This window comes from Tursiops truncatus, chromosome 2 (assembly GCF_011762595.2).
Source record: "Tursiops truncatus isolate mTurTru1 chromosome 2, mTurTru1.mat.Y, whole genome shotgun sequence".
Classification (NCBI taxonomy): Eukaryota; Metazoa; Chordata; class Mammalia; order Artiodactyla; family Delphinidae; genus Tursiops; species Tursiops truncatus.
Window position 1 is genome coordinate 66381885 of NC_047035.1, and position 576716 is coordinate 66958600.

General features: G+C 39.0%; 4 protein-coding genes, 1 long non-coding RNA gene and 2 pseudogenes across 12 annotated transcripts in view; 3 read left to right on the plus strand and 4 right to left on the minus strand.

The window, feature by feature from the left end:
• ARHGAP5 (Rho GTPase activating protein 5) overlaps positions 1–31648 on the minus strand; it is a 72975-nt gene extending 41327 nt beyond the window's left edge. Inside the window, exons 1-2 of one of the 3 annotated variants that reach the window (XR_012330004.1) lie at positions 31476–31648; positions 14977–18864 (exon numbers count right to left, since the gene is read on the minus strand). Coding sequence is in view for 2 of the 3 variants with exons in the window: in XM_019924052.3 (XP_019779611.1) it covers positions 14977–18696 (3720 nt within the window). In the remaining variant the exon portion in view is untranslated. The remainder of the gene's footprint in view (positions 1–14976; positions 18865–31475) is intronic. The other 2 variants (XM_019924052.3, XM_019924051.3) reach the window with 2 other exon arrangements.
• A 141745-nt stretch (positions 31649–173393) lies between these two features.
• Positions 173394–471292, minus strand: NUBPL (NUBP iron-sulfur cluster assembly factor, mitochondrial). 3 transcript variants are annotated; one of them, XM_073800566.1, is made up of 18 exons: positions 471140–471292; positions 470419–470566; positions 470071–470127; positions 466911–466945; positions 409404–409494; positions 366868–366907; positions 366691–366781; positions 300215–300308; positions 263687–263772; positions 243979–244099; positions 240105–240187; positions 226359–230973; positions 212456–212585; positions 209829–209917; positions 206361–206654; positions 180988–182020; positions 177509–177658; positions 173394–176130 (listed from the first exon to the last, which is right to left on the minus strand). In XM_073800566.1, exons 1-12 carry the CDS (start codon positions 471245–471247, stop codon positions 230911–230913), a joined length of 1017 nt encoding a protein of 338 aa, XP_073656667.1. In that variant the 5' UTR covers positions 471248–471292; the 3' UTR covers positions 173394–176130; positions 177509–177658; positions 180988–182020; positions 206361–206654; positions 209829–209917; positions 212456–212585; positions 226359–230910. The 3 variants fall into 3 exon arrangements, with proteins under 3 accessions (XP_073656667.1, XP_073656666.1, XP_073656668.1); XM_073800565.1 differs by lacking the exons at positions 173394–176130; positions 177509–177658; positions 180988–182020; ... (2 more) ...; positions 212456–212585; positions 243979–244099 and adding an exon at positions 309910–310110 and having other exon boundaries at positions 230823–230973; XM_073800567.1 differs by lacking the exons at positions 173394–176130; positions 177509–177658; positions 180988–182020; ... (5 more) ...; positions 243979–244099; positions 263687–263772 and adding exons at positions 295169–295293; positions 309910–310110.
• Positions 270741–271970, minus strand: LOC109548085 (HIG1 domain family member 1A, mitochondrial pseudogene; annotated as a pseudogene).
• On the plus strand, positions 471068–479151 carry LOC117311205 (uncharacterized). Of its 3 annotated transcripts, none has more exons than XR_012330006.1 (4): positions 471068–471410; positions 475030–475154; positions 476676–476858; positions 478391–479151. It is a non-coding gene; the product is annotated as an uncharacterized lncRNA (long non-coding RNA). The 3 variants fall into 3 exon arrangements; XR_012330005.1 differs by having other exon boundaries at positions 471069–471410; positions 476643–476858; XR_012330007.1 differs by having other exon boundaries at positions 471080–471410; positions 476737–476858.
• A 46074-nt stretch (positions 479152–525225) lies between these two features.
• On the plus strand, positions 525226–527028 carry GPR33 (G protein-coupled receptor 33). The gene has a single exon (XM_019924314.3). It carries the CDS (start codon positions 525236–525238, stop codon positions 526256–526258), a length of 1023 nt encoding a protein of 340 aa, XP_019779873.2. The 5' UTR covers positions 525226–525235; the 3' UTR covers positions 526259–527028.
• A 20191-nt stretch (positions 527029–547219) lies between these two features.
• On the minus strand, positions 547220–549311 carry LOC101325926 (ATM interactor pseudogene; annotated as a pseudogene).
• Positions 549312–552909: 3598 nt separating this feature from the next.
• On the plus strand, positions 552910–563662 carry DTD2 (D-aminoacyl-tRNA deacylase 2). 2 transcript variants are annotated; one of them, XM_019924082.3, is made up of 3 exons: positions 552910–553081; positions 556673–556742; positions 560727–563662. In XM_019924082.3, the coding sequence occupies exons 1-3, from the start codon at positions 552971–552973 to the stop codon at positions 561050–561052; spliced, it is 507 nt and encodes a 168-aa protein (XP_019779641.1). In that variant the 5' UTR covers positions 552910–552970; the 3' UTR covers positions 561053–563662. The 2 variants fall into 2 exon arrangements, with proteins under 2 accessions (XP_019779641.1, XP_033707103.1); XM_033851212.2 differs by lacking the exon at positions 552910–553081 and adding an exon at positions 553110–553488.
• Positions 563663–576716: the final 13054 nt, after the last annotated feature.

Genomic DNA, 576716 nt, shown 5'->3' on the forward strand with positions numbered 1-576716 from the left:
AATCTTAATTTCTGCTTAAATGCAAATACCCAAGGTCTTTTCTTCCTGGCCACTTAGGCAAATCTCATGTCTGCAAAAGCATATCCAGTAAAATAAACATTGTATTTCACAAATAATATAAACAATGTTATCAGTTAAGTGTCCAGTGGATATTAAAAACTATCATTAGTATAAGTAAACAGGACCAGGAAAAGGCATATAAATAGCTCTTTACAGAATCTGCTCTTCCACTTCAGCAATATCAGCAACACAACAAAGGAGAGCATCTAAGCAACATCCTCAAATATTCAATAAATACTGTCGATACAATCAATAACACTGAAAAAAACAATACCTCAATTGCTTCATATGTAACCAACAAACTGTAGAAAACTTAAGTAGCAAAAAACAGTTGAGGAGGCTTTCAAAGAATAAATCCAGGAAACAAGAAATTTTGGACTTCTCTATTCTCTTAAATTTATTATGGGATTCTTGAAATAAAAGATTAAAGAAGAAATGAGACAACCAGAGGCAAAATGTAAAGAAAGTGAAGAAAAAAATCCATTAAAGAAATGAATACCTCTTTAGTAAAAGACCCAATATGATTGAAAAGATCAGAATAAAGTGGAAAAGATCATCAGAGTTCTCTTTTCTACTGTATCATTTCTTTGACACATGCCAAAAAATACTTTTGCTCCCACTCTTAAAAGAAGTCTTAATCTTCTTCTCTCTGCTAGCTACTGCTCCAGAATTCTACTTCCTTTTGTAGAACAAACTCTATATAAATCATCTATACTAGTTGTCTCCAATTCCCCTCCTTCCATTCCCTCTTATATGTACTTATATTAGTTTATCACTCTCATCACTCCACTAAATCTGCTCTTATTAAGTTCACAAATGACTGTTTTGCAATAGTCAGTTCTCAGCTCTCATCTTACTCAACTTTTCAGCAGTCACTCTCTTTAGTGGACTTCAGGAGACGACCTCTATTATCTCACTTGTTCTCCCCTTATTAGTCTCCTTAGCTTGTCCCTCCTCGGCAACCTTATAATACTGTGAATACCCCAGGCCTCAGTCTCTGCCTTTTTTTCTCAATATCTATAATCACCCTCTTGGTAATGTCATCCATATGCTGCTAACCCAAATTAATACTGCCAGCTCAGCTCTTTCTCCTGAACTCCAGATTCATTTGAAACCTTCTACCTGACTCTTCACTTGAATGTCTAAGAGATATTTCTTTCTTAACATGCAAAACTGAACTCCTGATGATTTCCTTAAAAGGAGCTCCATCTTCAGCCTTCTACATCTCAGTTGCTGGCAATTCCATCCTTTCAGCTGCCAGCCTAAAATCTTGGAGTCATTTTTGATCCCTCTTATTTTCTCACACCTTACTTCCAAATCTATGAGATCTTAACCATCTTCACTGCTAATTCCCTGGTCCATACAGCTATCACCATTTCACATATGTAGATTACTGCATTGACTGCTCAATCAATCCTCCCTGCTTCTACCACCATTCTCTACATACCGTTCTCAATAAAGCACCCAGAATGATAGTGACCCACAAATAACAGCCTTCAAGGCCATATATAATCTAGCATGCTTTGAACTCGGCTTCTATATATTCTTACCTCATTTTCCTCTACTTTCTCCATCATTTTACTCCCTTTCCTTACTTCCTTGTGCAAGTAAGTTACACAGCTTACTTGCTTTTTTAGCATGTGACACATGCTCCTAACTTAGGACTTTTGCATTGGCTGTTCCCTTTACCCTCTCAATAAGGCCTACATGGACTATTAAAAATTGTGATCTATGGCCTGTCTTTCTCTAACTACTGCCCAGTACTTCTAATCCCTCTTACACTGCTTTTCCTACCCACAACACTATATAAATTTTCTCATATATCATCATCATCATCATTATTATTTTGGTGTACGCCTGCTACAATTTAAGCTCCACACAAGGGCACGGATTTTTATCTGCTTTGTTCATTAACATACTCCAATGCTCTGGAATTCTGCTTGTGAGAAAGAGAGAAGTGCAAAGATAGTCGAGGTCTCTTCTGAAATAATGAATTTAATTTGTAGATTGAATGATCTCACCACAAATAGGAGTAAACCATCAAGTTACAGACATATGCTGCTGAACTCAGTAAGCTTCAAAAATCTTAAAAGCATCTAGGCAGAAGAAACCAATGACCAACAAAGGAGGGAAAATATCAGGCTAGCCTCAAAGTTCTCACGAAAACTTGGGAAGTCAGAAAACTCTTCTATGTGAATATTCATGGGAAAAAGATTTGTCAAAGATTCTTTATTTAGCCAGTATGTCATCCAAATGTGTGTAACAAGCAACTACAGCTTTTTTTAAGTTCTCAAATATGTAATAGTTAATATTTAAATTATAGCACTCTCGAACTGCCCTAGAAATCCTAAACACATAATGAAACATCATCGGGCGGAGACAGGGCATGGAGGGATAAATTAGGAGCTTGGGATCAACATATACACACTACTATATATAAAATAGATAACCAACAAGGACCTACTGTATAGCACAGGGAACTATACTCAATGTTTTGTAATAATCTACAAGGGAAAAGAATCTGAAAAAGAATAACTATTAGTTCCTTTATTTCTCTCTCTCTCTTTTTTTGCTGATGAAGAATAAAAATAGATAACAAGAAAAAAGCAAATTAAAAAGTAAATGTAAATGGATTAAGATCAGATCAGCTATAAAAGACTCTCAGACTTGGTACAAAACTAAACAGGAGAACCTCCCTGGTGGCACAGTCGTTAAGAATCTGCCTGCCAATGCAGGGGACACGGGTTCGAGCCCTGGTCCGGGAAGGTCCCAAATGCCACAGACCAAGTAAGCCCGTGTGCCACAACTACTGAAGCCCATGCGCCTAGAGCCTGTGCTCCGCAACAAGAGAAGCCACCGCAATGAGAAGCTTGCGCACCACAACAAAGAGGAGCCCCCACTTGCCACAACTAGAGAAAGCCCTTGCGCAGCATCGAAAATCCAATGCAGCCAAAAACAAACAAACAAACAAACAAATAAATTCATTTAAAAAAACACAAAAAACTAAACGTGACTAACCACATGCCATTTAAACAGACTCCTAAAAACTGAAAACAAAATGATGGAGAAAGTAATGATTTTTTTTGTTTTTACAAGAGCAAGGTTAACATTGCAGCTGTCTTCAAAGCAAAAAGCTTTGAACTATACAAAAGAGACTCACTTACAATTATCTAGAATTCAATCCACCAAGTAGCAGAAACAAAGTATAGCAGAAATATGTACCTCTATGGAAACAGAATAAGAAATTTTAAATGATCTCCTTTAGTCCTTGTCAAGATCTAGTACACCAAAATTAATGATAATAAAGACGAATTAAGAAGGTTGATTTTAACAGATTTACATATACTGATATATGTTACAGTTTAAGAACAGGATAAATAGTATAATTCCATTCCATCAAAATAAATCATTTATGTTAATATTATAGCAAAAATTAAAAAACAAATACCAAACTATTGACAACGATACCCTTAAATTTAGAGCAGGGTATAGAAGGAAAGAGAAAGAAAAGACTGGGAGGAGGTTATACAGAATTTTCACTGTAAATTGTACATTTCCTTTTGTAAAGGAAGTACTTTTTGAAAAGATAAAGATCACTTGTGTAACCAGAAAAAAACCAAGATTTAAAAAATTGTGTCTATGAGGGACTTCCCTGGTGGCACAGTGGTTAAGAATCCACCTGCCAATGCAGGGGACATGGGTTCAAGCCCTGGTCCGGGAAGATCCCACATGACGTGGAGCAACTAAGCCCATGCACCACAACTACTGAGCCTGCGCTCTGGAGCCCACAAGCTACAACTACTGAGACTGCGTGCCATAGCTACTGAAGCTCATGTGCTTAGAGCCCATGCTCCGCAACAAGAGGAGCCACCACAATGAGAAGCCCACGCACCACAACGAAGAGTAGTCCCCGCTTGCCACAACTAGAGAAAGCCTGCACGCAGCAACGAAGACCCAACACAGCCAAAAACAGATTAATTAAAAAATTTATGTCTATGATATATAAACTTTAATCCTCTTTTCAAAATGGAAACAAATAGGAAATCAAATTTCTCCCCAATGGCTTCCAATTTGAGTTTTCTCTGGTCCTGCCCTATATACTCTGTCCCACTCAAGAGATTCTCAACATATCACAGCATGCTAAAAAATTCTGAGAAGTTGTACAATTAAAGAAACTCATGTAACTACAAGTACTACCTACCCTCTCTCTTCCTAATGTCCTCAACTCACATTTCATTGGAAAAGACACATAGGAATTCCCTTTTCTTCATTTATACCTACAACCAACCCACCTATGTATCTCTACCCTGATTCATGTTTTCCTTCTGTAGTATCCCCTGTTCATACAAGCCAATATCTTCTTTCCAATATCTTCTTATCCCTCGCCTCTTCTTTCATAGCATCAACCTGTCCCTCTCCTGGGTCATTCTTATGAATATACAAATATAATATCTCTCATCTTTAAAAACAAACATGAAAACAAAACCCTCTTTTGATCCCATATTGAACTCTAGCTACTGACCCAAATCTTGCTCCCTTTCATAGAAACACTTCTTGAAGGTGTCATCTACATCTATCTCTACTTTTCACATCCCATTCATTCTTCACCTTGCTTCCATCTGGCTTTCTCTCCCATTCCACTAAACTGCTTGTCAAGATCAGATACTTCCACACTATCAAAATGTTGCTCTCAGCAACATTCTTTCTTGATCACTTCCTCCTTAAACACTTGCTCTCTTGGCTCCCATGTCACTACTCTTAACCAGTTTTTCCTCTTTTCTCACCAGGGATTCATTTTTCTTTCTTTCTTTCTTTTTTTTTAACATCTTCATTGGAGTATAATTGCTTTACAATGGTGTGTTAGTTTCTGCTTTGTAACAAAGTGAATCAGCTATACATATATATATATATATCCCCATATCTCCTCCCTCTTGTGTCTCCCTCCCATCCTCCCTATCCCACCCCTCTAGATGGTCACAAAGAACGGAGCTGATCTCCCTGTGCTATGCGGCTGCTTCCCACTAACTATCTATTTTACATCTGGTAGTATATATAAGTCCATGCCACTCTCTCACTTCATCCCAGCTTACCCTTCCCCCTCCCCGTGTCCTCAAGTCCATTCTCTATGTCTGCATCTTTATTCCTGTCATCCTGCCCCTAGGTTCTGCATAACCCCCCCCTTTTTTTTTTTTAAAGATTCCATATATATGTGTTAGCATACGGTATTTGTTTTTCTCTTTCTGGCTTACTTCACTCTGTATGACAGTTACTAGTCCATCCACCTCACTACAAATAACCCAATTTCATTTCTTTTTATGGCTGAGTAATATTCCATCATATATATGTGCCACATCTTCTTTATCCATTCATGTGTCAATGGATACTTAGGTTGCTTCCATGTCCTGGCTATTGAAAATAGAGCTGCAATAAACGTTGTGGTACATGACTCTTTTTGAATTATGGTTTTCTCAGGGTATATGCCCAGTAGTGGGATCAGTTTCACCTGCCAACAAGTCTTCCTGGTCTACCCAAACTCACTTCTGAGCCCCTCCCTTCTTCTCTAGCTATTCTCTGTCCTTACGTGAATTTATCTAAACTCATAACTTTCAATCCTTTTATAACCTGATAAGTCTTCCTCTGAATACCAGATTCATAATCTAACTTTTATACTTCCACTGGGATGTCAACATAGATATTTTAAACATAATATAAAAAGCACAAAACAGATGTCTTGAGTCTCTCTGGTCTGAAACCTTTCATCCTTAACCTTCTTCACTATCTCAGTAAATCTAAATCTACCCAGTTGCTTAAACCATAAATTTATGAATCAGCTTTGATTTTCCCTTACTCTCCACAGTGAATGCATAAGAAGCCCTGTTGGTATGACTTCCAAAATACTCTAGAAACTGTCCACTTTTCCTTTTTAGTACCTATAACTTGGCACATGGTGGGTGCTCAGTCAACACTAACAGCAGCAAACAAAATTATAAACAAGAACCAGAGAAAGCCTTTACCATATAAGATTTCTGTTAATAAACATACGAAATACTGTTAGTTTATTTACCAGTTATGCAAACAGTTTCATTATACCTAATTTTTTTTTTACTACGGGAGTCATTATATAGATGTATCTAAGCTTAAGCATCTGAACCTAATAAAATCAGGATTCATACAAAATAATGATTCTTATCATAAAACTACAAGAAGGATTAAATAGCCAACTCTATGTGAATTCATTTGGATATAAGGTAATGTACTTTCAACAGTGTGTAAGAACTGAGCATTTACCATGTGCATAATAACATCATGCTAGGTACTGTGCAGGATAGGATACACAAAGCTACACGTGTGAAAATCTGCATAGAGTACACACACACACACACACATGCGTGCACACAGTCACAAGTACAAGCAAACCTGGGGGAATCTAAAGTATCTGCGGGTCACATTAATGTCAATACCCTGTTTGTGATATTTTACTAGTTTTGCAAGATGTTACCTTTGCGGGAAACTGGGCAAAGGGTCCATGGAATCTTTCTGCATTATTTCTTACAATGGTATGTCCATCTACAATTACCTCAAATTAAAAAGATTTTTTTTAAAAAAAGGTCATTGCAATAATCCAAGTAAGAATTTATGATAACCTCAACTAAGACTGTGACAATGAAATGGAAACAACATGTTTCACAGCAGAATAAAGATCAGACAAGTTAAATAGCAAGAGCATGTAGCTTTGACCCACAGTAACTCCTTCCTGAAAATACATCCTTACCCAATCATGGTGAGGATAGGGAAGAAATATCTATGACCTGTGAGGAAAAACCTGCCTTTCCTAATGAGCAAGTACAAACAAGCCTTGTATGACTGACTTCTAGAATCTCACAGGAATTTCATTGAAGACCACATTTGGCTACACAGGGTTTCTCAACTTCAGTATTATTGACATTTTGAATTGCAGGGTGTTTAGCAGCATCCTTGGCCTCAATCCAACAGATACCAGTAGCAATTCCCCACCTGAGTTGTGACAGCCAAAAATGTCTCCAGGTATTGCCAGATGCTCCCTGCAGGTCAAAATTGACCCTGGTTGAGAACCATTGCGCTAGGCTAATAAAATCAAGGACTAAGAACTCAAGTTTGGGAGATGGCTACAGATATAGCCCTGGGAAGTCTGAGACTTTAACTTTAAAAAAAAAAAGTCAATACATAATTCAAGATAGAGAATCACTACTGTACGGTACACAAAGATGAATGATAATCATAACTGCCTTCAAAAAGCTTACAATGTAGTAAGAAAAACAAAACTTATTAAACTACAAAGCAATAAAACTACTAGAAAGTGATTACTTTATGTGGGAAGAATAAGTATTACACCATAGCATAACACATCAACATAAAAAAGAAGTCTTTAGAGTCAGTACTCCATGAAGGTCTACTTAATCCTTTTTTTTTTTTTTTTTTTTTTAATTCTCTAAAAGCTGTTAGGTGCTGGATGTTGTGAATGCTCTTTCAGACCCTTTAACCTAACACTAGGTGAAAAGAGGGAAGAGAAAATAACTGAGGGCAAATAAATGTGGTCTGGGTTCTTGTATACATGTATCAGACAAACTGGTTGACAACCCTATAAACTCACTTATAAGTCTTGGAATAGTAACAATTGTCCATTGATATAAAATTATAGTAAGAACACAGTAGTCTATGTTATAGAGGTAAAGTGCCTCCTTTATATATTAACTAAATATAGTCTAACAATTAATATAATGAATGTGCTGCAAAAGAATAATTTCAGTAATTTGTGCTATGCCAGTTTTTGCTAAACATTCAACATGCTGTTATGAAAACTAAGTAAAAACACAAAGTTTGAATAGAAAGCCACACTGAAGACATTTACATTTGCTTTTAAATTAGTGAAAACAAGCATACCACTGACACAATCATTTAAACTGAGTCTTATTAGAACACATCAGTCAAAATATACTTTAAAAACTAACCATCTCGTTACATTTCATTCTGAATTTGAAGAGTAACAGATCATGGTCAACCCAACAGCACAGAACAAATTCAAAGAAACAGCAAATAGTGAAATGCAGGCAGAAATATTCACATTATATATCCACACTTACATCATACCATAAATTGATGTCACCAGCACCAGAAATGCTACTAAAGAAACCAATTTTAACTTTATGAGAAATTTCAGAAACACCTTAGAACTAATCAGTCAGATGTAGAACATATTTAGCCAATATGAAAGCAATAAAAATCGTTACTAAGACTTCTAAATAAATGCTTTCCAAATGAAATGAGAGATATGAAAGAACCAGAAGTTTTACTAACCTTGATGAAAATATAAAATATGTTTAATTTTCACCAAAATCAAATGTACTAGACTGAATGCCTGAGAGCAGAGCCCATGACCAAGTCATCCCTGTATCCTTAGCTTTGGACAGTGTTCAGGCATAGAAGGCATTCAGTAAGATGCTTGTTGAATAAAACAACAGTTTCCTTGAGTCAAAATAAATGTAATTATTTTTAAAAACCCATAAATCGTTCTTTCATTACCACTACAAAAACAAACCTATATACTCCTACTGACTTCAAACTGATCATAGTACAACATACTATGCTAGGCCATGGAGATCAACTATAAACAACATGTAAATCTAGCCTGCATTAGACACTGCAATTTTCATCCCTTAGAAATTACCCTAATTTGGGGGAAGCCAACCTCGCCAAGAGCTCTAAAGGCTCAGGCCTACATTCAATAGCATAATTCTCCACCTCTGGCCAGACTTTACTGGTCAGGAATGGATATAAGACCCAACTCATGGCAATGAGGCTGGAAAAGATGCTGGCTGAGGAATCTGGGAAAGCAATTTTCTCATTCTTCTGATCATACTTCCTTTATAAAAGTGACCCTCACTCTCTCCCCTAAGGAAGTGTCTGCAAAGTAATAACATATATAATGGGCACCCTATTATCAACTGCCCAGAAATCTAACCAAGGTACTCCCCAAAAAATAGGTGAGAAATAGAAAACCTGAAACTGTCGAGCAGTTCAAGACTTTGTTAAATGACTTAGCTCATTAAACAAAGTGCAAACTACTCTATCTGTATCTGATCTGTAAGTATTGCTCTTCCTACAGTAAGCTCTTTAATCATCCAATTTTTTTTTTTTTTTTTTTTGCGGTACGCGGGCCTCTCACTGTTGTGGCCTATCCCGTTGCGGAGCACAGGCTCCGGACGCGCAGGCTCAGCGGCCATGGCTCACGGGCCCAGCCGCTCCGCGGCATGTGGGATCCTCCCGGACCGGGGCACGAATCCGTGTCCCCTGCATCGGCAGGCGGACTCTCAACCACTGTGCCACCAGGGAAGCCCCATCCAATTTTTATTTAGCCTTAATTATAACTCTTCCAAGAACCTCAGATGTGAACACTGACAGTCAGTTAAGTGACTGTCAAGAGGTTAAGTGATATACACTAAAAATAAAAAGCAAACTTACCCTACAACTTATACATTTTGATACAGACAAACAGCAGTTCACCACAGACATACTTTCATATACTTCATTACTTTTATATCTGGAATGAACAATCTATAAATCAAGAGAAAATTCTGGTCACCACTGTCTGGTTGACAGTGTTTTCAAAAGGCATTTTACTTAATAAAGACTGTAGGTTCTAGAAGTCAGAAGTCAAATAATTCTAAACTTAAGATTACTATACTCTAAAGGATCTACCCTATTAATAGCTTGGTATCAGTTCACTATCTACTAATACTAAATTAACATCTTCGACTCAATATATACATATAGATATCTCTTCAGTTTTTTGAAGAAAACATTATCTATTTTGGTATTCTTCCCTAAACAGGCTCCAAACCCTAGTATAATGGCTAAAGCAGCAGAATCTTCTAAGATACTATTTGATAGAGGGGTTTAATAAGAAGGGACCAATAAAACACAGAGAAAATAATAAGGACTGGATGGAACATTTGAGAGTAAAATAGGAGTTGGTAGTTGCTAATATAAATAAGAGGATGAAAAGATTCATGACCTGGAAATAAGACAGGAAAACAATTTTAAAGAAAAGCTCAAAAAGAAAAATCATTAGAATACCAGCTTATTCTAATGCACCACAAAATTCACAAAGTATTCTACTATTTACTATCTGAATCAAGCTGACAGCACTGAAATGGATACTGAAGAAAAAACAAACTAGTTAAAACACAAGTATATCTCATTGAATGGATGTTAAAAACTGGCAATTTTATCAATATTAACTCAAATTTTCTCATTCAGTTCATTCTCTTAAGCACTATTTTTCAAGCACCTGTTAAGTTAAAGTCAATTCAGTAGGTCACAACCAGCACCCCTTTTTTCACTGCAATAGACTAGAAAATCAAAATAACTTATAAAGTAGGTATTGTTTTGCAAGATTTCCTTTACATAGAAATATTTATGTCTATAACGGGTTATGACTTAAGAAAATCCTTGCAAATCAAGAAATATCTTAGAGGTTTTGTTCCCACAACTAACACTAAACTCATTTTGGGGTATAGAACAAAAGATAATTAAGCATAAAGCCTTCTCTGCTTGGCAGGAATGACAACTAAAGCCCACATTAAGAGAAACAGATCTTTGAGCCTTCCTTAGATGCCACTAATGCCCAAAAGTTATAATCTTCCAATGTCAAGGAACCTGAGAAAATATTCCTAGACTATAGCTCCCATGTTGGAATCAAAGAATGAAGGTAAAAAGAATGAACTTTTCTCTTAGAGGAAAAAAAAAAAAAGAAGAAGAAGAAGTACATAAATTCAGGATCAAAAATCACAGGAGTATTTAATTTAAAAATGAGTCAGGAGACTAATCCAGCAAATGGGTCAAAGGACTATTCTGAAATACAGACAGAGTATACTGAGATATTTCAGGCCTGAAGCACACTATAATAGCATTTATTGAACACTGCTGTATGTCAGGCACTTGAGACACACAGTTCCAATTTCTACCACAATTCCAAGCGAAACATTATCATTCCTAATTTACAGGTGAGGGAATGAGCTAAGAAAAGGTAAGTGGTCTATTTTTACTCTCCCTACCTTTAAGGATCCTCTCTGCTCCTTGGCCATTCAACATTGGTCTAGGCTGTGTTAGGCACTCCTCTGTATTCACTCCCTAGGTCATTTCATCTACTGCCATCTCTACTTCATTGTCTCCTAAATACATATCTCCAACTCAGACCTCTTCTCTGAGGACCTATATATCTAACTGCCTATTTGATATCTCCACTTGAACTCTAAAAGTTTTCATTTCCATCCCTCCATTCCAAACCTGGCAAATTTCCAATGCTCTACGTCAGGAACAGCATCATCACTGATTAAGCCGCACAAGCTAGAAACCAAGGCGATATCTTTCCTATCTCTTTCATCATCTTTACTCTTCCCCCACATATGCAATACATTATCAAATCTTATGTATTTTAAGTATTTCTCAAATCCATCCCATTCTATCCATTGAAACCACTCTCCCTCCCCACTCCAACTATTCAAAGCTTTTATCATGATTCGCTTAGACTACTGTAAATGCCTACTGGTCTTCTGTATCACTCAACCCATACTCCATACAGAAACCCAGTGATTTCAGATCCACTAACTCTGTTAATTTCAATATACTCTTAGGCTAAATAACAAAAATTCCTAACAGTGCTAAAAAGGTCTGCATCTAGTCCCTAGCCTCAAATCTCTCCTTGTATTATTCTCTCCCATAGATCAGGTATCAGCAAATTATGGCCTAGGGGACCAATCCACCCTGCTGCCTGTTTTTAAAAATAGCCATACTGGGCTTCCCTGGTGGCGCAGCGGCTAAGAATCCACCTGCAGATGCAGGGGACATGGGTTCGTGCCCTGGCCTGGGAAGATCCCACATCCTGAGGAGCAACTAAGCCTCTGTGCCACAACCACTGAGCCTGCGCTCTAGAGCCCGCGTGCCTAGAGCCCGTGCTCTGCAACAAGAGAAGCCCTCGCTCACAACTAGAGAAAAGCCCGCACGCAGCAACAAAGACCCAACGCAGCCAAAAATAAATAAATAAATAAAAAGAAGCCATACTCATTCACTTACATGTTGTCCATGCCTGCTTTTTTTTTACAGCAGATCTGAGCAATTATAATACAGGAGGTATTACCTTCAAAGTCTCAAATATTTATTATCTTGCTCTTTACAGAAAGTTTGCCAACGACGGCTTCAGATCAATGACTAGCCACAGTGACCTCCTTTAAGAATATGCACATTCTATTCATTCAGCATTAAATATTCTTCCATCCACCCAACCACTCCCCTACTTAAGTCCAATTCATCTATCAGATCTGACAAAATGACAAGTCTCAGGGAAGCCTTTATTCACCCTGTAGACCAGTATATCCCAATTCAGATTAGCCACATTTCAAGTGTTCAACAGCCTCACATGGCTTGGAAGGACAGCTCCAAGTCAGAGGTCTGTGTATTTGGGAGCACTTTGTTCTGTTTTACTGGTAAATGTGCCTGTCTCTGAGCCAATAACACATTATGTTAAATACTAAAGTTTTACGTTATCTGATAGAATAAGCACATGTATCATCACCACTCTACCTCTGCCTTTCTTCTTCAGAAGTGTCCTGGCTATTAAATACTTGGTTTTACTATTTACTCTTCCATATTTGTATTAGAATCAGTGCAGAATTTCTTGAAAAATCTTTGACACTTTGAATGAAACAACACTGAATCTAGAGATAAGTCTGAACATCAATAACTTCTTTGTGATAAGCCATATTCATGGATAGGAAGGCAATAGTGACCCCATTTACTTAGATCTTCTTTAATGTCTTACAATAAAGTTTTATACTTTTCCACACGGAGGTTTGCACATGATGTTACAATTACTCCCAGGTACTTGATAATCTGCCATGCTTTTAAAAATGGTGTCTTCTCTGATTATTTTTTCTAGTTGTTTACTGCTGATGTATAGAGATGCAACGGACGATTACTGATCTTATATGGAGCTGTTTTGCTCTTTTATTAATACTAATAATTTATCTGTAGATCCCTTTTGGCTTTTACATAAGCAATCATATCATCAGCCAAGAGTGACAATTTTGTTTCTTCCTTTCCAATACTCATCCTTTTAATTTTTTTTCTTATCTTACTGCTTTAACTAGGATCTCTGTATAATACCAACTGGAAGTGGTGATGGTGTGTACATTCTGTCTTGTTCCTGGTTGAAAAGGGAATCCATTTCCCTAATTAGGATGATGCTTACTTGTTTGCATATTTATAGATACCTTTTCTCAAGTAAGTTCTCATCTGTTCATAATTTAGTAGCTTTCTCATTTATTAAATTTTATCAAGTGCTTTTTATATATATTGTTGGATTTTTTCTTTTGGTATTATACATTCACAATCCCTATGTAAAACCCTTAGGGTAAGATATTTTAGAATTCAGAAAATTTTAGTCATCATCCCTACTGTACAGTACAAAAAACGTGTATTAGGTAACAACCCCAACAAACTGTGGGTCAGTACCTGTATTCAAATACATTAACACACTTGCAGTGAACTATATGGATATTCACTCTAAATAAGACAATGCTTATATGTAGCCTCACACATTAGTTCAAGTCAGGTTTTCCCACCAAGAACAGGGTAAATCAGATTACACTGCCAAGTTCTAAACAAACTTTTGGTTTTCAGAGGTTACTGGATTTCAAAATTGCAGTTAAGGGTCTGTAGACCTGAACTTTATTTAGAATTTTTGCATGTGCACTCATAAGTAAAATGGGACTAAAATTTTCTTTTCTAATATTACCTGTGACTGGTTCTGGAATTAAGAATAGATAACTTCAGATAATGAATTAAAGAATGTATTCTCCTATTCTATTTTCTGGATTTGTAGAACACTGGAATGATCTGTTCCCTAAAAAGTCTCCTGTAAAATTACCTGGGCCTGGTATTTTTGTGGTAAGATGTAACTATTACTTCATAATTTATTTAATAGTTACAGGATTATTCTAAGCTTTCTTGTCAAGGAGTTTAACTTTGTTTAAACTTTCAAATTTGTTCACATAAAATTGTTGATAGTATTCTCTACTATCTTATTAATCTGATCTATCTGTAATTATATTCCCCTTTTCATTCTCAGGATTTATGCCTTCTCTTTTTATCTGATCAATCTTGCCAGATCTTTGTCTATAGTTTTCTAGTCTAAAAAACGTTAACCATCATCTGAGCCGACAGTGAGCTGTAATCTTTTTGCAACAGCAACATCAAAGATCACTGATCACCGTAACAAATATAATAATCTAAAAGTTTGGAATATTGCAAGAATTACCAAAATGTAACATGGAAGCAAGTAAGAAGTAAGCAAATGCTATTGGAAAAATGGTGCTGATGAAGACTTGCTTGTTGCAGGGTTGCTAGAAACCTTCAATTTGTAAAAAATGCAGTATCTGAGAAGCGCAAAAAGCAAAGCACAATAAAACAAGCTATGTCAATGTATCAAATTAATATTGCAAAATGGTAGATCAAAAGGGAAAAACAGACAAATGGGATGCTTATAGACAAACAGAAAAAAATGAACAAAATCACTTTATATCTGAGTTTCTGCAGAGAGAACACACATATTCAGCTAGAACTTTTATGCTGAAGAATGTGAAATCGAACTTCCACCCCAAATAAGATAAAGCTCAAGTAAATAAAATGTAATAAGTAACAAAAAATAATCTGCCCTCACAAAATACTCAGAAAATTTAAAAGAGCTGTCAATTATATTTACTGAATGACACAGGCAGCCTAAGTTCTCATTGATGTCAAATCCATTCTCTTAAAAAATAATTTTTTAAAAGTCAAAAGCAAACATCTTTAGAAACATTATGAACCATAAATTAAACTTACCTTTTTATCTTCTTTTACTTTGTGTGTTTTCTTCTTCATTTTCTTATCATCTAACTCCTGGTCTGAAGTGATTGCAGGATTATCAATACCACCTTTCCAAGTTTCAACAGGAGAAAGAAGTGGATCTTCTTCACTTCCACGATGTCTTCCTTTTCTTTTTGTTTTAGAAGTGGTGAAAGCTTCATCATCACTTGCATCTGAATGCGTTCTTCTGTAGTATGACTTGGCTTTACTAAATAGGGTTTTAGATTTGTATTTGTATTTTGAAGGTCTCCGTTCCCCATGACTTTTTGAGATTCTATCAGAAAATCCATTTTCCTCATCTCCTTGGGTGTTATTCACAAATGAGTTTCGAATTTTAATAATGCGATTCTGACTATCATCTGGGACAACATATATCTCATCAGAATAGCCCTTCTGTTTGAAAATTGTGTCAATGGGTTCTGAATAGTTATCTGAAGGATCCATATCTTCAGGATGTGCCAAAGGCACCCGGGAGGTCTGTTTTCTTGGATTTTTACCAATACCAGCTTCAATTGTTTTTAAAAGGTTTGGATCCAACTTTTTCACATTTGTCTTAGGTACAACTGGTTTAGGTTTAATAGGTGGAGGCACTTTATGGTTGCGTTCATGGTCATGACAGTTTGGTGTGCTGTGAATAGGATATTCATTTCCTTCCAAATCTAATCTATATCTGGAACGGTCACTAGGCGTTGGAAGCAACTGTACATCATCCCCAATTGGACTATAAGGAGGTGGTGCTTCTGTATCATCATCTGAATCAGGGTAGTTGTTATAGGGAAAACAGTCTCTGGGAGATGGCAGGAAAACATCTTCACTTTGATGGGTTGATTCCCTTGTATTATCAGATAAATAGGAATTTTCTATCATATTTTTTTTCTCTAGAACATCACTGAAAAACAGTGTAAACACCTCAGTTTGCCGATGATACTGAGATAAAGAATACAGTGCTGTAAATTTAGCAGTGATCTCAGTTGCAATGTGTTCTCCTTCAGTCATTAACTCTTTGATGGCTTCATTTTCAAAAAAGTCTGCTTGGCTGTCAGTAACTGCCACCAGCTGTACAGGAATGGTGTCCTGAACTTCTGACAGAAATGCTCGAAGCATTCCCATTGATGCTTTCCGTTTGGCAGAATAAACTAATATATACCCATGAACCAGTTCATCTTTCCTTACTCCAATTGAGGAATGGTATGATAATATTGTGATCTGTATTCGCCTCCTTTTTTCACCAATGATTTTATCAAGCATTAGGGAATTATTCTGTCCAGCTTGAGCAGCACTGCAAGAATGAGAATCAAGGAAGGGTGAAAGAATAAGATCCACACTAAATGGATCACCACACATGGCACACATGACAATTCTCAAGTCAGCTTCTGATACATCCTTATTGGTGGGAACTGGGCTCACCACATCTAAATTATGTTTAACTGATTCTAATACTCCTCTTAGAGCTTGCTTTATTTGGGTTTCATTAAATTTACGAGGATATGTACCAGCAGGTACATCTACAAAAGGACATTGTAACTTGTTTGCCAACTGTTGCCCTTGGTGCCTGAGAATTGGTAGATTCTTACTAATAGAATCTCTCTGATTAGCCAGAATTAATGTAAATGGAAGGTTAGCCATATACTTATCTTTTCTGATCTGAGAAGCTTCCGTTCTTATTTTTCCAATAAATTCCCCAATAAAATTCAGTGACTCAATGGAATTAAATACACAGAAGCACCCATGTGGTTTAAAGGCAGCAGTCCATAACTGACTCAAAAAGTAAGGCGACTTGGCATCAACAGGCCGAAGATCAAGTTCATAAATTTTTCCATCTAAGGCATACTCATCATCAGTGGATTGTGTCCTTATCTCATTTGCTAGTTCTTGGGAAAGGCCATCCTTCCCTAAAATGAAAAGGTTAACTTTATCTATATTGGTACTATCATGATACAACCGTAAGCGGCCATGATCCAACTGCAAAAGACTGCTGGCAAGTAACTGCTCTACTTTAATGTCTGTACAGTTTTGGCCACTAAGACATGTTTCTTTAGTGGGATGATAAACAAATCCTATATGCTTAAGTAGAAGAGACTCCCTATCAGGTGCAAGTTTCTGTAAAGCTTTGTATCTAGGTTCTTCACTCAAAACTGTATGAATTTCACTCATTTTATCTGAACTAGGTGTTGCATTAAGATCTAAATCATAAAAAAGTTCAGAATGTTCAAAAAGCATTTCCTGAAACTCTTCTTTGGCTTTTTCAACTATTTCTCGCTGATGCCTACCATACACCTCTTTGCTATCAGCCTCAGTGATATATTTGAAGGCTTCATCCTCCATAACAAAGCACATAACTTCCTCCCATGGCTGCCCAGGTGAAATAAACTGAATTTTTTCCAAAGTCTTCTTGAATTTTTCCTTCATTTCTCCTCTCCTCTTCTCTGATATTAGATGTTGTACATGGTTCTGATAGACTTTTTCAGCTTCTAAAGTGCTCAGGAGGTCAAATGGGATCCGTCTATCATTAATTTTGTCTATATGGTCAGTTTCATCCCAAGGTGTTTTTTCTAGCACCACAAAACATAACTGAAAATCTGCTCTCTTTTCCATTAACTTCAAAGCTTCTGACCAATTCAAATGTTCAATCTCTTCTAGGTTTGGCAAAAGAGTGTTAAAAGCTCTTGGTAAAGTATTTATATATTCTTCTCTTCTTTTTCTTATATGTTCCTGTTTAAGTTGTTCTATATGTTTTGAGAATGTATTTCTGGCCTTTCTTGTTCCCTCTAAGTTGATGTATTCCTCATAATCAGGATGATTTTTCAATTTGTTACTAACAGTTTTCCAAGTTGCATGATAATCTCTCACAGTCTGCACAAGTTTTTCAAACTTATCTGTTGCTGTGACAACAAGCTGTCTCTGCGTTTTATAAGCATCCAGATAGGGAATAATTTTAGGCTTGCCACGAGTTTTATCCAGCATTTGTACCAGTGCAGTGAAACACGTCTCAATGTTGACATTAAATCGTGCAGATGTTTCCACTACAAGAAGGTTCTTTTTGTTTGAAGCAAATGCCTGAACTTCTCTAAGATAATGATCCACACATTCATCACATTTAGTTGCTGCTATTATTACAGGTTTTTTTGATTTTGATAGTTGGACAAAAAGGTTATTTACAAATTTAAGTTGATCATCAAACTTCCTATTGCATCCCTGACTTACGTCAATGCACAATAAAAATCCATCTACATTGAGCTTCCCTTCAGGCATTTGCTTCTGTTCAAAGTCTTGCTCCAAGCCTAGCTGATCAGTGCAAATGTACATCAGTTTTTCTGCTGACTGCAATTTAGAGGCAGCTGCACGTTTTATATATGGTTGCAAATTCGTACTCCGATGAGGCAAGAAAGTCTGGTCATCAATGAACTCAGTTTGTTCAATGACATGAATTTTGCATTCTACTCCATCTTCACCACTTTGTGTTATGTCACCCCAGTACAAAAAATGATCATTGTTTACTACTCGTCCTCCAAAGTCAATGGTGCTAAGCACAGAAGTATGCTCTGGATAATATTCATCTGCTTTTGAGCGTACATATCTATTGCACAAACAAGACTTTCCAACTCCACAGTTACCTTTGTCTTTTTCAGTCCCAGAGAGTCCAACTACACTGATGGTATAGGATGGGGGGCGAGGCTCTTTGTTTTTTGCCATCATAACTCTCTTGTCATGTCTCTACATTCATAAAGATAACCAGATATACTTCTCATTCTGAAAATAAAATCATCTCAAAATACAGATCCCGAATTTCAGAACGATATTTGGTTCTTTGTATTTCCCTCATTTCTGTGCAGAAAGGTCTTCAAGATCTTATGGATCATCTTCCTAGAAAGAGAAAAAGGACAAATCTTAATCATGAATTACACATGTCGAATTATATACATATTAAAGATGTTCATAACAAAGCACCAGGCAAGTTAACAATGTTACATGTATTTTAAGAAATCACCAAAGACAGTTTATGATTTACTGTTATAAATGCAAGATGACCTCAAAATTTAAGGCAAATCTAACAACAAGAAAAACTAAATACAAATTTTAATGTGATCTTACAAACTTTAAAATAAAACCCTCTTAACCAAATGTGCATTTTGTTTCTACTTCTTCCTATGAGTTTGAGGAAACAACTAGTCTTTTCCCCTCCCTCAATTTTCCTGCCTTTTCTGACTGGAGGCTGGCTATGTTTGACGATAACTAAAACATACTAGTTGCGTGAACAACTCTCTCACAACTTTAAAAAACTATCTGCTTTCTGTAACATGGTTCCTCAAAACTTATTCCCTAAAATGGAATTTCATATGAATTTAGCAAGATTTTAGAATTAAAAAAAATTTTCAAGAAGTTTCAACATACTCCTGTGAAATCTATCAAAATTTATATCTAAAAGCAATTAAGGATATTCATATACTTAAACAAGGAAATATAAATGAACAGTTAATACAAATAATGACAGCATTTAACTAGATCAATGCTTCTCAAACGATCTAAGGACCTTTTATTTCATATCTGTAAGTCAATTTTTAAAAATACAATGAATGAATAGTTTAAAAAATCTAGGTCCCAGTTTCTTACTAGATTCAAGAGATACAAAATTACTGTCAAATAGTTTCTAAATGTTTTTGATTTCTGTATTTATTCCCTCTGAGTATTTACAAAGAGCTCAGAGATCACATTTTGAGTAGCACAAAGCTAAAGAATTTTACGATTATGTATTTGAGAAAATCTTTTAGAATTATTTGATATACCAACAACATCAAATAAACTTTAAGAATTGCATGTAATTTAATTTAGGTTATTTGTGTGGAAGCAATGAATCAGTCTCTTACGAAGGTATTATTTGGAGATTCTTCACATTCTTTTGAGGTTGAAGGAAAAGCAATACATCATCATTTCTACCACATCAAAATTTCACAAGGAAAATATCCAGTCATGTACATCAACATATGTGAAAATTATCTTCAATCCAGACAAAATAAAAGAATAAAAAGACCATGAGGAAAAAAATAAAGAACCACTACCTGCCCCCAATATGTGGCTTCTCCACTACCCTCAAAATTGCAAGTAAACATCTATTTAGGTTGTGCTGCACATCTGCTATACTAACAACTAATGGTAAAGAGAAATTATTCTTGAAATTTAAATTCTAATATTTCTAGTACAATAGTATTTTAAAATAAAATTTCAGATTTATTTTTGTATTCTCTAAGTTTATCCTATCAGCCTCAACCAAGTATTACTTTTAACAATATCAGCCATCTGATATTCAAGCAAAATGTTCATTGTCTTCAATTCGGTAATAAATAAAATATTGTCATGTTGAAGGAGCAACATAAGTAGTAGAACACCATGAGTAAATAGAACTGATTTCAAATTCAACTCCTAGTATTTACTAGTTTATGACAATAGTAAAGCCCTAAACCTCTTGAGACATGGTTCCCCCATCTATAAAATAGGGCTGCCTATCTATACAAATTTAAGAACTAATTTTTTCTTTAATGTTAAAGAAAATGTTTAATGTTAATCTTTAATGTTAAGTGCCTAGCAAAGAAAAAAATGCTTAATAAATACTAAGTTCTGTTTTTAAAATTTGATTCTTAGAACCAAGGAAGCTATTGAAGATTTATTAAAAATGATGTGATCAGACTGGTGACTTACAAATATTTATCTGGTAGCAGTATACACAATAACTAGCAGTATAAGAAAGTAGGGCAGTCCCACCCAATGCTCTTAACTCTCTTTCATTAAGTAAAAATTTTTACAAATCTTAACATGATCAAACTGAATATTTGCACTTAGCACCAAGTTTAACATTCTTTACCTAAACTGCATAAAAGAACAACTGGGCTACTTAATGGATATTTACTGAAAAGACAACAGTGAACTAACTGGATAACAAAGTTATAAACAGTGATAAAAAGGGAAATTAGTTTGTGAAAATAGCATAGTGATTCATAACTAACAATTAAGAAAAAAATTGAAAACACAGTGGAATACAAGGTCTATCTTTCTTTCTTACTAAGCAAGCAAAAAATTGCAGAAGATATCCTTTTAAATGTACATCAAAAGAAAACATAACCAGTGATTACTCTGGGGAATTTTTACATTAAACAGTACAAACACTAGAACTACATATAGCTCTTTATTAACTCTTTGGTAGACAAACATCTATTCTGAAAACTAAGAGCAATTCAAAGAAGTTTAAGACTATCCCCTGCTTTCCAGCTTAAGAGACACAAAGCTGTTAATAGAAAGGTAACAATACAACATCATATGGACCTGATTACTGCAGAAAAACTTCAACTACAAATCTAATCCTTGTCATAATGGTCACATCTTTGTTAATATTTTTTACATATACTTATCGAAACACATAAAAAGAATCATTCATGCTCTCCTAGAGCATAAACCTCAAAAGACTGAGATACTTTTCTATCTAAAGTTATGGAGTATAAGAGAAGAAATAAAAACACTATCACAAAATCAATTTTTAAAGTTTCAGAAAGAAAAAGGCCTTAAAAGTAAATGAAGATGAGTGGAGGCATGAAGTCTTCACGCTTTCATCAGTCATTGAAAACTGGAAAGCTTTTTATCTAACAGACAAAAAAAACCCCTCTATTATGTGTTTTTTTTTTTTTTGCGGTGCGAAGGCCACTCACCGCTGTGGTCTCTCCCGTTGCGGAGCACAGGCTCCGGACGCGCAGGCTCAGCGGCCATGGCTCATGGGACCAGCCGCTCCGCGGCATGTGGGATCTTCCCGGACCGGGGCACGAACCCGTGTCCCCTGCATCGGCAGGCGGACTCCCAACCACTGCGCCACCAGGGAAGCCCCTCTATTATACTGAGGATAATTTTTAATACTAAGGCTTCAACACATCCTAATTAATTTGTTAGTGGCAGTCTCTGAATTACAAATACTGAAGTTTAAATTAAAAATAAGGTAGCTTTGTGTGACATTTATGGTTAACAAACCAAATTTACAGTAAACTACCAATTAGACACAGTGAGGAACATCCATATTCTTTTTTCTAAGGATGCTCTCAAGCAGGCTACCTGCTGGTATTCTGAAGTCAGATCCAGAGTTTACGTCATGAGTCGCCATATAGTGATTTTCAAATTCTGGTGGGAAAATTCTTTCATCTAGAGGTGGGAAAGAACACTGGGCAAATAAATAGTTGCTCTCTCCAACTCTTCATCAGAGCAGTGTCTTCTTTATTTGATTTACAGGTTTATTTAACTCAGAAACTAAAGTTTATAAAAGTGTTTTCAGATTTTTTAAATGTTTCAGAAATCCTAGACCAGAAAAAAAAAAATTGTTGCCATCCTGCCCTCAAAAAGATTTTGCCATTTGTTTGAGTGAGTATGCTATTACCACCCCAAGGGAGAAAGACAGCTCTCATGAGATTGGCTGTAATAGGTTATAAAGAAATTTACTTTCAGACACTTGGATAGTTTATACATACATGAATTATCCACTGGCCCTCACTATCCAAGTCAAAACTGCCCTCATTAACTAACCAAGGTAATTTTTCTGCTGTGCTGAGAAAAAAAGAATGCCTTCTGTTTTTTTTTGTTTTGAGTTCCCACTAATAAGCTAATGGCCAATGTCTATAGGCAGCCTGTTTGATTTAATTTGAAAATTCCTTTCAAATATTTTTAATGGTAATATTTGACTATGTCAATCCAGACATATCTTTTCTATTTTTTTTTTTTTTTTTTTTTTTTGGCGGTACGCGGGCCTCTCACTGTTGTGGCCTCTCCCGTTGCAGAGCACAGGCTCCAGACGCACAGGCTCCGCGGCATGTGGGATCTTCCCAGACCGGGGCACGAACCCGTGTCCCCTGCATCGGCAGACGGACTCTCAACCACTGCGCCACCAGGGAAGCCCCTCTTTTCTATTTTTGACATAACTATTTTCATATAACTAAAAATACCTTGTTCTCTCTAACATCTACTATCATGCTGATTTTTGCTCATGGAAAAACCAAGATAAAAACAATGACCTACTCAAAGTTAGAGGGTTAAGATGAGTCTCTTGATGACCAATCTTTACTTTCTTAAGCAGTAGTGCTGCTTTTACTAGTTTGCAATCAGTTTCTCATCCTGCCTTTAAGACTACCCTATAAACTTTCACTTCAAGGAAATGTTTAGATTAAGCATCCTTACAGAAATTAATGACAATGTACAATTTTTGAGTGGAACTGTCCTACAGTTGTCTGCTGCAATGAAGCTACCTCTACAACTAAGTTTTCTGAGCAATTTTAAGCCATTCAAACGTAACGTGCTCCTTTTAATGGAGTTTTAATAACATGAAGTGGTTTTCTGCAAAAAAAAAAAATGTTTTTAAGTTCTATAAGGGATCTAGGAAACTGAAAAGATTCTTATTAATTCTGGACTTAAACTAAATTTTGTTTTGTACCTTTTCACAAAACTATTGCACTCAATCAATAAAAAGTATATTTTAAAAACTATTTTACACTTTTAAGTTACCATACTGTGTCAGGAAATTCTTGCTGGCCCTATCTTCAAAATACATCCAAAATTTATTGCTTTTCACTACCTTTATTGTTATAACTCTGATCTCATTCCACTGTCATCTCTGGCTCTGGATTATTCCAAAGGCTTCTAAACTAATTTCTCTGCTTCCACTCCTGCTCCCCTTCCCCCGTCTGTTCATAGAGCAGCCAGAGTAATTCTTTTAAAACTTAAGTCAGACCCTTCCTTTCTTTTGCTCAAAACTCTCCAGTGGCTCCTAAAAATAGAAGCCAAGTCCTTTCAATGGCTTTCTACAAGATCTACCTTCTCCAGCCCTACCTTACTCTCTGACCTACTCTCATACTATTCTCCCCATTCTCATTCTATTCCAGTCACAGTGAGAAACCCTGAACTGTTGCTCAGCAAGCCAAACATGTTCCTACCTTTGCACTTATTTTCCTAATACTCCCCAAATTCTCCTTTGCTTACCCTCCTAACTTACTATACAACTTACTTCTTTATTATCTGTCATTAACTCTATCCCTCTCCCTGCCCCACTCCAGGTTTAATAAAGATGCACAAAGGCACAAATCTGTTCATTCTATCATCTGGGCTCCCAAGAGCCCAGAACAGTCCTTCCCACCTAGTAGCTATTCAACAAATGCATGAATGCTAATAAATATTAAAATCAAATGTTCTTAAATCTTCGGTTAAAAAAAAAAAAGTAAAGCATGTTAGGTTTACTAAATAGGTGCCATGATTTACTAATCTAAAAGATTTTCTAAAGCTACTTATGGATAAAATATACATCTATTCAAGGTCCCAAAATTTTTTGTCAAAAATTAAGCCATCAGAATAAAGACTAACTATAATCTATAATACTGTACAGGCATACCTCGGAGATATTGCAGGTTTGGTTGCAGACCACCAAAAGAAAGGAAGTATCACAATAACGTACCACCACAAGAAAGCAAGTATCACAATAACATAAGTCACATGAATTTTTTGGTTTCTCAGTGCATATGAAAGTTATGTTTACACTATACTGTAGTCTACTAAGTGTTCAGTACCATTATGTCTAAAAAAACAATGTACATACCTTAACTAAAAAATAATGCTGTTGGAAAAATGGTGTCTATAGACTTGCTTTACACAGGGTTGCCAAAAACCTTGAATGAGCAAAAAAACAGTATCTGTGAAGCGTAATAAAATGTATGCCTGTATTCAGCCAGAATAATCATCTAACTTTTATTTTTGACACCTAAAAATTTTTTTAAATCACAACTATTTACTACAGAAAACATTTCAAAGACCTAATTATGCAGAAGCAGCTCTGTAATTATGTGCTCCATCTTCTTTAAGTCAAATAGAGAAAATATCCCTTAAATAAACAAATATTCAAGACAGAAGCAGATCCAAGCCCAAAGGTGATCATATATTCCACAATCTTAGGTAAACTTATCGAGAACAGTTTGAGAATAAAAACATCAACTGTATACTAAAAGATGAATATGGCATAATATTGCCTTAAAATATACTTTTCTTAATGTTGCTAATTCTCAATGATAAATATATGCCATAAAAATTAGAAGAGGAAATGGAAAAGTCATTTTAACATATAAAAGATAGCTAAGTAAACAATGTTAACACCTGTAGGAGAGTCAATCATATTCCATGTTTTCTTTGACCAAGGTCTGTACCACATAAGCACACTATCTTAAGGGTGAAAGGAATGCTAAAGTCATCATTCCTATGAATTAGTCTTTATTGAAGCATATCTTGGTAAGATTCAGGATAAACTGTTAGGATGGAGATTTTGTTTTGTTTTTTACCATATTCCTAGCACTCAGATCAGTGCCTGACACACAGTGGGTGCTCAAGTATTTGATGACTGAATGAATCAATCTCCAGACTCGGATCCCAAACCACTGGACAATCTGGAGGTCATATTCGCAGTCACAATTAACAAAATCACACACTATTATGGGTCCATAGGTTTAGCACAGCAGAATATTCTAATATAAAAAGTCCAGTATTTTTTCCAAGATCTTTAGTCTGCTCATTAACAAATTATGGGTTTATAAACATTAAGCCTGAAGGGTACCTTCCAGAAGGGTCTCAGTAGGCAGTACTCTTGAGATCTCCCCAAAACCTACTCAGCAAAGGTAATTCTGCTTTTATCCATTTTTATCTTTTGATATTTCAAGGATTTATTGTTTGAAAAAGTTTCATTGCAGAAAATATTTGAAAAGCAATGATGTAAACTACTCCCTAGATAAACTGCCTATCCTGTTTTTAATCCACACTTTCCTCTAACAACATGTTGCCTCTGAGGACATGGTGTCAAAGTTATTCTAAACTCTTCCTAGTCCATTTCCTTATTCTGTGATGAAAACAGAAGAACCAACAGTAACCTCATTTACATCAACCTATGTAAGCAACCCATTAAGTACATACTGTGCTTAGCTACTATTTGCTTAGCTTTATGTCAGAAGTTTTGAGGGTACAAAGGTATGTACAGGGAAGTCCACTAAGCCAGGCTATGAATATGCTCCCTTCCAGGGTCTGAGTCCTTTCTTCTCACTTTGAAGAACTGAAAAGCAGGGGGAAAGGGCATAATTTAACGTTTGTTATTGTAATGCTACACAGGAGGGAAAACAAACTGTATTAAGTTTAACAATATTCTTAATTATGGGAACATTAAGTGGTCAAATAAGAATCTCAAAAAGGGGTATAGACTAAAAAGGAGGTATGGATTTTTTTTAAAAGGCTGAAAAACACTTTCCCCACTATTTTTAAGAAGCTTTATATATAGTACCATAGCTGAGGAGTCATAGGCAGTGTGCTATACTATGGAACTGATAAATGTAACAGGAATTCAAAGAAATGAAAAATCAGTACATATTGGTATAGGTCAGGGCTTGGAAAACTTTTTCTGTAAAAGGCCAGACAGTAAATATTACAGCCATAGACAATACTTACAAAAATGATCACTGGTTATTTATGGACAATGAAATTTGAATTCCATATAATTTTCACATATATCAAAATATTATTCTTTTAACTGTTTCCTCAACCATTTCAAAATGTAAAAAGCCATTAAATGAAAACAGGCAGCAGGCTGGATTTGGCCCAGAGGCTATAATCTGCAGACCCCTGCAACAGATTAAAGGATCTGAGTAAACTCTGAAAACAGACTGGATTTGGATTTTAAAAAGAAGTCCTTCCTGGTGTGTGATTAGGGTGGAGTGGTTGAGCACAGCTGCCATGTTGGAAAGTAGAAACTTATTTCTTATTTATTTCTGAAGATATAAGATCTATGGAAGGTCTTCAAGGGCAAACGTGAGTTAGACTTTGTAATGAGCAATAAGAAGCCATTCCAGATTAGACGTAGAATACAAAACTGGATTTGGTAGGGCACAATGCCCAAGAGATGTACATATACTAGAGGCTTGAAAGCACCTGAACTATCACAGAACTGAAAACAGCAGTCCAAGACAAAGATCTTGGTGACTGGCTGCTAGATAAAAGAAATAAAAACAAATGAGTCAATGTTTCTTAAAGAAAAACTAATCAGTCCCAGCAACAGATGGTGCTATCACTTGAGTTTCAGGTAACAGTATTACCAAGACAAATGAAAATACAGAAATGAAATGAGGCAAAGTCAAGATCAGTAACATCAATTTCAAGATCATAAACTTTAGAAAATTATTTAAGAGGCCATTTGATTTAATACTCTTTTTAACAAGTATCCAAAGAGTTACAAACTTACAGAGAAGAGTAGAAATCTGTATCTCAGTTTCCCAGATCATAGGAATGTTAATTTTCTACCTTCTCTTTAGTAATCAACCAAAGTAAAAATAAAGGAGCAAATAAAAAGAGATACATTATCCTGACTCTGGAAAGGCAAGTATAGAAAGAAACGTAAAATACTGGATCACAATATTGGATCACTAGGAAGAAAAAAAACAAACTATATACCTTAACAGAAGCCAAAGAATGAGTTTTCCAAGGCTGTTTGACAATGCCAAATATAATAACAAGGACAGTGATGAAGATGTAATTTGTTTATTTCCCGATTACTCCTCCTATTAACCTTGTGTTAACACTTTTCCCCAATCCTTCAATTTGGCTCACAACATACAAACTGATGCTCTTACATTTTTACCTTATATTTTCTCCTCACCTGTCAATTTATCCACACTTCCCCTGTGCTTTGGGTCCACAGTGTCATTAACTTAAATGTTTTTCTCACTCATTCCAATCCTAGGCAACTTGCAAATGACATCTCCTTTATCTAAATTCCTTTACACCAATTTTTAAATCAATAGGTACTACCTTGTATATGGCTCTTCTACTCTACTTCTAACTGGCATTTAACTATTCCTAAATTGTCAAGCTCACTCCCCACCAAAGCTTTTAAGGGAGCAATATTTTATATTTCCTTGTATCACTCACAGTGCCTAGTTGCTCAATAAAATACTGGTCAGGGATAATAAAATAGACTAAATCTAATACGAAGATAGAAAAATAAAAATTCACCTTTCCATTAACTCTTCATGATGAAAAGCTTGAGAATCTAACCAAATGGAACGTACCAGTCATATTTTAACCCTAAAACTACAAAGTTATGCATAATTTTTTCCCAACAGTCTAATTCTAAGGAGTAAAACACACAGACATGACCAAATATTAACAACCTACTTTATCTGACTGCAAATCTAAGGAATTGTGGACAGTCAACCTCCAAAATACAGTGAAAAAACAAAAACCTTTTTTGTCTCTCTTACATTCAAACTCCTATTTGCAGTCAAAACATCCAAATTCAAATGCTTCTTCTGCAAAGGTTTCCCAAAGAGGCCCTGACAGAAACAGTGGTTCTCTTTTCCGCATCTCTTAGTACTTGTAACTATTTATTCCTGGTAAAGTTACTACTAACTTATCTTGGTACCCCCAAGGCCAGGCATATAATAAGTGCCAAAAAAGATAATCTGAACTAATGAATACAAATTGGAGGCTTTCAAAAAATTCCTAATGCAGATGATTTCTTTTTTCAAAGGAATTTTTATATTTAAGTATTGATACAATACACTTAATAGACAAAAATAAAGGCTGCCCTGGTTTTGAAGGGTGGGGTATCAGAGGAAGTCTCAAGACATCCAGCAAAAATCCATAAGGGATCCAAGGAACAGAATTTGAAAACCAATTAAAGTTCATACTTAAAATTCTTAGTACTGAACTATTTTTTCTTAATTTTCCGAGTTTGAGAAAATTATCAACAACCTTCATGTAAACAAATAGGAGCTTGATTACTCAAGTCACCAAATAATGGATCACTTCATAAAGTTTCTTCACAGTTCTTTAAAAAGCCGAATTCCCTTGGTGTACTTCAAATGTATTTTACAAACATCCTTTAGGAACATAAGACATTACTAAAACAGAACACTATACAGCGTTTCTTGAGTGAACTATATTACCTGTATCCTTCCTTGGTGGGCAAAGAAACAATTAGCCCAAATAAAGTTTTAAAAATAATATCTATGGAAACTGAAGTTGTGAAAATTAAAGCATTCTGTAGTTATCAAGAAAATCTCTATTATGCCATTTCATATTTAAGAAGTGAATACTAAAGGCAACACTTACCTTAAGTCCTGCTAATGATGAAAAAGTAAAAGTTTAGTAAGCTCTTCTTGAGAAATAATTTTTTCAATTTAAAAGTGAGTTACAAAACTATTATTCTAAGCTGTGCCACAACTTCAATTCCAAAAAAAGAATGCAAGTACAGTATTTTATTCCTTAAAAAATCTTAACTTTCAAGGTCAAAATAATTTTCTCCGAAAGAGCAAGTGTGCAGATTTAAATCTGCCTTTCAAACATAAAAAGATGGGGGTGGGGGCATGGTTTGAAAACATTTAGGATAAGTACCATGTGACAGAAGTAAGATATTAATTTTGCAATACAATTTCTAAATGGCTAATTTAAATGTGGGGGAGGGGTGCTAAAAAATTGATAAAGATATCAGATTCTGTGACAATTCTTTCTCATATCAAAGTGTAACACACCCCATTCCCCAGGGTGTGTTAACAATATTAACGTACAAAGAATGGTAAAATAAGACATGCTGAGGTGGGTTAAAAAAAAATGTAGCCTACACATGACAACCAAATCGACTGTTATCTAGTCACCTGTATTGCTCTAATTTTTGCTTTAAGTCCATCTGATCAATAGTGCTATTTCTTGAAAGTTAAATGCACAGGTATTCCCAGCTTTTCAGTCATGTATGTGTAGTCATATGCTCCAAGGCCTATAAAAGTTTTTGGTGATCTGCATTTACCAGCCTCTTCCTCTGATCTATCGATACTACAGATACAAGAAATGTGAGTCAATTACAAAGAACACATGAAAAAGCCAAAAATGAGAAAGCAATTTAAAATGGAAGCAAAACCTTAATCTGGAAACTGTCTAGCAGGTTACCTATATGGTCAGTATGTCTATCTAAAAATACTAAGAGTACAGTTTTATCACATTAAAGTCAAATAAACTGGAATTGACAGCAAAACACTTCCAAACACAATTTATTAACGTATCTTACTTAACTAAATATTTTTCTTAAGAGTTGAATCTAGATCACATTTTTGTTAAAAGAACCATCTTAAATGGAGACTTAGAGAAATATGCCCTGAAATGAAGGAGAACAGCAATGTAAATAAACACTCCCTAATATACTATTCAAATTGAATACTGGTTTTGGATTTAAGTGGAGTCGACAAACCCCGCCCCCCCAACACCTGTAGAAGACAGCATAAGCAAAAATCAGTAAATATAGCGATGCATTTCACTGTTTTATACCTGAACACTTTTTAAAGAATGATGTCGTTTCCTACCAATCACAAAGGCAAATGCAAATTATCGTTGGGAATTTAAAGTTAAAAACGCGCGTACACACCATCTGCATGCCTATTTTGGCCTAAATTTAGAACATTTAAATTCCCATATATTCAGCATGGGCCCAGACTGGAGCTTCTCCCCTACAACTTTCTCGAAATTTTACTAAACGTCCTGATAGTTTGCCTTGACTTCCGAGCACCTTTCAGCCTCAGCTGCACCCAGAGCGTCCACCTCACTTGCATTTCTAGTAACGCTGGAGAGGGAGGGTGTGAAGGAGTGAGTGTATTTATGTGTGGATAAGTGCGCGCGCGCTCCCGCGCAGCTCCCCACCCCCACCCCGATACTTTTCTTTAGTGGAAACAGGGAGAATCTAGAGGTTATTCTAGCGAGAACTCAGTATCAAAGGCTCACCCAGTCGCAGTCAACCCTTAGGACTCTTGTGTTTTGGTTGCGCAGCGCAACTTCTCATATCCTACCCTGAGCTTTAGGAGCAGACGGGAAATTGGTGAACAGAACCCAGGGAGGAGTGGGGGAGCTAGGGGAAAAAAGTGAAAGGGCCGATCCCCCAGAAAGACGCTCAAGTTTGCAACGAGGACTGTGTCTCCGCGAATATGCGCCCACCCCCTCTCCCCCTTCCAGGTGGAACTCGTTAACAGCAGCCACCCGGGCAACAGACACGGCCACCTTCCTCCCCCACGCACCATCCGAGACCAGAGCAAGTGAGGGCGGCGGGCGAGGTCGGACACCCGGCGGGGCCCGCGCGATCCCCGGCCGCCACCAGGCCTCCGCCGACCCCTGCCCCGTCACCTGTGGAGAAAGCGCCCCCCACCCCCACGGCCTCTCTGCCCTTCACGCCGCCCGTATCCTCCCCGCGGCAACCGCTCCCCGCCCCGGCCTGCAAGGACCGAGCGCGGCGCCAGGCTCCCCTCGGCGGCTGCGGGGCCCCAGCCCCTTGAACTGGTTACAACCGGCGGCGGCGACCGAGCGGGACAGAGGGCAGCGGGCGGCTGGAGGGTCCCCGGCGGGGAGGGGGCGAGCCGGCAGGCCCGAAGGAGCAGGGAGTCGCAAGGTCCTACCTAACACCGTCGGTCTCCTCCATCTCCTCCTCAACGGCAGCGGTCCCGGCGGTGGCGGCGGCAGCGACATTCCTGGGGAGCGCTCCCGCCGCCGCCTCCTCCTCCACTCTCTGCTCGTCTCTCTTCCCCGGCGCGCTCACCGTGCGCCGCGTCCCTTCAGCCACCTCCCCCCGCCCTCCCCAACACACACGCCCCGAAACCTCAAGCCCTACGGCTCCCGCGGACGGGTAACCCACCCTCCCTCCCTCCCTCCCCGCCACCAGCGGCGGCCCCGTCCCTCCCCCCTTCCCCAGCGCCCGCCGCCGCGCCGGGCTCAGTAATGGCGGCCACTCGGGCTCCCTCGCGCTGACGGATCTCTCCCTCTCTCCCGAACTTTACCTCAGCATCTCTCCCGGCGCGCACCGCCGGAACGCACGCGCGCGCGCGCGCTGCCACACACACGGCCGGGGGCGGAGCGGCGGCGCAGCCTCGACGGGGCGCGCGCGCGCGCAGCCACAGCGCCCTCCCCACAATCCCCCGCCCCCGCCGCCCTCACCTCGCGACGCCTCCCGCGCCGCGAGCCCGGCTGGGCCACGCCCCTGCCCTCGTCTCCCGGGAGCCTGAGAAGGCGCGAGCTCCCGAGAAGGAGGGAGGGAGCGAGCGCGCGGGGCCGCGTCCTCGCTCGCGTCCCGGCTCCCCCATTGGCTTCTGCCCCTCCCCCTTCTTCCACCGCCCCTCCCACCCATTGGTTCCCTCTCTTACTCCATTCCTTCTCACCTTTTCCCTTTTACCCATTGGCGTGAGTGTTTTTCCTCTGCTTTCCCCTTTCTCCGTATTCTGCTCCTCCTCCGTCCCATCCTCCACGCTTTAGAAGCTGCAGACCATGCCGCCCTGAGCACGGTCGTCTCCAAACCTTTCCTGCTTTCTCCCTTTCCTTCTGTTCCGGTTTCTGGCCGTAACTGAGAGCAAACCACAATACTGAAAAGGAACCTGATATTGTGTTAGCCGCAAAACATCGCATGGGCACTGAATGATTCTCGATAAATCAGCCTACGGTCTCAGAGCGTTAATGAATTCAAGAGATGAAAATATGCGCCCAAGCTCGTTCTCAGGGACATACTTGCCTGCATGCTCTTGTGTGTGCAGCCAGTTTTCTGCCTGGGATCGCTGGCCAACTACAGACATCACCCGCCCGGGACCTGGTGCCATACTCACCCAGAAGGGAAAACTCCATGGGAGCAAGAAGAATCCATTTCGCCGTCGACACCGCACAAGGACGGAGGCAGGCCCTCGGTTTAGTCCGTTCTTATGGAAGTTGAGCGAGATGCCAAGACATGGGGCGGATTTTGGGGTAGCCCAGAAGACCCCTGCTCACACCACTACCAGCCCAACCTTAGGAACCATCGGCCACCCGGCTTTTATTACACTGCCTTAAATATATTCAATATTTTTTGAGACTTGTGGAAATCTCACAAGTTTGGGGGTACACTGAGCTTTCGGTGTATCTCTCATCTGGGCATTGGCATTGAATGGTGGAGAAAGGACGGTGGAAGAATGCCTTTTCTTTTACCATTGAAGAAACTGAGGTCTTGTGATTTTCCCAAGGTCATCAGAATCCGTCTTACACAGAGGTCTTAAAATAGCTGCCAGCAGATGAAAGAATGAATGAGCGAAAACATAAATCTACCCCAATTTGTTGTTAAGTTTAAAAGAAAGAAGTAATGTGGAGGAGAATTTCTCTTTGGGGATAGATTTCCTGCATTGAAAACAGTTTGTCATCAGTAAAGTTAACATATAAAAAAAAAAAAGTCTTTTAAATTCAAATTATTCTGTATTTCTTATGTTACATAAGGTACTGAAGTTAGCCAAGGTTGCTTTTTAGTGTTATAATGATGCAGCTGCTTCCAGCCAGAAGTACGTTTCCGGTCTGTCAGTAAAGAAAAACAAAAACTGCCTTTTGGTAAAAATCTGTTAGAAAATATTTGTCAGTAAATCTGTCACAATATTCCAGCAGAAATTCTGTTCATTTCTTCCACACCCCTACCCCTCTATTCTCCATATTTCTCTAAGGTAAACTTAATAGACAAAAACAGAAGGGATGTTTAATTTCTCTAGATGTCTCTTGCTCCCTAAGTTTAAAAAGGTGTGACTAAAATTACTCCAGTCACTCCCTCGCATCTGAATGGTACCAGATAAGTAAGGTACATAGGTACTTATTTCTTTCAGTTACAAACTATGGGCAGGGAAAAAGGACACTAAAGAAAACTTGCAATGAAAGAAAATACAGAGAAAAGGAAGAAAAAAGAGGAGAGGAGGAAATTTCGGAGAGTGGATCCATCAACACATGGTACTAATGCCTTACATAGCCACACCACTTGTATAGGTTGGAAAGTTCATGCATTTAAGTGCATTTTTTGACCTTTGTACTAAAAGTCCTTAAAAGTACAAGAAGCCAATTCAAAGCCATAATTTTGAGGTTGAAATGTTAAGTACTATAGGGTGTCCTAAAGATATTTTAAAAATTATTTCCTAAATAATCAGAAATTTCATAACCATGGACATGTATCAATATAAACCAAAGTCAAATCAGGGCTTTTAAACATGTTACTTTCTTTACATAATACTGTTTTCTTTAAAACAGGACATGATACTGAAGAGTCAGGACATAATACTGGAGGAAAAAAAGGACTTTTGAAATCTCATTTTCTCATAACGAAGACACCAGAAAGTGTAGGGGGAAAAAAGTCATGGTTTTCGAAAGATAATTTTCATAGCTGGCATTGTTTTTACTTCTTAGTCCTCCTGCATCATCCATCTTGATTTAAGGGGTCTGGAACTTTACAACTTTGCTCCTTATTAATACTAATATACTGGTAAACTGCTTAATAACTAACAAATTTGTATCATTTTTATGTTAGTACCTGCCTCCTCTCAAAAAAGAAAGCATACAGTTTTCTGTACACATAAAAATCTGAAAATAGGAATTGGGGGCAAAAGTTCTAGGGTTAAAAATGCTTACATATATACAAATAAAAGGCAATAAACAGCAGAAAATAAAACCCAAGGACAACATGGCATGTTTTAAAACTGATCAGGAACGATGCGTTCAGAGAAATTGCTTTAAACACCAACATTCCCCACCGAAAACAAAAACTTTGAGAAAATAAGTAATTTATCATTTACACACACACACACACACACACGAGAGAGAGAGAGAGAGAGAGAGAGAGAGAGAGAGAGAGAGAGAGAGAGAGGGAGAGAGAGAGAGAGAGAGAGAGAGAGAGAGAGAGAGAAGAGAGAGAGGAAATATTACCAACCCCTCTCAGATCAACTACTCTTCTTATCTTAAAAAAAATTTAAGCATTTGTTCTGCTGTACTGGATAATTAAATTCACCTGAAGCTTTGTTCTTCATTTACTTTTTAAAAATTAGCAGAATAAGATTTCAGTCAGGTATTTTAGGTTTTTAGTTTAAATATTCTCCACAAGTTTCTAGTTCTTTAACACAGCCTAATAAAGTATTAATATGCATGGTCTTTTTAGGATCAAAAGAGATGACAGCCATAAAAAATGTTATCAAAACTCTACCTTCTACCATCAGTGGTAACACTACACACCATATTGAGATGTTTGATGTCATTTGGCTTCAATAAACTTACCCTATAGAAGCAGGTACACCCCCTGCTGGAAATCTCTGATCATAACTACTTTGGCTTTTGTAGGCTGAACCAAGAGCATAGGAAAAGCCAAATAAAGGGCCTTTCCATTCATAACAAAATTGACCCATACTTTTTGCCTGTCTGACATAAGACAGGCTTTTGGAGAACAAACTATCTCAGAATATCAACCTGATTACAGACAAAATACCCAAAGAAGTTGGAGAATAACAAAGGCAAATAACTAAATAACCAAAGCATGGTAATGTTGTTTCTTGCCTAATTTCCTATAGAATGTCACAACTCATTTCCATACTCCACCTAATCCCCACCTTCTCCCTAGACTTTTCTCTTTCTCTGTATCTCATACAGTTAGGGCTATTAGAAGGAAGGAAGGCAGAGTAAGATGGAGTGTTTCTCCCACTAGCAGGCAAATACCAATAACTAATGACCACAATATAACCATAGTAGCCATTTGCTGAGTTGAGGTGCTGAAAAGCTTTCTCCAAATTTGTTTTATGGCTACCAATGATATTTTCAGCATGAAGAAAAGGTGCTAATTATGTCTTGGCTGTTACCATAGAAAATATTTTGACAAGAGTTAAGGTAATTGAGAGCATGGGACTGGAACAGTAGGAAAGTAATGCATTGACCTTCCTGGCATTTTGTTCCACAGAACCTTGTTCTGTTGATTTTTCAGAATTGTATTTTCAGACTGAAATCCCAAAGATGGTATCAGAGTCTAGTTTCAAAATGTCATGTTCATGCTGCTCTGGTTCTCAGACATAACTGAAAGAGTGAAATCAGAGCTCTAGTTTTGACTAATTAGTATTTTATAAAGATTATTTGTAATGCAGACTCCTTTTAAAGGAATAACCAGCACAAATACTTTAATTAGACAAAAATCTTCAAGTTATTTCCTCTCACAAAAGGAGGTAATGTTGGACCATCTGGACCCTCCATTGAGTTTTCATGAAAGATCGCAGCTTGAATTTAATCAACCCCAGTAAGGTTAACCCCGTAAAGATAAAAAATAACTGCAAAGGTTGCTAACTGAATTCTCTCTTTGAGATTGTTGGCACTATAATTTGTAAATCATTACAATGGGAAACAGGAACTTGTATTGCTTGACTATTTAACCATACACATAATTTTTGTGAATATCCCTTATTCCCACTCTCTTTAGGCCAAATTTAGATTGCGAGCCCCTCTAGGTAGGAATCACAAATGAATGTTTGGACCTATACAATAACTAGAATACAACTAGTGGAAAGCTCAATAAATGTTTGATAATAATAATATGAAACACTCTAGGTTTTATGGATTTCTGTGGACTTATTACCAACAGAAGGCTTCGGACTATATTTTGAAATACAGCTGAGATAGTCACTTTGGAAAATACAAATCATTTAAAGAAATTGATGTATTAGCCTGTGAAAGCTGAGTTAGATGTCCTTCCCTAAGTACAACCCACATTTCTCCATATTACATCTCTCTGGTAGGTAAATGTGAGTTACTAGTGACAAGTAACCATGGATCTGAAACATCAGAGAACATTCTCAAGAAATGCAACTAGCAGTTTCTGAAATCAATGATAAGGTATATAATCATTTCACAATTAAGGCTTTGTCATTTTCCTCTGTTATTATAAACTGCAATAGATGGCAAATGTTTGTCTCACCAATCCATTTCTTCAAAACGCTTCACAAATAACATGTCTCACCAATCCATAACATGTCTCACCAATCCATTTCTTCAAAACGCTTCACAAATAACAATGTGATTTTTCTGATGGATGCACAGCTTCTTTCATACACACCTATTACATAGTGAGGAATAACAATACTCATCTTTCCCCAAATAGTCTTCCCATCTCTCTTCAGCAGAGCCCGGCACAGGGTTCTAGCATATACTTTATTATTTCTAGCTTTGGTTTTCTTAGAAGTAGACGTTAAGTAACTCTTTTCTATTCTTTCCCCCAAAAGTGTTTACATTAAGAATTCTGAGGGTTTCCCTGGTGGCGCAGTGGTTGAGAATCTGCCTGCCAACGCAGGGGACACGGGTTCGAGCCCTGGTCTGGGAAGATCCCACATGCCGCAGAGCAACTAGGCCCGTGAGCCACAACTACTGAGCCTGCGCGTCTGGAGCTTGTGCTCCGCAGCAAGAGAGGCCGCGACAGTGAGAGGCCCGCGCACCGCGATGAAGAGTGGCCCCCGCTCGCCGCAACTAGAAGAAAGCCCACGCGCAGAAACGAAGACCCAACACAGCCAAAAATAAAAAGTAAAAAAAAAAAAAAAAGAATTCTGAGATTTTACAAACATGATAAAAAAGTAAAAGCAATAATTCATAAATTTGTAAAAGCTCTGTGTGTCCTATAAATCAAATTCTTTAAAATTAAATTTAAATGGAGGCAAATATTTAAAATATTTTTCGACACCCTTTATTTATTTATTTTTTTTGGCCACGCTGTGTGGCTTGTGGAATCTTTCCCCAACCAGGAATTGAACCCGTGCCCCGTGCATTGGGAGTATGCAATCTTAACCACTGGACCGCCAGGGAAGTCCTAAAATACTTTGAAAGTATGTATTTATTGAGGTAGAAAGATATTCATTTATTTTCTGTGAAAAAATCAGGCTACAAAGTGAGGAAGGAAGCACAGTTCTATTTTTATAAAAAAGAAAATGTTTTGAAAAGATGGCGATATTATTGACTAACATGTTACTAGAGATTTAATCTACATGGTGATATTACAGCTAATGTTTATTTTATTGTTTTTGCTTTTTCTGCAATTAAAACTTTTAAAAATGAACCTATTATTTCTTGTGCAATAAAAGTTTGGATTATACTGGTGTTGAAAATTGAGAAAAAGGCAATGTATAAAGCAGAATAAGGTAAACTGTCTTGAAGCAATTGAACTGCCTACTATATATAGCTACTTTTTTTTTTATTCTTCCCTTTTCTTTTCTTCACTCTTTTCCCCCTCTTACTCTTACTTTAGATGTTTCCTCCTTCTTCCTTTCTTTTTTGATTCTCCATCTTCTTTTCCTTCTCCCTTAACTTTCTCTTGGGCCTTTTACAAGCCACCTTGGGCATTGTCTCTTTCTGTCTGCAGCAGCCTCTGATGTAAGGGAATGAAACGGTCTAGGCAAACCTATTATTTCCACCACTAGATTGTACTGTCTTTGATGAATTTTTTTTAAAGTTCTTACAGACCAAATCAAGCAAAGAACATACATTTTATTATATTTAATGACTTATATTTTTATTATTATTTTTAAAATTATTTATTTATTTTTGGCTGCATTGGGTCTTCATTGCTGCACGCAGGCGTTCTCTAGTTGAGGTGAGCAGGGGCTACTCTTCGTTGCAGGCTTCTCATTGTGGTCATTTCTCTTGTTGCAGAACATGGGCTCTGGGTGCTCTGGCTTCAGTAGTTGTGGCACACGGACTCAGTAGTTGTGGCTCGTGGGCTCTAGAGTGCAGGCTCAGTAGTTGTGGTGCACGGGCTTAGTTGCTCCACGGCATGTGGGATCTTCCTGGACCAGGGTTCAAACCCATGTCCCCTGCATTGGCAGGTGGATTCTTAACCACTGCACCACCAGAGAAGTCCCTAATGACTTATTTTAAATTATGTAAATCTGCCAATACCAATGCCTCTATTGTTGATGGTCTCATGGCACAGATCTATTTTTAAGCTCTGTTTCTACACTAAGACTCTGCTGAAAAGCTTTCAGGTATAGACAATAGGTAGCTTCTCTAATGCTGATAAAGCCAGACTGATCTTTCCACATGCTCTGGCATTTCCCTTTGGACCACAAGGTTTATGATAAAATGTGTTCCATTTGGATGGTTTCCCATGTGGATTTGCTGACACTTAGGCTACCTTTTCTTCCTATCACCCCTAAGGAAATGAGGGTTGCTTTTCTAAGTCAGACATTTATCTTGCAGAGTTCCTCCTCCACTATATCCTCAGCACAGTACAATCGATTACCAGTTTAAAGGAAAGGTAAAGATGGTCTTAACTGTAGTACAAAGGAATGCTGGGGCACAAATTAGTCTGTAGTGGAAAGGCCACCAAACTGGGGATGAGGAGACTTGAATTTGTTATCTCAGGTTCTGCTTTCTGTGTGACCTTCAGAAGTCATTGAATCTCTCTGAAGTTTCCATATCCATAAAATTGTCCCTTTGCCACTTTAACATTATTGAGTTTGAAATTATTTTACAGGGTTAGCCTATAGACCAGGCTTCACTTCTTCCTGTTTCACACTTAATTTACACCCACCATCACACCCAGGACAATGTTGTTACTCTCACCTTCCCTGCGGGTTTTGTCTGGGTCCCATACCTCATCCCTCCCCACAAAGAGAAAAAAAAAAACAAAAAAACTTTATCCTGATGAAACTAAATTAATTACATTCCTCCAAAACCCATCTCTAAAATCTATTTCATTAGGTTTGGACCTCCGTTTTCCTAGAACAAGCCAGCCACATCCCTGTTATAAGGTCAGCTTCTCTGAACCTTCTTTGACAAAAGGTTGCTTTGTAGTTTCTAAGCTTACAGTTCTTTATACTCCCACAATGTATTCATCACTCTGTCCCCCACCCCCCAATCAGCAGCACCATCCTGGGCATCCAGTAGCCAATCCTGGGTCCTCACAATCCTATTTAGTAATCTATTCAGTTGCTCATGGTCTCACCCATGTTTTTTCTCCCTCGTGCCCATTTACAATCAGTCTTCTTTCCACATTCAGCCCCAGACAACCACTAATCTTCTTTGTACCTCTAAGGATTTGCCTATTCTGGACATTTAATATAAATGGAATCATACAATATGTGGTCTCATGTATCTGGCTTCTTTGACTTATAATATTTTTGAGGTTCATTCATATTTTAGCACGCATCAGTAATCCTTTCCTCTTCATTGCTGAATAGTAGTCTGTTGTATGCATATATCACATTTATTTAGCTATTCACCAGTTAGTTAGCATTTAGATTGTTTGCACTTTTTTGGCTACCATGAATAATGCTGCTATGAACACACAAATGTTGGCATGGATATATGTTTCCATTCCTCTTTGGTAGATACCTATGGGTAAAATTGATGGGTCATATAATAAATTTATGTTTCATGTTATAAGAAAATGCCAAATATTTTCCAAAGTGGTTGTACCATTTTACATTTCTGTCAGCAGTGTATGAGGGTTCTAGTTTCTCCACAATCTGGCCAATACCTGTTATTGTCTGTCATTTTTATTATAGCCATTCTAATGGGTAAGAAATAGTATCTTATTCTAATTTGAATTCACATTTCCCTAATGACAAATGATGTTGAACATCTATTTATGTGCTTTTTAGCCATTGGTATCTCTTCTCTGATAAGATATCTATTAAAATCTTTTGCCTATTTTAAAATCGCATTGTGAGCCTTATAATTGAGTTGGGCCTCCCTGGATCTTAAATTCTCTGATTGAATTTTCCCCAGAAAAATCCTTAAGACTTTTTCTTAATGCAACAATGACTTTATTAATATTTCCCAATACTTCCTTGCATGTTTGTAATGCTTCTTTCTCCCTGCTTGCAAAATGTTGTAAAACAATACAATAGCATTGAGTAAAATATTTTCTCTTCTAGGGTATCCTTACAATCAGTTTGCTTAATTGGCAATACATAGCTGTTGTTTACTTTCCTTCCCCTTCCTTATTGTTTAAACAGGATGGCTTCATGCCAGTTATCCTATTTGATTTTGTTGTAGAAACAGTACACACATTCTATCAGAAAATCTGGGTGAACGACTATTAAACTCTGAGCCATACGCTCCCTGATCCATGGCAATTGGGGTCTCTATCTCAATAGCATGAGCCTTGAGCAGAACTTTTGAGGCATTTTGATCAAAAGTGAGTTACTACAACTAACCTTCTTCTCCTTGGTGCCTAATTCACTTTCAGTTGTAAGTGTTTTGTTTTGTTTTGTTTTTTAACATCTTTATTGGGGTATAATTGCTTTACAATGGTGTGTTAGTTTCTGCTTTATAACAAAGTGAATCAGTTATACATATACATATGTTCCCATCTCTCTTCCCTCTTCCCTCCCACCCTCCTTATCCCACCCCTCCAGGCAGTCACAAAGCACCGAGCTGATATCCCTGTGCTATGCAGCTGCTTCCCACTAGCTATCTACCTTACATTTGGTAGTATATATATGTCCATGCCTCTCTCGCTTTGTCACAGCTCACCCTTCCCCCTCCCCATATCCTTAAGTCCATTCTCTAGTAGGTCTGTGTCTTTATTCCTAGGTTCTTCATGACATTTTTTTTTCTTAAATTCCATATATATGTGTTAGCATACGGTATTTGTCTTTCTCTTTCTGACTTACTTCACTTTGTAAGACAGACTCTAGGTCTATCCACCTCATTACAAATAGCTCAATTTCGTTTCTTTTTACGGCTGAGTAATATTCCATTGTATATATGTGCCACATCTTCTTTATCCATTCATCCGATGATGGGCACTTAGGTTGTTTCCATCTCTGGGCTATTGTAAATAGAGCTGCAATGAACATTTTGGTACATGACTCTTTTTGAATTATGGTTTTCTCGGGGTATATAGTTGTAAGTGTTTTTGAAAGTGAGTTAACTCTTTTAAGCCAAGGGAATACAATTTTAAAACACTTCAAAGTGATCTTTTCATTTGATACCTTGAAATACTGCCATGCCTTTTAATATTTTGCAGTGTAAGGCAACTTCTTGGCCTCAAAGAAATCATGTGCCACAGCAATTTAGGGATTAGAAAGAAAAGAGGCTACTGCAGTTTGGATACTCTCTTCTGATTTACTATGTGTACATCTGCAGTGTGGCCTGTGGGTTCATGCTACTGTGGTAAGCATCCCAAGGGTCGCCCTAATTCTAATAAAAGAGCTCTGGCTTTGACAGCATTCTGTATGTTCACCTTGTATTGGAACAGGCTGCTGACAAGTCTTTGAATTTACCTGAGGATAAAACTCTTCACCCTCCCCAGTCATCTCATCAGTTAACTTGCTGTAATTGGCTACCACAGCCCACCTTTCAGATAAGTATTTTTAGCTAAATCATCACAATAATAGGTATTTGCCAAGGTGTTTTCAGAAATCAGATGTCGCTATGTACACCTGCAGCTTAGAGGGAATGCTTGCCTATCAAACTCCCCTAAGATATTGCGAATAAATACTCTATAAGCTGCTAAAGTAAAATGCCCTCATTTGAAAATGGAAAGTCTTCATACAAAGGGGAAACACTCTAGGAGTGCTGACAACTAGAAATCTCCTCAGTGCCCCTAGTCCTGTTACATTGGTTCAAATCTTATTTAGTTTTTGCTTTTAGTTTAAATTTGTTGAGAATTCATTGTTTGAAAGTGATATATATTAAGTGTAAGCTGGTTATAGGGTAATTATTTTTAGTTTACTCTGGATTATTTTATATATGAGATATATGTGGAGTTTGACATATTTTGGAAATTCAATATGATTCCAAGTTTGTTCAAATATAAAAATCATATGAATACTTAAATAGCCTGAAAGGAAATATATAAAAATATGAACAGTGGCTATCTCTGGGTAATTTTCTAAAAAATATACTTATCATATATACTTCTTGCATATTCATCTTATATACTTTCTTATCTATCCATATACTTTATTGGACTTTTTAAAAAGAGGATTCTTTTTTTAATGCTGCACATACTAATCATGTCTTCTCATTCACAACGTTCCTTAAAATTACACTGTCTGGCAGACAGAATACAATCAACAAGAGTTTTGAAACTTAAGTAGACCATCTCTTTGGAATATTATTTTGATATACTCTCTTATTCAACAACTATCAATTTGTACCAACTATGTGCCAAAGACTCTGCTCAAACCAGAAATATAAACATGAAAGGCATGGCCCCTGCCTGCAATGAACTCATTTTCATGTCCTAGGATTGGATCTTTACTGAGAGCTAGGTCCATATATTATATCTGTGAAGGTCAAATAAGTCTTTCAATTTCTGTTATTCTATAATAACTTCATCATTTACAATTTCTCCTTTTAAACATGACAAGCATAGACAGATAAATAGATAGATTGATAGATGATAGATAGATAAAAAGATAGATAAAACCATCTATAGAATGACAAGTTTGAATGGACAATAATTTCTCCTTAATCTAACTAAACAACTAACTTGTTCAAATTACTTTTACGATTACGGTATTTTCAGATTCTGATCATTAGAGGTACTCTTACTCATTTTTTCTCTTCTACTGTCAAATTTGTAGTCTCATGGTTTTTTTTTTTTTTTTTTTGCAGTTTTTAGGTTAGTGCCATACCACCAAATGACACAGAGACCATTCCAAGACCAAGTGAAGTCTTGTTTTAACTGGCATATAACTGTTTTTATTTGGGTTTCTGTGGAATTTGAGTCTGCAACTCATCCAAAATGAGGGCATTCCGCAAATTCCATTTCATAAAAGCCATCCCTCCTTCGTATACTGTTTCCATTTCCTTCAGTGTAACTAAACTTTTAGCAGGACATTCCAAGAAAAGTGATAAAGGGAGATGTTTTAAGACAAGCAAAACACAGAATTCTTATTCAGCAAGTCCTCTTGGTAATATTAATAGTAGTAGCAGCAAGAGCAGTAATAATAGTAGTATAGAAAAATAATAAACATAATTAAACATTAACCCTTTTAAATAAATTTTGAAAATCCAAGAATTAAAAATATCAACATTTTGTACATGTATTAGTTGATCCAACACAAATAATAGTCACAATTCTTTAGCAATGTGTGTTATTTCTCAAATTGTTTAAACAAAAACTAGGTTTTTCTGGGTTGCCAAACTTTTAACCTAAAAATCTTAGTTATTCTTTTAAATGCAAAAGTGTATTTAGACTCCGAGCACTTAAATGCAAAGAGAGACAGATTCTGCTATGGAAAGGAGGCCTTAAGGAAGACCTTGGTTATCTTCCCATGTAAGATTACCCCTGTGGCGTCTTGTTTCCTGAGAAATACAGAGAACGGTAGCTCCCCACATACAAGGGTCGGTCTCTTGATTGCGGGTAAAACTCATTAAAGTTAATGGGGATGAGGTGCATACATCAAAACAAACATGGAACACAGAGAATATAATAGAGGAGGCTCTGAGAACCTTCTGACTACAAATGCGCAGTTGGTTTGTGGAATTGTAATAAGGGCTGTGTTCTGGATCCTCCTTTCTTCTGGGAAAGCCTCAGAATGTTTTCCTGAACCCTGCTTGTGTGCAGACTCATGGCAGAGTGTTTTGCTCTAGTGATGTGCTACTCACTGTCTCCTCAACAGAGCGCAATTTAATATGAGTACTTCTGAGTGCCCTAATTTATGGAAAATAAACTCCATAAGAGCAGAAGTAACTTGAATTCCTTTGCTTGAGAAAAGGAAAACTATTTTTAAGCATATAAATGAAGCAGTGAAGAACGAACAAAAGGGAATGAGCTTACACTGCCATAAGGTTAAAAAGAAGGAAGATCTGACACTGCTAGATACCTTAGGGGTTTTCGGGCTTCTCCAGAGTTGCTTGAAAACCAGAATCAGGAGTATTGCTAGTAAGTCAAGATAAAGGACTAGGTGGATATTACTATGATACTACTTGTGTCAAGTGAAAAATGCCATTAGAATCAAATGTTCTGTGTGTCTTAACATGCCTATAAAACAAGGAGGTTGCCTTTCACTTGGTGTGAGTGCGTGGTAAATAATGCTGCAGTGGCACAGGGTACATACCAATATCAGCATGCTTACCTGAGCCCTTGGTTTCAGGCTCATCTTTGCATCAGTATATCTGGGCCTCTGTTCCCCCAGTTCATCATCATCATCATCATCATCATCATCATCATCATCATCATCATCATCATAACAAATGAATAAATCATTATCCTTTCCAGCCATTCAAAATTTTAATAAATAGATAGGAGAAGGGATACTGTGTCATGGTTCCCAAACTTTTCATATTCTCTTCAAAATTTTTCAGTGGCTTCCATGTGATATTTTGTATTTTGAGAATCTATTGATGAGACAAATACAAAATGACAACAGCAAAAATAACAACTGTCATGAATTTTCTTATTATTTAAAAATGAATGTATTTTGTTAATCCCAGTGGCACTTATGTACATTTGAAAAATTGCACCTGTGGGACACTCTATGTTAAGTTTCCAGACACTGGTATGCACCTTCAAAGGTCCCAACAAAAGTCAGCCCTCTGAGGGAAATAACAACTGGAACTGAGGAGATCTGGATGTGCAGTCACTCCGTGAAAACATGAACAAATGCGTTTTCCATTCTGAACCTAATTTCCTCATCTATAAAATAAGGAGCTTGGACTAGCTGCTCTTTAAGAATCCTTTGAGCTTTAAAACTTTGATTATATCAGATCCTTGATTTAGCAACCATATGCAACTGGATTTAAATGTCATATGTGGCTGTAAATGTCAACATGTGGCAATATTAATATGCTTTTCATGCTAGGGAAGTTGTTCTTACCAAAAATTTCTCAATATTCCTGCATATTTGTGTTCAGTAAACCCATTAAAAATATGCAGCATGCCTATTTTCAAACATTGCTTTATTTTTTATATTCCATTTAGTCAGTGGATCTTCAAAATTAGGTTTCAACATATTTATCCATGTATTATAGATGGAAACATTGAAGTCTGTCCAAAGAATCACATAGTATGTCAGTGACATAGTTTAGAACAGAGCTGTCTTTAGAAGATAATTTCTGCAAAGAATGCTAAAAGTATGTGTTAATGCTCTCCTGACAGCAATGAGTAAGTTATGGAAATAATCACTGTAGGAAATTTTCTTCTCCAAAACTATCACTATCCTTATTGCTGATGACTATTAACTCAGTATTTTTCTGGTTTGTGCTATTTGATTGTAATTGATTAATAGACTGTGAAGTTACTCTATCAGGGTTTGTGTATGCTTTTTAAATGTTGAAGTTGAACTATACCTTAAAATGTTTAATATTAATATTATTATTGCTCATGTAAATAGCATTTCAGGAAAATTTTGAGAGTGAATGAGTTAGTGAAATTGTAAGTGCTGTTCCTAGTAAATTTCAACAAATGATAATACTTTTTAATTTTAAAATATCGAATCTAATTTTAATGTTTATAGATCTATTTAATGTTCACTTTTCTTCAATAATGTGATTGTAGCATTATCTTTAACATTTATTTTACTTTTCTTTTTTTTAAATTAATTAATTTATTTTTGGCTGTGTTGGGTCTTCCTTGCTGCGTGCGGGCTTTCTCTAGTTGTGGTGAACGGAGGCTACTCTTTGTTGTGGTGCATGGGCTTCTCATTGGGGTGGCGTTTCTTGTTGCGGAGCACGGGCTCTAGGCATGCCGGCTTCAGTAGTTGTGGCTCGCACCCTCTAGAGCACAGGCTCAGTAGTTGTGGCACACGGGCTCAGTTGCTTCGCAGCATGTGGGATCTTCCCGGACCAGGGCTCAAACGTATGTCCCCTGCATTGGTAGACGGATTCTCAATCACTGTGCCACCAGGGAAGCCCTGTTCTACTCTTCTGACCATGTTTTTTCCTGAAGTGAGTATATGTACAAAACTAATATGATTTTATACACAAACATATGATATTTAAGTGCCAACCAAGCACACATCTCTTCCTCTTCTTAATCATTTTGAACTTTTAGTGGATATTTTAGGTAGTCACAGAAATAATTTTATTCATAACTGTTCCATCATTTTAAAGCCTAATTACAGGAAATATTTTTATTTTAAAATACTGGGCGCCTAGAAATAAAGATCTTCCTCAAAAACACACTGATTAAAGGAATGGTTCAGATACAAACTGAAAAGTGCTACATGAGATAGGTAGGGTCAGAAGCAACTAGTCAGAAATTCACAAGGGTATAGCTAAGCCCTTGATTAGCCACTGCATGATGGGAGGACACAAAATGGGAATCTAGACACAGACACAAATAAAAAGTTGAGAAATACTAGCATGGTTTCGTGGCTAAAAAACAGCTCAGAAATTAATTTCAGCTTTACATAATCACACAGGAAGCAATGAAATGAAACAAGACAACCTGCTTGTTCAGAAATTAATTTCTATGCTAATCTTGAACCCTAAACTTTTGCTAATCCTGATTCACTTTAATCACTTTTACAAAAGCACACACGCTTAACCATGTTTCCCGAATGCCACTGTTTAGCAGTTTTCACAGCGTATTTTGTTTTGATACAGGTCTTGTCACTTTGGCCATCATCTGACAAATTTTAAAAAGGCAATCTAATCTAAACACAATCACACACAAATTTTGGAATGTTTCTTGGTACACATGGCCCTGAAAATTTCAGATTTTTACGAATCAGTTTGGCCCAGTCCAGACGATCAGAGGTCTCTACAACAAAGCTCTGGAATCCTTTCCATGGACTAAGTAAGAATCCAGCAAATCACCAAATGATGGATGAACAATTGCTGTCATGATGCCTTCTGGCACATTAACAAACACCAAACCATGCACTAGTCATTCTCCAAAGTAGGTGATTGCCATGCATACTCAAATAGTTTAAAGCGTCTAAGTAAAATGACTATAGCTTTTACGGACTCAGAAAGTAGAGAGGGAACTCTAATCCATCCTTCTTCCTCTAGATTGAAAAATATTTATGACATCTAAGAAAGGACTGTTTATCCAGTTGGTTTATTCAGTCAGTTGTTCATTCGTCCATTCATTTAACCAACATACACTGAGGGCTAGATGTTGTGCTTGGTGCTGGAGATACAAAGATAAAGACAAATCTATTCTCACTGTTTAATGGGAGAGACAAACAGGAGAAAAATATCGGATTATAGTGATAAGCATGTTAGAAGAATGCTCTCCACTGGGAGTGAGGGTATACAAAGGATGGCTTCCATCACCAAGGAAGTGATAACCAACCAGAGTCTGTATAAGGAGGAGGAACTGCAATGTTGAACAGAGTAGGGAAAGGCCAAGGAATGGGCACATGTGCTGAGGGCATGGAGAGGGAGATGTTTGATTTGCTCATTCTGTTCTTATTAGTCATCACTTTTTTTCTTTAGTTAAAAAATAAGTGAAAGAAATTCAATAGGAATCATTTGGAAAGACAGATGACCTGTGATTACACTAGAATGCAGCTCAGTTTTAGTACTTCAGGACAAGAGAAAGAAGTTAGTGGTCTCCAAGGACTCCTTTTCCACTTTAAAATTTTCTGATTTTTGAAGCTGTAGCAGAAGCTTAACAATAAGATGATAAAGAAAATCATTTCACTTGTGACCACAGCAGTCAGGATAGGTGGAGGAGGGTACCAGGAGATTCTAGGAGGGAGTCCAGGAGGTATGACCAAACAGCCCCAAAACACCATCATCCAATAGTTTCCCAGAACTCTATGGCCCTAGTTCCTCAGTCCTCTATGAGTGTTATTCATAACTTCCCATTTGAGGGGCTGTGATATAACCCCATTCTTAGAAATCTCCATAACGTTTTAAAAAGATAGCTCAAATCATGATCCGTATAGCTGTAGCTTACATTTCTCATTTTCAACACTTAAAATTTCAGAATTCTTAGATTCTTCCCTTTCTGCAATACAAAAGAAATAATGAAAGCATTTGTTCCCCCAAAACCAAAAAACAGAAAATGTACATTAAATTTGGCAGCAATAGTTTTGCAGGGCTTCAGTAGAACTGGATTGCAATCGTATAATCTAATGAGAAGCACTTCACTCCATATTTGCCTGACCCCCTCAAATCCATGCTGTGGGGAGATAACTTTTTTAAGTGACTACCAATTTAAATGGTTAAACTCCTCTTGGATGTGGCATAAGATAAAACAATAAGGTAAAACGAACTGAGAAACTTTGTTATGGTGAAAACCCAAACATTAAGACATCATTAAAGCTTCCTGATTAAATTAACATAAGAGGCACAATCTTTCCTTTCCCCCTTCTTTTTAAGAAGCAAAAGCTTCTTTATGCTGACATCTCAATGTATTTGAAGGATCAGTTAAACCAGGGTAGATTTCCAACCTCTATAAAACAGGAAAGAAAAAACAAATAGCAATGGTTACTAAATGCTGCAATAGACTGTTCTAAGTGGCACTCAGAAAAATGGTGTGCCCTTTAACACAGCAATTCTACTTCTAGGACTCTACCCTATGGAAAGATAAATAGACAAGAATGTCAACTGCTATACTATTTATATTGCAAAAGAGGGAAAACAAATGTATTTTGATTAAAAGAAGAATAGATAAATCAATTTTGTTAGAACCATGGCATGGAATACTATGCAGCCATTAGAATGAGATGTATTTATATGTACTAACATGAAAAGGCGTCTTAAGATATTAAATGAAAAAAGCATGTCACTTAATTTTATATATATATATATATATATATATATATATATATATATATATACACACACACACACACACATACATATATATGGCTGGATCCCATGTGTGTGAAAAATATATGTGTATGTATATGTACACATATCTATACATTTAATATACGGTAAAGATTTGGAAAGATGCGTACCTGTGGAAGAAAGTGCATGGAATGCAAGGGAAGGAGGGTAAGGACACGGCAAAGAGGAATTTGTTACTTATACTTTTATGTTGTTTACATTTTATGATTAAAACTTTTTAAAAAATTAAAAAGAAAACAGTACGTATCAACTGTCAACTGAGAGAAAAGAATAGCAACAGCAACAAAAAGTCTAAAATAAAGAAAGTTAGGGGCAGTAGCACACACTAGAGAAGGGGTACTAGAAGTCTATTTGAGAAGACTGAAAACTATCTTGGTAGCAGATTCTTGTTCTTTTGTTTTCTTCAGATAAGGTATTTTCAAACAGTGAATTATGTAAGCCCGAAGCATAACATCTCTGATTGGTATGCACTGCAACTTTATACTATACAGATTGTATCATTTCTTAATATGTGCCAAGCACATCACTAAAAAGGCACAAAACATATGCTTTTTACCTGTGATAAATCACCTTGACTAGGTCACAGACTGCAGTTTTCTAAGTGCCACATAAGAGCCCTGAAACATGGTGACACTCCTCTTATTTTGCTGGCCTGAGTGACACGTGCCATCAAAATCACAGCCCACCTCACATTTGTTACACTTTTGACAATCAATTTTCATTCAATAATGCTTGTTCATGAACATTGGCATAAAACAAAAGGAGGGGCTTCCCTGGTGGCGCAGTGGTTGAGAGTCCGCCTGCCAGTGCAGGGGACACGGGTTTGTGCCCCGGTCCGGGAAGATCCCACATGCTGCGGAGCGGCTGGGCCCGTAAGCCATGGCCGCTGAGCCTGTGCATCCGGAGCCTGTGCTCCACAACGGGAGAGGCCACAACAGTGAGAGGCCTGCGTACCGCAAAAAAACAAAACAACAACAAAAAAAAGGAGATATATATATATATTTTTTTCATTTCAAAAGTATGAAGTAGCATTCAAGTATTTTTTATAGTGCTGGTAATGCTTCGACTTATTACAATTAGTATGATAAAACAAATATTTAAAACACAATAACTTGAATAATTATATAGGGGGTTTTGTTCCATGGTACTCAACTCTACCTAGTATTTAGTTCCCTCCATCTCTCACCTTCTCCTCCCTTTCTTCTTTCTTTTTTTTCCTCCCATCCTTCCTTCCTGCCTTCCATAATTATGTATTCAACACCTCTTATGTGTTAAGTAGTGTGCTGGGTGCTAGGAATCCAAAGATGAGTATAACATAATTCCTGCCACGAATGAGTTTGCAGTATAATGAGGTAAACCATATGTTAAGCAGGTTAGTCTGAATAAAACGTGGTGCTGTAAACAAAATCCTGACAAAAAAGAAAATAACATTTATCAGGCATCTACTACATGCAAAGAACCATGTTAGATGTTTTACCTACATTATTCATTTAACCTTCATATCTTCCCATAGGTATTTTTACTTCCTTTTTGCAAACGAGGAACTTGAATTGCAGAAAAATTAAACAATGTTAAAAATTTCAAAGCATCTAAGAAATAACCAGCAGTGCTGTTAAGATGGTAAATTATAAACTTAGCCGGATTAACTCACTTGTTTATACCTGTCCCTGAACTAGAACCCCAAAATCTTGCCATCCACTGCCAAAGCTCACTTTTAGACAGACAGAAAGAAATGGGCTGCTATACCTCATTACGGTGAAACTTGGCTTTTTTTTTTTAACATCTTTATTGGAGTATAATTGCTTTACAATGGTGTGTTAGTTTCTGCTTTATAACAAAGTGAATCAGCTATACATATACATATATCCCCATATCTCCTCCCTCTTGCGTCTCCCTCCCACCCTCCCTATCCCATCCCTCTAGATGGTCACAAAGCACCAAGCTGATCTCCCTGTGCTATGCGGCTGCTTCCCACTAGCTACTTTATGTTTGGTAGTGTATATACGTCCATGCCACTCTCTCACTTTGTCCCAGCTTACCCTTCCCCCTTCCCGCGTCCTCAACTGGCATTTGTTTTTAACAATTATGTTTCGAATTTTAAGTAAAGGAAGACAACAGTATCATTTTATTAACAATTAATTTTAAAAGGATTGATAATTGGGAGAGTGAAGTTTTCTGAAAACAAAAGTATTGACACTATATACAGAAAATGGAGGACTCTAGAAATGCTACTGAATGGCTTATCTGACCTCCGTTTTACCAAGTTTCCTTAATTTCACAGTTTAAATGCATTCTTAATTTCTCTTCCCTTTTTGGGGACAGTATTGGAGCAGTTTCTATAGCTAAGATGTACCTAGAAGACTTAATTAAGGCTGTGTAATTTTTACGTATTATATTCTGTAAGCTTTCTGGGGGAGAGCAGGAAGTAGGCATTTTATAGCTGGTAAAACTGAAGATCCGAGTATTGACTGAAGGTTGAAAGAAAGAACAGCTAATGAGCCTTCCTCATAAATACAGTTTAACACTTTCTGTTTTTTGTTAATAGAGATGAAATGTAGCTTGTTTGCTTCCTCCTTTTCTTCCAACAAACATATATTAAATACCTACTGTGATCCAGACTTTGTGCTAGGTACTGGGGATACAAAAATGAAGTAGCTCACAGCCTAACAAGGATAGCCCTGTAAAGACCATGTTCTAGGCACTGTACTATGTGGTTAACATGGATTATCTCATTTAATACTTACAATAATTCTGTCTGATAGGTACTAATATTGTCTCCATTGTGCAAATGAAAATAACAAGGCTAATAGAGCCCCCAGTCACACATCCAGAAAGTGGCATTGCTAAGTGTGTTTGAATTTTAATTACTGCATGACACTGCTAAAATAAAGATATACCTAAAGAACTGTGGGAGTCAGGAAGGCATAAAGGGGAGTGACCGACTTGGCTTCAGGCAGTCCAGAGAGGCTTTATAGAGGAGATAACATTTGAGCTCTACCTTTAAAGAAGACATAGTGGATATTCACTGGGTAGAGAAGAGTGGAAGGGCATTTTAGGCCGGAAAAAAAAAATATGCAAAGACACAGAGTTGTAAAAGGGCATGGAAAGGTTGAAGAAACAGTTCAGGATCTGCAAGAAATGAGTCAACAGACCTACAGCTAGAAGAGGAGGGTTTGCATGCTTCAACAAGGAGCTTAGGCTCTATCCTGAAGGCAGCAGAAAACTAAGAAGGAAGTAGAATAAGATTGTGTGTGTGTGTGTGTGTGTGTGTGTGTGTGTGTGTGTGTGTGTGTTTAAGATAATGCTTGTGGCAATGCAGAGAATGGTCTGGAAGTACAGTGTCTAGCTGTAACTGCAACAGTCTATGAGAGAAAGAAGGGGCTGCCCTGAGGCTCCATGTGATACTGTGATTTATAATAAGAAATATATATTTGGCCTTCATCCCCAGTCTCTGACACAGAGCTCCTAAAACCTTTATAAATTCTTAAGTGATAAGAGAACTAGGAGCGTCTTTTGATCTAATGAGGTGACTCCAGGTGGGCTCCTGGATGGGGGCTGATCACCAGAAAGACCAAGCCATGATTAGAAATGGAATTTTTAGCCCTGCTCTTACCTCCACTTCTCTAGAGAGGGGAGAGGGACTGGAAATGGAGTTAATGATTGATCAGGCCTACATGAGGAAGCCTCCATAAAATCCCAATAGTATGAGGTTCAGAGAGCTTTCAGGTTGGCAAACACATCCATGCTAGGAGGGTGATGCACCCCAGCTACACAGGCACAGAAGCTCCTGCATCTGGGACACTCCCAGACCTCGCCCTATATATCTCTCCATCTGGCTGTTCATCTGTATCCTTTAATAAACTGGTAAATGTTAGTAAGTGTTTCCCTGAGTTCTGTGAGCTGCTCTAGCAAATTAATCAAAGCCAAGATGGAAGTAGTGGGAACCTCTGATTTGTAGCCAAGCCCCACAGAAGTTGGGAACCAACTATTTGCGATTGGCATCTGAAATGAGATGAGAGCTGTCTTGTGGGACTGAGCTCTTAACCTGTGGGATATGACACTATCTCCAGGAAGACAGGGCCAGAATTGAGTGTCACAGAGAATTCCTTGTTGTGGGGAAAAACACTCCATGCATTTGGTGACCATTTTGGTGAGCAGAAGTGAAGTGTTCTGTGTGAACATAAAGGAGAAAGACACAGGAGGAAAAACTGGGTTTTTTCTTAATTTACTCTAGTTCTGTGGATGTTTAAGTATCCAAGCAGACAACACTGTGCAGGATGCTGAGGAGGGTGATAAGAGCAGGTAATAAGGGAAGTAAGTATATATACACCTTACACATGCGATGTTATTGTATGTATTATTTGCTTGATCCTCACAACAACCCTCAGAGGTTATTTCTTTCTCTATTTTGTGGAGAACTCTGATTATTAAGAAAGCTACCTAACATCATTCAAGTGACCACTGGCGGAGCTGGAATCCAAACCACCCAAGCCTGTCTTCTTCCAAAGCCTATGGCCTTTCACAAAGGACACGCTGAAGGACACTACAATCTAGTTAATGGTTCCATTCATTTCGGTTTGCCTTCACTGAATTTAACTAAAGTACCTTCGAGAGCCAAAGTGTTAAAGCAGCAAACAAAGATGACAAAATAAAGATCACAGAGCAGATCTATAAAATACAGACCAGGTTAGGGGCTCCTTTTAAAAGTACACTCTGGGGCTTCCCTGGTGGCGCAGTGGTTGCGAGTCCGCCTGCCGATGCAGGGGACACGGGTTCGTGCCCCAGTCCGGGAGCATCCCGCATGCCGCGGAGCAGCTGGGCCTGTGAGCCATGGCCGCTGAGCCTGCGCGTCCGGAGCCTGTGCTCCGCAACGGGAGAGGCCATAGCAGTGAGAGGCCCGCGTACCGCAAAAAAAAAAAAAAAGGTACACTCTGTACATCACGTTTGTGGGCATGCTGCCATTCACCTAAAAGGGAAATTTCTAGAGATGCTTGTGTCATTTGCATTTGTGGTTTTGGAAACTTCCCAGAAAACCATCCTCTGAATAAAAGGATGTGGCCTTAAGGTAAAAATTATACTTAGCTTTACCTAGCAACCCAACGTCCAGAATCAAGGTTATCACTAAAATGATTTTGAGTAGGCTTTGTGTATTTAGATGCACATATATGCATGCACCCACCCACACATACATACACACACAAAGTGTCTTTTTACAGAAACTAGGCTTGCCTGTTGCCCTTAGGACCTGTTTGTAACATTGCATTCCAGTGACTAAATGGACTTGATACCATATTATAGTAAGCTCTCACACTGCTGTGGCAAAACGCCATTATACTTTTACTATCATTCACTAAGTTTACAAATGGATTGGGAAATATAATCCACATGGTGTAAGTGCTATATAATGTCAGTTGCTGCTGTTGTTGTTATTCATCATCATTATTATCATTATTTTTCTAATTCACACAGTCATCAGCATTAATACTATCAGGGGTGGACCCTAAAACTTTGGAGTATCTAGCAGTAGCAGGAATCTCATGGGCCTTTGACCAAAGAAGTGTCTTCTTTTTTCTGCAAAGGACACTCTTTAGATGATCAGATTGACTCAACCAGGCCAATCATCACCTCATAATTTCCCTCTCCCATTATTCCACCTTATTCTTCTTTTTTTTTAACATATATTTTATTTTTATTTATTTTTTAACATCATTATTGGAGTATAATTGCATTACAATGCTGTGTTAGTTTCTGCTATATAACAAAGTGAATCAGCTATATGTATACATATATCCCCATATCCCCTCCCGCTTATGTATCCCTCCCGTCCTCCTTATCCCACCCCTCTAGGCGGTCACAAAGCACTGAGCTGATCTCCCTGTGCTATGCGGCTGCTTCTCATTAGCTATCTATTTCACATTTGGTAGTGTATATATGTAAATGATACTCTCTAACCTCGTCCCAGCTTACCCTTCCCTGTCCCCATGTCCTCAAGTCCATTCTCTACATCTGTATCTTTATTCCTGCCCTGCCTCAAAGTTCATCAGAACCATTTTTAAATCCTTTTTTAGATTCCATATATATGTGTTAGCATACAGTATTTGTTTTTCTCTTTCTGACTTGCTTCACTCTGTATGATAGACTCTAGGTCCATCCACCTCACTACAAATAACTCAATTTCGTTTCTTTTTATGGTTGAGTAATATTCCATTGTACATATGTGCCACAACTTCTTTATTCTTTCATCTGTTGATGGACACTTAGGTTGCTTCCATGTCCTGACTATTGTAAATAGTGCTGCAATGAATATTGTGGTACATGACTTTTTGAATTACGGTTTTCTCAGGGTATATGCCCAGTAGTGGGAAGGCTGGGTCGTATGGTAGTTCTACTTTTAGTTTTTTAAGGAACCTCCATACTGGTCTCCATAGTGGCTGTATCAATTTACATTCCCACCAACAGTGCAAGAGGGTTCCCATTTCTCCACACCCTCTCCAGCATTTATTGATTGTAGATATTTTGATGATGGCCATTCTGACTGGTCTGAGGTGATACCTCATTGTAGTTTTGATTTGCATTTCTCTAATGATTAGTGATGTTGAACATCTTTTGATGTGTGTGTTGGCAATCTGTATGTCCACTCTGGAGAAATGTCTGTTTAGGTCTTCTGCCCATTTTTGGATTGAGTTGCTTTTTTTAAAAAATTAAATTAAATTAATTTTTTTATACAGCAGGTTCTTATTAGTTATCAATTTACATATTAGTGTATATATGTCAATCCCAATCTCCCAATTCATCACACCACCACCACCACCCTCCCCCTCACACCACTTTCCCGCCTTGGTGTCCATATGTTTGTTCTATACATCTGTGTCTCTATTTCTGCCCTGCAAACCGGTTCATCTGTAGGGGTGTTTGTTTGTTTTTTTGACATTGAGCTGCATGAGCTGCTTGTATATTTTGGAGATTAATCCTTTGGCAGTTGCTTCGTTTGAAAATATTTTCTCCCATTCTGAGGGTTGTCTTTTTGTCTTGTTTATGGTTTCCTTTGCTGTGCAAAAGCTTTGAAGTTTCATTAGGTCCCATTTGTTTATTTTTGTCTTTATTTCCATTTCTCTAGCAGGTGGGTCATAAAGGACCTTGCTGTGATTTAGGTCATAGAGTGTTCTGCCTATGATCTCCTCTAAGAGTTTTATAGTGTCTGGCCTTACAGTTAGGTCTTTAATCCATTTTGAGTTTATTTTTGTGTATGGTGTTAGGGAGTGTTATAATTTCACTCTTTTACATGTAGCTGTCTAGATTTCCCAGTACCACTCACTGAAGAGGCTGTCTTTTCTCCATTGTATATTCTTGCATCCTTTATCAAAGATAAGGTGACCATATGTACATGGGTTTACCTCTGGGTTTTCTATCCTATTCCATTGATCTATATTTCTGATTTTGTGCCAGTACCATACTGTCTTGATTACTGTAGCTTTATAGTATAGTCTGAAATCTGGGAGCCTGATTCCTCCAGCTCCGTTTTTCGTTCTCAAGATTGCTTTGGCTATTCGGGGTCTTTTGTGTTTCCATACAAATTGTGAAATTTTTTGTTCTAGTTCTGTGAAAAATGCCATTGGTAGTTTGATAGGGATTGCATTGAATCTGTAGATTGCTTTGGGCAGTATAATCATTATCACAATGTTGATTCTTCCAATCCAAGAACATAGTATATCTGTCCGTCTGTTTGTATCACCTTTAATTTCTTACATCAGTGTCCTATAGTTTTCTGCATACAGGTCTTTTGTCTCCTTACATAGGTTTATTCTTAGGTATTATATTCTTTTTGTTGCAATGGTAAATGGGAGTGTTTCCTTAATTTCTCTTTCAGATTTTTCATCATTAGTGTATAGGAATGCAAGAGATCTCTGTGCATTACTTTTGCATCCTGCTACTTTACCAGTTTCATTGATTAGCTCTAGTAGTATTCTGGTAGCATCTTTAGGATTCTCTATGTATAGTATCATGTCACCTGCAAACAGTGACAGCTTTACTTCTTCTTTTCCGATTTGGATCCCTTTTATTTATTTTTCTTCTCTGATTGCTGTGGCTAAAACTTCCAAAACTATGTTGAATAATAATATTGTTGAGAGCAGACATCCTTGTCTTGTTCCTGATTTTAGAGGATTTTTCACCATTGAGAATGATGTTGGCTGTAGGTTTGTCATATATGGCCTTTATTATGTGAGGAAAGTTCCCTCTATGCTTACCTTCTGCAGGGTTTTTATCATAAATCGGTGTTGAATTTTGTCGAAAGCTTTCTCTGCCTCTATTGAGATGATCATATGGTTTTTACCCTTCAGTTTGTTAATATGGTATATGACCCTGATTGATTTATGTATATTGAAGAATCCTTGCATTCCTGGGATAAACCCCACTTGATCATGGTGTATGATCCTTTTAATGTGCTGTTGGATTCTGTTTGCTAGTATTTTGTTGAAGATTTTTGCATCTATGTTCATCAGTGATACTGCCTGTAGTTTTCTTTTATTTGATATCTTTGTCTGGTTTTGGTATCAGGGTGATGGTGGCCTCGTAGAATGAGTTTGGGAGTGTTCCGCACTCTGTTATATTTTGAAAGAGTTTGAGAAGGATGGGTGTAGCCCTTCTTTAAATGTTTGATAGAATTCGCCTGTGAATCCATCTGCTCCTGTTCTTTTGTTTGTTGGAAGATTTTTAATCACAGTCTCAATTTCAGTACTTGTGATTGGTCTGTTTATATTTTCTATTTCTTCCTGGTTCAGTCTTGGAAGGTTGTGCTTTTCTACGAATTTGTCCATTTCTTCCAGGTTGTCCCTTTTATTGGCATATAGCTGCTTGTAGTAATCTCTCATGATACTTTGTATTTCTGCAGGGTCAGTTGTTACTTCTTTTTCATTTCTAATTCTGTTGATTTGAGTCTTCTCCCTTTCTTTCTTGATGAGTCTGGCTAATGGTTTATCAATTTTGTTTATCTTCTCAAAGAATCAGCTTTTAGTTTTATTGATCTTTGCCATCATTTCCCTCATTTCTTTTTCATTTATTTCTGATCTGATCTTTATGACTTCTTTCCTTCTGCTAAATTTGGGGGTTTTTTGTTCTTCTTTCTCTATTGCTTTACGTGTAAGGTTAGGTTGTGTATTTGAGCTTTTTCTTGTTTCTTGAGGTAGGACTGTATTGCTATAAACTTCCCTCTTAGAACTGCTTTTGCTGCATCCCATAGGTCTTGGGTCATCATGTTTTCATTGTCATTTGTTTCTAGGTATTTTTTGATTTCCTCTTTGATTTCTTCAGTGATATCTTGCTTATTTAGTAGCATATTGTTTAGCCTCCACGTGTTTGTATTTTTTTACAGTTTTTTTCCTGTAATTGATACCTAGTCTAAGAGCGTTGTGGTCAGAAAAGTTACTTGATATGATTTCAATTTTCTTAAATTTACCAAGGCTTGATTTGTGACCCAAGATATGATCTATCCTGGAGAATGTTCCATGAGCACTTTAGTAGAAAGTGTATTCTGTTGTTTTGGGATGGAATGTCCTATAAATATCAATAAAGTCCATCTTGTTTAATGTGTCATTTAAAGCTTGTGTTTCCTTCTTTAATTTTCATTTTGGATGATCTGTCCATTGGTGAAAGTGGGGTGTTAAGGTCCCCTACTATGATTGTCTTACTGTTGATTTCCCCTTTTATGGCTATTACCATTTACCTTATGTATTGAGGTGCTCCTACCTTTGGTGCATAAATATTTACAATTGTTATATCTTCTTCTTGTATTGATCCCTTGATCATTATGTAGTGTCTTTCTTTGTCTCTTGTAATAGTCTTTATTTTAAAGTCAGTTTTGTCTGATATGAGAATTGCTAGTCCATCTTTCTTTTGATTTCCATTTGCATGGAATATCTTTTTGCATCCCTTCACTTTCAGTCTGTATGTATCCCTAGGTCTGAAGTAGGTCTCTTTTAGACAGCATGTATATGGGTCTTGTTTTTGTATCTATTCAGCTGGTCTATGTCTTTTGGTTGGAGCATTTAATCCATTTACATTTAAGGTAATTATTGATATGTATGTTCCTATTACCATTTTCTTAATTGTTTTGGGTTTGTTTTTGTAGGTCTTTTCCTTCTCTTGTGTATCCTGCCTAGGGAAGTTCCTTTAGCATTTGTTGTAAAGCTGGTTTGGTGGTGCTGAATTCTCTTAACTTTTGCTTGTCTGTAAAGGTTTTAATTTCTCTGTCAAATCTGAATTAAATCCTTGCTGGGTGGAGCAATCTTGACTGTAGGTTTTTCCCTTTCATCACTTTAAATACGTCCTGCCACTCCCTTCTGGCTTGCAGAGTTTCTGCTGAAAGATCAGCTGTTAACCTTATGGGGATTCCCGTGTATGTTATTTGTTGCTTTTCTCTTACTGCTTTTAATGTTTTTTATTTGTATTTAAGTTTTGATAGTTTGAATAATATGTGTCTTGGCATGTTTCTCCTTGGATTTATCCTATATGGGGCTCTCTGTGCTTCCTGGACTTGATTATTTCTTTTCCCATGTTAGGGAACTTTTCGACTATAATCTCTTCAAATATATTCTCAGGCCCTTTCATTTTCTCTTCTTCTTCTGGGACCCCTATAATTCAAATGTTGGTGCATTTAATGTTGTCCCAGAGGTCTCTGAATCTGTTCTCAATTCTTTTCATTCTTTTTTCTTTATTCTGCTCTGCGGTAGTTATTTCTTTTCTTTCTTTTTTTTTTTTTTTTTTGCGGTAGTTATTTCTACTGTTTTATCTTCCAGGTCACTTATCCGTTCTGCCTCACTTATTCTGCCACTGATTCCTTCTAGAGTATTTTTAATCACATTTATTGTATTGTTCATCATTGTTTGTTTGCTCTTTAGTTCTTCTAGGTCTTTGTTAAACCTTTTTTGTACTTTCTCCATTCTATTTCCAAGATTTCGGATCATCTTTACTATCATTTACTATCTGAATTCTTTTTCAGGTAGACTGCCTATTTCCTCTTCACTTGTTTGGTCTGGTGGATTTTTACCTTGCTCCTTCATCTGCCGCGTATTTCTGTGTCTTCTCATTTTGCTTAACTTACCATGTTTGGGGTCTCATTTTCGCAGGCTGCAGGTTTGTAGTTCCCCTTGTTTTTGGTGTCTGCCCCCAGTGGGTTAGGTTGATTCAGTGGCTTGTGTAGGCTTCCTGGTGAAGGGGACTGGTGCCTGTGTGCTGGTGGGTGGGGCTGAATCTTGTCTTTCTGGTGGGCAGGGCTCCATGTGGTGGTGCGTTTTGGGGTGTCTGTGAACTTATTATGATTTTAGGCAGCCTCTCTGCTAATTGGTGGTGTTGTGTTCCTATCTTGCTAGTTGTTTAGCATGGGGCATCCAGCACTGGAGCTTGCTGGCTGTTGGGTGGATCTGGGTCTAGCGTTGAGATGGAGATCTCTGGGAGAGTTCTCACTTATTGATATTACAGGGCCCGGGAGGTCTCTGGTTTTCCAATGTCCTGAACTCATCTCTCCCACCTCAGAGGCTCAGGCCTGACACCAGGCCAGAGCACCAAGACCCTGTCAGCCACATGGCTCAGAAGAAAAGGGAGAAAAAAGAAAGAAAAAAATTAAAAAGTAAACTAAAATAAAATAATTAAAATTAGGGCTTCCCTGGTGGCGCAGTCGTTGAGAGTCCGCCTGCCGATGCAGGGGACACGGGTTCGTGCCCCGGTCTGGGAAGATCCCACATGCCGCGGAGCGGCTGGGCCCGTGAGCCACGGCAGCTGAGCCTGCACATCCGGAGCCTGTGCTCCGCAACGGGAGAGGCCACAACAGTGAGAGGCCCGCGTACTGCAAAAAAAAAAAAAAAAAAAAAAAAAAAAAAAAAAATTAAAATTAAAAAGAAAACAATATTAAAATTAAAAAGTAATAAAAAAAAGAAAAAGAAGAGAGCAGCCAAACCAATAAACAGATCCACCAATCATAACAAGCACTAAAAACTATACTAAGAAAACAAGAATCAGAAACAAGTCAGCTTCAGACAGCAAACTCCAAGTCTACAGTTGCTCACAAATTCCACAGCCTTAATTATGGGTGGATTTGTTGTCTATTCGGGTATTCCACAGTTGCAGCATACCTCAAGTTTATCATGGGGATTTAATCTGCTGCTCCTGAGGCTGCACGGAGAAATTTCCCTTTCTCTTCTTTGTTCACACAGCCCCTGGGGTTCAGCTTTGGTTTTGGCCCCATCTTTGTGTGTAGGTTGCCCTCAGGCTTCTCTTCCTTCCCAGACAGGACGGGGTTAAAGCAGTGGTTGATTAGGGGGCTCTGGCTCACTCAGGCCAGGGGGAAGGAGGGGTACAGTGGTTATAATGGGAATGTGGGGCGAGGCTGTGGTGGCAGAGGCTGGCGTGACGTTGCAAGCTGTGTGTTCTCCTGGGGAAGTTGTCCCTGGGTCACAGGACCCTGGCAGTGGCAGGCTGCATAGGTTCCTGGGGCAGGTGTGTGGATAGTGACCTGCGCTTGCACACAGGCTTCTTGGTGGCTACAGCAGCAGCCTTAGCATTTCATGCCTGTCTCTGGGGTCCAAGTAGATAGCTGCAGCTTGCATCCATCTCTGAAGCTCATTTAGGGGGTGCTCTGAATCCCCTCTCCTCATGCACCCCGAAACAATGGTCTCTTGCTTCTTAGGCAGGTCCAGAGTTTTTCCCGGACTTCCTCCCTGTTAGCTGTGGTGCATTAGCCCCCTTCAGGCTGTGTTCATGCAGTCAACCCCAGTCCTCTCCCTGGGATCTGAACTCCGAAGCCATAGCCTCAGCTCCCAGCATCCCCCTGCCCCAATAGGGGAGCAGGCAAGCCTCTCAGGCTGGTGAGTGCTGGTTGGCACTGATTCTCTGTGTGGGAATCTCTCCGCTTTGTTCTCTGCACCCCTGTGGCTGTTCTCTCCTCCGTGGGTCTGAAGCTTCCCCACCCCCACCCCCAGTGAAGGGGCTTCCTAGTCTGTGGAAACTTTTCCTCCTTCACAGCTCACTCCCAGAGGTGCAGGTCCCCATCCCTCTTATTTTGTCTCTGTTTTTTCTTTTGCCCTACCCAGGTACGTGGGGATTTTCTTGCCTTTTGGGAGGTCTGAGGTCTTCTGCCAGCATTCAGTAGGTGTTCTGTAGGAGTTGTTCCACATGTAGATGTATTTTTGATGTATATTTGTGGGGAGGAAGGTGATCTCCATTTCTTACTCCTCCACCATCTTGAAGGCCTCCCCACCCCCATTCTTTTCCTTCAACGTTTATTAACCCTAATGATTAATTCATGCATTTATTTAATTAATATTTATTAAGTGCCTACTCTATGCCAGACCTGGTTCTAGGTGCTGGGATTAGAGCAGTGAAAAAAGCAGTCAAAAATACCTACCCTCAATAAGCCACGACATAGAAACAATCTAAATGTCCATCAACAGATGAGTGGATAAAGAAAAGCAGTACGTATATACAATGGAATACTACTCAGGCATAAAAAAGAATGAAATGAAATCATTTGCAGCAACATGGATGGACTTAGAGATTATCATACCAACTGAAGTAAGTCAGAAAGAGAAAGACAAATACTATATGATATGACTTATATGTGGAATCTAAAATATGATACAAATGAATTTACCTATGAAACAGAAACAGACTCACAGACATAGAGAACAGACTTGTGGTTGCCAGGGGGAAGGGGGAGTGGGGAGGATGGGTTGAGAATTTGGGATTAGCAGATGCAAACTATTATATATAGGGTGGATAAACAACAAGGTCCTACATATAGCACAAGGAACTATATTCAATATCCTGTGATTAAGCATAATGGAAAAGAATGTATATATTTGTATAAGTGAATCACTTTGCTGTACACCTGAAACTAACACAACACTGTAAATCAACTTTACTAGAATAAAATTAAAATTAAAAAAAGAAACTAATTAAAAACAAAACAAAAAAATACCTACCCTCAAGAAGATGCTATTCTAGTGGACCACTCATGCCACACATGTCAACCATATCACTGGTCCACCTGAGGGCCAGTATCGGACACCCTGTCAGGACCCAGGACTGGCAATAGGTAAAGAGTGGGAAGAAGAAAAGACCAGGGCTGCAGACAGCCACGCCCCACCCCCACCCTCCTGCCAGAGTCTGACTACACACCAGCATGGTTAAGAAAAAAATTCCGTATTGCTACACTCACCTTTGTGTGATGCTTTGGGTTTTACCACCTCTGGAGGCTCACAGTTCTTGCAGCTGAGACTGTGGCTCTCCTTTCCAACCAACAGACGCCTATCACCAAGAACTTTTCATGAGGAAAAACCTGAAGATCTGAAGGAACCGAGGGCATTTTACATGAAACTCTAGGCTCCTGGCTGCCGGCCCTGTGCAGGCACCTTCTCATTAGGTGTGAGCTATACTGACTGAGCAGCTCTGCGATCTAGGAATCCATCCACATGCAATCCACCTCTGCCACGCTAGAGACTCGTGTCAGCAGTGCCTGAAGGGCATGACTGGGAGATTGAATTTGACCTACTTCATACTCGGGTTCCTTCTCAGTAGGATCTTAATGAGTTTCACTAAACCACATCTTCTCAGTTTTCCTAAAATGTAAGGAAGGAAACAAGATTCAGATGATTCACTTAGAAATATCCCTTTATCATGCAATGTTGACTAAAATCACCTGTTTTCAAATGAGGGCATGTCAAGTAGATGACTACCACTTTTCCATTACAAGAGCAGGAACAGAAACTATCTAAAAAATAGATAAACTCAATTCTCAAAAAAACTAAAAACTGTTATTTTTGTCAGTGATTCAGCCTCTTTCTCTCAAACCAAGCCTTTTAGTAAAAGTAATAACATATGAGGAAAATAGGTATTTTGAATTGAATTTCTTTTTTTCCATTTCCTCCTAGTGGAGGTGACTAATGGACAGTGAAATGGCCAAGAGATAGGCAGGGAGCCACAGAGGACAGGAGGAGGAGTGAAGGGCAGAAATAATTCACGGATGGTAGCTAAGTCTAAAACAATGTAGAATTCAATATATTTCTACTTTGCATGGGAAGGGAAGAGGCATGGAAAAAAATAGTTATATTAGCTTAGGTAATGACAGTAATTAATACCTGCATGCCTCTACTATGCTAGGCCCAGTGCCTGCCAGGTATTTTCTATCCATTATCTCTCAGCAATCCTGCAAGGGTGGCGTTATTCTTATTTTAAAGAAGAAAAATTGGAGACTCAGAGAGTTAAGTGCCCTGACCAGGCTCACACAGAAAAGTGGAAGAGCCTGGACTGAAACCCAAACTCAAGGCCCTTCCCTTTCACCCTGTCTCCTCTGCACCACTCCTGAGAACCCACTGCAAAATTTTACACATTTCTCAAATGGGAATCTATTATGTTATTATGACAATTTAAAATGTTTTAAATAACATTCTAGTGAAACATGTAGGATATCATTAGGGCATGGAAAAATTACCTAGAGAGCTTGTTTAAGTTGCATATTCCTGGGTTCCACCCCTGGAAGATTGAAATTCAGTAGGTCTGGGGTAGGGTCCAGGAATCTACATTTTAAACAGGCATCCAAGTAATTAATACAGGTGATCATCAGATTATACTTTGAGACACAATGTCATAGACCCTACACCAAATTTCTAATTCTCAATTTCTTATTCCCTTGCCTTGTCACTCACTTTATTCTAAAATGTATGGATATGTGCCAATGAGATAGTAGTCTGGTATATTGGGAAAAAAATAAAATACTGGTGGGAAGGGTCCTAGGTTCTGGGTAGAACTCTGTTGCTAACTAGTTGGGTAAACTCAAACAATTCCTTTGAATGTTGTGGGCCTTTGCTCCTTTATAAATGAGGAGTTTCTAAGATCATGCATCTATGATTTTATTTGGCTGCAGAAAGCCAATTTTTAAAATGATAATGACCTCTAGAGCCTAACCATTTCGATGGTGAAATCTAATAAGCAGAGTCTAGTTTCTCCATAAATTTTATAATATCAACACAGTGCCTCCAAATATTATGGATTTGAGGGAAGGGAATGGGAATCCAAAAATGGAAGCAAGTACAAGTTATATTTTTAAGACCATTCAGTTGTTTGCTTAGCAACTGATTTCTTCAATCAAGTAGTTACAGCTATACTAAGAATTCTTTAAGTATGTATACAGTAGACCCTTGAACAACATGAGTTAGAACTGTGCCAGTCCACTTATATGTGGATTTTTTCAATAGTAACTACTGTAGTACTAAATGATCCACAGTTGAATCTGTGGATACAGATCCACAGACACGAAGGGTCAACTGTAAAGTTATAGGAAGATTTTCCACTGAGCAGAGAATGGGGCCCCAAACCCCCATGTCGTTTGAGGGTCAACTGTATTTCAAATCTTAGAAAACAAGCTGTTGCACAATCATTCTAGTTTTCAGTAGCATCTTGAAGTCCAAAGCTATTTTGAGTTAGCTTTTAAAGAACTAAAGATAACCCTTGATTTACATCAACACACCCTTGGATATTGAAAACACAGGTTGAGAATTGCTGATTTACATCTTGTTTTTAAATGTCCAAAGTATGGCTTATTGGATGGTTAGTATCCATGGAGATAAACCTAACAAGTGAAATGAGTCACACAAATGAAGCCACAAGTTACAAAAGAGAAGGAAGACCACGGTGAAAGAGCTATGGTTCTAAGTCAGTGAGGAAAATCATGAAGCAAACTTGCTCACTTTCAGAAAATTGTGTAATATATTTACCTTGAAATATTCCTCTCAGCTCTGTGACTTATTAACACCTTTCTAAGGCACTAATTTTCTTGTTCAAACAGACTACTCTAGCAGCAGAATTTGGTTACAGAAAGAGACAAGGAAAAGGTATATTATTACGTGGGAAATCTGAATCACCAGAAACAAAGGAAACAATTCTCTCAATTATGAACTACGTTGAGATGCACTACTTATAGCAATGTTAAGGGAGACATTAATTTCACATTTAGATAGTGTGTAATATTTTCTCCAGCATTTTGCAGTATAATTTAACAGCTCTTATTTAAAAAGGAACTTTTCAACTCAATTGATGCTAGTTTTATCTCTGAAGCTTTCAATTATACCACATTCCCAAAAGCATCATATTAAGTAAACTCAATGCATTCATAATCTTACATAGCCTACATAGCATAGTAGAGGCACTTAGGGAAGTGTACTGAGATTATTTTACATGTACCATAAGGATAAATATACATTTTCTATCTATTTTCTAGCTCTTTCCTTAATAAGATCTTGGAGAGTTCATAAATTGACTTTGACTTCTTCAGTTTATGATTTTGCAGCATCCTAGAAAGATGAAATGTTTGCTGCTGCAGCTAAGGAGTATAATATTGCTGCAGTCTATTTACTTGTATTGCAAGGTAAGCTCAGAGGTTAAAATGAAAAGGTTACTTTTTTAGATCAAGAATTCTAAGGAAAACAATTTTTTATACTCCATACTAATCTTTAATAACATTCATGACTGCTATGACCTAAAAAACCAAAGTAACTATTTTTTCCGGCTTAGAAAAAATTCCAGCCAATAACCTCTAATCCACACATAACCCAAAATATGAACTCCAGAACCAAACCCCTGACAAACCATCAAAGACCAGGTGGGTACCAGGCTATGTAGGTGCTCAAGCACCTTCCCCCTTCACATTTTACTGCATCTTCAAAAATGAAGAAATAGTTCTGTGAGCTAAAAAGGGGGTGGTGGAACTACAGAGCTCTCGCTACTGAGACAAATGAGAAGAGTGTGCCCCCAGTGGATCAGCAACTTCTATAATCATGATGTTCAGAATCACTGGAATGCTATTTGGCCTGCAAATTTTTCATTTGCCTAATTTTTTAGAGGTTCTGGGCTCACTTAAATAACTTTGGGTATAACTGTGGTCTAAGGATATTCTATCAGTGCTGAGGAAACCCAGAGAGCAGGCCTTTTTGGAAATGTGTCTATACTGTATCTGAAGAATAAATAACTTTCTCTAGGATTGTTGTTTAGGCATTTAAAATTTTGGTAGGCTAACGCATTCTCAATAATAATTCTGAATAATCCTGCTGTGTGAAATGCCAGACGAAGGAATATCGAGGTAGAAGAAATGAACTCATAATAATGGCAGCTAAAATTTCTAAGTGTTTGACATGAACGATTTTGGTTAATCCTCACAGTAATCCTTTGAGGTAGGTATAATTATATATTCCATTTCACAAATGAGGAAACTGAGATCCACAGAAGTGAAGCAACTTGCTTGAGGATTCATAGCTGGTAGTGGCAGAACAAGAATTTAACCCAGGCAACTGGGTTCCAGGTCTGACATGTTTAAATGGTGTGCTATATGGCCTTCCAGAAGGCCTCTTTTGTTTCCAGAAGGTCCAGCTCCACAACGGTCAGCTTGTCTCTGCCTACTTGTCCTTAGTTGCCAAGGAAATGAGACAATCTCTAAGGTGAGCAGCATAAAACGTTCAAATGAGATTTAAATAAGGAACTTAACGTTTTTATTTGTGCTACGTTGTGCTGTACTAAAGGCAATTTATTTCATTCAGTACTTCAGAAGGCATACATTTTAGAATGTGATACTAGCATGGAAGATTTACCCTATCCAATCTATCATTCTTTTCAATAGGAATTTTCTGACATTGAGGATACAACATGTGGGGAAATGGCATTAACAGCCTCTGTGAACATATTCCAAGTTATAAAGCTCTTTGCAAGGGGTTGGGGAAGAAGGGGCAACTCTCTACCTAGAATTTGTGGGAAGTGACCATAAGACAGATGGAATTCTCAATCCTGTCACTTTGACTGGGAAAACCTCATTGCCTTGAGGTTCGTGGAAAAAACTTGTTGCCCACCCTGGGCCCCTGGGATGTCCCCACAGCGCCTCCTCAGCAGTAGACTTTTTACAGTATGTATACCCCTCGCCTCTAGGGACCAGGGAGTTCCTCAGCTCTAGTAGAGATGCTAAGGAATTCCAAGAACCCTGTGCAAATCCTAACATCTTTGGGTGCACAGCTAAATCATGCACACTATTTTCTTCCCTAGCTTTTCTATTCTCAGCGGTGGCGGTTCTGTGTTATCTGTACTCACACAAATCTCTATGCCTCTGGAAAGTGACAATGACCAAGTTCTCTCACCAATTCATTCAAAGTTTGTGGTCAAAATAGACAAAGAAATTACTGGAAAAGGCTGGAAAGGCTAAGAAGGTTTTAATAAATGATGTAATATATTAAGTTGCCCCAAAGTACAAGTGCCTTTTCAAAAGGCAGCCCCCTAATTTGTAATCGCACTCTTATTATTTAGACCCAAGTTCATTCCATATTTCATGACATTTTATTATTTTATTATTTTATTATCTGGCAATGGTTACTCTTGACACTGTGGTCAGATAATAAGGTTGGGCAGATGGTACTTTCAATTTAAATGGACTTTTATGCTATTAAAAGGAATGTTTGCTCTGTCTAAGAAGAGCATTGACTGTAAAAGTCACAGGCTTCAGACCGTTTCCTGTGGGATTTTTCCGCTATCCTTCCAATTAGTCAGTCAATGTGATGTTTCCCTAAACATAATCATTTATTTTTCTCTGGAGGGTTACCTTCCATCCCATTCAAGAAAGATGATCCTGGAAAATAAGGAAAGCTTTCTACACCCCCCAGTACAATATTTATGATTAATTGCAGCCTAACATAATGAATGATAAAAGGAAAAAGTATTACGTTTCCTTGTGCTTCTCATATAAAAAAGCATTTGTTGCAGTTTGAGTCCCAGCCAACTTCCATTGTTTAGGCAATAATTAGTTGAATTATACCAATCACCAGCAATCATAACAGAAATTATATAATTGTACTTTAGACCAATGACCTTGGACTTATGAAAATAGAACATCGGGTATTTAATTGCATAATGTGGCACTACAATTCTATATCTATAAACTCGAGGTTTTATATTAATTAATTTACAATACCCTGTACCTAAACATTTCTGAAAGTGACAAAATTATGTAAGTTTCACAAGCTATCCAAATAGCATTTATTTCAAACAAACTGAACCATATTAAAAACAAGACTTCCACTCTCTTATAAATAATGACTTCATATATTTCAGAAATTTGAAGGGACTTTGCCACAAACATGTTTAAACTGAACTGTTTCCGAGAATTGGACTAGTTTACATTATTGAAGGATGAAAACAAAGCAACATCTTTTGTAATCAGAGAAACGTTGAATCTGTTCAATACTCACTGTCAGTAGAGTTCACCTTAAGAAACAGAATGGGCTGTGCATACAAAAACAAACCTCAAGTTGGAAGCTTCACATCAACAGAACGATGAATAAAGGACTCTTCCAACACAGTAGGCAAATTTCCCCTTTAATAAGCAGCCAGGAAAAAGCAATATTTCAACGTTTGCTTTCCTTCCTCTGAGGGAGAGGGTTTCACTATGACTTATTTTACTTCCTTTTTATTCTGTCCTATTTTCTTGGCTCTCACAGACAGCTCCAGTAGCAACATGACAATCCCACTTTGCACTTGCCGAAAGCGCCTTTTCTCTAAAACTCTCAGCTGTGGTCTATGCGAGGAGAGTGTAAAACAGGGGAAATGATGCAAACATTGAAGTTCATCCTCTCAGTACAAACATTTTGAAAGACACAGACTCATCTGAACCCCAGACTGGGAAAGAAGGACACCAACAAAACCCAAACTCCTCCCAAACTTCAGGCTTAGTATCCCTGAGGCCTTTGAGCAAGATTTACCATTATCTTGAGCTCTGACTCACAAATAAAATAAAGCAATGAATGACATTTTTTTTTATGAGCATCTGAAGAGTAACTAGATTGCGTTTTCTAAAATAAAACTTGGAAGAAAAGCAGATTCTTGGAGTTCTAAAAATAAGACTAAAGTGGGTACTTAGTGTGTATTACTCTTGAATGCATGTTTCTAGGGTCAAAAACACTCACATTTCTATTTTTTTTAATGGAAAACTTACTTATCCAGGGAAAAATCATCTCAAAATAAAAAATGCTTCAGAATAAAATTTATCAAAAGGTTGTTGACTCTCTCTTCTCAAACCTATGTATATGCATGTGTAAATCTGCATCTATAGCTATCTACACAAGTATTTTTTAATGGACGAAAGAGAACTTTCTTTACAAACATCAGAGAACTCTATTGTATGTTAAAGTTATTTACAGTTACTATCATAAGATAGAGATTTTTGATTCCCCAGATTCCTGAGGAGTAGCTTGACTTCAGGAGTCTACGACCATTCCTTTGCTTCAGCATTTATAATGGCTTTCAAAACTTACAGCAGTTTTCTCTTCATATTTCATCAAAGATGCAAATAGACCTTTTCAAAAGTTATCAGCTAATTAGAAGAGTTAATTTGTGTGGACTGGAAATTTCTCATCCCCAGTCTGGAAAACAGTTTGGTATTTTCTTATAAAGTTAAACCTTTACCTAACATATGATCTAGCAACCCCATTCTTAGGTATTCATGCAAGAGAAATGAAAACTTATTCCCAATTGGCTTTATTCAAATTGCTGAAAACTGAAGACAACTCAAATGTACCTCTGGTGAGTGGAAACCAACTATGGTACATCTATCTATACAATAAAATCTTAATAATAAAAAGAGATGAACCGTTCATGCACCCAACATGGGTGAATCTCAAATGCCTTATGCTAAGTGAAAGAAGCCAGACTCAACAGACTACACCCTGTACAAGCCTGCTTATATGACATTCCAGAAAAGGCAAAATTATAGGAAGAGAAAACAGATCAGTGGTCACCAGGGGCTGGGGACGGGAGTAAGAGGAGAGGTTGACTATAAGGGCAACAAAAGGAATTTTTTTGAGGTTGTTAGAACTGTTTTGTAATTTAATTGTGCTGGTGGTAACAGGACAGTGTGTGTCTGTCAAAACTCCACATTACACCAAAAGTGTGAATTTTACTGTAGGTGAATACGGCAAACTTAAAAAATGAATTAACACATACAAGTACAAACATAAAAACCTGGAAGGCTATATGCCAAAATACTGATGGTGATTATCTCTTAGATGTGGTATTATGGGTGATTTTAATTTTCTTTCTTGTCCTCTAAAATTTTTAAATTATCCCCAATAAATATATGTTATTTTTGTTTCTAGGGGAAGAATAAAATTGCATTCCTTTCATCCGTTGAATGTGAGCCTCCAGATCTAGTTGACTGCAACTGCCTCTTGGAGGCCTCCTTCATTCCAGTCCTCCTTCCTTCTGTCCTTTGTCCTTTATAATAGTTTCAACATGTCAACACTCAGTTCAAGAAGACGCAATGGTTGCCTAATGCCTACTCAAGCAAGCCCTAATTTCTTTGCTGCCTTTCGAGTCTATTGCTGACATAATAAGATTGGGCAAAGGTTTACTGAGCCCTTATTATATGCCAGGAACTGCTAGCTGCTCTACATGAAATATCTTATGTAATCCTAGCACAACAGTCTTAAATGATATGTTTTTTCTGTCCTCAATTTATAGATGCCCACTGTCACATGCTAATAGAGAAAGAACTGTGATGATCCCAGAGCTCAAATTCTCAATCACTGCAGTGGAGTGAGGAGGTTAAAAAGTATGGCATCTGGAGGAAAGCTGCCTGGGTTCTGAAGCTTGGCTCACTACTGTAGCTGGTGATCTTGGGGGAAATTGTTTAACTTCCCTGAGTCTTTTCCCTGACATTAAATAAGGATAATAGTAGCAACTATTCATCAGTTGGTTGTGCGGATTAAATTATATTACACGTGTAAAGTGCCTAGTACAGAATAGGCGTTCCCTCTGTGCCCTCTCTCCCACCCCTTTCCCCTTCAGCTCTAGCAGGAACCTTCAGCTCCCGTCAAGGTGATCTCCTAACTATTCAGTAACAGCGCCAGGCTCTTCTTGTTTCTAGGTCACTGGTTTATTATCCCTTTAGTCCAGAACATCCGCTCTTCTCTTTTTCATCTCTGTCTTACCCTAGCCAACAAGGCTCAGCTCAAGTTTCCCTTCGTCCAAGACAACATTTCTTTATAAACCTCCTTATGGGTGGTCACTGATGATTTTATGAGCATTAATTTTGTCTTTGATTAAAATGCCCATCCAAAAAGGTAGAGAGCATTTCCATCATCATCGAAAGTTCTATTAAAGAATGCAGGTCTGAAATCTAAACCTTTGGAGGGTAAGGACTATAGCTAAGGTTCTGGAAACCCAGCAGTGCGTAACACAGTGATTACATAGGAAAAATTCAGTTGAGCACTTATGTTTTGCTTTATTGATTTACCAAGGGTATGCACATTTGATGGGAATACTAATGTAGGCATGATCGTCTGACCTCGGCTACAAAATAATGGTTGATTCAGTTATTTATACAATTTCAACTTTTGTTTCAAAAGACCAAATTTCCAAAGAGCCCAGCTCATCTCTCCCTTTTGAGGGAAATGAAATAGTTATTCTGCCAATGACCCCTTTGGTTATGAGCTGATGTCCACTGTGACACATGCAATTTTCACAGAATCTTAGATGAAAGCTGCCTGTGTTAAGTAATCTTTTGCAAATCATTACCTAAAATAATTGTCTTAAAGTGAAAAGACTTCTTTGTGTTTGACAAATACTGCCCTGATAACTTGCAGCATTTCAAGAAAAGGAAAAATGCATGTATTCACCTTATTTTAAAGGTAAAGAATTAAGGTCAAGTGATACAACCAAGGTCACACTTCAGCACTACTACTGGATCCAGTTCCCTCAGATACCTGAGCCCCTAGCCTACTTTCTCTCCACTGAATCCTAGACTTCTAAATCACTCCCATACCCTTAGGGCATTTTGTGCCCACTAATGATGCCACTTATTCTGAGCGCCTACAGTTTGTAAGCTCTCTGCAAAAGCGGCAAAAGCTGAAGCCGATGCGCACACCTCAATCATGTAAACATCTTGGCTCTAACGCAGCTGAGTCACTGTCACAGAGTAAACGACTCTCAGAAAAGTCAGACCGAGCTTAAACCATTCTACTAAAGCTGCTGCAAAGAAGTAAGCTATTAAGAAATAAAACATAGGGCTTCCCTGGTGGTGCAGTGGTTGGGAGTCCGCCTGTCGATGCAGGGGACACAGGTTCGTGCCCCGGTCCAGGAGGATCCCACATGCCGCGGAGCGGCTGGGCCCGTGAGCCATGGCCTCTGAGCCTGGGCGTCCGGAGCCTGTGCTCCGCAGCGGGAGAGGCCGCAACAGTGAGAGGCCCGCGTACCGCATAAAAAAAAAAAAAAAAAAAAAAAAAAAGAAATAAAACATAAAATTAACAAAACAGCATTTTTTCCACCATATGCTAAGAGGTTTCTCCAAATGATCACACACACACACACACACACACACAAATCCACACATCAGACAGGAGAGCAAACTGAGAAAGTGGTTTCAGGGATGTGTTCATTGAAATACTCAAGCAAGATGAATTGCTTTTTGATAATTAGAATTGAGGAAGTCTTTTTATTTCGCCTTCTACGACAGGGGTCTCCAACCCCTGGGCTGCGGACCAGTACCAGTCCATGGCCTGTTACGAACCGGGCCGCACAGCAAGGCTTCATCTGCCGCTCCCCGTCACTCCCCATGGCTCGCATTAACGCCTGAACTCCACACCACCCCCGTCCCTGGAAAAATTGTCTTCCGCGAAGCTGGTCCCTGGTGCCAAAAAGGTTGGGGACTGCTGTTCTATGACTGCTTTGTGTATTACAGAAAGACTTAAAATTCCAAGGAGGTAAAGGTCTTTCTCCACATGCTTCATCTCTTTGTGCTTATATCCAGGCCACAATGAGAAATTTTATAAAAATTTCTCTCATCAGGCTTATTTGCCAAATATTTTCAATGTTAAAACGGTTCACTATTTCACTCCAACTGTAATTAAGACTTGAAGAAGAAAGTGATTCCTCGGTGCGTCATTATTAACATTCAAAAATAATAAAAGGGGGGTAGATATGAGTTTCAACAAATGAATTAGCAAAATGAACTTGATTTTATAGTTTTGGCATTCCCTGATAGCATAGCTCCTGGAATCATAGCATAAATAATGGCCCCTATTATTAAAACTGAGAAATTTAACAAGGCACAAGATCAAAGTGCACACACACTGGGTTAACCTCACATTCATTCAGTCACAATTATTAAAAAATGCTTTCAGCTAGACTTGCACTTTGAATTTGAGAGGATTTCTTAACTGACAGCAAATTTACAGCCTCTCCTTACTGCAGCAAATTTGCTTGACTTTTGGTCTTTATGCTGACATTTTGATAAACTAGTACTCTAGTCCCATGGAGAAATAGCATGATAATAATCTATAGCAAACACTTGCAAATTAAAAAAAAAAAAAAAAGGAGCAGAGATATCAGGATAACATGCAGCTCTCCAACATCAGAAAAAAATAATCAACAGTACCAACAAAAACCTATTGGCAGCCTCTTTGCTTTTGCTCATATTGAAATTCCCTCCCCCTCCCACAATCCCCTGGGAGGTGTGCTCCATCTTTTCATTAAAGAGATTGAGATGGGAAGGTAGCGAGAGTCAGAGACAGAAAGAAAGAGAGTGTGATGAAGAGATACAGACAGAGGAAGAGACCCAGAGACACGGAGAGAGACAGAGAGAGCCCAAGACAGATGACATAGAGCGAGAACCTGAGAGAGAAACAAAAGCCTCTAATTCAGAGCTAGTTGATATTAGGTTAGGCTTGAGTATAATAACCTGTGGAAAGTCCAAACAAGAGTGAAAGGAAGGTGGATGTATTCAGCTTAAATTGACTTGCTCCGTGGTCCAATCATATTATCCCTGACCTTTCCTCCACATCATGCCCCCACGTCACGTTCAGGGGCTCTGTTTTGAGCAACATCTAACCTTGGTATTTTTACTCAGGTTGTTCTAGTTGGGTCAGTCACCAGAAAGTGGAGAATACTAATTTGTAATCGCTAAGGTATTTGGATCAGGGAGTTATTTTTCATTTGAAACTCAAACAGTCTGAGCCACTCATCCCCTGATACCATAATACTGCTTAGCTGCCCAGGGTGCTCGCAGATCCTGGCATTTCACTAATTACTGCAGGAGATGATTGCCTCCAACACTTGCGTTAGTTGAAGCATCCTCTTCACAAGTGAAGCAGGAGGTAGGAGACACTGCAGGATTGACTGATTCTGGGGTATTGACAACGCAAAGCAAAAGTCTGTGAGATGTGCTCTACCTCAGGTGACACTGGCCTATTTGTTATACACGACTGAAGACACTGTGTATTCCAGTGAACTTCATTTTAAAATGTAGACCAATAACATCAACTATGCCAGTGGTTCTTGAACTTTGGCATGTATCAAAATTACCTGGCCTCGGCCAGAGGGCTTGCTGGAACACATGCTGCTGGGCCCTCCCCGCAGAGTTTCTGACTCAGTAGGTCTGGGGATCCACCTTGAGAACCCAGCAATCCCAGGTAATTTAGGAGAGGAAGACTCAGTAAAACAAAGAGGTTCATACATACAAAGAAGGAAGAAGATGCCTCCTCTAGACCAATGCTTTTTAAACTTAAATGTGCCTATGAATCACCTTGGGATCTTGTTGAAATGCAGATTCTGATTGAGTAGGCCTGGACTGGGTCCAGAGATTCATCATTTCTAATGAACTCCCAGGTGATGTTGACGCTACTGGCCCAGGAACTACTGAGTTTCGAGGCTCTACATTACCCAGGGAAGTGCTTATCAAAGTATGTCCTGAGGACCATCTACATCAAAATCACAGGGCTGGTTGGGGAGGGATGGTATTGTAATTATTGCAGATTTCTAGGCTCACCCCCTAGATATACTGTATCAAAAACTCTGAAAGTGAGGTCCCAGGAATCTGCAGGTCAAACAAGAGTTTCTATGATTCCTATACAGACTAAGAACAATGCACTGGGTGTTGGGGGATGGCATGGGGGAGAGGAAGTCAGGGAGAGGGGGACATTAATAATAGGTAGTTATTCAGGGATTAATATTTCCAGGTATTGGCTAGTAGGGCGCCTGGGTATTTTCTCTCTCTATTCTATTGCCCACCTTATGTTGGCTGTTGATGACATCAGAAAAACTAACTAGGATCCTAAAAGAAGAGGTGAAATGTCTAATGGCCTATTTTGCTCTGTACTAGCCAAAACTTAGTAAGGAAAAAATAAATGGAAACTATAGGCCATATTTTAAATTTTTTTCATAAATTTAAATTATTTCTGCTTTACTTATCTTCTGTTTCCATAGACAACCACAAATTGTCTAGACTTCTTTTGTTAGTAGTAAGTGAAAAAATGTTTCTGTAATGATTACTTAATATGTTGCTAAATCCAGGAGACAGCAACTGCCTGCCAGCAAGTACCATATTGAAGTTTCCTAAACACTACAAAAAATAGAAATTATTTATGGTTAGCATTCAACATTGGCAAACAAGTCATGCTATTAAAGTTGTATTTGCATATGTTATATTAGGAGGCATGCTAATGTATGTGCAAAACTGGGCATAATTAATCATTTCCACCAGTGATAAATGTCCCATTTCCAATCTTGTGGTCCAATTCCTCCTTTCTTGGGAGCAGAGACCTCCGGGAACACAGCATGATGTGCAATACCCCTCCCCCAACCCCCTGCTCCTATACCTACCTTTAAAGGACTGAACTATGAAAGATAATTCCATGTGCTTATCTGAAGACTAAGAAAATAAAGCAGTATTTGAACAGCAGTAAATATGGACAATTGTTTCTAATCCTAGTCTTATTGTCAGGAACATTTAGGGAGCTTTTCAAAAGCTCAGGTTCCCCAATCATCTCAAGATTCATATTCAGTAGGCTTGGGGTAGGCCAGAAACTTTATAACTGTCTAAAACACCCCAGGTGATTAAGATGATCAGCCAGCATTGGGCCCTACTGGCCAATGAGCATTGGACAGAATCAGGGAACTTCGATAATATTGTAGTTATTATTTTTGTTGTTCATAATAATTTCTGTTAATATTGAGTTCTTCCTACATATCAGGCATGTTACTAAGCACTTTACATATATTATCACTGAATCATCACAACAACCATGCATTTATGGGTGGGGAAACTAAGACTTGGAAAGGTTAAGTAATTTGCCTAAAGCCAGAGATATAGTAAGGGCAAAGCAGAAATTTGATTTTATCACTAAGTAGTAAATCAGTCATTTGAGTAGTTACGTGAGTCATTTAAGTCACTGGGTTTTCTCATTTGGAGACGAGGGCTGGTAGACTAGATGCTAGAGCTCTTCTAATCTTCCTTTTTTTGATTCACTATTTTATTTTATTTTATTATTTTTTAACATCTTTATTGGAGTATAATTGCTTTACAATAGTGTGTTAGTTTCTGCTTTATAATAAAGTGAATCAGCTATACATATACATATATCCCCATATCTCCTCCCTCTTGCGTCTGCCTCCCACCCTCCCTATCCCACCCCTCTAGGTGGTCACAAAGCACTGAGCTGATCTCCCTGTGCTATGCGGCTGCTTCCCACTAGCTATCTATTTTACATTTGGTAGTATATATAAGTCCATGCCACTCTCTCACTTCATCCCAGTTTACCCTTCCCTCTCCCTGTATCCTCAAGTCCATTCTCTACATCTGTGACTTTATTCCTGTCCTGCCCCTAGTTTCTTCAGAACCTTTTTTTTTTTAGATTCCATATATATGTGTTAGCATATGGTATTTATTTTTCTCTTTCTGACTTACTTCACTCTGTATGACAGTCTCTAGGTCAATTCACCTCACTACAAATATTCAGTTTCGTTTCTTTTTATGGCTGAGTAATATTCCATTGTATATATGTGCCACATCTTTATCCATTGATCTGTCGATGGACACTTCTAATCTTCCTTTAAGCTCTAATGTTTACTGGTGGAATTCTGTTGAACTAGGCAGGAGACATGGTTTTTGGCCTCCTGGAGCTCAAGATGCGTGGTCAGACTCCCTTGCCCTCCTTCCCATTTTAGGTTTAAAGCGTCACTTCATCTCTGTCTCCTCATTTCCTGTGGAGCAAAAAACCCCTTCACCAGCAACCCTAGTTCCTCTCTCAGGCTCCATCTCCCAGCACCTCAGGGCAGAACCCCAACCCTCCGGGCCCACTGGATAACAGCTTACCCAGCCCTGTGCCCTTTGCAAAGTGTTCTTTTTGCCTCAGTACTTTGCCCTTCTTGGTTACCTGATGGAATAACCCTGCTCGCCCCTCACAGCCAACCCATATATCAACTCCTTTGTGTAAACATCCCTCTTTTCCTGGTCAGAACTGATTTGTTCTTTTAAGATTTTATTTTTGTCTTGTGTTATATGTAGAGTGAACTTAAGTTCTAGCTCTCTGGCAATCTCAGTTTCAAATATTCTGTCAGTTTATCTACACAAGGATGCCAGCACTTGGCAGTCTTGGTTTAGACAGCATGGCAACTGTAATTATGGCATATATCCCACTAGGAGTGTGAACTGTTTTCCTTTTGGTGATATTCTAGGGGACAGAGGCACCTGCCTTATCAGTTTGGCTGTTCTTCCAACCATATCCATCCATCCATCCATCCATCCATCCATCCACTAATTTATTTGCATATATGACAAGTTATATACCCCAAATTTAAGTTGCCTATACTTGGCACATAACAGACGCAATTTTTTATTGAACTGATAGTAACTGATTTTATGTGACTCTCTACTTAGATAAATCTTTTGCAATCAGCTTCTTCTCCAGCATACCCCTGCCACCTTGGACAAAAACTATTTCCTCTGAAAAAGTAAGTAATGAAGTATCAAAGGAATGATAGCTATAGAAAATGAATAGAAGGGCAAAATGTTAAATTTGATTAGTGCAGGCTATCAGCATAATAAAAGAGACAAAGCTGACACTGTGCTTTGGTTAAAATACAATGATGAAGGCCAAGTTCTTTATCTGGACCTGTGCCCAGCACTGCCTTTGTACCAAGCCTGGAAAAGGATTCAGACAGCATGTGACCAATGTGACCTGTAAGATTAAATGAAGGTAAGCAAGGGGCCATGTCATATTCAGCTCAGGCTGCTAAAACAAAATACCATAGACTGGGGGACTTATACACAACAGAAATTTATTTCTCACTGTTCTGGAAGCTGCAAGTCCAGGATCAGGGTGTGGGCATGGTCAGATTCTCGTGAGAAATCTCTTCCATGTTGCAGACAGCTACCTTCTCGTGGTATCCTCCCATGGCCGAGAGTAGACGAAGCCGTCTCTCTTATGACTCTTCTAAGGGCACTAATCCCATTCATGAAAGCTCCATCCTTAGGACCTCATCTAATCCTAATAGCCTTCCAAAGGCCCCACCTCCTAGTACCATCACAATGTGGGGTGCAACTTCAACATATAAATTTTGAGGGAACACAAACATTCATTCTATTAACAGGGCACCAAAAGGTCCTCAGAGCTGTTCAACCCACCACAGCACAAGGTGACAGCATTCAGGGAAAAGAAATATGGTAGACTTCTGAAAGTGGTTTCATCTCCCAAGGCAATAGGAATAAAAGCAAAAATAAACAAATGGGACCTAATCAACTTATAAGCTTTTGCATAGCAAAGGAAAGCATAAAGAAAATGAAAAGAGAAGCTATGGGCTGGGAGAAAACATTTGCAAATGATGCAACCAACAAGAGCTTAACTTCTAAAATATACAAACAGCTCCTACAATTCAATAACAAAAAACAAACAATCCAATGAAAAAATGGGCAGAAGACCTAAATAGACATTTCTCCAAAGAAGACATACAGATGGCCAGTAGGTACATGAAAAAATGCTCATCATAGTTAATTATTAGAGAAATGCAAATCAAAACAGAAATGAGGTACCACCTCACACTGGTCAGAATGGCCATCATTAAAAAGTACAAATAATAAATGCTGGAGAGGGTGTGGAGAAAAGGGAACCCTCTTACACTGTTGCTGGGAATGTAAACTGGTGCAACCACTATGGAAAACAGTATGGAGGTTCCTCAAAAAACTAAAACTAGAGCTGTCATATGATCTAGCAATCCCACTCCTGGGCATATACCCAGACAAAACTATAATTTGAAAAGATACATTCACCCCTATGTTTATAACAGCACTATTTACAATAACCAAGACATGGAATCAATGTAAATGTCCATTGACAGATGAATGCATAAAGAAGATGTGGTATATATATTCACAGTGGAATATTACTCAGCCATAAAAAGAATGAAATAATGCCATTGGCAGCAACATGGATGGACCTATAATAGAGCTTATAATACTAAGTGACGTTAAGTCAGAAAGACAAATACTATATGATATCACTTATATGTGGAATCTAAAATATGACACAAATGAACATACTTACCAAACAAAAACAGACTCACAGGGTTTCCCTGGTGGTGCAATGGTTAAGAATCTGCCTGCCGATGCAGGGGACACGGATTCAAGCCCTGGTCCAGGAAGATCCCACATGCCAAGGAGCAGCTAAGCCCAAGCACCACAACTACTGAGCCTGCGCTCCAGAGCCCACGAGCCACAACTGCTGAAGCCTGCGCGTTTTTTAGCCTGTGCTCCGCAACAAGAGAAGCCACCACAATGAGAAGCCCTCGCACTGCAACGAAGAGTAGCCCCGCTTGCCGCAACTAGAGAAAGCCCGAGCACAGCAACAAAGACCCAACACAGCCAAAGATAAATAAATAAAATAAATAAATTTATTAAAAAGAAAAACAGACTTACAAACATAGAGAACAGACTTGCGGTTGCCAAGGGATGGTCAGCTAGGGGAGGAAAGGATTGGGAGTTTGGGATTAGCAGATGTAAACTACCATATATAGGATAGATAAACAAGGACCTACTGTATGGCACAGGGAACTATATTCAATATCCTATGATAAACCATAATGGAAAAGAATATGAAAAAGAATATATATATGTATAACTGAGTCATTTTTCTGTACAGCAGAAATTAAACACAACATTGAAAATCAACTATACTTCAATAAAATTTAAAAAAATAAAAGGGGTTTCTGTGTGCTTGGATACCAAGAGAAGAGCATGCATATGGGAATTGTTTACTCAATTTTCATAATCTCCTTTTAATGGTTATTGTTTGCCAACTTGTAGAAGGTGTCACTAACTTCCCAAGGTTTTCTTAAGCATCTCTTCTCTGTGCTCCTAGACCATGTATCTCCCCCATTAACTACCATACTCTAGTTTCCTGCGACTGATCTAACCTATCTATCACACACACACACACACACACACACACACACACACACACACACACACTAAACTGAAAGCTCTCAAAAAACAAGGTGTAATTCGCTTTGGTCTTCCCAAGGCTTAGTAGAGACATGGAAATTGCTCAGCATAGGTTTGATGAATTAATGAAGGGAAAAAATTAGCCACCCATACCTTTCATGAGTAGTTCCTTCTAATGACCACCTTTGGACTTTCAGAGTAGGTGGTGTTCTGTTTGTGTCATCCTCATAAAAATGTAGGCTGTGTCAGACCAGAGGTAGGTTTCTTACCCTGGGGGTATCTAAGTTTGGTGATGATGAGGTAGAACGGATCAAAGCTCAGGGGGACTAGTTGGGCTAAATCCCCTCTAAAACAGAGAACACCAGAACTTTACTATCCCAGCCATTGCTAGAAAGCAGTTCTAATTCTGATTTTATTCTAGTAAGATAGGCAAGTGTTTCCTTTGCAAAGGTTTGTCCTCTTCTTTCTGACTTTGCATGAGTATCCAAAGAATTCTTGTAGAGGTGGCAAATGGACTCCTTCTGTGCAAGATGAGAATTACAGCTTTAACACTTACTTCCTCTTAACGAGGACTCAGGAATCCTGAACCAAATTTCAAAGACCAGATGAGATGGACTTTGCTTTGTAATGTGTTTTTCTGCCTCATTATCCACACACCCTGCCCTTTTCTTTTCTCAATCATCTGTAATTAGTTTTCTGCTATGACCTGTTTAGAATAGTGGATGCATTTCCCTTGATCATCTACTTGAATATTATATCATTACTTCACATTTGACGAAACCTTGGTTATTCTAGGAAGGTTGGACACAGATGACCATGTTTTCTTATAGGGCAGTGGAGAACTAAGTTTTGAGGCTTGCCCCCAACATAAAAATGTTGGGGCTTTTGACATTCTCCCAGCACGGCCTCTAATCCATTCTAAGTCACCTTCACTGTGTCTCTGTCAGAAGTCAAAGATCTGTGATCCCTGCCTCAACGCTGTTAAAAATAAGAGGATATACTTTTTTTGCTTTTTTTTTTTTTTTTTTTTTTTGCGGTACGCGGACCTCTTACTGTTGTGGCCTCTCCCGTTGCAGAGCACAGGCTCCGGACGCGCAGGCCCAGCAGCCATGGCCCACGGGCCCAGCCGCTCCGCAGCACATGGGATCCTCCCGGACCGGGGCACAAACCCACGTCCCCTGCATCGGCAGGCGGACCCTCAACCACTGTGCCACCAGGGAAGCCCAAGATGATATACTTTTAAAACCACATGCTGTATGGTGAATGATCACTGCATTGACTCTCTTGTACCTTTTCCTGTTCCCGTTCTTTTCCCTAATGCACATCCAAAGAAAATGGCCCAGCTGAATGTCAACCAGTGGAAGCAGAGGAAACTATTTTGCTACAGTTTTCAGATCCAGTGGGGATGTGGCCTAAAGGCCTCAGATGACTGAGGTCTCATTATTCTAAGATTATCCTGTGTTGTTTTTATGCTTGTAACTCTTTACTGTGCAAATCTCCAGGAAGAACAATGTTTCCTTTTTTCATTTTTCAAATCTGGTCACTTAATTGTTTAAACATAATGCTGTGTATACGTGATGTTTCCATCTACTGAGGGGATCTTATATAAATTATAATTCTCTCAAGCCCTTTTCATATGGGAAGTTTTAAAGTCAGATTAGATCTAGATTGAGCTTTAAGAGGGGTCTTTCAATGGTAAAAATAGCAAAGCATTTAAGGAAATGTTATCTACATATGAACAGTTCATATCTTCAAAGGATATTTCATTGTATCTAACATTCAACAATCCTGACCATTTCAGTAGGCCATGCACAGAAAACATAATCCTCCTTTCCCTATTTTATTTTTTCTGATAGTGATATCACAGACCAAAGGATCATTAATCAGGCCCTGGATTTTTTATTTTCTTCAGAGGAAAGTGTCAAGAGAAAGTACATGCTTTTAAAATCAGCTTATCACTGACAAGTCACTCCTTAGATTATTAAAGTTGCAAGAACTTCCACAAACATCATTTACTTCTTATAGAGAAAAAATTTGTTATGGTAAGAAGAGAATAATAATGTAAGTCTATTCAGAACTGTTGAAAGGCATAACTCACAAGACACTATGCAGTAGTTTGCAAAACTGTCACTTCTCATTCGCTTGAGTTCCAAATCTCTACTTGGGTGTATGAGCAAAATCTTTTGCTGCTTCTCATCTCTTTAGGGCCACAGGTTCTCCTTCCAGACTATCTGGTGCATTGTTTCTCAAAATGGTGTTTTGCAGAACACTGACCTTAAGGATGGTGGACAAGACCACACAGCACAGTGGTGGCAACCTCAGTGGGTATGGGCATGAGCTATATGTGGATTATGACAAGGAGTGTATTGGACTCAGGTTACTGATTAATCCAGTGCTGTTCACCTGATGCCAGCAACATTTTAAAAGCAGACTTTAATGCACATATAGTCCTAGTTCTGGTATTTCCACCCCTATGATTTTAAATGTGACCTTCTCTAATCCTTGGTCTCATTATTTATAAAATGGACATGATAAAAATAGTCCCTGTTGCACTAGTTGAGAATATGAGATGAGGCATGCTGATTTTTTTGTTCCCGTGTTTGTTTACCTGTTTCTCCTCTGTCTTCTCTTTACCTTACTCCCAAGTAAAAATCAGGGACTTTATCTTGTTCATGAAGGTATCACCAGTGCCAGGAACAATGTGGTCACATAGCAGGAGCTCGCCAACGTTGCTCTGAAGAAATGAATGGCTGAAAGAATACAAGAGAAGTTCTTGGCATGATTCCTGGCAAATAGTAAGTACTCAATAAATATCAGCATAAAAACCAACCTAGTTCTCTGAAATGTTTCTCAAATAAAGAAGCTTGTGTAATATATATTGTAAAGACTCTGAAATAGCCTTTGGGGAAGAAATTTGCATAATTTTGGCTCCAATTACCAATCTTATTTGGCCGCAAAACCCCCTCTTCTCAATTATACTTGTTAATTAATATTCTGCAACATTATTGTAACATTGAACACACTTTGGGAAATAATGAATTAGTTCAGTATCCCTATTTTAGAGGTAAAGAAACTGAGGTCTAGATATTAAAGGGTTTGCCTAAGTGAAGTAGCCAGGAGCAGCAATTCCAGAGCTAGAAGCAGATGTTCCAAGTTCCAGGCCTGCATTCTCTCCCCTAGGCCAGTGTGTGGGCAGTGACATTGTACTCTGGAATTAGAAGGTATTGGATTCAAATCCCACCTGCATTGTCTAACACTGAGGTCTGTATCAGACATTGCTGGTGCCCCACCTCATAGCCTCTCTTCTCTCAGTGGTGCTGCTTTTGACACCTGAGCGTGGTATACCTATTGGAACTGGCCCCAGGAATGTGTAACCAGGAAGTTCTCAGGGATTAACACCCCACTGAGCAACCCTTGACCAATGGGGGATGGTCACTCATGGGTAAGTGCTTTCCCTTTCTACCCGCCCAGGCAGATAACTCTGAGGTGCGGTCTGTATGTCTCCCTTGAGTGTCCCTGTGGGGTGGATCCCAGGCGCCCGTATCAGTGGCATAGCCCACAACTGGATAGGAGTACAGGCGAACTCTCCACATTCCTAGCTTTCCTCCTTTCCAGTCATGCGGCCTCTTCCCAGGTGTGTTACTCTTTTTTTCTTTAATTAATTAATTAATTTATTTTTGGCTGCATTGGGTCTTCATTGCTGCACGCGGGCTTTCTCTAGTTGCTATGAGCGGGGGCTAGTCTTCGTTGCAGTGCGTGGGCTTCTCATTGCGGTGGCTTCTCTTGTTGTGGAGCATGGGCTCTAGGTGCGTGGGCTTCAGTACTCGTGGCTCGTGGGCTCTAGAGCGCTGGCTCAGTAGTTGTGGCGCATGGCATTAGTTTCTCTGCGGCATGTGGGATCTTCCCTGACCAGGGCTCGAACCTGTGTCCCCTGCATTGGCAGGCGGATTCTTAACCACCATGCCACCAGGGAAGTCCCCCAGGTCCGGTACTCTTTTGCTTACTGTCGAAAAGAGCTGTGTCGTCTCTTGTGAGCCCATCAAACAGGTGCCAGGTTTCACACCAAAGGTGGCTGCGATCTAGCAGGCGGAAGTGTAAAAGAGAGAGTGACATCTAAATATAAGTTGGACTAGAGTGGAGGCCTCTGAAAGATGAGAGGTGCTCCAAGGCTCAAAGCCCTGTTGTTTTTTTCTTCCTGAGTTTTCAAGGATTTTGAGAAGTCGTAAGAACAATGTGTTTAAAAACATACTCCGTGTTTTTGACACCTTCTGGTTTTCCTGTTATGCTGAATAAAAAGAGGGAGCTACTCTTGGTGTGGGAAAGCAGTGCAATCTGAGGTGGTTACCATGCTCCTTTAGCAACACTGGGTAACCTACCAGGGCAAGAGAGGTTCAAGCTTTAAGCTTACTGCCCTGCTCTTGACCCCTGAGGCAAGAAGGCAAGGCAGCGTGGCTGTTAGACTGCGGAAACAAACAGACCCCAAAGTCTCAGTTTATTTCCTGCTTATGCAATAATACAATACAAGGGTTTCAGTTCAGCAATTTTCTTCCATGTTATGACTTAGGGACCTGGGCTCTTCCACACCGTGGCTCTGTTGTTCCCTGGAGCCCCATCTGTCATCTGCATTCAGCTGGCAGAAGAGGAGAGTGTGCAGAAGGCTCTCTCTGCCCACAGGTGACACTCAAAACCAAAGTTCATACTCCACTGGCAAGAACGAGTCACATGGCTCCCGCCCCCGGACAAGGAGGTTAGGAAATGTGGAATATAAATTGGCGGGAGCAGCCAGCCATCTCTGCCACAAAGGTACAGTTGTCAAGAATGCCAGTTCTAGAGCCCAACGGACCTGAATCCAGACCCCAGTTCTACCACTCACTAGCCATGTAGACAGGGGCACGTTATGTCACCTTTGAGACGCTTTCCTCCTCTGTAAAATGGGGATAACGGAAGAATCTGTCTCACAGGTTTGTCATGGGGTTCAAGCAAGATGATGCAAGCACAACTCCCGTCACAGCGCCTAGCACTTAGTGAGCCATCAGCAAACAGTGTTTTCATTATTAACTGTGAAGAAATGCCACCATCTCAGTGAGATGTGAAAGTTTCCTTCGGTTTGAAAGAAACAGAGGCATATACAAGTTTTTTCAGTTAATTTGAATTTTTTAAAGAGATAAAAGGAAACAAGAAACAGCAGGAAAAAACCTGAGCTAGAACGTCACATAGGTGATGAAAAGGACTCGAATTGGGGACAGTATTCCTGGAAGCTCAGGAGTACCTCTCAGGAGGGACTTTGGCTGCCCTACCCACAAGACTCACCTCCTCACTCGTCCCGCATCTTTCTTTCCTGCTGCTTCTGATGGTCTCTCTGTTCTTCTCAGCACCTCCTGGTTTCTTCTTCCTCACTACTTGTGTGAGCTGTCCTCTGTGTATCTTGGCTTCTTTACCATTGTGTTTTCTGCAAGCCTCTGTCTATGTCTGTGTTCAGACACCCTGAGAGGATCTGTTGGGTAGCCCTTACCCAATAAAGGGCACCCATCACTGGTCAGAACCCAGAGCCAGTCCACCTAGGCTATCAATGGCTTTTTATGGTGCCTACAGTGAATCTCTGACTCAATCATCTATGTCTTTGGCAGTGGGAATATATCATACAAACACGGTGTCCTGGTGTAAGAAAATGTTTCATGCTTCCTTGTATAGAAAGGAAGAAACTGTGGTTGGAGCCAGCACTCAGAGAATGAAAATAGGACAAATCATGAACATTTTCCCTGGTGAAAATCTTCAAATGTATTACCCGCCTTCAATTTGCTGTGGATTAACTTGGTTTCTCAAATCTTATGAATGAATGCTTAATAGTGAAGTATTCAGTCAATTCACTTAACTGGTATCCCTGGTTGAAGTTTGTCTACATTTATCCACCTTCCATACTGCCATTGGAGTTCTGTCCCCATATAAATCTGATTATTTTATTTTCCTGCTTAAAAATCTAAATTGCTTTTTTTCTACCTAGGAGTTAAGCTCCAACTTCTTAGCCTGGTATATCGGGCCTTCTAGATGCTGATACCGTCCCCTCCACCATCCTTCCACGAAGGCCTCAACATGCTGGATTTTCTCCATTCTCTTTCACACTTTTGTGGCCACGTATATGCTGTTCTCTGCTAGGAATTCTGTTCCCCACCTCATCACCACCTGGATAATGCCCATTTCTCCTTCAAGGCCCACTCACCTGACCCCTTTTCTCTGAAGCTTTCCCTGGAGCTGCCAGTCTCCGCCTTCTCTCACCACCACCACACCCCTATGCCTGGGTGAAATCAGCTACCCCTTTTCCTGATTCCGATAGCATGTAAACACACCTCTATGGTGGTGTTTATTATTCTACATCCTGGTTTTCCAAGAGTCAGTCTCCCAGGCACAGCTGTGAGCCTCAAAAGCAGAGAACATGTCTGATTCATCTTTTACATTCCCAGGTCCCAAGAGAGAATCCTTCTCATTTAGCACGCAATACCCAGAAATGTTGGATTTTATGGAATTCAAAATGCTGACATCACAGAGGAATCTGGAATATGGAAACAAAATCCACTCATTCTCTTGTTGTGTTTCTCATTATGCAGGATCTTTACTTCTCAAGGGTTATTTTACGGTGGACCACATGCAATCTACTTCATAGAGTATGAAAGAGAAATAAGTCTACATCTTCTATAAAGTTACATGTTGCCAGCTTCGATTCTTATTTAAGATCCAGGAAAAGTGTACGATGTTTTATAAGTCATATGATTCTCAAACATCCTCTCTTATGCTTTTTCTCTTAATATATGTATCATCATCTGGGGAGCAATGAAGTCACCAAGGTACGTCAACTGGAGACGAGGACTGAAATGATGAAATGTCTCATTCTCCACATGTGGACACAGACCCTCTCTGGGCTTTTGAAAACTAACCTCTCATTACCAGACCTCCTTTCTGCAGAGGGACACTTCTACTTTGGACTGTTTCAGAGGAGTTGGCATTTGGTAATGTGTGTGGGGCAAGTATGGTTGTCGAAATGGTAGGAGGGTGCTTCTGGCATTTAGTGGGTGGGAGACAGGAATGCCAGATACCTTGCAATGCATGGTCAGTCATGAAAATCGAATATTGTTCCACCAACAATAATAACCCTGCAGCTGAGAACCACTGAGTTAAAGGATATGTTAAGCCCTTAGTTGAGAACCATTGAGTTAACCATTCATATGTTTCTTATTTTTATTTATTTATTTATTTTTGGTTGCATTGGGTCTTCATTGCTGCACGCAGGCTTTCTCTAGTTGTGGTGAGCGGGGGTTACTCTTCGCTGCGGTGTGTGGGCTTCTCACTGCGGTGGCTTCTGTTGCAGAGCACGGGCTCCAGGGTGCGCAGGCTTCAGTAGTTGTGGCACGTGGGCTCAGCCGTTGTGACTCGTGGGCTCCAGAGCACAGGCTCAGCAGCTGTGGCACATGGGCCCAGTTGCTCCGCAGCATGTGGGATCTTCCCGGACCAGGGAGCAAACCCGTTTCCCCTGCTTTGGTAGGCGGATACTTAACCATTGCGCCACCAGGGAAGTCCCAACGATTCCTATGTTTAAGTCTTCTTTTTTTTAGGTGAGATGCGAACAAATCATAAAAATCCAAAAGGAAGCTCCTGCCTCAGTTTAAAGACCTTTGATTTAAAGAAATTAATATTACTTTTCTTCTATGTGCTAAATATGGGCTTATATCACATTCACTGGAAACAGGAGACTCCTAAAAGAACCAACAGAGAAAGCATTTAGCATGCCCTCTTGCTTGTGAATATAAGACAGAATAGCAGAATAAAACGGCCCTTCCTTTGAAATGCATTTAATTTAATTAAACACCAGATTAAAGGTAAGACAGTCTCATCCTTATTACAAAATAACCTGCAGAGTGAAAACTGAAACATGCACAATTTCATTAACCTTCCATTCATAAAGCAAAATGTAAGGAGAATGCCATTTTAACATCCAGCTGAACAAGGCTATTTCCATGCCTTAAGTGTGCTTTGTGCATTAGCATTATTTGTCAGTGTGCCTACAGGGAATGGTGTGGAGGAAAAAATCCCAGTGCAACAAAGCATTTAGAAATATGTATCCTCTTAATCATCTATTTTTTGAATGAAGATATTTCCTTTTCATACAGTGTTTTGTTTGCATTGTTAAACATTCTTTTTATTGAAGTATAGTTAATATACAATATTATGTTAGTTTCAGGTATACAACATAGCGATCTGACAATCAAATACATTATGAAATGATCATCACAACAAGTCTGGTAACCATCTGACACCATATAAAATTACTACAGTGTGATTGACTGTATCCCTTATTACTTGGTTAAATATTCTTAGCAGCATATGAAAAAGCATGTCAGTTGTGGCTTAGTGATATTTATCAAATTTGGGGTCTCTGTTAAATCTTGACCCAGGGTGTGCAGAATCATAGAACTTTACAACCTCAGCATTTCAAAAACCCAAGAGATCATTGGGTCCAGTTCCCCATTTTGCAGATGAGAAAACTGAGGCTCAGGGAGATGAGGGACAGTGGAGGTGATGGTTCTCTGCAGGGCCAGGGAGAAACAAGAGTGGATCTGGGTAGGTTTGCTTTGTGAGCTCTCAGCATCTTCCAGTTACAGACTGTCTTTAGTGAACCTCTAATTATTTTCTGAATAGATAACAGCACTTCAAAACCTTGCTCATTTTACATCCTTTTTTAGCTGTTAGTACCAATACAATGAGCTCATGACCAAAAAGGAGAAAGAGAAATTGGGGCAAAACCAAACAACCACAATTTATAAAACTGTGAAACATAACCACCTAACATTTGAAACACACGTCATATTTCATTAAAATGTTGTGCTGCATTCAACTTCAGTCACTGCAGAAAGATGTAACATCATTTACCTTCTCTGGCTCTAACGGGTTGGCACCAGGCAAGCAAGTCCTTTGGCACCCATCTCTTCCCCCCCGCCCCCACATGTCATTTGCAAACGAATTGTATACCTAACGTTTGCTTTGTGCAAGTGAATTTTAAATCCAGGAAACAATACAGTATATTTTAGTATATTATAACAATAAGGTTCAAGTTTAATGAGATTTGGATCTAATGTAGCAATTTGGAAGTCTCTTCAAGCTTATTAAAATGAGATTCTACTCAAGTTTACAAGCAGGTAAAATAACACTTGGGATGTGACTATATCTTGCATTTGAGAGGCTTTTTTCAAGTACATGTAAAGTATATTGCTTGTGTAATATTCTTTTTCTTTCCAGATTTTTATTTTATGATCACTGACACCGGAACAAATGTCCTTCTTTGACAGGTACTGGTGTAGCATTTTGGTAATTAGCTTAAAATACAGCTGATTTGTCCTCCTGCTGCTTTCCCCCAAGGCGACCAATATCTGGAAGTTTGTTTTAAAGCCATTTAACAAGCAGGAAGAGCCATACCTGTTGCATCTGATTTCCTCCCCATTAAATCAGGATGAATAATTTAATAAGAACTGCTCATGCATAGACACTCCAGTGATTGGTTGAAAGATAAGACTACCAGGCTGCTGGCATTTTTGTTATTTCTGGCTGGTCTTGTCCAGAAGCTTGTTTTTCTTCCCCAGCGGCAGTAAGCCAAATGACCCTGTGACCTCACACTTTTACCTACGCCCTTAGTGCACTAGGACCTTTCCCCTATGACAAAGGCCATTGTTCCTTTCGCAACCATGGCAGACACTTTTGGTTGGCTATGTAACTGACTTTCACAGCCCCTATCTTGCTATGGGTTGAAGTAGGCAGATACTTGTATTCCCAGCCTCCCTTGCAGCCATGGTGGTCATGTGACCCAGGTGTAAACCATGGAGCATAAGGTAAGGTTGCTGAGGGGATTCTGGAAAATCTCTTCTTCCCTAATTGGGAGCTAGTTTGACACTGTAAGGTCTCTGGAGACAAACTGTCAGAGGGTGAGTCCCAGCTCTACCACTTCTTATCTGTGTGACCCTGATAAAGTTAATTGTACTCTCTTTGGTTTCTCCTGTGCTTTGGTTTGGTTTTTCTTATCTGCTGTAGAATTAAAGGAGTTAACACATAGCAATTACTTAGGCTAGTCCCTGAAATATAGTAAACGTTTAAAAATGTTAGTTATGATTATAATTAATAAACGATAGAAGGCACACGAAGAACATCTCTGCTAATAGCTGCCTTTGGAAGTGGCTTTGTGAGGTCACAATGCCTGGCGTTACGGCAGCCATTTTGTGATCCTGAGGGGAAGGTCAAGAGAATCGCAGACTCTGACTCAGAACCCTTGAGTTCTGAAGATGCTGACACAAACCTGGAAAGCTTAGCTCAAGGTTTTCTTAAGTAAACAATAGACATTCTCATAGTGGATTTTCTGTTACTATCTACTGAACAATTCCATCTAATACTGTCACTACTTAATCCAGGGTTTAAGCCCTACCATCTCTGCCTCCAGCTGTTCTTCTGGCTTTGTTCACCATGTACTGCTTCCTCCTCTGGTGGAAATCTTTTAGGAGAGTCCCTCCTGACAGTCTGAGACTGACTTTCTTGAATCCTCTCTGGGAGCTCTCTTAAATTGACTGTGGGCTTGATAACAGCCTCCTGTGAGGGAATTAGGGTTTAATTGGGGAGGGGGAGTTATTAACCCATTACTCTACTTCATCTGAGCAAGATGGAGCTGTAAAATACACAGGCCCTCCTGCCTCCTGCAGGGCTGGCCACTGCATGCAAACATCTCAATAAGTCGCAGGGGTCCCAATCTGGCAACTCACAGGCTGTGTCTGAGGTGGCCTAGGGGTCTCTGCAATCTTTAGGCACCATGGCATGTAGGCTCTGATGGGAATTCAAGACCACCACATGTGTGGACATGGAGGGGAGAACTGAGCGGCCTCTGAATATCACATGGTGCTTCTTTGCCAAGATCACTATAAAGCTGCCCCACCTCTTCTCCCTCAGTGCGGTTATGTTTCTTCTGGCAAAGTTTGTTCTCCACGCTTCCTTGTTTTCCAGACCACTCCTGGGAAGACTATTATGAAAAACATTGAAGGCAATGATATTGTAGAATGACAGAGGAAGGAAGAAATACAGAAGTAGAAGCTCTGGGACTCACTCTTCTCTAGATAATCAGTTTCTTGCTGGGGGCCTTATATCTCTGTTTCTATATCCAACTTTGATGATAAGCCCCTAAGGATTTCTTTCAGTCTGTACATCGCTGAAAGTACTGCAAAATCACAGTAAAAGCAAGGATAGTGAAAAGTGGGTCACTTTGTAGCCCACCTGCGTTCTGGGATTAAATCCAGCTGAGGTCAGGAAGAAGCCGTAAGACTCAGTTTCTGTCACTTATCATGGGGCCTCAGTGAAATTATTTTCAATATTTCCAGTGCATTTATAGATGATTTTTCTATCACATAAAAGTCGGAATGAGAAGGAAGTTTCTCTGGGGAAATTTAGAAGAAAAGCACATTCATCTATTGCTGGAATCTGTTTTCATTTTTTAAGCATATGGGGGTATTTGTTTTTTAGCTAAACCCACAAGGTGTTATGCGTAAGGATCAACACATTGCCATGGGCTACATTCTTAGAAGATACTGGACCCTCCGGAAGCCAATATAAATGGTTTAGGTTGTTAAGGTACGAGTTGATGAATTGCCCCAGTGCTTCAGCACCCTGTGTCCTGCTAACTCCCAGGATGTGCTTACTTGAGGGAATAGTTTGATGCAATGTACACGTAACAGACGTACTGCCATGCACATCTTGGGATGACCCAGAGTTGGACAGGGACCTGGGTTTGTAGAACTGCCAGACATAGAGGAAGCTCCTTCATGGCTTTTCCACTCCACACTGTCAGACTTGCCTAAGCCCCCTCTCCAGCTAAACAAACCATTCCCCCGCCCCCCAGTGCTTCCTGAGTCCTTAATCCTTTTACTGAGAAGCCAGAAAAAGAGGTCAGTGCAGATCGGTGTCGAAAAGAAAAACCCTGGGTCTCTTTTAAACAAGAAAAGCAGAGCATTTCTGAATTCTGGCTCCAACACAGAAAAACCCTGTCTCTAAGTCCCTGCTCATGATGACTGCCTGCGGACTTGCTGGAAAATATTCTTGCTGATATTAATTGCCGTGATCATGTATCCCGGGGAAGCACTTTGAAAGTACTCAGAGCCAGTTTTTTGGAAGCAAGTAGGCCAAGCAGTCTACTATGCATTGAGTTTAATGAGAGGAAGAAAAAAAAAATCTATATATCTACCTGAAGACTTTAAGATCTATAGTCCTAGGTGTGTGCCTAGCACTGTGCCAAGCCCCCTAGGAATGCAGAAGATTCAGAAGACAGGTTTCTTATGTTCCAAGAACTTAGACACAGGAAGTGAGACACGATCATCCCATAGTTAAACAACTGATAGTTAAACAGTTAAGTGCTCAACTGTGCGGGAATAAGTAGAGCTGTGCCAGGTGGTCATGGGAGAGCCCTGCGCCTGAAGCTTTACAGCTTTCCTGTACCTTTACAGGAACACTTTGTGGAGAAGCCACCCACCCAGTGGCTGGTGCCATGTCAGGAAGATGAAGTTAGAAAGGATTGAGATGGGGCAACTTGTTTTTATCCACAAAGGGTATCTGTGTGGGTCAGGAATGCAATCAGACAACTTATGTTGGTCTGACTCAAACTTTGTACTTAGTTCAAGGTCTGATTTATAGCTTCAAACACATTTACCTATAAACACAAAGACACTGCAAAATGACTTGAGTCTTTTAAAATAAAGAGTTGAGAGCTGGTTTTACTATGGCATGTGGCTACGTAAGAAATGTTTGATGGCTCTTTCTTACTACAAAGATGACAAGTCAGGACTTTAAGTTTCCAGGAAACGCACATTCACGGCTTTAGTCACCTCCTTGCTAGAAAGACAATAGGAGGAGGAACTGAATTCATTCCATCCACGTGTATCACTTTGCCTTGATTCCCAAAGTAATGAATGAGTTTTTAAGCAGCAGTTGCTGAATTCTTTGCTTTGTCCTGACTTGCAGACTATTTAAGAAGGAAAGCAAGCCAGGGAAGTATTTAGGGGGAAGAGTGCCTGCAATTTACTTTGAAATGCACCAAAAACTAAAATGGATTATTGGGTTGGATAGAGGGATGGATAGATATGTAGACATGTCATAAGGCAAGTATAGTGCAATATTAATGGAAGAAATCTAGGTGGTAGGTATAAGCACGTTCATGTAAAATTTTTTTAACTTTCAACTTTATTATTAAACAGTTTATAATAATATTGTGGTAAAAAACTGAGTCAAGGTTTTGCTTTGCTTTTTTAATTTTCTTGCCCTTTCTTCTAATAGTTAAAGATCATTATCTGAAAGGACACAGAAAGAAAATAGCCTGGACTAAGTCCTAGACATAATGAAAAGTAAGAATTGTATATGTGATTTTTTTAAGGAACCCTCAAATCTATCTATAGCAGCCAAGTATTGATGCCAGAAATTCTACCATTACAAACATGGTCTTCTGAGTTTAGGGATTGTTCTATATAAACCTCCTGGGGTGGTAGGAGGACTACCAGATTAAACTCTATTAGTTATTAACATTCAACTGCAAATCTTTTTTTTTTTTTTGGCGGTACGCGGGCCTCTCACTGTTGTGGCCTCTCCCGTTGCGGATCACAGGCTCCGGACGCGCCGGCTCAGCAGCCATGGCTCACAGGCCCAGCCGCTCCGCGGCATGTGGGATCCTCCCGGACCGGGGCACGAACCCGTGTCCCCTGCATCGGCAGGCGGACTCGCAACCACTGCGCCACCAGGGAAGCCCCTCAACTGCAAATCTTAAGTGACCACTTCCAAATTATATGTAGCTAAAAATGTTGGGATAAGGGAGAGAGAAAAGAAAACATAAGCACTGAAGGTTTTAGGACATGAGTGCAAGATGCTGAAAATATATCTGCAGAGGCATTAAAGATCAATTTCACCTTCTTAGAAGGTTACCCTGGGCCAACCCAAATCTGATACTAGTGTTTGCTGCTCTTGAATTCTATATAAAAATATCCTGAAACTCCAATGGAAGTACCCCATGGCAATTTAAAAAGGCTTATAAACTGCCCTTCTATAGCTCTTGCTACCTGACACCAAGGACTCAAGTCTAAATCTCAGCCCCACTGGGGACACTTGGTACAGTGGACTGTTTATCTATGGTTGGGCTTAAATTTTGACTTATCTTTCCTCCATGGAGGAGGATGATTTCTTTTGTATATTTATCTATTTTTCTATCATCACATACATTTTCTTAGCCTGGTTTCTTTAGAAAGCAGAGCCTGAGGCAAGGGTTCATGTGCTACTATATTGTTAGGGAGGGTACACCAAGGATCAGGAGTGAAGGACAAGGGAAGTAAGGCAGAAGAGGAGATAGAACCCATACAAGGAAGTACACAGTATACAAGTACACAGACCAGCTGTGTACTGAGCTGACGGCCACTGAGCGCAACTGATTGTTTGATATCACAGGACCATCTTCCATGGAGCCATGTAAACAATGTCTCGGCAATGTACCTCTAGGGAAGAGTAGGGGAAGAATTTATCCCCTGCTCTCACAGTCCATTGGTCAAAAGTTTCACTCCATAGAGTTAATTCTCCTGCACACCCAGGTGTACAAGTGTGAGAGTTGCTGTGAATGTCTATGTCTATGTCTTGGTATCAAAGAAGTCCCAGAGTAACAGGCAAATGGTGAACAGCATGCACGTGAGGCAAAGCGTGGTCAGGTTGTGCCTTTGTGACACTGCTTGACAGCTGGAACTGAGAGATCTAAAGTGGTGGATAAGAACGGTCTGGTACAGCCCACCCCTGTACCAAGCAGCCTACTGTGCCCTCTGTCACCTGGCTCACTTAGTTTACTCTGGAACCTCTGTTTTCCTAAGAGCAAGATGCTCTCACTTTTTTTTCCCTGAAGGGGAGGTCTAAATCTAATCAGTCACAGAATTTCCCTCAAGGTGGTGGCAGCTGAAATTTTCAAAAAGCTCTAAAGCAAGAGGGTTAATGATATAAGATGTAGTACTACAGTTGCAGCTGGTCCTAGGGCTATAATTGACATTCACCATCCCCCTCTTCCACCTCCCGTTTTAGATTTCTATCACATTGGCCAGCACTTTGCCACTGATCTGCATTGCTTGCCTAGTAGCATAATCAAGATCTACACTCCCAAGGGATCTGAGGTTTTTATTGCTTTGTCCTTGGGCTGTGATTGCTGTCATTACCCATTTTCTATGGATGCAAAATACATCTTCATGAATCCTGTGGGTTTCAGAAGTACTCTTCCCTGTTCACACTGCGCAGAACAACCACAGCTCCTCTTCCTTTGCTTGCTGATCCACCAGCATAAGGAGCCCAAAGTGAGCCAGTTGTAGTTGCCGTTCAAGTTCAAGGGAAACCTCTGAATACCAGGGCCTCTAAACTTGGACAATTCTGTTTGTGGGAACGTAAAATAGATTCACTAAGAAGGTTTCTGGAACTGATAAGACAGGCCATGCCTCCTTCCCAGACCCATGTGTTCTAACTACTGGGAACATAACACCATATATTGGCTGCTGGTGCAACATATATATTATACGCCCAGAGGAAAGAGCTCCAACTTTGCAGGGTGTTTTCTCCAAGGTGACAACTTAGCTGAGACTTTACTAGCCTATTCCACCATTCTATGAGACGGGCTGCCTCTGGATGACAGGGTACATGGTAGACCCTGTAGTTAGGTGCCTATTGTCACACCTCTTTTGCTGTTGCTGTAAAATGGGTCTCTTGGTCTTATGCAATGTTGTAAGGGCTACTACATCAATATATCAGGCATTCTGAAAGGCCTCAGATGGTTATATCGGTGGAGGCACTATGGGAAGGGAAAACAAACCCATATGCAGAGTAGGTATCAGCCCTGAAGTGCTGCCCATCAGGGTAGAAGGGACCAATATGATTGCCCTGCCATGACGTAGCCAACTGCCTCACTGAAGAATGGTGTCATAGCAAGGAATCAACACTGGTCTCTGCTTCTGCCAAGAAGCCTTGAGCAGCCTTGGTAAGGGGGAGCCCATACTTTGGGCCCATGCACAGGCTCCTTGCTACCTTGGCCACACTGTTTACAGGATCACTGCTCAAGCACTGGGTAGCTGACGAGAGACACTGGCTTATATCCACAGGATAAATCAGTGGTCCTCCTGGTTATTGAAATCCTCCTCTGTGGTGGATACTCTTTGGTGATCATTAATATGAGACACAAAGATCTGCACACTTTGTGCCCAGTCACATAGGCCAAGCTATGTGTCTCTTCTCCACACCTCCTTGCTCCATCTGAAGGGACCATCCTCCAAGAACGTGCATAAACTGCACCTCAAAGATTGTATGTTGTGCAGGGATGGGAGAGAAAGACGGAAGAATTTCTCCACCGTTGGTGGAGAACTCCCATTTCCCACTGGTCAAAGGTATGACCCATGGGATTGCTAACTCTCTTGCACTTCTAGGTTGTTGCTCATGCATGGGCACCTGGGGGGTGGGGGTCCCACACCTTTGTGTCAATAGGGAAGCACCAGGAAGGTGAACAGCTTACAGTGCAGTCATGAGGGTAGACAGTGTCAGGTGGCAGCTGTGTGAAGCCCACTGGAGTCCATGCAGAGCTGGCTACTTCTGAAGCAGCTGGAACAAGCAGGTGAGGCTGAGAATAACTGAAGTAGAACATGACGTGTTTGATACACCCCTCAAAAAAGCACATTTCCAAAGAAGTGTGACCCAACTGTTTCCAGGCTATAGGAATCAATGAACCAATTTTGTCCTTAATATGGAATTTTACTGGCTTGTGTAGGACTCCATCTGCATTATTCCCTCTCCACAGCCCCTCACCCTGTAGGTGTTCTTGGGAATCTGGGGAATGTCTCAGATGTGTTTGAGACTCCATCGGGCAGTGCTCACTGTGACGACCACACCTCTGTTTGCATCCCGTCCCACCTTTGGCAGCCACGGCCGCTGCAGGCTAACAGCCCTGCCAATGCCGATGCTCTGCTTGGGGGGCACAGCATTGCCAAGCGCCCTGGCCACACAGAAAGGAGATGGTGTTCTTCCTTGTGTTAAGCTCTGTTGGGGGAGAGGCCTCACGCTGCAGTGGAGTTGTCTGGGCTCTGTGGTGTTACACTTCGGTGACACTGCTTTTCCAGTTTTATTTATTCTTCTCTCTAGGGCTAGCATACAACACTGAGATAATTGGGCCAGGGTGGCTTCAAATAATGGCCTCTGTGCTCAACCAAGACTCATTACTCTTCGATCCTTAAGTTCTCTTGCTAAGTCCAGCTTCCTGTGCCAGAATTTTTCTTCCCCTAAGAGGTTTTCTCCCAGGGACTGTACAGCTCTTGCACTTTAGTATTTGATACATCTTTCTCTTCCAAATCCCTTTCCCGCAGTTTGCTAAAGGACTCAGTTCAAATTCTTTGCCTAGGAGGTTCCTGAAGATTCTTGTAAGCCAGGACTACTGAGGGCTGGGAGATACTATTTGCCCAATTCCTCTCACTAGTCATATCTGACCCTTAGCTCTTGCCCATCCCTTAGGGCTCCCTAATCCTTAGGAAAGGAGAACAGAGCAAACATCTCCTACACACACACTATCAGGTTAGTGATTTAAAGGTTTAAGTTGGAAGCCGTTAAAGAAAAACTCCTATTAAATATTTACAAAGCTTGTACCTGCATAGCAACCTCTGCCACCATGCTCCCTTTGCCGACCACTTCCTTGTTGGTTTTTGGTACCCCTTGAGTTAAAATATTTGAGCTCTTCTGCAATACACAGAGACCACGAAGCCTGATAAAAGTCTCAGGGAAGCAGAGCAGTGTTTACAGGAAAACATGCAGTGGACACCCTCCATGCCAGGGCTCCAGTCATCACCCACTATCGCCACCTGTCAGGAGCTGGAACTCTGGATGAGCCCAGATCAAGGGAAAGTCCATCATCCCCTGTAAAGTTATCAGGATCCCAGACCCTGTCTTCTCAGACTTTGGGTGGGAACTTCCCCTTTACGTTTCCATCGTTCCTTGGACAAAGGAAGTCCAAAGGACTTTGTCCAAAGGACAAAGGCTGGCATTGTATGCCAGCCACGATTCAAGTTAGTCAATTCAAACCTGGCTGACACAGTATTGATGCTGCAGGTAGGCACACCCTGGATTAGCTGTCTTCAGCTGAAATACTCATGCAAATAATCACTTCAAAATGTGTGGGCAGGGCAGGTCCTGAGACATATTCCAAGATGCTGCTAATGTTTTACTGGGCTGTCACTTTGTGGTAGCTTCTTAAGTGCAGGAATCTTGGTGTCATCTTCCTTTGGACAGCATCAGGCACACAGTTGGTGTTAAAAATGCTTATTAAGTAACTGGATGAAAGAATTAAACGTAGAAATAATTACTTGAAATAATGCCATGAGCTGGGGAGCTGTACTTTTTTTGATGATAGAGCAATTTTCATTATAAGAAACTTTGAAAGAGAATCAATATATAACCCATTCGAATGTTTGTCTAGACATTGATAAACATGGACTAACGCAGCATCAGAATTCCAATGTGCAAGAATATATAAAGAGTAGAGCTCTGTCTTATTTGCTATTTCACATGTACATACTCGTGCTTTAATAAGTTAGAACGTTAGGGCTGGAAGAGACCCATCAAATTTAAAAGCTGAAGTCTGAAGAAATGAAGTGACTTGCCCAAGGTCACACATTAGTTAGTAGCAGATTCTGGACTAGGACCCAGATGTCCTAACTCCCATTAGACGTTTTTCCCCTCTATTCCCTGCTCAGTTATCATGCCCTCTCCTTAGCTGTACTTTTGTCACCGTGTCACATGAACAATTCCCCATTTAATTTTGAAGTCCCCTGTTCCAGAGGTGAGCCAGTCCCTCTCTTCGAAAAAGGCTGCTGAAAGCAGTAATTATACCACCAGATTTTAGTCATTCTCTTTCTTAATGACATCTCTGATTAATTGGTGGAAACACTGCTGTCTGAAATATCTCCAAGTCAGCAGCACCTCCTCATTTCACTAGCTATGCTAATTTGAGGGAGAGAATATTGTAGAAACAATTTGGTTAGAAATGCCATGATTTTCTCTTCTTTGCTTCTTACCCGCTTGTCTCTCTATCTCTCTGTGTCTCTGTCTCTGTCTTTCTCTGTCTTTCTCTCACACACACACACATGCACGCATGCACATACACACAGATTATTTCCTGTACCCAAAGGGCTGCAAAAGAGCCTGAGAAGTTATCTAGTTTGTTCACCTTAGACATGATCACACCTGTACATCCCAGATGTAAGCAAATTTGACTGTTTATACAGAGGACTCCTCCCTCGGGAATGCCCTTCAGTAATTCTTGCTAAGTGTGAACCCTGTAGGAGTACACACCACACACAGGCACACTGTGGGCAGCACAGGAGACCAGAGGACCCCCACTGCCCTTGGAGGCCCATAAAAGGCAGTGCAGATGGAGAAGGGTACAAAGTTACCCACAGCTCCATTTCCTATATGCATGATGCTCAGCTCTTTATTAAGGACCTTTTCCTGGGACACATGCTCCAATAGTCACTCCCTTCTAAATGGACACACCTGAGGTGTGGCAGAGATCTTGTACCTGGTGTAAGATTCTCTGGATTTAGCGTACCACCTCCTCAGCAGGAAGTCCTTCCTAACCTACCCCTCATTGCAAACGCCATTCCTATCACTTCTCGTTGACCACTGCAAAGATATAGAACAGCAAGTGACCCCCTCTGTGTCACTGTTGACTCTTAGTTCTCTCCAGGCTTAATCACCATCCCATGAGAGGCACATCTAGCCTCTTACTGGATGCTGGCAGATTGCTGTGAAATCCATCAAACAGATTTTTACTGACAGTGTCCTATGTTCTGAGCTCTTAGTATACAAACCCTGAAAATGAAACTTCTGATAAAGTGAGAAAGATGATATTATTAATGATAACGGTGATAATGATTAGTATATGCCAGGTCCTTTACTAACTTACTACATCTTCCCTATGAAGTGTTATTACCTCTAATTTTTATGCATGAGGAAGCCAAGCATCAGGTAGGTTAAGTAACTTGCCCAACGTCACACAGCTAATCGGTGAAAGAGCCAAACAGCCTTTCTCCAAAGTCTGTGGTGCAACCACTGTGAAAATGTAGACAATTTCAGTAGAAGGTAACAAGAACTATAAAGGAGTTTGTATACGATACCTGGGGAGCACAGAGGAGTCACCTAACTTGGGCTGAGGAATTACAGAAGACTTCCTGGAGGAGATGGTTTCTGAGCAGCCTCTGACCCCCAATTCCTAGTCCAGAGGCAGGGTCACTAATGCAGTCACAAAGGGTGGTCACCTCCTTCACCTCTATGGAGGCCTGTCCAGCCTCCAGTCCCTTTTCCTCCTCCATATCTTGGCTGGATGTGATTGGCCCAAACTGTTGTTCCTAGTCCCACACTCTTATTCAGAGGGAGTTTATCCTTCTTATGCTTCTGCACCTCCCCCCAGCTCCAACTCTGTTGCTCAATGCCTTACAGTCTAAAGCAAGTAAGAGAATTGGATGCTGCCTCCCTTTCACCATTAAGTGAACCCTGGTGGCAGGCGAGGAGAATTAATGCATTGAATCCGAATATATCTGTTATGGAGTGACTCCATAACAAACTCATTGTGTCATACTTGAACAATATAAGGATTCTTTCCTTCTCTCCGAGATCCCACAGCTGCAACATTTCTGTGCTGCTTTGCAGACTCTTATCAGGGCTTTAATGAAGTATAGTTGGTTTGAAGTAAAGTCTGTCGGTTCTCATGAAAAGAATTATATTTTGTTCTTGCACTGCATATTCAGCTTTAAACCAGGACTCAGGGCTCATTACTCAGAAAACAGTAATCGATTTTTATCCCCAAATATTAATTGTGCTGCTGTATTTTCCCCTGGTAGGAGGATGAGCTCATTATCGAGAAGGGTTTGCCCATAGGAAACAATTGGTTACAATGATCTAGAAACCAGTTGCTCAAAGGGTTTGAAAGGGCCAGACACTGCTATGCTGAAGGGGGCTTTGGCTGGGAAAAAGGAAACTAATTACCACACATAATCCTAGTGACATTCCAAGGAAAACCAGTATGGCCATTGGGATGTTTGCAACATTTGTAAAAGGCTCTGGTTGCACTTTTTTTGTAGCAATAATCACTGATTATGAACACAGAGCTGGGGAATAACACAAGGGCTTTTTAGTCCATCTTCTAATCTTCGATTAAGCCTATGTGTCAGATGAGCAAGACTATCTCTCAGTTTAAAGATTGCCGAGAGCTTTAATCTCAGGGATGGGGCACATAGTAGCTGCTCAGTAAATATCTGTTGAATGAATAAACAAATCTGAATGCCTGTTCTGGCTTTCCTGGACCTCACAGGAGTGATTTTCAGCCAAGCTTCCTATTGTAGATTCCAGAAGCAATCTAGTTTTTCCAATCATGACTCTGGAAGGTACAGTAAGCATGTTTTAGAAGGGGAAAGGAAGAAGGGAAGAAGGGAAAAAAGGGAGGAAAAGAAAGAAAGAAAGAAAAGAGAGAAAGAAGGAAAGAAAGAAAGAAGAAAGAAAGAAAGAAAGAAAGAAGAAAGAAAGAGAAAGAAAGAAAAGCTCGCTTGCTCTCAGGAGGAGAGACAAAGGGTAAAAAACGTAGGGAAGCAGGAAGGACAGTGGAGCATATAGGAGGAAGGAAGTGCAGTGAAGTAGCCAGACTGGAGGGAAGAGGAGGAAGGCTTGGGAGTTGGCATCTAGTAAAGCAGTTAATGGCCTAATAGCAGCTTCTGAGAGCTCTGAGTTAATGGAAAACAAGTGATATGACCTGGTAGTCTCCATAAATGGGAGGCAGAAATAGCCCCCTGGGAAGAGTCTGTGTCTGTGGTGGTATAACGGACTGAATAAAACATTTAAGATAGCAAGAAAGAAAGAGGGAGGGAGGAAAAAAACTCTCCCAGTTAAGAAATCTATAGTTTTCCTGAAACTGTAAGTTCACTTTCACAGTGATGAGAAAGGCTCTCATTTCCAAAAAGGGAGAGACCCTAAAATTGCCAAGCCCACAGGTTAGAGTGCTGTTTGTGAGGAAAGGAAGCCTGCTTATGCCAGAAAGCAGACTTAACTTGTTCAGATAATTCAGATATGAACTCTTTCCCTGTGGGAAATCTGGCCCACTTCGTTGCCTTTTTTTCAGCAGTGAAAGCGCAGAGTCCTAACCACTGGACCGTCAGGAAGTCCCTTCATCGTTTTCTATATTGGCCAAGGCCAAGATTATGGTTTTACTTGCCCTGCTCAGCAACTTAAAATACTCATTAACAGCAATTTCTTCATTATGTCTAACCTGTATCTCTCTTGCTTTAATACAAGTTTCCTTTTCCCTCTCTCTGCAGCTTCAGCGGAGGAGACTAATTAGCACCCATCTTCTGTGCAGTACATTCCTTGATACTCTTTACTCTTAGGTTATTCATTAGCCAGCTCCACCCCCTCCTCTCCAGGAAGGCTTTGAACAATAACTAAATAGACAATGAGACCTGCTTCTGCTGCCTTTTCCTAACACATCCTCGTGCGCAGCATCATGAACCAGGCACAGGGAAGAGAATCACAATAAAACAATTTCAGATTGGGAATTAACTGCATATTTCTTTAACGTTTAGCCTAGATTATCACCCCAAAACTGACCACATACTCTTCCAAACAGTTTTATAAGACTCATATAGGGCACGAATTATCACCTCCACATGAGGGAAGAAACCGGAATGTGCCGTTCCCCAGCAAGTTATCAGCACAGCCAGGAAAAACCTCCAGTGTCTGAACTTGAACTTTCTTGCCCTGCCCACAGTCCAAAGTATCCTTCATGTCTTCAAGGTAAAAGTCCAGAAAAATCTCAAGGAATTTCCGAGAACCACAGCCACGAAGGGGAGCTTGTTGTTGGTCCCCCTGCGGTTCTAACACTTCCCTGGACCTCCTGATTCATCCTCCCACACCAGGTGTCTCACCCTGAAATTCTCTTTCTCCACCTCAAAAAAAACAAGCCTTGCAGGAAATTCTCTGGCCATTTAATTGCTTCACAATGACAACTTTCTCAAAATTTTCCATTAGCCATCAGTTGCTCTTTAATTTAGAGTGAAGAGAAAGGTCATCATCTTTCTTGCTACTTAAACTAGAGCATGACTCAGAAGAACAAACAGAGAAGAGACGGCACAAATCCCCACATTATTTTTTAATACCCCATGTGGTATTGCAGGCTCCACTCAATAAGATCTAGGACTAAAGTAAGTCTATCTTTCCTTACGTAACTGTTTACCTTTGCAAAGACTCACAGGATTCTTTCATACAGGACAGACACTCACTCAGCAGGCAAGACTGGCATCCCCTGGGGTCAGGGAAACAGACGGCCAACCCCAAGTCAGAACAGAAGGTTGCAGCTCAGAGTGTGGGCTGACCCCATACTCAGAGAAGGCGGTGGGGACCAAGGGGAGAGGAAAAGGCCCCATTCCCAGCCAACATGCCCTCCCAGCTCAACAGCATCTGTGGAATTCCATCATTAGAGATTCCTTGCCCTTGTCTCCTGGGAGAAGACAACAAACCACACACTGAATCATTAACAAGCCAGTGGGGATTTGTTCATCATATGACTCCCTCTGGAAGCGGGGCTGGGGGCAGCGGGAGCTCTTCCATTCACAGTGCTGCCCAAGCCCTGTCTAAGAGGGTGCGAGCTGGAGCGGGCAGCCCAGTCTTCTCTCCTTGGTCCAGCCAGTGGGTTTTTTTAATTCGTTTTAATTGAAGTATAGGTGATTTACAATGTTGTGTTAGTTTCAGGTGTACAGCAAAGTGATTCAGTTATACATATATTCTTTTTCATACTGAGTAGAGTTCCCTGTGCTATACAGTAGGTCCTTGTTAGTTATCTATTTTACATATGTAGTGTGCATATATTAATCCCAAACTCCTAATTTATCCCTCCCTCCTTCCCCCCTTGGTAACCATAACTTTTTTTTTTTTCCTATGTCTGTAGATCTATTTCTGTTTTGTATACAAGTTCATTTGTATCCTTTTTTTTTTTTTAGATTCTACATATAAGCAATATCATATAATATTTGCCAGTGGTTTTTAAGACTCCATAACTTGTTTTGACTCACTGGCCTGCTGGGCTGGCACACCTCTTGCACACACACTTAGAACAGTGCTGCTCTCAGAACAGACCCCTCACAATCTTGATCTGCAGCTCTAGGTTTTCAGCCCAGAGTTTTCCTGGGTATAATGTCAAATTAGGTGAGTAGAATCTCTTTGGTTACCTTGGAAATTCTCTCTGAAAGTAAACGCTTGGTTTCAAAAGGGAAAAAGGAAAGTTGATACCTGCCCAGCTACCTTTTGGGTGAGGGTTGGTAGAGCTACCTTTGCAGTGTTAAGTGTTACCAGCCCCCTACCCACTCTGTCCTGAAGAGGCTGCATGGGCTGGGAGCCTCCTTTATACCTCCAATTCCTGATAATACAGTGTCCCATTGGCAACTTCCAAAACACAGGGTATGAACTCTCTCTTCTCGGTTTTAAGGCTGGAATTTCAGAAGTGATTTCAAGTTTGATTGCCCAGTTCTCATTTTCTGTGGATTTTGGCAAGTCAGCTATTCATGACACCATTTTCATCTGCTAGCCCCACCCTTGGTGGGACGCATTTCAAACTGAAATAATCCCATCCTGAGCCATGAGATCTCTCGCTTCATTTAAAAAAGTGAGAGAGCCTAGCACTCAGCTGCAGACAGATCTCTAGGTTAAAGAACAGCCATTTTTCGTCAGCTTTAGCAGATATTGTGATTTCCTTGGGACGTTTACCACATGCAAATGTAGTCTCTCTCTCTTGGTGGAATGTCTCCCAGATTTTGCTGGGTGGATCAAGTGGCATTGCCAACTAGAGAGGAGAAAAGTAATGGAATGAGGAACACAGTCATGATTCCTTTCTTCTGCAACCAAGGTTTTTCAAGGAATTGGTCAATTATTCTTCTGGCCTTGGTATGTCTCAAACAGTTGTATTCACATTCTTGTTTTGGGGCAACCTCTTACAATCTCAATTGCCATGGGCAGTTCAGGCAAAATCTCACTTGTGTCTGAATCTAGATGAATTCAGGAACAGGCTAGAATTTTACCAGGATACTTACCTCCACATTCTGTTTTCCTTTGGAGACCTGTATTTTTAGGTAGAACTGGAATCTCTCAATTCTCTCTCACGTGGATTACCTGTGCCAAAGTGGCCATATTATGAAGTTGAGAAGGGATTAGATTTTACTTTACTTTCATCTCAGTTTCTATCCTATTTTAGGAAAGATGGAAATTACACATCTTCTTTTATGCCCATTATTTCCACTCCAAATGAAAAAGGAAGAAGTTAATGACCAAACATTTTTGATCATCTCTGTCTCAGAACATTTCTTACAGGTTTATCCAGAGAGGACAGAGGCTGTGTTGATTCTGTCTGTGAAAGACCAAGACAAGTGGGTTTAAATAATGCATAGCTTTTCAGTCTCTTAAGGAGGTGGCTATTTGGTTGTTTATCATACTTAAATGACTGAGAATTGGCAGGAACTGACTTTCAGATGACACCAACATGAGAACATAGGACGGAAAGGAGGAGCAGGGGTGGTGGTGGCAGTGCGGAGGGATGACCTTTAAGCAGTTTCATCCCTCTCTCAGCATACGCAGCATTGCTACTCATTTCCACTATGCTCTATTTCTCAAACCAGAATTTACACCTTCCTCCTTCCGGGAAATAGGTAGCCATGTGCCTGGTACTGGTAGCCAAGGGATAAACAAATCCATCTTCCCAGAATACAAATGTTTTCCCCAAAGATTTTGGGGTTGGGACATGTAAAGCAACTTAACTAGTAATTTAAATAGTTTTATATTGAAAAAAAGCAATATATTGAGTATAATATTCTAATATAATTTTAACATGAAAGGAGAGAGTGAAACAAACTCTTCCAATGTCCGTGAGTAGTTTGCTCAATGCCAGGCTTCCAGGGAGTAGCATGTCTGTGCTCTGGCAAGTAGGATGCCTGAGCAGAAACGTTTGAGAAGCACAAGCTGCTGTATTTAACAAAACTACCTACCACATCCGTGTCCCGAGGCTGGCCAGCAGCTGGGTTCTTTTGGGCGGGGCTGACCCAGGCATGCTGCTGTATGGGCTGGTTGTGTGATGCCTGGCCCCAAATGAGCCATTCCACCCCTCTTGCTCTAAATAAATCCCGACCGTCTGCCCGTTGCTATTGCTTTTCACTTGATGGTAGTTATGAGGCCATTGGTAGAAAACAAGAATCTGCTCTTTCACCATCTGCATATTGGACAAGTCTTGCACTATTTAGCTTCTGGGGCCTGATAAGAAGGCAGCACAATCTGCCCATTGACTGCTGCCCTTCTTTCCAGCCCCAAGTACCAGAGTCTCCTGGCTTAGACTCTGATTTTGCATGTCTCTAGCTGTCCCCAGTTGGATGCTTTCAGTTGCACCTGCATGGCACTTGTAAGAGAAGAAAAAGGGCTCCCTTGAGCTAATTCAAACTCCTGGCCCTCACACTTGTTGCACTCTCATACGTCCCAGGGATCTCTAATTTGAGGACTAAACATGTTTAAAGAATGCTGTTTTCATGCGTCCACAATCCATTGTTTATTTTGACCCATATTCCTAGGAACATCCTGCGTACTTCCCTTGTATTTTTTTTTCCATAGAAGAAGGCAGGCGGTGATGACAGGGCTCTTTCTCCTGCTCCATCTTCATGATGGCTCTGAGGTCAGCTATGCCTGTGTCCAGGCCATCAGGGAGGGTTCATAATAATCTCCTCTGGATCTAGCATCTTTTATTTTTTTTAACTTATTTAAAAATATCTTTATTGGAGTATACTTGCTTTACAATGTTGTGTTAGTTTCTGCTGTACAACAAAGTGAATCAGCTGTTTGCATACATATATCCCCATAACTCCTCCCTCTTGAGCCACCTTCCCACCTTCTCTATCCCACCCCTCTAGGTTTTCACAAAGCACCGAGCTGATCTCCCTGTGCTATGCAGCAGCTTCCCACTAGCCATCCATTTTACATTTGGTGGTGTATATATGTCAGTGCTACTCTCTCACTTCGTCCCAGCTTCCCCTTTCTCCACTGTGTCCTCAAGTCCATTCTCTATGTTTGTGTCTTTTATCCTGCCCTGCCACAAGGTGCATCAGTACCATTTTTTTAGATTCCACATATGTGCATTAGCATCCGGTATTTGTTTCTCTCTTTCTGACTTACTTCACTCTGTATGACCGACACTAGGTCCATCCACCTCATTACAAATAGCTCAATTTCATTCCTTTTTACGGCTGAGTAATATTCCATTGTATATATGTGCCACATCTTCTTTATCCATTCATCTGTCGATGGACATTTAGGTTGCTTCCATGTCCTGGCTATTGTAAACAGTGCAGCAGTGAACATTGAGGTACATGACTCTTCTTGAATTATGGTTTTCTCAGGGTATATACCCAGTAGTGGGACCCCTGGGTCATATGGTAGTCCTATTTTTAGTTTTTTAACGAACATCTATACTGTTCTCCATAGTGGCTGTATCAACTTACATTCCCACCAACAGTGCACGAGGGTTCCCTTTTCTCCACACCCTCTCCAGCATTTAAGGTTTGTAAATTTTTTGATGATGGCCATTCTGACTGGTGTGAGGTGTTACCTCATTGTAGTTTTGATTTTCATTTCTCTAATAATTAGTGATGTTGAGCATCTTTTCATGTGTGTGTTGGCAATCTGTATGTCTACTTTAGAGAAATGTCTATTTAGGTCTTCCACCCATTTTTGGATTGGGTTGTTTGATATTTGACATTGAGCTGCATGAGCTGCTTGTATATTTTGGAGATTAATCCTTTGTCAGTTGCTTCATTTACAAATATTTTCTCCCATTCTGAGAGTTGTCTTTTCCTCTTGTTTATGGTTTCCTTTGCTGTGCAAAAGCTTTGAAGTTTCATTAGGTCCCATTTGTTTATTTTTGTTTTTATTTCCATTTCTCTACGAGGTGGGTCAAAAAGGATCTTGCTGTGATTTATGTCATAGAGTGTTCTGCCTATGTTTTCCTCTAAGAGTTTTACAGTGTCTGGCCTTACATTTAGGTCTTTAATCCATTTTGAGTTTATTTTTGTGTATGGTGTTAGGGAGTGTTGTAATTTCATTCTTTTACATGTAGCTGTCCAGTTTTCCCAGCACCACTTACTGAAGAGGCTGTCTTTCTCCATTGTATATTCTTGCAACCTTTATCAAAGATAAGGTAACCATATGTGCGTGGGTTTATCTCTGGGCTTTCTATGCTGTTCCATTGATCTATATTTCTGACTTTGTGCCAGTACCATACTGTCTCGATTACTGTAGCTTTGTAGTATAGTCTGAAGTCAGGGGGCCTGATTCCTCCAGCTCCATTTTTCTGTCTCAAGATTGCTTTGGCTATTTGGGTTCTTTTGTTTCCATACAAATTCTGAAATTTTTTGTTCTAGTTCTGTGAAAAATGCCATTGGTAATTTGATAGGGATTGCATTGAATCTGTAGACTGCTTTGGCAGTATAATCGTTATCACAATGCTGATTCTTCCAATCCAAGAACATAGTATATCTCTCCATCTGTTTGCATCATCTTTAATTTCTTTCATCAATGTCTTATAGTTTTCTGCATACAGGTCTTTTGTCTCCTTATGTAGGTTTATCCTAGGTATGTTATTCTTTTGGTTTCAGTGGTAAATGGGAGTGTTTCCTTAATTTCTGTTTCAGATTTTTCATCATTAGTGTATAGGAATGCCAGAGACTTCTGTGCATTAATTTTGTATCCTGGTACTTTACCAAATTCATTGGTTAGCTCTAGTAGTTTTCTGGTAGCACCTTTAGGATTCTCTCTATATAGTATCATGTCATCTGCAAACAGTGACAGCTTTACTTCTTCTTTTCCAATTTGGATTCCTTTTATTTCTTTTTCATCTCTGATTGCTGTGGCTAAAACTTCCAAAACTATGTTGAATAATAAGGGTGAGAGTAGGCAACCTTGTCTTGTTCCTGATCTTAGTGGAAATGGTTTTAGTTTTTCCATTGAGAACGATGTTGGCTGTGGGTTTGTCATATATGGCCTTTATTATGTTGAGGTTAGTTCTCTCTATGCCTACTTCTGGAGTGTTTTTATCATACATGGGTGTTGAATTTTGTCGAAAGCTTTTTCTGCATCTATTGAGATGATCGTATGGTTTTTATCCTTCGGTGTGTTAATATGGTATATTACATTGATTGATTTGTGTATATTGAAGAATCCTTGCATTCCTGGGATAAACCCCATTTGATCATGGTGTATGATCCTTTTAATGTGCTGCTGGATTCTGTTTGTTAGTATTTTGTTGAGGATTTTTGCATCTATGTTCATCAGTGATATTGGCCTGTAGTTTTCTTTCTTTGTGACATCTTTGTCTGGTCTTGGTATCAGGGTGATGGTGGCCTCGTAGAATGAGTTTGGGAGTGTTCCTCCCTCTGCTATACTTTGAAAGGGTTTGAGAAGAATAGGTGTTAGCTCTTCTCTAAATGTTTGATAGAATTTGCCTGTGAAGCCATCTGGTCCTGGGCTTTTGTATGTTGGAAGATTTTTAATCACAGTTGCAATTTCAATGCTTGTGATTGGTCTGTTTATATTTTCTATTTCTTCCTGGTTCAGCATTGGAAGGTTGTGCTTTTCTAAGAATTTGTCCATTTCTTCCAGGTTGTCCATTTTATTGGCATATAGTTGCTTGTAGTAATCTCTCATGATCCTTTGTATTTCTGCAGTGTCAGTTGTTACTTCTCTTTTTTCACTTCTTATTCTGTTGATTTGAGTATTCTCCCCCCCCTTTTTTTATTTGCGATACGCGGGCCTCTCACTGTTGTGGCCTCTCCCGTTGTGGAGCACAGGCTCTGGACGCACAGGCTCAGCGGCCATGGCTCACGGGCCCAGCCGCTGCACGGCATGTGGGATCTTCCCAGACGGGGGCATGAACCCGTGTCCCCTGCATCGGCAGGCGGACTCTCAACCACTGTGCCACCAGGGAAGCCCAAGTCTTCTCCCTTTTTTTCTCTTGATGATTCTGGCTGATGGTTTATCAATTTTGTTTATCTTCTCAAAGTACCAGCTTTTAGTTATATTGATCTTTGCCATCATTTCTTTCTCATTTACTTCTGATCTGATCTTTATGATTTCTTTACTTCTGCTAACTTTGGGGTTGTTTTGGTCTTCTTTCTCTAATTGCTTTAGGTGTAAGTTTAGGTTGATTATTTGAGATTTTTCTTGTTTCTTGAGGTAGGATTGTATTGCTATAAACTTCTCTGTTAGAACTGCTTTTGCTGCATCCCATAGGTTTTGGGTCATTGTGTTTTCATTGTCATTTTTTTCTAGGTATTTTTTGATTTCCTCTTTGATTTCTTCAGTGATCTCATGGTTATTTAGCAGCATATTGTTTAGCCTCCATGTATTTGTATTTTTCACAGTTTTTTCCCTGTAATTGATATCTAGTCTCATGGCATTGTGGTCAGAAAAGATACTTGATACGATTTCAATCTTAAATTTACCAAGGCTTGATTTGTGACCCAAGATATAATCTATCCTGGAGAATGTTTTTCCCTTGCTCCTTCATCTCCTGCATATTTCTCTGTCTTCTCATTTTGCTTAATTTACTGTGCTTGGGGTCTCCTTTTTGCAGGCTGCAGGTTCGTAGTTCCCGTTGTTTTGATATCTGTCCCCAGTGGGTAAGGTTGGTTCAATGGGCTGTGTAGGCTTCCTGGTGGATGGGACTGGTGCCTGTGTTTTGTTGGATAAGGCTGGATCATGTCTTTCTGGTGGGCAGGACCGTGTCCAGTGGTGTGTTTTGGGGTGTCTGTGACCTTATTATGTTTTTAGGCAGCCTCTCTGCTAATGGGTGGGGTTGTGTTCCTGTCTTGCTAGTTGTTTGGTATGGGGTGTCCAGAAATGGAGCTCACTGCTCATTGAGTGGAACTGGATCTTAGCGTTGAGACGGAGATCTCTGGTAGAGCTCTTGCCAATTGATATTACATGGGGCCTGGAGGTCTCTGGTGGTCCAATGTCCTGAACTTGGATCTCCCACCTCAGAGGCTCTAGCCTGACACCCGGCCGTAGCACCAAGACCCTGTCAGCCACATGGTTGTGGCAGGCATCCGACACTTGAGAGAGCAGAAGGGTTTAAAGTTAGAAGAACTGGATGAAGTGATGCCTCGGGCACTTGCTGGTTGTGAACCCAGGCACAGCCCAAATCTCCCTGAGCCTGTTGTTCACCTCCACTCAGCCCCAGGGCTGTTCCAACATCGTTGGGGCTCCAGCTGTCACTTAGGGCTGGTGCACCTCCTCTCCGGTGTCCGGCCCTCAGCTAACCCGGAAGCAGACGTTGGCCTTTTACATTTTGTCTTGCTCCTGTCTGAGGATGAAGCTTGTCAGAGTGGTGCTGCTATCGGATTTTTTCAACCTGCTCCTCCGGGTCGTGGTGCTTCAAGCCACCACATCCATTAAGAAAGACTCTCAGGGTGCAGGGTCCGAGTCCCCGGCATGGTCTGGGGAAGGCTGCGGGTTCCGGAGCGGGAGCGCAGAGACCGGACGAGGTGAGAAGGAGGAGAAAGAGGAGGAGTGGAGGAGTGGATTTAGCATCTTAAATATCTCTCTGGACCTGTTCGCCTTTTGTTGATTTTAAAGTACTAAAAGTTACTTGGGACATGAATAGCCCACTGCCATGTTCCCACGAGGATTTAACAGATTTCCAAATTATGATCACGATGACAGAATATTGGATGACATGATGAATTAGGAAGTTCAGATGCCAATTTATAATGTAGTGAGATTTAAAAGGAATTACTATCAGAACCTTTGCTACCAGAATTCCTTTTGTGTAGAGAACTGACTGCTAAGTTCCATGAGGATAGGAACTATATCTCTTTTAATTCTCTTTGGATACCCAGTGCCTAGCTCAGTGGTGGGCACATAATAGGTGCTCAATAAATATTTGTTGGAAAAACATGAATGCATAAAAAACATTGATGGACCATTTACACAGACTAAATACAGCATCTGGAAGGGCAAGGCAGAACAAAGGAAAAGCTAAATGGTTATACATAAGCAAATGGAAGAAATTAGCTTTTAAGAGCGGAGAGAAAGGGAATAGGAGAGGGTCAAACATTTCAGGAGGCAGGAGCAGAGATGTTTAAGCTCAGGGGTGTATTAAATTCAATTTGAAGTTATGTTTCAGGGTTATATAATCCCTTCATCTCCCCATATTTATATAAAGTCTGCTGTACACACAAGGGTCACAAGTGAGGCCTTTTTGTTGTTTTACTTGCTTTGTGCCAAGCAGTGAAAGGTGCTGAGTTTCATGTGTGGGAAAGTACCAAGTGAGTAAGAAATACACACGTAGGTGCTCAGATGACCCAGTGGAAGCAGGAATCAAGAGCAGGGGTGTCACCTCCCACCCCTTCTACCCAAACTCTAGGAAAGTTTGGATAGTGTGGGGTGTACCGTGCACATGAGGAATGGGTTTCATTTTGATCTCCCATGACATCTAATCATAGTAAGAAACAACCATCGGGCTACATACTTCATTGGTATCTGATACCACTCAAGTCTTGATTTCTCATTCAGCCCTTCCCATTATCCTCCTCTCCCATTCTTTATAATGCCTTGAATAATTTTCATTATCATGAAATATGAGAGAAAGGTTCTGCTGACAACAAAATGAGAAATATGTCTATTCCCATAATACTCAGAGACATTTAGGCCCAGATTTACCACCTATGAAATCTATTCTTGCCCTCCTATAAGACCCAGCTTAGTATAGGTAGAATAGCTTTTGAAAAATGCTTGAATCTGAAGTAATAATTAATTGGTCTGAATCTAAAGTAATAATAATTAAATATAAGAAATTATGATGAAGTCTAAAATTCCAAATGAGATTTGTTGAAGAAAAGAAAAATCTTTCAGGTTACTGAAGAAATGTGCTTTCCTAGCTGCAACTATCTCAACTATCATGATGGATTAGTGAGATTAAAACAACTCTTTCTCTACCACCGACTATGACAATAGGTGTTCTTTATCATATCTTTTTATTTAAATTTTTAAAAATGAGTTTGATTAAATCTGAACTTGTAAGAAACTTGCATACCAAGAGACAGTTTAAAGCTAATGTTCTTTGAAACTATTTCAGGCTTTTCTCCAAATTCTCCAAAGATTTTTCCTAGAACAGTATCTTGGGAAATGAATGGGGAGGGTAGACCCTTGGCATTTGAGGATTTCACACTGGCATGTTTACAATGTGCCATTTCTGCTATTTGTAAGTGACTCTGGATTTCTATGATACACAGGAATTTGTCATTTTGAATCTCGTCTTAGCCTGACTTTGTTGTTCTCTACTGTTCTCCAGAAGTGATAAACTCTTTGTCTATGAAAAATGGCCATTGAATTTATTGAAAATTGAAAAGCTGATTAATTCATCATATGAAAGATGGGACAAGAGACTTTTGTTTGAAATGTGGTTCTAGAAAAACGTGGATTCCCCAAAGTAAAGAGAAACAACCTTTTCAAATATTAAGAAGCTGTCTACTGGTGTTAAGGTGACAGAAATTAAGGTTCAGGAAGAATTATATTCATTACCAGTTCTTAGCTCACATTTTTTTAAAAAAAATTTATTTATTTATTTAGCTGCACCAGGTCTTAGTTGCGACACGTGGGATCTTCGCTGTGGCATGTGGACTCTTAGTTGCGGCATGTGGACTCTTAGTTGTGGCACGCGAACTCTTAGTTGCGTCATGTGGGAACTAGTTACCTGACCAGGGATCGAACTTGGGCCCCCTGCATTGGGAGTGTGGAGCCTTAGCCACTGGACCACCAGGGAAGTCCCCTTAGCTCACATTTTAATATAGAGGCATAGTACAGAACTGACACTGCACTCAGATTCTATTTCCCACTCACCCACTAACCAACTATGTAAATCTGAGAGAGTCACTTCACCTCTCTGGTCATTGTCATCATTATCACTATTATGGAGGCCTCCATTTATTGAGCCCTTACTATGAATTAGGCACTGTGCTAAGCTCTTTACCTGGATTATCTCATTTAATGCTTGCAACAGCCTGATGCTGTAGGCACTATCATTATTATCTGCAGACGCAAATAATACTGAATAACAACAGCTAACAGCTCCTGAATGCTGATTGTGGGGGACAGTATGCCAAGTGTATTACATGCATCTCATATAATCCTGTTAATAATGAGCTGGCTACTATTTAACCTCTATTTAACAGATAGGAAATTGAGGCTTAGAGAGGTTCATTAATTTGTCCAAGCTGACACAGCTAGTAAAAGGTGAAGAAGGATTTTGAATTAAAAATGCCATTTGCAGCAACATGGATGGACCTAGAGATTATCATACTAAGTGAAGTAAGTCAGAGAAAGGCAAAAATCATATATCACTTATATGTGGAATCTAAAAAGAATGGTACAAATGAACTTATTTATAAAACAGACTTACAGACTTCAGAAACAAACTTATGGTTACCAAAAAGGAAAGGTTGGGGGAAGGGATAAACTAAGAGTTTGAGATTAACATAGACACACTACTATATATAAAATACATAATCAACAAGGACCTACTGTATAGCACAGGGAACTCTATTCAATTTTCTGTAATAACCTATATGGGAAAAGACTCTGAAAAAGAATGGATACATGTATATGCATAACTGAGTCACTCTGCTGTACACCTGAAACTAACACAACATTGTAAATCTACTATACCCGAACATAAAATAAAAACTAAATTTTAAAAAAATGCAAAAAAAAAAAAGTTCTCTGACTCTGGAGCTCAAGATCTTAATCATTAGGCTCTACTGGTTTTATAAAGAAATTAATCATACTGAAAAAACGACATCAGTGTACAGATGTTGAGCTCTTTACATTTACATAAGCACCAAGTGTTGGCAATATTCTGTCATTTAGTCATTATGTCATATAGATGGTATTTCCCATTGGCAGGGCCAGCTCTTTGAGCTATTTCCTCTGTAGTAATTTTCATGGAGCTCTACTCACTGCATGTGGTTTCCTATTTGTGGGCAACAGTGAACACTGAGAGGACAACTGGTCAAGGTTCAGGAGGTAGAAACACTATGAAGCCAGGTCTCATCTGTGTGTGACTCGAGGTGGTCCATAAGGGATTGAACCTGTGCCCTGGTCACGTTAGCACTGCACTTCATCCAAAGAAACCAATTGCCCTCATCAAATCCTAAGTGTTATCTTCAGCAATTCCATTTTTTGTACCCTAGTAAACAGATGGCAAGAATCTGTGTTTCTGACAATTGAGCAAACTTTCTTTTTTGCCTTTCTTGGCTTGCAAGAAGAAAGGAATAGAAAATGGAAATTCACTGGGACAAACAGAAGGCAGATTTCTAATGTGGATTGTCCAAACCCTACACACATACACCATCACACACACAACTGCACACACAAATATATACATACACACACATGCACACACACACAGAGCCACCAACAGCAGTACAGCAAACACAAGAGTGATAGTGATTTGTCTATAATGAGAGCAGGATGGGAGATTTAGTAATACTTCATTTTCATGCATTTTCTTTAAGGGAGCACAGGTCAACATTTAGACTTTTCATAGAAGACACAGAAACAAATATACAATCTTTTAGATTGATTGTAAATCTGAGGAGCAGATGTATCCAAATGATAGTTATTAATGTTATTTCTGTCTCTGGGAAATGGTAAATTATATTCAAGTCTGTTACTTAGCAGAGTTATTATGCATTTAGGAACTTAAATGGGGGACAGTTTTGATTTTCTTTGGAAGAGAAAAGGCAGACTCATCTTTCGGCTGAAGCATGACTACTTTGGGATCTGGTCAGATATCATCTTGAGAGAGAGAGAGAGAGAGAGACTGGCCAGGTGTCACTCTTGTCCTCCATGGGTGGTACAGATGAAAAGAGGAGGCATGTGAAGGGGATTTGTTCTCGGCTTCATAATGATACTCTTCCTTTATCTGACATTCACTAAAAATAACATTTGAATGAAGGAATTGGGTCACCTGGTAACATTTTTGGTAGCAGCAGTACCTTGTGGGGAAAGCCTTTATGTTTTCATGCAGCACAGCACAAGTTCAGTGTTGGGTTTGTAGAAGGCATTTCCAAAGACAGCTCTGGAAAGGCCTCATTGGAATCTCTCCAAAGCTCAGGAGAGGGGGCTGCATTTCTGGGGCAACTTGGGAGCACACCCACCCCCCCACCGTGGAGGCAGGGGCAGAAGTAGATGAATAAAACTTTAAAGGCTTGTTTCAACCCTGCAGTTCTGTATCTTTTTCCATGCGTTATATTCGTCCGAGGAAGTGAGCAAATTACTTGACCGCTTTATCTCTCCTAATATATTTGTTTCATTTTCGAGTATGGAAAATACAAGCTGCAGATTATTTTAGTGTCAGATGGCTGGAGTGAAACTGGGAGCCTTTGAAGACAAAAGACATTTGTACCCTAATTCCTAATTCTAGAACTTTCAAGAGACCTAGCACATAGCAGAGTTCAACAAAGGTTATTGAATGAATAATAATAATTGGAAACTCTGATCCATCTTCTGCGGCTCTCACCCTCACTCACTCAGTCCAGCCACTCGAGTCCCGTGGCTGATACTCAGACACACCAAACATGTGCTTCCTTTGCATTCACTGTACTCTGGGCCTGGAATGCTCCCCCCAGATATTTGTGGGACTGGCTCTCCCACCTCCTAAGGTCTCCACTCAGATGTTACCTTATCAGTGAGGACTTCTGTCATTTCCTCCACATTCTTCCGTTGTAATTCCCAGCATCTGATATAGTATATTCACTTGTTTATCTGTTTAGCCTCTTTTATCCCTCCCTGACCCCGACTAGAACATGAGCCCACAGGAGCAGCAGCTTCGTCTTGCTCACTGCTGGATCCCCAGAACTTAAAAATAAATATTGATTGAGTGAATGAGCAAATAGATGAACATGAGTTTTAGGTATCACTCCTCTGGTTGATATGAACAGACACTCACTCAGGCAATCTCAAGTAAAGGGGATGTGCCTAATAAGAAGGAGTCTTACAGAAACCCAACAATAGGACTGTTGGTAGGTTACTTGTTGGGGCTGGGTGTCCTGAAGGCAAGAACTGGAGCAGGTGGCCAGGACCTCAATGGCAGGGCTGGGAAGACCTTGACTCCAGCACTCCAGCACAACCACGCTTCACTTCTCCCCTCCTCGGAGATTCCTGATTTCCTCACCACTTCAGCTTGTACTGGGCCACATGACAGCTCCGGGTCTGAGTTTACTGCCTTACCTCCATCAACTCTCTCGGTCACAGTTTACCCACAGAGGAGTCCGATGATCTCAGATCATCTTTTCAAGCCAGGTCAATAGTTCCTAAGTCTCTGGCTTTTCTACTGGTTGAGTCAATGCTCATTGGCATGAGCCAATGCCCTCCCCAGCTCCACTCACCTACGATGTGATACAGATTTCTGATTTCACCAGAAATCACTTGAGGGACAGCTTCTAGAAGGATCAGGCCATTGACCTCCCAAATACTATCCTCCTCCTTCTCCAAGAATGCTCTTTTATCTCCTACATTCCCCTTTAAAGGCAGTAGGAGGTTCATTTCAATTTTTTGATTGATTTTTAATCAGTTAGTTTTACCCAAAAATGTCTTAAAAATCATGACATGTGTTAAAGACGTTACAGTTCATGTGGAATCAAAAGTCACACAAGCTTTTTTTTTTTTTTTTTTTTTTGCCTTGGGCAGATTCTAGATCTGACAAGGGCAGCCTGTGTGGCAGGTCCTGGGCAGAGACCAGAAATGCTGTATTAGGGAGTTTGCTTCTCTTACCAGCAGGGAGGACTGCTTGAACTTGGAGAGGGAACAAACTGAGACAACTAAATTCACAGCAAAGGGACTGGCAGGTGACAATCATTCTGTTTGGCTCAGATGATGGAGGCTAAGCTCTTGAAAGGTGTGTAATTAATCTCTCTCATGTCCTCTTTAAGTCTCTTGTCAAGCCCAGGATTTGTTTTCCTTTCTGATCTCAAGATTTTACTACTGAGAACCCTAAGCTAAGTAGACTGGGGCCTGCATGGACCCTGATGATGTTCCTGGGAGACTGTTGCCCTCAGCATTCTACGGAAAGCAGGCAGCCATAAACAACGGGACAGTGACCCTTATAGAAGCCCATGAATGCATTCAGCAGGCCCAGGGCCAGTCACCACTGCTCTGTGGCCCTCAGCAAGTAATAGCCCCTATGGGCCTCAGTTTCCCCTGCTCTGAATCTCAGAATTATGAGGATCAAAATCTAATGGACACATTGTGTGTGGAAAATTCCACAATTTTAGGAGACTTTCTCTTTCAGAGTATGAGTTGACAACTATGGTCCATGGGCCAAATCCAGCTTGCTGCCTGTTTTTTAATGACCTGTGAGCTAAGAATGGGGTTTACATTTTCAAACGGTCAGAAAAAATCAACAGAAGAATATTTCATGACATGAAAACAATATGAAATTCAGATTTCAGTGTCCATAATTAGAGTTTTATCTAATGCAGCCATGCTCGATCATTTCCATCAGGGCCAAGGACTAGTACCCGTCTGGCCTGTTAGGAGCCGGGCCACACAGCACAAGGGGAGCTTCATCTGCCACTCCCCATCTCTCCCCATCGCTCACGTTACTGCCTGACCCATCCCCCTGCCGTCCCCGTGGAAAAACTGTCTTCCACGAAACCAGTCCCTGGTGTCAAAAAGTTCGGGGACCGCTGGTTTACATACTGTCTATGGCTGCTTTCTCACTACAATGGTAGAGTAGTTGTGACAAAGACAACATGATCCACAAAGCCTAAAATATTTATTTTCTGGCCCTTTACAGAAAAAGTTTGCCAACTTCTGTTTTAGAACATAGAGGCTAAAAGTAACCATCTAAGTCAGACACACCTAGGTCAAATAACAGCTCACCCCTAACTAGCTTTGTGACCTTGGAAAGTTATTTAACCTTTCTAAGCTCCACTTTCCTTATCTGTAAAACAGAGACAAAAACAGTCCTTATCCCAAAGGATCTTTGGGAGGAACTGGATGAGCAGGCACTGAGCTGAGATCCCAGTCTGGCTGAGTAAACCAAGGCATGACTGTGAGTCTCTTATCCTCAGCATCTGGTACAGTAATTGGCACAGAACAGGTGCTAAATATGTATTTGCAGGATAAATACTTGAATAAACTGCAGAGTGTACATTTAATATGAGTTTGGCATACTACCCTGAAGGTGTCTGGGATGGAGTAGCCAATAAAAGAGGGAAAAGACAGGCCAAAAGTCCAAGAGGGCTCAGGACCAAGCAGAGCCAGCCCAGCCACGAGCTGTTGCTGTTACTACTACTGCTGCTCCCAGGGCCAACCAAGTCTTGGGGGACTCTCACTGGGCACTGAGATTTTTCTTCTGCTCATGTTTATCATAGTACTTATTCCTAGAACTAGAAGCCACTCACTCACTCTCCTACCCATTAGGAGGTCTTTCTGGCTTTACCTTCATAGCCAAATATATCCAGAATCCTCCCTTTCTCTCTCTCTCTTCACTCTGCCATTCCTAGCGCTCAGGGCTGAACCACCATCATCCCTCACCTTGATGACTGCAACAGTCTCTGCTTCCTCCTTCGTTCTCCTATAGCCTGTTCTTAGTACAGTAACCAGCGTTATCCTTGCACAAGGTCAGATTATATCACTCCTCTGCTCAGACTGTCCAGTGGCTGCCCATCTTATGCAGAGTAACAGCCAAAGTCCTTCCAATGGCCTGCAAGTCGCTACTTGCTCTGCCCCACCCCACTGCTTTTGACCTTTTCTCCTACTCCCCTCCCGCTTGCTCACTCTGCTCCAGCTACAAGGCCTTTTGCTGTCCTCAAATGCACCAACAGGCTGCTGCCGAAGGGCCTTCCTCTGATCTGTCCCTTCCATAAGGATGCTCTTCCTTCCGATAGCCCCATGGAGAACTCCCTCCCCGCCTTCAACTCTCCTCGGAACCTCACTTCTCAATGAGATCTATCCTGGTCACTCTAATTAATACTGTTTAAAATCAGAACTGCACTCTTCAATGCTTCCAGTCCCCCTTATCTTTATCACTAAAGATGATTGATTCTGCCTATTTTTATTGGTTTTATTTCCACTAGAATGTAAGCTCCATGGGGGCAGGAATTTTTGTCTTTTTTGTTCAGCAATGTATTCTAAGCATCTGGAACAGTGGCCAGCCCATGGTAGGTACTCAATAAAATTTTTTGATTGAACCAATTAATAATCTAATATGTCATAATCCAATAGTCTTTCCACCCATCTCAGAATCTACCTCTCATTGAATCTGCCAGGAAGCTGACCACCTTCTTGAAGACTCTGTGCCAGTATCTTAGATTCTATAAAGGGAACTGTGGCAGAAACTCTCCCCAGGGGAATCTGAGGGAGCCCAAACCACACCCCAGCTTCAGCTATACCCCCTGGGCCAGGAATGACCTCACCAAGGGCAGATAATGCAGCATTGGACTGTTCAAACTCCTGCTTTTTTTTTCTTTCCCTCTCTTTGTTTGTGCACCAGCATTATTGATAAGATCGCAGAACTTGAGCAAAAGGGTAGGGGAAACATAAACCTCAATAGCACTGAATTTCCAGCCTGTATAAAAGATCTGGCAGGAAAAAGAGCTTGAAATATTGGCAAGAATTAGGGGTAGACTCTGTGCATTGAGTTATCCCAATTACCTCAGATAATGGTGCGATTATATTATCACCTCTGAGGAGGATGAAAGGAGAATATGAAATGGCTCTGATCTCCTCAGGTTCTGTACCCTGCCCGGCACAGCATGGGCTCATCCTGCATCTCACATCCCAAGAAGGAGACTGTTACCCACAGATACTCGGTTCCCGGTTGTCACGTTGTGAGGAATCCTGTTAGTGTTCACATGAAACGTCCCCATGGCTCTCTCCCTCTGGCCCATGTTCCAGGAGAGATGACTGTGGTCAGAGTTGTCATAAAGTTTAAGTGTATATGAATCATAAATAATGACGAATAACCACATTATAAATTTTGCAAGGCTTGTTGCACAGAGATGAGATTTATACCTAAAGATACTGAGAGTAAAGCCTCCCTCCACCCTTTTAAGGCCTCAGGATACTCAGCAATCAACAGGGAAAGGAAATGGCCTGAAGAATTTACTGAGGAAAGTCCTTGACCAGCCACAGCTGGGGCACTCCTGGTGTTGGCTTCCAGTGTGTTCTCTCCCTTCTCAGGTGATACCTAGAGAAAGGGGGTGGGAAGAGGAAGATTCTCCTGAGAGAGCAGAACATAGACTACATTTCTGGGCTCCTCTTTAGAACCTGGAAGTTTAAGGTAAAGTTTCAACTCTTTTTCTTACATATAGAGCTAATTATTGATATAAAATAGGTATCTACAATTTTTTTCCAGCTATCAATTATGTAGGTGTGCTTAAAAAAAAAAAAAGAAGCCAAGCCCTTGCTTCTCTCTGCTCCTGCCCAGTCAGAACGTAAGGAATAAAGTAAGTGAAAGCTGTGTGCTTTTTTACAATGACCCTGTGGGCAGCGCTGCCTGTCTCTCACCCTGGGCCAGTGAGTCTATTTGCAAAGCTGATTTAAGATGAAAAGCAAAGTGTAATGAACAAGCTGTACCCCTCTGCCCTGATGAATATTTTCTGAGTGAAGTTTTACCAGCCTCAAAATTTTTCACCAATTCAAGAGGAAAAGGCATTAGGCTTCTAAATGGCCTGGATCAGGTTTCCATAGTAGCTTGGTTAGACAACAGACCTTTTCCCAAGAGTTATGCAGATCTTGTCAATAATGCTGGTGCAAAAACAAGAAAGCCAACAATGGGGTCTTGTTCATTTTAAGCTGAGTCATGAAAATCATGCACTAAAGCCATCCTTGGAGAAAGACCTGATTGGTAAAGCAACAGCCAGTAAACTTGGAAGGAATTTTTGAGAGGAAATGTTACCCTCTGTCTTCTGAAAGGCATTCAAAGCAATGAGATATGGAGGAAAAATAATTTGACGTTGCACTTCTTAACCTCATAAAACATTTTAAAAACTAACTCACTGTCATAATTTATAGCAGGAACTAGTTTCTTGTGTCTCAATGGGCAGCCTGTGTGACGTCATGGCCCCATTTGTATGATTCATTTTTTTAAAGGCAATCTTGCCAGACCATTATAAAGTAAAACAATTAATTACTTTTATGATAGCTGGTTGCCTTCTGGCCTCTACTCTTTCCTTCATGGGGGACATTATCACCTCATGCAGGCTTGCCTGATACTTCTGCCAATGTATGTCAGAACGCTGCCTGTACATTAACACGAATCATCCAAGACATGCAAAATGAGCCCTCATTTCATTGGCCAGTGCAAATTTAATACTGTTCCTGTCTTGCGTTTCTTACAGCTCTACCTTCTACTATCCTTACAGCTCTATGCTTCTACTGCAGGATCCCTTTACAGAAAAGCAATTATTCAACCTGACCTGCGCTACCGTTACACCAAATGTCACCATTCATCCCAACAAATAGGAAAGCTTTAGTTAAGGACAGAGATGTTTTCAGCTCTCTCAAAGAGGACAGTGAGAAGGCTGTGGTGATGCAGAGTAAAGGATTAGGAAATTACTGCTCCTGAGACTCTTCTTATCTCCATCTACCTCCAAGGGAGAGTCAGATGCCATCCAAGTCAAAGTGAGGCTAACTTTTATTTCTCTACCCCCTCCTTCTCACTTCCCAATCTTCCTCATGATTACAGCAAAAGTAGAAAACCACTTCTCTCTTTAGATTCTCTATTGCTTACTATAATTATTACGGCAACAATTGCTGGGTGGATTTACAATCTGATATTTTACCACAATGCAGATATTAAATCCTCTTATGAACATGATCTCATTAATTCTTATAACGATAGTCTGATATGAAACAAGGACTAAGACCTTCAATATTCATTCTCTATACAGACAGGGAGAGCGAGGCAAGGTGCTGGGAGGCCACAAGGGAATTAGCTAAGCTGGAATTCAAACCTAGTATTCTGATTTTCATTTAGTTCTAGTGCTACCCTAAATGATTCTACATCTTAGAGGCGTAAAACACCCACTTGAGGATCAGCCAGGATGGAGTGAAAGTAAACATAATTCCATAGAGTTTCACAGAGCACCATTTGACTGCAGTGGCTGAGTCTCTTAATTCAAATCCTTAGAGGGAAATCTCACTGGCGAAGCAGTATCTGTAGATTGATACCCTTAGGTTAGTTGTGGGGGAGGAAGCATGTGTGATGCTGAGGTGCTCCTGCAGCTAGAAGGGGAAGTTAAATCAGACTTGTCTCACCTATTTGTTCCAACAAGTCTTAGTATGTAATTGTATTCAGCCTTGTCTTCATATTTAACTTGACTTTCCTAGTACAGTAAAAGTTTCTTGACATTAGGGCTCTGGTTTTTTTTTTCTTCCGCCTCTCAGGGCCCTATATGTGGGTTAGCAAAAATATCGGTTGAACTGATTTTATCTTTTATTTGGTACACACCAAGTAAAAAGTGTAAATACTTCTAAGCCATTGGATGGATGAATATTCATTTAAAAGAGATAGAAAATAGCCATATTTTTCTTTACAGAAGCTTGGTCTTCTCATTGGCAAACATCACATACAAGCATTCCATATTTCAAAATGGTTTTAAGCTGATGTGTTCAGAGACTTCAGCGTCCCACAATGACAGAGTAACTGATACCTGGCTTGTCTTCCTACTGCAATAAACTATGACAATGAACAAGACATATGAGGCAACTGTTTTCAGGCAAAGAACAATAGGGAGCATAGGACTATAATTCTTGTAATTCTGCAGTTCTTGAGAGAAGGGAAGCATGAAATGAACCCCAGAATTGCCCCAGTTTTCTGCCCTGGGCATACTTCTGCCATAATATGAGGAGATGGAGACAAAGCAGAATGAGCAGATAAGGCAGAGATTACAGTTCCAGGCTGCTGAAACAGTTAGTGTGTGAGATCAGATGCTAGAGAAGAACCTGTGCAAAGGGAGGTCCCAAAAGTCTGTGTGGGGATTCACCACGGGTTCTTGGTATGGGTGGGGCTGTAGTAGAATTCAGTTGAGACCTGAGAAAGACCGTGTTTTAGGATTACAGTTCCTACTTGAGAAATAAGAACTTTAAGAGTAAGAATCATATCATAGAGTAAGGACTAACTTCAAAACCAAAACAGTCCTCCCCTAACAAAAAACAAAACTGAGTCTGACAGAACCAAAAAGTATCTACCAGTGACTTAACTACCCATAAGAACAAAACTCAATACTCTTTACACCCAACACTCAACACATAATCCAGAGTCTCTATAATGTATCATCCATAATGTCCAGGCTACAACAAAAATTTACCAGGCGTGCAAATAGATAAATATGACCTACACTAAAGAAATAGAGGGAAAAAAAGAAAAAAAACAACCAAGATATTCCAGATGTTGGAATTATTAGACAAGTACTTTAAAACAGCTACTACAAATATGTCAAAGGACTTAAAAGATGGTTAAAATGAGTGCACAGATGGGAAATCTCTGCAGAGATGAAAAATACCGAAAAGAATAAAATGGAAATTCTAAAACTGACAAGTACAAATATATGAAATGAAAATTATTAGTAAACGTGAAGAAAGACAAATAGAAATCATCCATTCTGGAGATAAAAGATAGGTTAAAAAATGAACAAAACTCAGTGATCTATGAGACAATCATGTGGTCTAACATACTAAAAAGTATTTCTTTAATCCAAAAGAAGTCAGGAAAGGGGGAACAAAAAACAGATTTGGCAACTAGAAAAAAAAAATGAGATGATATACTTGAAACTAATAATCGTATTAATATAAATGAACTAATATTCCAATTAAAAAGGAGAGATTATAAAGTGAGACCCAACTAAATACTGTCAAGAAGAGATCCACTTGATATATATAAACACAGAGATAACTTAAAGTGAAAGGTTGGAAAAATATATACGATGTAAACAGTAAGCAAAAGAAAACTGCTGTGATTCATTAATATCAGACAAAGTAAAGAGTATTATCACAGATTTTTTAAAAGGATATTTCTTAAGGAGAAATCAGGAAGACATAAAAATTCTAAATGTATACTTACTTAATTACAGAACTTCAAAATTTATGAATAAGAACTGGCAGAACTAAAGGGAAAAATAGACAGTCATAGTTGGGGATTTTGATACCCTTCTCCAGCAACTGATAAAACAATTTAAAAACTCAGAGTGGACAAGGAAGATTTAAACAAGATTATCAACTAACTAGATGAAGTTGCCATTTAGAAAACACCACACTCAACAACTGAGAATACACTTTCTCTTCAAGAGCATATGGAATATTGGAGGTCCTAGCTACAGCTAGGACAAGAAATCAGACAAGAAAAAGAAATAAAAGGTATCCAAATTGGAAGAGAAGAGCTAAAATTGTCATTATATACAGATGACATGATACTATACATAGAACACCCTAAAGACTCAACACAAAAACTACTAGAACTGATAAACGAATTCAGCAAAGTAGCAGGATACAAGATTAACATACAGAAATCAGTTGCATTTCTTTACACTAACAATGAAATATCAGAAAGGGAAAGTAACAAAACAATCCCTTTTAAAATCACATAAAAAATACTTAGGAATAAACCTGACCAAGGATGTCAAAGACTTATATGTTGAGAACTTTAAAACATTGATAAAGGAATTTGAAGATGATTCAAAGAAATGGAAAGATAGTCTATGCTCTTGGATTGGAAGAATTAATATTGTTAAAATGGCCACACTACCTAAAGCAATCTACAGATTTAATGCAATCCCTATCAAACTACCCATGAGATTTTTCGCAGAACTAGAACAAATAATCCTAAAATTTATATGGTATCATAAAAGGCCCAGAATTGCCAAAGCAATCCTGTGGAAAAAGAACAGAGCAGGAGGTATAACCCCCAAATGGATCTTAGAGAATGACAATTGATTATTGTAAAGTTAACCAAGTGCTGACTCCAATTGCATCTGCTGTTCCAGATGTAGTTTCATTGTTTGAGCAAATGTAACACTCCCCCTGGCACCTGATATGCAGCTATTGATCTGGCAAATGCCTGTTTCTCAAAGCCTGTTACGTAAAGAACACCAGAAACAGTTGGCTTTCAGGGGCAAAGCCAGCAATACATCTTCACTGTCCTACCTCAGTGGTACAGCAACTCTCCAGTCCTGTTAATTTAGTCCACAGTACCTTGATCATCTTTCCCTTCCAGAAGACATCACACTGGCCTTACTATGGACCACCAAGTTACTATGCAATCTGAGCTTCCCATCATGTACTGGGTGTTGTCTGACCTACCAAGGTTGGGTTTGCACAGAAGCACTCCATTATCAAATGGAAGTGGTATATACAAGACTGGGTTTGAATAGATCCTGAAGGCACAAGTAATTTATATGAAGAAGTGGCACAAATACTCATGGTCCCCACTCCTGCCACATTACCTTCTCTCCCCTAGCCCATACCTATGACTTCATGGGGAGTTCCCTACAATAAGTTGGCTGAGAAAGAGAAGACTCATGCCTAGTTTACAGATAGTTCTGTACTATATGCAAGTGTCAATCAAAAGTGGATAGTTGCAACACTACAGCCCCTTTCTGGGATATCCCCGAGGGACAGTGGTGAAGGGAAATCCTTCCAGTGGGCAGAACTTCAAGCAGTGCACTTTGTTGCTCATTATGTTTGGAAGGAAAAATGGTCAGAGGTACAAGTCTATGGTAATTCATGTTCTGTGGCCAATGGTTTGGCTGCATGGGTAAGGACTTGAAAGTAACATGAATGGAAAATTGGTGACAATAAAGTCTGAGAAAGAGGTATGTAGACAGACTTCTCTGAATGGGCAAATAAAGTGAATATATTTGTGTTCCATGTGAATGCTCACCAAAGGTTGACGTAAGCGAGGAGGATTTTTTAATAATCAAGGGGATAGAATAACCCTTTCTGCAGTACATGTCATCCTCTTTTTCCAGCCACTCTTGCCATTTTCCAAAGGGCTCATGAATAAAGTGGCTATGGTAGCAATGAAGGAGATTACGCATGGGATCAGCAACATGAACGTCCATTCACCAAGGCCCACCTGAATACAATTACTCTTGAAGACCCAATCGGCCAGCAGCAGCGCTGAGTTCTTGATATGGCACCATTCCCCAGGCTAATGAGCTGGCTATCTGATGGCAAGTTGATTACAATGAACCACCTCCAACATGGAAGGGGCAGTTCTTTGTTCTTACTGGAATAGATACTTACTCTGGAAATAGATTTGCTTTACCTCTGTGCAATGCTTCTGCCAAAACCACCATCCATGGACTTATGGGATGTCCTATCCATCATCATGGTATTCCACACTGCATTGCTTCTGATCAAGCGACTCACTTCACAGTGATGGGCTATGTGGCAATGGGCCCATACTCATGGATTTCACTGGTCAAACTATGTTCCTCATCATCCTGAAGCAGCTGCCTTGACAGAGTGGTGGAATGGCCTTTTGGAAACTTAGTCACAGTGCCGGCTAGGTGGCAATACCTTGCAGGACTATGGCCATATCCTCCAAGAGGCTATGTATGCTTTAAATCAGCATACAGTATGTGGTGCTGTTTCTCCCACAGTCAGAATTCATGAGTCTAAGAACCAAGGGGTGGAAATGGGAGTAGCACCACTCATTATTACCTCTAGTGATCCACCAGTAAAATGTTTGCTTCCCATCCCTGTGATTTTATGCTTTGTTGGTCTGTTGATCTTTGTCCCAAAGGGAGAAATGCTTTTACCAAGAGACACAACAATGATTCTATTGAACTGGAAGGTATAACTGCCATTCAGCCACTTTGGACTCCTCATGCCTCTGAGTCAACAGGCAAAGAAGAGGGTTACTATACTGGCTAGAGTTATTGATCCTGATTATCAAGGGGAAACTGGGCTGGTACTACACAATGGATATAAGGAAGAGAATGTCTGGAATATAAGAATCCCTCAGGGTGTCTCTTAGTACTACCATGCTATATGATTGAAGTCAGTGGAAAACTAGAACAATCCAATTCAAGCAGAACTGCTAATGGTCCAGACAGACCCTTCAGGAATGAAGGTCTGGATCACACTATGAGGCAAGGAACCACAATCAGCTAAGGGGCTTGCTGCAAACAAAAGGAATATGGAAATGTAGTATAAGAAGCTAATTATAAATACCAGCTATAACCACGTGACCAGTTACAGAAATGAGGACTATAATTGCTATGAGTATTTCTTGCTTATTTTATTAAACATGTTTATGTATATGTGTATACATATTTTTGTTTGTTTTCTTCCCTCTCTTGTCACCATATCATCTAACATAGATATATTAATAGTGAACTTTACATAACAGTATTTAAATTATAGGATATCAGGGAGAAGAGTGAACTTCACCCAAGACCTTTTCATCCTCTTTTGGAGAAAGGATCAGTGCGTTTTTTGTTATATACAGGATAGTTGTATCATGTTAGGCAAAAGTAGGGCTTTGTTATTGTCTTTATTTGGAAATTAAGTATAGTTTAAGGAGATATATATGAGCGTCACATTGATAAGGGATAGACTATGATGATCTGTTTTATGTGAACTCTACTAGGCAATAGTCCCCAGTTATTCAATCAAACAGTAATCTAGGTGTTACTCTGAAGGTATTTTGTAGATGTGATCAACAGCTACTGATCAGCTGACTTTAAGGAGATTATCCTCACTAATTTGGACAGGCCTGACCCAATCAGCTACAAAGACCTTAAGAGCAGAACTGAGGTTTCCCTGAAGAAGAAAAAATTCTACCTGTGGACTGAAACTTCAACTCCTGCCCACTGCCCTTCTTTATGGCCTGTCCTACAAATTTTGGACTTGACTACCCAGCACCCAATAAGTATAAGCCAATACTTGCAATATAGCCATCTTTCTTTCTTCCTTCTTTTCTTTCTTTCTTCCTTCCTTTCTTTCTCTCCTTCCTTTCTTTCTTTCCTTCCTTTCTTTCTCTCTTTCTTTTCTTTCTCTTTCTTTCTTTCTTTCCTCACACACACACACTCACACATACATATGTATATACACATATATTTACCCTACTAGATTCTTTTCTGCTGGAACCCTAATGCATATACTCCTCAACTCCTTTTTGAGGCCAGAAGAACCTTGATACTAATACTTGACAATAACATGCAGGAAAAGAAAATTACAGACTAATATAGCTCATGAATTATAGACACAAAACTTCATAATAAAATGCTAGCAAATCAAACGCAGCAATACAAAAAGGATAATACATCATGACCAAGTGGGGTTTATTCCAGATTGAAAGTTAGCATAATATTTGAAAATCAGTCATTGAAATTCATCATTTTAACAGAATAAAAGAGAAAAGCCATATCACCATCTTAAGAGAGGAACAAAAGCATTTGACATTCCACATTCATTTGTGGTAAAAATTCTCAAAAAATGAGAACTAGAAGGGAATTTTCCAGAGTGTGATAAACAGCATCTATAAAAACCTACAGCAAATGTACTTAGCAGTGAAATATTGGCTGCTTTCCCCCTAAGATGGGAACAAGGTAAAGTGTCCACTCCTACCATTTCTAGTCATCGTTGAACAAAGAAGTCATAACCAGTGCAATAAAGCAAGAAAAAGAAACGGAAAGCATAAAGATCTGAAAAGAAAAAACAACACTGTCTTTATTTACAGATGGCATGATTGCTTATGTTGAATGGTAACTACAACACATACTATCTTTGTGATCTTGGACTAATTACTTAGTATAACAGGCTTATTGTCCTCATCTGTAAGGTGGTCATACCGAGTTATGAGGATGTGATGAAATAATACACATAAAGTGTTTGGCACAATGTCAGGCTCATGAGATGTTAGTGTTGACAGTGATGGTGGTAGTGGTGGTAACTTAAATAATCTAGGACATTATCCAGAATTTAACTTCTCTGTGCCTCGATTTCCTCATCGGTTAAACAGATAATACTATTGCCTACCACATAGTGTTCTGTGAGGATTGCAAGCAAATGCATATACCATGCTTTGAACAATGCCTAACACAAAGTAAGTGTCAATAGTGTTAGCCACTTTTATTATTATCCAATTATGTGTTCCATTTTTAGAATAATCTCATATCTTAAAATTGTTCTCTGAGAAGCCACCTTAATAGAAAGGATATAGGATTCAATCTTTTTGGTGAGAAACATAGTGGAGCTCCTCTGGAACCCGAAACTGATTTGTAGCCAAAGAAATTTAATTAGATTCAATAAGCTGTTATTGAAAACCTACTCTATACCAGTTGCTGCTAGGCACGTTTATACATTTTAACCTCTTTTAATCCTCAAACCAGCTTTTGGGTGGGCACTTCCCTCAGGTCCATTTTGGAGATTGGGACACGGTAAATAATTTGCCCAAAGTCCCACTGCTAATAACTGACCAGGTTAAAATACCATTTCAAGGCCTCCAAGTCAAAGCATTCTCGTTGCTTCTTCATCACGTACAACATAAGTAGCCCCCAACTAACCTCACCAGATCGTGTTTATTCTTTATGTACAGATAAAATTAGTCAGTCACGAGCATTTATGCTAAATGTCCAAATTAACACTGTGAGTGTGTGTCAAAGGAATCCAAACTGTTGGTGGGGGCGGGGAGGGAGGGAGGGAGAAGGTTTCTCTTCAGTCCAAGTGATTTGGATCCACACCAGCGTATCTGCCCCCGCTTTCTAGACTCTGTGCTGTGAGAAAGAGATATCAGGGTGTATAGTAAATGGAGTCTCACCAAACTCCATACCTAATTCTTGCCGGAAAAAAACAGAAGCAGCTAAAAATGTAACCTGTGTTGGATCCCTGCACAAAGTCGGCCTTCACTAGCTATTGCTACATGTTGATCTAGAAGAAATATTTCATTAAGTACACTCTTGCTGTAGATTTTTATCTAGTTGCCATAGAAACTTTGGAGGAAAAGCTTGTTTTTAACCCTTGGACTAGGTTTGCCACCCAGTTTTATAGCTCTATTTAAGAGCCCCCTTATTTTAAACTCTTCCCCTTCTGCTCTCCTGTTTTCTTCTCCTATGAGACAGCTGGACGGGACCTGTTCATGACCTTCAAAATGCCCCTTAGTGTGTTTTGAAGGCCAGTTCCTGAGGGTAGATGGCAATAGCCAACGGTGCTTTTCTGTGTTTATCTGTGAGAAGGGCTCCGGTCACGACAGAATTTTTTTAAGCTGAAGTTTCACTTCATCAAAAATGAAAATGAACTTTCGTATTTCTATCTCCTCTGCCAAGTAAGCTTTCCCACCTAGCCCCAGTCCTTAAAGAAGTAATGAGCCCCACCCAACTCCCCAGACAGCCCCCAAACTGGAAGTGTCTAGTTTCTAGATGCCCTGAGTCCTTCTGTCCTCCCACAGCCCCCCTCCTCTCTGTTCCTAGAGTTTCCAAGTACACCACTAGGGCTGTGCTTGTCTGCATAGCTTTCCCATCCCTGAGGGATGTATGCATGTATCTCAGAGCAGGAGTCTAGGCTCAGTTTACAGCCAGTTGGCTCCCAGGATGTGAACTCGTAACTGTCTCCATACTAGATGACATCTTTCTAAAGTTGTCCCTTTCTTCTCCTGTCTGAGAGCTCACTGACACAAATGGAAATCCTCACCTGGTTATAATTGGTTTTGCTCCACAGGAAAGAGGTGGGTGTTGGACAGTGGGTTGTATTTGGTATGGGGGGGGGCGGGGGCAGGGTCAGTCAAGGCCTGGCCTTGCTCTGGTTTGGACGGAAGGCTGAGGGCCAGATGTTGGACATTTCTGGAAGTTAGAAAATGTAAGCTGTAGAGGACAGGAAGATGCTTCCAAGCTCTTTTAATTTTGGTTGTGGATGGAGGTGTGGTTGGGTACCATGGCTGAGAATGATCTCACATAAATAACATACTGTCCCTGCCAAGGCAGACATGGTCTCCCAGAGAGAAAGTGGAGGTAGGGCCTCATCTTTGTCCAGGAGCGTGACTGCCACTCCACGGACTTAGCCTCTCAAGGTGAGGATGAAAATTGGTTACAGTGGCCTACTAAGGACTTGGAACTGCCAGGCAATCCCACCTTGCAGGAGTGCACCCACTTGGGAGGACGTCTTGTATTAGCATTCTCCTTCTTGTATTAGCTCTGGGGCTCTGATTATGGAGCCCTTGAAAAAGGCCTGGATGACTCCCACAAGCATAGGGAAAGATAAAAATTCATTACAAACTGTTCTGTTCCTGTGATTACTAACAAATGAGTGAGATAAGCCAGCTCATCAGTGCAACACTCCCTGGAGATGAAAGGGCTTCAGGGTTGCCAAGACAGGCAGTCTTTCCTTGGTAGAAAGTCCAAAGGTGACCACTGTGGCTGGACGGGTATCTACACCTGACTCTAGGCTACCAATATCCAGGTGAGCCCTAGATGTGGGCAAGGAGGAGTTTCAATTGCATCTGTGGGTTGCTTGTAGCTACAAACTCCTTGTTTGTCTCATTTCTGAATGCCTCTCATGCTTCAGACAAAGCTTGATGCATATAGTAGATGCTGAGCAAGTGTTTGTTAAATGTATCCCAGGGTATTGGTTGTTGTCTTTGCTACACATCACAGATTTCTTTTTTTAAATAACAACTTTATTGAGATATACTTCACAAACCATGAAATTCACCTTTTTAAAGTATACAATTCAGTGGGTTTTAGTGTATTCACAGAATTGTGCAATTATTACCACTATCTAATTTGAGAACATTTTTACCACCTCTCCCCAAAACTCTGTAACCGTTAGCCATTCTTCCCTATCCTCTATCCCTCAACCCCTGGCAACCACTAACTCAGTTTCTGTCTCTGACAACAGTTTTCTGATAATTGCGTCCCACAGTTTTATGTATTTCTGCATAAGCACACAAAGCAAAATGTCTACCCGGTCATGCTCTTCAGAAAGCATTCCCTGTGTTATCCTGGTTCTAACTAATTCAGTCTTATCCTTTCTATCACTTAAAAGAACAGATGGCTTCAGCCTTCTCCAGGCCAAGGCTGAGTCTCTGGATTGCCAAACATGTTGATGAGCTCTGAAATTCAGCCCAGAATCACAATGAAAGCAAATGTGAAATACCTGGATATCGCCAAACTAATTCAGGCCTATCCCATGCTCTAGCACCATTTAGCAGCTACATGGGTGACCCATTCTGGTGCAATGACTCTTAGCGGAAGTGGAATTTGGGGCATGCCAAGTCAGCGACAGGAGGTCAGGCTTGGTCTGAAAAGGCAGCACTGAAGATGGGCAGTGGCGTCAGCCACGGGACTTCACGTGAGGAAACAACAAGTGCTGTTTTAGGAAGAGGCCTGAAATCTGAAGTCCCGGGTTGTGAGGTTACACTGGGAGTGGGAGGTGTAACAGCCTGAAGATCTCAAGCCCAGGGCAGAGCTGATTCAGGATGCAGGATGGGCAGCCAACTCCTGAGCATCGGAATCTGTGCAGGCTGAACAGGGTGGTTCTGAGGACTATTGCCAAATAGCTGGTTGCTACCTCAGTCAGATTTATTAGCCCAGTTCAGCAGTTTTTGCCTGAGAGTGTTTTAAAGGCACCACGGGAACTTTGACACTGGGAACTGACTCACTGATAGATAACGTGGAGGAGGTTAGTTCTTCCTTCTGAACTTCCTTCCTTCAACAGCTTAACCTCTTTAGAAAATGAAAGTTGGTGAGAACAATTCTCCAGTTCCAGGAACATCATGGCGGCTTCCCTTAGAAGAGGTGGCAAGGCTTTGTGATCTGTTTATAGTCAGTTGTTAACATGTGGCTTTTCCAGGCCAGAATGTGAGCTTCTTGCAGAGAGAGTCGGTGTCACTTTCCTTTTTGTATCCTAGTGCCTAGAAGTTCTGGCACATAATAACCACTCAATAAAGACTTATTTAGTGAGTGAATAAATTTCCAGTACCTGTCTCCATAAAATATATGTTCCCATTTTTTTTCTAACTTCTCAAGGAAATAGAAGGGAACTACTAGTAGCAAAATTTTCTACGGAACTCAATGGCAAAAAGAGTACCCTTTCTCCAAGAATCACTGCACTGAGGAGGGCAATTATGATAAAATGTAAATGTGTGCTTTTAAATATGCTACTCTTATCAGGGGAAAAAATGGTACTGCACATCCAAGTGGAAAATATGTGAGCTGAATAAAGAACAAAACAAAACAAAACAAAAACACGTGATGTGAGGCCAGGGAAACAAGCTCTTAAAATGCTGGTGCAGAGACAGCAAGTACCTCACATGCATGTTGACCCCCTTCCTCCCGTGCCCGTGACAGACACCGCTAATCAAGTCTAGGCTATTCTTCCCCACCAAACTGAGGCTTAACTTCAGAATCCTTGTCAACGCTGTATTTCATGCAGTCATTACTGGGTGGTTGGTGTTGATGGACATAATATAAGCCATTAGTTATGGCTGAGCTGGAGCGTAGGAAGGACAGGGTGGTGAAAGAGTGTGAGGTCATTTAAGGAAGACGAGAACGGGGCCCGGGAGGAGCCCCAACAGACGGCTGAGATCTGTGGTGTGGCTCAAGCCTTCCATGTAGGTTGTTGGGTGCGTGTAGAACAGTCTCAGCCTAACTCAAGGAATGTCCTGGGGCTGGATCCGAGACCCAGAAAGAAAAAGGTCCTGTTTTCCAAGAGGCCCAAGAGGCTAAGCTAAGAAGTCAAATCACCTGGCAAAGTCTGTTATCCCAAAGCATGAGTCCGGAAGAGCAGCCAGTTTATCGAAGGAGGAAGGAAACAGCATTAATTCTGCACCAGGCCCCATGAATAATTGAGTCTGCCCAGAAGACATGCCTGTGCTATAAGCTGCTTGTACCCCAAGATCGCCTGCCCATGTGGAAAATGCTAGTGTTATACAATTCGATGGAGCAAACTGCTTCTGCTCCTGGGTTAGGGGTGACACGGGGACAAGGAAGGATGGATTTGTTTCAGAAGTAAAGGGAAGCTGGTAAAGGAAAAATCTTTTTCCTGTCTTCCCAGGAGGGGACAACAGAAAATTACCTGGGTATAGCTTTTTGTCTGTCAGTAGCACTTTTGTAAACCTGAAATGTTTGCATCTATCTTCACAGCAAAGCTCTGTAGGGCATGGGTTTCAGTTTTTCCTTTGAGGTGGAGGAACTGGAACCCAGACAGGCTGCATGATGAGTTCTCTGACACACAGGAGACAGCTGGGACCAGCCGTCAGGCTCTTCTGGTTCAAGACTTGTCTGAGCTGACAGTAGAAAACATGATGCCCAATGGTTCATAGCATAAGGTCATCAAAATAGCCCTGAAGAGAGTGGTCAAGAACCACTGTGAACCTAAGCTGAGTTTTCTATGGCATTTTTCCTCTGAGAAGCTAGAAGCATTTTCTTGCTGTACATTGAAGGGACTCAAAAGGTATATATATATATATATTTTTATGTCAATAACAGCATGCTTGAGTACGGATCAGAAAGAGCCAGTGTACAGGCTGGCCCACCCATTCTCAGAGGCAGTGTGGAATAAGAGAAGTTAGGAAGACCTCGATTCCAGCTTTAGCACTTAATAGCTGTGCAGCCTTAGGTAGTTATTTTCACTCTCTGAGCAACCATAAATTTAGGATACAACTATTTACTTCTTAAGGGCTGTCCTGAGGATTAACAGGGTATGTAAATAGCTTGACACATAGTACATGATCAGTAAAGCTAAATCCATCCCTCCAAGTCAAGACAGAGGCTGGTGGTTTTGTTCTTATAAAGTAGGCAGCACAGGGGAAGGTGGTTAGAGATGGTTCTGGACTCCGGGATGTCCAGACGTCCAGGCCAAAGTTCTTTCCCCTCCTCCATCTCTCTGCTGCCTCGCCAGCCCGTAGGCTCAGGCCAGGGGTGAAGGGGGCGGCGGGGAGGAGATCGAGTGGACTCTGGCTCCCAGGGCCCTGGCTCCTAAATGGAAGCAGGCAGCTATGTCCTGCCCTCAGGGCTGCTTTTGAGTTTATTTCAAACGAAGCACCATTTGGAGAGAATTATAATCATCTTTTTGGGAGGTGACAAAAGCATGGGAGTCTGAAGGGGGAGCTGGAATTAAGGAGAGATGAAGCAGGGAGCCACACCACAGAGGACCCTGGTCACCGGAGAATGCTCCAGAAAAGCACCAAAGCTGGTTGCTCAGTGAATCCCCTTCTTGGCTCAGAAAACACACACCTGTGCCTCTGTCTCCTCCCACCCTCAGGAGCTTGGGCTCAGCCTCTGCCAGCTCCCTCAGCCAAGCCCACGGCTTGCCAGGAGGTCAGGTCCAAAACACAATTGCAACAGCAATAGTGAAGGCTGAGCAAACAGCCCCGAAATGATGATGAAAAGCTGAACTGGGGGAGCAGGCAGGCTGTCCGGGAAAGACACCAGGATGATAAATCATGGCAACCAGGCCCCGAGTTCTCGCCAGACCAAGAGCTTCGCTGCGAGCGGGGACACAAGGGAAATGGCGACTCCTCCTGAGCACATTCTGGAAAAGTGGCGACTTTTCTTTTCACGTAATACGTTCATGTGACGGTTGTCAAGACCACGATGAAAAGCCGTTAGAGGGAAGGGTGAAAGCAGAACCCTGAGGCCTTAGAGAAGGCAGTCAAAGGCTGGCATATTTTTAAAAATGAATTCTTCCCCAGCGACCCCTGGTACAGTCCGGCCCTCAGCTAAGCCTCCAGCACAGCCTGGGTTCTCTGTCCTGGAGGCAGTCGAAGCTCTGCAAGGTAGCTATCCTTGAACGCCCGCCTGGAAGACAGAAGCGTGGTGCCGACGGGAGAAGGTTACCCCCCTGTGCTTGCCGGGGGAGTGAGTAAAAGCTGCACAGGAGCACCGCCCTGGGGAAGGGAAGGTTGGCCGGCAACCCCCATGAGGGGCGCCAGGACAGCAGGATGACCTCCAAAGCCATCTCCTTCCTCCTCATCGGTCATCCAGTCCCTGGCCCCTGGTTCCCAGGGTGCAGCCACTTGTACCTTCAGAAGAATCAGACCTGTGGCTTTTGAAAAGCATAAGATGCCTCTAGCTGAGGCTGGCCTGCCATTCCTTTCTCCAAAATGTTTTCTTTTTCCCCTCTTCCCATATTCCTGCATCACCCTAGCCCAGGCCATGTCATCTCATTCTTGGGTAATTGCAATGGCTACAGTGTGGCCTTCTCAGCACAGTTCTCTCCCCTTCAGGTTTTCCTTGCCATGACCATAAGACTTTCTTCCTTCACGACTTTTTTTTAATCACGAAATTCCCACTCCAAGTTTTACATCAATATCCTGTCATGCAGTGTCTAGAGCCCAGACCCCTCTGCCTGGCTTTCCAAATCCTCCAGGATCCAGCTCCAGCTTCTACAGGTCGTGGAGAATCTGGACCTTCTGTTCCAGCTAAGCCAGCCTCCTCCCTGTTCCCTGTTCATGCCAGACTCATCCCCACCTCCATTTCTTATTCCTCCTTTCCGCAGTGCCCGCCTCACCCTCTCTGCCTAATCAAATTCCCCCCCTCCTTCCAGCCCAGCTGCAGTCCCCTTCACTCCTTGCCTCACAGGACTTCCTAGGCCCCCAAGCTCCTCGCTTCTCTGAATTTCAGCTGAAATCAGCAGCTCAAAGAGGCTCTTGATGAGCTTCTGATTGTCTCATTTGTCTGGCTCATCTGCAAAGGATTTGACAGCAGGGCCACTGCTCATATCCTTCAATGACCTCAGGAGAACCAGGACAGAGCATGGTGTTCACACATAAAAGGGGCACAATTCATACTTGTTGGCCCTACAAAGTAGGGTGACCTTGAATTACAGTGCGATCATTCATTCAACAAATGCCTACTGAATACCTACTGTGTGTCACGATCTGCGCTGGAGATCAAAGTGTGAGAAAGGTGGGGAACTAATAGGCCAGTGGGAAACATAGTTAAACAAGCAGTTACAACACGGACTGGCAATGAAGACCCTCTGACGGGGAGAGAATAGCATGCTACAGGGTACAGAACGAGGGCAACTCTTCTCCTAGGCTTGAGAGATCATGAAATGCTTCACATCATTGGTGTTTCTTAAAATAAGACCTTGAGTTAGCTGGTTAGGGTGCTAGGGAGAATGAAAGAAGAGTATTTTCAAAGAACTGAAAGATTTAACATAGCTTGATCATGTCTAGGATTGTCACCTTGGCTTTCCTCTATTTATTTAAACGGCCTCTGTGCCATAAATAGTTATTAAATCATAATGTAACTATCTGTCTGTATCTACTGATCTATGATTCTATCCATCCATCTATATATATATTCCTAGCCAAGAACACACAAGTCCTTTGTACTTGCTAGACATGGTCTGGGGAGGTGCACAAGCATACATATTTTATAGCATCTCTGTAGCTTTTCATTCTTAGCTGCCTGAGATGTTTGGGATAGTGTTTCTTACAAATGGAAGGTGCGGGGGAAGGGGGATGGGAGAGGGATGGATTGAGCTCTCTCTTACAGAACACTCCAGCCCATTGGTTTCACGCAGTTTATTGCTATTCATAGCATTCCGTTTTCATCCGAAATGTGGGAATGATCTGACTGCCAAGCTATTATGGATAAAGTGAAGAGACTGCCTATGTACAAATCTGTATTCTCTTTCTATTACTAAGAGCCAAAGGTCTAAGGCCCATCCCAGCCAGATTTTCACATGTTCAGACTAGCAGGGTAGTTCCTTGAATAGAAAGAAAGCAAGATTTACACGTCACCCATCTCTCAGAACAGAGTCACAGCCTGGATGTACTGGCATTTTATTATGCTACTTCTGGATTATTTATTTAATATTGTTTCATTAAATTTTCAAAGAACACAGGTGGTTTTTACCAATAAAACATGGAATGCCAGGGTATGAAAATGGACGGGTAAATTCAAATAATATTTTTGTTCCTGAAAGAAGTATAATGTTTGTATATTTATGTGGGAAAATAGATAACTATTTTGTGACCAAAGATCCTTTCAGTCACATTGAGACCATCCTCTCTGTGGACCTGTGAGTACAGCGCGTGGTGCTGCCTAGCAAACTGAGCTCTACCCCGATCTGTCCAAGCACCACAGCCTTCCACTGCCGTGCAGAGGGAAGGCTGGACCTCAGCATCTTGTGCTAAGTATTCAGGGCACAGACATCAAACTCCTCTTTGTTTTCCACGGGATGGCAAAAGGCTGGGAAACACACTCAGGGCCCCGCACCTCTATTGACTGGTTTGGAAACAGGAAGGCCCTGGCTGCAATATTCAACCGCATTAAATGCCCGGCATTATCCAGGGCCCTGAACATGGGTTCATTGTCTGGCTGGTCTTTGCCGCTGAATGCGCTGGAGAAAGGCCGTGCGTAATTAGGGACCGCCTGGTGAAAAGGGCTTCGCTCACACCACATGCCCAGTTTTTGTCCTTAGAGGAGGGTGTCAATCTGAGAAAGGGTGAGCCCCTAGGGAGAGACATTTATAAACGATTTTGAGGAGGGGTGGCTATCTTGTTACGGTGACTTTGGGGTGTGGAGAAGATTCCTGGTCAGAGTTTAGATTTAGGCCACGACAGCTGCCAGTGAGAGAAACTAACAGAACTCTGCTGTTGACAACTGTGCATGGTGAGCTGTGGGCTCCTGTGCTGGGGGACTGGGATGTGTTTTTCTAATAAATTCTTCCCAGTCGGATGTGAATCGTTTCCAGGTACTTAGATGACTCAATGACTTAATATTTCATTTTAAACCATGCTCTGCACAGGAAACAAGGCTGACATTACTAGGATTTTTAGACTTTAGATGTGCCTCATCCAGCCAGATTGGTTTCAAACCCTGAGGTAGCATTACAGAAATATTTCTTATGAACATTAATAAATAACCCACACTGTTCTTTCGAAAAGCAGAATCAGTCTTTTCAGTGGCATGAAATGAGGAGAATGTGGAGGTTTTCTGCACTCTTTAGCATAAATTCAATCTCTCTGAGTGGAGGGTTCCCCCCCCCCCCCGCTATTGCCAGCTTTCGTTTGCTAGACCACAAGCCTCCTTTAATTCCCGGACCCTTTAGCTTGTAATTTTTTAAATAGACAAATATGTTCCCTTTCAGGAGGATCCCAATAATCTGAACAAGCTAACAAGCTTTCTTTCCCTGTCCTTTGCTCCTAGCATAAATGTGGTTTCCGAGCTGACTCTGGTACCTACCTCAGCAGCTCTGCTTCCCCTGCCCCACAGTCTGGTTGTGGAGATGTAACCTCAGAGCTTCGGCCAGGCTTGGCTGTGCTGAGACCAGCTGTTGTGATTTAACCATGAACAAACTCAGAAGCTTAGCCTTTGAAGAGAACCTGAAAGTTGTTTGGTTCAATGACCTTCCCCAAGTTATCTCCTCTCCAGTTGAAATCCTCACTAATTTGCAAGATGGTCTCTGCATCAGTTGACATTGCTAACTGCCATAAAGATTTCCCACCCACCACCCCAGTGATCCTACTTCAGTGTTCCCATTTCCTATATATATCCTTGGTACAGCCCTCTCCAGAATGACCATAGCTAGTTGCTTATATATCATTTTCCTCTGCTGAAGTCTTGAAGGCAGTAGCCCTGTCTTATTCATCTTTGTATCCCCATTGAACAAGAGCTGAAAAGAAATGGGCAACTCTTTCACTTCAGCACTGATTCATCTCACTCTATCAGTCAACCAAACCAATCTATTTAACTATTTCATAGTTCAATCCACATTTCTCCAACTTGTTTGAAAAACTATCATGAAAAAGTCTGTCAAAAAGCCTTCTAAAACCCAAACATATTCCCCTGATCTTTGGTTTAATATTTCAGTTTAAAAAGTGTTAATGAACTTGATTTGTGCTGATTTCTTTTTACTAAATCCATCTTAGAACCTGGTAATCATGTCTCCCCTGTCTACATTTTAACAAACTATTTGTTAGATAACCCATTCTAGAAATTTGCCAGTGGCTAATGTTAAGATCACCTGGCTGCAGTGTGCAGAGTCCACCTCTGAAATTTGGGGGATACCAATTTCTCCCTCTGACCTGTGGCTATTCATTCCTTGGTAACTTGTTCAAAAATTGTTAAAAAGTTGTTCCTTAATCATATATTTCAATTGTTTTGGTTCCCTGGAAAGTAATTTATCTGGCCTTGGAGACCTGAATGCATTTCAAATGGCCAGCTGCTCTCAATATCTTTGTCCTCAGTTGGGGCTTTACCTCATCTTTCTAGGATGTGTCCTCACCAATGAAGGGAGATAAAAATCAATTCATTCCTGCTCATGGGGATAGTATAACTCTGGGAGGTGGAGTGTGGTGAGAGCCTGGAGCATTCCCGCCAGCTATTGGCAGAGGTGGATTTACTGTGAAGCTCATGAAGCTTAATCTTCAGAGTCCTTTACTAATTTTGTATTCTTTTTCTTAAAATTGTTCTGTTAAACTGTGTAACCTTCAAAGCACAGACATATGGATCTGCCCTTGAGTCTTGTGTAAGGTCACGTATTATGCTTCTACTGGAAGTGTTCTTACGGGTATTGCAAATAACCGGTCTATCAAAGCAAGAATAGAAAATATAGGGGTGTTTTATGGGCTAACCAGGAGACTTGAAACACTCAGTACTGATACTCCCATTTCACCAAGACTTTAGGAAATTCACTTAACCTTACTGTTGTTTCATTCTCTTACCCACAACATGGGGAAAATAATCCTTCTTTCAGTCTTAGTTGATACTCATTCAATGCTGACCCACTATAGGTATACCTCACTTTACAATAATATGATAAATAAAAAGAAATATTTGTTGACATACATATTAAACAGAAAAATTAACCTGGCATAATGAGCATTTATTCTACAAGGGAATTAATTAATGAGTACTGAATTTTAAAAAAGAATATAAGATTTGCAGTAAGGAGAACTGACTTCTGAACACAAGCCAGGAAGCCCTGGAAGGTTGAGTGTGCCCCTGCACCCTCATGAATCTTAGTTCCTGCATCTGGAAAATGGAGATGACAACACTTCCTCACAAAGATGGTGTGGCAGTTGATACCAAATATACTAAAATGCTCTGTAAACTGTAGAAGTGATTTAGAGATGTATGGTGTTATTATTGCCTTAAACCATCAAAATTATGATGATTTAAAAAATCCAACCTACACAAAATTTCCTGAAGTACAGACTACATACTATTGGCAGTCACGTAGGGCAGGAGTTAAAAATTTAGTGAACGACAATGCAAATATCAAGTGTTATACAGATAAATATCAGTGTAAAAATCAATAAAATATCCTACCTCAAGAGCACATCTCTCTGATCCAGGCCCAACTCTTTCCATTCAGCACAGCAGAAAAGCTAGTGATGCTGGGAGTCATACTGGGAGTTCAGGATCAGTAGACTTGTTATCCGACCTTGTTATGGAACAAACATTCCTTCAGTTCCTTCTTTACTGTATCCCAAAGTCTGGGATATTTTGTTGATACTTCCCAGCCCAGAAAAATGTCTCTCTAGAGTTCCAAAGTTCTTGCAGCTGAGGGTTCTGTCTTCTTTTGTTTACCCATAATATCACAAATTTCCGACTTGAGGATGTCCCTCCATTCAGAGAAACAACCTTGGACAATGGTTGCAGGTTGCCCTTGAGATGCTTAAGATCCTACCTGGCAGGAGGAATTTTACAACTGTTTCCTTTCAAAGGTTGCCAGGAGATTTGAGAAGGCTTCAGGCCTCTTAGACATTTCCAAGCACCTTGCTTGCAGGACAAATCTGTTGAGTTGGAAGGCTATGGCTTGACTTTGCTTAGCTCAGTTTAACAGCAATTTAAACATAGAGTCCGCCCCTCACAATCTGTTGTTCTACAAGGAAGGCCTCATTTCACAAAGTTCCACGCAGAGTGCAGCTTCTAGGCTCAATAGAGACAGCTGCATTTATTATCACCAGCCCTGACTTTCATTTCAGCGAGGAATCCTGTTTCAGTTCATTATCTCTCAGAGTTCCGGCTTCATCAGTCTCCATTAGGAAGTACCTTGCCTTTCTGCCAAGAGGCACTGGAGGTGAGTGGCCCAGTTCCCTGCCTCAGGCGCCAGCTGCCAGCAGCCCCCACTCCCCCCCCCGCAGCCAAGCACCTCACCCTCCACCTGTAGGCCAGAAACCCAACTTCCCTCATTAGGGAGAATGTCTTTTCTGAAATTACCTCTGACACGTGGAGTTCGGACAGCACGCTCTCCTAAGTTCCTCCCTGTTTCCTTTCATCCGTGCCATGGAGGGTTACCTCACAACTCTCCTCTCACCTCAAAACTCTGAGCCCGAGGGGCTTCCCTGGTGGCGCAGTGGTTGAGAATCCGCCTGCCGATGCAGGGGACACGGGTTCGTGCCCTGGACCAGGAAGATCCCACGTGCCGCGGAGCAGCTGGGCCCGTGAGCCATGCCCGCTGGGCCTGAGCGTCCGGAGCCTGTGCTCCTTAACGGAAGAGGCCACAGCAGTGAGAGGACCGTGTACCACAAAAAAACAAAACAAAACAAAACAACTCTGAGCCCGAAAAGGATCTAGGCTGGGGGTTCAACCCACCTTTCTCAGCATCTCCCCCCTTACTAGCAAAGCCATAGCTTTCAAAGAAGAAAAAAAGGAGAAGGAAATAAAGAAACCAAGCCCAATTTTGGATAGAAAGGGAAGAGTGAGGAAGACAAAGAAAAAAAAAGATGTGGAGTGAGTCTTCGATTACAGGGGGCACCTGGCATTGAATCAGGAACACGTCCAAGGACAGCTGAGACCCCAGGGCCACGAGGTCTCTTATTTTCGTTTAAAAATCAGTAACATGGAACTAAAACACGTTTGCGGACTGGTGGGATTTTCTCCCACCTTCACTCATGGCATTTCTTTCCCTTCACTGAGTTTAGTAAAATAAATAAAAACCAGACCCTGTGTAGCATGAAACATCAAAGCTTTGTCCAAAGAGACAGTGCACACAAGCAACAGAAAGGTGATCGTTTTGCAGACTTTCCACTCAAGGATTTAAAGCTGCCTCAGCCCGGCTCAGGAGGGACTTCATGCAGCCTCTTACAGGATGGAGGCAGGAACCGCCCAATGGAGCTGCCCCCTTTCCCCTCAGATCTCTCTATCACCTTCATACACACCAGCTTCAGCTGTGCCTTCATTCCCAACAGCCAGCACCTGCTTCTCATGTAAAGGCCCACCCTCAGGCCTGCACACAGCCAGCTGGAAGTGATGGGGAATTTCTGTCCTGGGGAGGGAAAGGGGGAGGGGTAGGACTTAACAACCAATGACTGTTGATTAGGTGGAAAATATTCCAGCGCCTTGCCCATCCCTTCCTGATGAAGACAACTCTGAAGTATGACCTCCTCTCTCTCCAAGAGCAGCTCTGTGGGACTTCGCTTGATATTTTCCTATACCTCCCTTCCTGATCGACCTCCCTGCCAATTTTTCCTGGGAATGCTTCCTAATAAATCTCTTTCACATGATCCTTATCTCAGCAGCAGCCTCTGAGGAGCCCAACTTAAGACATCCCAGGACGAAGCCAAGAGGCTGCAAAAAGGGGAGAGAGAGAAAAACGAGTCTCCAACAGTTGGGACCTGGAGATGTGGATGGAGGGAAATGAGAGAGGAGGGCTTGATGGAAAGGGCTAGACAGTTTTTAGACCGAAACTAAAGGAAAACTTTGTACAATCTTCCAGATCCCACATGTCTTCTAATATGTGTGTGTGTGCGTACATGTGGTGTATGATTTTCCTTTCCCCTTTCTCTTTCTGTCAAAAAATTGCACTGCATGCCCTTTGGATATTATAGGCATAACTAAAGAGTTGCATGTTATTTTAACCTAAAATATATTTTCTTTATGCTTTCTTAATTTTGGTAACAACAAAACAGCTCTGACAGGAAATAAAATAAATGAAAATACAGTTTAAAGAAGTGACATTATATGAGCCTCTAGCAAAGTAACTCTAGGGTATGACGGAAAGAGGTGGTGGGAATGGAGGGGCATCTTCTTTCTGGGTTAACAGAGGTACCCATTTGATCCTCTTGCCCCTGAGCTGTGAGGGACAGCCCTGGCTTGGTAGTGGGTTTGAGAGTCTTAGCTGAGACTCTTACCCTCCATGTCTCCTTTCTCTGACTGTGATATGAATAATGGTGCTGAAAACATCATCCATTATATCACGTTTACAGGGTACCAGTGCTCAAATTTATTAATGCATTTAACTCTTGCAATGATCCTTTGAGCAGCTATTGCTATCTTCATTCCACAGAGGAGGAAACTGAGGCACAAAGAAATAATATAACCAAAATCTGCATTGGTACATAAAAAGATGCTCAACATCACTAATAATCAGGGAAATGCAAATCAAAACCACAATGAGCTATCACCTCACACCTGTCAGAATGGGTATCATCAAAAAGACAAAAGGTAACAAGTGTAGGCAAGGATGTAGAGAAAAGGGAATTCTTGTGCACTGCTGGTGGGAACGTAAGTTGGGGCAGTCACTATGGAGATTCCTCAAAAATTAAAAATAGAACTACCATATAAATCCAGCACTTCCACTCCTGGGTATTTATCTGAAGAAAACGAAAACATTAACTCAAAAAGATTTATGCAACCTCATGTTCATTGAAGCATTATTCACAATAGCCAAGATATGGAAACAACCTAAGTGTCCATCAGTCGGTAAATGGATAAATACAATGTGATTTACTCAGAACAGAATATTATTCAGCCATAAAAAGAATGAAATCTTGCCGTTTGCAACAACATGGATGAACTTTGGGGGCATTATGCTAAGTTAAAGAATTCAGGAGAGAAAGATAAATACCATGTGATCTTTAAGAAAAAAAGAAGCTCATAGATACAGAGAACAGATTGGTGGTTGCCAGAGACAGAGGCTGGGGGTGGGCAAAATGGGTAAAAGGGGTCAAAAGGTACCAACCTACAGTTGTAAAATAAATAATTCACAGGGACGTACAGCATGGAGACCATAGTTAATAATACTGTATTGCATATTTGAAAGTTGCTAAGAGAGTAGATCTTAAAAGTTCTCATCACAAGAAAAACATTTTTGTAACTAAGTATGGTGATGGGTGTTAACTAGACCCATGGTGGTGATCATGTCACAGTATATACAAATATCAAATCATCTTGTACACCTGAAACTAATATACTGTTATATGTCAATTATTCCTCAATAAAAAAGTAAAGTAAAATGAAACAAAAGAAAACCTGCTTCTTCCTACTTCACACAGTTGTTGTGAGGAACAAATAAAATAATGGATATGAAAACATGTTGACAATTCTAAGGCACCACACATGGTATACAGTATTAGCATTACTGTTGTAGTTATTATTGACCAGGTTAACTGTTGCCATCAGAGCTACTGACCTATCCAGGTTATAAATAATCTTTCCTTATAGGTCTTACAAAACCAAAAAGCTATATTCCTGACCAGGGTTCAGTGGGGCATTGTTTACCTGTAGAAGGTGTTTACTTGGGGTTTACAAGGCTTTTCCTGTTTGTAGCGTGGGCCTCAATTTGCACCTAATGTCTCTCTCTACTCCAGTGTCTAGTTGTATCTGGAAGACTGGCAAAGTGGGCTCACCAGGGAGTTCCTGAGGGGACCCATGAGAGGAACAGTAGAGATATTTCTTGGCCCTGACCTTAGCCTCTGTTATGGGTTGAATTATGCCCCCCAAAAGATGATGAAGTCCTAACCCCCAGTACCTGTGAATGTGACCTTATTTGGAAATAGGGTCTTTGTAGAAGGTCAAATTAAGATGAGGTCATTAGGGTGGACCCTAATCCAATATGACTAGTGTCCTTATAAAAGGGAAGACTTAAGACACAGAGACAGACATGTACAGAAGACAGATGATGTGAAGACACAGGGAGAATGCAATATACAAGCCAGGGATGCTCAAGGCTACCAGAAACTAGGAGAATAGCATGGAACAGATCCTTCCCTCACAGAAGGAACCAACACTACCAACTCCTTGATCTCAGACTTCGAGCCTCCAGAACTGAGACAACAGGTTTCTATTGTTTAAGCCACCCAGTTTGTGGTACTTTGTTACTAACACAGCCTCCTTTATTACTTTGTTATGGTACTTTGTTAGTAATACAGTTAATGTAATAAATTAATACAGCCTCCCATTGATAATCTGCCTCTGCTCCCTGCCCCTGACAGAGAAAGCAGGATACCCCTATAACCTCCTGCCCTGGGTCAAAGCTATGGGGAAGAATTGCGGGAAAGAGTTCTGAGCCAAGGACAACCAATCCCCAGGCTCACCAGGACCCAGGACCGCTGCAGCCCGGGTCAGGGAGATGACTCAGGACCAGCCCGTGCCCTCTCCAACAAAAGGAAGTTGTAGTGGGTGGTGGGTGCTAAAGTTGGAAGCCCACGGAGACCCTGGCATGTGGCTGCCATTTGGGGTTATGTACAAGATGAGTAAGCAGAGGAAGCCGGTCAAGAGAAAGTAAAGAGAATGGAGAGAGGTGACGCTGATGAGAAAGACAGAAAGAGAGACAGACACACAGAGAGACAGAGAGACAGGGAAAGACTGGCAGGGCCATAGGGCTGTCTTGTTTCTACCCTTCCCGAAGCCAGATTTCGCTGGGTTCCCTCATGGATATCCTTTAATAAATTCCCCCTTTTTTCCTCTGGTAACTTGATTGTTCTCTTTCTTGCACCTAAAGTGGCCTGAGTATGACAGCTCAGAACAGAAACATCAATCCCTGGAGAAGCATGATACTTAGTAAAGCAGTGATTTGGATATTTTATTTAATCCATCTCCCCATGTTCTCCTGGCTTAATCTGAGAAATGGCAGAGTAAGTGAATTAAAAGCTAAAAATAAGTAAGTCATGTTGATGTAACGTACAGCCTGGTGATTATAGTCAATAATATTGTACTGCATATTTGAAGGTTGCTAAGAGACTAAATCTTCAAAGTTCTCAGTGCAAGAAAAAACTTCTTTGTAACTTTGTATGGTGACAGATCTTAACTAGACTTACTGTGGTGATTATTTAACAGTGTACACAAATATTGAATCATTAGGTTGTACACCTGAAGCTAATGTTATATGTCAATTATACCTTAATAAAAATATTTTTTTTAAAAAAACTAAAAAATTGCTTTAGGTAAAAGCCCGAAGATATTAGGCTCAAGGTAGAATTGTTTTGGAACCTTGGAACAAAGTATAGTCCAAAAAGGGGATGGGTTTGAAGCCTGGAAGGTTCCAGGGGCCTTGTTCTGAAGAGCCTTGCAGACCAGGTGAAGCAGTTCGGCCTTCTCCCAGAGAAGGAGAGTGACCCAAACTGATTTGCATTTCAGAAAGATGAGGACAGCAGCAGGGTGAGAATGGAGGAGAGTGGTACAAGATTAGAGGTAGGCAGTATGATTAAGAGGCTGTCGCAGGAATCCAGCCATGAGATGATGGTGGCCTTAGATGAGGACAGGACCCTGGAGGAGGAAAGAGGAAGGGATTGAGTTAAGAGATGTTAAGGCGGAAACCTGAGTGGACTTGGTGAATGTGGCTGAGGGGAGGGAGGAATGGATAAGGACATGAGGTCATGCGAGGTGACTGGTGGGCAGAGGTGGGCCTCCGGGGCCAAGGACCGAGGAGCAAGAGCCAGTCCCCGATATTTAAGACCCGGTCCTCCAGTGTGGCCCCCATCCCTAGGGACCGAAAGCACCTGTCATCCCTCCAACAGCAGAAAAGCTCCTTTTCAGGCTGCTGCCTGCCTGGAGCCTCTCACTGGTGCTCTGTGTTTACACATTCAGGAGGATTCAATCTCCCATAATCGTATATGTGACAAAGGCCTCGCTATAAGCAACATTAATGAAGACAAATGAATGGGCCAAATGCTGCAGCCTGCACGGCAGCTCCCAGGGCCCTGCCGCGCAGGGAGGCTGCTTTGTGGGGGAAGCTCATTTCTGGCTGGGCTGCCCCGCTCTTGCCTTGCCTAACGGAGATGTATGAGAACCCTCCCACCACGGGGCGACTCAGCCACTCCCTGGCCAGTGGGGGCAGCCCCCGCAGGGGGGTTTTAAGGGACTTCAAGAAGATTATTAGAAAATGCTTACACATTCTTGTGAAAGCTATCTTAGGGGAGATAGGCAAGTAGAGATTAGCTGGACACAGTGGTCTGATCGTGTTAAATAAACACGCTCCCTGCATCCTCGTGGGTGCTGATTGCGAAAGCAGCTATTAGAATTTAATTCCAGCCAGGGAGTGACCACACCACGGAAGGCATCTTGCTGAGTGCCATGACTCAGTCCTGCATCCAGGATGGGGTTGGCTCTTAGCTGAATTCTCTCCTCCCCTTTAGGGCCACTTATATATCTGCTCATCCATTTCTCTTTGTGACGGATCAGAAAATATTCCGCTTTGGGACTTTTACTCCAACCTCTCCTGGGGGGAATCACAGCCAGTAGAAAAAAAGAAGGTATTTATAAATCAAGCAGCACGCCACGGGGGCTGGTGAAGCGGCCGTGGCTCTGTTCTGGCCCCGGACGGCAGGGGTGGACAGCAAGCAGGCCCCACCCGGGCAGGCTAGGTGTTGATGCTTAGAAGCAGCTCAGACAACCTCTAGAGGAAAGATGGTGGTCCAAGGTGCATGTGGTGAGAGGACACGATAAACTGCCCCATTGACAGGCAGAAGTGCTTGTTGTAAAAGCACCCAGACCTGGCAGCAGGGAGAGTCTCACCACCGTTTCGGCATCTGCTGTGTAATTCAGGAGATTGTATGGAGGACAATGTCTCTCTCCCAAGGGATGTCTCCAACAGGACATTATAAAAAGGTGCCCCTCATCAGAGTTGAAACATTCTCAGGATTTCCCATCACGAATAAAACCAGCCAATTTTACTAGACCAATATGAAGGGATTTGAAACTAATTAATCAGTGCAGAGACCAGATCAGCCAGTGACAGTGAGACAATGGGATGAAAACTTGGTAAGTCAGCGCAAGGCCTGCCTGAATTCAGACAGTGAAATAACACTGGGGATCATCCCCTGTGGAAGAAATTCCAGTTGCTCGGTGAAAAGAAGTAAGTTGGGTGACAGATCCACTGTCCCCAGCAATCTTCTTCAGGGAATATCCTCTTAATGACACTCGGATTGATTTTCCATTGCTGGAAGGAAGAGAAGGAAGTAGAAGTGATCAGAGAACATAAATAACTTTTAATAAAGCCTGGCAGGCTGCATGTGTATGGGAGAAATGAACAACAAAAATACTGCACAAGTTTCCAGCGTCAACAGGGTGAGTATGAGTCAATAAAATTGGGATGGGACACACTCTGGAGCATCTTACCACTTTGCTTAGCCAGCAGCCACAACCTTGAGGTGCAGGTATGTAGTGGGGCCCACCTCTCAGGCTCCAGTTTCCTCCTCTCCTAGAACAAAGGGTTGGGCCAGATGAACTGCAAGGCCCCTTCTGGCTTAAATGTGCTACTATTTGTTACTGTTCCAGAGCCACTCTGAGAGGGGCCCAAGTCAGCGTTGATCGAGAATTGGCCATAATTGTGTCGTGGGAAGACACAGAGTCTTGCCTGGCTTTATTAAAAGTTATTTATGTTCTCTCATCACTTTTACTTCCTTCTCTTCCTTCCAGCAATAGAAAATCAATCTGAGTGTCATTGGCCATAACTCTGTCGTGGGAAGACTCCTAATTCAGGGCTAGATCTGGCCTCTACCCACTCCCATCACTTCATTTGTCAGAAGCCTCTCAGAACTCAATCAAATTGTATCACATTATTTTATACTTGCCTAACACCATGCAGGCCACGCGGTGGCTCAAAACATACACATCCGTCATGTCTCCTGGAGTGGTGAAAAGTGCTCAGCCTTTGGAGCCAAAAAGAACTGTTTTCAAATCCCCACTACACCACTAGCTGATTGTGTGATTCTAGACTAGTCACTTCCATACAATGGAATATTAGGCAGCCATGAAGAATGAGCTGGCTCTACAGGAACTCACAGGGAATCATGCCCACAATATATTATTTTAAAAGTCCATAGCAGACAAGAGCCAGAAGATGAAAGCAACCCAAGTGCTCAATAATGGATGAATGGACAAACAAAGAGTAGTATATACATGCAATGGGATATTATTCAGGCTTAAAAAGGAAGGAAATTCTGACACATTCCATAGTATAACATAGAGGAACCTTGAAGACATTATGTTAAATGAGATAAGCCAGTCACAAAAGGACAAATAATGTATGATTCCATCTATATGAGGTACCTAGAGTGGCCAAAGTTGTAAAAATAGGAAGAAGAGTGGTGGTTACTAGAGGCTGGAGGAGGGGGAATGGGCAGTTAGTTACAATAAAAAAGTAAATGGCAGAACAGTAAGTACACTATGCTCCAATTTTGGTTAAAATATGTTGTCTTTGTACAGAGGAAAGTCTGGAAGGCTACCCACCACATTGATAACAAGGGTTCCTTTGGGGAGTGGGATTGGGAAGGGGTGGTAATGGAGAACATGATTGACAAGTTACCTGTGTCTCAAGGCATGAAAGTTTGTGTTCAATTTTGACGAGGCAGTGTCAGTAAACTCTGACTCTCAAAACCCCTCTGTTTCAAAAGGAAAAAGTATTCATCATTACTTTTGTCATTCCCTCCTGGGCTGCTGTCTATGGCTTTCTATTTTTTACCAAGCACAGTCCAAACTCCTTACCCTGGCACATAAGTCCCGTACAAATGGGCTGCAAGCAGCCTCTTACAAACCCCTTTTAGCTGCTCCGTGCACCAGTGTCACAACCATTCAGTACTCCCTGAGCACAGTCCTTCACCTCTGGGGCTTTTGATCAAGCCATTCTCTCCATAAACTGTCCTCCCCCTCAATCTCTGCCAGTAGGCTTCTCGTCCATTCTTCAAGGGCACAGTCTCTAAATCCCTTGGGTGGAAGTGATTCCTCCTTCCTCTCTCAAGGCACTCATCACACCCAGCTCATCTTCGACTCATCTGTACATCTTCTCTCCCCTTATGGACCCTCTGCCCCTGATGAGAAAGGACCAGGCCTTGTGCAGCTTGGTAATTCTTGGGGCACCTACTATGGTGTAAGAACTCAAGAGCAACAATGGTGATGGTGATGAGAGCTCCACACGGTGCACCTCGCTCACTTCACCTCGTCCCGGCCGCCGCCGTTCACTGAGTGCCTGTGAGCTGGGATCTGAGCTCAGAAATGACATATATCACCTCACTTTATCCTCACAAGATTTCTCAGGTATAGGTGTTATTATCCCCATTTTGCAAATGAGGAAACTATGGTTTAGAGATTAAAAAACTTCCTAAGATCATACTGCAAAAGTGGGGATTCAAACTCAGGCCTGCCTGACTCCAAAGCATGTGATCCCAATAACTACAGTCTACTGGCTCCCTGGTATACTGGCACATGCAGTAGGCACTCAGTACTAGCATGGTTAATGACTGCAACTGGACAGAGGGCGGCATGTCATGGGAAGAGCACAATGGCTGTCGACCCAGTGCTGTAAAAACCCACAGTGCTCTGGGCTCCCTGGCCAGTGAAAGCACTGGAACTGTCAGCTCACGCCTACTTGCAGCATTCAAACGAACACTCATGGCTGTTCAGGCCAACCACAGCTCTCCCTTCGCTCTCTTCCTCAGTCTAATTCAGACACCCATTTCTCCCTAACCAAAGCCTCAGCTTCTCCCACCAACACCCAGGGGCTCTGCTCGTATCTGTCGATGCTTAAGTCTGGAAATGGGGAGAGGTGGCTGTGAAAGCCTCTTAGAGTCTGACCTCAGACACACAGACATGAAGAAACAAGCCCTGCAAACCAGACGTGGCCCTCTTCACCTCTCACGCTCTCCAGAAGCACTGATGGTGAACACAGGAAGATTCTCAGATGCGGAGGACAGATTCCAGGGGCTCTAGGAGGGGCGGGAAGGAGGGGCCCGCCTGCTGACCCCCATGCATCAGCCCTTCTTCAGAAGCTGATGGCCCCAGTACTTGGTGTATCCAGACCTGCACTGTCCACATGTGGCCACTGAAAGGTGGCTAGTTCGAACTGAGATGTGCTCCTGTACAACACATACCTGGTTCCAAAGACTTGGCGTGAAAAAAAGAATGTAAATTATCTCACTAATACTTATGTTGATGGCATGTCAAAATGATAAGATTTTGGATAATTAGGTTAAATACATAGTTAAAATTCATATCTAATTTTTTAATGTGGGTAGAAAATATGAAAGTATGTATGTGACTCACATCTGTGGCTTGCACGATATTGTCATTGGACAGAGCTGATCCAGACCTCCAGACTCTCTGTTGCAGGTCCATGCTTTATCCAACCGAGACCCTGGCTTTCTGGACTCAGCTCAACCCCACATGGGTTTTCTGCACAGCAGCAGCTATGGTGCTTAGGGTTTCCCGCCTCTGAAGCCAACAGCAGAGTTTGAGAATAAGAAAGAGCTGGATCTTTGTGCATTCACTCACATTTCCCTCCCAGCCCATCTCCCTGGCTTGCTTTCTTTTAGGATAGTGGTTCTCAAAATGCGGTCCTTGAACTAGCAGCATCGCTTCACCTGGAAACTTGTTAGAAATGCAAACTATCAGGCACAATCCAGAAACTGATTCAGAAACTGTGGGGATGGGGTCTAGCAACCTGATTTTTAACAAACCCCCCTCCACGTTATTCTGATGCATGCTAATACTTGCAGGTCTTAGGGTAGTGTTTCTGAAACTTGGCAACATATTAAAATCACCTGGGGAGGATTTAAAATTTCCAATGCCCAGATCACATCCAATGTCAAGTAAATCAGAATCTCTAGGGGTGGGACTCAGGCATCAGTTTTTTGAATTCCCCCAGCCTTGATTCCAATGTGCAGCCATGGTTGAACCCCATTGTCTAAGGGTAAGGGATTCAAGATTACCAGCCATTCCCCCAGAGCTGGTAAGCAGGTGAGTAAGGCAGCCTTACTGTACGGAAGAAAACAGTGTTTAAAATGGAGTGAGAAAGGGGCTGAACTGTACATGCCTAAACCTTGAAGGCCTCTTCCATTATAGGTCAGCTGCTGTAACGAAACAGGGAGATGCACCTTAAGATTTTCTGAGGTTAAAATGACAATGTGGAAAGGGGACAGCTTTTCCCACAGTCCCCCAAGAGGAGAGTGGATGATGGTCAAGAGAGGCCCGGGATGCTTTCATCCTCTGAGGCTCCAGGCATGTGAAAACAAAGACATGTCCAAAGAGGGTTTCAACAACTGTAATATATTTTAGAAATTTACATTTAATAAATGAAGGCTTGTGACACGTGTAAAATTTAAAACACACTCACAAGGCAGTGTGATCATCCTACTCACAATATAATAGCAGAATTTATTTTTAAAATTCATGGGCATGGTACCAAAGTCTGGCAGAAGTTTAAAGCCGATGATCATTTCCTTCTTTTAGTCCTATTAGCATATCTTTGAAGATAAAATTTTTAAATCCAAATTTGAAGCCTTTGGTGAGTGTGAGATCCCTGGATGAAAGGCCTTCCTTTGCCATGTGCCCCTGGAATAGGTCCAAGAGGACCCCTGGAAAGGGGTCCTGAGTGTGGCTGGGGGCAACTGAGCCATGGGGGTTGGCCAGCATCTGGGAGCCCGGTAGCAGCGTGCTAGGGTGGGTCGGGGGACACAGGAGAGAAGTCGGGGCTTTGAGGGTGTGCCCAAGCAGTGCCAGTTTGTGCCCACCCCCCTGCCCCGCATGACTGGTGCCCACGTCTGCAGCTCGCCACCCTCTTGGCCTCTGGTGCCATCCATTCACAGGCTGCTGGCCCCAGGAAGTGGAGCAATGACAGTCACAAGACACCTTCCTTTCACCGTAAGGTCATTCCTCTGGTTTGATACATAGTTGTTGGGGGAGGGTAGGAATTGGAGAATCACTTCCCTGTGCAGTACCTGCAGTATTGTGGGTTTACAAAAGCACAAATTCTTCTGTCCCAGAGGCTAGACTGGGCTCAGGGCTCAGGACTCCATGTGATATCATGCTTTAGGAAGAAGAGAGAGCAATGACAGACCGAATAACTACTGCCTAGGCAGCGGACACATCAGTGAGGAGCACCGCTGGCCCCAGCAGCATATGCTTTCTCCTCTGGGAGGTGAACTCAGAGACACGCTGACTAACGGCCCCACCAGCTGCAAGCATCTGAGATCTCTTAGGAGGCCCCCGGCAAGTGTGTGGCATCCAAGCAGTACAGGCAGCCTGGGTACCACAGGGCAAGGTGGGGGTGGGGCATGAGCCCAAGAGGAAAGAGCAGCCCTTGTTCTCGTGGGCTCTGTCTGAATCAGTGGCAGCCACAGTCTTCCTGCTTCCCGGAGATTTGGCCCCAGGCCTCATGCCATTCTCTATCCAGAGGACCAAGGCTTCCAGGGAAGAAAGGCACACCCAGGCAGAGGTGGGTGAGGCTGGGGTTCAAAGTCCAGGGCCAGCCCTTAAACCTCATGGTATCCTCAGCCAAGGAAGGGTCAGTCTGATTCCTCTGTTTCATTTGTCTCATCACCCTCCCTCTGGGTCAGTAGGTTCCTAAGTTTCTCCAACCTATGGAAAATCTGAGGAGGAGGGGAGAGAAAAGGAGAGAGGGGGAGAGAAGGAGGGAGGGGGATAGAAGGGGAGAGAATGAGCACATGGGCTACCCACAGCCCCATGGCACCAGGGTGGTAAACATTTGGAGAGAAGCCAACCGTCTGGCACCTCGAATCTTCCACATCTCCCCAGCCAGCTCCTCTGGGCTCTTTGTGCCTCATATCACCCAGGCTTTAAATTACCAAGACCTGGGTCTGGGTTATTTTGTCCAAAACTTTCCTCTGGACATCCAGATTGCAATGCAAGATGTACATTCTTGTTTTTTCTTTTTTTAGAAAATTTTCCTCTTTTTTCAAACCCTTCTGTCAAGGGCTGACTTTCAACAGATCGCAGTGAGGGAGCTGCTCTGCTACTTACGAAACCCTGACCCAGAAGCAGGTCGTCTACGAATGGTTTAGCACCAGGTTCTCCACGAACGTGCGGACGGGCGAGGGGGCGGCCGCCTTTCCGGTCGCACCCCGTATCCCAGGACGAAGGGCTCTCAGCACCGGATCCCGGTCCCAACGCCCGGCGGGGCGCGCTGCGCCATGCCCCGGGGGACGCGGGCGGCGGCCCACCGGTGGGGACGGCGGGGAACCGGCTATCCGAGGCCAACCAAGATGTACATTCTTGGAATCAGATTTCTGAGGCCTAAATGCAGGACAGTGTGGTCTTAGCAGTCTGGCTGCATCCCATTTCCATCAGCCCATCTGATGAATACACAATGAGGTGCGCATCACTTCCGCCCAGCTCAGGAGACGGCAATGGTGCAGGTAAACCTGAACAACCCAGCCAGGGCTCAGCTAGTCCTGGCTATTTAGGGAGAGTAAGGAGGACGCAGAGGGTCTCACATGACTTGTGGTATCAATCCCAAGGCTGTCAAATTGCTCCTTCATATGCTGTGAAACTATTGGTTCCAAATCCACCCCTCGATTCTGTAAGACAGAAGACCATTTCGGAAAGACAACCCAAGCCAAATCCCAGACAGCCTCGTAACAAGCGCTATAATATTAATAGTAGCAGTAATAATGATGGTTAACAAGCATCACTTACTTTGTGCCGGGTACAGTTCTAATCTTCACGTGGATTTACTAGGAATATGATCTGTGGGGCAAGGCGAGGACCATCCTGAGTCAGGTGGCCTCAGGCAGCTTCCTTGCCCTCTGCTAAGCCTCCGACACAGACTCGTCTTGACTCTCCAACTTCAACATTCTTGCTCAAGTCTTAGCCAGCCTAGGACCTGGGTCTACATCTCCTTATCAAAAGGGAAGAGTAGCAAGCCCCTGACAGCTTCATTGAATGGGGTGACCTTTAGGAGAAAACCCCAGAAGGAGGGACTGTGCATCCCCAGGAGGCAAGCACTGTTTGCTCATTGCTTTTGTTCCTCTAGGGAGCTGTGAGATGGGGAGGGGGTTGTCTAATTTGGTGAAAATACGATATGTAAAAAGCCTAAATTAATTCATAAAGTTATTATTGTCTTTCTAAAGCAGCCTATCCTGGGGTACCTTTCTGTAACTCCCTAAGTATATCTAAAATATGATTTTAAAGTTAGATTTACGGAAACCTCATCAAGCACACATGCACCGCATGGCACACACCTGTGTAAGTGCTCCTAAAATGCTAGTATGCATGAAGCTTATTTTTCTAGCATGTGTCCTGTGTAGGGGAGGGGAGGAGGGGAGTAAGAACAGCGTCATGTAGTTGCTCCCTGTGCACTGGCTGCACAGTGGAGCACAGGGTGCCTGGGAGCTTTAGCAGCAGCATTACACGTTGTCCTCACAACATACACACGGGGGAGGTACGATCATCCCAATTTACAGATGAGGAAACTGAGGCTTGGGGGTCAAATGATGTCTTCATTATTGCACAGCCATCAGTAGCAGAGCTTGGTTGGAACCAGGCTTGTCTGACTCCAACGACCAGAGCTACAGATAAGATGCAAACAAAAGAAGATGCAGAAACTCTCCCAAGTTATGCCCTGATGCTCTCTAATTACAGATGTGACTGTAGAATCCTGTCATTTCCTTTCTTTTTCGTCTTCCTTGCTTTCTCAATCCAGTCAGAATGAATTTTAAATGTGTCCCAAGTGGGGTGTGCCTTTGGCTGCAAAGAGCCACTCAGACACTGGAGCAAGTCCAGCCAGTAGGTCTGTGAATAAACGTCCCCTTCCAGAAACATTCTCTACAAGCACAGCTTGACTATAAGGACTTAGATGCTGGAGATGGTCTAAAAGGGCCATCACCGAAAGCTGCCAGGTCCGAATAAGAGATGCCCTAGCTGCAGAACCAGTGACACCACTGGCTCTCATACCATGTCTGAGAGGAGCACAACAGGAGGTTCTCCAGGAAGCTTCTTGAAGTTCAGAGGAGTTGACCTCTGTGCAGATTCAGCAGCCTGACGAGCCAAGGCCAATTCCAGGCCTGGCATGTCTAACAAATGCAGCACTCAAGCCCAAGACGCTCAAATTGTTACCTCATGTTAAAAAAGAGCCTGAAGCTGCAAGCAATTAGCACTGCATCTGTGAGACTAGGGAAAGACAACCAAGAGAACGGGGCTTAAAATGACTATTTTGGTCCATATGGAAAATCGATATGTTGCGTGCATGATAAAATCCTTTTGGATATGTTTTTAAACCTTACATTTTTAAAATTCAGGTTTTAAAAGTTATTCTGGGAAAGCAGCATGAGTTCTATAGCATCAGGAGATCTGTAAGTAAACTGAAAAGCTGTTGGAACCTTCAGTAGAGGAATTAATGTAATAAATGAACCCGGGCATTAGTGCAAATGAATCAAACTGCATATATTATAATTTTAATCAGTCATGGAATTTCAATACTCAAAGGGACCTTGAAAATTATCTGTTCCAAGAGCAAGAATTATGGAAAATAAATGGTCAGGTGGAGAAAATCTCCTGGCTAGAGAAATGTGCAAAGAAACAGAGAGTCAGGAGGCAGCATGCACCATGGTTTGAAAGTTCAGGGCTTTGCAGGATTGCAAGAATTCTTCAATAAATGCAAATCAATCAGTGTGATAAACCATATTAACAAATTGAAGGAGAAAAACCATATGATCATCTCAATAGATGCAGAAAAAGCTTTCGACAAAATTCAACACCCATTTATGATAAAAAACCTCCAGAAAGTAGGCACAGAGGGAACTTTCCTCAACAAAATAAAGGCCATATATGACAAACCCACAGCCAACATAGTTCTCAACGGTGAAAAACTGAAAACATTTCCACTAAGATCAGGAACAAGACAAGGTTGCCCACTCTCACCACTATTATTCAACATAGTTTTGGAAGTTTTAGCCACAGCAATCAGAGTAGAAAAATAAAAGGAATCCAAATCAGAAAAGAAGAAGTAAAGCTGTCACTGCTTCCAGATGACATGATACTATACATAGGGAATCCTAAAGATGGTACCAGAAAACTACTAGAGCTAATCAATGAACTTGGTAAAGTAGCAGGATACAAAATTAATGTACAGAGATCTCTTGCATTCCTATATACTAATGATGAAAAATCTGAAAGAGGAATTAAGGAAACACTCCCATTTACCACTGCAACAAAAAGAATAAAATACCTAGGAATAAACCTATGTAAGGAGACAAAAGACAGTATGCAGAAAACTATAGGACACTGATGTAGGAAATTAAAGGTGATACAAACAGATGGACAGATATACCATGTTCTTGGATTGGAAGAATCAACATTGTGACAATGATTATACTACCCAAAGCAATCTATAGATTCCAGGCAATCCCTATCAAACTACCAATGGCATTTTTCACAGAACTAGAACAAAGAATTTCAGAATTTGTATGGAAACACAAAAGACCCCGAATAGCCAAAGCAATCTTGAGAAAGAAAAATGGAGCTGGAGGAATCAGACTCCCTGACTTCAGACTATACTACAAAGCTACAGTAATCAAGACAGTATGGTACTGGCACAAAATCAGAAATATAGATCAACGGAACAGGATAGAAAGCCCAGAGATAAACCTATGCACATATGGTCAACTTATCTTTGATAAAGGACGTAAGAATATATAATGGAGAAAAGACAGCCTCTTCAATAAGTGGTGCTGGGAAACTAGACAGCTACATGTAAAAGAATGAAATTACAACACTCCCTAACACCATACACAAAAATAAACTCAAAATGGATTAAAGACCTAAATGTAAGGCCAGACACTATAAAACTCTTAGAGGAGAACATAGGCAGAATACTCTATGACATAAATCACAGCAAGATCCTTTTTGACCCACCTCCTAGAGAAATGGAAATAAAAACAAAAATAAACAAATGGGACCTAATTAAACTTAAAAGCTTTTGCACAGCAAAGGAAACCATAAATAAGACCAAAAGACAACCCTCAGAATGGAAGAAAATATTTGCAAATGAAGCAACTGACAAAGGATTAATCTCCAAAATTTACAAGCAGCTCATGGAGCTCAATATCAAAAAAACAAACAACCCAATCCAAAATTAGGCAGAAGACCTAAATAGACATTTCTCCAAAAAAGATATATAGATTGCCAACAAACACATGAAAGGATGCGCAACATCACTAATCATTAGAGAAATGCAAATCAAAACTACAATGAGATATCACCTCACACCAGTCAGAATGGCCATCATCAAAATATCTACAAACAAAAAATGCTGAAGAGGGTGTGGAGAAAAGGGAACCCTCTTGCACTGTTGGTGGGAATGTGAATTGGTACAGCCACTATGGAGACCAGTATGGATGTTCCTTAAAAAACTAAAAATAGAACTACCATATGACCCAGCAATCCCACTACTGTGCATATACCCTGAGAAAACCATAATTCAAAAAGAGTCATGTACCACAATGTTCACTGCAGCTCTGTTTACAGTAGCCAGGATATGGAAGCAATCTAAGTGTCCATTGACAGATGAATGGATAAAGAAGATGTGGCACATATATACAATGGAATATTACTCAGCCATAAAAAGAAACGAAATTGAGTTATTTGCAGTGAGGTGGATGGACCTAGAGTCTGCCACACAGAGTGAAGTGAGTCAGAAAGAGAAAAATAAATAGCATATGCTAACACATATATATGGAATCTAAGGGAAAAAAAAAAGGTTCTGAAGAACCTAGGGGCAGGACAGGAATAAAGTCACAGATGTAGAGAATTGACTTGAGGACACGGGGAGGGGCAAGGGTAAGCTGGGACAAAGTGAGAGAGTGGCATGGACTTATATATACTATCAAATGTAAAAGAGATAGCTAGAGGGAAGCAGCCGCATAGCACAGGGAGATCAGCTTGGTGTTTTGTGACCACCTAGAGGGGTGGGATAGGGAGGGTTGGAGGGAGGGAGACGCAAGAGGGAAGAGATAGGGGAACATATGTATATGTATAGCTGATTCACTTTGTTATAAAGCAGAAACTAATACACCATTGTAAAGCAATTATACTCCAATAAAAATGTTAAGAAAAAAAAAAAAAGGAAGTTCAGGGCTTTTCACAGACAGGCTGGTTTCGAAGCTCAGCTCTGCTTCTTGATGGCAGTGTGAACCTGGCTGGGTGTTTGATCTTCCTAAGTGAGTTTACACCTCTGCAAAATAGGTCAGTGCAACATAACATTTTCTGAGTCTTAAGGGAGAACATCTACAGAAAAGACTTAATATGGTGCCTGGGAGAACACATGGTGCCTGGGATGTCAGCATTCACTACATAAACAGAATCTAAGTGAGCCAGACTGACACACTCACTATATATCCCTGTTGCCTTTCTCCCATGTGTCTATGAAAGAAAAAATAATATACAGTAGACCTAAGCAGTCAGATTTCTGACCATGAGAGCAGGACATGGTACCCAAGGACTTTTCTGGATTAAAAGAATGATCTTCATAGAAGGCATCTGCATCTCAGCTGAGAAAGAAGCCAGACCTGCTAAGCAAGAGAGGAGGCCCCATGCAGATGGTGAATCTCCTCCCTTATAAAGGTTAAGTGAAAGCTTCCAGCAATGGCTCTTGATGCAAAGCTGCCCCAAAGTTATATAACTCTGGGCAAATTTCTGGCCAAGGGAAGTTCAAAATGAGCTTCAATGGTGTTTCCATTTTAGCCTGGAGTTTGAACCAGTGCTGCAGTAACAGTGACTGATTGAGAAAAGCTGAAGGTTAACAGATATTACTCCGTTTGTGTGTCTTTACATCTTAATATAACTTAGTTTAGCCTTATAACATTTATTAATCATGCCGAGCAAGACAGTGTAGAATAGCGGGAGAATCGCAGGCTGTGGAACAGAACAAATCCTGGAACTGTCCATTGGTACCGTGAGCTCTTAATATGGGGATAACCATACCTGCCTCAAGGATGCTGTGAAGCGCTGGCATAGGGCCTGCCACATAGTTGGTGCCTAATAAGCATTTGTTTCTTCTTCCCATTTCTTTCACATTTGTTATGTTAAAAAACAGCTCTATTTTTGAATAGAGAAGAGGGCTATACTTGCCTGACTCGGTTTCCCACACCAACAGGACTCCCAGCTGCTCAGACCAAAACCAAGGACTAGATAGCGCTCTCTATTCGGCAACAGTGCACCTGAATCACAGACACGGTGTCTGTGAAGGGATTAGCTGTGGAGCATAATTTCCCAAACCTGAACCTACAGTAGCAGAAAAGACAGCTGGGCTTGGAGCAAGAGACAAGGGTTTTCATCCCATTTTTGCTATTAGGTAGTCTTTTTTTTTTTTTTTTCTAAGCACTTTTATTCAAGAAAATTTGAATTTTATATATATATATATATATATATATACACACACATACACACACACACACACACACATACACAAATACTTACAAGAACATATTAAATACTACTTTGTCATGACTGCTGATACTAGCTAGTCTTTTGACTGTAGGTAAGTCACTTAACACTTCACCTGTGTCTCTCACTCCAATTCTACAAAACAAGGAATTTTCTTTTTTAGACTGGACAACATCCAAAGTCCTTAAAGCTCTAAAAACTCCATGTTTCTACAGTTTGGTTCATGCTGTTTGTTAAAATGTGTGACTGTGTTCCATTCCAAATCCTGCTCTGTGTCCGCCACGTTGGTCTGAGTCATGATTTGTTCCCTAAGTTAGAGGCTCCATGTAAACAGTAACTGCACAAACAGAATCTGAGTGAACCAGGGTGCCAGCTGGTTCACTGCTGTAGCCTCTGCTTACTCTGGAGATCAGCTAAAGCCCTGGGAGCTGGGAGTAAACAGATCTGCCGGGAAGATAGGATTTTACTGTGAAAATGAGCTTTCTGACATGTTTAAAGCAGCAGAAATGGTCTGAAGATTGTTTTATACCTAAATGATCCCACGTGAATTTTAAAAAAAAAACAAAACAACCTCCCATACCTCTGCAGGTATTTAGTTCCTGTGGCTGATATAAATTTCACTTAACTCCCAGCTGACCCCTCACCCTGGAAAGTTTTTTGTCAGAATTCAAAATAAAATGAAGGCACATGCCAATTAGTAGCCCCAATAGTCAGACTGATGGGAGCAAGAGCTTTGGTTTATAGAACATTAACATCTCACAAAACTAAGTATCTGATTCATCACTGTAGCCTTATAGTTTCCCTAACAGTTAGCAGTGTGCAGGCTGGGAGCTCTTTGAAGGCAGAAAAGGTATCTTATTCATGTCTAGCACAGGGCCCTGGTATATTATAGATGCTTGTAGTAGTTTGCTAGGGTCACCATAACCAAGTGCCACAAAGTAGTACTTAAACAACAGAAGTATGTGATTTAAACAACAGAAATGTATTTTCTCACAATTTTGGAGGTTAGAAATCTGAGATCAAGGTGTCAGCACGGTTGGTTTCTTCTGAGGCCTCTCTCCTCTGCCTGCAGATGACCACCTTCTCCTTGTGTCCTCACGTGATCTTCCCTTTGTACATTTCTGTCTAAATTTCCTCTTTTTAAAAGGACACAGGTCATATTAGATTAGGGCCCACACTAATAATCTCATTTTAAATTAATTAGCTCTTTAAAGACCATATCTCCAAATACAGTCACATTCTGAGATATTGGAAGTTAGGACTTCAACATATAAATTTTGGGGGGACACAAATCAGCCCATTGTAAGTGTTGAATGAGTGAATGGTGGAACGATGGGTGGATGAATAGATGGATGGATGGATGGATGGACAACTAGGTAGTCAACGAACTCTAGGTAAATCAAGTAAATTTACATAATCACTTGTGGAGATTGGTTTTGCTATAATACTCCAAAGGTTTTTACATTATATATTTTCATCCAACCTTACAAGATACTTTTAAAAATTATTACTCACCAAATTCCATCAAGCTGACAAAACATAGCCACACCCAGACTTATCAATGTCATTTCCCCTGTCTAATTATCCCCATTTGTAATGACTTCCTGTACCCAGGAGAATATCAGTATCTGCTTACAATAAATAACCACTACCTCTCCCATAAATAACTATATACTTAGAATCTTCACATTAGGGAAACAGAAAGAACTAAAATAATTGTTTTAGTTAGATCTGTTGCCTGATAATTTCATTGTTCGGCCTGTTTTGGTTTTCAACCAAACCTGGCCAGCACTCAGTTTCTAGGTTGTCTTAGCATACTGATTCCATTCAGTGAACTATAGAAATGCCCCTATAGAATTGTAGGGGACAAGGAAAAGGCCCACCAGGGGTCTCAGGTTCATTTGGTAGCTTTGAGTGCTGTCACACCTCTGATGGCATAGAAATTCATGAACTCGCCCTCCACGGCCAATGATCCTTCTCTATGTTTCCATCTGGCTGTAGAATAAGCTTGATCACAGTAAAACTATCAAGGTGGTTGAAGGTGTGTGTCTGGAGGGGGTCAGCAAGGTACCTGAGCTCCTTGCCCTGTCCCACAATGTCCTGAGTCATGGTGCTGCCTGCCAGTCTGATTCACAAGTCCCCTGGTGCCAGCCTCTGTCACAATGGGAGGAGCTGCCAGGGGACACGCCCAGCCTTAATGAATGAACTCTTTGTGGCACAGCCAGTATGAGACTGATTCATGGTGTTGTGGGTCCATGTGGGCACTCATTCATTCATTCCTCTCTCATCCATTCTCTACTGGAAACCTTGTTCAGCAGATAAGCCATAGCATGAGCTTCCCTTGAAGAAGTGTGGTAATTTTAAAAGGTTCCTTTATGTTTCATACCAATTCTCTGCTTAAAGATAATAACAGAGAGATAAACAGATAGTGTGAGTTGTATCCGTATAATATATGAATTAGGTATTAAAATTTAAAGACAAATTTATTGTGGTCCTTGGTCGATGACAATGATGAATTATCTTGGCGATGACCCTTGGGCAGATTAGCTACTCTAAATTTAGGATTAACCCATGCAATTGCCCCCCTGCTGCCTTCCCCTGAGGCTTCCTGAGACGAGGTGGTATTAATGAGTATGTCCATGGACGTCACTAGGCATGATGCCATTTGATTTTGACTGTGTGTATAGAACAGGCCCTTGAGGTTCTAGGTTTTCCCCATCTGCAGAGTTCCTTCCCCATCCCCACACACCTAGACAGTTGTATCGGGAATTAATCAAATATATTCATGTGCCATAAAACTTCTTGTCAGGGATTCAAACCGAGTGATTTCTGACCTCTCTCTGACTGCCTCTACTTTTAAAAATGTGCTTTAACTCTATTTGTGACATGTTTTATTGTAAACCACTTCACATTCTTTTTGAGAGTAGGTGGCATGTAAATCATAGTTGAAGAAAACCCTTCAAACCGGTGTAATATTCCCAGAGCATGAAAAGTTCAGTGAGGAGGCAGCAAGATGCAGGGTCGGTTCCCCTCAGGCCCACCTGGCCAGGCACACCTGTCATCCCCTCATCAGGGCCTGTTCTCTCCAGGCTGAGGGATGATGGAAGAGCCATCCAGAAGTCTGTTAGGAGCCCCACTCTGCCAGAAGCAGAGCATTTAATTCACTCAAGCCTTGCTCTGCTGACAAGCTCACATCATAGAAAGACAAAGATACGGTGACGAGAGCTGTTGCTTGGACCTATTTTTGGCCAACGAGGGAGAAGTAGATGGATGACAGAATGGAGCTGACTGGCGCTTGGAGAGAAAGGGGCCTTGCCATCACATGATTGTAAGAGCCGAAGAAGGGAATATGTGCAGCTAATGTTCCTGTGACTGTAGGAAAGCAGAACTCCACAAGTCCAGCGAAAAGAAGGTGTGGTTCGATGGATTGAACAAACCCAGAGGGCAGCATAATGTGGAGGTTAAAGTACACACTCAGGAATCTGTACATACCTGAGTCAGGCTCACAGCTCTGCCCTCACAGCTGTGCAAATGTCACCTCCCCGTAGCTCAGGTTCCTCACTATCATCATGAATAACAAGACCTACCTCATATGTCAATTATGGGAATTAAATGAGATAAGATATGTAAAGCACGGTGTCTGAATCATGGTAAGCACTCAAAGGGTGACAATCACTGTGCTGTTACCACTCTTGCAGGCCTCCTATGTGTAAGGCACTAGGCTAGATGCTTTTTGATCCCATGGTCAGAGACTCTAATCATATAGAGTTTGATTCTGAAAAGATTGAAGGCTCCACATAATATAATTCTGATTATCTATTCATACCTAATTCCGGAGAGGAAGAAGAGAGGGAGTTATCCAAAGAAATCACTGTGTCTCCAATCAGTTTGTATTTACAAGGACACTTACAAAGGCAGGAAGGAGGAATTTGCAGCCAAGAGCAGACACAAAGGAATGGCATAAAATGAAAGAATCGAGTCAGGGAAGTGGAAGGCTGGGTTTGGGATTAATGCACACAGAACAGCAACGCTTAGAACAAGAAAAAGAACAATAGAAGGGTTCGCCTACTGCTTGGGGCAGATGACACCAGTAACTTAGACATAATACAGTGAATACAGAGTTACTCAATTCCTAGTTTGTTTCCATCTTCTCTATCAAGAAGAATGATCTGTGAGCCAGCATGGAGAACACAAACATGGCCAAGGGGAAATTAAAGTCTGAGATAGTGAGGAGATAGGAGGAGGGTACCTGCCACCGTATTTAAGTCTCCAGGCTCCGATGAATTCTGACTCGGCAGCATCTCTAAGTGCTCCCAGATATGCACTGCAACAGGAACGGCAAGATATACAGCCCCAGGGTGCTCAAAGAACACGAGTTCATGATTATAATATCTGAAAAATGGCACTATGATAATATGTAAGAGTTTATGAAGCATGGAAGAACTTCCAGAAACTTGCAGAGGGGCAAATGTTTCAATATAAGTATGAGAGACTGTTAGCAAAATTCTAGCACAGATTTGATGCCTTGTGTTGACCCAGGAAGATGAATGCTGGTCGCACCAACCTCATCCCTCTCACAGGGTTCCTCAAATGGTAATTCTGTGCCACAGACATTATCCACTTAGGAAATGGTAACAAACAAGGCTTCACAATATCTTTGTGAACCAGGTAGAAAAGTACAGACTCTGTGACAGTACAAGTAAGAACTCAGAGTGGCTCAACTATAATCCTCAAAGAGGACTGGAGAACAGGTTAGCATCCGTCTGTAGAGGGATTTTAATGTCACAGAACTTGGTCTTCAGTGCCTTTCTATACAGACAGGGGTCTTGGCTTGCAGAACAAAGGAAGTTTGCTGACATCTGCTGGGAGAAAGACCAGGAGGCAGTGGTGGGGTGGAAGAGGGGCTGAGAGGGCAGCTGAGGGAGCAAAGAGCCTGTGTTTGGATCCTAGTTCCACCCCTTGTTAGCTGTGTGATGTTAACAGAGTTACTTATACTCTCTGACTCAATTCCCCCCTCTGGAAAATGGGGGGAATAACTATCAACCTCACTAGATGAGGTAGATTAAATTAGTATGTATTAAAGCATTTAGAACAGTACCTGATTGGAGAAGTTATCAAGAGCCCAACTATCTTGTCTGGCTGAAATGGTGGAATCTTATAAAATGAAAGCTATAAAGAGAAAATATTAATAATAAATGCTAATGCCAAATAAGGAAAACAACCTAAAAGTCTAACAATAGGGAATTGATAGTACATATGTATGATGGAATATGATGGCCATGAACATCATGTTACAGAAGAATAATTAAGGCAATGAAGAAAATGAATCAGGGTTAGGGAAAAGAGGTGATGGAGGCCAAGGTACTCTTTGGGGAAGGTGGTCTCTGAGGGATGGTACTAATCAGGGACTGAAATGAGAGGCTGGAGCCATGCAGCCCTGGGAAGAGCAAAGGCCCTAAAGCAGGAAGGGGCTTGGATTGGAAGGAAGCACATGAGGCTGGAGCACAGTGTGCAATGCAGAGAGGAGAAGGAAATGGGGTTGGAGAGGCCTCGCCATGCAGGGTCCTTCCAGCCAAAGGAAGCTCTGGGGTTTTATTTTATGTGACATGGGAAGCCACTGGAGACTGTGAGCAGGAGAGAGTTAAGATTTTAAGGGGTCACATTGGCTACTTTTTGGAGAACAGACTGTAGGGGGTAAGGAAGGAAGTAGGGAAACCTATTTTGGGCAATAATAATTTAATAGTTTAGTGGTAATTTTTTTGTTTTTGTTTTTGTTTTGTTTTTGTTTTTGTTTTGCGGTACGCGGGCCTCTCACTGTTGCGGCCTCTCCCGTTGCGGAGCACAGTCTCCAGACGCACAGGCTCAGCGGCCATGGCTTCACGGGCCCAGCCGCTCCGCGGCATGTGGGATCCTCCCGGACCGGGGCATGAACCCGTGTCCCCTGCATCGGCAGGCGGACTCTCAACCACTACGTCACCAGGGAAGCCCCTAGTGGTAATTTTGTAATTTAATTTTTTATTTTTGACCGCGTTGGGTCTTTGTTGGGCGCGGGCTTTCTCTAGTTGCGGCGAGCGGGGGCTGCTCTAAGTTGCAGTGCGCAGGCTTCTCATTGCCGTGGCTTCTCTTGTTGCAGAGCACGGGCTCTAGGAGCGCGTGGGCTTCAGTAGTTGTGGCACGCGGGCTCAGCAGTTGTGGCTTGCGGGCTCTAGAGCGCAGGCTCAGTAGTTGTGGCGCACGGGCTTAGATGCTCCGTGTCATGTGGGATCTTCCCGGACCAGGGATCGAACCTGTGTCCCCTGCATTGGCAGGTGGATTCTTAACCACTGCATCACCAGGGAAGTCCCCAGGTTTGTGGTATTTTAAGAAAAAGACGATGGTGGCTTAGGTTGGGAGGAAATGGTGAGAAGTGGCAGACTGAAAATATATTTTGAATAGTATGACCCTAATTTTGTAAAAAAGAAATACACACATACACATATGCTGGGAAGATATATATGCAAGAATGAATAGTGGTTATCTCTGGATCATGCTATTCATAGTGACTTTAATTTTCTTCTTTGTGATTTTCTGCATTTTTCCAACAAACATGTAGTATTTAAGAAATCAGAAAGAAAAAGAGGACATTTTTGGAAAAGAAAAAATCAATTACCCAGAAACAGGCCAAGTGAGGTGTGGATCAGTTAGAGCCTAAGTAAAGAGATGTCCAGGATCTGACTGATAGCAATTTCAATACTTGTTGACAGTGTAAATGACGAACTAAAAAAAGGAATAACTGCAGGTAATACGACATAATTTAGGGACTGCCTGATAGGGACCTCGCTCTCCGTGGGAGCAGACTGTCCCTTGCACTCTGCTTTATCCAAGCCCACCTGGTGTATCATGTGTAGTTCTGGGTGCCACAGTCTAAGATCTAAATGAGCTAGAGGAGAGCACTCAGGATAGGGAGGGGGCTTCAAACCACAGACTGTAATGGCAAGAGGGGTTACCATCCACTGAGCACCCATTCTGTGTCAGGCACTTTAAAAATGTGAAGTAGTTAAGATATGAGATGCTCAGTTTGACTGGAGGGAAAAGGTGGCAAATGAACATCTTTTGAGCACTAATGGAACCACTGCACTAATCCCTTTTTCATACTTTATGACATCTGATCCTTACCATGATATTCCGAGATGAGCATTATCTCTGTTTTGTAGAACCACAGTTCTGTGAAGTTGAATTAGGGAAGCAGCATTGCATCACTGTGGACTCTGGAGCCAGACAGCCTGGGTTCAAATTCTAGCAGCTGTGTGACCTTGGGCATGCTACTCAGTCTTCCTAAGCCTCAATTTCCTCATCTACAGAAGAGGGGTATGATGCCTACCTCAAGGGATTGTTCAAAGACTAAATTAGTTAATACATCAGAGTACTTAGCACAGTGCTTGGCATATAGTAAGCTCAATAAAGATCAGTTATTATTGTTAAGAAAACATGCCTAAAATCACCCCGTAAGTTGGGGAACCAGTGGAGAAGAAAAGAATCCTAGTTACTTTCTAGGGGGTCAAGTCTGTCAAAGGGACGGAGGGGGAGGCTTGTACTGACTTAAAGAAGTAGAACCAGACCCAGTGAACATAAGTGTAACAGGGCGTTTGGTAAGGCGCAGCCTGAAATTAGTTAGCTAGGTAATGTCAGTTACTTTCTGCTAAAGTAAATACAGATTTTCCTGGTTCAGGCAGAGTCATTAAGTGGTCACTCTTATTTTCAATGCTGTAAGATGCCGTGCCCCATTGGCCTGGAGGGAGAGTCTAGTAAAGCTACCTGTGGCCTGACAGCGCCTGCCCCTTCGAGCAACACCCCTTGTTATGCAGAGCTGATCTCTGAGAGGTGGAGCAACTGCACAAAGGTCAGGAGCCTCCCGGGAGGAGATGTTATTAGGATCTCCCTCATGGGTTAGGATAGACCCTGTAAGAAACCCTTTGAGAGGAAAGGAACCAAAGATCTCAAAGGGAACCGCACCATGAGAAAAGGAGCAGTCTAGTCTGATGGTCTTGGGTTACCAGCAGGGCTGCAGGGTAACTCCTGCAGGGGTGTGGGGGGCTTGTTCCAACACAGCCCGTGGCTGCAACTAGACACCCTTCTGATGTGGGAGCGACTTGAGAACAGTGACTGAGACTATGAACTAAAAGACCTGCCACCTTGGAGCGTAAGCACACATACCACACAAAGGCTCTAGGGTGAGAAGAGAATGCCCGCAGCAGTGGGCAGTGGTGCTGGACCGTGCATAGCCAGAGTTCATTGTCACCGCCTGGTGAGAGGCAGCGACACCAACAGACCATGTAGACTCCCCAGGTTTTTCTCTGCCTGCATTTGGAACCGGGACTGACCCTTGTGGAATGAATGAAGGGTGTTCTTGGTGTTCTTATATGTTTAGAAGAGGTAGGAAATGCAGGGGTTAAGAGAGAGATTTTGGACTTCCTACTGGTGTGAGCAGGAAGATATTCCGGCAACTAACAGGGGGAAAAAGATATATCTATTATATTTAGTCCCCATGCTAAGCTGGTAAAATAGGTTAAATCAGTTGTATTTATTCAATAAGACTTGATTAAGCTCAACATTAAGAACTTTCTAAAAATCAGAATTGGGATTTCCCTGGTGGTCCAGTGGTAAAGAAACCACCTTACAATGCAGGGGACGCAGGTTCGATCCCTGGTCAGGGAACTAAGATCCCAGGGCAACTAAGCCCGCACACCAGAACTACCGAGCTCGCGTGCCTCAACCAGAGAGCCCGCGTGCTGCAAACTACAGAGCCCACTGCTCTGGAACTTGCACACCACAACTACAGAGCCCACACACCCTGGAGCCTGTAAGCCACAACTAGAGAGAAGCCCGCGTGCTGCAACGAAGAGTCCGCGCACTGCAACGAAAGATCCCTCAGGCCTCAACGAAGATCCCGCGTGCCGCAACTAAGACCCGACGCAGTCAAAAATAAATTAGATAAGTAAATAAATAATAAAATAAATCTTAAAAAAAAGAATCAGAATTAATAATAATAGCTAATATTTATTTAACGCTTATTATAAGCCAATATCTTTCTATGCTTTAGCTCATTAATCTTCACAAAACTCCATGAGATGGAGACTACTTTTTATCACCATTTTACAGATGAGGAGACTGAGGGGGGGAGAGACTAAAATAACTTGTTCACGGAGTAGACGTTGATCGAACAAGAATTAGACGATAGGGCTTCCCAATCGCAGATCCTATCCTTTTAACCCCTATATCCTTCTATCCCCTTATAAAGATGGAAAGAGAGTGTAATACAGCATGGCACAGGAGCTGATGGGATTAAAATAGATGAGTGTTTGGGCTAGAATGCCCATAAACTCCTTTCCTTGTTGCAACACGGAGATTTTACACTTCCTTGCAACCTTAAGAATCTGTGTGTTTCATTTATCTCTACAGAATTGCTATCAAAATGAATTGTTTGTTATGAGTGGAAAATAAGCATAGGAACTATTGCTAAGGAATATAAAGATAAGCCACATGTTGAGACGCATCTAAGTCTGTAGGTCAAATTGCATTACAACGGCCTTCAGAGGAGTAGTATTTGTTCATTCACCAAATATTTATTACATGCCTTCTATGTGCATTGTTCTAGGTGCTTGGTACATAGCAGTGAACTAAATAGACAAAGATCCCTGCCTGTGTGGATTTTACAGTCTTATAGGGGGAGAGAAAATAAACAGTAAACATTATAGCTGAGTAAATTATATAGTATATTAAAAGGCTTTAAGTACTTGATCATAGTTGCAGTTTTAAATTAGGCTGGCAGGGGAGACCTCTTTGACATCTAAGCAGAGACTTGAAGGAGGCGAGAGAGTCAGCCATGTAGGTATCTGAAGGAGAACATTTGAGGCAGAGGATACAACCAATGCAAAAGCCCAGGACAAGAGCCTGCCTGGTTGGAGGGACTGCAAAGAGACCCCCATGACTGGAGCAGGTTAGGGAGAGGGTGAGGGGAAGAGGTGAGGCCCAATCAGTGGCGGAGGGGTGGCAGGTCTTCCAGGCCATTGTCAAGATGTCGGCTTCGATACCAAGTGAGCTGAGGAACCGCTGTGGGGTTGAAAGCAGAGAAGTGACATGATCCGACTTACACGAGTATATTAAAATGCACTGCATTTTAGGTTGTTTCAAAATGTTCTTTATCACTGAGATCGTTGTTCATGAGGAAATGGAGCTGACACCTAAACGAAGGTCTGCACAACGTGCTGAGAACCACACAGGTCTTGTGACTGGAGTGGAAGGAGAGGGGGGGTTGGTGGACTTGAGTAAAAATAATTTTGTCATTTAGTTCAGAGCCGATGGGAGGAATGACTAATAACAATAGCTGTAAAGGTCACTGCAAATATTAAGTGCTATCAAATACTAACCACTACTTAAAAATAAAAAGCCTGTCATTATTCTTTGGCCCAGGAGTCAGGACCTCTGGCCGCCTGCAGGCCTCGGTCAGCCTGTTATCGCTTCGGCACCTTTAAAGGACTTTTCCTTCAGCCTGGGTTATCTGATGGCTGAATCTCCCCTCGACAGCTCTGGTGGAAGGAACCAAGCTGTTTACCATGTGTACTCAGCAACAAAACACAATCCTGAGGGTAGGGGTTGATGAACATTTGTTTAAACAAAAAAAATCATTAATTTGTAAGCTGTGCTTACAAGACTCTCTGAGAAGCACTGAATGTTTAAATGAGTGACACGGGGATAGACGTAAAAAGCTCTTGCAATGAGCTGTTTACACCAATCCATTGGGTCATGGAAATTTTGCTTGAGATTTATTTGTGTGGGAATAACACTAGAATACTAGCTTGCCGGTGCCAGCTTTGAAACCGACACAATGAATAGCTATTGTTCTGACACTGTATCCGGCCGCTCACATCCATACACACTGAAGACGACCTTCCTCTCTAGAAATAACTTCCAGCCATTATAAATATTTTTAATTGTTATTGGGATACCCAATGTTCTAGATGCCTGGAAAGGAGGGAAATTGTATAAAGATATTTCAGATTCTCTCCTAAAAGGATTCCACAACTTCTCTATTTCGGTTAAGTCAGGTCACCAGTGTTACTGCATTCCTAGCATAATGAGATATGTTAAAATAGTTATATAAGATAAAGGGAGGCGAAAGGAAGTGTTATTAAACATCTATTAAATACCAGATTCTGTGTTATGATACCACTTCATTTCACCATTACAACCCAGTAAGAATAGATACTATCCCCTATTTTGCAGAAGAGGCAATGAAGGTTGAGAGAGATTAAATAACTTGCTTAAATTACTTAATAGGTGTCAGAGCTGAGATGTGCACTTAATTCTGTGGACTCCAAATCCAGGCGCACCTAACACACAGATCTGCCCTCGAGAATACTGTCATCTAGTGGGTAAGGCAAGGCTTACACGTAGAAATCCATTGGAGAAAAATACCAGCAGTACAAAATCAAATGCTTACAATTCACGTGATCAGGACTCTTGATTCCAATTCTATAAACGAGTATAAATGCCTACAAAGATCAGGGCCCTGATCAAAGCACTTTCAGGGACATTAGTGAAGGGACCAAAGGAAGCATGATTTTTTTTATCAATGACATAAATGCTTCAGATGATGCAAGATGACTGAGAAGATGGGCACGAGGCTGTAGGCCCAGGACTGCACTGCCCACCTTCTGAGGGGCCTGGGCCCACTCACACCTTCTCCCTAAAGTTCCACGGTCTATAAGATAATAGACTCAGGATGGGGGATGTCCGTTGAAAAGTAAAATCCTAAGACAGTAAAGAAAACGTGAATTAGGTCACAAAGACAGCAAACAGAACTCACTGGTAACGATGAAAATAAGCCTGAAAGGTGACTGATGACCTGCGAATGTTTTGGGAAATCTTTAGCTTCTGGGATGTCTGCCCTCTTTCTTGGCGTCCACTGGGGTTTACTCTGGGAATGGCCACTGTGTTATAAACTCAACCTTTGGTGCTCTGCCTCGTGGTTCTGGGATGGGACCCTCTGGCCTGCTGCTCCCTATTAGGCTCTGCAGGTGGCAGGGGACACACGGGGAGTGCGCTAGATGGAGACGGCAAGGCTGCAGAAGGAAGGAGGCTGCTTTTTACTGTTTGCTTTCTGCTTGCCTCCCACTTCTCAGCGCCTCCCCAGCCTCACTTCTTCACCCTGGCGGTGACAGTTCATTCCAGTAGCAGGAGTTGATTCTAGCTTGCAATTTTTCCAGTACTCACAGAACTAGCCTCATAATGCATGACCACCACCAGCGAAAGCTTTTAGGTTTTAATAATTCTGATCTCTTCCCTTGTTCCTCTAAACTTTGGGCTGGTAGCTACTTCCTTCAGTGACCACCCCCAAGATACCCTAATGTAGTCTTGGTCTTCTCAGTCCTGCAACACTTAGTTAATAATTCTGTATATTAAAATTCTCTCTCTTAAAATAACAGATGTGGTTTCTCTCTCCTGACTGGACCCTGACTGATACACAATTAATTTCATTGTTAATTTAAATTAAAGCAAATTAGAAAGCCATTTAATATATGCTAAGGTCCAATACAGATGTCTGGAACAGAAATATTTAGTTCATCCCTCACACCCACACAAGGCTGATGGTTACAAAATGCCAATCTGACCATGTCCCTGCCTGGTTTAAGGTCCTACAATGGCTTCCCATTGTGTACTGGATAAAGTCCAGGCACCTGGCACCTGGCCTTCCAGCCATCCAGACTCTCCCACTATGCCTTCTCCAAACCTACCATGCTGTTGATCACACCCCATGCCTTTGCCTAGGTTGTTTCCTCTGCTTAGAATTTATCCTTCAAAGTCCAGCTCAGATGTCACCTCTTCTAAGACACCTTCCCTGTTTCCACTCTCCCTCTAGCAGCTAAACCCTCTGTACTCTCTACCCCTAGTGTTCCTAAGTCAAAATGTACTCTCCTATCAGACCATGTGCTTCTTGAGGCCAAGGTAGACATAGTCTATCACTGTTTCAGCACCTGGAACAGTGCTGGGCATTCAGTAGGCACTTAATAAATGAACTTGGATTTATCTTTTTTTTTTTCACTATCCAAGTTTCTTGCTGCCTACTTGATGCATATCATTTAAAACAAAAACAAAAAACCCCCAATGTTCAGAGAACTTTAAAACTCACTTTCTTTCCACTCCTCTTTGGATAGAATACGTCTCCAGATACAAAGCTGTTCATATATTGTTGTATTGGATTATATCCTCAGGAGATGAGGACAATATAATTTCCTTAATTCAGTGCCAAGGCGGGCCGACATCATGATGAGCGCAGAAGCTACAGTTGACAAAGGGGTAGAAATGGTCATTCAGGTTGTTGGCTAAAAGAACAGTGGCTCCTCTGGCCAGGGCAGGCCACCACCATGCTGAATGGTCCTCACAAAAGTCCTCTGAAGTCATATACGATTGTGCAAGAGGGTAAGCAATTTGCCTAAGGGAATCTAGAACTCAGCTGTTCTGTGTCACCAACTGTGGGGATAAGGATGTTACCCCTGGGAGTAGCTGGTCCAGGCAACCCAGTGTGGCCAGGGGTCCCACATGGATTAGGCAGTGGTAACACTTCCTAGTTGACTATGTCCTCAGGGCGGTAGGATTTTTGCTGTCTCACACCTTGGCAGTCATTTCTCCCACCGCTGGCTAATCATGCATGTGCTCCACCACCTTAATGCTCCCTCAAGTCTGAAAGTACCAAGCGGGTAGATGTGGCAACAACAGTGGTACCCTGGAAGCATACAGCAGGCAGTGCAAATCCAACTCCTACCAAGAACACTGTGTACTCAACATTCTGGAAGTGAAACTGGAAAGGAACAAAGGCAAAAAAAAAATTACAGTTTCTCTTTGTCCTATAATCTATCTTTTGATCTTTTAATATGTAGATAATATGGATCTGTTCTTACATGGGGAAAGAACATGAGTCAGTTTGCTCAGAGATAACTGTGACCTCTCTAAGAAAGATAGTATGTTTTCACCCACAGAGTTGCTAAGAGAGTTGTGTTTGCACACTTGAAGACATCACAAGGATTCAGCTGAATCTTACTGAGAATAAACAATTACCTGCCCTACGTCGGGAGCAATTACACCTGTTAGCGTTTCTGTCACTTTATTTTCAAGAATCTCTGCTGAACAATTGCACAACTATTTGCTTTTTATCATTCTAATATTGAAATTTTGTGTAAACCTGATCTATTGTGAAAAATCCACCTGAGAGTTGTGGCTTTGATGTGGCACTAAGCATTAACATGGAGCATGAAGTCAGTTAACAACAAAAAGAGATACATTTCCTTATCGAATGTAATAAATTTAAAGAAACAAGCTAAATCTTTCTCCTTGTAAAGAGCACTTGCTGCGAGATGAGAACTATTTTGAGAAATTCCGCAGAAGGACAGTGATTGACATGGGCTGGGTTGTCTTTCCTCCAGATCCACTCACCACCCTCTCCAGTCTGACTGTCGCCCCAGAGGCATAACCTATAGACCGTGTCAATGGGCTCTTGTGCTTCCCAGCTTCTGGTTGGCTTCTGCCAATGGGGAACTTGCAGGAGATGGGCCCCTGTTCAAGCTGTCCGTGGCAAATCAGAATCTGTCTTCAGGACCCCTTCAGGTTGACTGTGTCCCTGACCTAAGGTCACTTCTTTCAAGGCACCTTTCTCTTATCTGTATTATGGCCACCCCTCCTCCACCCATTAGGGCCCAGGGTGAGGGCAGTTTTGCTGCTTCTAGTCCTGGGTTACCACACGACCTCTGCACCCTGCCCCAACACACACCCACATCTCTGTAAATAGCTCCCTTATAAATAGACTCTCAACAGATTATTTTAATTTGGTGTGCCACCTCTTTCTTGCTAACTGGACAATGGACCCTAACTGGATAATGTTATATTGCTCAATATGGGGGGGGAGGAGAAATATTGCAGTCTCATATTGAAAATCTGCTTTCCAAAGACTTACTATGCAGAGATGCTACTCAAAACTTTTAACGTGGTGCTCCAGCAAGGTCCTGGAGGCCCTGCTGAACCAGGCATTATCCTTTTAGTTGCTGGATTATGGAAAGGCCTAAAGCATCCCAGGGAGGGGCTGGGGCAGCCAGGGCAGAAAGCACTTGCAGGGGGTGCTGTCAGGATTGTAGCTATTGACCAACCAACACGGAAGGGTTTAGCGTTTTAACAGCTGGTGCATCCCAGCTGAACATCAGCCTGGGTAATGGGCCTACCTATTTTCACCTTTGGGTTAGCAAGTTTCAACCACAAAGTTCATTTCTATGGTTATTTAACATACTCTGAAGGCAGAAATGCAGACAAAAAATGAGCAGGGGACAGATGTTGCCTTGTATGTATAATGAATGAGCAACAAATTTTGTATTCCCTCCCCCCACCCCAAGTGAACCAAGAAAAGAACCAATTTTAAGCCTCTGGCAGAATGGGTAATGTATTGACAAGCTCGACATATGAACCAAATTTCAAAGGCTGCCCAGCACTATCAGGCGATTTTTAGAACTGTGACATTTGCTTCAAAGATTGTGTCTGTGCTAAGCATTTTGCATCTCTTATGACAGTCCTTTTAATCCTGGACTTTGGTTTCTGAACTTATTTGTTTGAGTCCATAAAATAAAGCACTGTTTGATCCTTAGCCATACACAAGGAGTTTCTTGATCCTTTTAGAGCTGATCCTGTGTAATATAATTGGTTATTCCATCTCTGAATCAGAATTACTATCACATATTTTTATATTTCCTTCTATTGCTTCTACGGTGACACCATTTACATATCTCAAGTGATTAGTCGTGAAAACAGGCCATATGCTTGTAACACTTAACTATCTGGGTTTTTAATCCTGTTAGCTTCAGCCATGGACAATTATATAAATTCCTTTCTTATTCACCATGTTGAAAATGATGAATAGCTAAACTATCTTGCTAATGTAGCATCAGATTTAAGAAAATAAGATACCTTATGAGTTTGCCAGAATTTCAAAGAGGATCTTTAGCTACAGGACAATGGTTTGATGTGAGAGAATATGCATGTCAGCAGCTAGCATTTCAAATACGGGTATTTCTCCTTTGCCCCATTATCAACTGGAGGTAACATGGTGCCAACAGAATTAGAAAGCAGGCATGGAGCATGTGCATATATGTACACGAGGCTAAAGGATACAGGATCAACTAAGCTATAGAAGAAAATACGGTGATTATCACAAATTGTACTGTGCCGTAAGCCAGCCCTTGTTTAGTATTAATATCAGTGTCAGCTGATATCTATAATATAATTCACAAATTTTTACTTCTGCTTAGTCTTCTGTTCACAAGAGTAACTGATCAAGGAGGATATCCTGTCTTGATATGAAGATATGTTCTTCAAAGCTTATTTTTTGAGTCTTTCCTTATGAGATTTATGAAATCTAACATTTCTCCGTATTAAAGAAAAATATTATGCCATAAGCCTGTACTTAAACAACCACCTCTGGAAATAGGTAAAAAGAAGTGCAATTAATTAATTGTGCTAACTATTCTTCCCTGAGGACACTAGCCAGGGCTTCAGGCATTAATTAGAATAATATTAATAAAACAGAATTATCAAGCTACAGCTAGTACTTTTCCGTCTTATAAAACATACCTAGAAACGATAGGTGTTTGGTCCAGTTACGTGAGCGAACAAATTCCTTCAATGTTTCTAAGTTTCTGTGTCAAAATTTTCTGAGAACCGTGGCAGTCCCAGGGTCTTTGTTCGTCTCGCTTGCCAATATGTCCCAAAACACACCTCACAAAAGATCTCAAGGCGTGGAAATAATAAGTAATCTTCTTGTTTTCTAGTAAAAAGTTAGTTGTTCTGGGAATAAAATGCACCATTACCCAACCTCCAAGTGGGGAAACTCAATCAAACTGCAATAAAAGTATAACGCAAAATAGGCAGCAAAGTAAACCCTTGACTCCTAATGCTGCTGACAAACGGCTGCTGGCCACCCACAGAGACAATTACAGAACCCCTACAATCCATTACCTCAGTCAAGTAAATTTCCATTTACTACCCAGGCGCAGAAGCTATAAATTTTCCTCTAAATGTGCTGCCCTAGCAAATCTGTGGCCAGAAGATGCCAACAGCATTGCTTCAGCCACAGCATTGGCTCTCCCACCTGATACCAGTTCTGGGGCTGCCTCTCTAAAATGGCCTTAGGGGACTTTCTTTAGTCAGAAACAGACAGCAATCAATTTGATAATATAAAAGTGTCAAGCCAATTCATTTACAACTTAAAAAAGAATACTGCTGATATTACAGTCTCGAAAAATGCAGACACCGAGCTAGTCTGCATTCTTAGCGGGGACACAAAACAGAAGATCATGGAGGCCCAGAAGTCAAGGGGGCCTGCAAGGTCTTCTAGCGGGACGACCATCCTCACTCTGAGAGCACTTCTGTGCCATTCCTGGCAGAGAGGCTTTTGCAAGGTAGTCCATCGCTGCTTAGGTCAAATTGGCAATTATTCATACAGATCTAAAACTTCCATCTCTCTAATATTCCCCTTCGGTTTTCACTTTTTGTTTTTCTGAGGAAGTAGAAGTCTAACCTTCTTCTCCCTTACAGCTCTGCATGAAGTTGGCGTCCACCATAATGTCTTCTCTACGCCTTATCTCTTCAGTCTTACTGGCTGCCTCTGTCAGGTTAAGAACATAGGGGATTCAAAAATGAGCATGATGCAGTGTCAGGCACACGTGTAATTAAACTTAATTCATTAGGATGACTGCCATACCCACAGTATAAAGTCCTTTAGAAACTGCCTTTTAAAGTTTGGGGGATTTTTTTCCCCATAGCAATGTAAACCCTTTCTCAACAAAGTCTTATATGAAACACTATACGTGGGTCAGACTGAGCAGAGCTGCTGCGGGTGAAGCGAGATGAGGGCTCAGCCTCCTTCTGCTCCCTTCAGAGGCCCTAGAAACACTCCCACCCCGTGGAGCCCCAGAGCCCTATGCAACACAGTGTAAACAACCACGGCTCCAGAACTTCAGAGAAGGTAATCTGAATATAATCTGCTGGTCAGATCTGGAGGGTGAAGGTATAAAAAGCAGGTAATGGAAAACTTCCCTAAAGTAAGTGGCACCTGAGCTAGATGGTGAAGGGTGAACAGGATTGAGCAGCTAGAGCAAAGGACGGAAGCTTGGCATTCTGGCTGCACTGAGGGAGTGATTAGCACAGAGAGTGTGTGTAAGGGAGTGTTGTGAACCAAAGCTAGAAAACAGACTGTGGACAGAGGGAGGAAGGCTTTGAATGCTATGCTAAGGAATTTGTACTTTTCCTAAAGGAAAGGCCATTGGAAGCTTTTAGACTGGGGAGCGATATGAAAAGATCTGCATTTTAGAAAGGTAAGTACAATGGTGATAGGGAGTTTACACCACAGAACAGAACAAAGTGGTAGAAATTAATACTGAGGTTGTTGCACTGGGTGAGATGAGAAGAGCTTGTTGGAAGGACATTTTGGAGACAGAATTAGTAGGAGCTGTTCGCTGGTGGATTAAAGGAGACTTCTAAGATAAAGCTAAAGCTTCTTATTCACTCATTCAGTTAACAAACATTTACTGAGAACCTACTATGTGCTGGGCACAATTTAGAGATGAACGAGAATAGTTTTTTGCCTTCAAGAAGGTGACAGCCTGTTCAGAGACAGACTGGTAGTCAGTTAAGTAGAACACGGGTAGTAAGTATGTCTACAGAATGTGTACATGATGGTATGAGGGCGTAAAGGAGTGAGAGGCAGATATACAAGCTGCCTCCCTCTACTCTATTCCACCCTCCTTCCAGTACACCTTACCGTGCATTAGAGACTGGAAAGCTAAGGACTACATCTCCCAGTTTCCTTGCTGCTCTATTTCCCCACGTGGACTTAGCCTTTGCCAAACAAAAGCAAAGACTGAACGACTTGGAACACAGGTGTACCTGATGTAGAGGTTACCTGTTACTGCTGCCATCATTTATACTAACAAACATGGGTGTGGAGGCTTTTTTATTTTTTAGTGGCAGTCCTCAGCTTCCTGGGTACCAGCTTCCAGCTGACATAGATCTTCGCGGAGGCAGTGATCCCTTGGTGGGCCAGTTCTGCAGTGATAATTTTGGAGTCACCCCTGGAAACTCAGCCTAGAGCCTGCTCCTCTAACCCTTCCAATCATTTTATGAGCACCTGTTCCTCCCCTCTTCCTTTTTTAAAGCTAGCTGAATAGATCGTTAGCTACAACTAATTCCTAATTGAATCAAAGAGATACTTAACATAGGCTGGAGATGGTCAGGAAAGGCTTCCAGGAGAAGATAAAGCTTGGATGAATCTTAAAGGATGAGGACCAGGAAAAGACATTCTCGGCAAAGCCAGGAAGGTAAGGAAGAGAGAGAATGATGTGTTCAGAGAACTGCATAAGATTCACAAAGGGGAAATCTAGGAGGTAAAGATAGAAGGGCAGGCAGAGGCACATTCATGACAGCCTTACGTCAGGCTAAGCAATCTGAGTTTTACTCATAAGAGTTACTGGAAATTGTAAGCAAAGGAATAATATAAGCAGATTTGTATGTTAAAAAAACATCTCTGCAGAATTGTGAAGTGAAGATTGGCACAGCTAGAGAGTAAAGAGAGGAGACTTCAACAGGAGGGAATCGCAATAATCCTGGCAAGAAATATTGAACATTGAGAGATTAGCTAAGAGGAAGCAGGAGTGGAGTGATGGGGACAGATTTTAGAAGTAACAAGAAAGCAGAATCTCTGAGACTATAAGGCCATCTAATACCAGGGTGTTGTCGAGGGTGATACTCCATTTTCTGGCTTTGGCAACAGGTAGATGATGGTGCCATTTACTTAGATATGGAATAAGAAAAGGGGAGTGTGTTTGGTAGGGGAGATGAAGAGTTCAAGTTTGGATATGGTAAATTTAAGAAGTACCCATAGTACAACTAAGTAAAATTATAAGGAGGCTTTGGGATAGATGAGTTTGTAAGTCAGTTTGAGAGTCCTTCCATGTAAGTGAACACTGAAGACTTAGGTAGAAGGATTGCAGAAGAATGTGTAGCCTGAAAAGGAGGTAGGGCTGATGATAGAGACCCAGGGACAACAACTATTTATAAGATAAGAATGGAAAAAGGAGAAGATTGGGCCAGAGAGATAAGAGAATGAAAAGAAAATGGTGCCTTGGAAGGCCAAGAGAGAGACAGGAAGAAGGGAGAAATGGTCTAGTGTCAGATGTTTCATACTGGTCAATATAAGCACACACACACACACACACACACACACACACACACACACACACACACTGGTTTTTGCAAGGCCTAAGCAAAAGCATTTCAATGGGAGAATTGGGCAATGCATTTTAACAGAGGGGGAAATGTAAGCAATAGAAAAAGGGAGAAAATATCGAAGGCTACTTTTTTTTCAAGAGACTTCAATGTGATGGGAGGAAAGGAAAGGCAGTTGCTAGGGGAAGACATAAATACGAAAGTCTCATGTGCTTTTTTAGATTGGAATGACTTAGAATAGCATACAATTATTGCAAAGTTGTTGTATGCCAGGCGCTGCTCTAAGTGTTTCACATGCATGAATTCCTTTCAACTACCTAATGTGATAGGTACCATTATTCTCAGTGCTTTTCAGAGGAGGAAACTGAACAAGGATGAGCTTAAATGACTTGTCCAGGGTCACAACAGCAGCTCCAGGATCCATACCTGAGTGTTCTGGGTACAGGGTTACACGCATAATCACTGTGCTTTACTGACTCCATACCTACAGGATGAGCAACCAGGCAGAGGAGAGGAAAAGGTCGAAGATGCAGAGTGTGTGGCGTTCCCAAGGAGCCCAGACAAGACAGAGCCCTCAGGTAGGAGGTAAGAGGTAAGGACGAGTATAAATAAAGGAGAGTTATAGCTGAGGGGGTCAAACAGTTGACGTTGTTGGCACCAGACCTCTATTTTTCCCTGCCCAGTAGGAGGTAAGAACATCTATTCAATGTGAGAGAAGACATGGTAAGGGAGAGCCCTGGATCTGAGAAAGAAGAGCCGAGGTAGCTGCTGAGCAAAGGAGAGAGGGCGTTGCTGAGGGACAGTGAAGGGACTGAGGAGCTACCCTGGGCCACAGCTGAGGCTGGAGCCCAGGACTTTGCTCTCAGTTTGCCAGGTGTGCGATATGACTGAACAGAACTCAGCTTAGAGCAACAGAAACTGGGAAGTTCTCTGCGAGTGAGGGAAAGGTAAGAAAATGAATGATATGGGATAGAAATAGAAATAAATATTAATTTATTTAACAAACACTAAATAGTAATTACTATGTGCCAGGCACTCTTCTAAACATTTCTAAATATTAACTTATTTAAAAATGGTCATCAATAGTCATTGTTTCCATTTATTGTTCTGTCTAGGAGCTTCTTTAAAACTCTTACGACCCTCACAACTTCCCTATAAGGAAGCTATTATTCTCATTTAAGGAAAGTAAGTTTCAGACATACTAATTAATTTGCCCAAGATCACAAGATTTAGCATGTGGTGAAACCAGGCTTTGAGCCTATGTCTGCATCTCCAGAGCCTGTGTTTTCCACCACTCCACTCCACCTTCTTTATACAGAATGAGGTGATGAATCAAATGTTTAGGCTGGATAGAGGACATAAAGCCAAAAGGGGACAACTGTTTGGCTGAAAATGGAGGAGCGTAGGGTGGAGGTCTCGGTGTGTTTCAAGGGCAAATAGAAGGGGAATAAACTGAAAAAGTAGAAGGTTGGGGTCAAACATTGATATTCCAGAGTTTAGGATTTCAAAGGTAGAGCAAGAGCCCTGGGTCTGAATGGAGGTGCTGGGCTAGGGTCTTAGATGAACACAGAATGTGGAAATGACAGCAAGAAGGCAGAAGTATGAACAGGTACCATGAGGCTCAGGGGAGGAAGGGTTTTTACAAGAGGATGAAGAACCAGTGGGTTGGAAGGGGCTGTGGAGGGCTAGGGATGTAGCAGCCAATCTCTCCTCCTACCCTCTTCCACATCCCTACTCACCCCTTCCACTTGTAGTAGAGTTAAATGATGAATTCAGCACAACTGGGATGAGGTTAACTATGCAAATGGTGCCACACATACACAAAAGTGTTCAGTACGAGCTATAGGAAGAGCAAGAACTTGGTATAACCTGATCGAGGGCATGCATGTAAGTACATATGTATTTAATAAATATTTATTGAGTTCCTATTACACGCCAATAAATTCTACTGGAGACAGAAAATAAACAAACAAATAAAACAAGACTGATGGTAAGTGCTATGGAATAGAATAAAAGCTGGATAAGGGGTATAGGGAGTAAAGGAGTGGGGAGGTATGCGTGTTGCTAGTTTATACAGGGAGTTTGGGGAAGGCCTCAAATGAAAGGTGACATTTACGCAGCCTTGCAGATATCTAAGAGAAAACACACCCATGCAAAGGGTCTAAGGTAGTACATGCTTAGTGTGTTCAAGGAACATCAAGAAGGCCAGTGTGTCTGGAGCAGAATGAGCGAAGCAGGGAGCAGTAGGGGAAAAGGTTGGGGCAGGAGCAGAGCATGTAGGTCCTTATGGAACATCAGAGATTTTTTTTAGCAGAGGATTAACATGATCTCACTATCTTTTCAAAGGCTCACTCTCACTACTGTGTGTCAAACAGTCTGTGTGTAGTAGGCGTTAGGGAGGAAAGAAACCATTTAAGAGGCTATTGCAACAAGCCAGGTGGACCAGGGTGCCAGCAACGGAGGTGGTGAGAAGTACTTGGATTCTGCACATATCTGGAAGTAGAAAGAGCAGAGCTTGCTGTTGGATTGTGTGGTTGGCAGCCTCTATGATGGCCCCCAATGATCCTCACTTCCCCTTGAGTGTGGGCTGGACCTAGTGACTCACTTCTAATGAAAAGAATATGGCAAAAGTGACGGTATGTCAGTTTCAAGACTAGGTTACAAAATGTGACTTCTGTCTAGCTGCCCTCTCTCACTCTCTCTCTCTGGCTAACTCTGGGGAAATCCAGATGCATATTGCAATTTTCCCTTGGAGAGGCCCATGTGGCAAGAAACTGTCATCTCCAGCTAACAGCCAGCGAGGACCGGAGGCCTGCCAACAGCCACGGGAGTGGGCTTGGAAGTGGGCCTCCGCAGTCAAGCCTTGAGATGACTGCAGCCCTGGCAGCACCTTGACTATAGCCTCGTTATAGACACAGGCCAAGGGCATGCCAGTGCTTTAGAAAACAGAGGGGTGAGGGGAATCAGCAAATGAGACTGAAAAGGAGTAGATGGTCAATAACGCGGAGCAGACCTGAGACAGAGTGGGGGCCTAGAAGTTTCCAGGTGAGGTTTCTAATGCTGACATACCCTGCTGATAAGTGGAGAAGGATCACACTCAGAGTGGACCACTGGAGATGGCAGTGTAGAAACCACCAGATAAGCACTACTCTCATGAGTACGTGTGTATGCTGGGGGTGGGGAGGGCTCTAAAGTCTGACTGGAACAGAAGAGGAGAAGAAGTGAAGACAAATACAGACTCTTCTGAGGAGCTCTGCTGTAAATGAGGAAGAAAAATTGGGTGGCAGCTGGAGGGAACTATGTGACCAAGGAAGGGATTTTCTTTTTTCCATGAAAGATGTAACAGCATATGTATGACAGCTAACATGTGTACAGCTAGTGAGAAAGATCCAACTGAAAAAATAATTGATGATAAGTAGAGAGTGGTTTAAGCGCTGGAACCACGTCCTTGAGTTGGCAAGAGGAGATGGGATCTACTGCACAAATGGAGAGGCTAGGCATGTATGCAGTAGGCTGGCAGGCGTGGTTGCAGAAGCAAGTGGAGGAAGGCCTCTTCTGATTGCTTTGGTTTTCCCAGTGAAGTGATAATCAAGGCCATCAGCCAAAACGGGAAGCACGTAGAAGTTGGGGGTTTTAAAGAAATATAACAGAAAGATTAAGAGTCCAGACTGTGGGCCAGGCCGCCAGGGTTCACATCCCAGCTCTGCCATCTAACAACATTGTGACCTTAGGCAAGTTATTTAACCTCTCTGTTTCCTCAGTTTCCACATCTATGCAATGTGGATAATTATAGTACCTACTTCAGAGGGTTGCTATGATGATTAAATGAATTAACACACATAAAGCAAGGTTTTACTTGCATTACAGACAATATTGAGTTTCTGGACGTGTTATGCTAAGGGACTAGTCATGGACCAAAGGGAAATCACCAAAGTGGAGCGACAGGCATTTAGGTCTTTCCCTGGAACACATGTTAGTTTGTTTCCCATGTGGATCAGGGGGCAGGGAGCTCTAAGGCAACTTGGCAGCAATGCTCTGTGACCCTTGTGCATTGTGATTCTCAACTCTGGCAGTAGTTACAATCTCCTGGGGAGCTTAACATAAACATCAATGCCTGGACCCCACCTTTGATTCTGACTCATTGGTCTAGGGTGGAGCCTGTGTTGGTACTTTGAAAAGCTCCTTTCGTGAATGTAATGTGCAGCTAGGGTTGGGAAGTGTTGGTCTACTAGGTGGGCCACGAGAGTTGTATTCTATTAAACATTCTACTCATCCAGTACACTCTGATTCCACATCTACCAAGCAACTTTCTAGATTTATTTTGGTTCTGTAAATGGTTTCTCCATAAGAGGAAAGTGTGCTGGTCAGGCCAGAGTATCTAGCCTGAGTGGTAGTCACCTTCTCATTGTAAATGACTAAAGTGTCTCTGTGGTCATGTGCAGTGGCATGAATCTCTGGGGGGCACAGACAAGTGGGAAGTCACCGAGGTGTCACCATCTTCTCAGCCTCATCTGTGGGCGCAGATTAGCAAACCCCTCCCTGAAGACACTTTCATCTCCAGGAAGTAAGTGACTAGACGTGAACAGCACATTTCACAAGAAGTGTGGTGAAAGGGAGAGCAGAGAATACTGGTTCAGCTCTCATACCTGTGATATTGGCATGGACACTGGACATAACTTCTCACAGCCTAGAGCCATGGTTGCTAACGTATGACCCGTGGACCTCCTGTATCAGAACCTCCTGCTAAATTATAATATCTGGAAACAGAGCAGAAATCTACATTCTAATAGGCTCTGTGGGAAAATACTACGTATGAGTAAGCAAGGGAATTTAGAGTTGAACAGATTTTTACTTTCCATGAAGATAATAGATGAATAAGTCAAATAGTGCAGAAGACCTTAAAACCTACTGTTCCCTTTTCCACCTCCAAGTGGCACTACCCAAAGGGCAAACTTTCTTAATATTTTTCTTTTGGAAGTTATTTTACCTCTTTTGGATAATTTGTTGGATAAAATTAAGAATTATTTCTATTTCTTAATTTCTCAACTAAAGCAATTTTATTGACTCTGATATGAAAGATAAGGATTTCGCTTATACTATCCCATTTCTCTCCTCTCTTTCTAATGCTTTATATTTTTTTACTTTTTCTAACAGTAACCACTGTAACATTAAATAATATTCAAACCTCTATTTCTTTTTACATAAAAATTTACATCCTGTCTTGACTTCCCATCTTTCCTAGTCCCTTCCACATTCTACCTTGTGTCAGGTACATTTTGAATTTTACATGAATAGATTCTTCAATAGATAGACCTTCAATAGATATACCACCTCCTGCCCCCAACCCCCAACTGCTTACACCTGTTTCCATAGGACCTGCTGACTCTCAACCTAGTGCCTTCTCTACTGGGCAGATGGCTCCCTCATTCCTGCGACTGGTGCGAGGCCATCACCTTTCCCTGCCTCTCATCTGTCAACTCTTCCCTGGTTCCATTCCCTTCCCTGTCATGGGTTCATTCTTTTCGGTACGTCTGTACTTTCATTTTGGTTGGTTCTTGGGAGTAATGGAAGGCAAATGTGTGCACCTTGTCCATCTCCATGAAACAGATGTCCTGGAACTCATTTTATAGAACAACGAACTGCTGGTCATTGTTGTTTTGTACCTCAGTTCCAATGCCCTCTTAATTATGTTTGTCCTGCTCTTTTTTATTTAAAGACTGTTCTTGATAGAATATGCATTAGGCAATTTTTCATTTCCTTTGTCATAAGTTTATAACAATCTGTTCTCCTTGCTTTACACTCTTTTAAAATCTACCTTATTGCCATTGAAAGTACTGCACATAGCTCATCCTATCTATAATTCTTGGATATTTGTCACACTCTTGGGTATTTCACATTGGCCATACCTCAACCTCTCTTTTCATTTTTTTTTTTTTTTTTTTTTTTTTTTGCTGTACTTGGGCCTCTCACTGTTGTGGCCTCTCCCGTTGCGGAGCACAAGCTCCGGACGCGCAGGCTCAGCGGCCATAGCTCACGGGCCCAGCCGCTCCGCGGCACGAACCCATGTCCCCTGCATCGGCAGGCGGACTCTCAACCACTGCACTACCAGGGAAGCCCCCTCTCTTTTCATTTTGAGTCTAATTTTTAAAAAGCAAAATAAAATCTCCTAAAGTAAGTAAAAAATATAAAGTTGAATATCTCATTTCCAGAGACAGTGATTCCACTACTCTATAAAGCCTATGCCTACAGGAGACTGCATTTAAACTTCAAGTCCTCTGTAGTATGAATGTATGGCTCTGTGGTTAAGATGTCAGCTTTGGAATGGGATCAACTGTATTCAAACTCTGCTGTGCCACTTCCTTGGTATGTGATCCCCAGGAAGATATATCAAATGGCAGAACTTAGTGGGCCATTCTCCATTCTCCTTTCCCTTTCCTCCTGGGGATGCAGGTAGACTCAATTTCCTAGCCTTCCTTGCAGTTACAGGTGACCACGTGATTGAGTTCTGGCCACTGAAACGTAGGTGGAAATTCTAGCCCACAAAAACTGCAGAGTCCTCCATTGCCTCAATCACCCTGGCTGCTGGCCTGATATGAATATCCAGGGCAACCTTGGAAGCCAAGGATGGAGTGGGAACTCCACCCCACCCTCAACTGAGGCTGCCAGTGAGATTTTACATGATTCAGAAATAACCTTTCCTTGATTAAGGGATCAACTTCCTTTTTGTTAATCCAATGAGGCTTCAGGTTTATGTTACAGCTGTTTGTTATACTCTAACCAATATACTTAACTTCTCTAAACCTCACTTGTCTCTTCAGGATAATTCTAGTACCTACCGTCATAGTGCTGTTAAGAGGTTTAAAAGACAAGCAATGAATATAAGGTATGCTAATGCATAGTGCCTGGCAAATGGTAAGTACACAATAAAGGTTCATCATTATTATTCTATGAAACCTGTTGTTAATTATTGTTGTCTGTTATGTATGATATAGTAGAAGGCTCTCACACACAGTAAGATGCCCATTCCTTGCTGCCTGAAATTCCACCATTCCTTTCTATAAATCAATGTCCTCTCCTTTAAAGAGTAACTTTCCCAGTTTTAATTATATGATTAACATATTTATATGTTTACTGCAAAAAAAAATCTATAAAATACAGAACTTATAAAGAACTAAATATTGATCATCTATAAATCCTGTCATTCAGAGATAATCACTGCTAGCATTTTGGCATACTCCCTCCTAGTTCTTTATCTATTATTATAGGAGTACATATATATAATACACACACATATATAATCAAATTAGGAACAATACTAAACATATAGTTGCTTTTTTCACCTTACATTTCATCTTAAACAGTTTGCCAGTATTCAAATATACTTTGAAAAGATGATATTTGATGGGTGCTTATGGGCATACAACAATTTATTTAACTATTACCTGGATATATCACACTTTAACCATTCTTTACTGTAACACATTTTTGTCATTTCTACCAGAATAAATAATTGTAGAATCAATCTCTTGTATGGAAATCTTCGCCTCTCTGATTATTTTCCCTTTCTGCTTTCAGTTTCCTTTACCTGGGCCCATAAAAATAGCTTTTAATCCCACAAATGATATAATAACTGATACTTATTTCATCTTGATCTATGTTTTACCTTTGCTATTTCTTTTGTTTTTCTTGTAGTTTTAAAACAAAAATGCACTTGGAAAAGTTCATACGTCTTTTCTCTGAATGCTTCATGTTAATATATTTATCAAATTGTTTTATTTGCAGAAAGAAAACACAGGGCTATATTTAAACTGTGAGAGTTAGAGGCAAAAGGAGTTCTGAGAGAGGGGAAAGGGACAGGAAGTAGATGTGAGATTAGAGATAAGATCTCCACCTATCTCAGAATTTCACATCAAGGGAAGTCTCCTCTTCTCCTGTTGTTCCAACCGTCACCAGTAGATGAGCTACTGTAGTCCTTCCTTTTATACTCAATCAGATGCAAAAAGAACATGAAACATTAACAAGCTAGGAGCCTGCTTAATTGAGTTTTTGCTGAGCATATAGATAGCATTAATACCAAGAGTAAACAATGGCACCAATAAAACATAATCCTTGCACTGGACTCTTGTTTATTGAATGGCTTTGGTCAGTGTCTATAGATAAATTAATAATGATTCTAGCTTCCTCTGTCTCTAGCAGCTAAATCAATGACCACTCTTCAGGTCAAGAAGATGCAATATTTCTACACTACATGGTATCTTGGCAAAATGTTTGGATATGTGTAGGAATGTAGGTTTCAGACTTCCTGGAAGGTTTCCATGAATCATAATTTTATATTCTCACAGATGGTATGGACCATGTAAGTCTGCAACTGGCATGGAGTGTGCAGCAGAGTCATTTTCTAAGATAAATGCTCTTTTATCTCATTTGCATTTACTTCTGAATTGTTATCTATCCTCTTGGGTGAAGGACTAGTCACAGATATTTATTGGAATGACTGTGTCGCTCTGCTTCCCCCTCAAGCTTCCATCAAAGTGTAACATTAAAATAATGGACATGAACTCAACCTTCAAGATGGAGAAGTAAGATGTGGAGATCACCTTCCTCCCCACAAATACATCAGAAATACGTCTACATGTGGAACAACTCCTACAGAACACCTTCTGAACGCTGGCAGAAGACCTCAGATTTCCCAAAAGATATATATATATATTTTTTTCCTTTTTCTCTTTTTGTGAGTGTGTATGTGTATGCTTCTTTGTGTGATTTAGTCTGTATAGCTTTGCTTTTACCATTTGTCCTAGGGTTCTTGTCTGTCCATTTCGTTTTTTGTTTATTTATTAGATTTTTAGTATAGTTTTTAGTGCTTGTTATCATTCTTTTTTTAAAATTAATTTAATTTTTGGTTGTGTTGGGTCTTTGCTGCTGCAGGTGGGCTTTCTCTAGTTGCAGCAAGCAGGGGCTACTCTTCGTTGTGGTGTGTGGGCTTCGTTGTGGTGTGTGGGTCTACACAATAAAGACTATTATAAGAGACAAAGAAGGACACTACAAGAGAAGCAGTGGCTTCCCTTGTAGTGGAGCACGGGCTCTAGGCGCGCGGGCTTCAGTAGTTGTGGAGCACGGGCTTAGTTGCTCTGCGTCAAGTGGGGTCTTCCCAGCCCAGGGCTTGAACCCATGTCCCCTGCATTGGCAGGCGGATTCTTAACCACTGTGCCACGAGGGAAATCCCTCTCTTCTCTCTTTCTTTCTTTTTTTTAAATTACTTTTTAATTTTTAATAACGTTTTTATTTTTTATTTTAATAACTTTATTCTATTTTCTTTCTTTCTTTCTTTCTTTTTTCTCCCTTTTCTTCTGAGCCATGTGGCTGACAGGGTCTTCCTGCTCTGGCCGGGTGTCAGGCCTGTGCCTCTGAGGCAGGAGAGCCAAGTTCAGGACACTGATCCACCAGAGACCTCCCGGCTCCACATAATATCAAACAGTGAAAGCTCTCCCAGAGATCTCCATTTCAATGCTAAGATCCAGCTACACTCAACTACCAGCAAGCTACAGTGCTGGACACCCTATGCCAAAAAACTAGCAAGTCAGGACCACAACCCCACCCATCAGCAGAGGCTGCCTAAAATCATGATAAGGTCACAGACACCCCAAGACACACAACCGGACATGGTTCTGCCCACCAGAAAAATAAGATCCAGCCTCATCCACCAGAACACAGGCACAAGATCCTCCACTAGGAATCCTACAAAACCCATTGAACCAACCTTAGTCACTGGGGGCAGACACCAAAAACAAAGGGAACTACGAATCTGCAGCCTGAGAAAGGAGACCCCAAACACAGTAAGTTAAGCAAAATGAGATGACAGAGAAACACACAGCAGATGAAGGAGCAAGGTAAAGACTCACCACCCCAAACAAATGAAGAGGAAACAGGCAGTCTACCTGAAAAAAGAGTTCAGATTAATGAGGGTAAACATGATCCAAAATCTTGGAAATAGAATAAATACAGAAAATGTTTAACAAGGACCTAAAAGAACTAAAGAGCAAACAAACAATGATGAACAACAGAATAAAAGAAATTAAAAATTCTCTAGAAGGAATCAATAGCAGAATAACTGAGGGAGAGGAACGGATAAGTGACCTGGAAGATAAAATAGTGGAAATAACTACCACAGAGCAGAATACAGAAAAAAGAATGAAAAGAATTGAGGACAGGCTCAGAGACCTCTGGGACAACATTAAATGCACCAACATTCGAATTATAGAGGTCTGAGAAGAAGAGAAAACGAAAGGGACTGAGAAAATATTTAAATAGATTATAGTTGAAAACTTCCCTAATATGTGAAAGGAAATAGTCAATTCAAGTCCAGGAGGCAAAGAGAGTCCCATACAGGATAAATCAGGTGAAACACGCCGAGGCACACATATTAATCAAAAATTAAACAAAAAGAAAACATATTAAAAGAGGCAAGGGAAAAACAACAAATCACATACAAGGGAATTGCCACAAGGTTAACAGCTGATCTTTCAGCAGAAACTCTGCAAGTCAGAAGGGAGTGACAGGACATATTTAAAGTGATGAAAGGGAAAAAACTCCAACTAAGGTTACTCTACCCAGCCAGGATCTCATTCAGATTCGACGTAGAAATTAAAACCTTTACAGACAAGTAAAAGTTAAGAGAATTCAGCACCACCAAACCACCTTTACAACAAATGCTAAAGGAACTTCTCTAGGCAGGAAACAAAAGAGAAGGAAAAGACCTACAATAACAAACCCAAAACAATTAAGAAAATGGTAATAGGAACATACATATCGATAATTACCTTAAATGTAAATGGATTAAATGCTCCAACCAAAAGACATACACTGGCTGAATGGTTACAAATACAAGACCCGTATATATGCTGTATACAAGAGACCCACTTCAGATGTAGGGACACATACAGACTGAAAGCAAGGGGATGGAAAAAGATATTCCATGTAAATGGAAATCAAAAGAAAGCTGGAGGAGCAATTCTCATATCAGACAAAACAGACTTCAAAATAAAGACTATTACAAGAGACAAAGAAGGACACTACATAATGATAAAGGGATCAATCCAAGAAGATATAACAATTGTAAATATTTATGCACCCAAGATAGGAGCATCTCAATACATAAGGAAAATGCTAACAGCCTTAAAAGGGGAAATCGACAGTAACACAATCATAGTAGGGGAATTTTTTTTTTTTTTTTTGTGGTACCTGGGCCGCTCACTGTTGTGGCCTCTCCCATTGCAGAGCACAGGCTCTGGACGCGCAGGCTCAGCGGCCACGGCTCACGGGCCCAGCCACTCCGCGGCACATGGGATCTTCCCGGACCGGGGCACGAACCCACGTCCCCTGAATCGGCAGGTGGACTGTCAACCGCTGCGCCGCCAGGGAAGCCCCATAGTAGGGGATTTTAACACTCACTTTCACCAATGGACACATCATCCAAAATGAAAATAAATAAGGAAACACAAGGTTTAAACGATACATTAAACAAGGTGGACTTAATTGATATCTATAGGACTTTCCATCCAAAAACAACAGAATATACTTTCTTCTCAAGTGCTCATGGAACACTCTCCAGGATAGCTCATATCTTGGGTCACAAATCAAGCCTTGGTAAATTTAAGAAAATTGAAATCATATCAAGCATCTTTTCTGACCACAACGCTATGAGACTAGACATCATTTACAGGAAAAAATACAAACACATGGAGGCTAAACAATACACTACTTAATAACCAAGAGATCTCTGAAGAAATCAAAGAGGAAATCAAAAAATACCTAGAAACAAATGACAATGAAAACACGACGACCCAAAACCTACAGGATGCAGCAAAAGCAGTTCTAAGAGGGAACTTTATGGCAATACAATCCTACCTCAAGAAACAAGAAAAATCTCAAATAAACAAACTAACCTTACACCTAAAGCAATTAGAGAAAGAAGAACAAAAAAACCCCCAAAGTTAGCAGACGGAAAGAAATCATAAAGATCAGATCAGAAATAAATGAAAAAGAAACAAAGAATAAAAAAGCAAAGATCAATAAAACTAAAAGCTGGTTCTTTGAGAAGATAAACAAAGTTGATAAACCATTAGCCAGACTCATCAAGAAAAAAAGGGAGAAGTTTCAAATCAATAGAATTAGAAATGAAAAAGGAGACGTAACAACTGACACTGCAGAAATACAAAGGATCATGAGAGATTACTACAAGCAACTGTATGCCAATAAAATGTACAACCTGTTAGAAATGGACAAATTCTTAGAAGAGCAAAACCTTCCGAGACTGAACCAGGAAGAAACAGAAAATATAAGCAGACGAATCACAAGCACTGAAATAGAAATGGTGATTAAAAATCTTCTAATATACAAAAGTCCAGGACCAGATGGCTTCACAGGTGAATTTCTATGAAACGTTTAGAGAAGAGCTAACATCCATCATTCTCAAACTCCTCCAAAATATAGCAGAGGCAAGAACACTCCCAAACTCATTCTACGAGGCCACCATCACCCTGATACTAAAACCAGACAAAGATGTCACAAAGAAAGAAAACTACAGGCCAATATCACTGATGAACATAGATGCAAAAATCCTCAACAAAATACTAGCAAACAGAATCCAGCAGCACATTAAAAGGATCATACACCATGATCATGTTGGGGTTATCCCAGGAATGCAAGGATTCTTCAATATACGCAAATTAATCAATGTGATACACCATATTAACAAATTGGAGGAGAAAAACCATATGATCATCTCAAGAGATGCAGAGAAAGCTTTCGACAAAATTCAACACCCATTTATGATAAAAACTCTCCAGAAAGTACGTATAGAGGGAACTTAACCTCAACATAATAAAGGCCATATATGACAAACCCACAGCCAACATCTTTCTCAGTGGTGAAAAACTGAAACCATTTCCACTAAGATCAGGAAAAAGACAAGGTTGTCCACTCTCACCACTGTTAATCAATATAGTTTTGGAAGTTTTAGCTACAGCAATCAGAGAAGAAAAAGAAGTAAGAGGAATCCAAATCAGAAAAGAAGAAGTAAAACGGTCACTGTTTGCAGATGACATGATACTACACATAGAGAATCCTAAAGATGCTACCAGAAAACTAGGAGAGCTAATCAATGAATTTGGTAAAGTAGCAGGATACAAAATTAATGCACAGAAATCTCTTGCATTCCTATAGACTAATGATGAAAAATGTGAAACAGAAATTAAGGAAACACTCCCATTTACCATTGCAACAAAAAGAATAAAATACCTAGGAATAAACCTACCTAAGGAGACAAAGGACCTGTATGCAGAAAACTGTAACACTGATGAAAGAAATTAAAGATTGTACAAACAGATGGAGAGATATACCATGTTCTTGGATTGGAAGAATCAACATTGTGAAAATGACTCTACTAACCAAAGCAATCAACAGATTCAGTGCAATCCCTATCAAACTACCACTGGCATTTTTCACAGAACTAGAACAAAAAATTTCACAATTTGAATGGAAACACAAAAGACCCCAAATAGCCAAAGCAATATTGAGTAGGAAAAATGGAGCTGGAGCAATCAGGCTCCTGGACATCAGATTATACTACAAAGCTACAGTAATCAAGACAGTATGGTACTGGCACAAAAACAGAAATGTAGATCAATGGAACAGGACAGAAAGCCCAGAGATAAACGCATGCATATATGGTCACCTTATCTTTGATAAAGGAGGCAAGAATATACAATGGAGAAAAGAGAGCCTTTTCAATAAGTGGTGCTGGGAAACCTGGACAGCTACATGTAAAAGAATGAAATTACAACACTCCCTAACACCATACACAAAAATAAATTCAAAATGGAGTACAGACCTAAATGTAAGGTCAGAGGAGAACATAGGCAGAACACTCTATGACATAAATCACAGCAAGATCCTATATGACCCACCTCCTAGAGAAATGGAAATTAAAAAAAATAAACAAATGGGACCTAATGAAACTTAAAAGCTTTTGTACAGCAGAGGAAACCATAAGCAAGACCAAAAGACAACCCTCAGAATGGGAGAAGATATTTGTAAATGAAGCAACTGACAAAGGATTAATCTCCAAAATTTACAAGCAGCTCATGCAGCTCAATATCAAAAAAACAATCAATATCAGAAAAACAAAATACCCAATTCAAAAATGGGCAGAAGACCTAAATAGACATTTCTCCAAAGAAGATATACAGATTGCCAACAAAACATGAAAAGATGCTCAACATCACTAATCATTCGAGAAATGCAAATCAAAACTACAATGAGATATCACCTCACACCAGTCAGAATGGCCATCATGAAAAAATCTACAAACAGTAAGTGCTGGAGAGGGTGTGGAGAAAAGGGAACCCTCTTCCACTGTTGGTGGGAATGTAAATTGATACAGCCACTATGGAGAACAGTATGGATGTTCCTTAAAAAACTAATAATAGAACTACCATACGACCCAGCAATCCCACTACTGGGCATGTACCCTGAGAAAACCATAATTCAAAGAGAGTCATGTACCACAATGTTCATTGCAGCTCTATTTACAATAGCCAGGATATGGAAGCAACCTAAGTGTCCATTGACAGATGAATGGATAAAGAAGATGTGGCACATATATATAATGGAATATTACTCAGCCATAAAAAGAAACGAAATTGAGTTATTTGTAGAGAGGTGGATGGACCTAAAGTCTGTCATACCGAGTGAAGGAAGTCAGAAATAGATAAACAAATACCATATGCTAACACATATATATGGAATCTAAACAAAACAAAACAAAAATGGTTCTGAAGAACCTAGGGGCAGGACAGGAATAAAGACGCAGATGTAGAGAATGCACTTGAGGACACGGGGGGGGGGGAGGGTAAGCTGGGACGAAGTGAGAGAATGGCTTGGACATATATACACTACCAAATGTAAAACAGATAGCTAGTGGGAAGGAGCTGCATAGCACAGGGAGATCAGTTCAATGCTTTGTGATGACCTAGAGGGGTGGGCTAGTGAGGGTGGGAGGGAGATGCAAGAGGGAAGAGATATGGGGATATATGTATATGTATAGCTGATTCACTTTGTTATAAAGCAGAAAGTAGTGCACCACTGTAAAATAATTATACTCCAATAAAGATGTTAAAAAAGTAATAAAGTAAAATAACAGACACACGTCTGCCTTTCTTTCTTCACACAAAAGATGGTCACTCTCAATAACATCGTCTTCAAATAAAAAGGGCAACAATAGGAGGTACAATCAAGGTCCCAGCAGGAAACAGATGGCATACTCAAATTAGAGTAATTCACGGAGGGCTTAATGGAGGGACTGTTTACAAAGGTGTGGGCAGGGTATACGGAAAACACAGTGATAGTATGATGCTCTATGCCTAGTAAACAGTGGGGCGGTGACTGGCCCTAGGCCTGAAGGGGTCAGTTACCAGAGCCAGAAAGGACAGAATCATGTGGAAATGTCTGTATTGAATTACTTAGTTTAAAAACTGAAGTAATGATAGCTTACAATATTGTCTTAGAATATTGTATTAGGTTCAGGTATATAAAGAGTGATTTGATATTTTTATAGATTACATACCATACCAAGTTATTATAAAATGTTAACTATATTCCCCGTGCTGTACATTACATCCCTGTGATATACTTATTTTATAATGGGTAGTCTGCACCTCTTAAGGCCATTCACCTGTTTTTCTCACCCCCACCCCTTTCTCCTCTGGTAACCACTAGTTATCTGTGAGTCTGTTTGTGTTTTGTTATAGTTTTTCATTTGTTTTGTTTTTTAGATGCCACATACAGTAAACACTTATAGTACTTGTCTTTGTCTGACTTACTTCACTAAGCATAATACTCTCCAGGTCCACTCATGTTGTCACAATGGCGAGATTTCATTCTTTTTTATTGCTGAGTAATATTCCATTGTGTGTGTATGTGTATATGTATATATAAAACATCTTCTTTATCCATTCGTCTGTCTATGGGCATTTAGGCTGCTTCCATATCTTGGCTATTGTAAATAATGATGTGAACACTGGGGTGCCTATATCTTTTTGAATTAGTGTGTTCACTTGCTTTTGATAGAGGGATGTACCCAGCCCTGTGTGACCCTGAGGAATAAACACCCTGATGTCACTCAACTCTCTGCCCTGATCTCCTGCTGTGATTGCCTTGGCAGAACCCAACTTGAAGCCAGAGAATGGAATAGCCAAACAAGTCACTCTCACAGGGCAGAGAGCAGGAGAGAGTGGGGGAAGGTGAAGAGTGAACATGGAGAGATGCATGGAAGATAGCTGGCAAAGAAGAAAGACCAGAACTCAGTGTGGATGTGCCAGTAAGAGACATCTATGAGACATCAAGACAAGGGGTCAGGGAGGCAGGGCATCTCGACTGCAGTTCAGGCCAAGGCCTGAGGTGGAGACACACACTTAGGACTCAGCACATAGATGCTTTTTAAAGCCACGGCGCTGAAGGTGATCATGAGCGGGTTGTGGAGGCAGGTGAGATCCGTGGGCAGAGACCTAAGTCTGTCCTAGCAAAGAGGCTGTAGGGAGAGGAAAGCTCAAGGGGTGTAGAACCTGGAGGGCAGGTGAGCAGAGTGAGCACCAGAGGGAGAGAGGACCTGAGGGCCAGCATCACAGGAGGCTCATGGGTTGACTTGGAGGAAACATGAGACATGGTGTCATTGGCGACCTTGCTGCGTTGTGGTGGAGACTGAGGGCCCAGGGCTTGACTGCAGAGCTTGGCAGAGGGAATGGGAGCGGGGGATGGAGAGTATGAATGTGAACAACTTTTTTGAGGAGTCTGTGCTGCAAAGAGGGGGAAAGAAACGGGAGGGAGCAGCAGCAGGAGAAGTGCAGTCAAGAACAGGCTTTTTAAACAGAGAGATAACATTAGGTTTGTATTCTGATGAGAATAATCCAGAAGAAAGAGCAAAAACGATGGTGGAGGAGAGAGAGGGGACTATGGCAACAAGATGCTCCCAGGCCCCCCGTGTTAGGGCAGCTGCCACTCAGTTCCAGCCAATTGCGGCCAGATCTCTGGTTTCTCTAAGAGAAGTCAGCAATTGACTTAAAAAATCAAACAAACAAACATGAAGTCTCCTGATATTTAAATGATGACAACTAATTTAAAAAAATTTTTTTTAATTCTCTGAAGCCCAAACAAAACTCATCAGCAGGCTGCCAGTTGGCAACCTCTCCTATACGGCAAAGCTTTATCTCTTCCACGGTTACCAGGTGTGGCCTCCTGATTTAGGGACCTTTGAAGGACACTTGCTGTATGATCTCTAAATTCTTTCAACTTGTAAGGACCCCTGCAGAGGGGCTTGGCCAGGGTGAGGTTAATGATACAGTCACTGTCCCCTTCGTAAAGGGCAGCGGAACTGAGGTTGCCAGTGCGGGCTGCACATCCTATACTTAGTCCTCATAGTTAATACTTAGGCTTCACACATGCCCTTTACCTCCTCCCACCTCCTGCTCACTAAGGAAACTTACTATTTTCTGCAGGCCAATGCAAATAAAGGTCACCAAGAGACACTTTCCAGCCAAACACCGAATGCTGGCATGCGGTAGAAGGGCTGATTGTTTGCAGGTTCCCAGCTAATAAAAGAAATGCCAATCAAAGGGGGCCTCTGCCTGGTCTGAAACTTGCAAGGAGCCCTAGCTGTGAGCAATGGCCCCAAGCAGGACAGCGCTTGGACTTCCAAGGATGCCCAGCACCTGCACAGAAAAACTGCAGAGCCTGGAGAGTTGACGGTCCTTCACTGACCCAGGGAGGGCACGGGGCCTGCCAGGCAGGGAGGAAGGAGAGCTGACATAGTCATACAACCTGCCTTCTTCCAGAAGCAAGAGTGAGGAAAGCCACCTTGGGTGGGCGGCTACGATTTTATACTCACAAAACTGGTCTTCAGAATAGGGTTAAAATCGTAGACCTCTCCAATTTTCACCATGTGAATAGAAGCATTAAAAATGCTTCTCTGGCCACAGTGCTGGTTTCCCCTAGTGGTGCCTGGCTCTGCCTGGAAGCATAATATTGGCCCCCGAAAAGCTGTATTTTAAATGAGTTCCTCCTATTTAAGAATGAGTCACTAAAGCTTCAATTGGAACAGAAACAGCTTTCATCTCTGAAACATTCTGCTCTCAGTCACCTTTTGGTTCAGTCCTATGGAGAGCAAGACAGGAAAAATGTTCCAAGTATCCTGTCACACTGTGAAGCTATAAAGCATACCTGTTTTCCCCTCCATCCTGCTAAAACCTGCCCAGGGAGAATAAAGAGGGCTTGAGCAGGCTGAGGAGAAGAGAGAGTCCTCCATCAAAAGCACTTTCAAATATCTTCACCAAGGAGGTTAAAATGGTTCTCCCTGCTCCCAGGGAGAAGGAAACTGGGGAAATTGATCAAGAGCTCCTTGGTAGGGCAGGATTCTGGAAAACAGAAAAACCAAACAACCATGGACAACATTTAAAACAAAACTAGATAACAAAGTATCCCCATGAACCCCAAAACATAAATGGGTGGAGACAAACCAACACTCGTAAGACCTGCATGGTAGCCCATCTGTGCAGGAGGAAGAAGAGGGAAGCAATGGGGCTTCTGACTTATGGACCCAAGAACAGAAAAACCACAATACAGTCTATAGGTATCACTGGAAAATATGGAGGACCAATTTGAGAACAGCAGCTAAAACTGGGAGGTTTTACCTTCACTAATAGCAAGTGAGTGCAAGGGGCCTGAAGTAAGAAGGACAGAAGGGGCCCCTGTGAAATCAGGGCTCCCTTCTAGGACGGGACCCATACTAGGGAGGAGCTGCTGGGAGTGCAATCAAAATTGAGCAGAATAGGGACAACAGAGCCAAAGGAAAGAGAAAGTTCAGACCAAAGTAGGGGAGGGAAACGGAGCCAAGAAAGCTGAGAGAACAAGCTGCTACATATTTGAACACTACACAAAATCAACAAAAGAGGGGCTCTGTGAAGTAAGAAACACTTTGCTGAGCCCCCGCCTCATTCCAAAGTTGAGAAAAACTAATTTCACTAAAAATGAGCTATAGAAAAATATCAAGGTAGATACCATACAAATTATCATAAGGAAAAAGAAAATAATGAACTCAATAGCATCCCACAGGCAAGGAAAGCAAGCCAGAAAGACATGTCCACAATATACTGATAGAACAAAATTGTAACCTAATAAATGAGTTTAAAATGAATTCAAAGACATTAAGAAGATGATAGAAGACTTAAAAAAAATCAAAGTTAGAAAAACTCAGAAGTGAGGTGAGAGAACTCACACAAATTAGAAACAAAAGAGAAAATCATTTCAGAAATGAAGAGTAAACTAGAAGGAATCTAAGAACAAATACACAATAATGCCCTAAGAGAAACAAAATGTGATAAGGAGAAACATTTTAAAAAGCAAAAAGAATCTGGATGATGCCAGATTGTGGGAAACTCTGAAGAGTTCAACAGAAAATGAGAAATACTAAAGATATACAAGGGAGCTTGAATGTATAGGTAAGAGTCCCTTCAGAAGAGAAGCCAAATTGAAAGAAAAAATACTAAAAACTGTAACTCAAGAAAAAAAATCTTCTAAAATAAAAAACCATTATATATAGAATGGATAAATAGCAAGGTCCTACTGTATAGCACAGGAAACTATATTCAATATCCTGGGATAAACCATAATGGAAAAGAATGTTTTATATATATATATATATATATATATATATATATATATATATATATATATATATATATATGTATAACTGAATCACTCTGCTGTACAGCAGAAATTAACACAACACTGTAAATCAACTATATTTCAATAAAATAAATTTATAAAAAATAAAAAACATATATTTGAAATACATACGGAAAAAAACACACTATGTTCCTGAGAATATCAACCCCAAATGATCAACCCAATATGAGGCCGTATCTGGAAGGGAAGGGAAGGAACAGGAAGGGAAAATTGTTTGGGCACCTAGAAAAAATAATACGTGAATTATAAGGGAAAGAAAATGAAATTGCCATTAGTTTTTGTTTTTGTTTTTTTTGCGGTACGCGGGCCTCTCACTGTTGTGGCCTCTCCCGTTGCGGAGCACAGGCTCCGGACACGCGGGCTCAGCGGCCATGGCTCACGGGCCTAGCCGCTCCGCGGCATGTGGGATCCTCCCGGACCGGGGCACGAACCCGTGTCCCCTGCATCAGCAGGCGGACTCTCAACCACTGCGCCACCAGGGAAGCCCTAGTTTTTTTTTTTTCCCCACAGCAATGCTTTTTCCCAGAAGGAAGTAGAGTAAGATAGTCAAAGAAAGAAAGTATGAATCAAGGATTTAATATCCAGCAAAACTCATTTTCAAGTATAAAGGGTACAGACAAACTTAGCAACATGCAAGGACTCAGGGAATACTACTCCTAAGACCCTTTCCTGAGAATGAGCTTCGGACAACCAAGATGGCTAGCACGGCACTGATATAAGGACTGACGGTGGACATTACATACAGTATATTTTACCTGTGGAACAAATACTGTGTGAGGGCTAAGAAACACTGTAGACAAAGTGCAACTATGAAAAAATGGGGGAAAGTAGATGCAAATATATGCATAGATGTATATATGTATCTACAGACACATCCCTTTCCTAGCTGTGTTTGCTGAAAAGGCCTAGACACAAAGACTGAGCATCCCTAACACTAGATATGGTTTTAAAATGTAATTTCTCACTAAAAGAACCTGGGGCTCATTAGAGAAATGGTAAATTCCAGGTATAATGTGATGATTTGATATAGATGTGATAATTTGAGTTTCAGTAATAATAAATGCAATGTATTTAAGCAAATAATTATATTTAAATCCATAAGTTCTTAAATAATCTCTTAAAAAATGAATTGGTCAATTTTGAGGTATGACAGGGAACTAATTCATGAGAATTAGTAAATGAAGGGAAAGAAACGCACATTTATCTTTCTTTCCCTACATGAACTATACCATTGATTAATCAATAATAATGAAGAATCTCTTTATAAATGTATTCCAACTAATAAATGGAAAGAAAGGATAGAATTAAAATAGCATCATTTTGCAAATCTAATGAGTTAAAGAATGTACACATTAAGCATCAAAGTTGTTCCTATCATTAAAAGAGAGACAACCAGATATCACGTGCCTCCTATGATCTTACCAAATACCACCTAAAATCTTGCCCAAGTGAGTCTGATCCAGGGTCTGGATCCAGTTGCCAATTTTCAGGAAATACAGAGGACATGGGAACATGTTGCACTGCACCAAGAGACTGCAATCAGCACAATCCAGATTTGGGGAAACTCTAAAGATCAAATGGCCTGGATTCTTGTGTACAGATTTTAAGGAAAAGAAAGGGACAGAGAGGAAATCTATAAGTTAAAAGAGACTTAAAGACACACTGAATTTTTTAAATAAGCAAGACTAAACTATAGTGCTAAGGATGCACATATGCAGGAGAACACTAAAAAACGCAGCGAAGTGATTATAATAAAGTCAGGATATGGTTACTTTTGGGGGGAAGGTGGGACTTCTGGGTGGGTGTATTAGTCAGGGTTCTTCAGAAAACAGAACCAACAATATATTTATAGATACATACATACAAATCTATCTATCTATCTATCTATCTATCTATCTATAGATTGATTACAGGAATTGACTCACGAGATTGTGGAGGCCGAGAAGTCCCACGATCTGCCATCTGCAAGCTGGAGAACAGAAAAGCCAGTGGTATAATCCAGCGTGAGTCTGAAGGCCTGAGAATCTGGGGACCGATGGTATAAGTCCGAGTCTGAGTCCCAAAGCCTACGAATCAGGAGCTCCAACGTCTGAGGGCAGGAGTGGGTGTCTCAGCTTAAGCAGAGAGCAAAGTTGTCCTTCCTCTGCCTTTTTGTTCTATTCAGGCTCTGAATGGACTGGATGATGCCAGATTGGGGGAAACTCTAAAGGTCATATGGCCTGGAATACATAAATTTTAAGGAAAAGAAAGGGATAGAAAGGCAATCTGTAAATTGAAAAGGACTTAAAGACACATCAGATTTTTAAAATGAGCATTGGTAAGGGCAATCTTCTTCACTCAGTCTACTGATCCAAATACTAATTTCTTTCAGAGGCACCCTCCTCACAGACACACTCAGAAATATATCATGTTTTACCCGCTATCTGGACATCCCTTAGCCCAGTCAAGGTGACACATAAAATTAACCATCACAGTGGGTGACAAAGTCCTATTTATTGACTTGACAAGAATGTTCATCTCAGAATAACTGTCATACAATCGTTTTATGTTGTTTTCTGTATCTGTGTTTTATAATAATAATAATATCATATTATTATAATAATAGCCCACCTGAAAGGGCTCTCCACCCTCTGTGGGTGGGAGAAGAGCCTGATGTGAGGTTAGGAGATGGGAGGAATTCCTCTACAATGTTGAGGAAGCAAGCAGGAAGCAAGGTGGCCCTTCCCAGTAGGCTGATGAACCACCAGCACATTTTTGGATTCTCCTTACCACGTGGGAAATATCACTGGACCTTCCTCGAGAGAACTATTAATTAATAATACTGGATAATTATTATTTTTAAGTCAGGAGCTATGCAAAAAGTACTTTAACTCAGGTTAGGAAAGCTCAAACTAATTTCACAGACACCTTTTTTGTTTGTTTGTTTGTTTTTCTGTGTTTTTTTTGCGGTACGCGGGCTTCTCACTGTTGTGGCCTCTCCCGTTGCGGAGCACAGGCTCCGGACGTGCAGGCTCAGCGGCCATGGCTCACGGGCCCAGCCGCTCCGCGGCATGTGGGATCTTCCCGGACCAGGGCACAAACCCGCGTCCCCTGCATTGGCAGGCGGACTCTCAACCACTGCGCCACCAGGGAAGCCCCACAGACACCTTTTGAAATAGGTTGTAAGTGCATGAGGATTGGAAAGGGGGTGTATGACTTTCTGGAAAAAGCGAACCTTGTTCTAGCCCTCACCGTCAAATCCTGTTTCACCTAGAGCTGTGGTCAATTCAACTGAGTGTACTACTGTGCTACGGTTATCTAATTCTTGGTGATTTAAAGACTTTTAAAATCTGTAAAATGGAAACATTTCATCCAATTAAAAAGAAAATTTCCCATCGCAAAAAGCTTATTAGCCACTAGAATAAATGACTAAAGGAAGTTTTGCTATCTCTTTCCCATGACAGCTCACAGAGCCGTCTGCTCAGAGTCCCCCAGGTTCAGGCACACGTGGAGACAGGTCTGACAGATGTCTCTTTGGTGTCTCCCAAGGAGATTATGACTGCACTGTCACTGCCCAGGTGTGATGGCCATCACAGGAAGGCAGAAGAGCATGGCGGCTGGAACACAGACGTGTGTCAGAAAGACTTAAGTTCAAATCCTGGCCTTGGTCACTTACTAGCTCTGTGACATGGGGCAAATTAATTAACCTTTCCAAATGTTTGTTTCCTCATCTATAGAATGAGGGTAGTGATCACAACTATTTCATTAAGTTGTGTGAGAAATGAATGTAATGATGGATGTAAAGGGCAAAATACCTGACACACACAAGAACTCACTAAGTGTGAGCTATTCTATCTTTATTACTATTAACGTCAAGGTCATCACCAGAAGGATAGTCTGTTAAGGAAGAAAATACTTTAGACCAGTGGTTCTCAAAGTGTAGCCCCCAAACCTGCATCATCTGCACTTGGGGACTTCTTAGAAACGCAAACCACCCCCCTCCCTCCAACTCCAGACCTACTGAATCAGAACCTCTGGGGTAGGGCCCAGCGATGTGTGTTTTAACAAACCCTCCAGTAATTCCAGGCAAGCTAGAGTTTGAAAACCATTGATCTCATTCCATCGTCTGTTGAAGCCTCCTGTAAACTTTTGCAGCCAGAGAATTTGAAATTTTCAGGAAGCCTGCTAAAATTTTGTTTTATTGACTGAGCACAATCAACTTGAAATCTAGCCTTGATTCTATCAGCCAGTGATGCTGAAGAGAGAATCCCTGCCTGAAGTCTCACTAGCTTTATAAGTACACTGAAAGCAAGATTGTGGATTGTCATCTATGTGTTCCTCAGCATCTCACACGCTGTCTGACAGGCTGTAGACACTCGATAAATATTCATTGCCTGAACAATGAATGAAGAGTTAGGAGAAAGACTGGAGATGATTATAGCATTCCACCAGCAGATAAGTGCAAATCTAAGGTAATCTAACTTAGGATTTTGCTTTAAAATACTTGCTTTCTAGAACTCAGGGGACAATCATCTCCTTGGCTTAGTCAGCAATGTAAGCATATCTTATTAAAATGTACGACTTCCAACTGAAATTTGAAAAAGGGATCAACAGTGATTTTAAAACCTTTTAAATAACTAAATTCCCACTGAAACTGAATTTGGGGCAGTACTCAGTTAGCCCTTGGATTAAAGAGACAACCAGAAGAAAACAAATGGACAAAGAAGGATTTCAGCTATTGTTTTAAATGCAATTCTGGGGCTAGACCCTGAAAATAAAGAGAGGGAAATTACTTTCTCCCTCTATGTATGTATACACACACACACACACACACACACACACACACACACACACACACACACACACATATATAATACATGTATATTATAATAGAAGCATAAATGATCCTTTATACCCTGAAGCAAGACAAAAATCCAGATTAATCAAAGGAAAATAAAAAGACTATACTGAATATAATTTATTAAGGCAGGAAATTATAAAAATTTTGTTTAAGAAGGTTTCAATAATTCCAAATTTCAATTAATCTGCCTATCTCATTAAACTAATGTATTTAGAAAGCAGCAGTCATTATCTAGTTGAAGCACCACATCTTCACATAGAAAAATATCTTTTCCTTTAAGATATAGTACCTAAAACTAACAAGTGCAATTCTGGGAGGCACAGGAAAATTAAATGCAGTTTGGCACCCATACACACCTAGTGACTCTACAGAAAAATATTAAAGTGATAAAAAAGTGCCAGCAGCAGTAATGCCAGGATCATCCATATTTATTTTGCTTCTTGTATTTGACCATCTATCAGTGTGAAGAGCCCTCAGTAAAAATGAATGGTTTTATCAATATTCTCAGCAAAACATATTTGGTTTCATCATTGTAAGATCTACTGCCACCAACCTTGAAAGTTTGGTCTCCTGGCCCGGGGACACTGCCTCTCTTGCAGATCAGTATAATCTGATGAAAAGCATATATTATCTAGAGCAGCTCTATACATTAGAGAAAAAGAAAAAAGAAAACTGGGTGACTGACAGCAGTTCCTTGGTGGCACCTGATGAAATAATGCAGCATTAACTAATGAATTAATAGGGATATTGGACCTATCATTTTTTATTTTGGGATTAGAAGTAATGGAAGACCCTCAGGCACTAAAGAAGCAACATCCATTCATTTGTAAGTAGGTTGAGAAAGATAAGAGACATCCCAAAGAGCTTAACTTACTCTCAAGGAGAACTTACTGACTCATACTTTCATCCGTTCAGTCATTCATTTAGTTCTCTGTAATTCTGTACTTGGGTGTGCCTTTAGATTTACTTTAGTATTTAAAAAGTAGGACAATTGACTTGTCCATTTTTCTCTGCATTCTATTGACTCTCTTTTTGGTGACTGCAAACTTTTCAAGGATTTCCTTCTTGTGAGACATTTAGAAACCTCTCTAATCTTTCTGAAATTAATAAAAATAGTTTAAAAATATTCCTCTTTTAAAATTTGACAACGTTCCCTCCCTTTATTTTTCCACTTAAAAAAGTTACTTATACCCTACAGCAGTGGTTGTTCACAACTGTGATAATGGAAGAAAAACTCAATACTCCTTAAAGAGTCACATGTCTGCTGAATCTTTGCACAGTTAAGGAGAATATAAATTTCTAATACTGAAATTATGGAATTTGGAAGCTGAAGAATATAAAAGGTACCTAAGAAAGAAAAAAATGCTCCAACCTCCACCACTATGTAATGACTCCCAAAGCTCTGTCTGAAGCCCAGTCTCCTTTCTGAGCTCCAGGCTGGACACAGAGCTGCCTTCCTGACACTATCATTCTGATGGTAAAGAGGTCTGCAAGGTCTTCTCACACACAAACACACACACCCACACACACACGGCATTTGCCATCATGAATTCATGAAATGGCCTTTTAAGAGTGGGCCTTTATACGGGAAATGAGCTGGCTTCTCCATCTAGAGATAGACTCAGGAGATTGTATCAGCAAACGTTTTCTTCCATGCCTGTTTCTGATGCCAACCAATGTTGCAAATAGCAGATGACAATTCTGATCCTCCCAGATGCTAGCAGTGCAGTTAGGAGCTGTCCTCACTACATGCTCCGCTTGCTGGCTAGCATTTGAAGGAGCAATTTTATTACTTGCTTGGATTAACTGATGAATATACACGCAGAGGTCTTTTTGAGAAACCTTACTTAACAGTTCTGCAGAAGCTATGCCTTTGACCCAAAGAATAAAATGGGTAGTCAGTAACTACAGAGGTGTATTCCAATACTTCACTATTGGCTCACTAGCACCTGAGTCTCTTCATTAGGGATGAACCTCAGACCACCAACAGCTGGGCAAAGATGACGAGAGATTACAGGACAAAAACTGAGAGATGGCTGTTACTGCCACAAGCTGGGACCTATCTCTGATGTGTGTATGTAATTCCTGCTGTAACAGGGTCTTTTCAGTTACACATAATAAATCCCCTCGTTTAAATGACTGGGATTAGGTGATCAGTACTGTTCCTTTTGCTTTAGCAACCTATAAGATGAAATGTGAACTCACGTAGCCTCGAGGGAAGGGAGTAAGTCAGGCTGTATGATCAAGGCCTAATAAAAACCCCTCAAGACGTTACAATGGTTACACATGCTCCACAGGCACCTGAGACTTAACATGGCCAAAACCAGTTACCATCCTCCTCCTAAAATACCCTGTTTCTCTTCCTACTGCCATCTTTCCATGACTGGTACCATCTGCCCAACCACATCTAGACACCATGTCCTACCATTTCTAAATCCTATTTGATTTACCACCCTGAGTTGTTGGGTCAGATATAGTAGTTGAAAGTGAACATTTAGCAGGTGAGGCAAGTTGAAAGATGGACTGGACCACCGTGAGGAGGCAGGGGAAGTCAGGAGGAGGTGGTAATGCTCTCTGTCCTTCAAAGAGTCCTAGGTAGTGAGCTAACCATTTCCGGCCTATATGGGTGGAGCATGTGTGTCTGGAAGAGATCCAAACTGCATGTCCCCCTCCACAGAGACCCTCTGTACTGACATAGTTTTTTTCAACGGCTTCTTGGTACACTGGTACACCAGAAGCTGTCAGGAAGTCCCCTTGGAGACTGATAATTGCTGCAAGTATTGGCTGGCTGCTGAGAGACTAGTAGTGAGAACTACAGGATGTCATGTTCCATGTGGCACCACCAAAGTCCTGAGAGACTCTGCAGTCCTGGCTACCGTGCTGTGTAGCGGAGTCCCAGGGACAGGAATTGAACGCAGGCCTCTCCAGCCACTGCCACCTCCTTCCTCCCTGAATACAGCAGCCACCAGAACATGTGACCTTGAGAAGTGTGAAGGTCAAAGCCAGCAAGTTGAGTTCAAACTAAGCCACTGGTTAAAGAGACAAGCTGGAAAATGACAGTTAGAGAATGGAGATGTGGGGCAGGGAGTCAAAGCACCAGGAAAGTCAAAAGTGAGAAGAGGCAGAGCTGCTCTGGATGAATTCTGAGGACAAAGTGTGAATGCCTGTTGGGATCTTTACCTGCTCCCAGGATTCTGTTATTGGGCAAGCCAAGATCGTTCAGGTGGTTCAGACAGGGAGCAGAGCAGCAAGTTGAGGTGGTTCATGCTCAAAATCCACGATTCCACTGTGTTGTAATAGGTAAGCTCATCTGCGGAGGAAGAGAGACTGGGATGGGTAAGAGATTCCCCAGAACTGTAGATGTCTGAAATAGCCTCCGTGGGAATGGAAAGGGAGTTGACCAGGGACACAGAAGCAGCACCCAGCAACCCCGGGGACCCCGCTGAAGCTGGAAACCACAATTAAGTGTAGCAGCCTTACACTTGAGTGTGTGGTTTCCTACAGTGCTGCTGAGCAGTTTCAGGAGAGGGAGCCAAATGCAGAAGTTATCAAAGCTTTGCCATGAACGAAGTAGGGTACAGTGGTTATACAACATAAGGGAGTGAGGGAGAAGCAAATGAACATTTACTGGGTAGGTCTAGATTGGAGAAGAAAAGTGAGGGTTATTTCTGTTTCAACTTGGCTGAGCCAGAGTGCCCGTTTATTTGGTCAAACGTTATTCTGGATGTTTCTGTGAGGGTGTTTTCAGATGAGATTAACATTTAAATCAGTTAACTTTAAGTAAAGCAGATTGCCCTCCATAACGTGGGTGGGCCTTAGCCAATCCGTTGAAGGCCTTAATAGAACAAAAGACTGACCTCCCCCAAGCAAGAAGGAATTCTGCCAATACACAGCCTTTGGACTTGAACTGCAACATCAGAGTTTTCCATGGGTCTCCAGCCTACCAGCCCACCCTGCAGATTTTGGACTTGCCAGCCTCCATCAGCATGTGAGCCAAGTTCAGTAAAGGTAACAGAATGTGGGAAGAAGAAGAATGGTAAATTACTAAATTCACAGTTAGGGGAGTTTCAGAGTTCAGAAGCAGAGCAGATCTGAATGAGAACAAAGTCAGGAGAGTGGAGGCAGAGAATGAGGTGCAGGTGCATCTGTGGGCTGTCTGCCCACATGCACCCTGAGGCAGTGCACTCAATGAGTGTGGGAGAATGGAGAGAGAAGACTGAGAGCCAGGGTGCCAGCAGACAGGGAGGGCTGCCTGCTCACATTCCAATGGCTCCTTATCACCTCTAGGGAATGGCAGGAAGCCCTTCATGACCTGACCCTTCGCCCCTTGCTGGCTCACCTCTGCTCAGCCCCAGGCCAGCCCAGCCTCAGCCACCCTGACTTTCTCATCCGTGGTGTGGAAGACTAAACTCTCAGTCTTCAAGCCTTTGCACATTCCATTCTTCTTGCCCTTCTTGGAAGGGCAATCAACTCCTCGCCCTCCCCCCACCCCATTCACACTGGCAGCTTCAAATGAAATCAAGAAGAATTCTCACCTTGACAAGCACACCTAATAAACCCAAGACCATCTGGGCAACAGTCTCTTAAAAGGTCAGGAAAATTTCTTCCTATACTCAGTAATTAGCTGTACCTTGAATGAAACAAACTGCACTTTTCTGTGGAACTGCAAGTTCCACAAATCCTTTAAAAACTTTCAGGCTGATCAATCCAAATCACATCCCAGGATTTGAGCTTTCCAGATTTATTGATAATTCAGGTAGCATCAGAGAACTGCATTAATTACTTGCAAAGATGATAACAGGTGGCAACAGAGGGACTCACCTCTAAGCTCTTCATTATCTGCAGGCCCTTGCCCATTGCCAGACTTCGAATCTCAATGTTTAGTGCAGAGACATGCTTTCTGCCTTGATTTCTTTTCCTACTCTTGATTTCCCCCACTATAGCCTCTCTTGAACTTAGTACTTTATCTAAAAAGTGGTAAATAAAACATGAGCCTGGTTTTAACTTTTAAAGCATAAAGTAGTTCAATAAATAGAGGAGTGGATGGATGTTCATCAATTACAGTTGATTCATGGCTTTCCAACTGATATCTGGATCAGAGACTCTGGCAGTGAACTTTAAGGAACCAGGAGCTCTGATTTCTTTCTTTGGCCTGAGAAAAATTCACCCCTTTGGCTCATTTTCTTCCCTCCATAAAGATTGTATGGTGGTGGGGAGAGACCTTAGGGGACTGGAATAACTCCATTCAAAGTGGTCACCCTTGCATGTTTGCTCATCTTCCCAAACCATTGTCTTCAAGTTCTCCCTAGTAATACAGACAACAGCATCATTACAGAGTCACACTGATGAGCAGAGTTGTCCACAGGTGACCCTTCTTTTTACATTAAGCAAGCTGAAGCTCTTAGTGGCAGACACAAAATATGATTCCTTGCTTTCTTAAACTAAACGCTCTCCTTCTTTAATAAACTCCTCATTCACTGTGAAATTGAAAACACAGCCTTTTCCTGATGACCAGATGGCCTAGCAAACTTAATCAATTCAAGCACTCCACACTTCCTCCCCACTACCCTCCACAGTGGGGAAATCAAGAGGCAAACTCCTTATTCCTCCCAGATGCCTACCTCTCTCGAGGGCTTCCCCCAATCTTTATTCTTTAAAAAGAGCAATGGAGTAGGGAGAAAGCAAATATTTCTTTAAAGCTCTAAAATAAATCTTTCAGAGGAGGGTAACAGTAAATGAATAAAATAAATGAGTCAAAATTATACCTTGACTAATATTTAATTCAACAAGAATGTCACTTACGGTTATTCTAATTTATCTGGTATAGCTGTTTCAATTACAATTTCCCTTCAAATTCATATCTAGTATTCCAGACAGTAAAGCAAAGAAATTCTGATGGGTAATGTAGGGCAATGTGAGTAGAATCTTACCTCCATCAGTTGATATCCACTTAATACTATGGACTGTTCCAGCTAATAAAAGCTTATCATGATTCCTGAGTTTCTTTGGGTTTATTTTTCTTTAACAATCTTACCTAGGCGAATTTATTGAACTTCCCAAACCTATTTCTTCTACCCGAGGAAATGGGTACCTTAGGCTTACCAATATATGAAAAAATAAAGGGAAAGAAATTCATATTGGTAAGCTACTTTCCTGCACAGATAAATTGACTACCAAAAGGAATTATTCCCACAGTTAGGTCTCTCACATCATCAGGAAATGTACCCTCTCCTCCTTCCTCAACCAGTTTTGGAGATGGTGACTAATGTTCTTATTTACATGGGAACTGATATCTCCTTCATTTATTGTTTAAAATAGTAGCATGTTAGGGTTGCTATGAATTGTAAAGGAAAATTAGCTTGCAACAAGGAGTTTTATTAACAGAGTTGTGAAGTGAAACCAAAACTGAAGTGGCAGCAGCTATTCTGCATTTGGAAAATATGGTCTCAGAAAATGTACAAGCAAGTCACATACACACTTGTTTCTAAAAGCTCAGGACACTAAAGCGTTCCCAAAAGCATGGCAATAAAGCCATCATTCAGAAATAAAAGTGGATTATACAGGTTCCCGCCTAAACACTTAGGTGGCATATTTTCCCATCCTTTCAATATTTCATTTGATAAAAAGGCAACTTGACTAAATAGCTCCTGTGTCCTATTCTTTACTAACAGGAAGTGGTTATTATGAATCTTCATTTTTTATATTCATTGTAAAATGTAGTTAATTGGAAGCTTTAGATATATACAAAAGGCTTGTTTATATGAAAATTCCTCCCTAGAAAGGATAAGAAATCCTCCCGGTTCAACAGAAAACAATTACTCACTAATTCAAGACAGTAAAAACTCTCTCCTCACCATAAAAAGGCATAAACTAATAAAAAGTTTTGATATTTTTGTTTATTGGTGATTTTATGCATACTATTTATAAAAATTGGTTAGTGCAGAGGGAGACTAAATAATGTTAACTGTTTCAAGCAGTAGTCTGAACGCTAATTAAAGAGTAAAGAGATAGACTTAGAACAATGTTTTTTCCCTCCACAAAACATTTTAACTAGAGGGTCATAGGATATTTATTTTAAAACTTTCTAATCAGTAAAAGAAACATTTCCTTGGTGCAAAAAAGGAACAAACATCACCCAACATTCCCTATAAATTCTTCAGCAAGGAAAATTGGGCGTAATAGAAAAAAAAGAGCACAGATTTTTGTTCCTAAAATAAACTTTATGCAATCACAGGAAGCACTTAGATCCCTTTTTTTCCTCCTCTTGCAGGAAAATGAAACAATCTCTGGGCCACAGAAAATAACACAAGTTTTAGAAAATCCCTGTGGTGTGAGAGAAAAAAAACTTCAAGTGAATCTCTTCTGAGTCCCATCAATGATGTAAAGGACAACAGATGTTCAAAGACTCAGGTACTTCAACAAGAAGTAATTGATTTGTACTGGTGAGAGTGATGACTCCATCCGAGGTTCAGGAAAACAGGACAGCAGAGAGTCACACACACAACACTACAATCAATATGTCTACACACAACTAGCTCCTGGCTTCATTTTGGCTAAAACAGCAAGTGTAAGAAGAGTAATGATGGCAAGAAGTGCAGAAGAAAAGAAGCATAAGAAGAGGGGAAGAAGAAAAAAGTGGATAGGACTATTTTATTTTAGATTGCCAGCAGGTTCCACTAAAAATTAGTAAAAATATGGGCATGCCAATCATGGATGGGGCAATTTAAGAAAAATCAATTCATAACTGTGGATACATATGCAAAAATTCATACACTGCGATTGGGTAGAAGAAAAAGTTTATAACATTTTCATTAAATTTAATTATAGGTGTCAAGAGAATAATATAATACTTTCTGCCTTAAAAGTACTTTTTCTTAGAATATCCAGTTAGGAGGGTATTTTTGCCATTGCTACAAAGGGCACATTAGTAGGCAAACATTTGTATAATCCCACCATAGACTTATCAATTAAGTCCTTCTCAGGATGAAAGATCAAAATATAGTTTATACAGAGTAAATCAGGAAGAACTTCAGACTTTATAGAGATTTCTCCCTCTGTGGCTTTAATGTAAAAGGTGATTCCACAAAATCTTTTTAACACCATCTATTTGGGCTGTGACATTCCATGACCACACCTTGAATTTAACAGGTGAGAAATAGGATAACAAAATAAGTTGCATTCAATAGATTAAAAATGTAGTTTCACATGACTTTTTAGACTGTTGGGTTTTGGAACAGCAACTAGGCAGAATGAACTGCTAAATCATTTACGGTGCCAAAATACACATTTCACTTCCTCATGCTCTTCCATCACCCTTCTCCAGCCCTGGTTCCCTTAGGGAGCTCTTCCTGTGATGGTTTTCCAGCTGGTCTCCCTACTTTCCCAGATTTTGTTACTGAATTCCCCTCCCTCGTATCCCCAGCCCATCACCATGGCCCTCATTTCCTACATGTGGCTGGATCAACCTTTTAAAAATATGGCTTCCATAAGTCACTTCCAGAGTCAAGAACTTATGAGAGCCAGTTTCTTCGTTACCTGACAGAGATAGCTGACCCATACATGCACAAACACGTATGCATGTGTGTATGTTTTAATGCAGGTTGTAGCTTTCCACGTACTTTTTAACAACATAACCCAGGGATCATTCCATTTCAGAACATATGGAGGTGCCTTTAGTCTCTTTCATAAGCTGCATGATACTCCACTATAGGGATGTTCCACAATTTATTTAACAAGGCTCTGTGGAAGGGAAATGGGTGGTTGACTGAGCAGAAGGAGGAAATATATTTTTTTCTACAAATGATATTTTTAAGGTTACATCATACACTCAAAAGAATATGTACAAGTGAATATGAACAAGAAACAAAACAATATCAGTGACTCCACCCATCCTCCCAAGTTAAAAAAAAACAAACTAGTTTACCAACACTGTATTTACCTTTGTGTTCCTTTCATGCCTCACTCCCCTGTCTCTCACCCTAAAAGTAACTCTTCCCTGATTTTAATGTTTATCATTCCTATGAGTTTCTAAGAAAATTTTATCACATATGTTTATATTGCTAAATCAGAAATTAGTTGGTTTTGCTTGTTTTTGAGTTCTATAAGATGTCTTTGCAAAGGTGTTGCTGAAATAGGATCTCCATACTGTAAACAGTCTTCTGTAACTTGCCATTTTTGCACATTATGTTTCTAAGATTCATCCATTTTTAAAAAGTAGTTGTAGTTCATTCATTATCACTGCTGCAGAATATTCTACTGTGTGACTACACTACAATGAATTTATCCATTCTTCTATTGCCAGACATTTGGGTTATTTGCAGGTTTTTGCTACTCCGAACAGTGCTGCTATGAACACTGTTATATGTCTTCTGGTGCACATGTGCAAGAAGTCCTCTAGGAAATACCAAGAACAGAGTAGTAGGTTATGTGACTGTAATATTATAACAAAGTGTTCTTCAAAGTGGTTGTTTACCGTTTTACCACCAATGTCTAGGATATGTCCCTTCTAATACTTGGTTTATAAGACTTCTTAATTTTTACAATCCAGTGAGTATAAGTGGCCTCTCATTGGTTTTGATTTGCATTTTCCTGATTACTACTGGCACTGAGCTGCTTCTCTTATGTTTACTGGCCATTCATGTTTTCTCTTCTGTGAAATGCCTGTTTTGTTTCTATTGTCTAGTTTTCAATTAAGCTATCCTTTTTAAATTTTCTTACTGATTTGTAGGAATTCTTGAATTCTTAGGAATAACTAGTTATAGGCGCTGCAATATGTTCTCTCAGTTTCCAGTTTATCTCCTCAATTTCTATATGATGTCCTTTACCAAAGAGACATTCTTAATTTTAACGTAATGCCAAATTTATCAATCTTTTCTTTTCTTTTGTATTTGTTTAAGAGATTCTACACTCCTAAGGTCACAAGGTCCTATATTTTCTGCAAAATTTTAAATTTTTACTTTTAAAATTGATTTTTATATGGCATAAGGTAGGGATCCATTTTTTTCTGTCCCAGCACTGTTTCCCCAATGATCTGCAATACCCATTTTGTCGTAAATCAGATATTGAAATATGCACACACTGTTTCTAGGTTCTCTATTTGTCAATTTTCTATCTTTTATTAACACCGTCTTAATTACTGTCAGTTTATAGTGTCTTGATATCTGGTAGGACAAGTTGGCCTCCTTGTCTTCCTGCTTATTTTTCTTCTTCTTCAGGAGTTTCTTAGCTATTCCTGGATCTTTACTCTTCACGTAAATTTTGAAATCAGTTTGTTAGGCTCTATTAAAAGGGAGAATTATTTTTCATGGAATTTCTTTTTATACCTTTAAAATTTTGTCTGTAAGGCATGTATTATAGATAAAAATATTTTTTTAAATCTTATGACTGCTTGTTGTGTCAAGGTCGAACTGCACTTCATGTCATTCAAGGCTCTCTGTAATCTGATCAGTTTTTCCCATCCTATTATCCTATTACCCATGGCATCCAAATATGAAACTACATCTCTAAGTAGGCTAGTTTTCCCACAGCTCCCCAGGAGACACTATATTCCGCCCACTTACACCCATTTCTTTGCTCATATTATTTCCTCCTATTTAATCCCCTGTTCTTCAAACCTGATTCCAGATCTTCTTTCTCCAACCCATTTCCCTAAAACTACTAATGTACTTAGAGTTCAGCTCTTATTCATTTTAACATTTACTTTGTGATAGCTTAGTGTCCTCAATTAAAGTAGAAGCTCCCTATGGACAAGTATGGGCTGGGAAACAGTTGAAGAAATATTTTTGATTGGTTCTTCTCAATGTTAAATGGATTTTAGACTAATCACTATTGTTGACCTTTGGGTCCAGTCACAATAAGGCCTTTTAGTTTGAATATCTTGGCTTTCTTTTGTACTTGATCTCGGTAAGTAACTAGATTAGTGAACTACAAGAGAAAGCCAGTAATTAATGGAATTTATTTGCAAGGAACTTTTACAACATAATTAGAAAATACTTTCATCCGCAAAGACAGCCTAATAGCATATTCTCATGGTGGTTTACAATGTATCTGTATACATGTATACAGATGTATACATCCATCTGAAGAGATGATAAAGAAACAAGTGTGTGAACCATAATTAAATCCATTAGGCACAGTGTGAGAAATAATGTTTAAACAACAGTTCAACAGCTGCAACACCCATATTCTACAAAATGTTTTTTTAATGCTTGAAACAGATACAGTTAAAGATAATTTATTGTTCCTATTTTATATTTCAAAATAAATAACAACAAAAAAATCATTATTGCTTGATACATTCAATTTGTAAAAGACAACTGATGTTATTGTAGAGGTCCAAACTAACCTACAGTATTAAAATTACTAAAGGCATGGGGTATAAATGGGCTAAAACAAAAAATAACAATGACAGAAATTTAAAATATCTACAAAAGATTAAAAATAATAAAGACTAGGAAAGCAGTTTGCAAAAATCTTCAAAAACACAACCACTTTTTGTCTTCTTTTTAAATTAAAGGATATTCTTTTGTTTTAAACATCCTTTATGTATTAATCAAGTTATCTGTTGTTATAAACCTGACATTCCTGGGAATAAAAGTCAGCTACTTTTCAATTAATAAGTTGAAAGTATGGCACATCAATATTTATATAGGCCATCTAATTTCAGACGTTAACAAGGTTTTCAAAGCATTGATATACTTTAAACTGAAGATTGGGTTTAAATGTTATTATTCAAATAAGAGTTTCTGATTAGAAAAGTGGTATATGACCAAATTCTATACTATACTCTATATAGACTTTAAGCCAAATTATTTAAAAATAGCTTTAAATGTGAAAACAATTTGCTGCTTCAGGTCATACAAGCAGATGTGCCAAAAGTAAGAAAAGAAAGCAAATTATTGAACTGATTATGCTTCAAGTTTCCATCTGAACTCCAAACATCAGTAGTCACTCAGACTGGCACAAGGAAGAGACAATGCTCATCTAGTTGTTCAAAAAGGTATCTTTAGTTAAAAAAATGAAGAGAGACTTTGAAAAAGGGATTTGAAAACAACTATACATGGCAACTGTGACATTTCAGGCATTTAAAAAGGGTTATCTTCTTATAAAAATACTATTCTGGAAAGTATAATCCAATATCAGAAATCAATTCATGAATACATCATTCTTTTTTTACTAACCTTATTGAAGTATAACTGATGCACAATAAACTGAACATATTTAAAGTGCACAACTTGATGAGTTTTGATCTAGGTATATACCTGTGAAAACTTCACCATAATCAAGTTAATGACCATTCCGTTACTTCCCAAAGTTTCCTCATTTCCTTTTTAATCTGTCTCTCTCTCCATACCCTTTCTCTCCCAGTACCCATCTCCAGGCAACCACTGATCTACTTTGTCTAGTAAAGTATGCATTTTCTATAATTGTATGTACATAGAATCACACAGGTTGTACCCTTTTTGTCTGCCTCATTCATTCAGCACTATTATTTTAAGAGTTAATAATTCATTTTAATAATTCACTCTCAAGATTTAATAATTCATTTTAAGATTTAATAATTCATTCCACTTTATTGCTAAGAAGTATTCTATTGCATAGTTACAGACAATTTGGTTTATCCATTCACCTCTTGGTGGACATGTGAGTTCTTTCCAGCATTTGGAAAATATAAAATAAAGTCGCTAGGAATATTTGTATGTAAGTCTTCATGTGGATATATATTTGTTTCTCTTGGATAAATATCTAGGAGCAGAAGAGTTCGATTGTATGGTAAGTGCATCTTTAATTTTTTAAGAATGTGCCAGACTGTCTTCCAAATGTAAATGTACTATTTTACATTCCCACCAACAGTGTATGAAGGTTCCAGTGGATTCACATCATCATCGACCCTTGGTGTGGTCAGTCTTTCTCATTGTAGCCATTTTTATAGCTGTGTAGTGGTATCTCGTTGTGGGGTTTTTGTTTCGTTTTGTTTGCATTTCCCTAATGACTAAAGGTGTTGAGTATTTTTCATGCTACTTTTCAATGGTATATCTTCTTTGGTAAAGTCTCTAGTCACATTATCTGCCCATTTTAAAATTGGAGTTTTTGTCTTCTTATTAATGGGTTGTAAGAGTTCTTTATATAGTTTAGATACAAATTCTTAGTCAGATATGTTTTACAAATATTTTCTCCTAGTCTGTAAATTTCCTTTTAATTTTCTTAATTATGTTCTTCCAATAGCTGTTTTAAATTTCTGAAGTACAATTTATTAACTTTTTCTTTTATAGATTTATAGCGATTTTCTGTGCCCTAATTAAGCAGTCTTTGCCTAACTCAAGATCATGAAGATTTTTCTCCTATGTTTTCCTTTTAGAAGTTCCATAGCTTTAGATTTTACATTTCGGTATATGATCCGTTTTGATTTTATTTTTGTAGATGTGTAAGGTACAAGGCAAGGTTCATTTCTTTGTAAAAAGCTGTCTAACTGACCACAGTTGCTGAAAAGATGATCTATGCCTCATTGAGTTGCCTTGGTACTTTTCTTGAAAATCAAGTTGTCATATCTGTATATGTCTATTTCTGAACACTTTATTCTGTTCCATGGGTCTATCTATCTTATACCAATACCACATTGTCTTGATTACTGTAGCTTTATAAATCTTAAATCAAGTAGTGTAAGTCCTCTGACTTTAATTTTCCTTTTTGGAAACTGTTTTGGCTCTCCTGGACCCTCTTTAGTTCCATATAAATTTTAGAATCAAGTTGTCAGTTTCAACAAATGAGTCTCCTGGGATTTTGATTGGGATTGCATTGGATATAGATCAATTTGGGGAGAATAGATATTTTAACAATACTGAGTCTTCCAAACAATAAACATGGTATCTCCCACCATTTATTTAAGTTTTCTTTGATTTCTTTCATTAGTGTTTTGTATGTCAGCATAGCAGATCTTGCACATATCTTATTAGATTTATATTTAAATATTACATGTTTTGTGCTATTATAAATTGTACTATTTTCATTTCAAATTCCAATTGTTCACTGCTAATATATAAAAATAAAATTCATTTTTGTATATTGACTTTGGATACTACAACTCTACTAAATTTACTTATTAGTTCTAGTTACTTTTGTGTATATTTTGGGAGATTTTCTCCATAGACAATCATGTTACTTGTGAAAAGACACAGCTTTATTGCTTCCTTTCCAATAGGTATGCTTTTATTTCTTTTTCTATTCCACTGACATGACCTCCAGTACAATATTGAATAAAAGTGGTGAGCCTGGAGAACCTTGCCTTGTTCCCTTTCTTAGGAGGAAAGCAGTCTTTCACCATTAGTTAAGATGTTAAGCGCAAATTTTTTGTAGATGCCTTCTATAAGAGAGGAAATGTTGTCTTTTATTCCCACATTGCTGAGAATTTTTATCCGAAATGCTGAATTTTGTCATACACTTTTTCTACATCTTTTAGAGAAACATATGGTGTTTCTTCCTTGGTCTGTCCTTCAGTTTCTTTTTTTCTTTAATCTGCTGTTTACACTGATTGATTTTCAAATGTTGAACCAACCCTGCATTCCCAGGAAAATGACCCCCTTGGTCACAATGCATTACCCTTTCTATATAATGCTGGATTCAATTAAATAATATTTTGCTGAGGATTTTTATATCTATGCCCACGACGAGTATTTGTGGTTTTTTTGTACTGTCTTTGTCTGGTTTGGGTATTAGGATAATGCTGGCTTCAAAAAATGAGTTGGGAAGTGCTCCCTCCTCTTCTATATTTTGGAAGCGTTCGTGTAGAACTGGCATTATTTCTTCTTTAAATGTTGGGTAGATTTTGCCAGTGATGGCATGTGGGACTGGAGTTTACTTTGTCAATTTACAACTACAACATACATTTCCTTTGGTGATTTATGACATTAAAGTTATTTCTTTTTTAGTGAGCATCCTTCTTCATTCCTGGTAATGTTCCTTATTCTGAAATCTGCCGTACCTGATACTACTACAGCCACTTCACCTTTCTTCTGATGAATGTTCACACTGTATATCTTTTCTATCTACTCCTTTTAATCTATTTGTGTCTTTATATTTAGAATGACTTTTTTTTAGACAATATAAAGTTGGGTCTCGCTCTTCTATCCACTCTGACAATCTCTGATTAGTCTGTTTTGAACATTTATATTCATTGTAATTATCAATATGTTTGGATTAAAATTCTCATTTGCTAGCTGTTTTCTATTCATTCTAACTGTTCTTCATTCCTTTTATACTTTGATTTCTGCTTGCTTTTGGATTATGTACTTAGGATTCCATTTTATCTCTACTACTGGCTTATTATTTAACCTCATTTTTAAAAATGTTAGTAGTAGTAGGCAGTCAACTGTCTTTTAAAATGATCAGAAACAAGTCAATAAGTATTTTTTTATTTTTAATCATTTTCAGAGATCTTCTTCATTTCTTTGTACAGATCAAAATTTCTATCTGGTATTCTATTCCTTCTGCTTTAAGAACTTCGTATATAGCATTTATTACAGCAAAGCCTGCTATTAATGAATTCTCTTAGCTTTTGTCTGAAAAAAGTGTGAATTGTTTTCACTGACTGCCTTTGAGATTTTCTCATCCTTGTTTTTCCAGCAGTTTTAATATGATATATCTAGGTTTTTAAAATCCCACTTGGAACTTTCTGAGTTTTGTTAATTCCCTAGTTTAATAAATTTTATTTTATTCAGAGAATTCTTAGCAGTTATCTCTTTAAATATTTGTTCTGTCCCAAGGTCCCTCTCCTCCTCTTCTCCTTATGAGATACAATTTATCCCCAGCTCTTATTTGTGTGTATGTGTGTTTTAAACTGTTTATACTCTTCGTACTTCAATTTGGGTACTTCCTGTTTACCTATCTTCCAAGTTCATCAACACTTTCTTCATTTGTGTCAAGTTTACTAACTAGCCCAAAGGTATTCTTCTTCCCTGTTACTTTTTAAATTTCTATTTTACTTGTTCTTATAGTTTCCGTCTCTCTGTGAAATTCCTCATCTAATTAAGCTTGTTGTTCACTTTTTCCATTAGCCCCTTTAACATACTAATTAGCCATTTAAAAGTCTTTATTTGATAGTACCAACATCTGAGTCATCTCTGTGTCTGGTTCTGTTAAATGTTTTGTCTATCAAGTAGGGGGTCTATTTTTCTTGCTTTTTATGTTTTATAATTCTTTCATTAAATACTGGTTATCACGAGTAGGACAGTAAAGACTGAGGTAAATAGCATTTATAGCCGAAAATGGGTATGCCTCTTATTTTGCTAGAAACTTAAGGTGCAGCACTGAGTCAATTTCATCAGGAGTTGATCTTATTTAGGTTTTGTTGTTGTTATGGTTAAAGTGCACCACTGGCTTCAGATCTCTCTGGTATTACCTTGTGCCTAAGTTGAAGGATGGGGTTGCCAAAGGATTTTTTCTTATTGTTCCTGCTCTACCCTTAGCTTTTGACCTTCTCTATTCACATTTTTGCTCCCTCCTCCAATAGTAGACTGCTGTTGCTTGATACTTAGTGCTTGCTAGCTTGCTGTGGGGCAGTGGGTTCTTAGTTGTCCTGGCTCAGCCTCAGCTTTGGGCAAGTCCCGTGTCCCTGAGCCTTGGTCATTGGGCTTTCTCGGGGGTCCTCCCTCTCCCCAAGGACAGGATATTTTTAATGGTCCCTGGGGCCAGGATGTCTTTCTCTTCCTATTCCTCTAGGAATAGAGGGTTTTTCTGTTTCCTCTCCCCAGTCATAATGGGTCTTCATCTGATGACAACAAGATTTGTTGCCCTCCCCCAGTGACTTACAGTATTTGTTCCACAGGGAAGGGAGGTCAGGCAGGGCTCTGTTTTTCTCACAGAAGCAACTGCTCTTCTCCTCCAGGCCTATACACTAAGAAAGGCTTTTTTCAGTACCCTACCCCATGCTCAAATCTTCTCTTAGGTACCCAGTGAAGTCCATAGAGAAAAGTCTATAAGGGGGTGTAAACTCCCCTTCTGTTAGTAGCTTCCAGGGGTTCTAGATTCTCCTGTTATCCACACTCAACTTTTAGCAATGTGTTAAAAATTTTCACTGAATTTGTCTTACCTGTTTGTAGGGAGCTTGATGTCTTTTGTCTGTGCTCTGCCAAAGGCGGGGAAATCCTTACATCCTGTCTCCTTGGAGGGCTCTGTCTTTCCTTACATTTCAGGCTACTATGTTGCACTGTAACTTAGGTTCTCTGGTCAGTTTAATTAAAAGTTATGATTTTGTAGATCATACAGTGTTTTCTTATTGTAAGGGTGGGTACGATGTTCTTTCCAGTCTTCTCCATCCTAAGCAAAATTGAAACTCTCCAGTATTTTGTTGTTGTTGTTTTTGAACTTCAGAAGCTGGCCCTAAAATTTATATGGGAATGCAAAAAATCAAGAATTGCCAAAGTATTCTTGAAGAACATCAAGGTGATGATAAACAAGACAGTGAGTTATTGGTGCAAAGACAGACAAATACACCGACGGAAAAGAATACAAAGCCCAGAAACAGACCCACAGGAACACAAACACTTAATTTACAACAGAGGTGGCATACTGCAGAATAGTGAAGGGAAACACAGTCTCACAAGCGACAATTAGATGTCCACCTGGTGAGAAACTTACACCCACCTTACCTAATAACCAACAGGCCAATTCCACACGGACAGTAGAACAAAACGTAAAAGGCAAAACAACTCAATTGCTTCTACAAGTTAATATAGGGTAATATCTTCATGACTTTGAGTTATATATAAAAAAATCAACAATCATAAAGGAAAATAATGATAAATTTGAATACACTAAGATTAAGATACTTTGTTTATCAAAAGATACCATTAAGAGAGTGAAAGGCAAGTCATAGAGGGGGAAAGATATCTGCAACACATAGAACTGACAAGGATTCATATCAACAATATAAGAATATATACATGCTCCAACAACACATTAGAAAAATGGGCAAGAAATTTGAATGGTACTGCACACAAGAAGATATTTAACTAACCAATAACTGTATGTAAAGGTGCTCAACTTCATTTGTAATCAGGGAAATGCAAGTTAAAACCACAATGAGATACCACTAAACAACTACCAGTAATTCCACTCCCAGAAATAACTCAACAGAAATTCAAGCACATGAACACCAAGAAAATATATACAAGAATGTTCAGAGCAGCATTATTTGTAATAGTAAAACACTGGAATCAATGCAAATATCCATTTAGACAGTGGAATGGTAAGTTGTTTATTCAAACAATGGGATTCTCTACAGCAAAGGATATGAATAAAGCACAGCTATATGCAACAATAGACATGCATCTCAGAAATATAATACAGAAGAAAAGCAGTCAGTATAGAGCAAAATAAAAGCAGTTAATATAGAGCAAAATACTGTATAGTTCCATTTAATATAAATTTCAAAAAAACAGGCAAAACTATAATGTTTAAGGGTACAGACTTAGGTGCTAAAACATCAGTTTGTTGTTAACTTTGTAAGGGAAGAAGAGGATAGTGATTGTGAAGGAAAACACTGGGGCTTTGGGGATGCTTGTTGTGGTCTCCTCCCTAACCTAGCTGGTAGTTACATGGGTGTTCGCTTTGTAGATAATTAATTGACCTGTATATTTATGTCTTCTGTGCTTTACTGCATATGTAGTATACATCATAATAACCTCCCTTCACTCTCCCTCCTCCCCCCCCAAAAAAAACTTGTGGCCATTAATGAACTTATTTTTTACTAGAGGTGCTTCAAATAGAGTGGTGGACTTATCTGAAATATATTCTTCAGTTCTAACTTTATAGGATTCTAGAAAGGTATTTTGTGTTTCCTTGGAGTCTGGTTGGGGGGATTCCTCCCCTGTTTGGAACTGAGAGACACAGAATCCAGATAATGGTTCAAACAAAAATGAGCTTTATTACTGACAAAAAGCTGGATTAGAGGGTATGTGACCACAGTGGGCTACCAAATACCCTACCTCTAAATTAGATGGACTTGCTTATTACCCAAGTCCAAGACAGAGGCGGACAGCTTCAGGCTTTCCTGTAGCCTACCTCAGAAAGCTCAGGATTTGGCTGAAATCAAAGAAACACAGATACAAAGAAATTTGCCCATGAGTCACTCCTCTTTCCCCAGGATGGAGTGAGTGGGGGAGCTTGCCTTTCCCTCCTGGACAGGGGAATGGAAATTCTCTACACTCTGTGGAAATGTGAAGAATGAGGAAATAAATATTACCCCTAGCAACAGGCAGACTAGCTATGCTTGATAGTCTATCTGAAGTCAGCTCTCTGAAGCTTAGCAAAGGTTACCAGGGGCAAAAACTTTAGAATAAGCTTCATTCTTGCTCTTAAACCTACTTTCCCCTCCTCCACTTTTAAACCTGGGTATAAACCCCAACCACAATCTTTTTCAGTGGCTTTCCTGGAAGCATCTGCAGAGACTAGTAAGTGAGGGAGAAGGGAGCAGGTGATTATATATGTGAATCTTCTCTAAGTTGTATATTTATGAGTGAAGTCTATCTTTCCCGTTTCTCCATGAGATGTATTAAATTCTGGTACAAGACTTTAAGCACCTCTGGAGCTTATTTAAATTATTCTTTTTCCAGGTAAAGTCAAGCTTGGTTCAGTTACTTGCTTTTTCGTATTTAGAAATACTCAATGATTATCTACATTGGCCTTCTTCCAAAAAGACAATAAAATACAAATACATATCTACAACTTAAAGTTACTTCCTTTTCAGAGTGATGAATGATGATTACTGTGTGTCCACAAATACTTTTATTCATGATTTTAATTAGCATGGATAATTTGGTCCAGGAGATTTCAGTTCAGACACAGCAGTGCAAGTTTGCTTTTTAAAATTATACTCTTATTTTTATTCTGAGATAATTGTAGCTTCACATGCAGCTGTAAGAAATGATACAGAGAGATTCCATTGTGCCCTTTACCCAATTTCCTCCAATGGTAACATCTTGCAAAGCTGTTGCACAATTTCACAATCAAGATACTGACATCCGTACGGTCATGATACAGAGCATTTCCATCCTCACAAGGATTTCTGATGTCGCCTTTGTATAGCCACAAATACAATTCCCTCCCCCATCACCAATCCCCTCCTTAACCCCTGGAAACCACTAATCTGCTCTCCATTTCTATAATTTTATCATTTCAAGAATGTTTTATAAATTGAATCATATGGTACAAAACCTTTTCGGATTAGCTTTTTCATTCAGCCTAATTATCTGGAATTTATCCAGGTTGTTGCATGTATCCATAGTTTGTTCTTTTTTTTAATCGCTGAGTAGTATTCCATGGTATGGATATACCACAATTTTTCTAATCATTCACCCATTGGAAAACTCTGGGTTGTTTTGGCTATTACAAATAAAGCTGCTATAAACATCCATGCACAGTTTTTTATGTGAGCATAAGTGTGCAAAAACATGTTTATAATGACATGTAACTCTTTACCTAATTTTCTGGCTGCTTAACTACAGAGCAAAGGAACTCAGGCATTTGCCAAAGGTCACAGACCACCTCCTTGTAAGTAAGGATTAACTAATGACTCTTATCAGTACTTGCAGCTTTATAACCTTGGGAACCCTTGACTGGCACTGGCACTCTCACTCTCTCTCTCTCTCTCTCTCTCTCTCTCTCTCTCTCTCTCTCAGCCTCAATCAGACAAGATGCTTTTCAAGGTATATTCTTTGAAATATGAACTCCAAGAAATGCTCCTAAAGGGGAGGTTGGGAGAGTTCATGGTCAAATAAGTTTGAGGAAATTCTGAATACTATAATCTTACTCCTCTTTTGAAATAAACAAATGCTCTTTGGTGTACAAAAGGAAGGATCCAGTATCCAACTGCCCAAGTTCAAACCTCCACTTGCTAGACAGTAACCTTCAGGAAGACAGTTAACTTTCCCATATCTCAGTTTCCCCATCTGTAAAGTGGAAATAACAACAGTACCCCACTCATATGAATGAAAGATTAACTATAAGGACACGAGAAAACACGTGATAAATGTTAGTTATTATTACTAGTATTGCCATCATAATCAGAATCATTATGATCTTGTTAAAAACACACATGTCCAGACTCCACCCCTGGAGATTGAGATTTATTAAGTCTAGGGGAGAGTCTAGTCCAGATGAACAAGTAGAGGTTTATCTGGAACAAGAATGTGTCCAAGATAGTACTAGAGGCAGGATTCAAACCCAGACCAAACTGCCTGATGGAGAGATGTCACACTTAACATCCATACTCACATTCAGTAAATTCTTTAACTCTGTAGTCTTGCAAAAAGAGCACAGTTCTCTCCTGAACTGAAGGTTGGGCTTGTAATATAAACTCGTGATTCCTTAAGGGGTAGTTCAATAAAATAAAATGCAGTTCTGTGAAGCTGGTACACAACAGCTTGCAAAACAATTCCTAAATGTAGCAGTAAGCATCGGTATGTAAAAACTTTGTTAAGTCATTGTTTAGCAAATCAAATTTGAAGATAAGACATTATTTCTTTAGAAATACAAGAAAACAACTATGATTGCTATTATTTCTGTAGATTTCACCACCACACTGCTGATTTCCAAAGGTCTTACTGTCAAGCACCGGGCGGATTTCCAAGACACTTGGGGAATCACTCTGGAGGTGGTGGCAATCTTCTTACCACTTCGGTAGCAATCCTCAGGTAGGCTTTGGCCTGGAAAAGAACAGATTTGTTTGTTCTATATTTCTCCCTAGTAGACATCAAATGACTCACAAACTGTTTGCCATAGCTGTCTACTGAATTGAATAGTAGAAAGGCTGAATTAGATGAGGAAACTCAATAGTTAGAAGATACTGCTATGAACATTGCATGTAGGGCAGGGGAGAAAGGGGTTTAGATTATTTGGAAGGGGACTTTCCAAAAAAAATATTTAGTAGCAGCAATTACTGTTTTTCAAACTCTAACTCCTGTGTCAGCAAACTAGCAACCCAGTCTAGCTGCAGAAAACTTACACCTTCCTCTTCTGACAAATTGATATCTTGAGTTAGATACTGCCAAACTTCTTTGGCATAAGGGCTATTAGTCATTTTTGAAAAGGCTATCTATTACCACCCTATGTTTATCTTCAGAAAGCATTTTCTTTATTCTCTCTGACAATGGTGTCTAATACCAGCACCAAGCACCCCTAGGCTCCTCCATTTGGTGAGATTTAAGTACCACGCAAGAATTCCTGGAATCAGTTGTCACACTCTTCATCTCTGGCACCCCAGTACAACAGAACACGAAAAGCAGCTCCCAGGTGCTAAGTGGGCCACAACTAACCTAATGCCTGCACAGTCCAGTTAGAACAATGGTTATGGCATTTGCATTTTAAAGTTTTAAACAATTGAAATGTAAATACTACTTATTTCTCCTATCTTATCTATAAAAAGTAACTGTAAGACAATAGTAAGATTTTCTAGAACCAGAAATTTATACATTTATATGTTTACCGTTGTATACATACTACTTCTACTTCTACTACTGCTGCTGCCGCCGCCGCCGCTGCTAATACTACTGGTACTACTACTGCTACTACTGGAAGTAATGGTAAGAGCTAAATTTTACTTGAGTACTTAATATCTGCCAAGTATTATTTCATCTATCCTCAAGTTACCCTAAGGGGTAAATTCTGTCACGATTCCCACTTTATAGACAAGAAAACCAAGACCGTGAAAGGTGAAGAGTCTTGTCCACAGCATCACAGCTAGTGTGAGATGAGCTGGGCTCTAAACCCAGGCTGACCAGCTCCCTGACTCCGCATGGTAAAAGGACTGTTTGAGTCTTCTTCACCCTGACTTGATGAAGCGTTTAACTGTGTTTCACACATCTTGATTTTTTAAAACTATGCTTGAAAGTAAATATTTCCTCCATTGGGGGAAATATTTTAATATAGACCTCTCTGTATTTACATTATGAAGTTGATACAATGTATTAAGAAATCAGCAATTTGAAAAACAAAATAATTTTGATATAATATATATATATATATATATATATTAAATCTTGTGCCACAAAGAGAAACCCATATTTGTAACTCACACCACAAACTTAAATATTTGCCACATATTAAGATCATAAAGAAAGAACAAAAAATGCATATACACACACACATATTTGTGTGTGTGTATATGTACCTGTATCTGTGGATACATATGTATATATACATATACATATAAACAAGGAGCTATTGTATAGCACAGGGAATGCTGCTCAATATTCTGAAAAGAATTTGAAAAAGAATAGATACATATATACCTTAAAAAAAAAAAAAGGTTACTTACATTTCCCCCCTGGGGGGTGGTGAAAAAAGCCAGTCATGTCTGTTATCTCTCAATCAACATGTTGGAAAATTGTTCATTATGAAAATTTTAAGTGATACTAATTACAATAATGACAAACCTTTAAGTGTATGTTGTCTGTATGTATATTGCTATGCTACTTGTTTCCTTGTTGAAACATAAAATATATGTTTCACGTTACTACTTTAAATCTTATATTTTGGCTCTACTTCTTGAAAAAAAATCCAATGATTATAGTCAGAAATGTTTGACTTTAAAAGGAGCAATTGGTTATTTATAATATTAATAATTGATATATTTTGGGTTTGTATTTATCAAGCTTTTGTGGTCTCTCCAAAAGACCTGGTTTAATTTCTTATTCAAGCTATGCTAATTTATTTTCTACTAACTTTTAAAAATAAGTATAAACTTGACCCCTTTTCTTTGGAAGTTGTATATTTAATATTTGTCAGTTTTTAACCTAGAAACATCAGTATAATTTAAAAACTAATCAGAGAGTAATTCTATTTAGTACCTTTAAGATCTACCTTGACAGTGTAAGGACATTACACATAAATCTACTTTCAAATGCTACTTTTTCATTGGTGATACATATTTAAAAATTTTTTTTAAATACATGCACTGGTCCTAAGTGCACAGATCAGTGAAACTGTACACACTGAACACACCTCTGTAACTCAACACCTATGTCAATAAACAATACCTATGTCAGATCACTGAAAAAAACAACAACAACTATGTTCAATCCCTAATAGTTGAATTATACTTTATTTTACCAGTAAACTGTTAAAATTTCATTTGCGTCCTTTTTTTTTTTTTTAAAGAATAGTTCTCAAAACATGAATAAGGCCTTATACGTTTTTACTGAGTACATACTATACCAAGTACTAGTATAGGTAATCTCATTTATGTAATCTCATAAGTAATCTCACTTATGTAAAATAAACACTATTGGTTCAATGTGGATGAAGAACTTGGAGTTGTCTGCTCAAAGTCACAAAGTCAGCAGGCTGGAGAACATTCACACGTGGGTCCACCTGACTCCAAAGCCCAGCTCCTTCTACCACATTACATATTAAACAGTAAATCCAAACTACAAGTAATTCTAATCATAATGCTCTATGTAAAAATGGTTTCAGTCTCTGCTATAGTTAACAACAAAAGACTTTGTTTAAAAATGGAAATAACATATACTTTATAAAGAAATATTTCTCTTAAATCTAAAAGTGCTGATTTTCAGCCATGCATCTTTTTTTTAAAATCATCTTTATTGGAGTATAATTGCTTTACAATGGTGTGTTAGTTTCTGCTGTATAACAAAGTGAATCAGCTATACATATATCCCCATATCCCCTCCCTCTTGCGTCTCCCTCCCACCCTCCCTATCCCACCCCTCTAGGTGGTCACAAAGCACCGAGCTGATCTCTCTGCTATGTGGCTGCTTCCCACTAGCTATCTGTTTTACATTTGGTAGTGTATATATGTCAATGCTACTCTCTCACTTCGTCCCAGCCTTCCCCTTCTCCGTGTCCTCAAGTGCATTCTGTATGTCTGCATCTTTATTCCTGTCCTGCCCCTAGGTTCATCAGAACCTACAAGGAATAAATGCTGGAGAGGGTATGGAAAAAAGGGAACCCTCCTGCGCTGTTGGTGGGAATGTAAATTGATACAGCCACTATGGAGAACAGTATGGAGGTTCCTTAAAAAACTAAAAATAGAACTACCATATGATCCAGCAATCCCACTACTGGGCATATACCCTGAGAAAACCACAATTCAAAATGAGTCATGTACCACAGTGTTCATTGCAGCTCTATTTACAATAGCAAGGACATGGAAGCAACCTAAGTGACCATCGACAGATGAATGGATAAAGAAGATGTGGCACATATATACAATGGAATATTACTTGGCCATAAAAAGAAATGAAATTGAGTTATTTGTAGTGAGGTGGATGGACCTAGAGTCTGTCATACAGAGTGAAGTAAGTCAGAAAGAGAAAAACAAATACTGTATGCTAACACATGCATCTTTATAAATACCTTTTATCTCCCAGTAGCTTTTCTAGGTTTTTAAAGCCTACTATTTTACAATGAAAATTTAAAGCTCACTAAGGCAAGCTGAGGCCATATCATTCTACAATCTTAGTTCTAACTTATGTTAAATTAGAGACATAAACCTATCTGACTGCACAAAATACTGAATGATTCCATAATAATCAACTTTGCTACATTTAACCTTTGCTTTTTAACGGACTATCTCTAAGCTTAAACTTTCAATATATCACACTCAAAGCAATGGTTAGATTTTTATTTGCTGAGAAACCACTAAAAGTGCTTAGTTTAACAGTTTCAATTTCCACAAAACTGTTGAGATTGAATTTCTTCAACCAGTGCAATATCATTTCAACAAATACTTTTTGGTTCTTATTGTGTGCAAAGCATTGTTTCAGGAAATCTGTGGGAGGTAACAATAAAAAAGGGAGGCAGAAGTGCTCACTGGTGAAGAGGTGGGGCCTTGAGATCAGACAGGTATGGTTTAAAATCCTGGTTCCATTACTTATTAACACTGGCCCTGGGCAAGTTAATTAACCCTTCTAGGCTCAGTTCCCATATGTGTAAAATGGTTATAATAATAGTATGTACCTCAAAGGGCTTGGGGGCATATTAAGTAAGAATAAACTATGTGAAGTACTGGAATATAAGAAGCAAATAATAAATACTAGTGGCTACTATTATTACTATTATGTCCTCAAGTAATTTACAATCTCATTGAAGAGCTCATATTAACATATCCTTTTGGACACTTTTTCTGCCTGAGGAATAAGTAAATTAAATCCCTTCCTTCTGTTTAATCCACAACTAGGAAAAGCAAACATATACATGTCATATGTAAAAAATATGATTTAGATTTCTCAGACTATTAATACTCTCTTTCTCAACAACTCAATTCTACATGAACTAACCCTTCTCTCCTATTCAAGATCTTTCATTGGGCCACCTAGAGACACAGATAATACAGCTGGATCTTATTTGTCTGCTCTGTCATTATCAAGTAAAGGAACTGGATGGCAACCAAAGTGCAGAAGTTTTATGGTGAGCTTTTCCCTTTGTCTTTGTTTTTAAATATTTGAAGTTCTAATTTTCCATACACAGTCATTTCATATTAGGACTATGAGGTAATAATGTAGAAATTATAAGATAATAAAGTTTCTATTTACATTTAAAAGTCTTTACCAGGAATATCTTATAGCACACTTTTTAACACATCAATATTAAGATCTTTACTTGACAAAAAGAATGAAACCACAAAATTAACAGTCAATCATGAGTCCATCACTGTGTCCCGGACTCAATCAAAGGCAAAAGGTAGATATAGTTGAATGAACAATTATAATTACACAAACAAGAGGAAATGCTATTGAATTTAAGAGCTCTGAATCCTAAAGTGTCCACTTTCTCTCTTCCTCTATTGCTTTCTCTGGCTATTTTACACTACTTATATTTGGAGTTTCAATTACTCCCCTTTCCTCAGTGGTGCACGTATGCAGAAGGTTCTGACCTTTGGCTGAGTAGGCAGAAGCCTGATGGAGCTTTTTATTTATTTATTTTTTTTTTTGCGGTACGCAGGCCTCTCACTGTTGTGGCCTCTCCCGTTGCGGAGCACAGGCTCCGGATGCGCAGGCTCAGCGGCCATGGCTCACGGGCCCAGCCGCTCCGCGGCATGTGGCATCTTCCCAGACCAGGGCACGAACCCGTGTCCCCTGCATCGGCAGGCGGACTCTCAACCACTGCGCCACCAGGGAAGCCCTGATGGAGCTTTTTAATTGGTACTGTAACCCTTCCCAACTTTTCCAATGATGCCTCAAAGTCAGCACATTTCATACCTTTCGATTAATCACTGTGCTCTTAGTATTTGTCTCTTCTGAAAGTTAAATATTACTGGGAGAGTTAAATCCCTAATGCCTAATTTTCAAAGATTTTATGGGCAGAGAATGAGAGCCCTGGAACCTGGTGCTGAGAGGAGGGAGTGATGGAAGATGGAGAAGAGAAGGTAAAATTAGAAAGAAGACAAAAAGCTAAAGATGAAACTTTTACTTGTTAATAAATTTGCCTGTAGTAAACCCCTAAAAGCAAACAATAAAAAGTATCAATCTAAGGCGCTAACTATTAACAAATAATTTTGCATATTCCGTCCCATTAACTTTTGCAGAAGTTTATCACGTTGGCAAGTAAACACTTCCTTCATTCTTTAAATGAAGACATGCAGGTAGAATGGGCACTAAGCTTCCATGCATATGGTAGAATTTGTTCAGAGGGCTGTGACCAGCTTCTGAGAGCGTACTTCCATTTAAGTTCATAGAGCAAAAGGGAAGGGGATTATCAGGAGGTAAGATTCACCATAAGAATAACCAGAAGGATCCTGATTCCAGGACTCAGCAACAGCTTCCTAATATCTAGGACAATATCTTTAATGCTGAAGCTGAGAACTCTACTCATATCTCATGAGTCAAATTCTGCTCTGATTTTTAGATGCCACCAAAGAGTGACATTTATTTGAAGCTACGTAAGGGGAAGGGCAAAAATGGACTCAATCCTTTGATAAAGGGCAGAAGAAAGACATTTATTGCTATAGCATCTTATACAGAACATTTCAGAAGACATAAATACTCATAGTTGTATTCTACTTGGCATTTTTCAAAGTATTTTCACATTATCATCTCATTTAATCCTTCTCATTATGATAACAATTTACAGATGGAGAGAAAGGTTCAGAGACATGAGGGAACTTGCCTAAGGTCACACTTAGAAAGTGGCATTCTTCTTAATGAAACCCCAAGCTAATACAGATTAATGCTTTTCCTTTCATGCAGAGACCTCTTTGAGAATCTAATAAAGCCCTTGTTCAGTTCCTCAGAAAAATGCACACTCATACATTCTGGATATAACTTCATGGGATTCTCAGACCCAGGTTAGGATCCTCTCTGTATTATGCCCTGTGGTTGTGCACACCAGTGGGACCTGAGGGGCAGAGTGTGCCCACCCTCTTCTCTAGATCTCTGTGATATGAAAAGGAGGTGAACTGAAAGCTAGCCTACATATACACAATAGAGAGACACTGAAGTAATCTTGCAATTAATTAGGAAGGGAAGCAGATACTGCACCAGGAAGAGGATCCATGGGCTAGGGTTTCAGAGCTGAGTGTGGAAATAGCCTCTAGTACTACCTTAGACAAATTCCTTACTATAAATGAATCTCGCTTCTTCATCTGAAAAATGGAGATTATCATACATATCTCACAAATGTGCTATGAGAATCAAATAATATATTGTATTTAATACACTCAAGTACTGTACTCACTTCTTAGAAGGAATTGAGGAAATCATAGCTATTAGTAGAATGTGATACAACGGAAAGAGGACAATATTTGGAAGGAACAGACTTGCCTTTTAATCACATCTTGCCATTTATTAGTTCTGTGACCTTGGGACACCTATTTAGCTTCTATGAGCCTCGGTTTCCTCATCTGCAAAATGCAGACTATTTATATATTACATTAAGTTCTTGTGAGCATAGAAAGTATATAAATGTCTAACAGTGTCTAGCATACTCTAACTGCTATTATTATTAGGAAGGTGGTTAATAATAATGAATGTCTGCAATCTAAGAGTAGGAAGCAATAACTTCCATGGAAACAAATTAAATACAAGGCTCCATTTTTTTTCCTTTTCACGGACATGTCTAAATCTTAAAATTGCTCAGAAGTCTTCATATATAAGGCAGAAGTCTTCACATGTAAGGCTGACAATGTGGTGCATGAAATTCTCACTACTTTAGCAGAGACCTCACCAAATCAAATCTAACTTAAACCCCAAAGAGGCAGCTTGCTCACATTCCCATAAATGTCACCCAGCAACAGTAAAATAATAGGTCTAATGTTTACGTAAATGTAAATGAGATTTTAAAAACATGTAACTCCAACAAACTCTACAAACATTGTTGTTTAGAGTTTTAAATCATATTACCTTTTGATGGTTGCTATATGTTCTCTGTTATATTACATTCCTTTAACTTTTTGAAATGTTTCTTGCTTTTGGAGAATCTCAAAGAAAACAAGCAATAATGGACAGGTGGGAAAATATTTAAAAACGTAAGTTCATAATTGAATTGAACTAGTAGGTAATTATTTGTATTCACCATAGAATGTCTTTAAATTGTCTGTTCTCAGGAAGCATTTAAAAGTGTGTAATTTAAAAACCCTCAATTTTCATACAACTTTTCATTCACTGCATTAAGTACACCTATGGTAGTTGAGATTGCCAGACTTCAACTATGAAAGCAATAAAAGGTTATGGTTTTTGCTTATCCAGAAGATTTCTAAGAAAAGACTGAAAAGGAAATTTAATGTTTATTATCTAAAAGGCAGAGAAAAGAAAAACAATGATAAGTACTACATTGCGTTTACTCAGAGATCATATTCCCAGCAACTCAATCACCTATATCATAACTGCCAACCCTTAAGAAAGAGAAAGGAGCTCTGGGCACCTAAAAGAGATAATTCAGAATGAATCTACTTTACCAATCTGAGACTCCTGACTGTCAGTTTTGCCCTTACTTTATTCACAGCTCTAACCAAGCTTGGCTCTTTTATTTTCCAGTTCACATGGGATTACAGGAAGCAAGCTAGAATAAAAGGGGTAGTAGTTATGGACAGACAAAATAATGGTACTATAAAGTTATACTCATTACATAAGGGAAAAAAAGGAACTACTAGAAGACTGATTGGGGCTGCTTGGCAAAGGAGCACAAAAACGACATCAAAACTGATGTACCAGATGACGGCTCACTTTCAAACCTAAATAGCAAGTGCTACTTAGGAAAGAAGAGATATATATGGATGATTTTATTTCTATTTTAAAAAGGAGTAAAATTAAAGAATTTATGCTTAAAGGCATTAAGCTTCAGCAATCTTTGAAAATCTATCAACTGTATCTCCAATGATATTAGCTAATGAAACACTACTAGTTTTCCCACCTCACCTCCTCAATCTTATTTATTAAAATAAATGCAATGAAAATCCCATCTCTAAAGGTTTATACAGTTTCCCTATATCCGACTCAATATTTTCTTGTATTAGGTTTCCTTCTCCCAACAATCAGATGAACTTCTAATACTGAAATATAATAACCTCGGGCAGTTAGATATTGCTAGCCAGCAACATAAGAACTCTACAAGCTCTTACTGTTCGTGTTCTTCATGAAAAAACTGGTTGGGTGACAATTCTTTGTAGGTGAACGTGTCCAGTTGATAATTCAGAGTCAGCACTGGTATGTCTACCATATAAAATAGTAACTTAAAGATACTTTGGATATGTTAACTAATCTTTGTTTAACATATGTATTCCAAATAGACAAACTTGATCTCCCCAACTTTCTTTCTATACATCAAAAAGTATATATCCTGTGAAAAGAAATTAAAATACATATTTAGAAATATAACTTACCTCATCACTTTCAGGCTGTGAAAACACAATCGGCTGGCCTGTATCTGAAGCTTCCCGTATATTAAGATGTAAGGGAATATCTCCTAAAAGAGCCCACCAGATATCCATTAGTACCGCAAAAGTGTATATTGGCTTTTAGAATTTAATTCTTTGAATTGCAGAAAGAAACAAATCGACTCAAATCAACCTGAGTTATGACTATCCTCAAATCGCTAAATCTCTGAAAAACAAATTTCAAATGAAAATTAGGGGCAAAATATTCCATTTGAGGGCAGTTCCATGATCACATATGTATATATGAAAGCAGTGTGGCAGCCAATCATGGAATAAGGCCTCTGATTTATTCTTTGCTGGAAGTCTTTCAGCAACAAATGGCCTGGAAGACATCTGTAAATTTTTCTCCCTGTAATAACTGATATAGACATATCTTGCCACATAATAAGAGGAAATTGAAGAGGAAAAGATGGGGTGGCAAAGTAGTTTAAAAAAAGCCAACAAAATAATCTTCCTGAGGCAGATGACTGAGCTAAGAGAACTGCTGAAAATTAGGCCAGACCTGTTATTTCAACTATCTGCCTCTTTATCAGATAGAATTATTTTTCTTTTATTATGTATTAATCTATATAGCATTATATATAACTTGTGAGCTTGATGAGCTCTCAGAAAATATATAAGAACCCCCAATATACAGACTTGAGGTCAGAGAGGGTATGTGTCTTCCCTGAGGATATATTAGGTAGTAGGATTTAGAGGAAAAATGCTCTGATCCATCATCCAATTGACTCTTTCTACCACACCATTACAAATGAAGCCTTTCAAAAGGCTGAGATTAAAAATGAAGTAGGGCTTCCCTGGTGGCGCAGTGGTTGAGAGTCCGCCTGCCGATGAAGGGGACACAGGTTTGTGCCCCGGTCTGGGAAGATCCCACATGCCGCGGAGCGGCTAGTCCCGTGAGCCATGGCCGCTGAGCCTGCGCGGCCAGAGCCTGTGCTCCGCAACGGGAGAGGCCACAACAGTGAGAGGCATGCGTACCGCAAAAAAAAAAAAAAAAAAAAAAAAAAAAAAAAAAAAAAAATTGCAGTAAAAGGAGTAGAAGAGTTGACTTGTCATGGTACTCAGCATTCTTACACCTACTCCAAGTCCACCCAAAGGTTATTGAAACGTGTTTGTGTATGTGTGTGTTTTATGTAAAGAATTCATTCAGCCAGGCAACAGAAATAATGCAGAAGAATGTGTTACAAAATTACAAACCTACTACAATTTATATTATGAGCTACATGGAGGAACAGATATTTCATGCTCCTCCTACCAGCAAATTTTGAGATCTTAACCAACTGTTTAACTCTTTCCTAAAAGTTCAATAGACAAAATACATGAATACTTCAGTAACCGTTTAAAGACCAGCTTTTCAGTAAATTTGATGTCTATTCTATAGATCAACTTTAGACTGTAGGAAGCTATCACAGGGGCAGGCAGGAGAAGATATTACAGAAAATACTTAGAAACCTGCAAAGTTTTTTCTCTTGATTTATGAACTGCCATTATATAGTAAAGAATACTGAATGCTTTCATTTCTACTACAGTAATGAAAGAAAAAAAAGTAAAACCTTCTCCGTTTTATAGCCACCTAGTGACATCACTTCTGCCCTCCAGAGACTCACAATCTGCAGAAGGGTAGAACAAGAAAGAGGAAAACCTTATTAGAAAACAGTGGCACAGTGAGAGCAGTAATAGGCTAACAATCGTATACGGAGAAGGATAAAAAGGAGTAAAGGTAATGAGAGTGGGTAAGGTTCGGCCTGGCCTTGAAAAGTATTTTTGAGGGGTTAGGGCTGAAGGAAGCACATTTCAGTGACATAAGTTAAAGGGGTTTCTGTGGCATGATCTGAGAGCTTTAACTACTATGTACAAACTGCCCCTGTAGGTGAATATGGATAAAGTTCTGAAGAGCCATTTTATGAAATAATCATTTGAAACACAGCCCCATGGATGAAAATAAGAGGCAGCCAGAGAGTCAGTAAAGGGTCCTGGGGGTTTCACCCATCCAGGAGGCCATGGCTGTGAGAGCTCTTTCCCTGATTTCAGTTCCTCATTCCCAATTCCAACCTCTTCATCATCAGAGCCCCTGCTCCAGTTCATGGGACATCCCTCTGGGTCCCATGACATTAAAAGGAGGAGATGTGCTCCACATTAGAACTCCAAATTATTTTTCCCATAACACTTTGAGATACAGCAGTCTATAGCATTAACCACTTTCTGTGATCAGTAATCAGTGTTTCTGATTTTCTGATTACACTTGTGAGCTGTTGGTTAAAATGTATCTTCCATATGTGAAACTGTTTCTCTAGGAGACACGTTTCAAATTCTAAATAACTGACTTACAAAATCATACCACCCATTCATGAATTAGGGAATTATAATACTGTCAGTATAATTCAATAACGTCATTATAATTACACATTTATTTTATTATATAAGTGAATGTCAATCTGTTATGTTATTATGCAGATTTGGGAAATTGAACTTCCTAGGTTAAATGAAAAACTGTTGCAGAATATAATTAGTAGCTATTATAACAATGTATCAAAATATATCATTAGTATTCACCTGGTACTGTGGTAGCTGCTTTAGTACAAATGCATAAAAACAATAATACATTTAACATCAAATTTTAGAAACTTAATTATAATAAAGAATGTTTTGAAACTCCTTGATCTTTAAGGGATCTTAATTGTTAACTACCCTAAACTAATAATTCACTCTATGCCTCCGTTATTTAGCATCTAACACCTGCCTTTGCTCAGAACAGAAACTCGTAAGTAGGGACTTCCCTGGTGGCACAGTGGTTAAGAATCCACCTGCCAATGCAGGGGACACGGGTTCGAACCCTGGTCCAGGAAGATCCCACATGCCGTGGAGCAGCTAAGCCTGTGCACCACAACTACTGAAGCCCATGCGCCTAGAGCCCGTGCTCTGCAACAAGAAAAGCCACCGCAATGAGAAGTCCATGCACCACAATGAAGAGTAGTCCCTGCTCCCTGCAACTACAGAAAGCCCGCAGGCAGCAACGAAGACCCAACACAGCCAAAAATTAAATAAATAAATAATTAATTAATTAAGAAAAAAAAAAACCAACAACTCATAAGTAGAATATCAAACATGTTTCCTAAAAAGTCCATTAAGTTGCTTTTGGATTTGTTAAAAATCATGTTTTATCCAAAATCTGTGTTTTGCTCCTTTAACACATGGTTTTACTTCTCAAAACACTAATGAATCCTTCAATTCAGTAACATGAACTGTATAGACAGTGTAAATTTCAAGGGGCATATTTTATAGACATGGCATAAAAAGATTACAGAATAAAAAGGTTACATATAAGAAGATTACAGAAAACAGAAAATACTGTTTTCTACAGCAAAAGGACTAATAAATTCAGAACTGATCAGGACGGCATTTCTTTATACACACCAAGAACTGACACTTCCAAAGGTTGCTACAACATACAGAACAGGTATTTCTGTATATATATCTGCTTATACTGAGAGCTGTCTTCCCAACGTAGCAAACAAACTGAGGATCATTATTTAAAATGTGGGCTTCAAATCACAATACTCAAACCACAAAACTCTCCTCTCAAATTCAAGTTATAGGCAGTTTTTATCTATAGCAAGAGTTATCATAATTGGCAGAACAAACCCCCTATTCAAAAAGCCTTCCACTAATGAAGTATCACAAAAAGCCAAAGAAAGGTTAACACACAGAACTGTGCTATACTAACAATTTAAAACACAAAGCCAAAAGCAATTCATCCTTTTCTGAGACACTCTTCATCACCATGCCATTTTCTTTGCAAAAGAATATCCTGTGGTCTTACCTAGAATATCAAGATCAAGGGTCCGTGCTAGTCTCCTTGCACCATCAGCACCAAAAATATGAGTTTTGTGTTTACATTTTGGACACTGGAAAACACTCATATTTTGGACAAGGCCCAGAACCTAGAATAATAAAGACACACTGAAATCAAAACAAAATTAAACCAAGTTTCAATCCATTATTTCAACAAGTTTTTACTGCATGCCTACTAGGTTCCAGTGATACAATAATGAATAAGTTATGGTCTCTGCTCTCAAGGAACTCAAGCTGGTGGGAGAGCAAGACACATGTCATTAACTCTAATAATGAGATAAATGCTAAAGAGTTATAAATGACAGGGATCAAAAAATTCCGTTTGAGAAGAATGAGAGGGACCTCTGAGTTGCCCAGAGAGAATCGCTTCTTCAGGTTGAGTGTGAGAAGAGGGGTTGAGGCCTACAGCAGGAGTTCTAGGCAGAAGAAAGAGCATAAGCCAAGGCAGCGGACTACAACTTGTGTGGCCTTTTTGGGCTGCAACCCAGTAAGCTGCCAAGGCAGAAGCTAGTTTGGTAAGAAAGGTCAGGGTCAGATGGTAAGGTGCCAAATGCCATTCCTGTATTTGAGACTTTCTTCTTGAGACAACAGAGATGGTACCAAAGCAGCAGTGATACGCAATAAGATGTACGCTTTAGAAATTCACTTCTGAGGGCAACATGGGAAAAATAGCAGGAAGAAGCACAGGAAAAGAAATAGTTAAGAAGCTAACTGTGGACAAAGCCTCACAGTAAATAACAGCTAACACATACTGAGCGCTTATTCTATGTCAGGCACTGGGATAAGTGCTTTATATGCACTATCTTACTTACTCCTCACAAAACTTTATGAGATGGGTTTTTATCATCTCCTTTCTATAGGTGAGAAAAGTGACACAGCCAGCAAAATACTGAAACTCAGCTCTTATCAAAATGTTATTGTTCAAAGCAAAAATTTAAAGCTATATACAAAGTGTCCATCTCTTTCTGAGTTTCCCCAACTTCTGGCACAAACTAGATACTTCATAAACATTTGTTGAATAAAATAGACAGCTTCTGCAAATATAATCCTTATTCATGATCCTTTTAATCTTACTTTTTATTGATGGGAAGCCGTGGTTCTCTTCTAGAATAAAAATGGGGAAAACAACTATCAGAGGCTTAGAGATAACAATGTCTGTATCATCCTATCAATCCCACCAATAAGATTATCATTATGGGAGATATCTCTATTAGAACATTTGCATTTTAAATGCAGAAGAGAACCGATAGTCCACAATGAAACATATAAATAAGAAGGTGATCAAATTTGTTATTCTTTCTGAAAAGAGAAACAGGAAAGACTAAGGTTTTCTACAACACATGTAAATGAAGACAAATAGTGAGGGACATGAGTATGTAGGTAAGCATTTTCCAAATATCATATGCCCTTTTGCTGATGCAAAGTATCACAAAAAATAAATCACACTGTATTTTGGTAATTCAGCACCATCTTCAGAAAGTTAGAGGAAAACCTAGCTAAATACCACACAGCTTATTTTATTCACTATGTCTATATAATACACTCATAACTTGGGTAGTTTTACTGCCATTTATGTTAAATGTGATATACCCCCTAACTGTAAGGCTTTCAGCTTTAATGTAAAAATATCACTCTAGAAGTAGGAAAAGGAGAAACACAACGTGAAAATTTAAGTGAGGGTATATTCTAGTCCAGAGAGAATGGGAAAAGTATTCCTTCTCTGGAATCTCTTAGACTTCCCAAGATATAGAGGCATGGAGCAAGAGTGTATTTGAAGTTTGTTTGTGATTAACTTACTATTAAGTTGTTCACTACGGACTGTATAAATGTCTCAGACATTCTCTATATAGACTACATAAATGTCACAGACATAAGACTATAACCAAACTCAGTCTTTAATGACATCCTATTATATGCCAGTAACTAGGCTAAACACAAGGTGTAGCATATAGTGGTGAGCAAAACAGACTTGGAGCTTGCACACTAATTGGAGAAACAGATTGAAAACTTAGTGCAAAAATGTATTTTATAAACTGGAACAGCTTCTCTAGAAGCAAAGTACAGAGTATTATGAGACTGTAGAAAAAAGAGGACTCTATCTACCCTGGAGTCACAGAGGACTTCCTGCAGGAAATGTCTGATCTAACAGTTAAAGCAGGTAAAAACAAGGAGAAGGGGAGGAAACACACTCAAGACAGACGTAGGAGCATGTCTCCTGTCTCCGTCAAGGAACTGAAATTCAGTATAGTTTAGGTATGGGGTGAGTGGTGCGAGATGAGGCCTGAAAAGTAGGCTTACAGGCCGTTTAGTGTCTGGGTTGTATGAGTACAGAGACACCACTGAAGGGTTTTAAGCAAGAGAGACCACTGTGCCTATAGTTGTAGGAGACTCATTTCTCAGGACTGTAGGGTTTTAAAAACAACATGGAATGGAAAAACTAAAAGGACTTGTCTTTGTGTGTTTATTTTCTTAGACAAACACAAATCCAGGGCTGTGTGCTCTGAAATTAGTCATTTCAGAGGTGATAGTTTTTAGTACTGTCTAAAATACTCTAGGTCTCCTCCTGCACAGTTCTCTGCATAGGATTTTTTTCCTGGGCACAAGGTTAGCATTTTTCTTCTTTGCAATTAGGTGAGGACACGTAACTTGCTCTGGACAATGAAATGTGAGCTGAAGTGACATGTGTCACATCTAGGCAGAAGCTTTAAGTGCTAATTCCCCATTATGTTTCCCTCTGTCCCTGGGACTAGCAAGCTTCCAGAAAGTGGCTGCTCCATCAGCCTGGGTGCCAGAGTAAGAACAATGCAGAGGAGTGTTACAGCCAAACCATAATGGACGTGTAGCATGAGAGAAATAAACTCATGTTGTTTTAAGCCACTGAAATTTGAGGGTTGTTAGTACACATAATCCAGCCCATATTGACTGACACAGGGGTGTAAGAAGAAAGTATTAAAATTTCTATTTCTTCCTTATGATTTCCTTTTTAATTCCAATTTTGTATGTGTGTTATAATGAAAATAACATATTGGCACAGTAATAAATGTGTACTATATATAGATACGTAGAATTTACAATATATATTTATATATAGTATACATTATAAAATCTATATATAGGTACAGATAATTTATATTATATATCTATATATTTATATAATTTATTATATATCTATATACAGTATACATTATAGAATCTCTATATCTATAATTATATATATTTTTTCAAACATCATTTATTAATTAGCATGTATAATCAAAACAATTTAGAGATAAACAACCCTCTGTATGTTTGAAAATAAGAGGTTGTGATACCTAAGCTTGGCTCTATTACTGATAATATTCTTCTAGTTAAAGGATAAATGCCCTAATACTGCTTCCTAGGTTACGTTGAACAAAGTAACTCCTCTTAACTCTAGAATTCCTTCATCTCAAAAACTTCCCACACAAATACCACTTTCCCTAAAAAATAAAAGTTGTAATGGAACAGAAGAGTTAGCCCAGAACAGACTCACACATGGAAGTCACAAATTTATAATAGAGATGACACAGCACTGCAGTGTTAATTGGATATCCATATGGAAAATAAGGAATCTTAACCTTCTATCTCACACCATACACAAATATTAATTACAGATGGATTGGAGAGCTAATATGAAAGATAAAACAAAACACGTTTGGAAGAAAACAGCAAAATAAACTTATAACCTTGGAGGCAGGCAAAGATTTTTCTAGCAGGACACAAAGAAGCACTAAACATAAATGAAAATCTTTTGTTAAATTCGACTACTTTAAAATTAATAACTTATCAGAAGACATAGTTAAGAGAGTAAAAAGGCAAGCTATAGAGCAAAAGATGATATCTATAATACACATATATAACAAAGGACTTTTATCTAGAATAAATAAAGAATTCCTACAAATCAATAAGGAAAAAAAAATCAGATAATATAACAGAGAAATGGGCAAGAGACTTAACAGGAACTTCATAAAAAGATACCCAAAGACGAACAAACATGAGAAAAAGTGTTCAATTTTAATTATCATCAGGGAAATGCAAATTAGAACCACAACGAGATACCATACATTTATGCTTAAGACCTGATTAGAACAGAAAAACATCCTTGTGACTACAACAACCCCCCCCGCAAAAAAAAACCCAAATACCAAATGTTGGTGAGGTCATGGAACAACTAAAACTCATAGCTTCAGTGGAGTGTAAAGTGGTACACCATTTTGGAAAACTGTTTGGTAGTTATCTACTTAAAGTGACGTATGCCTATATTAAGGCACAGTATTTCCACTCTGTTATACATTAACAAAAAATGTGAACAGTTACCAAAAGACATTACAAAAGTGTTCATAACTAATTATCCAAAAACGAAAAACTACACACATGTCCGTCAACAGTAAAATGGACAAATAAATTGTGGTATATTCACACAATTGAATGCTACACATCAATGAGAATGAGAGAACTATAGCTACAATCAACAGTATGAGTGAAGCTGTCAAACATAATTTTAAGCAAAAGAAGCCACACAAAAGTATATACTTATTATTCCATTTATATTAAGTTCACAAACAGATAAAACTAATCTATGGTGTTATAATTTGGGTTCTGCTTTGGGGGTAGTGATCAGAAGGTGGCACAAGGCAGGAGCTTCTGGGGTACTGGTAATGTTCTGTTTCTTGAATACAAGCAATGGGTGTGTTCACTTTGCAAAAATTCATTGAGCTATATACACTCACAATTTATGCTCTTTTGTGTATGTATATCAGACTTCAATAAAATGTTGGCTTTTACAAAAGGTGGTCATGTGAACAGCGGCCAATAAAGCAATAAGAACAAATAACCAAAATGATGTTTTATTGGTCATCTTGTGAACCTGCACCCAAAAATAACCATCTGTTTTAAACAGAAAATATTCTATAAAAACAGAGGTTGCAGTAAAACTAAGATGAGGTCTTTGGAAAGAACAATCTCCTATTCTTTCCACATGACACTCCAAGGAAAGAACTGAAATAAAAGCCTAAGCCCAGAGAGCTCTGAAATGATGGAGTTCTAGCCCATCAATGTCTAATAAGGTAGCCACTATTTCACATGTGGCTACTAAACACATGAAATGGCTAATCTGAATTGGGATGTGCTGTAAGTGTAAAATACACACTGGATATCAAAGACTTAGTATAAGTAAAAGAATGTAAAATATCTCAATAATTTTTTAGAGTTTACAAGCTATTCTTTAAGTTTTTTCATTGAAGTGTATCATGAACACACACAAAAAGTACACAAATCACAAGCGCATGACTGAAGGGACTTATCATAAAGTTAAGTAGGCCCAGGTTACCATGATGCTGTCAATAAAACATTGCCAGCACCCTAGAAGTCTCCTTGTATACTCTCCAAATCAGGTTGCCAAAAGTATAAACTAACAACCTGGTGGTTAGATTTCTAACAGCATAAATTAATTTTGTTGTCTTGAATTTGATACGAATGTAATAATGCAATGTATTCTTCTGTGTCTGTATGATTCATCCAGCTAAACCATGTACATCTGTAGTTCATTTTCAGTGAGTCCTAAGATTCCATGATGACTATATCACAGTTATGCATTCTCTTGTTAGATCATCCGTGTTGTTTCCAGATTTTTATAAACAATGCTTCTATGAACGTTTTAATACATGTCTTTTTTGCTGGGTATTAGGTTATGCATATTTAACTTCAGTTAAAAAAACGCCCGTTTTCCAATAAAATTCTACCAATTTATACTCCCACTAGCAAATGAACGAGAACTCCAGCTATGCCACAGCTTCATCAACATTTGGTATCATCAGGCTTTTTTCATTTTGGCAAGTATAGTAAGTATGGAGTAGTACCTCATTATGCTGGATTTTCAATTGTCAATCTGTTTATACCAGGAACTATATTTCCTAGAATCTCCTTCCTTATATGTCTCCTGGTTAAAGTTCACCACAGGTAAAGTGGCATGAGATTTGGGAAGAGAAGGTGTAGGCTTAGGCCTTACACTCTAAAGGTTTCCTGTGGGCAGAGGTGGTGACAGAAATGTGCAGAGGTACAGGTGCATTCCAGTTTGTTCTCATTCTGCCTCTGTGCCCAGCTATCCTGTGCACTGTGTTTTTAATTTGTGTTGCCAAAATTAGTAAGGAAGTTAAGCATATTTTTACATGTTTATTGGTCATTTGTATATTCTGCTCTGTGAAGTATCTGTTCAGGTCTCTTGTCTATTTTTTCCATTGATTATGTGGTTCTTTTCCTACTGAATTGTCAGAATTCCTAGTATTTTTAAATGCAATTCCTTTTTGCTTGATTCTCAATTTTTATATTGATTTCATGCTGAAATGACAGTATTTTCAATATACTTAGTTAAGTATACTATTAAAATTAACTTTACCTGTCTTTTCCTATTTTTAAAATAATGGCTACTAAAAACTTTAAAATCACATTTGTGGCTTGAATTATATTTCTCTTGGACAGTGCTGCTGTTGACAACTAAAGGCTGACTGTAGAACTTATTTTGATAGTTCTCCTACCTAATGTTGCTCTAAGGTCCTAAAGATGCAAAAAAAAATTTATCAGGGTCTGTGATTTATGAATATTTTAAAAAATTGAACAGAAATGAAACATTTACCTTTAAGACTATTCAGGACAGATAAACTGCCAAGTTTCTTTGCTTTTAGTTGAAATTACATCAACTGAGTGTGCTAACACTCGTGTGGTTATCTCTTTCTGTTCAGAAGCTCATACAACAGTCACACACACATATATTTAACTAGAAAAGAGAAAATAAATTACTTCCTAAGATATGCAGACTATGTGGCTGAACAACTTTTTCAAAACATAGGGTTAGCTGGAAGAAAATTTACAAGAGAGCTTCCAGTATTAAAAAGATTAGAAAACACTGCCCTCTTCATTTAAGAGCAGTCCTCTATACTCAATTATTTTTGAACAGGGGTAGCTAATGTAATAAGAAAGAAGATTATAATGCCCATATTACAATTCATAAAAATTCTGCTTTTAAATAGGAAAGAATACATATCTACACGACCACCCCCTACCCTCACTCCCCAAAAAAGCCTTATATTGTGTGAATACTTTATATGTTGTTAAGCTGTGTTTATTGTAGAGCTATTTTGTGTATCCTTTGATCATAGAAACATTAGAAAACAGTTGCTTTGCCATAGCTTAATTTACATAATACCACTGAGACGCAGCTGTAAGCACGCTCAATCATTTTTTAATGTCTCATCAAAGTATAAGATCCTTTTTTCTTTTTACCTCAGCTGGTTTTACTGAAAAAAGTAAATGCTACATGCCTGTCTAACATCAGCCACCACAAACCTTTAGCATGTTATTCTTACATTATTCTAATCCATCACTGGCTCAGGAGGGTACCTCTTTTATTAACTTTTAAAAAATTGACTGTCTTGAAATATCAACATTGCCCTGAAACACTGGATTTTTGTGTCTAAATGTATTGAATTAAGCAGGCTCAAAAGACCCCAATTTTAATTTCTTCTTGGCATTTTAAACCCAGATTCAGGTAAGTAACAAGCAAGATTTTCAGGTTACTATATAATCCAATTTTTCAAGGCTACAATCAGGTTAAATTCTTGCCGGATGGAACCTGTCACAAGGATTAAGAGCTATGATTTAAGAAAAAATGAAGGGGAAAAACTCACTGTTAAACAGAGAATGAATAATAACAAATGAAATTATTAGATTCACAAGTGCTTTTCAGTTCTCCATTAGCCTTGAACCAGTTTTTGGTATATTCCTTGAAGCATGTGTACAGATATTATAATTTTAAAAAATGAGATGGGTGTTCTTGTTTTCTCTTTCAGAAGTAGTCTGGTAATGGAAAAAACAATTAATGGGGAGGCCTGCGTTCATTCTCCTCTCAGGGACCAACTAACTACCTCCGGATCCATGAAGTACAACTTAACTTCTCCATGCCTTGAATTCTAAAATGAGGGATTGTAATGATCTCTAAAACCTACCACTGTAACAATAACATTCAGAGCTACCCTTCACAATGTCATGTGCTAAGACCTATGCAAAGTACTGTACATGTAATCTCACTTAACTGCCACAACGACCTATGAGATGGGTCACTAAACACTTAAGCTAAATTATTTGCTCAAGGTCACACAGTTAGTGAATAACAGAGCAAAAATTCAAATCAGCTGGGTCTATGTGTGGAAGTCACAAAACCAAACGACAAGTAAATGAACTGCAGGATTTTGTTCATGCAACTAGATGGCCTAAAACTATTGACCAGTCAACCCAGTTCAGTGGGGAGATTTAAAACAGTAATTAAGAGCACAGTTATAAGGGAAGACCTGATTTGAACCATCTTCATCATTCACTGATGCAGCTGAGCCTCAGACATCATTCCCTTCTCCTGGCTATGAAACTCCCCTTTCCCTTAACACCCTCAGTATACCTCTCCTGACTGTCAACAGAACCTATGGTCCCCTTAACTCCTCTCCATTTTTCAATCCACCAATTTTCTGTCTTTACTTGCCCTAGGCAATCAGGACCCCAAAGGAAAGCAAATTTAAAGGAGACTCCTCTTAATCTCTCATGCTGTGATAATTCTATGACATTCACATTACTAAACCTCAACTCTAGATAACCCACAGAAATAGCAATTAAGAATGTGGGCTCTGGAAAGCAGACCATTTAGGACAGGATCCCAGAGGCCCACTAAACAGATGGGTAGCCTTATGCGAATTATTTAATCTCTCTGTACTACAGTTTCCTCATCTGCAAAATGGGGAAAATAATGTTATTACTTCACAGGGTTGTTGTGAGGGTTAGATTAGTTTAATTCATGTAAATCACACAGAACAGCATTCTCGTTTAAAGCATACATGGACTTCTGAGAGATGCTAGAGAAAGACAAAAATGAGCAAACATCTTCAGTCTCTAAGATGCAACTATGGCCGAGATGCATAATGCTACCTACTCAGTCTTATAAAGGTTGTCACTGAAGGAAAGTCATTTTTCAAAAGTGGAAAGATTACCCAATTGTGCAGAAGGAAGCCACATGCGATACATCATGTGCAAACTAATAAATAGCGTTCCTAGAAAGAATACTAACAGCACCTTCCAAGGCCTGCAAAGCCAATAATGAAAGGTTCTCTAAATACATCAAAGGTATTAAATTTCTCAAAGAATCAAGGGAGAGAACTTGATGATCATAGAGGAAAAAACTATGCTCAAGGATGAAAAGAATAAATGTGTCACTTGCCTCCACTTTCATGTAAGATTACCTATTTCTAAATTGTTTTGTGAGGTAGATGGGCTTGAGGTATTAAAGAAAATAGAACTTTTGGGGTCCAAAAGACAAACTAGATGCTGAACAAGCTCCGAGACAGATATGATGAACACATAAGTTTTGAAGGCATTCAAGGGTGAAGATGTGAAACTCCTGGTCCAAATGGATAATCTACTGCCATGAATGGTGACTGTGCCAGGAAAAGAATAAACTACAATTCTGATCCTCATCACTAAGAACAACTTGTAGGGTCTTTGGTAATAAAAATGGAAAACGGAAAGAAAACATTAATAAGAATCAACTATTTTAGGTTCTAAGATCACCTAATTTTTCTTAGGAGACAATATAATCATTAACCCTTACAAATAAATACCACAAAATCCACACTGCAGTAGGACTCTGTTTTTTTGTTTTTAGCCAGCTGGAAAAGAAAACCTGCTGGCTAAAAACAAAAGCAAAATTCCTATCTCTCTTTTATAAAATAATTAACTATTTGCAAGGCTGAAATAGTCATAGAATTTTCTCTCTCTCTCTTTTTTTTTTTTTTGGCTGAGTTGGGTCTTTGTTTCTGCGCACGGGCTTTCTCTAGTTGCGGCGAGCGGGGGCTACTCTTAGTTGCGGTGTGAGGCTTCTCATTGCGGTGGCTTCTCTTGCTGCAGAGCACGGGCTCTAGGTGTGTGGGCTTCAGTAGTTGTGGCATGTGGGGTCAGCAGCTGTGGCTCACAGGCTTAGCTGCTTTGCAGCATGTGGGATCTTCCTGGACCAGGGATCGAACCCGTGTCCCCTGCATTGGCAGGCGGATTCTCAACCACTGCGCCACCAGGGAAGTCCCTAGAATGTTCAAAATTAATTATAAGAAAAAAAAAAGTTCAGTGACCAGCATTAGGCTTTAATATATTTGTTGCCACGTCAACTATAGCACAGACAGCTAGCTGCTCACCAAAATCCATGGTCTCATCTTTCTTGCTTAGCACATAGCTAACCTATGTTTCTCAGGCTCCTTGAGAAACATGACTGTGATCACATAACAGAGTTTTAGTTGGGGGAATGAGAGTGTAAGTACGTGTGCCACAACCAGGCCTCATCCATAAAAAGCTCCCATGACATCTCTCTGTACTGTCTTTCTCTTCTGGCTAGCTCAAATGAGGATGGCCAAATGGTGACCTTAGAAGTCACATTTTAAAATGGCAGAGGCTCTAACAGCCTAAATGACTTTGTGGAAGAAAGCCACCATGCTCACCTGTTCATATACTAGTACTGTTACATGAGCAAGAAAGAAGCGTCTATTGTGCTTGCATCATTATAAATTTTGAGGTCTACTTGTGACAGCAGTTAGCCGACATTAAATAATGCAGAATTTTAGACTCTAAATAACTTTAACAACTTAATAAATCTAGAGAACAATTTAGGCTCAACTAAAATACTCAAGAAATAAGGAGATCTCAAAGACACTATTTATCTAAATTTTAAAAAATTTCTTGTTAAAATTCTTATTAGCAAATAAAGAGACTAGTCAAAATACCTCGGCCAAATACAAAAACACCTATGAACTATAAATTTATGTTTCATGATAGCAATTATAATAAACATTAATTATATAACATTATATTGACATCGAGTGATTAGATTGTACCAAACACTGTACTAAGCCCTCACTTAATTCTCACCTCAACCCTCTGAGGGAAATACTATTATAATTCCCATATAATGAATGAGAAAACTGAGGCACAGATTAAGTAACTTGCTCAGGTCATACTGCTAAAAAGTGACAGATCTAGGATTTGAACTCTAGCATTCAGACTCCCGAGCTCACCCTTCTTAACTACTATGTAAAAGTGCCTCTGTAAGCTGTACCCTACTGCCTTAAAATTATAATACAATTTCTAATGTAATTTAATTTGCAACCATAAAAGATATACTTAAAGAATATAGCTCTCTATGTGCTTTAAAAAATCTGTGTATAAGAGGCTACAAATATACAGATAAATAAAAAAATCTGGTTCGGTTAGGAGAAGGGATAGTCACATACATCATGTGATGTGAATAGTACTAAAAAGGCCAACACCAAATCATTTTCTCTACCAGTCTCTTCCTTGCCAAACAGTTTTAAATCACAATGCTTAGAGATCGGGCAGGGATTTGTGACTGAGAATCTAACCTCTTATTTCTAGTTCACTGTCAACCTGAGTAAAAAACTAGCTCCTGGTAGATTTATTAACGGCAGCATAACTCTCAAAATCCCTTTGATTTCTGCCTTTTTTTTTTTCTAACCACCCTACTCTATGTAATCAATTGCCAAGCCTGTCTATTCTTCTTTCAAAATGTCGATTACATTTATTTCCCTTTCCATTTTCATTGCCATTACTCTAAATCAGACCCTTACTGCCTATCACCTATACTAGCGTTTTCCCAACGTATTAAAACTGTCTTATAAGAAAAATATTTGACATCTTGATCTGATACAAAAGCACACGTATATATGTTTATGACTGAGACCATATCCCTATGAAATAACACTTTCTCTTCCTAAGGGCAATTTACCCTGATATTGTTTAAGAACTTTGGTTACATCTCTCACTGAATTGATTTCCTGACTCATTTGTGGGTCACAACCTGCACTGTGAATGACTGTGACCATTGCTAATGCTTCCTTACTGCCTCCACACTCTCCTGGCTCCTATTCTTTCTATTCATCTCTATCAGATTAAATCCTTTTAAAGCTCCACTCTAATTTTGTCTATTTCCTATCCAGCATTCTTTATGGACGCCTCTAAAAATCTCAAGAAGAATGTCCAAATTTCTTACTCTAGTGTCTAAAGCTTGACTAAACCTAGGCCTAGCAAAGACATATCCAAACATATTACTTCAGCTATAGACAAATTGAACAACCCTGAACACTTGTGATTTCCTGATTCTTTTCAGACTGAATTCTGTCCCTCCCCCAGTCCTGTGATATACCTATGAAAATCCTCCTCCAATCATTCATTCAGTATATATTTAGTGCAGCTATATGTTCTGAACACAGAAGGGGGTCAGTGGCTGGAGCTGACCTTATGGCACTATAAATGTGAAAGTACTGACAAAATGTGAAAACAGTTACAAAAGGGGAAACAGTGTTACTAAATCATACACTAGAAAGAGCTTACCTAGTCAACAGGGTCAGGGTAAGTCCCCCAGAGAAAGAGCTGTTCAATCTAAGCACCAAAGGGGGCTTCCCTGGTGGCGCAGTGGTTGAGAATCTGCCTGCCAATGCAGGGGCCACGGGTTTGAGCCCTGGTCTGGGAGGATCCCACATGTCCTGGAGCAACTGGGCCCGTGAGCCACAACTACTGAGCCTGCGCGTCTGGAGCCTGTGCTCCGCAACAGGAGAGCTGGCGACAGTGAGAGGCCCGCACACCACAATGAAGAGTGGCCCCCGCTCACCGCAACTAGAGAAAGCCCTCGCACAGAAATGAAGACCCAGCACAGCCAAAAATAAATAAATTAAAAAAAAAAATCTAAGCACCAAAGGATAAAAAGGAGCTACAGGTGAAAAGTGAGGGTAAAGTGTTCTCAGATGGGGAAACAGCATGCTGAAGTCCATGAGAAGAGAAACTATGGAAATCTTCCAGAAGTGAAAGACGACCAGGTTGCCTGTGGCAGAGATAATGCCAGTCAGAGCGGCCTTGAGGTGGGAACAGCAAATTGTGGATGGCATTATATCCCAGGTCAAATATCAGTATAGGGAGTATTCATCATATGCATGCTACATGCCAGGTAGTGAACATTTAAGGATTTTTAAGGCATGTTTATTGCCCTCCAAGAAGAGCTCACATTCTTCTGATGGGACTGACAGGTAAACTTGTAGTGGGATAAGAGCCAAACTAGATATATGTTCAAGTGGTTCAGAGAAAAAATTATTAATCTTTTCTGGTAGTTTGGGAAAAGCTTCCTAGAGGATGTAATGCCTGAGCAGGGATTTGAAAAATGAATATGAACTGACAATGGCTTCTCAGGGAAGGGACCAGCATGTACAAAATTACACGGACATTAAAAACAAATAAACAAACAAACAAAAAAGAATGGCTTTTCCATGAAAACCTTCCTTGATAGAGAAAAGTGTTCTCATGTCCCTCAGAATTTAGGGCCCCTGCACCATAATAGAGTTAGTCTACAAAATGATAATGTACTTAAGGAAAAAAAAAAAGGCTTCATCCTCACCTTTTTTTAAATCACCAATGGAGCTTACCACAGTACTTGGCTTATAGAAGGCACTCAATATAAGTAAATATATATTTGTAGAATAAACTAATAGCTATTTATTGAATTAAAATTAAGTGATCCCTTATGTACAGAAAGAATAAGAGAGTATACTTTAATATACTTTTCAGGAGCTGGAAAGGAGATTACCTAAGAAGAGAGGGCTGGATAGTGAAATCCCTGTGACTCTAAAAGTTCAAATGGTAGGGGAAGGGTTCCAAATTGAGGTGCCTGGTTTTCCCTTATAAAAGAAGGCAACAAAAATGGATGAGGTAAACAAGATGAAAAGACAGCCCTCAGAATGGGAGAAAATATTTGCAAACAAAGCAACTGACAAAGGATTAATTTCCAAAATATACAAGCAGCTCATGCAGCTCAATATCAGAAAAACAAACAACCCAATCCAAAAATGGATTTAGAAGACCTAAACAGACATTTCTCCAAAGAAGGTATACAGATTGCCAACAAACACATGAAAGGATGCTCAACATCATTAATCATTAGAGAAATGCAAATCAAAACTACAATGAGGTATCACCTCACACTGGTCAGAACGGCCAGCATCAAAAAAATCTACAAACAATAAATGCTGGAGAGGGTGTGGAGAAAAGGGAACCCTCTTGCACTGTTGGTGGGAATGTAAATTGATACAGCCACTATGGAGACCAGTATGGAGGTTCCTTAAAAAACTAAAAATAGAACTACCATATGACCCAGCAATCCCCTGCTGGGCATATACCCTGAGAAAACCACAATTCAAAAAGAGTCATGTCCTACAATGTTCATTGCAGTTCTATTTACAATAGCCAGGACATGGAAGCAACTTAAGTGTCCATCGACAGATGAATGGATAAAGAAGATGTGGCACATATATACAATGGAATAATACTCAGCCATAAGAAGAAACAAAATTGAGTTATTTGTAGTGAGGTGAATGGACCTAGAATCTGTCATACAGAATGAAGTAAGCCAGAAAGAGAAAAACAAATGCTAACACATATATATGGAATCTAAAAAAAAAAAAATGTTCTGAGGAACCTAGGGGCAGGACAGGAATAAACATGCAGAAGGAGAGAATGGACTTGAGGACATGGGGAGGGGGAAGGGTAAGCTGGGATGAAGTGAGAGTGGCAATGACATATATACACTACCAAATGTAAAATAGATAGCCAGTGGGAAGCAGCCGCATAGCACAGGGAGATCAGCTCGGTGCTTCGTGACCACCTAGAGGGGTGGGATAGGGAGGGTGGGAGGGAGACTCAAGAGGGAGGGTATATGGGGATATATGTATCACTTTGTTATACAGCAGAAACTAACACAACATTGTAAGGCAATATACTCCAATAAAGATGGTAAAAGAAAATGGATGAGAATGACACAGCACATAAAGTAGTCACCATTAAAAATGTGTAAGATTGAAAAATGGTTATTATTTTTTAAAAAAATAGTCTATCTACAAATACTGAGATAATCAAGGATTTGGCAGAGTTGATATCATTTCAAGCAGAGAACAGAGAATTTAATAGTCATCTCTTCTTCTCCTTTCCCTATCTGAGCCTTGAGTTTTAAGAAATTATTTAAATTAACTTCAAAATGTTCTTGTAGACATTAATAAACTCTGACCATACCAATGAATTCCAAAGACATCACTGTTTCCATGGTAACTAATGCACTTCAAAAGGAAAAAACAGAGAGCAAGACTAAAACCCAGGGAAAAAATGAAATAAAGTGGTATACACAAGGCATAACATTTCTCCTTTACATTTACGGAACATTTTCTAATTTCAGACTCCGAGTGCCAGAAGGATCTCAGAGGTCATCAAATCCACATCCTACTGGAAGCCAGGATTCCCTTTACAATGCAGCTATACAGTGGCTGTCCTCCAACTGCTTACAGAGCTCTCTGCTGGGAAGTTCTCACTCATTCACTTGCAAAGATTACTGAGCACCTGTCTTGCTCTGCAGGTTAAGAGATGATTAAGACATTCTCCCTCTTTTTTCAAATTTTTGCTGTTTAGAAGGCAAATAACTAAAACGGGTGAAAAACGAGGGCTATAATAAAGGTACAGTAAGAGTCAAAAAATAATAGAGGGAGTATGCATTTCCAATGACTTTCATTTCCACTCCTCTTCAGCCCCACACATCCATGAGCAATCATATCCTGTACCTTGTCGTGACCCAGGACTGCTCCGACTCTGCAAACTTACACTCCGACATCCACTTTCAGATCACAAACAGCTCCTTTACTCCAAAACTAATCCTCCACTGGTCCTATGAGCCTTGTGCAGCCCAAGATCCTTCACCTGGAATACTTCCTTGCTGACAGCCTCAACTTTTATCCTTCAGTGGCACCCACCTAACAAAAGTCTGGCTTCTTCTCTTTTAAAAACTTTTCTCTCAAGGATTTCATGATGCTTTAGAGTGAGCTGGACACATGCCTCCACCCTCATCTTACAGGAATGAGAAGCTAAGCATTCACTTAAATGCTGATAGAATGGCTATTATCCTGACCTTGAAGTGGCAGTAAGAAGGATTATGAATTATTTGTTCTCATAATTTTTGGTGGATAGCTCTAACTTTTTGCTGATTTATAGTTTAAAATCTCATATGAGTAATCTTATTTAGTTATCTGAGTAGGCATTACTTGCATCTCGTTTATCTTGGAGGGCATAACAGGAAATAATACTGTTAAACTAAGTGCTTCATTGAGACAGTTTTCTATCTGAAATGGGCATTTGGTTACCATTGCTTTAAAATTTTTCCAAGCTAAACTTCAAACACAGAACACCATGGGGGGTTTTATCACTCATTTATCCTCATACAAAACCAGGCCCTCAAACATTTTCCGACTCTGCTAGTGAGAATACCCTCAAATCAACTAGGAGGTAAGCACACAGGCATCATCTTTTCCAGGGTCCTCAATTTTCATAAGGGCATGTTGATCCATCCAGAGCTCCATGGCTTACTAACTGTGTACAGGTCTGCACTAACTGGCAAGGGAAAACAGGTACTTGTTGAAGAGGATCATCTCAACTCCACTACTCTACAATTTTATACTTTTCAGAAGCTCCCCTGAGATAAAAAACATTTACAAAAGCTTCCCTGAGAGTCTATTCATTCTAATACATCATTGGTTCTTATACTGCATCATGCTCTCATTGAAGAATTCTCTCCATACCAAAACAAACACAAAGTGTACAATTTGGTGGGGATGGGGAAGGAGAGAGAATCATGAGACCCTCTGAAGCTAATACCTGGCTACAGTCTAAAAAGCTCTGCTCTAGGCACAAAAACAGACATACGGATCAATGGAACAGAATAGAGAGCCCAGAAATAAAACCACACAGCTAGAGTCAATGAATCTTCCACAAAGGAAGCAAGAATGTACAGTGACAATCTAGTCAGCAAATGGTGTCGGGAAAGCTGTACAACTACATGTAAATCAACGAAGTTAAAACACACCCTCACACCATATATAAAAATGAACTCAAAATGGCTTAAAGACAAATATAAGACATCACACCATAAAACTCCTAGAAGAGAACATAGGTAAAACATTCTCTGACATAAACTGTAGCAATGTTTTCTTAGGTCAGTCTCCTAAGGCAAAAGAAATAAAAGGAAAAATAAACAAATGGAACCTAATCAAACTTACAAGCTTTTGCACAGCAAAGGAAACCATAAACAAAATGAAAAGACAACCTATGGACTGGGAGAAAATATTTGCACATGATACAACTGACAAGGGCTTATTTCCAAAATATACAAACAGCTCATACAACTAACAACAAAAAAACAAACAACTCAATCAGGAAATGGGCAGAAGACCTAAATAGACATTTCTCCAAAGAAGACATATGGACGACCAATAGGCACATGAAAAGATGCTCAACATGGTTAATTATTAGAGAAATGCAAATCAAAACTAACAAAGAGATACCATCACAGAATGCCCATCATTAAACAGTCTTCAAATAACAAATGCTGGATAGGGTGTGGAGAAAAAGGAACTCTCCTATACTGTTGGTGGGAATGTAAGTTGGTGCAGCCACTATGGAGAACAGTATGAAGGCTCCTCAAAAACTAAAAATAGAGTTGCCATATGATCCAGCAATCCTACTCCTGGCCATATATCCGGACAAAACTGTAATTCAAAAAATACACACACCTCAATGTTCATAGCAGCACTATTTACAAGAGCCAAGACATGGAAACAACCTAAATGTCCACTGACAGATGAATGGATAAAGATGATGTGGTATATATATATACAACTGAATATTACTCAGCCATCAAAAAGAATGAAATAATGTCATTTGCGCCTACATGGATGGACCTAGAGATTATCATACTAAGTAGAATAAGTCAGAAAGAGAAAGATAAATGCCATATAATATCACTTAAATGTGGAATCTGAAGTGTGGCACAAATGATCTTATCTATGAAACAGAAACAGACTCACAGACATAGAGAACACACCTGTGATTGTGGGGGTGTGGTTTGGACTGGGAGTTTGGGGTGAACAGATGCAAACTATTATATATAGAGTGGATAAACAACAAGGTCCTACTGTATAGCACAGGGAACTATATTCAATATCCTGTAATAAACCATCATGGAAAATAAAACCAAAAAGCTCTGCTCTATAAGCTCAAAAATCTAACCCTGAATTAAGCAAGGCCACTAGGAGCCATAGAGATGGAAGCATCACGTTGGCATCTTACTGAAATGCTTGTTCTAAACCACTCTCTGGCACAAGTCCACTTGATTTTGATGAGGCACACTAGGAGGAAGAACCCTCTATTTATGGTTACAAAGGTGATAAAAATGTGTTCATTACATACAGGGTTTCTTTTATTTCTAAGGACCTGGAGAGTTATACCTCTCTTCTCTCACCTCTGCTTCTCTTGAGCAGCAAGCTTTTTTTTTTTTAATTTTACTTAAGTATAGTTGATTTACAATGTTGTGTTAATTTCTTCTATATAGCAAAGTGACTCAGTTATACATACATACATATATATATATTCTTTTTCATATTCTTTTCCATTATGGTTTATCACAGGACATTGAATATAGTTCCCTGTCCTATACAGTATGACCTTGTTGTTTATCCATCCTGTATATAACAGTTTGCATCTGCTAATCCCAAACACCTGTTCCTTCCCTCCCCTACCCCCCAACCCCCTTGGCAACCACGAGTCTGTTCTCTATGTCTTTGAGTCTGTTTTTGTTTCGTAGGTATGTTGATGTGTACTGTACTTTAGATTCCACATACAAGTGATATCATATGGTATTTACCTTTCCCTTTCTGAGTTATTTCGCTTAGTATGATAATCTCTAGGTCCATCCATATAGGCACAAATGGCATTATTTCATTCTTTTTGATGGCTGAGTAATATTCCATTGTATATATGCACCACATCTTCTTTATCCATTCATCTGTTGATGGACATTTAGGTTGCTTCCATGTCTTGGCTATTGTAAATAGTGCTTCAAGCTCTCTTTTAACCTCATGGAAATGGACAGTTGTATAATGGTCCTATGTTTCTTTCCCTGTGGCTGCTGCAAAATTCATGGCATACTTCTAGCATGTATTTAAGTCCCCTAATGGCATGCAAGTTATTTACAGACTTCACTTCTGACTCCACCTGATTTTAATTGTCCTTTCTCTTATTTTTGTATTTTTTATTTTTTTGCCATTTTTGTATACAAAATTCTTACTTTCAAGAAAATGGTGAGTTACAAATGAGTTAAACTGTAGAAGACAGAAGGAAAAAGGTTATCTTTTTCACCTGTTTCCCATCAGTGATCTGTTCAAGTGTATCTACCTAAATAATTTCTTAAAATTCTCTTATTATTATTTTTTCAGTGATAGCTACAAATAGTTGAGAAAGGTAGTACTTGTTCAGAAAATTCATGCCTGAAGGATGTTCTAGAATTCTCCTTGATTAATATAACATGCATATATGTTTGTGCCTATATATGTGTTTTTAGAGTGACCATCAAAATGAAGTAGGGTGTTCATACAGATTTCTGCACAGAACTAAATTAACATTTGGATTGTATTTCTCCATGATTTGCTTTTTCAGTTAGAAGTGTTTCAGATTTTTGCAACAATGAAGGTGTAAATGCTTACAGGCACGTGGACTTTTCGAAACATCTCAGCTCCCTTATGTGCGTCCATCAATGCAATGTCCTGGGGCGTGGAGATAATCACAGCTCCTAACCAAAAGAACACAAAAAGAGAGCAAAATGATGCTATCATATAATTCCTTATGGAAAGATTACTTCCAAAATTATGTTGATTATACACTCAAAGAGTCTACTATATTAACTATTTAGGTAATTTGTATAAATTTCACATACATGAATGGGAAAGACAAGGAAATGTCTACTTTGCTCTTGCATATTTTTGACTCCTCCTAAAAGTACAACTGACCTGTGATTCAAGGTCACAGCTGTATCATCAGAACCTTCCTCCTTTTCAGACAATGTGCTACGTAAAAGATGTACAACGTAGGCTTCACTTTCAAGAACCTAACACCCTACTTGGGGAGACCCAAAATTAAGGATTCAACACAATGTGCTAAGCATTTTAATAAGGTAGGCCTAGAATGTTATGGAGTTATAAAACAAGAATAAAGGAAAGGTAACTAATTCAATCTAGGGGAGAGGATAGCAAAGGTGATAATGGATAGGGTCAGGAAGCAGGTGATAAGAAGAAATGGGGCAAAGTTTCCAGAAAGAAGTGGTAGCTAAGCTGAGTTCTAAAAGTTTGTATTACAGAAAACTCACTAGTGTAGAATACACTGTGGAGAATAGTCTGGTGGGGTAAAACTAGGAGCTGTGGCAGAAGTTCAGATGCAAAACAGTGGTAGCCTGAACTAAGGCAGCACTGAGAGTAGATGGAGATGGAGGCTTTCCTGGGTCTCCACTATTATCTCACAGAAACAAGATGGTTTTGAGAGTTTTGAGGGAAAGGGCAGTGTAATTTTTTCTGGAAGTGGAAACACCAGAGACCTGGTTATGATTTGTAGACACTATGAATTTCTTAAGTTTTGTGGTTTCTTCTAGATGATAAACTGAAAAAAATGAACATATCCCAGATCACCTGGATGACCATCATCTTATAACTAAATATACACTGCCATGACATTTCAGCATCCAAACCATCAAATTGGCAGTTCTTTGTCCCAGCTAAGGAGAACAGAGGTATAATTAACAATAAATAACTGATGACACCAAGTGAAGAGCAAATGATACTATTAAAGAGTACTGTCAGAAGGGATAATTTGAAAAAGTTAAGAATAGAGGAAAGTGGAAGTGGAACCAAGTTCTCACAAAGCATGTAGCAATATAGGCACGCCAAACTCAGAAGAACTGTGCAATAACGTCTTTAACATCTTTTTTAACATCTTTATTGGAGTATAATTGCTTTACAATGGTGTGTTAGTTTCTGCTTCATAACAAAGTGAATCAGTTATACATATACATATATCCCCGTATGTCTTCCCTCTTGCGTCTCCCTCCCTCCCACCCTCCCTAACCCACCCCTCTAGGTGGTCACGAAGCACCGAGCTGATCTCCCTATGCTGTGCGGCTGCTTCCCAAAACTGTAAAATCAGTTTTACATTTGGTAGTGTATATATGTCCATGCCATTCTCTTTGTCCCAGCTTACCCTTCCCCCTGCCCGTGTCCTCAAGTCCATTCTCTAGTAGGTCTGCATTTTTATTCCCGTCCTGCCCCTAGGTTCTTCGTGACCATTATTTTATTTTTTTTAGATTCCATATATACATATTAGCATACGGTATTTGTTTTTCTCTTTCTGACTTACTTCACTCTGTATGACAGACTCTAGGACCATCCACCTCACTACAAATAACTCAATTTCGTTTCTTTTTATGGCTGAGTAATAGTCCATTGTATATGTGCCACATCTTCTTTACCCATTCATCTGTCAATGGACACTTAGGTTGTTTCCATGTCCTGGCTATTGTAAACAGTGCTGCAATGAACATCGTGGTACATGACTCTTTTTGAATTATGGTTTTCTCAGGGTATATGCCAGTAGTGGGATTGCTGGGTCATATGGTAGTTCTATTTTTAGTTTTTTAATGAACCTCCATACTGTTCTCCATAGTGGCTGTATCAATTTACATTCCCACCAACAGTTGTGCAATAGTATTTAGCTACAAATTCATCTTGCAATTGGTATTTTCATTTCAGCAAAAACTTCATCTTTCATATTATTATCATTAATTTGAATTTTATTGATCTTGTAAGTTTGCTTGAATTTAATATGTTATTTTTTTAGTTTTAAAAAATTATATAAGAGCTATAAGTTTAGGGAATCTGTGTTTATGCTTAAAGTAGTCTAATAATAAAAATAAGTCTATTTGGGGCATGGGGCAGATTATTTTCCTTTAGAAAGAGGGTCTTTTCATTAGTCAAGTTTCAGAAACACTAGCTTTGGAATTCAAACAGAATCAGTATTCAAATTTTTATTCCATAGCTGACTACTGGTGTGACCAGGGTAATAACTTAATCTCTTTGAGATTCAGTTTCTTCATCTACAAAATGGCATAGTAATACTCAGGTCACAGGGTGCAATAATTTTATGAACTAAGGTACATAAGATACTTGACATGATGCCACAGGGTAAACATTCAATAAATGGTAGCTGTGTTGGTAACACCATTTTTGTTATCTTTAATATTGTTATTAATACAAATGTCTTAGAAGTTGCTAGCAAGGTCATTTTCATATTTGCCATCAGGCAGCTCATCCTACTTTTCAATTTGTTCCATGGATCACTACATTCTTCTATTCTGATTTATTCTTCCAAAAAAACCAAAAATGAATTAACATTTCTCTTTTCCCTCTTTTAAAGATTGATGGAAATAACCTCTCTGCAAAAGTGTACTCAACTCTACTCTTTACAACCAATGTATCTCCATAAATTGCCTCCTTCTAGATTCTGTTATCATATCCAGGCATTTGGAGGGGAACTAATTCCAGTTCTGCCCCCATCCACCTGTGTGACTAACATTGGGCAAATAACTCAGAATCACTCAGGTCTCAGTTTCCTTAGCTGTAAAATTAATGCAAGGACAGACAGTCTTCAAGCTAGCTCTCCGATTATATGATTTAGCATTCCCTCTTAACTATAGTTTCCAAAACCATCCCTGTTCAACCTGACTGCCTCAGTAATCCTATTTAAGCAAGTGTGAAAGACTACCTCCTCCAAAAATTATGGCCCCTCAGTCTCAGAGCCATTCTCTTCACATGGAAGCAAAACCTCCTTGGCTATTTCCTCCAAATTCTCTCATAACTATATACTAGTATGCAGGGAGTTTTCTATTGCATTAGCCCTAAAAAGTACCTTTAGCTTTCATATAATATAAACATTTTTTGTTTGAAACACCCTTTGTCCACTATTTGTATTACCACTGCACAATATAGTTTCATGGATGGTTATGATTTTTCTCAATTTTTTATCAAACAAAAGTAATAACACAATGCTGTGCACAAAACAGGCACTTAACAAAGGATCAGGGTTTAAATAATTTTCCTATATTTTCAAATCATTCTAGACTACAGCTGTATGAACTCTTAGTTCGTAAGTTCTTGAACCAGGAGTCAAAAGCTCTGGATTCTGGTTTTGTTGACTATCCTAATGTACTATACAATCTTGAATAGCTCACTAAATCTCAATACATCTCAATTAACTCCTCTATAAAATGACCCTATTTCCATTGGTCCTATTTAATTTTAAAGAGCTGTCTCATTTTTAAAGAAGAATGTAAAACTGTTACTGAAATGCTTGGTGACATTATTTTTATAGCTATAAGACCCCAGAGAGAGGGATTAAAGTGACTTGGTTTCCTCTGTACTTAACCCTAACACAGTATCACAAATAAGCATCTATGCCACCTGAGTTTCTTTGTGATCTAAATAGCACCACTCATATATCATAGTAACTTTTTGACAAGGACAACAATCATCTTCCATGTCCCATCAAATGCTCACAAAACATGTAAACATTCCATTGGAACTACCAGCCACATTATAAAAGCCTTTTGTAAGTTTTTTTTTTCTGAAATATATGTCCTTAGCTAATGACTAAGTCCTTAATCACAACGCAGTCAGTCTTTAGAATGCTCTTCTGAGAAAAAAAATTTCTAGCCCTTGTTAAAAAATACAAAAACATAACTGGCTCATGCATAAATCACACCTCTTTTGCTATACCAAATTTTAGTACATCATACAAGTAACCATTTCAGACACCCCTAAAGTGACCTCTGGAATTTATAAAGAAATAAAGCAAACAAAAGACAAACAAAACCTCCAGTAAAATTAATCATTAGCCAATCTGTGCATCACAACACATATTTTTAAATATTAAAGGAATTATGTAAATTTTTTTTCTTGTTAATATATCTCAACTTAAAACATGGTCTCCATATCTGATACTACAGTTTATCTCTATAGTTCTTGCCTTCTACTTAATAAATTTTAATTTTTCTCAGGGACCCTGGAACATGAACCAATATGAACTAGCCTAGATTTTCCCTTTTATACCATTACTGATACGTCACTTCAGTTTGTGACGGTTTGTTAGAAAACTTGTGCTCCCTCTACTGACCATAAGGAATGCTAATAGCAACAAAGAGAATGTTTAGTTTGCAATAAGTGGAATTATTTTCTGGGGGTAAAAACACAGTATCATAAAACACCCATCTCAAGAATCCCATGGAGAATTTTCTATCCATTGTCTAGGGTAAATGTCTAAGTCCAAATAATTAAATAATATTGTTTAAATGTTATTTTCCAAGTTGTAATCTGTGTAAGGGCTTTTTAAATCTCAGCTGAAATTTACTGTAAGAGGTTAGGTGTCTATCGGATTCTGGTAAATATGTAAACATCCTAAAAAATAATTATTTTGAGTATTGTCTTAATTGCCAATTCTCTTGAGTATTGAGAGGAAAAAACTGCATATCTGGATTTGGGTCAGAGTTCACAGCAGTTAAGCATTTAAAACTGATTATTCCAGATGTTAGGCTGATCATAATTATACCAGTGTGGAATTACTCAATTATGCCATTCTAAGTCTCCATGGCATAAATTGTATCTAATTCCCAGGCTTGATTGAGAACTTCAGTGCTGGAACCTAATAAAAATGTACAACAGAAACTGCCCATAATTATACCTGGATGAGTAATTCTATACAGCCCTTGCGCATGTCAGTGTAAAGTCAACTAAGACTTAAAAGAAGAAATCAACTGCTATTCTTAATGTTCACAGTGCTCTAATATTTACTGCTACTGATGCTCCTTGATTTATTTAAAGATACTTGCAGCAAAAGAAAATAATCATTTTCTGCTAGCTTAACATAAACACAATTGTTTACTGACTATAAAGGAGATTGGTATTTTTTAGCTCTCCCCTGTCATTCTCCTCTACAACTCCCAAACCTCCTGAATTATAAACATTATTTGCTTTAATATCAAGGAATGCCCACTAATATTAGTATCAGATTAAGTAAAACATAATTTAAAAGGTAAAGTCACATCAAATGTACCCACAGACTGTGTTTCAACAGGGAATATAAGTAATTCTTTCATGAGTCACTGTTTTGGACTCTATGCTCCATTCCTGCAGAGGAGAGAGAGAATTGACTACAGTCACAAAGGGGATATGCTTTATTAATTTAAAGATCAATCATTTTGCTCACTTTAGAAATGAATTTTGTTACAGGAAATTATGTCAATTGCTGCCAAAAAGAATTATAAAACACAATAATTAGTGGAAAGCACAGTATTTCAAAATCATTGGTGAGAGAGAGCACTTGCACTTTGGAACTTAATTAAGAATTCAAGTTTGTCCAAGGAATCTGGATGTGTATCTGCTGTTTAGGGATAAAGATTGGCTCTTCAATAATGGAGTCAACAGGCTTCCAATCACCTCACCTTAATGATGCTAACAAAGAATTCACCAGGGGATCCAGACTACATTCACTGTGAACCACTGGGGACAGGTGAAGCTTCTGGAAATTCTAAAGAGCATGGGGTGGAACGAAACAGTTCTCTTATGCTCACACTTTGCTCTCTCTCTCTCTCTCTTTCATTCTCATTCTCCCCCCACTTCTGATATTTCCAGTAAAGTTAAGATAAAATCCTGGCTTCCCTCCAGTCTTGAATCCATCATTATGTTGATCAGTAAACACCTAGGGGAGCCTACTTGTTGTACACATATTTCTCTGCAACTCAGAGAACTCTTTTGCTCTTCTGTGAGCGTCTGTTCATGTTGGGCTCTTAGATGTAATATTTTGTATTTCAAATTCTGTTAGATGCACATGAAGCTCAGCCTGCCCATGCTCATAGTGAGCTACCACCAAAGGCTGTCTGTTTAATAATGAAACACATCCCTTTTTATACATATTCTTTCTCCATGAACTCCAGAGAGGAGAACTGCTATACCTTGATTACCTTAACTTTATCTAGCCAGGTGTCTTTCAGGATATAAAGGCTGAGACTTTACATGGAAAAGCTTTGCTCCATTTCCAAATACTGTCATACTTAAGACATGAAGACATTCTTCAGAGCTACACATCAAACTCTGATCAAATTTCTAACATCTATGACAAAGTGCAAAAATTTTTAAATGATAGACTGTGGGACTTGCACTTTTTCAACATATAAATGTTTAATAGATTTAAAAGTGGTTTCTAATATGAATCTGACTACCCATTGGCCATTAACTATTCATTGAACTTTAAGATATTAAGGAATTTTAGCTGTCAGACATATTATGAAGAAAATGCCTAGAAATTCTTCAACGACAAAACTGAATGAACTATATCAGAAGCATCCCATCCAAACACAGCCTAGATAATCAAGGAATTCAAACATCAGATAAGCTGGTCTAGACAAAGTGATTCTGAAAGCTGACTATATAAGAATCATTTGGGAGTTTTTAAAATCCTGGGTCTTTCCATGTCATAGTTCAAAAGTTGTTAATTCTCAGGCTATTTCTTTGAACTGTTAACTAACATACTATAACTTCTACCTATAATATGTGTTGACCCAAATACAAAAGCCCTGCTTCTTTTTTTTTCACTTCCATTACAGGCAATTTATTTAGTTTAACATTTATGATTCTTTCAGAGAAAATAGACTGCACATATTTAAAAAGCATTTTTCATTTACCTTTGCATTAGCACTTAAAATACACACTTCTATTTCAAAATGCCATTTAAAAATTATTCTAATATAACAGCAGCAAACTATAATTCTGCAATTACAAAACAGCTAAACGGGGATCTACAGTTAAGTTATTCTCATGTTTACAACTATGATTCTCAAACAGATACTACTTCAAAGCAGCTGTTACCAGCTCTTTAGGTTTGGTTTAAAAACACACACATAGTTGCTGGGAGGTTTATAATGTTGTATTCCGTGCACTGTTCTGAAAGGGTTCTTCAAGAGCCAACCAGACCTTAAAAACAGTACTCAGTCCACAAGGCAGTCAGAAAGAGTTAAATTAACTGGGGTAAATAGGATTCCTACATTACATCAAAAGCATATGATATTCTGCAGCAACTGGGAGCATTTTCAGGTTTGGCATGTTGTCCTCTTTACAACTAATTTTATCAGAAGAGTTTAAGAAGGCGGACACTGTACCACTACCAAGTGCATTTAAAAGTGACATGTTTTTTGGGCTTCCCTGGTGGCGCAGTGGTTGAGAGTCCACCTGCCGATGCAGGGGACACGGGTTCGTGCCCCGGTCCGGGAAGATCCCACATGCCGCGGAGCGGCTGGGCCCGTGAGCCATGGCCGGAGCCTGTGCTCCACAACGGGAGAGGCCACAACAGTGAGAGGCCCGCGTACCACAAAAAAAAAAAAAAAAAAAAAAAAAAGTGACATATTTTTGTGCTAATCTGACTTCCCTGAATGACCTAGCTAGTGAACTAGTCACTAGGCAAATCAAGCCTGCCAGAAAGGAAGCCAATATTCAAATTACCATGTTATTGTCCAACCCACAGAATTTATTTTCAACATAAACATATAACCTCAATATGAGATGTCTAACTAAAGCAAACACCACCAAGACCAAGACAGCATCTCGTCTTCTAAGGTTTAGGTTTTGCCCAGAATTCTTGATACATGGAATAGCCCACACCAAGAGTCACTGCTCCCACAACAAAGCCTTGGGCTGCCACGCGCATGTGGATCAGGTGAACAGATATTTTAGTATTGCCCCTGCTCTTCAATTTATATAATCCATATGCAATGATTGCTGCAAAACCTGCCATTCCAATGGGGACAAATGGTGCCTCTCTAGCTTTTCGGATAAGTTTAGATCCCTGATCTTCATCATATGAAGAAAGAGAAACATCTGTGTCACTTGACATAGTGATTGAAGAATCTTCGGACAACGGCACAACGTCGCAGGCTCCTACCGGCTTCTCGAAACGTGCTTCTTAAATTTAGATTGGAAACATTGTTGTTCATTAACCAATGGCATTATATCAGTATTTGCTTTATAATTTGATTCCCAATCTAACAAGGACTGAAGTTTCAGACTGAGTACCAGGAGTGTCCTTAAAGATAAAACATTGGCCACTAATATGTATAAAATGGATAACTAATAAGAACCTGTTGTATAAAAATAAATAAATACAATTGTATTTAAAAAAAAGGATAGGGCTTCCCTAGTGGCGCAGTGGTTGAGAGTCTGCCTGCCAATGTAGGGGACACGGGTTCGTGCCCGGGTTCGGGAAGATCCCACATGCCGCGGAGTGGCTGGGCCCGTGAGCCATGGCCGCTGAGCCTGCGCGTCCGGAGCCTGTGCTCCGCAACGGGAGAGGCCACAAGAGTAAGAGGCCCATGTACCGTAAAAAAAAAAAAAAAAAAAAAAAGGATAAAACATTGGAATACAATTCCTAGTCTTTAACCCTTGGCTACAATTTGTCTAACAACAAAACAATTTTATTTTGGAAAGAATTTTTATAATTTGATGGCTAAAACAATAATTCTCTTCCACATCATGCGATTCTTTGCCAAATATCCATTAATTATAATCCTGTTCAACATTTGCACGGAAAGACACCTGGAAGAAGTCCAAAACTGACTGTCTCCTTTAAAGTTTCACACTACAAACTGAAAACATAATGAAGATTTACTATCTCTGAATACCAGGAAAAGCTATGACCTAAGTCTACCACCTATTAGGTACAAGCATGTTTCAAGCTTTACAATTTGAGGTAATTATAAATTATAAAATGTAGGGGAAAAACAGCACAAAAATCCAAAGTAGCCAAATATGGCCCATGGTCATTTACTTATTTAATGATGGCAACAGTAAGTTTCTGATTCTCCAAACCCCAATAGGCTTTCATGTTATAAAAACTACTGTCCAAATTGGCAGTCAAAGAGTATTACTGTAAAAGAGATAATTGAGGCCAAACTGCTGTTGGTGGGGAAAATACTAGTGTGGATTTGTACAGCTTTTTCTCAAGAATCTATCATGAGTGAATAGGAGTTCAGTTAATGTGGCAAAAGGCCCAATGCCTTCCACAAGCAATAAATGCCTTTCACTTTAAACGATGACTGAAATATTAAGGTGGCTTTATTTAAAATTCCCACCCCATCTCATTTAAGTGAATGAGAGGCAGAAAAGCCTCTGGCTTTCCTTCTATCTGTAGAGTCCAGACAGGAAGAAAGTGCATCGCCTCATTTTCATAATGTAATGCCAGTCTGGTAGTGCAGCTTCTCTTGAGCCCATGGATATTTAGCATATTGTCTGACTACTCTGCCATATACAGTAGCTTCTCCCTCCCTATAGAAAAGAGATCAAAACAGGCCCCACACTAGGACTACTTGGCTGTTTTCTCTGCCCTCCCCTGGAAGAATAAGAGAGAGGACCAAGATGGGATCATGTTGCTCCCCTTGCGAGTGTTCAGTCTTTGTCGCTTCTCTTATAAGAACCATTTCCAAAAGTTTTATTCCTGCATCAATCTTTACTTAATGAAGTGAAGGAGAACTTTTTTCATAACTCTACCCTATCAGAATAAACTCTTCTATCCATTACTCCCCACTGCAACAAAATATACTTATATCAGAGATTATCTCCAATATAAATATTCTATTCATTAATTTGATGACAGTAAAATTTTGCTTTCTGATAGCATGGATTTTCACTAATTTGAGTGTACTACTGATATCTGTATTAGCTTCAAACTTTTAGAGGGCAGGAATCTTTGCTTTGTATTTCATGTATTCCAAGTCACTAATTCACAGTTATAATGATGATCATGAAGAAAAAAAAAAGTTCTGGTTATTTTCCACTTGCTGTGCTCCACTTCCTTCCTCTCCACCTTCCCCAAGCTCTGCTTCATTCTCTGCCCTGATCAGTGCCCAGGTAGCTGACCTCTGTGGACTGTATCACCTGAGTTTCCTTACCCTCTGGCTTTCAATAAGGGTCTGCCAGGAGGTATCAGAGGGATAGGAGGCTGTGGGAGGAGAAAGAGGCTCTAGTACTATTAGTACCACACACAACTGCTCCCTCCCTGCCTTGCAGGAGTTCTGCCCTTGGCTCTGTTCCTCTGTGGCCACAAATCCCAACAGGCAGCCCCTCCTCCATGGCTTCAGCAGTCGCCAGGTCCCACCGACACAGTTCACTCTCTGCCCCTTCAGGCAGATAGACAGTAAAAATTCCTACTGTCACTAGTCTCTGGGTACTTCACCATCTCTTGTTTGTTTCCTTAATGCTGCCCACACCTCGGTAACTAGTCCCTTCATTAAACCCACTGTTAATTCCTTTAAAGATGTGTCATCTCTTTCCAGCCAGGACCCTGACTAATATAGCACCTTAATATGAATAAATTACAGAAACTCTCCAGTATCTCAAAAAACAAAAATATGCTTCATAGATTTCATGAGAGGCATAAACTCTTAATTCCAAGAGTTAAAGTCAAATTAAGATAGTCTTCAGATAGTCATACAGAGGATCTTAGTTGAAGCAAAGGAAGGAAGAAAAATATTTTAGGCAACATTTATTAGAATTCAAATACTAGCATAGTGCATATATTTTCAAAAATTTCAAGGAACTTATAATGTTCCTCAAAGAAATATTAATCCTCTTCCATTACGGATGAGCAGTTAAGTGTTCAATAATTCCCAAGAGTACATCACTATTCATTAAAAAACAAAAAAACAAAAACTTGGAAGTCAACGATGGAATCTACCCAATTCAATATATGGCACCAACTAATTTACAAGGGAAACAAACAACAAGCAAAAACTCAGCAAACTGTATTACAAAAAAAAAAAAAGTAAGAAAAACAACAAAACAAAACCAGCACTGATAACTCTGGCTTTTCCCCTTGGCAGGTTCAACAAGACAAGAGTAAATCCAAAGACTGTAACCGGTTATTTGCCACACACTATTCTGTCTCCTTTCCCTCTAGCAATTACTACAAATACAAGGCACTTGCAGTATGTAATGATTCAGTCCACATAAGCTCAAATTTAAATCATTAGCCACTAATACTACTGTCAACACATTTATCACTATTGTTGCTACACGATTTTAACACAAATAAGAGGATGATATTTTTTTCGTTAAAGTTTATTCTTATAATAAGCTTGTCATCTATCCCATGGAACAAAATCGAACACATACAAAGAGTTGCTAATTAGCATTCAGAAAGAAGGTCTTTTTGCTTGTACAGGTCTGCCTCCATGAATTTTGCAAAAGGATGTCTCTTTACAAGTATAAAACAATTTCATTCTCAACATGGCATGGAGAAATGCAAAGTTCATATAAAGGCTCTTTGTAATTCACAACATTTCACTATCCGCCCCCTCCCCCCAAAAAACCTTTTACTTATTTTTTTTAACATCTTTATTGGAGTATAATTGCTTTACAACGGTGTGTTAGTTTCTGCTTTATAACAAAGTGAATCAGTTATACATATACATATGTTCCCATATCTCTTTCCACCTGCGTCTCCCTCCCTCCCACCCTCCCTATCCCACCCCTCTAGGTGGTCACAAACCACCGAGCTGATCTCCCTGTGCTATGCGGCTGCTTCCCACTAGCTATCTATTTTATGTTTGGTAGTGTATACATGTCCATGCCACTCTCTCACTTTGTCACAGCTTACCCTTCCCCCTCCCCATATCCTCAAGTCCAATCTCTAGTAGGTCTGTGTCTTTATTCCCGCCTTAACCCTAGGTTCTTCATGACTTTTTTTTTTTCTTAGATTCCATATATATGTGTTAGCATACGGTATTTGTTTTTCTCTTTCTGACTTACTTCACTCTGTGTGACAGACTCTAGGTCCATCCACCTCACTACAAATAACTCAATTTCGTTGCTTTTTATGGCTGAGTGATATATTCCATTGTATATATGTGCCACATCTTCTTTATCCATTCATCAGTTGATGGACACTTAGGTTGCTTCCATGTCCTGACTAATGTAAACAGAGCTGCAATGAACATATTGGTACGTGACTCTTTTTGAATTATGGTTTGCTTAGGGTATATGCCCAGTAGTGGGATTGCTGGGTCATATGGTAGTTCTATTTGTAGTTTTTTAAGGAACCTCCATACTGTTCTCCATAGTGGCTGTATCAATTTACATTCCCACCAACAGTGCAAGAGTGTTCCCTTTTCTCCACACCCTCTCCAGCATTAATTGTTTCTGGTTTTTTTTTTTTTTTTTTTTTTTTTTTGCAGTATGCAGGCCTCTCACTGCTGTGGCCTCTCCCATTGCAGAGCACAGGCTCAGGACGTGCAGGCCCAGCCGCTCCGCGGCATGTGGGATCTTCCCGGACTGGCGCACGAACCCGCGTCCCCTCCATCGGCAGGCGGACTCTCAACCACTGCGCCACCAGGGAAGCCCTGTTTCTAGATTTTTGATGATGGCCATTCTGACCAGTGTGAGATGATATCTCATTGTAGATTTCATTTGCATTTCTCTAATGATTAATGATGCTGAGCATTCGTTCATGTGCTTGTTGGCAATCTGTATATCTTCTTTGGAGAAGTGTTTATTTAGGTCTTCTGCCCATTTTTGGATTGGGTTGTTTGTTTTTTTGTTATTGAGCTGCATGAGCTGCTTGTAAATTTTGGAGATTAATCCTTTGTCAGTTGCTTCATTTGCAAATTTTTTCTCCCATTCTGAGGGTTGTCTTTTGGTCTTATTTATGGTTTCCTTTGCTGTGCAAAAGCTTTTAAGTTTCATTAGGTCCCATTTGTTTATTTTTGTTTTTATTTCCATTTCTCTAGGAGGTGGGTCAAAAAGGATCTTCCTGTGATTTATGTCATAGAGGGTTCTGCCTATGTTTTCCTCTAAGAGTTTGATAGTTTCTGGCCTTACATTTAGGTCTAATCCTTTTTTTTTTTTTTTTTTTCGGTACGCGGGCCTCTCACTGTTGTGGCCTCTCCCGCTGCAAAGCACAGGCTCCTGCAAAGCACAGGCTCCGGACGCGCAGGCTCAGCGGCCATGGCTCATGCGCCCAGCTGCTCCGCGGCATGTGGGATCTTCCTGGACCGGCGCACGAACCCACGTCCCCTCCATCGGCAGGTGGACTCTCAACCACTGCGCCACCAGGGAAGCCCTAGGTCTAATCCATTTTGAGTTTATTTTTGTGTATGGTGTTAGGAAGTGTTCTAATCTCATTCTTTTACATGTAGCTTTCCAGTTTTCCCAGCACCACTTATTGAAAAGGCTCTCTTTTCTCCATTGTATATTCTTGCCTCCTTTATCAAAGATAAGGTGACCATATGTGCGTGGGTTTACCTCTGGGCTTTCTATCCTGTTCCATTGATCTATATTACTGTTTTTGTGCCAGTACCATACTGTCTTGATTACTGTAGCTCTGTAGTATAGTCTGAAGTCCGGGAGCCTGATTCCCCCAGCTCAATTTTTCGTTCTCAAGATTGCTTTGGCTATTCGGGGTCTTTTGTGTTTCCATACAAATTTTAAGATTTTTTGTTCTAGTTCTGTGAAAAATGACAGTGGTAGTTTGATAGGGATTGCATTGAATCTGTAGATTGCTTTGGAGAGTAGAGTCATTTTCACAATGTTGATTCTTCCAATCCAAGAACATGGTATATCTCTCCATCTATTTGTATCATCTTTAATTTCTTTCATCAGTGTCTTATAGTTTTCTGCATACAGGTCTTTTGTCTCCTTAGGTAGGTTTATTTCTAGATATTTTATTCTTTTTGTTGCAATGGTAAATGGGAGTTTCTCCTTAATTTCTCTTTCAGATTTTTCATCATTAATGTATATTATAGGAATGCCAGAGATTTCTGTGCATTAAATTTGTATCCTGCTACTTTAACAAATTCATTGATTAGCTCTAGTAGTTTTCTGGTAGCATCTTTAGGATTCTCTGTGTAGAGTATCATGTCATCTGCAAACAGTGACAGCTTGACTTCTTCTTTTCCAATTTGGATTCATTTTATTTCTTTTTCATCTCTGATTGCTGTGGCTAAAACTTCCAAAACTATGTTGAATAAGAGTGATGAGAGTGGGCAACCTTGTCTTGTTCCTGATCTTAGTGGAAATGGTTTCAGTCTTTCACCATTGAGGACACTGTTGGCTGTGGGTTTGTCATATATGGCTTTTATTATGTTGAGGAAGTTCCCTCTATGCCTACTTTCTGCAGGGTTTTTATCATAAATGGGTGTTGAATTTTGTCGAAAGCTTTCTCTGCATCTATTGAGATGATCATATGGTTTTTCTCCTTCAATTTGTTAATATGGTGTATCACATTGATTGATTTGGGTATATTGAAGAATCCCTGCATTCCTGGAATAAACCCCACTTGATCATGGTGTATGATCCTTTTAATGTGCTGTTGGATTCTGTTTGCTAGTATTTTTGCATCTATGTTCATCAGTGATATTGGCCTGTAGTTTTCTTTCCTTGTGACATCATTGTCTGAAAACCTCTTTTAAAGTGTTCAAGTAGTTTCTAAAAAATACCATACATTTAGATGGAGCTTTTATATTCATTATCTCATTCGATCCTTATAAGTCTATGGGGTAGGCACGTGTTCCACAGGTAAGGATAAAGAGAGAGGTATTTAACACCTTGCTAAATATCCCTGCAAGTAAATAAAAGAATTTATTATCTTACAATGGAGCAATGCTAGTGATTCTCACCAGTAATTTAATACAGAGCCTGCATGTAACCAAATAACAACTGTCCACATGCAGACTATTATCCCAGACACCAAAAAAAGTTAATACTAAAAGGTATCAACTAACCACAAGGATGTTATATATAGTACAAGAAAAAAGACAGCATAAAGAAATCCCTAAAATGAAAATATTTTTCTCTCAAAGGAAGAGTGAAATAAAATGTATGTTTTTTAAAATAAATGCTTTCTTTAACTTACACATAGAAAAAAAAGTTCCTAGGTAAAAGCAGTTGGGGTGGGAGAGATCACAGGAGTGAGTTAGCAGGATGGTAAGAAAGATAAGGGGGCGCAGATCTGTTCACATAAACAGTGACAATTAGTCAACTAGCTTTGTCATTTATTCAATCAATATTAATTGCATAAGCCATTGTCCAAGGTACTCTAAGAAATACTGTGATAAATAGGAAAAAATTATTGCATTCAAGCAGCTTACCACCTAGTTGGGAAGATAATACCAACACAGATAAAACACTCATTCATTGATCAACATTTCCTGAGTGGTCACAGGAAGGCACTGAGTTTAGCATCATGAGAAACACAAAGATGAATGAAACAGAGCCTTAGCCCTCCAGGGTGTAACAGTCTGGTAGAGAAGATAACACAGTTACGCAAGTTTTGAACAGAGAACATAAGAAGTGCTATAGGAACGGTCCAAATAAAATGCTATGTGAATTCCAAAGAGGGAGAAATGTTTCCTAAATGCGGGTTTGGGGAAAATGCTAAGTAGTAGGCATTTAGAATAAAGGGTATGCAGGATTGGGATACCCACTGACTGGGGAGGAAAGACATTTTAAGTGAGGGTCAAATGTATGCTAAGTTAGAGATTTTGGAAAGTAAAGGAAGGAAAGAGGGGGCAGTGAGTATATAAGGTTTTTGGGGGAGTGATCCCATGGTATATGAAGGAGTTTAGTGGGAAAGGAAGGGAAGTCAAATCACAGGGGGGCTCAAATGGGAGTCTAAGAAGCTTATGTGGTTTGTGGGATATGGGACATAAGAAAAAGTAGAACACAGCATATCTTAAAAGAGATCTAAAGTCAATGACAAGAGGAAAGGAAGATTAGGTTCACAAGTAGAGAAAAGATAATTCAATTAGGTCTAGAAAGGCAGACATGATTCTGACAGTCTGCTCCAGATTATATAAATTGATGAAAGCCATGGTTCAAGCCAGGCCAGTAACCCTTTGGTTGGTGCACTTCCATCCAAATCTTGGGAGCTGGCTTAATTCTGGTATATACTTAGATATATTAGTTGTGAAATGACATTGGCCTGAATAAAACCAAACCTCAGGAACTAAGCCTTTAGCAAACACACATATACAAAGACACAATCATCATATGCATCTGTCCCCCCCAAATTCTTTTGGTAGGATACTTTCTTCGTTTGCTATTTTTCTCTAATTATAAAATTAAGACATATTGACTGTAGAAAATCTAGTCTTCTCATTGCCATTAATTTTAACATTGACATAATAAGCCATAGTATGACTGTATTAACACTGATACCTACAATGCTATACTGAGAGCTAGTGTGCCTGGAAACCAGCCAAATACCCAAGACCAGTATGGTCAGCCCAAAGACAATATTGGTCTTCCCAAGAATCATTTGGGGCTCTCCTCCTAAAGCCCAAAGGAGACTGCTTCTAGACTGCCTCCAACCTTCCCAGGATGTATAAAGGGGCCCAAAGCAATCTCTTAGGAGTCAAAAACAAACAAGCAAAAACCGTGAATATAGGAGACACCAATCTAGACCATTGGTTGGATACTCACCATGTATGGGTGCACAGGTTTAGGCATATTCATTGACAAATTTATTTTTATCAGAGATTGCCTAGATTAGAGTAATTATAACCTAAATGGGCTGAATGGACCGGAACTAAACATAGAAAACCAATGAGTCAAATATTGTTGGGTTTTGTATTAGGGTAGCTTGATGTAGAGGTTAAGAGCATGAGCTTTAAACTCAATCAGAACTGATATGAACCCCAGTTATGACCCACTGTAACTGTGTGGTCTTGGGAAAGTTACTTAACCCTTCAAAGATTTAAGAAAATAGGGATAATATAACACCTGTGATCATTAAATAAAGAACAAATATATGGAAGGCTGTCATTAAATGGCAGTTTATTAATAACAGCCAATCATCATGGTACCAATTTACACAGAAATTTATTGTCTTTAAAGAATGCGTGCTTTCTCAGCAAAGGAAACCATAAACAAAATGAAAAGACAACCTATGGATTGGGAGAAAATATTTGCAACTGATATGGCCGACAGGGCTTAATTTCCACAATATACAAACAGCTCACACAACTCAAAAACAAAAGAAACAAACATCCCAATCAAAAAATTGGCAAAAGACCTAAATAGACATTTCTCCAAAGACATACAGATGGCCAACAGGCACATGAAAAGATGTTCAACATCGTTAATTATTAGAGAAACGTAAATCAAAACTATAATGAGATACCACCTCACACTGATCAGAATGGCCACCATTAAAAAGTCTACAAATAACAAATGGTGGAGAGGGTGTGGAGAAAAGGGAACCCTCCTACACTGTTGGTGGGAATGTAAGTTGGTGCCGCCACTGTGGAAAACAGTATGGAGGCTCCTCAAAAACTAAAAACAGAGTTGCTGTATGATCCAGCAATCCTACTCTTGGGCATATATCCAGACAAAACTATAATTCAAAGAACCATGCACCCCTATGTTCACAATATCACTATTTACAATAGACAGGACATGGAAACAACCTAAATATCCATTGACAGATGAATGGATAAAGAAGATGTGATGTACATATATACAATGGAATATTACTCAGCCATAAAAAAGAATGAAATAATACCATTTGCAGCGCATGGATGGACCTAGAGATTATCATACTAAGTGAAGTCAGAAAGAGAAAGACAAATACAAATACCATATGATATCACTTACATGTGGAATCTACATACGACACAAATGGACATACTTACAAAACAAAAACAGACTCACAGACATGTGGTTGCCAAGGGGGGAGGGGGGAGGGGGAGGGATGGAGTGGGAGTTTGTGGTTAGTAGATGCAAACTACTACATATAGAAACATTAAACAACAAGGTCCTACTGGGAATTATATTCAATATCCTGTGATAAACCATAATGGAAAAGAATGTGAAATAGAATGTATGTATATGTATAACTGAATCACTGCTGTACAGCAGAAATTAACACAACATTGTAAATCAACTATACTTCAATTTAAAAAAAAAACAAGAATGAGTGGTATCTACTTTTTAAATTATAAAAATATACACGTTCATTATAGAAAATTTAGAAAATACTGATAAACAACAATTTTACTGTCATAGTCCAGATATAGCTAAGTTTATGTATTTTCAAAAGCATCTTTAGTACCTGGCCCTATTGCTTTTTTTTAATGAAGCAGACTTGGCAAGTGACACATATGTTAAGTTTCCATAACAGAATTATAGAACACTAGAAGTTTCATTTTCAGATTTCTTTCCCAAGAAAAGACAAAGCAAACTAGGTGTGGTGCTATCTTCAATGTGCTACAACGAATCTTATTTATTCTTTAAGGTTCATCTCCATGATGTGTTTTACAATTCTCTTCAAACACATGATCTCTTCTTCCTTTGATCCTCCCTACCATGGGGCTTACATCTCTCATACAGCACTTCTCATACTCCACATTGTAGCTATCCATGGTTTTTTTTCTTACCTGCCACTCCCTCTCCCTGCCCTTCCCCTTGCTCTATCTCCTAGGGCTGGGACCTTTTTTTTTTTTTTTTTTGGAGTATAGTTGATGTACAATATTATATATGTTACAGGCATACAATATAGTGACTCATAATTTTTAAATGTTATGTTCCATTTAGAAGTATTATAAAATATAATATCCTTGTAGCTTATTTTACATCTAATAGTATGTACCTCTAAATCCCCTACCCCTATACTGCCCCCACTAGTAACCACTAGTTTGCTCTTTGTATCTGTGAGTCTGTTTCTTTTTTGTTATAGTCACTAGTTTGTTGTACTTTTTTGGATTCCACATAAAAGCGACATCATGCAGTATTTGTCTTCTCTGTCTGACTTACTTCACTTAGCATAATACCCTCCAAATCCATCCATGTTGTTGTGAATAGCAAATTTTCATTCTTTTTTACAGTTGAGTAGTATTCCATTGTGTGTGTGTGTGTGTGTGTGTGTGTGTGTGTGTGTGTACATCTTCTTTATCCATTCATCTGATAATAGGCATTTGGGTTGCTTACATATCTTGGCTTTTGTAAATAATGCTGCTATGAACATTGGGGTGGCATGTATCTTTTCGAATTAGTGTTTTTGTTTCTTTCAGATATATATATATATATATATATATATATATATATATATATATATATATATTCATTCAGAAGTGGAATTGCTGGGCCATATGGTAGTTCTACTTTTAGTTTTTTGAGAAACCTCCATAATGTTTTCCCCAGCGGCTGTACCAATTTACATTCCCACCAATAGTATACAAGGGTTTAGGGATGGGACTTTTAACTGGAGGACTGCGAACCTTCTGAAATCATATATAAAAATAGTGTTTCTGTAGGTACAAATACATTTTCATGGACGGAATCCATTTATATAACAAATACTCAAAAAAAGGTCCAAGAATGGAAAAAAGGTATGGAACGCTTGTCTAGGGCAGCAGTCCCCAACCTTTTTGGCACCAGGGACTGGTTTTGTGGAAGATAATTTTTCCACAGATGGGAGGGGGATGGTTCAGGCAGTAATGCGAGAGATGGTTCAGGTGGTAATGGCATAAATGTGGAGCGAAGGGGAGTGACAGATGCTAGAGGAAAGTCTTGTAATTTAATTATCCTTGGATTCTCTACAGTAGGGGTCCCAAAGCCCTAGGTGGTGGACTGGTACCAGTCTGCAGCCTGTTAGGAACCAGGCCACACAGCAGGAAGTGAGCAGCAAACAACTAAGCAAAGCTTCATCTGCCACTCCCCATCGCTCCCCATCACTCACGTTACTGCCTGAACCAACCACCCCGTCGCTCACATTACTGCCTGAACCATCCCCTCCCCTCTGACCGTGGAAAAACTGTCTTCCACGAAACCGATTCCTGGTGCCAAAAAGGTTGGGGACCGCTGCTCTAGAGTGCTTAGCACCTACCTTCATATGGATAATATTTGCTGATTTACAACCTTAATGTTGACTATACTTCAATAGAAACATAAAAAGTAAAAAGAGAAATGAAAACAAAAACTTGAAAAGAAGAAGAAACAGTAGCAAAAGTAGCAGCTACCCTATGGAATATATTGCAAACTTTGAGTTGATGAGTTTTTCCCAAAAGAAGATTCTAAGAATGACAACAAAATAAAGTATGCACTGGTTTCCTTATTAAAAAAATAAAATAAAATTTTATTAATAAATCATAAAATCAATGTTAGGTTTATGTTTAATACAATCTTAAAAAATATGTTTTCCAGGCTTCCCTGGTGGTGCAGTGGTTGAGAGTCCGCCTACCAATGCAGGGGACATGGGTTCATGCCCCGGTCCGGGAATATCCCACATGCCACAGAGCGGCTGGGCCCGTGAGCCACAGCTGCTGAGCCTGCAAGTCCGGAGCCTGTGCTCCACAATAGGAGAGGCCACAACAGTGAGAGGCCCACATACCGCAAAAAAGAAAAAAAAAAAAGTTTTCCTCATGCTTCATTCTCTCATCTTATTATAAAAAATACTGTTTCTGAAAGGAGAATGGTGCTTACCAGGGGCCAGGGGGAGGAGGGAATTCAGAGTTATTGTTTACTGGGTAAAGAGACTCAGTTTGGGAAGATGAGAAAGTTCTGGAGATAGATGGTAGTGATGGTTGCACAACAATATGAATGTACATAATGCTACTGAACTGTTATGTATATTTTACAACAATTTTAAAAATACTGCTTTTTATTCACATCTAATATGAATCACCTATTAGAGGGTAGACTCTTCATCAGAGATAAGAAAGAAAGAAATATACTGCTTAAATTGTAGGATATAAGAAACAAAGCCTCAAAGGAAAAGTAAATATTAACACCAATCTACACATTGTTGGTTTTAGAATATAAGCACAAATTATAACAGGGTGATATAATCAAAAATCCTGTCCAAAGAGAGGGGCTGTTATCTCAGTAAACAAAGGAAAATTGCTTAGGGAAATCAGTTTATCTGTGTGAAGTAAATTAAACTTTTTCAAGGTACCAATTCACAACTCAGGGAATAACTGAAATTTTAGCTCAATTTTACCAACAGTATCCACATAAATAATAAAAGAGTTTTGGAAATCTGCAACAGGCATTTCAAACTTCCAGGAGTACAATTTAGTCAATAAACATTTATAAACATTCTTTTTTTTTAACATTTTATTGGAGTATAATTGCTTTACATTGTTGTGTTAGTTTCTACCATATAACAAAGTGAATCACCTATACCCATACATATATCCCCACAGCCCATCCCTCTTGCGTCTCCCTTCCACTCTGCCTCCCTATCCCACCCCTCTAGGTGGTCACAAAGCACTGAGCTGATCTCCCTGTGCTATGCGGCTTCTTCCCACTAGCTATCTATTTTACATTTGGTAGTGTATATATATCAGTGCCATTCTCTCACTTCTTCCCTGCTTACCCTTGCCCCTCCCTATGTCCTCAAGTCCATGCTCTACGTCTGTGCCTTTTTTCCTGTCCTGCCCCTAGGTTCTTCAGAACCTTTTTTTCTTTTTTTTTTTTAAGATTCCATATATATGTGTTAGCATACGGTATTTTTTTCTCTTTATGACTCACTTCACTCTGTATGACAGACTCTAGATCCATCCACCTCACTACAAATAACTCAATTTTGTATCTTTTTATGGCTGAGTAATATTCCATTGTATATATATGCCACATCTTTTTTTTTTTTTTTTTTTTTTGCGGTACGCGTGCCTCTCATTGTTGTGGCCTCTCCCGTTGCAGAGCACAGGCTCCAGATGCGCAGGCTCAGAGGCCATGGATCACCGGCACAGCCACTCCGCGGCATGTGGGATCTTCCCGGACTGGGGCACAAACCCGTGTCCCCTGCATCGGCAGGCGGACTCTCAACCACTGCGCCACCAGAGAAGCCCCGCCACATCTTCTTTATCCATTCATCTGTCAATGGACACTTAGGTTGCTTCTATATCCTGGCTCTTGTAAATAGTGCTGCAATGAACACTGTGGTGCATGACTCTTTTACAATTGTGGTTTTCACAACGGTATATCCCCAGTAGTGGGACTGCTGGGTCATATGGTAGTTCTATTTTTAGTTTTTTAAGGAACCTCCATACTGGTCTCCATAGTGGCTGTATCAATTTACATTCCCACCAACAGTGCAAGAGGGTTCCCTTTTCTCCACACCCTCTCCAGCATTTATTGTTTGTAGATTTTTTAATGATGGCCATTCTGACTGGAGTGAGGTGATACCTCATTGTAGTTTTGACTTGCATTTCTCTAATGATTAGTGATGTGAGCATCCTTTCATGTGTTTGTTGGCAATCTGTATATCTTTGGGGAAATGTCTATTTAGGTCTTCTGCCCATTTTTGAAATGGGTTGTTTGTTTTCCTGATATTGAGCTGCATGAGCTGCTTGTATATTTTGGAGATTAACCCTTTGTCAGTTGCTTCATTTGCAATTATATTCTCGCATTCCAAGGGTTGCCTTTTCATCTTGTTCATGGTTTCCTTTGCTGTGCAAAAGCTTTTAAGTTTCATTAGCTCAAAATTGTTCATTTTTGCTTTTATTTCCATATCTCTAGGAGGTGGGTCAAAAAGGATCTTGCTGTGATATATGTCATAGAGGGTTCTGCCTACGTTCTCCTCTAAGAGTTTTATAGTGTCTGGCCATACATTTAGGTCTGTAACCCATTTTGAGTTTATTTTTGTATATGGTGTTAGGGAGTGTTCTAATTTCATTCTTTTACATGTAGCTGTCCAGTTTTCCCAGCACCACTTATTGAAAAGGATGTCTTTTCTCCATTGTATATTCTTGCATCCTGTATCAAAGATAAGGTGACCATAAGTGTGTGGGTTTCTCTCTGGGCCTTCTATTCTGTTCCACTGATCTATATTTCTGTTTGTGTGTCAGTACCATACTGTCTTGATTACTGTAGCTCTGTAGTATAGTCTGAAGTTAGGGAGTGTGATTCCTCCAGCTCCGTTTTTCTCTCTCAAGACTGTTTGGCTATTTGGGGTCTCTTGTGTTTCCATACAAATAGTGAAAGTTTTTGTTCTAGTTCTGTGAAAGATGCCACTGGTACTTTGATAAGGGATTGCATTGAATCTGTAGATTGCTTTGAGCAGTAGAGTCATTTTCACAATGTTGATTCTTCCAGTCCAAGAATATGGTATATCTCTCCATCTGTTTGTACCATCTTTAATTTCTTTCACCAGTGTCTTATAGTTTTCTGCATGCAGGTCTTTTGTCTCCTTAGGTAGGTTTACTCCTAGGTACTTTATTCTTTTTGTTGCATTGGAAATGGGAGTGTTTCCTTAATTTCTCTTTCAGATATTTCATCATTAGTGTATAGGAATGTAAGAGATTTCTGTGCATTAATTTTCTGTCCTGCTACTCTACCAAATTCATTGATTAGCTCTAGTAGTTTTCTGGTAGCATCTTTAGGATTCTCTATGTATAGTATCATGTCATCAGAAAACAGTGACAGCTTTACTTCTTCTTTTCTGATTTAGATTCCTCTTATTTCTTTTTCATCTCTGATTGCTGTAGCTAAAACTTCCAAAACAATGTTGAATAACAGTAGTGAGAGTGGGCATCCCTGTGTTGTTCCTGATCTTAGTGGAAATGGTTTCAGTTTTTCACCATTGAGAACGATGCGGGCTGTGGGTTTCTCATATATGGCCTTTATTAGGTTGAGGTAAGCTCCCTCTATGCCTACCGTCTGGAGGGTTTTTATCATACATGGGTGTTGAAAGCTTTTTCTGCATCTATTGAGATGATCATATGGTTTTACTCCTTCGATTTGTTAATCAATCACATTGATTGATTTCTGTATATTGAAGAATCCTTGCATTCCTGGGATAAACCCCACTTGATCATAGTGTACAATCCTTTTAATGTGCTGCTGGATTCTGTTTGCTAGTATTTTATTGAGGATTTTTGCATCTATGTTCATCAGTGTTATTGGCCTGTAGTTTTCTTTCTTTGTGACATCTTTGTTTGGTTTTCATATCAGGGTGATGGTGGCCTTGTAGAATGAGATTGGGAGTGTTCCTCCCTCTGCTATATTGTTGAAGAGTTTGAGAAGGATAGGTATTAGCTCTTCTCTAAATATTTGATAGTATTTGCCTGTGAAGCCATCTGGTCCTGGACTTTTGTTTGTTGGAAGATTTTTAATCACAGTCTCAATGTCATGCTTGTGATTGGTCTGTTTATATTTTCTATTTCTTCCTGGTTCAGTCTCGGAAGGTTGTGCTTTTCTAAGAATTTGTCCATTTCTAACAGGTTGTCATTTTATTGGCCTATAGTTGCTTGTAGTAACATCTCATGATCCTTTGTATTTCTGCAGTGTCAGTTGTTACTTCTCCTTTTTCATTTCTAATTCTGTTGATTTAAGTCTTCTCCCTTTTTTCTTGATGAATCTTGCTGATGGTTTATCAATTTTGTTTATCTTCTCAAAAAACCAGCTATAGTTTTATTGATCTTTGCTATCATTTTTTTCACTTCTTTTTCACTTATTTCTCATCTGATATTTATGGTTTCTTTCCTTCTGCTAACTGTGGAGTTTTTTGGTTCTTTCTCTAATTGCTTTAGGTGTAAGGTTAGGTTGTTTATTTGAGATTTTTCTTGGTTCTTGAGGTAGGATTGTATTGCTATAATCTTCCCTCTTATAACTGCTTTTACTGCATCCCATAGGTTTTGGGTCGTCATATGTTCATTGTTACTTGTTTCTAAGTATTTTTTAATTTCCTTTTTGATTTCTTCAGTGATCTCTTGTTTATTTAGTAGTGTATTGTTTAGCCTCCATGTGTTTGTACTTTTTACACTTTTTTCCTGTAATTGACATCTAGTTTCATAGCATTGTGGTCGGAAAAGATACTTGATACGAATTCAATTTTCTTAAACAAAGGCTTATTTGTGACCCAAGATATGATCTATTCTGGAGAATGTTCCAAGAGCACTTGAGAAGAAAGTGTATTCTGTTGTTTTTGGATGGAAAGTCCTGTAAATATCAATTAAGTCCATTTTGTTTAATGTACCACTTAAAGCTTGTGTTTTCTCATTTATTTTCATTTCAGTTGATCTGTCCATTGGTGAAAGTGGGGTGTTAAAGTCCCCTACTATGATTGTCTTACTGTTGATTTCCCCTTTTATGGCTATTACCATTTACCTTATGTATTGAGGTGCTCCTACCTTTGGTGCATAAATATTTACAATTGTTATATCTTCTTCTTGTATTGATCCCTTGATCATTATGTAGTGTCCTCCTTTGTCTCTTGTACTAGTCTTTATTTTAACGTCTATTTTGTCTGATATGAGAATTGCTACCCCAGCTTTCTTTTGATTTCCATTTGTATGGAATCTCTTTTCCATCCCCTCACTTTCAGTCTGGATGTGTCCCTTGATCTGAAGTGTATTTCTTGTATACAGCATATATACAGGTCTTTTTTTTGTATCCATTCAGCCAGTCTATGTCTTTTGGTGGGAGCATTTAATCCATTTACATTTAAGGTAATTATCAATATGTATGTTCCTATTCCCATTTTCTTGTTTTGGGTTTGTTATTGTAGGCCTTTTTCTTCTCTTGTGTTTCCTGCCTAGAGAAATTTCTTTAGCATTTGTTGTACAGCTGGTTTGGTAGTACTAAATTCTGTTAGCTTTTGCTTGTCTGTAAAGGTTTTAATTTCTCCGTTGAATCTGAATGAGATCCTTGCTGGGTAGAGTAATCTTGGTTGTAGGTTCTTCCATTTCATCATTTTAAATATGTCCTGCCACTTCCTTCTACCTTGCAGAGTTTTTGCTGAAAGATCAGCTGTTAACCTTATAGGGATTCCATTGTATGTTATTTGTTCTTTTCCCTTGCTGCTTTTAATATGTTTTCTTTGTATTTAATTTTTGATAGTTTGTGTCTTTGTGTGTTTCTCCTTGGATTTATCCTGTATGGGACTCTCTGCTTCCTGGACTTGACTGTTTCCTTTCCCATATTAGGGAAGTTTTCAACTATAATCTATTCAAATATTTTCTCAGATCCTTTCTTTTTCTCTTCTTCTTCTGGGACCCCTATTATTCTAATGTTGGTGCGTTTAATGTTGTCCCAGTGGTCTCTGAGACTGTCCTCAATTCTTTTCATTCTTTTTTCTTTATTCTGCTCTGCGGTCGTTATTTCCACTATTTTATCTTCCAGGTCACTTCTCCGTTTTTCTGCCTCAGTTATACTGCTATTGATTCCTTCTAAAGAATTTTTAGTTTAATTTATTGTGTTGTTCACCATTGTTTGTTTGCTCTTTAGTTCTTCTAGGCCCTTGTTAAATATTTCTTTTACTTCCTCCATTCTATTTCCAAGATTTTGGACCATCTTTTTACTATCATTCCTCTGAATTCTTTTTCAGGTACACTGCCTATTTCCTCTTCATTTGTTTGGTTATGTGTGTTTTTACCTTGTTCCTTCAACTGCTGTGTAATTCTCTGCCTTCTCATTTTGCTTAACTTACTGTGTTTGGGGTCTCCTTTTCGCAGACTGCAGGTTTGTAGTTCCCATTGTTTTTGGTGCCTGCCCCAGTGGGTAAGGTTGGTTCAGTGGCTTGTGTAGGCTTCCTGGTGGAGGGGACTGGTGCCTGTGTTCTGGTGAATGGGGCTGGATCTTGTATTTCTGGTGGGAAGGGCCATGTCTGGTGGTGTGTTTTGTGGTGTCTGTGAACTCGTTAAGATTTTAGGCAGACTCTGCTAATGGGTGGGGTTGTGTTCCTGTCTTGCTAGTTGTTTGGCATGGGGCGTACAGCACTGGAGCCTGCTGGTCGTTGAGTGGAGCTGGGTTTTAGTGTTGAGATGGAGATCTCTGGGAGAGTCTCTCACCGACTGATGTTATCTGGGGCCAGGAGGTCTCTGCTGGTCCAATGTCCTGCACTCAGGTTTCGCACCTCCGAGGCTCAGGCCTGACACCTGCCCAGAGCACCAAGACCTTGTCAGCCACACGGCTGATCCAGAGAACTTCCAGGAGCGGAACCTGCAGCTTGTTCAGTCCAAGAAGAACTTCCTGCGAATCAACAACACCCGCTTCGGCAAGTTCAAGTTCAAGAGACACTCAGAGGAGTTAAGACTGGGCATGATCTCCTCAGCCCAGTATTCCAAGAACTATCTATACCTGCCTGCTGGGGAGAATTTGCAGAACATCTTTGACGAGCTGCCGTTGCTCATGCACCTGGTTTTTGGTGGCTTTGAGCAGCCTGCCTGCATCACCACCAGGAAGAACAAGAAGAGTGTGTGGCAGTCCAGTAGCCGCCAGGTGTCCTGGACTTCAGGACCCACCGGCCAGCAGGTGCACTCTAGCAGCAAAGTCAGCAGCCACCAGGGGCTGCACGCGGCCATCACCAGTAGTCTCAAGTATCTCTCCCCACCGTGGGCAGGGGCTGCCACATCCATGAGCCTCCTTTCTCCTTCCTCCTTCTCCTGGGCTACAAGAGCGCCAGGTGAGGCCCTGGGGAGGCCACCCTCTCAGGCTCTTTGCTGCCAGCCACCTTAGTGACCATTCTTAATATTTAAAAATACAAAAGTCCCAAAACTACTTAAAAAAAAGAAGCAGACTATATAGAACACTTACTACAAAAAGGATGAATTATTTTCCTATGTTACTTCACTTTACCCCCATTTCACACTTTATAATTTGCCTCAACAAAGAAAAAGCCTCAGACTTCTGAAAGGTTATAAATCTATCTAAAACATCAAAAATACACATAAGTATTAGTGACAATATTTCCAAACAATGTGTATATATTATCAAATATTTAATTTCTAAACCTTCTGATAATTGTCAGTGATATCTCTTGGTTATTTATTACCAATAAATAACTGATTTAAAAAGACATTTAAAACTTCCATTCTTTTCCCCAAAGTCCTCATATGTATATAAGAGAGATTTACAACTATTTCTCCATTGGGATCTAGGAAAATCCTTAGAAACAGATTCAACATAAAAGGTAATAGTAACATTAAAATCCATAGCATAAAAAACATATCCACTACCATACTGAAGTATTGTGCATTTGATGTAAACTAATGTTTACAGCTCTCAACTTTAACATTAACTAATTAGCAGGATATCAAATTTTCCCATGGTTGTATTTATCAAAAAGCCAAATTTTCCCAATCTATATTCTTATTCAGCATTTACTCAATAAATTATTACTGAGTGCCTGCCACATATCAAGCACTATGCTATAAGTGCTGGAGAGCTATGCACTAAATAGCCATGTTTTACCTAAACAATACTTAAGCACTACTTCTTTTCTAGAACACAGACATACATCACCACCTTTTCAAAGTGTCTATGTTTTGTAAACATGTTTATTCTGGAAATACTTTGAAAAATTTAGTTCATGAATCAGATCTCTAAAGGTAAATTTATATGTTTTTTAATTTAAAAAATTTAATGTTTTTTAAGAGATAAAAATGTTTGCCTGTCATGGAGTGTGTTTTTTTGTATGGCAATAACAAAACATCAAAGATAGCATAAATTAATTTAAACTTTAAGAGTTACCTGAAATAGTGGGGCAGAGTCAAGATGGCGGCACGGGAAGATGTGGAGCTCACATCTCGCCACAACTAGGGCACCTGTGGACGCTGGTGGGGACCTTGATGCCCAAGGAGATGGGGAAGAACCACTGAGTGACCAGGTAGGACGTGGGGGGAGTGAAGGAAGAGGAGAAGTGAAGGCCAGACAGGACCCACGCCCCTGAGGGGTGGCTGGGAGTGGGGAGGGGTTCCCACACGGGACCCCCTGGGGAACCTGGGGAGCTTGTAGGATTAGGGGGGAGTGCGTCTAGCGTTTCCCCTGCCCACTCAGGCCCCTGGAAGCCTGCTGGGCTCCTGGGCCTGGTCCTTCATTCTGTAAGGGCCCCTCCAGCTGTGGGGGTCCAGGTCTGGTCCTCTGCCTCCTGGGGCCTCCTCTGGCCACATGGCTCCAAGAGGCATGGGGGAGCGTGTGGAGAAGAAGAAACGCCAATGGGAAGGGGTCCTTCGGGATCGGAGGATCGGGGGGAACGCGCCTGGAGTTTCCCTCGCCCACTGGGGCCTAGTGAACCTGCTGGGGTCCTGGACCTGGTCCTCCAACCTCCAAGGCCAGAGGCACTCCTGGGCCCCTCCTGCTGCATTGAGCCTAAGCCCCACCCCTTACCCCACCCCCAGGGTCTTTTCCAGCCCCATGGGTCCTAAGCATAGGCTCCGCATACTACCTAAACCCCACCCCCTGCCTAAGCCCCGCCCCTCACAGCCAAGGTCTTTTCTGGCTTTTTTTTTTCTCCCCTCTTTTTTTACTATTGTGGTTCTGTTTTTACCTTCTGCTTGTTGTTTCAACTATATTTTTATTTTTTATTCTTTCTAACATATCTGTTAGTTTTCTAATCTTATGTTTTACTCTTTGTTATTGTTCTGCTCCTTTTCTTTTTTTCCGCCCTGCACAGCTTGTGGGATCTTGGTTTGTGAGCCCAGGGTTGGGCCACAGCTCCTGCGGTAGGAGCTCTGAGCCCAAACCACTGGATTAACAGACAATCTCAGATCCCAGGGAATATTAATTCGAGTGAGGTCTTCCAGAGGTCCTCATCTCAGCACCAAGACCCAGCTCTAACCAACAGCCTACAAATTCCACTGCTGGAAGCCTCAGGCCAAACAATCAGTAAGACCGGAACACTATCCCACCCATCAAAAAGAAGTGGGGGGGAGGGTGACAAAAAAATATGTCACAGATGAAGGAGCACGGTAAAAACCTACAGGACCAAATAAATGAAGAGGAAATAGGTGACGTATCTGAAAAATAATTCAGAGTAATGATAGTAAAGATGATCCAGAATCTCGTAAACAGAATGGTGGCATGGATGGAGAAAATACACGAAATGTTTATCAAAGATCTAGAAAAACTAAAGAACAAACAAACAGCGATGAACAACAAAATAACTGAAATAAAAAATACACTAGAAGGAATTAATAACAGAATAGCTGAGGCAGAAGAACGAATAAGTGACCTGGAAGACAACAGGGGAAATAACTGCCAAGGAGCAGAATAAAGGGAAAAGAATGAAAAGAATTGAAGACAATCTCAGAGACCTCTGGGCAAACACTAAACACACCAACATTCAAATTATAGGGGTTCCAAAAGAAGAAGAGAAAAAGAAAGGGTCTGAGAAAATATTTGCAGAGATTATAGTTGAAAACTTCCCTAATATGGGAAAGGAAATAGTCACCCAAGTCCAGGAAGTGCAGAGAGTCCCATACAGGATAAACCCTAGGAGGAACACAACAAGACACACATTAATCAAACTAACAAAAATTAAATTCAAAGAAAAAAGCAGCAACGGAAAAGCAAAAACAACATACAAAGAAATCCTCATGATGTTATCAGCTGATTCTTCAGCAGAAACTCTGCAGGCCAGAAGGGAGTGGCAGGATGTACTTAAAGTGATGAAAGAGAAAATCCTACAACCGAGATTACTCTATCAACCAAGGATCTCATTCAGATTCACAGAGAAATCAAAAGCTTTACAGACAAGCAAAAGCTAAGAGAATTAAACACCACCAAACCAGGTTAACAACAAATGCTAAAGGAACTTCTCTAGGCGGGAAACACAAGAGAAGAAAAAGACCCATGAAAACAAACCCAAAACAATTTAAAAAATGGTAATAAAAACACACATATTGATAATAACCTTGAATGTAAACGGATTAACTGCTCCAAACAAAAGACACAGGCTGGCTGAATGGATACAAAAACAAGACCTGTATATGTGCTGTCAACAAGAGACCCACTTCAGACCTAGGGACACATACAGACTTAAAATGAAGGGATGGAAAAAGATATTCCTTGCAAATGGAAATCAAAAGAAAGCTGGAGTAGCAATACTCTTATCAGATAAAATAGACTTTAAAATAAAGACTGTTACAAGAGATAAGGAAGGACAATACATAATGATCAAGGGATAAATCCAAGAAGAATATATAACAATTATAAATATATATGTGCCCAACATAGGAGCACCTCAATACATAAGGCAAATGCTAATAGCCATAAAAGGGGAAATCGACAGTAACAGAATCATAGTAGGGGACTTTAACACCCCACTTTTACCAATGGACAGATCATCCAAAATGAAAATAAATAAGGAAACAAGCTTTAAATGATACTTTAAATAAGATGGACTTAACTGTTATTTATAGGACTGTCCACCGAAAAGTGGCCGAATATACTTCTTCTCAAGTGCACACAGAACACTCTACAGGATAGATCAAATCTGGGCTCACAAATCCAGCCTTGGAAAATTTAAGAAAATTGAAATTGAATCAAGCATCTTTTCTGAACACAATGCTATGAGACTGGTAATTAATTACAGAAAAAAAACTGTAAAAAACACAAATACATGGAGACTAAACAGTGTGCTACAAATAACCAAGAGATCACTGAAGAAATCAAATAAATAAAAAATTACATAGAAATGGGGAATTCCCTGGTGGTGCAGTGGTTGAGAGTCCGCCTGCCGATGCAGGGGACACGGGTTCGTGCCCCGGTCTGGGAAGATCCTACATGCCGCGGAGCAGCTGGGCCCGTGAGCCATAGCCGCTGAGCCTGCGCTCCGCAACGGGAGAGGCCACAACAGTGAGAGGCCCACGTACCGCAAAAAAAAAAAAAAAAAAGAAATGAACGACCATGACAACCCAAAACGTATGGGACGCAGCAAAAGCAGTTCAATGAGGGAAGTTTATAGCAATTCATTCTCACTTCAACAAACAAGAAACATGTCAAATAAACAATCTAACCTTACACCTAAAGCAACTAGAGAAATAGGAACAAAGAAAACCCAAAGTCAGTAGAAGGAAAGAAATCATAAAGATCAGAGCAGAAATAAATAAAACAGAAATGAAGAAACAATAGAATAGATCAATAAAACTAAACGCTGGTTCTTTGAGAAGATAAACAAAATTGATAAACATTTAGCCAGACTCAACAAGAAAAAAAGGGAGAGGATGCAAATCAATAAAATTAGAAATGAAAAAGAATTCATAACAGACACTGCAGAAATACAAAAGATTATAAGAGATTACTACAAACAACTATATGCCAATAAAATGAACAACCACAAAGAAAGGGACAAATTCTTGGAAAGATACAATTTTCCAAGACTGAGCCAAGAAGAATTAGAAAATATAAACAGACTTATCAAAGTAATGAAATTGAAACCGTAATTAAAAATCTTCCAACAAACAAAGGTCCAGGACCAGATGGCTTCACAAGCTAATTCTATCAAACATTTAGAGAAGAGCTAACACCCATCCTTCTCAAACTCTTCCAAAAAACTGCAGAGGGAGTAATACCCCCAAATTCATTCTATGAAGCCACCATCACCCTGATACTAAAACCAGACAAAGATATCACAAAAAAAGAAAGTTACAGACCAATATCACTGACGAACATAGAAGCAAAAATCCTCAATACTACCAAACAGAATCCAGCAACACATAAGAATGATCACACAGCATGATCAAGTGGATTTATCCCAGGAATGCAAGGATTCTTCAGTATATGCAAATCAATCAGCATGATATACCATATTAACAAATTAAGGAATAAAAACCATATGATCATCTCAATAGATGCAGAAAAACCATTTGACAAAATTCAATACCGGTTTATGATAAAAAATCTCCAGAAAATGGGCACAGAGGGAACCTACCTAAAAATAATAAAAGCCATATATGACAAACACACAGCAAACATCATACTAAATGGTGAAAAACTGAAAGCATTTCCACTAAGATAGGAACAAGACAAGGATGTCCATTCTCACCACTCTTATTCAACACAGTTTTGGAAGTCCTAGCCACGGCAATCAGAGAAGAAAAAGAAATAAAAGGAATACAAATTGGAAAAGAAGAAGTAAAACTATCACTGTTGGCAGATGACATGATACTATACACAGATAATCCTAAAGATGCCACTAGAAAACTACTAGAACTAATCATTGAATTTCGTAAGGTTGCAGGATACAAAATTAATGCATAGAAATCTGGCATTCCTATACATTAATGATGAAAAATCAGAAAGAAAAATTAAGGAAACGCTTCCATTTACCACTGCAACAAAAAGAATAAAATACCTAGGAATAAACCTACCTAAGGAGGTGAAAGACTTGTAATCAGAAAACTATAAAACACTTATGAAAGAAATCAAAGATGACATAAACACACTGAGAAATATACCATGTTCTTGGATTCGAAGAATCAATATTCTGAAAATGACTATACTACCCAAAGCAATGTACAGATTCAGTGCAATCCCTATCAAACAAACAATGGCATTCTTCACAGAATTAGAACAAAAAATTTTACAATTTGTATGGAAACCCAAAAGACCCCGAAAAGCCAAAGCAATCTTGAGAAAGATAAACAGAGCTGGAGGAATCAGGCTCCCCAACTTCAAATTATACTACAAAGCCACAGTAATCAAAATAGTATGGTACTGGCAGAAAAACAGAAATATAGATCAATGGAACAGGATAGAAAGCTTGGAGATCAACACACGCACATATGGTCACCTAATTTATGACAAAGGAGGCAAGAACATACAATGGAGAAAAGACAGCCTCTTCAATAAGTGGTGCTGGGAAAACTGGACAGCTACATGAAAAAGAATAAAATTAGAACACTCCCTAACACCATACACAAAAATAAACTCAAAATGGATTAAATACCCAAATATAAGACTGGACACTATAAAACTTTTGGAGGAAAACACAGGCAGAACACTCTATGAAATATATCACTGCAAGATCCTTTTTGAACCACCTCCTAGAGAAATGGAAATAAAAACAAAAATAAACAAATGGGACCTAATGAAACTTAAAAGCTTTTGCACAGCAAAGGAAACCATAAATAAGATGAAAAGACAACCCCTGGAATGGGAAAAAATATTTGCTAATGAAGCAACTGACAAAGGATTATCTCCAAAATATACAAGCAGCTCATGCAGCTCAGTATCAAAAAAACAAACATCCCAATTGAAAAATGCGCAGAAGACCTAAACAGACATTTCACCAGAGAAGATATACAGATTGCCAAAAAACACATGAAAGGATGCTCAACATCACTAATCATTAGAGAAATGCAAATCAAAACTACAATGAGGTATCACCTCACACCAGTCAGAATGGCCATCATCAAAAAATCTACAAATAAATGCTGGAGAGGGTGTGGAGAAAAGGGAACCCTCTTACACTGCACTGTTGGTGGGAATGTAAATTGACACAGCCACTATGGAGAAAAGTATGGAGGTTCCTTAAAAAAGTAAAAATAGAACTACCCTACGACCCAGCAATCCCACTACTGGGCATATACCCTGAGAAAACTATAATTCAAAAAGAGCCATGTACCACAATGTTCACTGAAGCTCTATTTACAAGAGCCAGGACATGGAAGGAACCTAAGTGTCCACCAACAGATGAATGGATAAAGAAGATGTGGCACATATATACAATGGAATATTACTCAGCCATAAAAGGAAATGAAATTGAGTTATTTGTAGTGAGGTGGATGGACCTAGAGTCTGTCATACAGAGTGAAGTCAGAAAGAGAAAAACAAATACTGTATGCTAAGACATATATATGGAATCTAAAAAAAAAATGGTTCTGAAGAACCTAGGGGCAGGACAGGAATAAAGATGCAGACGTAGCGAATGGACTTGAGGACACGGGGAGCGGGAAGGGCAAGCTGGGACGAAGTGAGAGAGTGGCATGGACATATACACAGTACCACAAGTAAAATGGATAGCTAGTGGGAAGCAGCCGCATAGCACAGGGTAATGAGCTCAGTGCTTTATGACCACCTAGAGGGGGTGGGATACGGAGGGTAGGAGGGAGACACAAAAGGAAGGAGATGTGGGGATATATGTATATGTATAGCTGATTCGCTTTGGTATAAGCAGAAACTAACACACCATTGTAAAGCAATTACACTCCAATAAAGTTGTTAAAAAAAAAAGCTCTTAGAGGAAAACATAGGAAAAACACTCTTGGACATAAACTACAGGAAGATCTTTTTTACCCACCTCCTAGAGTAATGAAAATAAAAACAAAAATAAACATATGGGACCTAAGGAAACTTAAAAGCTTTTGCTCAGCAAAGGAATCCATAAACAAGATGAAAAGACAACACTCAGTTTGGGAGAAAATATTTGCAAATCAATCAGTGGACAAAGGATTACTCTCCAAAGTATATAACAGCTCATGGAGCTCAATATCAAAAAAACAAACACCTCAGTTAAAAAATGGGCCAAAGACCTAAATTTCACCAATAAGATGCTCAACATCACTATTTATTAGACAAATGCAAATCAAAACTACAATGAGGTATCACCTCACACCAGTCAGAACGGCCATGATCAAAAAATCTACAAGCAATAAATGCTGGAGAGGGTGTGGAGAAAAGGGAACCCTCTTGCACTGCTGGTGGGAATGTAAATTGATCCAGCCACTAGGGAGAACAGTATGGAGGTTTCTTAAAAAACTAAAAATAGAACTACCATATGACCCAGCAATCCCCTGCTGGGCATATACCCTGAGAAAACCACATCAAAAAGAGTCATGTACCACAATGTTCACTGCAGCACTATTTACAATAGCCAGGACATGGAAGCAACCTAAGTGTCCATTGACAGATGAATGGATAAGGAAGATGTGGCACATATATACAACGGAATATTACTCAGCCATAAAAAGGAATGAAATTGGATCTTTTGTAGAGATGTGGATGGACCTAGAGTCTGTCATACAGAGTGAAGTAAACCATAAAGAGAAAAACAAATATCATATATGAATGCATATACATGGAATCTAGAAAAATGGTACAGATGAATCTATTTGTAGGGCAGGAATAGAGATGCAGACGTAGAGAACGGACATGTGGACACGGGGGTAAGGGGAGGGTGGGACGAACTGGGAGATTAGGTTTGACATAAATACACTACCATGTGTAAAATAGATAGCTAGTGGAAACCTTATATAGCACAGGGAGCTCAGTTTGGTGGTCTGTGATGACCTAGATGGGTGGGATGGGGGGGTGGGAGTTCCAATAGGGAGGGGATATGGGTGTGCATATAGCTGATTCATTTCATTGTACAGCAGAAACTAACACAACATTGTGAAACAATTTTACTACAAAAAAAAAAAAAAAAAGAGTTACCTGAAATAGGAATATTCTGTGAGACTGATAACTGCACATCTCCAGTTCCTGGTGGCATGTCAACAACTAAATAGTCCAGTTGACCCCAATCTACCTAAAAACCAAGATGACACAAATAACATCACTGTATAAACAAATGTGGTGAATAGTGATATAAACAAAAATAAATGAATTAATAACAAAGCTAAAATAATAGCTTTCACTTGAACCATTAGTAAATGCCAGGGTCTGTGCTGAGGGCTGATAAATGGATGAAGAAGAAACAATCTTTGCCTCTAGCAGAACTTTTCTGACCAATAAGGTTAAATTTTCAAATGACACCACAAAACACACACATACCATAATGGCGAACCCCTTGCACAATGGACTTCTATTCAGGACCACTCATTTATTTTCACTGAAAATAGCCCGTATTTTACCTAAGGAGGTCTTAGCTTTTTGTCCTTTGTGGTTTTTAGTACAGTGTTTCCTATAGCAGATCTTAATATAATTGTTTTAAGTTTATTATTTTTCCTTCATAAAACACACTAATAATGAAAACCAAAACTTAATAAGAGAATTTTAGAAATATACCTAGAGTTCCAAATTAACATTTTGATTATTTCTTTTCAGGCACTTTTCTAAGTATCTATATCTAGAAAATTCAGCTGTTTAACCAAGCCCTTAATGCTCAGCCTCAATTAGATAGGGCTCAAGGGTACCTCAGGCTCTTTTCTCCTCAAGTGGTTCTTCCTTCTGAGTCCCCAGTTTCAGTGAAAGGCCCTAGGATCCCCTTAGTTACCTAAGGCAAAGGCTTGGGATAATACTTAACTGTTCCCTTTCCCTTGCTATCCCCAGTTACTGATTATGCCTTCTAAAAATCTCTCAAATGTATCCATGTCTCTCTTTCTGCATGGCCGAGAACCAAACATAGGCCACAGGCATCTATCACTAAAGTCTCCCAACCAATCTCTCTGGTCTAGCACTGCCCATACAGTGTGTTCCTAACACCAGTGAAAATTGGTTTGATAGTGCCACTTTTTTGCTTAAAACTCTTCTATTGCTTTTAGGATAAAATCTAAGTTTTAGCTTCAGAACCTCTGCCTGGTCTTCTTCACTTGCTAATTCCTCCTCATTCTTTAGATCGTAGCTTGAAATTTACTTCCCATAACTTCCATTAAAGATTAGATATGGTGTTCCTACTATGTAGGAACAATTCTTCTAATTGTTTGTTCATTCATTCATTCATTCATTCACCCAACAAATGTTTATTGAGTACCTACTATATATTAGGCATTGAGCTAGGTATTGATAATTAAATGGTATCACGGTCCCTAGCCTCACAGAATTTACAATACAGAGGGAGACAGATATTAAGCACATAATGATATAACCTGTGCAAAGAAGTTAGAGAAACCGAAAGATCAACATAGCTGAAGAGCAGTGCAGGGGGAAAGATGGCATTCATTTACTGTTATTTCAGTATCTGTCTCCTCATGAAACTGTAGATGACAGAATACGTAACAAAGAATGGATACATAGGAGATGCTCAATAAGTTTTCTTTCAAGAAATGAATAAATAAATAAACACATGCAAAGATTCAAAAAATTTTAAATGTAAATCATACTGTGTATATAATCCCATATCCTGTTTCTTAAAACTTAATAATGTGAAATAAGCCTTTCCCATATAATCACATATTTTTAAAATTTAGATGATATTGGGTCAGATGGATTCATTCATGTATTAACACATTTATTCAACACATATTTACTGAGAATTGATGCCAGGCACTGTTCCAGGTGATGAAGATACAGCAGTGAAAAAAACAAAGTCCCAGCCACCAGGCAACTAATGTTTTAGTGACGAAGACAGGTAGATAAACAGGCAGAAAGACAAGCAAATCAAAGACAAGTGCTACAAAGAAAACAAGTACCCCTTACTACACAAAATTACTTGGTTCCTGATTTGGATATATCCAGATCAAATAGCAAGAGACAGTTTTAGGGACTTCCCTGGTGGTCCAGTGGTTAAGACTCCGTGCTTCCAGTGCAGGGGGCACAGGTGTGATCCCTGGTGGGGGAACTAAGACCTCACATGCCACACAGCATGGCCAAGAAATAAAATTAGAAAAAAAAGAGAGAGATAGGTTTAAAATCTTCAATTCCTGAATTTCAGAGGGCAAGTAGTAAGAGTTCAGACAGCTAAGGATTTATCAAAGAATTTCTTTGAGTCTCTTCAGTTCCCATGGTCCGATGGTGAGGAACACATGAAGAAGAGGGAAAAGGAATAGAGTGGTAGAAGATGCTACTTTTGACAGGGTGGTCAGAGCCTGGAGTGAAGTGAGAAAAATAACTGATGCAATTCTCAGAAAGCATTCCAGGCAGAAGCAGTAGCAAGTGCAAAGGACCTGAGATGCGGATATGCTTGGCGCATTCAAGGGATAGCTAGGAAGGCAGTACAGCCTTTCTAAAATAGCACTTCCCCCAACCATCAGTCTCTTTCCTTCTCTGAATGTGTCCTTCTTCAACACATTTATCAGTATATGTCATGATATACTGACATGTCTTTTAGGAATTCTATAATATTTCTCAAACATAAGTGCTTGACACTGATTTAATGACACATTTTAAGAGAATGATGAAATGATGAACATGAAGTAGTTCGTTTTCAATATAGGGTTTCTTGGTTTGAAAAATAGTTACCCCTAAGTTACCCATGACCATCATCTATGAAACTATTTACAAAAAAGACAAAGGATACTTTTCATTTTATATCCTCTGCACTGAAATTCCTAGCACTGGCAGACTGACAAGTCTCTTTGTTTCAGAGGACATCAAATGACTGGTGCCAACAATTTATCATTGTTGTTCTTTGGCATTTAATCATATTTATCACGTTGGCTCCAATTTCTTATTTCTTTAAAGAGAACTGCTATTATGGTTCCAAGGAACTAAAAATATATCGCTGTTAAGACAATTAATTTCAAATGACTCAAACTGAATTCAAACTTTCTGGGGGAAAAAAAAAAACACCTGGACCAACACCTTCATCTCACATAGTAGGCATTTCACAAAGGCTTGCAGACTTGAACAGAACTGAAGTCAGTATCTGAGTTCCAGTTTTAGAGCATTCACTAATATTAATATTGAAATATACTGGCTGCCAGGAAGTTCCAGTTCTCTTACAAAATAATCACCAAAGCATTGATTATAGAATGATTTAGGGATTCTCTAATTCTTCTCAGTGTTTGTTTATGCATATAAATTATTTATTACTAAATATAGAGAAATAAGTACTAGCAAAACACCCAGGTATCTCATTTAGTAAAACCAAGCGACCGATCCAGATTTTGTGTGGCCTGAACCATATACAATTTGGGTGGTCTTCTCTAAGAATTAGAATGCAGTTAGGAATGCAAAATTTGGTACAAAAGTAAATATTTATTTAGAATGTACAAGAAATCATCATAAAATGCTGGAGCCTTAGAGATTCAAGTCCCTTTCTCTGAGGTCTCTTGAACAACAGAAATGCTTACATAGAAATGCTTCCTGACTGCAACCGGCTTCTTCTCTCCACTGAGAACACTCTACAACTCCCAGCATCTCTTAAGAGCCCATGACAGTGTGGAACCCTGAACTTAAGCTTCATTAGCCTCAAGGTAACCCCACCTCTAGTAAAACCTGCTTGGCTCCCTCTCAGGCTCCAGACTCAAAGGATCCCAGCAGAACAGACTGAATCAGTCTAGAAGTGGAGTTACCAAGGTAGTTCAGAGATGCCCTGTGGATAAGGAAGCAGTGCTGCAGCAGAGAATTCAGCAGTGCAGCCAGGAAATCAAACATGTGCATTACATCTAAAGAGGGACATAACAGCATAATGGGAGGGTAAAAAAATAAAATAAAATCCAGTGGTCAGGGCAATTGTGAAGGATGGGATGAGGTACAGATTAGGGGCAGCATTCAGACCTGAGTCTGCCAACAGAGGCTTTGTGCAAGATGCCTCTTTTACACAGTAGTACATAACCTTTATTCCCCTCTAAAGGGTTTGAGATACAGGACTTCTGGAATCAAATATTGATATAATGTAGCCACTGAGCTTTTGTCCAAAGCCATTCATATAACATTAGAACAGCTGTTTTTTCATGTGTCCTATAAATATGCATTTGTAATTGCTATAACAGCACAACCTATGGTATTGCTTTTTTTTTTTTTTTAACTGCTCTTTCTCTTTGTTTATTAAGACAACCAACACTTGAAGTTTATGCTATCAGAAATAACTACTGGGACTTCCTTGGTTGCACAGTGGTTAAGAATCTGCCTGCCAATGCAGGGGAAATGGGTTTGAGCCCTGGTCCGGGAAGATCCCGCATGCCACGGAGCAACTAAGCCCGTGAGCCACAACTACTGTGCCCCCATGCCACAACTACTGAAGCCCATGCACCTAGAGCCCATGCTCCGCAACAAGAGAAGCCTGTGCACCACAACAAAGAGTAGCCCCCGCTCGCCGCAACTAGAAAAAGCCCACGCACAGCAACAAAGACCCAATGCAGCCATAAATAAATAAATAAATTTATTTAAAAAAATAATTACTAAATCTCTGTTAAATTATTTTTATTTCTTTCTTGTCAACCTTACACAGGGAAAATATTCCAAACTAACACTGACTGGGGTAATTTTAGGCCAACATGTCTTCTCCAAACAATACTTTGTATTTTATATTCAGAATAATGCCTGATAATCTGAGGGTAACTCAAAAACTCAAATAAAGGCAATTCCCTCTTTTCTGAGGAATGACTGGGAGATAAAAGTGTGTCTTATATTTGGACAGATAAGGCTATGAAGACATCAGGACATCAGTTATGAAGAGTGTGGTGCTATGAATGGGTAAAGAAGGTGGACCACTTTCTTCCATGGATACTTCTATTAAGAAGCTGACCAAAGCAGAAGCTATCAGGCCTTGCTTCAGAGGATGCCAGGAGCACAAGTGCAAAGTGGCTGAGTTGTAAGTGTTGAAAAGAAAGGGCCCATAGATGCATTCCATTTTTGGCTTCTCAGCTGGCGGGAGCAGTGTACCACAGTCAACCTCCAGGGTAGCAGACTCCATCATCAGCACTACACAGGCCACGTTTAAGTACCACAGGGTCAACATGTGCTTTTCCAAAGCAAAGGCAGAGTGTCCCAGCTATCCCAGGTCTGTCAGCAAGGCCAATGTGAGCCAGGTGAAAACAATATCAGCAGGGATGGGCCCTGGGCCCCTGTGGAATCAGGGAGGAAAATCACTGCCAAGAAAGAGAGGCAGAGCTATAACCTGCTAGAGCCAAAGTGGTGGCCAAGACTCCTGAGGGCAAGAAAAAGGTAACTTAAGAATGAAAAGAGGAATCACAAAGCAGGAGAAATGGGACAAAATCTAGACTGAATAATTTAAAAGTGGGCTGTGTCCCGGCAGCCCATTCATATAATACTTAGAATATTCCATCAGTGAGAGGGCAAATTCTTAAAGGAAGTTGGGCTGAGCCAGACACTGCCTCTTTCCTTCCTGTCTGCTCTTAATTAGTCACTGAAGAGTTGGTTTTGACTCTTATGCCTACTTGACTCATAATTAGTAGATCTCAAGGTAGTGTCCTGATGTCTGACTCTGTCTGTCTGGCCTGGTCTGTATCTGTTGCTACTTCTATCCTGTACCTAAGTCCTGCTACCTGTTCCTGACTTCCTGGTTCTCCAACCACTGTTAGGCATGTTTCAACCCTAATAGCAAATAGAACAGTGTACCTGTGCTTTGCTTAGAATCCCAGACATGAAACCATGCCACTACCGGCATAGGAGATGCAGCTAACCTTGTCTCAGGCCCGTGGACAAATATGTCAGGCAAATCATCAAGTTCCTAGGATTTTTGATTCAACTAATTTCCAAGGTTTGAATGGGTCTTCAAGCTCTAAGAATTCTACGGTAATTATTTTTATACAAAATTATCTCCCCAACTTCAGTGTAAGCTTCCTGACAGACGAACCCATTCTTTATACATCTCCAGACTCCCTTTCCACAGCCAATCCCCTCTCTAATGAACCAGTGTTCAGTGTTCAATCAATAACCACTGACTGATTCTGAGTCAAGTTGCTCCTTACAATTTTTTTTCTTTTTCTTTTTAAACTTCTTTATTGGAGTATAAATGCTTTACAATAGTGTGTTAGTTTCTGCTTTATAACAAAGCGAATCAGCTATACGTATACATATATTCCCATATCTCCTCCCTCTTGCGTCTCCCTCCCACCCTCCCTATCCCACCCGTCTAGGTGGTCACAAAGCACCGAGCTGATCTTCCTGTGCTATGTGGTTGCTTCCCACTAGCTATCTATTTTACATTTGGTAGTATATATAAGTCCATGCCACTCTCTCACTTTGTCCCAGCTTACCCTTCCCCCTCCCTGCATCCTCAAGTCCATTCTCTACATCTGTGTCTTTATTCCTGTCCTGCCCCTAGGTTCTTCATAATCTTTTTTTTTTTTTTTTTTAGATTCCATATATATGTCTTAGCATACGGTATTTGTCTTTCTCTTTCTGACTTACTTCACTCTGTATGACAGACTCTAGGTCCATCCACCTCACTACAAATAACTCAATTTCATTTCCTCTTATGGCTGAGTAATATTCCATTGTATATATGTGCCACATCTTCTTTATCTGTTCATCTGTCGATGGACACTTAGGTTGCTTCTATGTCCTGGCTCTTGTAAACAGAGCTAAATGGAGCTGCAGTGAACATTATGGTACATGACTCTTTTTGAATTATGGTCTTCTCAGGGTATATGCCCAGTAGTGGGATTGCTGGGTTGTACAGTAGTTCTATTTTTAGTTTTTAAGGAACCTCCATACTTTTCTCCATAGTGGCTGTCACACTCCCACCAACAGTGCAATGTAAGAGGGTTCCCTTTTCTCCACACTCTCTCCAGCATTTATTGTTTGTAGATTTTTTGATGGTGGCCATTCTAACTGGTGTGAGGTGAGACCTCATTGTAGTTTTGATTTGCATTTCTCTAATGATTAGTGGTGTTGAGCATTCTTTCATGTGTTTGTTGGCAATCTGTATATCTTCTTTGGAGAAATGTCTATTTAGGTCTTCTGCCCATTTGTGGATTGCTCCTTACAATTTTATTATACTACTAAAATTAAATCTTTTGCCATGTGAGGTACCTTTTATATAAAATATAAACCTAAAATAGAACACAAAATAGGATTAAGTCTGAACCATATTTTTTGCTCTGCCCAGTGATTTATTCATAAAATCATGCAATATTTTATTTCGGTTGCAAGAAGAAAACTGCTATAAAGGTGAAATTATTTAAATATAAATACCACAATAAAAATCTGAATAACAAAAAAATTTCTACTTGAGTTGATGGCCTACTGGCTTGTGGAAATAAGTGACACAACAAAATATAATGAACTTATCCTTGAGACTATTTTGATAACAGCTGACCCAGTTATAAGATGAAAACACATTATTTAAGTTACAACAATGATCTAAAAGTTCTTCCCTAATATTTTCATTTTTTTCGGATGAAAGTTCTCTAATCCATTTTCAACTTTCGTCCATTCTGGGACTTCTCTGGTGGAGCAGTGGTTAAGAATTTGCCTGCCAATGCAGGGCTCGAGCCCTGTTCTGGGAAGATCCCACGTGCCGTGTAGCAACTAAGCCCGTGCGCCACAACTACTGAGCTTGTGCTCTAGAGCCCACAAACCACAACTACTAAAGCCCACGCGCCTAGAGACTGCGAACAGCAACAAAGAGTAGCCCCCGCTTGCCGCTAGAGAAAGCCCGCGTGTGGCAGTGAAGACCCAACACAGCCAAAAATAAATAAAAACAAATAAATAGATTTATAAAACAAAAAAAATTTCTTCCTTTCCGTAGGAAAAGGGGGTGGGGGTGGAAAACTTCTTGACTAAATCCCTCCAAAGGCACTACCAACCCATGTGATAGCAGTAATGTTTTGAGAAAGAAAGAGAAACTTTACTCTTTATCTTTCCCTTTATCATCATCTCACATTTCCTTAATTGTTCTAGCAGATATAGAGCAAGACTGACCCTAACAACCTGGAGATAGCATCAATTCACAGAGGACTTCTTACCCAAAAGTTGATATATGGGTCAATCTTTGGTACCTAGTTTCTAAAATAATGTTTAAAAGATTATCCAATTCCCAGGCTAGCCTACAGTCGGCCCATGTAAATCCATAGTACAACTGAAACAGTAAAACTTCACAATATAAAAATAATGATGTTATCACAAAAGTAACAATATTTTAGTTAATTATGAGAACATCTCTCTAAATTCTCCAGAGTCTTGCTTTAGGCCACAGATGTTCATCACCTAGGAAGGAGATGTTAGTGAAGGATAGGACTGCTACCAAAAAGGTCTAAAATATTACAAACTTGCCTGAGAATCATGATATTTTTATTTTTAAAAATTACTAAAAGAAATTAAAAAATAAAAACTCTCCCTATATACCTAAAGGCTGAAGCTTCAAATTTTTTTTTTTAAGTAGGAGTAACAAATCACTTTATTAATCTAATCTGGGACAGTTTATAAAATATATTTAGATGTGTGGTACTCCCTTTAATTAGGAAAACTATAAAACCATAATACTCTTTAAAAAAAATCCTTAGAAAAAATATTGTACTTGGGAGGATTCAAGGTCCTGAAGGAGCAGGATGGTAGCTGCCATAGAAGCTGCATGGAGCCCCAGAGAGGATTCCTAGTCATTGTCCAATGGCTTTGATGGTTCTTAAAGATGTTACTGAACTCGAGGGACACTATGTTCCAGCAGAGCAGTCTACCCAGTGTAGTACTGCATGCTAGAGATGATCTGTCCCAGTCAAGCTTATTTCTTTAGCTCTAGTTACCTGTGACCTGGAGTCCTACATTTGAGTCTTACGGGCCATCAGGTCAAACTGGCTAATGAATAGGGAAGAGGTGAGGGGAAGGGTCTACAGGTAACAGGTAAAGGGGTGCAAATGGAAATGAACAGTTAATGAGAGCCTATTATAGGGTAGATACATTTACATAACATTGTAAAATGGGCATTATAATCTCTTATTTTACAGAGATAAGAATATTCAGGATTAGAGAAGTTAAGAAAATTGCCCAAGGCCAGGCTGATGGTGAGTGATGGAGATGGGATATAAATCCTGGTCTGTGTGACTCAAGTCATGCTCCCAAGTCTCCCAGAGAATTGGGTGCAGTGTCACTATTCTCCAAGCCCCTGAAGATTTCTGCTACCACAACCCCAAGAACAAATGAGCTTTATGAGACTTCCCTGGTGGTCCAGTGGTTAAGATTCCATGCTCCAAATACAGGGGGCCCAGGTTCGATCCCTGGCCTGGGAATTAGATCCTGCATGCCACAACTAATAGATCCCACATGCCGCAAAGAAGATCCCGTGTGCCGCAACTAAGACCCAGCACAGCCAAATAAATAAATAAATATTTTTTTAAAAGAGAACAAATGATCTTTACTACAACACTTTTTCAGAGTATGATAAAATACATATATAAAGTAGACACTACAGACCCACGGAAAATTATTTACTTAGATAATATAAGTAAGAAATAGAAGAATCATTTGTTTCCTTTTTTCCCCTCCCATTTTCCTGGTTAATTATAAAGATGTTTCTTCTATTTCTGAGCATTTTTTAATGGTATATCACAGTATTCTTTCCTTACATGATCCTTTAAGAGTCTTTTATACATTAAAGCATGGTCTTGGGGCTTCCCTGGTGGCACAGTGGTTGAGAGTCCACCTGCTGATGGAGGGGACACGGGTTCGTGCCCCGGTCTGGGAAGATCCCACATGCCGCGGAGCAGCTGGGCCCATGAGCCATGGCTGCTGAGCCTGCGCATCTGGAGGCCACAACAGTGAGAGGCCTGCGTACCGCAAAAAAAAAAAAGAATATTTTATCTTTCAATAATCCACCACTAAATTCTAGTTTTGTTTTAAGTCAATAACCATCATTCTACCCACCGTCTATTTTTATTCTAAAAATTTAAAGATCTAACTCACATCAAATAGAAAACCAACTGTGAGAAACTGTAGCTCCATATTCAGTTACATTTTAAGTATGAGCTATTATAATGCAGCTTTCAGATTTCAAATTCTGATTCAGACATTAATCACTATGATTAAAAAAAAACAGCACTGGAAAGGAGGAGTTTGGTAAAAATCAAGACTATGAATCTAGCTGGGTACAGATAAGAGTCCAGATATCTACTCATCAAACAGAAGAATTCTAGTGTGGAAAATTGGCATACCTAAATTCCAATCATTTTTATCACTAATTAGCTAGCTTACCATGGGTCAGCCAGTTAACCTCTCTGGCCCTCAATTTTCTCATCTGTTAAAGTGTTTTAGATTAGATGATCACTAAGGTTCCTTCCAACTACTTAAAAAAAGAAAATGTGACCATGACCTGTTTATGTAACTTGAAAAACATCTGTGAGAGATTTGCTTACAGAAAAAAGTAAATAAAAAGTATTCTTATCAAAGCAACAAAATATCAAAACAAGCTATTTTTTTTAAGGGAGCACTTTATATAAAAACAAGAAAGCTAAAAGCAAATTGGTATATTTAACACATTTATTTCATGGAACAATCATATTTCTTATGGAAAATTTAGCTTAAATTTACAAAGAACTCAAATCTAAATTTGTTTTGAACTACAGTCTACTCTGCCATCCTAAAATACCTCGTTCTGGCTCATCTAGGAATTAATGTGTTATATCTATATAAAATGTCATAATTTACAAAATAGATGCATTCCTGAAGAGTTGTTGAGGGAACCACCACTAAGTTGAGTGGGGAGGGGACTCAATCACAAACCCTTAAAGGTCGAGAGATCTAATCCAATTTTCCAGCTAATACAAAACACTCATGACTGAAATATACTCAACCAACAAAAGAAAGCTCGAATCATTCCAATGCTTATCACACACTCAGATACAAATTGTGGAATAATTTGTACAATAATAATAATAATAATAATATAAAATAAAAGCATGGAAGAAAATTGTCACAAGAATCTTTTCTATTTTTTTCTTTTGCTATACGTGAAATTGGTTTACTTTTGACTTACTTTATTACTCATATTTCATAACTTAAGATATGCTTTGTTTTCTGATTTGTCTTTTGTTGCTATGTGAACCGCTATTTGTAAGACATCCTCCTTTTAAAAATATGAATAAGCACCTATTAAATCCCAAGGATTTAACTTGAGACTACAGAAATATATTTGAGCTTTTAGAAAAATAAAAAGGATTATATTTGTAGCATAATTTTTTTTAACTGATATGTTTTCTGTAAAGAAAGAACGAAATCAGCAGTTTCAGTTTCAGGCATAATGGTTGTGTGAAAGTGTCAATAAATAGGTCAGTCAGAAAGTCACATATCAAGGTTTTATTATTAATTCATTGTTTGAACTTATCCAAGCTGCTTAACTTTTTTATGCCTCTGTTAGCTCATCTTACGATGGTTATAAACAGAGAATTTTAGAGCTAGGAGGGACTCTAGAGATTATCTTGTCCAATGTCCTTATTTTACAGATAAAGGAACTGTAACTCCAAAATCAAATGATTTGCCAAAGATTTGCCTCTGCCAAATATGGATAATAAAAATAACTTTGTCTGATTTATAGAGGTTTCTTTCTGAAGAGGAAATGAAATTACGGATTTTCTAAAAAACATTAAATAATTAAATAGTAGTATTGTATTGAAAAAAGTTACTTTAAAGAGAAGCTTGTCATAGCATGCAAGTCAAAATTAAAATTTCTCTCAATAAGCCTATCATGTCTACTCTTCTAACCAGGTGCTAGGCAAATATCTGTCTATTTCTGAGGTCACCACATTCCAAAATGACCTGAACAAGTAATTTAAAAATATATTTTCCATATGTTTACATGTCATAAGCTGAGTTAAGTGGCTTTTTGCAAATTAAAGGGAAATTTTTACCAGTAAAAATTAAGCATGAAAACACTGGGTCAAAGTACAATTTAAAAGATGTAAATGACTAAAAATAAGGGCTAGGAAGTGAGCAGAAATCACATCTGTTGTTTGAATATATTAATTAAATTTCTACATTTTAGTGACCTGTATCTTGCTCCTGTTAAGTAGACCTGCCACCTACAAAGCTGAAGAAAAAACAATAAATGTACTGTCATAAGTGACTTTTCCTAGCGAAAACTAAACAATGCAGCAGCTTTTAGCTATAACTAAGTTTAACAAAGCATTTTGAGAAGGATTAAGGATGGAGAAAGAATAGAGATGAAGGTGATACAGATATAGATTGGAAGTAGGTTTGAGGATAGAGGGGGGTAAAAAAAACACGTAAAACAATCTAATTCCCATCTCATCAACTTCAGCACTTTCCGACTTCCTAAGCTACATAATTACTTCAGAAGTACCCAAAAGACATCTAAGAAACCTGAAATCACTAAATTGCAAAGAAACAGAAAAACAGACCGAAGTTTATGCATCTCATTAAAAGACCGTTAAATGAGCAGCTGTTTCTCCATTCTCATTTATGCACACTGGTCATTATATGCAGGCTTGTTCACAATAATCTTGTACCCTGATGAACAAGTGAATGTGGTACTCTATCTAGTTGTTCTTTCCTCAACAGGTATCTTCATATTCATCTTAATATTTCAGATCACACATTAATATGCATGCCTAAAACCAGAAGATAAATAAGTGGATACACAGAATCATCATTATAGAATTTAACCCTAACTTAGAAATTAATACCAACATTTACATGTGCCACGCGCTGTTCTAGACACTGGGAATACAGCCATGAACAAGATACCTGAAGCTCCTGTCTCCATGAAACGGGGATAGGAGGACAATAAACAAACCAATTAGTATATCACCTGTAATCCTGATGAAAGTTATCTTTCTAGACCTCAGTTTGCTGTCTATAAAACTGGAAAACTAATATTACTTAAGTATCATCATACCCTTCTCAAACAAAAATTACCCCCAAAATCTGTAAATAAATAGAACTTGTGCCCTAATTCTCCCTAACATATCCCTGCCTCCAGTGGCACGTGCATAATAACAGAATGCAGGCCAGAGTAGGAAGTAAGCAATGCCATGAAGTACAAGAAAACTAACTGTATCATGGTGAGGCTCAATACAAACCTGTGTTCTATACAGAAACTAACTCTAGTTAGTAAGCTATGGTTTCTCAGATAAGATAATAATGATACATACATGCTACTTTGGAACACATTTTCTCTTAGCTGCCTACTGATGTCCAGATAAGTCATTTTTAATTTAAATATCATGGCTGTCCATTTAAAAACCTTTGTTATCAACTAGACTCTTGTTAATCAGACTATGAATTTCAAGTCACATTTAACATGAGAATTCTTTTTTTTCTCTTCCAGTGAAGAAATAATTTTATTTAATATGAGTACATACTTTTGCAAAATTGCATCAAAATAGGCATATGGTATGAGGTTTGATTCTTGTATTTAAAACAGCAAACTAGTTATGAATGAACAAATAAAACTAAAGGTTGAAGTTCTGACCAAACTACTTCGGCATCAGAAAGCAAGACTATCTGGATGTAAGAAATTAACTCCTTGAATCAGGTATAGTCTCAGTAATTCTGAAATATTAACATATAGGACAATAAGTCAGAGTAAAGAAATATATGCAGATACCCAACATAAAATGTAAGTTGATTTTATGGCCTGAATCAATCCGTTTGTATCTCTCCCCTCTCTCTCAATTCCCCAATCAATGAAAAAATAAAAATAGGGGGGAAGAAAGACCAACAGTGAGCAAACTAAGACTAAAACTTGAGCACAAACCAAAAAACTGGAAGAAATGTGTACTAACAATAGAGCCAAACTGCTGTCCTCCTATTTAAATAGTAGTCTTGTTCACTTTTATATCTTCAGGCTAAGTATAGTACCCGGTACGTATATACCCAATAAATGTCTCATTTTGTTGAAAAACATAGACAATCAAAAGAGACCTTCCACATCCTCCCACCACCAAAGCTACTAACCTTCTGTCACCACAGCCCACATTCTTTCCATATAATGTACCGCCTTTCCATAACAGTTACCCCATCCCCACTGTCCCATTCCTCTTCCAACATCCTCCAAAAGAAGAAGAGACATAGACATTTCTTACACAGACTCTTGATGAAAGCTCAGAACATAACATTTTCATGGTTTTGCAAAGATGACCTACACAAGTGATCTATGAAGAAAACTTGAGAATGACTGGTTAGCATTCCTCAGCTAGGCTCTTTCAATCAACAATCATCTTAGGCTTGTGCTAGATATTTGGCCAAACATTATAACATAAATTCAGCAGCAAATATCTATGAATCAAAAAGTCATGTTTTGAAATTTGATGCTCAGATGCAAAAATGTTGTGTTGTAAAAATAAAAGCCTTACTGGTATTCTCACCTTCATGGAGGGCTACTCCTCCCCCATTAGCAGTGTGGGCCAGGGAAGTTCCTATACGCAGGATCAACACATCTCTCAAAAACTGGATCTGGATGCATTTAAACTGCCAAATAATTTTGGCAACAAAGTTCTGCACATGAAATTTTCATCAATACTCCCAATTTTGTTCTCTGCTTTTTATAACAACTGAAATCACTGAAATTTGCCATCTGACGTAGCCATTCACAGAAACATGAAGCACCTAAAATCAATACTGATAGTTAGTGGATGTTTGTTGGCCCTGGGTTTCACACTAGGAGGTGCTATAGGCATCGTCACCATAAGAGAAGTAGAGGCCTACTGATGGCCATTAAACTGAAGGAAAAACCAACCACCCATGAAGCTACAAGTAAGGCGTCTAGCTCTTTCAAGAACTACTTACTCATTCTAATTTTTTTTAACATATATACTCAATTTCATAGGTTCTGTCACATCTTTAAAAACCATTAAGAGTTTAGTTAAGTAAGAAACTTCCTGAGATACAGATGATTCAGCAGTATTATCTTTACCTAAAGGCCTATGCATAACATGTTATACTCTGATATAGTTAGAAAAGATTTTTACAAGATACCCTCAACTCTGTATTTTGAAAACATAGGACTTCTGTCCTTTTCCCCAAAAACTAACTGTGGCAACAATTCAATTTCATTTTGGGTAATTATAGCATGACTAAATAAATTTTCTAATATGTTTCTGTTAAAAAAATTTTAAGAAACTATTTCCCCAACAATATACAACAGGGAAAGAATAGTCTCTTCAATAAAAGGTGTTGGGAAAACTGGACAGCCACATACAAAAGAATGAACCTGGATCCCTATCTTATACCATATACAAACATCAACTCAAACTGGTTTAAAAAGTTGAAAGAGACCTGAAAGTAGAACCCTTAGAAGAAAATGGGGGTAAGCTCCTTGACATTGGTCTTGGCAATGACTTTCTGGATTTAACACCAAAAGCAAAGGAAACAAAAGCAAAAATAAACAAGTGGGACCGCATCAAACTAAAAAGCTACTGCACAGCAAAGGAAGCAATTAACAAAGTGAAAATACAACCTATTGAATGGGAGAAAAAATTTGTTAATCACATATCTGATAAGGGGTTACTATTCAAAATATATAATGAATTCATACGACTCAACAGCAAAAAATCAAACAATCTGATTTTAAAAGAAGCAGAGGAGCCAAAGAGACATTTTTCCAAAGAAGACACATAAATGGCCAACAGGTACATAAAATGGTGCTCAATATCACTCACTAGTCTAGTCATCAGAGAAATGCAAATCAAAACCACAATGAGATACCACCTTCACACCTGTTAGAATGGCTATCATTAAAAATACAATGAGATAACAAGTGTTGGTGAGGGTGTGCAGAAAGAGAACTTTCTGCACTGTTAGTGTGAATGTAAACTGGTGAGCCCACTATGGAACACAGCATGGATGTTCCTCAAGAAATTAAAAATAGAACTACCATATGATCCAGTAATCCCATTTCTGGGCATATTTCCAAAGAAAATGAAAACAGAATATTCAAGAGAATATCTGCACTCCCATGTTTATTGCAGCATTATTCATAATAGCGAAGATTCTGAAACAACCTAAGTGTCTGTCAATGGAAGAATGGATAAAGAAGATGTGATACACACACACACACACACACACACACACACACACACACACACACACACACACACACACACACACACACACACACCAGAATATTATTTGGCCATGAGAAAGAAGAAAATCCTACCATTTATGACAACATGGATGGACCTTAAGGACATTAAGCTGAGTGAACAGAAAGTGACCTGAAACTGTAAAACTCCTAGAAGAAAACGGGGCAAGGTCCTTGACATCAGTCTTAGCAATGATTTTTTGGATTTGACACCAAAAGTGAAGGAAATAAAAGCAAAAATAAACAAGTGGGATTACATCAAACTAAAAAGCTTCTGCTTAGCAAAGGAAACCATCAACAAAATGAAAAGGCAACCTATGGAATGGGAAACAGTATTTGCAAGCCACATACCCAGTAAGAGGTTAATATCCAAAATATGTAAGGAATTCATATAATTCAATAACCCAATTAAAAAACAGGCAAAGTACTTGAATAGACACTCTTCCAAAGAAGACATACTAAAGGCCAACAGGTATATGTGTAGGTGCTCAACATCACAAATCATCAGGGAAATGCAAATCAAAACTACAATGAGATATCACCTCACATCTGTTAGAATGGCTATTATCAAAGAGATAAAAGATAAATGGTGGCAAGGATGTGGAGAATAGGGAAAACTTGCATACTATTGGTGGGAATATAAATTGGTACAGCCATTATGGAAAACAGTATGGATGTTCCTCAAAAAATTAAAAATAGAACTACCATATAATCCAGAAATCCTACCTCTAGGTATATATCTAAAGGAAACAAAATCACTAGCTCATATATCTGTACTCCCATATTCACTGCAGGACTATTCACAACATCCAAGGTACGAAAACTACCTAAGTGCCTTAGATGGATAAAGATATGGTACATATATACAATGGAATATCATTCAGCCTTAAAAGAGAAGGAAACCCTGCCATTTGCAACAACATGGATGAACATGGAGGGCATTATGCTCTAAGTGAAATAAGCCAGACAGAGACAGACAAATACTGCATGGTACCACTTATATGTGGAATCTAAAAAGGAAGTTGAACTCACAAACAGAGTAGAACGGTGGTTGCCAGGGGTTGAGGCGGTAGAAGAAATAGGGAGAGGGTGGTAAAAAGGTACAAATTTTCAGTTATAAGATGAATAAGGTCTGAGTATCTAGTGTATAACATGGTGACTAGCACTGGTAATAGAATTTGCTAAGAGAGTAGAACTTAAGTGTTCACACCAACAAATTTTAAAAGTAAAAAAAAAAAAGAAATATTTTAGGTAGTGAATGTGCTAATCAACTCAATGGTGGGAATCCTTTCAAATCATCATGTTATACAGTTGAAATATATTTTAATATTATTTATCAATATGCCTCGATACAGCTGAAAATAAAGAAATATCCAGGATTCAGTAAAAACATGGATGGATCTCACAGCACTATGTTGAAAGAAAAACGTAAGACATAAAAGATTCTATTACATGAAGTTTAAGGATAAGCAAAACTTACAAATACTGAAAGAAGTCATGTCTAGAGTAGATCTTAAGCATTCTCATCACATACACCAAAAAACTCATGGGTATGTGAGATGATGAATGCGTTAACCTGACTGTGGTAAGCATTTCAAAGCATACACATGTCACATCATCACATTGTACACTTTAAATATATATAGTTCTATACGTCAATTATACCTCAAAAAAGCTGAAAAATACACCTGTATGTATAAATAAATAGCAATCAACCATATACTGGTTACCTCAGAGAGTGAGCACTGAGTGGGAAGGAACAAGAGGGAACCTCCTGGATATTAAAAATGTTCTAGATCTTGATCTGGGTAGCAATTATGAAGGCATGTATAATATATTAAGATTAGTACACCTTATGTACTTTCTTGTGAAGTAAATAGCTTTTAAAATATTTTTAGGGCTTCTCTGGTGGCGCAGTGGTTGAGAGTCCACCTGCTGATGCAGGGGACATGGGTTCATGCCCTGATCCGGGAAGATCCCACATGCCGCGGAGCGGCTGGGCCCGTGAGCCATGGCCGCTGAGCCTGCGCGTCTGGAGCCTGTGCTCCGCAATGGGAGAGGCCATAACAGTGAGAGGCCCGCGTACCGCAAAAATATATATATATATATATTTAAAGTTACGGTGGTGGAAAAAAGGCAAAAAAAAGTCAAGAAAAACCTGGAGTGAAAAGTAACATCACAAATGGTTGCCCAGACCCTTGGGAAGCAATTTGGCTTTGTGATATCAACTCTGCAATACACAGAAGATATTCTTTCACACAAATATTTATAATCGGGGGGAAACAAAAACACTGAATTTCTAACAATGGGGAAAAGTTGGGAAGACTGAGTTATATATACTCACTCTGGAGTATATAGCTATTGTAAGGAGTTACCTTTATTGAGCGTATGTTTTATGTGTCACTGTAGCAGTTTGTGAAGCATGCTTCAGATATTTACCACACAAGTGAAATATAAACAAACACTGTGCCTTTCTGACTGTCCAAGATTATGAATGTATATCTACCTTGATTTTTAAAACCAGGGGAGCAGTTCTGCTTCTCAGTTATAAGATTAGTGGGAGACATCTAAGCAACAGACACAGAAGAGAGAGATACTGTTCCCCTGGACTCTTCTGGTATTTGAACCATACATTCAAATGTCTTTAGTCCCTGCAGTTCACACAGGGGACAGGCAGGGCGCTCACCTGGCTGGCTTTGGTGGAACCATGGGAGCAGCACAGGGGTGAAGCACACCCACCTGCACTAGGATAGAGGGTGAGTGCCAGCACTAGCAAGGTAAAGGGAATGCAAATATGGTGCCTGCCAGTGCCTCAGTCCAACAGGTTCTTGCCCCACCAGCAGATGCTTTAGGATTAGGAAATGAATCTACTGCACATATGTTCTAGGCACTTCTCAAACTGCTGCTTTTCTGCTGGGTCCCAGGGCAAGTGAATCTGTTTGTGAGCCCTTTAAAAGCAGAATCTCCATTCCCTACAGTCTTATGGGCCTCCTGGATGCAAGTTCCATTGGTTTTCAAAGCCTGAGGTTGGGGCACATGACATGGGACATAAACAACTCACTCCCCAGGGAGAAGCTCCACATTTGTGAGATTCCCTTCTGTCTGTGGGTCACCACACAGGGGATGGGGTTTTTGGTGGGACTGCATCTCTGCCTCTCCTACCTGTCTCAATGTGGCTCTTTCATCCTTTGCTGTGGATGAATTAGTTTTCAGTTTCCCAGAGGAAACTGCTCCATATGTAGTTGTAGATTTGTTGTGTCCATGGGAGGAGATGAATCAGGACCTTACTATGCCGCCATCTTGAACCCTCTAATCATGATGTGTTTTGTCCTTCTATGCTTGATTATCTTCGTCTGCATGCTGGACAATGTATTTGAAAAACATTAGTTGAAAAAACAAACTGGTGCATTGGACGATGGCATCCACCTCCATAGAGAACTTTTATTTGCTTCTGTTAGAGCTGTCAATCCAAGACCATCTTAATCCAAGGTCTAGATTTAAGATTTCCTGATCAAACAGATGATAGGAAGTAGTGCTACAAGTTTTTAGGGGGGATAAGTTAGCATGAATTCACTGCTATTCTGAGGGCTCAGCATTTTGTGGTTCCAGCTCATGGTAAGGGACAGACTACTCTTGCCAGACTCCAGGTTTTGATTTAAATCCCTCGGTCTTGTAAGGCATCTGAAAGCAGAACTCAGCTTCAAAGCTGGTAGGCTATGATCAATAAACATCCTTAGAACAAAAGTAGTTTTGAGAGAATGACCTATTTCTGTCAGTTCTGATCTTCTCACACTTCTAAGAATTTGTTTTCCATATTTTATTCAGCTTCTTTAGTTGTCCTTAGCAAGTGCTGGTCTAAATTACCTAGGCTGCCATTATATAAACACAGTCTTGTTTGTTCTAAATCATTAAAATCTGTAAACTGGGGATAAATGGAAATGTTCTTAACTTGCTGAAAGGATCCACTAAAAATGAAAGGTAAACATCATACTTAACAGTGAAAAAGGAGAGCCATTGCCAGTGATATCATACTTGAGACAAGGATGCCTACTATCACTGTTACTATCTAAAATTCAACTGGTTGTGCTAGACAATGCAATAAGAAAAATAAAACCATTAAGAGATACAAACACTACAAAAGAAAGGACCAACTACCTAGAAATTCTATTGAAAAGCTATTAGAATAAATGATTCTGTTAAGGTGACCAAATACAGAAAAGTACACAAAAATCAAGTTCCTAGACAACAATTATTAATTAAATATATATAAGCAAAAAAGGTTCCATTAATGTGGAAATGATAACAGTTTAGGTGTAACTAAAGTAATATGATGCTTTAATCTTTCTGTTCTAATAAACATAAGACACTTGTATTGGGTTGGCCAAAAAGTTTGTTTAGGATTTTCCATTAAGATGTTATGGAAAAACCCAAATGAACTTTTTGGCCAACCCAATACATCTAAATGTAGATTTCTGTGTTATGGATCATTTATAAAAGCCTTTGAACTATTATTAACTTGACCAAAATAAATATGTGCTATTTATTTTGTATTTGTTTACTTGCATATTATCTAACTCCCATACTAGATTATGCAAGAGGGTAGGGACTGTGCCTGTTTCATTCATCATTATATGTTCTGCATGTAGTGTCTGGTATATAGGAGGCAAGATATACGTATCTGTTAAATAATTATAAGTGAATGAACTAATTTAATTTCTGATCCTTACACTCCTTAATGCTTTTAATTTGGTAGAAAGTTCACCTTTTATACAGGTAATCAGTGTCATAAGAGGATACCAAAATCTCAGGTTCAAAATCAGATAACAAATAAATAATAACTTTGGCTTTCAAGTGGTTTTAAGAGCAATTTGAAAATTATCATAGAAGCATCTACTGATAGCAACAGTGACATCTCACAAAAAAGAGGGAGGGGCAGAAATCAGCCAGGTTAGTGATTGCAAAGTAATACCATTCAAGCAGGGACAAGGAGAATAAGAACCCCAAATTTTGATCACTAAACACCTATTCACTTTCTCAACTATAGAACTGTCTCCAGAATCTCATTATAGTTGATGCTTTTGAAAGTTTCTCTGTTCACAGTAATCCTGGATCTGATTTCCTACAGGCTTTGTAAAGACACTTTCATGTTCTAAGGTGGTTCTAACAAAACACTTAATGCATCTACTCAGTAAATACTTTTCAAATAAATCTATCAAAAATTTTATAGCACAACACAGGAAAAGAAACAAGCGCATTTAAGAGGCTGTCGGTTTCCATTTCCTCACTTGGGTTCATGGGAATTAAATAAATATCAAGTAAAAAGCACCTGAATCTGCTAAAAATCTGAGTGTTTCAAATGCTGTGACACAAAGTAGTAGAAAATACTAGCTTCAATTTTTCCTTCTATAATATAACAAAACTTGGATTTCTGCTGACAACTTCTTTACTAGGTTTCAGCGCAAAGCAATTTAGAAATAGACAAGTCAGAGACGCTTTAAAAATAAATTAAGGTTTATAATGGAAATGCTGACAGATGCTCCTTTATAACAATGCCTGGTGAGACAATATTTTACAAATGACTACATCACAATATGTGTGCAAGTGTTGTATATTAAAATGCAACAATGCCTAGCTCAAAATTAAATCAGGACCATGAAAAGTTCAGTAGATGTTATAAAATGTGACGTGGCAAGAAAATATACTAAGTTAAAATATAATGCAAGCAAGGATTTATTAACATTTGCCATTTGGAAGATTTAAACAAGAGAGAATCTCAGCATAAATCCTAATGATAGAAGTCAGAGAAGTACAAACTCAGTACAGCCTAAAAATAGTTGACTTCCAATGTGACCAGTGTATACCATAGTTACTTAAGAAATCATATCCATTTTTGAGATGATCATATCCCTAGACTAAGACCAAAGTATAAATTTATAAATACATATATAACTCTTTTTTAAAAAACCTCTAGTATTCCTTCTTCTAGAATCCGTGATCAGCACTCAGCTTTCTGCTGCTGCAAACCTTTCCTGCTATTACAGATCATGCTGTCTTTGTTTTTGATAGCTACAAGCCACCATTTCCAGCAACCCCTGCTTTTGAACTCTCCACACCTATACTACAATATATAATGGTGGTCAAAGCAATTTGGGTCCAAAGACCCAGCATAAGCAATTCTACCACTGTCAAAGAAATATGATAAGCCTTCATTTACTGAGAAGCCAAAACTAAAGAATCAATTTCATGTTTCAAAGCAAAGTAGAAACCCAGGAGCATTACACAGACTTCTTCATTATAAAGCTATATGTACATATTAACATACACCTCATGATATCAGTGCATAGTTCATCTTAAAACAAATACTTTACAATGAATTTTCTTAAATGATACCATTTTCTCTAATTTCATCTAATGAAAATAGTGAATTTGTCTACTTGCATTGGTGTGTCCTACTGAGTTATTCACTAACTCAGTGGCTCTCAACAAGGGACACTTTGCTCCCCAAGGAACATCTGGTGATGTCTGGAGACATTTTTCATTGTAATGAGTGAGGAGAGGGGTGTTACTGACATCTGATGAGTGTTCAGCAGCTAGAGATGCTGCTAAAAATCCTACAATGTACAGGATAGCCCCTTCCAAAACAATCACCTGGCCCAAAATATCAACAGTGCCGCTGTTGAGAAACGTTCCACTAATTCCTTTTTTTCTTACCAAGCAGCAGTTCACAGTTTCCCTTATCTTGAATCCAAATAAACGCTCAAGCCATCAACCAAAAATCAGAACTAAACTTAAGGCAAAGAGGAGGAGTAAGGTATGCAGATGATCTCCAAGAACAACTGACTCATTCATTCAACAAATGATGGAAGTACTGTCAAATTACAGTCTGATACAATACCAGGCATTGAGGACACCATGGTGCTAAGACAAGATCTCTCCTTTTATCTAGCTTATGTTCTAGTGATTCTCAGGCTGAAGAAATAGTCAAACTAAATAAAAAACCTTCCATGCCTGACACATTCTGGAAAACTGGTGTAGCTATGCACACAGCTCCCAATGATAGAGCATTCATTCTGTTTTTGGAAATGTCTTCATTTTAATGAGCCAAAATAACCTTCCCTGTAGCTTTCACCCTCTGATCATAGTTCTGCTCTCCTGAGTCATAAAGAACAAATCCCTGTTCCACATGACAGCCCTTTACACATTTAAAGACAGCTCTCATATACCTCTGAATTTTGTCTCCCAAAGGCTAAAACAATTCCTCCAGTGCCTCTTCATAAGACAGTTCTTCATAAGACACGATCCTTAAGATTGGAAGGAAATGAGGAAAAATACTAAGGTTTTGTAAGAATTTAGGCTATTAATTAGTAATTAATAAATTTTCTTGAGCTATCCTTTTCAAACCCACAAAACTGTTTTTAATAAGAAAGAATATAACATTTACTACCCCCATGTACAATATACTTGACACTTTATATGCATCATCATATTTAATTATCACAACAGTCCAGTGAAGTACATAATACTATCTTTACTTTAGACATGAAGAAATCAGACTCAGAAAGATTAAAGGAATTTTTCCAAGATCAGATGCTCTTCCTAAGCCCATGCTCTTTTCACTATACCATGTTACCTAAAAATGGTACTGGTTTTCACATTTTAATTCAATCACTGAGTTTTAATTATTTCCATGAACCAGTTTTAAAATGAAGCTAAATCTCAGAGTAACTTATGCTTGCATTAAGAAGAAACTCGCTCTAATAAAAAAGCATTCTAACATCAAGTGCCTTTTAATAAGAATATATACATTCTTGCCCTACCTACACAATTCTCCACATATATACGCTGAATTCCATTTGATTAACAAATTCTATGTAATATATGATGTCACAAGTTACTATCCCTTAAGAAAACAATCTAATTAAGAAAGACAACATTCATTTGAAATCTATATACCTATTAGCTATACTGAAATAATACACAATGCCAAAAATTCTTAAAACTCATTCATGGGAGTCAGGCAGAATAATATAATGGCAGAGATTAGTAACAGACTGGATTTGCCTCTTAATCTCTCTGGGCCTTTGTGTTCTAACCTAAAATTGGAGAAAATAATAAAAACTACCTCACAGGGTTGTTGGAATACTGTAACAGGTTCTGAATTGGTCTCCCTACTTCCACCATTCTCACCCCTTCCTTCCCACTCCACCTACTTCTATTCTGTACACAAGCGGCCAAAGTGATCCCCTTTAAAACAAAAACCATATCATGTCACACCACTGCTCAAAAACCTCCAATAGCTTTTTTGTCATTTTGGAACAAAATCCCAAATCCTTATCAGAGCCTATAAGACCCTAGATGATCCAGTCCCTGGCTTCCTTACTCATATATTCCCTCCACTCTGAATGCTCTTCCCCCAGATGCCTGGATGGCTCAATCTCTTTCCTTCCATTCAAGTCTGCTTTAAGTGTCACATTCTCAGATAAACTTTCCCTAGTCATTCTCTATTTCTTTCCAATAGCATTGCTCACTAACCAATATTATATTATGTTTTTATTTATTTGTTTATTTCTGTCTCTCCTACCAAAAAGTATAACCCATTAGAACAGGGTCTTTGTTTGTTTCACCACTGTATCTCCAGCACCAAGCATGCTGCCTGGCACACTGTAGGTGCTCAATAGTCAATCCATGAGTGAACTGAAATAACGCAAATAAAGAGCTTAGCACAACACTTGAGAACAAGTGAGAACATTTAAACAATGTTAGCTATTACTACTATCAACAAAAGTATTTCTGTTATTTTTCATACATTCATTAAACAAACTATCTCTAAACACTAAGTTTGTGCCAGGCATTGTGCTGTGTAGTTTTTTACATGTTGATATTGCCTTTTGGGAAGTTTCTGAAAACTAGCTAGAGAGCCACTGGCATAAGATGATAATTGCACTTCACAAAGTAATTAAATGCCTCCAAAAGGCTTCCAGAATTCTACCCCTTACAGAATTTACAGTTTTTTCCTTTAACTTGATCTGGTTGTATCCCATTAGCCCAGGCACAGTACCAGGCAATAGCAGTCGATAATAAAATGTTAACAGTGGGGCATTATAATTTCCTCCTTTAATAGTTTTTCAGGCTGTTGATTTTTCTTAAAACCAAAACCCAAGACAAACTCCAGCCATGAACAATTACAAAATATATGAATCACCAAAGCTACCCAGAGGCACTGATCATATTAACAAATCAAATGAGGTTACATGAGAGGCAACTGAAGTGTAATAGAAAGAGTCCCTTCCCAGCTCTACGTGACCTTATACAAGCTATTTAGCTTCCCTATGCTTCTGTTTCCTTACCTTCAAAACAGAAAAAAAAAATTATTCTACCTCATAAAGATATTATGAAAATGAAATAAAATAAACAAGGTGAGATTTCAGGCACAAACTAAGACACCCTAAATGTCTGCTCTCTCAGCTCATGGAATATAAACTCAGGCACTAGTGTGGAATCTACTAAAAATGCTCTATACTTTTGTATAATGTCCACACTATCTAGCACAGATTCAGTAAATATTGGCCTTGTACTATATTATACAGGGGAAACACACCTAATTACCCAGTGTTTAGATGGTAAAACAATCAGAAACCAATTTGTCTCAGGCTTTGTGAGTCACTGATGAAGTGAAACTGATATCCATGCACTTTACAAAAGGGAATCAGCATTTCTCTAAACTTGAAAAACCTCTAACATTGTCATTATTCATATGACTCCCCAAAACTCATGTCATTTTTTACTCATTTGTTCATTCAGTCAACACACCTTGAAATTCAACTACATGCCACCTACTATTCTAGGTGCTAGAGATGAAAAGAATCAGGCTTAGTCCCTCATCTACCCTTAAAGGAATTCAAAGGCTTTTTAAAATAGTCAATCTTAAGGGTTATGGAAGCTCTGAGGAGGAAATCAATCATTTTAGGAAAGGCTTCATAGAAGTACTCTCCAATAGAAGTTTCTGCAAGGATGAAGATTTTCTTTAACATGTACTGTCCAATACAATAGCCACTAACCACATGTAGCTATTGAACACCTAAAATGTAGCTAATATAACTGTGAAATGGAATTTTTAATTTTAATTAACTTTAATAGCCACAGGTAGCTAGTGGTTACTGTACTGTATTGCACAGCAGAGCTTTATAGGATAGGTAATAATTGAGCTGAAATATTGAAAAAAGGGAGTAAGGAATTGCTGGGGTAGGCGATAGCACATTCTAGGAAATGAGAAAGGCACAAACGACATGAAGGGCGATGAGGAGGATACCTTAATGTGTTCAGGGAAGGCTGCCTTGGATGTGTGGCATGTGGAAAGGAGAAAAACGAAATGAGGTTAGATAGGACCAAAATATGAATGTCCCTGAATACCAAGATAAGAATTTAAACTTTATGCAGCAGACAACAGGAAAACACCAAAGACTTTAAAGTCAGGGAATATATGACTATATCCACACGCTGAAAGACAATTTTGACCATAAGAGGAGCAATACATTGAAAGAAGAGACCAGAGAGGTAGAAAGATCAGCTATGGATGAGACTACTGCAGTCCTCCAAGTTAGATGATGAAGACTCTGGCTACTGCAATCACAGTGAGAACAGGGATGAAGGAACGAATTCAAGAGACATTTTGGAGATAAAATTAGCAGGCTTTAGAGAACTATGAGATGTGGCAGACAAGAAAGAAATCAAAGTCCAAGCTACTGGGGTACCAGCCTGGAAAACCAGATAATTTAGTCACTTTCTACATTGACTGAAGGGATAAAGGAAGTTTAAAGGCTCTTGCTTACAGTTGTTTATAAGAAAACAATCTAAATATCCATGAGTATCTTGAAAGCTAAATAAATTATGGAATTGTTAAAGACAGTATAAGTCTACTAAAACATTTTTAAAGAATACGTAATACCAGGTTAAAATGTCACGATATGATAAATGAAATAAGTAGGCTATAAAGCAGCACATACAGCATTATCCAATTTTGTTTTGTATATTGGTAGAATTTTTTTAATGGAAGGAATATGCCAAAAAGTCAACAGTAACTTACTTTGATAGTGGGTTAATGGGCCATTATAATTTCTTTCTTGAACATTTTTTTCATTGTCTAATTATACTACAACAAATATAGGATATTTTTTATTTAAAAATAAACTTTTGCTCTAAAGCACTGTACCTTACAGCACTGGGGCCTGTGATAAATCTACTGAAGCCTGCAGCTTCACCAACAAAGGAAATTTGACACGACCATACCCCAAAGTCTACTGCAGGTTCATTATGGGAGACTAAATTCACAACAAATTTAATAAGGCAGTTTTTTTCCACTTGAAAAATTTACCAGAATTACAAAGTGTAAAATGGATTCTTTCCCATTAAGTTTATTTATAATGTCTTATCGTGTATGGTTTATGTCTGTATACATGCAACTACAAGTGGGAATTTGCTATAAACCTGTATTTTATTCTGTGTAGTCATGCCAAAAAAGATTTATTCTGTTCATACTAAATTTCAATTACTCAGGTTCATTTGATATAGAGCAGACACCATATGTGAAGAAGTGGTTCAACAAATACTAATCTCTTTTATAGGTACATCCAGTCCCTTTTTGCACTTAACAAAACCTCGCTTTCTAAGCTCTAAATTTAGATTTACAAGGAAATCCTGACCTGGTATAGATAAGCCTACTAGAAAGGCATATGGCTATGGCAAATCCTCCTACATCCTGGATGTGAATAAAATACAATTAGATAAGCAACTTCCTTCATTAAATAGGAAATGAATAGAATTTTTCAACTACAATTTTAATCACTTTACTTTGCCATAAGATAGGTTGTTTTTCTCTTGGAAAACCACATGTACATTAAAAAGGGAGTCTTAACCTAATATTCCTAGCCATATGACAAGCCTTATTCTGATCATTTTACAGGAGGAGAAAATAAAGGGCTAGAATTAAAAGCATTTTTCTATTTCAGATGTTTAGAAACCTGGTTTGGTTTCCTTAACTAAAATTAGTTGTATATCTTATTTCTATGTTTTCTATTAAAACACACTGGTAGAGAAGCAATCTTTTCTCTGGGACATCTGTAAATAAGCCCCAGGGCTAGGTAGTAGAAATGGGTTCATTCAATAAATATAACGAAATTGAGGTCGAACAGTGAGACAGTAACAGATCTGGGACTAAGGCCAGGTCTCCTGGCTTGAAATCTGACAAGATTACAGTTCTTAAATTAAAATATATTTTCCCTAAGAGTTGAAACAGGGAACACGCTTTTAGGATACCAGTTAGTGACACGTGGGAAACATCAGCTAGCTCCCAAACCCAGAAGCTGCCTTAGATGTTTTAGCTAACTACCACATACTACATAAAGGGCAAGAGTCACTAAAATAAAATAATCACTCCACAAACAAAGGGAATTCAGAAATCTGCAACAGCAATTAGCCACCAGTATCTTACTATGTTTCTGTGCTCTGATGTCCATTTCCATGGAAACAGAAAAAGAAGTGAGAGGCAGCCAAGAGAAGAGATGTCAGAACTTGTCAGGTTCAGTGGCTAGAGCTGAAAGCTGCAAATGCCATTTTTTTCTTACAAACAGCATCAGCTGACTTCTGGCACATAATCGATTCTCAAGCTAGGCAATGTCAGCTTGCTTGGAGAAGCATAAAGCTAAAAAACAGGCTTAGGTTTTTGTTTTGTGTTTGAAGGCCTGGATTAAGGGAGGAGACGCAAATTAAAAGCAAACTGTTCAAAATTCTAAATTTCTAAAGCATAAGAATGCAACAGAATTGTTTCAAATTTCACAAAGTGAAGATAAGGACTTCTTAACTGTGATGCGGGGAAAAAGTAGGGTCACCACAGAGCATTATCTGTAATGAATAGCAAGAGGGTAGAGGCAGGGAAGAGACAGAAGGCAGAGGAAGCAGCAAGTACAAAGGCCCTAAGACAAGAGAATGTGTGAACCTTTCAGGGCACTGCAAGCACACAAGAGCTCTTAGTGTTGGAGAGAGGGTCATCACAGAAGGCTTTCCCAAAGGAGGTAACACCTAAGCTAAGATGTGAAGGACTAGATGGAGTTATAGAAGAGAGTATTCCAGCAAGAAGGAAGAGCATGAGGGAAGTCCTAGAGGCAAGAGAGCAAAATGAATCCAGGAATAGCAAATAGTTTAGGACAGCTGGAGCAGAGGGTGGGAGTAGGAGAATGAGTTGTGAACAGATCAAGAAGGGCCTTATTTCCCAAGTTGGATTTTGAACTTTTGTCCCAGAAAACAAATTTTCACTGAAGAGTCTAAATCAGGAAAGTACATGATGAGATCTGCATTTTAAAAAGATTAGTCAGGGGACTTCCCTGGTGGCGCAGTGGTTAAGAATCAGCCTGCCAATTCAGGGGACACAGGTTCAAGCCCTGGTCTGGAAAGATCCCACATGCCGTGGAGCAGCTAAGCCCATGCACCACAACTACTGAGCCTGAGGTCTAGAGCCCATGAGCCACAACTACTGAAGCCCACACACTTACAGCCCGTGCTGCACAACAAGAGAAGCCACCGCAACGAGAAGCCCACGCACCACAATGAAGAGTAGCCCCCGCTCACCACAACTAGAGAAAGCCTGCGCACAGCAATGAAGACCCAATGAAGCCCAAAATAACTAAATTAATTCATTTTAAAAAAAGATTAGTCAAACTATCTCAGATTACAGACAGATACAAATGTAGAGTCTGTTACAGACTTCCCAGGAGAAAGATAAGGATGGACCACACAGTGGGGAAGGGGCAGCAGAGGAGATGGGAGAACAGGACACAGTGAATATGAGCAGTGGGAGAAAAAGAAGGATGAATCAAAGATGACACCCAGGATTTTGGCCTGAACAGCTACATCACTGAGTTCCCGTCACAAGCACAGAAGGAGGAGTTTCAGGTGTGTGTGGTACACTGATGAGCTCTCGTCTGGACTTCATGACTTTGAGATATGGATGGGATGGTCAAGCAGAGCTATCCAGCAGGCAGTTGCACATGGGATGGGTGTGTCTACCACCCAGGAGAGACATCTGGGATGAATATTGTATCTGGGCTTCAGGGCTGGATACCATTACCCAGGGAAAGCACAAGATCAGAAGGGATTTCAAAAGATGAATTATAAAGGCTTTAGAGCCTGTTCAAATGTTGGCTACACCATTTACTAATTATATGATCTAGGGTTACTTAGTCTCTAAGCCTGTGAACTGGGATAATTATACCTGTTCTAAGGACTAATATTTTTTTAAGTTAGTAGAGAAAGAAGAAACTAGAAGGAGAATGAGAAAGAGAAGATAAAAAGTTGGGCTTCCCTGGTGACGCAGTGGTTGGGAGTCCGCCTGCCAATGCAGGGGACATGGGTTCATGCCCCGGTCCGGGAAGATCCCACATGCCACAGAGTGGCTGGGCCCGTGAGCCATGGCTGCTGAGCCTGCGCGTCTGGAGCCTGTGCTCCACAACGGGAGAGGCCACAACAGTGAGAGGCCCGCGTACCGCAAAAAAAAAAAAAAAAAAGTAGATATCACAGGAGAATGCAGTATCATGGAAGCTAATGGAAAAGAGTATTTCAAGATTAAAATTAATACATCAAATACTGCAAAGAGATCAATTACAATAAGAAATGAAAAGTGTACAAAGGATTTTTTTTAAAAGACATTTCTGATGCAAATCAAAACTACAATGAGATATCATCTCACACCAGTCAGAATGGCCATTATCAAAAAATCTAGAAACAATAAATGCTGGAGAGGGTGTGGAGAAAAGGGAACACTCTTGCACTGCTGGTGGGTGAATTGGTACAGCCACTATGGAGAACAGTAGGAGGTTCCTTAAAAAACTACAAATAGAACTACCATATGACCCAGCAATCCCACTACTGGGCATGTACCCTGAGAAAACCAAAATTCAAAAAAGTCATGTACCAAAATGTTCATTGCAGCTCTATTTACAATAGCACGGAGATGGAAACAACCTAAGTGCCCATCATCGGATGAATGGATACAGAAGATGTGGCACATACATACAATGGAATATTACTCAGCCATAAAAAGAAACGAAATTGAACTATTTGTAATGAGGTGGATAGATCTAGAGTCTGTCATACAGAGTGAAGTAAGTCAGAAAGAAAAAGACAAATACCGTATGCTAACACATATATATGGAATTTAAGAAGAAAAAAAACTGTCATGAAGAACCTAGGGGTAAGACAGGAATAAAGACACAGACCTACTGGAGAACGGACCTGAGGATATGGGGAGGGGGAAGGGTGAGCTGTGACAGGGAGAGAGAGAGTCATGGACATATACACACTAACAAACGTAAGGTAGATAGCCAGTGGGAAGCAGCCGCATGGCACAGGGATATCGGCTCAGTGCTTTGTGACAGCCTGGAGGGGTGGGATAGGGAGGGTGGGAGGGAGGGAGACGCAAGAGGGAAGACATATGGGAACATATGTCTACGTATAACTGATTCACTTTGTTATAAAGCAGAAACTAACACACCATTGTAAAGCAATTATACCCCAATAAAGATGTTAAATAAATAAATAAATAAATAAAAATAATAAAAATAATAAATAAATAAAAGACATTTCTGGTGACCCAGGCTAAGCAGGGTGAAGGTGAATATAGACAGAAGTATATGGTAAATGAGGGAGTGAGAGACAGACTTACTAAATTCTTTCAAGAAGCTTGCCTGCAAGAGAGAAGAAAAATTAGGCTGGTATCTAGTAGAGTCAAAACAGAGTTGCTTGTTTTTGGTATTTTATTGGGAGAAATTTATGCATCACAAGTTAAGATGCTTTCAACTGCAAGTAACAGAAAACCTAACTAAAAACGCTTAAGCCATTTAGGACATGTATTGTTTATTTAATAAAAAGTCTAAAAGTAGACAACTCTGGGGATTTTTCAGAATCTTAGTGATGTCATCAGACTAGGGAATCATGTCCTTACAACATATTCCCAACAGAAAGAAAAGAAAAAAATAAACCTTGTTCCTCTGTTAGGAAGCAGAACACCTTACCTAGAGCTTTCCCCCCACTGCCCATCAGACTTTCCCTTATATCTCACTGGTTAGACTGGGTCACATGGCCACTCTTAGCTATAAGAGAAGCTGAGAAATTGTCTTACTTTCTAGACTCAATTTTGAGGCAATAAGAGAGATGGGGGTTGAGAATGACTTTTACATAGACAGCCAATACTGTCTGCCTCATACATGTTTATATGCTAATGTGAAAGTGTTGGTAAAGAGAAAGAAGCCAAAGATTACAAATGGAGGAGGGCAAGAATGAGTTCAGACACAGGCTATTTTGTAAGAGGGCTAGGTGGAAGTTCAGAAAGTTTGTACCATACAAATTTAATTTTCTCTGTTAAGAAGAAAATGGGATCATTCAATAAAAGTTAAGGGAAAGTTAGAAGAAAAGAGGTCTTCAGAATAACAAAGCAGATTTTTAAATGGAGAATATGAGACGGTTGCCTAGCATAAGAGCTTTCTGGGCCAGAGAGGGGAAAAAAAGAATGGAAAAAAAACTTTGTACGGATTACTGGGCAACAGATGATTCAGTCAGTATTAGATATCATTAATTCACATTGCCACTCACAAGGAGTTCTCTAGCAGGACCCAGCAGCCTGAGAGTAAGAATAGAGAAAGTAGAATGCTGAGTCCATTCTAGATTAGAGTTAGGGTGGGTGGTACAATGGAAAGACAAGGGTACAAAGGAGTTGAAGTTATCAGCAAGCCAGTGAAATAACACGTCATGTACATCTATGTTAGGAAAGAAATGAAAGGTATGAAAAGGCAGACAGAGTGGAATAGTAAAGGAACCTGGGGTGTAGTAGCCATAAAAAGAAGGCTAAAAGGATGAAAAGCTATGGCAAGATGAGTAAAATGAGTACTTCCAGGGAACAAGATTGAGGGTGTACCATAAGAATGGATGGCTGACATAGAATGGAGGTTGAGGGCACTCACATTAAGAAGGTGAAGAAACTGAAAGGCTAGGATATTAATTGGATTGTCCACGTGGACTCTGAAGTCACTTTTCCAAGATGGTGGCTAGAACTCAGGTAAAAGGAAGTGTCAATATCTTTAGCAAATAAAAAAGAATGACCGAAGAAGAGCAGAAGAAGTTGACTATACTTTTAATAACCATGATTATCAAAAAAGAATATAAGTATGGAGGGTTACTAGAGCAGAAGCTGCCTTAGGAAACAAGAAATGTGTCAAACCTTACCCTAAACCCATGGGTACACAGTAAGTGAAAGAAGAGATGCATCCACTTAAGAAGACTTCATGAAAAGCAATGTCTACAAGGAATTGCAGTTTTCAACTAAGGCAAAGAGACAGAGGAGTTTTCAGTTAAGGATACTAAGGAGAATTCATTTAATATAAATTGGAGGTCCAAGAAACAGAATCAGAATCACAAAACAAAACTTTGGGAAGAGGAAGGTAAGTTTAGGTTTAGGAGAGAGGAAATCCTAAACAGCGTAAAGAAGAGAAAATACTTTAGTGACCAGAGAGGTTTATATTTGGGTAGATATCAAAAGTGACAGGTATCTGGGGTGTAATGGAATTAGTAGGCCTCGAGATGTCCAAAAGAACCAGTCTCAGCAGCCTCTCTACAGCTCGGAAAAATTGTACTTTCAAGGAATTCCCATATTGAGTTACAATACCTAGAAATTCTCAGCAACAGTGTTTTCAACATACTAGATTAGTATCCAAGTTTAGCTTTAGAAATACATTCATACTGGAAACCAGTTTTATTCACATTTTATCTGTATAGTAAATAATCTAATCTTGCTCAAAAAGGCCCCCCAAAAACTGACTTTGACTTCAGCTTCTGGGAAGTAATCTCTAAGATCTTTGTTTTCTTGGGGCCATGGGTTAGCCAGGTACTAACAATGTGACTTAGGATGGGGGCTTTGGGTCACACTCAGAGGGGCTGGAGACTAAAGGCTGAGATCAGCCACATGGATAATCAATAATGACCATGTCACAGAGGCCCAATAAAAACTCTGAATACCAAGGCTCAGGTGAGCTTCCTTGGTTGGCAATATTCCATGCACCGTGTCACACATCAATGCCAGGAAAGTAATGTGTCCTGGCTCCACAAGGAGAAGACAACGGGAGCTCCATACTTGGTAATTCCGCAGACACTGCCCTAGGAGCTTCTTCCTTTGGCTGATTTTAATCTGTCACCTTTCCCTGTAATAAACCATACCCATGGGTATAGTAGCTCTCAGTGAGTTCTGTGAGTCCTTCTAGCAAATTATTGAATCTAAAGATGGTCTTGGAAACCCCTGAATTTGTAACTAGTGTCAGAGTGAGGGCAGTCTTGTGGGAATCCTCTTACTTTATATTTGGTCTAAACTGAGATATCTGTTCTCTCTAAATCAACTTGTTTGCAAGGAAAAAAAAATAACTTGAAAAGAACTCAATATCTGAGGTTAGCTGAAATTTGTCACTGAATAGTAACTAGTCTACTGTGCTACTAATGGCCCTCTGCTCCCATAAATTCTTCTGAGCTGTGAAGAAGTCTCAACAAATAACCACTAAGAAAAGTACTGTTGAGTTTTAATCTGGATCCAATAGCCACTCACTATATCACTGAGACAGAAAGTCATTTCTCTTTAGTGAATTACAGCTTGTTCCAGGTAACTGGGAAATGTCATTGCACCTCAGTGAAGTGTGATCAAACCCAAATAATGAATACCTATAAAACAATTTTAATTCAATTTTTTAATTTTTAAAAAAGGCATTTGATAACTACTATACTTTATAAATGAATTATATGACTGCAGTTACTGACATCACAACATAGAAGGGTTTGTTGAACTTCGCATTACCAAACACTACCAAAAAGACTTTATAACTAGCCTGCATATAAAAACTGTACCAAAATAACATATTGTCTAAATTTTTTAAAATGCAATTAAAGTAGAATGAAAAACAGGCATTTAAATAATGAGTGTCATTGTAAAGAGATTTACCAAGACATTCTCTCAGATATGCCTTATAAGGTGCAAAGTATAAAATACAAAATCTACAGTCAAATGACACAGGAAAACTCTCAATATATTAATACTCATTAGTATTTCAGAGATGATATTAAAAAGTGTGTTTTTACTCTTTTAAGTGAAAACTTAAAACTTTAAGACTTCACCTGTACACTTTAGTTAAAAGCTCAGCCTAGGGGGACTTCCCTGGTGGCACAGTGGTTAAGACTCCACGCTCCCAATGCAGGGGGCCTGGTTTCGATCCCTGGTCGGAGAAGTAGATCCCACATGCATGCCACAACTAAGAGTTCACATGCCCAACTAAGGAGCTGGTGAGCCGCAACTAAGGAACCCACATGCCGCAACTAAAGGAGCCGGCGAGCTACAACTAAGAATAACAGCACCTATTACACAGAATTGTGAAGATTAAATGAGATAATACAGGTAAACAGTATAAGTCTTGGTACACAGTAAAAACTCAATAATAGGTAGCTACTTTCAGTAGTTTAAAATTATCTAGTGATAATACATTAAGTCAACCTATTTAAGCTGATGCTTTCTACACTGAGGTAAAAAATACACCAGACTTAGACTCTACGAAAATGAACCAATTTTAAAGTTCCAACATATTTGTTTCTTTGACATATATATATATATATATATATATATATAGGCTTCGCATAAATACAAAAAAGAAATTTTTCTAAAAAAAGGATGTTTTAATTCACCATGAGTCATTTCGTTTGGTGCACTTTTTATCAACATCAAATTAACTAATATTATTAAAAAAACAAGAATTAAACACACAATCATCTATGAATATAAATTAGTATAGCATTATTTTCAAACTATGAATGAATACATAGCACTGACACTTTTTTAAAATCTATAAGTAAAGGTTCACAGGAACGAAAAGAATCTATGGCAGTAAGTTTCATGCCTTTCTTATTTACAATTTCTGTAAGTCTAACCATGGAACAAATGAATAACATCAGAGGAAAGGTTGCTGTAAAAAATAAAAGGGAGGCCCTAACAGTCTTTGCAATGACTGGCATCCCAAGAATTATACACTGGGAAGAATAATCTGGCAGTCTCTGGGTAGGTAATAAGGAGGAAAATTAAGTTAGTGATGAGGGGATGAAAGAGGATGAACAGGTTGCCAAAGCTGTCACCAGCAGTTTAAAACAGTCTTTCAACAATAAAAAACCTGACCCAAATGAACGAAGTAGAAGCACTCTACAATGACTGTGAAAAAGATGGGAATACAATTCAATCAGCACTGAAGTAATCACAATCAAAATAATTACTGTATCCCCTCAAATAGAAAACACCATAGACTGTAAGATACACCATATTTTACTTACCACCAAAAAGAATAAAAAGTTAATAATTAAACTGACATGATGTCAAGATTTATTATTATAAAATATACTCCAATTTCAAAGATACTAAAATATGAAAAACATGTATCTTAAAATCAATTAAATACAGACCAGATGGCAGAAGCAAGAAAAACTACAGTCCTGCAGCCTGAGGAACAAAAACCACATTCACAGAAAGATAAACAAGATGAAAAGGCAAAGGGCTATGTACCAGATGAAGGAACAAGATAAAACCCCACAAAAACAACTAAATAAAGTGCAGATAGGCAACCTTCCAGAAAAAGAATTCAGAATAATGATAGTGAAGATGATCCAGGATCTCAGAAAAGGAATGGAGGCAAAGATCGAGAAGATGCAAGAAATGTTTAACAAAGATCTAGAAGAATTAAAGAACAAACAAACAGAGATGAACAATACAGTAACTGAATTGAGAAGTACACTAGAAGGAATCAATAGCAGAATAACTGAGGCAAAAGAACGGATAAGTGACCTGGAAGACAGAATGGTGGAATTCACTGCTGTGGAACAGAATAAAGAAAAAAGAATGAAAAGAAATGAAGACAGCCAAAAGACCTCTGGGACAACATTAAATGCAACAATATTCTCATTATAGGGGTCCAAGAAGGAGAAGAGAGAGAAAAGAACCTGAGAAAATATTTGAAGATATTACAGTTGAAAAGTTCCCTAACATGGGAAAGGAAATAGCCACCCAAGTCCAGGAAGTGCAGAGAGTCCCATACAGGATAAACCCAAGGAGAAACACGCCAAGACACACAGTAATCAAACTGGAAAAAATTAAAGACAAAGAAAAATTATTGAAAGCAGCAAGGGAAAAACGACAAATAACATACAGGGAACTCCCATAAGATTAACAGCTGATTTCTCAGCAGAAACTCTACAAGCCAGAAGGGAGTGGCATGATATACTTAAAGTGATGAAAGGGAAGAACCTACAACCAAGATTACTCTCCAACCAACCTACAACCCTACAACCAAGATTATCTCATTCAGATTCAATGGAGAAATCAAAAGCTTTACAGACAAGCAAAAGCTAAGAGAATTCAGCACCACCAAACCAGCTGTATAACAAATGCTAAAGGAACTTCTCTAAGTGGGAAACACAAGAGAAGAAAAGGACCTACAAAAACAAACCAATAACAATTAAGAAAATGGTAATAGGAATATACATATTGATAATTACCTTAAACATGAATGGATTAAATGCTCCAACCAAAAGACACAGGCTGGCTGAATGGATACAAAAAAAGACCCATATATATGTTGTCTACAAGAGACCCACTTCAGACCTAGGGACACATACAGATTGAAAGTGAGGGGATGGAAAAAGATGTTCCATGCAAATGGAAATCAAAAGAAAGCTGGAGTAGCAATACTCATATCAGATAAAAGGGACTTTAAAATAAAGAATGTTACAAGAGACAAGGAAGGACACTACATAATGATCAAGGGATCAATCCAAGAAGAAGACATAACAGTTATAAATATATATGCATCCAACAGAGGAGCACGTCAATACATAAGGCAACTGCTAACAGCTATAAAAGAGGAAATCAACAGTAACACAATAATAGTTGGGGACTTTAACACCTCACTTACACCAATGGACAGATCATCCAAACAGAAAATTAATAAGGAAACAGAAGCGTTAAATGACACAATAGACCAGACAGATTTAATTGCTATTTATAGGACATTCCAAGCAAAAACAGCAGATTACACTTTCTTCTCAAGCACACAGGAGATCACATCTTGGGTCACAAATCAACCCTCAGTAAATATATCAAGCATCTTTTCTGACCACAGTGCTATGAGATTAGAAGTCAATTACCGGGAAAAAAAGGTAAAAAACACAAACACATGGAGGTTAAACAATACATTACTAAGTAACCAGGAGATCACTGAAGAAATGAAAGAGGAAATCAAAAAATACCTAGAGACAAATGACAATGAAAACACGACGATCCAAAAACTATGGGATGAAGCAAAAGCAGTTTTAAGAGGGAAGTTTATAGCAATACAAGCCTACCTCAAGAAACAAGAAAAATCTCAAGTAAACAATCTAACCTTACACCTAAAGGAACTAGAGAAAGAAGACCAAACTAAACCAAAAGTTAGCAGAAGGAAAGAAATCATAAAGATCAGAGCAGAAATAAATGATATAGAAACAAAGAAAATAATAGCAAAGATCAATAAAACTAAAAGCTGGTTCTTTTAGAAGATAAACAAAATTGATAAACCATTAGGCAGACTCATCAAGTAAAAGAGAGAGTGGACTCAAATCAATAATATTAGAAATGAAAAAGGAGAAGTTACAATGGACACCACAGAAATACAAAGCATCCTAAGAGACTACGACAAGCAACTCTATGACAATAAAATGGACAACCAGGAAGAAACAGACAAATTCTTAGAAAGGTATAACCTTCCAAGATTGAACCAGGAAGAAATAGAAAATATGAACAGACCAATCACAAGAAATGAAATGGAAAGTGTGAATAAAAATCTTCCAACAAAGAAAAGTCCAGGACCAGATAGCTTCACAGGTGAATTCTGTCAAACATTTAGAGAAGAGCTAACACCCATTCTTCTCAAACTCTTCCAAAAAATTGCATAGGAAGGAACACTCCCAAACTCATTCTATGAGGCCACCATCACTCTGATACCAAAACCAAAGATACTACAAAAAAGGAAAATTACAGACCAATATCACTGATGAATATAGATGCAAAAATCTTCAACAAAATACTAGCAAACAGAATCCAACAATACATTAAAAGGATCATACATCATGATCAGTGGGATTTATCCCAGGGATGCACGGATTCTTCAATATATGCAAATCAATCAATGTGATACACCATATTAACAAATTGAAGAATAAAACCATATGATCATCTCAACAGATGCAGAAAAAGCTTTTGACAAAATTCAACACCCATTTATGATAAAAACTCCAGAAAATGGGCAGAGACGGAACTTACCTCAGCATAATAAAGTCCATATATGACAATCCCACAGCAAACATCATTGTCAATGGGGAAAAACTGAAAGCATTTCCTCTAAGATTAGGAAAAGGACAAGGATGTCCACTTTCACCACTATTATTCAACATAGTTTTGCAAGTCCTAGCCACGGCAATCAGAGAAGAAAAAGAAATAAAACGAATAAAAATTGGAAAAGAAGAAGTAAAACTATCACTGTTTGCAGATGACATAATTCTACACATAGAGAATCCTAAAGATGCTACCAGAAAACTACTAGAGCTAATCAATGAATTTGGTGAAGTAGCAGGATACAAAATTAATGCACAGAAATCTCTTGCATTGCTATACACTAACAACAAAAGATCAGAAGGAAAAATTAAGGAAACACTCCAATTTACCACTGCAACAAAAAGAATAAAATACCTAGGAATAAACCTACCTAGGGAAACAAAAGACCTGTATGCAGAAAACTATAAAACACTGATGAAAGAAATTAAAGGTAATACAACAAATGGAGAGATATATCATGTTCTTGGATTGGAAGAATCAATATTATGAAAATGACTATACTGCCCAAAGCAACCTACAGATTCAATGCAATCCCTATCAAATTACCAATGTCATTTTTTACAGAACTGGAACAAAAAATCTTAAAATTTGTATGGAGACACAAAAGACCGTGAATAGGCAAATCAGTCTTGAGGGAAAAAACCGGAGCTGGCGGAATCAGGCTCCCTGACTTCAGACTATACTACAAAGCTACAGTAATCCAGACAGTATGGTATGGCACAAGAACAGAAATACAGATCAATGGAACAGGATAGAAAGCCCAGAGATAAACCCACGCACCTATGGTCAACTTATCTATAACAAAGGAGGCAAGGACATACAATGGAGAAAAGACAGTCTCTTCAATTAGTGGTGCTGGGAAAACTGGACAGCTACATGTAAAAGAATGAAATTAGAACATTCCTTAACACCATACACAAAAATAAACTCAAAATGGATTAGAGACCTAAATGGAAGACCAGACACTATAAAACTCTTAGAGGAAAACATAGGAAGAACACTCTTTGACATAAATCACAGCAAGATCTTTTTCGATCCATCCCCTATAGTAATGGAAATAAAAACAAAAATAAACAAATAGGAGGTAATGAAACTTAAAAGCTTTTGCAAAGCAAAGGAAACTACAAACAAGATGAAAAGACAACCCTCAGAATGGGAGAAAATATTTGCAAATGCATCAACGGACAAAGGATTAATCTGCAAAATATATAAACAGCTCATGCAGCTCAATATTAAAAAACAAACAACCCAATCCAAAAATGGGCAGAAGACCTAAATAGACATTTCTCCAAAGAAGACATAGAGATGGGCAAGAAGCACATGAAAAGCTGCTCAACATCACTAATTATTAGAGAAATGCAAATCAAAACTACAATGAGATATCACCTCACACCAGTTAGAATGGGCATCATCAGAAAACCTACAAACAACAAATGCTGGAGAGGGTGTGGAGAAAAGGGAACCCTCTTACACTGTGGGTGGGAATGTAAATTGATACAGCCACTATGGAGAACAGTATGGAGGGTCCTTAAAAAACTAAAAGTAGAATTACCATATGAGCCCAGCAATCCCACTACTGGGCATATGCCCAGAGAAAACCATAATTCAAAAAGACACATGGGGGGCTTCCCTGGTGGCACAGTGGTTGAGAGTCCACCTGCCGATGCAGAGGACATAGGTTCGTGCCCCGGTCCAGGAGGATCCCACATGCAGCGGAGTGGCTAGGCTCGTGAGCCATGGCCGCTGAGCCTGCGCGTCTGGAGCCTGTGCTCCACAGGGAGAGGCCACAACAGTGAGAGGCCCGTGTACCACAAAAAAAGACACATGCACCCCAATATTCAGTGCAGCACTATTTACAATAGCCAGGTCATGGAAGCAACCTAAATGCCCATCGACAGATGAATGGATAAGGAAGATGTGGTACATATATACAATGGAATATTACTAAGCCATAAAAAGGAACGAAATTGGATCATTTGTAAAGATGTGGATGGACCCAGAAACCGTCATACAGAGTGAAGTAAGTCAGAAACAGAAAAAAAAATATCGTATATTAATGCATATATGTGGAATCTAGAAATATGGTACAGATGAACCAGTCTGCAAGGCAGAAATAGAGACACATATGTAGAGAGCAAACGTACAGACACCATGGGGGAAAGTGGAGAAGTGGTGGTGGTGGAATGAACTGGGAGATTGGGGTTGACATATATACACTAATATGTATAAAATGGATAACTTATAAGAACCTGCTCTATAAAAAAATAAAATTTAAAAAAAATCAATTAAATACAGTTTCTGTTTAAATAATAAAAAGGGGTCAAAATCCTATAAAATCTGCCGAAACAACCATAACTCTCCTTATAGACTGTTTAGGATCTATTCAAATCTTTTTGGAACTTGAATAGCTCCAGCAGGCTTCTAACATATGATTCTGACCCATGATTCTCCCTCTCCACCTGATGAGATAGAATAAGGCTTTGCCCATCCAAAGGGGCCACAGCTCTCTTAAGGACCCAGTAAGTAATCTTACTTTTTCATCTTGATCTTTATTAAGACTCCTTAATTATAACTGCAGAAGACATGGTCCCACCTTTCATAATTACCCTCATCCCAGACTCAGCCCAAATCACTGAAGCTTATTCTTAAAAGCCTGTATCAACAACACAGAAGAATGAAAAAGTTAGAAATTCTGAAGTGTTCAAGGTAGAAATGGGATATTATATGGTTTGGGCAATTAGCCTACTCTTAATTTATTCATTTTCTAAGGCAAATTATTTTAGCCTCATTGGTTTTTGCTGCTAATGATTTGTGTCTAACATCATTCCCCCTTTGATTAATATATTTCACTGGCTTGGCACATTTTTCTAGTAGTGATTCCTTTTGCACTAATTTTGATTGCTGACTTCAACTGAATGAGACACTCCATTTTATCAATTCTCTTAAAAATAAGCCAGGATTCTGCATGCTTCCTACTTATGTCAGAGCTACAGTAAGAGCCACCCTTAACATGAAATGACTGTCCAAGGACTCCTATTACTTCCCTCTGGTAGTTACACAAAGAAGGAAATAGGAAAAGCTTCTCTGTGTTGTCAGACACGAAAGAATACTCAAGCATCTTTGCTTTATCAATGAAATACTGGCCAAGTTTAAACCACAATAATGACTTCAATTTCCTGGTAACTTTCTGTCCTTTCTTTCTTGTTACTTCCTTTCCTGCTCTCTTTTCAGATTCAGGCCTGGAGTTAAACCAGATGCTCTGCTTTTCTTTAATTGTCCTTACTTCCCTATTTAGGTACCAGAAAAATCATAAATGAAATCTGTTGTTGTACTCCATTTGGACTGAATAGTCAAATTGTGCCTCTCCCCCCATTCTATGTTCTGAAAGTAAGAATCCTGATTCTCTATGCTCACTGTTGAGAATGAAAAATTAATATGAAGGGACAAAATCTGGGCAAGGCCCCATCTCTCTCCTTCGGAAACACTTGATCCACTGACAGGGAAGTAAAACCAGTAACCTGAGTCCACAGCTTCAATCATTCCTAGAGTGTGGGTGAACCTACGAATAGGCTAAGAACACGTTTTTCACTCAGGCAAAAAGATCTATCCAAAGTAAACAAGAGCTTTGAACTGAAAAGAAAGGGGATGATCAGAGATGAGAAACCTAATACCCTACTGCAAAGTTCTAGGGAAGAAGGACATGTAACTAGATAGGTGACAAAGCCTAACCTTGCCAAAGGGGAGAGCCATGTGAAGAAATAGCTAATGATGTACCAAATGAGAAGGGGAGGTGACATGCTGGTTCCTGCATCCAGACCAGAGCAAGATGTGACTGAAAGGCCTAAAACCTGAGGAAGGAATTCAAGGACTTCATGACAAAGAATAGGAAAGTACCTTCATCTTCCAAAGGTGCCAGGACTAGGGCTGATCCAAGGCCAATCACTGATATAGAGCAGAAGATAATCTGGCTCAGCTATATACAGTCAGAGGGCTGCAGCAGGAGGCCTTCCCTGCGTGTCAGGCTAGAAAAGAAGCTCTGAGAAGCAGGGCCTTCCCAGACTTAGGAATTGCTCCAACCCAAAACTACACAAAAGAAGAAGTGAGAATATCAGTAGTTGACAGTGGACAACAATAACTCTTCTTTTTTTTTACTTTGGTTGCTTTATTTCTATGGTTTTCTTGATAAAATTACCCATTTAAACCTTCTGGTCATTAAGTAGTTTTATCAGGTGAAAAGTGTCTCTACACCCGTGTTAACAGGAACCAGCACACTGATGAAGTAATGACACGTTAGATCTACTCTAACGCTTGAGAAATTTGCATAAATGGCTTGGGGTGGGGGATTAGGGAAGTTGGTGCCCGTCTAGAAAACTGTAACAGCTTTCTGTCTTAGATATCTACAATAACAACATGCAAAAATAAATTACAATATTCAAAGCTGCATATATAAGAACTCAATCATCACTGTGAGCTGGAGGAACTCATGTAACTCATCTCTGACAACTGGCAGAAAAAGAAGGGCATTTTAAGTAGAAGGAAATAACCAGCAATTTATATTCATAAGCCATTTCTAACTCCTGAGAACTTATTCCCTTTCAATGTGACTGCAGGGTTCCTTCTGTGACATGGAACCTAAATGAATCTGTGAAATCTGGTCTCTTGTAACAATACCACCAACTTGAATGGTCAACGCTATGTAACACTCAGCTTTCTCCTCTAAGTTCCAACTTTGATTGCCTTAAACAAAACACTATAAAACAATATCTTAAAACCATCAAAATTTCCAACATTCTAAACATTTTGCTTATGACCACAAGTCAAAAGTAGGTCTGTAACTAAAAGCTTTGACATTTTGAAAGTTGGATCTACATCTTACATATCCTTGGTCCTCAGCATCTAACCAATGGCCCAAACATAGTTAAGTAGCCACTTAAATATCTGCTGCTGAAGATGACAAAAAAGTCCAATGATATTTTAAAAGTACAACAATAATTATCTGATGCCAACTCAATAAATAATGAGTGAATAAATGCAGTGATCAAAAGAAATCCCTGTTAGGTTAATCAAATTGAGCTATTTACTACATAATACTGCCTCAGAAAAGTATTTCAAAGAACTAGGCTTTAGTTATATTATATCTCTATTTCCTTGTTGACTAATCTATAGTTTTAAAAGGGAAAGGAGAATTCAAAACTAGGCTTAACATGCTTGACTCTGTCGCCTCAGATTAAGGTCCCAAAGAAATCCAAGAGCAGTAACTGAGATATTATATAGAAACTCTGCCTCATGTTTAAAGAGTTTCTAAGGAAAAATTTTGTCTTAGGTGCCTGAAAGACTACTATCCTGTCCAACTGAATTTATTAGTGTTCTTTATTCTTTAATGCTTCATGGAGGCCTAATAAAGTCTTTTTAAATATGAGACTGCTAAGTACCTGGTGATGCAAAAATCATAGAGAGAAATGAATAAGGTCAGATGCCCAAAAGTGACAAGGAAAACATTCAATAACTTCATCTACAGTTAGTGCATGGTCTGAAAACCTTTTCCATGCAAGGCAATAAATTTCTTTGGTATATTTAGATATGGCTAACTTAATTATCTTCAGAACATCACTTAATATTTTATCTCTTTGTCTAAGTGTCTGGGAACTTCTGAAATTTAATATATCATACTATAAATCTGAATGAGGGAGGTAATTTATATTAGGTATTAATGTCAAAAGAAGAAAACATAATTTCCTTAGAAACTGTTTAAACTATGAATGACTAAAAAAAAGGTCATTTAAAGTCATTTTCTCATGCCTCCATATATCTTAAGAATCAGAAGACCTCTGATCTATTACTACTGCCAAATAAGAAGGATTTAGATATGCTCCAGTTAAGTACAGATGCCTTACAACTAATTAGTAATTATTTAAAGTTAAACATTAAATTGTTCAAAAGTTTACTTTAAAGTGAACTATTATAATAATTGGTGTAATAATAATTTTGTATATAGAATACTGTTTGAAATCAAGTGGGTTATAGATTAGAAAATATGTTTTTGTTATATTGACTTTATATTGAAATGGCACTGGTAATAAAAATTTCTTATATATTTCTAAAGCACATTGGCCAGTACATAATAAACCTCTTTTGCCTCCAACATTAAATACAGAAAAGAATTTGGCTGTTAATTATACTGTTAAACACTGGGAAAAATACACCCATTATAGCTTCTTGTATAATCACTTGCCGTTTGAGAAATGATGTATCAAGCTCCTTTGGCTCTTCCCATGAGAGGTACTTAGGGGGCTCAAGAAATTTTTTTCATTTTATACAAGATTAAGCAGAGCTTAGCCCACACTCAAAAGCAAAATTCTTTAGGAAACCAAAGGCTGAGAACATTCCTTATTCAGAAATTCCATTGTCAGGGAAATCACTAATACCAACTATCAAGGGAAAATGTCTCATTCCTATTGCAGGATCAGCTAAAGTGAAACTGCTTCTTTAGTTGCTAGGAAACAACCAACTCATTATATGCCATTATCAGAGCCCTAGAGAAGAAACTGGCATCTGCTTCACATTTGGGGATACTGGAGAATGAACTAAAAGCACTGAAACTGCTGCCAAAATCCCTGGCCTCCAGGGTTTACACTGTGACCACAGCAGGTGCTGACACCAGACTAGCCTTTGAAGTTTTCTTTCCATACTCTTCTTCTAGTAACTAAAATTATTTTTCCAATATCCTGCATTTTTAAAGTCAAAGATTCTAACACTTCCTCATTTGAGTAAACTTAATTACATTTATGTCAAGCACAACTTAAAGGCAAAAAATATTACTCAGGAATCTTAACAAATAACAGAAAAATTTTAAACTATTAGTTATTCATTGAGTGAAATGTACTAGATATTTATGCCTTTAATTATTGAAAGTCAAAATGGAAAATAAAAGGAAATTGTTCCCAAAATCAGGAGAATAAAAAGAAAAACATACCCATCAATCTAGTACTCAAAATGACATTCTAACATTTATCTGCCTAGTTTTCCTAATCGATCATAAAGTTTAACTTCTATTTTTATGGGCTGGAATGCTTTTTTGCAATGTATTACGAAGTGTTCATGAACATCAACATATTTATTCATCAGTCTCTTCCCTTCCTTTTAGCAGATGAGGTTGGAAGGAGGTGGGGTGATATTATGCAGATAAATTACTAGACATTGGCAACTGAAACCATGAGACTCCCTATACAACTGCTTCTGTATCCAGAAAAATAAGTTATCCTTCAGAAGAAGCTGCAGACATTGGTAAAAGAAGTTGACAGACTATCTTCCTTCACAAAATTACAAAGAATGCTCCTGGCAGAGCTCCCCTATCCTAATATAATTCTTTGCCCCATCTCCCACTCTGATGCTCACCCCATTTCAATTATTCATACCTGCCACTCTCAGCTAAATAATGTTCCCTTGATACTACTTCATACTTTTATTCTCAAACAATTCAGTTCCACTCCACCACCGTGACTACCTTCTCCCAGCCTGACTCTTACCTGTGTCTTATGAAACATCATTTCCACTAAAGTTGCCAGATTCAGCAAATAAAAGTAGAACAAAATAAGGCCATCTGCAGCAACATGGGTGGACCTAGAGATTCTCATACTGAGTGAGGTGGGTGAGACAGAGAAGGACAAATGTCATACGATATCACTTATATATGGAATCTAAAAGATGGTACAAGTGAACTTGTTTACAAAACAGAGTCACAGATGTAAAAAAGAAACTTATGGTTACCAGGGGAGAAAGGTAGCGGGGATGGGGAAGGGGGGAGGAGGAATAAATTGGGAGATTGGGGTTGACACATACACACTACTATATATATAATGGCTAATTAATAAGGACCTACTGTATAGCACAGGGAACTCTTCTCAATACTCTGTAATGACCTATATGGGAAAGAATCTAAAAAAGAGTAGATATATGTATATGTATAACTGATTCACTTTGCTGTACAGCAGAAAGTAACACAACATTTTTTTTTTTTTTTTGGCTGCGTTGGCTCTTTGTTGCTTTGAGCGGGCTCTCTCCAGTTGTGGTGAGCAGGGGCTACTCTTTCCTGGGGTGCGCGGGCTTCTCATTGCGATGGCTTCTCTTGCTGCAGAGCACGGGCTCTAGGTGCGCAGGCTCAGTAGTTGCGGTGCACGGGCTTAGTTGCTCTGCGGCATGTGGGATCTTCCCGGACCAGGGATCAAACCTGTGTCCCCTGCACTGTCAGGTGGAGTCTTAACCACTGCACCACCAGGGAAGTCCCTAACATGGCATTTTAAATCAACTATATTCTAATAAAAATTTTTTGAAAAATTAAGAGAAAAAAAAGTAGAGGACACTAACTCAGTTAAGTTTGAATACCAGATACACAATGAATACTTTTTTAGTGTGAGTATGTCCCAAACAATATTTGGGACATATCCATACTGAAAAATTATTTGCTGTATATCTGATATTCAAATTTAACTAAGTACATCCTGCATTTTATCTAGCAACCCTATTACCACCCCACCATGAGATAATTTGATCCTTGACATTTTTCGCACTTTAATAGAAACCTGCCTTTCCTCAACAATACCACATTTCCAAAGTCAGAAGGAAGGAAAGTGGGGGGAGGGGGGGGGAGGAAGGGAGGGAGGAAGGAAGGAAAGAAAAGAAGGAAGGAAAGAAAGGTCCAACTTGTCTAATGTCCCTCCTTCCCTAAACAAAATCAATTTATCTGTTACTTTTTACACCTGTTCCTCCCAAGCTACTGAATCACTTCTTCCCCACAACAGATGATTTCCAATTATGTGATGCCTCCAATTTTACACAGCCTCCTGATCCCTCCTGACTACCTGTCTTCCAGGAAACCAGGCCTTGAATTCAATGTTTCCTTCATTAATGCCCTGGATGTTTTTCCCCTTTGGCCTTTCTGCCATGCCATTCCTGGATCCAACAACAGGTTTGCCCATGGCAGCTTTCAGGCTTCAGAGAGCTGCTAAAGAGTCACAAAAATCCAGCAAATCTAAAATATCATAATATTTAGCATCCAGTGGGCCTTTGCTATTACACAGGGATCGTTTGTCTCTTCAACTTTTTTTTATTGCTCTGAAACCTGTTAAAAAGCACTGCCTCTAGCCCATAGTATGCCTAAGCTTGATTTCAGAACCACCAGCATAATTTAGACTCACCTGGGATAATCTGTTAACAATGCAAACTCCTTGGCCCTCCCTCAGACCTACTGAAGGAAAGTATTCAAGTGGGGGAGTGCAACAGAAAGGCTACAAATTTGAATTTTCAACTAGCTCTCCAGATAATTTTTATGAATACTGAAATTTGTGAACCAAATTTGCTCTATTGAGTAAACTCACTATCTTTTTCCTTCCACTGAGAAGATCAAGGAAAAAACAATTTTGGTTAACCTCTTTTTCATGTCAGGTATGATGGGGTTCCCCCATCTATTCTTTCCATTCTACTCACCAAACTTGGAACTAGAGACTTAGTTTCCAAAAATAATTCATAACCCCATTTTAACTCCATTCCCTTTTGCCTCTTTCATAATATTCCTCTTTCAATAATCCCCTCCTTCTTCACTGTATCCTATACCTTGGAAAAGGTATGGCTGTCCCATTTGGAAAACAAATGAAAAGGGATTTCATTTGATACCATTCCTCCTTAAGCTTCTATCCTATTTTCCATTCCTTTTCCCCACCCCCCTGAATGGCCTATTTTATATAATGAGCAGAATACACCTCCACCTCCAAGGTCATGCTATAAATCCATTCTTAAACCCCTATAATCTGACTTTTTTCATTCACTGTTCTACTAAAGGATCACAAATGGCTACCTAGCATTTACTATTCCTTGCCCTTTTTCAATCCTCATTCTCACTGACCTATCATTCTTAAAACTCTACAAACCAATGGTTCCCAAACTTGTCCACACACTGGAATCAGTTGGAAAGCTCCAAAAATGCTGATGCCTGGCTTACATACCAAGAGTTCATGATTTAATCTGTCTGGAGTGTGACCTGAAATTTGAAAATTTTAAAAGATTCCCAAATGATTCTAATATGCAGATATACTGGAAAACCATGGCTGCAAACACTTTATCTTTATGACATTAGTATCCTTAGTCCTTTTCCTACTTGAACTACTTTTTTTCCTCTTTACTAACTCCTTTTCCTCACAAAATCACCACCCCAAACTACGAATATTAACCAAAGAGAAGTCTTCAACTCATTACTCTTCTGTTACTATAATTAATATAATTCAAGTCATGAAAGTACAAGAGATGTCTCAGGGAGGATGGTGGTGATGACAACAATAATAATGATACCTAATATCAACAAATCTAATACCCTACTTATTATAAGATGTATCATTATTTTATGTAGCAAGAAAAGAGAGAAAAACACCTAAGATGAGAAGGAGTCTAATAGAAGAAGCCTACAAAAAAGTAGGGACCCCAAAAGACTAAACTCTCTTAAACTAAAGGTAAATAAAATATAAGTCCTCAAGTTAGAAATAAATTTCAAGGAAATGTGCATCTCTCCAGGCCCTGGCAGAAGGCAGAAAAACATTACCTAAAGACAATAAATCAGAAATTGGTACACATGGAGCTTTTCAATCTGAATTCTTATCACCTGAGTGGTCCCAAAAACCTCTAACAGAGAATTCTATTTAAAGTTGCCTCAGGTTGAAAATGTCGCACGTGAATAGAGGCACAACACAAAACATCTCTGAAAGAACCAGAATTCAAGCCACTGATAAAGGAATTCTAAGAAGCCATCACTTGCAAGATGCATCCCGATTTGAGAAATGTTAACATATGGAAAAAATCTAATTTGTGTTAAGACTGATAAAACACAATAACAACAGGGCACATTTATGTGACACTTACTATGCTGTCTAAGCATATTACACATATTAACTCATTTAATCTTCACAGTGCAGTAGTTACCATTCACCCCATTATATACATAAGGAACTAAAGCCCAGAGAGGTTTTTGCCCAAGGATATGCAGCTATTAGGTGTGCAGTAGCGACTGGACTCAGGCAGATGTGGCTCCATAGTCCATGCCCTTAGCTACTGAGCTATGAACATAAATTGTGGAGAACACCAACATATAAGGGGTAGGCAGATAAAAAGAACACAGATATAAAAGAATTCATGAAAGCTGCCAGAGGAAAAAGACATATTACCCACAGGAGAACAATTCAGAAATGATGACAGATTTCTTACTGGAAATAATGAAAAGCAGAAGACAATGGAACAGCACCTTTAAAAGATTGAAGGAAAAAAATGCCAACACAGAATTCTACATGCACTGAAAAGATGAAGAGAAAATAAATACATTTCCAACAAATAAAAGTTAAAAAAACTCTTCATCAGGAGACCCACACCACAAAAAAAGACTAAAACAACTTCGTCAGGATAAGGAAAATGGATGAAACTCAGATTTAAGGAAATGCAAAGCACAGAAAAAACAAAGTTGTGGGTAAATATGAAACACTGTTTTCTTAATTTCTTTAAAAGATGACTATTTAAATAAATTTATAACACTGTATTGTGAGATTTAATAAAGTATATGTATTTAAAATATATCACAACAATACACACAGAATGGGAGGTGGTATTTCGTTGGCCAGAAAGTTCGTTCGGGTTTTTCCATAATATCTTACAGAAAAACCCAAATGAACATTCTGGCCAACCCAATAAATGGAACAATACTGTTAGAAAGTAATTAATCATGTGATTAAGAATATAAACCTTAAGAAGACTGTGAAAAGAAAGCATATTATTAGCTCTAAAATAGCCACTGAATACTAATAGGAAGAGGTTTAGTTTAAAAGCCAATAAAAGAATTTAAATGGAATTCAAGAAATATTTCATTAATTGAACAGAGTACAGTAAAAGAAAAGCAGAGGAAGAAAAAAATAGATAGAACAAATGAGAAAAAAAGTAAAATGGCAGACTTAAACCCAACCATATAAATAATTATAGTAAGTGTAAATGGATTAAGCAATCCAAATTAAAAGGCAAAGATTATTAATTAGACTTCAGACTGGATAAAACAGCAAGACACAACTAAATGTTGTCTACAAAGCTCCACCTTAAGTATAATGAAATAGAAGATTAAAAGTAAAAAGATAAAAAAGATATTCTCTGGAAACGGAGTATGCACAAGAAAACTAATGTGGCTACATTAGTATCAAATAAAGTAGACTTCAAGATGAGCATTTACCAGAGATAAAGAGGAACATTTCATAAAAATAAAAAGGTCAATTGACCAGGAAGACATAACAATTCTAAACAGGTGATTAGAGCTTCAAAATATATGAAGCAAAAAACAAAATACAGAAATGAACAAATTCACAATCACAGCTGGAGATTTTAACACTCCTCTCCCACTAACTGACAGAATAACTAGACAAAAAAAAATCAATAATGATATGAAACATTTGAACAACACTGTCAACCTGACCTAAATGATATTCATTGAACATTAACCACAACAACTGAAAAATACACATTCTTTCTAAAAGCACAATGGAACAATCACAAAGACAGATCACATGCTGGTCCATAAAATAAGCTTCAAAAAATTTTAAAAGACTGATATCTTAGTAAATTCTCTAACCAAAACAAAATTACACTAGAAATCAATGCCATTAAGTTATTAAGAAGATTCCCTACTGTTTAGAAATTAAGCAACACACTACAAGTATCCACAGGTAAAAGAAAAGGAAATTAGAAATTATTTTGAATTGTTTGACAATGAAAACATATCAGAATTTGCAGGATTCTAAGCAATGACTAGAGATAAATCTATAGCCATAACTACATACATTAAAAAACAAGAAATGCTTATCATCAATTACCTAAGTTTCTACCTTAAGATGATAGAAAAAAAGAGCAAATAAAACCTGAAGTAGGGCTTCCCTGGTGGCACAGTGGTTAAGAATCCACCTGTCAAGGCAGGGGTCACGGGTTCAAGCCCTGGTTTGGGAAGATCCCGCATGCCATGGAGCAACTAAGCCCGTGTGCCACAACCACTGAGCCTGTGCGCCACAACTACTGAGCCTGCGCTGTAGAGCCCACGAGCCACAGCTACTGAGCGTGCATGCCACAACTACTAAAGCCCATGTGCCTAGAGCCGCTGCTCTACAACAAGAGAAGCCACTGCAATAAGAAGCCCACACACTGCAATGAAGAGTAGCCCCTGCTCACTGCAACTAGAGAAAGAGAGAAAGCCTGCGCACAGGAATGAAGACCCAATGCAGCCAAAAATAAAATAAATAAATTTATTTTTTAAAAAAACCTGAAATAAATAGTAACAGTATGACCAGAAAACAATGAAATAAGAAATAAACATAAAATAGCGAAATCTTAAAGGGCCAGTAGTTGATCCTTTGAAAAAATTAACAAAATTGAAAAATCCCTAGCAAGAAAAATCAGGAATAAAAGACAAAAAAAACAAATTGCTAATATTAGGAATTCAGAGGGAACACGGCTACATCCTATATCCTATCTGAAAAGGTAATAAGGTAATACTATGAACAAAGTTCATGTATATATTCTACAAATCAGGTGAAATGAACAAATTCCTGTAAAACTCAAGAAAACTGAAACAAGATGAAATTAAAGCTCTAAATAGAATTAGTCCTCAGAAACATCCCCACCCACAGTGGCTGAGGGCAGGGTGGTGGGGAGAAGGGGAAGTGCTACTCCAGCTCTAGGTTTCCTTGGTAAACTCCACAAAATACAAACTTTAAACCAAAGCTAATAATCTTTCACAAAATAGAAGAGGAGGGAAGTACTTCCAAATGCATTTTATGAGGCCAAGATAGTTCTCATACAACACCTGAAAAAGACATTACAGGAAAAACAACTTAGAAACCAATATTCTTCATAAATATTGATCTAAAACTCCTTAATAAAATACTGGCAAATTGAATCCAGCAACATATTAAAAGTAAGTATACTATTATTTATTGTAATTAAAATATCATGACCAAGGAGAATTTATCTCAGGAATGCAAGTTTGGTCTAAGATCAGAAAATAAATCAATGTATTATAAATTACCACATTAATAGAATAAATGAGAAAACCACATGATCATTCAATAAATGAAAAAAAGAAGCATTTGAAGAAGTTCAACACCCATTCGAGATAAAAGCTCCTCAGCAAACAAAGAAACAGAAAGGAATTTCCTCAACCTGATAGAGGGCATCAATAAAAACCTACAGCTATCATCTTGCTTCTTTTTTCTTTTTTGAATTTCATTTTATTTATTTTTTTATACAGCAGTTCTTATTACTCATCCATTTTATACACATAAGTGTATACATGTCAATCCCAATCTCCCAATTCATCCCACCACCATCCCCACCCCCCGTCGCATTCCCCCCTTGCTGTCCATACGCTTGTTCTCTACATCTGTCTCCCACTTTCTGCTCTGCAAACCGGTTCATCTATACCATTTTTTTAGGTTCCACATATGTGCGTTAATATACGATATTTGTTTTTCTCTTTCTGACTTACTTCACTCTGTATGACAGTCTCTAGATCCATCCACGTCGCTACAAATGACCCAATTTCATTCCTTTTTATGGCTGAGTAACATTCCATTGTATATATGTACCACATCTTCTTTATCCATTCGTCTGTCGATGGGCATTTAGGTTGCTCCCATGACCTGCCTATTGTAAACAGTGCTGCAATGAACACTGGGATGCATGTGTCTTTTTGAATTATGGTTTTCTTTGGGTATATGTCCAGTACTGGGAATGCTAAGCTCATATGGTAATTCTATTTTTAGTTTTTTAAGGAACCTCCATACTGTTCTCCATAGTGGCTGTATCAATTTACATTCCCACCAACAGTGCAAAAGGGTTCCCTTTTCTCCACACCCTCTCCAGCATTTGTTGCTTGTAAATTTTCTAATGATGCCCATTCTAACTGGTGTGAGGTGATACCTCATTGCAGTTTTGATTTGCATTTCTCTTAACAGTAAGTGATGTTGAGCAGCTTTTCATGTGCTTCTTAGTCATCTGTATGTCCTCTTTGGAGAAATGTCTATTTAGGTCTTCTGCCCATTTTTGGATTGGGTTGTTTGCTTTTTTGATACTCAGCTGCATGAGCTGTTTATATATTTTAGAGACTAATCCTTTGTCCACTGATTCGTTTGCAAATATTTTCTCCCATTTTGAGGGTTGTCTTTTCGTCTTCTTAATGCTTTCCTTCGCTGTGCAAAAGGTTTTAAGTTTCATTAGGTTCCATTTGTTTATTTTTGTTTTTATTTCCATTACTCTAGGAGGTGGATCAAAAAAGATCTTGCTATGATTTATGTCAAAGAGTGTTCTTCCTATGTTTTCCTCTAAGAGTTTTACACTGTCTGGTCTTCCATTTAGGTCTCTAATCCATTTTGAGTTTATTTCTCTGTATGGTGTTAGGGATTGTTCTATTTCATTCTTTTACATGTGGCTGCCCAGTTTTCCCAGCACCACTTACTGAAGAGACTGTCTTTTCTCCATTGTATATCCTTCACTCCTTTGTCATAGATTAGTTGACCATAGGTGCGTGGGTTTATCTCTGGGATTTCTATCCTGTTCAATTGATCTATATTTCTGTTTTTGTGCCAGCACCATATTGTCTTGATTACTGTAGCTTTGTAGTATAGTCTGAAGTCCGGGAGTCTAATTCCTCCAGCTCCGGTTTTTTCCCTCAAGACTGCTTTGCCTATTTGGGGTCTTTTGTGTCTCCATACGACTTTTAAGATTTTTTGTTCTAGTTCAGTAAAAAATAGCATTGGTAATTTGATAGGGATTGCATTGAATCTGTAGATTGCTTTGGGCAGTATAGTCATTTTCACAATATTGATTCTTCCAATGCAAGAACATGGTATATCTCTCCATCTATTGGAATCATCTTTAATTTCTCTCAACAGTGTCTTATAGTTTTCTGCATACAGATCTTTTGCTCCTTAGGTAGGTTTATTCCAAGGTATTTTATTCTTTTTGTTGCAACGGTAAATGGGAGTGTTTCCTTAATTTCTCTTTCAGAGTTTTCATCATTAGTGTATAGGAATGCAAGAGATTTCTGTGCATTAAGGTTGTATCCTGCTACTTCACCAAATTCATTGATTAGCTCTAGTAGTTTTCTGGTAGCATCTTTAGGATTCTCTATGTATAGAATCATGTCATCTGCAAACAGTGACAGTTTTACTTCTTCTTTTCCAATTTGTATTCCTTTTATTTCTTTTTCTTCTCTGATTGCCGTGGCTAGGACTTCCAAAACTATGTTGAATAATAGTGGTGAAAGTGGATATCCTTGTCCTTTTCCTAATCTTAGAGGAAATGTTTTCAGTTTTTCCCCTTGAGAATGATGTTTGCTGTGGGTTTGTCTCTATGGACTTTATTATGCTGAGGTAGGTTCCATCTCTGCCCATTTTCTGGAGTTTTTATCATAAATGGGTGTTGAATTTTGTCAAAAGCTTTTTCTGCATCTATTGAGATGATCATATGGTTTTATTCTTCAATTTGTTAATATGGTGTATCACATTGATTGATTTGCATATATTGAAGAATCCGTGCATCCCTGGGATAAATCCCACTGATCATGATGTATGATCCTTTTAATGTAATGTTGGATTCTGTTTGCTAGTATTTTGTTGAAGATTTTTGCATCTATATTCATCAGTGATATTGGTCTGTAATTTTCTTTTTTTCTGGTATCTTTGTCTGGTTTTGGTATCAGGGTGATGGTGGCCTCATAGAATGAGTTTGGGAGTGTTCTTTTCTCTGCAATTTTTTGGAAGAGTTTGAGAAGGATAGGTGTTAACTCTTCTCTAAATGTTTGACAGAATTCACCTGTGAAGCCATCTGGTTCTGGACTTTTCTCTGTTGGAAGATTTTTAATCACACTTTCCATTTCATTACTTGTGATTGGTCTGTTCATATTTTCTATTTCTTCCTGGTTCAGTCTTGGAAGGTTATACCTTTCTAAGAATTTGTCCATTTCTTCCAGGTTGTCCATTTTATTGGCATGGAGTTGCTTGTCATAGTCTCTTAGGATGCTTTGTATTTCTGCGGTGTCCATTGTAACTTCTCCTTTTTCATTTCTAATTTTATTTATTTGAGTACTCTCCCTCTTTTACTTGATGAGTCTGTCTAATGGTTTATCAATTTTGTTTATTCTTCTAAAAGAACCAGCTTTTAGTTTTATTGATCTTTGCTATTATTTTCTTTGTTTCTATTTCATTTATTTCTGCTCTGATCTTTATGATTTCTTTCCTTCTGCTAACTTTCAGTTTTGTTTGGTCTTCTTTCTCTAGTTCCTTTAGGTGTAAGGTTAGATTGTTTATTTGAGATTTTTCTTCTTTCTTGAGGTAGGCTTATATATCGATAAATTACCCTCTTAGAACTGCTTTTGCTGAATCCCATAGGTTTTGGATCATCGTGTTTTCATTGTCATTTGTCTCTAGGTATTTTTTTATTTCCCTTTTGATTTCTTCAGGGATCACTTGGTTATTTAGTAAAGTATTGTTTAGCCTCCATGTGTTTGTGTTTTTTTCCCTGTAATTGAATTCTAATTCTTAGCATTGTGGTCAGAAAAGATGCTTGATATGATTTCAGTTTTCTTTAATTTACCGAGGCTTGATTTGTGACCCAAGATGTGATCTCTTCTGGAGAAGGTTCCGTACGCACTTGAGAAGAAAGTGTAATCTGTTTTTGGATGGAATGTCCTATAAATATCAATTAAATCTGTCTGGTCTATTGCATCATTTAACGCTTCTGTTTCCTTATTAATTTTCTGTTTGGATGATCCGTCCATTGGTATAAGTGAGGTGTTAAACTCCCCCAATATTACTGTGTTACTGTCAATTTCCTCTTTTATATCTGTTAGCAGTTGCCTTATGTATTGAGGTGCTCCTCTGTTGGGTGCATATATATTTATAATTGTTTATCTTCTTCCTGGATTGATCCCTTGATCATTATGTAGTGTCCTTGTCTCTTGTAACATACTTTATTTTAAAGTCTATTTTATCTGATATGAGTATTGCTACTCCAGGTATCTTTTGATTTCCATTTGCATGGAATATCTTTTTCTGTCCCCTCACTTTCAGTCTGTATGTGTCCTTAGGTCTGAAGTAGGTCTCTTGTAGACACCATATATATGGGTCTTTTTTTGTATCCATTCAGCAAACCTGTGTCTTTTGGTTGGAACATTTAATCCATTCATGTTTAAGGTAATTATTGATATGTATGTTCCTATTACCATTTTCTTAATTGTTTTGGGTTTGTTTTTGTAGGCCCTTCTCTTGTGTTTCCCACTTAGAGAAGTTCCTTTAGCATTTGTTGTACAGCTGGTTTGGTGGTGCTGAATTCTCTTAGCTTTTGCTTGTCTGTAAAGCTTTCGATTTCTCCATTGTATCTGAATGAGATAATCTTGGTTGTAGGTTATAGGTTGGTTGTAGAATAATCTTGGTTGTAAGTTCTTCCCTTTCATCACTTTAAGTATATCATGTCACTCCCTTCTGGCTTGTAGAGTTTCTGCTGAGAAATCAGCTGTTAATCTTATGGGAGTTCCCTTGTGTTGTCATTTTTCCCCTGCTGCTTTCAATAATTTTTCTTTGTCTTTAATTTTTTCCAATTTGCTTACTATGTGTCTCGGCATGTTTCTACTTGGGTTTGTCCTGTATGGGACTCTCTGCACTTCCTGGACTTGGGTGGCTATTTCCTTTCCCATGTTAGAGAACTTTCGACTATAATCTCTTCAAATATTTTCTCAGGTCCTTTCTCTCTCTCTTCTCCTTCTGGGACCCCTATATTGTGAATGTTATTGCCTTTAATATTATCCCAGAGGTCTCTTAGGCTGTCTTCATTTATTTTCATTCTTTTTTCTTTATTCTGTTCTGCAGCAGTGAATTCCACCATTCTGACTTGCAGGTCACTTATCCGTTCTTTTGCCTCAGTTATTCTGCTATTGATTCCTTCTACTTACTTCTCAATTCAGTTACTGTATTGTTCATCTCTGTTTGTTTGTTCTTTAATTCTTCTAGATATTTGTTAAACATTTCTTGCATCTTCTCGATCTTTGCCTCCATTCTTTTCCGAGGTCCTGGATCATCTTCACTATCATTATTCTGAATTCTTTTTCTGGAAGGTCGCCTATCTCCACTTCATTTGGTTTTCTGGGATTTTTATCTTGTTCCTTCATCCGGTACATAGCCCTTTGCCTTTTCATCTTGTTTATCTTTCTGTGAATGCGGTTTTTGTTCCACAGGCTGCAGGACTCTAGTTCTTCTTGCTTCTGCTGTCTGCTCCTGTGGATTAGGCTATCTAAGCGGCTTCTGCAAGTTTCCCGACGGGAGGGACTGGTGGCGGGTAGATCTGGCTGTTGTTCAGGTGGGCAGAGCTCAGTAAAACTTTAATCCACTTGTCTGCTGATGGGTAGGGCTGGGTCCCCTCCCTGTTGGTTGTTTGGCCTGAGGCGACCCCAACCCAGAGCCTACCCAGGCTCTTTGGTGGGGCTAATGGCAGACTCTGGGAGGGCTCACGCCAAGGAGTACTTCCCAGAACTTCTCTGCCAGTGTCCTTGTCCTTACGGTGAGACAGAGCCAGCTCCCGCCTCTGCAGGAGACCCTCCAACACTAGCAGGTAGCCCTGGTTCAGTCTCTATGGGGTCACTGCTCCTTCCTCTGGGTCCTGGTGCCCACACTACTTTGTGTGTGCCCTCCAAGAGTGCAGTCTGTTTCCCCCAGTCCTGTCAAAGTCCTGCAATCAAATCCCACCAGCCTTCAAAGTCTGATTCTCTAGGAATTCCTCCTCCTGTTGCCGGACCCCCAAGTTCGGAAGCCTGACGTGGGGCTCAGAACCTTCATTCCAGTTCTTGTACTTCTGTGGTATAAGTGTTCTCCAGTTTGTGAGTCACCCACCAGCAGTTATGGGATTTGATTTTATTGTGATTACACCCCTCCTACCATCTCATTGTGTCTTCGGATGTGGGGTATCTTTTTGGGTGAGTTCCAGTGTTTTCCTGTTTATGATTGTTCAGCAGTTAGTTGTGATTCCAGTGTTCTCACAAGAGGAAGTGAGAGCACATCCTTCTACTCTGCCAATTTGAACCAATCGCTATCATCTTTCTTAATGAAGAAATATTTAATGTTAATGTCACTAGATGTGACATTTCCCTTTTATTGTACAGCTTGGTAAAGAGAATAAATATCATCAAATAAGAAAAAAATATCTGGATGAAGACTAGCATGTCTGCTTTCATCTTTTCTATTCAACACTGTACTGACAGTTCAATAAGAAGACAAGAAAACGAAATGAAAAGAATAGATTGGAAAGAAAGAAATGAAGCTGTTTTACTTGCAGACAATATAATCATGTGCATACAAGGTACCAAGAAAGCTACTAAATAACTACTTGAAAACAAATTTGGAAAAATTATGAATACAAGGTTAATATATAAAAATCAATAGTATATGTACTATGTGCTAACTGTAAACAATTTGAAATTAAACACCCCAAAAAAATTCCATTTACAATATCATCAAAGAACACTTAAGATAAATCTAACAAACGAATTACAAGACCTATACACTGAAAACTATATAATATTACTCCAAGAAATTAAAGAAAATCTAAATAAATGTAGAAACATACCATGCTCAGGGTTAGAAGACTTAATGTTGTCAGGATCTCGATTCACCCAAAACTGATCTATACTGATAGTTCGATACTATCCTAATGAAAATAACAACATGCTTTTCTACACCAATTGGTAAGTTGAATATAAAATTTATACAGAAATGTAAAGAACCTAGAATAGTCAAAACAATCTTAAGAAAAAACAAAGTTGGAGGACTCTCACTTTCTGATATTAAGCCTTCTATACAGCTTCAATCATCAAGAGAGTATGGTTCTACTCTAAGGATTAAACTATTCATGGAACACAACACAGTGTCCAGAGATAGGCCCATACACATATGCTTAATTGATTTTTGTCTAATGTATGAAGTCAATTCAATAGGGAAAGGGAAGTCTTTTAAACAAAGTGCTAGAACAATTAGATAAACTATTATAATGTGTGTTTTCCAACACCGCCAAGCAATTAAGTCAATTCTGACACTATCTACCTGGAGATAGCATCAGATCCCATACATTAAGGGCTTAGTCCCACAAGACTTCACCCAATTCAGATGCCAATCACAAGTCCAGGCTATTACACGTGCTTCTGGGCTGACTGGCTATAAATGGGAGGTTCGCATGACCCCCTCCTCAGGTTCAATTGAAAGCATACCTCATTGTATCACACTTCACAGATATTGCATCTTTTACAAATTGAAGGTTTGTGGCAACCCTGCATCAAGCAAGTCTATCAGGACCATTTTTCCAAGTGAGCATTTACTCACTGTGTCTCTGTGTCACATTTTGGTAATCCTTGCAATATTTCAAACTTTTTCATTATTATCATATTTGTTATTGTGATCTGTGATCACTGATCTTTCATGTTACTACTGCAAAAAGATTATGACTTGCTGAAGGCTCAGATGATGGTTAACACTTTTTAGCAAGAAAGTATATTTTAATTAAGGTATGTACTTTTTTTCTTTTTAGACATAATGCTATTGCACACTTTATAGACTACAGTATAATGGAAACGTAACTCTCATGTGCACTGGGAAACAAAAAAGTTTATGCAACTGCTTTACTGTGATATTCCCTTCACTGCGGTGGTCTGGAACCAAACCCACAATATCTGAGGTTGCCTGTATTTTACTAGGGCAGCTCACAGAACTCAGAAAAATGTTTACTTACATTTACCAGTTTATTATAAAGGGTATTATAAAGGATACAGATGAACAGCCAGATGAAGAGGTAAATACAAGGTTCAGAAGGGCCCTGAGCACAGGAGCTTCTGTCGCCATGGAACTAGAGTACACAACCCACCCAGCATGTGGACGTGTTTTACAACCCAGAAGCTCATCGAATCTTGTTGTTCAAGAATTTTCATAGAGTTTAATCTGCAGCCCACCCCCCTTCCCGTTCCCAGAGGTCAGTAGGAGAGGCTGAAAGTTCTAACCCTCTAAATACTTGGCCTTGCTGGTGACCAGTCCCATCCTGAGGCTATCTAGTCCTACCCCAAGTCACCTCACTAGCGTGAACTAGCAGGTGTGCTCAAAACGAGGCTCCTTACGAATGACAAAGGACAATCCTATCACTCAGGAAATTCCAAGGGTTTTAGGAGCTTTGTGTCAGGACCCAAGGACAAAGAATAAATATATTTCCTATTATGACACAACTATGAAAAAATATAAACCTTGATCATTATCTCACTTCATACAAAAAAATTAATTCCAGATATACAAGCCAGACCTATAAATCTTAAAGGTAAAAATATACACAAGAATCTCAACCTTGGGGTAGACAGGCAAAGATTTCTTAGAGAGGGCAGAAAAAGTACTAAGCATTAAGAAAAAAAAAAATTGGAGGGGGGGAATAGATTGGGTTTCACGAAAATTTAAAACTTCAGCTCATCACAAGGCAAGCCACAGACTGGGAGAAATATTCCCAATACATGTACCTGACAATGGACTCATAACCAGAATATATTAAAACTCTTGCAACTCAATTACAAGAAGAAAAATGAGCCAAAAAAAAAAAAAAAAAGAGTGAAAGACTTGAACATACACTTCATGAAAGAAGATACAGCAATATCTAACATGCACATGAAAAGGGGCTTAAAATCATTGACCATAAGGGAAGCACAAATTAAAACCATCAAAAGATACCATTTTATACCCACCAGTGAACAGAATGACCACACCAAACATTGACAAAGATGTGAAACAACTGGAACTCTTATGAACACTTGTACAAGTATTTATAGCAGCATTATTCATAATGGCCAAAAACTGGAGACTACCTAAATGTCTATCAACAGAAGAACAGCTAAAACAATATTAGGTTATATTCATGCAAAGGAATACTACTCAGCAATAAAAGGACTCAGCTACTGATACATGCAACAAGGATGACTTCAAAAGCATTAGACTAAGAAAGAGAAACCAGATACAAAAGGCTCTATACTATAAGGTTCCCTTTATATGAAGTATAAGAACATGTAAAACTCATTTATGTAAAACTCATTTATGGTGACAGAAATCACAACAATCATGGCCTATGGGTGTGGGACTGACTACAAGAGAGTCCAAGGAAACTTTCTAGGGGCATGGAAATGTCCTCTATCTTGATTGGGGTATGGTTACACAGTCACATATGTTTATCAAAAATCACTGAACTCCACATATAAGATCTGTGAATCCTATTATATGTATAAGTTTAACTCAATAAATTAAAAGAAAGAGGGAAAAAAACTTTAAAAAAGATTCCAATTCAAGATGGCAGACCTACCACAAGTATTTATCATCTCCCCACAAGATAGTAACTGGGAAGGGACAGGGGAAGAGCTTCTGGAACATTGGTATTCTATTTATCTTGTCCTGAATGATGAGTATAAGGTGTTTTCACTTTGGGATAATCCATCTATCTGGACACTTATGATCTGTACCTTCTTCTACATATATGTTATATTCAATTTTTTTAATCAGCCAATGAACCAGGTACCCTCCACAATCCACTGCTATATAGAGCATCTATCCAGCTACTATATTTTCACAAAGGATGTTAAATTTACCAAATGCTGGTCTGCTTTCTAAAGCAAAACAAAACACTCCTTAATTAATAGCTCAGATGATTAGCACTGATCACGGTATGATCCAAAAATATCAGCTTTCAGCTCCTATTAAAATGTGCAGATGACAGAAGCAACTTTACAAAAGACTGTATGGCAAACATGCAGGCCAATATCCTAATATCCTAGCGGATACTCTAGGTATCCTCTAAGTATCCCAAGAAAATAAGTAATGGATTCATTTTCTCGCCCCTGATATTCATTCTGATATTTTGTAGTATGTTTGCTAAAAATGTATCTTCAGCACTTGTCAGAATAAACTGTAACTTTTATATGATTTATGTGCCAGCAAGTCAAATTGCCACATCTCCAATAGGTCCTCTGCCAAACAACCAAATTCCCTAAATATATATATATATTTTTGTTTGTTTGTTTGTTTGTTTTGCAGTACGTGGGCCTCTCACTGTTATGGCCTCTCCCGTTGTGGAGTACAGGCTCCGAACGCGCAGGCTGAGCAGCCATGGCTCACGGGCCCAGCCGCTCCGCGGCATGTGGGATCTTCCCGGACCAGGGCACGAACCCGTGTCCCCTGCATTGGCAGGCGGACTCTCAACCACTGCGCCACCAGGGAAGCCCTCTAAATATTTTTTAAGCTGAGCATTTAATAAATGTTAAAAGAATAATGAATTAAATCAGATGATTGAAGTGCTGAGAGCCTGGCTAAACTCAGAAATCAAAAATGTATGATGCCAGCAATTAACACAAGTATTCTACATTCTCCAACAGTATTCATCAGTAGATACAAAAGGCTGGGTTATGGTGGGACACTGAGAATACAGAATTGGCATCCTGCCTCCTCTCCCCTTCCCCAACACCCCACCAAATAAAAAAATAATATACTTCTGGTTCCTTCAGACTTTTGATCTTCTCACCTCTGGTCTCAAAAAGTTTTCTTTGTTTATAAAAGCAGGTACTAAATCTAAGTGTGACCTTCAGGTGCAGTCTTTCTGCAGCCTAATTATTCAAACTGTCAGGTTTAATCTCATTCTGTGGGAAACTCCCTTTGCCCCTCTCCTGAGGGCAGTTACACACTTGCTCTCTCTCTTCCAGGCTCAGGGGCTCATTTGCAGATGCTTTTGTCACCTGTTGGAATCTGAGATTTAAAAGGATCCCTGAGATTTAAAAAGGACAGAAAAGAGAGAACTTGCTCACCCCTTGCTGGGCACAGGCTATGGGGATTCTACATCTCTGAGCTAGGAACACCAACCCTTGGCCTGGACTTCTGTGTCTCTTCTCACTGACTTGGATCTCTAAGTGTCTGATCACTGTGGAAAGCGGAAGTACTTCCATCTTCTTGTGGCCATCCATAAAGACTTAGGAGGAATTCTGAATCATTTCCTGTTGAGAATTCTAACACTAACATAGGAGGCGGGAAATATTGTCAATGAGAAAATGTTGCCTGCCATATCAGTAAACAAGGATGTTGCAGCCATCAAGCCATCACATTACCACCTCCCTGAGAGTTAGCCCTGAGGGAACTCAGGATAGAAACAGAATGCCCCCCATCTAGCAGTCAGCTGCTGCAGCCACCCCTGATGGTGCACCCTGAGGAAACTCAGAATGAGAAAGCACAGGATACTGGCCCCAGATAACTGAGGGCCCCAGATATCAAAGGAATGATTTCAATGAGCCCAAACTCTTATATCCTCCCATACATAGAGAAGCGCTAAATTCCTTAACTTGAGATATGTGATTTTCTTAAATTGACAGTAATCTTTTGATGTTCTGACTACCTGTCTTTGCTGCAAAAACTCTTATATATCCTGGCCCCTCCCTTACCTCTTCGAAGCAGTCCCTTAGAGTTACCTGAGAGACTGCATCCTGGGATGAAGTCCTCAGTTTTGTCCGCCAAATAAAACATAATTCTCAACTTACAGGTTGCACAATTTTTTCAGTTGACAATATTAAAATCAAAATTCTCCTTCTGGTGTTTCCAGATTTCCATTGACTCTAACTTTAATTATAAACTGAATAAATATTGTTTTAGAATTTCCTTAAAGAAAAAAAAATCCTGGCTTAATCCACAGAAATAAAGGTCAAGATCACAAAGGAACTGGAATGGATGGGGTCAGGAGTATAACTGAAATAATCAACTATGGGATCTGAGTGTGAAAGAGGAAGAAATGCAGCCAAGAGACTTAAATGTGCTGAGAAGATAGGAGGATTCTGGGACCAAAGAGCAAAGAGCACATTTATCAGAACTCAAGCAGCAGAAAAAAGACAAGATGTTACAATGAAAAAAGAAGAGTTTCAGAGTTCAAGACATATTATATCTACTTACTTTCACAACTGGAAATGAATATAGGAATATGTATGATTAGAACTGCCAGCCTATGGCATGGTGCCTGACCCAAAGTAAAACATGAATAAATAAGGCGTAATTGTTATAAGTCAGTGGAGAAAATCCAAAGTACTTATAATATTTACCTAGAACATAACTGACTATAAATTCACAGTTACTAAGAAAAAATAAAATTTATTCCTATAAATAACATAGAGCTCATCTGATATTTTTAGATTATCCAATCAACTGTTCTTTTCCTTAAGGTCAAATTCAAGTTGATTGGACAGATATTATATAAATAAATATGTAGCCATATGTACTCAGAGTAAAATAAAATTTCATTTTGTTCTGAAGCAATTTTAATCATAAGCACTGTGGTTTATAGAATTTTTTCTACATCTAAGGAATTTCTACACTGCCGTTATAACTCAATATTGGCCACTACGAAATTAACCATAAATCTAAAGAACGCAAATTACTTATAAAATAAATTTCCTTGCCTTGATGTAGACTCAACAGAGTCTGAACAGAGAAACAGAATAATATAAAATAAGACATTAGATTTTAGTACTAATAAGCAACGGGAAAGATTCAATCATGTGACAGTGAAAGTTGGTCTTGGCGCCACACACCTCATTATAAATTCAGTATATTGACTGGGTTATTTTGCAAAACATCTCAAACCTGACTGCAAATTTTAACGACTCTCCAATCAGAAAATATTAACCACAGTGTGCCGATAATAAAATGATGCTTAATGCAATTTTCTTACCTGCCTCAACAGTTTCTCAATGGCTGACATTACCATAAGGCCTCTCCAAACAATGGGTGCAGTCTCTTCAATCAGGAAGCCCATGGACATACTGCAATGGGAAACCAAAAATACAACTAATTTATATAAGTTAATATTATTCTGAAAAGTAACATAAAGTAAAAAAGATATGCTTACCAAGCAATACCATAATTCAAAAGAGGCCGCATTAAGTTACCTGAAATAAGAAAAAAAAATCTTCTAGAAGAGTAAGTCATTATACATAAACATATTGCGTTTTCTTATCAAAGAGTGTCAAATTAAAAATATAAATAAGCGACTCATATTGCTAGTCTTTCACTTCCAACTAATTCACCTCAATTTGCAACAGTTTAAACATTATACCAAGCATACAACTAATACACCCAATGGGTGCAACATCTAAAAATAGATGGGATATAGTTTTATTAAGAAACACTTCATCTACTATTTTCAAATGTTCTAAAAAATAATCTCAATAAGTAATTTTGTCCACCAGGTTTATTCATATATATCGATAAATAAATTATATACATATGCTTATCTAGTATGTGTATACATGTATATTTGCAAACACACAGTTATTTCTTTTCTTTACTTGAAATTTTTGAAAAGTATAAGAATCCAAAAAAAGTAACAAACTCTATTTTGTATTTCAACATAATAAAAGCCAAATGTGAAAAACCCACAGCAAGCATCATACTCAATAGTAAAAGACTGGAAGTTTTTCCTCTAGGATCAGGAACAAGATAAGGATGCCCACTTTTGCCACTTTTATTCAACATAATACTGAAAGTTATAGCCAGAGCAATGAGGCAAGAAAAAGAAATAAACAGCATCCAAATTGGAAAGGAAGAAGTAAAGTTTTCTTTTTTCACAGATGTTATGATCTTATATATAAAACCCTGAAGGTTCCACAAAAAACTATTAGAGCTAATAAATAAATCTGGTAAAGTAGAGGATACAAAGTCAAAATACAAAAATCAGTTCATTTCTATATACTAACAATGAACAATCTGAAAAGGAAATTATGAAAATCCCATTTATAACAGCATCAAAAAGAATAAATACTTTGGAATTTACTTAATCAAGGACGTAAAAGACTTGCAAAATGCAAACTACAAAACATTGCTGAAAGAAATTAAAGAAGACATAAACAAGCGAAAACGTATGCCATGTTCATTAACTGGAAGACTTAATATTAAGATGTCAATACTACCCAAAGCCACCTACAGATTCAGTGCAATCCCTATCAAAATCCCTATCAAGGTAATATTTCCTGCATAAATAAAAAATCCATCCTAAAATTCATATGGTATCTCAAAGGATCCCAAATATGCAAATCAATCTTGAAAGAAAAGAACACAGCTTGAGGACTCATACTTCCTTATTTCAAAGCTTACTACAAAGCTACAGCAATCAAAACAATGTGGTACTGGCATAAAGGCAGACATATAGACCAATGAAACAGAATAGAGAGACCAGAAATAAACCCTCACATACACAGTCAAACGATTTTTTTCACAGAGAGGCCAAGATCATTCACTGGGGGAAAAGCTGGGAAAACTGTATATACACATGCAAAAGAATGAAGTTGGACCCTTACTTAACACCACAGACAAAAAATTAACTCAAAATGGATCAAAGGCCTAAATGTAACAGCTAAAACTATAAAGCTCTTAGAAGAAAACATAGGGCAAGAGCTTCATGTCATTGGATTTGGCAAGGATTTCTTGGATACACACCAAAGACATAGGCAACAAAAGCAACAATAGACAAACTGGAGTTCATGAAAGGTTTTAAATGTTGTGCATCAGGAGGTAATATCAACAGAGTGAAAAGGCAACCCAAAGAATGGGAGAAAATATTTGTAAATCATATATCTTATAGAGATTAATAGCCAGAATAGAATATAGAGAGAACTCTTAAAACTCAACAACAACAACAAAATTCAAAACTGGGCAAAGGAAGTGAATAGACATTTCTCCAAGGAAGATATACAAATGGCCAATAAGCACATGAAAAAATGTTCAACATCAATGATCATTAAGGAAATGTGAATCAAAATTACAATGAGAAGCCACCTCACACTATTAGGATGGCTGCCATAAAATAAAAAACCACAGGAAATAACAACAGTTGGCAAGAATAGAGACAAATGGCAACCCTTGTGCACTGTTCATGGGAATGTAAAATGGAAATGTTATGGAAAATAATATGAGTTCCTCAAAAAATTAAAAATAGAATTACCATACAATCCAGCAATTCCACTTCTTGGTGGAATTGAAAGCAGGGATGAAAAAAGGATTGAAGGGTATCAGTGTCTTGAAGAGATATTTGTACACTCATGTTCACAGCAGCATTACTCACTATACCTAAAATGTGGAAACAACCCAAGGGTCCTTTAATGAATGAATGGATAAGCTAAACGTGGTATAGATATGCAATGGAATATCATTCAGCCTTAAAAAGGAAGAAAATTCTGACATATGCTACAACATGGATGAACCACGAGAACACTGCTAAGTAAAATAAGTCAGACACAAAAAGAGAAATACTGTATGGTCCCCTTATATGAGATACTGAAAGTAGTCGAAATGATAGAGACAGAAAGTAGAATGGTGGTTGCCAGAGGGAGGGGAAAGTAGCAATGGAGAGCTATTGTTTAATGGATAGGGTGTTTTGGTTTTAAAAGATGAAAAGAAGTATGGAGGTAGATACATTTTATCATATGTTCTTTAGGTTCTTTCTCCTCTTTAAAGAGACTGAAATTTAAAATTATGATAAAGCATACAGGCATGGTTTATATAAGAAATCCATTACTGAACTCTATTCACTGGATTCCCTACACACACAAAAAGCTATGGCCCTTCATTAAAAGATTGGTGAATAAGTATGCATTTTTATGTTCCAAGCTAAAATAAAATGTTTAAGTATATACTTTTTAATGGTTTCCCTCTTTAACTTCTGACTAAACTAACAAGCTCAATCTCCCTCATAGATAATTTGATAGCAATATTCTTTTCCATGTAACTAACTTTGTCAATTCTTTCCAAAGCATCCAAGTTAAATTTACAGAGAAATAACTTTCCTCCATTGGGCTCTGCACAATTTTCTACTTTCCATTTTCTCCAATAACAAATGCATACCAATTAAAAAGTCAAGTAGTACTATAAAAATTATTAGCAAATGTCAATAATCCCCCAGCACTGTCACATTTCTTACTCCCCAGAGCCAACAACTATTAGTTGATTTCTTTAACTTCTTATGATGAATTAATCTTAGGCTTACAGAAAGTTGCAAGTATAGCCAGAGTCCTCATATACCCTTCACCTAGCTTTCCCTAATGTTAATATTTTATATAACCATAGTACAATTATCACAACCAGGAAATTAATGTTGATACAATTAGCTAATCTACCAAACCAAAAGGTTGACAATTTTTAGTTATCTCATGACATATTAAAGTATTTAGCTCTTTTTCACAAACACAGGCATACTTTTCATGCACCCATCTTCCCAATGCAATTATATCACCATTTTTATTAGACATCATGTAAATGTTACTAATAGGTGAGCAATATAGCACACAATACTATTTTTCCTTTCTCTCCCTGAATTGATAAGAAGATCTTTGCGCAGCATGTATGTGTTTCCTTCATTTTCTATGTATTTATTAGCAAATTCTTCCTATTTTCCAGTTGTGCAAATATCAAATACATTAATCAAATGCACTAGGCATTTGAGTTCATCATCTTGAACAAGGCTCTGCTGTTCTGTCCCTTTATAATGTCTTTTGAATAACAGAAGTTTTTACTTTTTATGTAATCAAATTAATCAGTTTTTTCCTTTATGGTCTATCCTTATTGGGTCTTGTTTAAGAAAGCCTTTACTAATACAGTCATTGAGATCATATATTGTCTTCTAAACCTTCATAGTTTCGCATTTTACATCTAAGTCCTTAAACCATCTGAAATTAATTTGTGTGTGTAGTGTGAGGATCCACTACTTTATTTGCACGTGGATAATAAATTGTCCTACCATCAATAGTCTGCAATGCTAGCCTTGTCATAAATCAGGTTTCCATATATATATATATGTCTGTTTCTGGACTATCTATTTGATTCTACTAGTTTATCTGTCTATCCTTGAGCCAATACCAAACAGGAGGCATATACTGCAGTTTTATAATAAGTACCCGTATCTGGCAGCACAAGTCTCCTGTGTTTTCTCTCTCTTCAAGAGTGTCTTACCTATTCACAGGCCCTTTGCTCACCTTTATAATTTGTATATTCAACTTGGTCATCAATTTCGACAAGTGGACTTCTGACTGGATTTGCAAGACTATTAGAAGGAAATGAGATTTTTATAAAATTTAGTTTTCCTATCCATGAACATCATTTGTTTTCCAATTATTGACATTTTGAAAATCTTTCAATAAAATTTTAGAATTCTTTTCCTCTTGAAAACTGTACATTTTCTTTGTTAGGTTTTTTCCCAGGTACCCTGTATTTCTGAAGCTATTTGTATCTTTTTTTATGATCTATATGAAGTTTATTATAAAATTATCATAAACGTCAATCTATATTAAAATCTATAGTTGATATAAAATGTGATATCATCCAGTATACATTCACCAAGGATTTGGCGAAAAAATTATCAATGTTGATAAATAATAATAATAGCAACAATCAAGTCTGTGCTGATAGATTCTAAATTCTTCTTCAACTTTTTATTTTTTATTTATTTATTTTTTTGCGGTACTCAGGCCTCTTACTGCTATGGCCTCTCCCGTTGTGGAGCACAGGCTCCGGATGCGCAGGCTCAGTGGCCATGGCTCACGGGCCCAGGCGCTCCGCGGCATGTGGGATCCTCCCGGACCGGGGCACGAACCCGTGTCCCCTGCATCGGCAGGTGGACTCTCAACCACTGTGCCACCAGGAAAGCCCTTCTTCCACTTTTTAAACCCAAGGATATTCTTCAAAGTTTACACCATATTACTCTTGCCCCATATTGGTATACACCAAAATTCCAATTCATGAGAGTATTCATTCACACACTCATTAGACAAAAATTTACTTTATAACCCCTAGTTGCTAGAGACTGGGATAGGTCCTGGTAAAACATCAGTGAACATCAGAGATATGGTCTAATGGAGCTTAAACTCCAGCAGACAGGAGACAGTGGTCTTAAAAAGGCTTATTCTGTCTGCAGAGCCTATGTATGAAAAATTTTTAACACCTTTATTGGAGTATAATTGCTTTACATTGTTGTGTTAGTCTCTGCTGTATAACAAAGGGAATCACCTATACATATACATATATCCCCATATCCAATCCCTCGTGCGTCTCCCTCCCACACTCCCTATCCTACCTCTCTAGGTGGTCAGAAAGCCCTGAGCTGATCTCCCTGTGCTATGCAGATCCTTCCCACTAGCTATCTACTTTACATTTGGTAGTATATGTATATCAATGATACTCTCTCACTTCGTCCTAGCTTACCATTCCCCAACCCCATGTCCTCAAGTCCATACTCTACATCTGCGTCTTTATTACTGTCCTGCCCCTGGGTTCATCAGAACCATGGTGTTTTTTTTTTTTTAGATTCCATATATATGTGTTGGCATACGGTATTTGTTGTTCTGACTTGCTTCACTCTGTACAACAAACTCTAGGTCCATCCACCTAACTACAAATAACAATTTCGTTTCCTTTTATGGCTGAGTAATATTCCATTGTGCATATGTGCCACATCTTCTTTATCCATTCATTTGTCAATGGACACTTAGGTTGCCTCCATGTCCTGGCTATTGTAAATTGTGCTGCAATGAACATTGTGGTACATGACTCTTTTTGAATTCTGGTCTTCTCAGGGTATATGCCCAGTACTGGGATTGCTGGGTCATTGGGTAGTTCTATTTTTAGTTTTTTAAGGCACCTCCATACTGTTCTCAATAATGGCTATATCAACTTAAATTCCACCAACAGTGCAAGAGGGTTCCCTTTTCTCCACACCCTCTCCAGCATTTATTGTTTGTATATTTTTGATGATAGCCATTCTGACTGGTGTGAGATAATACCTCATTGTTGTTTTGGTTTGCGTTTCTCTAATGATTAGTGATGTTGAGCATCCTTTCATGTGTTTGTTGGTAATGTGTATATCTTCTTTGGAGAAATGTCTATTTAGGTCTTCTGCCCATTATTTGATTGGGTTGTTTGTTTTTTTCATATTCAGATGCACAACCTGCTTGAATATTTTGGAGATTAATCCTTTGTCAGTTGCTTAGTTTGCAAATATTTTCTCCCATTCTGAGGGCTGTCTTTTTATCTTGTTTGTGGTCTTCTTTGCTGTGCAAAAGCTTTAAAGTTTCATTAGGTCCTATTTGTTTATTTCTGATTTTATTTCCATTTCTCTAGGAGATGGGTCAAAAAGGATCTTGCTGTGATGTATGTCATAGAGTGTTCTGCCAATGCTTTCCTCTGAGACTTGTATAGTATATGGCCTTACATTTAGGCCTTTAATCCATTTTGAGTTTATTTTTGTGTATGGTGTTAGGGAGTGTTCTAATTTCATTCTTTTACATGTAGCTGTCCAGTTTTCCTGGGACCACTTATAGACAAGGCTGTCTTTACTCCATTGTATATTCTTGCCTCCTTTATCAAAGATAAGGTAACCATAGATGTGTGGGTTTATCTCTGGGCTTTCTATCCTCTTCCATTGATCTATATTTCTGTTTCGGGGCCAGTACCATACGGTCTTGATTACTGTAACTTTATAGTATAGTCTGAAGTCCAGGAGCCTGATTCCTCCAGCTGTGTTTTTCGTTCTCAAGATTGCTTTGGCTATTCGGAGTCTTTTGTGTTTCCATACAAATTGTGATATTTTTTGTCCTAGTTCTGTGAAAAATGGCATTGGTAGTTTGATAGGGATTGCATTGAATCTGCAGATTGCTTTGGGTAGAAGAGTCATTTATACAATGTTGACTCTGCCAATCTAAGAACATGGTATATCTCCCCATCTATTAGTATCATCTTTAATTTCTTTCATCAGTGTCTTACAATTTCCTCCATACAGCTCTTTTGTCTCCTTAGGTAGGTTTAGTCCTAGGTATTTTATTCTTTTTGTTGCAAGGGTAAATGGGAGTGTTTCTTTAATTTCTCTTTCAGATTTTTCATCATTAGTGTATAGGAAGGCAAGAGATTTCTGTGCATTAATTTTGTATCATGCTATTTTACCAAATTCATTGATTACCTCTAATAGTTTTCTGGTGGCATCTTTAGGATTCTCTATGTATACTATCACATCACCTGAAGACAGTGACAGCTTTACTTCTTCTTTTCCGATTTGGATTCCTTTTATTTATTTTTCATCTCTGATTGCTGTGGCTAAAACTTCCAAAACTAGGTTGAATAATACTGGTGAGAGTGGGCAACCTTGTCTTGTTCCTGATCTTAGTGGAAATTATTTCACTTTTTCACCACTAACAATGATGTTGGCTGTGGGTTTGTCATATATGGCCTTTATTAGGTTGAGGTAAGTTCCCTCTATGCCTACTTTCTGCAGGGTTTTTGTCATAAATGGGTGTTAAATTTTCTCACAAGCTTTTTCTGCATCTATTGAGATGATCATATGGTTTTTATCCTTCAATTTGTTAATATGGTATATCACATTGATTGATTTCCATATATTGAAGAATTCTTGCACTCCTGGGATAAACCCCACTTGATCATGGTGTATGATTCTTTTAATGTGCTGTTGGATTCTGTTTGCTACTATTTTGTTGAGGATTTTTCCATCTATGTTCATCATGATAATGGCCTGTAGTTTTCTTTCTTTGTGACATCCTTGTCTGGTTTTGGTATCAGGGTGGTGGTGGCCTCATAGGATGACTTTAGGAGTTTTCCTCCCTCTGCTATATTTTGGAGGAGTTTGAGAAGGATTGGTGTTAGCTCTTCTTTAAATGTTTGATAGAATTCGCCTGTGAAGCCATCTGATCCTGGGCTTTTGTTTGTTGAAGATTTTTAATCAGAGTTTCAGTTTCAGAGTTTGTGATTGGTCTGTTCATAATTTGTATTTCTTCCTAGTTCAGTCTTGGAAGGTTGTGCTTTTCTAAGAATTTGTCCATTTTATCCAGGTTGACCACTTTATTGGCATATACTTTCCTGTAGTAATCTCTCATGATCCTTTGTATTTCTGAAATGTCACTTGTTACTTCTCTTTTTTCATTTCTAATCCTGTTAATTTAAGTCTTCTCCCTTTTTTTCTTGATGAGTCTGGCTAACGGTTTATCAATTTTGTTTATCTTCTCAAAGAAGCAGCTTTTAGGGGGATTTGAGAAGATGGTGGAAGAGTAAGATGCGGAGATCACCTTCCTCCCCACAAATCCATCAGAAATACATCTACACATCGAACTGCTCCTATACAACACCCACTGAACACCGGCAGAAGACCTAAAACATCCCAAAAGGCAAGAAACTCCCCACATAGCTGGGTAGGGCAAAAGAAAAAACAGAGACAAAAGAATAGTGACAGGACCTGCACCAGTGGGAGGGAGCTGTGAAGGAGGAAAGGTTTCCACACACTAGGAAGCCCCTTCGCGGGCAGAGACTGAGGGAGGCGGAGGGGGGAGCTTCGGGGCCACAGAGGAGAGCGCAGCAACAGGGGTGCGGAGGGCAAAGTGGAGAGATTCCCGCACAGAGGAGCGGTGCTGGGCAGCACTCACCAGCCCAAGAGGCTTGTCTGCTCACCCGCCGGGACAGGTGGGGGCTGGGAGCTGAGGCTCGGGCTTCAGTCGAATCGCAGGGAGAGGACTGAGATTGGCAGCGTGAACACAGCCTGAAGGGGCTAGTGCACCACGGCTAGCCGGGAGGGAGTCCAGGAAAAAGTCAGGACCTGCCAAAGAGGCAAGAGACTTTTTCTTCCCTCTTTGTTTCCTGGCGCGTGAGGAGAGGTGATTAAGAGTGCTGCTTAAAGGAGTTCCAGTGACTGGCGCGAGCCACAGTTATCAGCGCGGATCCCAGAGATGGGCAGGAGCCGCTAAGGCTGCTGCTGCAGCCACCAAGATGCCTGTGTGCAAGCACAGGTCACTATCCACACCTCCCCTCCAGGGAGCCTATGCATCCCACCTCTGCCAGGGTCCTGTGATCCAGGGACAACTTCCCCAGTAGAACGCACAGCGTGCCTCAGGCTGGTAAAACATCACGCCAGCCTCTGCCGCTGCAGGCTTGTCCTGCATCTGCACCCTTCCTCCCCCCGCCTGAGTGAGCCAGAGCCCCAGAATCAGCTGTTCCTTGAACCCCGTCCTGTCTACGTGAAGAACAGACGCCCTCAGGTGACCTACATGCAGAGGTGGGTCCAAATCCAAAGCTGAACCCTGGGAACTGTGTGAAAAAAGAAGAGAAAGGGAAATTTCTCCCAGCAGCCTCAGAAGCAGCAGATTAAAGCTACACCATCAACTTGATGTACCTGCATGTGTGGAATACCTGAATAGAAAACGTATCATCCCAAACTGAGGAGGTGGACTTTGGGGGCAAGATATATTATTTTTGCCCCTTTTCCTCTTTTTGTGAGTGTGTATGTGTATGCTTCTGTGTGAGGTTTTGTCTATATAGCTTTGATTTCACCATTTGTCCTACGGTTCTGTTTGTCCGTTTTTTTTTCTTTTACTTTTGAAACATTTTTTTCTTAATAAGTATTTTTTATTTTAATAACTTTATTTTATTTTATCTTACTTTATTTTATGCTCTTTCTATTTTTTCTCCCTTTTATTCTGAGCCGTGTGGATGAAAGGCTCTTGGTGCTCCAGCCAGGCATCAGGGCCGTGCCACTGTGGTGAGAGAGCCAAGTTCAGGACACTGGTCCACAAGAGACCTCTGAGCTCCACATAATATAAAACGGCAAAAATCTCCCAGAGATCACCATCTCAACACCAAGACCCACCTTCACTCGATGACCAGCAAGCCACAGTGCTGGACATCCTATGCCAAACAACTAGCAAGACACAGCACAGACAAATCGATTAGCCGAGAGGCTGCCTAAAATCATAATAAGTCCACAGACACCCCAAAACACACCACCAGACATGGACTTCCCACCAGAAACATCGAGCCTCATCCACTAGAACACAGGCACTAGTACCCTCCACCAGGAAGCCTACACAACCCACTGAACCAGCCTTAACCACTGGGGAGAGACACCAAAAACAACAGGAACTAAAAACCTGTGGTCTGTGAAAAGGAGACCTCAACACACTAAGATAAACAAAATCAGAATACAGAAAAACAAACAGCAGATGGAGCAAGGTAAACACCCACCAGACCTAACAAATGAAGAGGAAATAGGCAGTCTACCTGAAAAAGAATTCAGAATAATGATAGTAAAGATGATACAAAGTCTTGGAAATAAAATAGAGAAAATGCAAGAAACATCTAACAAGGACCTAGAAGAACTAAAGAGGAAATAAGCAATGATGAACAGCACAATAAATGAAATTAAAAATACTCTAGAAGGGATCAATAGTAGAATAACTGAGGCAGAAGAACGGATAAGTGACCTGGAAGATAAAATTGTGGAAATAACTACTGCAGAGCAGAATAAAGAAAAAAGAATGAAAAGAACTGAGGACTGTCTCAGATACCTCTGGGACAACATTAAACACACCAACAATCAAATTTAGGGGTCCAGGAAGAAGGAGAGAAAAAGAAAGGGACTGAGAAAATATTTGAACAGATAATAGTTGAAAACTTCCCTAATATGGGAAAGGAAATAGTTAATCAACTCCTGGAAGCACAGAGAGTCCCATACAGCATAAATCCCAGGAGAAACATGCCAAGACATATTAATCAAACAATCAAAAATTAAACATAAAGAAAACATATTAAAAGCAGCAAGAGAAAAACAACAAATAACACACAAGGGAATCCCCATAACAGCTGATCTTTCAGCAGAAACTCTGCAAGCCAGAAGGGACTGGCAGGACATATTTAAAGTAATGAAGGAGAAAAACTTACAACAAAGATTACTCTACCCAGCAAGGATCTCATTCAGATTCAACAGAGAAATTAAAACCTTTACAGAAAAGCAAAAGCTGAGAGAGTTCAGCACCACCAAGCCAGCTTAACAACAAATGCTAAAGGAACTTCTCTAGGCAAGAAACACAAGAGAAGGAAAAGACCTACAATAACAAACCCAAAACAATTAAGAAAATGGGAATAGGAACATACATATCAATAATTACCTTAAATGTAAATGGATTAAAGGCTCCCACCAAAAGACACAGACTGGCTGACAGGATACAAAAACAAGACCCACATATATGCTGTCTACAAGAGACCCACTGCAGACCTAGGGACACATACAGACTGAAAGTGAGGGGATGGAAAAAGATATTCCATGCAAATGGAAATCAAAAAAAAGCTGGAGTAGCAATTCTCATATCAGACAAAATAGACTTTAAAATAAAGACTATTAGAAGAGACAAAGAAGGACACTACATAATGATCAAGGGATTGATCCAAGAAGAAGATATAACAATTGTAAATATTTATGCACCCAAATTAGGAGCACCTCAATACATAAGGCTAATACTAACAGCCATAAAACGGGAAATCGACAGTAACACATTCATAGTAGGGGACTTTAACACCCCACTTTCACCAATGGACAGATCAACCAAAATGAAAATAAATAAGGAAACACAAGCTTTAAATGATACATTAAACAAGATGGACTTAATTGATATTTATAGGACATTCCACCCAAAAACAACAGAATACACATTTTTCTCAAATGCTCATGGAACATTCTCCAGGATAGATTATACCTTGCGTCACAAAGCAAGGCTTGGTAAATTAAAAAAAACTGAAATGGTATCAAGTATCTTTTCCTATCACAATGCTATGAGACTAGATATCAGTTACAGGAAAAGATCTGTAAAAATACAAACACATGGAGGCTAAACAATACACTACTTAATAACCAAATGATCACTGAAGAAATCACAGGGGAAATCAAAAAATACCTAGACACAAATGACAATGGAAACACAACGACCCAAAACCTATGGGATGCAGCAAAAGCAGTTCTAAGAGGGAAGTTTATAGCAATACAATCCTACCTTAAGAAACAGGACACATCTCAAATAAACAACCTAACCTTGCACCTAAACCAAGTAGAGAAAGAAGAACAAAAAAAACCCCTAAGTTAGCAGATGGAAAGAAATCATAAAGGTCAGATCAGAAATAAATGAAAAAGAAGTGAAGGAAATGACAGCATGAATAAAATTGAAAGCTGGTTCTTTAGAAGATAAATAAAATTAATAAACCATTAGCCAGACTCGTCAGGAAAAAAAGGGAGAAGACTCAAATCAATAGAATTAGAAATGAAAAAGGAGAAGTAACAACTGACACTGCAGAAATACAAAGGATCACGAGAGATTACTGCAAGCAACTCTATGACAATAAAATGGACAATCTGGAAGAAATGGACAAATTCGTAGAAATGCACAACCTGCCAAGACTGAACCAGGAAGAAACAGAAAATATGAACACACCAATAACAAGCACTGAAATTGAAACTGTAATTAAAAATCTTCCAACAAACAAAAGCTCAGGACCAGATGGCTTCACAGGCCAATTCTATCAAACATTTAGAGAAGAGCTAACACGTATCCTTCTCAAACTCTTCCAAAATACAGCAGAGGGAGGAACACTGCCCAACTCATTCTATGAGGCAACCATCACCCTGATACCAAAACCAAAGATGTCACAAAGAAAGAAAACTACAGGCCAATAACACTGATGAACATAAATGCAAAAATCCTCAACAAAATACTAGCAAATAGAATCCAACAGCACATTAAAAGGATCATACACCATGATCAAGTGGGGTTTATTCAAGGAATGCAAGGATTCTTCAATATACGCAAATCAGTCAATGTGATAGACCATATTAACAAATTGAAGGAGAAAAACCATATGATCATCTCAATAGATGCAGAGAAAGCTTTCAACAAAATTCAACACTCATGTATGATAAAAACCCTCTAGACGGTAGGCATAGAGGTAGCTTAGCTCAACCTAATAAAGGCTGTAAATGACAAACCCACAGCCAACATCATCCTCAATGGTGAAAAACTGAAAGCATTTCCACTAAGATCAGGAACAAGACAAGGTTGCCCATTCTCACCACTATTATTCAACATAGTTTTGGAAGTTTTAGCCACAGCAATCAGAGAAGAAAAATAAATAAAAGGAATCCAAATCGGAAAAGAAGAAGTAAAGCTGTCACTGTCTTCAGGTGATGTGATAGTATACATAGAGAATCCTAAAGATGCCACCAGAAAACTATTAGAGCTAATCAATGAATTTGGTAAAGTAGCAGGATACAAAATTAATGCACAGAAATCTCTTGCCTTCCTATACACTAATGATGAAAAATCTGAAAGTGAAATTAAGAAAATACTCCCATTTACCACTGTAACAAAAAGAATTAAATATCTAGGAATAAACCTACCTAAGGAGACAAAAGACCTGTATGCAGAAAATTATAAGACACTGATGAAAGAAATTAAAGATGATACAAATAGATGCAGAGATATACCATGTTCTTGGATTGGAAGAATCAACATTGTGAAAAGGACTCTACTTCCCAAAGCAATCTACAGATTCAATGCAATCCCTATCAAACTACCACTGGCATTTTTCACAAAACTAGAACAAAAATTTCACAATTTGTATGGAAACACAAAAGACCCTGGATAGCCAAAGCAATCTTGAGAATGAAAAATGGAGCTGGAGGAATCAGGCTCCCTGACTTCAGATTATACTACAAAATTACAGTAATCAAGACAGCATGGCACTGGCACAAAAACAGTAATATAGATCAATGGAACAGGATAGAAAGCCCAGAGATAAACCCACGCACATATGGTCACCTTATCTTTGATAAAGGAGGCAAGAATATACAGTGGAGAAAAGACAGCTTCTTCAATAAGTGGTGCTGGGACAGCTGGACAGCTACATGTAAAAGTATGAAATTAGAACACTCCCTAACACCGTACACAAAAATAAACTCAAAATGGATTAAAGACCTAAATGTAAGGTCAGACACTATCAAACTCTTAGAGGAAAACATAGGCAGAGCACTCTATGACATAAGTCACAACAAGATCCTTTTTGACCAACCTCCTAGAGAAATGGAAATAAAAACAAAAACAAACAAATGGGACCTAATGAAACTTAAAAGCTTTTGCACAGCAAAGGAAATCATAAATAAGACCAAAAGACAACCCTCAGAATGGGAGAAAATATTTGCAAATGAAGCAATTGACAAAGGATTAATCTCCAAAATTTACAAGCAGCTCAATAACAAAAAAACAAACAACCCAATCCAAAAATGGGCAGAAGACCTAAATAGACATTTCTCCAAAGAAGATATACAGATGGCCAACAAACACATGAAAGAATGTTCAACACCAGTAATCATTAGAGAAATGCAAATCAAAACTACAATGAGATATCATCTCACACTGGTCAGAATGGCCATCTTCAAAAAATCTAGATATAATAAATGCTGGAGAGGGTGTGGAGAAAAAGGAACACTCTTGCACTGTTGGTGGGAATGTAAATTGATACAGCCTTATGGAGAACAGTATGGAAGTTCTTAAAAGACTAAAAATAGAACTACCATAAACGCAGCAATCCCACTACTGGGCATATACCCTGAGAAAACCATAATTCAAAAAGAGTCATGTACCAAAATGTTCTTTGCAGCTCTATTTACAACAGCCAGGACATGGAAGCAACCTAAGTTTCCACTGACAGATGAATGGATAAAGAAGATGTTGCACACATATACAATGGAATATTACTCAGCCTTAAAAAGAAACGAAATTGAGTTATTTGTAGTGAGGTGGATAGACCTAGAGTCTGTCATACAGAGTGAAGTAAGTCAGAAAAGAGAAAAACAAGTACCGTAAGCCAACACATATATATAGAATCTAAGAAAAAAAAAAAAAAAGGTCATGAAGAACCTAGGGGTCAGACGGGAATAAAGACACAGACCTACTAGAGAATGGACTTGAGGATATGGGGGGGGAAGGGTAAGCTGTGACAAAGTGAGAGAGTGGCATGGACATATATACACTACCAAACGTAAAATAGGTAACTAGGGCTTCCCTGGTGGCGCAGTGGTTGAGAGTCCACCTGCCGATGCAGGGGACACGGGTTCGTGCCCCAGCCCAGGAAGATCCCACATGCCGTGGAGTGCCTGGGTTTGTGAGCCATGGCCGCTGAGCCTGCGCGTCCAGAGCCTGTGCTCCGCAACGGGAGAGGCCACAGCAGTGAGAGGCCTGCGTACCGCAAAAAAAGAAAAGAAAAAAAAAAGATAGCTAGTGGAAAGCAGCCGCATAGCACAGGGAGATCAGCTCCGTGCTTTGTGACCACCTAGAGGGTTGGGATAGGGAGGGTGGGAGGGAGGGAGATGCAAGAGGGAAGAAATATGGGAACATACGTATATGTATAACTGATTCACTTTGTTATAAAGCAGAAACTAACACACCATTGTAAAGCAATTATTCTCCAATAAAGATGTTAAAAAGAAAAAAAAAGCAGCTTATAGTTTTATTGACCTTTGCTATAATTTCCTTCATTTCTTTTTCATTTATTTCTGATCTGATCTTTATGATTTCTTTCCTTCTGCTAACTTTGGGGTTTTTTTTTTTTTTTCTTCTTTCTCTACCTGCTTTAGGTGTAATGTTGGGTTGTTTATTTGAGATTTTTCTTGTTTCTGGAGGCAGGATTGTATTGCTATAAACTTCTCTCTTAGAACTGCTTTTACTGCATCCCATAGGTTTTGGGCCGTTGTGTTTTCATTGTCATTTGTTCTATGAATGACATTTAAAGTCAAGTGGGCGGAGACAAATAAACAGTCAATTATGAGATAACTGTTGTAAGATATAATCTTACAAATATGTAAACAAACTACTCTTGGCCAATAAAATGAGGAATGCTTAATTTCAATTAAAGAGAATGGGACAAACTTATGAAAGAGGTGACACTTTAAGGAATAGGCTAAATCTTTTTTTTTCCATTTCTGTACAATTTTTTTAAATTAATTTTTTTGGAATATAGTTGCTTTACAATATTGTGTTACTTTTTGCTGTACAGCAAAGTGAATCTGCTATACATATACATATATCTCCACTATTTTGGATTTCCTTTCCATTTAGGTCACCACAGAGCATTGAGTAGAGTTCCCTGTTGTATCTTTTTTGAAACTGCATTTTCTCTTTACTGCTAGTATATAGAAATTTAATTTTCTTGTATATTAATCTTATATCTAGCCACCCTGCTAAATTCCTGTGTTCATTTTAATAACTGTTCTATAGTTTTTTTAAATTTATATGTAAATAATTATATTTTCTTCAAATAATGACAGTTTGCTTCTTTTATTTAATTTCTTATTCATGTATGTTATGTGTTTGAACTTATTTTGCAGATTAGGAGTGCCTGTATAATGTTAAATAAAAGCTGTGAAACCAGCCTCCTTCTCTTAGTCATAATTTTAAATGGAATGTTTTTAATAGTTCACCAGTGAGTATGATTCTTGCTATATAGTTTTTAGAGATACACTGTATCAGGTTAAATAAAATTCCCTTTTGTTCCTAGTTGGAGAAGAGTTTTAATCCTAAGTGGTTGTTGGGTTTTGTAGGATGTTTTTTTGGCATCTTTCTGAATTATAATATACTTTTTCTCCTTTAAGCTGCTAAAATGGTGAGTTACATTAACACATTTTTTCTACTGTTGAACCAAACTTGCTTCCCTGTATTAAATCCAGTTTAATCACAGTATAGTTGTTTAATACAATGCTGAATTTGGCTTCCTAATATTTACTTAAGTCTTTTTACATACATAATTAGGGAGACTGTCCTGTAATTTTCCCTTTTCATTCTAGCCTTATAAGGTTTAACTCGTCTCATAAACTAAGTTGTAAAGTATTATATATTTTTCTATTCTATGAGTGAGTTTGTTTAAGACTGGAATTACTAGTTTGTGTTGGCTTGCTATCTTCATGGTAATAAAATTTTTAACTACTGATTCCATTTTTAATAAATATGGAATAATCTAGATTTTCTATTTATTTCTGAATCTGTTTTGGTGATATACATTTTTCCAGGAATTACCTATTTCAAGAAAATGTTCAAATGTATAGTCACAGAGCGGTCCAAACATTTTCTCATATTTGAAACCAATGGTTGCATTTGTCAAGTCCCATCTTTAGTTCCAATTTACTTATAGGTTGTCTCTCCTTTTTTTTTTTTTTAAGTCTACCTTGCCAGGCATTTGTCTAATTTTTTAGGTTTTTTTTTTTTTTTTTTGGTTCTGTTGGTCCTCTCTACTGTATCTTTGTTTTCAAATTCATTAATTTCTGCTCTTAATCATGTCCTTCCTTCTACTTTCTTTGGGTTTATTGCATTATTCTAACTTCTTAAGTTAAATAGTTACCTTACTTATTTTCAGCCTTTCTTCTTTTTAAATATAAACACTTAATGACCATTTATCTCTAAATATTATTTTAGCTTTATCTCACGTTTTCATTTTCATTATTTCCTCTTTCAACCATGAGTTATTTAGAAATTGTTTTTAATTTCCAAATGTGTAGATGTTTTTAGTTACTATTTTGTTATAAACCTCAAAATTAATTGTGTGATATTAGAGAACGTGATCTGAATGATACCAATCTTTGAAATTTACTGAAACCTGTTTCATGGGCTAGCACATGGTCAATTTTTACCAATGTTCCAGGTATATTTGAAAGGATGAGTCTATATATAGCCATTGAAGCAAGCTTATTTATAGGTAGTAATTCCTTACTTTCAGTAATACTTTTGCTTTGAAAGTCTTTAAAGTCTATTTTGTCTATTAACATTACACCCACTTTCATTTTGCCTGATTTATCATTTCCAATCCTTTAACTTTTAACCTATGTATATTTTTATGTTTTAGGCATATCTCTTCTAAATAGCTTTAACCTATCTGGATTTTGTTTTTATTTTGGTTTTCTTTTCTCCAGTCTTACAATATTATTCTTTTAACTGAAGAGTTGTAAAATATTAATATTTATGTTGCTGATACATTTGAATTCATATCTACTATTTTGTTTTGTACCTTCTCTTTGATTAACTTTTTTGGGGGGCAGCCTTATTTTTTTTATTGTGATTCTTCCCCTCATTACATTTTTCCCACTTTTAAAATAGAAATCATACACTCCATTTCTATTCTTAAAATGATTACCCAGTTATTTAAACAAATATTTAAAGCATAAAGGTAATCAATACCCCTAACTTTTCTTCTTTGAATGCTTAAAATCTAATCACTCTCCCTTCCAGGCCAATTTATAATGCTATTGTTTTCCTAAATTTTAGTTCTCTCTTGGAAAACTCTCATTCTCTCTTTAAATATTGCCTCTGTCACATTTTCTCCATTATCTCCTTCTAGAAGTCTGATTCGACCTGTGAGGGACCTTCCATGCTGTCCTCCATGTCCCTCAAACTTTCATTTTTTGTTCCCCAATCTTCTCTATATGTTATATTCTGGGTATTTTCTTTTCATCTACATTCTAGTTAACTAATGTCCTCTTCAGTTGTGTCTAATCTTCTGCTTTATCTGTCCTTTTTTTCTTTTCTTTGCATTCTAACCAGAGCCGAGGACAAGTCCAGCATATATCCCAGTAGCCACCAATGTAAGGAAGAGTTATTTCAATGGTCATTTACTAAGGATGTCATCCTTTGGGCATCCCAGCTTTTGTATGGTGATTCTCCATTGAAACTTACTCCCTTCTTAGGTGCCAAACTTTATCTCCATTCCTTCATAAACAGACCTATAAAATATAGGCCCTAAGCCACCAAGGATCAGCAGGTAATACCTAGGTAAACATCAATTCCAATGCTCACCTATACCAATTAGCTCACACTTTCTTATTATTTCTAAGTTCTGAGAAATTCTCTTCCTTTCCTACTACCTCAGTCATGTATTGAAAAGTACTTTTTGTTAATATTCCATGTAATATTTTAAGGTATATTGTTACAAGAAGCATTTTTCTAAACATTGTCTGCCACACTGCCAGAACTAGAAGTGGAAAGCTGCTGACTTTTATTCAGTGATCTTATATCCCCCAAGATACCTTACAGAATTCTCATTATTTTTCAAGACATTTTCTGATCATATCTTTGAATTTTCTAGGTAGACAAACATATTACAAAGAATTCACGACAACTCTCTTTTCCTTTCCACCATTAATAACCCTTACTTCCTTTTCTTGTTTTAGTGCATTGGCTAAAACCTGCAGTAGCAATAGCAGCCTCATCTTGTTTTTAATGTAACATGGAAAAGATTATACCAAAATAAATTAAGAGAATCTGAGTATCATCTATTGACTTTCTCCTCCATTGAAACAGATGTTTGACTCTATTCAAAACAAGGGCTTAAAGTTCAAACTGGAATTAGAAATTGAAACTAGGTGATATGCACTAAATGTTTGTGGCCCCCCAAAATTCTTATGTTGCAATCCTAACCCCCAATGTGATGGTACTAGGAGGTAGGGCCTGTGGGGTGATTAGGTCATGACAGTGGAGCTCTCATGAATGGGGTGAGTGCCCTTATAAAAGAGACCCCAGAGAGTTCTCTTGCCCTTTCCACCACGAGTGGACACAATGAGAAGATGGTCATCTGTGATCCAGGAGGCAGGACCTCACCAGACCAGAATCTGCTGGCACTTTGCTCTTGGGCTATCCAGCCTCAAGAACTGTGAGAAATGAATGTCTGTAATTTAAGCCACCCAATGTATGGTATTTTTGTTACAGTAGCCTGAATAGACTAAGACACTGGGTCAGTCAAAAGCCTTTTCACGGTACTTCCCTGGTGGCACAGTGGTTAAGAATCCACCTGCCAGTGCAGGGGACACAGGTTCGATCCCTGGTCCAGGAAGATCCCACATGCTGCAGAGCAACTAAGCCGGTGAGCCACAATTACTGAAGCCCGCATGCCCTAGAGCCCATGCGTCGCAACTACTGAGCCCACGCACTGCAACTACTGAAGCCCACGTGCTCTAGGGCCTGCGTGCTGCAACTACCGAGCCCGTGTGCTGTAACTACTGAAGCCCACACGCCTAGAGCCCGTGCTCCGCAACAAGAGAAGCCACCGCAATGAGGAGGCCATGCACCACAACAAAGAGTAGCCCCCATTTGCCGCTACTAGAGAAAGCCTGGGCACAGCAACAAAGACCCAACATAGCCAAAAAAAAAAAGGTCTTTTCACAAGATTGAAAATCAAAACCTCTAACACTGTAAAGGAACAATCTTTAATCTACTTTATTAGTATGTTAAATCCTAATCTAGAGAAAATATGTACTTTGAATATTTCTTGTACTTTAGTGAGTAAGCAATTGTAAACCAAAAGCTCAGCACTGTGAGCAGATTCATCACCATGTTACTTCAAAATTCACCAGTGAATAATGTATACTGAAACTCCTAAACATGTAGGGCATATACATTAAAGAGAAAGTTAAAGGCACATTCTTCACTATCTTCTCCTATGTATCAGTAAACAAAATTGATACTGCCGGAAAGCATTTTACTCTAATTAATAAAATTACCAGAATGGAATGTTGGCATAGGCTGAAGCCATACTTTTAAATTAACAGAGAAAGACTCTGAACAACAACTCATGATTACAAGTACAAATTAGTTTATTTGCCCTAGACTTTAAATTAAAGAAAATGTGTACAGCCATTCCTCCACATAAACTTAATAGAAAAACTAACAAAGTACTACTGAAAGTTTACATAGATTCTTTGGAATCCATTGCCCCATGAGTAACAGCATTTTGAAGAGACCATCATTAGCAGAACTTACCATGACACAGATCATTATTTCCCACTTCCTCATATCTTCACAGTAGCTCATGCATTGAAGCACAAAAGATTCTTACTATAAGTCAAACTATTTCAATTGCCACAATGCCACTCACAGAATGAATGACACACTGCCACATCCTCCTCATTCTACTACAACGAAGTTCTATCATTTCTAACAGGTGCAAATTTAATTAATGGATTATATGTCACCAGTGGATTTCAAACGGATTTAGAGATTACTTTTATATTATAAATTAATTGTCAAGCTAGAATAGACACTGTGACCATGTCAAAATGAAAAGCTAGGTAAAAAAGAAATAGGCATAAGAAAAGCTGTTTTAAACTTTTCTATTAAAGTTGACATCATTAAATGTTCCAAGGATAATTCTGATCTAGAATCAGGTCTTCTTTCTGCAGCAATCCCATTGTTCATGAATCAGCTAAATAGTAGACATTCCCATTTACTTGGTATTAGCAATAAGCCTGAAAAAATCTCTGTACCTTCTACTCTGCTTCCTAGCTCCAAAAATAAAGGAAGCATTTTAAATACAGTTGAACACCAATGTCAGGAATATATGTCTTTAAAAAATTATAACTTGGCATCATAACTAAAGGCATTAAATCCATTTTTTAAATGCAGACAGTACAGCCAAGAATATACAACCTCATTTCATGAGTTTTAAGAAATATTTAAACATAGAGTCAAGTAAATAATAAAAGTTTTATAAAAACAAGCCTTTATCCACATATTAATGAGAAGACACTCAAAGGTACAAGAACCTTCAGAAAGTAAGAAAGGACATCCAGTACAAACTTTACAATTTCACTTTCTCACATCTACTTTCCTATTCCTTCTTTTCTTTCTGAAACCAAGATCCTTTCTTAGGAGCAATCAGATGTAAGAAAGGAGTTGCAATCACTATTTTTCTTTCAGGAGGACATCAAGTGGCTGGGTGAGACAAAGTAGTTCTACCAATTAATAGTACCCAGGAAAGGTTTAGAATACCCTACTCGTTTACCTCGAAGAAAAGGAGGATTTAGAGAGAAAGTGAGTAAAGATGAGAATGAAATGGGTCAAAATTCAAGTGCCAACCTGGAGGGCCCATAGACAATAATACTGCAAATAGAAGTGGAAAGGAGGGGGATCTAGAATATTAGAGAAGGGAGCAGAAAGTACGACTACAAAGAAAATTATTCAGTGTTTTTACAATTGCATACCTATCACTCAATATTAAAATTTTGTTTGTCTTCAGCATACTTTCCATTTTTGTACCACCCTGCAACCCTACTACATCATCCCAGAAACCCACTCATCTCAGAGCTGAAAGCCATTCAGGCACATCTTTCTTAAAATCTAACCTTTTTCCCAATTAGAAAACTGCCCCTTTCTTTTCCAACCCATCCCTTCCCCCAAGTAACACTCTCGGTTTCTCATGTGGGTGGTTTCCATTAGGAAAAGAACCGGATATGAGTAAACGACGTTGAGAACTTAAGCTTTGTTGAGGATATAAGTATTTTTTAAATGGAAGCTGCTTCGTAGAATATAATGGAATAATGTATAAAGAGATTTTTTGAGCAATGGTTATTACCTCAAATTCTTGTCTAATCTGGGGCTAGGAGTTTCTTCATTTAGTTAACCATTCAGCAAATATTTACTGAGTATCTAGAAATATAGGGATAAACTTGGCATCCTACTTCTGAACCTTGTCAGTTTATACTGCAGAGTTTAATAGGAAGAAGTGAACGGAGGGGCTAGAAAAAAAAATAGGTGATAACAGGACTATAGGTAAGGATGATAAATCCTTGCTTTACATACTCCAACAACCCATACACCACCATCCTGGCCTCCATCCTGCTTTACACCTGCCCTCGGCATCACTAATTGAGCACTAACTGATCACATTCTTTCCTGCTGAAACCAGGTGTGGATCAGAATTTTTTCAACATTATGTTCCAGATAACCAGTTGGTATTTAAAATGAAAACTATGTGTTATCTCCATGTTAAAGGAGTAGTCAGGCATCTGTGAAAGAAAATTTAAGACGACAGAAGGAACCACTTATATTCAGTCTAGAAGAGTGACAAAAATAGCAGTTATGTGTCACACAGCACTGCATAGATACTTTTAAGATACTGTATTTCACTGAATCCTAATAACAATCCTATGAGGCAGTACTATTTCCATTTCACACTTGAGGAAAGTGGAAGGCTATCCCCAGCCTCTGCTTATCTAATATCTAAATCCCTTTCTTCCATGGTAGCCTCCAAACCAGCTCTCCATAGCCATCCCCTCTTCTAATCTCCTCCAGCATCTGACACTTAACAAATGTTACACTGTATGATTATCTATCTTTTTCATGTCTCTATCCTGCCTCCCCCACTAAATACCATATTCCCCTTCCTTACTACTTCCTTATATGGTGCTCAAAAATACATGTTTACATAATGGCCAAAACAATTTTGTAAATAGCCAAACAGTCGAAAGTAAATAGATATTAAAAGAAAACTGCACACTCTATATTTGGTCACCCAGGCATTTTTAGTACAGTAAAATATTATTATAAGAAATTACCCACTTCTAGCTGTGGCCTTGGAAAGTTGTCTTCACATGACATATGACATGTTTATATGTCATACTTCATATAAAGTAGTTAAAGATCAGAAAACTAGACTGCCCAAAGTTATACAGCTAGCAACGAAATCAGTAAGGATCTTAGTCTAGGCCTGTTTCATCCTAAGCCCCATATTCTTACCACACACATCTCCAAAGAAGCAGGTTTAAGGTCATGCCAACATACATGAGATCAAAAGATAACACACAGTTGGAAGGTTAGCTAATATAGGAGCAGATTTTTCTTCTATTGCTTGATGATGCCCAGACAAGTTCCCTGAAATAATTTAACAAGCTCTGATACACCAAATTATTCTGTAATGAATGTGTATCATCTTTTAAGCCAACAAAAAGGTCATAGCTAGGGTTACAGCTGTAAAATTGCAGTGGACTATGTTTGGTTATTTTGATATATCTTTTAACTAAATTTCTGTAATCCCTATCTTTTTGTTTATATGGTGACATTTCCAGCCTTCTTATCAAATTTACATGACATACAACACCGGTTTTATTAGCCCACCTAGTTTCTAAAAATCTCAAATTCATTTTTAAGCAGAAACAGTGAGCTCCAAGTACAAGGGATTCAGGAGCTGTAATTTGAAACATACTAGCAATACATGCCCACAAGGCAAAACAAGAGCACTTTAGCAGCAAATTAGCAAAACAGGAGTGACCTACTGGAACAAGAAAAAGTTATCTTAGCCATGTGACAAGGGCTTAGCACAAAACTGTACTTCTTACAGTAACTAAAATACCTATTAATGTGTATATTGTGAAGCAACAAAAAAGTCTAAACATTAAAAAATTAGACAAAATTATGACAGCCAGCATTAAAAAAAATAATAAGAATACAGAATACAATAGAGAAAATAAAGAGATGTACAGCAAAAGAGGAAACTCTGGCTTCAGTGCAGTCTTTACACAAAAGAATAACATTAAACTCAATTTGTTTTAAGAGTAAAGGAAAAGATACAAAGCATAAAAATGAAAAACCATTTTAAGAAGACTACCAAAAAAATTAGTATTTTCAAATAAAAGATAATACATCTACAAATACTGAGGGGCCAACTCCTTTCTATAAACATTTTGTATATACAATAAAAGCCTTACTGCATTACCCATTTAAGTTATGCTAGAGATCTGGGGACTTATATGAATGGCCCATGTATCAGACTATCTAGATAAGAAAACAGAAAAAAAGAATTAATAGGAAGCAGTCACTGATGTCTGTGACCCCACAGTAAATTGAAGACTACTCAGAAGGGTAATAAACCTTTGCAATGTTAGCTAGTATTTTATTTTGGTTACGGGATACCATTAAAGCATTTATAGAATAGTAACTGATTTAAAAATTCCATTCTCTGCCATTTAAAATTATAGGCAATTAACTTATGTAATAGCTATAACCTTAAGAAAGATTAAATATAAATTACATTTCTGTAAAAATGAGTTTTATTTTAAGGTATCAATGAACACTCACCACATAAGAGATTTCTCTCCATTCACTCTCTCATTCAACGTATTACTGAGCACCTACTATATACCAAGCATGAGGTTTCAAACTAGGGATACAATGGTGAAGAAAAATAGACACAGTATCTTCCCCCATGAAACATAAAGTCTATGGGACAGACAGACACTAATCACACAATCACTAGACAAATGTAAACTTTTAACCAAAACAATTCTTACAAAGGAGAGCACAGAATTCCCTAGTTGCAGAGATCTTTGGTATAAAGGAAAACTTCTTCATTATTCAAAGAAGCACACCACAAACTTGATAGTTTTATAAATTTTAGTTTTTATATATTGGTATCTTTTAAATCAGGGCACAGATATTGAAAATATTATTATTGGACAGGAAAAATGCCATCAGTTATCTAAAGAGAAAGGAAACTTTAAATGTGTATTACTCAATACCTGAGATAGCCCCTTTCTCAAAAATGTCACTCATGCTAAAAAAAAAAGCTAAGTTAAAATTTGAGAAATAATTTAGTTTTCAAACAAATATGCAAAAATCTGGAATAGTATTAAATTTCAAAAGTTTTTAGACATAGGCATTTTTATGATATCTAGCCTTCAAAGAAATAGCCAATGGATAGGAAGTATGAAGACAGCATTCTGCATAAAAAGCTTTGTTAGGTTTTCTCTTTACACACATTTGCAGTTACTTGGACTGACCCCAATGACAACTAGTTCATGTCTTAAAGACTTCCTCTGTATACATGGCTAATATTTTTGACAACACTATCACTACTGAAAAAGTGAAGCTTTAATTTGAATCTCCTAACAGCAAAGAGCTAAACTTGTCAAAGTCTCCTGAATGTTAAAGAGATTATTTACTCCCCCTTGACCACATAAAATGTATACTTAAAAGCATTTAAAAAAAAAAAGATGTCAGCTGTCTCAACTCCGGGTGCATAGTGTTTGATCTCCTCAATAACTCCAATTATACAGTTAGGTAAATTAAGTTGCCTAAAACATTTAAAACTACATTTACAAATCAAATAAATCGGATACTCTCAAACCTTACAAATGCCTGACGGGGTAGCCTTACCACCTACCAAAATCATTCTAAATACCTAAGCAACAATTGTAAATTTAATAAACAAAACTAATAAATGAAATAAATCCAATTATCTTGAATGCTCTAACACTACTTAGAAACTTACCAAATATTTTACATCTTTTAAATTAAAATCCTCCTAGGTATGGTGTAGCAGCAAACTGGGAAAAAACTCTGGTTCCTGAAGACCTTGTGGAATAAAACTGTCTTATCAGTCCTGTATGGATTGTGTCATCTTATGTGAAAGAGAAATAAACCTTGTTTAAGCTAACACTGCATTGGGTTTTCTTTTACTCATATCTAAAAATAATACTAATTAATACATAATATGTTTAATGTCAAAGAAACATTTCAAATTAAAATTACAAAGCTAACATGACATTCTCTAATAGGTTTAATTCTCTTAAATGCTTCTAACACCTTTAAAAACAAATACACACATATAATATCACAATGATTATAAAATTTCTTCCTAAACTTAATACAAAAATGTTAATACTAATGGATTTGATTTGTTTCATAAAGTAGCACGTTTACCAAGATATGGTGAGGGATACAGATTATCAGTCAGGGTCAAACAGGGTCACAGAACCTAGGGGCTTCTTCCAGGAGAGTTCTACCTGGCTAGCATGCTAAGTTTTCTTGTGTTGTTGTTGTTTTAACGGTACTAGGACTTTTCAAGCCAATGGCTTTGCTTACAACTCTATATCATACGTTCCTTCAATTTTTTTAAGCAACCTCCCAACATGTCATTTAATTGCCTATTTCAAATTGGTGATATTCTGTTCGCTATACTCAGATTCAACTAATCTCTTTTCTGACTGATTGGATTCTGCTTTCTTTTCTTATCTTTCTCATCTGGCTCAATGCCACAATGCTACATTCACTTTATTGGCAGAAAAGATGGAACAGAGAAATTAGTTTATTGTTGTTGTTTTTACAAATGATAACCAACAATTAGGTATGACAGAAATCAACTCTGTAAAACAGAACCTTACATGTCTACCATTATTGATTACTTGACTTCCACAGCTGGCTACTTATACAGCCTTATTTATTACCATAAAAGGTTAAAGGTAATCTTTTCAAAGGGTAACCTTTGTAAGGCCAAGAAACATTCCACACTTTCAATGGGTTTTTGAAAATGAGTATGTCTAAGTGAAGGTGCAGTATGTAAATTCAACTATCTCACAGTGACTGCAGTTTGTCTATTCCTTGGAGCTGAGGAACTTAGATTTTAGGGAAAAAATCACAGACATGCAATAGGGAAAGAGATTAAGAGAATCTGATGAACACAGCTGTTTTCTTTCCATACCATGAGAATTAGGTAAGCATAAGCATAAAGAAGTAAGGAAGTGTAAAGAACTGATTACACTGCTTTTCCTCTTCCACTGTATTGCTCACTGTTTTGTACCAGATGATTAAAAATCCATTCACTAATATCACTTCAGAATATGCCTAGAAATAATGTTCAAATTCTGCAACCTTATTTAAGTGGGATACTGACAAAGTGACCCATGGCCAGGAAGACAATAAGAATGATAAGCATACTCAAAACTGCCTCATATGAGAAAAAGCTGAAGGCCGGAAGTTGTTTAGCTGGGAAAAAACTGATTATGGTGTACAAATATTTCATAGGTTATGAAAGGAAAAAGAATTAGATTAGTTGGTTCTCATGAGGGCAGACCTCGTAAAAGCATGTGAAAGTTATAAGAAGGCAGATTTGTGGGATGAATTGGGATATTGGGAGTGACATATATACATTATTGATACTATGTATAAAATAGATAACTAATGAGAACCTACTGTTTAGCACAGGGAACTCTACTCAGTGCTCTGTGGTGACCTAAATGGGAAGGAAATCCAAAAAAAAGGGGATATATGTATACAAACAGCTGATTCACTTCACTGTACAGCAGAAACTAACACAACATTGTAAAGCAACTATATTCCAATAAAAATTAATTTAAAAAAATAAGGCAGATTTTTGTTCAAAATTATAATAAATAGAGCTATCGTGAAACAGCAAAATCTACCTCACTGGAGGTGTTTGACAGAAGCTAGGTCATCACTTATCACACATTTGTGGATTCTGTTAATTTTCAAATTCACAAACTGAGAGTTTCACACATAGCCAAAGATGCAAGGCAGCAGCCGCTTTCCCCAATGTTCCAAATTCACCGATAATTACCAAATATCATCCAATAAATGTTCTCTTTCTGTGTAACAAGGAATGACTCACACTTCCCCCAAGATTTTCTTAATGATTTATAGAAAGACTGAATTAAACCTAAAATATCCATCCATGTCTATTAATGAGTTAAAAGTGAAAGAGGCATGTAACATACAGCTTACATATAAATACAGCTTACATAAATGTCACTATTATGCTTCAAAGTCAAATAAACACTCTGATATACATCAATATTTTCTTCTTTCTCTGGATAATTTTCTTATGCACAAATACATTATGGGTTACGGAGTATCTAGATTCTGGCCTATTACCCTGGGCAAACTTTATTAATTTTTTTTTTTGGCGGTACACAGACCTCTCACTGTTGTGGCCTCTCTCGTTGAGGAGCACAGGCTCCAGACGCGCAGGCTCAGTGGCCATGACTCACAGGCCCAGCCGTTCCGCGGCATGTGGGATCTTCCCGGACCAGGGCACGAACCCGTGTCCCCTGCATCGGCAGGCGGACTCTCAACCACTGCGCCACCAGGGAAGCCCAAACTTTATTAATTTTTTATATCACCCTCCTTATCTGTAAAATAACAGAGACCTGCTGATGCCCTTAATCAAATTAGGTAATCTAACATTATTTCTCCTTCCCTGCTTTCATCAATTCTCCAGTGCACGCAGAGGAAATAACTTGGGAGTGACTATATATACAGAAAGGCAGAAAGCTGACAATCTGTAAGTTGGATTTCCTCTCATTTCAAATCCTAGGTTTGCATCTTGAAACACCTCTGTTTCTGAGGGAGAGGGGCCAGGCGGTTACTATAACCCAGCTCCCCTGACTCTGCTGATTATCTGTCATTTGCCCCCCCAGTTCACCCTCTCTCTGACCCAGGGGTTCTTCTATGGATTGCATCAAAAGCAGATCAGAAAGAGGAAGTGTGGGGGCGGGGGGTGTTGGTTTGGGTATTTCATTTCCTGGTTTTCTCTCTGTGGGGTGATCTTGGGCTGGCTGGGTGCCTCTACCGAGTGTCACTGCTCCTCCCAAGACAACCATCTCTACAAGGACTGTCTCCTTCCAGGTTTGATATGCTCCCTCCCCTCCCCTCTTCAGGCCTAGAGGTAACTGCTCAACTGTTATCAACAGGTATTATCCTACCTCTTGTGGTTTTCCCACATTTCTTCCACATATTTATAAACAGTCCCTCTCAAATAATTTGAAAAGTGCTTCTGCATTTTTGTTGGAAAGTGACCCCAGGAAATAGATCTTTGAAATTAGATTGAGATTACTCTAGAAACTCAGGAATAATCTCCATAGCAGGAGAAAATGGGACCAAAGGGAATGCATTTAGTGTTATCAAGATTCATGATTATACAAATCAGATGAAGGGCAAAACTGGGAGATCCTGTGGTGTGATGGTTAATTTTAGGGCAATCTGACTGAGTCACAGGGTACCCAGATATTTGGTTTAACATTATTCTGGGTGTGCCTGTGAGGGTGTTTCTGGATGAGATTAACATTTGAATCAATAGACTGAGTAAAGCAGATTACCCTCCCCAGTGTAGGTGGGCCTCATCCAATCCATTGAAGGCCTGAACAGAACAAAAAGGCAGAGTAAGGGAGAATATACCCTCCCTGCCAGGCTTCAAGCTGGAACATCAGTCTTCTCCTGCCTCCAGACTCAGCCTGGAATTTACACCACCAGCTCTCCTGGTTCTCACACCTTTAGACCTGGACAAGAATATACCATCAGCTCTGCCGGGTCTCCAGCGTGCTGACTGCAGATCCTGGGACTTCTCAGCCTCCTTAACCACATAAACTAACTCCTTATTATCCATCTATCTATCTGTACCTCCTATTGGTTCTGCTTCTCTGAAGAGGCCAGACTAATACAAATGGCCACGGCACTTAATTGCTATGAAAAAAAGGTGACTGTAAAGATTGTGGACTCATCTGACTTCCTAGGGAGTATACAGGAAGAAAAAAGAAAAAAGAAAAGCTATGAACATAACTTTGCTTCTGGCCATGAAAAAGTAAAAAGCAGGATTTACCCTGTAACTACCTCCCATAGCACTCCACCCCCCTGCCCCACCAACACCAGCACACTTTGAAAAACTAGAAAACTGGACCAAAACATATAAAACTACGTGTTCAGACACGGGACCACAGGCAGGAAGACCACAATCCTTGAAAGAAGGGAAACAAGAAGATGAGTCCTACGACTGCCCCAGTTTACTGCCCTAGAGGCAGTTTCCAGGTTGCAACACAGGATGGGGGAATCCAAACAAAGCCCAGTAACATTGCTGAACTATTCAGAGTCAGGTGAAGCCAAGGCAGCGAGAATTTACGGGGCAATGTATCCGAGAGGAGAGAGCAACACAGAGAACTGCACAGGGGACCTGAGGAGTCTCTAGCTGGGTATTCATCTGTGAGTGAGAGGAAATTCCCTGGGACTGAGGAAAGAATCAGCAGAGAGCTGCAATTCCCAAAGATCACATGCAGCTGGAAACAGTTTCTATGCTCCCACCAACCAGAGAGGAAAGATCTCCTAATACATGGTAAGAGTCCTCTGAAAGGAATCATAGCAGTTCTGGGGTAAGCTAGCCCTAGACTAAAGGCTGCTCTGGACCCACTCGAAGTTTAAAAGCTGTCCTCAAAAGAATCAAACTGATTCCAAGTAACTTAAATGCATATAACAGGAACTGGCAAACTCTTTCTGTAAAGAACCAGACAATAAATATTTTAGTCTTTTTTCTATGGATGGACCTCCTGAACTGGGCAGAGTGTGTCAAGATATTCATGACAACTGAGGCTGAATAAAATCACTTTCAATTAAAGAAGACACAAATACTTAGGTGGGCTTTGCTGACTATCTTCCTAAAGCCAATCCCATTTATTGTATAAATAAACTAAGTCTTGGTGAGTTTAAGTCAACTTGCTCAAAGTAAACAAAGGTAATAACATAGCTTGCAGTCAGGAGTTGACTCCAAGTCTCTCAGACGCTAAAATCTATGGTAACAACTATATCTTACTGCCTCCCTTGTAATAATTCTTTTGCTATCCCCATCTAACTGAAAATTTCATCAGAGCATGCTATCATCTTAATTGAAGCATCCTCTGTTGCTACTGACTACTTGCAATAATGGTGAAAGGGGGTGAGCATTTACTGAGAACCTTTAAATTTATTATCTCACTTATTTTTCATACAGCCTTCAAAGTTGTAGACCTTGCCCATGCACACACAGCAGTAAGTGGTGCCATCAGAAATGGCGGTTGGGTCAGTGAGACTCCAAAGCCCAAGATCTTCCCACCACAGCACACTGTCTTAATAGCAGGTTCTCCAGAAAACCCCCAAGTCCCCACAGCCCTCTGTTACAGCTACCATTTACTATCTCTGCCTGGAATTACAAAGAAACAGAAGTGGGTAGTAGACAGGAAGGAGGAAGGTTACAGAAATGAGACAAGCCTCAGGCACATTTGAAACATAAAGGGCTATTTTGGGGTAGAGGTAGTAGAAGGTGGTAGATTATGTTGTGATTTATAAATGAAACATCCCATACGTATTTTGCTTATGACAGATAGAAGATATCACCCATAGTCTCAATGTCCATTTTTTAACACGAAAATAAAAAAGATAGGGGCTTCCCTGGTGGCGCAGTGGTTGAGAGTCTGCCTGCCGATGCAGGGGACACGGGTTCGTGCCCTGGTCCGGGAAGATCCCACATGCCACGGAGCGGCTAGGCCCGTGAGCCATGGCTGCTGAGCCTGCGCGTCCGGAGCCTGTGCTCCACAATGGGAGAGGCCACAACAGTGAGAGGCCCACATACCGCAAAAAAAAAAAAAAAAAAAAAGATAAACATAATCTTTTCATTAATTTTTTTAATATGCCCAAGTCTTTTGCTCTTTCAAGCCTTATCAGGATCCAGGGTTGTCTGGACTACATCACAGAAATATTAGAAGGTCCTCTCTGTTTGTATGGTTCTCTGTTCATAGCTTCATACGGTACTTAGTGTGCTGACATTTCCCATCACTCCCACTGTGAGCGCCTCAAGAATAGTTTACGTCTTACTCATCCTTTTTTCCCTGGAGCACAGCACAGTACCATTATAGACATACTCAATAAATGATTCCCAAATGACTGATTTCCCAAAGGCCAAATATAAATACTTTATAAAATATATTTCTTCAAGAAGCACAACACAAGTTGTACATGGACGTCTTCAAAATAGTAGTTTAGTAAACTGAAAACTTGGATATACTGTCAAATTTAAAACATAATTTTTAATTCTTATTTAGCCTCTCTGAAAATGTTGACCACTTCACCCTAAAACTCCCCCTTGGTTTCCGGGGTGCAGTTTTTTCCTTGTCTTCTTCCTACTTCTCTGGCCACTCCTTCTCAGTTTTTCTCTGATCACCTTAGGTTATCTCCCCCAAATTCTATCCTCAGTCCTATACCGTACTTGACTCTCTCTAAAACTCTTTTGCGTTACCTTATCTAAATCAGGATTTCTCAACCCCAGCAGAACTGACATTTTGGACCAGATAATAATTTGTTGTGAGGGGATGTCTTGTACATTACAGGCTATTTAGCAGTATCTCTGGTGTCTACCTACTAGATCCCCCAGTTGTGACAATCAAAAATGTCTCTAGTCATTGCCAAATGCCTCTGGGGAGTGGGGGGGGGCGCGGGTGGAGAGGCAAAATCACTCCTGGTTGAGAATCACTGATCTAAACTAACAACTTCAACTATCACCTATATATATACACCACCAACTCCCAGATCTGTATCTCTAGCCCAAACCTCTCTCCTTAACTCTCAACACATTCCAGTCACCTGATGACTAACTCTTTGGACATCAAATTCAACATAAACCTTAACTCATCACTGTTTTCCTTAAATTTATTCCTTTTTCCTATCTGTTCCATCTTGATGAGTGACACAACTATCTATCCAGTCACTCAACCCAGAAATCCTGAAGCCATCCTAAAGGCCTTTTTCTCATTCATATTCAATGAATTACCAAACCCTATTCATTCAATCTCTTTAATACCTTAGTTGGATCCCCCTCTCTCCATTTCTAACACAGACTTAAATCAGGCCTCATTACATCTCACCTGGATCAATATAATAGCATCTTAATTGGCTCTACCTCTCATCTAGTCCTATTACTGTTCCTCCACAATCCTGCCAAAGTGATCATCCTAGAATTCAAAACTGACAGTGTCACTCCCCTAAAATTCATGATAGCTTCTCATAGCCTTAGAATTGCACTTCAGCTCCTCAAACAAGCACAAGAAGGAATTTATGATAGTACCCTGACTTACCGTTTTGGCTTATTCTTGCAACTCACCCACGGACACTCTTCACTTCTGCCATGCCAAACAACTTGCATTCTGTTAACACATTATAGTCCCTCTGCCTGGACTGTCCTTCTCACCTTCAATCCTCAACCCCTTCTTACAACGAACTCCTGGTTCATCCATTTTTCAAAAGTTAGCTCAAAATCACCTCCTCCAGGAAGTTTTCCCTAAATTCCCACTTTAGAGTCACCATCTCTGGGTTCACAAAAAAAGGGCTTATACTTCTATAACAGCATTTACTTATGCTTATGATGCTTACGATCACTAGCTAATGTCTTACTCTAAGCTCCTGAGAGCAAGGATCAAATCTTATCTGAGCCGATAGCCAAAGAACCAAGTATTTCTCATGTCTACTAACTACATAGAAGATACCCAATAAATGTTTGCTAAATGAACGGAAATAATGTCTCCTTCAACATTTCACTTTTGATACAATTGCAAATTTTAAAAGTAGGTCTAAAATAAGCATAGTTTAAGAGCAAACATTTTTATTTTAAGCCAGTGCTAGTTAAGCTACAAGTAACAAAAATTTTAGGGATGCTTTACTTAAATATATATATGTATATAGATATGTGCGTGTGTATGCTTTTTTAGCCACAGGATCTGTGATAAGAAAAAAAACCCAACTGTTCCTCTAATGACGATGGTGCCCACTAAAATATTCAAACGGAGCCATCTGAACTCACATCCTCCTGATGACTAAGACTGGTATCTCAATTTTTAGTTTCTGTTCTTGTCCAGTCTGACAGAACATTCTTGCTTACGTGAGGCTTCTGGATCAAGTGTACAACACACAGTATCAAATTGTGCAACTGTTTGTTTGAAAGAAGAAAGTGGCTTACAGCTGGATCTATCTTTGTCTTATAACCAAGAGTTAAAACTTAGCCCTATTAGCCCTTCTAATAGAATACCAATCCCCGTAATACTACTATGCTTAAAACAAACCAGCATTACATGTCCCCCATAAACCCTAAGCATAAAGAAGCCAAATTTTCAGATCTAGACTTTGATACTCAGCTTTCCGCCTCCATCCCCAATTTTTAGAAGCCCCACATGCATCACCCCAGGTCCTCTTAGCCTCACTCATCTCTCATTCCAGCCAGCACTATGGCAACCAGCTCTGCTTGGACTCTGACCAGTGTCACAGAGGAACTATCTGACAGTACCTTGCTTCAAGCCTATACACTGTGTGCCTCTCACCTGCCACCCCAAAACTTTTGTGTTGAAGGACAAGACATCGCCAGACACCATAGGTCTCTGCCAGGACTTACTCATACAGAGCTCAGAAATGCAGGTGAATTAATACCTCCTGAGGTGAGCCTTTGGTCACTGGAAGATGGATAACATTAGATAAATTGTTCCCCTCTTCTCCCAGATAGACTGTCTTGAGATGGAGTCTACACAATCCCATGCAATCAAGCAAGCTGTCACGGTTAGCGACAGCCAACTAGATAGCGCATTTTCATATTGGCTCTCCCTCCCTTTCTCCTTCCTCAGTCCGGTCTGGTACTCCCTAATAAATTATTACTCTACAGGGCTCTGCTTTCTGGGGAGCCCCGTTTAAGACATTCCACCACTTCAAGAAAAGTTTGTGGTTTTTACACTGCAAGGGAGATCCCAAAGCCCATTAAACCGCAAGCTGCTATTTCTGCTTTCTTTTCCTTAACTGAAAGACCTCAGAGACAGCAGAATAAAATCAAAACCTACCATCACTGCTTCCTCACTCACCATTTCTCCACACCTATTACAAATACCAATCTCCAGAATAAACAGTCTCAAATAAGATCTTTACATTAATACACTCAAATAATAATCTCTGTCCATGCATTATTTTAGCCTGGCAATGTGGATGGTCTGAGGAAAAGAATGATGGTGTACGCTGAGACACTAGTTCCTTCTCTTTTTTCAGGTTGTTCTTAGTCTTAGAGCTGGCATTCTGGACACTGTCCTTTCCATCATGGCCCACAAGACTCTACCCCTTATGAGTAAGCAGATCTGTACTCAACATATCAAAACTAAAATGTGAGGCAAGACTGGCACTGTCCTACCACACTGAAACAATGTGAGCAACCATTTCACTCCACGTAACATAATTCTCAAAAGTCAAATACCTTAACCATATAGGTTCTTTCTCTTTTCCTAAAAATGGAAAAAAGTAGTATAAGACAGCCACTCATATATCACAACGATTAACTGCTAAGATAATATCTTAAAACTGTCCATATTGTTCATTAAAAAATATATATTATGATTGCAAATTAAGTTACTAATATAACCAAAGCAGAAACTAAAATATGCAGCTAATGTACAATAAATTTAGCAGGAAACTTCTTCATCTAAACAAGTAAGATTTACTGAGCATCTACTATATAACCAAGCATAAGCGAAACAAACCAAGCCAGAAGGCCTCTGCTCTGTGCATGTTGTATTGCCTAGTAGAAGAGATTTAAAAAATTAAACAGGGGACTTCCCTGGTGGTGCAGTGGTTAAGAATCCACCTGCCAACGCAGGGGATACAGGTTCGAGCCCTGGTCTGGGAAGATCCCACATGCTGCCGAGCAATGAAGCCCGTGCACCACAACTACTGAGCCTGCGCTCTAGAGCCTGTGAGCCACAACTACTGAGCCCACATGCCACAAGTACTGAAGCCCGCACACCGAGAGCCCGTGCTCCACAATAAGAGAAGCCACCGCAATAAGAAGCCCGCACACCGCAATGAAGAGTAGCCCCTGCTCGCAGCAGCTAGAGAAAGCCCACGCACAGCAACGAAGACCCAACCCAGCCCTAAATAAATAAATAAATAATAAATTTCTAAAAATAAATAAATTAAAAATTAAGCCAGATAATTCAAAAACTACCCTTGCAATTGCAATAAGGAGAGTGATGAGTCAGAGAAGGAGTCATGGAAGAAGAAACATTAAAACTGGGACCTGATAGTAGAAACTTGTTGTGGGCCAGGGGTGGAAGACAACAGAGATGGAAGGTGTCTCAGGCAGAGAAAATAAAACACACGAGGGTCCTCAGCACGGAGCGTGGCATTTTTGAGCAACAGAGGCCACTGTGACTGGTGTTCACTAAACAACAAGGCAACTTATTGGAATTGAGCCTGTAGAAGTAGAGAGAAGGCAGAAACCAGATCAGAGAGCTTTATAACATTGGTAATGTTACAAATGGTAATATAGGTAACAATAACATTAAGAATTTTGAATATAATAAGCTCTATCACTTTTCGTGACATGAAAATGTAACTTTGGGCTACAATTCCTAACAACTTGTAGGCTAGTGAAGTTTCCAAACTGAAAATCAGAGGTTTATAGCTAAGCTTGTTAAGTCTCCCAATGAAACATCACTATTGTATTTTCTCCCAGTTCTGTAATGATTGCTCTTTTAAAGAACAGATTGATTCACTGGGTCGATACCACAGACACTTATTGAAGAAACCCTGTATTGTTATGTCCAGTACTGATAATATTGCCAGAACAAATCTTCCCAATTTTTTTCCCATTTTTTAAAATTGTGGTAAAACATACATAACATAAAATTTACCATCTTAATTATTAAGTGTACAGTTCAGTGGTATTAAATATAATGTTGCCCAACCATCACCACCATCCCTCTCCATAACTGTTTTCATCTTATAAAACTGAAATTCTATATCTATCAAACAATAACTCCCCATTTCCCCCTCCCCCAAGCTCCTGGCAACTACCATTCTACTTTCTGTCTTTATGAAGTTGACTACTCTAAGTACCTCATATAAGGGAAATCATACAGTATTTCTCTTCTTGTGACTGGCTTTATTTCACTTAGCATAACATCCTCATGGTTCATCCATGTTGCAGCCTATGTCAGAATTACCTTTTTAAGGCTGAATAATACTACATTGTATGTATATACCACATTTTGTTTAACTATTCATCCACTGATAGACACGTGGGTAGCTTCCACATTTTAGCTACTGTGAAGAATGCTGCTATAAACATGGGTGTACAAAATCTATCCAATCTTGATGAACAAGATGTCATTTCAATCCATTACCCTGTATAAATGCATACCACATAGACAAAATCTAGAATAGAAGTCCAAAAGGAAAGTGAAAAAGATGCCTTATTTCATCGCTTTTTTCTTTTGGTAGTGTGTCTAATTTCTCTTCTCTCTTGCTAGCCTCACCAAATCTAGACGATCAAAACTTTTCATGCCTCTTAGTATAATTTCATTATTAATGACCTCTTGCCTTTTCCCATGGAGTTCCCAATTCACGGATGAATATTCCCCAAATCTTCCACCTTCAAAAGTCATTTTACATCCTGCTTTCACCGAACTACTTTCCTTTTTAAATGCTTTACTTTCCTGTTAACCCAAAAAAAAAAAAAAAAAAAGGGGGGGGGAGGAAGCAGCATATGTTTTATTAAAATATTCCTGTAACTATGAATCAGCAATGATGGGTTCTATTTTAAAATGCAAAAATTTCAGAGACTACATAAGTAAAAATAGAATATTATAAATAAAATTGCAAGCTATCTCCCCTCACAATACCTAACAGTAGTAAGCTTCTTTTTTCTCATCTGAGAGAAGATATTGAAAATGTGCTGATAATGTTGAGAAACATTAAAAATGATCAAAAGATTAGGAAATAAGAAAAAAAACAAACAAACATTTTTTCCAGTCTGGGATTAGACTGGAAAAGATAATATGAAGTATAAATAGCCTTAAAAGATATAGCCACATTACAAATGTACCGTCCTATTAATCTACACATCTTAAGGGCAGCCCTCTGATATAACTCAAAAAATGAAGGAGGCATAAAAGGACACCAATCTTGTCGTGGGGCAGGTGCTAATCAGAAACTCAAAGATGTAAGGACTATTTGACATATACACAGATATATCCGGTCAACACCATTTGCTGCCATCCTGTGAAAGAAAACAAAAATTAACAGGCAATAGCTACTAAAATACACTTAGTTGTTCTGTAGATAAATAAAGCATTCTTCAATGACTTCATCTGCTGCAGCCCCTGGCTAAGACGGTTTGCAGCAGAGCAAGCAGAACTCCAAAAAGAGGCTGCCTATTCTTCAGCTCAGGACTGTCAAAGAAAAAAGGAAAAGGGTTTTACCATACTAAAAAGGTATTTAGTTCAGCCTATTCAGTGACCTGTGCAAGAAACAATAAGCCAAGCAAAGGATGGACTTTTGTCTTGATAAAGTAGGGTGATAGGATTCTTCAAAGAACATAGATCTCATCTCTGAGATATTTTAAAGATAAAAGTGCCTAAAGCCAGAACAAACCAAAACAACTTTTTAAGGATCCTTCAACCCTGATTTACTCTTTGCCTTAATATTCTAGGTATAAAAGAGGTTGTAAACAAAATCCAGGAAGCCAGCAAGAAAAAAGTCATTTCTATAACACTGTGATTATGGACTACATCCCAGAATCTTTCCCAAAGATAATCAGAGGAACTCTAGCATCAGATGAAACCCAAGGGTCCACAAGACAATGACCAGAAGAAGCAAATTATTAATGAGAAGCTTTGGGAGCTCCAACCACTGGATCAGAATTTAATCATCTATGTCAATAACTTCAGTAAACCCCTAACTCTCTGCCTTGGAAGGAAACAAGGTAATTTCAGGAATGAGTAGAATTCACTCTCATTCTTTATGCGCTTAAATTATCTTAAAGAAATCTTAGTCACTTCCTGGTAGTTCTTACCGGAGATAAGTGCTATTATTAAAGGTCATTTGCCCAAGCTGATTTTCCACATTTTCTCTGTCTCATAAGCCCATACACACATTCAATCCTAAACTTGGAAAATGCTTAATACCTTAGGACAGAGAGAGCAGAATACTGTGACATGAGTGCAAAATTTCTAGCCCACAACAAAAGAAAAGTGAATCCTACTCAAAAAAAAGTCTCATAGTCAATCATTAATGATCACTGTGTCATCCTCAATAAAATTACTTGACATTTCAATTTTAGTAACCTCTCTCCACAGGCCTTAACGTTTTCCTACTTTATTAGCTAAGTACACTAAAAGACATTCTTTAGTAAAACTAAGTAGTAAAAAATTCACAAGAATTCTGAAGGTGATTTATCATCACGAAACTGTGAAAGAAAGCAGATTCCTACCAGTAAAAGTCACTTGAGAAAACTCAGTGAAAAATCCTCAACAAAAAAGAATATTACATTAATGAATTAACAATACATTTCTGTGTGCAACCACCATTTAATATTCACTTGCAATTTCAGTTTAAAACCTTTCTAGTCAATAATTTCTAGGACTGTACTTTGGCTATACTGTAATATGAAATCTGCATATTATGTTATTTAGAAAGTTAAAAAAGAGAAAAATGACTGGTATTTGTTCTTTAAAAAAAAAAGTTAATCCACACTTAGATGATAATTTCTCAAACTACACATGGATTTTATTCTAAATTCCATTAGGTTCCCAAAGCAACTGTTCACTTGCAGCCACTATAATGTCAACCTGTTGAGGTTTCTGTACAATACTCTTTCTACAAACTGGCTAGACTTTCCATTACCATAATTTTGCATACTAACATAGACAAAACACTATTGTCATTTTAAGCTGATAGAAATATTCCCAACCTAAGAAATCCAAAACTATTACAAACTTAAATTTTTCTTCAATTACTGAATTCACTTCTCTAGAATCATATGTAAAATTTCACTTGGTAATCAGGCTAAAATATCCTAAGTACAAGAAGTGTGGTTTCTCTATAGTCTCCTCAAAAAGAAAAAATATATAAGAGAATGAATCTGTCAACCTTAACATGGAGTTTTAAAATGAACAAGTTGACCAAAACTACATTACCATATGTCTGCTTAAATAATGAAGACAAAAAGACAATCCTGAAGTCCCACTGCCCCTATGGTTGTCTAGCTAAGTCCAGGAACAGAGGAACATTTATAAAGCTAAGATTCTGCTCACCCATTCTATCTCTGCAAAATCTGAACTGCTGAAAATAAATCTTTTTTCTTATTGTTAATTAGATAATTCCACGGTGCATTGTGTTTTCTATAATAGAGAGTAATACAGGATAAATTAACTTGACAAAAATGTAAAAATATCAAAATGATGCCAATTAGTATAATGGTGGCTGGTTTATCTAAGATTCAAAAACCAATTTAAAAGATGGGCTTTCAAGAATCCACATTCTTTTAAGTGAATGCCTTAATCGTTCAGTTTATTTCTTGGGGGACTTAAGATCAGCTTGTCAACACACAAAAAAGTATTATTTTCAGGCTTTCCAAGATTTCCAGTAGCTCATTTTTACCAGAAAGCCTATTTAATGGCAGCCAATTTGCAAACATCAAATTTAAGATTACAGCTTCTGTAAAACAAGAAGAAAGACATCAAAGTTCACTTCAAGTATTTACATTGGCATAGACTGAACAGACTACTTAAGAAAAAACTGACACCAAGGGCTCCATTTTGCTATCACTCAATGTGCTACATGCACTAGTTTTCACATTACTTTAATCAAGAGATAGATATAACAAGTCTATCATTTAAAGTACACAAATTCATTACTCCTTTATGTAAGTTTGACATTTTGGCTCATGGCACATATTTGCAAACTAAGTATACACTCCACTAAAAGGGCAAAGAACAAAGAAACTAGAATAACTTAGCTTCCTTAAGTTTATATTATAACGAAACAAGAAAACAACTAAGTGGGTGCTTGTAATGTAGGACTGCTAGGGTCAATTTTATCATCACTAGAGCCTCAAGTTTCCTTCAAAGTGATAGGGAGAATCCTTATTATCTGATAAATGGTTATTCAGAACTTAACATAACTGATTTCAACAACTACAGCACAAACAAAAGCACCTTAAATAGCAGACAATGTCTAATTACCTAACTTTTAATGACAATGATAAAAAAAAAAAAACTTCTATTATGTACACAGAAAATCCAATAAATACCCTGCATTAAATACAGGCATTTTGTCCTAGATTCATGGACAATAAAAGGTCTAATAAGAAACAAAAGAAATTATTCAATTCTATACTCTTACTATAATTAGAAATAAATTTTAATAAACTAATTTCACTGAAAACTATTTTTCAAGAAGAGTTACCAGTTGTTCCAATTTTTCATTTTTTGATCATAGAATTTCCTTGTTCTTAATGCTTTATATTTAATAGCTTTGTAAGAAAATATAACAAGATTATTAAATAATCTTGTAATATTAAAGATTTACTCAAAATATTAAAGATTTAGTATATTAATATTAAATAATATAAATATTAATTTATATTAATATTAAATATATACACAATTATATATATATTTAGTTTTTTATATATTTTATATAATATATAATATATATTTATATATAATATTAAATAAATATACATAAAATATTAAATGTATATAAAATATATAAATATATATTAAATATATAAATAAATATAAAATAATATATTATTTACTATGTTAATTATAAATAATATTAATATTAAATAAATATTAAAGATTTACTCAAAAAATTACTCTGTCCTATTGATGGCAGTGAAGACTGGGGAGAGAAATTAAAGTTCTATGGTTTTTTCAAAAACACTTTAAGACAAATATAACAAATATCTGATTAGAGAAAATAATTTTCAGCTCTTCTAACACAAATATATTAGATACTTTCTATTCAAATACCCCCATACATTCACACATTTTTACATACAGAGAGGATGATGAGCTGAATCTGACCACTTATGGTGTGCCAAGCACTGTGCTTTGAATGCACTACACTTACGGCAACTTTGTAATTGAGCGATTATGTACAGCAATTCTGTCTGGTAAGTACAACTGTTAACGCTATGTACACATGGGGGTGTTGAGGCACGAAGAGGTTGAACAATTCAAAGCGACACAGTTAATCAGTGACAGAGTTAGAATTTAAACCCAGACAGTCTGGCCCCGCATCTGATTTCGTAATTATATTATAGTGTGTATAAGGTACACATGGTGCGTGACACAATGCCTGACACTCCGCAGGCACTAAACAGAAGTGTAACTGTTGTCATACTGCTTCTCTCTTCTTCACTTACTCTGTGATAATTCTGGATCTCCTTTCAGATTCATCATCTTCGGAATAGAAGGGCCATACACATCCACATCTAGCAAACCAACGGCCTTTGACTGTAAGAAAACAGAATTTACCGTCAGACTTTTCCCCACCCTTCATCAAAGATAAAGTGCACAGAAACAGCAGGTCTGACTACAGAAAAGACAATTTGCAAAATACTCCAAAATCATAACATAAACTTTCAAAGCAACAGTAAGGTAAAAGAACATAAACTGCTCAGGGTAAATATCGTTTGTTGGTTTACTAATCCCTTCTAGATAACTGACTAAAGAAAGCCACTGCATCCACTTTAAACATTGTGGTTCAGATCTCCCATACACTCACAAACAGACTAAAACCTTTTGATCTGAAAACTAACAAACTACTTGCACACAATGTTAAAATAATGGTTTACAACAGCAAACATAACCCCAGCAAGAAGGAGCACTAACTTTTGGAAAGACCATCTAACACACCAAAGAATACAAAATGAAGGGAAAAAGCATAGAAACAAGACCATAATTAAAGCAAGTGAGAAATGCTGATGCAAATCTGGCATGGAAATGCTAACGAGGATGGCAGCAGACATAGTACAGAGACAACCTCTTACGTGCCAGTCACTGTTAAAAACCCGAAGTCTTCCAGAGAATTCATAAACAACTAAAACTGTTTTCCTTGATGATCCACCCAGCTGCCCAAGGGCAGAATATCCCGACTGGTCTCTTCACTAGCTGACAGTTCATCAGCAGGTTAACAAAGGAAGACAAACAAAATTCACTATTCCCAAATATGTCTTTTTTTCTTCTCCCCCCACCACCCCCTGCTCTTTCTTCTTTCACAGATTAAATCAATGCTATTGGTTTTTCTCATATACAAGCAAACAGAATGCTAATACTAACTATATGCCTTTGAGTTATGTTTCCCCAAGACATACAACTCTCCGCCCTCTCTCCCTGTATCCTGGCAAGATAAAACTCTTAACCTCTCAAAAAAAATTTTTTTAAACTAAACAATCTCTCATCTTCCACGTTATCTACCTATTTCCAGACACAAAATCACTTGTTAAACCCCACTGTCTGGTTCCTATAAATAGACAAAACAAGGTACATTCAAATTTATGTTCCTAACTTTACAGTGACTCAAACTGCAATTCTAAGAAAATCGTTTAATGTCCCTGTGTGACTCACAGAGGATTGGGATTAATATCTCCCTCTACCAAAAATCTCAGCTTATTGTAAAATAAATGAGAAAGGAGGAAGGACACATTACCTTTAATGGAATGGTGATATATAAAATTTGGGTTTAATACTTTAAAAAAAATCATTTGTAGTGTTAGTTTCCAGCTTTCTCATCAAAAGTAGGTATAATAATACCTTACAGGGTTGCTATGAGGAGTCAATGAGAAATGTAAATAAAATCCTTACCAGAGTGCCTGGCACCCCAGAGGAATTCAAGTGGTGGGGAGATATAATCAGGGAAAGTCTAGGTGTCTATTTGGGTGATTTAGGATGGCATGTTTTTAGAGATTCTGATTTGTCCACAGAGCTGGCTGTGGAAGCCTAGTGTTTCCAGTTTCTTAATATAACATTGCTGATTAACTTCCCTCCATCCTTTTCTTCCTCTCTCCTTTCCTGTGTCCCTCTTTCCCTTTCTCTTTCCTCTCTTCCTACTGATCTTCATACCATTCTCTCCTGTTTCCTTTCTGATGTATCTAAGCACTGGAACTAAATTTAGGTCAGTCAGTAGCTTTAAAAAGGAACATTCATTGAGAAATTCATTGAGAAATTCTCACTGATTTTAACTCCTTTTCAAACCACAAACAAAAGAATTAAGTTGAATTAAAAATAGAATTAAATTCACTACAGATAAAAACATTTTCAAATGAGGGGGCCTAAAACCTTAAGAAATGTGGATAATTGTTAACTATTACCTATGGGTCTGCTAATGCTATAACTAACACCTCTTTTCCATATGTTTTCTTGTGACACATACAAAATTAATGCAACCATAAAATAATAATAATGCAAACAAAAAATATTCTAAGATTCTTTTTCCTTGCTCTCATTTATATTAATGTTGTTTTAGAATAACTTGAAAGGGTTAGGTCTCAGTTTTCAAATTAATCTTCTAAAAATACCTGTCAAGTAAAATTAAATTTATGTTTTCATGAAACAAGAAAACAACTAAGTGAGTGCTTGCAGTGTAAGACTGCTAGGGTCAATTTTATCATCACTAGATCTTCAAGTTTCCTTCAAAATGTTAGGGAGAATTTAGCTATCATCTATCTGTTCTGTCTTCTAGAAGAAAACCATGCTTGTCTAAAAGTGAGTCCTTGGCATCATGGAATAAGACAAAACTGAAGATCTGCCCTAAAATTTGCTGTGGTAGGAATGGATTTTACATATACCTACATAGCTGCTAATACACATTATCACATAAGAATAAAGAGGGCAGGGAGGGAAATCACAACATGATAGAGTTCCTCTTTTTTCCTGGAGAATGGAACTAAGAATAATGGAAAATCCTCTATGTGTTAGGTTCTCTGCATACTCTCTACAAGTCTCTACTGACCAACTAAATTTAGTACCAATGCTTACATATACCAAAAAGGAAACAGAGAAGAGAAAGGTATTGAGACTTGAAGGAAAGGGGACAGGGCACAACCATTAAAAGAATTACACAACCATTAAGAAGAAAAGGATATGACCAAAACTGACTAGAACCTACTAGGCCCAAGATAGCAGAAGATTTGACTTCCAGTATACCTTGAGCCTCATTATGCACTCATTGTAATACATTAGCATATGCTAAATGACACACCCACAGGTGCCATGAGAGTTCCCAGGCCAATTGTAAAAGGCCAAAAAGTAGGTGGTGTCCCAATTCCTGGAAATTAGAATATTCCTCCCACTCATTAGCATACAAAATTACCCAGCCCACAAAAACTAACCACCCACCACAGCCCAGCACCGCTCACTTTTCAAGAGGACTCCATGTCCTGCGGCCATCTTTCACCTTCTAAGATGGAGTGTGTCTCTCTCTAAATAAACCTGCTTTCATTTTACTATGGCTCGTTTGCTCTTGAACTTTTTCCTGCACAAAGTCAAGGACTCTCACTTGGTGGCCCAGCCCAGGTACTCACCCAAGAGCTGGGACATGACCAAGCTCTCACACCCCATTTTTCCTGCAACATACAAAGGTCAGCAGGAGGAGGGGAAAGAGAAAGGGAAAGAGGGACACAGGAAAGGAGGAAGGAAGAAAAGGATGGAGGGAAGTTAATCAGCAATGTTATATTAAAAACCTGGATACACTAGGCTTCCACAGCCAGCTCTGTGGACAAATCAGAATCTCTAAAAACATGCCATCCTGAATCACCCAAATAGACACCTAGACTTTCCCTGATTATATCTCCCCACCACTTGAATTCCTCCGGGATGCCAGGCACTCTGGTAAGGATTTTATTTACATTTCTCATTGACTCCTCATAGTAACCCTGTAAGGTGGTATTATACCTACTTTTGATGAGAAAGCTGAAAACTAACACTCAAAATGATTTCAAGTTTTCTTTCTTAGAATGAAGCAGAATGGAAAATTAAACACAAAAATACCAACCACATAAACCTCCACCATAACTTGAACATGATCTGTCTACAAAAGACTTAGATAAAAAGCAAGAGTCAGCATGATTCTCCCTAAAGGGCCAAATAATAGGAAATATTTTGAGAGGACCTTCAAGATGGCAGAGGAGTAAGACGCGGAGATCACCTACCTCCTCAAAAATACATCAGAAATACATCTACATGTGGAACAACTCCTACAGAACACCTACTGAACACTGGCAGAAGACCTCAGACCTCCCAAAAGGCAAGAAACTCCCCACGCACCTGGGTAGAGCAAAAGTAAAAAGAAAAAACAGACAAAAGAATAGGGACGGGACCTGCACCAGTGGGAGGTAGCTGTGAAGGAGGAAAGGTTCCCACACACTAGGAAGCCCCTTCACAGGCGGAGACTGAGGGTGGCGGAGGGGGGGAGCTTCGAGGCTGCGGAGGAGAGCACTGCAACAGGGGTGCGGAGGGCAAAGCGGAGAGATTCCCGCACAGAGGAGTGGTGCCGACCAGCACTCACCAGCCCAAGGGGCTTGTCTGCTCACCCGCCAGGGCGGGCGGGGACTGGGAGCTGAGGCTCCGGCTTTGGAGGTTGGATCACAGGGAGAGGACTGGGGTTGGCTGCGTGAACACAGCCTGAAGGGGGCTAGTGAGCCACAGCTAGCCGGGAGGGAGTCTGGGAAAAAGTCTGGAGCTGCCAGCGAGGCAAGAGACCATTGTTTCGGGGTGCCGAAGAGAGGGGAATCAGAGCACCGCCTAAACGAGCTCCAGAGACAGGCGCAAGCCGCGGCTATCAGCGCAGACCCCAGAGATGGGCATGAGACACTAAAGCAGCTGCTGCCGCCACCAAGAAGCCTGTGTGCAACCACAGGTCACTATCCACACCTCCCCTCCCAGGAGCCCATGCAGCCCACCACTGCCAGGGTCCCGTGATCCAGGGACAACTTCCCCGGTAGAATACACGGCACACCTCAGGCTGGCGCAGTGTCACACCAGCTTCTGCCGGCACGGCAGGCTCGCCCCACATTCTGTACCCCTTCCTCCCCTAGACCTGAGTGAGCCAGAGCCCTCTAATCAGCTGCTACTTTAACCCGGTCCTATCTGGGCGGGAACAGACGTCCCTCAGGTGACCTACATGCAGAAGCGGGTCCAAATCCAAACCTGAACCCCAGGAGCTGTGCAAACAAAGAAGAGAAAGGGAAATCTCTCCCAGCAGCCTCAGAAGCAACGGATTAAATCTCCACAATCAACTTTATGTACCCTGCATCTGTGGAATACCTGAATAGACAACGAATCATCCCAAAATTGAGGCAGTGGACTTTGGGAGCAACTGTAGACTTGGGGTTTGCTGTATGTGACTGACTAGTTTCTGATTTATATGGTTATCCTAGTTTAGTTTTTAGCACTTGTTATCACTCATGGATTTCTTTATTGGTTTGGTTGCTCTCTTCTCTTTTTTAACTACGTTTTTTAATTGTTTTATTTTAACATTTTTTTATATTTTTATTTTAATAACTTTATTTTATTTTATTTTATTTTTCTTTCTTTCTTTTATTTCTCCCTTTTCTTCTGAGCTGTGTGGCTGACAGGGTCTTGGTGCTCCGGCCAGGTGTCAGGCCTAAGCCTTGGAGGTGAGAGAGCTGAGTTCAGGACACCGGACCACCAGAGACCTCCTGGCCCCATGTAATTATCAATCGGTGAAAGCTCTCCCAGAGATCTCCATCTCAACAATAAGACCCAGCTCCACTCAATGACCAGCAAGCTCCAGTGCTGGACACCCCATGCCAAACAACTAGCAAGATAGGAACACAACCCCACCCATTAGCAGAGAGGCCGCCTAAAATCATAATAAGGTCACAGACACCCCAAAACACACCACCAGATGTGGTCCTGCCCACCAGAAACACAAGATCCAGCCTCATCCACCAGAACACAGGAGCCAGTCCCCTCTACCAGGAAGCCTACACAACCCACTGAACCAACCTTACCCACTGGGGGCACACACCAAAAACAACGGGAACTGCGAACCTGCAGCCTGCGAAAAGGAGACCCCAAACACAGTAAGTTAAGCAAAATGAGAAGACAGAGAAATATGCAGCAGCTGAAGGAGCAAGGTAAAAACCCACCAGACCAAACAAATGAAGAGGAAATAGGCAGTCTACCTGAAAAAGAATTCAGAGTAATGATAGTAAAGATGATCCAAAATCTTGGAAAACAAGACAAAAAGACAACCCTCAGAATGGGAGAAAATATTTGCAAACGAAGCAACTGACAAAGGATTAATCTCCAAAATATACAAGCAGCTCATGTGCTGAATATCAAAAAAACAAACAACCCAATCCAAAAATGGGCAGAAGACCTAAATAGACATTTCTCCAAAGAAGATATACAGATGGCCAACAAACACATAAAAGGATGCTCAACATCACTAATCATTAGAGAAATGCAAATCAAAACTGCAATGAGGTATCACCTCATACCAGTCAGAATGGCCACCATCAAAAAATCTACAAACAGTAAATGCTGGAGAGGGTGTGGAGAAAAGGGAACCCTCTTGCACTGTTGGTGGGGATGTAAATTGATACAGCCACTATGGAGACCAGTATGGAGGTTCCTTAAAAAACTAAAAATAGAACTACCAAATGATCCAGCAATCCCACTACTGGGCATATACCCTGAGGAAAACATAATGTAAAAAGAGTCATGTACCACAATGTTCACTGCAGCTCTATTTACAATAGCCAGGACGTGGAAGCAACTTAACTGTCCATTGACAGATGAATGGATAAAGAAGATGTGGCGCATATATATAATGGAATATTACTCAGCCATAAAAAGAAACGAAATTGAGTTATTTGTAGTGAGGTGGATGGACCTAGAGTCTGTCATACAGAGTGAAGTAAGTCAAGAAGAGAAAAACAAATACCGTATGTTAACACATATATATGGAATCTAAAAAAAAAAAAAAAACAGTGGTTCTGATGAACCTGGGGGCAGGACAGAAATAAAGACACAGACGTAAAGAGAGACTTCAGGACACACGGAGTGGGAAGGGTAAGCAAGGACTGAGTGAGAGAGTGGCACTGACATATACACACTACTAAATGTAAAACAGATAGCTAGTGGGAAGCAGCCACATAGCACAGGGAGATCAGCTCAGTGCTCTGTGAGCACCTAGAGGGGTGGGATAGGGAGTGAGGGAGGAAGATGCAAGAGGGAGGGGATATGGGGATATATGTATACATATAGCTGATTCACTTTGTTATACAGCAGCAACTAACACAACAATGTAAAGCACTTATACTCCAATAAAGATGTCAAATAAAAAGAAAAAGGAAATATTTTAAGCCTTGTGGATCATTTGATCTGCAACTATTCAACACTGCCGTTGTATCACCAAAGCAGCCATAGACAACATGTAGATGAATGAGCATGGCTATGTTCCAATAAAACTTTATTTACAAATACAGGCAGGATTTAGTCCACAGGTCACAGTTTGCCAACGCTGATTTAGAAAATAAGCTTTTCCATGACAAAGTTATTCAATCACCCAACAATGTAATTTTTGTAAAGCCAAGAGCAGACAGGACACAATCATCTCTTTTAGTGTCAGAGGAGCTACCTCAGTAAAGATCTACTTCCTCATCCTTAATTGGCTAGTTTTCAAAAATAATAAAGAGCACTCTTTTCAGGCTGTTTCACTGGAACTAAGTTAGCATGCCTTGCTTTAATTTTATATATTGTGAATAAAATCAGTGTCCATTAAGTAGAAACACCAAACCCTGTATTAATTAAAGAATACTGTACTTTGATTTGGCACAGCTACTGACTGATAAAATTACCACAATCACAAAAGCAGCCTACACATATTTTCAAGTCTAGAATTCAGTAATGTTCAAAAGATGCCAAATAAACCTCATTTGTTTTTCATAATTTACTCCATTGTTTTTAAATCGGCTCCTTTTTTTTTTTTTTTTTTTTGCGGTACGCGGGCCTCTCACCACTGTGGCCTCTACCGCTGCGGAGCACAGGCTCTGGACATGCAGGCCCAGCGGCCATGGCTCACGGGCCCAGCCGCTCCGCAGCATGTGGGATCCTCCTGGACCGGGGCACAAACCTGCGTCCCCTGCATCGGCAGACAGACTCCCAACCACTGCGCCACCAGAGAAGCCCACAGGCTCCTATTTTAAGTGTATAAACAGTTTCTCAATTTAAATTTTCAAACACTTTTATATTGTAGGAAAATAAATGAGCAAGGTAGAGGCTATAAATAAACATATGCAGCGGGGTGTCCAACTAACTAAGTTTTGTGAATCCTTTCCAACTTATTTCACCTAAAATAATTATATTTAGTCAAGAAAACTCCAATCAGGGTTTTCCTTATCATTAATTTCAGCCAGGCCCAAAAGAATAATCACCACAAAAGCCTCACCAAATACACAACAGATAAAGAAAATGATTATTAGCAAATATAACTATACATGTACTACTGTAAAGTAGGATTGCCATCTTTAATGTCACCATAAACTTAACCTAATGTGTTGGTACGCTTTTTTCTGACCCTCCTGCAGTATGCAAAGTCTAACAGATGACAAAAACAAGACAGATCAAACCCCAACACACTAGATTTTGGGATTTGTCTCTTTATAATTCATAATACCCTGTGAGACCTGTAAAAGGTGGCAGAATTATTCAGAGTGATTATACTGTTTCATTACCACTGCACGAAAGCTGCAATTTGAGAGCCTACAAGTCCTATTTTTTGTGTGTTGGATTTCAAAGGCACTGACAAGAGTTTTGATACTGCTTTGTTCTTCCAACAGAATATACACTAAAGAAGATTGTAAAGCTTCATGATGTTCTTTTTATCCATGTCATGTGCTAATAGAACCCATCAAAACAACGTTTTAGAGTGGCCCACCCCAACGTTTGTAAGTAAACATTAATTTAAGATTAAGACCTGGATCTGGGGGTAAGATGTCGGAAGAGTAAGAGGCAGAGATCACCTTCCTCCCCACAGATACATCAGAAATACATCTACATGTGGAACAACTACAGAACACCTACTGAACGCTGCAGGAAGACCTCAGACCTCCCAAAAGGCAAGAAACTCCCCACATACCTGGGTAAGGCAAAAGAAAAAAGAATACACAGAGACAAAAGAATAGGGACGGGACCTGCACCAGTGGGAGGAAGCCGTGAAGGAGAAAAGGTTTCCACACACTAGAAGCCCCTTCGCGGGCGAAGACTGTGGGTGGTGGAGAGGGGGAGCTTCGGCGCCGCGGACGAGAGCACAGCAACAGGGGTGCGGAGGGCAAAGCGGAGAGATTTCCGCACAGAGGAGCAGTGCCGACCAGCACTCACCAGCCCGAGGGGCTTGTCTGCTCACCCGCAGGGGAGGGCGGGGGCTGGGAGCTGAGGCTCGGAGCGCAGGGAGAGGACTGGCGGCTGGCGGCGTGAACACAGCCAGAAGGGGTTAGTGCACCGCGGCTAGCCGGGAGGGAATCCAGGGGAAAAGTCTGGACCTGCCGAAGAGGTAAGAGACTTTTTCTTCCCTCTGTTTCTGGGTGCTCGAGGAGAGGAGATTAAGAGCGCTGCTTAAACGAGCTCCAGAGACCGGCGCGAGCTGCGGCTATCAACGCAGAACCCAGAGACAGGCATGGGGCGCTAAGGCTGCTGCTGCCGCCACCAAGAAGCCTGTGTGCGAGCACAGGTCACTATCCACACCTCCCTCCAAGGAGCCTGTGCAGCCCGCCACTGCCAGGGTCCCGAGATCCAAGGACAACTTCCCCGGGAGAACGCACGGCGCGCCTCAGGCTGGTGCAACGTCACGCCGGCCTCTGCCACTGCAGGCTCACCCCGCACAACGTGCCCTTCCCTCCCCCCGGCCTGAGTGAGCCGGAGCCCCCAAATCAGTAGCTCCTTTAACCCCGTCCTGTCTGAGCGAAGAACAGACGCCTTCCAGCGACCTACAAATGGAGGCGGGGCCAAATCCAAAGCTGAAACCCGGTAGCTGTGCGAACAAAGAAGAGAAAGGGAAATCTCTCCCAGCAGCCTCAGAAGCAGCGGATTAAATCTCCACAATCAACTTGATGTATCCTGCATCTGTGGAATACCTGAATAGACAATGAATCATCCCAAATTGAGGAGGTGGACTTTGAGAGCAAGATTTATTATTTTTTCCCCTTTTCCTCTTTTTGTGAGTATGTATGTGTATGCTTCTGTGTGAGATTTTGTCTGTATAGCTTTGCTTTCACCATTTGTCCTAGGGTTCTATCTGTCCGTTTTTTTTGTTTTTTTACTTTTTAAAAAAATGTTTTCTTAATAATTATTTTTTTATTTTAATAACTTTATTTTATTTTGCCTTACTCTATTTTCTTTTATCCTCTTTCATTCTTTCTTTCTACATTTTCTCCCTTTTATTCTGAGCCGTGTGGATGAAAGGCTCTGGATGAAAGGCTCTTGGTGCTGCAGCCAGGAGTCAGTGCTGTGCCTCTGAGGTGGGAGAGCCAAGTTCGGGACACTGGTCCACAAGAGGCCTCCCAACTCCATATAATATCAAACAGTGAAAATCTCGCAGAGATCTCCATCTCAACACCAACACCCAGCTTATCTCGACGACCAGCAAGCTATAGTGCTGGCCACCCTATGCCAAACAACTAGCAAGACAGGAACACAACCCCCCCATTAGCAGAGAGGCTGCCTAAAATCATTAGTCCACAGACACCCCAAAACACACCACCAGACATGGACCTGCCCACCAGAAAGACAAGATCCAGCCTCATCCACCAGAACACAGGCACTAGTCCCCTCCATAACGAAGCCTACACAACCCACTGAACCAACTTTAGCCACTGGGGACAGACACCAAAAACAACAGGAACTACAAACTTGCAGCCTGCAAAAAGGAGACCCCAAACACAGCAAGATAAGCAAAATGAGAAGACAGAAAAACACACAGCAGATGAAAGAGCAAGATAAAAACCCACCAGACCTAACAAATGAAGAGGAAATAGGCAGTCTACCTGAAAAAGAATTCAGAATAATGATAGTAAAGATGATCCAAAATCTTGGAAATAGAATAGACAAAATGCAAGAAACATTTAACAAGGACCTAGAAGAAATAAAGATGAAACAAGCAACGATGAACAACACAATAAATGAAATTAAAAATACTCTAGAAGGGATCAATAGCAGAATAACTGAGGCAGAAGAACGAACAAGTGACCTGGAAGATAAAATAGTGGAAATAACTACTGCAAAGCAGAATAAAGAAAATAGAAGGAAAAGAACTGAGGACAGTCTCAGAGACCTCTGGGACAACATTAAATGCACCAACATTTGAATTATAGGGGTCCCAGAAGAAGAAGAGAAAAAGAAAGGGACTGAGAAAATATTTGAAGAGATTATAGTTGAAAACTTCCCTAATATGGGAAAGGAAATAGTTAATCAAGTCCAGGAAGCACAGAGAGTCCCATGCAGGATAAATCCATGGAGAAAGATGCCAAGACATGTATTAATCAAATTATCAAAAATTAAATACAAATAAAAAATATTAAAATCAGCAAGGGAAAAACAACAAACCACCTACAAGGGAATCCCCATAAGGTTAACAGCTGATCTTTCAGCAGAAACTCTGCAAACCAGAAGGGAGTGGCAGGACATATTTAAAGTGATGAAAGGGAAAAACCTACAACCAAGATTACTCTACCCAGCAAGTATCTCATTCAGATTCGACAGAGAAAGTAAAGCTTTATAGACAAGCAAAAGCTAAGAGAATGCAGCACCACAAAACCAGCTGTACAACAAATGCTAAAGGAACTTCTCTAGGCAGGAAACACAAGAGAAGGAAAATATCTACTATAACAAACCCTAAACAATTAAGAAAATAGTCATAGGAACATACATATCGATAATTACCTTAAATGTAAATGGATTAAATGCGCCCACCAAAAGACAACAGACTAGCTGAATGGATACAAAAACAAGGCCTGTATATATGCTGTCTACAACAGACCAACTTCAGACCTAGGGACACATACAAACTGAAAGTGAGGGGATGCAAAAAGATATTCCATGCAAATGGAAATCAAAAGAAAGCTGGAGGAGCCATTCTCGTATCAGACAAAATAGACCTCAAATAAAGACTATTATAAGAGACAAAGAAGGACACTATGTAATGATCAAGGGACAATCCAAGAAGAAAATATAAGAATTGGAAATATTTATGCACCCAACATAGAACCTCTATACATAAGGCAAATGCTAACCACCATAAAAGGGGAAATTGACAGTCACACAAACATACTAGGGGACTTTAACACCCCACTTTCACCAATGGAAAGATCATCCAAAATGAAAATAAATAAGGAAACACAAGCCTTAAATGATACATTAAACAAGATGGACTTAATTGATATTTACAGGACATTCCAACCAAAAACAACAGAATACACATTCTTCTCAAGTGCTCATGGAACATTCTCCAGGATAGATCATATCTTGGGTCACAAATCAAGCCTTGGTAAATTTAAGAAAACTGAAATCGTATCAAGCATCTTTTCCAACCACAACGCTATGAGACTAGATACCAGTTACAGGAAAAAATACAAACACATGGAGGCTAAACAATACACTACTTAATAACCAAGAAATCGCTGAAGAAATCAAAGAGAAAATCAAAAAATACCTAGAAACACATGAAAATGGAGACAGGACGACCCAAAACCTATGGGATGCAGTGAAAGCAGTTCTAAGAGGGAAGTTTACAGCAATACAATCCTACCTAAAGAAACAGGAAACATCTGAAATAAACAACCTAACCTTGCACGTAAAAGCAATTAGAGAAAGAAGAACAAAAAAAAACCCAAAGTTAGCAGAAGGAAAGAAATCATAAAGATGAGATCAGAAATAAATGAAAAAGAAATGAAGGAAACGATAGCAAAGATCAATAAAACTAAAAGCTGGTTCTTTGAGAAGATAAACAAAATTAATAAACCATTAGCCAGACTCATCAAGAAAAAAAGGGAGAAGACTCAAATCAATAGAATTAGAAATGAAAAAGGAGAAGTAACAACTGACACAGCAGAAATACAAAAGATCATGAGAGATTACTGCAAGCAACTCTATGCTAATAAAATGGACAACCTGGAAGAAATGGACCAATTCTTAGAAATGCACAATCTGCCAAGAGTGAATCAGGAAGAAATAGAAAACATGAGCAGACCAACCACAAGCACTGAAATTGAAACTGTGATTAAAAATCTGCCAACAGGGCTTCCCTGGTGGCGCAGTGGTTGAGAGTCCACCTGCCAATGTATAGGACACGGGTTCATGCCCCGGTCCAGGAGGATCCCACATGCCGCGGAGCGGCTGGGCCCGTGAGCCATGGCCGCTAAGCCTGCGCGTCCGGAGCCTGTGCTACGCAATGGGAGAGGACACAACAGTGAGAGGCCTGCATACCGCAAAAAAAAAATAAAAAAAATAAAAAGTTCTTAAAATCTTCCAACAAACAAAAGCCCAGGACCAGATGGCTTCATAGGCGAATTCTATAAAACATTTAGAGAACAGCTAACACCTGTCCTTCTCAAACTCTTCCAAAATATAGCAGAGGGAGGAAAACTCATTCTACAAAGCCACCATCATCCTGATACCAAAACCACACAAGGCTGTCACAAGGAAAGAGAGCTACAGGCCAATATCACTGATGAACATAGATGCAAAAATCCTCAGCAAAATACTAGCAAACAGAATCCAACAGCACATTAAATCGATCATACACCATGATCAAGTGGGGTTTATTCCAGGAATGCAAGGATTCTTCAATATACACAAATCAATCAATGTGATACACCGTATTAACAAATTAAAGGAGAAAAACCATATGGTCATCTCAATAGATGCAGAAAAAGCTTTTGACAAAATTCAACACCCATTTATGATAAAAACCCTCCAGAAAGTAGGCATAGAGGGAACTTTCTTCAACATAATAAAGGCCATATATGACAAACCCACAGACAACATCATCCTCAATGGCGAAAAACTGAAAGCATTTCCACTAAGATCAGGAACAAGACAAGGTTGCCCACTCTCACCACTGTTATGCAACACAGTTTTGGAAGTCTTAGCCACAGCAATCAGAGAAGAAAAGGAAATAAAAGAATCCAGGGCTTCCCTGGTGGCACAGTGGTTGAGAGTCCGCCTGCCGATGCAGGGGACATGGGTTCATGCCCTGGTCCGGGAAGACCCCACATGCCATGGAGCAGCTGGGCCCATGAGCCATGGCCGCTGAGCTTGCGCGTCCGGAGCCTGTGCTCCGCGACGGGAGAGGCCACAACAGTGAGAGGCCCGCGTACCGCAAAAAAAAAAAAAAAAAAGGAATCCAAATCAGAAAAGAAGAAGTAAAGCTGTCACTGTTTGCAGATGACATGATACTATACATAGAGAATCCTAAAGATGCTACCAGAAAACTACTAGAGCTAATCAATGAATTTGGTAAAGTGCAGGATACAAACAATGCACAGAAATCTCTGGCATTCCTACACACTAATGAAAAATCTGAAAGTGAAATCAAGAAAACACTCTCATTTACCATTGCAATAAAAAGAACAAAATATCTAGGAATAAACCTACCTATGGAGACAAAAGACCTGTATGCAGAAAATTATAAGACACTGATGAAAGAAATTAAAGATGATACAAATAGATGGAGAGATATACCATGTTCTTGGATTGGAAGAATCAACATTGTGAAAATGACTCTACTACCCAAAGCAATCTACAGATTCAATGCAATCCCTATCAAACTACCACTGGCATTTTTCACAGAACTAGAACAAAATATTTCACAATTTGTATGGAAACACAAAAGACCCCGAATAGCCAAAGCAATCTTGAGAACGAAAAACGGAGCTGGAGGAATCAGGCTCCCTGACTTCAGACTATACTACAAAGCTACAGTAATCAAGACAGTATGGTACTGGCACAAAATCAGAAATATAGATCAATGGAACAGGATAGAAAGCCCAGAGATAAACCCAAGCACATATGGTCACCTTATCTTTGATAAAGGAGGCAGGAATGTACAGTGGAGAATGGACAGCCTCTTCAATAAGTGGGGCTAGGGAAACTGGACAGGTACATGTAAAAGTATAAGATTAGATCACTCCCTAACACCATACACAAACATAAGCTCAAAATGGATTAAAGACCTAAATGTAAGGTCAGAAACTATCAAAGTCTTAGAGGAAAACATAGGCAGAACACTCTTATGACATAAATCACAGCAAGATCCTTTTTGACCCACCTCCTAGAGAAATGGAAATAAAAACAAAAATAAACAAATGGGTGGCTTCCCTGGTGGCACAGTGGTTGAGAGTTCGCCTGCCAATGCAGGGGACACGGGTTTGTGCCCCGGTCTGGGGGGATCCCACATGCCGTGGAGCGGCTGGGCCCATGCGGCTGGGCCCGTGCGGCTGGTCCCGTGAGCCATGGTTGCTAAGCCTGTGGGTCCGGAGCCTGTGCTCCGCAGTAGGAGAGGCCACAGCAGTGAGAGGCCCGCGTACTGCAAAAAAAATTTTAAAAAATAAACAAATGGGACCTAATGAAATTTCAAAGCTTTTGTACAGCAAAAGAAACCATAAACAAGACTAAAAGACAACCCTCAGAATGGGAGAAAATATTTGCAAACGAAGCAACTGACAAAGGATTAATCTCCAAAATTTACAAGCAGCTCATGCAGCTCAATAACAAAAAAACAAACAACCGAATCCAAAAATGGGCAGAAGACCTAAATAGACATTTCTCCAAAGAAGATATACAGATTGCCAACAAACACATGAAAGAATGCTCAACATCATTAATCATTAGAGAAATGCAACTCAAAACTACAATGAGATATCATCTCACACCAGTCAGAATGGCCATCATCAAAAATCTAGAAACAATAAATGCTGGAGAGGGTGTGGAGAAAAGGGAACCCTCTTGCACTGTTGGTGGGAATGTAAATTGATACAGCCACTATGGAGACCAGTATGGAGGTTTCTTAAAAAACTAAAAATAGAACTACCAAATGATCCAGCAATCCCACTACTGGGCATATACCCTGAGGAAAACATAATGTAAAAAGAGTCATGTACCACAATGTTCACTGCAGCTCTATTTACAATAGCCAGGACGTGGAAGCAACTTAACTGTCCATTGACAGATGAATGGATAAAGAAGATGTGGCACATATATACAATGGAATAGTACTCACCCATAAAAAGAAACGAAATTGAGTTATTTGTAGTGAGGTGGATGGACCTAGAGACTGCCATACAGAGTGAAGTGAGTCAGAAAGAGAAAACTAAATAGCATATGCTAACATATATATATGGAATCTAAGAAAAAAAAATGGTTCTGAAGAACCTAGGGGCAGGACAGGAATAAAGTCTCAGACGTAGAGAACTGACTTGAAGACACGGGGAGGGGGAACGGTAAGCTGGGACAAAGTGAGAGAGTGGCATGGACTTATATATACTACCAAATGTAAAACAGATAGCTAGCGGGAAGCAGCCGCATAGCACAGGGAGATCAGCTTGGTGCTTTGTGACCACCTAGAGGGGTGGGATAGGGAGTGTAGGAGGGAGGGAGACGCAAGAGGGAAGAGATATGGGAACATATGTATATGTATAACTGATTCACTTTGCTATAAAGCAGAAACTAACACACCATTGTAGAGCAATTATACTCCAATAAAGATGTAAAAAAAAAAACCTCAATAATTAAAAAATATATATATTAAGACCTACTCAAATGTGTCCTTTCCATAGATGTATCCAGTTAAGAATCACATGAGTCTCTACACATTACATTACACTTAAACTTGGACTGGTAACTAGGATTTATTCAATTTAAAGTTGAATCAAGCCTCTACTTTCTTCTCTCTCTACCTAGCTTTAAATCAAGCTGCCATTCACAAGAATTTTAATCTCTCAGTAGAGAAAAATATGTTTCTTAATTCTATTAACTAACATTTAATAAGAATTTGAATGTCAGAAGAAGTAATGGTTGTACAGTGATGAGAGAACAATTTCCTACTACTTATCAAAGGACTGTCTAAATCTTCAATTTCAGTCAAGAAAGAAAGAGGAACAAGGGTAACATAAAGGAAAAAGTTCACATGGCTGGACAGAGGGCAGAGATGAGCTCATGAAAAGTACAGAAGAATCCCAAATGATAAACTGTTTGTAAACAAGCTGGAAAAGTAGAAATGGAAGAGTATCGAATTAAAGACTATTTTAGAACAACAAAAACAAACAAACAAAAAAACACCTAAGAGATCATCGTAGTCTTCTGACCTTTTTAGTGAAGAAGAAACAGGCCCAGAGATAAATGTCATAGCTGGATCTAGCTTCCAAATCTCTTTCCAACATACCATAAAGCTTAACTGCTAACAATCACTAACCATTCCCCTTTGTCTCTCTCATCTCATCCCCTACTATTTTTCCCCTTTTCACTCCACTCCAGACACACTGCTCCCTGCAGTGTATTTAACACACCAGGTATGCACCTGCTTTAGGTGCACGTGGTTCTCTCCATCACTTCTTTCAAGTCTTGATTCAAACATCACCATGTAGTGAGGCCTTCACTCGTCACTCTATCTAAAACTCCAACTCCCTCATCATAACCGTGCATATTTCCTACTCCCCTTCCTGCTTTTTCTTTCTTCTTAGCACCTATATCAATATTTAACATACTATATATTTACTTATTTATCTTGTTTATTGTGTCTCCCCACTCGAATGTTAATTTCACTAGGGTAAGGAATTTTGTATGTTTTATTCACTGCTGTACCTAGAATCTAGAACAATAGGCAGTTGTGGAGAGACTCTGTTCTATCTCAAGAAATTCTGATTCAGTAGGTCTGGGCTGGGGTCCAATAAACTGCATTGTAACACTCTGGGGTATAAGATGACCACAATGTGAAAAACAGTAATATAGATAGTATGGAAAGGCAAAGATGAAAATTTGCTATAAGGCCCCACATCTTGGGACCAGCAGGATCAGAGTAACAGTGATCTACAGTAGTCAACAGTAACAATGAAGAGGGTTTTTTTTTTTAACTATAAAAAAGTAGTTCACATTCTGCCATATGGGTAAATAGTCAGTCACATATTGCATGGGACATATGCATATAAAAAATTATTCGTTGTTTATCTAAAATTCAAATTTAATTGAGTGGGTGTCCTATATTTTTATTTGCTAAATCTAGCAACCCTACCCTGGCATCTCTTCTCAACAGTGCAGTGAGAATGATTCAGAGTTGAAACATAAGTCAGATCGTGTCTGCTCAAAACCCTTCACTGACACCCCCTCCTGCATTTCACTCATGAAAAGCCAAAGTCCTTACGACAATTCACCAGACCCCACATAATCTATCCAGCTCCCCATACCCGTGCCTCCCAGCCCTGTTCACTTTCCTCACCTGTTATTACTCCAGTCCACTTCTTACTCCAAGGGCCACAGTGGGCTTTTCACTATTCCTTGAATAATAAGCTAGACATGCTCCCACATAGTAGCCTTGGAACTGGCTGTTCCTTTTGCCTGACACAATCTTCCCACAGATAGTCACACAGACTACACTCTCACCTTCTTCACGTTTCTGCTCAAATGTCATATTTTCAGTGGAGCTTACCCTATGTTAAAGTGCGAACCCCCCCTCACCCACAAGCATTTTCCCTCCCCCTTATTTCAGACTACTTTTATCACTTTCTAACATAATATTTAACTTACTTATGATGTCTAACATCTATTTATTGTAAACTCCATAAGGGTAAGGATATCTCCAAGCACCTTAAACAGTAATCATAAGATAAATATCCATTTAATGAATAGATGGATGAATGGATGAACTAATGAATGAATAAACAAACTTCCATTTGTTCCTCTGTAGAGTATCAGGGTTGATTACTATATGATCCCTACGGCCCCTCTTAAGCTCTTGTAAAAAAAAAAAAAATGATAAGAGTACAGTACCTTAAAAAAAAAAAGTACACTACCTAAATCTTTGAAAACTAAAGACACAATCCGGTATGAAAGGGCTCATTAAAAAGAGGGCAATTTTTAAAACCGCTCACTACCAAGTTTAGGTTCAATCCAGGGTTTTAAACATAAAATGGCTGCATAGGAGTTTTGGGGTGTGTGTGTGTGTGTGTGTGTGTGTGTGTGTGTGTGTGTGTGTATTTTCCTTTCCAGAGCAGACAAGCAACGTCTTCTTTAACAAGAAGCAACTACCTTAAGTCCCATATTTTCATCTAGTAAGTAACAGAGAAAGTAAATGAGGAGTAAAACAACTAAGATTAAGAAAAGAAAAACCTTGAATCCTTGGCCTTCTAATTAAAGGGGGAAAAAAAGTATTGATGCTCTTAGTAAGCAGTCTTCAAAATCAGAGAAAAATTAGGAAGCCTTCTATGACCATGGTAATACAAATGCAGAAAAAGATACTTCTAGATACTAACCCCTAAAAATAATAGTCATCTTATCTGCAACATCAACCAGCCACTTTTTTGACAGAATCTAAGCCTTAAGACCTAGAAACCTAACCAAACAAGAACCTTTCCCAAATCAGATAAGGTACTGCAGCAAAAGCACTGAAAACCAACATCGATTCCTTCAGAATATCCTTAACTAAACTGCAGTGCAGGGAAGAGCATTCACAATTCTGATAGCAGCTCTTGCAAATAAAAGCAATGCAGCAACCATAGGAATCAGATGTAAACAGAGCACATGATATACCCTCCAGACTCAAAATCACAGGAGCCAAGCAGCTGGTTTTAAAACCCATGTCTTCATGTGCCCTCTGCTCTCTTCTCAGCTACCCTTCTAACACTGCCCTACTGAGGATTTAGGGGCCTCCTTATTCCTCAAGGAGATGTGATGGGGGAAATAAATTACTGAGAAAAAAAAATTGAGAAAGGAAAAATGAATTGGTGAGAGCCAAGTTAGGGAGGAAGGGGAGAATAATTAAGAAAAAAGGACAGACTGTTCTGTAAGAAAGATCTGGATAACTTCTTATTGTACAGAATCAGGTCATGAAATTCAAAGGATGTGTACCAGTTTTGCCACCAATATGTTACAAACTAAAGGAAACTAAGGAAGAGTATACTAAATGTAAAATTTGGGTAACTGTTCTCTTTCTAACTCACAACAAATTCAGCAACTTCCATTCCATCCCAAAGTGAGATAATGAATTACTGGCAGCAAGTTGCACTTTACCAAAAGAAATTTAAAAGGTAGGCCAAAGGGTGCTGAGAAGGAAACACACAGCCAACAGCTTCTTAAGAGCTATTCAAAACAAAATTGCTACTGCTTCTAATGGGAAATGTCAAAGCACATTGTGCATAATGCTTTCTACCTAAAACCATACAGAAAATAGAGGGGAAAAGCAGTTTGGGGCTCCTACCTTCTGAAAATTACCTTATAAAACCGTACTGTTATTTTATTGTGCTTGGTAAGTGCGGTGCGTGTGTCTGTGTGCTTATGCAGGAGGAGGAAGAGTAAGTAAGGAAAAATTCCGAACACAAGATGGGCTTTAGAGTCTAGTTACACACTCCCAACACTCTGTTGCACAATTAATTAAAAAAAAAAAACACACGGCTTTATCTTTCACTTTAATATTTGACATTAAGTTTCTTACTCAGTACACTGAATTATTCTTATAAAAGATACCAGAGAAGTAGACACACACGTCTCAAGTCAATTAATACTATTTATATACATCAGTGGTGATCTGTTAGCAAGCAAAACTGTTTATATATTCCATAAAATGTATGAACCTTGAGGATTTAGATAATTCAGTTAATCACAGATGCATCCATATCATGAGTGAAATAAACAATTGTATTGTATTCAAATATTTATATTACTACACAACAAATAAAAATAAAGTTCAAAAACTATGGAAAACCCTCAAGGTACCATTATGATCATCAAGTATAAAATGATGTATTACCTAAACCCAAGTAAGTTATTTTTATATAATTAATTACAATTAAATACCTACTGTAATATACAGTATACTTTATATGTTTTTTACAGTATATATTTTTTTCATTATTTTTTTGTGGCTGAGTAGTATTCCATTGGATATATATCTTCTTTATCTATTCATCTATTGATATTAATGGATACTTAGGTCGCTTCCATATCTTGGCTTTTGTAAATAACGCTGCTATGAACACTGGGGTGTGCACATTTTTTCAAATTAGTGTTTTTGTTTTCTTGGAATATATGCCCAGCAGTGAAATTGCTGGATCATATGATAGTTCTATTTTTAGTTTTTTGAGGAAACTTCATACTGTTTTCCACAGTGGCTGCACCAATTTACATTCCCACCAACAATGTGCAAGGGTTCCCTTTTCTCCACAACCCTTGATGCAAATTTTTTTTTTTTTTTTTTTTTTTTTTTTGCGGTACGCGGGCCTCTCACTGTTGTGGCCTCTCCCGTTGCGGAGCACAGGCTCCAGACGCCCAGGCTCAGTGGCCAAGGCTCACGGGCCTAGCCACTCCACAGCATGTGGGATCTTCCCAGACGAGGGCATGAACCCGCATCCTCTGCATCAGCAGGTGGACTCTCAACCACTGCGCCACCAGGGAAGCCTGATGCAATATTTTTAAGTGAGGATCAATGAAAAATGTTTTTCAAAATATTAACACCTAACTTGAAGTTCAAAAATGGTTAATCTATTAATTCTATTCCCAAGTAGCAAAAATGTTTTTTTCATAAATGAAAAACAATGTTACTTAATACCATATGGGGACTTCCCTGATGGTCCAGTGGCTAAGACTCCACGCTCCCAATGCAGGTGGCCTGGGTTCAATCCCTAGTCAGGGAACTAGATCCCACATGCCACAACTAAAGATCCCACATGCCTCAGCCAGATAAATAAATATTTTTGTTTAAATACCATATGACTCACATAAGTAATTATTATTTTTAGGATTTTTTTTAAATAACTAATTTATTAAAGGCATAGTAGAATGCACAAAAAAGCTATCTGGGATTTGCATCACTAAATAGATGGGCAATTTAGCTAAGTTACTAACCTCACCAAACCTCAGTTTTCTTACCTACAAAATAAAGATTAAAAAGATACATACATTACAGGATTTTTGTGAGACTGCAGAACAGTGTGAATTTGTGAAACTTAAAGAACAGTTAACAGTTATATAGAACTATAAGCCACATACTTCCTAAATACTGTAGGTATGTTAGCTTATGTAATCCTCACAACTACTTCATGAGGCAGGTGTACACTATAATGTCAAGACACAGCAAAGATTAGTAATTTACCTAAAGTCACACAGCTGTAGTGCAGGAGCTGCGATAGGAACCCAGGCAGCATGCCTTCAGAGTCCACAGGTACCCCTACAGCATGGTGCCCCTCTCTTACAAGACATATTAAGTCAACTTCCTAGCACAAAGTAAATACCCAATGTTAGTGTCTTTTCTCCCTTTCACCAAGACCTCTTTATGCACTGAAACAGGAAAAATGAGCATTCATTCTCAGTGAGTAGTAATTTATCACACAAGACAATCATCCACAATAACATTCTAATTATTAACCCAGGCAACAAGCTTTGAGAGTAACAAAATGATCCTTAATGTGCACTTACTGCTTTTATCCAAATTGTCTGTTTTTTGTTTTATAAGAGAAAGAATCCTGCCTAGTTTAAGGTTTTATATGAGATTACTGTGAAAAACAGGCTCTACTAAATATTAAGTAATATATTTCACAGAAATTGGATTAGAGATTTTGGTATACTCGCTGATTTTCAAATTATATACGTATATAGATTACACAGAACAGACACAGCCAAAAATGCAGTTAAGAAAATAAACAAAGTTTATATGCTCAAGCTTAGAAGATGTTTGGCTGGGCCAAAAAAAAATCAGCTATTGATTACAATGGATACTAAGCAACAAGAAAAGCAATTTATGATATTTGCTTCTTATTTTCTTTTTGCTGTAGCTTTACAGAAATTTGTTTCTTTGCTAAATCAAATACCCAGTACTTACTACAGGCTAAGACATATAAAAATAGCCAGTTACTGAATCCTTACTATATGCCAGCATTTATGCTAGATACATTACATATATACTGTATATTTCACAAAAGCTATGTAAAGTAGCTATTATTGTTGTTGTTACACATTTCACAGATGAGGGACCTGAGCTCTGTGAGGTCAAGTGCCTTGCCCAAGTTCACACAGTTAGTAAGCGAAGAGTTGGGATTTAAATTCAGGTTTGCCTAAAACCAAAGTCCACATTTTTCCTACCAAATATAGGTAAACCTAGCTGTGCATCAGAATTACCTGGGGAGCTTGTTAACAAAATTGATGGTCAAATCCCAGACCTAAAATAATCAAATTCTCAGAGATTCTGATTTATTTAACAAGCTCCCCAGGTGATTCTCATGCAGCAAGCTGGCACTGGTCCAAGGAGTAGCCCTTAAAAACCACTGAACTGGGTTGTATGGTAGTTCTATTTGTAGTTTTTTAAGGAACCTCCATACTGTTCTCCATAGTGGCTGTACCAATTCACATTCCCACCAGCAGTGCAAGAGTGTTCCCTTTTCTCCACACCCTCTCAAGCATTTATTGTTTCTAGATTTTTTCCAACAATCCCACTATTGGGCATATACCCGGAGAAAACCATAATTCAAAAAGAGTCATGTACCAAAATGTTCATAGCAGCTCTATTTACAATAGCCAGGACATGGAAGCAACCTAAGTGTCCATCATCAGATGAATGGATAAAGAAGATGTGGCACATATATACAATGGAATATTACTCAGCCATAAAAAGAAACGAAATTGAGTTATTTGTAGTGAGGTGGATGGACCTAGAGTCTGTCAGAGTGAAGTAAGTCAGAAAGAGAAACACAAATACCGTATGCTAACACATATATATGGAATCTAAGAAAAAAAAATGTCATGAAGAACCTAGGGGTAAGACGGGAATAAAGACACAGACCTACTAGAGAATGGACTTGAGGACATGGGGAGGGGGAAGGGTAAGCTTTGACAAAGTGAGAGAGTGGCATGGACATATCTACACTACCAAATGTAAAATAGATAGCTAGTGGGAAGCAGCCGCATAGCACAGGGAGATCAGCTCAGTGCTTTGTGACCACCTAGAGGGGTGGGATAGGGAGGGTGGGAGGGAGGGAGACGCAAGAGGTAAGAGATATGGGAACATATGTATATGTATAACTGATTCACTTTGTTATAAAGCAGAAACTAACACATCATTGTAAAGCAATTATACTCCAAAAAAGATGTTAAAAAAGAAAAAAAAGCACCGAACTACTCCTCCCCAGCCCATTAGGTTGGTGATTACAAGGTAAGATATCAGGATACTAGGCCTAGGTATTAATAGATTAAGGAGTCAACTCAATTTTAGATAGGGAAATACATTTTGGTAAATGGCATTTCAATCTCTTCATTCACCACCAAACCTACAGCCAATCTTTAATTCTTCCTTCCCTTCTAATCTGTCTCTTAAATCTGTCTGTTCCTTTGCCTTTTTACTACTAAATGGAGGATATTAACATCTCCAAACACTACTCATTGCTAACCCCTGAGAACTCCTACTCCCACCTGCTGTTTTCATAGGCAGAGCTCACCTGCCACTGTAAAGGTGGAAAATATCAGACTCCCCACTTTCCCAGTCTCCTTTGCAGCTAAGTCACAGTCATGAGATCCAATCCTGATCGGTGAAGCTAGGAGTGCCTGGTCAAAGTTTTCTTCTCTAACAACAACAAAAAACAATAAGAGAACCCACTCTTTTTCTTCCTGTTTGTGAATGAATAAGACCATTTTGTGACCATAAAGATTAAACCAAGAGAAATGCAGAAATGCCACCCCAGAGCCCTGATATAGTTGGGCAGCTTTCTAACCAACTCTTTAACTTCCAGATTTCTTTTATGTGAAATAATAAACCCCTATTTTTAAGCCAATTTAAGTTGATAAGTCTGTTCTCACCCTTGCTATTGCAAATGCCTCCCTTACCTCCAATATGTCTCTAATTTGTTCTTCACCATCACTATAAATCTTACAGCGCAGATTTTATCATGAACTGTACACTAGCAGATAACTTTCTAAAGTATCCCACTGACTACAGGACAAAATCCAAAGTCCTTTACATGTCATATGCATCCAGTCTATCTTCAGCTGGATCCCCCATGAGCCCTCTCGTCCCAATATACCCTAAACTATAACCATACAGACTACTTCTCATTCCAAACTATAATTCCTGCTTCCATGACTTTGCTCACATAGTTCCTTCTATCTAAAATTTTCTTCTTTTCTGCTATTTTTCTACCTGCCAAAATTCTACCTAGCCTTCAAATTACTGCCTCTGCTTAAAACGGGAATTAATTTCTCTCCACTCTGGTATTAACGTACTCTGTTTATACTCACCAACTGCTACACTTGCCACATTCTTCTTTATATGTAAATAAATATGTGTATCTGTCTCCCCCACAAGGCTAGAAGCCTTTGTGAAGGTAGCCCCCATGTAAACACAGTAAACACAGTGTCTGGTACAAGATGGTCCTTGGATTGTTCAATTTTGAATTTGTCCAAAATCAGTCAGACGTTCTCAACTACGCTGCTTAGGAGCCAAAAGGGATGAAGACTGTATTTTAAAGAGAAAGAAAAACTATCACAAAAATATTTAGGTATTTGTGAAAATTATTTTTGTGTAACCTGAAAACTGTTTTGAACCTAAGGTACAAAATAAAATGTTTTAACTGTTAACTGCTAAATGAGAACCAGAAAGACAATGCAAAGCCTTAGAAAATGCTTAAAATAATTACTTGTATATGCCAATTCATCTCTACTCTCTTAAATTCTATGCCAGCCAGTAAATTGCCCTGCTTCTATCTCATTATCATTTTAGTCCAACAGAAACACTGTTGGGAAACGCAATTCAAAATCACAATGAGAAACCACTTCACAGCCGAGGATGACAGAAAATAAGTAAGTATTGGTGAGGATGTAGAAAAACTGGAACCTTTGTACACTGCTGGTAAGAATGTAAAATGGTATACCACTCTGGAAAACAGTCTGGCAGTTCCTCAAATGGTTAAACAGAGTTGTCACATGACCCAGCAATTCCACTGCTGGGAATATCCCCAAGAGAACTGAAAATATATGTCCACATAAAAAACTTACATACACACACACACAAAAAAAAACTTATACACAAATATTCACAGCAGCATTATTCATAATAGCCAAAAAGTGGAAACAACCCAAATGTCCATCAACTGATGAAACAGATAACTAAAACGTGTTATATGCATACAATGGACAATTACTCAGCAATAAAAAGAAATAAGGAAATGAAACATGCTATGACATGGATGAACCTTGAACACATTATGCTAAGTAAAAGAAGTCAGTCACAAAAGACCATATATTGTATGATTGTATTTATATGCAATGTCCAAAATAGGCAAACCTATATAGATAGAAAGTAAATTAGTGGTTGCCTAAGGCTGGGGTACATGGGGAGACTGAATAATGGCTAAGCAGTATAGGGTTTCTTTTTGGGATAATGAAAATTTTCTAAAATTGATGGTGAAGGATGCACAATTCTGTGAATATATTAAGAGCCACTGAAAAGTAAACTTCAAATAGATGAATTGTATGGTATGTGAATCATACTTCAATAAAACCATTAAAAAATCCTAGGACTCCAGTCAGTTATAACAATTAGCAAGCCTGAAACAAAGGTTACTCCTTAGTAGGTAAAACAGTAAAGACTAAAAAAAAAGTATGTGCATTTCTATCTTGACCAAAAGTTGACTGGAAAAGTTCAATATATTTGCTGAATTTTCACAATCGGGGCAATTCTACTGTATATCAAACTTGAAAATGCGCACGTTGTTTTTCAAATGCATTGGGAAAATGTATCTGACATCAACTCAGTTGTACAATCAAGAAACCTGGAATGGAGGTCATCCGACTTCTTCCTCTCCTCTCTCATATCCAATCCATTGTCAAGACCTACCAATTTTACCTTCTCCTCCATTTCCACCACCAAAACACTAGTCCAAGACATCACCATGCTCTCCTACTTAGGTTACCATAATAGCCTAAATTGTTCTCTTGTGCCCATTCTAACATCTCCTCCATTCTCCATGCAACACTGAAGTAATTTTTAAGCAAATCTGATCATGTCCATCCCCTGCTTAAAATTGCTTCCCATTGTCCTTAGGATAAATTCTAAAATTCCTGACATGGTCTCCAAGGCTGCTACTCTCCTTCTCATACTAAGCACCACCTCACTGGCCTTCTTTCGGTTCCTCCAGCTCCCCATGCTCCTTTCCATTCAGAGTTTTCTGGCACAAAGGTCCTTGCTCTCCAGGAGTTTCCATTCTAATGTGGGGGGCAGGGGCGCATAGGGGAGTCAGAGGAGGAGACAAGAAGGAATAAGATAAATTAGAATTTGTGGCAATAACAATTATTGCCATGAAAAAAATAAAACAGTAATGGGACAGAGAGTAATGGTGGTTGTTGGAAAGCAGATATGACTGATGTTACTCCCTCAGGGAAGTCTTCCCTCAACCCTCAGATTAGAATCAGTATCCTGTTGTATGCTTTCCAAAAAACAGAATTTCTCCTTTGCAGTACTTATCACAGATGTAAATAAACAAGGTGGACTGTTTTATTCACCACTCTATCCAAAATACCTACCACAGTGTCTGACATATAGCAGATAGTTAGTAAACACACTTTAAAGGAATGCCTTGGGCTCTCCAGTTTCACAAACTGAATCATAAAACCGCAGACCATGTGATGTAATCAGTTAACCTAGCCAACTCTGGCAGAACCAAAACAAAGAGTTACCAAGAAAATCGAGAGGTTATCTGCCCCACCTCTACTCCAGGAGCCTCAGCAATACCCTCTCTGCAACCTTTGATTTACTATTGCCTGTGTTATAGTCCCTGCAGTGATTCATAAGACACACACTTAAAGAACATCTGGCTTCCATCTTCCCTATCTAATCAGGTATAAAAATAAAACATTTATATTATCACAGTCATTTCCACGGGAAATATGAAAATGTCAGAGCCCTAATTCAACGACTACAAGCAGAGGTAGCAGCTTTGCAGGGGACTTTGTCAAAGGCAGATGTTAGCTACTCAAGTTCCAATTATAGGACTTGCTTCCAAGCAAGTCTATTCTTTCCTGACTTAAATTTCCTCCTTTAAAAATGACATTTCATAGACTCCCAAATTTCCCTTTTTCTTTTGATTACTTATAACATCCTTTAGTAACATGAAATCAAACCCCTTTCTCTCCATTATGAAAACAATTTCTACTACCAAACTACTTTTGCAAAAATCTGATGCTCAAAACATATATTACTTATAATGGGGAAAAATTTTTTTAAAAGATTGGTATTCACAGCTCTCTGGTGTGACCACTGTAAAGACAAAATTGGGAGCTAATTAAGCTCAGTGGTTCTCATTAAATGGAGAAAAACAAGTAATATTAAGATTTGGCCCTTGAGTGCTTGGTCAAATGCCTACGAACCACAGTGTTTAGGGAAAGTTCTAGCCACATACTGTTGCAAACATTCCTCTTATTCCAAATATGTCCTCCACCCCAACCTCACCCCACCAGAGTGGGCTGATCCTTCCTTTGAAACTTAATCCTTTTAAAAGAAAAGAGATCAGTAGTCTAACTAAAAAGCCTCTCTGCTGTTTAAAAAAAAAAACTACACAAATTTTCCCCCAAATGTCCTTCCCCTGGATGAGTGCCACCCTTAGTCATGCACAGCTGGTGTTTGCTCACTAAAATACTCCATTCAGAAACAAGCCCCCTCTATCCTATTATCACTAGCAACTATTAATTTTCAAATTGTCTCTACCATGATAAAATTTCTATGCTATGTAGCTTTTGGAAATAACCAGTACCCAATTCATCCTGACACATTTTTTTTTAATTCCTCAGAGAAATCCTTAAAGAATGAAGCTTACCACTATTATAAGCCAAACAGATTACGGGAATTGGCTAATAAAATAACAAGTAGACAACTGTTTAAAAGCAATGTGCAATACCAATTAGGACATTTAAAACCAAAGTCAATTTTTTAAACTTTCTAGAGGTTTAGCAACTTAGATAAGTCTTAAAATACATGCATTCCACTATCACAACCTTAAAACGTACTACTTGTTAAAAGGCCATTTTCCCAAATCTACTCTTACTTCCCAGATGATCTTATTCAGTTTCATAGCCTTAACTACCACCTATCAACTACTCTTCTGAGCGCTGTATTCCTCAGTGTATCCTTTCAGGTGTCTACAAAGCATTTTAAATTTAACATATGTAGAGAGAACTGATTTTAACCCCTAATCTCTCCTTCAGAAGTCTCCAACTCAGGCTTTGCTCCTGGCCATACTTGAGGTTAAGTAGGTAGTCTGTAACCTGAAGAGAGTTCTCAGCAGAACTGATCATGCTTGGCACCTTGATTTCAGACTTCCAGCCTCCAGAACTAAAAAAAGAAATTCCTTTAGTATTTGACAGCTTCCGCAAGAAGTAAATATGACTGGCCGCCCATATAGAGGATGTAAAATCTACTAAAAGTGCTTTGTATGGGAGATCTTCAAGATGGCGGAGGAGTAAGACATGGAGATCACCTTTCTCCCCACAAATATATCAGAAATACATCTACATGTGGAACAACTCCTACAGAACACCTACTGAACGCTGGCAGAAGACCTAATCCCAAAAGGCAAGAAACTCCCCATGTACCTGGGAAGGGCAAAAGAAACAAGAAAAAACAGAGACAAAAGAATAGGGACAGGACCTGCACCAGTGGGAGAGAGCTGAGAAGGAGGAAAGGTTTCCACACACTAGAAGCCCCTTCGTGGGCGGAGACTGCGGGTGGCCGAGGGGGGAAGCTCCGGAGCCACGGAGGAGAGCACAGCAACAGGGGTGCAGAGGGCAAAGCAGAGAGATTCCAAACAGAGGATCAGTGCCGACCAGCACTCACCAGCCCAAGAGGCTTGTCCGCTCACCCGCCAGGATGGGTGGGGCCTGGGAGCTGAGGCTCAGGCTTCAGAGGTCAGATCTCAGGGAGAGGACTGGGGTTGGCGGCATGAACACAGCCTGAAGCAGGCTAGTGTGCCACAACTAGCCGGGAGGGAGTCTAGGATCCCAAAGTCTAGACCTGCCTAAGAGGCAAGAGACCATTGTCTCGGGGTGTACAAGGAGAGGGGATTCAGAGCACCACCTAAACGAGCTCCAGAGATGGATGCGAGCCATGGCTATCAGCACGGACACCAGAGACGTGAAATGCTAAGGCTGCTGCTGCAGCCGCCACCAACAATCCCTTGTGCAAGCACAGGTCACTAACCATACCTCCCCTCCTGGGAGCCTGTGCAACCTGCCACTGCCAGGGTCCCGTGACCCAGGGACAAATTCCCCAGGAGAACACATGGCGTGCCTCAGGCTATTGCAGCATAACGACAACCTCTGCCGCTGCAGGCTCGCCCCACATTCCGTAACCCCTCTCCCCCCCACCCCCGGCCTGAGTGAGCCAGAGCCCCCTAAACAGCTGCTACTTTAACCCCGTCCTGTCTGAGCAGAGAACAGATGCCTTCAGGCAACCTACATGCACAGGCGAGGGCAAATGCAAAGCTGAACCCCAGGATCTGTACGAACAAGAGAAAGGGAAATCTCTCCCAGCAGCCTCAGAAGCAGTGGATTAAATCCCCACAGTCAACTTGATCTACCCTGCATCTGTGGAATACCTGAATTGACAACGAATCATCCCAAAATAGAGGCAGTGGACTTTGGGAGCAACTATAGACTTGGGGTTTGCTTTCTGCATCTCATTTTTTTTTGGTTTTATGTTTATCTTAACTTAGGATTTAGAGTTGATTATCACTGGTAGATTTTTTTATTGATTTCGTTGCTCTCTTCCTTTTGTTTTTTATATATAGATTTTTTTTCATTTTTCTCTTTTTCTGAGTATATGTGCATGCTTCTTTGGGTGATTTTGTCTGTACAGTTTCCCCTTCACAATCTGTCCTAGGCTTCTGTATGTATGTTTTGCTTTTGTTTTGTTTTGTTTTCTTTTAGTATAGTTTTTAGAGCTGGTTATCATTGCTGGATTTCTTTTCCGGTTTGGTTGCTCTCTTCTTCCTTTCTTTCTTTTTCTCTTTTCTCTATTGCTTTATTTTTTATTTTAATAACTTAATTTTACTATTTTCTTTCTTTCCCTCTTTCTTTTTTTCTCCCTTTTCTTCTGAGCTGTGTGGCTGACAGGGTCTCGGTGCTCTCGCCAGGTATCAAGGCTGAGCCTCAGAAGTGGGAGAGCCGAGTTCAGGACACTAGACCAACACAGACTTCCTGGCCCCATGTAATACCACTCGGCAAGACCACTCCCAGAGATCTCCGTCTCAACAATAAGACCCAGCTCCACTCAACTACCAGCAAGCTACAGTGCTGGACACCCTATGCCAAACAACTAGCAAGACAGGAACATAACCCCACCCATTAGCAGAGAGGCTGCCTAAAATCATAGTAAGGTCACAGACACCCCAAAACACACCACTGGATACAGTCCAACCCACCAGAAAGACAAGATCCAGCCTCATCCAACAGAACACAGGCACCAGTCCCCTCCACCAGGAAGCCTACAAAACCCACTGAACCAACCTTACCCACTGGGGGAAGACACCAAAAACAACAGGAACTACAAATCTGCAGCCTGCGAAAAGGAGACCTCAAACACAGTAAGTTAAGCAAAATGAGAAGACAGAGAAACACAAAGCAGATGAAGGAGCAGGGTAAAAACTCACCAGACCAAACAAATGAAGAGGAAATAGATAGTCTACCTGAAAAAGAATTCAGAGTAATGATAGTAAAGATGATCCAAAATCTTGGCAATAAAATGGAGGAAATACAAGAAACGTTTAACAAGGACCTAGAAGAACTAAAGAGCAAACAAACAATGATGAACAACATAAATGAAATTAAAAACTCTTTAGAAGGAATTAATAGCAGAATAACTGAGGCAGAAGAATGGATAAGTGACCTGGAAGATAAAATAGTGGAAATAACTATTGCAGAACAAAATAAAGAAAACAGAATGAAAAGAATTGAGGACAGTCTCAGAGACCTCTGGGACAACATTAAACGCACCAACATACGAATTATAGGGATCCCAGAAGAAGACGAAAAAAAGAAAGGGACTGAGAAAATATTTGAAGAGATTATAGTAGAAAACTTCCCTAATATGGAAAGGAAATAGTCAATCAAGTCCAGTAAGAGCAGAGAGTCCCATACAGGATAATCCAAGGAGAAACATGCCAAGACACATATTAATCGAACTATCAAAAATTAAATACAAAGAAAAAATATTAAAAGAGGCAAGGGAAAAACAACAAATAACATACAAGGGAAGCTCCATAAGGTTAACAGCTGATCTTTCAGCAGAAACTCTGCAAGCCAGAAGGGAGTGGCAGGACATATTTAAAGTGATGAAAGGGAAAAACCTACAAGCAACACTACTCTACCCAGCAAGGATCTCATTCAGTCGACAGAGAAATTAAAAGCTTTACAGACAAGCAAAAGCTGAGAGAGTTCAGCACCACAAAACCAGCTTTACAACAAATGCTAAAGGAACTTCTCTATGCAGGAAACACAAGAGAGGGAAAAGACGTACAGAAACAAACCCAAAACAATTAATAAAATGGTAATAAGAACATACATATTGATAACTACCTTAAATGTAATTGGTTTAAATGCTCCAACCAAAACACACAGACTGGCTGAATGGATACAAAAACAAGACCTGTATATATGCTGTCTACAAGAGACCCACTTTAGACCTAGGGACACATCCAGACTGAAAATGAGGGAATGGAAAAAGATATTCCATGCAAATGGAAATCAAAAGAAAGCTGGAGGAGCTATTCTCGTATCAGACAAAATAGACTTTAAAATAAAGACTATTACAAGAGACAAAGAAGGACACTACCTAATGATCAAGGGATCAATCCAAGAAGAAGATATAACAATTGTAAATATTTATGCACCCAACATAGGAGCACCTCAATACATAAGGCAAATGCTAACAGCCATAAAAGGGGAAATCGACAGTAACACAATCATAGTAGGGGATGTTAACCCCCCACTTTCACCAATGGACAGATCATCCAAAATGAAAATAAATAAGGAAACACAAGTTTTAAATGATACATTAAACAAGATGGACTTAATTGATATTTATAGGACATTCCATCTAAAAACAACAGAATACACTTTCTTCTCAAGTGCTCATGGAACATTCTCCAGGACATATCATATCTTGGGTCACAAATCAAGTCTTGTTAAATTTAAAAAAATTGAAATCATATTAAGTATCTTTTCCAACCACACTATGAGACTAGATATCAATTACAGGAAAAAATCTGGAAAAAATGCAAACACATGGGGGCTAAATAATACACTACTAAATAACCAAGAGATCACTGAAGAAATGAAAGAGGAGATCAAAAAATACCTAGAAACAAACGACAATGAAAACTTGATGACTCAAAACCTATGGGATGCAGCAAAAGCAGTTCTAAAGGGAAGTCTATAGCAATACAATCCTACCTCAAGAAACAAGAAACATCTCAAATAAACAACTTAACCTTACACCTAAAGTAATTAAGAGAAGGAAGAAACAAAAAAACCTCAAAGTTAGCAGAAGGAAAGAAATCTTAAAGATCAGATCAGAAATAAATGAAAAAAAATAAAGGAAACAATAGCAAAGATCAATAAAACTAAAAGCTGGTTCTTTAAGAATATAAACAAAATTGATAAACCATTACCCAGACTCATCAAGAAAAAAAGGGAGAAGACCCAAATCAACAGAATTAGAAATGAATAAAGAGAAGCAACAACCGATACTGCAGAAATACAAAGATCATGAGAGACTACTAGAAGCAACTGTATGCCAATAAAATGGACAACCTGGAAGAAATGGACAAATTCTTAGAAAAGCACAACCTTCCGAGACTGAACCAGGAAGTAACAGAAAATATAAACAGACCAATCACAAGCATGACATTGAGACTGTGATTAAAAATCTTCCAACACATAAAAGCCCAGGACCAGATGGCTTCACAGGCGAATTCTATCAAACATTTACAGAACAGCTAACACCTATCCTTCTCGAACTCTTCTAAAATATAGCAGAGGGAGGAACACTCTCAAACTCATTCTACGAGGCCACCATCACCATGATACCAAAACCAGACAAAGATGTCACAAAAAAAGAGAACTGCAGGCCAATATCACTTATGAACATAGATGCAAAAATCCTCAACAAAATATCAGCAAACAGAATCCAACAGCACATTAAAAGGATCATACACCATGATCAAGTGGGGTTTATTCCAGGAATGCAAGGATTCTTCAATATATGCAAAACAATCAATGTGATACACCATATCAACAAATTGAAGGAAAAAAACCAATGATCATCTCAATAGATGCAGAAACAGCTTTCGACAAAATTCAACACCGATTTATGATAAAAACCCTCCAGAAAGTAGGCATAAAGGGAACTTACCTCAACATAATAAAGGCCATATATGACAAAGCCACAGCCAACATCTTCCTCAATGGTGAAAAAATGAAACCATTTCCACTAAGATCAAGAACAAGAAAAGGCTGTCCACTCGCACCACTATTATTCAACATAGTTTTGGAAGTTTTAACCACAGCATTCAGAGAAGGAAAAGAAATAAAAGGAATCAAAATCGGGAAAGAAGTAAAGCTGTCACTGTTTGCAGATGACATGATACTATACATAGAGAATCCTAAAGATGCTACCAGAAAACTGCTAGAGCTTATCAATGAACTTGGTAAAGTAGCAGGATACAAAATTAATGCACAGAAATCTCTTGCATTCCTATACACTAATGATGAAAAACCTAAAAGAGAAATTAAGAAAACACTCCCATTTACCACTGCAACAAATAGAATAAAATACCTAGGAATAAACCTACCTAAGGAGACAAAAGACCTGTATGCAGAAAACTATAAGACACTGATGAAAGAAATTAAAGATGATACAAACAGATGGAGAGATATACCATGTTCTTGGATTGGAAGAATCAAACTGTGAAAATGACTATACTACCCAAAGCAATCTACACATTCAGTGCAATCCCTTATCAAACTATCAATGGCATTTTTCACAGAACTAGAACAAAAAATTTCACAATACATATAGAAACACAAAAGACCCCAAATAGGCAAAGCAATCTTGAGAAAGAAAAACGGAGCTAGAGGAATCAGGCTCCCTGACTTCAGACTATACTGCAAAGCTACAGTAATCAAGACAGTATGGTACTGGCACAAAAACGGTAATATAGATCAATGGAACAGGATAGAAAGCCCAGAGATAAATCCATGCATCTATGGTCACCTTATCTTTGATAAAGGAGGCAAGAATATACAATGGAGAAAAGAGAGCCTGTTTAATAAGTGGTGCTGGGAAAACTGGACAGGTACATGTAAAACAATGAAATTAGAACACTCCCTAACACCATACATAAAGATAAACTGAAAATGGATTAAAGACCTAAATGTAAGGCCATACACTATAAAACTCTTAGAGGAAAACATAGGCAGAATACTCTATGACATAAATCACAGCAAGATCCTTTTTGACCCGTCTCCTAGAGAAACGGAAATAAAAACAAAAATAAACAAAGGGGACCTAATGAAATTTAAACGTTTCAAGACAAAAAGACAATGCTCAGAATGGGAGAAAATATCTGCAAATGAAGCAACTGACAAAGGACTAATCTCCAAAATTTACAAGCAGTTCATGCAGCTCAATATCAAAAAAACTACCAACCTAATCCAAAAATGGGCAGAAGACCTAAATAGACATTTCTCCAGAGAAGATATACAGATTGCCAACAAACACATGAAAGGATGCTCAGCATCACTAATCATTAGAGAAATGCAAATCAAAACTACAATGAGGTGTCACCTCACACCAGTCAGAATGGCCACCATCTACAAACAGTAAATGCTGGAGAGGGTGTGGAGAAAAGGGAACCCTCTTGCACTGTTGGTGGGGATGTAAATTGATACAGCCACTATGGAGACCAGTATGGAGGTTCCTTAAAAAACTAAAAATAGGACTACCATACTACTCAGCAATCCTACTACTGGGCATATACCCTGAGAAAACCATAATTCAAAAAAAGTCATGCACCACAATGTTCATTGCAGCTCTATTTACAATAGCCAGGATGTGGAAGCAACCTAAGTGTCCATCATCAGCTGAATGGATAAAGAAGATGTGGCACATATATACAATGGAATATTACACAACCACTGAAGGAAACGAAATTGAGTTATTAGTGAGTTGGATGGACATAGAGTCTGTCATACAGAGTGAAGTATGTCAGAAAGAGAAAAACAAATACTTTATGCTAACACATATATATGGAATCTAAAAAAACAAAATGGTTCTGAAAAACCTAGGGGCAGGACAGGAATAAAGATGCAGACATAGAGAATGGACTTGAGGACACGCAGAGTGGGAAGGGTAAGCTGGGACAAAGTGAGAGAGTGGCATGGACATATATACACTACCAAATGTAAAATAGATAGCTAGTGGGAAGCAGCCATATAGCACATGGAGATCAGCTTGGTGCTTTGTGACCACCTAAAGGGGTGGTATAGGGAGGGTGGGAGGGAGATGCAAAAGGGAGGAGATATGGGGATATACGTATATGTATAGCTGATTCACTTTGTTATACAGCAGAAACTAATACCCCATTGTAAAGCAATTATACTGCAATAAAGATGTTAAAAAAAAAAAGTCTCCAACTCAGGAAATATCACTACCATCCACACAGTTGCTAAACCAAAACCAAGGAACCTAAAAAGAAATATAATTCTGGGACTTCCCTGGCGGTCCAGTGGTTAAGACTCCATGCCTCCACTGCAGGGGGTGTGGGTTCGATCCCTGGTCAGGAAACTAATAAGATCCCACATGCTGCACGGTGCAGCTTAAGAAAAAAAAGCACATAAATAAAGGTTTCTATATTTAAAAAATAAAAAAAGAAATAAAATTCTGATACATGCTATAATATGGATTAACCTTGAAAATATTATGCTAAGTGAAATAAGTCAGAGATAAGAGGACAAATATTGTAGGACTCTACCTATATGAGATACTTAGAATAGTCAAACAGAAAACCAAAGTAGAATGGTATGGGCTTCCCTGGTGCCTCAGTGGTTAACAATCCGCCTGCCAATGCAGGGGACACAGGTTCGAGCCCTGGTCCGGGAAGATCCCACATGCCGCGGAGCAACTAAACCTGTGTGCCACAACTACTGAGTCTGTACTCTAGAGCCCGCGAGCCACAACTACTGAAGCCCATGTGCCACAACTACTGAAGTCCGCGTGCCTAGAGCCCGTGCTGTGCAACAAGAGAAGCCCCCACGATGAGAACCCCACGCACCGCAACTAAGAGTAGCCCTCACTCGCCACAACTAGAGAAAGCCCGCACAGCAACAAAGACCCAACACAGCCAAAAATAAATTAATTTTTTTTTTTTAAGTAGAATGGTAGTTGCCATGCACTAGCGATTGTGGGGGGAGGGGGCGTGGCGGGGAACGGGGAGTTATTGTTTAATGGATGCAGTTTTGGTTTGGGATGATGAAATAGTTCTGGGGATCGGTTTGGAACCTTTTTTTTTTTTTTTTTTTTTTTGCGGTATGCGGGCCTCTCACTGTTGTGGCCTCTCCCGTTGCGGAGCACAGGCTCTGGACACGCAGGCTCAGCGGCCATGGCTCACGGGCCCAGCCGCTCCGCGGCATGTGGGATCTTCCTGGACCAGGGCACGAACCTGTGTCCTCTACATCGGCAGGCGGACTCTCAACCACTACGCCACCAGGGAAGCCCTGGAACCTAAGTATTTATATCACTACCTCCACCACCAACGTAGATGCCAGTCCAAGTTACTGTCTTTAGCCTAAACTCCTGCATTAGCTACTAGCAAGTCTCCCTGCTTCCACTGTTATTCCCCTACAGTCTAGGCTCTACAGTGCAGCCATATCCTTCTAAAAATTAAGTAAGATCACATAACTACCCTGGTTTAAAAATCCACATCATACCCAGAAAAAAAGTCCAAATTTCCACCATGGCTTATAAGGCTGCATGGCATGCCCCTGCCTACCTCTCCCCTGGTCCACTCTAGTCACACTGACCTTCCTTCTATTCTTTAAACAATCCAAGTTGAATCCACCTCAGGGTTTTTGATCTTCCCCTGGCCCAATTTCTCAATTCATTGTGGTCTCTGCTCTAACATCTTCAGAAAGCCTCTTCCTGACAACCCTATCTAAAACAGCACCTCCCATCACTTTCTATTTCCTTACACTGCTGTGTAGTGTTTCATAACTCTTACTACTACCTAAAAGTATATGTTTATTTATTATACCTCTTCCACCAGACTGTAAACTCCTTAAACTCAGAAACTTGGACTTTTTTACCATTATATCTCCAGGACCCAGAAAAGTACCTAGTACATGATAAGTACTTAGTAAATACTTGAGCAAATGAATGAAAGTATCTCTATTTGTAGAAGCACCGAGTATTATATCCCTCATTTTCTTTTTTTAAAAATATTTATTTATTTGGCTGCACCAGGTCTTAGTTGCAGCACACAAGATCTTCGTTGCCACATGTAGGATCTTCGTTGCACCATGTGGGATCTTTAGTTGCAGCATGCAGGATCTTTTAGTTGCAGCATGCAGGATCTTAGTTGCAGCATGTAGAATCTCGTTTCCCCACCAGGGATCAAACCCGGGCCCCCTGCACTGGGAGCTCGGAGTCCTAGCCACGGGACCACCAGAGAAGTCCCTACCCCTCATTTTCATATCATACAGATAGACTTTATTGAACATTAAAGGAAATCATGTTATTTGAAACAATCAAGAGGAGCCTCAACCATCCAAGTTCCCATTTTACATTTTTGATCGGAATCAGACCTTGAAAATGGAACAATGCAGTCAGTGTGGCTCACAACACAAAACTCTTCTATCAATGTGAATTTCACCTCAGTTTCTAAAATTAACTGATTTTTTTTTAAAGGCTCTTCTATTAGCATTAGGTAAGTCCCCAGACAGTTTCTGCTCAGATCTTCCTCCTCTGTTCACCAGTCCCCCACTGAGGAAATATGACTGTCAAAGCTCAGACTTCTAAAGATTATCCTAAATATAAAGCTCTCCCTAAATTTAGCTACATATTGATCATTTCAGATGATGTATTACATGTCTATAATATCTGAATACTTAATTACCTTAATTGCTCACAGATGCTTTTAACTTTTATGTCTCTGACACCGTAACTTAAACCACATTTCACTTGGCAATGGTATGATATAATAATACTCATACAAGTCCCTCTCCATCACTAAGCAGGTAAATGGAAATTTAGCATTTCTTGTTCTATTGCATATATAAGCATAGAGGCCAGAAGACAAAATCACAAACCAATGGAATTATGCCCATCCAAAATGAGAATTTTCATTAATGTTTCTTGGCCAGAATACTCTTCAGCTACATAGAATGTTTTAAATAGCCTAATAGAAATAGGATACAGATACCCTATTCTCCCTTTAGTAAGCTGTATTTTTAATCATTTTTAAAGAAAATACATATGTGGAGAATAGGATTACATTTGTTGGTTATCTTTTATTTAAGCCACCCCAAATAGCCCAAAGGATAGGACTAGATAGAGCTTTGGTCAGTTTCCATGGTGACTGGCAAAGAGCCCATCACATTCCAGATAACATTCCAGCACAAATTTGAGAGCAAGACTGTTCCAGTGTTTGGAGAAACCTTATGTCTCTTATTCTACTCAGGAAAAATCTAAACAGAAAGCAACCCTATCTCCATGCAGGGCATCTAGGCTGCCTTCCAAGACTACCTGAGTACTTTCCTACCTTAATTTCAGAATGTTACATTGTTTAAGAGCCACAGGCAGTAAACCAACTAGTCATTTATTGCTCTTACAAAATCCCAGCTTGTTATCTGTCCTGACAATAATAAAATCATCTTTTAAAGGAACAGTAGGATAGAGTTCTTCCTTCCAGCTCAGTTGAAAAATAGGTGGTTGTACTTTATTACTCAAGTAGAAAATGCTGCCTGCTCTCTTTAAGCGGCCATTTCAGACGTTTATAGACGTACAAAAGAGACTTATGTCCTTTTGGAAGACAAGAGAGGAGAGAGACTTTCTGAAGAAGCTTCTTAAGGATAACAGCTAAAGAACTATTTAAAACAGCAATCCATTTTCTGTAAAATTGATTGATGTGGTTAATTTGGCAAGGCATTTGAGAGATGAAGGAGGAAGCAAGAACACAGTGAGAGGTTCAAGCTTGTAATTATTTTGTCTTATTACACCAACAATAAATAAAGACTCTTTAAAAGTTTTTCCCTTTCATCTGAATGCTCATTGACCCATTTCTGCACAGCAGTGCTAACCCCAGCCCTTTCACACAGTGCAACTGCCAAAAGTGAACTATCACACGTTCCTGACCAAAAAGAAATAGGCTGGAAAAAATCTGTAATGTGAAATATTGAAAGGCCAAAACTGAAACTGAATGCCACAATCGAAAACAATACTGTTCTGATTTCAACTTTGTTCTCATAGTTTTTAACCTCATCAAAGCTTCTTTTAAATCTAATCCTTGCTCACTTCCCTAAATTTTCTGGCACACAATAATAATATTTCAAGTATAAGTTTTTTGGTTTTGTTGTATATGTTTTAACTGAAATAAAATGTCGATACACAGAATGTAAACTCCCTCACTTCAAAGCTTCTCTAAGCATAACTCTCCCAAGGCAAAAATGTCTCCCTGGTAATTTTATAAACATTTTAGAAAGCCCAGTACTCATTCAAACCTTTAGAGAATTCCACCAAAGTGTAATCTGTTTTCAATCACCTAGCAAGCATTTACTGAGTATATGATAGGCCAAGCAATAGTGGCAGATGATTTAAGACATAGTCCCTGACCTTGTGGAAGCTATGGTCATTCTAATGGCAGGAGATAAACATATGAACTAATGAGGAAGAAGTGACATTATTTGAAGCCACTAAGAAGGCTTCAGAGAGGAAGTGATTGCCAACATGAGACCTGAAGAATGAAAGGAACTGGGCAAAGAAAGCAAGGAAGACAGTTAATGCAAAGGAGCAGCTGAAGCAAAGCCAACTGCAGAGTGGAAATTTAGGTAGACCCAACCTTTAAGAAATAAATTAAGCAATTTGGACATAGACCTGTATGCATTAAGAACTATCCTACAATCAATGTAAGGAATCATTATTTAATTCAAGGTGGGAGAGATTATATAGACCAATTAAGAGGTTACAGAAAACTCTAAATGAAAGGTAATAAAATTCTTACCTAAGTTCATGATAATGGAGAAAAGGAGACATTTCTCAAATTTAAAAAGGCCAGCACTTAGTAACTGATATATAAAAGTGAGTGGGGTTTGGAGAAATGAAAGAAAAGGATAATATCAAGGTTTTTAAGTAGGACACCAACAGATCTGGTGTGATGTTTTTAAAACACGGCCACATATTAACTAATACCCCTCCCATTATGAAGTGAGGTCTATGTCTCCTCCCCCTGGGAAGGCACGTGAGTCCTTCAATCCAGAACCCAGCCTGACTACCAAGGCTAGGTCACAAAAGGCCATACAGCTTCCTCCTTATTCAATGGGACATTAACTCTCGAAGCCCTGAGCCACCATGTAAGAAGTCCAACTGCACTGAGGTGAGGAACGCTGTGAAGAAGCCCTTGCAATATGGAGAGGCCATGTAAAGGCACTCCAATTAACAATCCCAGCTAAGCTCAGCCTTCAAATCATCCCAGTCCAAGTACCAAGCATGTGAGTGAGGAGCCCCAGATAATTCCAGTTCTTAGCCATTTCTATCTTTCCTGGTGAAGCCCCAAACATCATAGAACAAAGACAAGCCATCCCAGCTGTGCTCTGTCCAGAATCTTGTCCCACAGAATCTGTGACCAAAATAAAATGGTTGTTGCTTTATATGACTAAGTTTAGGGTAGTTTGCTACACATCAATAGATAACTGAAATGGGTAATGGTAACATATAAGTGAATTATCAAAGAATACAGGAACAGGAGGTTTAGAAGAGGAAGAAAATTATGTGTTTCCATTTCGATGATTTAAATCTGACATATCTGTAGAACACCAAATGGAGATGTTGAGCAAACTACTGAAAATAAGGGTCTGGATCTTTAAAAAGAGATAGATGATGAAGCAGTATATGAAGACAAAGGGAAGACATGTAAGTATGAGGGAAAAAATTTTTAAATATAGGAACGGAACAATATGCAAAGTTCGAGAGGAAACTGAAAGGGTCAGAGAAAGAGAGAAGAATCAAGAGAATGATGTAAAAGCCAGACAAAGATTCTCTAAGATGTCAGCCCCTGTGGTCAGCAGTATCAAATGTGGGAGGAAATCAAGTAGAATCAAGCAATTTGGACAGAGAATATATATTTGGTGGATAGTTGGTAACTACAAGAGGAAATTCAACAGCATGGTAATAAGAAGTCAAATTACAGAAGTCTAGAAATAAATGAGAATTGGGTAAACTGACACAGCCAGTGTAGACTACCCTCTCAAATATGGCTGTAATGGGAAAGTCAGAGGGGGCAGAAGCTTGAGGGGACCCAGGGGCTAAAGAAGATCTGCTGATTCATTCACTCACCCAACAAAGACACATTTATATTTCTCAATGTGTACGAGTAAGATGAGTAGACCTCTAGACCAAGGGGAAGGAATTAGTAATGATAAACTGAAGATAACCAAAAGGAATGAATGAGTCAAATCCTAGGATCAAGAGTTCAGGTAGAAGTTTTGGGTCTGAAATCTCTTTCTCTGATGCAGGAGGGGAAGGAGGTCATGATGACCATAGAAAGATACACTTGATAGAGGGAGAGAATAGTAAATAAGTTACCAATGAAAAGTCCATTTTTCACCTTGAATAGGAAGCAAGACCATGTGCTGGGAGTGAAGAAACTGGAATGTGGTAGACAGCTTGAAAATGCGAAAGATTTGGACGAGCATCTGTGGTAAATGAGAAGAGAAGCAGACTGGAGACAAGTCAAGGCATACAGAGATCCTGCCTCCAACTGAAATGACAGTCTCCCAAACAAGCACTCAGGCTGTAAATTAACTAAGATGAGGACAGGGGCAGGGCTTTTTCAGCTCTGTATCCCCATGTCAAGCAAAGCACCTAGGAGATGACAGGCCCTCAACAAATGTTTGATGAATGAATGAATGAGCAAACCTATATATGAAGGAATAAGATAAAAGTACTTCATTGGAAATCTATTCATTCTTTTCATTGATTACAAACTGATAATCCCCCACGAATGTATGTATGAATATGTGTAGCTATTACAATTATCAAATATTTGCAAGAAAAGTCATTATACATAAATTTATTTATAACTGTTATAAATAAATCCATTTCTTATCCTAAAAGAAATTCTTAGTTTTAATAAAGACTTTTGCTCTAGTTACAAATGTATCTTCTGAGTCTCTCTCCTCAGTAAATGTCAAAATTTGTGAATTCAAATTCACTTATAAAACACACTTCTTACCAAGAATTACTTTTGAACTGAAGAACAAAAAGGAGCAAAAATAATGATTTTGCAATTGTTCCTTCTGGATCTCTCGCCCTAGTTTCCCCTCTAGCTTTAAAATAGCTATACTTTAAACACTAATGGTGTACCCTTCCTCCAAAATGGCTAACCATAATAACAAAATATTTTTTCATAAGAAATGTATAATACTATCAAGCTATGATAAAAAAACATTAAGAACAGGTTGCTTAAATATAGAGTAATTCCTCTACAACACTGGCATTAAAGAAATATGAGCCCAATCTTACAAACTTGAGCTAAATAGTATTCATCAGGATTTCCCATTAATTGTGAGAAACAGTTTCATCCATATTTAACCCAAATTCACATCATAACTAATATTCCAGATTATAATAATGTGTCCAGGCTGGCATTTGGAGTACCAGCTTAATAAGAAGAGCTCTTATTGGCACTTACTATGTGCCAGACACTGTGCTAAGTGCTTTACATGCACTATCTCCTTTAATACTCACAGCCTTAAGAGGTAGGTACAGGCAAAAGTTATACGGTTTGCAAAAGGCAGAGCCAGAATCAAGCCCAGGTCTGTTTGATACCAAAAAGCTAGAATGTTAACTGCTGTACACATAACTATTAATGAAGAAAATCACAGTGTTTTTTGGGGGGGCTTTTTGTTTGTTTGTTTGTTTAATCACAGTGTTTTAAGTGGCGGTACATAACATGTTCTGTTCCCAAGATCACTGAACTTTTCAAAAACCAAAACCTAAATCTTGAACTAAAACTTCCCAGTTTTTCCTAACACGATCACAGAACTTCAAAGGCTTAAGATAATCTTAATTATGTTTAAAGAGCCATTCATAATAATTTGTGAAAAAGAGCAGTACATCTGCAAAGAATAAGTATAGAGACATTATGTGATCATGGGGAAAAAATAAATATTTTGAGATAAACATCAATGGAAAAAACTAACCAAAGAAACACAAACTCTTTAAAGGTAATACTACTTTCTTTTCCATCTTTCAGTCCAATTAAAATTCTACTTAATGATGCATTCTAGCAAAGGAAAATAAGTAAAAACTTAAAATAAGTTTTTGTTAAAATAGTCAAGTAAGTAAAATGCCTATCAACTTTTGAGATATTACTTACAAAAAGATTTTATTTAGCTACAATACTAAAAGTGACTTAGAACTTACTATGTATCAGCCATTGTGCTAAGCACTTCACATTATCCCACTTAGATTTTAATTTCACTTGCTCAGGGGAAAAAAAGACATAATTTAGCATTGAACAAACGATAGATAGCTTATCCAACACTTAGAATCTACCACATATATGAAATATATAAGTATATATATTCACAACCACTCTTCACTTAACACATTCCACTCTCATTACCAACATTTACCAAGAGCCTACTATATACCATCACTGGACTAGACACTGAGGATAAAAAAAGGGAACGAGACCAACAGCACTGGCCCTAAAAGGTTCACAGACTAGCACAGGAGTTAAACAAGTAAACAAACCTCTGAAATAATGTGGGAAGTACTAGCCCTTTCCTCAAAGCATCATAGCAGAGAAAATGGAGAGCAGGAATCACCTCACAGAAGATCCATAATAAGGGTCTGAATAAAACAGTGGCATTAAGGAATTAAATGAGAAGACATATTCTAGAAAGCTTTGAGTGGTAGAAGCAGCAGTAACAGGTGACTGATTTAGAGATGGGAGGGAACCACATGACCCTCATAGGACAAAGACAGTTATAGGAAAGAAGAGATTGGTTTTACACATGCTGAGTTTGAATGTTTGTAAAGCATTCAAGTGTACATCTACAGTAGATGAGAGAGCCAGGTCTGGCACCCAGGAAAGATATCCAGGCTGCTGATGCATTTGGAATCCAGGGCACATGGGTAGTAACTGGGGCAGTGGGAAAAGATGAGATTACTGGATAGAGTTTAAAATGAGAAAAGGGCCAAGGAGAATCATGGAGCACACCATCTTTTAAGAAACAGGAAAAGAACAGCGTGCAGGCCACCAAGCCACAAGAGCCCTCGCATCCCACAGCACTCCTCAAAAACCAAAGCAAAACAAAACAAAACTTTGCACTCACATACTATTAAACCCATCTATGCACACAAATCATCCATGTAGCAAACATTTGTTGTCTATTTCCTAAGTCATAAATCACTGTGCTAGCTGCTAAGGATAGCCAAGAATAAAGACGACACAGCTCTGAATCATAAGAATCTAGACAACATAGGAGCGGTATAACAAGTAGGTTAATAGCACAGGATCTAGGCTGCATTCAAACCTGGCTCTGCCATTTACTTCCTGGGTAAGCTTGGGCAAAATACTTAGCCTCCAGGTGCTTCTGCTTCTTATCTACGACAGGGATCATAATAGTATCTATTCCTATATGGTTGCTATGAAGAATAAATGAATTAAGAACCATGTCATGAGGAACAGTGCTTGACATATTATAAATGTTCAATAAATGTTAGTTTTATTATTTGTTATTATAAAAATGGCCAGAATGGCTACATGGGTACATAATAATAGTAACAATAAATAGTGCTATTGGATTTCACAAGATGGAAAAAAGACCCTCACTTGGAGGGAATTCAGGGGAGCACTTCACTAAGCTGCCTCTCAGGGTAAGGCTAGCTCATACAGTGCCTCTGTGTGAATTAGAAAGCAGTCTGTGGGTGCACATGAAGAGGAGGGTAGCCCGGATTTCTGTCATCACTCGATTCCCTTGACAAGTACTCTTGGGCAGGATATAACCAGCATAGCCATACATGGCAGCCTGGAGGATAGGACGTGTAAAGCTGAAGAAGAAGTAGAGAACGCTCCAGTAGAAACATAGAAGAAAGGCTGTGAGCTATCAAGAACATAATATATCCAAGCCCAAACTGGCAACAGCAAGTAACCCTGACTTGCTAGAGCACAGGGACCATTTAGAAGAGCTGAAGATAAACCCAGAAATGTGGATGGGAGCCAGATCATAGAGGATCTTGAATCCCAGCAAAGGCATTCAGCAGTGACTCTGAGTGGGGAGAAAATGAGGTTCCAGTGGTGCTTAAGTAAGAGTAATCTGGCATTATGTACTGAATGGATTTGAGCTTGAGCAGGTAAGAGGTCATTGCAGTGGTCTGCTGGTCTGTGAGTCCCTCAAAGGGGCTTATTCATTTCTATGTCTTATTCATTTCTAAATCCTCCAAAGTAGCAAAGTGCTTGGGAAGGAGCAGGCACTCAATAACTGTCTGAGGTATAAGTCAATGAATGAGCCAAAAAGAAGTAATGTGACCCTTAATTAGAGTGGGAACAGTGAAAATAGAAAGATACATATTGGAAAAATATTGCAGAGACTAAAAAAGTTTATTTGCTGGCTGATGAAATGTGACAAGGATTAGGGCAGAATCAATAAGACTGTAAAACTGATAAATACTAAGTGCACTGCATTACAGGGTTCTGTGAGAGGCAAATACAATTATGTTCACGAACATGCTCTATGAAAAAAGACTGCTTTTCTCTGGAATAAAAGTTAGTCACCTTAGACAGAAACACTATTACATTTGACCTTGAACACAGCTCATCATTTTAAGACATTTATCTTCCCCTTGTCTTTACTAGATTATAAAAACTTTAAGAGTACACAGTGTGTCTACTCTGTTATAAAGCACAATAAAACCTTATTAAGTGTTACTTTAATTTACACTTACCCACAGGAAAAACTATTATTAAACCTAATTCAGCTATAAACCACCAAAATACACAAACACAGACATACACAGAGATATATACACATATAATTATATATACACACACAAAACACTGTTTTGTGAATGTAGTCTTAGTAGGCATGTTTACTTTTCTTTATACCCAGGGTGTCTGGCAATGAGTGTTACAGGCGCTCAATAAATGTCTGTTGAACTAAAACGAACAGAAATAAATTGACTTAGGAATCTCACAGAATTTATCAGTAGTTTCTGGTGACCTTTACCTTTCTCTCTCCAGCTTCAGCGCACTTCTCACTGTTTATTAAATTTATACTGTAGAAAAATGAGATCCATAATAAAGGTGGTTAAGAAGACAGAAAAAAGAAAAACTAAAATATGTGACTGTCAATATGTATGACCAGTGGGTATGCCAGTAAATGTTTAACAATGGCCCAAGGTGAGGAGGGGAGTCTAATTTTCAGTATTTTCCGATTTCTATGGTTTAAATACTCCCACCATGGCCTATTTCAAGCTAACAACATGATATCAACTGGTTTGCAAAATTCTTGGAAATTTAACAATCAGCTCTCAGAACAAGCATGAGCCAGCTCCAACATATCATGGGATATAATATTTAGATGCATGGCACACATGACATAATCCCAAATTCTTCTCTGCAATACTACCTTCTACATCCTCAAAGGAAAGTACAAAGGGCAAGGAAAAGGCAAGGAAAACCCACACCCTATTCCTATAAGGCCTTTACCTCCATCTACAAAGTAGTCTTCTTTTCAACTGGCGTATGATCCAGCACAGAAATTCCTTTAGCCTAGGCCAGTGACACCCAAACTTTTTTGATCATGCACCCCAATCAGTAAAAAATGTTTAGGTATACAACTTCAATATATGTTAAGATATCTGTTGATATTTTTTATTAGAGCTACTATACTAATTTAGTATAAATTAATGAGTATATACAAAAACATAAATTTTAAAAGATAAAAATTAATAAAAAGAAAAATTTCCACGTGTGCTCACTCCCTCTTGCGAGAGCACCAGAATCACAACTAACTGCTAAACAATCATCGACAGGAAGACACTCGAACTCACCAAAAAAGATACCCCACATCCAAAGATAAAGGAGAAGCCGCAATGAGATGGTAGGAGGGGCGCAATCACAATAAAATCAAATCCCATAATCACTGGGTGGGTGACTCACAAACTGGAGAACACGTATTACAGAAGTCCACCCACTAGAGTGAAGGTTCTGAGCCCCACGTTTAGCTTCCCAAGCTGGGGGTCTGGCAATGGGAGGCGGAATTCCTAGAGAATCAGACTTGGAAGGCTAGGGGGATTTGATTGCAGGACTTCGACAGGACTGGGGGAAACAGAGACTCCACTCTTGGAGGGCACACCCAAAGCAGTGTGCACATCGGGACCCAGGGGAAGGAGCAGTGACCCCACAGGAGACAGAACCAGACCTAGCTGCTAGTGTTGGAGGGTCTCCTGCAGAGGCGGGGGGAGGCTGTGGCTCACCTCAGAGACAAGGACACTGGCAGCAGAAGTTCTGGGAAGTAGCCCTTGCGTGGGCCCTCCTGGAGTCCGCCATTAGCCCCACAAAAGAGCCAGGCAGGCTCCAGTACTGGGTCGCCTCAGGCCAAACAACCAACAGGGAGCGAACCCAGCTCCACCCATCAGCACACAAGGGGATTAAAGTTTTACTGAGCTCTGCCGACCAGATCAACACCCAGCTCTACCCACCACCAGTCCCTCCCATCAGGAAGCTTGCTTCTTAGATAGCCTCATCCACCAGAGGGCAGACAGCAGAAGGAAGAAGAACTACAATTGTGCAGCCTGTGGAATGAAAACCACATTCACAGAAAGATAAACAAAATGAAAAGGCAGAGGACTATGTTCCAGATGAAGAAACAAGATAAAACCCCAGAAAAACAACTAAATGAAGTGGAGATAGGCAACCTTCCAGAAAAAGAATTCAGAACAATGATAGTGAAGATGATAGAGGACCTCAGAAAAAGAACGGAGGCAAAGATCAAGAAGATGCAAGAAATGTTTAACAAAGACCCAGAAGAATTAAAGAACAAACAGAGATAAGCATTACAATAACTGAAATGAAAAATACACTAGAAAGAATCAATAGCAGAATAACTGGGGCAAAAGAACGAGTAAGTGACCGGGAAGACAGAATGCTGGAATTTACTGTCGTGGAACAAAATAAAGAAAAAAGAATGAAAAGAAATGAAGACAGCCTAAGAGACCTCTGAGACAACATTAAAGGCAATAACATTCGCAATATAGGGGTCCCAGAAGGAGGAGAGAGAGAGAAAGGACCTGAGAAAATATTTGAAGAGATTATACTCGAAAAATTCCCTAACACGGGAAATAGCCACCCAAGTCCAGGAAGTGCAGAGAGTCCCAGGCAGGATAAACTGAAGGAGAAACATGCCGAAACACATAGTAATCAAATTGACAAAAATTAAAGACAAAGAAAAATTATTGAAAGCAACAAGGGAAAAATGACAACATACAAGGGAACTCCCATAAGGTTAACAGCAAATTTCTCAGCAAAAACTCTACAAGCCAGAAGGGAGTGGTAGGACATATTTAAAGTGATGTAAGGGAAAAACCTACAACCAGAATTACTCTGCCCAGCAAGGATCTCATTCATAATTTGCTGGGTAGAGTAAAATTTCTCGATGCAGAAATCAAAAGCTTTACAGACAAGCAAAAGCTAAGAGAATTGAGCACCACCAAACCAGCTCTACAACAAATGCTAAAGGAACCTCTCCAAGTGGGAAACACAAGAGAAGAAAAGGACCTATAAAAACAAACCCATAACAATTAAGAAAATGGTAATAGAAACATACATATCGATAATTACCTTAAATGTGAATGGATTAAATGCTCCAACCAAAAGACACAGGCCTCGCTGAATGGATAAAAAGACAAGACCCATATATATAGTGTCTACAAGAGACCCACTTCAGACCTAGGGACACATACAGACTGAAAGTGAGGGGATGGAAAAAAGATATTCCATGAAAATGCAAATCAAAAGAAAGCTGGAGTAGCAATACTCATATCAGATAAAATAGACTTTAAAATAAAATATGTTACAAGAGACAAGGAAGGACACTACATAATGATCAAGGGATCAATCCAAGAAGAAGATATAACAAATAAAAATACATATGCACCCAACATAGGAGCACCTCAATACATAAGGAAACTGCTAACAGCTATAAAAGAGGAAATTGACAGTAACACAATAATAGTGAGGGACTTTAACTCCTCACTTGCACCAACGGACAGATCACCCAGACAGAAAATTAATAAGGAAACACAAGCTTTAAATGACACAGCAGACCAGATAGAGTTAATTGATATTTATAGGACATTCCATCCAAAAACAGATTACACTCTCTTCTCAAGTGCACACGGAACATTCTCCAGGATAGATCACATCTTGGGTCACAAATCAAGCCTCGGTAAATTTAAGAAAATTGAAATCATATCAAGCACCTTTCCAACCACAACGCTATGAGATTAGAAATAAATTACAGGCAGAAAATACGTAAAAACCACAATCACATGGAGGCTAAACAATACATTACTAAATAACCAAGAGATCACTATAGATATCAAAGAGGAAATCAAAAAATACCTAGAGACAAATGACAATGAAAACACCATGATCCAAAACCTATGGGATGCAGCAAAACCAGTTCTAAGAGGGAAGTTTATAGCAATACAATCCTACCTCAAGAAACAATAAAAATCTCAAATAAACAATCAAACCTTACACCTAAACAAACTAGAGAAAGAAAAATAAACAAAACCCGAAGTTAGTACAAGGAAAGAAGTCATAAAGATCAGAGCAGAAATAAATGAAATAGAAACAAAGAAAAGTATAGCAAAGATCAATTAAACTAAAACCTGCTTCTTTGAGAAGATAAAATTGATAAACCTTTAGCCAGACTCATCAAGAAAAAGAGGGAGAGGACTCAAATCAATAAAATTAGAAATGAAAAAGGAGAAGTTACAACGGACACCCCAGATAGACAAAGGATCCTAAGACATACTAAAAGCAACTCTATGCCAATAAAATGGACAACCTGGAAGAAACGGACAAATTCTTAGAAAGGTATAACCTTCCAAGACTGAACCAGGAAGAAACAGAACCAGGAAGAAACAGAAAATATAAACAGACCAGTCACAAGCACTGAAATTGAAATTATGATTAAAAATCTTCCAACAAACAAAAGTCCAGGACCAGGTGGCTTCACAGGTGAATTCTATCAAACATTTAGAGAAGAACTAACGCCAATCCTCTTCAAACTCTTCCAAAAAATTGCAGAGGAAGGAACACTCCCAAACTCATTCTATGAGGCCACCATCACCCTGACACCAAAACCAGACAGAGATACTACAAAAAGAGAAAATTACGGACCAACATCACTGATGAATAGAGATGCAAAAATCCTCAACAAAATACTAGCAAACAGAATCCAATAACACATTAAAAGGATCATACACCATGATCAAGCAGGATTTATGCTGGGATGCAAGGATTCTTCAATATATGCAAATCAATCAATGTGATACACCATATTAACAAATTGAAGAATAAAAACCATATGATCATCTCAATAGATGCAGAAAAAGCTTTTGACAAAATTCAACACCCATCTATGATAAAAACTCTCCAGAAAGTGGGCAGAGAGGGAACCTACTACAACATAATAAAGGCCATAAATGAAAAATCCACAGCAAACATCATTCTCAATGGTGAAAAACTGAAAGCATTTCCTCTAAGATCAGGAACAATACAAGGATGTCCACTCGTGCCACTATTACTCAACATAGTTTTGGAAGTCCTAGCCACAGCAATCAGAGAAGAAAAAGAAATAAAAGGAATACAAACTGGAAAAGAAGAAGTAAAACTGTCACTGTTTGCAGCTGACATGATAATATACATAGAGAATCCTAAAGATGCCACCAGAAAACTACTAGAGCTAATCAGTGAATTTGGTAAAGTTGCAGGATACAAAATTCATGCACAGAAATCTCTTGCATTGCTATACACTAACAACAAAAGATCAGAAGGAGAAATTAAGGAAACAATCCCATTCACCATTGCAACAAAAAGAATAAAATACCTAGGAATAAACCTACCTAAGGAGGTAAAAGAATTGTACTCAGAAAACTGTAAGACACTGATGAAAGAAATCAAAGATGACACAAACAGATGGACAGATATACCATGTTCTTGGATTGGAAGAATCAACATTGTGAAAATGACTATACTACCCAAAGCAATCTACAGATTCAATGCAATCCCTATCAAATTACCAATGGCATTTTTTACAGAACTAGAACAAAATATCTTAAAATTTGTATGGAGACACAAAAGACCCCAAATAGCCAAAGCAGTCTTGAGGGAAAAAAATGGAGTTGGAGGCATCAGACTCCCTGACTTCAGACTATACTACAAAGCTACAGTAATTAAGACAATATGGCACAAAAACAAGAAATATAGATCAATGGAACAGGATAGAAAGCCCAGAGATAAACACACGCACATATGGTCAACTAATCTATAACAAAGGAGGCAAGGATATACAATGGAGAAAAGACAGTCTCTTCAATAAGTGGTGCTGGGAAAACTGGACAGCTACATGTAAAAGAATGAAATTAGAACACTCCCTAACACCATACACAGAAATAAACTCAAAATGGATTAAAACCTACATGTAAGACCGGACACTATAAAACTCTTAGAGGAAAACATGGAAGAACACTCTTTCACATAAATCACAGCAATATCTTTTTTGCTCCAACTCCTAGAGTCACGGAAGTAAAAACAAAACTAAACAAATGGGACCTAATGAAACTTCAAAGCTTTTGCACAGCAAAGGAAAGCATAAACAAGATGAAAAGACAACCCTCAGAATGGGAGAAAATATTTGCAAATGAATCAACGGACAAAGGATTAATCTCCAAAATATATAAACAGCTCATGCAGCTCAATATTAAAAAAACAAACAACCCAATCCAAAAATGGGCAGAAGACCTAAATAGACATTTCTCCAAAGAAGACATACAGATGGCCAAGAAGCACATGAAAAGCTGCTCAACATCACTAATTATTAGAGAAATGCAAATCGAAACTACAGTAAGGTATCACCTCACACCAGTTAGAATGGGCATCATCAGAAAATCTCCAAACAACAAATGCTGGAGAGGGTGTGGAGAAAAGGGAACCCTCTGGCACTGTTGGTGGGTATGTAAATTGATACAGCCACTATGGAGAACAGTATCGAGTTCCTTAAAAAACTAATAATAGAATTACCATATGAGCCAGCAATCCCACTACTGGGCATATACCCAGAGAGAAAACCATAATTCAAAAGGCACATGCACCCCAGTGTTCATTGCAGCACTATGTACAATAGCCAGGACATGGAAGCAACCTAAATGCCCATCGACAGACAAATGGATAAAGAAGATGTGGTACATATATAATAGAATATTATTCAGCTATTAAATGGAAAGAAATTGGGTCATTTGTAGAGACATGGATGGATCTAGAGACTGTCAAACAGAGTGAAGTTAAGTCACAAAGAGAAAAACAAATATCGTATATTAACGCATATGTGTGGAACCTAGAAAAATGGTACAGATGAACCGGTTTGAAGGCAGAAATAGAGACACAGATGTAGAGAACAAACGTATGGACACCAAAGGGGGAAAGTGGCAGGGGGTGGGAGTGGTGGTGGGATGAATGGGGAGATTGGGATTGACATGTATACACTAATATGTATAAAATGGATAACTAATAAGAACCTGCTATATAAAAACAAATAAATAAAATAAAATTTTAAAATTTAAAAAAAAAAAGAAAAGATAAATTTCCCTTCTACATTCCAATGGCCTATCTTGCATACCCCTTGGGGTTTACATAACCCAGTTTAGAGATCATAAGGCCAACATTAAAAGTAAAATGAATAACTTCCTAGACCTGTTTCCCCTAGACCAGCAAATTAATCTTATTAGATCTTCCCACTCCAATGCTGAAAAGGGGCAAGTACCAACCCAAGGAAAATAGGAGAAAAGGGTTAGCAAGGTCTTTGGCAAAGTTGGCCTAAGCACATGGAAGCAACCTAACTGTTCATCAACCAATGAATGGATAAAGAAGAAGTGGCACATATATACAATGAAATATTAATCAGCCGTAAAAAGAAACGAAATTGAGTTATTTGTAGTGAGGTGGATGGACCTAGAGTCTGTCATACAGAGTGAAGTAAGTCAGAAAGAGAGAAACAGATACCATATGCTAACACATATATATGGAATTTTTTTTAAAAAACTGGTTCTGATGAACCCAGGAGCAGGACAGGAATAAAGACACAGATGTAGAGAGTGGACTTGAGGACGGGGCGGGGGGGGTTGGGGGGGAGGCGAAGCTGGGATGAAATGAGAGTGTAGCACTGACATATATACACTACCAAATGTACAATAGATAGCTAGTGCGAGATCAACTCGGTCCTTTGTGACCACCTAGAGGGGTGGTATAGGGAGGGTAGGAGGGAGGCTCAAGAAGGAGGGGATATGCGGGTATATGTATACATGTAGCTGATTCACTTTGTTATACAGCAGAAACTAACACAACATTGTAAAACAATTATACTCCAATAAAGATGTAAAAAAACAAAAGTTGGCCTAAGGGTGAGCAGGTCAGAGACCCCTCTTACAATATAAGCTCCATGCAATTAAGACTCCATGGGAATGAATCACTAGATCAGCTCCAAAGACACCATCCTAACTGGAGGTTTTCAGCCCATAAAGCAACATACCCTAGTACCATGTCCCAATAAATGTCCTTGGACATAAGCCATCTATATATATCAGCTCAGGCAATAAGAAGGGCTTGGAGGAACCTTGAGTTTTCCCTAAAGACCAAACATGTCCTCTAAATAAGTGTAATATTAGTAACATCTTAAGTTGGGCAACACAGATTATAAGACTGCCAGATACATATAAATCATATATTTATATATGATTTATCTTCTTTTCTATACACAGGCAGTCCTCTGGCAGATCACAGTTTAAGCCAAACGTGCTGCTCCCAAATAAAAACACTATTAATCAAGTATACATGCTGTATAAAAGTGATCTTTCCTAAGTATATATAGATTAAGAGAACAAGACAGTAGCCAATTGTAAAACACTGTATTATGTCAGATTATCTTTGAGTTCCATAGCATGCTGCTCAAATTTCCTGGCTATCTTCTTTTTAATTTCTAAACTAACTTTGCTACAAAATATCAAGAAATGAAAAAAAAAAAACCTTCATCTGGATAACAGAATACTTAAGCCCTTCCTACAGTAGATTTTACAAACATATTTAAAAACACTTAAGGACACTAAAATGCTTTCTGAAAAACTGGCCCAGGGAAAAACATTGCTTTTCCTTCCTTGTTGCTTATTTCCCTGTCATACATCTAAAGCATTAAATATGAAGCTGACCATCCCTGCTCCCTGAAACGGAAAAAAAAAGAAAAAAGAAAAAAAAAATCTGAGCTACCATCTCATCAAAACTAGCAACATCTAACATGAAGGAATCAACCTCTTTTTAACTATTCTTTTCATCCTTCGATTGCTTCTTATATAATTACTTCGCATTGTCTTAAGAATCAAAGCTTTGGCTGAAATGATAACCAAATTAAAAGATCCCCACACCTATGAATTTATTTACCTTCTCATCCATTGAATTTTCCTTGTTTCCTCCCTTCTTTAAGGAAGATGGGGTCCCTTCTCCAAGATAACTAAGTACTCTAATAAAAACTATTTTTTAAAAAGTATTACTGGTGGGACTTCCCTTGCAGTCCAGTGGTTAGGAATCTGAGTTTCCACTCCAGGGTCAATGGTTCGATCCCTGGTTGGGGAACTAAGATCCCGCATGCTGCAGGGCGCAGCCAAGAAAAAAATATATTACTGGCTTTTATTTCAATAAGGTTGCCTAATCATACATGAATATCTCTCTTCCAAATTCCCATTGAAACAAGAGGAAAAAATAGCTTTAAACTAAATTAAAAATATAATCACAGTGGAAAACGAAACAGGATCCCATCAGCAGTTTAGAGTTTTAAAAAACAATACATCCATGGTTCTGAAACTTTAGCATGCATCAAAATCATCTAGAGGGCTGATTAAAACAAGACTGTAGGACTCCACCTTCACGGTTTCTGATTCAGTAGGTCTGGGGCTCAAGATTTTGTATGTTTAACAAGTTCCCAGGTGATGCTGATTCTGCTGGTCTGAGGACCACATTATAAGAACCACCATGCTAAGTAAATAGAGATCATTAAAAGGAACATTTTTTATTAATTCTAATTAGCATCCTCAGAGAGACTCAAACGAATGGTGCAACCTTTTTTTTTTTTTTAAGTGGATAGCAACTGGAAAATAAAACAGTTCTGGAAAACTGGAAAAAATATCATTTCCAAATTAAAAATAAAAATTGGAAGGGCTAAATAACAACTACAACCCAATATAGCAGTGTGGAAAATGGTCTAAGACTTCTTCCAAAACACAGAGCAAAAGACAAGGAGATGGAAAACATGAGAGAAAAATTAACAAGCATGAAGGGTCAATATCTACCTAATAGGTTTCTGGAGAAAGAACAAACACATCACAAAAAGTAATCAATGAAGAAATTTTCCCTGAGCTGAAAAAGACTCAAGCCTTGTACTGCTTGGCCAATTTCCAAACAGGTAAAAAAAATGTAAAGCCAACAACCAGACACATATTTGTGACATTTCTAAACTTAAAAGACATAAAGAAAACTCTTAAAAGCTTTAAAGGGAAAAACACAGGTTATTACAAAGCAATATAAATCAGACTAGCATCAGACATCTCATTAGCATGCTAGAAGAAAATGGAATATTGTTTTCAAGGTTCAGAGAGGAAATTATTGTAAACCTGGAATTCTACATCTAGTCAAACTATGATATATTAAGGCAAAATAAAGACATCTTCAGAAATTTAAGAACTAAGAAAATTGACTTCCTGTATCAGTTTCCCACTCCTACTGTAAGAAATTATCACAGAAGTTCAAAATAGGTTTCAATGAGCTAGAATTAAGGTGCTGAGAGGATTACATACCTTTTGGAGGCTCTAAGGAAAAAGCCATTTCCTTGGCTTCTAGAGGCTGCCTGAATTCCTTGACTAGTGGTCCCTTCCATGTTCATCATCATTATTAAATATAACCAGTACTTACGGCAGATTTTTGAGCTCCTTAAAGACATGCAAATGACTAGAGCTACACTATATGCCCAACAGAGTAAATGAAAAACATCAGTATGCTCTTAATCATTGCCTTAAGAAACATTTTAATAAATTAGTATTTCTATTAATAAACACCTACCGAATCATTCGCTGATAAAGCAAGTGCAAGGTTCACTGTAAGAAACAAAAAAGTAAATTTAATAACTTTCCTTCTACTAAAATTCATTGTCTTTTAATATGTTCAATGTAACAACCAAGGCAAATAAAGTTTTAATATATCTCCATTATAAAAAACAAGGACATGGAGAGAATACAGAAAGTAAAAAACACAAAAAAGAAAGTAACATTTCAACATAAACAGTAGATGTCTGCCCCCAAATTATCATTTTAATTAATCCATTTATCATGTTACAATTGTATTTAAATAATCAAAGTTTTTTTTAAATGATGCTAATGGTATATATCATTCAATTATTTTCAAAAATATATTTTGAGGAAAAACTACCTACTTTTTAATAAATAAAAATGGATGTGATCCTATTGCTTTTTAAAAATAAATGCTGGTAATGCAGGAATTCCAAATATCTAACTCACAAATACCCATGTAAATGAAAGGTTGGACCAGTGAGCAGAGGGAAGAGAGGAAGGTAAAAGGCAAGGCAGTGAAACTTTTTCCCAAAAGTGCCTATTGTTCGTGAATCTCAAAGACATAAAGGGGGAAAGCAGTAGTCCCCAAAACCACCTTTAGCCCAGCAATAAGGATATGCTACATCTGAGATGAAAAAGAGGTTCAAAAGTAACACATTCCCAAAACTGATAAATAAATAGACCCTCATACTGTGGATCACAATTCCTTACAGAACAGTGTTATAAATGATGCCGATATTGTTTCCTTTAAAGTATTTAAGAGCATAAACTTTCAAGGATGACCTGGTTCAAACCCCAGTTTCACCACTCTCTGTTTTATAATCTTGAGTAGAATATTTTACTCCAAGCCTGTTTCTTCCTCTATAAAATGAGGTCCTATTTCATAACTGTTGTGAGAATTAAATCAAATACTGTATGTATTATAGTATTATGCCTAAGGCATGGCACTTGACAAATTAATTTTTATAAATTATAAAATAATTCTGAATTTCAGGTTAAACATAATCCAACTTTTAGGCAGAAACTTTTAGAGAGTAATTCATTTTAATGTGAGGGTCTTTCTGCATTTACACAATAGAATCACAGAGCATGTCTGTATTAATCAAATGTCATCATTTTAATCCAAAATATCTCCAGCATACATATTCAAATAGGAAGTATTTTGAGATAGTTTGGAACAGGAATAAATACATATAATGGAAAGAAATAGAATACCAACAGAGTTACATAGAAATAATCTATTTCTAAGGCTTATGTATGCAGATAGAGCTGTTATGAAACAATATAGGCCAATTATTTGGGACAAGTGGTATGATGCTAACAAAGAAAAAAACGCAAGGAAGGGACACTTACTGAAGCACTTATGTGTCAAACACTGTACATTTTCTCATATATTTTCCTGTCTAACTGCTGTCACATTCCATGGTAACAGACGATCTTACAACCAAAAACAATAAACAATTTGTTTTACACAAGTGCTAGCCTACAGACCCAACAAATTATATTGCACAAAACCCAAAGAACTTATAGCTATTATCACGAAAACACTTTCCATCTTTAACCAGTCCAAGTAAACACAGAGCTTGCAAAAGGAGTCACACCACTGAATACAGGTAAATGTACTCTGAATTTTCAAAACACAAGTAGAGGTGGATTCTAGAACCAAAAACTAAGAGCTTCCAAATTTGAAAAACAAAATACCAAATAGGTGGATTGTAGATCCTTAAGAAAGAAAGCCAAAATGTGTAGGATATAGCATAAATTCATTAAGAACAATCACTAACTATTTTTAATAATAATATAGTATCTATCAAATAGTATATCAGGGGTCTATCATAACTACAATACCTAGTAAATCTTAATTTCTTCAAAACATCTGAAAAACTCTTCCACAATTACATTCAGGTCAAAATGGGAAAAAACTGAGCTAATAACACTATACAGTTGGATTTGTAGCTGGTTGTACAACTATAAAACTGCTGCATCTAGGAATTACCAAATATGGCTTTGAGTTAAGACACAAGATCTCTAGTGAAAGTCACAGAACTCTGTACCTGGCCCTTTTTATTTGAAAATGTCATTGGTTTCAATGGAACTAAGGAATTTTAAGGTACATATATGCCCCAACTTTAGGTTACTATCTGAGAAAAAAAAAAAAAATTTAGAGATCTTAGGGGGGCGGGGCAAGATGGAGTAGGTAATTAAGAGGTCCAAACTACTAAGTATAAAATAAATAAGCTACAAGGAAATATTGTACAACACAGGGAATATATCCAATATTTTATAATAACTATAAATGGGATATAACCTTTAAAAATTGTACACTATGTTGTACACCTGAAACTTATATAATATTGTACATCAGCTACACTTCAATTTAAAAAAATGCAGAAATTTGAGTCAAAAGCTAAAAAAAAATACATACATAAATACATAAACGATCTGTAACAGTGTAGAACTGTGCCAAAATTAACAAAATAAAATAAGGATGGTTACTTTTTTTAAATCAACTGCAAAAAAGATAGGTTGGATAAGACCTGAATTAAGCCATTCCTATTAAAATGATTGAAAATTTTAAATGAGGCAACAATAAGACTTGAGAGCTTTATGACTCCAAATTAATAATACAAGTTGCCTCTGTTGAGTTGAATTGGGAGGAGGGGAGTTACCTTTTTACATTATTACACTGAAAATTTTTGTTAGAAATAAAAAGTTTCTTTTGAAGACATCTGGGAATACCTGGTCATTAGTCTTGGATGGTAACTCTTCTATTTCTGGGGGCACTTCTTTTATGGGTTCTGAAAGCAGCATTTCAGTCACAATGAAATCTATAATCAATTTTAAAAAGCCACCAAAAAACAAATTCTCTGCTCCAATATATTAATATAAAAGATACAAAGCTTAAAAGATATTTTAAATAATTAAAACATTTTCAAATATTAGATCTATGTTGACTTTATAAATGCTGAAAATTATATTATGGTTAAATGAAAACAAGCCACGGTAATGTAAACAATCTCATTGCAACTACTTAGCTATGTGTACACTGAAAAAGACTAGAAAATAACGTCAAAGAACAGAAATAAATTTAGTGTTAAACTTACTAAATGTTTAATAATAATAATAACAGCAACCAAATATAGAGTACTTACTATGTATGAGACAGTGGGCTAAGTAGTCAGCTTGTTTAATTAATTTGCATAACCATCCTATGAAAAAGATTATAATCATTGCCATTTTACAGTTAAGTAAACTGAAGATGTAATGGGCAACCTGACCACCTTTTCCTCAGTTAAGGAGTCAAAGACCTGGCTACATATCTAGTTTTGTCTAACTCCAAAAATCTAAGCTCCCAATCACTACCAACTCCTCATCCTAAGGAAGCAGCTGTTAGGAACTTCACAAATACTTTTTTAAGAACAAAACTATAATTTTAATATGGTGCACTTTCCAGTTGGCATAAAGTCCTAATCAAGATGAGAATTAATATCCTATAATACCTGCTGTAGTAGACTTTCCAACTCCACCCTTTCCAGAAGCCACAACTATAACTTGTTTAACACCGTCTATTGGTTTCTGCTTTGGAAGTCCTCGAGACATGATTTGTGTTCTTCTTTGTTTTAGGGTCTCACTCTCAGCACCAGAGAACTTAAGAAGAAGAAAAAAAACAGTTTTAAAACAAGCCATCTCCATTATCACGCTGTAAAAGCAAAAACAATTCGGTATTTGCAATTAACAGGGCTTTCTTTTCTACTCTAATTCTGCTCATCTCCACTATTTAGGCCTTTAGTGTTATTTACCTATTGCTACTGATCACAATTGCACAGACACATTGTTTAAACTGAAATTTATTTGCCAGGATACGCAGACGTTAAAAATGGAAAGTAAGCTGCCTCTTTCCGGAGTTAAATCCTCCACGTGTTTTCCTTCTCTTTAACCTATTTTCTAAATAAACCAACACTAAGAAAACAAGTGCAAGTCACATATCCATGTTCTAACCATCTATTTTACGCCCCTCTAAGCCTCGGCCTGGTCCCACTGGGGGCCCGCCTGGAAAGTGAGGACGTCCAGAACTGGGGTCTCACTGAGCCGCCAAGTGGGCGGGTGCCCACGAGGCAGTGAAGTGAGTCCTCGGCAAGAGGCAATTGCAGAGCACCCGCAGCCCTGGCGCCCCAGCGTCTCGGACCCACCCGCCTCCACCTGCTCTGCAGCACCACGGACCTGGCGCCCCAAAACCAACACTCGGCCTCCCCAAAGCGGGACACAGACCCCGCCGCAGCCCCGAAGCGACGCCCCCCCAAAAAGCAGCAAACGCCGCCAAGTCCCCATGACGCAGAATGCTGCTTTCAGCCCAACCCGGAAACCGTCGCGGCAAGCGCTGGGTGATGACGTCACATGGCAACGCTCGGCTTCCTCTCCTTAACGACTAGCCTCCTTTGAGTTTCTTCAACACAGGAATACAACTTGTTGTCGTGATCTCGTCTGCAGCCAGGTACAAACATTTTACAGCGTTTTACCAAATGTTTGGGAAGCATTTTCACGTACCTCCTCTAATTTGGCCCTCACAGGAGTTCTGGAGTAGGTAGGTAGGAGACTTTTACTAGGATCCTCTTTTCATAGGTAAGAAAACTGAGACTTAGAAAGTTTAGAAAACTGACCCAACTGAGAAGTAGGAAATGGTGGAAATTAAAAATGACTCCAGGCGTTCTCACAGCGCAGAATATAGTCACTTAAACACTGCCACTGTTAAGGATTTTATCTTTTTTTTTTCCCCCTGAGTGATCTACAGTAATAGTCGGCTTTGTGTTGACATTTACTGCTGTGTTGCTGATAATTCTCTGAGAGAGAAGTCGGGGTGCTTTGCTAGGGTCGAAAAAGTTTAATTAAATCAGAAAGCGGGTCTAATGAAGCAAATTTCACTCAAGAAGCAACTTAAAGTGAGACAAAGCTTGAGGAAGGAGATGGAATTCATCCAGGTAAAAGGAAGGACATATCCCTACATTAAAAGAAGGTGAAAGTGAAGGAAATTGCTTTAGGAGAGAAAGCTGGAAAGCTGATACAGGAGCCCAGACCCAGCAAAAGAATCATTTAGGGTGTAGAGTGGTTTACCTTCGCATATTCTCCACAATATTTTCTAAGGTTGATTTTCATTTCTTTTATGTGCTTATCTGTAGAGAGTTTCTTGTGTAATCATTCAGTTTATTTTGCTCTAATCTAATCTTTAATTTCCTTAGTTTTAATACAGGCATAACATATCAACCTCAAAGAATTATTGTAAGAATTAAATGAAATATTACCAGCAATATACATTCAATTTAGTAAGCAGTGAAAAGAATTTTCAGTTCCTTTTTCTCCCCCAATTTCACAACTTTGTCACTGCATTCAGCATTCTTCTTCTTACATTAGGTTTAACACCATTACTTATTGTTTTATATCACTTTCTTATTTTATTACTTTGTGATGTGTTTTCACAGTTAATTTTATCAATTTTTAAATTTGCATCTGCTCAATTTTTATAAATTATAAGCCAAAAAAAAGGGCTAAGGGGAAATAGCTGTCAGAATAATCCATTTACTAAACAAGAAATATTGAATATCTCTTTCTCTCCAGGTAGCTTTTCAAGTTCTTCCAGAATTCTACCAAAGATTCATTCATTTAACAAATATTTATTGAGCAACTATTATGCACCAAGCACTACCCTAATCTTAGGGTTTTCAATACTAAACCTGACATAATCTTTCCACTCAATGACTTTACAATCCAGTGCAAGAGACAGAATAAGTTTACAAACAATTACAGTATGGTGTGATAAGTATAGGAGAAAATCACTGAGTGATACAAAAGTATAAAGGAGGGGCACTGAATTCAATCAGAGAAGTCTTCTGAATAGGGTAACATCTAAGCTTAATCCTGCATGTGGGTAATGTGTAGGAGTCAGCAGGGAGAATGGCTACAGGGTTGTTGTGCAGAAGTAAGAAATGAATTGTTAAGAACTGCAAATAATCTGTGTGGCTTAAGGATAGACTGTGAGGTGCAAGACTGAAAGAAATGAGGATAGAGATTGGTAGGGTGATAGCTACCCAGATCATGAAAGGCTTTATACATCATGCAAAGGAGTTGGACTTTATCCTGAGGGAACCATAGAAGGGTTTTAAGCAGGAAAGCAGCACGATCAGATTTGTGTTTTAGAAATACCACTATGATTGACAAGCAGAAAAAGGATAGGAGGGGTCAGATCAGAGGCAGGGAGACAGGAGGTTACTGCAGTAATCCAAAAGAGATGTTGAAAGCTTGACTCAACATCTCTAAATTTCACTTTGCTTATCTATAAAATAGATAATACCTATTTGTAGAGTTGTTATGTGGTTGAATTTAAAATAATGCACATAGAATGCCTATCACATAGTACACATACTCAATAAATATTAGCTGTTGTGTTGCTTATTGGGTTGTACAGAGTTTATAATATAGGCAACTAGATGAGCAGTACTGACACTCTGAGAGAGAGCATAAGGGGAAGAACAAGTGAAACCAATGTCTGTAGAATGAATGAATGGTTAATTTGATTTATCCTTCAGCAGATTAGGGTATCAAGAGAGTAGTAGAGCTGTCCATTGTTTCTTCTCCAACAACCAACCACTGCCACACACACACACACACACATACACACACACACATGGTCCCTTCTCAAGAGTATTCTCCCTTAGTTCCTAAGAACTGCTAAGTCATTTGACCCCATCCCCATGGTCACTGATTGGATTAAAGATTGACATACCAGCAAAATTGGACCAATCATATTCTTTCCCCAGAGAATTTAAAGCAAAAGAGATGCTACTCAATCTTAGTTTGCCTTTGAACTGATAAGGCTAAAGTGACCATTTTCTACTTTGTACACAGAGAAGTAGAAAAAGCCAATGCCAAGAAAGAAAAATAAAGCAGACCATAAGAGATCATGTGCCCAGAAAAGGAAGGGATAACAGCTGTACTGATCCATAACAGCTTTCCAGTTCCTGCTTCTAGTCCACAGTGAAGTTCAGCTATACTTCCTATCCTTAGGTCCATGAGATATACTTACATCCAACCAACAAATTCTCTTTCTACCTTGGCCTAATTTGGGTGGGTTTCTGTGTACTTGTAACCATGGTGAGATATATTTTGTAACATTTATGGAGGATTTTCCCCTTATAATTCCTTGTACCTCATATAGCCCTTCCCCATTCGGACATGACAAGCACAGTGGTAACAAACACAATGACAAAAGCCAATAGCTGAGGGTAACAAAGTGGAAGTATGGCAGGAAGATGAATTCCTGGTTATATAGTGAAGCTGCTATGCCAGTCCTGGCCTGTGTCTCCAGACCTCTTGTTGTGTGAGATAATTAATTGTTTAAACCATTGTTGGTTAGGATTTCTTTCATTTGAAGTGAGAATAATCTGTGCCTATTACAGCTCCTAAGAAAGAACCCCATACACTTTTACTGCCTCTCCCCCAAGATTCAGCCCCAGTGAGGAAGGGGAACAAGAAAACCCCAAATCAGTTTGGGGGATGTAAGAACAACAAAATCAATGCCCCCATTCCCAGACAGAACTCAGTGTAGTGGCAGGACCACAGAATGAAAATGGTTGAGTGTTGTGTTTAGGCAGACAGCCTGAGGCAGCTTCATAGGGTTTGCCCCCTACAAAGAGCCACAGGACTGGCTGAGAGAAAGCTGATCCTTAAAGAGAGCTTAATGTCAAGAAAATGGTCAAGACTTGGCAACAGTCTTCATGGTTAAGCGTGTGGCATCACAATGGATGCTGGTGTGGATAGATAACGACCTTGAGGATTAAATTCACATCACCATGTGGACATCTGGACACTACATAGACACAACCCTGGTATCTATGGTGGAATCTGTACTTATCAAGATTAAGTTTCTACCACCCTGAGAGAATTTTACAAATACTGATCAAAACAAAGAGGATTGTTTTGTATGTCTCCTATGTGTGGGGTAATATCTTATACTGTTTTCTAGAAAGGAAGTATTTGTATCTGCTAGATTACTCTCCCTAAAATACATATATATCCATATATATATATACATATATGTATGTATATATTTATATTCTCAGGTGACCAAGGACTCATTGAAAGTTCAGATACCCACAAATGAGGAGCCTGCCTTATTCCCTGCCCATAAGCCTCAGGACTGCCTCAGTGTTTCATTCCTTTGCTCAACTCACTAAGGAAGAATAAGGTATTGTGGACAGTTTCCAGTCTCTGTTGAATATTCTAAGTAAAGCTCGAAAACTAGTGCTAGTTCCTTCAGTTTAAGGTGACTGTCCCCAACTGAACCTCTCATCCTGTTCAAAGGGCTCCCTGAAAAGAAAACCCCACCCCATCTATGGACTTGTCTAAATGACAATCCCATTCATTGACCCTACTTTGCCCCATGGTGTGATTTGTTTCCAAATCTCTCTATTCATGACTAAGCATGAAACTGGCTTTATCTTCATCTAATACAAATTTCACATTAAAATATAGAGTAATTCTGCTTAGGAGAATAGCTTTCCAATGAGCCAGTCTCTCTGTAGGAAACCTGGTCTAGAAAGTTTGTGGATTTTCCCATATTGAAGGCTTTGCTGGCCTTTCAGTACCTCAGCTCACATAAAGTAGTCCCGTCAAAGAAGCTCTTTGGGCTTCCCTGGTGGTGCAGTGGTTGACGGACCACCTGCCGATACAGTGGACACAGGTTCGTGCCCCGGTCCGGGAAGTTCCCACATGCCGCGGAGCGGCTGGGCCCGTGAGCCATGGCCGCTGAGCCTGCGCGTCCGGAGCCTGTGCTCCGCAACGGGAGAAGCCACGACAGTGAGAGGCCCGTGTACCGCAAAAAAAAAAAAAAAAAAAAAGAAGCTCCTCATTCTTATTTTTTTTAATTACACAAAGCAAATGTATGTACAGAGAGTTCCTATGAAACCTTTTGTAAGCTGAAATGGTGTAAGGCAAAGAAGCAATCATCTTAGGACACATCTTACTAACAGATGCACAAAATAAATCAAGATAAAGCACAGATGTTCACAGACACAGTTCAAAGCTATGGTAGCCTGATGCTGAGATGCTGAGTGTAGTTCCCGGAGAAGGAGCTTGGGATGCCACTCTCGCTGCTCAGGGAGGCACTGCCTCCATATCCACTCACTGTAAAATAAATGCTGAATGCTATTTTCACTTTTCACCTTTTTTCATAAAAGCAAAAATCCTCTTCAGATTTCTTTCATTTAGTGAAAATAGGTACTTACATAGGTCCTTCATAAAACCAAAGTGGCATAAAGTGAACTTTGTAAAAGAGGGGGAGATATCTGTATGTTCTTATACTGAATGAGCATCTGGGAATACGCCTCCAAATGACTAAAAATCCACTTCTAGAATGAGACAGGATGGGTTTCTAAATGCCAGTATCCAAAGCAGGATAAATCATGGGTGATTTGACATTTGAATTTCTGATTTATAAGATTGAACTGAATCCTTGGACAAAGGTCAAGGACTCATGTTATAACTGAATATAGTCTCTTTTTAATGCTTAAAGCTTCAAAGAAGATCCTATCCTGAAATGGAAGCCACACTATCAGAATTTAGGAAACGTATTTGTCACCTCAGGCAAATACGTGTTATACCCAGGGCCTTAGTATTCCCAGGCTTTTGCTTTTTTATTTCATTTTCTCCAAGTACCAAACCTATATTTTTTCAGCCGTGTCCTTCCTACCCTTCAATTGCATACTAGAGATGAGAAGACATAAGTTTCTACAAGACTTTGCTAAAACATTACTTCATTCTGTACTCAGAAGAGAATTTTCCTGTGTACTTTAGAGAACATTCCAAGGACAATGACAAAGCAGAGCCCCATCAAGATACCAAACCTACACTTCAGCTAATGTGAAGTTCTATTTTCCTCAGGAAAAAGGAGGTAATGTAGATTTTTGTCTGTTTTAAGCTGCGACCACAATGTGAGAATGTCCTCTATAATCATGTGGCTTACATAATATCTTAGTCTACTTGGCATTGTAGTACCAAATCTCGTCAATTCATTTATTGACCTTTTCTATTTAGGATTTATTAACCATAGATATTATACATGATATGTCATAATAAATTTTTGCAGGCACAAAATTTATTCAATCCTTTTATGTAAGTGAAGAACTCCTACCAAATCACTCTAATGTCTCAAAATATAGTCTGATTTAGAGCAATAGAGCAGAAATACCGACATTAAGGGTTACAATATCAATGTGCTCTAAGACAGACTGGCAAACTTAAAACTATGAAGTGTATCTTTGTCTTCCAAAGCCTTCCACACAACTCTTAAGCTGTTGGAAATGCTCCAGTTCATACCAACCAACCTTACGGGCAGTATTTGGGTCCATTTTCCATGGCATCTTCTTCTGCAGCTTAAAAATAAAAACAAAATAGGATTTTCCTGACCACCCATTCAGGCTAAGGAACTTATTCTCAGTCATAGAGGCCATCCACTAACTATAACTCAACAATCCAAACACTGAAGTGATAATTACTAATCTCTCCCATCTTAGACTTTCCAGTCTTTGCTAGTCTTCAAAACAGATAAAAATGTTTTTACACAGAAAATGTTCATTTTGTGCATAATTGTTCTAAATTGTGTAATAGCTGCTGTTTTGACTTGTTAAGAATACAAAGAGCTCTTTTAATTACCTGGTGAAGTTTTGTCAAGTACTCAAAGTCAACAACCTTATTACATTAATGCCACACTGAATCTCTTTTGTGAATTTCTAATCATATCCAAGAATTACTATTTTATTTAACTCGAGCTATTTTTGTGAGGCAACGTGCTGGCATGTGCTGTTGAAAATGACATTTTTAATAGATATCATTTATCAATATAACAAAATCAACACCATTTGCTGCTGAAATATACCATTTACTGCTAAAACATATATATATATGTGTGTGTATATATATATATATATATATATATATGTACATATATATATGATTGTATTTTCCTCTAACATTTTTCTGAAGTACAACTCTTTAGCACTTTTCCAGGGTCTGATGTAGGCTATCTCATTTCACAGCTGACAGCACTGGAGAAAGAGCAGAATAGTAAAGAAAAAGTAATGTGCTTAGTAGTTTACCTTTATTTGTTTGTGATGCTGTATTGCTAACTGGAAAATTCTATTAAGCCATTCCCACCAATTCCTTCTGGATTATAGAATTAATTGAGTACAATTTCTTAGTGGACGTCTCTCTTTGTAGCTTATGTCATATGTCAAATTAATCAGTTCTTTTCCAACAGACTCTAAGATAGCCAAAATGATCCTTGTCTCTTGGCATTCACACCCTTGTGTAATCCCCTCCCCTTGAGTGTGAGCAGGACACGTAACTTGTTCTAACCAATAGAATACAACAAAGGTGATAGGATGTCACTTCTGTGATTACATTACATAAGACTGTAACTTCTAGTTTTCTAGGAGACCTCCTGGCTGGCTCTGACAAAGCAAGGTGCCATATTGTAAACTGCCTATGGAGAAGGCCACGTGGAAAGGAACAGCTAACAGCCAGCAAAGAACTGAGGTTCTCAGGAAAACAGCCTGCAAGGACCTGAATTCTGCCAGCAATCACGTGAGACTGGAAATTGATCCTTACCAGTTGAGCTTTCAAACGAGACTCAAGCCCTGGCTGACCCCTTGATTGCAGTCTTGTGAGAGATCACGAAGCAATGGATTCTGTTACATTCTGACCCACAGAAACTGTGAGATAATAAATGTGTTGTTTTAAGGCATCAAGTTCATGGTAATTGGTTACACAGCAATAGATAACTAATACTACTCAGTAACCCAGACTTCAATAAGAATATAGTCAAGGGGTCTTCCCTGGTAGTCCAGTGGTAAAGAATCCGCCTCCCAGTGCAGGGGACGCAGGTTTGATCCCTGGTTGGGGAACTAAGATCCCACATGCCTTGAGGCAGCTAAGCCCACTCGCCACAACTACTGAGCTCACACGCCTCAATGAGAGAGCCCACATGCCGCAAACTACAGAGTCCATGCACTCGGGAGCCTGCACGCCACAACTAGAGAGAGGAAAAACACGCATACCACAACTAGAGAGAAGCCTGTGCATCAACGAAAGATCCCGGACACCTCAACAAAGACCCCTCATGCTGCAACTAAAGACCCGACACAGCCAAATAAATAAGCAAAATAAATTTTTTAAAAATGCGTAATCCACAAAGAAAAGATTGAAATATTTTTTTAAAAAATAAGAATATAGTCAATATATGATTTCTTATAGGTGATTCTCTTTTTATTTATTTTTTTGTCTGCGTTGGGCCTTCGTTGCTGCATGCGGGCTTTCTCTAGTTGCATCAAGGTGGGGGGCACTCTTCATTGTGGTGCACGGGCTTCTCATTGCAGTGGCTTCTCTTGTTGCAGAGCTCGGGCTTTAGGTGTGCAGGCTTTAGTAGTTGTGGCTTGCGGGCTCTAGAACGCAGGCTCAGTACTTGTGGCGCAGGGGCTTAGTTGCTCCGTGGCATGTGGGATCTTCCCAGACCAGGGCTCAAACCCGTGTCCCCTGCATTGGCAGGCAGATTCTTAACCACTGTGCCACCAGGGAAGTCCCTCTCTCTTTTTTTTTTAATTGAAATATAATTGACATAAAAGGGCAATTCTTTTTTGCCATATGAAAAATATGCATATTTTGTTAAGAAATCAAGTCCTTTGTGTATTTTGAACATTTGTCAAGAGTTAAATGTTATTTGATCACTGATAATTTATTAATTTTTATAATATTAATTATCAAACCCCATAAAATAAGATTATAGTATCAGATGCTAGAGAATAGGGACATGGAGGCAGTGAACTGAAGACTCTTTACATCACAAACCAAGATCTGTTTTTGTTAGTAACAACTGAACTTACTTCTTTTTGTATGTGTGTGGATTTTTTATTTTTTTTAATTAATTTCTATTGGAGTATAGTTCATTTATAATGTTGTGTTAGTGTCTGCTGTTTAGCAAAGTGAATCAGTTATACATATACATATATCCACTCTTTTTCAGATTATTTTCTTATATAGGTCATTACAGAGTGGATACAGATATGAAGAAAGCAATTTTTTGTATATAATGTATAAATAAAAAGTAACACAAACAATTTTCCAATGACACTCTAAATAACAGCTAACTGCATAGTTGTAAATCAGCCCAGTTTATGAAAGATGATTCAGTACATATGAAGCATTCAATTAATCATACTGCAGACATATATAGTTATCTACACCCCAGGAAAAATATAATACATAGTGCTTATTAGAATCTTTGAAAACAATCCAAGTCAATGCTGCAGAGAATTCTGCAGTATTTATCTCTAAAAATATCTTCATAGAATCTCCATTGGACCATAATCCGTAAAATCCTTACGACTTACTGAATCTTATATTGAAAGATTCCAAAGCATTTTTACACACATTATCTTGCTCAGGTTTCACAACTGCCTTGAGGTTGGCAGTGAAGTTATTATTAATCCCATTTCTAGATAAGGAAATATGGAGTCAGAGATGTTAGTTTATTTTTTTTTAGGGCAAATTGTTGAAAGCAAGATGGAAATACAGGTCTCTCATTACCTTTAAGGAATATTGTTGAAAAAACAATATTCCATTTGGACCAGCTGTCATAGAAGAAGCACCTAGGCAAAATAGCACCACCTCTGCAGGAAAAAACCTAAATTTCTACTCAACTGCTTAATTCAGTAGGCATTTTCCACCTTTAACCTTCTCATATAAATTTAGGCTTCATTAGCTTTAGTTAAAAGTAACGGGCTTCCCTGGTGGCTCAGTGGTTGAGAGTCCACCTGCCAATGCAGGGTACATGGGTTCGTGCCCCGGTCCGGGAAGATCCCACATGCCGCAGAGTGGCTGGGCCCATGAACCATGGCCACTGAGCCTGCGTGTCTGGAGGCTGTGCTCCGCAGCGGGAGAGGCCGCAACAGTGAGAGGCCCGCGTACCGCAAAACAAAAAAAAAAAAAGTAACTTATTTCAGAAACCCATAAAGATATTTAATGGCCTTCTCTTGAACTGCATTAAAATTACATTTTAATTTATAATGTATTCAAATTTTCATTAAAATAGTGTTTGTATCCCAAATATAATAGTTTATAATCCCCTTCGCCCTTTATAATTCCATCAATCCTTGAAATTATGTCTCAAACCCTACTTCTTCCATAAATCCTTCTCTAATAATTTCATCAAGCATTAATCTTCACCTTCTTAACAACTGTTAACATTTTATTTAACAGAGCATGAATTTAAGGTGCAATTTGACTTCATTCATTTTATACAGCTAGCCTGTTTCAGATCTCTCTTGTACAACCTGCTTTCAATTACAGTTCTATATTGCTCTAACACAGCTAGATTTATTTAAAATGAGTCACAGTATTACTTCTATATGCATTTATAGCATTTTATCCAAAATTTGATCCAACTTGGAACATTATTATACATTGCCTTTTACTGTTTTCTAATTGTTTCTTGTCTTACACAGGACTCTATGGTATTTGAGGATCAGAGCTATATCATAATGATAATTTATATCATCTATAAATAGTCCAATGCTAGGCACATTATAGGGGCTCAGGAATTACTCACTGGTTAGCTATTATGACAGCAAAGCATAGTGGAAATATCAGTGGAGTAGAGAGGTTGGAAAGCCTGGAATATTGTCAGAACTCTGCTACTAACTAGCTCAGTGATCTTGAACAAATCATTTAACTATTACTTCGTATACAACATGAAGAGATTTAACTAAATAATCTGTAGATTTATCTTCCAAGCTCATATTGAATTAAAATAAGAATTGAAGAGAACAAAGTTGTGAAGCTTCACTTTTCCTAAAATAATGTTGAGAAAAACCAAGGCAAAATCGTTTAGAGATGGGGCTTCCCTGGTGGCGCACTGGTTGAGAGTCCACCTGCCGATGCAAGGGACACGGGTTCGTGCCCCAATCCAGGAAGATCCCACATGCCGCGGAGCCTGTGCATCCGGAGCCTGTGCTCCGCAACGGGAGAGGCCACAACAGTGAGAGGCTCACGTACCGCAAAAAAAAAAAAAAGAAAGAAAAAAATAGTTTAGAGATGCTACAGAGAAGAAAAAAATCACACAGTTTATTGCCTTCCTTAAATAGGACATAAGTCACAGAATAATACATGGATTTTTCACATTTAGCATCAGTAGTTCACCTTGGAAATGGTTTCTGTTCTGTCTTTTGGAATCTAGATTCTTGACTTTTCATGGTCCATAGAGTCTGCAACTCTATCCCCAGGTACTGCCTAGGAAATTATTGTTCAAAGTCCCTCTGAATAAACAATACAAAATGGAAGAAACAAAGACTATTATAGGATCTCTTCTGGCCTGGATCATAGAAGATCCTGTTTTCCTTCTTGACAAAGTATTAAAATACATCAACCTATAGAGTCATCCATTCCTAAAAATCTCAAGATAAAAAATATAAAACATTTCTTTCATCATATCTAAGATCTATAGATTTAACAAAAATCCCAGTCATAATCCCAACAATTACCAAGCTGACTCTAAAATTTATATGGAAATTCAAAGGACCTAAAATACTCAAGACAATCTTGAAAAAGAACAAAATTGAAGGACGTCTGACTTTAAGACTTAAAACTATAGTAATCGAAACAGTGTAGTAAGGGCATGACGCTCAGTAAATAAATCAATGAAAGAGAGAACAGAAATAGATCCACACTTATCGTTTTCTGTTTTTCAGAAAGGTGCCAAAGCATCCAATCAGGAAAGTCTTTTTAACAATGGTACTCAAACAACCCTGACTCCCACCAAACACCATCAAGGTGGATCATAAACCCAAACATAAAAGTCGTGTCTTAGGAGTAGTCAACAGTTTCTTAGATGGGTCATAGAACACAATAACCATTAAAGAAAAAATTGAAAAATTAAGCTTGATCAAAATTTAAAACTTCTCCTCATCAAAAGATACCATTAAGAAAATGAATAGGGACTTCCCTGGTGGTGCAATGGTTAAGAATCCGCCTGCCAACACAGGGGACACGGGTTCGAGCCCTGGTCCGGGAAGATCCCACATGCCGCAGAGCAACTAAGCCTGTGCACCACAACTACTGAGCCTGCGCTCTGGAGCCCGTGAGCCACAACTACTGAGCCCACGCGCCTAGAGCCCGTGCTCTGCAGCGGGAGAAGCCACCGTGGTGAGAGGCCTGCACACCGCAACGAAGAGTGGCCCCCGCTCGCCACAACTAGAGAAAGCCCGCGCGCAGCAACAGAGACCCAACGCAGAAAAAAAAAAAAAAAAAAAAAAAAAAAGAAAATGAATAGGCAAGCCACAGATTGGGAGAAGATAATCACAAAGCATGTATCTGATAAGGACTAGTTTTTAGAACAGCACTGTCCAATATGCTAGTCATTAGCCAATGTAACTATTTCAATCTAAACTAATTAAAATTAAATACAATTAAAAATACACTTCCTCGGGCTTCCCTGGTGGCGCAGTGGTTGAGAGTCAACCTGCCGATGCAAGGGACACGGGTTTGTGCCCCGGTCCGGGAGGATCCCACATGCCGCGGAGCGGCTGGGCCCGTGAGCCATGGCTGCTGGGCCTGCGCCTCCGGAGCCTGTGCTCCGCAACGGGAGAGGCCAAAACAGTGAGAGGCCCGCATACTGCAAAAAAAAAAATACACTTCCTCATTTGCAGTAGCCACATTTCACAATAAATATATTGGACTATGCAGAAAATTCTATGCGACAGAACTGATCTATAATGTAAAAAAAAAAAAAATACCCACGATTCACAATAAAAAGACAACTCAACTGAAAAATAGATAAAATGTTTGAAAATATGTTTCATAAAACTGAAGATAGGGACTTCCCTGGTGGCGCAGTGGTTAGGAATCCGCCTACCAATGCAGGGGACACAGGTTCGATCCCTGCTCCAGGAAGATCCCACATGCCACGGAGCAACTAAGCCCGTGTGCCACAACTACTGAAGCTTGCGTGCCTAGAGCCTATGCTCCGCGACAAGAGAAGCCACCACAATGGGAAGCCCATGCACTGCAACGAAAAGTAGCCCCTGCTTGCTGCAACTAGAGAAAGCCTGTGCGCAGCAACAAAGACCCAACACAGCCAAAAAATAAAAAAATTTTTAAATTAAAAAAAAAATGTGAAGATACATTAATAGCCAGCAAGTACGTGAAAAAAGTACTCAACATTATTAGTCAACAGGGAAATTAAAATTACAATGGTATATCAGTTACAACACACCACTAGAATGGTTAAAATTTAAAGGAATGACAAAACCAAATATTGACAAGGTTGTGGGGTAACTGAAACTTTCTTATGTTATTGGTGGGAATTTAAAATGGCATAACCACTTTGGAAAATAGTCTGGCATTAGAAGACCTAATTATACAACTATCCTATGACCCAGCAGTTCCACTCCTAGACATAAAATGAAAACATATTTCCCTCAAAGACTTGAATGCAAGTGTTCATAACAGCTTTATTCATAATAGCTCCAAATTGAAAATAGCCCAGATGTACATAAATAGAAGAATGGATTTTTAAATTGTATATTTATAAATAACAAGCAATGAAAAGGAACAGACATGAAACAACATAAATAAATCTAAAAAACATTATGCTAATGAAAGAAATCTTACACATGAGAGCACATACTGTATGATTCCATTTATATCAAATTCTAGAAGAGGCAAAAATAATCCATGGTGGAGAAAAAATTAGACCAGTGATTTCAGAGGAGGTGAGGGCAGAGATTATTTGGAAAGGGGCATGAGGGAAATTTTCTGGAGGGATGGTAATGTCCCATATGTCATAGTGCTTTGGACTACCCATACCTATGTGTAAAAGTCAGTGAATATACACTTAAGATTTGCACATTTCATTACATGTAAATTTCACATTTTAAAAACTGTACTGAACTCTAGTTATTGGTTCACATACTGAATGAAGTATTTAGGGAGAAGAATACTGTTACCTGCTATTAACTTTAAAATGCATCAAAAAAATTAGATGGGTTAATAGATGGATAGACAGATGAACAGATGGCTATGTGACAGAACAAGTAGAGTAAAAAGTTAATAGTAAACCTAGGTGGTATGAATAGGTTTCACTGTAGAATTATTTCACTCTAAAATTCTTTCAACTTTGCTATATGTTTGAAATTTTTATAATAAAATGTTGGTGAGAAAAAAAAGCTACCCCAGGCCTTCCAAAGACAGAATTCCAGTATTAAATCTCCAAAATAAAAATTAAGACAAAAATATAATGTCAAAATCATATTTTCTCTTGCTCTTTTCCACAGCTTCATCGTACAGGTCTCTGAGCTGCACTTCTCTATCTCATATGAGATAATTCCATCCCTTCAAGGATTCTGAGTGTTATCAAAAAAGAAACACTCAGGATCTTTGCAACTGCAATTTTTACTTAAAGCTCTGTTTTTATCTTCTGTGCTTTTATCTTCTGTGCATGTTCTGATTTAGAGTTTCTAGATTTTGGTAATCCCACCCAACTCAAAATGGGAGGACTTCCCTGGCGGTCCAGTGGTTAAGACTCCATGCTTCCATTTCAGGGGACAGGAGTTCCATCCCTGGTCAGGGAACTAAGACCCCACAGTGCGGCCAAAAAAAAAAAAATCAAATCAAAATGGGGATGAGCACTGACTAGTAATATTATTTCCAAAAATAAAGTACAAACAAGGAGTCAGGAATAAAAGAAAATGATTTAAAAAGAATGTAAATAATGCTATTCTCCAGTAAAAGAGTACAGTATAAAAAAGGTGGAGGGAGAGAAAATTTACAGTAACGAAACCTGACGAACACTACCTCAGCCAGGTGATCAAGTCAACATCAACAGAGAAAGGTCATGTTGATCGTATGTACCTGTTATATAATAAAGAACTTGACGGCCCTTTATCCCTAGTTCCTGGGAAGGAGACTCTAAATCCTTGGAATTTCCCATGTGATAGGGGTATCTTTGTTATTCATGAGTCCCTTGGACCATATCTGAGTTTATGCTAATAACTTAGGATGGAAGCTGGTCAGGCCAGAGAGACCAACTATGTGATTAGAGGGTTGGGTCTTTGAGCCAGGTGATATCAGCCCAGCCTGACCCCATCCATGGAGGGGAGGTATACTGGAGACTGAGTTCAATCACATGGTCAATGATTCAGTCACTCATGCCTATGTAATGAAATCTCAATATAAATGCAGGACACCAAAGCTCAGAAGAGCTTCCTGGTTGGTGAGCACATTGATGTGCCAGGTGGGTGATGCACCCTGATTCCATGGGGAGAGAGCATGGAAACTCTGTGTTGGAGATCCTCCCAAACTGCTCCCTATGTTTCTCTTCACTTGGCTAGTTCTGATTTGTATCCTTTATAATAAAGCTGTAATCATAAACATACCTCTTTCCTGAGTTATGTGAGTTGTTTAAGTGAATTAGCAAAACTGCTAATTCAGGGGTTTGTGGGAACACCTGAATTTGTAGCCGTTTGATCAGAAGTGCAGGTGGGCAGGGAAACCCCAAACTGGCATCTGAAGCATGGACAGTCTTGTTGACTGTGCCCTTAATCTGGAGTCTGTGCTAACTCCAGGTGGTTGGCATCAGAATTATGTTGCAATATTTCAGTACCCTTGATATGATGCGATGAAAATGGCATTGTATCTCTGTGGTCTTCCTCCCCAAAACCCACAACCCCAGTCTAATCATGAGCAAAACAGAGAAATCCCAGTTGAGGGACATTCTATAAAATACCTAATCAGCACTCCTCAAAATTGTCAAGGTCATCAAAAGCAAGGAAAGTGTGAGAAACTGTCACAGCCAAGAGGACCCTAAGGAGACATGATGATTAAATTTAATGTAGTAGCCTAGATAGGATCCTGGAACAGAAAAAGGACAGTAGGTAAAATACTTAAGAGACCTGAATAAAGTATGGACGTTAATTAATAATGATGTATCAATATTGGTTCATTAATTGTGACCAGTGTAACACATTAAGGTAAGATATTTATAATAAGGAAAAGTGAATGTGGGGTATGTGAAAACATTCTGTACAATCTTCACAACTTTCTGTAAACCTAAAATTATTCTAAAATAAAAATTTCATTTAAAAAAAGCATGTGGAGGAAAAATTAAAATGGATATCTAAGGGCCTAGAACACAATACTACACTAAATAAATCAGTGGTTAGTGATAAGTTGCTGTTAACTGACAGAGTTTAGTTGCTACTACAAGCATCCAGGAATCTTAAGTCAGTTCAACAATTTTTAAATGCAGTACTTATTGAGCTATCTTTCCAGTTAAGCATATGTAGCTGAACACATTTATTTGCTCTCACTAATGGTAAAAGGAAATATAAAATTTATAAACCCACAAGAACAAAGAAAATGGGAGAGAAGATAATAACCAACAAGTGAGGTCAAAGTCTTGGAAGACAGAAAGCAGATGGAACAGAAGCAATGGACCCAGGAGGGCAGAGGCACTGCTGTTAAGTGCCTGCAGAGAAGCTTATTGTACTGGCAGTGCCAGAGAGAGCTTAAGACTTTGTGGCATCAGTTCCCATGGAAAGCAAGAGTTAAGTATGAAAATGAAAATATAGGAATTTGTTGAAAGTCTGCACAACAAGCTGAAGATCCCTAGGTTTACTCGCTTAGGCCATCACTCTTTATCCTCCACCACCCCCTTACAGAATACCAGAACTATTTTGTCAGAAGAAAATCAACAATAGACTCCAGAGTCAGAAAGACCAGACACAGTGAAGGGTGATGGACTGGGGCTGGAAACAGCAGCAATGCTCCAGAGATAATTTGTACAAGAGTTAATTTGTACTAGCTCATAGGAACTGCTAAATTTTCAGGAATTTTGTAAGCCAATTGTTAAACACAGCCATGAAAAAAAATTAAATTATATAAGCTTACAACTAAATAAATTGTATCAAAAATAGACATAATATATACTCAAAGGCTCTAACTTCCTAATTATTTTCCCTACATTTTACTATTTATACTCTTGAGATTATTTATATCTATTGTATCTGCATGACAGAAATACTATATAATGATGAACTACTGTGCATGTCTTCCCAACTCTGCATTCAGTGACATCATGTTAATAGCCTGAAATTGGACATGGTAGGAATATTTATACCACAGATGTTGGGTTGTTACAAATCAGGGCTTTTTCTTCTTTCAGAGAGCTAGTTGCTATTATTTGCCAGAACATCACTGAGAAGGATTAAGCAAAAGTCTAACTGTGGGACCCATAATCACTTTTACCATCACTATTCCTGCTTCTAGAATGCTTGCAGGTATCCGTATACCTCTTTGAGGATTATTTTTTGGAGAATTAAAATCCTAAAAGAAAATATCTACAGATGCTGCTCTTTTGGAGTTTCAAAAAAAAAAAAAGAGCTTACTTGCTACCTAACCACCCTACAAAGTAGTCCACTCACATACATAAAGCTTCCAATCAACTTTCTAGGACCTTTGGCAAAAATAAAAAGACATCTTTTATCACCTGACAATTGAAGAAAGCCTCCAACCTTAAAAAAAAACAAAAACAGAAAAGAGTAACTCAGAAGAAATAGAGACAATGCAGGTAGCAGAAGAAAACTTTTCAAAACAATAATTAACAGTCTCAGATTTAAAATAGAATGTTACATCCATGAAAACAAGATGTATTTCTTAAGAACTATCAAAGAAGAGATCTTGGAAATTAGAAATTGGAGAGCCGAAATAAACAATTCAGTAGAACGGTTGAAAGCTAAAACTGAGGAAATTTCCCAGAATATTAGAACAGTGAGAAAAGGATGGGGGGAAAAAGGGGAGAAAGAGGCAAGAAAATTAATCTAAGAGCCCCAACTAATAGGAGTTCCAAAAGGGGAATAGAGAAAATTAAGGGGAAAATTTTATCAACAAACTATGCTTCAGTTAGAAGTCATTTGGTTGCAGTTGACAAAATAGCCAAGCAAAAACAGCAAAAATAATAAAAGTGTTTAATTATCTCATATAACATGAGGTCCGGAGGTAGGCTGTTCCACGTTTGGGGCGTTGACTCAATCAACTCTGCCGTATCTCAGTATTTTGGCATTTTGGCCTTAAGTTTGTCTCCTCTACATAGCAAGATGGCTATCACAATTTTAAAGTGACAACATGCCCTTTCACAAGTACATCCAAAGCAGGGAAAAAGAGACAACACAATGAACTCTTTCCATGCATCTGACTCATATCAGAAAATAAAACCATCCCCTGAAACCATCCTTCCCCCAGCAAACTTCTTTTATTTCACTAACCAGAAAAGCATTACATGGCCACCATTAGTTACAAAGTTAAACTGGAAAAACAAATATCTGGCAAATGGGAATGGGATTACCATGTCTAGCTTTATCATTCATTATGTATTTGTGCTCTGGGACTGGGCACATTGCTGTTTGGATAAAATCAGAATTCTGTTAGCAAGGAATATCAGGAGAATGTCTGTTGACCAGGAAACTAAGAGTGTCTTCTATAATAATGCAAGGAAAATGTCAAGAACTGAAGGATACAGATTTCCAGACTGAAAGGATATATCAAAGGCCAACCACAGTGAAAACATCAAAAGGCCAATACAATGACACATCTTCTAAACACTTCTGTTTGTTTTTTTTTTTTGCGGTGCACGGACCTCTCACTGTTGTGGCCTCTCCCGTTGAGGAGCACAGGCTCCAGACGCGCAGGCTCAGCGGCCATGGCTCACGGACCCAGCCGCTCCGCAGCATGTGGTATCTTCCCGGACCAGGGCACAAACCCGTGTCCCCTGCAACGGCAGGCGGACTCTCAACCACTGCACCACCAGGGAAGCCCTTCTAAACACTTCTTAAAGGTACATTCAGAAGTTAGGAAATTAGAAGGACACTACACTTCTCAACAGAAACTAAAGAAATTAGAAGAAAATAAAGCAATTCAAAACTGAGATAAAAGCCATTTTCAAGCTAGTATTCTGTACCCAACTAAATTATCGAAGACTCTTTTTAGATATTCAAGGCTTCAAGAAGTTCACTTCCCATCTATCATTTCTTAGGACACTACTAGAGTATGTGCGTCAGCAAAACAAAGAAGTAAACCAAGAAAGTAATAGGATTCTAGAGGTATTGATAGCCAGCCTGGACAATTCCTAAACATGATTAAACAGAAAGAGGGTAGGGTCCAAGAAGGAGGTTTCCAGGAAGAAATAGAATTTATAGAGTGCCTAATGTGTTCAACCATCTTCCTAGAAAGAATTAGCAAAAATTTTTTAAAAACCTAAGAAATAAAAAAATGAAATATTAACCAACTTGTGGAAAAATAAAAGACTGTGCCAGAAAGAAAATATACTTAGGAAACACTATGATATTTGTAATATATTATTTTAAAGAAATTTTGAATTAACCAAAAATTTTAATATAACTAAATTGGGAGGATAGAAGGAGAGTATAGCTGTCAGTCAGATCCCAACAGGAAGTAGATGGTACCCTCAAATTAGGATGAACCAAAAGAGTGTGTTCACAAAGGGATTATTTACAAAGATTGGGTAGTACGTAAGAGAATCACAGTATTGGACCCCCTAGGCCCAAAGGAGGAAAGAAGGGAGTAGTGGCCAAAACCCAAAAGAAGAAAGCTGTAAGGCCCCTTTGTATGAAACAATGACCTTTGTCACTGGGAGGGAGTTAGGGTAAAGTTAGGGTTAGCCTCTCTCACTTCCCTTCCTCAGACTTCCTATCTGCTCCCCACTGACCAAACCCAACAAGAAGCCAGACAGTATGGGAGCCACAGATGTGATCCATACAGGTGAGATTCTTGGGACAGAGAGTGGGTGGATGGTGGAACTGGAGGGACAAACAGGAGACATCTGGCACAGAGGTGAAATGTGATTGTGTGAAAGAGCTAAATCCTCATCTACCATAATAAGTCAGTTTTCAAAACTGATGAATCAAGAGATTGTAGTATATGGATATTAGTTATCTGCACAAAGGCAAATACCACAAGAAATACTTGGTAATGAACATTCCTGAAGAAGGTACTATATGGAGAAAGGTACAGAAGTAGGAAAGTTCAAGGAGTAGTCAAAGAACAAGTGGCCTAGTGTGTTTATACCATAAGGAATCTGTAAAGGAAAAGTGGGAGATAAACTGAAGTGAAAGGTTGGGGTCATATCACAGCACTTCCAAATGCCAGACTGACTATTCTGTATTTAAACAGTACTGAGCCTTAAGTAAGGGAGTGACATAATGAGAGCTGAGCTCCAAGTAAGATTGATCTGGCAGTGATAGGTAGGATTAATTAAAGTAACAAAAACCTAGAGAACATGATACTTAGTAGCTTCTATTTTATAGACCCAGTTAGAGTTTTCAAGTACCTAATTTATAACAGTGGTAATGAGAATAGAAAGGATGACATTACCCTAAAAGATATTTGGAAACAACATTGTAAGCAGTTGTTTATTAAAGTGGGTATAGGAGGAGGATAGGGAAGAGTTAAAAACGAGCTACAAGGATTTGAGCCTGGATAAACTGGAAAATCAGAGTGCTATGAAAACCAGTGATGGCATTAGTCCAGGACAGGAGCAAGTCTGGGTAAATATTGATTTAACAAATATCCATTGAATACCCACCACACACCAAGCACTATTGTAGGCAATGGGGAAACAGCAGTGAGCAAAATTTACAGAAGTTCTTACCCTCATGGAGCTTACATTCTGGTAGAGGAAGACAGACAGTGGATAAAACAAGTAAGCGCTATGGAGGCTAGAGGTCCTAGGAAGAAATCCAAAGCAGAAATGTGGAACTGGGAGTTTGAGATGATTAATTTGCATTTAGTGATGAGTTTGAGATGGACCTGCGATATCCAGATGGAGATGCCCAGATAACTAAAACTCAAGAGAAGTTAGAGCTAGAGAAGTGAAATAGAGATTTTGGAGTTAGAAACAGGAGAGCCAGAACATGATCTAAGGGGTCAGCTTACTGTTCACAGGGTAATATCTTTTTGATTTAGCTACTGCATTCCCCAGTGTGAGCTCTAGTTTTGCAGATAGAAAGAAATTCTATTTTGTCAGTGTCTCCAAAGCTGACTGGGTTTGGGACAACTAACGCATGCTAAAAAGCAGACTGATGTAAGCTCAGAATTTTAATTTTAAAATGACAAACCACTTTCAGCTCAACTGTAGGGCTCACTTTATTTAGAAAAGTGTACGTAGGTAGCTAGAATATCTGACTTCTTTTGCTTATCACAGAATCAGAGCTAGGAGAACTAGCTGAACAATGTCAAAGCTGTGATAGCCTCATGCACTCCTTAACCCCATAGAGGGACATCTGAATGGAACAGTAATTCTTCTGCCTGGTGATCTGTCCACCATCTTCTCAGACAGCAGTAGAAACATGATGTCAATCTTCTCCCCTTTGACTCTCTTCCTTCTAGGCACCTTACAGACTCTTCACTGCATTCCTTTTTACTTAGAATAATACATAGTTCTTTTGGAACCAGGATACACTTAGATACTATTGTTATGATTTATGGAATCTTGAAGTTTGACAGGAATTAGAATGGCAATAGCTTCATCTCTAAAGTATTTAGAACCATCCAGGAACTTTTCCAGGGCTCACGGGTGGAAGCTATATGTCATAATATCCTGAGAGGACTCAAGGAAACACTTAGGAAAAACATCTTAACCTACAATCATGTTCTTCCCACCCCCTTCTACTCATTTTGGCACGTGACTTATGTCTTATGACTTATGATGTGAGAGGCTGAACTGAGAAGTGAATGAAAATGTGTTGATGTTTAAGATGTGTTACTCAGGGGGCTTCCCCGGTGGTGCAGTCCCCCTGGTGGCGCAGTGGTTGAGAGTCCGCCTGCCGATGCAGGGGACACGGGTTCGTGCCCCGGTCCAGGAAGATCCCACGTGCCGCGGAGTGGCTGGGCCCCTGAGCCATGGACGCTGTGCGTCCGGAGCCTGTGCTCTGCAACGGGAGAGGCCACAACAGTGAGAGGCCCGCGTAACAAAAAAAAAAAAAAAAAAAAAAAAATGTGTTACTCTATTTTTTAGCACCTACTATGTGCCAGGCACTTTGCTAAATGCTAAGGATATAATAGTACCTCATGGGGTTTGCAGTTTATTGAGGCAGGAAATACAAACCTTTGTCAAAGTTAATTCCTGTGAATCTGTCTTAGATGTCACATCACACCCCTGGCCCCCACAATGTCAGGACTCATCATGAAAACAATGAAGTTTTCTAAGATTCTACAAGCCAGATCCATCTCTACTGTTACCTCAACAAGGCCATGGGTATTGAGGGGGAATGGGTGGCCCGGTCATAATAACAGCTACTGACAACAAAGAATATATGCAGAAAAGAACAGGTGGAATCATGAGCATGTATAGGCAAGAAAAGAGAGCCAAAAACAGAACCATGAAAAATGGTTCTAGGAGACGAACAAGAAGAAATGAAGCCAGCAAAGGAAATGCGAATAGTTTGAAGAGAGATAGGAAAAGCAGATGACACTATGCCACAGAAAGCAAGGAAGAAGGGAGGAATGAGCATTGGATTCAGAGACAAAGAAGTCCTTGGTCATCTTTAAGAGGGTAATTTCAATGAGATGGTGGGGTTTGAAGCCAGAAAAGAAGATGATAATGAGTGGGTGTGTGGTAGAGAAGTAGCAACAACACGTGTCTCCTAGAACAGCAAGAAACTAGCCCTTCTACGTCTCTCCTCAAATAACCTGAGCTAAGGAGGGAAAGAGGCCCTCCTCATCCAGGAAGGCCATCTCTTCCATATTATAGAGTGACCAGCTCTTCCGGTGTGCTCAGATTCTCCCAGGTTTAGTGGTGGGGCCAGTCCTTGGTAAACTGGTACTGTTGGCACCTGATACTCATATGGGTATGACACTTTATTTTGGTGAAGTTTTAGATACCTGCTGGTAATCATCGTTTTAAAGAATTTTATTGCGGTATAATTTACATACCATGAAATTCACCAGTTTTGGTGATCATTTAAAGCAAGGCTCAACCCAGGCTGTACATTAAAATCACTGGGGAGCTTTTAATGAATACCAGTGACAAACCCTCACTCCCAGGATGTCCAGGTGTTGTTACTTTTTGAAAGCAAACCCAGTTAGGGTCTTCCCTGGTGGCGCAGTGGTTAAGAATCCACCTGCCCATGCAGGGGACACGGGTTCAAGCCCTGGTCCAGGAAGATCTCACATGCCACGGAGCAACTAAGCTCATGCACCACAATTACTGAGCCTGTGCTCTAGAGCCCGCGAGCCACAACTACTGAGCCCGCATGACACAACTACTGAAACCTGCACACCTAGAGCCCGTGCTCCACAGTAAGAGAAGCCACAGCAATGAGAAGCCCGTGCACCACAACTAAGAGTAGCCCCTGCTCACTGCAACTAGAGAAAGCCCATGTGCAGCAACGAAGACCCAACACAGCCAAAAACAAATAAAATAAAACAAAATAAAAGCAAATCCAGTTAATTCTAATGTGCATCCAGGATAAAGAACAACACACAATATCAATGCTCTTCTAACTTTTCAAGAAGGAGAAATGAAGTAAGCACTCAAATGGATATGATAATGTAGGCTTCTTAAATTGAGAAAATATTTGAAAAGAGTGGGAAAAAAAGAGTATTTCAAGTATTTTTTATTTTGAATTCTAGTGCCAAATTCTAGAACTTAGATGAGTTTTTCCTTTCATTAAAATGCAGTATAGTAATTATCTTGCTAGGAAAATTATAATGTATGTCCACATTTTGCATGAAATACTGCTTCTGATTACACAACAGTCCTACAAATAAGAAAGTATAATTTTTAATTTTATACAGATGAATACATGTTTCCTTTGAATGTGTAAAAGAGAATGTTTCAAAATTCAAATCTTCAGTCAGCATTCCAACAGCTTTTACATGCTAAAACATCATTGATTTCTGTGTAAAAGGGGATTGTCTTTTCTATAACAGTATCATTCTCTGACTCCAAATCAATTAAAGATACCCTGCTATATCCACAAGAGACTCCCTAACAAATCAATGCTAATTCCTAAAAATGTTCCAGCTTTTTAAAACTTTATTCACTAAGACACTGGACCGATTCATATTGAACAGGACTGGCATACAAAAAAAGTACATTACTTGAAATTATTTATTGTATACGCTCATTGCTAGTTATGAGTGAAAAAGATCCTATATAAAAGCTACTTTTTGATTAATAATAATACAGTGATTATGAGTCAGTTCACAATTTCACTGAGCAAGAAATATAACTTTATTTTCCTACAACTTAAATTAGTTTCTATCTCAAACCCTAATTCTGCCTGTATGGAGCATGGCATAGGCTCTATTCTTGTCTGTCTCAAATAGTCATGGGGGGGGCTTCCCTGGTGGCGCAGTGGTTGAGAGTCAGCCTGCTGATGCAGGGAACATGGGTTTGTGCCCCGGTCCGGGAAGATCCCACATGCCACGGAGCGGCTAGGTCCGTGAGCCATGGCTGCTGAGCCTGCGCGTCCGGAGCCTGTGCTCTGCAATGGGAGAGGCCACAACAGTGCGAGGCCTGCATAACGCAAAAAAAAAAAAAAAAAATAGTCATGGGGTATACCCTCTCCTTGGGGCTTTGTCCAAAAGGCAAGGCCCAAGACCTTCAATGTGAGACCCACCAACATCTATCTTTCCATTTCTTCCTTTCTGTCACTACTCTTCCACTCTTCCAAGGCATCCTGATGAAGGGCATCTATGAAAAACCCAGAGCTAGCATCTTACTTAATAGTGAAAGACAGAACGCTTTTTCCCTAAGACCAAGAGAAAGACAAAGATGTCCACTCCCACCAGTTCTACTCAACATTGTCCTGGAGGTTCTAGCCAGGGCAAGTAGCCAAGTAAATGAAAAATCATCCAGATTGGAAAGTAAAAAGCAAAACTATCTCTATTTGCAGATGATATGATCTCATACATAGGAAATCCTAATGAATCTACTAAGAACTGCTAGAGCTGGTAAAACAATTCATAAGATTGCAGGATACAAAAATCAGTTGTATTCCTCCACACTAGCAATAAACAACCCCAAAATGATAATCATCAGACAAATGCGAATCAAAACCACAATGTGATATCACCTCACACCTCTCAGAATGGTTATCATCAAAAAGACCACAAATATTCAATAATAAAAGTTGGTAAAGATGTGGAGAAAAGGGAACCCTTGTACACTGCTGCTGGGAATGTAAATTGGTGCAGCCACTGTGGAAAACAGCATGGCGGTTCCTCAAAAAACTAAAAATAGAACTACCATATGACCCAGCAAGTCCACTCCTGGGTATACATCTGAAGAAAACAAAAGCACTAATTCAAAAAGATGCATACACCCCAATGTTCATAGCAGCATTATTTACAATAGGCAAGATATGGAAGCAACCTAAATGTCCATCAACAGATGAATGGGTAAAGAAGATGTGGTACACACACACACACACACACACACATATATACATACATACATATAATGAATTACTACTCAGCCAGAAAAAAGAACGAAATTTTGAATAAACTCATAGAAATGGAAAGTAAGTTAGTGGTTGCCTAAGTTTGGGAGGTTTGGATAGAAATTGGGAATGACTGCTAATGGTTATGAGGTTTCTTCTGGGGTAATGAAAATGCTCTAAAATTGACTGTGGTGATGGACACGTTACCCTGTGAATATACTAAAAACCATTGAATTCTATAGTTTAAATTGGTAAACTGTACAGTATGTGAATTATGTCTCAATAAAGCTATTTAAAAAGTAAGCAGTTGATTGAGGCTATTTCTGGAAATAAGAATAAAAAGTGATAGATTTAAAGTAAGCAACACTATATATATTTCTTACCTCTAAAATTTTTCAGTATATTTGAATACACTGGACAAAAGTCTAAAACTCTAGACTGTAATCACCAGATAACAACAACTTCACATGGGACAAAAAAGAAGTCATTTCACACCTATGCTTAAGATTCTGCCATAGATTGAATCTCATTGATTCTAAGGAGAAAATGTGTTTATATTTTGATAGCTAGCTTGTAAGATGGTTACCACAATTCCAAACCTTCCAACCCGACATGGCAATGTGCAGCAGAAAAAGAGCGTGCTTCATCCTGTGTGCCTCTTTTTAAGACTAAGGAAACCTTTCCCAGGTTGCAGATTTCCCCTCATTCCTCATTGGTCAGAATTATGTCTCATGCTCCTTCCTAAGTCAGACTTTGTGTGGGTGTGGGAGGGGATTGTTATAATTGACTCAGACCAGTCAGGATTTACCTGTGTCAAGAGGATGAGGAGTAGATACCAAAACAAAATCAGGACTCTGCTGGCAAGGAAGAAGGGGGAAGGGATGTTGGGTGGGCACCAGTAGACCCTCCTACACACCAAAGACAAAAGAGAAACATGAAGTAAAAACTTCACTGCACCTTCTTCAGCTCAGAACAAGGTATGTGCCCTTCATTCTGTGCCAAGTCAAAATAAAGCAAGAATTTTATGGCCTCCTGGAGCTATTGGATTTCTCCAGGGATATTTTTCCCCCTCAAAAAGCAACCTTTACTTACTGGAAAAGGAGTTCCACGGCACACATTTTAGGAAGTCATCAGAAACTTATTTCCAAGTCTTTGCTAGCACATTATTAGCAAAAGCCACTGTTCCCTACCAATGGTCCTTCACCACACAATTTTGGATGAATGCATAGTTATAGAACACTATCAGTTTCTTACTACCTGGGATTAGTGTCACTCAGTTACTTAACAAATGTTTATTAAGCACAGCTAACCCGGTGCCATACTAATGATGATTAACATCTACTGAACGCCTACTACATGCCAGGAACTGTAGCTATTACTACAGCTTTTATTCCACAGATGAGTGAGTTGTCAAATGGTTAAGTATCTTGCCAGAGAACACAAAAATAAGTAAGGCATGAATCACTATTTTACAGACAACAAAGGAAACTGAGACTTACAACAAGCCATTTGCCTGAGGATAAGTAACATAGGAGAGGAGCTGGCAGAATCAGGACTCGAACCAGGAGAGTCTAATTGCAAAGCTGGTGCTAATAAACTGCTGCACTGTATATTCATGGAGGATATTTTGTCTTAAAAGATGTAAATAGGCTTTCCCTGGTGGCACAGTGGTTGAGAGTCCGCCTGCCGATGCAGGGGACGTGGGTTCGTGCCCCGGTCCGGGAGGATCTCACATGCCGCAGAGCGGCTGGGCCCGTGAGCCATGGCCGCTGAGCCTGCGCGTCCGGAGCCTGTGCTCCGCAACGGGAGAGGCCACAACAGTGAAAGGCCCGCGTATCGCAAAAAAAAAAAAAAAAAAAAAAAGTCTGAATTCTAATAAATGATCATTTTCTTTTTGATGAGTAAGAAATAAATAAAATCCAGACACGAAAAGAATAAATAAGTAAGCTTTTCATTTATAAATATGTATAAATCTGAAAATGCTTAGTAAACATCTATGCACAATACTTAAAGATAAATCTGAAAGCTGAGTACAAAGCCTGACTCCTAATAGAAAAACAAACTAATTAAAGCCAAGGATTTAGAATTTGAAACAACTCCTGTTGTTGAATCTCAATATCTATCTCAGATATAAGTAGAAAACTTTCACAGCATTAATTCCTTCTTAATTCTCTATACAAAAGATTATTCTTACTATCCAATATACATTATCTCTCTATAAATTATCTATATATTTAATATATCAACTGTATGTAATATATAACTATCATATAATAAATTATCTAATATATTTATATATAAAATCTAATATATATTATCTATGTAGAGAGAAAATGTAAATGTGGCAAATATATTGAAATTAAATACTTTTTATCTTACCTAATTCCACTGCCATGGAGATATGCAATCAATCCAAGAAAGTCATGACTGGACAGCTTTTATTAACCTGAGTTGAAGAGGAAAGATGAGCCATGGTCTATGAAGAGCTGCTGTATTTGGCCAGTATACCTGTGCAGACTCCTGGGCATTGATAGAAAAGAACACAACCTGAGAAAGAACTCTCTGATGTGGGAAATGTAGGCCACCCTATATAAAGTGTGATCTGAGACGCAATGAAATGTTCACCTACCATGGTGTCCCAAGTTCCATCCGTGGGAGCATTCTTTTGAGTTAAGAATATTATCTCTGGGAGACTTCTGTTAAAATGAACATATTCAGTAAAAGTGATAAAATATTGACTTGCTGATACCTATAAATTCATTGTCATGATTCGTTTGTTTTAATAACTCCCTATCACCTAACAGAGAACCATGTTTTGTTTGGTCCTTCGGCCTCTACCTACCTCTCTCAACCTCATTTTTTGCCATTCTACTCTTCCCAACAAACCCTTCCCTCTACCTCCATGGCTGGTGCGTTTTCAGTCCTTCAGGTTTTCAAATTAAATGTGATCTCTAAGAAAAGCCTTCCCTCACCACTCAAATCAAAGCAGGGTGCCACTCTATCAGAGCTCTCCTCAGAGCACTACTAACAATATGTTATTCTTTTATCTTTTTTCATTTATTTGTTGGTTACCTGTCTCTCCCTAGGAGCTTCAGGTCAACGACCTTGAGTACATTTTTCTCCATTATAATCCTAGCCCTACATAGTGCCAAGCACATAGTAAATGCTTGATAAATATTTGTTAAGTAAGCAAATAAATGATAAAGTGATATAACACTTCTAGAAGTTTGTATCAAAAGACCTTAAAATGTTGACACAGAGTGATCAAATAATTCTTCTAGGAATTTATCTTAAGGAAATGATTGGAAATGTAAAGATTTATACACAGATATTTCATCACAGACTTGTTTATACAAGGAAAAACTGGATCTGAATGTCCAGAAATAAGAAAAGCATTAAATAAATGACATTTTAAAAGAATACTTAATGCCATGATAAAATGCTCATGATATAACAGTAAATGGAAAAGTCAGGATAAAAAGAGTTTATACAGTGTGATCTCAATTTTGCAAACAGTAAAAGAGTATAAATGCATAGGAAAGAATTGCTATATGTAGCAATGTACCAAAATATTAATGGCACTTATCTATAGGTGATGGGTAAGTGGCTTTTATTATTAATGATACTCTATATTTTTAAAAATTCTCTACAATAAATATGTATTGCTTTTATAAGTGGATGAAAGCAATACATTTTAAAATATAAACTTAAACACCTAATGTGTGAAAAACTAATTACTGTGCTAATTATTGAAGGATTCAACACTTTTGAATGAATGATCAACACTTTTCCCACTCTCCAGCGGTTTGTAATTTATGACATAAGTAAACTTATTTCCAAAACCAAATGGGATCTGGCAACTGGAGCCATTAGCAGGTCATGAAGAGGATGGATGAAGACGAAAAAATGGTGAGATTGGGTGAGGCAGGGTGTGGCAGCACAAAAGAGAAGAAGGGAAACAAGAAGGGAGATGAGGGAACCCGGAGGATAAACTTCAACTATTTTCATCCTTTCAACAAATACTTACTGAGTGCCCACTGGGCCAGGTATTTTGCTAGGCCATAGTATTTCAAAGATGAGTAAAACATAGTTGCAGCCTGCCCTGAAATTACAGTGGAGCAGGCTGGTAAGAAAAGCAATTATATTAGAGCTCTATTATATAATTATTAACAAGATATTCTGTGAGTATAGACAAGGGGCACCTAGCTCACATCAGAATGGATGTGTTCAAAAAACACTTCTAAGGGAACATAAACTCATGCTAACTCCCAAAGGACAAAATACAGATTTCCAGTCAGGTGAGACAAAACACAAGCAAGGTACAGAAGCATGAAACTGCATGGCTATCAGGAGGCTTTAATCTGCATGTAGCCCTAACTAGGACCCCAGGTATCTGCTAGAAGCGAAATGTCATTTGCTCTGGGCTCCATACAAAATGCAGATGCCTAAATGAATGGCAATTTTGCAACCTTCCCTGAACAAGCCTTTATTGTGTAAGTCCAGATGTGATTAATGCTTGTGGACAGACTGGTATGTCTCAAGTATTTTAACCTGTTATTTCTTTCTTTTCTTGGCTGCACTGTGCAGCATGCAGGTTCTTAGTTCCCCAACCAGGGATTGAACCGGCGCCTCCTGCAGTGGAAGCGCAGAGTCTTAACCACTGGACCGCCAGAGAAGTCCCAACCTGTTATTTCTTTTATACTCTAAGAGATAACAAAGCTCTTTCTCAGGACAAACAGCATGTCAGGGTACTTGACTACAGGTGGCAGCTGGTCTGGAGCAGCCAGACATAGCAGCAGATCTGGAGGGCAGAGAAAAGACTTTCTTTCATTTCTATTGCCAGCCCTTTTTCGTCAAGAAAGAGGGGAATCAAGTTGATTTAGTATACTGGGTACATTGTACAATCAATACATCACTTGTTTTTATGTCTCAATCTTCCTTCTTTGAAGGGCATTTAAATTCAGCTTGGTGGGATTATGAGGGCTAAGCTGTGATGACTTAGTTTCTCACTCCTTTGCCTCATGGGATACACTAGGGCTACCCTTACATCAAAGCCTGGAAGTAAAGAACTGGAGAATCTGCAGCCACTGACCCTGCTCTCCAAAATCATAAGATCTCATGTGGACCATAGAAATATATGAAACAATTGTCATAAACACCAAATGAATAAATATTTAGTAAATAAAAAAGTAATAAAATATTTATAGTTTACCAGAAGATCCTCTAGGCCACTTTTTTTTTTGCTTTACTTTTTTACGCCTTAATCTAAAGCCTAAATCCTGAATGGGCTTTTAAATCTCATTTTGAATAATTCAGAGTTTGGGGAAACAACCCATAATGTCAATATGCCAATGTAATAGCTAAAGAAGCATTCTCACAAAGTTATATATTAAAATCAATTCAGTAAGCTCCCAGAAAGGGAATCTACTATATGTTTAACCTCTCCATACTAAATATACTACATGACTCATGTACACCTATTGATTAAATTTATGTCTAGCCCAATTGCCACTCTTCTCACTAGATTTAGGACCTTTAGAATATGTCTACATAAACATTATAAAGCATATGTATTTCCTATTCTTTGAGGATGGCATATCCAGATACAGAATATTAGATTACAAGCACAAAATCGGCATTATGTTCAAAATAAAGAGAATATTCAACGGATTTGTCAAGTATAAACTTATTCTGGTTGGTTGTCAATGAAATGTCAACATCTTTAAAAGAGGGAATTTTGAAAAAAGGAAATAAAATTTATACACAGACAAAATATTCAACTTCAAAGAAAAGCAAACTAAAATAATAATAAAGATCATTTTATTAGTAAAAGATGGTTGCTGATGACAGGTTGTTTTAGACTTTCTACCATGTTATGGTGTCAACACTCAACTTTTTCTTTGAGTAATTTCCCCTTCCTTATTCCAGTGATCTTGGAGAGACTGACAAACACAATTGTCCTGTCTGCCTCTCCCTTGGATGAGCACATGACACAGGCCTGATGAATCAGAGTCCTTCCCCAGGACTGATATTTGAACAAAAGTGGGAAGTTCTCTCATTCCACACTTTTCGCTGACTTTGGACCAACATAAGCCTGGAGTTGCTTATTGGCCAGCTTCTCCAGTTGAGTGGAAGAAGTCCATTTTCTGTAGGAGAGAAGGGGCCAACGAGTAGAGGAAAATAAAGGGGAGATAGTGTAAGAGAGAGAGAAAAGGAGAAGGGAAAAAGAGATCTGACCTAATGGTATCATTGATGCCACTTAGTAAAGCCCAAAGTTAGTTCAACGCCTACATTTTCTCCAGTACATGAACAAGTAAATTCCCTTTTTTTGTTTAAACTAGTTTAGGTTAGGCATTTTGATTTGCAATTAAGATCACCAATATAGTGCCTCTCCAATTTTAGTGACAATATCCACTATTAGGAGAAATAATTATGCACATGTAATTGCTATGCATTACTATTAGATTTTCTTTTGGTCTCATGCAACAGAAATATGACTACAGTTTCTTAACTAAATATGGATTAATTTATTCTTGTAACAAGAATTCCAGAGGAAAGAGTCCAGAGCTGGTACAGATGTTCAAGAAAATCACCAGCTGCTTCTAGCTTCCTGTTCTACCATCTTAACTTGTAGCCTTCATCGTCAAAGTTGCAAGAAGGCTGCCCTACTTATAGTCAAGGAGAAAGGAAGGGAAAAAGGGAAAGGTGTGTGCCAGCTGGTTCCTTTTAATTAGTGAAACGAAATTGTTTCTAAAAGCTCAACCCAGCTACCTTCATAAACCAGAACACAATCCTAAAGACATACCCAGCTGCAAGAGAGTCTGAGGACATGAGGTTTTTATAACAACTCACATCTCTATCAAAGAAAGTCTTTTATTAACAAAGATGAGAATGAATATTGAGTAGGTTTTATGTCGGTGGCCTTATAAGTTGGTACAGCATTTGTGGAAAGCAATCTTTTTTATTAAGAAGTTTATTGTTTATTATTTATTTATTTTATTTGGCTGCGTCAGGTCTTAGTTGTGGCACACTGGATCTTCATTGAGGCATGCGGGATTTTTCATTGCAGCACACAGGCTTCTCTCTAGCTGTGGCATGTGGGTTTTCTCTTCTCTAGTTGAGGTGCACAGGCTCCAGTGTGCATGGGCTCTGTAGTTTGTGGCACGCAGGCTGTCTAGTTGAGGTGCGTGAGCTCAGTAGTTGCGGTGCAGCATGTGGGATCTTAGTTCCCTGACCAGGGATTGAACCCGCATCCTCTGCATTGTAATAAGAATTCTTCACCACTGGACCACCAGGGAAGTCCCTGGAAAGCAATTTAGACTAACTATAAAAGTATTCATACCTGTGATCTAATGTACTGCTTTTGGGAATTTATTCTGAAATAATTCAGAATATGAAAAGCTATAATTATAAAGATATTTATATTGATGATCTTAAAAATAGAGAAAAAATCTGTATAACAACTCTAATATCCAAAAATAAGGAAATAATTATGAAAATTATAGTAAGTTTGCAGATTGTATATTGTACAGGCAACAAAAGTTTTAGTTCTTAAGACTGAAACAATATGGGGAAATGTTTAGGATATAATAAGTAAAAAAATTGACTACATGATTTTATGTACACTAAAGTTTTATGTACATTAAAAATTGCAAAGGAGGGACTTCCATGGTGCTGCAATGGTTAAGAATCCGCTGCCAGTGCAGGGGACATGGGTTCGAGCCCTGGTCCGGGAAGATCCCACGCCGTGGAGCAACTAAGCCTGTGCACCACAACTACTGAGCCTGAGCTCTAGAGCCCGAGCTCCGCAACCAGAGAAGCCACCACAATAAGAACCTGCGCACTGCAATGAAGAGTAGCCCCCTCTCAGTGCAACTAGAGAAAGTCTGCACACAGCAACAAAGACCCAACACAGCCAAAATAAATAAATAAATTTATTTTTTTTAATTGCAAAGGGAAAAATTACTGAAAGAAAATATACCAAAATGTTAACAGTGGTTATATTAAACTATTAGGGTTATAATTTATTTTTCTTCTTTCCTCTGAGTTACAATTTTAATTTTTTCCTTTACTTTAATAATAAATTAATAATTAGAACATTTATTTTTAAATCAGTTTTATCAGCATATCTATCTATTCTTTGAAGTAGCTCTCAGATATATTAGATACATTCTCTGTCAGTTGATACTATTCTAGTGTTCCCCATTGTTCAGCATAACACTGAGATCAAAATGGTACCAAATAGATATTGCTGGCAGATTATTAGATGCTTATTTTTAAACAGTATTAACAGTGTATTAATCCAAGTTCTCCAGAGAAACAGAATCAATAGGATATATTTATAGAGAAAGAAAGAGACATAAGAAATTGCCTCATGCAAGAATGGAGGCTGGCAAGTCCAAAATCTGCAGAGCTGATGTCCCCATTCAAGTCTGAAGGCCATTAGGCAAGAGAATCCTCTCTTGCCAGGGGAGAGTCAGCCTTATGTGATAGGCCTTCAACTGATTGGATGAGGCCCACACACATTATGGAGAGCAATCTTCTTTATTCAGTCTACTGTTCTAGCTGTTAAATCAGTTAAATCTCATCCAACACCTCACAGAAACACCCAGAATCATGTTTGACCAAATATCTGGGCACCCCATGGCTCAGTCAAGTTGACATAAAATTAACCATCACAAACAGTTATAGGCTAATCCAAATATATTTCACACGTTAGACTAATTTATGTGTTTTTAGATCACCTATGCTTTTCTGTTTTCTGTTTGTGTGTTTATACATTTTTCATTTGCCCAGCAGGACTTTACCTCCATGCCTTTGCTCATTCTGCTCCCTCCACCTAAATGCTTCTCCTGTCATTGCCACATTTCTAAATCCTGAGTATCTTTAGGCCCTGCTCAAATGTCACATCTTTCATGAAGCCTTCTCTGATTCCTCCTGCCTTCACACCCTCTACCCCGACCACTCCCCACACACACATCAAACTAGAAGTAACTTTTCCTTCTCAACACCCATAGTGCCCTGACTCTGCTTCTCTAATGGCATGTTCCACATCTACCTTGTTTTACAGATTTTTATGAATAGGTTTTTTTAGACGATAAATTTCTTGAGAAAAGAATTCATGTCCAATTCAGTCTTGAATCTCCTGAATATCTAACACTGAATAGTTGTTCAACATTTATTTGTTGAACTAATGCATTTTATAATTTTCCTTACAACTAAAAGGGTCAGGAATTTCTTGGTTAACAAATAATTCAAAGACAATTTTCCAACAAAGTAATAGAGTTCAAGAAATTGTCTCTTGATAAATCCATGTATTGAGTAGTCTAGGAAAAACACACCTTTAGCTGGTTAGAAACTTCAGTCACTTTATAACAACTATGTTCTATATATTTAAATATAATTTTAAGTATTAATTGTCAAATTCACTTAATGCAAAGTATTGGGGAATTGTTTTGATTATAGTAGTATTTTTCCTTTACTGCCACTTTTCCCACGTTTGAAGTCTGAAGCAGTTAATCCTTTCATTATTCATCCTTATTAAATATGTTTAGTTATTGCACTTGCTCTTTGGGTAAAGGCATAAGTTGAACAAAACTATAATCTAGCTGGTCAACCATGGAATGTGCGAGAGAAGTCACATCATCTTTCTGTTGCATTATTTCTGCAGGATCCCATAGAATCGACAGATCTCCAGCAACAACTGTATCTGTGAGTGCCTTCCTTGAATTCGGATTTCACTACAATTAGTACATTTTACTACTGGTATTTAACTAATCTCTCTGATTTGTCAAAATTTTCAAAGGCTTTCTTGTTTCTCCCTCTAGTGGTCAATAACATTCACTGAAATGGAAAACCAGACGGGTGATCTTAAACGTGGGCAAAAGGTAGGGGTGAACATTCAATTTTGGTGTAAGTAAATGTGAAATGTATTCAAAACTACGTTTCGTAATCTGAGGAGAGGTTCATTTGGGATACAGCTTCCTTAGACACCACACATAAATATTCTTTATACTTATTTTCTGAACAACTTCTATTTCTATTTTATACTAATAATTTTTAGACATTCTGTATAATTAATTTCCTATTCCAGAAATTAGGTCCAGAAATAATTTGGTTTTCATACCAAATTATCTGATATATTTGAGTAATAAGTAAATTACTAGATAACTTTAATTTTTTTAATGTTTCCTTAATAGGATAAACCTTCTTCCTCCACCCCCACTTAATTTCCATTGGCTCCTTGACATATGTAATGTTTCCTCTTTCAACCTCTAATTTCTTACTTATAAAACATTATGAAAAACTTGTTTAATTAGAAATAAATTTTAAAATTCCATGATACTGGGCTTCCCTGGTGGCACAGTGGTTAAGAATCTGCCTGCCAATGCAGGGAACACGTGTTTGAGCCCTAGACCAGGAAGATTCCACATGCTGAGGAGCAACTGAGCCCGTGTGCCACAACTACTGAGCCTGTGCTCTAGAGCCCGCGAGCCACAACTACTGAGCCCGCATGCCACAACTACTGAAGTCCACGTGCCTAGAGCCCGTGCTCCACAACAAGAGAAGCCACCACAATGAGAAGCGCACGCACTGCAACGAAGAGTAGCCCCTGCTCACCAAGACTAGAGAAAGCCCGCGTGCAGCAACAAAGACCCAACACAGCCAAAAATAAAATAAATGAAATAAATAAATTTATTTAAAAAAACAATTCCATGATACTTTTGTGAAATAATAAGATGGTCAAATGTGAATGAGATAAAGAAGGAATGTATGTGTGTGTAATAAATTCTGATTTCAGAGGTGAAACTATGGTCAAGTACTTCTGAATGGAAAAACTTTTAATTTTTTAAAATGTATTTATTAAAAGTAGTACATAGTGAATCATCTTAAAAGGAATACTGTCAAATATTATGATATAGAAATTGGCCTGCTCTGCCAAGATTCACAAAATAGTACTCCTGTTTAAGAAAAGATCATTTTATTAAAAATAGAGTTACCAGATAACTTGTCATCCAAATCAGGACACTTTTGAGACTGGAGAAGACACTATTAATAATGTGGAACAACAGGTATAAACTGTAATTGTTCCAGGAAAATTGGAGCATTTGGTCAGTCTAATGATCTCTACTTTATTAAAAATATTAATTATTTAATTTATTAAAAACATAAAGCAAATTGTAGCAGTCATTTTACTAAGAAGGATATGGTGAGTCATGCAGATTTATTTGCTTTAGGCTAAAGTTCTCTCTTCTAAGATAACTCAAGGACCAAAGACCCTTTTAGTAAGCTGGCATCTCCTCCATGGCCCTTTAGGTAACGTGGGGCAGGCACTCAACAAGAACCTCTTTTACCAGGAGTGACCCAGCTCTTTCCCGACCTCTGACCTAGCTCCAGCCTGTCTCCAGCTGCCCCAGGGCTCAGCCTTCATTCTAAGGACACCGCTGACCGTGACCCTGGTGCCACAGCACACTGTGCCTCCTGACACTGCCTTTATGCTCCCCAGCTACCATTAACACCCTTGCTGCCACTGAGGGACCACCAATCCACACATGACTGAACTGCCTGGGACTTTGTGCTGCCACGAACAGGCCTTCTGTTCTACCATCTCCTCAGAGTTTTACACACTTCACTTTTAGTGCAAGACTTCATCCTTTACCAAGCTTTGGCATGAAGGAAGGAAATGAAAAGAGTTGTTTTATCCTCAAAAAGAGGTTGATAACATGGGGCAATTCCTTTAGGCTTATTAAGTCACAAGTCAAGCTGACTATGGAAAATTGTTAAAGAAATATTCTGTAATGTTAACTATAAAAAGCTACTGAACCCTAGCCTAGCAAATGTTGAGAAAGAATTTCTAAGGATGCCAAAAACACATTTTTGAAAAGGGCTACAATTTTTTTTCCCTAAAAAAGTAAAATACAAGGACCAGGTGACAGTGAAACAGGAGGAAAGGAAGCAAGACACAACCCTTAAAGAATGACATAGCTGTTGTGAATATGATATAAACTGGTTAGAACTGACTAGGCCCAAGGCGGCTGAAGGTTCGACTTCCAGTAGACATCGAGTCTTATTATGTGCTCATTGTAATACATTAGCATATGCTAAATACACACCCACAGGCGCCATGACAATTCCAAGGCCGACCATAAATGGTCAAAAAGTGGGCAGTGGCCCAATTCCTGGTAATCCCCACCCCTTCCCCAAAATAGTTGGAATAATCCTCCCACTCAGCCTATGAAATTACACAGCCCATAAAAACTAACCACCCCATATTTGGGGTCAGCTCTTGCCTTTTGAGACTGACCGCATTCTGTCTGTGGAATGTGTATCTCAATAAAGCTACTTCTTACCTATCACTTTGCCTCCTGCTGAATTCCTTCTGCACTGAAACATAAAGAACCTGAGCTGCATTAAGTCCTGAGATCAGGTGTGAGATCTCAATTGAAAGACAGCAGGTTTGAGTCCCAGCCTGTGGGTTCAATGCCCAATCTGAGTTTTGGCTGGGTTCGAATCCCATTTGAGTTGCGGAGTTTTTTGGGTTTTTTGTTTTGTTTTGTTTTGTTTTTTAAAGAAGATGTTGGGGGTAGGAGTTTATTAATTTATTTATTTATTTTTGCTGTGTTGGGTCTTCGTTTCTGTGCGAGGGCTTTCTCTAGTTGTGGCAAGCGGGGGCCACTCGTCATCACTGTGCGCAGACTTCTCCCTATCGCGGCCTCTCTTGTTGCGGAGCACAGGCTCCAGACGCGCAGGCTCAGTAGTTGTGGCTCACGGGGCTAGTTGCTCCGCGGCATGTGGGATCCTCCCAGACCAGGGCTCGAATCCGTGTCCCCTGCATTAGCAGGCAGATTCTCAACCACTGCGCCACCAGGGAAGCCCGAGTTGTGTAGTTTTAACAGCAACTTTGTCTCTTACAGAGGTTGATCTATATGGCAATCAGCTCTGTCTATTATGGAGGGTGATTTCCTCTCCAGCATGCAATCTGCTCATCATATGCACTTGATGTGTAACAGGCACCTCAAATTCCACATGAGCAGAACAGAAACCATCATCTTCCCCACAAACCATCATTCTCTTTTTCCATTCTTCTTTTACTAAATAAACTGCATCACCACCCAGCCAGATGGAGAACCAGAAATTCAGGAGTCATCTTTGACTCCTCCCTCTCCCTTACCCTCAGATTCTATCAATCCTCCATCAAAATGCTTCTCAAACCCACTGCCTTTGTTCTATCTTCATAACACACATCCTGACAGGTCAGTATCATTTTTCACAGTAGAGTCTCTACTATTGCCCCTCTCCAATCCATTCTCTACACAAGAGGCACATAAATGGTATTATGAGCTGAATTGTGTACCCCAAATTCATATGTTGGAATCCTAACCCCCCAGTACCTTAGGATGTGACTGCATTTGAGACAGGGACTTTAAAGAGGTAATTAAAGGATATTAACTAGACTTGTGGTGATCATTTTGCAATATATAAAAATATTGAATCATTATGTTTACACCTGAAACTAATATAATGTTATATGTCGATTATATCTTGATTTTTAAAAGAAATTCCTAAATGCCAAAAAAAGAGGCAATCAAGTTAAAAGGAGACCATTATGGCAGGCCCTAATCTAAACGGACTGGTGTCCTCATAAAAAGAGAAAATTTGGGCACACAAAGAAACACTAGGGGCATACACACAAAGAATTGACCATTTGAGGAGATGGCAAGAGTGGAGCCACCCATAAGCTAAAGAAAGAGGCCTCAGAGGAAACCAACCCTACCAGCATCTTCATCTTGGACTTCCAGCCTCTAGAACTGTGAGCCTATTAATTTCTGTTGTTTAAGACACCCAGTCTGTGGTATTTTGTTATGGAAGCCCTAGCAAATTAATACATGTGGTATCTTCCCCCTTCCCATCATCCTTCAAATAAAATGCAGTAGAATTAACACGGCCTGTAAATCCCTACATGATCTGGTCCTATGCACATCTCCTACCCCATCCTTCTCCCAAGCTCTCTGCCCTCTAGCCTTACTGAATTCCTCAGTCATACCTGGGGCCTTCTCACAAGTTGTTTCCTTTGCTGGAAACATCAGTTCCCCACTCTCATTACTTACCTAACTTCAAGTCTCAGCTCAAATGTCACTCCCTCAAGGAAATCTCCCTGACTCCCAGTCTACGTCAATTTTCCCTTTACATCACTAAACACAGTTGTCACTATTTGCCTCATACGTCCTGTGTTCCCCACTAATTCAGAAGCTCCCCAATAGCTGAACCACTCTTGTCTTGTTTACTTCTCTATCTACAGTGCCACCATACTACCTGATATATAGCAATATAGTTGACCATATGACCAATGCTCTCTTTCAATATTTACAGCTTCCTCTGTTGAAGAATTGAGACCTCAATTGACTTAGTTGGATAAGCCATTGGGACAGCACCATAAGATGCCAAATATGCAACCCTCCTCCCAGCGGGCTCTACACCAGCACCCACAGCTCAGAGTGTCCTTCTCAAGAAGTGTAGTCTGAAGGAGGAATGGCCAACAACAGACCTCAAATTTCCTCTCTTAGACCCTGCTCCAAGTGACTTAGGATATGACCTAGGATCTGTCTCTATCCCAGACCATCTGATAGTGTTTCTGTCAACTGGTATTCGGAGAGGGACTATGAACTAGCCTACCAAATGCTACACACAGTATTTTGAACTGCAGCCAAGATTGTTTACAAAAATAATTCTTGGAATGTTAAAGGGAGTATTTTAAACCTAGAAATGTAGTAGGAGGAACACATATTTTCAAATAGGAATCTGGAGTATTCCTCATGTTCTGATAATCTCGCTGAAGTGGGAGGTCACTAGCTGAATTTTGTTCCATAAGGAAGAGAACAAACACTGCTAGGGTGCTAGAAATGAAGAACTTCATAGAAATGAAAGTGAACTTTCTGATCTGAGAAGCTATCCTTTAAGTGTTTCTTTCCTCTGGGAGTCTCCTGTCCTTCCGGGTCCTGAACCAGTATAATATACATTTTCTCTCTCTAGAGCCTCAATATTCCATGATCTTCCATCAAAGTCATTGTGACCTACAACTTCTATGCAGGTTCTTGTGCCACCTTCGTTCTGGTGCCTCCAGGGATGTCTGAGACACGGGGCTCCTGGTCCTGATGTATGAGGCAATTACATGTGGAGGTCTTGCTTGAAGGCAGCCGGAGACTGCCTGCATGATGGTGGCTGGCTAGCAAAGATAGGTGGGAAAATGTCAGCCTGCAGGCTGTTTGTATGAAATCTGAAATTCAGTTCCATTTATAGTCTAGTTGTTTTTAAATTGCTAAATGCTTGTTATGGTCACATATTTTATCTCATACTATAATCCTCAAAATAGCCTGCAAGGGACAATTACATAGCTATTAAAATGATTATGTAGATATATCTTTATTAACATATTAGCTTGTTGAGATGAAAGACATTTATAACATATTATTAAATGGAAAAAGTCACCAAACAGGATGTATAGTGCGTCCCTTTATTATAGAAATGTAATACATATTTAGATGTATATACCACCATCAAAAGCAAAAACTAGGACTTCCAGGGTGGTGCAGTGGTTAAGAATCTGCCTGCCAATGCAGGGGACATGGGTTCGATCCCTGGTCTGGGAAGATCCCACATGCTGCGGAGCAACTAAGCCCACGAGCCACAACTACAGAGCCCACATGCTGCAACTACTAAAGCCCGCGTACTCAGAGCCCATGCTCCACAACGAGAGAAGCCACCAGAATGAGAAGGCCGTGCACCACAATGCGAGTAGCCCCTGCTCGCTGCAACTAGAGAAAAGCCCGTACACAGCAACGAAGACCCAATGCAGCCAAAAAATTAAGTAAACAAAATTTTTTTAAAAAACTAGTGAGCTATAAACTTTTTAAAAAATTCTTTAAAATGAATAGGGGATATCTGAGGGACTTCCCTGGTGGTCCAGTGGTTAAGAATCCACCTTCCAGTGCTGGGGACAGGGGTTCGATCCCTGGCTGGGGAACTAAGATCTCACATGCCGCAGGGCAACTAAGCCTGCGTGCTGCAACTACTTAGCCCGCATGCTCTGGAGCCCCATGCAGGGCAAGTAGAGAAGCCCACGCGCCAAACGAAGAGCCCACTTGCTGCCACGAAAGATCCTGCATGCCACAACAAAGATCCTGCTTACTGCAACTAAGGCCTGATGCAGCCAAAAAAAAGATAAATAGGGGACATCTGAAACTTAGAGAATCTAAGTGATAGGACGGAGGCTGTATCTTATAAAAAAAAAAAGTATAAGATTTGAATTCAAGTACATCTGAAGCGAAAGCTCCAAAGCTTTTTCTACTCTTTTGTTAGATTATTTTTTGGGATTACCCTTTAAGCAGTGGCCCAGGCTCCTCAGAGGAATGCTTTATTTATAAGTAAAGAAATCTACCCTATACTTCCTAAAGGCCTCATGAAAATAAGGTTCTGGTAGGCAGTAGTAAACTCTTTACCTCCAAATTGGCTATAGCTAATGATGACTCTGTAGGCCTGAGTTGCCTTAGTTTTTATACTGTCTGTATGCACAAATTCAGAGAAAAACATAAGTAAGCCACATTTGACTATGGCTTTCATAAGAATATCTTAAAAGATGCAGTTTTATAAGTATATTAAAATATTTAATTACATTCCTCTAAGTATCTCTGGACCTTTGATATTATTAGCTCATAATCTCAGTCAACAACCATTTTATATTGTCCTTATTTCACTTACTGAGCAATAAAAATGACTCATTTCCATCATGATGATGGAGAAAGAAAAGAAACATGATTCATAAGACAAGGAACTCTGAATTCCAGTCTTATATTACCTTCTGATAATTGTGTTTTTGAAATAAGGAAAGGAAGAGAGGGCACTAGGATACTGCCTAAGAGACATGCAAGTAAAATGAGCCGTAAAAAGACTGATTTTGATATCAAAAACTTAAAGAGGATTTCCTGTCCAAATAGCAAACAGTAAGAAATATTTATCTTCAGGAAGCCACCCTTACTAGCTATTTTAAGATCAAAAAAGTTAAGGAAGTTGTCATTCTAGTTGTCTAGTTCTCATTAGTAGAAACCTATACTAAGTTTAAAAATTATATCTCTCACTTAACTTGGAAATCTCAAAATAATAAGAGTGGAGGAGGGTCAGAAACCATATTAATATTGCCTAGTCCATTTTAGTTTTAACATTCAATACTTAAATGCAAAATATTTTCCTTCTACTATTTATTTATAATATTATTATTTATAACACATTGTAAAAGAACACATTTCTTAAATAAACTAAGTCCTAGATCTGTGCTGTCCAATATGGCAGCTATCGAGCACTTGTTTGAAGTGTGGATAGTTCAAATTAAAATGTGCTTTAAGTGTAAAATACACATCAGATTTTAAAGACTTAGTGCCCCAAAAAAGGATGCAATTACTTCATCAATAATTTTGTATTGATTACATGTTGAAACTATAATATTTGAACATATCGAGTTAAATGAAATACATCATTAAAACGAATTCTACCTATTGCTTTTTACTTTTTAAATGTGGCTCTGGAAAATTTTTAATGTGACTTGCGTAATATTTCTATTGGACAGCACTGCCTTAGATTTTTCGCCTTTCAGTAGTTAGTAACCTGAATCGGGAGTAAGAGTGTCAGACTTCATTCCTGTCTTCTTGGGATATCTTTAGCTTACAGTTTACCTTAAAAGGGGATCAGAAACGTAAAATCTTTACAAATATGGTTAACAAAATGGAAAGCATGAAACTCATGTGCACATAAGTATATATGCACCTACTAAATCCTTTCACTTTCCCCCATCTTCATCACCACTACTTGGTCCAAGCTGCCTTTGTCTCTTGCCTGGACTAACATAATAGTCTTTTGAACAGATTTAGCAGATCCTCTTTGATGCCAACCCACAACTACGTGTTATTACCGTGTCAGTTCTTGTTAGCCAAACTTCCTCTTCCAGGATCTACTTTCTTTTAACCTCAAAACTTTCTCTGGCCAAAGGGTCCCACGCTGCTCGTATGTGTGAAAAAGGAAGTACCAAGAAATTAACACCCTCTGGGAGCATCCATAAACCAAAAATTGACAGGAATTCGTGTATAAATACCCAAGCTCCTTGTCCCTTGGGTGAGGTAAGCTCCTTGTCCCTTGGGTGAGGTAACCCAGGGGTATGTGTTCTACACCGTTTCCCAGAGTTCCTCAGTGGAATTAAGCGTTAATTACCCACAGCTGTATCTTGTTTAATACTTCACCCTTCATTTGCTTCTGTCCATCTCTATCTCCCTTCCCCACCCCTTACCAGGGCTTCCTGAGATCATTTCAGAAAAAAAACTACTTGCTCTAAGTCTACTTCTGGCTGAACCCAAACTGAGATAATTGGTCTTCCCACTGTCACTCTCACATTTCAGCAACCCATTCTCCACCTCAAAAGCCAGGCTATCTTTTTTTTTTTTTTTTTTTTTTTGGCTGCAATGGGTCTTCGTTGCTGCATGCAGGCTTTCTCTAGTTGGGGTGAGTGGGGGCTACTCTTCTCATTGTTGTGGCTTCTCTTGTTGTGGAGCATGGGCTCTAGGCACAGGCTTCAGTAGTTGTGGCACGCAGGCTCAGTAGTTGTGGCATGCAGGCTCAGTAGTTGTGGCTCACGGGCTTAGCTGCTCCATGGCATGTGGGATCTTCCCAGACCAGGGCTCGAACCCGTGTCCCCTGAATTGGCAGGTGGATTCTTAACCACTGCGCCACCTGGGAAGCCCCAGGCTATCTTTTTAAACTACCACCATAACCATATCACTTCTTACCTAAAACTTTTCAGTGATTTCCAATGCTCTTAGGATAAAGACCATCCAATACCTTAATTTGAAGTTTCTGGATGTTGATTCCAACGACTGCTTTACTACCTGTGTTCCTCTGCCACACTCTAGAAATTTTACCATCAAACAGAACTGCCACACCTTGAACATTAAAAATTCCAATATCCCACTTCAACCACAGTCTTCTATACTCATATAAACACTACTATGCCTACACCAGACCTCCAGTCCCTCAACTCCACCCTCTCTCTCCCTCTGTCAAACTCATGGTGGTTTTCCTATTCTACTTAAACCCCTAGAAATATCACTTCTGCTACTTTCTTATCAGCATTCTCAACCCTGCTGGCCTCCTCTCCTGGTAGTATTAGCATGGAAACCATCAGCCAAGAATATTTTGACAATCTGCTTCTTCTACACCCAGGCTGGAAGTAAATGTAAGAGTAAGTAGCTCATAATTTTACTTTTGCACAGTGAGGTATTTTTCCCCGTTCCTAGGGGGAACCCACAAATAAATGATCCCTAATCTCAAATAGACCCTTAACATAGCTCAATAATTTTTTGTGTGTCTCTTATTACTTCCATAGGAAATTCTAAATTTTCATTATTTTCCATCACCCTTCCTCTGTTCACTTTCAGCAGACTACGTTGAGTCTGAGTTTGCAGAGAAACAAATCTATCCAAGCCCTTGACTCTATCATCCTGTCAAAAGTCCATCTCTCCACCTGTGCTCCAAAGCCCAAACCTTTCTCCCCCAAGGCTGAGCCTGAATCCAAGTCCTTTCATAATCAAAACGTAGACCAACTTCCCAGCCTCACTTTCTGCCTCTCCTCCAGATACATCCTACCTGCAATTCTCAAACATGGGGAGGATCTGGAGCCTGATGTGGTACATCTTATCCAATAAGGCCGTGAGCAGACAGAACCCAGGAGAGAGTCTCCTGAATAAAGATGAATTCCTGTTTCCAGGAATGCTATCACAACAAGGACCCAGCCAAGGAGGAGAATCCAAGCCATAAATCGTGGCATGAAGTTGGAAGGTCATGAGCCAAAGATTCTAATAAATGGGGAGACCCAATTTGGAGAGCGAGAGCACGTAGAAAGTAGAAAAGGGTCAATAGGAAGAAACAGACATGGAACAAAAAATGAGTTAGGTACAGCATAATGCTCTCCTCTTAATCACTGCACAGTTGTCTCCTTTAGGTCATTCCAATCCCATTAAATGTCACCTATGGAAAGGTCTTTCCCAACAGCCCCACTTGACTAGACACTTAGTTACTCATCACATTTCCATGTTTTAATACTTTGCATAGTACTTTAGGTGCTAACTGATATTTCTTTTTTTTTTTTTTTTTCTTTTTTTTTGGTACGCAGGCCTCTCACTGCTGTGGCCTCGCCCGTTGCGGAGCACAGGCTCCGGATGCGCAGACTCAACGGTCATGGGTCACGGGCCCAGCCACTCCACCGCATGTGGGATCTTCCCAGACCAGGGCACGAACCTGTGTCCCCTGCATTGGCAGGCTGACTCTCAACCACTGCACCACCAGGGAAGCCCCTAACATCATTCTTAATGGTGAAAAACTGAAAGCATTTCCTCTAAGATCAGAAACAAGACAAGGGTACCCACTCTCACCACTATTATTCCAGATAATTTAGGAAGTTTTAGCCACGGAAATCAAAGAAGAAAAAGAAATAAAAGGAATCCAAATTGGAAAAGAAGAAGTAAAACTGTCACTGTTTGCAGATGACATGATACTATACATAGAGAATCCTAAAGATGCCACCAGAAAACTACTAGAGCTAATCAATTAATTTGGTAAAGTAGCAGGATGCAAAATTGATGCACAGAAATCTCTTGCATTCCTGTACACTAACGATGAAAACTCTGAAAGAGAAATTAAGGAAACATTCCCATTTACCATTGCAACAAAAAGAATAAAATACCTAGGAGACAAAAGACCTGTATGCAGAAAACTATAAGACACTGATGAAAAAAATCAAAGATGATACAAACATGGAAAGATATACCATGTTCTTGGACTGGAAGAATCCATTGTGAAAATGACTATACTACCTAAAGCAATCTACAGATTCAATGCAACCCCTATCAAACTACCAATGGCATTTTTCACAGAATTATAACACAAAATTTCACAATTTGTATGGAAACACAAAAGACCCCAAATAGCCAAAGCAATCTTGAGAAAGAAAAACGGAACTGGAGGAATCAGGCTCCCTGACTTCAGAATATACTACAAAGCTACAGTAATCAAGACAGTATGGTACTGGCACAAAAACAGAAATATAGATCAATGGAACAGGATAGAAAGCCCAGAGATAAACCCACACACATATGGTCACCTTATCTTTGACAAAGGAGTCAAGAATATACAATGGAGAAAAGACAGCCTCTTCAATAAGTGTTGCTGGGAAAACTGGACAGCTACACGTAAAAGAATGAAATTAGAACACTCCCTAACACCATACACAAAAATAAACTCAAAATGGATTAAAGACCTAAATGTAAGGCCAGACAGTATAAAATTCTTAGAGGAAAACATAGGCAGAACACTCTTTGACATAAATCACAGCAAGATTCTTTTTGACCCACCTCCAAGAGAAATGGAAATAAAAATAAACAAATGGGAGCTAATGAAACTTAAAAGCTTTTGCATAGCAAAGGAAACCATAAACGAGACGAAAAGACAACACTCAGAATGGAAGAAAATATTTGCAAACGAAGCAACTGACAAAGGATTAATCTCCAAAATATACAAGCAGCTCATGCAGCTCAATATCAAAAAAAAACCAAACAACCCAATCCAAAAATGGGCAGAAGACCTAAATAGACATTTCTCTAAAGAAGATATACAGATATCCAACAAACACATGAAAAGATGCTCAACATCACTAATCATTAGAGAAATACAAATCAAAACCACAATGAGGTATCACCTCACGCCAGTCAGAATGGCCACCATCAAAAAATCTACAAACAGTAAATGCTGGAGAGGGTGTGGAGAAAAGGGAACCCTCTTGCACTGTTGGTGGGAATGTAAATTGATACAGCTACTATGGAGAACAGTACGGATGTGCCTTAAAAAACTAAAAACAGAACTACCATATGACCCAGCCATCCCACTACTGGGCATATACCCTGAGAAAAACACAATTCAGAAAGAGTCATAAACCAATGTTCATTGCAGCACTATTTACAGTTGCCAGGACATGGAAGCAACCTAAATGTCCATAAAGAAGATGTGGCACATATATACAATGGAGTATTACTCAGCCATAAAATGAAATGAAATTGAGGTATTTGTAGTGAGGTGGATGGACCTAAAGACTGTCATACAGAGTGAAGTAAGTCAGAAAGAGAAAAGTAAATACCATATGCTAACGCACATATATGGAATCTTAAAAAACAGTACTGATGAACCTAGTGGCCGGGAAGGAATATAGATGCACATATAGAGAACAGACTTGAGGACACGTGGGGGACAGGGAAGCTGGGATGAAGTGAGAGAGTAGCATTGACGTATATACACTACCAAATGTAAAATGGATGGCTAGTGGGAAGGTGCTGCGTAGTATAGGGAGATCAGCTCAATGCTTTGTGATGACCTAGACAGGTGGGATAGGGAGGATGGGAGGGAGGCTCAAGAGGGAGGGAATATGGGGATATATGTATACTTATAGCTCATTCACTTTGTTGTACAACAGAAACTAATGCAACATTGTAAAGCAATTATACTCCAATAAAGATATAAAAAAATTTTTAATAAATAAATACTAAATAAATGTTTCTTGAATTGCACTGCCTGGAGATTTGCTCCAGCCCACCGGGCTTGCTAGTGTTCTCTGATACAGCTTACATATTAATACTAACTATCATGTATTTAATACCTACCATGTGCCAGGCACTAAGTCCTTACTTATAGTATCAAATAATTATTATTAATAATTCTTAATAATATTTAGTAATAATTATTAATCCTCAAAAGAATACTCAGGAGTGGTGTTTTCTTTAGTTTTTTTACATTCACAAATGAGGAAACTGAGACTTAGAGATGTTATATATATGGTAAGTAAAAGAGGTAGAATTTATATCTATAGTTTTGTTTTCTATCCTATACTGTTTGTGCAATCAATATAGTGCCTATAAGCAGTTCATTAGTATTTTTAGTGTACATTATTTCTGCCCCAAATCTTTTATTAACTAATAATGGAATCTAGGACAAGTTCTCAGATATCTCGATGGGTCTTAGTCTCTTCACCTATAGCACCAGGAATTAGATGAAGTTAACTCCTCGGTCCCCTCTAGCTCTAAAATTACATGCATCTGTGAGTTCCTAGACTTTCAAGCATTTGATTTTGCAACTCTATCTGCTTCTGCATTTCTATCTGTTTCATACTGTGATCACATCCAAACCACATAAAACAGTTTCCATTTCCATGAATTCTTCTCTTGAAACCACTGCACTTATCTTGAAATATGAAAAGTACAATGAATGGAGTCATATCACCAAAGCCACAGAAGAGAAGCTCCTTCCTCAAACAGTCTACGTCTTTCTCAACAGAGTTAATACCATTGGTTTAATTACCTATTAGATAAAAATACTCACTAGTGAGAGTATTTCTGAGGGGAGTAATGGAAGAACAAAATTTTAGGCTATCTAATTGTGGTACTAGCCCTTGTGCATATTTTGGTGGAGGGTGGGGGTAGGGAATTAAACACTAGTCCAAAATATATTTGTTATTTACAAAATTTACTAGTTGTAGAGTTTGGAAATATAAGGGGGAGGAGGGAGGAAGAAGAACCTGATCCAAATCCCTTTTTGCACCAATGAAATAGTACAGGGCGGCTGAAGAAGCCCTTGGTTCTTTTCTTGGTGAAAACCTACTGTGAATCACTTAACCTCTCTAAGTGTCACTTTGCTCATCTTCAAAATTAGTGGGTTTGGATCAAATAATATCTCAGGTTGTTCCAAGTCTGTGAATTAGCTCAAAGGGTATGAAAACCTGGCAAGAAATTGCTTTTAAAAGGCAGTAGCAAGTTTGAAAACTTATCCTTAACTTGAAGCAAAGAAGATCAGTTCTTAGGTTGAAGGTCATAGCCCCAAATGAATTAAGAACTAAAATTTAAGCCTATTTTTTAAAAGCTACAGTAGCAATGAAAGCTTTAAAATTCTAAGTCTAACCTAAATAACAGATTCCTGAGCTTCACTGCTGAGCCACACAGCAGTTTTGATGTATTTTCTCCATTGGTGGTGCAGAGATGAAGAGGAAAGCAAGCAGGAAAGAAATCAGGACACGGAGGTCAGCACAGAGTCTGATCCTAAAAATTTCAGAGGTGGATTAGAGAGAGGAAAATAGAAAATGCAGGGCTCAGTCAATTCATAAATGTGTTACCTGTGTTGTAGGATTTTCTTATAATGTGATTGTCTTCTAGGATATGGTAACCAATTCTGTGCTCTTTCCAGCCATTCTCAACAACTGCACAAATGCAGATCATTCTGCCCGTCAGTCCTCATCTTCCCAAACTAAATAAGATTAGTTTTGGGCCTGTTATAATACATTCCATTTCACTGTGAAACTCGATATTTGAGTTTTCCTTTCTGATCATTTTCTCTCCAGCAGGATTAGGTAGCTCATTTCCAAATTTTATTTTTTCCATGCTTGATATTTACTACTTCCCTATGTACCCAACACCATGCATCCATATGCTAACAAACATGCTAGAATCGAGGCAGAGTGGGTGCCTGGTGGGATGACCAAATATGAGAAGGTAATTTTTAATCAGTGTTTTAACACTGGAAACAAGCTTTGTTATGGAGTAACAGCACTTAAACAGAATAACTTAAATAGAATAACTTTGTTTATGGAATTTTTGTAATCTTTCCTTGAAATGGAGAAATGATTTGAAGAAGTACTCATCTCTCTACCTACGCCTCTATAGCACACATTCCGCAGAAAAAGGAACAGGGAAACAACAAGAAGTCACTGAATATTTAAATAGTAGGCTCGAGGCTGGGGAGTAGCATCAGCAAGAAGAAAGGCAGATGAGATGAAGGCAAAGTGTCACTGACTTTTGCCTCTGTCCCTGGAGAGGAGATTGCTGATATAGAGTCCCTCTGGCCTTCCCAAGACCATCTGGCATGAAGATATAACTCCAAGGTAAGATTCCTGAGCAAGCAGCTTTATCCTACAGCTATCATCTGCATAGATTCTCTAGGCTTTCTCCAGATCAGTTTCCCGAGGTTCTTGTGGTTCCCTCCCCCATAGTAGCTCGATGTCCCCAAGCCCAGGAGGGGTCTTCCTGAAAGCCACTTGTGCCAAAGCTGTCACTATAGCAAGGTTTCAAAATAACTCTAAATCTGACAGCCTCTGCCCCTATAGATGAACATTTAGATTTTTTCAGAAATCCCGGGTGGTACTCTAGAATTCAGTAGGGGGCTTTGGGAAGAAAAGAAATATGACATTAAAAGGGCAAAATGAGGCTCTTGCTAGCCTTAATATAACAAATCGAGGGGACTTCCCTGGTGGTCCAATGGTTAAGAATCCACGATTTCACCGCAGGGGGTGTGGCTTCGAGGGTTCGATCCCTGGTCGGGCAAACTAAGATCCCGCATGCCACCCAATGCGGCCAAATAAAACCAAAACAAGTTGAGCAAACTAAGGGGTAAAAAGTTCCTGAATGCCTAATATGTGCCATGAAGGGAGCTAAGTGGTTCATGTACATTATCTCACTTAGTCCTCATAAAAAGTCACCGGGGTTTACAAGGTGAAAGGGGCTCAGAGTTAAGAGTCCAAAATCACAGAGCTGTTTAAGTGGTAGAGGTAGGATCGAAACCCACTTCTGTGGAATGCCAGAGCCCCAGTTCTGCCCCACTAATTTATAAGCAAGTACTTCAAAAGTGTTTTAAAAGATGTTTAAGGATGAAGAAATCTCCTGGTCATGTGCAATAAATCAAAGTTCTTAGGAAGCTTTATACGCTCTTCAGAACGACTACCAGTGTTGCTTTTGCTCAAGTCCTGCATTACTTTCAGATGCCCTTCTATACAGAGCTCAGCCACACAATTTTTAATAAAATCTTCCCTATAATTCAGTTTCTCGTATGCACATACACAGAGAGACCATACACATACACACACACACCCAGACATACAAACACAACACGTATACACACTGCACAGATAGATACACACAGACCGCAGATACCACAGAGACCACACACAAATACACCACACTTGCACAGATCACAGATACACACACACACAGCTCCACACACACCCCATGAATTTATACACACACTAGAGATACACACACGCCACAGAGACACACACCATATATGCACATACATACACACAAATGCACCACAGATATATGGACAGACTACAGACACACACACACACGCACACACATATACACACACAAATAGACACACACAGGCCATACACACACAGTATCAGAAATCCTCCGTGGGATTTTGTTTCTCCTTGTCTACTCAAGCCCCAATGTCTATACAGTTTCCACCATATCATCTCATTAACATCTCACCTCCCGCTACTGGCCTCTTCTCTCCATCCTACTCCTTCCCAAATAGGGAACACAAGCTCTTTTCTTTCCATTCCCCAGAGCAACCACCAACACAAGAAGTTGTGATTAATGAGGTTAAGGGAGACATTACACCATGTCAAACCATAACAAATGGATTCAAATTAAATATTAGACATTCCTTATTTTAAATCCCGTGTCATCTCTGCTTCTCAATATCTCATTGACCCTTCCTCCTCTGCAAGCCTCCTTGCCTCCTGCTGTGTTTTCCTGGGGCCCCTCTCTGAAGACCATCCTCCCTCCTCCCCCTCTTCTCATGGTCCCAGGACCTTCACCCAGCCTCTTCCTTGGGCTCCCACTCTTTCACTAATCATTGCCTATCCATTACATGTCCCAAAACTTCACTTTTTATTCCCAAACAGACTACCAAGATATCTTCCTGAAGAGAACCATTTTTCTACTTCGGGGGAAATTTTTGCAACTCCCTTAGCCAGCAGAATTAAGGTTGTTATGGTTTCAATAGCAATTATTTTATTTCTTCTCTCTGTATATTCTTAGGATGTTTTTGATTAGTGAACAAAATCATTAGTAATTTCCATTGCTTTATCCAATTTATCAAAAAACAGTTTGTTGATGTGACTCTGTTATAATAGCTATTTTCCAAAATATTCTCACATTTATATTTTCAATACTATAGGAGCAGTTATTCAAGAAATGGGATATTTTGGATAATCAAATACTCCATTTCATGGAGCGTTATCAAAATACACTACACATGAATTACCAGTTTTCAAAGAAGTAACATAAAACATTTATTGGGTTCCCCACCTGCCACAGTGGAGGTGTGGTGGGAGATGTTGAATATGAAATTTAACCCCTGTAAGCCTCACTTTCTCCTCTGTTTAAACATTTGCCTTTGTATGGAAAAAAAGAAATTATTTTTATATGAAGTTTCCTGCATACAACAAGTACTGGATAAATATCAGTTCCTTGACTCCTCTCTGTCTTTCCCCTCCCCAAGTAAGAAAGAACTACTCCTATATTCTACCATACACGTTCCTCTTTCATTGATGATTTTGAAGGTACTTCACAATCTTATTTTTTCCAAAATATTTTCCGAAATATTTTTCCAAAATATTCTCACATTTATATTTTCAATACTATAGGAGCAGTTATTCAAGAAATGGGATATTTTGGATAATCAAATACTCCATTTCATGGAGCGTTATCAAAATACACTACACATGAATTACCAGTTTTCAAAGAAGTAACATAAAACATTTATTGGGTTCCCCACCTGCCACAGTGGAGGTGTGGTGGGAGATGTTGAATATGAAATTTAACCCCTGTAAGCCTCACTTTCTCCCCTGTTTAAACATTTGCCTTTGTATGGAAAAAAAGAAATTATTTTTATATGAAGTTTCCTGCATACAACAAGTACTGGATAAATATCAGTTCCTTGACTCCTCTCTGTCTTTCCCCTCCCCAAGTAAGAAAGAACTACTGCTATATTCTACCATACACTTTCCTCTTTCATTGATGATTTTGAAGGTACTTCACAATCTTACGGTGCCGAAGGGCTCCTGTATGAATATCAGTTCTTACTGTTATGTGCTGAGTGTTAGGATACTAGGTAATAGCATTTACTATATATAATTAGCTCATGGAGAAATCTAATTATAGCTCCCTATGATTACTAACTTACAGCCATTGTTATCATTTTTGTTATTCAATTTCGTTATTAACATTGCCTTGACCAAGTCTTAGTCAAGTAAAACTGATTCTTCACTGACTTATTCAAGAATCTGTGCCCATCAAGAAGGGTCAGACTTCTGGTTAATGTCTAAATAGAAGTTTTTGGGGGTTTTTTTGGCTGAGCCAAGGTGGCACATGGGATCTTTTTTACCCGTGTCCCCTGCATCGGAAGGTGGACTCTCAACCACTGCACCACCAGGGAAGCCCCACAAGGGATCTTAATTACCCGACCTGGGATAAAACTCGTGCCCCATGCAGTGGAAGCGTGTAGTCCTAACCACTGGATTGCCAGAGAATTCCCTAAATAGGATATTTTTAGCTGCCTAAATTAATTACTTAACGAAGTGAGAATATTCCAAACTTATTTCTATTTCACATTAATTTCATTGCATCTGTAGTATTTCTATTTTTGATGCCCAAATTAATCTGATCTTAATTCCTCACACAAAATAAAAGAAAAATATCTGATTTGCATTATTGTAAAAATATTGTTTGTCATTTTAAAAATATTGTCATTTTGACTATGAATATGCAAAAATTACTATATTAATTTCTATATTTAACCATTTCTTTTGCTTCTTTTTTGTTGTTATTTTCAGTTTCTCATTCCAATTATGGATCTGATCAACTCTAATGATTACCTGCTCAATGTCTCTACTTCAATAAGAAACAGCATTCACATTCCAACATCTGCCTCAAAAGTGATTGTTGCACTTCTTTTGTTCACATCATTTATAATTGGCACTATCACCAACGGTTTCTACCTATGGGTGCTAAAATTCAAGATGAAAAAGACTGTTAATACTCTCTTATATTTTCATCTCATTCTCTCTTATTTTATTTCAACATTATTTTTGCCATTTCTGGCCATCTCCTACCTTCAGGAAAATCACTGGAGCTTTGGAATGGCCACATGCAAGGTCTTCAATAGCATTTTGTCTGCAGGGATGTTTGCCTCTGTTTTCTTCCTCTCAGCCATCAGCATTGATCGTTATCTTCTCGCTCTTCACCCGGTGTGGTCACAGCTGCACCGAACCCCACGCTGGGTTTCCAGCATCATCTTGGGAGTCTGGATATTTGCCACTGCCCTCAGCATGCCCTATGTGGTTTTCAGGGAGGTACATGATGACCATAAAGGAAGAGTGACCTGCCAGAATAACTATGCTGTGTCTACTAACTGGGAAGGCAAAAAGATGCAAACATTAAGAAAATGGATTCATGTAGCCTGTTTCAGCAGCCGCTTCTTGCTGGGCTTCCTTCTGCCTTTCCTCATCATCACCTTTTGTTATGAAAGAGTAGCCAAAAAGATGAAAGAGAGGAGCCTCTTCAAATCCAACAAGCCCTTCAAAGTCATGATGACTGCCGTTATCTCTTTCTTTGTGTGTTGGATGCCCTACCATGTATACCAAGGTTTAGTTCTCACTAAGGACAGATCACTACTTTTCCAGTTGACTCTGATACTCACAGTGATAACTACTTCTTTCAATACTGTCTTTTCTCCCACACTCTACCTATTTACTGGGGAGAACTTCAGAAAGGTTTTCAAGAAGTCTGTTCTTGCTCTTTTTGAGTCAACATTCAGTGAAGATTCTTCGGGAGAAAGGACACAAAACCTAAATTCAGAAGCCGATATTTAAATTCTGGATCCCAGAGAAAAGAATGGATTCTTAGTCAATGATATCACCAGAGACAGACCCTCAACTCTTGTATAATATAATCCCTATATTAGAGAGACACCTGGGCTGTATTATAGTTAGATCTATGAATATTATAAGGGCTGTAAAATGTGATGGGTGATGTTGCAAATGTGATTTTTTTTTTTTACTTTCGTTGTGGTAAAATATATATAACACCATTTTTCATTGTACATTTTAGTGGCATGACCTAAATTCACAATATTTTGCAACCATCACCACTATCCATTTCCAAAATTTTTATCACCCAAAAGAGAAACTACGCATTAAGCAATAACTCCTCTTTCACACCCCTACCCCCCGCCCCTTCCCCTAGCTCCTCATATCCTCCAATCTGCTTTCTATCTCTATGAATTTGCTATTCAAGATATTCCACGTAAGTGGAATCATACAATATTTCTCCTTTTGTGTCTGGCTTATTTAACGTAGCATAATGTTTTCAAGGTTCATCCATGTTGTAACATGTATCAGAACTTCATTCTTTTTATGGCTAAATAATATTCTGTTATATGTATATACCACATTTTGTTTATCCATTCTTCTGTTGAGAGACATCTGAGCTGTTTCCACCTTTTGGCTATTGTGAATCATGCTACCATGAACACTGGTGTACAAGTGTCTGTTTGAGTCTTTATTTTCAATTATTTTGAATTGCTGGGTCACGTGGCAATTCTATGTTTAAGTTTTTGAGGAATTGCCACTTTTTTCCACAACAGCTGTACCATGTTGCATTCTCATCAGCAATGTACAAAAGTTCTAGTTTCTCCATACCCTCACCAACACCTATTATTTTCCTTTTTTTCAATTATAGCCATCCTAGTTGGTGTGAACTGATGCAAATGTGATTCTTAACCTTTGATTTTTGAGGCTATAGGAATATCATTTTCTAAATACCAATAGAACCCATCAATCTGAATTTTCTGTCACGGAATTTTCTACCAAATAGACATTTAGACCAAGGTCTTTATTCAGATAGCACCTAAATTATTTAATTGGTATGAACAAAATTTAACGTGGAGATGACAAGGCACTCATCTTGTCATCTCCATGTTAAAGAATAAAGAATTTATATTTTAATGTTTTAAGTATAAAGATACTTTAAGTGTCTTTTTAATATTTATGGATTAAGCTGTCACAGAAATATGGGACTAACACAATTATAAATGTTTGTGAGCCTGCCTGGGTAATGTCACAGTACATTTAATTCTAAAACAGCAATAACAAAATTAACTTTGTTTCCCTGGTTTTCAAGTTTTGCATCAAGTTTTTGAAAAATATTACAGCACCTAAGTTATATAGGACCACATAGTATCAGTGACCTATTACCTTTTATATATTTAGTTAGTTCTATCTGTCGGTCAGTACATATCAATCAATAGATAGTTCTATCTAGTTCAACTAATACAGAAGGCAGATATTTAGGCCACAACGCAAACTCAGTCCCTAAATATTTCAGCTAGCTTTGCACAGACAATTCCAAGCCACAGGCGTACATCCTCCTCAGAAATCCCCCAAAAGGATGATATTAATTACAAAGGGTTACAGAGAGGAAGGGAAATTAATTTTCATTACTAACTTTTCATAGTGGGAAAGTAATAGTAGTTCTATGCCCTAGAAATTCTGCTAATTGACTTGGCATCACTGCTTTCTTGGGCACCTAGAGGCTTGGCCTCTCTCACTTTGAATATAAGGGACAAAAAATTTTGGGTAGGTGAACAGTTTCATTGTTGGCCCCTATTTCAAGTTTTGGAGCCTTGAATAGTGTCCCAGAGACGGAGAAGTAGGATGGAAGACCAGGCTGTGGCTCTGAGTGGCCCTTCAGCAAGAAGGGGCTGCTGCTCCTTCCCTCCACACACTCTCCCAGCGCCTGACAAGCCCACTGGAGTTTATGACGCAGGACTTAAGAAAGCAAGTTATTGGTTGGAACATAATGATTCTTTGAAACAAGAATCCTACTTTGGAAACCTAACAGCCACAGAGCCTTTGGTCTCCCTCCTCATATTTGCTACAGTAACAAACAAGGAAGTGCTCTTTCCGGGCTCTTTTATGTACTTTGTTCCATCTCTCTACAGACTGTAAACTCCTCAAGGACAGAGAGAAGCCTATCAATCATACTATTTCTTTTCTATAGTACTACATGTAAATGATATCCAGTAAAATATACTTAATGAAAATTGAATATGGGTCATGACAATATGTGATTTGAAAAAGGACTTTGGGTATAAAATAATAGGATTGAACCAGATTTTTATTTTAAAAAGATTTACATCACACTTACCTTGTGCCCAGGCATGGTTCAAAATGCTTTACAAATAGTAACTCACTTAATCCCACAGCAATTCTATGAAGTAGGTCACATTGTTATCACTCTTTTACAGGCTGTGAAACTGAAGCACTTGCCCAAGGCCGCACAGTAAGCAAGTGGAAGAGCCAGTATTGCAAGTCCAGGCAGTCTGGTGCTAGAATCAAACCATGCTCTTAATCACCCTACCCGCTGCCTGACGTCACTGTTAGGAGGCTGTGAGGCAGGGCTTCCAGCCCAAATATACATAGTCCGTTTATTTCATCAGAATTCACTATATTGACGGCAAAAATCAAAAAGAAGTTCCTAGAAAATGTCAGGATCCACATACAATGTAAAAAAAGAAAAAGCATTGAACTTGTAACCAGGAGATTTGGGTGGTGGTCTGGCTTTGCCTCTAGCTTGGTGTTTTATTTGGGGCAGGTTATCCACATTTTCTGGGCCTTACCTTCCTCATCTATAATATGGGACAGCTCGGAATGAGATTATGTATATGAAATTACTTCTAAAATATAAAACACTACATAAGTATAAGATATTATGAGGACGGTTTTTTAAGAAGTCACTTCAATTTTAAAAAGTAGGGTGTAAACTTGAGAAAATTCTCCCCAAATGTATTTTTTAATTTCCCTTAAAACTATGGTCAACTTTTAGAAAACCTGCTTGTTATGGTTGTGTTGATCTCATCAACATCCTCACTACTGTGAATTCTCCGGACCCAAGAGGTTTATAAACAAAGAATTAGTGGCTTTCCTTTGTGGAAATTGTGTGTGGAGACAGTGTATTAAAACAGTGTGCCTATTAGCATCAAATTATATGAACCTGCTTCATTATATTTGCCTCAAACTGGCTCAAGAACAGAATACAGGGATGATTAGAGATAGGTTTCAAACGCTAGCTTATGTTCTTTCCTCAAGAAATGGCTCCTGGAGGAGCTTCAAGATGGCGGAAGAGTAAGACGTGGAGATCACCTTCCTCCCCACATATACACCAGAAATACATCTACACGTGGAACAACTCCTACACCTACTGAACGCTGGCAGAAGACCTCAGACCTCCCAAAAGTCAAGAAACTCCCCACGTACCTGGGTAGGGCAAAAGAAAAAGGAAAAAACAGAGACAAAAGAATAGTGACGGGACCTGCACCAGTGGGAGGGAGCTGTGAAGGAGGAAAGGTTTCCACACAGTAGAAGCCCCTTCGCGGGCGGAGACTGCGGGTGGCAGAGGGGGTAAGCTTCGGAGCCGCGGAGGAGAGCACAGCAACAGGGCTGCGGAGGGCAAAGCGGAGAGATTCCCGCACTGAGGATCAGGGCTGACCGGCACTCACCAGCCCCAGAGGCTTGTCTGCTCACCCGCCGGGGTGGGCGGGGCTGGGAGCTGAGGCTCGGGCTTCAGTCGGAGTGCAGGGAGAGGACTGGGGTTGGCGGCGTGAACACAGCCTGCAGCCTGCAGCCTCCAGCCTGCAGCCTCCAGCCTGCAGCCTCCGTACTCCCTCCCAGCTAGCACCACGGCTAGCTGGGAGGGAGTACGGAGAAAAGTCTGGACCTGCCACAGAGGCAAGAGACTTTTTCTTCCTTGTTTGTTTCCTGGTGCGTGAGGAGAAGGGATTAAGAGCGCTGCTTAAAGGAGCTCCATAGACGGGAATGAGCCACGACTAAAAGCGCGGACCCCAGGGATGGGCATAAGACGCTAAGGCTGTTGCTGCCACCACCAAGAAGCCTGTGTGCGAGCACAGGTCACTCTCCACACCCCCCTTCTGGGGAGCCTGTGCAGCCCGCCACTGCCAGGGTCCTGGGATCCAGGTACAACTTCCCCGGGAGAACACACGGCGCGCCTCAGGCTGGTGCAACGTCCCGCTGGCCTCTGCCGCCGCAGGCTCACCCCACACTCCGTGCCCCTCCCTCCCCCTGGCCTGAGTGAGACAGAGTCCACGACGCAGCTGCTCCTTTAACCCCGTCCTGTCTGAACGAAGAACAGACGCCTTCCGGCGACCTACACGCAGAGGCGGGGCCAAATCCAAAGCTGAAACCCGGGAGCAGTGAGAACAAAGAAGAGAAAGGGAAATCTCTCCCAGCAGCCTCAGAAGCAGCGGATTAAAGCTCCACAATCAACTTGATGTACCCTGCATCTGTGGAATACATGAATAGACAACGAATCATCCCAAACTGAGGTGGACTTTGAGAGCAAGGTTTATGATTTTTTCCCCTTTTCCTCTTTTTGTGACTGTGTATGTGTATGCTTCTGTGTGAGATTTTGTCTGTATGGCTTTGCTTCTACCATTTGTCCTAGGGTTCTATCCATCCGTTTTTTGTTTTTAATTTTTTTTCTTAATAATTATTTTTTATTTTAATAACTTTATTTTATTTTATCTTACTTTATTTTATTTGACTTTATCTTCTTTCTTTCTTTTTTCCTTCCTTCCCTCCTTCCTTCCTTCCTTCCTCCCGCCCTGCCTCCCTCCCTCCCTCCCTCCTTTCTTTCTTTCTTCTATCAATTCTTTCTTTCTACTTTTTCTTCCTTTTATTCTGAGCCGTGTGGATTAAAGGCTCTTGGTGCTGCAGCCAGGAGTCAGTGCTGTGCCCCTGAGGTGGGAGAGCCAACTTCAGGACACTGGTCCACAAGAGACCTTCCAGTTCCACATAATATCAAATGGTGAAAATCTCCCAGAGATCTCCATCTCAACACGAGCACCCAGCTTCACTTAACGACCAGCAAGCTACAGTGCTGGCCACCCTATGCCAAACAACTAGCAAGACAGGAACACAACCCCACGCATTAGCAGAGAGGCTGCCTAAAATCATAAGTCCACAGACACCCCAAAACACACCACCAGACATGGACCTGCCCACCAGAAAGACAAGACCCAGCCTCATCCACCAGAACACAGGCACTAGTCCCCTCCACCAGAAAGCCTACACAACCCACTGAACCAACTTTAGCTACTGGGGACAGACACCAAAAACAACGGGAACTACAAACCTGCAGCCTGCGAAAAGGAGACCCCAAACACAGTAAGATAAACAAAATGAGAAGACAGAAAAACACACAGCAGTTGAAGGAGCAAGATAAAAACCCACCAGACCTAACAAATGAAGAGGAAATAGGCAGTCTACCTGAAAAAGAATTCAGAATAATGATAGTAAAGATGATCCAAAATCTTGGAAATAGAATAGACAAAATGCAAGAAACATTTAACAAGGACCTAGAAGAAATAAAGATGAAACAAGCAACGATGAACAACACAATAAATGAAATTAAAAATACTCTAGAAGGGATCAATAGCAGAATAACTGAGGCAGAAGAACGAACAAGTGACCTGGAAGCTAAAATAGTGGAAATAACTACTGCAGAGCAGAATAAAGAAAAAAGAATGAAAAGAACTGAGGACAGTCTCAGAGACCTCTGGGACAACATTAAATGCACCAACATTCGAATTATAGGGGTCCCAGAAGAAGAAGAGAAAAAGAAAGGGACTGAGAAAATATTTGAAGAGATTATAGTTGAAAACTTCCCTAATATGGGAAAGGAAATAGTTAATCAAGTCCAGGAAGCACCGAGAGTCCCATACAGGATAAATCCAAGGAGAAATACACCAAGACACATATTAATCAAACTGTCAAAAATTAAATACAAAGAAAACATATTAAAAGCAGCAAGGGAAAAACAACAGATAACACACAAGGGAATCCCCATAAGGTTAACAGCTGATCTTTCAGCAGAAACTCTGCAAGCCAGAAGGGACTGGCAGGACATATTTAAAGTGATGAAGGAGAAAAACCTGCAACCAAGATTACTCTACCCAGCAAGGATCTCATCAGATTTGATGGAGAAATTAAAACCTTTACAGACAAGCAAAAGCTGAGAGAGTTCAGCACCACCAAACCAGCTTTACAACAAAGACTAAAGGAACTTCTCTAGGCAAGAAACACAAGAGAAGGAAAAGACCTACAATAACGAACCCAAAACAATTAAGAAAATGGGAATAGGAACATACATATTGATAATTACCTTAAATGTAAATGGATAAAACGCTCCCACCAAAAGACACAGACTGGCTGAATGGATACAAAAACAAGACCCATATATATGCTGTCTACAAGAGACCCACTTCAGATATAGAGATACATACAGAGTGAAAGTAAGGGGATGGAAAAAGATATTCCATGCAAATGGAAAACAAAGGAAAGCTAGAGTAGCAATTCTCATATCAGACAAAACAGACTTTAAAATAAAGACTATTAGAAGAGACAAAGAAGGACACTACATAATGATCAAGGGATCAATCCAAGAAGAAGATATAATAATTGTAAATATTTATGTACCCAACATAGGAGTACCTCAATACATAAGGCAAATACTAACAGCTATAAAAGGGGAAATCGACAGTAACACATTCATAGCAGGGGACTTTAACACCCCACTTTCACCAATGGACAGATCATCCAAAATGAAAATAAATAAGGAAACACAAGCTTTAAATGATACATTAGGGCTTCCCTGGTGGTGTAGTGGTTGAGAATCTGCCTGCTAATGCAGGGGACACGGGTTCGAGTCGTGGTCCAGGAGGATCCCACATGCCGCGGAGCAACTAAGCCTGTGAGCCACAACTACTGAGCCTGCGTGTCTGGAGTCTGTGCTCCGCAACAAGAGAGGCCACGATAGTGAGAGGCCCGCGCACCGCGATGAAGTGTGGCCCATGCTTGCCACAACTAGAAAAAGCCCTCACACAGAAACAAAAACCCAACACAGCCAAAAATAAATAAATAAATTTTAAAAAAATAAGTAACTGTTTAAAAAAATAAATAAATAAAAATAAATGATATATTAAACAAGATGGGCTTAATTGATATTTATAGGACATTCCATCCAAAAGCAACAGAATACACATTTTTCTCAAGTGCTCATGGAACATTCTCCAGGATAGATCATATCTTGGGTCACAAATCAAGCCTTGGTAAATTTAAGAAAATTGAAATTGTATCAAGTATCTTTTCCAACCACAACGCTATGAGACTAGATATCAATTACAGGGAAAGATCTGTTAAAAATACAAACACATGGAGGCTAAACAATACTCTACTTAATAACGAAGTGATCACTGAAGAAATCAAAGAGGAAATAAAAAAATACCTAGAAACAAATGACAATGGAGACAGGATGACACAAAACCTATGGGATGCAGCAAAAGCAGTTCTAAGAGGGAAGTTTATAGCAATACAATCTTACCTTAAGAAACAGGAAACATCTCGAATAAACAACCTAACCTTGCACCTAAAGCAATTAAAGAAAGAAGAACAAAAAAACCCCAAAGTTAGCAGAAGGAAAGAAATCATAAAAATCAGATCAGAAATAAATGAAAAAGAAATGAAGGAAACGATAGCAAAGATCAATAAAACTAAAAGGTGGTTCTTTGAGAAGATAAACAAAATTGATAAACCATTAGCCAGACTCATCAAGAAAAAAAGGGAGAAGACTCAAATCAATAGAATTAGAAATGAAAAAGGAGAAGTAACAACTGACACTGCAGAAATACAAAAGATCATGAGAGGTTTAGAAAATATGAACAGACCAATCACAAGCACTGAAATTGAAACTGTGATTAAAAATCTTCCAACAAACAAAAGCTCAGGACCAGATGGCTTCACAGGCGACTTCTATCAAACTTTTAGAGAAGAGCTAACACCTATCCTTCTCAAACTCTTCCAAAATATAGCAGAGGGAGGAACGCTCCCAAACTCATTCTACAAGGCCACTATCACCCTGATACCAAAACCAGACAAGATTGTAACAAAGAAAGAAAACTACAGGCCAATAACACTGATGAACATAGATGCAAAACTCCTCAACAAAATACTAGCAAACAGAATCCAACAGCACATTGAAAGGATCATACACCATGATCAACTGGGGTTTATTCCAGGAATGCAAGGATTCTTCAATATACGGAAATCAATCAATGTGATAAACCATATTAACAAATCAAAGGAGTAAAACCATATGATCATCTCAATAGATGCAGAGAAAGTTTTTGACAAGATTCAACACCCATCTATGATAAAAAAAAACCCTCCAGAAAGTAGGTATAAAGGGAATTTACCTCAACATAATAAGGCCATACATGACAAACCCACAGCCAACGTCGTCCTTAGTGGTGAAAAACTGAAACCATTTCCACTAAGATCAGGAATAAGACAAGGTTGCCCACTCTCACCACTATTATTCAACATAGTTTTGGAAGTTTTAGCCACAGCAATCAGAGAAGAAAAAGAAATAAAAGGAATCCAAATTGGAAAAGAAGAAGTAAAACTGTCACTGTTTGCAGATGACATGATACTATACATAGAGAATCCTAAAGATTCTACCAGAAAAGTACTAGAGCTAATCAATGAATTTGGTAAAGTAGCAGGATACAAAATTAATGCACAGAAATCTCTTGCATTCCTATACACTAATGATGAAAAATCTGAAAGTGAAATTAAGGAAACACTCCCACTTACCACTGCAACAAAAAGAATAAAATACCTAGGAATAAACCTACCTAAGGATACAAAAGACCTATATGTAGAAAACTATAAGACACTGATGAAAGAAATTAAAGATGATACAAATAGATGGAGAGATATACCATGTTAATTGATTGGAAGAATCAACATTGTGAAAATGACTCTACTACCCAAAGCAATCTACCTATTCAACTGAATCCCTATCAAACTACCACTGGCATTTTTCACAGAACAAGAACAAAAAATTTCACAATTTGTATGGAAACACAAAAGACCCCAAATAGGCAAAGCAATCTTGAGAAAGAAAAATGGAGCTGGAGGAATCAGGCTCCCTGACTTCAGACTATACTACAAAGCTACAGTAATCCAGGCAGTATGGTACTGGCACAGAAACAGAAATATAGATTAGTGGAACAGGATAGAAAGCCCAGAGATAAACCCATGCATATATAGTCACCTTAATTTTGATAAAGGAGGCAAGAATATACAATGGAGAAAAGACAGCCTGTTTAATAAGTGGTGCTGGGAACACTGGACAGCTACATGTAAAAGAATGAAATTAGAACACTCCCTAACACCCTACACAAAAGTAAACTCAAAATGGATTAAAGACCTAAAGTAAGGCCAGACACTATCAAACTCTTGGAGGAAAACATAGGCAGAACACTCTATGACATAAGTCACAGGAAGATCCTTTTTGACCCACCTAGAAAAATGGAAATAAAAACAAAAATAAACAAATGGAAGTTAATGAAACTTAAAAGCTTTTGCACAGCAAAGGAAACCATAAACAAAAAGAAAAGACAACCCCCAAAATGGGAAAAAATATTTGCAAATGAAGCAACTGACAAAGGACTAATCTCCAAAATTTACAAGCAGCCCATGCAGCTCAATATCAAAAAAAACGAACAACCCAATCCAAAAATGGGCAGAAGACCTAAACAGACATTTCTCTGAAGAAGATATACAGATTTCCAAAAAACACAGGAAAGAATGTTCAACATTATTAATCATTAGAGAAATGCAAATCAAAACTACAATGAGATATCACCTCACACAAGTCAGAATGGCCTTCATCAAAAAATCTACAAACAACAAATGCTGGAGAGGGTGTGGAGAAAAGGAAACCCTCTTGCACTGTTGGTGGGAATGTAAATTGATACAGCCACTATGGAGAAAAGTATGGAGATGTCTTAAAAAACTAAAAATAGTACTACCCTACAACCCAGCAATCCCACTACTGGGCATATACCCTGAGAAAACCATAATTCAAAAAGAGTCATGTACCACAATATTCATTGCATCTCTATTTACAATTGCCAGGACATGGAAGCAACCTAAGTGTCTATCGACAGATGAATGGGTAAAGATGTGGCACATATATAGAATGGAATATTACTCAGCCATAAAAGAAACGAAATTGAGTTATTTGTAGTGAGGTAGATGGTCGTAGAGTCTGTCATACAAAGTGAAGTAGGTGAGAAAGAGAAAAACAAATATCGTATGCTAACACATATATATGGAATCTAAAAAAAAAAAAAGGTTCTGAAGAAACTAGTTGCAGGACAGGAATAAATACATAGACATAGAGAATGGACTTGAGGATATTGGGTGGGGGAAGGGTAAACTGGGATAAAGTGAGGGAGTGGCATGGACATGTGTACACTACCAAATGTAAAACTGATAGCTAGTGGGAAGCAGCCACATAGCACAGGGAGATCAGCTGGGTGCTTTGTGACCACCTAGAGGGGTGTGATAGGGAGGGTGGGAGGGAGGGAGACACAAGAGGGAAGACATATAGGGATATATGTATATGTATAGCTGATTCACTTTGTTATACAGCAGAAACTAACACACCATTGTAAAGCAAATATACTCCCATAATGATGTTAAAAAAAAGAAGTGCCTCCTTGATATATATATAAAACAGAATCACTTTGCAGTATAGTTTAAACTTACACAACTTTGTAAGTTAACTATACTTCGAATAAAGAAATAAGAAACTCTATTAAAATTTTAAAGAAAGAACAAAAGGAAAGAAGGAAGGAAGGAAGGAGGGAGGGAGGAGGAAGGAAAGAAAGAAAGAAAGAGAGAGAGAGAAAGAAAGAAAGAAAGAAAAAGAGAGAGAGAGAGAGAGAAAGAAAGAGAAGGGAAGAAAGGAAGAAAGAAAGAAAGAAATGGCTCCTTGGTTTATTGAGATGAATGGGCTGCCCAGCTGCTAACATATCTGAGAGGGGTTTGGTATAAGGTAGGATGGTATTTGCAACACAAAGCTGATACCATATAGCCTGAGAAAATAGGGGCAACAATTATTCACAAGTACAGTTTATGTATCTGGCACTGTGGTAGGCTCTGGGAATACAACAGTGAATAAGACACAATCCCTGTCTTCACAGAGCTTAAAGCCTAGTGTGGTGGTTCTGAATTGGCTCCACATTATAATTATCTGGGACACTTTTTAAAATTACCAGTGTCTAGGCCTTACTCAAACCAGTTAAAACCAAAATCTCTAGGGGCAGGACCCATGAATCTGTATTTTCTTTTTTTGTTTTTAGGTTCTCAGTTTGACTGTAAAATACAACCAGAATAGAAGACCAATGTTTAATGGGAATGAAAAAGGAGTAAAAAGGTCATTACAGTCCAAAGAAGTAAGTGCCATGTTTGGAGTAACAGACAAAAGCCTCCAACCCAGGTTTCACCAGTCAGAGAAGTTTTCCCTGTTGAGTGCTGCAGAACGGTGTTAAACATCTAAAGCAGGAGAAGGACAATAAGACAGAGGAAGCAGAATGTGTAAAAGCCCCAGAGGAAATAAGCACAGTGCTATAAAGCAGCACTACCCAAACTTGAACACTCATGAGCATCACCTAGTGATCTTGCTGAAATGCTGATTCTAATGCAGGAAATCTGCAGAAGGCTGAGATTCCACATTTCCAATAGGATCCTAGGGGATCCATTGCTGCTGATCCAGAGCAAGAGTATGATTGGAGAATAAATGTGAGAAGCAGGTATGGCCAAGATGAGCTGGAAAGGTCAACAAGGCCTAGATCCCAAAAGCCCCTGCTAAGGAGTTTGGACTTGATCCTAGACGTTATCACGAGGGCAATAGGGAGCCACTGAAGGGTCTTTAGCCAAAGAGTGGTAGAATTAGGTTTGCATTTTATTTTTTAAAATAAATTTATTTATTGGTTGATTGATTTTTGGCTGCATTGGGTCTTTGTTGCTGCACAAGGGCTTTTCTCTAGTTGCAGTGAGTGGGGGCTACTCTTTGTTCCGGTGCATGGGCTTCTCACTGCGGTGGCTTCTCGTTGCAGAGCACGGGCTCTAGGTACACAGGCTTCAGTAGTTGTGGCATGTGGTCTCAGTAGTTGTGGCACGCAGGCTCTAGAACGCAGGCTCAGTAGTTGTGGCGCACGGGCATAGTTGCTCCGTGGCATGTGGGATCTTCCCTGACCAGGGCTCAAACCCATGTCCCCTGCATTGGCAGGCGGATACTTAACCACTACGGCCCCAGGAAGTACCTAGATTTGCATTTTAGAAAGACCAATCTGACAAGTCAAACTAGAGGTGAGTGATCAAATGGGACAAAGTTGCAGTAATCCGGGTAACAGATGATGGGGCCTGAACAAAGAAAGTAGAAGAGGGGAATGGAGAAAAGTGGAAAGTCTTGTCCTATAAATTCTGTTGGTTGAGGGTTCAAGGGAGAGGGGGAAATTGAGGAGACTTGTATCAGTTAGTGTTCTTGAATGCGAACAGTAGATTTCATTCTGGCTGGTTTAACCCAAAACTGGCTTATAAGAAGATATTAAATAGTTCACAAAATTATTGGGATGTCTGGAGAAACGTTCAAGGCTAAGCTTCCAGGGACAGTGCCTGACGCCTGACGCAGGCCATAAAACTATCGAGGTCAGGAATCTGTCTATATCAGTCAATGGTACCAATTACTGCTGCTGCTGTCATTGGGCCCCAAATACCAGCAACTTAGTTTTACTGCAACTGCTACTGTCACCAATGCCACTTCTGCATCCGATCTTGAACCTCCTGTGCTTGAAAGCCCTACCAACTCCGAAGTCAGGAAAATGGAGGTCCCATGCAGAGCCTGTTTATTCACATTGCTCACTTCCCAGCTTAATCTTGCATTCAGCTATCCAATTGGCATGCCGGCATCCTAGCTGCAAAGGAGGCTAGGGAGCTGCATTCCGATTTCTACATGGAAGGGAAAAGTATACTCATAATGTGGGAATTTCCCCAAATAGAAATGTTATTCAAAAGATGACGGGGTCCATTCACTTTAACCTAAAAAAGCTTTCCGGAGTGATTAGCTTCAGAAAGAGAAGCAAAACTGCATTGTGCTGAGACGTGACAGGGAGGCGAGAATCCAGAGGCTTTAAAAGTAGCAACTCTCTTAAACTTAGAAAATTAAGGCGTTATTCCCCCTCCTTCTTCTTCCCACAGAAAGGAACTCTCACACATTCCACCAATTAGAGATGAATTTGTGTGAAGGGACTGCTATTAAAATGCAAATATACCTTTTAAGAAGGTTATGTTTCATTCACAAGTTAATGGGAATTACTTTAATCAGCTTCATGCCAGCAGAGTGCAACTAAACACAGTACTTAGAATATTAGATTTTTGATTGTGGCCTAGAGGAAGGGAATCTTCTGAGTTGTAGGTCAAGCCTGGAGCAAATTTTGGAGATGCTAAAGGCAGCGTAATACATATAGGGAATTGCTATAAAAGAGAAAGGAGACGGAGAGTTATTCCAAAGAGAGAGTTGGTGACTAAAAAAAAATTTGCCAAAAAAAAAAAAATTTGCCAAAAAAAAAAATTTGCCTAGATGTGGTATGGCCCTGAAAATCCGGTTTATGCCAAATTGTTTAAACTGCAGACCATATCTTCCCTGCAGTTAAGCCCAGTCACCCCAGTTTAGTTCAGGCTTTCCAGCAGGTGGCTCCCCTTCCAAGTCCTGTCCTTCTTTTACTGGTGAAACCCAGCAGGACCCTGCAAGGTCCTCCCAGATACAAAATCCCCTCAGCACCCGCACCCCTATTTCTTTTTTTGTAGAAAAAATTTTAGTCTCCTAGGCTTTCCCTGAGTTCCAAAGAGCAGATTCAAACAGTTACTAATTAGGGAAGTGAGTGAATGCAGGAAAGTAGTCAAGAAACAATGGTTCAGCCACATAACAGAGTCCTAGTTACTCCTCAAGGGATATGTATAAGAATCTGATGCATATCTATGAGTTGTCCTGCAGGAACTAAGACTCCCACCCACGTGGAGGATGGTGACTACATGCTGAGACTGCAGACTGGTTAGAACAAGAAGATTGATGATTGAGATTCCTTGAGCACCACCCTATCACCTCACCACCAACCAATCAGAAGAAAGTCACACACCCTGTAGCCTCTCCCTCCCCCTCCCCGCAATGTTGCCTTTAAAAACCATCCAGCAGTTTTGGGGGTTTTTAGTGTGAGCTTCCTGTTCTCCTTGCTTGGCTTTGAAATAAATCTTTCTCTGCTCCACACTCTGAAGTTTCCATTTGTTTGGCCTCACTGTGCATCAGGCACATGGACTTGGGTTCGTTCAACAACATTGGGAGGGAAAGAACACAATGGTGGAAAGAGATATCGTTTTCTAATTAAATTGTTTTCCTTGTTTCTTCCCTAAATTCTGAGCCCCCTGAGAATAAGAACAGCATCTTATTCCTCATATATTTCCAACACCTAGCTTGGTGTCTGGCATGATAAATAAACGTTAATAAACAATTGGATAAATATGTGGATGCAGTTATTAATTAATTCTGAAGTTGGAATTTTCTCTACTTGTGGGGATCTTTAGATTGTCCTTCCTCACGCATGCTGAGAATCTACAGTATTTCTTTTGCTTCACTTGCCAAAAGGAGCAAACAATCAGGGAGCTGCCATCTGATAAATACTGCTTTCCCTTTTTTATCTCAAGCAAACGCAACTGAAGAATTAGATGTATATGAACAATTCATTATTGAAATTCTATTATTTACTTCCTGCTGGAGTCAGTATGAGCTTTACTTAGTTACAACACTCAAAGACAATAAAAATCGTTCATTATTTTTTCTGTATCAAGTCAAATCTGATTCCAATTTTCTTCCCCCACAGCACAGAGAGCTCTAAGGGCTTAGGGCCATAGTGGCTCCCTCTAACGTGCCTCTTAGTTAAGTCTGCAAGAGCCCTTGAAGGCAGTGGCTCCATCCCTTTGTGAAATAAAATTCATATTTTATGACAAGATAATAAAAATTTAAACATAAAAATTTTTCTTTGCGGGCTTCCCTGGTGGCACAGTGGTTGAGAGTCCGCCTGCCGATGCAGGGAACACAGGTTCGTGCCCCAGCCCGGGAAGATCCCACATGCCGCGGAGCTCCTGGGCCCGTGAGCCATGGCCGCTGAGCCTGCGCGTCCGGAGCCTGTGCTCTGCAACGGGAGAGGCCACAACAGTGAGAGGCCTACGTACCGAAAAAAAAAAAAAAAAAAAAAAAATTCTTTGCCCTTTGACCTCCTCTCTCCTCTGCTACTGTCCATTGTGTATCTGCATTATGCATCAACCAAACCTCCCCCACCTGCAGAAATACCTGCTCAACCGTAAAAAGCAACACTCTCCTAGCATCAACAAGACAACTCCTTAAAAGGTGACATTCTTTCTCCATCTTGTAAGGGGCCGCTAGATGATGCTTAGATCTGGATTGTATAAACTGTCAATAATGCATCATTTAATGTACAGCTTTCTGTTTCGAAAAACTTATATAACTGTGCCTTGACTTCTAATGGGTGGAACAGTTCTCAGAGCTTTCTGAGATGCTCTTCCTGGATTACAATCCTTGAATTTGGCTCAAATAAAATTTTCAATTTCTGTCTTAGATCGACTGATTAATTTTTCGTAGACACCTTCCTGCCATGCAAGTTGGGCTGCGTAGGAGACATTTTCACCAAGGCTAGGATCGCAGCAACCATTCTCCTCTGATGTCTTGCCATATTCCCAATGGCTGGAAAAAAAGATGGGGAGGGGTCAAGGACCTTGACTCATCTTACACTGATAACTCACTAAGTCAAACTTCACCTCTGTAAACTCTTGGAGAAATTAAATAGTTCCGCTAAAAATGTTAACAGCAGCTATGTCTCTCTTTGTCTTCTCAGCTGTTACCTTCCCACAAAAAGATGACAAAAGAAACCTCAATGTGGCCTTTACAACCTCTTCAGTCAATGTGCCAGATACCTTTTGCTGGCCTTCCTGATCTACACGCAAGCATTCTCCACCCTGCTTTCTGCCCTGGAGGCTGGGACATCAACAGGTCCCCAGGCTTCCTAGCTATTGGCTGTTTTTTGCAATGGGGAGCTCTGGCAGGAAGTGGAAGGAAGGTAGAAAATGCAGTCAGGTATTTATTTCCCTAGCTCCCTTCCTAAAGGGCCAGCTAAATTTGGTTATGCTTCTTAGCAGAAGGCTCATTCCTTCTCTTAAGGGTCTATGTAAGTCTCTACCCCTGGATTCCAGACTCTCTCCTTTTCTCTCTTCAGGCCAAGGGAATGGTAACATCTCACCTGTTACCATGCCCAAGGGAACGGTAACATCTCAGCTGTTACTACACTACCCACTGTGGTGCCCCTACACCCACACCTTTGTAAATAGTGCCTTTGTCAATAAAACTTTCCCAGGTTATCCTATTTAGAGTGTGTTATTTGCTGATACAGTATATTTGTATATTTGCTGATACAGTCAGTGTGATAAAATAACTCATTTTTTCTCTGACTATAAATAATCAATATCTTCTTTTCCAAATAACGTATTTGTTTATGGCACTTATCCATGGATTTCAAAGAACTATATAAAAAATAATTCCCACATTTCTTGGTAGAACGATATGAGAATAATTTTTTAAAAAGAATAAAATCACAATTCTCATACAAACATAAAATCAACATGTGTCAAAGATTTTTATTTCATTCATACTTAACTCAGCAAGGAAGAAACCAGTAATATATTACAGCCAGTTCAAAAAAGAACTCAAATCTCCTCAAATAAAGAATTCCAAATAATTTATGCAGATACTCCCTAGCCAAGGAGGTAGATCGTAACTTCCTACCCCTTGAGTATGGGCTGTGTTTAGTGATCTGCTTCCAAAGACTAAATCATGGAAGTGGGTCTGTGTGTAAGTTTACAGTGGAGAAACCTGGCAAACACACTACCCTAGTCAGGTAATTAAGGTCAACATCACCATCAATAAGACCTGTTGACAGAATGTACCATTGATATGATGTAATCAGAAGGGCACTTCATCTCTATGGTCATCCTCAAAAACCCATAACCCTGCTCTAATCATGAGAAAAACATCAAATCCCAATAGAGGGGCATCCTACAATATACCTGACCAGTACTACCCAAAACTGTCAAGGTCATCAAAAACAAGGAAAGTGTGAGAAACTGTCATGAACTAAGGAATCTTGTCAGCTAAATGTAATGTGGTATCCTGGGTGGGATACAGAAAAAGGATTTAGAGAAAACCTAATAAATCTGAATAAAGTATGGAGTTTAATTAATATACCAGTGCTGGTTTCTTAGTTGTGACAAACATACCATAGTAATTTGAGATGTTAATAACAGAAGAAACTGGGTGAGGGGTATATGGGAACTCTCTGGTATCTTTGCAACTTTTCTGTAAATCTACATCTATTCTAAAACTTAAAGTTTATTAGAGAGAGAGAGAGAGAGAACTACTCAAGGTGCTATATACTTTTAGTCAGGTAAGGAATGCTGAAATGAATTTACAAATGGATGCAAAATTGGCAAAACCGGTCAATACCCACAGAGTAATAATCAAATTTTACATTTTTATAGACAGTATCAGTGTTCAAAGAGTTAGCTTCTATCTCTACAGAGTTGTAAGATAGTCTAGTCAAAGACAAACCCTGTATAGCCCTATAGGACCAGGTAAATCCCAGAGGTTCCAGAATTCTGTTAAAAAGATATCTAGAAATCTCTTTTGCCCATTTCAAAATCTTTCACAATTTTTTTCTACAAAGGATGCAGGTGTCAAAATTATTTTAAAAGGCCCTTACAACAGGCTGGCCTGACTTGACAAAACAGCTAACAGAAGTATACAAATATTCAGAAGGTTATGCAATGCTTTGCCAAGTTATCACAACATTATGAACTGAAAAATAACCCAAACATCAACATAATTTATCAGCCTGCCCTGGGGAAACCCTACAGATTGCCAAAGATATGCATCATTGCCTTACAGTTAAAAGCACTTGCTATGTTACGTTACCTAGGCAACACACCAGCAAATGGTACAGTAATAAAATAAGAATTTAAAAAAGCAAGTTGAACAAAAGAACAGTCAATATCAAGTTCCAAACTCAATTCCATTTCCTACCTGGTTGTACAAACTATTTGTGTTAAGAAGGGACTCAGCTCTTAGGTGGGAACTATCATTTTCCCAGGCCTCATATTTTTGTATTGGAGGGGCTTCAACAGCCCATGATTAAGCCCATGATTAACACCATGGCATCAGTTTCTGCCTATGTAAGAAGAGGCTCCATGACAAAATATCAAATATATGATTATGGTTGGAGCATTTGCCCTTGGAGTTTTTATTTCAGACTCTTATTTACATATGTATGTTTCCTTTTTCCTCACAGTCTTAGTGCATGTGCCAAGTGTCTTTTTTTTGTTTTTGGCCACACCTTCCAGCATGTGGAACTTCCCTGACCAAAGATGGAACCCACGCCCCTTGCAGTGGAAGGTGGAGTCTTAACTACTGGACCACTAGGGAAGCCCCAAGTGACTTTTTTTTTTTTTTTTTCAGAATTCTCACTTCTCTTCAATCGCTGAGTTTCAGCTCTTACAAATAACCTTAGAACAATTCAGGTAGCTAAGGTTTTGGGGGGGGAAACAGTTCTTACTTGTACATGAAGAACTACTGCATCCTCAATTTTCTGTAAATAACTCAATTGGCTGGATTAACATTGTCACAGAAACACAAAAATTTTTTAAAGCCATAGATCACTGTGTATATATTTACAAAAGGCATAATCAAACATGCATTTCTCCTTACTAGGAGAACTTAAATAGATGTTTGAACATTAAGGCAGTGATGACTCTAAAACATAATGAAATTCTAAGTTAAGGCTTTATGTTTGTTTTGCCATATTCATAGGCAACTGTGACCAAAGCAAACTTTTATCTACTAGGTTGAGTTCATCTGCCTAGGATATATTATTTTTCCACTACCAACAATTCTTCTACGGGATAGCAATTAGTAGCAAACCACTGATTTATTATACTTCAATGAATTATTAGTCTCCCCCTTAGGTTTTATTTTGAGGATTTAGCCTTCGGCAGCATAAGCATGTGCCACAGAAGGAACAGAGTATTTTTTTGGGTAAACTTAGAAGAATTTACAGACTGCACTGATTTTTACTTGCTTGAGATTTGGCCAGCAATCAAGAACTCAGGATCTCCTAAATACAGAAAACCTCAAAAGCATACTTGACCACAGACCCATCTCAAAACATAGATGTTCTTAAACACTGAAGCAATCAGTCATCACCTTACTTCCTTTGAAGACTGGCATTATCCTCTCTAAACAAAGCAACAAAATGCAGAATACCACATCTTAGATGGATCTATTCTATAATTGCTATCCTCAAGGCACAGATACTATCCTTGCTGGACCAATGTGTTTCCTCATTCAAGGAAAAAATGAGAGGTGGATGAAAAGCAGATTCACTTTAAAATAGTTGTTTATTGCACTCTTGCCCTATCAAGCTTATGCATAGTATTGAAATTTAGTGGGGAATTTCCTTTTCTCCTTACTTTATTTTTTTTAACAATTAGAGTGACAAAACTTGGACTCAGCTGGTGGGTGCTCTTTGAGGAGCAGCTCTGGAGCACCGCCCTGGCCTTTTGTAGGGAGTAGGGGGGACGCTCATAGGACACACTCCAGTATGAGCTAATAGGCATGATTCCACAGCCCAGCGTTTCCATAGTTGGGGCGACTTACTGTCACTTAGACTGAAACGATCGCTAGTTACACTAAGTGCTTGCTGCTACTTTAAGCAAGAATTTTACAGCAACACGTCTTGTGAGGAAAGTACTATACACTTACACTGCTATCAGTAAGAGTTCACGTACAGGAGGGATGGCATTGACTATATGAAAATTGTCCCAAAAGTTAAAGACAGAGGCTTCCCTGGTGGCGCAGTGGTTGAGAGTCCGCCTGCCGATGCAGGGGACACGGGCTCGTGCCCCGGCCCGGGAAGATCCCACATGCCGCGGAGCTGCTGGGCCCATGAGCCATGGCCACTGAGCATGCGCGTCCGGAGCCTGTGCTCCGCAACGGGAGAGGCCACAGCAGTGAGAGGGCTGAGTACCGCAAAAAAAAAAAAAAAAAAAAAAGCTAAAGGCAGCTGTAGTTTTCCTTTGTGTCTTCAAATAAGGAAAGAGTAAGATGTCAAAGCAGATGAAGCTGATGGTGTTTAAATCTGATGGTGCAGCATCAGACTTCTTTAGACATTATTAGGAAACAGGAATTTCTAACAAGCACTGGCAAAAGTATTTTAGGTGCAATTTAAGTAAGTCATATGTCAACTACAATGTTTCAAAAATTTGAAAAGTTTGTACACTAGTCCTGGTAAGCTTGATTCAGCTAAATGGCTAGATGGGTTGTTTTTTTTTTTACGTTGTGCTGGGTCTTAGTTGCTGCACTTGGGGATTTTCTTTGTGGCACATGCGATCTTTGTTGTGGCACGTGGGATGTTTTAGTTGCGGCATGCATGCAGCGTCTACTTCCCTGACCAGGGATCGAACCCAGGTCCCCTGCATTGGGAGCACTGCGTCTTACCCACTGGACCATCAGGGAAGTCCCCTGCTAGATGGGTTTTAAAGGTGTGAAATACATTTTTTTTTTTTAAAGAAGGGATGTCTACACTGAAAGGGCAAATGTAGGCAACACAAAAAACAATCACCGTTTTAGATCAACATCTTACACTTTATAATACACTCATACATTTTTACACAAATTTCATGTTTATAAGTGCAAAAGGCAAAGAACCTCAAAGAATCGAAGTAACTGTATCATCAACTGCATTCAATAGAGTTAATACTGTTGTCCCCATTCTCCATCTTCTAAATCCAGAAGGGAACCGTAAATGCCATCCCCCATGTGAACTCCACTTTCAGAAGTTGGAGACTGGGTGTAGTTCTGCACACAACTGGGTTCCAACAGAGCTGAATTGAGTTTCCATTGTGTTCCAGGCCAAATCCGCCAGAAGAAAGTCATCCATTGCTGTCTGAGTTTCATTGCTGTTGAAGAATAAGCTCCCCAAAGTTTCAAAGCCAGAATTCATGGTCTGTGTTTCTGCACTGCTTAACTGAACTTTGCTTTCTAGAGCAGGTAGGTGTTTAGCAGCAGAGATTCTTTCAGTTTGGGTCTCTGTGTCAGATGAATCAATACTCATGGAAAAGCTGGAGTGTTTCAGAATACTTCCCAGAGGCAGATGAGGGCTACTGTCTAAAAAGAAGTTCAAGTCCCTCTGTGTCTGAATGTCAAACATTTCAAGGCCTAAGAAGTTAGAATTTCCTCTACGACTGTAGGACTGGGCAGAGGTGTCTGCAAGTAAGAAGTCAGTTTGGGTCTCTATGTCCAGCGATTCCAAGACTGGCTCAGTGGTTATGGGGCTAAGTTCACTCTTTTTAGTTTGAGTCTGGATTTTTGAGGCCGAAAAGAACTCTCTAATATCAAAATCAACTGCAGGATTCTGGGTTGGGCCAGATGGGAGCTGGGTGTCAGGTCCATTACTTGTGTCAGACGAAGACTACGATTGTCCAGTGTCTGACCAGGCAGATTACTTGACAAGATGTTTTCCAGATCACTTAATAAATCCCTGGTTCAGGTCTGATTATCTGTCATGTTCTGTGAAGAAAGTGTACTATTCTGTGTGCTGAATGAAGTTCATGATTGGTTCAGATTTCTCAATATCTTGATTTAAAGTTTTAGGGTGGTTCTGAGGTAACAAACCATGAGTTACAGTCTCTGCTACTAAGCTGCTGCTTATAATTTGTCTGTAGAAACATCATATGATGAATGAACACTCTCAAAAATGTCTCCACACATTACAGCTTGGTCTATCTGTACTCGATCATCTGTTGGACTTCGCATTCCACTGGTCTGAGTTTCTCTCAAAAGAGATCCCACCTGACGGGAAACTGGGATCTATAAATACATCAGTCTGAGCACTATAGATGAGATTACCTTAGAACTGGGCAAAAATTTTGAGTATGAACACTAATGGGAAGGGAAACTTGAGAACCAAATGTCAAATCAGTTTACGAACAAGGTGATACAGAGGAATCAGGGCTAGCCCACTGTGCAGACAGTAAAAAGTGTTGTGTGGTGTAAGACAGGTCTGCCTGTGCATTGATTGAAGAAATGCTGTTTTCTTGACATGTGTTCCCTAGTTCTTGTAAAGAGTTAGATGGACTTTTACCCGAGTTCACTTGAACACCTGTGCTAATTGGCTCAACAGCAACGGGATTTACAATTTTTGAAAGACGGAGGCTCTCCTTTAGAGAGCAAGCCTCTGAATCTAGGCTGAGGATCAGGGTTCCTATGGACAAGGGCAGTAAGTGCACAGAACCGGGGGGACAGAGCCCTGATGATCGACACCCAACACTACAGGCTGGGCTGAGGAGTCTGCTGTAGGCACAAAGACAGGCACTTCAGGCTTTGGTAAAAGCAACTTCTGAGGATACCTTGGACGAGTTGGAAGAGTCTGCTTTCTGGCATTAGAGCTGCAAGAGTCTTCAAAAGAAGCCATTAGCTTTATTTCTGAAGTTTCTAGCTCTTGAGCATCTGGTGTTGGGGTTGATTGGTTGCTCAGTGATTCACTGGTCTTACTGGACAACTTCTGGTTGTGCAGGCACTTTTCCATTTTCCTTTTCTTACTAGATGGATCCCTGTGTTCTGCAGGGATCGCACGGCCAGTTCGGTAGATGTGGGACTGTAAATGCAGTCCTTCTGGCATAGGGACAGCCACATGTGCACTGGAAGGTATTGCCACAATCCTCTGGATGTCTTTTCAAGTCCTACTCAGTGCCATACGAATTGCTGCACTTAACTATGTTTGTGCTGCTTTTCTGCATGCATTTTCATAAAGTGCTGTTTTCTGAGAGAAAATTGAGAACTTGGTCTGTCAGGGCCTCTCGGGCATCCTTCAATCGGACAACAGCAGAGCCTCAGGACAGTTTTCAAATCTCTTCCTATTGTTGGATTCTCTATGCCATCTTGCTGGTGGTGGCTCTTGACCAGGTGCGTGTTGAGCACCGGGCTGTTGGGCAGGATCTTGCCGCCGCCGCGCGCCGGGAACAGGCTGTTGGTCCACACGGCCCAGGACAGCTTGCTCACCCAGGGAGGGATAAGCTCCCCGGCCAGCTGCCTCTCAGCGGCCTTGGGGGAAGGGGACCCCATGGGCCCGAGGCGGCGGCAACTCCCCTCACAGCCTGGGCGCCCCAGGCCAGAGCCGCGGACCCTGCCGCCACCGTCTCAGAGGCCACCAGGTGCGCCATGTGTCTTGAAGCCCGAATTCACCTGGGTCTTTCACACCTGTTTCAGATACCCTGGTAGAAGAGTGACTATCTCTCATAGTAAATTGGTAAAGAGACTTCTGAATATAATCTTGTATACCCTGCTTGCACAAGGGAAAATGTGTTGATCATGCCTTATGTGAGAATTTCCACTCCATGTCACAGCAATATTTCTTACTACAAATGAATAAATTAGTATTCTGGTTCTATCCCAATTCATGTGCAATTTAGTTAGTATGAACTAATTTCTCAGAAACTGATCACCTCCCTAGGCACTGAGGAAAAAACAAACAAAAAAAAAAAACCTCTCTAAGCTTTGAGGTAGGGGGCTAGGTTTCTTCCAAGCCTTCCCTGAAATGAAACCTCTATCTCTTCCTGTTGCATATCTACTGATTAACATACCTCCAAGTAAAGCCTCGGGCAAGAGGTTCATTCTAGAGCTAAATCTTACGTAAAGCTCTGCTTAGTCCAAGAAACAGACTTCTTAGTCTATGAAACAGATTACGAAACAGTTCATTTTTCTTTCTTTTCCTCTTTACAATCAGGAAGCTTACTATCAGCTGCAAAGAATCTTTCAGAAGTGGTTCTCTGTTAAAATTTTGGGCAGCCAACCTGAATGAATTAAACAACTTAAAATAACTCTAAATTATTATACCGTCTCAGAGGGCCTAGAATGCTTTCATAACTAATGCACTAGCTGCATGGTCTCCTTTCAGCACTGTAGCTGTTTGAGAACTATTCTTCCCAGACAGTGATTTCTTGTATACTCACAAGGCAAAGCTCTCTTATGTTCCAGTGAATCTTCTTCCTCTAGAGCCAACTTAATGTTGTGCTTTGCCTCTTACATCTAACTTGAAGGAAATTGTACAACATGCTCCACGTCAACATTACATGTGATGAACATAACTGTTTTATAACAAAAATTGAAGTTGTATATCTGTGAAAACTTTGCTACATTATCATCTCAGCACTCCAGTCAAGAACCACTGTCTTGGGCTTCCCTGGTGGCGCAGTGGTTAAGAGTCTGCCTGCTAATGTTGGGAACATGGGTTCGAGCCCTGGTCTGGGAAGATCCCACATGCCGCGGAGCAACTAGGCCCATGAGCCACAACTACTGAGCCTGCGCGTCTGGAGCCTGTGCTCCTCAACAAGAGAGGCCGCGATAGTCAGAGGCCCGCGCACCGCGATGAAGACTGGCCCCCGCTTGCCACAACTAGAGATAGCCCTCGCACACAAACGAAGACCCAACACAGCCAAAAATAAATAAATAAATAAATTTATATATAAAAAAAAAAGAACCACTGTCTTGTCTATTTGTTTTCAATTTTCCACATTCCAACTGACATAATTCCATTTTCTCTACTCCTTATGCTTTATTTTTATTCACATTTCACTATTTTATTGCAGGTATGGCTGACCTTCTTAAATTCTTTGTGTAATGAAACTAGATGTTCAAAAAAATAAATAAAATACAGAAAGTAAATACTTTCTCTTTAGTGCCTACTCTATACTGCCCTCTGCAGGTAGAAAGAAAGAATAAGATCCTCACTTAACTGGAAGATTTAAAGTAATTGGTGTTTTTTGAGAGGCTAACCATTACCAACCAGACTCCGTGTGTGTGTATCTACTCACAGGAAGGATTTCTCAATTTGCTAACGTCCCTTCACTGTGGAAAAATTTCGGGGAACCACAGACTATTTTCAAGAGAGTTCCCTATCTCCTACACCCATATACAAACGGACATGAAGTCCTCTCTTATTCTGGGTGAAGGCTAAGGGCCCTCTATGTCAAAGTTCCTTCAAGCCTGTAAAACTTGAGTCTGGGAGTGAAAGAGAAAAGAGACATAAAGGTGCAGACAATGCAATTTGTCTGTGCTCTGCAGACAAATGTCAACAAATGTAGGAACCCCTGCAGTCCCTCAATCAGAGATAATGTGAGATTTTGCTTTCTGTTTTTACAAAAAGTGAAAGGCAGCCTGCAAGATAACCAGCAAACAGGCAGCTTCAATTCTGTGTAGAAAGGACTGTTCATTACACATAGATTATTTTCTTCAGCTACACTACTTTATATGGATAGCAACACTGTCAGTGATGTCATCTTCTGAAACAGAGACCAGGATGTATAGGCATATTGTGCCAACCGAGCCCAAATCAATGACCTGGGTAATGCAGTCAGGGTAACACTATTATTCTTCATCTAAACCCTCCAAGCCCATAGAAAAATAATGCTAATCTGATGCAGGTTCAAGGAATACATTATGTGGGAAAGAAAATCAAGCCCTTGTTTAATTTCATTTACATTCTAATATGTACTTACAGGAAACACCACAGAATTCAGTATCATTATGTGTATCAGACTATGCCATTTTATTTTTGAATTAGTAGCATGTTTAAAAATTTATTAAAATCAAACACTTTCTTGGATAAGAATATTTTTAGCAAGGATATTCTCTAAAAGATTACTCTCCAAATATGTATTCACATAGCCTACCAACACCTTTCCACAACTGCGAGAACAGAATGATTTATAGCATTCTTGATAGAGGAGGCAGCGTTGTTTTATTATTTGGGGTAAGGAGATTTTTTTGAAAGATTTATAGCTTTCAGTTCCACCTCCGCTTGTTTTGTGATTCAATTGACTCATTCTATTTACCTATCTTCACAATGGGCATAATATGGACTTAGCAGATTTAAAATTTTTCAACGTCTGTAAACTTATGCTTTCTAAGCTGAAAAATGTCTCTTTAAAAGGTATGCTGGGGGCTTCCCTGGTGGCGCAGTGGTTGAGAGTCCGCCTGCCGATGCGGGGGACACGGGCTAGTGCCCCGGTCCGCGAAGATCCCACATGCCCGTGAGCATGCGCGTCCGGAGCCTGCGCGTCCGGAGACTGCTCCGCAACGAGAGAGGCCACAACAGTGAGAGGTCCGCGTACCGCAAAAAAAAAAAAAGGTATGTTGGGAAGAGAACCACTGGGTCTTTTCACTCGCTTAAAAGCATACACTGAGCGTCTTCTACCGAATTGCATGTAGGTTGAGGTAAGGGTTAGCACATACAAGTCTTTTAACACCGCACATCCGGGCCACCGATGAGCCAGTCAGAGGCCCCGCCCTTCTGGAGGCGGGGCCACGGGCGACCAGCACGTACCTCCGCTGCGTCGCGCCGCGTCCAATGCTTCCTGAGCGCCGGGGGCGGGCCTGTGCGGCGCGTGGCTAGAAGCTGGGGAATATCCGCGCGGGCTTGAGCCATGGCTGAAAGTGGCCGGCCACCTCAGGCACGGGCCCTCCTGCAGCAGTGCCTGCACGCCCGGCTGCAAGTACGCCCCGCCGAAGGGGACGCCGCGGCCCAGTGGGTGGAGGTAACGTCGGCTCCGCAGCTCCGGTTATCCTGTGGCGCGCAGGGGCGGTTCTCACCGCACTGTCTAGGCGATTTGTGCCCTCGCGTCTCCCTCCGAGCCGGTCGCGTGGCGCGTGGCACGTGCTGTGGGCGGGGCGGGACTCCCGGCCGGTCCGCCCAACGCTGCCCTCAGTGCCTACCTGTGGTCGCCTCTCTCCTCAGTCCTGCACCACCGGCCCTGGCCCTTTCTCCCTCGGACTTATTTTCCGAGAGGAAGAGGGTGTCCCCTGCTTGGCACCCCGGGAATTGGGAGCTTCCCCTCACCGTTTGCGTACCTGAGCTCTGTGGACTTTAGACCTAGTAGCTCAGACCTCTTGCTTCAAAAGAGCAAAAAGCCTTGCCACGCCCTGCGCGATGCTCGGGCTGCTGGTGAGTTGTCCTGATCTGGTTCGAGCTTCTAGGTTAGATTTGTTGCAAGCGTTCAAGATCTGTTTTGACTTGTGCTCCGGATCCCGTCGAATTCCCTCTTAGGTTGACTGCAGCTAAGTGTTAGCACAGTCGTGAGATTGCCCATGAAGCAGTTCTTTTTTCAAGAAACTTTAAAAAACTTGACTTATTTCCCACCAGGAACAAAGATGACTACTTTTATAATAATGTTGCATTGTTATCGAACACATTTCCTCCAGAGAATTTAAAACATTTACACCAATATGATGTCCTTCTGCTTGAATATTTGCCTTTTTAAAAGAGCCTGCCCATATGCAAAATTCCATGCAAAAACAAAATTTTCTTTAAGGCCCCCGGCTTATTTTTTGGAGTAAGTTGAAATGAAGGAAAAAAAATGTGTAATAATAATAAATAAAACTGGTGGAGGTACTCAGAAACTTTAATGTAGGAGCGTTTCATTCATTCATCTGCTGAATTCCGTCCCAAATCTAGCACTCCTTAACACAATCCTAGTTATTATTTTAAATACTACCCATGAACTATATGTGGGTGACTATTCTTAAATCACTATCTGTTACTCCCTTGTAATTTGGAAATATTTATAAGCATAAACAGTCCTATATTTTTGCCCTCCCTTTTTCTTTCTCAAAAATTCATTTATTTCTTTTGTTATGGTCTCTTAAAAATTTCTCTTCCCTATTTTGAGATTTTATTATTTTTGCCATACTGTCCAAAGAGTTGCCTATTTTTATACTTGCTTCATGGGACTATAAATCCCAAACTATTAATCATTTAGATTTCTTCCATGCTTCTTTATCCTTTTATATTCTTCATGTCACATCTCCTTGTGCAAAATCACAGATAGTTTATTGCAGCTTCCAAACTATCAGTGTGTTTATTAACTTTGAAAGCTATTTTAAAGCTTTCTCTTCCACTCCCACACATGGCTAAATTAGTATGAAGAGCTGACGAGTAATTAGAGAGTAAATTCTTTCCTCTTTCTCAAGCATCAGCTATTCTATTACTAAAAGTTCTAATTAAAAAAAAAAACATTTTTAATTGTTTTTAAGTTTACTTTTTGATTTGAAGGTTACTTTGCGTGTTCTTGGTTTCATTCATTTAGACCTTTGCTGTCACAGGCTAATGTTTTTCTTCCTGGAAGGTGAACATTTTTAACCTACAGTGAGAATTATGTGTACTTTCCTATATATTGGAAATGTTCTAGTTATACCAAAAGAAGCTACAAGGAAGGTGATTCTCACTTGAGGAGGGGAATTTGTAGATCACAATTTAAGAGCTATTTTTGGAATAAACTAAAAGAAAATACCTTAATGAAGAGGTAGTGTGGTGAGTAGAAGGAAAGAACTAGTGTTTTTTTGTTTGTTTGTTTGTTTTTGGCCAAGCCATGCTGCATGTGGGATCTTAGTTCCCTGACCAGGGATCGAACCCCTGCAATGGAAGGGTGGAGTCTTAACCACTGGGCCACCAGAGAAGTCCCAACAGGTGTTCATTCCTGCAATTATTTAATTCTGACATTGCATGTGTCCAAATATGAGTATGCTTGAGAAATTTTGGCCTGTGCTGAAACAATCCCAGTGTAGAGAGCTGTAACAGTGGTGCAGATATCTGTGTTATTCAACCTGCCACCTCCTTACTTATGGGTGTGCCCTGGAGGCACTTGTTTGTTCAAGAGCACAATTACACTTATAAAAGGTTACTTCTTATCCAGGTAAATCTGGTGTGAGTGCAGAGCTGCATTTATGTTTATTTACAAGAGTATTTAGATAACACATAGAGCCTGTAATATACAGTAGAACTTAAATGCAATCAACAGAGTTCCTATCATGTACAAAACAGTCTGTAAAGTGCTTTGGGAGTTAAGATGTAAAATAAATTGTGTTTCAGTCCTTAAATTTCTTTTTACATAGTCACTTAATACGCACTTGTATCGCTCTTACTATGAACCAGGCACTGTTCTAAGCACTTTACAGATATTAACTCAATCTTTGTAATAGCTGTTGGACTCAGAAGGTTAATCTACAAAATAAAAAATTTAATGATTCACTCTGCAGCAAAATCAAAGTCATTTGTCAAGTGTCTCTTTTCCGTATAGTCTCTATCCTACAAGAGCTAATAAAGAACTATCCAAGTCATTGTATAAAATAAATAAGCTTACATTCCTGATAACAGAAAACCTCTTGATGTAGAACTTAATATGAATGCAGTTTCCAAGGTTTAATCACTGTGTATTTAATGTATTAACAAAAATAACAAAAAATAATTGGACAGCAGTTTCTTGGAGTTTATTGAAATAGAATCAGACCCTTATTTTCATTATCTATAAGTAAATGGATTAGGAGGAACAAAGAATGATGATGTCAAAAAACATATCAGTTACAGTGTTGTTTATACATCAGCCATATCTGATATAATGTGAATTCATTTGGTGTTGAATAAATGGGCCCCTGCAAACTAAATATTTATAAGTCTGTCAGCCATACTTAGGAAGAGGCTAGTTCATAGTACTAATGATTTTGATCAGAAGTACATGTTTGGGGACTTCCCTGGTGACGCAGTGGTTAAGAATCCGCCTGCCAATGCAGGGGACACAGGATTGAGCCCCGGTCTGGGAAGATCCCACATGCCACGGAGCAACTAAGCCCATGTGCCACAAGTACTGAGCCTGCTCTCTAGAGCCTGTGAGCCACAACTGTTGAGCCCACGTGCCACAACTACTGCAGCCCACACGCTTAGAGCCTGTGCTTCGCAACAAGAAGCCACCGCAATGAGAAGCCCGCACACCGCAACGAAGAGTAGCTCCCACTCACTGCAACTGGAGAGAGCCCACATGCAGCAACGAAGACCCAACGCAGCCAAAAATAAATTAATTAATTAAAAAAAAAAAGAAGTAAATGTTTGAAGGTATAACTTGGGGTCTTTACTGCTCTTGGCTGTATTTTAAACTTAATTTTTGAAAAATGATAGGTGACTGAATATTGAAAAAGATTTTATTTTCTCACATATTTAAGAAATTAAATCTATTATCAAAAGTTATTCCTCTTCTTTTGCATTTAACCTTTTATCTATAAAAGTTGTGAAATTTTATTCATTTACCTCTGTATATAGAAGCTTCTTTCTAATCTGAATTTATTGTGGTTTCTCATAGGTCCAGAGAGGATTAGTGATCTACCTGTGCTTTTTCAAGGGAGCTGATAAAGAGCTTCTTCCCAAAATGGGTATGTGTTTGATGTTTCTTTTTTAAGAGTGAGAGTGACTAGCAATAGATAGATGAATCAGAAGGGGAAAAAGCACAATCTTAAATTGTACTGTTATGTAAGTTATAAATGACTTAACTCTGTGTACTGTTGTTGACTTTAGCTGTTTGCCTTTTCCAAAGCTTAATATAAGTAAGTGTGGTAGAATTCTTTTAAAATATCTGCAGCATTTCAGATCATTTATAGATTGGTTTAGAAGAGTGTACACACACACAGACACACAGACAACACACTGAGATTCAGCCAAGGATACAGAAACTTGTTGGAAGCAGGGTGGCCACATAGGGAGAAATAGATGCTGCATTTCTTAATATAGTCTCCTTATCTCTCAGAGTCCCTAACAGGGGCATAGAGGTGACACTGTATGTACAACATGTGGTTCCCATCAAATATGTGAAGATCAGGCTTATATCATTATTATAAAAGAGTTTACATTAACCATTTATGCACTTTGTAGGAAATGTGTGTAAAGATGATTATTAAACCAAGCTCAGTGTCATCACAGCCACACCTCCTCTGCGGGCAGAGAAAGAGTCAGTGTTCAGGCATCTCTGAACAATAATGTACCTGCCTGCAGCTTTCCAGTGTCCTCGATATTCTATATCACTGCACATTCCTTGTGATAATTACATAGGTTCAGATATACCAAATCAAATTATATACTATCTCAAGACAGTATTTGATAGAATAATTATGTACAAAAAAAGAAGCCTGAAATAGTCAAGCTGTCCCTAAGGTTGGGGACAGGTTATATTCTCTCCATTAGTAAAGGCAGTACCCATTAGTTGGATTAATAAATATAAATTATATAGATGGGTAGTTGAAGCAGGCGGAAGTTAACCTAGAAGAGCTTTAAGTAGTGGAACTCAAGCGTAAATAGCCCAGTGAGGAACAGCTTGGACAAAGAGCTAAAGCTTCTAGAGGGAATTTTATGCTGAGACATCAAACATGTTTAACAACTTTGTCAGAGGATGAAAACTAGACTTGAGAAGGGACTGCAGTAGGTGAGGATGGAAAGCAAGTAACTGTAATAATTTGACCTACTAGAGAATGGACTTGAGGACATGGGGAGGGGTAAGGGTAAGCTGTGACAAAGCGAGAGAGTGGCATGGACATATATACACTACCAAACGTAAAATAGATAGCTAGTGGGAAGCAGCCGCATAGCACAGGGAGATCAGCTTGGTGCTTTGTGACCACCTAGAGGGGTGGGATAGGGAGGGTGGGAGGGAGGGAGACACAAGAGGGAAGAGATATGGGAACATATGTATATGTATAACTGATTCACTTTGTTATAAAGCAGAAACTAACACATGATTGTAAAGCAATTATACTCCAATAAAGATGTTAAAAAAAAATGAAATTTGAATCTGAAGGATAATAGGGAGCTTTAAAGGGTTTAAAGAGAAAATGAAATGAGGTCTCCTGTTGTTACAGAGGGTTATTGCCAGGACTTAATGCTTGGATATTGGACATTTGGTCTGTTTTTGCCTTGAATTAAAGCTTTCTTGACCATGAAAGATATATCGTAGAAATCTTCAAAAACAGGAAGAGCATTTTTGGCCAAATTGTGGCCAAATAAAAACACTGAGGAAGTCCACTTTAACTCTTCTAGTGGATAGTCTAACACAAAGCTTTTATATATCATGATTCTCAGTAAAGAGCTGTGACTCTAAGAATCACATTCTACTGGTGTGAGTTGTAAGCAAAGTAAGTCCATCTATTATTGATAGTAGTAGCTTGTACTTCCCTCTGTTCCAGGAGGCAAAGTAAGCCAGTGTGATGGGATTCTCTTAAACCTGACCTCATACTTATTACATGGATTCAGATCTTTCCAATCAAATCATGTAGCCCTTGGGAACATAACAGCCAGTTATATCCATAAAGTCTGAAATAGCATGGCTAATATATAGGTGTGCAGAATCTTCCTCAATTCATCTTCAGTATAATTGGACAGAGATCCAGGGCCCTGTCCAAACTTAACTTCCCATATACATCATTAGAGATATTTGATCGACAACTTGTCTTAGAATCTTTGAGTTTCCAAGATGCCATTAATTCATTGTCTCATTTTAATTCTACTTACTGACATTTGTATTTGTATTATATTTACTTCTACATACTGATATTTGTATACCAACAGCATTAATTGAATTCTCAGTTAGATCCAGTAGAGGGAAGTGTGTGGAAGTATAATAAATTATACTTACCTCTCTGGCCTGTTATTTCAAAACTGCCTCCTTAGTCTGTCACTAGCCTAAGGCCTGGATAGCTGGATAGTGATTTACGTGGAATGAAATGCTCCAGAGAATTATAGTTTTCTTAGAAGCAATCAATAGGACTGCAGGCTATATAGCAAAGTCCTATTTGTAATAGAGAAAATTAGACTTATTTATTTATTTTTGGTTGTGTTGGGTCTTCATTGCTACGCACGGGCTTTCTCTAATTGTGGCGAGTGGAGGCTACTCTTCGTTGCGATGCGCAGGCTTCTCGCTGCAGTGGCTTCTCTTGTTGCAGATGTTCTAGGCGTGTGGGCTTCAGTAGTTGCAACACGTGGGCTCAGTAGTTGTGATTCGCGGGCTCTAGAGCAGAGGCTCAGTAGTTGTGGCGCTCAGGCTTAGTTGCTCTGTGGCATGTGGGATCTTCCCAGACCAGGGATCGAACCCATGTCCCTTGCATTGGCAGGCGGATTCTTAAGCGCTGCACCACCAGGGAAGTCCCTAGAGGTATTTTAAAATAGGCATTAGTTAAATGAAAACTGATAGTGCTTAATGCAGAGCTTAGGAATTCATTTGGGTGTTCACCTTAGCAGGTTTTCACCAGGTTAATTCCTTGATTTGTAGAGTGGGGCCACTGTACTGAATCCTTGCTAATATTTACTACAGGCTCTCTAATAGTTGAAACCATTGACTACCCCACCAGGAAGCATACCTTTTCAAGCCTGATTATTCACACAGGAGTGTGAGGTTTCAATAGTTCTTTTACTGTTTGTGTCCTCTCAGGACTATTCTTTACAAGCAGAAGTTATTTATACCCTTTATAGAGGTAGGAAGACCCTAAGGGTGTTTATATTAGGCATTTCTTCTGCTTATTGTTTTGAAAATGGCTAATGTTGAAATGTAAAGATTTTCTAAGTTTAGATTTTTTAGCTACACATGGATATTTATGGTTATTTTGACACTTCTTATTAGCTATGAGTATACTTGCATAAGTGCCATAAAAATAATAATACAATATTCTCCTGTATGTATATGAAGATAATGCCAGTAACTCTATACCTTTGGATTTACTTTCCCAGTTGACAGTGAATTTCTGATGATTTTTGCTTTCACCTTTATCCTCCCACTGGTGATGTTTGTAAAATAATTAGTCTCTGTTAATAATGTCTTCGAGGTTATAAAACTGCAAAATCAACTAGTTTATAACAGGATTGAACCTGGAACCTTTGTCTCAGCTTAGAATTCTAGGCAACTAAGTTTAAAATAATAAATGCACTAAGGTTTTTATTTAATGTTCTTTGTTATAAAGTAGAATAAGTGTGTGGAGGATCTGTCATGTTTTTTTTTTCCAGTGGGATTTGTTTTGAAATATAAAAAGGAACAAAAAGGCAAAATCTTCTCATGTATCCCCCAGGGCAACAATATCTTGAAGTTCCAGTATACAGTTAATTCTTTAGTCCTTTCTGGATTATCTTATTGTTAGGAGATCCTAACTGCCAAGTCAGATGTAAAACATCATGCCATTTTCTGCACGAAATTTTCCTTGTTTTTCATGCTTAGATCATTTAGCTTACTGAAGCAGCTTTTAAAATCTAAATAGAAACTTTGTTTAAAAGCATGAGCTGACAAACTGGATTTTAAACATGAGGTTTGCTGACTAGAAGATCGTTGGTTTTCTTCATGTTTGTTTTCTACCTCAAAATGTTCTCCTTTCTTCCCTACCCAGTTAATACACTGTTAAATGTGAAATTAAGTGAAACAGAAAATGGCAAGCGTGTCTCTGTATTGGATCTACCTGGCAACATTCTTATCATCCCTCAAGCCACCCTTGGGGGGAGAGTAAAAGGAAGAAGCATGCAGTATCACTCTAACTCTGGAAAAGAAGAGGGGTTAGAACTTTATTCCCAATTTGTGACTCTCTGTAAAAAAGAATTAGCTGCTAACAGCAAGTGTGCTGAAGCTGGGGTTGTGGTGGAACATGGCACTTACGGCAACAGGCAGGTGTTAAAGCTCGATACCGATGGACCATACACACACCTAATTGAGTTTTGAAAAATTAAAAGTTTCTACAGTTGTAATTAGATTCTCTTCCCCTTCTGCTTGAGTACACTAATCTGCAGCATTTTTAGACAAGAAAATCCTGGGTCCCATCCATACCTCTGCAGCCTGCTACTTGGACGACCTTGCCACGTCACCTAAACTCTGGATCTCAGTCACCTTCCATCCTGCTTTCCCCTAAACTCACACTCAAAATTTTGAAAAATGCCTTGTATTCGCTTTATGGTCATTGATAAGAACATGGAAATGTTTTTAGAGAGCTGTATTTAAGCATTTTGTGCAATCAAGAAAAATATGTTTCTTACACCCTCAAATGTATGTAATATGTAGTAAAAATCACTATTTGTGTTACGATTATAATTTTGTCAATTTTGTTTTAGTATTTCAGATTTCCATATTTTGAATGAAAGAATATGCAATTTACTATTCCTTCTAATAATATCTATGAAAATATAATACAGAAATGTTATTGTACATTTTAATATTATTTTCCAAGGACATCCAAGTGCTTTAAATTATTTTAAGAATCTTTAGTTGATATAGCAATAAGGTATGGGGGACTAAAAGTTTTTTTTATTTAATATACTAATGGCTTAATATTCTGTTTCTCATTTTTTTACCAAAACAATGTGTGTTGCATTTTCTGTTTTTGGTTTTTAAAAGTTACTGTTTCATTAAATTAATGTTCATAAATTTTTTTAGGTAGTTCCTTTCTTGTTGGTTTAGATTGCTGTAAAAGGAATAAAAGGAATAAAAAGGGAGGCTTTCTACTGGAATGATTTGAAAACAAGTTGACTTGTTCATTTCCATTTTATCGACTTAATGATTTAGAGCCAGTATCATTTTTTTCTATTAGTGTATTTTTGTGTCCTCCCCCCACCCCAAAATTCATATGTTGAAGTCCTCCAATGTGATGGTATTTGCACGTGGGGCCTTTGGAAGGTAATCAGGGTTGATAGAGCATGAGAGTGGGGCCCTTATGTTGGGATTAGTGTCCTCATAAGAAGAAACACCAGAGAGCTTGCTCACCCTTTCTCTGCCCACCATGTGAGAATGCAGTGAGAAGGGAGCCATTTACAAGCCAGGAAGAGAACCCTTACCAGAAACCATGCTGGCACCCTGATCTTGAACTTCTAGCCTCCAGAGCTGTAAGAAAATAAATTTCTGTTGTTTAAGCCACCATAAGTCTATGGTATTTTGTTCTAACAGCCCAAGCTAAGACAGTCACATAAGATAAACATCTAATAAGGTAGACTTTTCAAAGCCAAGAGAGGAAGATATACAAGAAATTGAAAGCATAAATGAATCAATAAAAGGTAATGTTCATTTTTTACAAACTCATTTGACTTGATTTAATATTTTAAAGAGTGCAAATGAAATAGTGTTTCTAGTTATCAAAAAGATGAAAACAATGACTTGAAGAAACATCTTAAGTAGCTGTTGAAAATTCTTTGTGTCTTATAATTTCTTTAGGTTTATGTTCCTAAGATACTTAAAGTTTCTGTTATCACAAAAAGTCCTATTTTCTCTATATCCTTCCTGTACTATTCTATTTTGGAACTTAAGGATCAATAACTGACTTGGTAGTGAGCTCATTTGTCCTTAACTTTTGCTTTATTGATTCGCAATACACTTATTGAAATGTAATAAACTATTCATAAACTTTCAAACTCCAATTTTCTCAGAGCTTCTCCAAGGAGGTTTATATGTCTTTCAAAAAGATTATGTGTTACCTATTTTAAATCATTTTGATGTGTGTGGGTGAAATGCTGACTCACAGCCCTAGATTGCTATTTTATAGTTCAGGCAATTCTCCTTAAGAAGAAATTTGCTTGTGGTACTTGTGGAGAATAGAAATTTCAACTACATGAAGAGTTATTAAACAGAAGATGACAGCCAAGTTTGTTTCATTTCCAAGGAGGCTAGAACAAGAGGAAAAAGGCAAGAGAAATAGTAGATAGGAAAATAACTACACCTTGGCTTTCTGTAGCTCTCCTGGCCCAAGATGCTCAAAGAACATTCAACAGATACCTAATTTTATCTTCACAGTATATAATGACAATAATGCTGTGGAAAGTAAGAAAATGCTTAAATAATTTTCCCAAGATCACACATTAGGGAGCAATAATTTCTATCCCCCTGACTTTTCTTGTAGTGAGAGTTAAAATTGATCTTCATAAAGGCTTAGCATCTCCCAGTGTGGATACTTGAGAAAAAACAGCCAATAAATTGTTTTATGTACTAAATTAGGTGGCGGTAGGGTTACACCTAATTTGGGTGCCTTCTGCCTTTGTTTTTCAAAGATTCTAGAATGTTTTAATTAGAGTATCATTTCTTTCTTTTAATGGAAGTATAGTTGATTTACAATGTTGTGTTAGTTTCAGGTGTACAGCAAAGTGATTCAGTATATGTATACACTTTTTCAGATTCTTTTCCCTTTATAGGTTATTACAAAATATTGAGTATAGTTTCCTGTGCTATACAGTAGGACCTTGTTGTTTGTGTATTTTATATATAGTAGTGTGTATCTATTAATCTCAAATTCCTAATTTATCCCTCCCTCCCCTTTCCCCTTTGGTAACCATAAATTTGTTTTCTATGTGAGTCTGTTTCTGTTTTGTAAATAAGTTCATTTGTATCATTTTTTTAGATAACATAAGTGATATATTTGTCTTTCTCTGTCTGAATTACTGCACTTAGAATATCATTCCTAAATACTATTTTATCTGTCCATTTGGCAAACTTCATGGGTTCAATTATATAAAATACTGTGTATAAGACATGGACTACCAATGAGTATGAATTTATCTTGAATATACTCATACTAGGTAAATCAAACACTTTTACATTTCTTCATTCAAGTCAAAAGAAGGCATTGACATTTATGAATAATATCTGTATTAATGATTTATTGACTCCATAATGAAAGACCTAAGCTTATCAGATATAAGGATCAAATACTATAGAATCCTATGCCACTTGTTTTGGAGGATAACTCACATTGGTGTTAGAATGATGACATGTCAAACTTTTATTATCTATGATTAACATTGCAGAGGACCTGATTTGTTACATTATAGTTATTTCTTAAAAACTCACATGATAGTGAAACTAGTATTTCCAAAAGTGCTTTATCTATTAATTTATTGAAGTAAGACTACTTTCTGAAAGAGAAGAACTATTAGAAAACTAACATTTTCATTCTGAAGCCACACTTTGATGATGACTTTAAATGTCTGTTTATTTTGATAGTCTAATTATTCTCCCTTCCTCCCATTTCTCCTACATCTAATCCTTTTTTGCAGACCATCTCCAAGGTAATGTTTCTAGAAAATTCCTTTCTGTATGATATTCCACTGTTTATAAACTTTTATAACTATTTTTTATCTACAGGACAAAGTCTAAACTTCTGAGGTTGGCATGAAGGTTCTCCTTACTCGTTAGGAGTGAATGAAATGAAGGGAGAAATGTAGAGGACCAAAGTCAGAATCCTGAGAAAACATAAAGAAAAGGCAACATATGAGAGGCCACAGGATAGTATAGAGATCAAAGAGGCAGAGAGAACCAGAAAATGTATTGTTAACAAAATAGTTTTCAAGGTTTAAACAGTCAGTGCCAAATACTGAAGAAAAATGGGGCAACACAAAGACTGAGGAGAGACCTCTGGGCCTAGCAGTTAGGTGTTTTCAAACTTATGGAAAATTGGCATAAAATTTGCAAGAGTTACTACAATTAGGAAAAGATTCTTAATCTTTTGTCTTCAGGTAGAGTGTCTCAAAGTATGCCACTGGACCACCTGTACAGGAATCACCTGGGGAGACTAACTTTTTACGAAATGCAATTTTCTGGGACCATCCCAAATCTATTGAATTAGAATCTCAGGAGTTAAAATCTATCTAGTCACCTATCTCCCCCAGGTGATTCTTGTATATACTGGAATCTCAGAACCACTGTTATTCGAATGAAGCCCAGACTTTTAAAGCTGATATTACAGTTTCATAATCTGGCTCCAGCTTGACTTTCTAACCTTTTCTCCCTCTACTCCCCAGTAGAAATTCTCCAGGATAGCTCTTTTTATACCCTTCCTAGATCACGCTCACTCTTCTTCAGAAGACAAGCAGAGTTGTCTTCTGCTCTCCTCTAAATCCATCATTCAATATCTAGCTCAAGTCAATCTCTTCTGACCCCACAGTAATTTCTCCTGCCTCTACCCGCCTGGGCATTATGGTTGTCCCACTCTTGACACTTGGAATGTGTCTTATGAGATTCAGTACTTCACCTTTTTTTTTTATGCTTATATGTCCTAACTACAAGAATATAAACAATATTGGGCAGAGACAATATGACAGTGAGCACACATAGTATAATATTTTTCTTTAAATCTCCATAGTACTTCCATAGCACCGTGTTGTCCGTGCTCAATAATTCATAGTAAATGTTACCTGAATTAACATGGAGATTCATCAGTGGCTAGAATACTCTTGATTTTGGTTCGGTTTTACCAGTATTTCACACATAGATTTCTTTGTCATTAAGAAATAAAGAGGTTGGAATGTGCAGGAAGCAAGTTTAATACCACTACCCCTTTCTTTAATACAATAGATAACACCAGAAAAATTAAAAGACAAACTAAAACAGGTTTTTGAGATTCAACATAAATGTGGGCATTGCTATTTCTACTTTGTTAGTTTATTACATCAGTGTGTTAAAGAGAAAAGCCACAGGCCCAAAATGGTGTCACTTGTGCTAAAGCCCATGATACCAAACCTAGATTTAAGATCTAACCTAATTGCAGTTTTAACCTTCACCAGAAATGTAGTGTTGTTGTTTTTTTTTTTTACTGAAGTATAGTTGACTTACAATGTTGTGAAATTGTAGCACAATTGTAGCAGTTAATTTCTGCTGTACAGCAAAGTGATTCAATTATATATATTTTTTTCCATTATGGTTTATCATAGGATATTGAGTATAATTCTCTGTGCTATACAGTAGGACCTTGTTGTTTATCCATTCTGTATATAATAGCTTACATCTGCTAATCCCGACCTCCTACTCCATCCCTCCCCCAACTCCCTCCCCCTTGGCAACTACAAGACTGTTCTCTATGTCCATGAGTCTGTTCTTGTTTCATAGATAGGTTCATTTGTGTCATATTTTAGATTCCACATATAAGTGATATCATATGGTATTTGTCTTTCTCTTTCTGACTTAACTTCACTTAGTATAATAATCTCTAGTTGCATCCATGTTGCTATAAATGGTATTATTTCATTCTTCATTATGGCTGAGTAGTATTCCATTGTATAAATGTACCACATCTTCTTTATCCATTCATCTGTCAATGGACATTTAGGTTTTTTCCATGTCTTGGCGATTGTGAATAGTGCTGCTATGAACATAGGGGTGCATGTATCTTTTTGGATTAGAGTTTTGTCTGGATATATGCCCAGGAGTGGAATTGCTGAATCATATGGTAATTCTATTTTTAGTTTTCTGAGTAACCTCCATACTGTTTTCCATAGTGGCTGTACCAACTTACATTCCTACCAACAGTGTAGGAGGGTTCCCTCAGAAATGTAGTCTTAACCAGTCTGGAATTTTTTGGTCAGCACCAATTCGATAATCTGCCACGTGGGCCCTCTCCAGCCTCCAGAAGAAGAAGCCATCTATATAATAAAACCCTTGCCTTTCCCTTCACCCTTTCCCCCTACAAAGATGTTCTGGCCTAAAAATAGTCCTTTCTTTTCTTTTGCTAATAGCTACTTTGCCCCACCCTTATTCCTATAAAATCCTTCCATTTTGTACAACCCCTCACAGCACCTGGAAAGTTGCTAGATGGGGTGTTGCCTGATTTGTGAATTTCCTAATAGAGTCAATTATATCTTCAATTTACTCAGTTGGATTTTGTTTATTTCAACAAGGGTGATCACTTTACATTTTCTTAAGGCTTACTCTATATTATCTTTCTAATATAGTATAACTGTATTTATGTACCTGAGAAAGATTACAAGAAGCAAGCCATTCTTAAAACACAGAAGGAAAAAAAAAACAAATTTCATTTAAGAAAACCTGTATTTGAGTCCTTTTTAAAATAAACTTTTTGTGAATCAAATATAAAAGTATTTTATTCATAAATATTAATTTTGATACAAGCTTTAAGACCCTTCTATATTTAATTACAAAATAAAGCGGTTCTGTGGAATGCATCACAAATAGCCAACTTCATGATAAATTTTATCCTACTTCTTTTTACTGGACTTTTCCATATGAATGGATTTTTTGCACTGTGTTAGCTAGCATTTTTCTCTTAAGAAGCTTAATAAAATTTCACCTATTATATCAGCTTTTTTTCTGAATGTGAAAAGAAAAATTTATGTAGAGAATGCACCACACCGTATATAAACTGTATCTGGGAACCATTAGCTAATACTATTATAAACAGTTGGGGTTGGGAAAGTAATTGTGGACATTTTTTTTTTGAGGGGGAGATATGGAGTCTTTTTAAGGCACGTGGGACTAGACTAGCAAAAATGCCATCCTTGACTCCAGCTTTGAGATATTGTTTACTTAGCTTTATACTAACATAAATAAACTAAGACACATTTTCTACTCCAGGCATTCTTTTAATTTACTTTGCAGCCCCAAGGTAAGTTTCTTTAATGAGTAGATATGATCATCACAGTTTCATTTTCTCAGTGCCTGAATTATTTTATATCCTGATTACATTCAGGTAGTCTTCATGGCTTTGATTTCTTTTCATCATATGCATACTTGCCTTTTTTAAGCCAGGTGTTGAAAATGTTCTAACATTTTCTTAATACTGCGTCATGGATAGTTGCTCTCCACTTGAAAGTTATAATCCTCAGAATCTGCAGGTCAGCAGTGGAGCTGGGAGCTGTGTGAAATACAAATTGTTCAAGATGTGACGCTTAACCCCAAGGAATTTACCATCTAGTAGGGGACATGATAGACACAGAAATGAACTAGGTACTGTGTGATCAGTGATATCTGGACAATGCTATCTCTGAGCTATAGAATAGCAGCAGAGGGAGAAGATACTTCTGGCTAGAGTGGTGAATCCCTGTGTTAAAACAGGCATGGCAACTTGAGCCATCCCTTGTAGAATGGGTAGCATGTTTATAGGCACGAGGTGTGGGGGAGGGCACTTCAAACTTTCTGGACTGATAGACAATAAGGTGCCATTGAAGGCTTTTAGAGAGAATAATGACATAATGAAGACTTTTTAAGAGGAGAGACCTGACAGTGGTACATAAGGGTACAGAGAGAAGGAAATTTTGTGACAGGAAGACAGATTTGTGTTTTTATTTTTTTGAGTAGTGCAGACATAAAGGGATTTGGTCTCACTTATAGTAGTGGCTGTGAAGATGGAAATAAACGTAATTGGAGATATTGAAAGGTGTTTTGAAGAACAATACACTTCAGGACAGCTGATTAGCTGTGGTGGAGCTAAAGGGAGGAATCAAAAATCACTCTTAAGATTTCATGTATGGGTTACTGAGGAAGATGAATTCAGATTTTAATACATTGAGTTTGAGGCACCTAAAGTAGAAACGTCTACCAGATTTGTTACTCAGGGCAGAGAGAGTATAGATGTGAGAGTCTTGTTTATAACAGTGATAGTTGAAACCCTAGAAATAGACGAGATTTAATCATTCCAATATTACTGAGAGCCTACTCAGGTAAGTATAAGAGGCACACTAAAAATGAAAAGGCAGTTTCCTCAGGAGATTACAAAATAACTGGTGTGTTAAGATAGTTAACTGGAACACAGAGAAACTAGAGGTGCCAAAAGAGAGGTAAAAACAGTACTATGGAAATTTGGAGACGGAAGAGATTTCATCTAGTTGGGGAAGCGCTGGCATTTCAGTATAATTTTGAAGATGAGATCTGCGAGAGATGATGTAGAGAACAACAAAGGATTTGAGGTCCAACCAAATTTATAGTAACAGAAGGAAGAGGAAAATTGACAAAGGAAAGAAATGTCAGACAGGTAGGTGGAAAAAGTGGGAGAAGTGGAAACACCAGTGTCTTGGAGTTAAGGTTTCAAGAATTGGGGAAGTGGGTCCAAACATAGAGAAGTTGAAATTATTGCATAGTTAACACCCACATATCCACCAACTAGATTCTACAATAGGCATCTTGCTATATTTGCTTTACTACCTATCTATCCATCTGTCCATTCCAAGAAGAGGTTATTTTGTTTGCCAAGGGTTTTTAATTTATTCCTCTTCTTTTCTCCCCTTTTGCCTCTGCTGGTTAGCTTCTCCTCTCAGAGGCCCAGGTTTTTTGTTTTTTGGGTTTTTTTAATTAATTTATTTATTTTTGGCTGCGTTGGGTCTTTGTTCCTCCGCTCAGGCTTTCTCTGGTTGTGGTGAGCAGGGCCTACTCTTCGTTGTGGTGCGCAGGCTTCTCATTGTGGTGGCTTCCCTTGTTGTGGAGCACAGGCTCAGTAGTTGTGGCGCATGGGCTTAGTTGCTCCGCAGCATGTGGGATCTTCCCGGACCAGGGCTTGAACCCTTGTCCCCTGCATTGGCAGGTGGATTCTTAGCCACTGTGCCACCAGGGAAGTCCGAGGCCAAGGTTGTGTGTGAGCCTGCTGCATTTCACTGATATGCCCAGATTTACTATACTTACATTATAGGAAAGCCTCTCTACTCCGTGTGCCTTTGTCTTTAAAGGTCCCAAATGGTGACCCATGGGAGAAATAACTTTTCCACCTTTTCAGTTAGGTTAGTTAACTATCCCTGGAAGTCTGCACCTGGGACTAGAAAAGAGCCTATTTCTAAATGACCCATGATTTGCTGAACTTTCTAGTAGTTTACCAAAGTATGGTCTGAGAACCTCCCTAATCAGAATTACTAGGAAAACTTGTCAAAAATGCAAATTCCTATGTCTCACCTTGGACTTACTGAATCAGAATTTCTGAGAAAAGGCCTGGAAACTGCATTTTAAGCCACTTTTCCCCACCTGTGGCTCTTATACAGACTAGCATCTGAGAACTAATTGTATAATCTTTGTGGTGATATCTCTGAACTAAGAGTCAAGAGGCTTCTGTTGAAGTCTTGGCTTTCCCATGGACTGTGTGTGTTACACTAGCCTAGGGTAACTCAATCCCATCACGACTCATCATAAGGGAGGAGATTGCACTTGACAAATTCTGAAATTCCTCTCAGCTCTACCATTTTGTGGAACTCTGAAAACTGAATTCTGTAAATCAGGAGTTGGTTAAACTTTAATCAGATGAACTGAAAAAAAAAAGTGTGTTACTCATCAAAATAACTAAATTCTTCTTACATCTTATGAGTTTTCATTTGGTTTTTAAAAGCTGGACCATAGAATGGGCTTCAGGCATTTCACTCAGCCCTTTGCCATTTCATAGTTCTGTGTTTCCGTGGTGATTCCAGTGTTCATAGCGGTTACCACTCTGCATTCCTTTTACATTGTTGGTAATATCCTTTTCTTCTTCTTCTCCTCCCTATAAAAAAAGTGACTTAAAAAAAAAAGTGACTTATTTTCTCAGGGTTCTGAGTTGGCAGAAGTTACTGCAAGTTTTAAAGCTATATTTACCAGTGAAAGAGAAAAGTGTCTGATTGTCTTAAGCAATGATTAAAGTTTGTGCCCTCAGTCACCTTGGTGTTGGGTAGTGTTTTTTGTGTTTTTTTTTTCCATTATAAATCTGGGCCTAATTTTAATTTCAAGATGATTTCAGAATATTATTTTAAATGTTACTCAGTGTTCTTGCTGTTATCTCATAAGTGATAATGATGAGTGTCCATATGCTCCAAAGTGATTTTTTTTTAATCTTTTCCTTTTTGGTGGTGTTGTAGATTTGCTATGTGCTAAACTTTTCCAAACATTTTGTTGATAGATAGATTCTTATTTACTGAGGTCGTAAGATCAGAATAAAGTTTATCTAGTACATAGCTCACATATTTGTGTTTATCCTAAAATATGTGTAGGAGTAGAGTAATGACATATTAATTCCTGTATTCTCTCCTCTCTTTTTCCTTGATATTTTCATTTAGAAATAGGGAAAAGAAATTATGCAAGCATTTCAATAGTGGGCCACTGGTACTCTCAGTTCGATTTATATTTGAGATTATTTAATTAACCAGGTACTTATGACCTAGTATGTGCAAAGCAGTAGTAAGCATTATAAGAAGCAATAAGTACATTGCAAGGTGCCTACCATTAAGCTTACAATAGTAATTCATCCTGAATTACACAAGTCAGTAGAAAAAACATTGGACTTTAGCCCTCCTAGAATTTCTTTGTTAGACACACTCAGAATTCAAAAGGCATAGTCTTTTTTTTTAATTAATTAATTAATTTTATTTATTTTTGGCTGCTTTTGGGTCTTCATTGCTGCACACAGGCTTTCTCTAGTTGTGGTGAGCGGGGGTTACTCTTCATTGTGGTGTGCGGTCTTCTCATTCTGGTGGCTTCTCTTGTTGCGGAGCACGGACTCTAGGCGCGTGGGCTTCATTAGTTGTGGCACGGGGGCTCTAGAGCTCAGACTCAGTAGTTGTGGTGCACGGGCTTAGTTGCTCCGTGGTATGTGGGATCTTCTCGGACCAGGGCTCGAACCCGTGACCCCTGCATTGGCAGGTGGATTCTTAACCACTGCGCCAGCAGGGAAGCCCCCAAAAGGCATAGTCTTTTAAATAAGAATCCGTTTAGAAGCAATTGTATACCCAGTACTGGGATACATAGTGGATAAAAAGATAAACATATTTCCCTCCTTTGTAGGTTCATATCTTTATATATTTCAGGAGACAGAGAGATTGGGTCATCCAATGTAGATTTGGAAGTTAGCTACACATACATGGTAGTTAAAGTCACCAAGGTTAATAGTTGTGGTTCCTCAAAAATTAAAAATACTACTACCATATGATCTAGCCATCCCGCTTCTAGGTATATATCCAAAAGAACTGAAATCAGGGTCTCCAAGAGAGATTTGCACACCCTTGTTCATAGCAGCATTATTCACAGTAGCCAGAGGTGGAAGCAGCCTAAACATCCATTGAAGAATGAATGAATAAACAAAATGTGGTATACACACACAGTGAAATATTATTCAGCCTTAAAAAGAAAGGAAATTCTTGGACTTCCCTGGTGGCACAGTGGTTAGGAATCCACCTGCCGATGCAGGGGACACAGGTTCGAGCCCTGGTCCGGGAAGATCCCACATACCATGGAGCAACCAAGCCCGTGTGCCACAACTACTGAGCCTGCACTCTAGAGCCCATGAGCCACAACTACTGAGTCTGCGTGCCACAACTACTGAAGCCCACGTGCCTTGAGCCCGTGCTCTGCAGCAAGAGGAGTCACTGCAATGAGAAGCCCATGCACCACAGCGAAGAGTAGCCCCCGCTTACCACAACTAGAGAGAGCCCGCTTGCAGCAACGAAGAGCCAACGCAGCCAAAAATATAAATAAATAAAAGAAATTTATTTAAAAAAAGAAAGGAAATTCTATTACATGCTGCAAAATGGATAAACCTTGAGGACATTATGCTAAGTGAAACAAGCCAGCCACGAAAAGAAAACTTCTGTATGATTCTACTTATATGAGGTATCTAAAGTAGTCAGAGTCATAGAAACAGAAAGTAGGATTGTGGGTGCCAGGGGCTGGGGGCAGGGTAAATTGTTGTTGCATAAGGAGAGTTGTTGTTTAATGGCATAGAGTTTCAGTTGTGCAAAATGAAAAACTTCTAGAGATACAACAGTGTATGTAGAGTTACAACAATGTGAGTATACTTAAACTATTGAACTATACGCTTTTTAAAAAGTCACCAAAGTGGATGCCGTTGTCTAAGAGAGTGTGTAGAAAAGATGTCAAGAGAGAAACAGTAAGAAGCTAGTTATTTAAGAAATAGGCAGATTAAGAGATGCCATCAAGAGGCTAGCTAACAAAGAGTGGGACGAGAAGAAGCAGAAAAAGTCTAAGAGAATGCTGACATGAAATCCAAGAGAAGGAAGAATTTCTATTTAGGTCGTGGTGAACAATAGCCAATCAAGTAGAGAAGTCAAATAGGATAAAACTTTTTATAAGCCATTTGGATTGACAATTAGGAGGTCACTATGAACAGGTTCCTTGGAATTTTGTAAGCCAAATGTCTTGAGGATTGAATGGGACTAAGAAAATATAGTAAATGCAGATGACTCAGGAAGTTGAGTATGAAGGAAATTGAAGAGTTGTAGTTTTGTGGGAAGGCAGTATTAAGGTTTTTTTTTTAAGATGCAAAAAATCTGAGCATGTTTTTAGAGGAAGAGGAAGTAGAGAGAGAAATTGAAGAAAGAAGAGAGGTTTATGGAGTAAAATTATGGAACAAAATATACAGAAAGCGTAGACGGAGGAGTGCTTTTGGAAAACTGGAAAACTTTGGGTATCTCTGAGATAAGAGGAAAAGACTGCTGAGTATAGGATGAGAAGGAGAGCTCTAGTGGAATTCAGACATCATGACCTCTACTTTAGCTGTAAAACATAAGATGCGATCATCTGGGAGAGAGGAAGATGGCTTGGCGTAGTGGCTGGAGGACAGTGGTGAATGTTTGACGTAGCCACTTTAGGAAATGGGTAAGTGAGCCAACTAGCTGAGGCTAGAAATCATAAATAATGCAACAAATTAGAAAACACAGTTACATAATTTTCTTGGCATTCCAAGAGCAGATTGGAAAAAGCAAATGGGTTGGGTTGATTCACATTCAGGGATTAGCAGAGGAGATGCAGTGTGTTAAGGTCATGGAGTGGAAGGAATTGGGAATGTTAGTAAGAAAATGGTTGAAACAACTGACCTCATAAACCAAACTGGCTAAGGAAAGGGAAAAAAAGAGTAAAATCAACTAGGAGTTTACAGACCAGATGAGGGAAGAGGTCGAGAAGACTAGTGCTTTTCAGAAGTTAGAAGGAGAATTTCTAAGAGGGAATAGGGGACGTGGAAAGATTAGAGACTGGTCGTAGTATGAGATCTCTGAGGTAGAGCTATTATGAGTGACAACAAAATCTAGAATGAGGCCATGGGAACGTGTAGCTGCAGTGGAGGATGTCAAGGAATTTAAAAGCTAGTACCCCATTTGGACAAGAACGGTAACCCAGAATGGTATGACTCAGAACAGCAGGAAATACCCATGACCCTGAGCCCAGATTTTTTAATCACTGTGGAAGTGTGATATGAAGGTCAGCAAAAGGCAGAGATGTGGATGGGGAAAGAGTGATGTATCAAGGGGATGTCAGAAGAGGAACAAAGAACTATATTCTGAAAACCACGAGAGAGCCAGAGAAATGTCAGCTCTATTTCCTGGTCTCGAAATAGGAATAATCTTCCCTTAAAGGGACCTTCATGGTCAGGAGGAAGTCGGGTTTCCATCATAGCAAAAAGATCAAAAGATTGTTAGGGAAAGGTTAACAATATAGGAAAGTTTATTAGCAACAGGATGGTATTTTATTTATTTATTTTTCAGGATGGTATTTTAGAAGATAAAGTGAGATTAGTGGGAGAAAGAGCAAGCTGAGTTGTGTAGGAAAGAGAGCAGAGGAAAGAAAAAGTGACTAGAGACTTGTATGAGGGAGACAGGACACAGACATACTGAAGATTGCAGGGAGGTGAGAGAAGAAATGTGAATGGAATTATAATGTTAATTTTTGGCTGACTATTGTTTGTCGGAGATGAAGCAAAAGAAGTTGAGAGAGAGAGAGAAGGCATGTTAATACAATCAAAACACTAAGTATGCCTATATATTGTTTAGAAGAGATAAAGTAAAAGATGGTGACATAAAGGAAATGAAAACACTAAATTTTGGCTTCATATTGTTTAGGAGAGATGAAGAGAAATGGAGATTATATGGAAGTAATATCTAATATTAGTGCAGGCTCTGCTTTAAGTTTTAGATTTCAGGTTTAAACATTTTGTTCTGAGGAAAAGCATCTAGGCACCTTCTCCACCTATACGACTTTCTCCACCTATTTATCTTTCAGGACTGGAAATACATTGATTGCCTGATCTACAATGACCGTAATTCAGTTCCACTTCCCCACATTGGTCCAGCTTTCTTATTTGTTTGTTTATTTATTGATATATAATTCACATGCCATACAATTTACCACTTTAAAGTGTCTAGTTGAATGGTTTTTAGTATATTCACATGGCGGTACAATATTGTTGTATTGTACAATATTGCAATAAGTTTGTACATCACCATTATCTAATTCCAGAACATTTTCCTCACTCTAAAAAGAAGTTTTATACTCATTAAAGTCACTCCGCATTTCCACTTTACCCCCAGATTCTATAAACCACTAAGTGACTTTGATCTCTGTGGATTTGCCTATTCTGGACAGTACATGTAAATGGAATCTTGCACTATTTGGCCTTTTGCGTACACCTTCTTTCATTCAGCATAATGTTTTCAAGGTTCATCCCATGTCCTTTGTAGCATGTATCAAAACTTCATTCCTTTTTATGACTAAATAATATTCCATTGCATAGATATACCACATTTGTTTACACATTTATCTAATCGGTAGACATTTGCATTGTTTCCTTTTTTGGCTTTTATGAATTATGAATAATGCTTCTGTAAACATTCGAGTACAATTTTTTTGTGTGGATGTATGTTTTCAATTGTCTTGCATATATACCAAGAGTGAATTGCTGGATCATATGGTGACTCTATGTTTAACTTTTTGAAAAACTGCCAAACTGTTTTCCAAAGCAGCTGTATCATTTTACGTTCCTACTGGTAGTGTATGGGGGTTCCAATTCTTCCACTTTATCACCAACACCTGTTATTTTCCATTTTAAAAAATTTTAGCCATCCTAGTGCCTGTGAAATGGTATGTCATAGTTTTGATTTGCATTTCCCTAATGACCAATGTTGAACATATTTTCATGTGATCATTCTCCTTGTGTATCTTCTCTGGAGAGATGTCCATTCAAATTATTTGCCCATTTTTTAATTGGGTTATTTGTCTTTTCATTGTTAATTATAAAAGTTCTTTATATGTTATAGATACTTGACCCTTATCAGTAAATGATTGCAAATATTTCCTCCCATTTTATGAGCCGTCTTTTTATTTTCTTGATAATGTCCTTTGAATAACAAAAGTTTAAAATTTTGATGAAGTCCAATCTATTTATTTCTTTGGTTGCTTGTGCTTTAGGTGTCATATCTAGGAACCTGGCATATTCATAGATAGCTCCCCTTTGACTCTCAAAAGTGTCCCAGGGCTTCCCTGGTGGCGCAGTGGTTGAGAGTCCGTCTGCCGATGCAGGGGACACGGGTTCGTGCCCTAGTCCGGGAGGATCCCACATGCCACGGAGCGGCTGGGCCCGTGAGCCATGGCCGCTGAGCCTGCGCGTCCGGAGCCTGTACTCCACAACGGGAGAGGCCACAGCAGTGAGAGGCCCGCGTACCACAAAATAAAAGTGTCCCAGTAGACAATAAATTATATGGGCAACGTACTAATAACAGTCTCAGGGATAGTTAATTAGAAGCCCCTGGGCAGGTGGATGAGTAAATACTCACTTATTTTACCCTTACTTCACCATAGCCAGTGTTAGCATTTGGCTTCTCTAAAGAAGATCTGCCAGCAGTTGTAGTTGCCATTTTGCATAGTTATTCATCAAATTTACGTT

Bases quoted from the DNA above. Each gene is read 5' to 3' on its own strand.
- NUBPL (XM_073800565.1), bottom strand. From the start codon at position 471,247: ATGGGGACTTGGCGGCGTTTGCTGCTTTTTGGGGGGGCGTCGCTTCGG. The intron at 470,567-471,139 runs GTCCGTGGTGCT...CTTCTTCTTAAG, and splicing joins TGTTGGTTTTGGGGCGCCAG to TTCTCTGGTGCTGAGAGTGA. The intron at 240,188-263,686 runs GTAAGCATTTAC...GGGCTCTTTTAG, and splicing joins TTCGAAAAGTCCACGTGCCT to GAGATATTCCCTTACATCTT.
- GPR33 (XM_019924314.3), top strand. From the start codon at position 525,236: ATGGATCTGATCAACTCTAATGATTACCTGCTCAATGTCTCTACTTCA.
- DTD2 (XM_019924082.3), top strand. From the start codon at position 552,971: ATGGCTGAAAGTGGCCGGCCACCTCAGGCACGGGCCCTCCTGCAGCAG. The intron at 553,082-556,672 runs GTAACGTCGGCT...GGTTTCTCATAG, and splicing joins CCGCGGCCCAGTGGGTGGAG to GTCCAGAGAGGATTAGTGAT. The intron at 556,743-560,726 runs GTATGTGTTTGA...TTCCCTACCCAG, and splicing joins AGAGCTTCTTCCCAAAATGG to TTAATACACTGTTAAATGTG.